Source organism: Mercenaria mercenaria, chromosome 15 (genome assembly GCF_021730395.1).
Source record: "Mercenaria mercenaria strain notata chromosome 15, MADL_Memer_1, whole genome shotgun sequence".
In the NCBI taxonomy this organism is placed as follows: domain Eukaryota; kingdom Metazoa; phylum Mollusca; class Bivalvia; order Venerida; family Veneridae; genus Mercenaria; species Mercenaria mercenaria.
This window is the reverse complement of record NC_069375.1, coordinates 64,917,388-65,494,103: the sequence shown is the minus strand read 5'-3', so window position 1 is coordinate 65,494,103 and position 576,716 is coordinate 64,917,388. Positions and strand designations below refer to the sequence as shown.

At 34.7% G+C, this 576,716-nt stretch overlaps 17 protein-coding genes and 1 long non-coding RNA gene across 31 annotated transcripts; 6 read left to right on the top strand and 12 right to left on the bottom strand.

The window, feature by feature from the left end:
• Positions 1-2,144: 2,144 nt before the first annotated feature.
• Positions 2,145-6,282, bottom strand: LOC123562593 (toll-like receptor 4). The gene is made up of 2 exons (XM_045355223.2): positions 6,191-6,282; positions 2,145-5,820 (listed from the first exon to the last, which is right to left on the bottom strand). Exon 2 carries the CDS (start codon positions 5,810-5,812, stop codon positions 3,608-3,610), a length of 2,205 nt encoding a protein of 734 aa, XP_045211158.2. The 5' UTR covers positions 5,813-5,820; positions 6,191-6,282; the 3' UTR covers positions 2,145-3,607.
• Positions 6,283-11,554: 5,272 nt separating this feature from the next.
• LOC128548809 (uncharacterized) lies at positions 11,555-13,207 on the top strand. Its single transcript, XM_053524295.1, has 2 exons — positions 11,555-12,688; positions 12,824-13,207. Exons 1-2 carry the CDS (start codon positions 11,555-11,557, stop codon positions 13,205-13,207), a joined length of 1,518 nt encoding a protein of 505 aa, XP_053380270.1.
• Positions 13,208-22,855: 9,648 nt separating this feature from the next.
• On the bottom strand, positions 22,856-29,608 carry LOC123556932 (uncharacterized). Its single transcript, XM_045348032.2, has 2 exons — positions 29,038-29,608; positions 22,856-26,362 (listed from the first exon to the last, which is right to left on the bottom strand). Exons 1-2 carry the CDS (start codon positions 29,382-29,384, stop codon positions 24,916-24,918), a joined length of 1,794 nt encoding a protein of 597 aa, XP_045203967.2. The 5' UTR covers positions 29,385-29,608; the 3' UTR covers positions 22,856-24,915.
• Positions 29,609-40,906: 11,298 nt separating this feature from the next.
• LOC128548808 (uncharacterized) lies at positions 40,907-45,121 on the top strand. The gene is made up of 3 exons (XM_053524294.1): positions 40,907-41,099; positions 44,369-44,533; positions 44,964-45,121. The coding sequence occupies exons 1-3, from the start codon at positions 40,907-40,909 to the stop codon at positions 45,119-45,121; spliced, it is 516 nt and encodes a 171-aa protein (XP_053380269.1).
• Positions 45,122-109,791: 64,670 nt separating this feature from the next.
• LOC128549139 (uncharacterized) lies at positions 109,792-145,200 on the top strand. Of its 2 annotated transcripts, none has more exons than XM_053525486.1 (3): positions 109,792-110,305; positions 111,245-111,412; positions 144,428-145,200. In XM_053525486.1, the coding sequence occupies exons 1-3, from the start codon at positions 110,095-110,097 to the stop codon at positions 144,538-144,540; spliced, it is 492 nt and encodes a 163-aa protein (XP_053381461.1). In that variant the 5' UTR covers positions 109,792-110,094; the 3' UTR covers positions 144,541-145,200. The 2 variants fall into 2 exon arrangements, with proteins under 2 accessions (XP_053381461.1, XP_053381460.1); XM_053525485.1 differs by lacking the exon at positions 144,428-145,200 and adding an exon at positions 111,849-112,979 and having other exon boundaries at positions 109,866-110,305.
• Positions 139,476-273,028, bottom strand: LOC123556922 (pre-mRNA-splicing factor SYF1-like). Of its 2 annotated transcripts, none has more exons than XM_053525484.1 (24): positions 272,867-273,028; positions 268,337-268,485; positions 267,230-267,353; positions 264,970-265,167; positions 264,087-264,221; positions 261,952-262,116; positions 261,339-261,483; positions 260,519-260,591; positions 259,123-259,201; positions 258,680-258,799; positions 257,873-257,973; positions 255,487-255,562; positions 254,448-254,534; positions 252,918-253,031; positions 250,438-250,524; positions 249,589-249,664; positions 226,614-226,723; positions 223,389-223,492; positions 219,846-219,945; positions 214,778-214,894; positions 213,839-213,896; positions 212,984-213,095; positions 211,676-211,785; positions 139,476-140,131 (listed from the first exon to the last, which is right to left on the bottom strand). In XM_053525484.1, exons 1-24 carry the CDS (start codon positions 272,942-272,944, stop codon positions 140,070-140,072), a joined length of 2,580 nt encoding a protein of 859 aa, XP_053381459.1. In that variant the 5' UTR covers positions 272,945-273,028; the 3' UTR covers positions 139,476-140,069. The 2 variants fall into 2 exon arrangements, with proteins under 2 accessions (XP_053381459.1, XP_045203954.2); XM_045348019.2 differs by lacking the exon at positions 139,476-140,131 and adding an exon at positions 210,019-210,657 and having other exon boundaries at positions 272,867-273,025.
• LOC128549140 (uncharacterized) lies at positions 183,057-184,999 on the bottom strand. Its single transcript, XM_053525487.1, has 2 exons — positions 184,442-184,999; positions 183,057-184,082 (listed from the first exon to the last, which is right to left on the bottom strand). The coding sequence occupies exons 1-2, from the start codon at positions 184,519-184,521 to the stop codon at positions 183,707-183,709; spliced, it is 456 nt and encodes a 151-aa protein (XP_053381462.1). The 5' UTR covers positions 184,522-184,999; the 3' UTR covers positions 183,057-183,706.
• Positions 273,029-283,820: 10,792 nt separating the features above from the next.
• Positions 283,821-384,223, top strand: LOC123527282 (G-protein-signaling modulator 2-like). 7 transcript variants are annotated; one of them, XM_053525479.1, is made up of 15 exons: positions 283,822-283,915; positions 310,943-311,036; positions 329,919-330,346; positions 338,945-339,061; positions 350,372-350,595; positions 353,884-354,019; positions 359,535-359,677; positions 360,196-360,319; positions 371,729-371,844; positions 373,962-374,226; positions 375,448-375,574; positions 376,236-376,417; positions 378,470-378,623; positions 379,153-379,346; positions 382,735-384,223. In XM_053525479.1, exons 5-15 carry the CDS (start codon positions 350,375-350,377, stop codon positions 382,924-382,926), a joined length of 1,854 nt encoding a protein of 617 aa, XP_053381454.1. In that variant the 5' UTR covers positions 283,822-283,915; positions 310,943-311,036; positions 329,919-330,346; positions 338,945-339,061; positions 350,372-350,374; the 3' UTR covers positions 382,927-384,223. The 7 variants fall into 7 exon arrangements, with proteins under 7 accessions (XP_053381457.1, XP_053381454.1, XP_053381451.1 ...); XM_053525476.1 differs by having other exon boundaries at positions 310,943-311,043; XM_053525478.1 differs by lacking the exon at positions 283,822-283,915 and adding an exon at positions 298,495-298,513 and having other exon boundaries at positions 310,943-311,043.
• LOC128549138 (uncharacterized) lies at positions 342,696-343,733 on the bottom strand. The gene is made up of 2 exons (XR_008367481.1): positions 343,671-343,733; positions 342,696-343,473 (listed from the first exon to the last, which is right to left on the bottom strand). It is a non-coding gene; the product is annotated as an uncharacterized LOC128549138 (long non-coding RNA).
• Positions 384,224-393,549: 9,326 nt separating the features above from the next.
• LOC123562575 (uncharacterized) lies at positions 393,550-395,891 on the bottom strand. The gene is made up of 4 exons (XM_045355207.2): positions 395,235-395,891; positions 394,627-394,761; positions 394,228-394,349; positions 393,550-393,769 (listed from the first exon to the last, which is right to left on the bottom strand). The coding sequence occupies exons 1-4, from the start codon at positions 395,713-395,715 to the stop codon at positions 393,590-393,592; spliced, it is 918 nt and encodes a 305-aa protein (XP_045211142.2). The 5' UTR covers positions 395,716-395,891; the 3' UTR covers positions 393,550-393,589.
• Positions 395,892-398,848: 2,957 nt separating this feature from the next.
• On the bottom strand, positions 398,849-403,190 carry LOC123562565 (uncharacterized). Its single transcript, XM_045355196.2, has 4 exons — positions 402,708-403,190; positions 401,786-401,920; positions 400,281-400,402; positions 398,849-399,177 (listed from the first exon to the last, which is right to left on the bottom strand). The coding sequence occupies exons 1-4, from the start codon at positions 403,135-403,137 to the stop codon at positions 398,995-398,997; spliced, it is 870 nt and encodes a 289-aa protein (XP_045211131.2). The 5' UTR covers positions 403,138-403,190; the 3' UTR covers positions 398,849-398,994.
• Positions 403,191-434,071: 30,881 nt separating this feature from the next.
• On the top strand, positions 434,072-455,897 carry LOC123556898 (heat shock 70 kDa protein 12B-like). Of its 2 annotated transcripts, none has more exons than XM_045347968.2 (6): positions 434,072-434,246; positions 443,996-444,301; positions 448,622-448,840; positions 449,094-449,250; positions 449,580-450,683; positions 451,376-455,897. In XM_045347968.2, the coding sequence occupies exons 1-5, from the start codon at positions 434,244-434,246 to the stop codon at positions 450,668-450,670; spliced, it is 1,776 nt and encodes a 591-aa protein (XP_045203903.2). In that variant the 5' UTR covers positions 434,072-434,243; the 3' UTR covers positions 450,671-450,683; positions 451,376-455,897. The 2 variants fall into 2 exon arrangements, with proteins under 2 accessions (XP_045203903.2, XP_045203910.2); XM_045347975.2 differs by lacking the exon at positions 434,072-434,246 and adding an exon at positions 442,192-442,282.
• Positions 455,898-461,324: 5,427 nt separating this feature from the next.
• Positions 461,325-462,244, bottom strand: LOC123562545 (uncharacterized). The gene is made up of 2 exons (XM_053524293.1): positions 461,770-462,244; positions 461,325-461,482 (listed from the first exon to the last, which is right to left on the bottom strand). The coding sequence occupies exons 1-2, from the start codon at positions 462,203-462,205 to the stop codon at positions 461,325-461,327; spliced, it is 594 nt and encodes a 197-aa protein (XP_053380268.1). The 5' UTR covers positions 462,206-462,244.
• Positions 462,245-464,671: 2,427 nt separating this feature from the next.
• On the top strand, positions 464,672-483,292 carry LOC123563932 (heat shock 70 kDa protein 12A-like). Of its 2 annotated transcripts, XM_045357105.2 has the most exons (6): positions 464,672-464,883; positions 477,728-478,033; positions 479,766-479,984; positions 480,219-480,372; positions 480,688-481,788; positions 482,266-483,292. In XM_045357105.2, exons 1-5 carry the CDS (start codon positions 464,881-464,883, stop codon positions 481,773-481,775), a joined length of 1,770 nt encoding a protein of 589 aa, XP_045213040.2. In that variant the 5' UTR covers positions 464,672-464,880; the 3' UTR covers positions 481,776-481,788; positions 482,266-483,292. The 2 variants fall into 2 exon arrangements, with proteins under 2 accessions (XP_045213040.2, XP_045213041.2); XM_045357106.2 differs by lacking the exon at positions 464,672-464,883 and having other exon boundaries at positions 477,901-478,033; positions 478,716-479,984.
• Positions 483,293-489,573: 6,281 nt separating this feature from the next.
• LOC123556890 (heat shock 70 kDa protein 12A-like) lies at positions 489,574-500,081 on the bottom strand. Its single transcript, XM_045347956.2, has 6 exons — positions 499,904-500,081; positions 496,801-497,097; positions 495,434-495,652; positions 494,930-495,086; positions 491,313-492,413; positions 489,574-491,135 (listed from the first exon to the last, which is right to left on the bottom strand). The coding sequence occupies exons 1-5, from the start codon at positions 499,904-499,906 to the stop codon at positions 491,314-491,316; spliced, it is 1,776 nt and encodes a 591-aa protein (XP_045203891.2). The 5' UTR covers positions 499,907-500,081; the 3' UTR covers positions 489,574-491,135; position 491,313.
• A 19,007-nt stretch (positions 500,082-519,088) lies between these two features.
• LOC128548852 (ganglioside GM2 activator-like) lies at positions 519,089-526,031 on the bottom strand. The gene is made up of 4 exons (XM_053524372.1): positions 525,844-526,031; positions 523,657-523,870; positions 523,210-523,381; positions 519,089-519,250 (listed from the first exon to the last, which is right to left on the bottom strand). Exons 1-4 carry the CDS (start codon positions 525,971-525,973, stop codon positions 519,131-519,133), a joined length of 636 nt encoding a protein of 211 aa, XP_053380347.1. The 5' UTR covers positions 525,974-526,031; the 3' UTR covers positions 519,089-519,130.
• Positions 526,032-535,225: 9,194 nt separating this feature from the next.
• LOC128549136 (uncharacterized) lies at positions 535,226-551,818 on the bottom strand. Of its 4 annotated transcripts, none has more exons than XM_053525473.1 (10): positions 551,740-551,794; positions 545,876-545,965; positions 544,178-544,830; positions 543,633-543,737; positions 542,890-543,282; positions 542,405-542,638; positions 541,765-541,889; positions 539,881-539,980; positions 537,117-537,209; positions 535,226-536,495 (listed from the first exon to the last, which is right to left on the bottom strand). In XM_053525473.1, exons 3-10 carry the CDS (start codon positions 544,824-544,826, stop codon positions 535,483-535,485), a joined length of 2,712 nt encoding a protein of 903 aa, XP_053381448.1. In that variant the 5' UTR covers positions 544,827-544,830; positions 545,876-545,965; positions 551,740-551,794; the 3' UTR covers positions 535,226-535,482. The 4 variants fall into 4 exon arrangements, 3 of the variants coding, with proteins under 3 accessions (XP_053381448.1, XP_053381449.1, XP_053381450.1); XR_008367480.1 differs by having other exon boundaries at positions 536,358-536,495; positions 541,757-541,889; positions 551,740-551,791; XM_053525474.1 differs by lacking the exon at positions 545,876-545,965 and having other exon boundaries at positions 551,740-551,818.
• Positions 551,819-564,898: 13,080 nt separating this feature from the next.
• Positions 564,899-575,997, bottom strand: LOC123556862 (heat shock 70 kDa protein 12B-like). Its single transcript, XM_045347918.2, has 5 exons — positions 575,754-575,997; positions 570,500-570,820; positions 569,796-570,014; positions 567,498-567,654; positions 564,899-567,085 (listed from the first exon to the last, which is right to left on the bottom strand). The coding sequence occupies exons 1-5, from the start codon at positions 575,790-575,792 to the stop codon at positions 565,983-565,985; spliced, it is 1,839 nt and encodes a 612-aa protein (XP_045203853.2). The 5' UTR covers positions 575,793-575,997; the 3' UTR covers positions 564,899-565,982.
• Between the last annotated feature and the right edge of the window lie 719 nt (positions 575,998-576,716).

Below are 576,716 nucleotides of genomic sequence, written 5' to 3'. Positions count from 1 at the left end.
ATTTGGCCAGGTTCGCGCCATTTTCCGTCCGAACAGGTGTTGTATTCTAGCGGTCTTAACATAAAATTTAGCCTGGTGACCCATATATTTTTAGCCATTTTTATGCTCACAATACAATTATCTACACACAAGAAAAACAGGAAAAAAATCTATGAAAGAGTTTTTTCAAAATTTAAAAAAATATTCTTCACTATGGGTATTTTTCACTGAAAAAAGTTCACAAAAGTAAATATTAAACATTATTTTTTTTCCATTTGTACCCATTATTGTAAGGATAGAGTATTACAAATATGACTATGATATCAAATAAGTATATAATAAAATCTGTAAAAAGAAAAAACTTTATTGTGCTGTCTTGATGTATATTCTGGTTGGTATTTATAAAAAAAGCAGACAATTATGAAAATGTTGAAAAATCTCTAGCAGTTTCAGCAACAGTGGGTGTGTTCAGTACAATTTTTCACAAAAACAAGCCTGGTGACCTATTGTTTTTATTTGTTCATTGTTTTCAGCACAAAATTTCCTATCATATATGTGAATTTAAAAAATTTCTTTGAAAGGAAAAAAACTATAGGAATTCTCTTTAAATATCATGTACCTCTAAAAAGGTATAATTGAGCCGTGCCATGAGAAAATCAACATAGTGGCTTTGCGACCAGCATGGATCCAGACCAGCCTGCGCATCCGCGCAGTCTGGTCAGGATCCATGCTTTTCGCTAACGGTTTCTCTAATTGCAGTAGGCTTTAAAAGCGAACAGCATGGATCCTGACCAGACTGCGCGGATGCGCAGGCTGGTCTGGATCCATGCTGGTCGCAAACCCATTATGTTGGTTTTCTCATGGCGCGGCTCATATTATTTGCAACTGTAAATTTTGCGTGTACGATATTATTTTATTCTCACAACTTCGCAGAAAATAACATTCACTGAGAATTGTGTTAACTCTTACTCTCCTAAATTTCTATAATGAACATGTACATCTTCCAATTTGGACAGTACCATTAACTGTTAAAAGGGGTGCTTACCCAAAAGATACTGGCTGAATAGCGAACAGTGCAGATCGTGTTCAGACTGCACGGATGTGTCCAGCATGGTAAGAGTTAATAGTTGGGAGCAAAACATAAACGGAGTTTTAGCAATATTTTTTGTGTTTGCCTAGAGCAGGGTGGTCAATCCACGTGACTATTATGTATCGTACAAACATGAAAAATCCCTCTATGTATGTAAGTTGTTTTTGTTGTAAATTCCTTTTTACTTGATAGATTTTGATAGAATAAAAAGATAGAAAAACGAGTGCTTTCCTCGGCACAAAACGTGTGCGCTTGCTTCGAACACTTCGCCCAAATTCTAGTGAGAACAATATCTACACATTTGGTCCTTGGAAAAAAAATGGGTAAAGTGTTTTAAAGTATCAAGAATTTCTGGCAGACGGATTTAGCCGAAGAAAGCAGGTATTTTTATGTCTTCGACCCTTTTGTAAATTACAACATATCAAGTAATCAGGAAATTATTAGCAAAAATGTTACCTGAATCGAGTGATTTTCCCCGTCTTTATGATAGCGGAAAGCGATGCGGTTTGGCCACCTTGCTAGAGAATGTACGTGCATGCTCACAAATAACGTCTAAAATATGGTGTCTCTCCGGTATTTTTCTACATTGAACAAAATATTACTCCGTTGTTTTTTTTTAATTTCCACAAGTCTTACTAACGTTCCACATACTTCTGGATAACATTAAAAGATATTCACTGATCTTTAAAAAAGTCACAAAACATTTTACCGACAATACAATACAATACAATACTACACAATACAATACAATACAATACAATACAATACAATAAAATACAATAAAATACAATACAATACAATACAGTACAATACAATACAATATGCTGTACAGGACAATGCTATGCAAAGATCAGTTCCAACACGATAATATCAAAATTATTTACTTCTGCGGGCAATACAGACTGTTAATGCCACTATTATCATAATTTCTATTTCTCCAAAACATAACTTGTGGTATCTGATAATAAGCCGTCCTCATCTTTAGTGCTTCCTCCTTTCTTGGCCTACACCAGTCTTATAAATAACACCCTTAACCACCGTCAAAAAAAACAACAACAAAAAACAAACAAACATTTTCTTTTTGTTTATCAAATAGCCACAGTCTCTTTATACGTTATTTTTTCCTTTATTTATATTTTTCTTTTAGAATTAAGCTCTACTAGCATTTTCTGTTGGTCTGTCAATATATGCCTGTCATTATGTTCACGTTCACACAAATCTACAATGGCCAACGGGTTTTTTTTAATTTCTTTATTGTCTACTGGAGTTTCTGTCCTCTTCAGATCATCCAAAAATCAAGTACTGTAAAATGGTTTACAGAGAGATGTAGCAATTGTTAATTGTTTCTCTAACTTTGTCACAATATTTGGACAAAGTAGCTTTTCTTGTATTTCTTTATTTTTTTTTTATGAATTATTAATTGCTTTCTTTGACCAAGGTTACTAATCTTTTTGCTACGTTTTGATTCAAGCAGTCACTGTTTCATATCTATAAAAGATGCTTTAAAAACGGGACCTTGACCTCGACTTCACTGGCCGCATATGCAATCCTGCTACAAGCTGTCAATAGGCCAACTTTATTTTTAATTTGTCAAACAAAACTGGAGATATTGAACTGACACTGTTTTTATTTTTTCTAATTCTTATAACGGAGACCTTGACGTCGCTGATCCAATTTAGTATCTTAACGTCTCTTTTCTTTTTATAAAAATATTGTCAATTAAAATGCTAAACAAAGTCAAACAAAAATGTACACTACATAGATCAACCACTTTAGACACTCGGCCACGGTGGAACTTTGAAACAATTATGTAATTGTGACATTCGTCCTACTTCTCCCTAATATAATCCCAGTCTTGGACTTTCTGGAAGATACCTATAGACCAAGTGTCATTTCAATATGTCAATCAATCAAGACTAAAATAAAGAGCTGTCACTGTTGTTTTTATCTTTTTTAACGGTCACATTGACCATTGATAAGCACAAATAAAAAAAAAATTCAGTTCTGTCTTCCAAGGTTATGCGACGTACATCCTATAAGTGTGTATGATGGTCGGGACAAGAAACTCAATTAAAGTTTAACAAATTTGAATTTAAATTTTGAAATTGATCATGAGCTTAGCTTGGCACAATTGCAATATGTGATATTTTTGTCCATTTGATCAAACGACCATTTCCTTTAAGTTTCATAAAAACTTGAAGGAATTTAAAAAATATGGACGGACAAAAATTTCGAATTTAAAGTAAAATGGAAAAACTTTGTTTTTCACATAAAAACAAAGAAAATCATCCACAAAGTCTCTAAAAGAAGGCACTTCAGAAACTGTACATATACCTGACATAGAAGAAGGCGGTTTCGTTATATTTTAGATACAATAATAAATTATAAATTCATTCATAAAAATTTGAAGCCTATTATGTACAAAATATTTATATGACTCAAATATGAAGTGAACATTTAATGGGGATTTTTTTATGAATCTATATGTGATGTTATAAAACTGTCAAAATTCATCAACCAAACTGGAAAGAAGTGATTTCAAGCTTGTGATTCATGCACGTTCCGTTGATCTCTTCCTGCTCCGCTTGCTAATAAGATAATTGAATCACAAAGACCTTTGATGCCACCTGGTTCAAAATCCACTTCCCCGTCTTCAGTATGGAAGAGCTTACCCCGGGTATAACGCTGAAAAACATTCCTAACGTAAAGTGTCATACTTTCTTCCGACACTTCTTCAACGAAGATGAGGACTATTGGTTTTTGTTGTTCATATGCTTCTCTGACTTCTAAGGAACACCAATCGCTTTGACAAAAGGCCTCAGACACAACAAATACTGCAACAAGTGATTTATACATGCATCGCATGACCTCTTCTACAACTGGAAGACCGACCTGAAAATGTTTATAGTCAATACCGACTATATCTCTCTCGCATTTGGCAACATCTTTGAGTTTCTCTTCCAATTTGTCACATAATCTTTTAGAAACTTCCGCATCAGTGTCACTATACGACAACATGCAGATGAACTTGTCGCAAAGATGTCCCTTTTGAAAACTTTGAAGGAATTTGTTCAGTTTGGTCAAACGTCGCTTTTGTGAAAAATAACGCCAAGCAAGTAGGAGCGTAACAAATATAGCTAATGCGACTGCTGCAGGTATAACTGAAGAAATAGTATAGATTACAGTCCTGATACAAAGAAAATTTGCTTTTGCTATGCTCTCTTTATTAATTGTTATTATTTCTTTTTCATAATCGCATTGGTATTGCAAAGTATCTGCCACAGATTTCTCATAAATCCACTCTATAAAGTCAACACTTTGACAAGAACATTCAAATGGGTTACCATTAATTTTCACTTCTAGGAACTTACTGCCATTTCTTAAAGTAATCATTTGCCTAAGTTTCTTTAAATCCTCAATGACGAGATATGCAATTCTGTTATCAGAGATATTAAGAAACATCAAGTTCACAAGTTGTAAATTCATAAAAGATGTTGACATCAAATAGTTCCCTTGCAAATCCAGCCACTCTAGATCCAAATTGTGAAGAAACATTTGTTCAGGAATATAAGTTATCTGATTGTGAGCCATTGATAATCTTTTAAGTCGAGGTAAGGGTTTGAATAAGATTTTAAAGTCCGGTTGGTTTGACATACTGGACAATAAATTGTCACCCAGATACAAATGTTTAAGATTAACCATTTCTTTTAAAAATGTTGCAGATAAATATTTCATCCTGTTTAAAGACATATCAAGTTCGTATAACGGGAAATTCTTTGGTAAATGTAATGTTGCATTAACAAAATGTAAATTATTTCCTCGGATGTGTACGATATTTATCTGTTCAAGGCAATGTGCAGAAATATTTATTGTTACGTTGTTAACACAGATCTCATTACCATGATAACAGAAGTTTGCGTAACCGTTCTTGAGCGTTCTTAAAGAATTCTTATCATTACATATGTCATATTGTTTGTTATCTATGTATATGCTGGGAAGAAGTCTTAAATAGCTTGAGAAGTTTAGAGTTACTAAATTTGGCAATAAGACGTCCCACTTAAAATCTTTTGAATGTAGAAAACTAACATTTGAACAATCAAGGACTTCAATCCTCGTGGAAATGGTACTGGCATTTTCTTCTATGAGCAGATTTGTACCCCGCAGGCTTAGATCCTTGATATTCTTTGACCTTAACATATCGACAAAACTTTGCGAAATCTTGAAATAAGAATTACCCTTTTCTGTATTGGCGTTCTCCAAGATCAATTTACGAAGATTTGGCAAAACGATATCGTATAATAGCGGTCTAACGAGTGTCTCTGAATCTAAATAAAACCTATTAGAAAAGTCCAATTTCTCTACTCGATCGATTCCAACAAAAGCCTTTTCATCTATAATAGTCCTCTTTCTGCCATGGATTCCAAGAACTGTAATATTATCTAAACCAACGAAAGCATGATCCCTTATTTTGAAAAATAATAAGTTTTTTGTATTTATGTCAAACAGTTGTACGGCTCTCCAACTAGAATGGGAAAATCTTCCTTGTCCTATATTATCATCTGTATAATCTGTGATGTAAACTTTTTTAATTCCATTAGGAAGTTCCCTTGGTATCGTCTGCTGACAGGTAAGAACAGTTTTCCGAATTGCACAATCAGCCGGAAGTTCATACGTTTTAGCCAAAGGTATCAATGAACAAATGAGAGCAAACTGTGTTACTTTATGCATCTTTATTGTCGTCATCCGAATGTCTGAAATTCAGAAACTTGATTAGAATGCCGCATGAAAAAAATATTATTTAAAAATACAAATGTCAGACTATTTTTAACTTATTTATCAAATAAAGGAAAACGAATGTGAAGTATTCATTTCTTAGTCATTAAGTTGAAACTGTAAAGAATGACAAATGCTAGTTTATATGAGGCGTTCCAGATTCTACTTATTCTATCCTTTATATTCATACATGAATCATGTTGTTATTATGTGAACGACAAGAGGCAGATTTAAGCTACATTAATTAAGTGTGCGTATAAAAAGAAGTCTAAACATAAGAAAATATAAGATTTTCAGAGATATATATATAATGTAGTGAAAAATGAAATATAAACAGCAAGAACTTACGAAAATATTAATCAAATCGAGTGAACTTTCAGATGCAATGTATTTTATTAAAATGGAGTAATTAAACAGCCTAAACCGAAACGTTATAAAAGTCGTTCTTCCTGGTAGAATTGAAAGTTCATGCATTTTAGATATCGGATTAAGGCCACACCAAATTGATAAGTTGTTCATCGGATTTTTTTCTGAAAAATTTGAGGCGGCGAGCGAAAAAATAATTTAAATATTTTTTTGGGTTTTTGAGAAAATCAGGAGCGAGCGAAGAGCGAAGAAATATATTTGTCTTCATTTGGCTCTCGACTGACTAATAAAAACCTTAAAATAGAATGTATAGCCCTTTTAAATTAAAAAGTAAGTCCCCAGGGATTGAGAAAATCTAACCCGCAGACGCACAACAAAGCGAACTCGTGAAAAAAGGTAATAACATTGTCATACAGTACACTGTAATCAAATATCGAATCGAATATTTACTGCTATGAAAATATAGCATTCTTAGCTGACTTTACAAAGTTTTTGATACATCAAATATCTATGTGAGTGTTGCTAGATCTATTAAAGCTTCTGATTTGAAACTTAGAACAGTTATTTACTGTCAAAGTCTACACCAGAAGAAACAATACTCTTAAGTCTGAATCTAGACAGAGTTATGCCGCTTTTTATCATAGAATATTTTTAATTAAGTTTTATATAATGACCAATAGCTCTGTACTTTAATAGCTTCTGACTATTATGCCCCTTCTACTGGCAAAGCTTTGATTTAGAAAAGTCGAGCATGATGTCTTATGTACAGCTCTTTTTTCTAACTTTAAACTTTCATAACATATTAAATTTGTTGAAACAAAGTCTCAATTAAAGTCTGAAATGGAGATTAAAGTGCATTAACATTAGTCTACTAAATGATTGGAAAATTTGAAAATCAAAACTGTCCTGAAAACAACTCGTAAGGTAAATTCCTTACCCCACCAACTTTCGTATGCAAATGCTGATCATTTGGACAGGAAAAAAACAGAAAACAGATAAGTGACATGCATCAATAAGTATTTACCCTTACCAAAATAATGTAGACTGATGTTATCAAACAAATTAGTGTTTTTCTTCATCCAGTTTTCAATGAAATAAATCGATTTTTGTAGTATGTAATTTGGTAAACATTTGAAGAAAATGGCATAACTGCACAAAGGGGAAATAACTTTAATGCAATTAAATATAAGTATTATGATTTATTATAGACGATGTGTGCGTAGTATGTATTTATTTTGATTAAAATCCATTTGAGAACAGTCTGGGACTGGAAGTATAAGCATTTATACACTTTTACGTCCGTAAAAAGTAGCGCACCAAAAAATTTTGGATTGATTTTTTTCAATGGGGCGAGCACAAGCCAAAAACAAAAAAAAATATTTTTTTTTGTGTTTCTGAAAATATACGAGCGGCAAATCCGATGAACAACTTTTTAATTTGGTGAGGCCTAAACTGTGATACTATAATTTGAAACTGATACCAGAAATTTGAAATACATTATTTTTTCGTGTGTGAAAATATCTCAGTTGTAAAGCAATGTTGTATTAGTTGATATTTCATTGGTAAATGATTGTTGTATAACAGAACCATGTTTAAATATCTTTAAATACGACTAATAGGTTATTCACCTGCATTAGAAACATCTAACTGCAGAAAACTCGGATTTATTGATCTCGGTGGGATATTAGAAACGTGTTCCTTATACCCGAGGCTCGTAATATAAATACATGTTGTTGGATCATTATGGTTTATATTTGATAAGTTAACCTTTACCCTGCTAAATTCCTGTGTTGTTCGCTGAAAATTCATTGGCTGAATAGCGAACAGTGCAGACCATAATCAGCCATGGATGTACAGGCTGTTGAAGGCAAAGCAGGCTAAAGCAGTCTCATAGTTGAATAGAAAACTTCCTTTTTCCGGTCAAAAGAGTTGAAGAAGGATTTCTTGTATATTTTGTCTACCACTTCTCTGAAAGAAATTCTGTTTTAAACATTCTTGTTGTATAAAACAGAGACGGCTCTTTACCATATCGTCATAAAATACTTAGTCTATAATGTCCGTGTTTTCGACATTACATCATTGCATAAAATAACAACAAAAGAAATTCGCCGATTTATACATTTTGTTCCTTGTATTTGGGACATATTTGATCATAAAGTTTAATTTCTAGAATAAAACACTCGATTCTTATTTTTCCTGCTTTCGCTTGTTTTGATCGATGGAAAATAAAATATTCACGTAAAATGGATAAAATAGCGAAACTAAAACTGTTTCTACTAACCATTTGCTTTTCTGACAAAACCGAGTTCACTGTATCCAAAGATTTTTTATGATATGAAGAAGGCAAAAATCGGAGAATACAAACACGTTCTTTATATCCGAGATTACGTTATAACTGAGTTCGTTATATATTCACTGTATAACTAACCCAGTAGATGACGTTTCTTAATATTTAACTGACAACACCGGTCTTTTTGCCACTCTCTTCCAAGCATGGTCTTCATGTGCAGATTTGACTGTATTTACAGTTAATGTCAAACGCCAAATAATAATGTGCATCCCCAACTTGAATCATGCCATAATAGGATGCCGGCCTTGAGCAATAAATTATATAAGAAAAGTATTTTCAATTATTAATTTCACATATGTCTTTAAGCTTGTGAAAACTGTATCAGATGTGACAGTATTCTCCAATTTGATGTGAATATATTTATTCTAACTTAACATCTTCTTGCTTCTAATCTTGTTTTAAAAGTATCACCATCACTTATATTGAGCATATAGTGAAAATCTGTGAAGTTTTCAGTTTCCTAATAGATACTTTAGAGGCAAATAAATAGAGGATATTTGTTTGTTTGCAGTGTGATATCGGAATATATCTTCACCGATAAGGGAGACAATTGAATATTTTCACGAAGGCGGAGCCTGAGTGAAAATATTAGAATTGTCTCCCTTAAGTATCTTTGAAGATATATTTCGATATTACACTGCAAGCAAACAATTTTTGTTTATTTTATGCTAAGTGGTGAAGATTTTTCTGTTTATTACATGCTTACATGTTCAAATAAGACCAATACTTCATGATGATATTAGGATTTATTTAGGCTACCGTGTTACATATGATGCATCCGCTAATTTGCATACACTTTTTTCCAAATCTGACAACTTATTAGCATTTGTAGGTGTTCTTGACTTTATGAATAATACGACTGCAATAGGGTAAATGCTTCTTGCTTAAATTTAACGAAAACGTTTATAAAGAAACTAAAACCTGCTAGATTTCTTAATCTCTGATGTAACTTAAACGGTGTTAATTTACAGAACTACATAATATACCAATAACTGATGATTCAATCTAGAATCTTTATATAAAAATGTCTCATTGGACAAATTTTTTTTTTTAAAATGAACAGGACTGAATAGAACAGAGCTTTGGTTTTTATGCAGCTGTGTGTGAGTTGTTACTTAGAATTGCAACTGTGGGGTTTGAGAACAATACGAATCAATATAAATTACATATGTTCCGACTGAAAGTTAATATTTTTGGACTATTGAAACATTTGACGACACAAGAAATAAGTCATTCTTTCCTTTATGTAAAAATTGTTTTTATGGGAAACTTTGCAGTTTACAGTTATCTGATAACAAAATGATCAAGGTCAGATACATAAAACTGACAATCAGTCAAATGTGCGTGCGTGTTTTACTAAAATGCATGGTTTTTTTAAGTTTGTTAAATTGTTCAGTTTTTTTGCCAATGCCTATGTCAAATACCGTATTGCTTAGTTTATTACTTTATTTTATCAGTTTAGTTTAGTTTATTAGTTTATTTAAGTCTCATTCTTGTATAAAACAAACATTGACGTTTACAATAAAAACATTAAGACAACATATACATGACCAATCTATAAAGATTTATAGGAGGCTAGAACATGTACATTTTATGACTTTGCATTTGGTTTCGAAAAACAATATACATGCGTAATCTGCATAGAAGAAATTCTTTAGCTTGACTTTGAATTAGAGCTTCGCCAGTAATAACTTTATAAAACTTTAACAAAAAAAAAATCAAAACAGAGTTATGGGGATATTTCTCCTGGTGTACTTTCAAATTGATAGTTATTAATAATTTTAAGTTTTAAGTTATAAGCTTTGATGGTAACAGAAATAATTTGACTTTATCAAAACCATTAGCCAAAATTTCTAAGTGAAATAATTTGACTTTATCAAAAACATTAACCAAAAGTTCTAAGTTATAAAGGGGCATAATTCTTTTATATTCAAATAAGAATTTTGGGGCGTCGATTTTGATAGTAAATAAATATTTTAAGTTTCAAGTCAATAGCTTTGGTAGCATCAGAGATATTGGCTTTATCAAAATTAAAATTAAAAATTAAAACACTTTAACAAACAGCGACGCCGACGCTGGGTTGAGTGCAATAGCTCTACTTTTTCTTTGAAAAGTCGAGCTAAAAACCTTAAGACAGCATATATATGACCAACCTATAAAGATTTATAGAAGATAAAAACATGTACATTTTAAGACCTGGCATGTGATTTTGCAAAGATTATACATGTATAAACTGCATAAAGGAAATCAGTCCTTTAACATTTAATATTGTAGTATTAATATTACAGAATTTCAGAAATAGGGTATTTACCAAAACATTAGAATTAGATAGCCTGTTGAAAACGTTAAGAGTCAGCTAAAGGTCTACCAGAGTCACCGTACCTATGCTCGCCCAGGCACATGCTCGCCCACTTTCTAATAAGATGCCAGATTGTGTAATAAAAATGCAAACTTTCATCACATGTGTTGTTTGTTTTTTGTACTCTTTGTGTCCCACTTTCTGTCCTCATTTTTGAAGAGTTTCCGGTTCCGGTCAAGGTCGAGGGTAGACGAAAATAAAAGTGAAACCGAAACCAAAAGTGAAAGTGACAAAGAAGAAACATGCTTTAAAATAAATATTTTCAAAAACACTGGTTAAAAACTGTTACACAGCTAAAGGTTATACATAGTATTAACTTTTTATGCAGTTTATTTTAAACATGTAGATCAAATACAAGTTTTATATCAGCAAACATTCGCCGTCTCCCGGCTGTCAAAATTGATTTCGAAATGCTGCTTCCAGGGCCAAAGCAATAACAGACAATTTTACCATCAGCTTTCACTTCTATTTCATTTTAATGTATTTAAAGTATCAAAAAATAGATGAATAAATCCCAATCGTACTATTGCTTGAAAATATGACAGTTTTATACAGAAATTTGCGAAAATGTCAGAATGCTAAATATAGCCCAGGTTAGATAAGACTAAATTTTTACTCCCCCCATTTCAGATTCATGATGCCAAGACATCAAAAAACTCATTCTGAAGAGATTTTTGAGAAAGCTAGAAAACTCGTCAAAAATGAAGGATATTCTCTTCATAAAGCTGCAAATGAGCTCAATATCCCATACAGTACTTTAAAAGATCATTTTAATGGTCGTTATAAAGACTGTGTTACACAGTTTGGCCAGAGTCCTTTATTAGATGCCCAGGATGAATTAAATGTCGTGAATTATGCTATCTTTATGGCATCAAGGGGTATTCCGCTAACAAGACCTGTTCTTAAACGGATTGCACTTGAAATTATTATGCAAAGGGGCGGAGATGAACGAGTTAACAAGGCCACTGGACCATCTGATCAGTGGGTGCGGAGATTTTTACAGAGACACCATTCTTTATCTGTACGTATTACACACCCCCTTGAACGACAGAGAGCTGTTTTAACACAGGACACAGTAAATGATTATTTTGACTTGTTAGAGAAGACTGTTATTTCTCTCAATTTGCAACAGGAACCTGCCAGAATATATAATGACGAATCTGGGTTTTCGGGAAAGCTGAATCCAAGTAAGAAAGTAATTGTTCCAAGAGGCACGAGGCATGCGTACCAGTGTATGGTAAGCCTTTCTGGTCATGTTACTCTTTTAAACGCCATTTCAGCAGCTGGACAGACCACACCACCTATGCTTATTTTTTCTAAATGTCTGCCACGAATGGTTGATGATGGAATGCCTGACAGTTGGACTTTTGTCAACAATGACAAGGGGTACATCATAACAGACTTATTTGTACAGTGGTTAGATGAGAATTTTATCCCTTTCATTGGTGAGAGGTGCCCTGTTCTGCTAATCTTAGACAATCACAGTACACATGTATCTAAAGCATTTGTTGATGCTGCATCCAAACACAAGGTGGATTTACTATACCTACCTGCACACTCGTCACATCTTCTACAACCACAGAATGCTGGTTACTTTCATATCCTAAAGCAAAAAGTAGCAGATATTGTTGTAGAACTTGGTTATTTAGGCATCCAAACTCTACCAAGGCATATGTTTCCAAAAAGTTTAATGCAGGCTTTCAACAGGAGTTCGGGGAATACTGTGGCCTCTGCTTTCTGTACTGGCATATATCCTCTTAACAAATCTGCTGTAAATGCCTTGATTCCGGAAGCCAAACAATTACAGTCAGAACCTGAAATTCTTCAGTCTCCCAATTCAAGTTTAAGCAATCAACAGTCTGTGTGTGAGCACTGTGGTCATTGAAAAGAAAATGCTCTTGTAAAGCTGGGTATCATATCTGAAGACCTCAGTGCTATTCTAGTTGAAGCCCCGCTACCAAAACAAAAACAGACTTCAAAGAGGAAAACTTTCACAAGTGCCCGTTCAGTTCCCAGTGCTAAACCTACCAAGAAAAAAGCTAAAAGTAACATTAGCAAGGATGATGACGTAGTTACAACTGCAATCGAACTGACAAATGATCAGCAAGTGGAAAGGGATATATGTGTTGTGTGCATGATGGGTGATATTGAGGAGTACAATTGGGTAGGGTGCGACAAATGTGATAAGTGGTTTCACTACCAGTGTTTGCCATCTTATGTACAAACTGATGTAGACTTGAGTCTAGTTATCAGTACGGAGTGGATGTGCCGGTACTGTTTGGAGGAGTAACTTTGTAATACTGAAAATGTTCTACCAGTAGTTCGTGTAACTGTTCACTGTTCGAAGATTTTATTTCATTTTCAATTTGTTCCTTACTGTTTATATGTTACTCAAAAGTATGTTGTATATCAAGCATTTCCTTTGTGATTTGTCTGCACCCTACCCATAACTTCTGCACAAGAGAGGTACGTCATTAGTGTTTACAGTAAGTACGTTTTAATCACTTCCATTGTATAACTATGAAGCTTTTTGTGGAAGTTAATATGTTTTTAGAACATTAATAGATTATATCAAATGTTTATCATGTCATTTGATACAAAAATGGTTTTCTTCTAAAAATATACCACTGGGCGAGCATGGGTCCTGTCCACTTGGAAAAACAATGAAAACAGTATAGTGATGTTATGCCTAATTTCAAAGTCCCAGATGTTAGTGTTTACCTTTAAATTGGGTCATTTGAATGAAGCAATGCCTGGGTAGAACATACGAGGCAAAGAAGTTGATTTACAGTATTTCAACAAAAATATTGCAATTTTAATGTCTTTTCTGGGCGAGGATTGGTACAGTGAGTCCATATAAAAATTCGGCAACCTAAACATCCGCCATTGTTCCAAACATCTTACTAACTATTAACATGTTTCAGACGTATTCAAAGTAAAAAATCAGTAAATGGAGATGTCTTAGAATGCAACTCCATATTATCTTTACAGATTATATTATATCACATGTTATTTACAAAATCACACAATTTGCCTAATCACTGGCAGTGTACCCAGTCACGCAGAAAGTGGTATGACGGAGCCAACCTCATGGCAATACTATGTCGTCAAATAATGAACATTAATGTCATCTATATCGTTTAAAAAAGGAAAATTTATATGGTATAATTTACAATAAAATTCTTGTTACAGGGCCTTAAACATCTTACGCTGTAGATAAACATGGCAGTTGACCTTCATACCTCAGACATCTGCTGACTGCAACCAAAACGTACAAATAAGGAAATAGGGAGACAAAAAGAGAAACAGTTTTCTCCACTTTATCCCCCCTAGTAGGTTAAACAAATGTACTGTTATATGGACAAGAGTACTCACACAGAATGGGAAAACATTTATCGTTTTTTTCCCGAAGAAAAATAAAATACTATAGTGTAACATGTTTTCTGGAAATCTCGTTTATGAAATAATCTTCAAATTCCAATGTATGACGGAATTTAAGGTTTCAAAGCAAAAGGAAAGAAATTAATTTAAATGTCTTCATTTTCTGTTACATAGAAATACGAATTTCGTAAAATCAAAGCCAGCATAATGTTTCATATTTTTAACAGAAATGTTTTATATCTTTACAGAAATAATATTTCTATAAAACAACTTGATTTACATGGAAAACGGCTGAAAGTTTTGTTGCTTTCAATGGAGTAATATGCGATCTTTATTTCAATGCCGAAAGCAATAACAAGATCAATGCAAAATTTATGATATAGAATCATTGATATGGTCCATGAATGATACGACTGTAACTAATGTAAGGGATACAATCCAATGAGAGCATTGCTTTTACAATCTCGCTAAAAGCTGACATTGTAGAGGTAGTACCTAAAATTTTAGATTATGAAAAACAATCTAATAATAATGCTGGTGGCTGATATGTAACATTTAAGACTGAATATAATACTAAGTCTTGATTTGATCATTTTGAAGCATATTATTTAAGATTTTCTGAAACTTAGTTTCCATGTAGCTGCTCTTACAGATACAGTCCTACCTATCAAATCATTGATAAATATTTAATCCCCAATTATATTTGGACTAACTTGGAAGAACTTACCTTAATGTAAAAATGTTGTCAAATACATGATTATTGTGTGACATCAGAAAATGTTTCATCCTCGAGTGTCCATCATTGGTAATCGTAAGCATTTGCACACGCATAAAAAATAATTATCGAACATTAGGGTAAACTAAGCACTAACCAGTAGTTAAAAGAATTTAATCCATTAATGTATCAAGTTTTAGCTGCAAAGCATTCAAAATAAATTGCCCCCATTCCGTTCAAAAGCAACATACTGCAGAAAATATCTGTCACATTTTGGTCCCAAGGACGTTACCCCACCACTTCCTATGAGGTCACACCACGAGAGAGGGAAATTATCGGTCACATGGCCTTCATTCATTTTGTAAACAAAAGCAGACGAACTGTAAAATTTAACTGAGGATAAAATTTCTATAAAACTGGGATTTAAATAGAAAAAACAGGTGTTTAGCAGAAAGCTAAAATATTATTTTTTTCTACATATTCTTAGAAGGTAGAGAAAAATCACCTGTTTTTTCCGCATTTTGATGCTGCTATTTGATTTGACATTAACTACTACGGTTGTAAAATATTTTCACATCGTTGGTCACGCGCACCTGTAAAATCTCGCGAGACTACATTAAAAACAAATATATATATATACGGTGTCGAATGAAAGTCAGTGTCGAATGATGGACACTCGACGATATATCTAATAAAATAAATTCAGATCAACTATTTAAGCTAATTCGGATATAATGTTATTTGTACTATTACACACAAAATATATAAAAAGAAGAAAAAACTCTTCAGTATTTACCATGAAAGTTGACATTACAATGAATTCTAATATCTACGACTTGATTCATTTTCCTGTTAAAAAAAGGCTGAAAATTGTGTGTTATTTTACAACAATTCAAGTAGTGCTGATCAGACGTTACAATTATTACCTCATAGTATCAAACGACATAGTGGCGCGTTTAAATAGAAACAAAAAAGAAACAGGCAAAGATTTGACGAACGTCGTCAAGGATGTACTTGAAAATCCTTGGTAACGTGTTATAATCGAAATAATATATTTAGTGATTTGCTCTGAATAAAATCATTGTTTGTCGTTCAGTTGCGTGTTATTATAGATGTAGTCTGAAAAATTAAGGTAAACACATGAAAAGGAACTTCAATGAATACTGGTACATATGTATTCAGTAAACAATTTAGAAACTTGTATTAATACTAACCTTTCAAAATGACCCAAATAAATTCAAGGGGGTTCAAATCCGTATCAAGATCTCATTGTAATGGATTTCTCGAAAGCTTTCGACAAGGTCGATCATCAACTTCTTCTCTATAAACTCATGAAACTTGGTGTCAACAAAACATCTCTATCTTGGATTCAATCTTTTCTTAGTAATCGCTCTCAATCTGTAGTAGTTGAAGGCTCACACTCTGATTCTCTACCAGTTCTATCAGGGGTTCCCCAAGGTTCAGTGTTGGGTCCTTGTCTATTCCTCTGTTTCATCAATGACCTTCCCGACTCTGTTAAAAGTAGAATACGCTTATTTGCTGATGATACCATCATATACCTCACCATCGACTCATTAGTAGACTCTAACAAACTTCAAGATGATTTGACAAAATTAGAAGAATGGGAACGTAAATGGTCTATCGAATTCAATCCTGATAAATGTGAAATCATAAGAATCTCCAAAAAAAGAAAAAATATCATTTTTCCATATAAACTACATAATCAAGAACTAAAAACCACAGAAAATGCTAAATATCTTGGGATTACTATTAGTGATGACTTTAGTTGGAAAAAACATATTGAAACTACATCTTCAAAAGCTAATAACACTCTCAGATTCATAAAAAGAAATGTACAATGTAATAACCGTAATATCAAAGAAACTGCCTATAAAACATACGTCCGCCCACAATTAGAATACTGTAACACCATATGGCATCCATGGCAGAAAAACTTAGCATATGAGATAGAGAAGGTGCAAAGAGCTGCAGCCAGATATGTAATGAATGATTACTCATACCAAAGCAGCGTAACATCAATGCTTGAAATTCTTAAATGGCAGACATTAGAACAGAGAAGAATACATGCATCTTTAATTATGTTGTATAAAATATCACACAACCTCGTCTCTGTAGATCATAACCACCTGACAGCCACTAGAAATTTAAACTTTATCATTCCATCTTCAAGAACACAATATCATATGAACTCCTTTTTCCCCCGCACGATCAGATACTGGAACGCCTTGCCTTATGACATCAAGGACAGTGTGAACCTTCAGTACTTCACATCTGACCTAGACTCGCATATGTACTAATGTCATCATACTGTTTTTATTTTTAACAAAGCTGTACATATTACTGCTCTTACTCTCTTAACACATGCATATCATGTAACATAGCAACATGTTTTTAATAACTGCCCCGACCTCCCAGTTATGATCAGAAATTGATTGTTGGGAGTATCCCCGTAGATGTAGATGTAGATGTATGGTAAAGAGGCAGTCGAAGTGCCTGGTGACTATGTGTTGCTGGTAACTGTTCAACTACATAAACCGGATCAGGCTGGTATTGTTTGCAGATGGCAATAAGTTCCGGCTCAACAAGTTGTCTGAAAAGGGTATGTTGTATCTTCTGAGCCAGTCCTGTATATCCGTTTTCCGTGTACCAATTGTTGGACAACGATCTACTTGTACGATTTGATATGCAGCGCTATCCATCACTAGAACAGATCTAGGGGATAGATTCAGTATCAGCTTCTCCGTGAGCCATCTAGTAATTTAAAAAATGTTCTTGGTTTCATTTCCCTGCGGTAGTCACCGGAACTACTCTTGGCTTTGAATACCCGGCAAGTATTTTTGACGGGCTAACACATCATTAACTTACCGGTTCAATGAACTGGACGATTTTCTCATGCAATGTTTTTTTTTAATGTGAGCTTACCAAGGCTCGAACCTGTAAAAGCAAATTTGTTAAGCTTACACCATCTTTTATGCGACGCACCGGTTTACATTCATCGGTAACTTATACCGCTTTACTATGTATTACTCTTTTTTTTCCCTACTTTTTTTTAGTTTTTTTTTATTGGCGAATCAACTGTCCAGCATAAATTAGTCACGGCTAAAACAAAACGTGGTCCACCTATACAGGTAAATGCAGTACAGGATTAATATTTGTGTCATTTATTGATCTCTAGTACTTTGTCCAGACATTGTACTTACAGGTGGTCATACACTTGTTCAGATATGCTGTATTCGATATATAAAACTAGTTGGTAAAATTGTATATGTATTATGTAACGTTATTATTATTGTCTGTATGATGTACATGAAGGGAAAACAATAAATAATAAAAAAAAATATGCTGCAAATGTTGACATTGGAAATGAAAATAATGGTTTTTATTCACAGGTCCATATACGAGCTTCAAATATTGAAAGTGGAAATGAGACTAGTTTCCATTATTCTCAAGTTCAAAAACGCTGCAAATATTGAAATTAAACATGAAACTAATGGTCTTTATCCTCAGGTCAAAATACGCTGCTGATACGTGAATAGCAGAAACAACTGGTCTTTATTCAATGGTCCAAATACACTGCTTATGTTAAAGTTGGGATATAGATTTTAGTTTTTTAATTGTTTTGCGTGCTTTGAGTTGAGATGCGTAGTATTCTAATCACGAAGGCCGAAGGCCTGTGTTAGAATAATAAATAAAACTAACTTGTACATTTTATGGTTTAGTAGTTTAACTATTTTTTATACCTGTATGTTCAGATTTTATGACAGAATCATATCTGTTTTAAAAGGGAACATCATCATGTATTGTCAACAGAAAGCGTCTCAAACAATTCTTTCAAAAGATTGATTCGTATAACAAAACAAAGCTGATAATAGTAAAAAAGAAATAAGACTGCACAAATAATACAGACAAGACTATTGTTTATGAAGAAGCATGTAGCTGTAAAAAGAAGAAATATTAGCTGAGAAAGTGTTAAGATCAAGCAATATTTAATCTAGAAAATTAGAGAAAATTCATATGGACACACAACACAAACTAATTCATTTCAATTTAGTACTGACGTTTTGTTGGTGTTTATTTGTTACTGTTCTTAAATAAAAAATGTAATTACTGTCATATTTAATTGTTTTATACATTGTATGTAAGCTTAGTGATTTACATTTTTTTCGTATCTTCATAGTCAAAGATTGATATTATGTACCAAGTTTCAATTGAATCTTCTCTTTTTGTTTGTTTCATTTATTTTCAGTTCCGCTAGTACATGTACTACAAATCATTTTTAACTAAACGTGTGTGTGCATTGAAAAATCAAATCAAACTTAAAGTAAAACATGTTACAGTCAGTTCAATTTACCACCTGTTAAATCAAAGTCTCGTGATAATACTCAAGTTGAAATAATTATTGGATGCATAATGATAATGATATACAAATAGCAAAATACTCCCCTCAAATCGTACCCAACGGACATGGGCTATCACAATATAACATTAGCATAATGTTAAGTACTACGAACAACATTTCAATGAATAATAGTTTAATTTGTTGTAAGCGAATTGGTTGTCAACTGAACATGTACAAAACATTCGCATAAAATTATAATCATCATTAATATAAATACAACATTATGCATATTAATTGAAAATAAATTGACGAATATTTTTCATTTCACTCATATTATTGAGTTCACTCTAATAAACAGGTTATTTCATGTACACAATGAAAATAATACCATGAAATTACATTCACTTCTTGTATACACTGAACCGATTTTGAAAATCCCAGTGATTTGCTATATAATTAACGTATAACGTTCGCGCCTCGAAACCCATTCAGTGTTTAATATTTATATACAAAATGGAACAAGCACATTAAAAGTATTAAAACTTAAAATTAAAATTGTCAACGGACATGTTAACAGTCGAGTGACCAAGCGCTGAAGTGAACTAACCACTCCGCAATGTGAGAAAATCGTGCTCACTAGAGCGCAAAATAACGCCCCGCAGTGGTCCGTCAGGAACAATACGAGGGGAAATAATTCTTTAATTTCTAATTCACTACGTTTAAGCGTAAAGAATTATATTCCCCTCAAATCGTACCCAACGGACATGAGCTATCACAATATAACGTTACCATAATGTTAAGTATCATATTATACTACGAACAACATTTCAATGAATAATAAACAGTAGTTTAATTTGTTGTAAGCGAGTTGGTTCTCAACTGAATCTAAAGAACGTCAAAATCTAGGTTAACTAAACCAGAAAAATACAATACTTTATTCAAGAATCCATGATCTACTTGCTTAAATTTAATGTACGTGTTCCTTAAAAAAAAAAAATAAAACATGACATCACAATACTGAGTAATTCAAATGTCCATAAGCCTAGACATTGCGAAACAATAAGACGTTCCTCCAAACTGTCTTTAACATAACCGTCGTTTGCTTGTTCGCTGGTCCAACGATCATGCCTTTTAAAAATTAACACCTTTGTTTGCAGCGGCGGTGGCGCCACCAGAACGTGACGAATGTAAACAAAATTACATGTGGAGCAAGTGCCATTTTAAAAATATCCCTCAAGGTACTTTATGACATAGGCTTGTTAACTTTCCTGCATTTAAACCTGTTTTTGTAGCACTCAAATTGCAAAATATAAAATCATCTGAATTCTCTTCGAAATTTGTCCATTTAAGATATTTCAAAGTGTTTACAACTGGACACAGGGATGTTCCTGTTTTAGCAATAATGATCCATGCACCGTCTCTGTATTGATCTGATAGATTCAATAAATATTTCCAAATGAGTGTCACGAAAACCTAAATCATTTCTTTTTATTTTCAATAGTTCAGAACTTCTTAAAAATCCAGCGAATGATAACAATAAAGCACATATTGTTCTCTGAGACATAATATTACCATGCGTGTATAAACTCTTATAAACGGAAGAAAGAAGATCTACGGTTACAGGCTCTTTCTTCGCGAAGCCTATCAAATAAACGCTATGCTGCTTGTAAAACATTATAAACTAATGAAGAATTAGTAGGTGAACTTAAACCATTAATTTTTGAACCCACTTTATAGCGTTGCAAGATTTTTCAATCGGTTTTGCCGAAGAAGCACTTTGCATTAATGAAGTTAGATGAATGGACACCGGTAATGCCCTGGCGGGCAAAATGTCCCCACTACCAAGACCATTTGAAAAAGCCCACTTTTTTCCATCTATTAAACGCGCTGTTGTAACCTTTACACGTACTATCAGCTCTAGAATGCTGTAATATCTCGGGCAGTAGGGTCACTTTGTCCACCAGAACATCCGGTAATGCTTCAATTTCGTTCTTGTGACACTGTAAAAATAAACGTGTTACATAATTCTAAATTACATGTTTCAACATTTTGCTAATTACTAAATATTGTACATTATGGTACATGTATATAAAATCAACCGTTACGATATAAGTACATGTAATTGTAACATGGTAACAAAAGAGTTATAGCTTAACACCAAAACAAAAGATGTCTGTAACATAAGAAAAAGATTCACATTTTTTATCTGATTAAGTTTAATCTTTTTTTATAATTTACTTTAATGTGTAAATGACAAAACTATTATCAAACTATTCTAATGCCTGCTAAAACAGGCTTTTTCCATGGCTACAAAGCCAAGTTATTCTCATGGCTGCAAAACTAGGCTATTCTCATGGCTGCAAAGCCAAGCTATTCTTATGGCTGCAAAGCCAAATTATGATCACGGCTGCAAAGTCAGGCTATTATCATGGCTGCAAAGCCAACCGATACTATTTTCAACAATACAACCTTTTAAAGGAAAGGGGGATAAATCGTAATTGTTAAGTAACTTATTATTCAAGAATTAATTCCCCCTATTATAACTAAACCGGATAACCAGTATATTAAAACATAAATCTTTATTCTCGAAAATACCTTTTCCATTTTTACAACAGATGTAAAATTCTCTTTTTGTTGGTAAATGCATCCATTCAAGAATATGGTTTGTAAAAACCCCATTTGGACATAAAATTGGTCTGTAATTAGCAGATGTCCAGTGGGGAACAATAAGAACACCTTGAACTTTGTCTGTGACCATTTTCTTAAGTACTCTATGAACTTATGATATTAGTGGAACAAAAAGTCCGAACTTTCCGGACCAATCTTCTGTGAATGCATCTATACCGCTTGAATTAATATTCAAAAATCTAGAATAAAAACTGGCAATCTAGCATTGTGATCGGAAGCGAACCAGTCAACTTCTAGCGGACCCCATTTACTCTGTACTAAATCCAAAATGGTATAAGAAATACCCCAGTCATCAAAGTCGCAAATATTAGGAAGAAAATCAGCCTTTTCGTTCTCTGACCTAGATATGCATTCAATATCAATAATAGTCGAACAATTTACGCAAAATTTGTATATGTCTAAAGCTATAGACTGCAAATCATAAACCATTGAACCTTTATCTACGATTTTGCTCACTGGCTGGTTGTCTGTAAACCATTTAACTCTTTGATACCGTAGCAAATGAGCTAAAGATTTCAAAACTCTGTAAACTGCCTTGAGTTTTCTCCATGTGGAGGACCGTACAGACTCTACCGGTGACCACACACCGTGTGCTATATTACCATATGCACTTACTTCGTAACCACCGTAAGCTAGAGATGTAACATCTAAATAAACATTTTTATAGAAGAGAAGCACTCAAACAGCTTTCTAAAATTCAAATGAAGTAACTCTCTTTTCCAGAATTCTAACTGGTCCTTACTCTCTGGAGACAAGTTTTCATAAAACTCCCAGTGATGGACTGTAGCTATGTCCATACTAACAAATCTGGTCATAATTTGAGAAATTTTACCTATGACAATAGACATTGAAATCACTTGACCAACAAAACTAGCCAGCGATTGAACATGTGTTTCACAATGCTATATGACAAATTATCCAATGTCTTAAGACTTTTGTCAATTCTAGTTTGAGGTGTGGATATCAATTCAGATACTGAATCAATATCATTTCCTAGGTATTGTAAATGTTGTACTGGTACCCAAATACATTTTTTCTGACTTGGGAACAAACCCTTAAAGAATGAGGCCCTGTTTGACTGAAACCCCGAGAGATAAAGTACCTTCATAACTAGAATCGCACCCAAAACCATCGTCTAGAAACATAAGTACTTTTTTACCTTCTGCTCTCCACTTTGAAATTAATTGTCTTGTAACCTTGCTAAATATATTTTAATAGACTTAATTGTTGATTATCCGAATGGTAATACTAAACATTTATAATACTTGGTAATTCCCTTTTTGTCTTTCCATGAAAAACCCCAAAATTTAATATGTGATGGAAAAATTTCAATGAAGTATATCAAATTTAATCATCCAAAAGTTTTTGTCCAAAAAAGATAATTCGACTTTGATATCTTCATACCTGAAATACTGTTTCAATAAATGTTTATTTACTACTTTGTGGTCAAGAATCAGACGTTTTTTCCGTTATCTCCGACTGAAACTGTGAGCGGATTAACTATGTTAGGAATGCAGTCACATTGCTCGACTAAATTTCTATCCAATAATTCTGATATAGCTTCACTTACAAAATCGCTGTTATCTAAAGCAGATTTATTGATACATAAAAATAAAGACGCGTGTTCTGAATAAAAAAGGTATTTTATGGCCTTGTGAAATAGTATCAAGTATAAAATTACTTGCACCTATAGATTGCCAAAAAGATAAATAATCTCTCAAACGACTTCTAACCAAACTGTCTTTTTGTACAGATTCATATTCAAAATAGTCTTTTGTCAATTTTGAATCTGCATTTTTAACTGAAACTAACAGAATGTGAAAAATACTCATCGTCCATAGTGTATTCTTGAGAATCTCTACTTTTTGGCGGACACCTGACCGGATCTGTCGCTGTCGAACCCTGTAGCGGATTAGGGACATGATCGTCGAAAGTGTTCGAAGGAGCCACATGAAAAGCATGAGCCGTAGGCGACTGGTCTAGCTTAGAAGTTGCCGGAGCCTCGAAAAAACCTTCCTCCCCTTGTTGGAAATGTTGAAATATTCCCTTCTGAGGGTAGTTACGATAAGCAGATAGTTGAACAAAGCACCAAAAGTAACAGAAGCAGGAGGTGCTTTACGTGCTGACTGCAAACGTTGGGCCAACTTTGATTTCCGTCTCTTGAGAGCCTGATTTTTGGCCTTGCGAAGTTTAGTTTCGTTTTCAGAATCGCTATCCATTGGGTTAGAAGTGTAGCAATTGACTATGTCTCAGCCTCCTTCATAGCTGTCGGCGATACGAATAATTTTCTGACGTTAACTTTGTTGACATTTTCCAATGCCTCATTTAGAACTTCTCGACAATATTGTGGTTTGCTATTGTCAATAGCCCAAACAGTTTGTTTCAAAAAGTCAATAATTTCAAAGTTAAATACGTACTGTATTCTATTGCCCTGTCGTTTCCGCTGAATATCAATGTCCGACTTTAATTTGTTGACTTCTTTGCCAACTGTAGCGTTAGTACCACGGTCTTCTTCTCTCAAGGCTATACCTTCTTTTCTATGCTGTGAGAGCTGTCGGGAAATCTCAGCTAAATGTGCCGTTATCAAAGTATTATTATCTGTTGTCAAAGAAAAATTTTCTACGGACATGTTGACAGTCGAGTGACCAAGCGCTGAAGTGAACTAACCACTCCGCAATGTGAGAAAATATTGCTCACAAGAGCGCGAAATAGCGCCCCGCAGTGGTCCGTCAGGAACAATACGAGGCGAAGTAGTTCTTTTCTAATTCACTATGTTTAAGCGAAAAGAATTATATATCTTCAAATGATATCCGTGCCGATGTTTTCAGATGTTCTTCTTTCGATTCCTTAGGCCCTATGTCAAACTGAATACTAACAAATAAGATGATTCATCACAAGAAACCAATATTCTCGACTGCTTTCTGTCTAAGCAAATTTGAAAAGGCTTCTTGATATCATCTTTCTCTCCCAGGATCACGTCTATCTTCTGCTGCTTGGGTTCCAACTGTACAACTGTGTTACTGGTGATCCCGCAGATAAAGACCTGGCCTTTACCATCAGTGCATATGCCATTAGGTGCTGTCAAGTCCCTATTACTGAACGTGTTGACTACATTACCAGTCAGATCCAGCATAGTTATCTTACTACTGCTCCAGCTTGTAACAAGAAGATGCTGACCATCATCTGTGACTGTGATATACCAGTGATCGGGAGAAAGTCCACTTATAGAATGATGTAACTGACCAACGTTGTTATACACTTCTATACAACAGGAAGATGAATCAAATCTATAGCCACAACAGACATATAGTTTATCTTCAGCATAAACAATTCCTCTACAGATGTTACCTGTACTGAACGACCTCGTCAATCTCAGTTTCTTTTTTACAGATATATACTGAACTTTCTGAGCAAAAAGCAGAGACACAGCAACCTCATCAGAACCAACATTACATATACTACATGGACCATTGTGTAGTCGCAGCGAATCGAGAAGTTTATATGACTGGTCTAGTCTCTTCAGCTTATTATTGTTATAATCAACAATAAGGATTGTTTCGTCTGGTAGCTGACAGATGCCTGATATACTACACACCTTTTTATCAGATTTCTCTTTTACATCAATTTGAGCATATAGCTGTGTTTCGTATTTAGAACGCGGATAACGATTATCCGGAGACGTCTGTGGGGACGACGTAGATGTACATGACTGGCTCTCATGCGTGTCTGTGGTTGCTGATGAAAGTTGATTTGCGTTCATAGAGATATCTGTAAAGGTGCCCAACATATCAACTGAACTAAAGTATTGCTCGATTTCCTGGTCTATCCTAAAAGTAATAGCATCTTTCTGTACCGTCTCCGAGATAGTACAAACTTCCTGTTTAGCATTACTCAAGAACTTCTTGCCGGTTTTGACTTGTAAAAACAGATCGCATTCATTATCTCCAGTGAATGACACCAGCCGTTTCAACGTGTCCTCAGCTGTTGATTTTATGACAGCAAGATCTTTTGTATCTTGTTCGCAACTGCTTACGATAATTTTCGCTTTATCATATAAAGCATTGAGAGTTTTTTGCGCCAGGTCATCAAACTTCTTATTGACTTTGTTTCTAAAGTCAGCAATAATGTGCTTGACTTCTTGTTTTTCAGCCTCGGTACGAGAAATATCTGTTTCTCGGTCTGCAAGAACTCTAACGGCATCGTTCAGGAGAGCACGGGTTTCTTGTTTGACAGTTTGGTACTCTTTGCTTTTCTGTATACCTTTAGCCGCATCGATCAAATGTTTGGTTTTATCACAGTTGCTGCAATAAAAAAAAGAAAGTATTTTAAATAAAGACTGATAAGACATGAGATAATAACTGTCAGTTGAATTTTATATAAGACAATTAGCGTACAAGTTAGAGATTACTTAAAATATGTTATCATGCACATTCATTTGCAATAACCAAAGTCGATTAAATTCATAAAATAAGATATTAAGTATTTTTACGCAGTGTGTTTTTTACGTTATAATGAATATAACCTATACGGGACAAGAGCAGATGGAAAATGAAACATGAAAAAAATTATATTCAATGTTATACATTTTTCAAGTCCAGTGCAAAGTGTTTTTGATATATTGTAATGCCGAAAATTATTATGGACGATATAGGTACTATGGCACTACTTATCATATCCGAATTATAAAACAAAGTTCCATAATATCTTCTTTATTTTTCTTCAGTGGAAAACCACAGTTTTAAATAAACAATCAAAAAATTTCACATGGTTATCCGTTATGACGGTAGTATAACAATTAGTAAAAAAGATTTAAGTATTAACAATTCGAGTGTTTCTAGTGGAATTTCTAGTTGATTATGATGTTTCTATTTGGAAATCCAAATCTCTTAGAAACATGCTGTCATGAAAAAATATTTGATCTCAACATAAAATAACTGACCATTTAAAATTACCCTTATTATGACTGTAATTAACAGTATAAACCAATCACATTCAAGAAAGTGTACATGGTAAATAAATTACAAGTATTTAAAATATTAACACGTTTTGACAGCCATCGGCGCCTTATCAGTCAGGAAGTCTTCATATTTAAATTATCCAGACGATAACAATGACCTTATCATAAATGCATTTAGAATGAAATCTGTAAAAAGAAACCTTTTAGCAAATTATCGACTGACAAAGATTAAAGTGCATAATGTGGCAATAAAGTTTTGACATCTTCAGACATCCCAACTTTTTCTCATCTCTAATGAAAGCATATAGAATTTTCATCATTTAGGATTTTAGCAACATAAAATTATTGAATAATTTATCCTTATTGTAGTTTCTATATTAGAAATAGACATTGTTTGATTACTTATTTATAACGATTTTTCTGATTTTTCACTGCACAACACTAGGGCTATATCAATTAATAACTTTTAACATTAAATGTGTTTTTTCGTATGTGTAGTTTACATAAAATGGAAGATGCAGTGCCGGTGAATTTAATTTGGGGTGACAGCAGAGTGAAAATGAAACTTCTGATTAAACATTTTTTTATTTAACGTCGCACCGACACATGATAGGTCATATGGCGACTTTCCAGCTTTAATGGTGGAGGAAGACCCTAGTTGCCCCTCCATGCATTATTTCATCACGAGCGGGCACTTGGGTAGAACCACCGACCTTCTGTAAGCCAGCTGGCTTCCTCACATGAAGAATTCAACGCCCCGAGTGAGGCTCAAACCCACATCGATGAGAGGCAAGTGATTTGAAGTCAGCGAACTTAACCACTCGGCCATGAAATACTTTTTATCAAATGCGATACATTTTTCGAATATGGCCCAATGCAAAGTGTTGTTGTTTTTTCTTTTTTAGAAATAGGACTATATTACTGTTCATTTCAAACATTAAATTTGTTCTCGTGTTGATGCTAAAACTCTTGTGAAATACCAGTTAGAATGATAACCTGCAACATCAATTAGTTATATATATCTCGAATCACCCGGTGTAACTGGATGTAGAACAGTACAATAATATTCAGAAATTTTGGAACATTATTTTATGTCATTTCGTGCTTAAACATGTTCGATGACAATCCGTAAGAATACAATTTTTATACGCCCGTTTGAAAAACGGGACGTATTATGGGAACGCCCCTGATGGGTGGGCGGCTGGGCGGCATCCACAGACTTTGTCCAGTGCATATCTTCTTTATGCATGGAGGGATATTGATTTAACTTGGCACAATTGTTCACCATCATGATACGGAGTGTCATGCGCAAAAACCAGGTCCGTAGGTCTAAGGTCAAGGTCACACTTGGAGGTCAAAGGATACAAGAATGAAAGCTTTTCTTCTTTATGCATGGAGAGATTTTGATGAAACTTGGCACATTTGTTCACCATCATAAGACGGAGTGTCATGCGCAAGAACCAGGTCCCTAGAGCTACGGTCAAGGTCACACTTGGAGGTCAAAGTATACAAGAATGAAAACTTTGTCCGAACCATATCTTCTTCGTGCATGGAGAGATTTTGATGTTACTTGGCACAATTGTACACCATCATGAGACGGAGTGCCATGCGCAGGTCCCTTCTTATATTGCAACTTTTTCATTACTAGTCGTAGGGAAAAATCAAGACCACTGTTTTGTAGTACAACATGCATATTACATCCAATGTTGAGGTGTATTTTGACCTATCTTTACCGGGTAAGGATTTTTGTGAGGACTTACAAAATTTGTTTGGAATTTTTTTTAAAGATTAACATCCCTTCGTTTTACTATAAATAACCTATATCGTAACTTTTTTATAATTGACCGAATGGAAAAAACAAGACCACTTTTCTGTGGTACAACATAGATGTTACTTTCAAATTTTAAGTGTAATTGGAGTTTAGCATTATATATTTGTCATTTAGCATTAGGCAATTAGCATGGCTCAGTGGCCTTCCATGCTGTGGAATATCAATACGGTTAACGACATTAAACATACCTGTGCTCGAGAACCTTGCATGAGCTACAACATACGACGTCATGGTTTCCACAGAAAATATTCATCAGTTCCCCAGGATGTTTCAAACATCGCTTTGTCGGAAGTGAAACAAGTTTAGACTTGGTCACTTTCCCAAACTGGCTTTGCTCTAGCAACTGATGACTCCTGTGCAGCGGAAATTTGTTGTGATTTCTAACACAAGAGTCACACATGTAAACAAAACATTCTTCACAATATCTAGCAGCTTCTATATGTCTTCCTTCTTCCTCACATAAAGAACATGCAAAGTCATAAAACGGTTCATGTTCGCCCTCGAACCGTCTAGATAACTTACCACCGGTAGCCATCTTGTATGTCCTAAATATCTGTCTACATATTAAGTTTGATAAGACATTAATGTTAAAACGTTAAAAGATATAACGGAATTTTATACTCCGGAGAACTCAATCTCGGTCTTGTAAAAACTAGTTATATACACAACTTCATCTACAGGATCACTTATTTGTCTGTCTTCTTACTGATTTAGCACCCTTCTAAATCTGATAAAAGATCAGTTTGATCGTATTGTTATGTTGATTGGCAAGTCAACGCTAGTTTTTATATCAATCCCAAATGATAACCTAATTCCTGCGCAAACCCTAGGACGCGTTCATGTCATAATAACTGATTAAATCATTCAAAGTTGCAATTGCTTGTACATTACTTGACACGTAGATAACAGTATTTGTTTCATTTTAACTATCCAGTATAGGACACAAAAGCTCAGTCAGCTAAATTGCAGATAACAAAAGACATTCAGTAAATCGTTTTGTATGAAATAACGGAAGCTCAGAGGGGACATGTGAGTTTTATTTCTATACTATCTCGTGGCCACGAGTTAACTTGACATGGGAATCATCAAGATAAACATTCAAATGTAAAATGTCACTTCCATCGTGTTCACAAGGTAAAAATCAACACATTTTGGCTCCATCATGAAATCCAAGATCTATTGTTGTTTAAGGTATTTAACCATATATGTGGTTGCAAAAGCCAAAAAAGCTCTTTTTTCCTTTTAAGGGCCATAACTCTTGAACCCATGTTTGATTAAAATTCATAGCAAAATGTGGTTTCTATCGTTTTCACAAGCCAAAATGACACACGTTGGCCCTTTAAGTGGCCATAACTATGATACCCATGATTGGATCTGGTCAGTTTTCGAAAGGAACCGAAAAATTATGCCAATACAAGTTGTGTGCAAGATTGATTAGAACTGATCACAAAATGTAGCCACGATTTAGCATTATCTTTTACATCACGTGGTCACGAGTTAACATTCTTTTGTCTGGTTTTCCTCTAACTTTTAACATCTTGTGGCCACGAGATAACTTTTTTTACTTTTTTTTATCTCGTGGCCGAGAGATAATTTAAAAACTCACATGTCTTCTCTGAGTTTTCCGTATGAGATCGAGTCATCATGAGTTGTTTTTTTTTTTAGTTTTTTTTCGGCGACGCCGTCTAAATTCGTTTTCGTTTTCCTATGCCACGTGACTTCAGTTTGCCAATCAAACTACTTAATAACGCATTATAGATAATTTATCAAAACCGAAGATTTATGCAACACTCTGCCTGATTGGACGAGAGTGTCAATTTCTTTCACTCTGTTGACTGTGCTGCGCTGAGTGAAATGTAGACAAAGCGTTTATCCTAAACGACGCTGCTCACAGTTTTTAAGCCAACTTTGGCTCAGTATATTTAGCAAGAATATTGATATATCTCAAAATAATAAGTAAGTTTAATAAATATGATAAAAACCTGTTCAAATACCAACATATATCAAATTAAAGAAAGAGCTGAATACGGTCTGCGTATCACATGAATAAGAGTGTGATAAAAGTCTTTTATGTAGAGAAGTGCTTTTTAAAAGATTTTCCTTGTTACAATTGTCGTCTGTATATGAAAATGTTTCTTGCTTTTGTGACTTATTCAGTTTGCATATTAAAATGAGTACTTGTTTGCTTTGATATATTTGTTACAAATTATTTAACTGATTTGTTATATATGAATATTTTTTTTTTAGTATTGTATGCATGTATTGAACTCAGTTGAAATCTGTTTCATTATATATATGCTATATAATGACTGAATCTCATTTTACACTGAAATGAAGGTACGTTGCATACAGTTTATCTATGTGATATAACTACGGTCAAACTTTGCTTATGCGGTCAAAATTTGCTTATGAAACAGAAATATTGAAATAATAACAATTGTATGTTTTGCTTGACCTTCACTTTTTATAGGTGTGACGTCATTGTCCAAAGATTCATGAATAGCGAATATACATATACATTGTTAAAGCGGGATCAGTTGGCCTATTTTAGAAATAACTAAAAATAATAAATAAAAAAATCCTTTAATTGATTTTTTCTCATGTATTCTAATCAAACTTGATTTGTAGCATCTTTATTAGGCCCGCAGCCAACTTTGTTCAGCTGGGACATTTGACCCCTTTTAGGGGCTGCTACAGCTAAAACTAGAAATGCCTTTCTACAGCGTCTCATGAACAGCTTGGTGGATCTTTGTTATACTTGGTCTGAAGCATCATTATAAGGTCCTCTTCCAAATTTATTTATATAGGAACTTGGGCCCTATTAGGGACCACTATAGCTAAAAGTAGATATGCCTTTCTTCGCATTAACCACTAAAATGTAATGGATTTTTATCAAACTCGATGTGTAACAATATCGTAAGGTCTCTTGCTATTTTGTTACAAATGGGGATAGGGACCAATTTAGCTAAAAATATAAACACGTTTAATGACCTCTTCTCATGAACCGCTTTATGAATCTTCATCGAACTACTGCTGTAATTATTCGTCTAAGGATAAACGAAACAAAATTGCAACCCTACGAAACCTTTGCGAAAAATTAAAAGAGAACGATTTAAATTGTTAAAGTGCGGTGTTTAGTTTTGCAATTTGAAAAATGTTAGATGAAAGATGAATGTTAGATGAAAAATGAATAAACTTCTTTCCTTATTACAATTCGCCGACCATCATTTTTAAAGATATTTCTTGTTTAGTTTTTTTTTCAGGTAAAGTTTCTTTTGTTTTTCTTATTCAGTATTTCTGTTCCATTCTTTACCTGTATTTTTCGTTTTCTTTTGATTGTTTATATTATTTGCATTATTTGTCTTTATATAACATCTTATTGTGTTTATTATTCGCTTCAGTACATGCATTTAACTAATCATTTCTGATATGGTACTATTCCTTTTTTCAACCATATCGGCTGGAGATATTATTCTGTCGTTGAGTCAGAGAGAGGACGAAGGATTCTAAATATTTATGAAACAAGAGGACCAAGATGGCCCTAGGTTGCTCACCTGAGAAACACATCATTACAGAGTAAACATGTTTCCCAGATGACCCATATTTGAACTCGGCCTAGATTTCATCATGGTAAATATTCTGACTACATTTTATGAATATCCAAGGTAAAATGAAGCCCCTATTGCGTACACAAGGTGTTTCTTTAATTTGACCTTGTGACCTAGTTTTTTACCTAAGATGACCCATATTCGAACTTGACCTAGAATTCATCAAGAAAATCATTCAGACCAAAATTCATGAAGATCAACTGAAAAATACAGCTTCTATCCCATACACAACGTTTTTCTTTGATTTGACCCAGTGACCTAGTTTTTGACCCTAGATGACCCATTTTTAAACATTTTTTTCAGGGGTGGGGGTGTGAAAGCATAATTATGATCTTTGTTTCTTATGTCTTTATTTATGTCTTATCATTTTACAATAAGCATATTATATTTATGCATGCAGTAAAAGTAAAATGCCATTCAATTTCCAATAACAGGAGACTTATTATCACTGTTAATTGTTCATTCACAGGCACACACACGCACGCAAGCACGCACACACGCACATACGTACGCACACACACACACATCGCTTAACGTCAACACATATTTATATAATAAAACTGAGGAGCGATCCGTAGACCAACGCTCTCCTTACTGAGCTAAGCGGGCGGGCTTACTACAGAGTAAAACAAAATGTTATATCAAGACATTATTTAGAATGATAAAACATCAGTGTTTTTATACAGTGTTAAAAATGAAACCTATTTATAAAAAAAGATGTTAAATCTAAGTTGAGGAATACTGCAGCAGGTTTTTACGGTCAGAATTCTCATATCTTTGTTGGAGAGTACAAAACTAGTTTTTCATCTACTGTTAAATTAACAAAATTCATGTTTATATTAGATGCTTTGTTTAATATTGGCTGCCTTAATTCATCATATGAACAACATTGGAGAAGTATTTGTTTTTCATTTTCTACGGAAGATTTAAAAATGGGACATATTCTGTCTTCGATTTTGAGGTTTTGATACCGTCTTGTCTCTAATCATATTGGCGCTAATCTAAATTTAGTAAAAGAGGCTCTATGCTTTAGATAAAATCTGAAAAGTAGATCCCTCGGAAGCACCGAAAACAAAGCAAACAGTGAAAATTGCAGACTCGGTTTGATTGAGTCTGTTCATGAGCAGTAATGGAAAAGTCATATTTACCCTCACATAATCTTCAGTTACAAATTCCTCCTTTAGTAATTCATACGTCCTTAGTTTATTTCCCCCACCTCTACTTGTACCAGTGTCTCGATTAATAAGAATTTTCCATTCAGCTTTATAAAATAACATAGCTGCTTCTCCAATTTTATTACAGTAGCTAGCTTTTAGATCTCAACTGTGGGAGTTGCCAAGCTTATTCCACATAAAATGCAGCATTTGATGTATGCTTCCCGTGTATACTTTCCGATTCCTAAATAAAGTCATATATCTCTATTTTGTCCGGTATAATGAAGTATTTCGACCCCCATAGAATAACGACCCCCGGTCATTATTCTATAGAAAATGTGACTCCTTTCCTGTAAAATATTGACTCTCCTTATAAAAAACTGACTCTCTTTGAAAACTCTGTAGAATAACGACCCCCCGGTCATTATTCTATAGAAAAACTGACCCCTCCAAGTAAAGTACTGACTCCCTAAAGATGACTCCCTTCGAATCTCATAGAATAACGACCCCGGTTATTATTCTATAGAAAAAGTGACTCCTTCCATGTAAAATACTCACTGCCGAAACTACTACATTCGAACTCTCATACAATATCGATTCCCGGACATTATTCTATTTAAAAAAGTTACTCTTTCCGTGTAAAACACAGGCTCTTAAAAAGACTTTCGACGATAATATCTATTAAAAAGTGATCCCCACCAAACCTAACGGACAATTTTACTAGATCTACAACTCTAATACCCTCCATTGCCAATAGTTAACATTTTGATTGTACTACTACTACTGGTGCCGCTACTTCTATTGCTATTACTACATGTACTTCTTCTTCTTCTACTACTACTACTACTACTTCTACTACTACTACTACAACTGCTACTACTGATACTACTATACCTACTTCCACTAATACGTCTTGTACATCTACCTCTTCTTCTCCTGCTGCTGTTGTTGCTGTCACTTATTCCTCTGCTGCTGCTGCTACTGCAACTGCCACTACCACTGCCACTACTACTACTACTACTACCACTACCACTACTACTACTACTACTACTACTACTTTCTATTGTTGCCGCTACCGTACTTTACTGCCACTGCTAAGTATTGCAACTTCTTTTAATACTAAGTTCTATGCTAGCAGTTTCTTGTGCAGTTTTCTTCTGAAGAATTACTTCATACCGAAGTTTGCAGGGATTATTGACACTGGTGTGTTTTGTGAACGTATTGTGAATTGTTATTTTCCTGAAAAAAATGTATACACCAAGATACAGCATCTAGAAATAGAATCCCTTTTCCCGTTGCGGAATGCTCTGATTTCTGTGTCAAGTGATGGTATCTGGGGCTAATGGTCAAACGGAAGGACGGACAGACAATGGCAAATCTATATGCCCCCCACCCCTCCCCGGAGTGGGGGCATAAAATGTAGCAATTAGGCCTTAGATACATGAGTTATCACTAAATTTGACCAAATGACCGGGGGTCGTTTTTTTATGGGAGTCAATATTCTTCGTGAAGTTCAGTTTACTTCACGTGGGGGAGTCATAGTACTATGATCTGGAGGTCATAATACTATGACCGGAGGGTCACTTTTTCTATAGAATAATGACCGGGGGTCATTATTCTATGGGGGTCGAAATACTTCATTACACCGGCATTGATACATGAGTAAGATTTTTTGGTCCTATATTGAAGCTCCATATGTAAAAACTGGCCATTCTGTTGAATCATTTAATTTAACAAAAACATTATATGGCAGTGTAGCAACAGATTTTGATTTAGCAATAAGTAACCCTTATGCCCTGCTCGCGTTCAGAGCTACATTTAGCTGTTTTGTTGTAACCTAAATATTCCGTAAGTAAAATACCCAAATATATATACTGTCTTAAAACTTGTAAAGCATGACCACCACACCAGATATTAAATGTAGTTCTATTAGTCGATTGTGGAAGAAAGAGTACAATAATGCTTTTATCTCGATTAATAATCATTGAATTTGTATTACACTAGTTGTCCAATACATCTAATATACTTTGCAAAATAGTTTCATTCTCTGCAGTTAGTACTACGTAATCAGCATTTAATAAAATACAGGCTCGTTCATAGTCTGTGGGTTCCTACTCCAACCGCTTTTATACGTACATGTATAACTAAATCATTAGAGAAAAGGTTAAAAAGCATAGGAGACAAAGAACAGCCCTGACGTAATCCACGTTGGACATCAAACAAGTCTGTGTTTAGGTCATTTAATCTAATACGAGAGTATACAGATTGATACAGTGGCTGTAATGCCAACAACATATTGCCATTTATACCAAAATCACCTAACTTTTTCTAAAGAATATTTCTATCAATAAGATCATAGGCTTTCCTATAATCAATAAAAGCACAGAAAGTTGACTTGTTTAGCCTTTTTCCTTGAATCAAAAATATTGGTTAGCGACAATAAAAGATCAATTGCACTTTTATTTTTTTTTCTAATTTTTCTAAAACCATTTTGTTCATCAGATAGAATATCATTATTCTCTGTCCATTTAAACAGACGGTGGTTTAAAATTGAACCATAAATCTTGTACATGATAACGGGATACCTCTACGGCATTGGATTCTTGGATCTATTGTATTTGACTTAGGAATAGGACTTATAATAATTTTGCCCCAATCTGACAGAACTATTCCTTTATCAAAACATATAGTAAAAAATATATGCAAAGATACAGAACAATCATTTTATCAAATCTCCATTGGAATGTTATCGAAATCCCATACTTTATTATTTTTGCATTATGAATTGCATTACGCATTTAAAAAAAAAGATGTGTTTATACACGTAAAATTACACATGTAAACAACATGAGAATTTTTATCGCCCGGTCAAGGACTTTTCATGTTAAAACAAAATATTTAATTTAAACATAAATGCCATGTTTATATACGTTATTCAAGTTATAAAGGTATATTGAGAATCTAGCAAACATGCTATTCTGGAGACAGGCTTGAATCAACTGGAATCTTTTTTTTTGCGTACATTGAACATGTACTTACATCTAAATATTAACAATTCCACTTCAGACACTTGTACATGATGTTAAAAGCCTTAAGTGCTTAACTCGCCGAGTGGTTAATGTCGCTGACTACAAATCACTTGTCCCTTATCGACGTGAGTTCGATTTTCACTCGGGGCGTTGAATTCTACATATGAGGAAGCCATCCAGCTGGCTTACGGAAGGTCTACCCAGGTGTCCGCTTGTGATAAAATAATGCATGGAGGTGCACCTGGGGTCTTCCTCCACCATCAAAGCTGGAAAGTCGCAATATGACCTAAAGTTGTGTCGGTGCAACGTTAAACCCAAACATAGATAAGTACTTGACTCCTTCATTTGACTTTATATAATAGCGAATTTAAACTTGATTCGGGATTTATGACTAAGTAAGTTTCCTTGCCAAGAAACTTGCTCATGACGGAAATTCATTTATTTATTTTCTCGGGTTTATATAACGCCCGTTTTCAACAGTTCTTCCTATATGTCAGGTGGGCAGTTTTCCTAACCATCACTCATCGAGTGTTGCTATCAATACGTGTATACAATACACATCAATATCGATCTTCCAACAGTTAAAAATAGTCTTAAGTGTATATGCTGGGTATGTGTACATGCACATGTATGTATTTATTCTCTTTAAATAGACCCCTGTAATATTTTACTTTTGTAACTAAACCTTTACAATATTGTTTTCTGTAACTTTAAATAATTGTGTTCGATAGAAACATACTTTTAGGCGGAGCAAACTTTAGGCGGAACAAACTACAATCATGATCAAATTACCATCTCACCGATAACTGGCGTGACAGCTACGTCATTTACAACCTGCGTTTGTTGTAAATGCCCATTCGGTGAGGTTTTCTGAAATCAGCAGTATATATTCCATTAAAATTCACTGTGATAGTCCTACTTCCAGATAAATCTATGCCATTTTTTCTAAACCTTACTTGTCAAAGTTGTATTCTTATATTATATTCTATACATATATTTTAATGGAACATCCGAAAATGTAAATACTCTTTCCGTATCTATGTTTAGATCTCCATATACTATTTTCTGTACATTTTGCCAAATGGGACCCATATTATAACAGTTCCAAAATAGACCAATGTTGCTATATCAGAATTGCACTTTGTTCGGAGATCGTTTGATAAATGCATTAGTTATGTCTCCCCCATAGGTGGGGAGGAGATATTGTTTTTGCCTTAGCCGTCTGTCCGTCCGAATTAAGCTTGTCCGGCTTTCACAGGTCAAACTGCTGGACGGATTTCAAAGAAAATTCACAGGTGTGATCAGTACCAATCTTAGTTGTGCTAATCGCCGACACGTTCCGCGGAGACATAATTGTGACAAAAACACCTTCCACTTTCAGTCTATTTCTTGTAGAAACAACGTAATTCTCTGCTTTTAAAGATGCAAATAACCTAAAATACGTTGTTCTAGATACAATTCAACAATAATGATTTAGTTAAAATTAAGTTTTTTTCTCCCAGGTTTGTTCTGTTCGGTGCTTATCTGAATCGATTGTTTATTATAAGAGATTGTTTTGCCCTTTAAATGACAAATAAAAACGAAAGGTTTATTTTCGAAAGTTATAGGGGCTATTTTGTGTCATTTTGATTTGTAATAAAGTAACTTTTTCTTATCATTAAGGTGGTACAACGTTTTGGATTTCCGGTGAATGACAAAAAAAGCAAAACATAATAATATTATATTCATTTCTTTACAAAAAATCATTACGTTTGTTTCTATTTACCCATCAGAAAGAAACCGTCTTTAAGTATTCTAACACGAGCTGATGCATTTTTCTGTTAAACAAAGAAGGCTGAAATTATGTGTTATAATACATTCTAACACTTATAAGATTTTCCTTTTATATAAACAAAGAAGGATTTTACCGTGTATTATCTTGTTGATTTAAAAATTTTACGCAAAATGACTTTTTTGGCTATTCTGGTTAACTCCATTTAAACTCCATTTACACTTAAAACGGACTCCAGATTAGTATCCCTTTCTGTTGTTATTAGAACGTGTAAGAATGGAAAAAGATTTTAGTTTTGCCTGCTTTATTGGCAAATAAAATACGAATATTTGTTCAGATTCGTCGTAATTAATCACTCAGGCCTTTACGCATCTGAACTCAAAACCGTGTTTTATTTGCAAACAAAGCACGCAAAACTGAAATCTATATCTTAAACAATTCAACATTTTCCTGACGTCAAAATAACTACATCATAGCTTTAAAGAGCATAGCGGCGCGCTGGAACAAAAACAAAACAAAAACAGAAATATATTTGGTGAATGTCTTCAAGGACTTGATGTACTTGGATCCTTGGTAACGTGTTAGAACCGAAATAACATATCTCATTTAGTGGTTTGTTCTTGAATAAAATCATTGTCGTTCAGACACCCTCGTGTTATAATTCCTTTGCATCTGAACTCCAAACAATAATGTTATTCAACGACAATATGAGATATATTATTTCTTAATTGATACTGAGTCCTTATAACAAAATTAAACTAAAACTATAGAAATTCGTACGTGACTTCAAAGACCTAAAGAAACCAAGGACATTGATTAAGTATGTATAAAAAAGATATATATGACAATGTCCGACCAAGATGTTTAAAAATACTTGTACTATACAGTATACAGAATGGAAAGACAAAACTAATTTTTATAGATCGTGAAAACTGATAGTATGTATATTAACTATGCACATTACCATGTATTACCAAGATAATAACAAGATATATAAATCTTATCAAAGGCTGAATTCGATGAACAGAAAAGTGGGTTTTTTTCAAGATCGCATAAATATTTGGGGTCCTCCGTGACCGGATAGTTAAGGTCAACGATCTATCAGTGTTTGTATCGTGAACGTAATCTATTGACTATAGTTATTGGTTTGTTTGTTTACATGTTAACCCTTCATCCTATAGTAACTAAGACAATATTTAGCTGTGATGTATTTCATTACACCCTAATATGGAGCACATCGAGTGACATTATTAATAAAGAGAAATCTGCTTTCGTTTTCTTGTTGTTGTTGTATTTTCTTCAAAAATTAAATTCATTGTACTGAAATATCAATTCACGAGCCAAACTAAAGTCAGTTCTATCCTTCTAATCTTCATTTGTTTTTGCTTCAAGTATTACATAATGCTTCGTCATAACTATAATTTTATTTTTATATTATTATTATTATTATTATTAGATGATGATGACGATCATCATCATCATCATCATCATATCATCATCATATCATCATCATCATTATTATTGTTATCATTTTTATTATCATTATTATTATTATTATCATCATAATTATTATTATTATCATTTTTATTATCATTATTATCAATATTATTATTATTATTATTATTATTCTTATTATTATTATTATTACATATTGACAAACAAAATACTAAATGAATGTGATGAACAAAATATTGTCTTATTTCATGTGTTTTCAAGATCTCATTCATATTTGGGGGCCTCGGTGGCCGAGTGGTTAAGGCAACTTACAAAAAATCACTAGGCCCTCACCGCCTCATAAGGGGCGTTGCATTCTTCATGTGGGGAAGCCATCTAGCTGGCTTATGTCGGTGATACTACCTAGGTGCCCGCTCGTGATGAAATAATGTACGGAGAGGCATCTGAGGTTTTCTTCCACCATCAAAGCTGGAAGTCGTCATATGACCTATGTTTGTGTCGGAGCGACGTTAAACCCAACAGAATAAACAAACAAACTCATTATTATTTCGAAAATAAAAACGAATGAACTGAACATGGGCTTATCTTCATCAAAATATAATAGGTAAGGGTAGATTTCCCGCAAGCACAGAGCACCATAAAGTTTCAAGTCTAAAATTCAGCCCTAGCCTTAGAAACACCAAACAATAGTAACCAAATTTCAATATATATTTATTTACTTTTTGCCTGCTACTATAGACGTCTAAACTATGAATAGTTTCGTTCCAGTATGTCATTTATTTAGTATTTCCATGTCCAGATTTATAACATGTCGGTGTGTCGCTTAAAAGACTCCGTAGTTTTTGCGGTTTCTATCAATACTTTTGCAATCAACCCTAGTGACCATAGAGATGAATGTTAAATGTTACAAAAACAGACCAAGAGCGTCATTCGATATAACGCCAGTGGCATAGAGTATTTTCTAAAAATCCAGCGTAGAATTATTTTTAAAAAAGTATTAGTGGTTTAAAGAATCGGTTTGAAAAGTTAAAATACAAAATATGGCGAATATTCTTGGCCTTGTAGGTGTAGGAGTTTCTGGACTCGCTCTTCTCTTTGCTATACTTGCTATGTCGTTGACATACTGGGAAACTGCAAATCCAGGCGGAGTATCAGATGTTACCATTGGAATATGGGAATATTGTGTTGAAACAAACGGCAACAAAGTATGCACTACGATTGACTCGGACTCAGGTAAATATTATAATATTCTGTATCACATCAATTAGAAATGTAGTCTTTCTCGCCAAATCCAAGTGTTTGCTACTCACACATGAAATGCTTGCTTGAATACAATCTTCACAGGTATTCCGCATCAATTTAAACTGCTAAAAACAAATATTACAGCAAAAAAAAAAACACTTTCACTCTTTGCGGAAATTAAACAACCGCTATCGTAGATTAAATAGAGGATATTTGTTTGTTTCAGTGAAATATCAATTTTATTTCACTCGTGAGCACCAAAAAAGTCATTTTCACTCGTGGCTACGCCACTCGTGAAAATATCAGTTTTTGATGCTCACTTGTGAAATAAAATTGATATTTCACTGACACAAACAAATTTTCTTTTTATTTCATGTGTAAAACTCTACTTTTGTTGCGTAATTTATAAAATGTCGAAAATCGTCATCGTCATTATGGTCCCCGGTATTCATAACGCTCGGTGTACAATTTGACTTCAACAAGTTCGGCAGAAACAGTGAAAAAATAAATATGATAATCTACTATTTCAAAACTGTGGATTATCACTTTTATTTCACTGAGAAAACTCTATAATTCACTGGAAAACATAAAACAAAACATTTATCTTTTTTTCTTTTCAAGTGAAAAACCCAATATAAAAATGTGGAACACTGCAGGAATTTAGTTAAAATGCTTCATCCTTATATGGACATTATTTCATTCGTATTCACTTATTTTTATATACCCTAAAAGAAATCATTAAATCTGATCCAGTATGGTTGCTATGGTGGCTGATTTCGAACATTTCGTGTGTTCGTGTCGGCGAGGCGAAATGTCGAATTACCGAAAACACGAAAGGTCGAAATAATACTTATTTGTCCTGTGTTCGCCTTTCGACTCTCGAGGCGAATACACGAAGTAACGAAATATTGAAGGCGAAATAACGAAATTTCAGAGGCGAACACACGAACTTTTGTATTAATCACTTTTCGTATCGGTGGGTATTAAATCTTCGTTATTTCGCCTTCACTGTTTTGTTACTTCGTGTATTCGCCTCGGAAGGCGAAAGGCGAAGACACGGAAATTGAGCTGTTTTCGACCTTTCGTTACTTCGAACCGCCGACAAGAACACACGACAAATGTTTCGTGTAGGGTCTGCCTTAATACACTATAATAATAGGGCTAAATGTATATATATGAATTTAATGCGAGACCTGAAATACTTGAAGAGTGACATGTTTTATTGCGTATGAACATTTTCTATCATAAATTGAGAACATTTTTTTGTATAAATGGTAAAACACATTATCTAGTTAGCATTCAAAGCTCAGGCCGGCGTAATGATATGTCCTGTAAGACTGACAGAAGCTTAATGTATGTACAAGTTTATTACTAGTAATAAAACATCTACACAATGACATCTTTTATGGAATATAAATCATTATCTTTCGTTTTAGGACAAATATTATTTTATAAATGGTAAAACACATTATTTAGATAGCATAGTCATTTCAGCAGCATATGTGTAATAGTCAGTATGCGCATGCCTACCGGAAGGCGAATACACGAAAGGACGAAATTGCACATTTGTCGTGTGTTCGTGTCGGCGGGTCGAGGTAACGAAAGGTCGAAAGGTCGAAAACTGTTCATATCTCGTGTGTTCGCCTTTCGACTTTTGAGGCGAATACACGAAGACACAACAAAAGAAGGGCGGCAACACGAACTTTTGATACCCGCCGACAGGAAAAGTGATTAATACAAAAGTTCGTGTGTTCGCCTCTGAAATTCCATTGTTTCGCCTTCAATGTTTCGTTACTTCGTTTATTCGCCTCGAATGTCGAAAGGCGGACACACGACAAATAAGCAGTTTTCGACCTTTCGTGTTTTCGTGTCTTCGACATTTCGACCCGCAGACACGAACAAATATGCATTATTTCGACCTTCCATGTTTTCGTTACTTCGACATTTCGCTTCGCCGACACGAACACACGAAATGGCAGAAATCAGCCACCATATGTTGCGGCTTTTGTGGTGATTGATGCGTAACCGTTGTCACTTGTGTATGTATAACGTCTCCCTTCTTTTATCAGGTTAAACTAATGTGTATTCATAAAAATCAACAATTTCTTTTGCTCGTGTTTTCAAAGTATTTTACTGATATGTGATATGCTATAAAGCGACAATTTCAAATACCACCCAGTTATTTCCGGTATGAGAGAGTAGGTAGGTCTGTGGCTAAAGCGTTCCACGCCTAACACCACCAAGTGAATGTTTAAGGTTACGTCAACGCCACCGTCGGCATTTTGCAACATTAAAACCAGTTCAACCTTATATTATGAATTAACTGATCAATTTATTTATTTATATTAGAAACATTTATTTATTTTAGACACAGATAATTGCAAAAACAAATATGGGCCACCGTGCTTGTTTAGAAGTTATCTGCCCTTAAAACTTATTTTTCTTCAAATTTACATATTCAAAGGCAGATAACTCCTAAACAAACACGGTGACGTTCGATTTTTTTCATAATTCTGTTTCTAACATGACGCTGTGTTCATAAACAAAGTTTGAACAAATTCTATCATTGGGATTTATTTTACCAATTAAAGGTGGCGATTTGTAGTAAATCCCTATCTGCCCAATACATTTGATTTGACTTGGACTTGAACGGCGCTATATAACGTCAACTATCAATATTGTGAAAAGGCTTATTAAAATAAAGAAGAAAAATCTATACATACATATAGCTGATTTTGTGCAATTTTGTTATGTCGTTTTGTCACGGCAATACAAAGACAAAACGTTGTAATGGCGCCCCGCACGTAGCCCCACAGCAAACGACTTTATGGTGCCCCTACAGCATACGTCGTTATAGCGCCCCGCCGATCGCAGCCCCGAAGCATAGTTATTTCGTTACCCCCCCCCCCCCCCCCCACCCCCAACTGACATTGCACAGCAGGGTGCCATAAGAACGTTTGTTTTGTCTTGGCGACGTTCGGTGGGTCGTTTGCTATGTCGTTTTGTCATAGGAGTATTATAACAAACTCCGTTATGGCGCTCAAGCGAACGTCGCCCCATGACATATGTCGTTAACGTTGCACAGCGGGGCATCATAAAGACGTTAGTTACGTCTGTCGGTTTGAGGTTTGTCGGGGTGACGTACGGTGGGGCACCATTATTGTCTTGTATGTTATTACTTTTATCTTTCTTGTCTGCGTTCACTGTTTTCTACCATAAGTATGATAAATAATCTCAGAATTTTCTTTATTTTTTTATAGTTACAGATGATGAAGAACTAAGAGATTACCAAGGAGTGCGGGCGACAGTATTTCTTGGAATAATATTTACCACAAGTGCAATCGTATCAGCGATCTTAGTGCTGTTTGTTCTGACAACCAAGAACATTCTATATTTTGTAGCGGCTGGAATCGATGTAGCTGCAGGTAAGGCCGTTTTATCCCAAATCCATTATACCAAGATTTGTTAAAAACCGGAGGTCGAAAAGTGCTGTAATGATGGCCAACCCATCCGATTTTTTTTCTGTCTCAATTGATTATCTGGCATTTAAGGTCAAACAAAATTAGTATATATAAGAGTTATTACATATTCGTTTCTATCCGTGCAGTCTGATAATGATCTGCACTGTTCGCCATTTAGCCTGTACCCTTTTGGTAAGCACGCCTTTTGACAGTTAATGGTACTGTGTAAATTGAAAGATGGACGAGTTCATTATAGAAATTTAGCAGGGTAAGGATTAACGATGGCTGCGTTTCAGTTTCTGTTTCAATGTATATACAGCTCATGAATTTCAACAAGTTATTCCTGAACGTTTCTATTTTAGTGCATAATCATGTAAAATTATGAATTTTTCAGGTCTTTTCTTGATGATTGCGATGGCTGTGTATGCTGGCGGAGTCGCACATGATGGATACGACCTTCATGCATGTTTTGCATTGGATATCATTGCCTGGCTTGCAGCATGGGTTGGCGGAGGATTTTTTGTAGGAGCTAAACTTGCTGAAAAACAATAATATAATAAAAAGTGGAAATAAGTGTATAAACCAAAAGCCTGACATATCTTGCAAACACATCATGTTTAGTATCATTTTATATTGTAGTGCTGCTTATTAACTTCATTCTATACTAGCACCACTTTGCTGTTATGGGTTACACTTTTTATTAGTCGTACTATGTTTAAGTATATGTATGCCGATATCAGTGATCGAAATTGTTAGAAAATCGAGATTTAGAAAAAAAGTATTTACCTCAATCCGTTTGGAGTTGCTTTAACAAACATGTATTGATTATTTATCTTTTACCATTTCCTCAAATGCAGGTTGGACCCGTAATGACAATCGGCATTTTACGTTATATTACGTAAAACCCCGATACTACTTCGGCATTGTCCGGCCGCTGATGTAGCTTTATGAGCAACCAGATGGAGAATGCCGAGGTTCTATACGGGGAATACGTAATCACACGAAAATAACCGATATTTCTTACGGGTCCATAACCTTAAGTCAGTGCTCTCGTATTTCAGTATCAGTCAGCTTAGTATAATTTATATTTAAGCATAAACTCTTGCTATTATTTTATATCATTTTATATAAATAAAATAACTCATCTTTGAAATGCATGACATGAATATGTTATTTTTCTATAAAATGGAGTCAAAAGTACGAAATAAGAAAAGTTACGAAATATTGTTGTTATTATTGCACTTAAACGACAAAATCTTTATTTGAACGTATCTTTACGTCTGTCTATTGTGTATGGCGGTATTTCTGATTTTCAATTCGAGCACCTATCTATGTGGTAGCAAATCCTTCAGAACCAACCCGGATTTTTTTTCGAGCTAATGGTTGTTACAATTAGTACACACATTTTTCAGACGGTGGGAACCAACAATCAACCTCAGATATTTTTGCTGTTAGTAGTTTATATCTTCTGTTCCGTCATCATCGATGGGGTTTTAATGCGGCTTTTCTAAACACTTCACATTTTCTATATCGACCGAAACAAATAACCGTCACATTGTATTCATTTAAATCATATTGGCCTATGTTGGGCATAAGAATTTTATTTTAACCTTAAGCCTTCTGGCGGCAAGTGATTCTACCTTTGCGGCCAATGCAGAGAAAGATCAGCCTGCACGTTCGTGCCGGCTGATCATGGTCTGCACAGTTTGCTGTTCAGTCAGTAAATCTCCAATGAACACCCCTTTGAATAAGAAGTGGTATTGACCAAACTGGATGATGGACTTGTCTATTTTAGAAATTTAGCAGAGTAAGGGTTAAAGAAATTTGAAACTATTAACGCAACTATTTTGTAAAGATTTTCGATCCTTCGTATCCTAAAGCTACATGACAACATCTGATGTTTTCGAGTTATAGCAATCGATGTTTCCTAAATACAGGGACATGTTTCAAATACGTGTATTTTTGTGCCGATTTCAGATCAGGAATATTAAAATAAGATGGTCATTTTTTTTACTTTTACTGTTATTTACGATCTTATTTAATATTGAAAGCCATATAATCACTTCGATTTGAAAACTGACAGTTTCCACTGTACGACATCTCTTAATGGGTTCTAAGAATCGAAGACATAGTGCATTAAGTTAAAAGCTCTGAGTAACTATGTAAAACAGCATTTTTGATCAAAACTTAAAGTACATTTTTAACATACGTTTAGGTTGAACACCACTAAATCCGGCTGTTTTTTATATCCCCTTATTAATATCGATATTTCGACATTTTCCAGAATATCAGATTTCAGACACTTTTATTCCCATCAAGAACTACATCGCTGGTATAGAAAAGAAAAAGAAAAAGGGGTGTAAACTTTCTTACTGAAATGCAATAAAGCAAAAGCGATGCTTTAGAAAAACAAGACAAAGAAAGGAAGAAAGATTAAGACTATTTATTTTTGAACTACTTGTGTTCAGACCTGTGTTGACTTACATTTGATTTGATAGTGACAAGCCTTGCCACAAATCCTGCAGGTACATCCGAACACCTTACTCTATATGTGGTTTCAAACCACGTAAACATTCTAACATACACTGATTTTGGGTTATTGTTTGAGGGGATCTTGCGTTCTTGCTAAGATAATTGTTCTTAGGGCTTTTATTTCTATACTAGCCTCATGCTTTAGAAACACACTCAAGAAAAAGTAACACATTTTTGTAAAACTCGATACATGAATTTTGTCACGCCCATGTTACACCAAGCATGATAGTCATATTCGAATTTTAATTACATTCAGACATGCAGAAATTCGATCGTCGGTTCTGAATACTACGGTGTTCTGCGACATCGCGTTTTTCGTCATCGTACCATCGTGCATCGTGGTTTAGTACTAAATAAAAAGTCACGATTGTCCAAACGGAACACCGTAGAATACCGGAAATTCGAAAAGGTCTTGACCCTGTATACAATGAAGAAATAGACCAAGATGTTCAATTATAATAAGTTTGAATTTTGAATTTTCCGCGTTTTAAAACACTTTCGTGTATAACATTGGTATGACTCCACCATTTCAAAATAATTTAATGTCCGTTGGTTGTGTAGGTTATCAACGCTTCAACAAAATAGTATTAACAAACACCTGTGCTGAACATGAATAAAACCCAGTAACGATTTTAATAACGACAGTTACCCTTAACTATACTACTTGTGTTCAATAATCTCTAAATTAGTTAAAGTCAATGACTGTACATGACTTACGCAACTGTTGTATCATGATAATGATAACAGCATGTATTTAAAACTTCAACCAAATTTTCTAAATCAAATAAGGACCATAAGAGTTCTTTAACTTGATTATATAAACGATCATCTTGCTTGGTTTCAGTCTTTACTGACACACAGCTAGAGTGGCACCAGTTGTAAGGGTCCTTTATCATTAAATCTCATTGCCATAAAATCTCCCTTAACATAAAATTTAACTTGATATTTCAATTTGGTTATTTCAGATAGTTTGGTGACTGGTGCACTATGTGAAGTGAATCAAATACATGTAGTTATTTTTAAAATACAGATTGCTAGTTAGCTGTACGAAAAAAACTTCAACCTAATTTTGTGAGTTAAAGAAAGCACCATAATTTGTATACAGTTCTGTCAAGAGTTATGTAACTTGGTCATTTCAGAAGGTTTAAAGCTTTATGTGAAGTTATATTTTCAACAAATACAATGGTTACTGAGATATAGACTTGCATGTAAAACTTTAACAAAGGAGTGATCCCAACGACAAGCAACACAAATACCAAGGTGAATAGAATAGCTCTCACTATTCTCCATATGGCTGAGCTAAAATTCACTCGATCATTTAAGAAGGACAAATTTCAATCATTATATATTTGTCAATATCGCGATGATGTTTTTTTTTTTACTTTTTTGTTTGTATACGTCTGTTCAGCATTCAACAAGTTGGCAGTTGGAATTTTTGGCCTCGAAATTTAGTATCAAGAAACTAAAACTAGTTTTACTGTGTTAACGAATATGTGTCTATACTGAAAAAGACCTGCAATGAAGTGCCATGTAATTTATTTGCACTACTCTGAACATTTTGAGTGTTCCTCCCTTGGTGAGCCCTCATAAATTATTTATCGCAAGTCAAAGAAAATGGAATGTGTCTTAGTTTTATACATGCACTGGATATTATGGAGTATATATATTCATTTCTTAAATGCATACTAATATGAATATGTGTAAACTGTTACAAAAGGGACCGATCTTTAAGTAGATGTCGTCTGATGTTTAACCACGATTTAAGGCCTCTAAGTTCACTTGAAAATTTGATTTTAGTCTTAATTTATATCACACACTCCAAACGAACATTTTGATTTATAATACCATTATGTAATAAATACATAATGCCCACGGATTGTTTACTCGGGGCTTTCCCAAACTGCCTATGAACGATCTGGCAACAATTAAGTGTTAGAAGAGTAGTTAAGTTTACTTTGCAAAGAAGTTATGACATTTTGATTTATTACTTCGCCAGTTTAACCAATGCAATTGCCAACGCTTTCGGTATGTTACGTCAATATAAATATGAACAAACATATTCCTTTATACAGTCAATTCAGAAGTAATATGTAGCATAACAATATTTTTTATATATCGAAATAAGATTAAAAGGTTATGCGCTTAGGGGATACTTCATGAGTGCTGAGCCCGAGTGATTAATACACGCGGCGGTTAACTCAGTGATATTTCGGTAAATGAAATAGGGAAGTACGTGTACTATTTCACAGCGCATATATGGCGCCAAATATAGCAGACCAACGTGATGTCAATAAATGAGCCGTGCCATGGGAAAACTAACATAGTGGCTTTGTGACCAGCATGGATCCAGACCAGTCTGGATCTATGCTGTTCGCTTTCAAAGCATATTGCTACTAGAGAAACTGTTAGCGAACAGCATGAATCCTGACCAGACTGCGCGGATGCGCAGGCTGATTTGGATCCATGCTGGTCGCAAAGCCACTATGTTGGTTTTCCCATGGCACGGCTCAATTGTTTTTAACAGTGTTAAAGTACGGGAAGACACAAACATGTGGCTGAATTATCTTAAGACTAGGCAGAATCGCCTAGAATCACCTAGAACTTCTACAATTTATAATGCTCCCTGAAGGTATAGACGCCACCTTATCCTTCCTTCCGTCCGTCCGCAAATCACATTTCTTGTCCGGAGTTAACACAAAAGTATTGAAGGTACTAAGTTGTTACTTTATACAATGCTACAATGCTAGAGGTTAATAAAAGGGAATGCAGTAACTAAGACCAATATCTCTACGTTTTTGAAAACCTTGTCTGGGGCATACCTTGAATACTCAAATGATAAATTGTATTTATTGAAATTTTATTCATAAATAATAAATTTTGATACTGCCAAATATCTGCCAAAAGTTTGCTTTCATGGCAGAAAGCTGGCAAATTTGCCAGAATTGCTGAAACGTATAAACGAAGTGTTATGCCAATGAGTCTCCAAAAACTATGTTTGTATTTTTGTTGTTACATACCATTACGAGTGCTTTGAATTCGTTTGTCGCTCCGTTGACGAATGTTTTGGATCAAGTAGTCTGTCGGAAAGGAATATATTATATATAAACTTATTAATAAATGAAAAGGAAATATCATATACATGTTTATGCAAAATTAACAACAGTATATTACGGACAAATCCGTTATATGAATGTTATTTTTTACAAAAAAGACAAGGTTAACAGATTATATTTTGCTTATACTAGAAGTTTGATTTCGAGCAAGTTTGTACGTTAAGTTAACAAATATAACATTATTTATAGGCTAAAGAATTATATACTGCAAATCATGCACAAGCACAATCATCTTTCGTCTACGTGAAGTGGCCATAAATAAATTTTAGTCCAGTTAGAATTATTTGCATAACATGTTTACAAATTTTTACAACTACGCTCGGTGGCACTTAAGATACAGGCCACGTTTGAAAACGGTTTGTTTTGCATAATTTGATTAATAGTACGCATAAAACATTGATCTTGTAATGCAAAGACATAAGAAGTATTTAGAATTATGCAGATAGCAATATTTGATGGGAGCGGAGGCTCAGATTCAGAATTTTGCATCAGACTTGCTTTTCTCAATTTCCCCAATACCCCTACCCTTTTATCTACCCCTTACTCATTTCTGTATTGTACATGTATTATTTAGAATGTACTTATTTTTCGAATTTTTGAAGCAACCGTTCTACTATATTCGTCCACCATTTTCTTTTTGTTTCGGGCATACATCTCTGGCTATGTTTAGGGTGTTCTGTACTTCCGGGAAATCAACCCTTACCTTTAGTTTTATACAGCCTACTTGTAAAAACATTTCGATAACTATCTATTATTTTACAATACTGAAAATTATGCATGGAAAACCTATAAATATAGGTGCGCACGTGAAATGCAACATAAACTGTATCAAGTAGAGTAAACAATGACAAGCGGAATAAAGCGTTCATTTCGTTATGTCAAGTAGTCTTAACCTTTCGACAACATTCAGTATGTGGGGAACCAACAAATAGACAAAATATGGTCTGGAAAAGAGCCAGTGTTTCTAAAAAGGTAAGATTTGAGTATTTTGTATGACAGTCCACATTAGGAGATTTATAATGTGGATAAAATTTGTAGTGTTTGTACACTCAAGGGCTTTAAAAACTTCACGTTTATATATGGAAATTATTTAATCCTGGCAACATGTATTCAAACATTTTACATTCATTATTATTAGCGAGCTCGAAGAGCAGGCCCGAAGGGCCTGCTCGAGAATCGAGCTTTACGGTAACGCAAGTATACTTTCACACTTGGTGATGGATTTGAAAAGTTTCGTCGGAAGTTATAAAAAAGCGCACCCTAGCGGACTGGTGCTCACAGGAAGTACTTCTTTCCGGAGTGAATACAGAACTTTATTCAACTGCTAAAAATTATTCATCACTCAACAATAATGAAAGAATAATTTCCAGTTGTTTGAAAAAAAAAATTATTTGCATTTAAAAGATCAAGCATCGGCCAGAAAACGGAAAAAAATGTCATTAATAAGCAGAAAGAAACGGGAACGCGGTAATGACGTCACCGTGACGCCGGCTTCCCATAAATTTTGCAACGTATGATATTCACTGTTAGCATGGTGACACTAAATGTAGACTTTTTCAAGTGAATAGGTTCTCCTGAATTATTGTGACTAGTAAATAGTTTCTTTGTGACAAATAAATGATGCATAATATTTTTAGATAAATCCGATTTCTTTGAGCTCGCTTAGAGGCTTTGCCTTAGTTCATATTATACATTGAAGAGGTCTATCAAGACCTCCTTATAGTGTTGTCTTTCAAACTTTGAGGATTTAGACTTATCTGCTAATTTTACGGCGTTATTAGAATTTTACTTTCTAGCGCAATTTACGAGGAGCCGGTCTAAACTGACACAATGCGCTTGCGCACAGGCAAGTTTTAAAATTCTCTAAGACGAAAATAATAGTTCGCTAAAAATAAAGAAATATAGTATAATACAAATGTTGGAAACGGGCCAGTTATTAACAAAAATATATAGACATAGATCTACTATTCTTTGTTCGCAGTATTCAAAGATATGCATATGAATTGAATCACATTAAATTAAATGAATGTATTGTTTAACTTGGGTGATCGTTTGCCCAGTTTGGAATATCTGCTGAAATAAGAAGATTTCTTGCGAGCTTCGATGGTCAGAGATGTTAATCACGTGAGCAAAACAATTCGACATATAAATCTTATAAACTGAGTAATAAAATAAAATAAATAAAATTTTTAGAATTTCTTTTTAAATAGCACTGTAACAATAAAGATCTCTGGAAAAAAATCTAAAAAGTAATGATATATATTTTTTCTTTTCATTTCAGTCCGTTCGATTGGGATTTCCTCCCAAGATATTCTAAAGCTTCTCGGAAGCTATTCTCTTGAGCCCAAACGAACAGGGCAGTTGACAAACAAGCCTGTCAGATGTTAATTTGGCAGCTTTCACTTGGGCCAAGTTCAGTGTACAATAATTGCACTGGTAATAAATCATGCAAATTGTAAGACGTAATTTACAAGTATTTATTCAATAATTCTAATTAAAATTTATTGAAATACTTGTTTATGTTATCAAAATCATACTGAAGAATTGGATACAAATATATTCTATTATCTTCCCTTTTTTATTAAGATCAACACTATACACAGCAGTCTCCCTTCCATCGTCTAACTCAATAAACAGACAAGTCAAATGGTTTATCGCGGCCAGAAATTTGTACAAACCGGACAGAAGTTGCGAAATTGTCATTTGTGCAGGAAAGAAGCGTTTAACATAATGTCCAGCACTGGACAGGTATAGTGACCATGCACGGACACAGTGGGGGTCCGATCCCCTGCCCCCCCCCCCCCCCCCCCCCCCGTGGAAATTTTGAAATTTAGCACTTCATTTTTTGCATTCTGGGAGAGTTTTATGGACTAACCTGTTAAATTTGGGAAAATGATAAAATCAAGCTTTCTTGAAGGTAAAATTCTTAGTTTCTTTTAGATACATAATATGAATTATGTCGGGGTCGTATGTAGCAGCAGCCGCATATACTTTACATGCAGTCCTAATGTTGCCTTTTTCGAAAAACATTTTCTTTCCTTCTTGTCGTCTTTCCTTTTTTAAAGATTTTCCAGAGGGGGTCCGGACCCCCGGTACCCCCCCCCCCCGCCCCCCTGGAACCGCGCATGGTGACATATCATACTTTCTGTTTATGCAACAGAGCACAATTGTCTGAACAGTGTACAAACTCGTTACTGTTTTTTCAGGCAAGGGTGGAAAGAAGTGGTAGACAATGAAAGCAGTAACATTTTTATTTAAAAAAAAATAAACAATGAGACAAACATTTCCAACATCTTTGGACGGTTCAAACATCCCATGTTAAACATACGATAAAGCCCGAAGCGCGTGAAAATGTTCCGAATGTAAATCGGGTGAAGTAGGCTCTCTATGTATAGAGTTAGATTATGCGTCTAGATTGATTAAACTGGACGAGTCTACTTACTTATTAATTGAGGATGGAAAAAAACAACGTGTTTTTTAAATGTTGCTCTTAAACAAGGGTGGCACTAAAAGTACAACAACAGTTAATTCACAACAAATCGTACGGTATGTTTTATAATCAGTTGAAGCTAGTCGTATTTACGCTTATGAGACCTGTTTCACCCATAAGTAAAGAATTCACAGGTCCATCATGAAATATTTTCCCCAGCGCGCATATACTTTACCTATTCAATATGATCGCGGCCTCAATCAATATTGGATATATTTAGCGAATGGTGGTCGGCTATTTCCGCTTAACACATCTACGGGAGGTGCCGAACATTAATATCAGGATTGATACTGTAAGAATGTGTGACTAGGGAATTCATTTATACCAGTTTTTAGTACCGATGCAAAAACAACAAACAGAGTCTTCTTTAAAAATGATTTCTACCAGGTTACATACAGTGTGACAATATTTATTTAAACAGTTTTATTTAATTTGGTTTTACAATAATATATGCAATACAGAATAGGAAAAAAGAAGATACCGAACGATAGATTTACGTTATTTTATTCTTTCATTTTACATAAGATATAATCAGTATATGAAAATATGATACATTTTATCTTCATTTTTATTTTGCATTAAGGAAACTAAGGCATAAAAATATAAATACACAAAATCTTGTATGTTGGGCGAATCAAAGCAAGTAGCGTATTTTGAGTATAGTAACATACACGTACATGAAACATGTTTTGGCATATATAGAAACGGGATACAAGCGGGAACCATTTCATTATAGCTTATGACCTCGGTCTACAAATAGCTTGGTTCCGAGCACAGTTTCATTCATAACACACGTTGATATGAATTATACTGTGCATTATTATACGATAAATAATGAGCACAAAATATTTATAATGTAAAAAGGAAACATAAGTTTTAAAGACAATTCTTCTAGATTAGTTGCTTTAGGTTCTAAGGGTGGTGAGCGCTGCGTGGAATAGTCACAGTAATGTGAGCATAAAAAATGACCACATTCTACGATTTGTATACTAAAAAACGAACATGTTATATTTTGTTACAGAAATTACGATAGAAACTATAACATTATTTGATTCAACGGCAGTTTTTTTTTTTTTTTTTTTTTTTTTTTTTTTTTTTTTTTTTTTTTTTTATAATAAACAAGTTCGTTTTAGAAACATTCTGACGAATGCTGAAAGTAATATTGTAAGAAGTGTTTTGCTAAGACAGATCAGTGGAACAGACTACAAACGAAACCAGTTTCAATTCCTACTTAGAAAAAATTATTTATAATCTTACCCCTAGTGATAGAATTAATACCAAAATATTATTGTTTTGATATGGTTATACAATTAGCCAAAATTAATACAATATATTTAACAATACGCCAATATGGTCCATTTGTTTTTCGGTGCAAGGTTCGGATTTGTAAAAAAAAAACTTTCGAAAACAATTTTCCACAAACACTTGGGATCAAGACTACCGTCACCCGCCCCACTCTCCTCCGCTCCTGCCTAAGTTTAAGGAATATTTTTTAGCATTTTAACATGTATTGAGCATATGTGACGATCATAAAACGCATTTTGTACAATTTTGAACAGCGTGTTTTAAAAAATGCATTTTACCATCAATTCTCTTAATATAAGAAGATTCTCAACAGTGAAACTTACAACGGGAACACTTGCTTGCCGCTTGAACCATCGCTTTGTACTGTGCGTATCATAAATCGGGTACAAAAATTGATACGCATACGACTATATCATACATGATCATCACTTCCTATAGAGATAGTACCTAAGTTTTTCAAATCATAGGTTTGAAGTTAAAAAGCTTTGAAATGAAGACAAATGTCCATATATTTCTCAAAAACAGAAATATAGACAATATTTTAACCAGAAGTGTGGAGTTATGAACATTTAATATTTTCATGTTAAAGAAAATTTTGTGATAAAGGAAATGTAACTCTTCTCGAACATGGGGAGCATAAACATCAAAGGGACATAATATAGTGAATATTTACTAATCGGGTGCATTTGATTTAACATTCAACTTTGATCTGGATTGCTAAATAATGATCCATGATACTGTGTACTAAAAAATTAGAACATCTGGAACAGTCTATTAACAGCAAAACTATGTTTTAGCAGAATGCAAATAGTGAAGCTCTAACTGGGACTCGAACCCAGGACCTCTCACACCTAAGGCAGACACTCTACCACTTCCCTATAACAACAGCAGCTAATTACTATGCAGTTTAATTGCCTGGATTACATTGCGTGAACTGGAACAATAATCGGTGACTCCGGATTATCGGCGTATTCGCTTTGTTACCTAACGGCAATTTTCGTGTAAAGAAAAAATATAATCTAATGCTGCCAACGTCATTATCGGTCAAATCTGCCCAAATTTCTCTGACGTGTTGTTCAGAGTATGAACTTACTAACTGGTAGTACCAGTGAAATATAACTTACACTGAATCTTTTATATTTGCCCTTTTAGCAGCTGTCGAACGGAAAAGACCGTGAGCTTTGTCCAAATAGAAGTTATTATTTTACCAGTTTTGAGAGGATTTCAATTGATGGGAAATTACAGTTACAAACTAAATACCTTTCTGCAACACATGGAATCATTAGCATTCATTGTCAGTCAGTATTACGACTAAGATCGAGTGTCATTCATACATTTCAAAGATTATAGACGGAGTCTTTTGTTTACATTTTTTTTCGTAACCGGTGCATTTGTAAAAATCACTTTAGTTTGAAAAATCAAAGTATGCGAATAGCTATGGTACGGTCTCTACTTCCTATGGTAAAAATCCAAGTTGACCATGGTACCCGCGTACGCTATGCGGAGTGCAAGGCAGGGATCAATTCGCTGGGAAGTGTGCCATAAAAGTAAGATTGATCGATTTATGATAATTATTGATATCTCGTCGGAACCCGAGCGTCAGTTGTCAAGACCGGTGTCATTTGACAGAACGGTTACAGAATCGTCGATTGATACCAGGGATTCATAGGTAGGTGCTAATTAAAAAGCTAAATCGACTATTGTTTTCTAATGTCAGCTTCACTGTAGCAAATCTTCATAAATTTAAGAGCTTTGATGGTAAAATGCATTTTTATACACGCTTAAATGTTACAAAATGCGTTTTATGGTCGTCGTCATGGGACTCATCTTCAGAAGTGTCGCCACGATTTTGACAAGCCACTTGAAGCAAGTTGTCGAGATTTAATTATTGAATAGTCATCTCCTCGTTGGTATTATTGCACATAAAGTATAATGGTTGGTTTTGTCGGAGAGATTTTATGTTAATCTGATTTTTCTGTAAGTTTGTAATTAAGAGTGATTATGTCTTAGTCATGGTCTTGCATCAGCGGTAATAATTGTCAACATTCAACAGTTAGACATCATGGACTAAAGTGATATATTGATATATCCTTCAACAGCGTTCAGTTTTGCGGAACCCATCTATGTTACTCACTCAAATGACGTGCACTTAGCCATTGACCTGTTTATATGAGAGTGTTGTCACGAGTCGTGACTCACACTCTACTAGTTCTTACTGAAAAGAGGTTTTGAATGTATCTGACTTTAAAGGGGTTACTTAATAGGCTTGTATTGCTGAGGGTGTACATTTGTTCAACTGACATCCATGATCTGCAATGAGCCCCTTGCTGTCAGCACTTTCAGTGCTTTGATTTTTTTCAACTTTGTACAATAATTACAGTTATTTCCTAAAGCTCAAACAGTCGATAGCATTGTTTTTCTGTGGAGCCTCAAGTAAAAGGATTTAATCGGACAGAAGTAAAGTTCCAACACTGAAAAATTAAGGCCTTTCTCTGTGCATTAAAAAATAACTTTAGGGCAGAAGTAAAACCGACCTACATTTCTTTCACAGTATGTAAACTGAAGAATAAATGCAAAAATAAAGAACTTTTATCACATGTAACTCAGTATTTTCAAAGATGTCTAAACCTTCACCATTCAGTATCAGAGCTTAAATTCACTTTAAACAGAAAGAAATGGCTTATCAAATGGAAAATTTCCGCTTTTGTACAATAAATCAACAATATGTCTTAAACAAGAGTGGCAGACTGTCACAAAATACGCCCGTCATTGAACTTAATTCAAGGGCAATTATCTAAGAGTGCCTTGGGCGATTTGACTGATTATCCAACTTGGCCGAGATATTTTGCTCACAAAAATTGACAGCAAGTCTGATGAAGATCGAATGAAAACTGTTCGACTTAGAGAGCGGACATGGCTAAATTCGCAGATTTCGAGTAATTCAAGAGCCATAATCGAGGGGCAATCTGGCTGGTTATCGAACTTGACTGAGATATTATGCCGACAAACATTACCTGCAAGTTTATGGAAGATCGGATGAAAAGTGATGGACTTAGAGAGCGGACAAGGCTAAATTCGCAATTTTTCACGTAATTCAAGGGCTATAATCCAAGAGTGCCTAGAGTGATTTTGCTGGTTATCAAATTTGGCCGAGATATTATGCCCATAAACATTGTCACTAAGTTTGGTGAAGATTGGATGAAAACTACTTGACTTAGAGGTCGGACAATGCTTAATTTGCAGATTTTCGAGTTTTTCAAGGGCCATAATTCAAGACTGCCTGGGGATTTTGCTGATTATTGAACTACGCTGAGACATTATGCCCATAAACAGTGTCACCAAGTTTAGTGAAGATCGGATGAAAACTGTTTGACTTAAAGGGCAGACAAGGCTAAAATTGCAGATTTTGAGCAATTCAAGGGGCATAATTCAAGTGTGCCTGTGAACGATTTTGCTGGTTATCAAACATGGCCGAAATATTATGCTCACAAACATTGTCACCAAGTTTGTTGAAGATCAGATGGAAACTGTTTGACTTAAAGAGCGGACATGCTTTTGGACGCCACCCGCCTGCCCACTGCCCGACTGCCGCCACGGGTGTTCACATAATACGCCCTCTTTCAGAGACAGGCATATAAAATCAGTTTATCTTACTAGAAAAAAAAGAAATATAGACGTTTGGTCCTAATGGGGCTTGAACCTTTAACCCCCTTGAAAAAAATAGTCAAAGTAGGTTTATGGTAGAAATTGAATACTCTTCAAACAAGAGAGCCATGATGGCCCTATATCGCTCACCTGATATTAATTGCTTGATTAAACAAATTTCTTTGCTAATGCTTCAAAAACAAACAAAAACTAGATGAGAAGGTCATGGTAAAGATTTTTAAAGATAAGTACTGAAATCTGTTAAAAATTATACACATGGTCCAAATCTCTTTGCTGTTGCTTCAAAATCAAGAAAGTAGGTCAGTAGGTCAGGGTTAATAACATTTAAGATAAGTATTGAAATCTGTATCAGAAGTTCTACATGTGGTCCAAATTCCCATGCTGTATCTTCAAAAACAACAAAGTAGGTCAGAAGGTCATGATTAAGACTATTCAAGATGACTATTGAAATCTGTAAAAAACAAGAAGCTGCGTTCAATAAAGCTTGGCATCCTTGTCGATACAAAGCAACCTAAGTCAAAAAACAAGGTCAAGTTCAAGGTCAAACTGAGGTCAGGTGATGTCTGACGATGATGAATGGTCACAGGTTACATCTGCATTAGTATCAAGCCATTCTAGTAAGGCGTATTGATGTTAGACGAAACGGTCCCATTTGGTTAACCAAGAGATGGCCCATATAAAGCAACTTAAGTCCAAAATGAGGTCAAGGTCAAGGTCAAACTGAGGTCAGGTGATGTCTGAAGATAAGGAATGGTCACAGGTTACATCTGCATTTGTATCAAGTCATTCTAGTAAGGGGTATTGATGCTAAACGAAACGGTCCCATTTTGTTAACCTCGTATGGACGGAAGAACGAACGAACGAACGTACGGACAGGACAATCACTATATGCCTCACACATCAGTAGATGCCAGGGGCATAAAAATATACAGGTGGTCCAAATTTCTATACTGTAGCTTCAAAAATCAAAAAGTAGGTCAGTAGGTCACGATTTCAGTAGGTCAAGGTCACAGTCAAGTGACCCCGAATTACTTGGGGTCATCAGGTAATTATAATTAAACAGTCTAGGAAATATGATCAGATAATCTTTAAAGTATTTTTCCTATACAACTCATACAAGTGACCCCGGGGCGGGGCCTCTTTTCACCCAAGGGGCATAATCTTGTTAGAGAACCACTAAATGCTACATACCAAATATCAAATGTTTCAGCCTTGAACTTTCAGACAAGAAGATTTTTAAAGTTTTATCCTATTCAAGCCTATGTAAAACTTGAGACCCCCGGGGTGGGGCCTCTTTTCATCCCAGGGTAATAATTTCAACAATCTTGGTAGAGGACCAAAAGGCAATGCTTCATGCCAATTATCAAAGGCCCAGATCTTGCGGTTTTCGACGAGAAGATTTTTAATGTTTTTTCTTATATAACTCTATGTAAAATTTTGGACCCCCGGGGCGGTGCCTCTTTTCACCCCTGGGGCATAATTTGAACAAACTTCATAGAGGACCATTAGATGATGTTACATGCCAAATATCGAGGCTCTACACTGTGTGGTTTTGGACAAGAAGATTTTCAAAGTTTTCTCTATATAAGTCAATGTAAACCATGTGACCCCCAGGGTGGGGCCATATTTGATCCTAGGAGGATAATTTGAACAATCTTGACAAAGGACCACTAGATGATGCTACATGCCAAATATTAAAGCCCTATGATCTGTGGTTTTGGACAAGAAGATTTTTAAAGTTTTTCCTTTCGGTTGCCATGGCAACCAGAGTTCTGTATGCAATTCGATTCTTCAAATAATTTTTAAGAGGACCATCCAAGGAACATCCCTGTGAAATTTCGTCAAAATTGACTTGTTGGTTTAGGAGGAGATAATGATTAAAGGAAAGTGTGGACGGACTCCGGACGGTGAGTGATCACAAAAACTCACCTCAACATTGCTCAGATGAGCTAAAAATATATCTCTATGTGTTACAAAGATATCACTCTAATTCACTGACATATCCTTATTTAAATATCTTGTTATGATCGGAAAAGGTGCTCCCTGTGTGGAAGTTTCGATGTGCCCACACCCACCCATCTGTCGAAAATCATTGTGTTAAACTTTCGTTTACAGTCCCCTGTCCAACAAATAGATGACCTCGCCTACCTAGGCAATGTTGTCAGTTTGAGCGAAGGTTCGGCCTCTGAAATTATTTTAAAATAAAAGAAGCTATCCAGCAAACCTGTGATAGTTTCTGGTTCTTTCCAGAGTGTTTCTCTAGAAAACAGACGATCTCCGGCCTTTAACTTAAATTTATCTAACCATTTAAAAATGACTTCATTACTGATAAAAATTTAACGGCTGATCAGGTCTCAACGACTTTTTGATCAAAATTTAATGTTAAAATGTTGGCAGGGTCAATTCTCAATATTAAAATATGACCAATGGGGTCAATTTTCAACAGGGTCAAATTTTAATGTTACACCGGCATTATCTGTCGTATGCACGTGTTTTCGTCCGTACTATGTTAATGCCTCATATCATTATTTATTTAAAATTCAAAACACGTGGGTACTATAATAAGATAATAAGAGATTCTATGTATGGCGAAATTATATGAAGGGCAAATACTGCCCCTATCCCTCCACCCCATCTCAAACAATAGAAGTGCATAGGAAATGAATGCTTACCTGGAGGTAACTTTTGTGAACCAAACACTAAAAACACAAGTTAACGTAGATTAACTTTTGATTCGAATTTTAATAAACACAAAACGATGGGAGGGTATGCTCTACAAACTTAGTTAAACAAAGGTAAAATACCTCTTAAACTGGAATGACTACACAAATCATGTTTCAATTGTTATAGAAAAACACGAACGCAACCAAGTAACGATATACTTAAATTCTGATTACAAATGAAGTATTTGAAACTTAAGTTAATAATGAAACTAATGAGTAACTGGAAAATAAATCCCCCAACCTCATCCCCTCCCCCCCCCCCCCCCACCCCACGTAGCGTTGCCGCTCCTCAAGTCCTCTGGATTAATAACTCAATACACTGTTTTTGTTTCTATCTATTTTATTTTCCGTCATCAATAGTATAACTTCTAACTGACAGAGCTAACAAAATTCCATCTAGCACAAATAAGCCTTTGAGCATTTCATAACTCTCTGTCTCCGTCTTCGTTCCTTCTCAGGCTGTGCACAGCGCAAGGCTTTAGCCCTGGCCGGCTTCCGAGCCACCACGTGGTTGCTGTATGAGCGGGCGTCCCCTTTCAGCTTTGTCCGACAATACACATTTTGTCTCCATACTTATACAGATTGGTCAAATACATCATTTACATAAGCAAAATTAATTCTGGTACAAACTGAAAGTAATAAACAATAAAAATATTTCTCGTAAACTATAGATAAATTGTCACTCAAGTTACACCCAATGTCCATCATTTTACTGCAATATAACACTTATATGACCTGACTAATAACTTTAGAAGCATTTTATGTGCACTTCGTGAGAAAAACAACATGTTTTTCTATAGTGACACACTTATTAATTAACCTAGATCTTAACCTGTTTAGTCTCGCCTTTTTGTAAGAAAAGTGTTTCTTAACTAGGAGAGTGTGCTTTCTTCAACAAAAAGAAATTATATCAATTTCTTTACCACCCCCCCCCCCCCCCCCCCCCCCCCCACCCCCCACACACACACACAAAGAAGAAATGGAAAATGTGTATGAATGTTTTGTAACCCAGTCTCTGCATCCTGTAATTTAGGGGAATTTAGAAGAAATGAAGTATGACACAAACTGCTTCGATCGATTGTGTGTTAAAAATCATATGACATAGGATAAAGCGGAAACACTGGCTGACTGTGATGTTGCCAATAGAATAAGGTTCTTTTTTTCCAGTACACCAAGGAATCCTCAGGTTTGGATTATTTCTACAAAAGTTTAATCGATAAAAATAGAAATATAAACTGCCCCTTTAATATTAAGTAAAATTTGTATCTCGATTCTGCTCTATATGGTTTTTAAATAATTTGAATATAACTTAAGCAAGTCAGTTTATTCAGAGATTACTTGCACGAAAAATAAAATATGAAAATAAAAAAAGATAGGTAAAAATTCATAGCAACCTGTCGAATATGTAATCGATTATCGAAAGCACAAAAACTATGCCACATATAGCCTTGGAATCCAGTCTGACAATTTTTAACATTTTTTTTGTCTACCTGCAAATTGATAACATCAGAAACACGACGAATGTCAATTAGCCCTAATTAGCGCAAACTAATAGGATCATTAATGCATAGATATTAGGTATGATTTATTCTGACAAAGCAACAATATTATCAACGGCTTCCCAGGCTATGCCACATACTGCAATGTACCACACGTGACTTACATCGTACGTCTGTTCAGTCGACTAACTTCAATTCGGTTTTGCTTCAGGAAGTCCGGATACTGCGTGAACAAATCTATTTCAGTATTGGGTTCTATATATTCATACAGGAATCTTTTAAAAACATTTGGTACCATGTGTAAACCTTTACAATTTTGAACGCTGCATTCTTCGTGCGTAAAAATAAAAATGTTTCCGGTATCCCGATTTATCGAAGAAGTTTCACCAGACCCTAAATGTTTTTATGTTCTGAGATTTTTATTTTTCAACTTTTTAATAAAAAGTTTCAAAACGCACATTCTATTGCTTTAAAAATGGTCAGTTATGTTAGATATTATCCGTATTCATTTTTTTTGACACAAAAATAATTTCCACCAAGTCTCACTTAATAAAAAAAAAATAATAAAAAAAACTATCTATTTTCTAGGCATGTTACCGGACACAAATGTTTAGGCGTTGGGATTGCACATGTGAAACAAAAACTCTTTTGTTGTGCTTATAAAGTAAGCAAATTATGGATTAATAGATCAAGCCTTTTCTCGACTTCCATCATTTCTTTGCCGACATTGTAGAAGTAAAACTACAGAAAAACAACAAAGTAAACACTGAACTTTTTGAAGCTCGCGAAGAATTCCTTTCTTCAAACTTTTGGGACAAAACGTATTTATGAAATAGTATATCATGATAACGATACAAAATTTCAGAAACTAATTAGAAGGCTCATCCTTGCAATAAAAAAAAACAATGCTAACTATAAAGACTTCCTGCGTAAATGTTTACAAACAATAAAGACGTTTTTACAACCGGAAAGAATACACAGTCTTAACTTATTCATAAAAGAAATTCCTCGCGGTCATCACAAAGTCGAGTGTTAATGTAAGTTGATATCGACACGATATCATTCGTAATTATATTAGCCTTCCGTCCGTAAGTTTCCGGTTGTTTCCGTACAATCGGAATCGGCTATTTCCGTGGTTTGGGTCAGTCCGGTCCGGGCTGGGTTTTATTGTTCCTTCTTTTGAGAAGGAACATTTTAATTCGGTAAGTCACACTTGACTGAGCTACTAATATCGAATGTTGTTGTAATTACAAGCTGGCCAGTCAAACTCCGTGACCTTAGAAATAACCTCTGACGTTAAAACTATTCTTTCCTAATTGAGGCGACTCTCCGACTGAATGCGTCCGTGGATAACATATTACTAAACCCGAGGATGGTTGATTGATTCTTTTATTTCCTCCATTCTTGAAGAACATAACATATGTACAAACAGATGGACATATATCAGCAAATTTACATGTAAACAACTAAATATTACCGTTACTTTCAAATGCATGGTTAATATGTTAAAACAAACCCCATTGCGACCCTCTAATTATGCGCAACAAATTCACATATCGAATCGTTATGGATTGACCGGGTCAATGTCTTATTGCCGTATTTACTCAACTGAAAGTGGTAACAGATTTAATTTGTTGTTGGATTTAACAATTTATGTTAAATAATAACTAGCGTAAATACCTACTTGACATTTTTTGGCAGTATAAAACAGACATTGCAACCAAAATTTTACAAGATGATCATTATATATTTATATAGATGTGCCCTAGAAGGAACTTTTGCTATTTTTTAACTTGTTAATAACCCAAAAGGGTTATGCTTTTGCGCTTGCGCACAAACTACGTCACAGGCTCAGGGTCAAAATAATATGACAAAAGACAAATATCCATAGGTACCTATAATAACAAATATCCTACACTAACTTTCGTCATGAAAACATCTCAAGACTCAGCAATATTTATTTCAACACAAACCTGTACGCATCCAGTGACTTGAAAGCTTTAAGGGGACGCATACTGTTACATTCACAGTTCATACAGAAGTGAGGAAGGGGTGCATATTCAAGAAATTGATGGTGGGAACATAAAAAACATATTCCTAAACTGATATAATACTGATGGACACCTGTAATATTCAGTACTTTGTGGATAAGGATGTGGTACTATGAATGTAATAGGAAAACAGAGGTCTTTGTGAAAGTACATTCAACACAAAATATTAAGCTTTTGTATAAGGAAAAAACAGGTTTTTTACAATACCAGTGTTACAAATAATGTTGATCGAAGGGATGAAATTTTCTTTCTAACACACCAGGTTTGCTTAAACATGTAAAAATTTAACGCCACGTCATTTCAGCTCCGGATGGACGCCATATTTCTCATTGATAAAAAATGTAAACAAAAAAATCAGAGTGGGATTAGCACTGTAATGGCATAACATGACATTCTACACAATGAATATCTTAGAACCTATATCTAAGATGCTACACAGGTCAGGTGGGTTAAATTTCATAACGTCGATCACTTGAAATTGATCTTGAAAAGGTGATTAATTTTAGTTTTTTTTTACATGGTTTTTAATTTTCCCACGACTTCTCGGCGATTCACTGCAAAAAGTATTATTGCGCCGGACGAAAAGTAACTCTATTAAACAACGGGAGACAACTTAGGTGTCAGCACGTGTATGATTTTTAAAAAAAACATGTCGATGATTATAATTTCTTATCAAATAACGAATCCTATTCAGATATTCGTCTTTAATATCAGAAAATTATTAATTTCTATGGACATTTATCAAAAAATATTACTTACATGGCCAGTTTTTCAACTCTAGCACTAAGAATGGCGTAAACCCACTATGAACATGTAGATACAGTCATCGGACCGTTTCGCTGTATTTTTACATATATAAAACGCGTTATTTTGGTGATTTACTTCTTTCGAAAAAGAAATTCTCATAGAAATCATAGAAAAATACAAAGACACATGAAAACACAACAGCACTAGCGCCCGTCTAATGAATAAAAAAAAAAGATATTTGCTGGGAAGAGGTGACTTTAATTCAAGGTAAGACTACAAGCATGCCTGTGTTTGCTCCCTGTCTTATTGTTTTCATTATTCCTAAATGTTCCACCTTTCATGTACAAAACACATGCAATATGCACTTGTAATTAGGAATGCATTTGTAAATTTGAATTAATAGTATAGATACTCAAACTGCACTTGCAAACGCATGAATTTCAAAATCCAAACGTCATTGAAAGGAGACGTATATATGTAGACGTGCGTATCTTTATATATATATATGTTCAACTGCATATTTTTGCGTTACGTGTTATTATAATTAATTACATGCACATATATATTTATGCTTGCACGTATATTTTGAAACGTGTACAAACGAAGCGAATTTAGTAAAGTTAAAATTCAAGAGTTGAATCTGTTACATTTTTAGCTCGACTTTTCGAATAAAAAATAGAGTTTTTGCACTCGCCCCAGCGTCAGCGTCGGCGTCGGCGTCGCCGTTGGTTTAAGTTTTTTTTATAAAGTAAAACATCTCTAATACTAGCTTTACTGAGACGAAATCTATTCGAAAGTCCAAATCGTCTTACATAACGAAAGGGTTTGCTCAGTCTCGTATCATTCCCTTCCTCCTCAACATTTCTGCTTTAACTTCATGCTGGAAATTTAAATCCATGTCTGAATATTCAGCCTCCATCTTTTCTTAAACCACCTATGCCCCAGGTTTAATATAACAATAGAAAGATAAGCCATTGCTGACACCGCTCAAAGTAGAAAAATCCAATTGAAGGTTTAACTTTTGTCGAGCCCCGTTATTCACGTGTTGACTTAAGCGTTGTAAATATATCCGACACGGCTTAAGTCGGAGCTTAAGCCTTTACTTAATAGTTGAAATACTGGCCAACAGTGGACTACTGTGCGCATCAAACTGGTTTCCGCTTCAGTTGTGAGGCACTTCCGTTATACTTTTTGACAACAATAACAAAACACAATATGAGTCAATAAAGTCACTTATAAACCGACTGCTACTTAGATCAGTATAAGTATAGTTGTTTTTACAACATTATACTTGTTCATTACGTTATGAGATAAAGTTTTTCTTGAACTGCATAATCCATTAATTACGTTTAGATGATATTGCATTTACAACTTATCTGACCCCGTTTTACGTGAATGACAGCATTCTCGTGCGACTCGTGCAAACAGAGTTATGAAAAGTATGGTGGAGAATTCAAGGACAAATATAAATGACATTAAAGTGAGGATAACTGTATATTCGTCCAGTTTTGATCATTGATATTCCTGCTGTGTATTAGTAAGTTTTCTGAACAAGATTAGAATGTTACTTTTGCACATATGCACATTGATTGGACCTCTCAACCAAATTTCATACCTTATTTTAGGAACTTTTAAGACAATACATTTTCAAAAGTTTCTTGAATGTGTTTTGATATTTAAGTGCATTGTAGTTCATGAATACCAAGTTGAAAATTAATAATGGAAACATTTCTAGGCCCTTATTGTAAGCCACTCGACTTGTGTAACGATAAATGTTTAATGTATTAAGGGGAATATACTCTTTTAGTTTTGGAATGTGGCATTCCTTGACCACCATATCTTTTCTTATGCACTACTTTGTAAACAAACTAAATCATGTGTTTTAGCCTACATATGCAAATTGAAAAGCAAGACAGTGAACTTATTTCACTTTTCTTCTTAAAATTAGAATCTGTAGGAGATTGATAAATGTTTGGACAAGGTAAAGCACTATTATTTTCGCACAAAAAATATCAATTGTTGACTTTGAATGTACACAATAAGTCTTATGTAATTCAACAATAACTTTCTTTTTTCAGTTTTTCTCATTTTTATTTTAGTGAGCAATCCTTTGTGTACTTATAACAGTTGAAACAGTATCCATTTCATGTACCAAAACTTTGTACTTTTTTTGCAGGTAAATTTTATCATACCCCACCCACTTTTTTCTAATTTCAAAGTATGCGTCCCCTGAAAGATTCTTTTGTAAACGTCCCAGGCGTTTCAATCAAGTAGCAGTAATGTATACATGTCCAAATTCTATATTTGGCCACAGTGATGGATCGTCACTCCATGTTGATTTTATCAAGTAAGGATCAGGTAGCATACACTGTCCATAATTGTAAAGTAATTTGACAACATAACGTTTTCTTACCTCAAGCGGTAGCTTTTTAACATAATCAGATATTCAGTTTCATCAATACGTTTACTTCGTATAATATCGTCCATTGTTGTTTTTATTTGTCCACCGGCGCAACGTGCATGCGCGGGATCGCTTACTTTTGTTTACAAACACGATCTCTCCTCCTGAAAATGGAGGTAGGGCATTTGTAGCATACAAAAGAACATTCCGCACCTGATTAACCCCCCCCCCCCCCCCCCCCCCCCCCCCCACCCACACACACACCCAGCAGCATATTCTTCTGTTTAAGAGAGAAAAAAATGATATTTCACCTATGCAACATTGGGTCTAACTCCACAATGAGTTGACATCAAAGAGTTTAGGGCTGTTTGGGATAATAAAAAGAACACAAGTCTAATACAAATAGACTATATCAATCATTTTAAAAGTCATCAGGTATGTGAAATTAATATATTTTATTGATATATTTATGCAAAAATGATTCGCAAATCATGGTTTAAATGCAACAATGGTCCTAACTCCATGGACTTAGAACCTTTGTTGCATAACTCCATGGACTTAGAACCGTTGTTGCATAAACATTATCGACAAAAACAAAAAGTTTTTTTGTTATAAAAATAATATAAATAGCGCAAAATACACGAAACTTTGTAATATGACTGTTTAAATAGCATATAATTTATAGCTGCAATTATTTTGGGAAATATCACATTTCACCAAAATTTTACAAAAATGCGTTTTCCCAACATTTTCACTAAATGGAGATAGGTACCTTTTTGCACGGACCCCTTCAATTATTCCTGTCATTCCTTTATGATAGATAGTTGTACCAAGTAATGTGATCTTCGGTCCATGCATTAGAAGTCAGTTATAAAAAGAAAACAAAAGTTAAATTTTTGACCGCTTATTGTGACCCTGATATATTAACTGACTGACCTTTGGATCTAGCAATTATTTGAATCTAAGAAGATTACCTCTCATAAAAATCGCATGTAAAAAAAGCAAAAGCACATTTAATGCTATGAGAGACTTCTACTTAATGAAACAATTTAAACAGGTAGTATTGCAAAATTTTGCTGAAGTTGGCGGCCTAGATTACAAAACTGAGATGCATAGGACATTTGTTTCTTCGTTTAATACAATGCCATGGTCAGGCACAAAAAGGACAGACGGAAGCACAAGACACAAACCTTAATTCCCTAAAGTAAGTTTTGAATCAATACATGATCAAAACACCAGATTATCTAATTTTAGATCACAGCCAAACGGGGAACCGTGGCATACTTGCTTGGTCAGTACTACGACACTTACAATATTATGTACCTCTGGAATTCGAGGACAAACTTCCAATATGTGGGGTGTATGTCACGGTAGGGACGTGTTCATGTAAAAGGAAATATGTTCGCTCAGACGGTAGAGCACACGCTGTGTAACCGAGGGGACCCGGGTTTGAGTCACGGACTGACTGCACACTTTCTTTACCTGTGCAGTCAGACCGGGGCTTTATATAATAATTCCCCGATTTAATATAGTTGCTCGTGGAAAGTGTTTTCTTTTCCCACCTAGATAAGCTTACATATAATGTCCTGTTTTTGGACGAAACTTGCGCACATAAAAACAAACATGTATTGACAAACATTGATTTTTAGCTGATTTTTGTGAGCTTTCAAGGTGTGTGAAATATTGTGAAATCATTAATATTCGTGGGGGACTTATTTTCGTGGATTTCGTGGTTGGGTCAATCCACGAAATTTAATCCCATCGAATAAGTAAAATTCCCATTCATTTTATGTTCAAAAGTTGAAATCCACGAATTTATATTTCCACACGAAATTGCCGTTTTGACCAAAACCACGAAATTCCATGCAAATGAAATTGAATGATTTTACAGTATTGTTATATTACAACATTTGATATATATTTATTATTTGTTTCTTTTTTTTAAAAGGAACGTATTGTTGTAAATTGTTTATGCATTTATAAACGAGAGTAAACTGTCAAGTATTTTAGTGCGTAAGAAAATTAATCAACATCTTTTCCCAAAGCAAATGCCATTTTCAAGGGCAGATAACTCTTTTTTCAATACTGGTGACCTATGGATTTTATTGCATATCTTTTGTACTTAGATGATTGTCCTTCAATATCCAAAGTTTGAAGAAATTATGTTATTGGTAAATATTTAGTCAATCTCAAATGCAGAAACCGTAGCGAACGCCTTTAAACATTTTACAAAAATTATCCTGCAATAGCTTGAGATGTATTGGGAATTGTTTCATGAAACTTGGTATACAGAGGAAAGGAAATATGGAGCATATGCACGTTTGTTTTATTATTTTGTCCGTTTATCTCTTTTCTGTCTGTTCGTCCATCGTCCATCGGTCATTAAAGGGGAATCATACTAAAACTTTAAAAGAACAATACATTTTTATATAAAACCTGCGAACAGGAGGTGCATATGTAGAAGACTGATAACTGCCCATCGTGTATAAATAGTATTAAAACATTGTTTTGCTATAAAATTATTTCTTGATGAAGTCATGAAGAATGCCAATATTACCTCATTTTGTTCTTCCTGGTAAAACAGCTTAAATTCTAGGGCTTGTATTCGTCAATGTTTAAAGCCTGAACTTAAACTTAAAAATGGCAAATATTCATTTTGCCACAATTTTGTCTATAGGGTATCCAAACTTCTCAAATTTTGCCAAGTCATCATAATCAGAAACAAGAGCGCCGCAATGCGTGACAATATACGCCTAAAGGTATGACCTTTGGCCCCTCAGTGTAACCTTGAACTTGAAGCGAGTCATCCAAAACATGCGCAGTGCATATCGTTTCGATGTGGTGAACATTTCTGCCAAGTATCTTAAATAAATCCTTCAAGCAGTTCAAAAGTGACATAATGGACACGAAACAAATTCATATGACCTTTGACTCCTAAGTGTGCCCTTAGTCATCAAAAACATGCGCTTTGCATGTCGTCTCGATCTGGTGAACATTTGTGTCAAGTTTTTTTTTCGAATCCTTCAAGAGGTTCAATAGTTACAGAGCGGACAAGAAATTATTAAGGCGGACAGACGGACACCGTCATCAAAACGGTTCTGACGTATAAAAAGATTCCTGCAAAGCTACCCTGCAATCTATACATGTTTGACAATGCCATAGCAGAAAAAAAATACATTTCAACGTTTCAAGAACTTTCAATACAACACCATGACATTTTTGTCGGGGTTATTTTTAAGGTAGTGGGCCTGTTATGTTAATTGGTAATTTACGTATGTTTACGTATTATACCTGTGCAATTTCAGCAGTCTCTGGCTCTTTTGACAAATCTTTTTCCATTACGGCCTAAGGATGACGAAATCACATCTGGAAGATATAAGTAATTGCACAGAAATTGGGACCATTACCTTAAAATCCAGCATTTAAAACATATAATTCTTGTCATAAATATTTGAGAATTTACATACTCAACAGCTAATAGCATTTATAATGACGGGTTGAGACGGGAGATTGCAATTCAAGAATGCATGTAACACACTACCAATCCTAAACATATTAAGAGTCTACAACACCCACCCCCTCCCCCACCACATCTTTAAGACGCTCAAAACAGTAAAAAATAAATTGTACTTTTTGTTGTTTTTGCACAATTATGTACCACGGCTACTAAGCCCTAGCGCCACCACCAAAAAGTGATGATAAGGAAAAGAGTTCTCGACATTTCCGTGGTGCAGCTATCAGCTATGAAGTTGGATGTACCATAAAACTTTATACCATGCACTCAATCTTTTTTATCAGTAAAACTTTTTTTACAACTATAATTCCAGTAACTTAAGTTGCTTAAAATCTATGATGTTAAGATTACTTTTAACAAGAGGGCCATAATGGCCCTATATCGCTCACCTGTTATCATTGCACTTAAGGACAAGAAGGTCAAAAAATCATAATCAAGATCAATCAAAAGAATTATGAGAAAATATAGTTGAAAATTTCTTAAAGTTACTTTAAATAATATTATTTTCAAATCAGACCAGTAGTTTCATACAAGAAGTTTTCTGTATAGCCATGTGGGAAAATAAGCCTCTTCCCCAGGCTGCCAATTTTTCAATGAATCAAAATTATTTGAAGGAATTTGGTAGAGGGTCACCCAAGAAACATTTGTGTAAAATTATTTTGAAAACGGACCAGCAGTTTATGACAAAAAGATTTTAAAAGTTCTATATAGGCATATAGGGAAAATAAGCAAAACCCTTGGGGCCATGTTTTTCGCTGAATCAAAATTATTTGAAGGAATATAGTAGAAGGTCACCCAAGGAACACTAATCTTGTGTAAAATTGTTTTGAAATCAGTTTTCTATATAGCCATAAGTCCAAAGGACAGGAACAACAAAGGGAAGAAATTTAACCAAAAAGACAAAAATCTTACAAGGTATAGATATGTCAAAATACACCTAAAAATTGGAGGTACCATCCATGTTGTACCACAGAAAAGTGGTCTCGGTTTTTCCCTGCGGCCAATAATAAAAAAGTTAATAAATAAGCTTTTTATAGTAACATAAAAGGGAAGTAATTCAAAAAATATATTGTAAGTGAACAAAAGAAGGATCTGTCAAATGAAAACAAGAGCACTGCAATGCAACGCAAATGCAGAGCAATATACACACAAAACAAAGTCATATGACCTTTGACCCCTAAGTGTGACCTTGACCTTAAAGTGAGCCATCTGAAACATGCGCTCTGCACGTCGTTTCGATGAGGTGAACATTTGTGTCAGATTTCTTTGAAATCCTTCAAGGGGTTAAAGAGTTACAGAGCGGAAGGGAAATTGCTACCCAACAAACAGACAGACAGACGGACACCGAGGCGATAACATAATACGTCCTTTAGGGCGTATTAAAAGGAATCTAGATCTTATGGTGATACAAGTTGTGTGTAAGTTTGGTTAAAATAATATCATAAATGAAGCTGCTATTGTGCAGACAAGGTCAAAACTGCTAATTTTGGCCAACTGGAACCCATTACGGGATCTGGCCGGTTCAAGAAAGGAACCAAGATCTTACGGTGACACAAGTTTAGTGCAAGTTTGATTAAATTCAAATCATAAATGAAGCTGCTATTGTGCAGACAAGGTCAAAATAGCTAATTCTGGCCCTATCAGAGGCCATAACTCTGGAACCCATAATAGAATCTGGCCAATTCAAGAAAGGAATCAAGACCTTGTGGTGATACAAGTTGTTTGCAAGTTTGGTTATAATAAAATCATAAATGAAGCTGCTATTGTGCAGACAAGGTCAAAATAGCTAATTCTGGCCTTATCAGAGGTCATAACTCTAGAATCTATAATGGAATCTGGCCAGTTCAAGAAAGGAACCAAGATCTTATGTTAAATGGTTCATAGGGTAAGTGAAATAATAAACTTATAATTTCTAAAATTATACAAATGTATCATCATTTAGAGGAAAAATTTAATCAACAGTTGTCACCGAAGCAAATTCGTTATCTAAAATTACTTAAAAGATATAAGGAATAAATCGAACTTATCCTTCTTTATCTAATTAGTCAAAAAACCGATAATATATATTATACCAGATTTATATAGCGCCCTTTTCATGATAAACATGTTCAAAGGCCCTTTACTATATATATAGCAAACACAGCCACACAAGGCGTGAAATTCATCCTCTACTAGTACAGACAAAGAGCGATCTGACCAGAGGGACAGAGGGAGATAAAGCCCCCAGAACAGATAGAGAGAAATCTATTTTTAGATACAAGCCTGTCTGGCTTAATACAGATTATTTGAAAAATTGAAAGTTCTACATGCACAATTTTTATAATATTTCAATGAAATTAAAGTGTTCTTACACGGAACTACATTCCCCAAATTTTAAACTAATTTTATCCAGAAAAATATGTCAAAATGTTTACATTTACAGTTTGAAACTGGTGATAGCTGCGTCATGGAAATGTTGATAGCTCTTCTCATTATCATCACTTTTAAGTGCTGGCGCTAGGGTTTGGTAGCCGTGTACCAGTTCATCTAATTGTAAGGTAAAAATTATTGTATTTAATACAGTCCACAAGTATTCATCGCATATTTCAGATGCCTCAAAGAGTAGAATTGAATTTAGCAACTGCAGCTCTGCAGATTCAAAAACTATGCAGTACAAAGTTGCCACTGCTTGTATATATTCAAATTTTGATACATTACAATAGGGTTATACTTTTTACTAATTTTAACCATAACAAAAGCATTTTTTCCTCTGAACATCCTAATTTTTAATTTTAGCCCTTTCGCTGCCGAGGACCCAATTACATTATATACACTGTATTTGCCGAGGCACTTTCCTGGAAATCACCTTAGTTTTGACAGAATAGTTAAGCTGCTTTATTATTCCCAGAAAGTATACAAAACCTATAATTTTTAAAAAGAAAAATAATAAATGCAAACAGATGAATAGATTTTTTCTAAAAAAAAAAATGTAGTTTAAAATATGCTGCGTAAATGTGAGACGGGTATACCCGTCATACATGCAGACAGCGAAGGGGCCAGATGGGGAAGAATCACTGTAAACAGCTACAAATTTTTGAAGAATCTGCTTGGTTTGTAAATCTATATTTAGAAAACAAAGCAATATGAAGGACCTAATTTCCTTACCGAATCTTCGATGTTTAGAGGGAATATTGCAGTTGTTTTTCTACTTTTCCCTGCAGTTCAATCGCCGTCCACCATTTTGAAATGGACATTTACAGCAGGTAAACAATAAGAGATTTCATTAACTGAATTTATACTCTATTAAATGGTAACTAATGACAACATAGATATAAGTCATTTATTTAAATGTTCGAAAGAAACAAATATTCATTATATCTAAAAAGTGTCTTTCAATTCCCTTTGTTTTGAGAGTGTTTTACTTTGTTCTGTATTTTTTTTTTGTTATTCACTAACTAAATTATTCCTTCTTCCATCTATTCATGCATAATTATATGACTTAATGCAGGGGTCCTTGCTAACTTTCATTTTTCCTTTTCATTTATTCATTTAGTTCACAAGTTTACAAACAGTTCAACTGTCCCCATGTATGTTTATTCATTTAGATCACAAAGTTTACAAACAGTTCTCGCTTCCATTGTCCCCATGTATGTTTATTCATTTAGATTATAAAGGACAAAGTCTCCTCCCAGTTCTCCCTCCAGTAATCTGATCGTCTTCTTGAACAAGTCCTCCAAAAACTTCTGTAGGTACTGTCTGTGCTTGTACTTCTGAAAATAAATTAAAGGAATAATATAAGTAAAGAATATTTTAATTCAGAAGACAGTTCATACTGATAATTCTATAACAAATACAAACGTATATACCAAAAGCAGATTATTGATCATCATCATCATCATCATCAACAACAACAATAACACCATCATCAACATTAAATAAGGATCATAACAATCAGTATTATTACCTACATCATCATAATAATAATATTTTCGGTTTCAAAATTATTGCTTTCAGTATTTTCATCATCATCACCAACAAATCCCTTAATTTTTCTGCTCGTAAATGGTAAGAATTGTCTACCGGCAAGTGGAACTTGCTGTCGTACTCGTCCTGCAGAACAAGTGTGATTTTTCTCAAAAATTAGTAATTCCAATAAAACGAAGCTATGCATAAGATGGACAGCTTAAAAATGTAAAATGGAAGTTGAGTTGTTGGTCTAAACTCTTAAAACCAGGCTGACTTCTGTAACGGTAGTGCATTATGACCAGATAGACACTTGGCAGTTCAGAATTAGATCCAGGTATTTAACAGTTTAATAGGCTTTGAAATAGACAAATATCATTTTTACTTAATAAATTGGAAGAAAACTACAAACTGCAGCAACAGAAGTGAAAATTCTTGACAGCTTGTTCTACAGGATAAGTTGTTTTCACAGAATTTGTCGAGCCCTTGTCCTTAATGATTCTAGAAACTTTTATAATAATACCTTCTACTTCTTCATCCTCGTCAGTAGAGTAATCCTCATCGATGTTAATCTCATCAGGATTAACCGTCTTTTTCATCTCTCCCAGCTCCTCATCAGTAGTTGTATTGCTCCTAAAATTGATAGACCATTTATCTATTGGATACTTCATATTTACAGATTTTCACAACTTTCTCAACACTTACCACATCTGTTTAACTAATCAGAATACATAGATTCGTCAAAAGGCAACCGGTTGCTGTGAAAGCACATATTTTCGCTGTGACAAAATGTTCGCAAATTTAGAATTTTGAGTATGTTCGCATATATGCAAGATATTGTAAAAATTGTATCATACCTGTACTTGAATCTGAATTATACTAATAATGAATATTAATGCGAGGATTAAGGGCTTCAAGAAAATAGCAAAAATTAAATCCTCGCGAAAATGTCTGTATTTACAGTATAACCTGGTCATTACAAGTACATAGTAGCTTACATAATGCCATATAATTATGCAGCTTTTATCCAGCTTTAATGGCTAAAGGAAGAGCCTTTGAACCAACAGTAGTGTGGAGCCAATATATTGGAAGTCAGCCAACCTAAGACTTATGAGTTTTCATGTTTTCAGATTGCAACATCTAGTTTTTTTTTGTAATATTTTAATTTATTCCAGCATGTTTTCAAACTAAAACAGAACAAGTCCAAATTAAATGTTCAATTGCTTTTTTTGTGGAAAAACTTAAGAATTATTTTACCTGACAAACATGATGCCTTTGTCTGGTTTATTTTTATCTTTCATTGCTTCCTCTGCCAGTTGTCTAGCTTTTTCCTCAAGTTTCTACATCTCATCACTAGCCTCTGATGTTTCTGAAATCAGAACATTGTCACGTTATCTTACGCTCACTGATAAAAATCTTTTGATAATTATTTATGTTTCTCTTCCCTGTCTGTATTTATGTCAAACGCAGAAGGAAAATTATATGGTGATCACTTTTCTTGAGCTAAAAAGCAAGCTTGATGCCTTGTTGTCTTCAGTTTGTTTCTTACACTCATATTCTCCTCTGCATCAGGCTAATGTCAATATTGTTTGACAACAAAGTGATCACCATATATTTTTTCTTCTGCGTGGGGTTTAGCAAATACAGGTAAGGTAAATGCACTTAAGTGCTTGGTAATGTATACTCGGTTGCACTGCATCGCGATATTCAGGCAAAACAGTGTCATTTTCACAAAATTCACGCACAAATAAAAATCTCACCTGTTTTTCTGTGAAATGTTTACCACATATGTAGTATCGGAAGTACAACATATAATTTTAAGCAGAGCCCATTTGGGAATACATATGTTTTTTTTTTTTTTGTTTTTTTTTTTATAATTTATTTCCATTTCCACATCCAAAGTATCATACATTCATCACAAACATTGATTTTATGTGCCAAAAAAGGTATTTACATAGAATATCAAGCGTAGCTGGAAAAATAATTCTACCTACATAAACAAGATTTTTTGAAAGTGTACATGTCTATTCAAAAAAGAAGTAAATTTACCTATATAAACCAGTATTGTTTGAAAGTGTATAAGTGTACATGTCTAAGCAAATAAACATTGTTCATTATCTTCAAGTAATATCATCTTGTATTCATATGGAAACCATTCTAAAAAGATAAACTAGTAATATATTAACAGTGAAAAGACCGTACACATGATCAGATAGTTTTTCAAATGCTGTTTGAGTAACTTATCAGTAAATAAACTTAACTTGCAATGTTTGAGTCTACATTAATATCGTTAATAATTGTATTATAATTTGTTATCCTTGCTCGAAAGAAAAAGAAACGAGTACGAAAATAACAAGGACAAATTGACAAGTAGGTTCCAGAAATCCAATTACACACAATAAATTAGCGGCTTAATAAGCATACATAGTTACCTTGCTTAGCTTAACTGCAAGGTTTTTTTATCATTAACATGATATTGATCTAGGGGAGAAAACTCTAACAAATACTTTTCGTTGGAGATTGCAGAGTTGCATATCTTCTCTAAAATAACTTATTCAACAAGTAATATGTGAAAAAAAGGAGAACAAGAGCACCGCCTTGCGGGTGCTGACGCTCATCTGATTTTTTTTGTGTAATAGAAATATTGTCCTACCCATGATTTTCTAAGTCTAAAAAGGGCCATCATTCTTGCAAAAAGCAGGTTAGAGTTATGTTTCTTGATGTTCAGTGTCCACTTATGATGGTGAAAAACTGTTGCAAGTTTTAAAGCAATAGCTTTGATAGTTTATGAGAAAAGTTGACTTAAACATAATACTCAACCAAGAAAATTATTTTCTAAGTCCAAAAAGGGCAATAATTATTGCAAAAAGCAGGATGTAGTTATGTTGCTTGCTGTACAGGGTCAACTTATGATGGTCAACAAGTGTTGCAAGTTTCAAAGCAATAGCTTTGATAGTTTAAGAGAAAAAGTTGACCTAAACATAAAACTTAACCAAGAAATCTGATATTTTCTAAGTCCAAAAGGGGCCATAAATCTTGCAAAAAGCAGGATGGAGTTATGTTTCTTGCTGTACAGGGTCAACTTATGATGGTGAACAAGTGTTGCAAGTTTTAAAGCAATAGCTTTGATAGTTTAGGATAAAAGCTGACCTAAACATAAAACTTAACCAAGAATACTGATTTTCTAAGTCCAAAAGGGGCAATAAATCTTGCAAAAAGCAAGATGGAGTTATGTTTCTTGATGTACAGGGTCTGCTTATGATGGTGAACAAGTATTCCAAGTTTCAAAGCAATAGCTTTGATAGTTTAGGAGAAAAGTTGACCTAAACATAAAACTTAACCAAGAAATCTGATATTTTCTAAGTACAAAAGGGGCCATAAATCTTGCAAAAAGCAAGATGGAGTTATGTTTCTTGCTATACAGGGTCAGCTTATGATGGTGAACAAGTATTCCAAGTTTCAAAGCAATAGCTTTGATAGTTTAGGAGAAAAGGTGACCTAAACATAAAACTTAACCAGGCAACGCCGACGCAGACGCCGACGCCGACGCCGACGCCGACGCCGACAACCGCTCAAGTGATGACAATAACTCATCATTTTTTTTCAAAAAATCAGATGAGCTAAAAAATGTAGTTTAAAAAGTACAAGGTCAGAATGGAAAAGAGTCAGTAAAAATATCCATTAATGAAAAGCTAAAATGTTTCATAGATAGCATGTAATTCAGACCTAAGTTAATTTTTTACTGAGAAATAAAAACAGAACAAAAAAAAAAGAAAAAAAAAAAAGGACAACAGGCGCAGTCACTATGAAGCCCCATACCCACGTGTTACACTTCACCATCTACAAATAGAGTCCTAAAACTTTTCCATTTTCTATCAAAGCTATTCATGTTTTGGTTTTTTAGCAACATACTTCTCAGTTTTCAAGTGTATTCTTAAACTATTAATAAACAATTGTAAGGTAGGAACCGCGTCCTTAAATTTACTTTGATAAATAGTGTATTTTCCAAGCAGCATTAATAATAGAGTAGCTGCACTGAAATTTGAGTTACCTAATAAAATATCTGATATTGACCAGTCAATATCTGCATTAGGACATTTTCTTTTTATCCATCTTTTGACTTCTTCCCAAAATGTTAGTGAAATTTGACAGTCTACAAATAGATGCTCTATAGTTTCTGAGTGATTGTGACATAGAGTACAGAGATTATCATTTCTTTTCCTCATTTTTTTCTAATAATTAGTTTGTGCCAATAATTCCGTGATTTATTTTGAACTGAAACCACTGAAGTTTTGGGTCCTTTGTTATTGCAAATGGAGATTTATATATAAACTTCCAATTGAAATCAGCATTTAAATTTAATTTGTCTCTCCATTTTCTACTTGAATCTGGTAACTTATGAAAGTTTAACAAAAAGTCATAAATACACCTACAACCTTTTTTTGCACTCTGAATGATTTTTATTGGTAATGGTTGCAGAGGATTTTGCTCTCTGACGGCATAATGAGGAAATCTTAATTTATCTAAAAATTCCCAAATAGATTCAACTATACTTTGGTACTGAAGAAAGTTAGTTTGAATATTATATAAATTTATAAAACTGTTAAATGATAACAGACTTCCATTTCTATCCAGGAAGTCATTCACCCATTTTACTCCCTTTTTAAAGAATCTCGAAAAATAGTAACTTACTCTTCCTATTTTAAACATACTATTATGCCAAACTGGTAAAACACAGAAATCTTTCCATGATTTTGGATATTGCATGCTGAGTTTTATATATCCCTGAAAAACGTCTTTCCAGAAAGCATTTTTCACATTATGTAGTTTATTTTTTAAGAAGTCAGCACCAAAACTGTGAAATGTATTAAGAAATGGATATATCTGTGAGATAAAGTTGAAGTATTTAGTATTATAGGTCAGGTACCTTCTAAGCCATGTAATCTTAAGAGATGTCATAAAGGTTTCTAAGTTCACCACTCTAATGCCACCATAATCATAAGACTGCGTTATGACAGTTCTCTTTATCTTATCAGGTCCAGAATTCCACAAAAACTTATAAAATAGGTTTTGTATTGATTTAGTTATCTCTATGTTTGGGTTTGGTAAACTTAATATTAAGTGATTCAATTTTGACATAGCTAACGTCTTAATAACTACATTCTTGCCTATTGGTGTGATCATTCTTTTAGACCATTGTGTTAATAAGTTTTAAATTTCCTCTATTTTTGAATAGTAATTTGCAATAACAATATTATTCAAATTTAGTGTAAAGGTTACACCCAATAATTTAAATTGTTCTTGTTCCCAATGTAGACCCAAATCAGTACATAACCTTAAATGACTATTTGTCATTGCTCCTATCCAAACAGCTTTTGTTTTTTCCACATTAATACATAATCCAGAAATTTTGGCATAGTAGTTTAATGTTAGCATTGTATTTCTGAGAGATACTTCACTTCCATCTAATAGTACAGTTGTGTCATCCGCATATTGTGACAGTAGAAATTCAGAATTATTAAGATTAATGCCATTTATTCTTGGGTTTTGTTTTAGCATAACTGAAAGGACTTCAGCACAGAGTATAAAAATATAAGGGGACAGTGGGTCCCCCTGACGACATCCACGGTGAATATGGAACCAGTCTGAAAGATGACCGTTTATAATAACACAGGATTGAATATCATTGTAGAAAAGCTTAATCCACTTGATGAAATTTTCACCAAAATTAAATAATTTTAAAGTTTTATACATGTATGACCATGACAGAGAGTCAAAAGCGGTAGCAAAATCCAGTAGTAAAAGCATGCTAGGTATATTATTTTTTTCTGTAAAGTACATTATGTCATAGATTAACCTTATGTTGTCTCCTATATACCTGCCTGGTAAAAAGCCTGTCTGGTCTTCGCTAATCAATTTATGTAACACTAGTTTTAAACGTTGGGCAATACTTGCGGATGCAATTTTATACGATACATTTAATAGTGATATTGGACGCCAATTTTTTATATATTGTTTGTCTTTATTTCCTTTTGGAATACAAGTGATGACCCCTTGTTTTAAAGTGACTAATAGTTCACCTGTACCAAAAGCATGGTTAACTGACCTAACAAGAAAATGACCAATATCTATCCAGAAAAACTTAAAGAATTCTGTTGTAAAACCACTGCTACCAGGTGATGAGTTATTGGACATTTTTTAAGACTTGCCAACATCTCACCATAACTCAAATGCCCTTCTAATGAATTTTTTTCTTCTTCATTAAGTTTAGGTATGTCTTCAACATTTAGAATATTCTCTAATTCTATATTTTCTGTCTGTTTATAAGAATATAACTTTTTATAATGGTTTTCTACTTCACTTATGATTTCTTTTTGATTCCTTAGCAGAGTTCCAGATTTTGAATAGAGTGAGTTCATTATTTTTGAAGTACAATTCCTATTTTCCAAGTTACAGAAGTAATTTGTTGGTTTTTCCCCTTCAGATACCCATTTGGCCCTTGATCTTATAAAAACTCCTTGCATTTTTTGGCTCTTAATTCCCCTAATTCATTTTTCTTCCTTTCTAACAGATTATAGTCAATAGGTTCTTGTCCTTCAAGAGACTTAATATCTTTTTCTAAGTTTAATTGTCTTTTGTCTTCTTGTTTCTTTTTATATGAGGAATAAGAAATGGTTTTACCTCTGATTTCCATTAATAAAGTTTCAAAAAATAATCTATCATTTATACTAAATTCTAGATTTTCATTACTTTCGTTTTCTATCAGATTTACATTTACAGCATATTGAGTTTTTACCTGTTTGATAACATTTTTTATTTGCTCTACATATTGTTTATCTGTTAGAAGAGAGTTATTAAATTTCCAATATGATCGGCCTTTTTCAAATTTACCTAATTCAATACTTAAATATATTAAAGAATGGTCCGTTCTGTACCCAGGTTCGATTGCAGCTTCTTTTAGATCTGTATATAAGTTACTTGAAATCAGGAAAAAATCAAGTCTTGCTTTTTTTATTGGATTTTTCTTAAACCAAGTGTATTGTTTTTTTTCCATATTCTGTTCTCTCCAACAGTCAATCAAGTCGAATTCATGTAACATTTGTAAAACAACATCACGTGACTTAGGATTATTAATATTCAAATAATTGTAACAATCCATGTCAGGATCAAGAACCAAGTTATAGTCTCCTACTATTAAACAGTTATTTTCAATTTTTGATAATTTATCTCGTAACGAAGTAAAAAAGGCAGGTTCATCTCTGTTTGGACCATATAGGCATATAACTGTAAAATCAACATTTTCAATAAGAGCGTCTAAAATAAGTAAATTACCATTTTCATCTTTTTCTAAACTTTTGAATTTAAATTCAAAATTGTTATTAATGAAAATTGCTACCCCTCTTGACTGGCTACTGAAGTTGCTAAAGTAACACTCAAAACCCCACTGGCTACGAATATAATTAATCTCTTTATCAGTAAAGTGAGTATCTTGTAAAAAGTACATATTGAATTTCTTCCCTTTCAGATAATTTAACACATCTTTTCTTTTCCTACCATCTCCTAGACCTTGTACATTCATAGAAACAAAGGTCAAACACTCAGTCATTGTCGCCTGAGTAATTAAAATAGGTAACTAAAACCACCCACACAAAGTACTGTGAGTCAAACAGTGTAGGACAAGGATTCGAAACTCCATAGAGACTGCACAATCGTTCCAGAAAAAAAAGACGAAGTATAAGCATCAATGTTTTGTCAAAACTGAAAGCTGTTAAGGTACTTCCGCAAATTGAAATTAGAAATTCATGTGAAAAATCAGAATCCTCGAAACAGCTTTCGAAATGCAAGGACACAAAAAATATATGATAAAACTTGAAAAGATATATCTGTAGGTAAACTTGCGATCATGAAAGTTACGTTAAACCCTATATCCACAGTGCTTTGGAAGAAAATGAGTGAACATTTTTGGTGCACAATTTTAGTATCGTATGCATCCTAAATTGCTATAAAATATTTATTTTCAAATCAAAGAAATGCCAAAACAGTGCAGACGAGCGCTATTTTCTCAAGAAAATGTCGTTAAACATTCTAATGCGCAAAACTTGTGCACAGTTTTTCTAAAATATTTCGCCGCCATGTTTATTTCAAGAAATAAAATATATGATTGTTCTTTTACCTCAGATTTCCTTACTGAAATATATATGCCTCCTTATCCATGGTTAGAGATATCCATTTAGTATAGTTTTGGTGCACTGTCAGATCTCCTTAATCTGTTACCGATCCTTCACATTTAAAGAATAAACGCAATGTGTAATGATAGTTTTTCGCTTTACACACCTCTCTTGGACAAGAAAGCCGTTTCACCTAAAATTTGTAAGCATCTGCTGACAAAATATTGATGAAAGATCGGATTTTTTTCTAAAATAAAGTTCAATTTCAATCATTTTCAAAAACTGGAAATATTGCACATTGTGTTGAATTTATAAATAAAACAAAAATCCCCAAAATAAGCCATTTTAGAACTTTTCCGGGAACTATATGTTTCAGCCGAACAACGCATTTCAAGATGACACAAAACTGATTTCTCTTTGTAAACAATGTCAAAGTTCACCTGAGGAACATTGCTGAAAAAGTAAAAGTGCTTACTTGTTTCAGTTTTACGTCCTGTAGAAAACAATCAACTTTCAACTTTAAATGCATATATGTTCTATGATTATTCCAATATAAAAAAACCGTCCGATCTTTTCCGTGAGAAATAAAACGAAGCAAATTTAACTATTTGTTTACACTTCAACCAGGTGAAATTAAAGGCATGTACTATCACGAGACTCCCGTGCATTTTGAACTTCGTGGTGAGTAAACTGAATTTACTTTAAAGTATGGTGTCTCAGCTGAGCCAGTTATTTGTTAATTTCAGAGAACATACAATAAAGAAGTGTTTATGAGATTATGCATATGTACGAATATTTACTAGTTTACTTTATATTAACGATGATAGAAAACAAGTGTGCACTCGGCAAATAGCAAGTCTATTATTTTCAGGCAAATAGCAAGTCTATTATTTCCAGGTTTATCCTTGGTTTCGTAGACAGTCTTAGTACCGGACCGCTGCTTCCACTGTCAACACCGCAGTAATCACTAATGTAAAGTCAGTGTCCATTTCTATGCCGAAATTTCAATACGGGATAATACACGTTTTGTGTGTGTGTGTGTGTGTGTGCGTGTGTGCGTGTGTGTGTGTGTGTTAACGTCTGCAGAAGCCCGCGGGATTGTTTGTGACCGAGACTGAAGGTCGCTATTCTTGCATAAAAATATATTTCACGACGATTTATGTATTGTTTTCATATGTGATGACTTGACGATTCCGGTACATTTTTTACTTACCATTCCAGTTGTTCTTGGAGACGGTAAACATGTTTTAAATATCCGTATCCAGGGCCCGGAAATAAACAACACTATTATATACACTGCACGAATATCAGTTTAAATTTATTAAAGTGTGAAAAAAATATCATTGTTTAACGAAGAACCAAGATACAGAAAAATTATTTTTGAGATACTGCTTATTTTAATCATCAGGTTATCTACAACTGTATACAAATTGTGATACCTCCTAACATATTTGGCTGCGCATTTTTTTCTGCGATTTATTACATGCTGCATAAATTCTTATATTGTATAAAAAGTCAAAAGATCAAAATTGGCTGGTTTACGACACATGAAATATCTATGGAATCACTATACACATCGAACTTGTCCCCGACCAGTATGCGGAAGTACTGTGGCCAAATGTTTCAAGATTGTCTAAAAATATTTGCATATATCGTGATAACGCAAATATTTCGATTGTTTTTATAACTTATAAATATTCAATCACGTATGTGTGAGAAAGTTACGTTAAGTAATTTCGGTAGTTACCGCAGGAACTGCCGAAAATTCCATTTCCACCAAATTTTCCGTGAGATAAGCAGCGCTTTAAATTAGTACATAAATTCCACAATAGTAAATTAAAATTTTCTTATACTTGCACAATCCTTGAAAAGAATTTTGGATCGTTGCAAATCTTTATCACATTAAGTCTGAGACTTCTCTTTCAATTTTAGGCAGTTTGGTACACCATACATAGAAAAATCATTGTCCGCACATTGCACTACTTTTATGTATGCTGAAAATAGCAATATGTACATATTTAGTTTCGTTTTAATACATGAGGTAGTCAGATTTGAAAACAGATTTTGTACTAAGTTTAGTTCTATTCGGTAAAACAATTCTCCTATGCACTAACTGAAACTTTGAACTAACTTTTGCCATTCATGAATTTTTAATAAAGTATTTTAAAAGGATTTATAAATCTAACCAAAAATTTGGAAAAATACAGGTAAAATATCTTCTTTGTTTATTTCCAAATTTTAGTTTTACTTTTTATACAGCTACTTTTACTTCAGGTCTTGCAAACTGAGCTGTTTTTGTACTCTGGAACAGCTGCATTTGAAAGCTTTTGTTCACTATATTTTCACACCTCAAATGAAGGTCACTCTAAATTCAAGATGGCGGAAGTACCTTAATACTCTCTTAGTATTGAGAACATTATTCTCGTTAAAAAAAGATAAAAAGAAAAGTACCAGTCCAGGTCCATCACTAAATTTAGAAGCTGAATCTCAATTATCTTAACTAACCTAGAACTTGATAACAAGTTTATCGTTTTACATGTGCATTATATATATAGTATCCACCGTTAAAGATCTGTACCTTCGAATTTATTAAATATATTTTAATCTTAATAAGACTTGTATTTAAATATGAAGTTACAAAAACAGATACAAAACAGACCAGGCCCTTCCCCAGAAATTTTTTAAGGGGCTGGGGTAAAGTTTGTGTGGCGTGATAAGGGGTGGGTGCGGGAGGGGTACCCCCTCCTGTGTTTGATTTTTTTTTTAAAAATCGAACCCAAATTGTGCTTTTTTAAGTATACCATATGCAAAAAAACACAACCACATGTATTTCATTACTTCTGCATTTTCACATAATGATATAACCATCAATATATCATATACGTGTTATTTCTAGAGCTCAAAAAGGGCAGAGTGCTGCCTAAAAGGGACAGAGTGCTGTCCGAAAGGGGCAGGGTGCTCTTTTCGACCTGAAAGTTATCATAGCAGTAGTTGCATTTCTAGATGTCTGTAGTTAATATGTATTCCATTTATCTTTATTGCACACTTAAAGGAAATGTCACAGAATAAATTTAAGTGGTAAATCTTCCAAAAACCAGTAACAAAGATTACAAAGGCTTTTTACTTACTTTATAGTTTAGGTTAAACCATTCAAGCCTTTCTCTTAAAAAATGTCACCAAGAATGTCAACTTATTCATATGAATATGAAATAGTGGAGGGGCCCTTAATTATATAATCTTGAAACCAAGATCATGTTGTAAACAACATAGTTAAAGGCCTGTTTCAGGTCACATTATAAACTAATAATTATCAAAAGTCATGTTGTATTGATCAGGTCTTTCATCAATATTTCATTAACAGAAAAGTGCTATTACAGTCAGGTTAAAGTTTACTAAAACGCATATCCAAAATATACTATCCAGATACTGGTACACTTTCGGAATGTTGTCTGAAAGTAGTTTTTACTCAGTTACATGACCTACTAGGGTAAACCAGAGATAGTTCCTCAAATTTTGATGTTTCTCATCGTGAAAAATACACCGACTGTCAGCTTTTTTTGAAGGAAATACGGAAAAATTGCATACGACATCGGGAGTAATAAGACTTGTGAACGGTCATTCTAAACTTACTTTTACATTCGATATTCATTAAAATTTGTGCATTTTCTTGTTTAAATTACAGTAGAATCAAACTGCATTGATATATACTTGTTATTGTACTAAACAATGGTCTAATTTAAATTTTGCACAAAGAAATGTAGGGCACTTTTCACGTGCTTGGTAATCAGCTGGTTTACGCACCGCTTTTTGACATTTCACAGGATCCGTACTATTTATCAATTAGTTTTAACGCTTCATTGATTCTCATTACCTGTGTGCACTCGCCGTGACGTAATTTGCTGATCAAAAAAATCGTCGAGGCATGTCAACAGGGAAATTACATATACACTACACATGAGGTATCTCACGGGGATGAAACCGCTTACTAATTTAAAGGCCTAGATTTTGGCAGTGGGCCAAGGGATTTTTGTCTTCACCAGCACAGTTGGGGGCTAATGACCATCACAGTATGACTCCAATAAACAAGGGTCATTGTTTATTGGAGAGTCAGTCTACCTTACAAGTGTATCTATTAGTGAGAATGGGAAAAGATGTAATTTATTTTAAATCAATGAATAATTGATAACTTTTAAAGTTATACTAGATTTTTTTGGCATTTCTATGTAAAGAAAAATATTTGTTGATCAAACACAATAATAAAATAATCAGAAACTTATTTTCACAATAATGAAATAATGAGAAACTTACTTAAAGAAACATGCAAGTTTTATTTTTTCAAATTCTGTCTGGAGAATTGTGATATTTCTGAAAAATGTGACTTTCACTCATCTAAAGCTTGCAGAATACTGTAAATAACATTTGTATAAATTGAAAACAGAATGTGAATTTCAAAGTTGCAAAGCAAAGCATGATATAAGTCCCTTTAGGCAACATACTGAAAATGAAATTTGAGTATAGATGGAACACAATTTTATATTCAAATAATGTTGATTACATGAATACATGAAAATCAATTTCCAAATCGAAAAATATTGTTTGTCAGCACAAAGAACTCAGGAAGTTTTCACCGTACTTGTGTTTTATTATCATTATTATTTTCAATATTATTACTGTATCTTTTATCATCCTATATGTAATATGATAATAATAATAATAATATACTAATGATAATATGATAATAATAATTATTATTATTATGATTATGATTATTTCTATTATTATTATTTTCATTATTATAACATTAAAGTGATAGTTATTATCATCTACAAAATATCAAAATAATAATTATTATAATTATTATGAAGAAAAATTAACTTCTTTCAACTCCACTGCACACATCTTCATGGTCTAGTTAGGGTCCCTGCTGTGCTAATTGCCCTCTAATCAGCTGCTATTACATAATCGCTGATAAGCAGCAGATAAGATGGGAGTTGTATATTGGATTTGGGGGGGGACACTTATATAGTAGTGAATCTAGGCCTTTAAGACGCCGCGCTAATAATTGAGGCACCGCGCGGGATATTTAAGCGCTGCGGGAAGCTGTATTTTGTGTTTTAAGCGCCGCGGTAGCGCGGCGCCTTATGCGGCTGGGGAAGGGCCTGCAGACATATCCCATAAAAAAACACAAAGAACCTGTGACCTATGATTATATGTAAAGTATGTAATCAATATTTTTTTTCTGCATAAAGTATAATATATCCTGCTACGGCAGCAAAAGTATATATTAACCTCCTTGAACAGTCAGGGTAAAACTTAACACGCACATATACTGTCACATAATATATAAATCCTTTTATATTCAGAACACTTCATATAAAAAAACTATAATTAAACCGCAAATAAGTGTCTATTCACAAGCTCATTTTCTGTCGTAAAAGTACGCATTTTAACCTCTAAAGTGACATGTTATCGTGAATTGGCAATTTATAGAGTAAGCAAAAATTTATTTCTTATAACCGCATCATTTGTTTCCAACAGATGAGAAACATTTATAGGTGCCTAAAATTGACACTTGCCGAAAAACATAGTACAGAATTCCTCTTTCGTAACCTGTAGCGACTGTTAGTCATAAACTTTGATGAAGTGAACACTTCCAAAAGCACAATTCTTAGTGATCACTGTCACTGTTTCTATGTATGTCTATTTTATATTCAGACACTAAAGTAATATACAACAAATATCTCACGTTTCTTTCTGAGGAATCTAACTTAACAGCAGCAAAAGTTTATCAACCTAACTGTACAATCAGTGACGAAACATTTATAGGTGCCTAAGATTGACACTTGCCAGAAAAACATAGTATGTCATTACATATAGCGACAGTTAGTCATAAACTTTGATAAAGTAAACACTTTCAAAAACACAATTCTTAGTGATCACTGTCACTGTTACTATGTAAATCTATTATATATTCAGACAATATAGTGATATACAACAAATGTCTCATGTTTCTGTCCGAGGAATCTAAGTTAACCGCGGCAGAAGTTTATCAACCTAACTGTACAATCAGAGACGTAATATTTATAGGTGCCTAAAATAGACACTTGCCTGAATAACACAGTACGGAATTCGTCGTTACATGCAGCGACTGTTAGTCATAAACTTTGATATAATAAAACACTTTCAAAAACACAATTCTTAGTGATCACTGTCACTGTTTCTATGTAAATCTATTTTATATCAAACAATATAGTGGTATACCACAGATGTTTCACGTTTCTGTCCGAGGAGTCTAAGTTAACAGCGGCAAAAGTTTATCAACCTTACTGTACAGAGACGAAACATTTATAGGTGCATGTAGCAACTGTTAGTCAACAACTTTGATAATTTAAAGTAAACATTTTTAAACAACAATTCATAGTGATCACTGTCACTGTCACTGTCACTGTTTCTATATAAAATTATTACATATTCCATCAATACAGTGATACACAATAGAAATTTACCTGCGATCAAGTATATCTCATAGTGGCTTAGCTTTCTATTTTAAAAAATGTGGCTTAAAAAATGTTTACAAGTTTCACTTCCTGTTTTTAGGCCGCTTATGTATATAATGTCAATTGACATGGCCGCTTAAGATTGTATCAAAAACTATGTAAAGTCAATTTTAACCAATCAAAAATTTAACATGTTAATCTCATGACCTCCAACTTGACTACGTCACTGCATAGGGTTTCCGGCGTCAGCCAATGAAAAAGATTTACAAATCGAAATGCCACCTGACCTAGATTTACATATTGAAAATAAAATATAAACACGTGCTATCGATTACAAACATATCGTTTGACTAGGAATATTTTGAAAAAGGCAAAATCATACATAAGACAGATATATCATTTTAAATTATCTCTGCGAATTTTTCTAAAGTTTGTTTCTTATATACTGTATATACTGTATAGCAACTAAGTTATCAGTGATTTTGACAGATCTGTCTGAAGGTCCACTCTGATTTTCTTCCCATTATTTAACAGTGCAATTATGCGTCCATCATCAGACCAGCAATTTTTCACCTCGTGTTTGTCTGACAGTCTCTCTAGTAGCCTCGCGTTTTTCAGTGTGAGATCTTCTCTGATCACTATGTTCTTTCCCTTAAGACCTTTCCTTGCATTTAGAACTTGCTGTTTATCAGTTCTATATAAAAATAAAAATTTACATATTATAGGTCTTTTTCCATCCTTCATGTATCTACCAAGCCTGTGAGCGATGTCAATTCTATTATTAGAAATGGAGATATCCAGTTTTTCCTTTAGCATTTTTGTTACTTCTGTCGCGGTGGTTAAAGGGGGTTCATCTTTGTTTATATCATTCATTCCGTATATTCTTACACTATTACGTCTAGAATATTGTTCTAACTCATTAATTTGGTAGGCGTGATATTTGGCCCTGTCACTGTTTTCTCCAATCCATTCCTTCAGGTCTTTGTTTTTCTTGTTTAGGGTTGCATTTTCTTCCCTTACCTTTTCAACCGCGGTTTTCATATCACTCTCTATGTTTTTTAAGTGTTCAATCTCTGTTTCTGCTGCTTTCAGTTTGGATTTGATTGATCGAAAGTTTTCATACACATTATCCATCTCTGATTTTATTTGGTCACTTATGTCTTTTCAGGGACTGAATCTTATCGTTTAGAAAGTCCTCACTTACCAGATTGTGCAGTCTCTGATCTAATGCTTTCTCAATATATTCTTTCGACGCAAGTTGATTGAATTTTTTATCCAAAGCTGTGATGGTTATCATTAAATCTTGAATGCTTAGTTCTTTTTCTTCTTTGTGTAACATCTTGTCTATTTTAACCTGCCTATCACATCTTTCACCTTTTTCACCCTTTTCACTATTTTCCTGAGTTTTTTTTCCTCCTTAGCGTTTGCTCCCATACTTTCTCTTGAGCTTCCCCTTCTCGGCATTTTCTCTAGTCCAGCTCACTAGATTATATTTATAAATATATCTACTGTACTTAATTATACTCCGAATAATCATATACTGTTAAAAAACCCACAGTCTGATTTTTATTTTATCTGTCTGCTTGCCTTATCACTGTTTTCAATATTAGTCGTGAAATTTAGTCGGTAATAATCACGTGTTTTGACCACATGTACATTTATGTGCAAAACCGGTTTAACTAGTTTCCATTGTCCGCCATTACCCTTTGTTCGTTAGTCATGCACAGTTTATCTTTTCTAAACAGCTTTCAGTTCGGGAAAAAAAGCATCAATTACATTGTCATCGTTTGAAAACGTACTTTTTTTAAAGTTTATACCAAATTTGACTCACTTAAACTCCAATATACACAGTGAGTTACGTTTTTTTGTTTCACTGACCACAAAACACGTCCATTTCCTCAAGTGGTCACCATATATTTTTTCTTCTGCGTGGGGTTTAGCAAATACAGGTAAGGTAAATGCACTTAAGTGCTTGGTATTGTATACTCGGTTGCACTGCATCGCGATATTCAGGCAAAACAGTGTCATTTTCACAAAATTCACGCACAAATAAAAATCTCACCTGTTTTTCTGTGAAATGTTTACCACATATGTAGTATCGGAAGTACAACATATAATTTTAAGCAGAGCCCATTTGGGAATACATATGTTGGTTCCCCCTCCGTGAATACTGTGATGAAGACTTTTATTGAAAGAAAGAAGGAAAATATATACATATACGTAGCTGATTTGATGCAATTTTGTTTTGCCGATTTTTCACGGCGATACAAAAACAAAACATTGTAATGGCACCCCGTATCACGTCACCCGGCAGCAAACATCTTTATGGCACCCCTAAAGCATGTGTCATTATGGCGCCCCGCACCACGTCGCCCGGCAGCAAACATCTTTATGGCGCCCCTAAAGCAAGTGTCATTATGGCACCCCGCATCACGTCGCCCGGCAGCAAACATCTTTATGGCGCCCCTAAAGCATGTGTCGTTATGGCGCCCCACCGAATGCAGTCCCACAGCATAATTATGTCTTTACGGTACTCCCCTTTACGTTGCACATCAGGGTACCATAATGACGTTTGTTATGTTTGGCCACGTTCGTTGGGTCGTCTGCTATGTCGTTTTGTCACAGCAGTAATATAACAAACGTCGTTATGACACTCTGGAGTTTTTGAAGACAGTAAACGTCGCCCTACGACATACGTCATTAACGGTGCATAACACCATAATGACGTTTGTCATTGGCTGGCGGAGTTGAAGTTTGTCAGGCTGACGTACAGTGGGGCACCCTTGTCTTATATGTTATCACATTTGTCTTTCATGCCTGCTTTAATGTTTTCCTTCCATACGTATGATAAATAATATCAGTAGTTTCTGCATTTTTTATAGTTACCGATGAAGAACTAAGAGATTACCAAGGAGTGCGCGCGACAGTATTTCTTGGAATAATATTTACCGCAAGCGCAATCGTATCAGCGATCTTAGTGCTGTTTGTTCTGACAACCAAGAACATTCTATATTTTGTAGCGGCTTTTCTAAGTGTAGCTGCAGGTAAGACCGTTTTCTCAAAATCCACTATACCAACATTTCTTAAAAACCGGAGGGCCGTGCCGATTGTCAGTCTGTTATGCTTGCTAAGAGTAAACGCCAAACACGGGCATTTTTTCCCGTCTCTGATTATCTTGCTTAACAAAATCAATCTTTTTTTCCCTTGCCATATTCCTTCCACAGGATAGCTATCGAGTATCTGCGAAACAAACAAAAAATATCATGATAAAGCTGGTGCTAAGCATTTTCAGGTCTTTTCATAATGATTTCTATTTAGGTTTATAACATCCTCCGCTATATTTTTCAAGTCTCTTCTATAATACAGCTTGTGCTGTGACTTGTCACGGTCTTTTCTTGATGACTGCTGTGACTTAACTTCTAGTGAGGTGTATATACATCTTGTGCTATATCTTTTCAAGTTCCTTTTCTTGAAGATTGCGGTGGCTGTGTATACAGCTTGTGTCATTTTTGTTTCAAGTTTCTATTTAAGTACATAATCATATAAAATTATGATCTTTTCAGGTCTTTTTTTTTTGATGATTGCAATGGCTGTGTATGCTGACAGAGTCGCTCTTGATAGATACGACCTTCATGCATGTTTTGCATTAGACATCATAGCCTGGCTAGCAGCATTGGTTGGCGGAGGAGGTTTTGTAGGAGTTAAACTTACTGAAAAGCAAAAAGTGGAAATAAGTGAGTAAGACAACAGCCTGACATATCTTACAAACACGTCATGTCTTAAATTACTTTATATTATAGTTTTGCTTATTAACTTCATACTTTAGTAGCACCACTTTGCTGCAATGGGTTACATTTTGTATAAGTCGTACTTTGTTTTAGAACATGTATGTCGATATGTATCATCGAAATTGTTTGAAAATCGAGATTTAGAAAAAAAATCTTTACCTCAGTCCGTTTGGAGTTGCTTGAACAAATATATGTGGGTAATATATCTTTTATCATTTCCTCAAGTGCAGATGAAAAATACTCGAAAAACATATTGAACTATTGGATATTGTGATCGTATACATTTGATGTCATTTTGCATAGATTGATTGATGTATATACGTGCAAAAAAGTAAACTAGAAGAGATATTGTGACGTCATTTATTTGGAAAACGTAGAATAAAGCCAAAATTAGGCCAACATTATAAAGCAAATGTTTATTAACGACTGTGGGAAGTTTCATTGATTGAAATCTACATTGTAGAAAAATGATCGTTTCTATACCAAAGCTCAACTAAGATAAAATCACTTCAAAATGAAATTTGCTGTTTTTTGTTGTTGTTGTTTTTTGTTTTGTTTTTTTTTCCGCATTTTTATTTCTTGAGGTAAGTGTTTAAATGGTTCAAACAAAGGTAGGTTTTACTGTTTATAGCTTTTGTAAAGAAAATCATTTGATATATTGCGTACTGTTACAGAATGTCGAATAAAAGCACTTAAAGACCCACCACGACCTATTGACCTACATTTTTCGCCCGAAAAATTTCATGAAAATCATTCTTATAATACAGGTAATATACAGCTGTACTACAAGTTTTCAGGTGGACAGTTTAGGCCTTTCGTTAATAAATGTGTTTTCACGACTATCCGCAAACTTATTTAACTGTCCTGCACTGTAGAAACAAAATGTATTGGAATTTAACTAAAAACACTGATTTATATACGTTTTACTACATTAATTCAATAAAATGTTAAGACATGAAACACACTGGCTTGGCCTAATATATGTCACTCTCAATTTGAAACTAAATTCTTTTATTTCTCATAATTTTTATGCAAATTATGAATTATGAATAATTACCATCATGGAAATAAAAAGGAATACAGTTATTTTGTGATGCCTCTTTAAAGCGCTGCTTCGTGGCTATTCAAAATCTATTGTGCCTGTCAGAATAATTTGTATATTCAATATATTCTTAGTGTAACACATGAGCACAGATAGTGCTTGACTCCCTTTTTTATGTTTCATTGCTATAATTATTGTTGAATTGCTGTAAATAATAGAAATTGTGTCTTTTGTGGCTGATTTGGGTTCATTAAGTGGCTACCTGGATCCCAGCATCTGTAACACCACCACTGGTTGCATAGATTGAGAAAGTCAGCAGTTTTTTCACACTCGGTTTTATTTACAAGGTTATACAGACGTCAACTATACTAACAGTCAATTCAGGTATAAATACATCAGCTTTTTAAATAGTATTTTCCCGTGTCAATTTTTTAATTAATTTTTTATTCTTAAGTCCAAAAGTTCTATAACATAATAGTCAATTCTAAAACTTCCACAGTTATTTTTAACCCGCTCTTAAATCCGAGCCCAAAAAATCGAACTTAACCGAGCTGATCTGAACCGATCTGAACTGCCAATTATCCGATCCCATTTTTGTAAAACATTTCTAACTTCCTGATTCTTAACTCAGTCCTCTCTTTTCTTGACTCAGTCCTCCTCTCCCTATTCTCCTATCTTCTCTTAATTCTCTGAGTATTTATACCTGTTTTTACGAACTACAACGCAATAACATGTTTACAAGTATTTCAAAATGTTCGAAGCAATTTCAAAACATGTCAATCAAAACGTCCATTATGTACTCATATAATAGTAAACAACAGATGTAGATTCAATCACCATTGTGTATTTTGGTAAATAAATGACTGTTACTGAAACAAACAAAATAATTAGGGTCAAATCTAATAGATAAAACATTCAACGGTGATTCATTTTGTATAAATTGTAAACAACAACAAATTGTGATCTGTTTCTATGTAAATAAGAGTTTATCGTCAATAATCTCTGCTTCTATAACTTTTAAAAACAAAACGAAATCTTTAACATTCCGAGCCATTCTATTTGATTCAACTTGCATATGTCAAAGACACTAGATATATTTTATTAATTATACTTTCGTGTCTTAAATTTATTTTGAAGAGAAAATTATTTCTACCTTATTTCACAAGAAAAGAATTTTAATTACTTTTACCGAAACTTAACTTAAAACAATTACGAGAATTTCTGCGATTCCGAACAGCTACCGTTATGCTTAAGAGGATAAATTGGAACAGTCACTAACCTCATTTTATTTCTGGAGTTCTGCATCTTCTTTCCTTCCTTAGATATTATTTTACACGAATTCCTGGAATCTATATATCTCCCTTCCTCCTTAGAAACATTTACTCGAGTTCCTGCAGTCGCTATTTTCTGTAGCACGGCCCTGTTGCATGTCTTTAAAACGATTTGTTTTCTCTGCGCGATTCGTTGTCCAGCTCCGACAGTAGTACCGTATTTGTCATAATAGTCCTTTTCCATTTTTCTTATCGGTTTTCTTTTATTATTAGCATTCTGCGCTTCCGAACTTTAAATTCAATGTTGATGCAACAATATTTCGCCATGTAATGAATACCAGATTCGTTTTTTTCAGGTCTTTCGTTGTTTTATCCGTCATTGATGTACTAATAATTTTCCAAGTAAAACAGTTAATTTTTCATTCTATATCTATGTATGAAATTCTGTTCTGTAGTTGATGCTTCAATACTTCCAAATGTAGTTTTCAAGCTGTATTCTTTTAAGCACTTCCGTTGTGATATCTGCGACAAATTTTTTGTTCGTTCAAAATGTTCTGTTGAAATCCTGGTCACATGTGCACCAGAAACGATCCATGTAACACCACCACTGGTTGCATAGATTGAGAAAGTCAGCAGTTTTTTCACACTCGGTTTTATTTACAAGGTTATACAGACGTCAACTATACTAACAGTCAATTCAGGTATAAATACATCAGCTTTTTAAATAGTATTTTCCCGTGTCAATTTTTTAATTAATTTTTTATTCTTAAGTCCAAAAGTTCTATAACATAATAGTCAATTCTAAAACTTCCACAGTTATTTTTAACCCGCTCTTAAACCCGAGCCCAAAAAATCGAACTTAACCGAGCTGATCTGAACCGATCTGAACTGCCAATTATCCGATCCCATTTTTGTAAAACATTTCTAACTTCCTGATTCTTAACTCAGTCCTCTCTTTTCTTGACTCAGTCCTCCTCTCCCTATTCTCCTATCTTCTCTTAATTCTCTGAGTATTTATACCTGTTTTTACGAACTACAACGCAATAACATGTTTACAAGTATTTCAAAATGTTCGAAGCAATTTCAAAACATGTCAATCAAAACGTCCATTATGTACTCATATAATAGTAAACAACAGATGTAGATTCAATCACCATTGTGTATTTTGGTAAATAAATGACTGTTACTGAAACAAACAAAATAATTAGGGTCAAATCTAATAGATAAAACATTCAACGGTGATTCATTTTGTATAAATTGTAAACAACAACAATATGCTGAACAGGTAAACAAGGTAATTAACATTTCTGGCCAATTAATGAAAATTCCATCGAAAACAAAAATAAAGTAATGAAGGCTGACCAAATCAATTTCTTTTGAGAATTTTGCAATATCTGATCGGTAATAATAGTAAACAAAGTCATTTAGGCCAAAACGTAATGGATAAAACACTCCGATGTTACGAAATTTGCTTGAGTAGTAAATACCAACAATGACCTACGCATGTAAACAGAATGCGTATCATTTGTAAGAATTATCAGGATTATCTACCAAAATCAATAACAGATAAAATAAACACAATGATTAATTAACTGAAAACTGACCTGCGAGCTATCATTGTGTTACACATCACACATTATGTCATATACAAAAGTTAAAGGGAACCAGATATTTGATAGAGCAATTACTCGTTGTAAAACGCTATGTTTAAATTTGGACCAATCAGAAACATGTTCTAAAAATAACACGTCTGCTAGGTAGATGGATGACAGAGAGCTCATTCGGTATCCAGCGGTTGAAGAAGACACATCGAGGATTCAACTAATAATTTATCCCAGTACCTTGACAAGGAGACCATTGCAGTTACCCTGTCAGGACGGATAAATTATTAAAAAGAAGACTTTGGAAGTTCATAGACTAAAGAAGAGTTGCAGAATTTCAACAAGGTTTCGAGCTATAGGGCCAGCGCATAGGAGTTTTACCTTTGTGATAATTGAATGCTATAGACCATAGCAAATATAGGCTGAGCATCGGAAAGCTGAGACAGACACCCAGAGTTTGGTAATCTACTGAGATAGTAAGAGAGTTCCAGCTTATAGACGGTTCAGCATTACTGGCGAAGTACAGCCAAGGCATCGGGGATATACCTATATGGTAGTTCATTGCCAGCTTTCATAGCCAATTTTACATTGTAGCCTCCCTTGATTATCTGGCAATTCGTGCATATCTGGATTGTTTCCCTTAGACAAGACCACACTACTTGGTGAAAATCGATATTCGGTCAGACAAGGGTCATTGTTTATTGGAAAGTCAGTCTACCTTACAAGTGTATCCATTAGTGGGAAGGGGAACAGCGTATTTTAGTTAATAAAATTAATTAAGAAATAATATATCTCATCGGTGATTTGTCGCTGAATAAATCACTGCTTGGAGTTCAGATGCGAAGGAATTATATCACGAGGGCGTAGCCCGAGTGATATAATGCTACGCATCTGAACGACAAACAGTGATTTATTCAAGAGCAAATCACTAAATGAGATATATTATTTCGATTCTAATACGTTATCAAGGTATCAAGGACTTTAAAGTACAACTTGTCGGCATGCATTAAATATTTGCCCGTTTTCAGTCGGGTTCTTTTCCAGCGCGCCGTTACGCCGCTTGACGCTATGACGTAATAGTTGTGACGTCAGAACAGTGAATTGTTGTTTAATAAATCACTGTCTCCAGCCTTCTTTGTTTAATAGGAAAATGAATCGGATCGTGTTAGAATATGTGATAACTTTAAAAGTTATTCCTATTTTGGCATTTTTATGAAAAGGAAAATATTTGTTGATCAAACATGATAAAGTAATAAAAAAAACTTATTTAGGAATAAGTTACAAATTTCATTATGTTTTGAGGGAAAAAAGCAAGTTTTTTTTCAAGTTCTGTCTGGAGAAATGCACAAATTCAAATTTGATATTTTAGAAAAATGTGTTATTCACTCGTCTAAAAATTTTGTTTTAATGCTTGCAGAATATTGTAAAAAGCATTTGTCTAAGATTGAAAACCGAATATGTATTTCAGTGTTATAAAGTAAAGCATGAAAAAAGTACACTTTAGGCAACTTATTATATTTGAAATCGAAAATTTAGTATATATAGAACACAATAATTTGATTTTATCTTTCGAAAATAGATAACTTGATAAAAATAACACTTACAACAGATTATCCCCCATTTAAGTTAAATTAAAGTATGGTTATTGAATATGCTGAACCGAAGGTCGCATCACAAAGACCCCACCGGATATAACTCTACACTTGACAACAGACATATAACGTATTAGTAATTTACCCTAAGGTCATTAGCGCTGACACGTGATTAGGTGCGAAATTATGCTAAATTGTATATTGGTACTGTCCTACAGTTTAATCTATTTTATTGAATTTTGTAGAATTCAGGAAAAGTTACACATGTTAGAAAGAATAACAATTATGACTAAATTTGTAAAACTACTGTTTCTTTCGAATTTCAGGGATATTCCTCGCACCCAAGTCTCAAAGAAAACGTGTGTCCAAATCACTAAAACGATCTAACCGTGATCCCAAATTTGTCAGTTCGAATCCCGAGCAAAGAAGATTCTGTGGTTTCCCGCAAATCGTAACAGACTGGTTAAAACTACGTGCCGTGTTCTCAAAACATATTCCCCGTAAGCATTTAGTAAAATGCATAGCGAATTTTTATTGAGTAACTAAGATTATAGACCATTTCGGAAAATAACAAAGAGAAAAAGTTATTTTATAATAAACCGACAAGTCGTCATTATTTGCCGACATTTTAACGTTGTTTTTTTTTCTCCATTGTGTTCCAATCATATCGTTTTAGCCCATTCTTTCAATTTGTCGCGTTATTTTCACAGTTTTCCAAATGCATGGTAAGTTTCTTTTGCTCAGTTAATAAATCGGTAATTGGTTGCACCTGTACTTGTCCCGTTAATGATTAAACAGAGCAAAAAATAAAGAAATCGAATAATTCATTTAAAAAATATATAAAAGTTTTAGATGAAAAAAAAAACAACAACAGAAAAAACAAACAAGATAAACAAGAAAAAACATATTGTCATCGACGATCAGTATACTAAATACATGTAATAGGTCTAGCTATGTAATACGCGTTTCACAAACCCATTGAATGGCCAGAAAAGGTTTTTTGCTAAAACATGACTGATTTAAATTGATCAGGGAAGCATTAAGATCATGTAAATTTCATTTTTAAAAACACCATTAAAATCTTCATACTTTGTAGTTTGTGCACATATGTGGATAAATTTTGTATTAAAATGATAAAAGTACGAAATTTCTATTTGGAAAATTGTTATTTATGAAAAATGGCTCTTTTCCTTCTGTTTCCTATTGTGGGAATAGGGAGTGATAGTATCAATTTTATAACGAGTAGGGAAGCATTAAGATGCTATTAAATCACAAAACTTTTTACATCATTATAATAATGAAAGAAAGTTTGTGCTATGATAGCATATAGGCGCTGAGCATCCAGGAGTCAGGGCAATCGTATAGAGTTTGAGAGGACAGAGGCCGAGCATCTATGCGATAGGACTCGTATGTTGTTGATTCAAAGACATTGTCTGACGGGAACTTCAACAAAAAGACCAGTCAAGTATAGAGTCTCAACAGATAATCCATTTAGTGACAGAACACATGTTTAAGGAAAGAACAGGTGGATTTGTTTGTTGATATATGCAATTTTTTTCTGATCTCTGACACTTTTTAAAATGTTTGGCGAGAGCTAGGTGCTTTTTCCTGTACCCATGTATTTTGTAAGGTATTTAAAGGTATACGTGTACTAGAATTACAATTTTTACTCATAAAGTAGTTGATAGAGTTCAATTGGAGAATTAAAGATAAAGTAAAATTTATTTAAAAATGTCCGGTATACTAGAGTACACGTTTATTTAGAAAGATGTTGTAGTATAAATACTCATTAAAATATGGTTAAAATCTGTGAGAATGTGCTACACTAGTATACTTTTCTGTGCCTATGTCTTTGGAAGTTGCGGCTATTTTTTATTTTCAAAAGAATATTGAAACTGAAAGTAGGACATAAAATTAGCTGAGTTTCAATTTCTTTGAATTTGTTTTACCTGTCTGTGCAAATTAACTGAAAGATACATGTACAATAGGTATATGTATTACCATACACTCTTTCTGTTACTTTTTTATTTTACTTTCCTGTTTCCATACATTTGCGTAGTGATTTTTCTGTTTTGGAGGGAGATGGAATACACTTTTCTATATATATTTTTATGGTATATACGGTATTTCTTTTATATGCTTTTGAACTATGACTGAAAAAATTAATTTTGCATCTATGAATGTACAAGGACTTGGTGACAGCCTAAAGCGAAAAGATGTTTTAAATTTTTCAGGATCTAAAAATACAATATTTACCTTATCCAAGACTCACATTTCACGGATAAAGAAACAAAGCTTATAAGAAGTCAGTGGGGCTTTGAATGCTATTTCAGTAATTATAACAGTCAATCTAGGGGGGTTGGTATTCTAGTGAATAACATTGACTTTGATTACAAATTTGTGTCATTAGAAAAAGACAACTCGCGAAACTTAATAGTGTTGCATTGTAAAATAAATGATTCAGACTTTTCAATTTTTTGTATTTATGGTCCTAATAAGGATGAACCAGAGTTTTATAATCAGCTTAAACAGAAAGTATCTCAAATTCAACATAGCTGCATAATTGGGGGAGATTTTAATCTGGTTTTAAATCCAGAAAAAGACTGTTTTAATTATTTACATGTTAACAATCCCCAGGCAAGACTTAAGGTTTTAGAGATGCTATATGAGTGTGATTTAGTTGACTGTTGGAGAGATCAGCATGTAGAATTACAGCAGTTCACGTGGTTTAAAAAAAAAATCCTGTTAAGAAGGCAAGGTTGGATTTCTTTCTAGTTAGTAATAATCTTTTAGTTGATATAGTAGATACAAATATTTATCCAGGATACAGGACAGACCACTCTTTGATTAGTATGTCAGTTGAATTGAACAAATTCGTTAAAGGTAAATCTTATTGGAAGTTCAACAACTCTTTACTCAAAGATTTGGAATATGTTACAGAAATAAAATATCTTATCAAACAAGTAAGGTTACAGTATGATAGTGAACACTAATTAAATAACGAACCTTTGGAGAACATTTCAGACTATGATATTCAATTCACAATAAACGATAATTTATTTTTTGAAACACTTTTTATGGAAATTCGAGGTAAGACCATAGCTTATAGTAGTCAAAAAAAAAAAACAAGCAGAAACCCGGGAAAAAAGGTTGATTACAGAAACTGAAAATATGCAGATTTTGTCAGATTCAGATGAGACTTTATTGGGGGAAAAGAAAGAAGAATTACAAGAATTAAGAAAAAGAAAATTAGAAGGATCACTCATTCGTTCAAGAGCAAAGTGGACTTTAGAGGGTGAAAAGCCTTCAAATTATTTTTGTAATCTTGAAAATAGAAATTTTTTATCAAAACATATGAATTCCCTGTATTCTAGTTCAGGTGCACTCTTACAGGATCAAGATGATATCTTATTAGAGACTAGGAACCATTACAAAAACTTATACAGTTTAAAAAATACAAGAGATATAGACCTAAACGAACTGTTAAGTAATTACCAAGTAAAACAATTGTCTGAAGGAGAACAAAATCAACTTGAGGATCACTTGACACAAGAGGAAATGCTTTATAGCTTGAAGAACATGTCTAATAACTCATCCCCTGGTCTTTCTGGTTTCACAGCAGCACTCTATAAAGTTTTTTGGATTGATATAAGTATATGTTTAGTAAGGTCAATGAACTACTCTTTTGAAAATGGTGAATTATCAATAACACAAAAGCAAGGAGTAATTACATGCATTCAAAAAGGTGATAAAGATAAATCATTGTTGAAAAACTGGAGACCTATTTCACTGTTAAATGTTGGATACAAAATCGCTTCTGCTAGTATAGCAAATAGAATGAAAAAGGTTCTAGATACAGTGATAAGTGAAAACCAAAGTGGCTTTTTGAAAGGGAGATTTATTGGCGATAACATTAGACTAATCTATGATGTAATGAGCTGTACACAAGAACAAAATATCCCAGGGATGCTACTCTTGGTTGATTTTGCAACAGCGTTTGATTCTGTATCATGGAAAGTTATGTATAATGTACTTAGGTTTTTCAATTTCGGTGGTGATTTTCTAAAATTGATTCAGGTTTTTTACAAAAATATCCAGTCTTGTGTAACTGTAAATGGTCATCTATCTGAATGGTTCTATGTACATCGTGGCTGTCGCCAAGGAGATACTCTGTCTCCTTATCTATTCATTCTCTGTGCTGAAATACTTTCTATTTCAATAAAACAAAATAAGAACATAAAAGGAATTTAAATATTTGATCAGGTATTTTTACTTTCACAATATGCCGATGACACTACAGTTTTGTTAGATGGTTCGGCAATGTCACTGAGAAATACTGTAAACATGTTAAAGTTTTATGCAGAAATTTCAGGTCTCCATGTAAATGTAGATAAAACTACAGCAGTCTGGATTGGTGCTTTAAGGAACAGTAATAACTGTATTTGTCCAGATTTATTATTGCAGTGGGAAAGTACCTTTAAGTTGTTGGGAATAAATTTTACAACAGACTTAGAAGAGATTGTAAAATTGAATTTTGGCCCAAAATTGAAGAAATTAAAACTCTATTGACAATTTGGTCTAAAAGGATTTTAACTCCTGTTGGAAAAAATGTAGTTTTGAAAACATTAGCATTACCAAAAATTAATCATCTTTTTGCTAGTCTTCCTACCTCCTCACGTGATATAATAAAAGAAATAGAAAATATGTTCTTTAAGTTTTTGTGGAATAATAACCAAGATAAGGTAAAACGAGATACAGTAAAACAAGACTTTAAAGGGGGAGGCTTAAGAGTAATTGATGTTGAAAAGTTCATAATTGCCATGAAATGTTCATGGTTTAGAAGGTATTTGACCAGTAACTCCTCTTATTATGATTTAGTTAGTAGCATGTATCCATGGATTCATTCTATTGAAAAATATGGCACACATTTTTTACAAAAGAAATTTTCAGAAGTTAAAAATCCATTTTGGAAAGATGTTTTCTCAGGAATACACCAATTACTTTTTGTAAAGACCCCAGCAAATTGGGAAGATTTTCTTTCAGAACCCATTTTTAATAGTCATAAATTTCATGTAGGCAGAAAGCCTTTCTGTTTTAGAAATTTTATTTGTAAAGGTGTCTTTTTAGTCAATGACTTTATGGGCAAAGACGGAAATCTGCTATCATTTGATTTGTTTCAAGAAATATATGAAATAGAAGGAAACAATTTCTTGTTATATAATAATATTGTATTGGCAATTCGAGCTTACTTACAAACCTTGCATGTTTCACATAAGGCGAAGAAGGAAAACTTTCCATTACAACCTCTTTTGTCTAAAGTTATTCTTAAACAAAAACCGGGATGTAGGTTTATGTACGCCTCACTCGTGGTAACAAAACACAAACCGATATCTCAGCAAAAATGGATAAATGAGATAAATATGGTTAACTTTGATTGGCAAAAGATGTACAGTCTACCCTTTAAAGTTACAACAGATCCAAAATTACAGTGGTTACAGTACAGAATCAATCTCAGAATCTTAGGAACTAACGATCTTTGTTTCAAAATGGGTATTGTACATGATAACCAATGCTCCTTTTGTGATAGAGCTTCAGAAACTATTTTACATCTGTTTTACGAATGTCCATTTATAACCACATTCTGGTTAAATGTTAGAAATTGGATTCAAAGTAAGTGTTCATTAATTATATTAGGTGCAAACTGGACAAATACTGATATTTTATTTGGTAGCAGACTGTTTCCAGATGTACTTAACCTTGTCCTTATCTCATGTAAATCATATATTTATTCATGTAAAATGAAAAATGCTTTGCCAAACCTGGAAGGACTGAAAAAATGTATTAAATACTTATTTAAAGTAAATAAATACAATGCAGTTAAAACTTTTAAGTTACAAAAATTTCGAAAGTCAATGGAGATATTTTCTCCCGTCGATAGATTAGAAATTCTTTGAAAAAATATTATTGTGGTTACTGTCATACCAGATTCATATAAATGCCCCTTTCTTTCTACCTTTTATGCGCTTATATCAAAAGATTGAAAGTTAAAGCGCTTCTATATTATTTGTACCAGTTTAAAAATAGGTTGCCCACTCCCTCCAAATAAACACCCGCCACACAGATAGAAGACTCACGCGCTAAACCCCCTTGTCTTTCCTATTTTCTTTTCCTTTATATATATATATATTTGTTGTTGTTCATTTTTTCCGGAGTACTCCTTTTGTATTGTGTTCAAGATATTACAGTATAAATTAACAACCTTGTCTTACAAACCAGATTCTGTTACCTTTTGCGGTCTTTCTATTTATTTTTTTTTTTTTCTTAAACTCGGTGAATATTTCTATTGTCTTAAACAAACTGAAGATACTGATATTCACAGTACTTCATAACCTGACCACTGGCAAAATACTTTTTCTTAATATATAGTCTTAGAATGGTTAGGTAAATTAGAAAAGGCATGAGTAAATTGTTATTAAGAATAAGAAATATTATTATAAAGATAATTTAAAATTTTAAAGAATAAAAATAACAAATTTTGTTTTGTATTAATTTTTTAGCTTATTAACACAGCCCTACAAAGGGAAACAACTTAGTCAGAATATGTATCATTAATAATAGCTTTTATCTCCCTTCAGTTATCTTGTTCTGTCTATAAGTAGGAATAACTATAGCATTAGATGATATCTTTGCTGGCAATAGAATATTCACGACTGTTGTTGTTGTTATTCACTGACTTTGTCACTATGTATTATGATCAGCCATCTGTTTGTATTTTTACATATCATGCTATTGATTTACTGAAAGATTCATGCTATACTATGTGAATATGTAAAAGGAGTTTCTCTGGAAATAAAATACAAATTCCAAAAAAAAATATAAAAGTATAGAGTCTCCAGCCTATAGGAGTTTGAGCTAATCATTTTTAATTGAAGATTGTTAGTTTGAAACATTTAGTGATTTGCCTGATCCCTGAAATTGTCTAGCTCATAACAGAAATCATTTACGAATCATTGGTACACGAATCATTTAGGCAGGGTAGCCAGAGAAAAATTCTGTATATGAGATATTTGGTCTCACCAGCTCTACGTTTTAACAAAGGACATTCTACATCGTTTGTCAGCTAGTCTAAGACATAGTCACCTTAGTGATTGGACCCAAACCATTGTTCAAGATACTAAAGGCGTAGGCACTTCCCTAGGTCATATAACTCGTATCCTGACAGCGCCTATGCAGCCCATGATAATGTTAAACTTCATAGTTCATATTCAGGTTTTTCATGCTTTTTCAGTGACAAATTCAGGTTAAAAGGTAGGAGTGGAGCAGGTCTTTAGAGCACAACGGATAAATCTGTTTCTTTCCTTTTCTAAATCACTGTTACTCTCTATGTTGTTTTCACCATCTGTTACAGTACAACGTTTACAGTACGATCTAAACATGTTGGAGAGGGTTGAAGGAACATTTGTATTTATTTGATATCATACACATGTTTGACGTCGCAGGAGTGTAATAAAGCCATTAAATAAAAACAATTTATAGAGTAATAAAGCCTTGACGTCGACGTCGTTTATAGTAAAGGCGACGTCGGTCAAATTGACTTGTTTATATAGAGAAAGAAGGTTGAATTTTTGATGTTTCGACAAGAAAGGCTAACATGTGATAAAAAGAATATTACATTTGTGACTATCCACATTGGATTTATTAAACTCGTTGAATAAAATTGATAAAATGCTCGGCGGAGCCTCGCATTTTATTATTTTATTCAACTCGTTTAATAAATTCAATATGAAAAGACACTCATGTAGATAGAGAATAATAGGTTAGTGCCGTAGATGAGAAAGTTTATCTGGCGAGGTGGAGGAGGTTATCGGGTGAGTCGAAAGCGAACCTGATAACGTCCGGAGCCGAGCCAGATCAACTTTCTCCATCTTAGGCTAACCTATCATTCTAGAAAGTTTATCTGGCGAGGTGGAGGAGGTTATCGGGTGAGCCGAAGGCGAACCTGGTAACGTCCGGAGCCGAGCCAGATAAACTTTCTCCATCTTAGGCTAACCTATTATTCTATTTATCTTGTCATTACTTCATTTTCCGATATTTGGCAATTTATTTTACAAAAATAAGTGAGCGACAACCGTTTTAACGACGTCATATTCGTAATGACGTCACTTACTAGTATATAATGACGTAATCACCGGTAAAATCGCAATAACTTCTTCGTTTTTGAATAAAAAGTCATTATTTGACCACTCATTTTCTTAGTTCGGACATTTCCAACACAATGGTGATGGTTTCAATGCAAAATTTCTTATGACAACAGTATCGATCATAAGGTCACATGATCAACTGACCGTATATCACTGGTCACGTGTCAACTGACGGTGTATCAAGAAAAATATACGGCACCCTGATATCGGGTCGAAAATACTGCAAGTGACAGGATAAATTCTAATATCCTCTTTATCATACACATGTATTTATCTTCTGGCTCGTTTGCGTAATTGATAAGTAGTAGAATTTTTTGACAAGATGTCGAACACTGAACGTTCAAAAGTAGGTGATCTATATCTAAAGTCAAAATAATTATGTATTACAAGTTCATTTGAAATGTCTGAGTCCATATTTGATAACATTGCTACAAGAAATAACTCTGTTCCTGAATATCACGTACGGGTATTTGGGTGATCTCCCTTTACTCTTGCGAGGGCAACAGCGCAGTGCACTGGGGACTAAAAGTACGAATATATAAGCATTGTCCAAGCTACTAAAGCAATGATAAAATGATGCAAAAATAAGAAGTTCGGGCGACATCTGGCGGGGTGAAACTCGGCGGAGCAACATTCAGCGGGGCAACGTTTGGTGGGGCGGCACTCGGCGGGGCAACATTCAACGGGGCGACGTTCAGTAGGGCGCCATTAAGACGTTTGTTGCCCTGCCGCTGCGACTAAAAGGAAATAACGAAATGGCACAAATCGGCAAGCATGGTACATGGCTTTATTTCGCAATTTACCCAACCCTTATGTTCCTCTTTATACCTGCCACACACAGGATGAATTGACGGTCCACAGAAAAGAAACTTTTTGACACAAAAGTGTTTAATTCCACACTGAATCGACTTAGTGAACTATGTATGCTCTTACTCTTAAATGAATGACATGAACACCAACAGTGAAAATTTGATAGTTCAGTTAGTTTTCTACACATATGGGAAAATTAGACCCATCGTGAAAATCGCCACAAAAGCCGATAATAAGTTTGGCCAGGTAAATCGGCTGTCGAGACTGTTCGCTAGTTTTCGACCTACTCGGTTTTTTAGGCCGATGCCTAACAAGTAATCCCTTTTTCACGCCAAGACGCCAACACGCCAGGACGACAATTATACGCGCCAAGACGACAAAATCCATATTTGTCGTTTTGGCGCGTTCACTTGTCGTCTTGGCGTGTTGGCGTCTTGGCGCCCCCGCCAACGCGCCAACACGCCAAGACGACAAATATGGATTTTGTCGTCTTGGCGCGTATAATTGTCGTCCTGGCGTGTTGGCGTCTTGGCGTGAAAAAGGGATTACTTGTTAGGCATCGTAAGGCACTTGTAAGATATCTCTATGGAAAAAAAAAGAAATAATCATTATGCGAGACAAATTACGTCTACAGTGTTTTAAATTGTCCTATTTAAAAAGCTTTAAGCCTTAAAATCTAGTGTGTCTTTTCTGATTTCTCAACCAGCAGTTTATGAATTTTTGACATTGTATTATAATTTTATTATAGAAATTGTACTATTTAAACCGTTAGCACAGACGGCGTATGAATGTATTCTTTCACATGGTCAGGATAAATACAAAATAAGCAATCAAATTGTAGGATTATAATGGCACAGATTTTGCATTTATTTCCTTATGTATTTTCAAGTTGATATATATCAAACGAATGTGTTTCTCATAGTTTTCAATTTGTATATACTAGGCCTAAATTCTGAACAGTTTTTCCAATACAAAGAAATTTTTCTGATGCTAGACTTTATTGATGTAATTTGCAGAGTATTAAGTAATTTGTATGCAATGTACTGTACATTTTAAAAAAAATTTTTATTTGAACACATCTTGTGAATGGCCTCTGTCTAACGAAATGCTCAAATAATATGTCTATATATTTCCTACGTTAATTTCAATATATATGCTTATTGATTGCTTTATTTAACAGGTTTCTCAGCGAATTTTATGCAGGCAACGTGAAATTTTCCGTATTTTACATTTTTAATTCTCATCAAAGTTTACTGAAAGGTTAATGTAAAAAATTGATATACATGCGTAATACATAAATAATGCTCCCTTTTCCGCAATTCGCGCGTTGCATAATGGTTTATCTGCGATGTGTTCTATTTATCGACTGATACGAGAGGGCGCTATACCTTTGCAATGAGCCGTAGTAACTAAGGTGACGGTGCCTTTCTACGAGTGTTGTGGTATAAAAACAGACCAAGAGCGTCATTCGATTTAAAGCCAGTGACAGAGAGTATATTCCAAAACTCCAGCTTAGAATCATCTTAAAATTAGTGGTTTAAAGAATCGGTTTGCAAAGTTGAAATACAAAATATGGTGAATATTCTTGGCCTTGTTGGTGTAGGAGTTTCTGGACTCGCTCTTCTTTTTGCTATACTGGCTACGTCATTGGCATACTGGGAAACTGCAAAATTTAATACAGTGTCTGCAGACGGAGGAGTAATTGATGTTCACGTTGGAATATGGAAATCTTGTGCTGAAACAGACGGCAACAAAGTATGCTATGATATTGACACGGACAGAGGTAAATATTATAATATTCTTTATCAAATCAAATGTGTCTCACCAAATCCTAGTTGTTTTTGCAACTCACACATGAAATGTTTGGTTGTTTTCTCAGGTATTCTGCATCTATTTCAACTGCTGAAAACAAATATTACGACATTTCTTTTTCACTATTTGCGGAAACTTAACAACCGCTTTAAAAATGGAAAGTATGTCATCATTCGAAGATATCTTTTTAACTTTACGGCAAAATGTTGTTTTTTTTTTTTTTGTTTTTTTTTTTTTTTTTTTTTTGTTTCATTTCAACGCCATCACACATATAAGCATGCTTAATGTGGCGATTTCAATGCCTATACGCACATGTAGACATTAAGTGTACTAAATTCCCATATGCCACATCAATTTACTGGAATTTGACTTGAACGGCACTACACAATGTCAACTACCGATATTGTGAAGGCTTTTATTGAAATAAGAAGGAAAATCTATACATACACGTAGCTGGTAGCTAATTTGATTCAACTGGTTATCAAAACGTCTTTATGGCGTCCCTAAAGCATATGTCGTTATGGCCCTCCGCCAAACGCATCCCCACAACATATGTTGTTACGGCACTCCCCCTGACGTTACACAGCTGGGTACCATTATGACATTTGTTGCGTCTGGCCACGTTCGTTTTGTCGTTTGCCAAGTCGTTTTGTCAGAGCAGTAAAATAACAAACGTCGTTATGGCACTCCAGTGAACGTCGCCCCACGACATATGTCGTTAACGGTGCACAGCGGAGCACCATAATGACGTTTGTCATTGGCTGGCGGGGTAGAGGTTTGTCAGGTTGACGTACGGTGGGCGCCCTTATTGTCTTGTATGTTATTACATTTGTCTTTCGTGTCTGCTTTCATTGTTTTCTTCCATAAGTATGCTAAATAATCTCAGTATTTTCTTTGTTTTTTTTTATAGTTATAATTCACGCTGAAAGTCTACTGGGTTACAATACAGTGCGCACGACAATAATTCTTGGAATAATATTTACCGCAAGCGCAATCGTACCAGCGATCTTAGTGATGTTTGTTCTGCAAACCAAGAAAGTTCTATATTCTGTAGCGGCTGGTCTCAATGTAGCTGCAGGTAAGACCGTTTCCTCAAAATCCAAGGTACCAAGATTTGTTAAAAACCGGAGGTCGAAAACTGCTGTAATGAAGACCAACCCGTCCGAGATTTTTTTCTGTCTCAATTTATTATCTGGCATTAAAGGCCAAACAAAATTAGTATATATTAGAGTTATTACATACTTGTTTCTATCCGTGCAGTCTGATCATGATCTGCACTGTTTGCCATTCCGTCAGTATCCTTTTGGTAAGCACCCCTTTTGACAGTTAATGGTTCTGTCCAAATTGAAAGATGGACAAGTTCATTATAGACATTTAGCAGGGAGAGGGTTAATGACGGTTGTGTTTCAGTTTCTGTTTCGGTGTATATCTAGCTTATGCTATGAATTTCTACAAGTTATTCTTGAAAGTTTCTATTTAAGTGCATAATCAAGTAAAATTATGATTTTTTTCAGGTCTTTTCTTGATGACTGCGATGGCCGTGTTTGCTGGCGGAGTGGCTCATGATGGATACGACTTCAACCTTGGTGCATGTTTTGCATTGGATATCATTGCCTGGCTAGCAGCATGGGTTGGCGGAGGACTTTTTGTAGGAGCTAAACTTACTGAAAAACAATAATACAGTAATTCAGACAAAAGTCTGAAATATCTTGCAAACACTTCATGTCTTAAATTATTTTATATTGTAGAGTTGCTTATTAACTTCGTACTTTACTAGCACCACTTTGAAATGGCTTACACTTTTTATTACTCGTACTATGTTTTAGTACACGTATGTGTATGGTAAAAATTGTGACAGAAAATCGAGATTTAGAAAAAGTCATTATCTTAATCCGTTTGGAGCTGCTTGACCAGTTATGTGTTGACGATTTATCTTTTATCATTTCCTCAAGTGAAGATGAAAAATACTCGAAGAAAATATTGAACTGTGGGATATTGTGATCGTTTACATTTGATGTCATTTTGCATAGACTGATTGATGTATATCGTGTAAAAAAGTAAACTAGAAGAGATGACGTGACGTCATTTATTTGGAAAACGTAGAATAAAGCCAAAATTCGGCCAACATTATAAAGCATATGTTTATTAACGACTGTGAGAAGTTTCATTAAAATCTACATTGTAGAAAAATTTCTATTCGGGAAAATGTTATGAAAGTTTTGGTTTTCCCACAGACTCCCATTATGAAAGTCTGGATGAGTTCCAATTTTTTCAAATCAGTCTAGCAAAAAAGCAAGTACGCGACCCTATTCTTTTTATATGCCGAATTTTCTAAGTATATTCTGAAGTTTAAGTCACTGGACAGCTCCTGTATTTCAATATCTGTCAGTCAATTTGGGTTTAAACGAAAACATAAAGTTTTGTTATGAATATGGTATCTTCTTTGAAATGAGGACGAAAGATACGAAATGCATTTCAATGCTGGGTTTTTCATTTTCCTTTTTCAAATTTCTTATGTGTACCCTGAATGTAAAACTCAATTCTTCGTGTGTTTTTTTGCTTGATGATCTATTTCTTTGTATTTAATCATGTCTTTAATATTTATTTGTGTACTTTGATGAGACTTTAATAAACCATAAAACCTATATACGTAATTATATTTGCAGTTTAACATATTTGAGAATTATTTTCTTTCCTTGTTACTTGTTTGGGTTTTTTTTAATGAAAGGGTAAAAGATGAAAAAAAAGATATAATAAAACATAACATTTTGGCCCAAATGAACACAGGTGGTAATTATTAGGTGTCGGTTCCTCCTTAATTATGAAAACGCTAAACTCTGTTATAATTATACATGTATTCCTATTCCGATACGGGTCTATCTTATCGTAAAACTTTGCACGTTTTTCTTTGTCAATATACAGAAAGCGTTGAAACCCTGTTTTTAAAGGAATTTCGAAGCAAGAAAGAAATAACTTATTTTACAATAAAATAGATATCTAGAATGTGCATGACGAGGACTTTTCAAATATATCCGGGATGGTATTTTTACTTTAACTATTCCTTCAAAAATACTTAATAAAAACAGGGTTGTCGTGTAATTCTGCCAAATATGTATAGAGAGTATATTGAATTTGAGAGACATTTTTCAAACGAATTTTGAAGCAACCAAATATTGACTTATTTTGAAGGAAAATATACTATCGTAAAGGTTTTGAACTGTTTTTTAAGGAAATATCCGGGATGGTATAATAGAATAAATAGAAATGTGTAATTTATTACATTTTCTATGGTAAATGTATCATTTTCCTATAAAAATCAATGTAAGTATAGGAATAGGATTTATCAGTTGCGCTGTCTGATGGCTTATCAGATATGTGCCGCAGATGTACTGATAAGATCGCCCAAGAGGAGAATTGTTCAACATGTTCAGGCGTGTAGCTGCCTTTACGCAGATACGCAGCTGCGTAGTGAATATCTGGCAAGCATACACAATTCAAATTGCTAATCTATGTCGTTTCAATACGATGACTATATTATGCAGCAGAGATTGCTGCATATACAATCATTGATTACTTCATATTCTATTTTTCAAAACTAGAATTATAGCGAACTCAATCGGACATGCAAAATGTGATCGTTAAACATATATTACCTGTTCCTTACCAGTAGGAATTTTTTGTATAGCAAACTGATTTATAATAAGTTGATTTAACATAAATTTAAATTCACCAATTGTCTTTGTAGTTTTACAACAATTTTTGTATAGATTTGAAGTTAAACAAATTTTGGACTTCAAGTCTAAAAGGAATTTCGAATAGGATATTTTTTGTAATAGTACAGACATACTTTTCGCACATAATAATTATTAAGTTATTTTCAGACGGCACAGCATATCTGCTATGTCTAATAATTGTACTTAAAGGTGGATAATCAGATTTTGGCCATGTAACGGATTTGTTCGAAACTTTAGCATCTGATCATTTACACTCATTTATGTTCACTTAACACTTAATACAAATTAGATTTTCACTGGAGGTATTTTTAAAATTTTATTTTCCTATCCTGGTTGCCCAACCAAGATAGAGTTATTTTATCATAAGTATAAATTTGATAAACATACTTTGCCTAAGGAAATGTTTAAATATTAGACATATTGTAATATATTTGTAAAATATTTGCATTAAAAATTATGTATTTAGATGGAATTCATTAGAAACGCAAGTTTGAAAAATTATTATTACATCCCTTTGCCTATCTTGGTTGCGCAACCAAGATAGATTGGAAATAAATGAATTCAGAAGCTTCACACAGCCTTTAAACTTGCATTTTGGTTCAGATTGTTCAATAGTTGATATGTCTATCAAATGCAAATGTAAAACTAGACATTGTATCGAAATATAAAGAAATACCCAGCTTTTTATATACTTTCATATTAAAGGGGAGTAATTACAAAATTTTATAAAAATAATAAAATATACATTTCAAATAGGAATCTAAGTCTATGTAATCGGTCTTTTTATTCCTTAAATAATTCTCTACCAGAATATACAAAAAGTTAAAAATGTCATTAAATGTTGTTCAAATGTGATTGACTACCTTTAAATGTATACAATTATCAATTATTCCATGGTAACATTGTTGTAGAAAATAAAATCCTATAGAAATCAAATAATTACGCCCGATTAAATCTTACGCTATTGCCCCACAAGTCGTAGGATACTACTGTGACATCCAGTTCACAGTGAGATAAATATCTTCCTTCTTTTATAATTGGTGATTATATATTTTTAATGGCCTATTACTAACTGAATTATATATAATTATATATACTATATTTCAGAAGACCTTAAACTACATTCAAATCAAGATTCCAGTGTAATATTGTAGAATTTATTTGACCTGTCAAAACTTGTTCCCGGCTCTCATTATATTCTGTTCACGCCCATATAAGATTAACACGAAAGTCAGAAACATAATTTGACAGGTCAGTTAAATAGTACAATACTTGGTTTTAGATGTTGTTCAGATATATCAATTATCACGCTATGATTTCAATATTTGTTTTACGAATCAATATGTTATTACAATGTCTACCCAATGCTAGTGATAAAGCCTCGTGTAATATTACACGGATACAAGGTAAAACAATACATTTCATATATAATAAATGAGAAAAATAAGTTATTTATGCAATATATTTGCTTCGAAAAATATCAGGAGGATACCCCGATCCTCACATTACCTCTGCGTACTATGAAAAATTGCCCAGCTACGCGCCTGATGTTATTTCGCAATTTACCAAACCCCTACGTTCCTCATTATACCTGCCACACACAGGATGAAATGACGGTCCACAGAAAAAAAGCTTTTTAACACAAAAGTGTTTGATTCCACACTGAATCGACTTAGTATGGACTTTCGACTTCTGATTTCCAACTTCCACACTTCTAACTTCCGCACTTCCGACTTCTAACTTCCACACTTCTCACTTCCAACTTCTTGACTTCTAACTTCCGCACTCATGACTTCTAACTTCCACACTTCTGACTTCCGACTTCTGATTTCCAACTTCAACACTTCTTACTTCCGACTTCTTGACTACTTACTTTTAACTTCCGCACTTCTGACTTCTAACTTCCGCACTTCTAACTTCTAACTTCCTGAATTTCGACTTCTGATTTCCAACTTCCACACTACTTCATTCCGACGTTTTGACTTCTTACTTCCCTCTTCTAACTTCAGCACTTCTAACTTCCGGACTTTCGACTTCTGATTTCCAACTTCCACACTTCTTACTTCCGACTTCTTACTTCCCTCTTCTAACTTCCGCACTTCTGACTTCTAACTTCCTGACTTCCAACTTCCGCACTTCTGACTTCCAACTTTCCCTCTTTGGAAGTCGGAAGTAAGTAGTGTGGAAGTTGGAGGTCGGAAGTAAGAAGTCAGGAAGTTGGGAGTCAGAAGTGCGGAAGTTAGAAGTCAGAAATGCAGAAGTAAGAAGAAGGAAGTAAGAAGTGTGGAAGTTGGAAATCAGAAGTCGAAAGTCAGGAAGTTGGAAGTCAGAAGTGTGGAAGTTAGAAGTGCAGAAGTGCAGAAGTTAGAAGTAGGAAGTAGGAAGTAGGAAGTCAAGAAGTTGGAAGTGAGAAGTGCAAAAGTTAGAAGTCAGAAGTGGGAAGTACGGAAATCAATTGTCCCTCCAGGGCTTCCATAACTTAGTGAACTGTGTATGCTCTTACTCTTTTAGCAAATGAATAATATGAACACCAACAGTGAAATTTGATAGTTCAGTTAGTTTTCTGCTGAATTATTACCTCCCTCTTTTTCTTATTTGTAAAAATGCATTCTCTTCTATGAAAACTTAACTTGAAAAGTTCTTCTTTTGGTAAAAGCACATAAACTGTCTGTGTTGAAAAAATGAAGATTTAACACGTTCTAGTTTTTGCATACAGTAAAATCAGTTTCATCATTTATTGGTAATACTGTTGGTTTAAAACATGCTTTCTTTTTCACGTTTAATTAAAGTGTCCTAACTCTTATTAAAAACTATGAAAAGCAATATTTATATGGCGATAGGTTTATTCGTTCCTTCCACCTTTATTTCTATAACATAATAGGCGAAGGTGTGATTATGAGATAATTAAATCCAGATCGTACGATAACAAAAAAAAGAGACACTTTTTAGATACCAGAAAATTACTACTTTTTTTATTAGTTATGGAAACACATAAGAATAAGTTGTTTTTACTATTTTTTCGATTCAAAATTGAAAAGCGTTTGTAACGTGATACCGGAGGTAAACTGCCTTAATTATAAAGCTTTTATATTTAACAACTTTTAGATACGTATCCTGCGTTGTGTATCGGTCAAGACCGCAAGGTAATGTTTATTGCCGCGGCGACCCGGGTTCGTTTCCCAACTTGGGCATGTTTTTTTTGTTGTTGTTTGTTTGGCATTTTAAGATAGTCAAAAAACAAAAACTCATGTTCATAATATATTCAATTTTAAAGAAAGATCATTTTTAGCCTAAATCTGGAGGTCATTGACTTTAGATTTGACATAATTATGTCATTTATTCCTTTGCAGTAGGATTATGTTACTTCGCATTATATAATTAAACATGAGCAATTAAAATATTTAAGAAACTTTATTTGTTGCGAGGTATAACTCTAAAATAGAAGTAGCCGGCAAAAAACATAATTTGTTTAATTAAAGAATAACACATTACTATTACTATTCTATGGATTTTATTTTATTGCTGCAATTAAATGTTTCCTTTCTTTCAACAAAAAATGCTTACTGTGTACAGTGTCATAAAGGTGCAAAATACCCACTATCAGCCCAAATTATTACAATTTATTACCCCCTAGTATGGTTTTTAGATTAATTGCCATAAAAGGTAATAAAGGTAACAAGCAAGGGATCACTAATTAATTAACAGAGCGTACGCAAAATTGTGTTTGATTTATTGTACCTGTTTGAAATATCTAAATATTTCAACAATTTTGAAAAACAATAAATTTAAAATGAAAAATTATTAATTTGTCAATTTCCAAAACACATTCAAACATTTATTCTTTTCTGAAATAAACATGCTAACAACAGATCGTTGTTTAAAAGGTGGATAATTTACACACTATCTTAAAATTCATCATATACATAATTATACGCCCGATTCGGAAAGCAAGAATAGTTTGTTTAAAATAAATCATTTAAATAAACGTCTACTACACACATTTTAATTTTTTTGATCTCTCTATTTGTGGTGATTCTTATGTACATGTGAACATGCTAATGATACGGTTCAAATATAATTATATATCCAAGCATCGAGAAGTTGGCACTGACATCGAAGATCGAAAATCGAAATTAAATTTCTAGCCAGCTTTAAACTTCGAGCCAGCTCGAAGATCGAAATTCAACATTGAATATGAATTTCGTGCTAGCTTTTAACTTCTAGCCAGCTCGAAGATCGAAATTCAAGATAAAATTTCGAGCTGGAATTGAATTTCGAGCCAGCTCGAAGATCGAAATTCAGATTTTGAAAAAAATTGAATTTCGAGCGGGGGTTGAATTTCGAGCCAGCTCGAAGATCGAAATTCAGATTTTAAAAAAATTGAATTTCGAGCTGGGGTTGAATTTCGAGCCAGCTCGAAGATCGATATTCAGATTTTAAAAAGGTTGAATTTCGAGCTGGGGTTGAATTTCGAGCCAGCTCGAAGATCGAAATTCAAATTATGAAAAAGTTTAATTTCGAGCTGGGGTTGAATTTCGAGCCAGCTCGATATTCAGATTTTCAAAAAGTTGAATTTCGAGCCAGCTCGAAGATCGAAATTCAAATTACCAAAAAGTTGAATTTCGAGCTGAGGTTGAATTTCGAGCCAGCTCGAAGATCGAAATTCCAATTATCAAAAAGATTTTCAAAATCTGAATTTCGATCTCCGAGCTGACTCGAAATTCAACCCCAGCTCGAAATTCAACTGTTTGATAATTTGAATTTCGATCTTCGAGCTGGCTCGAAATTCAACCCCAGCTCGAAATTTAACTTTTTGATAATTTGAATTTCGATCTTCGAGCTGGGTCGAAATTCAACTCCAGCTCGAAATTCAACTTTTTCAAAATCTGAATTTCGATCTTCGAGCTGGCTCGAAATTCAACCCCAGCTCGAAATTCAATATTTTTTTAAGATTTTGAAAAAGTTGAATTTCGAGCTGGGGTTGAATTTCGAGCCAGCTCGAAGATCGAAATTCAGATTTTGAAAAGTTGAATTTCGAGCTGGGGATGAATTTCGAGCCAACTCGAAGATCGAAATTCAAATTATGAAAAAGTTGAATTTCGAGCAGGGGTTCAATTTCGAGCCAGCTCGAAGATCGAAATTCAAATTATCAAAAAGTTGAATTTCGAGCTGGGGTTGAACTTCGAGCCAGCTCGAAGATCGAAATTCAAATTATCAAACAGTTGTATTTCGAGCTGGGGTTGAATTTCGAGCCAGCTCGAAGATTGTTATTCAGATTTTGAAAAAGTTGAATTTCGAGCTGGAGTTGAATTTCGACCCAGCTCAAAGATCGAAATTCAAATTATCAAAAAGTTTAATTTCGATCTGGGGTTGAATTTCGAGCCAGCTCGAAGATCGAAATTCAAATTAAGAAAAAGTTGAATTTCGAGCTGAGGTTGAATTTCGAGCCAGCTCGAAGATCGAAATTCAAATTATCAAAAAGATTTTCAAAATCTGAATTTCGATCTCCGAGCTGACTTGAAAGTCAACCCCAGCTCGAACTTCAACTTTTTGATAATTTGAATTTCGATCTTCGAGCTGGCTCGAAATTCAATCCCAGCTCGAAATTCAGCTTTTACAAAATCGTAATTTCGATCTTCGAGCTGGCTCGAAATTCAACACAAGCTCGAAATTAAACTTTTTCATAATGTGAATTTTGATCTTCGAGCTGGCTCGAAATTCAACACAAGCTCGAAATTAAACTTTTTCATAATGTGAATTTTGATCTTCGAGCTGGCTCGAAATTCAACCCCAGCTCGAAATTCAACTTTTTCATAATTTGAATTTCGATCTTCGAGCTGGCTCGAAATTCAACCCCAACTCGAAATTCAATTTTTTTTAAAGATTTTGAAAAAGTTGAATTTCGAGCTGGGGTTGTATTTCGAGCCAGCTCGAAGATCGATATTCAGATTTTGAAAAAGTTGAATTTCGAGCTGGGGTTGAATTTCGAGCCAGCTCGAAGATCGAAATTCAAATTATCAAAAAGTTGAATTTCGAGCTGGGGTTGAATTTCGAGCCAGCTCGAAGATCGAAATTCAAATTATGAAAAAGTTTAATTTCGAGCTGGGGTTGAATTTCGAGCCAGCTCGATATTCAGATTTTCAAAAAGTTGAATTTCGAGCCAGCTCGAAGATCGAAATTCAAATTACCAAAAAGTTGAATTTCGAGCTGAGGTTGAATTTCGAGCCAGCTCGAAGATCGAAATTCCAATTATCAAAAAGATTTTCAAAATCTGAATTTCGATCTCCGAGCTGACTCGAAATTCAACCCCAGCTCGAAATTCAACTGTTTGATAATTTGAATTTCGATCTTCGAGCTGGCTCGAAATTCAACCCCAGCTCGAAATTCAACTTTTTGATAATTTGAATTTCGATCTTCGAGCTGGGTCGAAATTCAACTCCAGCTCGAAATTCAACTTTTTCAAAATCTGAATTTCGATCTTCGAGCTGGCTCGAAATTCAACCCCAGCTCGAAATTCAATATTTTTTTAAGATTTTGAAAAAGTTGAATTTCGAGCTGGGGTTGAATTTCGAGCCAGCTCGAAGATCGAAATTCAGATTTTGAAAAAGTTGAATTTCGAGCTGGGGATGAATTTCGAGCCAACTCGAAGATCGAAATTCAAATTATGAAAAAGTTGAATTTCGAGCAGGGGTTCAATTTCGAGCCAGCTCGAAGATCGAAATTCAAATTATCAAAAAGTTGAATTTCGAGCTGGGGTTGAACTTCGAGCCAGCTCGAAGATCGAAATTCAAATTATCTAACAGTTGTATTTCGAGCTGGGGTTGAATTTCGAGCCAGCTCGAAGATTGTTATTCAGATTTTGAAAAAGTTGAATTTCGAGCTGGAGTTGAATTTCGACCCAGCTCAAAGATCGAAATTCAAATTATCAAAAAGTTTAATTTCGAGCTGGGGTTGAATTTCGAGCCAGCTCGAAGATCGAAATTCAAATTAAGAAAAAGTTGAATTTCGAGCTGAGGTTGAATTTCGAGCCAGCTCGAAGATCGAAATTCAAATTATCAAAAAGATTTTCAAAATCTGAATTTCGATCTCCGAGCTGACTTGAAAGTCAACCCCAGCTAGAACTTCAACTTTTTGATAATTTGAATTTCGATCTTCGAGCTGGCTCGAAATTCAATCCCAGCTCGAAATTCAGCTTTTACAAAATCGTAATTTCGATCTTCGAGCTGGCTCGAAATTCAACACAAGCTCGAAATTAAACTTTTTCATAATGTGAATTTTGATCTTCGAGCTGGCTCGAAATTCAACACAAGCTCGAAATTAAACTTTTTCATAATGTGAATTTTGATCTTCGAGCTGGCTCGAAATTCAACCCCAGCTCGAAATTCAACTTTTTAATCATTTGAATTTCGATCTTCGAGCTGGTTCGAAATTCAACCCCAACTCGAAATTCAATTTTTTTTAAAGATTTTGAAAAAGTTGAATTTCGAGCTGGGGTTGTATTTCGAGCCAGCTCGAAGATCGATATTCAGATTTTGAAAAAGTTGAATTTCGAGCTGGGGTTGAATTTCGAGCCAGCTCGAAGATCGAAATTCAAATTATCAAAAAGTTGAATTTCGAGCTGGGGTTGAATTTCGAGCCAGCTCGAAGATCGAAATTCAAATTATGAAAAAGTTGAATTTCGAGCTGGAGTTGAATTTCGAGCCAGCTCGAAGATCGAAATTCAGATTATGAAAAAGTTGAATTTCGAGCTGGAGTTGAATTTCGAGCCAGCTCGAAGATCGAAATTCAGATTTTGAAAAAGTTGAATTTCGAGCTGGAGTTGAATTTCGAGCCAGCTCGAAGATCGAAATTCAGATTTTGAAAAAGTTGAATTTCGGGCTGGGGTTGAATTTCGAGCCAGCTCGAAGATCGAAATTCAAATTATTAAAAAGTTGAATTTCGAGGTGAGGTTGAATTTCGAGCCAGCTCGAAGATCGAAATTCAAATTATCAAAAAGTTGAATTTCGAGCTGGGGTTGAATTTCGAGCCAGCTCGAAGATCGAAATTCAAATTATGAAAAAGTTGAATTTCGAGCTGGAGTTGAATTTCGAGCCAGCTCAAAGATCGAAATTCAGATTTTGAAAAAGTTTAATTTCGGGCTGGGGTTGAATTTCGAGCCAGCTCGAAGATCGAAATTCAAATTATCAAAAAATTGAGTTTCCTGGTGAGGTTGAATTTCGAGCCAGCTCGAAGATCGAAATTCAAATTATCAAAAAGTTGAATTTCGATCTCCGAGCTGGCTCGAAATTCAATTCCACTCGAAATTCAACTTTTTGATAATTTGATTTTCGATCTTCGAGCTGGCTCGAAATTCAACCCCAGCTCGAAATTCAACTTTTTCAAAATCTGAATACCGATCTTCGAGCTGGCTCGAAATTCAACCCCAGCTCGAAATTCAACTTTTTCAAAATCTGAAATTCGATCTCCGAACTGATTCGAAATTCAACCGTAGCTCGAAATTCAATTTTTTTGTAAATCTGAATTTCGATCTTCGATCTGGCTCGAAATTCAACCCCAGCTCGAAATTCAACTTTTTCATAATTTGAATTTCGATCTTCGAGCTGGCTCGAAATTCAATACCAGCTCGAAATTCAACTTTTTTATAATCTGAATTTCGATCTTCGAGCTGGCTCGAAATTCAATACCAGCTCGAAATTCAACTTTTTTATAATCTGAATTTCGATCTTCGAGCTGGCTCGAAATTCAATTCCAGCTCGGAATTCAACTTTTTCAAAATATGAATTTCGATCTTCGAGCTGGCTCGAAATTCAACCCTAGCTCGAAATTCAACTTTTTAAAAATCTGAATATCGATCTTCGAGCTGGCTCGAAATTTAACCCCAGCTCTATATTCAACTTTTTGAAAATCTGAATTTCGATCTTCGAGCTGGCTCGGAATTCAACCCCAGCTCGATATTCAAGTTTTAGAAAATCTGAATTTCGATCTTCGAGCTGGCTCGAAATTCAATTCCAGCTCGAAATTCTATCTTGAATTTCGATAATCGAGCTGACTAGAAGTTAAAAGCTAGCACGAAATTCATATTCAATGTTGAATTTCGATCTTCGAGCTGGCTCGAAGTTTAAAGCTGGCTAGAAATTTAATTTCGATTTTCGATCTTCGATGTCAGTGCCAACTTCTCGACGCTATATATCCATGGGTCATATTTTGACGATCTAAAGAAAACAATTAATCAAGGTGACACTTTCTTTTTAGAACATACAACTTCATCCTTGTGTGTGTGTAATTTTTTCAATAACAAATCCTGCATATATTTATCGTTCAGCCGAAATATGTGATGATAAGACGTTTTGTTTTCAACAAGTTTAAAACAGTTTAGAAAAAGAAAAAAAGAGCTAAAAAACTGATAAATAATGATGATCTAAAACATAAATTGACTTGGGCATAATTATACATTTATCTTTAGATCACAAAGTCGCTGTAAACGTCTAAAGTAACCGAGTCGTTTGCTTAGATATTAGCTATCGCATTCGGGAAACTTCGGAAATTTCCGAGCCGGTCCGAATCTCAATTTTAAAAATAATAGTGATTGTATAAAAGGCACAAAAGGTAAACGAAAAAATAAAAATATTTATTTTATTTTTACACAGTTGATATTTATTTTATTTTTACACAGTTGAGCCGAGCACTAATTTTTCTGTGCAACATCGCCGAAGCAAAATCGATTATTTTTTCCATTTTCCGTATTTTGCGCAATATATCAACGAAAATGACCCTAAATTTTGTCCCGAATTAGACTGTTACTATTGACTTTAATGGAAAATAAGGGTGGTAACATAAACGGTTCAAAAGGTAAGCAGGGCGTAGAGACGATTTGAGCATTGGGGCGGCGGAGGGGATGGGTTTGGAAGGGGTATATATGCCCCTTTTATGAACGGGACCGGGGTGGCCCCGGGAAAATTTTGCATATAGCTGGAAATGGTGCAATCTGGCGACTTCTTGGACTGCTCATAGCTGTTGAACATACTCATTTTTTTTTCAAGTTTTCACTCCTATTTACTGTTTACTGTGTTTAAACACTGTAATGGCGGTACGATGTTAGATATGGACAACGTCTTGCCAAGGTAGAACCAGTAATGTTTAAGTAGGAGATCGATCAAAAGACCCTGACTTAAAGGTGTAATGCAATCCTTATGGCATTTTAGTCATTATAATCTGTTCGGCAGTAAGAAGTTAAATACAATAAACTTTTATTAATTAACACTACTGGATGCAGATACAATTAAACATGGTTTAAAACCCTGTAAAATATCCATTAAAATAGGAAAAAAAGTTAATATACCCCATTAATTCTTGCATCACTTATTGGCTTCGAAAAAATAGTGAAATTCTGTATATTTTGAATTTTACAGGATTATTCATGGCCCTTAAATTTTATTTAATGCCCATTAAATGTTCAGGTTCTGTACGATTTCATTTAAGAGTAAACTTAATGACCCTTAACAGCAATCCCTCAAACATTCGCTCTTAGCTGTTTAAGTGCATGCACCTGAGCACAAAGTACTGAAGGAGAGCTAAATTGTGATCGCCCATTGTGCGCTGACATTGTCATCAGCAGTGGCTTTTTGAATACATCTGACTCCTAATGTCTGTACCAATAAAAACTTGGTCAGAATGTTTTTCAATATAAAAATGTTGAATAGTTAAAACTACCTACATGGTCACTTGATCTATTAAACCGGTACCTGTAAACTATTCTCCATTTATTTTCTCATTTCATATGAATATATGACAGAATGAGGATACAATATGACAAATGTTTGTACGAGGCTGTTACATGTGTTTACATTACAAAATAATGAGAGTAAAAAGAAGAATCAAATATTCTTCTAGCATTTTTTTCATAACAGTACATATGTATATATATTATTACGTGTGTAGAAAAACATAGTTTAAATCAATACGGCAAATGTCAATATGAAGTTGATTATCTTAAGATGTCTAATTCTGATGGCAAATTTTCACGGCCCTTAATTTGATATATCATTTAAATATTACGAACTCATTAAAATTAAATCTGACATATTTAATGAGACCATTAATCAATTTTAATAATTAACGGCCATTAACAGAGTATTTAAAAAATTAATGGCCCCATTAGTATTTACTAATTAATGTGGAATTAAGGGGTACCTTTTTAATGTCACATTAATTTCATGCCAATTAAAAATTTCATGGAGTTTTAAGGATCCAATTAACTTATTTTAATGGTTTATTTTAAGCAGCTTTTCATGGCCATCAAAGTCATTTTAACAAGGTATATTTTACCAAGGTTTTGATATACTTATTTCATGGCTTTTTAATATATGGCATTAAAACTATGGTCATGAAAATCCCATTAAATAGTAAGAAGTAATGGGTGAATTTTAATGGTAACCTGTTAAAACTCTGTTAAAAACGTTTGAAAAAATTAAGGCCAATTTCATGACCCTTTTAATGGCAAGTGCATCCAGTAGTGTAATGTGTCGCCTATATTCCGAGTCTGTGTTGCGTGAAAATACAGCAACCTTGGTCGTTGCGGATTATCGATTTTGTACAATACTCTGTCACCAAGGCGATCTAGCAAGGCGTCGGCAATATCATTCGCCGATGCACTTCATGATAAATTGACAACTGGCAAGGGAAGACCACTGTATTTATTCTCAATTATATTTTCTAGCTTTTTTTTCAAAAAAAAAAATACGAGTTCGGCATATTGCCGCTCCTCGAAATATTGGGGCCACCATTTCAAAAAATTCCAGGGGGACAACCCATAACCTCCCTGCCGCACCTACATGTACCCCAGCCAATGCACCTCGTAAATGACGCCTTGATTCTAAAATGGTACCCTAAACCTCCGCTCCGCCCCTAGCAAATGTATATAACAAACTGCTTTATCTACATTAAAATTTGTACAGAATGTATTGGAAATCGCACATGAGGAACTAATTGTTATCACGCAAAGGCGGTTTAGGCGTTCCATAGATATTTATACACAACATCTCGAGTAATATGCCCTTGATTTATCAAAAAATGTGTATTCCACTATTTTAACATTTTAACACCATGTGCGCCCTCAGCTCTCCGCCAACCCTTATCAGGTGAATACCAATAAGATTTGGACAATTTCCAGACCCGGATCCAAAAAAAAAATGATGGGGGTGGGGTGGGGCAGGGTAGGGGCGGACCGGAGCTTTAGGACACCATTTTAGAATCAAAGCGTTATTGACGATGTGCATTGGCTTGGGTACATGTAGGTACGGCAGGGAGGTCAGGGGTTGTCACCCTGGAAAATTTTGAAATGGTGGCATCTGGCGCATTTAAGAATTAGCTTTGATTCATCAAAAATTCTACAATTTACCATTTTACACGTAAGAAATAGCTTCATTGCTTTGCAAGTCCTACAGATATTTAGACAGAATGTTAATATCAATACATTTTTGTCAAGTTTGAATCCAGGCAAAACAGAAGGTCTTCTATCGTTATGTACCAATGATCATTGACAGGGGGCCTTCGTGGCCGAGTTGTTAAGGTCGCTGATTTTGAATCAGTTGCGCCTCACAGATGTGTGTTCAGGCCTCACTCGGGGTGTTGAATTCTTCATGTGAGTAAGCCATTCAGCTGGCTTGTGGAATATCTGTGGTTCTACGCATGTACCCGCTCGTGATGAAATAATGCACGAAGGGGCCCTTGGGGTCTTCCTCCACCATAAAAGCTGGAAAGTCGCCATATGACCTTAAATAGTGTCCGTGGGACGTTAACCGTAACAAAAAGAAATGTGCGATATTTGATGTGTGTACAGGTTAGTGTACCCAATTCGTTTGTTTTATTCCGTCGTACTGTATTTGTCCTCTTTTGCATATTTGTCAACACTAAAAGTGAATATTTTAGTTCGTAGAAAGTGTATAAATATCTAAGCGCTTGCGAAATAAACAACGACATGATATTTACCAAGATTCTATCACGTGGAATAACTTTGAGGTCCCGCAGTTTTCCTAAAATGATCCGTGAACTAATAATAGTACTCAAGGTCATATAAGTGTATTTTTCTATGTAACCTGTAGGTTGCCATATAAACCTTTCGCCTGGGATTGGAGAGTGCGAAATCAGGCAATAGACAAGAGTATAATCTCTTATTCGTGTCGTTTTAGTAGAACTTTACATTTACAGTCGTACTTTGAAAACAAATTTAAATGTTGCATATATTTAAACCTATAAGGATAGTTGACTGACTTTCGATGATTTTCTTTATGGCCAAACGAAATTTTATGTCAATGAAATAATTTCATCATATTATATAGGTGGAGATTGATTTTAGAGCAATTGCAGATAATGTGTCTATCCTTATTTCATATGATAGCACATATTATCCTGGTAGAATACTTTTACTTATCAAACTACAAAGACCATATCGTCACTTAGCGCAAAAAGTGAATAAGCCCTTCTTTAAGTCAATGCAGCTATCCACTTTTTGCATTGAGGTGGTGAAATGAGGACTTCTTATTTACTTCTATTTGTAATTGTGTAATAGTTCGCCAATTCAATATCAGTGTTTTGTATTTAGTTTAAGGCAGTTGTTAAATCTAGAATGACAAAGGTATATTTGTCACGGTTGATGTAAAGACCGTAGCTCGTATAGTACACCTTTTTTGTCAATTATCATGTGTTTTATCAACAACAACAACAACAACAAACTTTATTAGCAATATCGACATAACATGTCTTTGGCTAATGAACAGATATAACTATAATAAATAACTAGATCTACATGCACTTGAGTAAACATTACAATTATATGTATAATAAAAGAAATTCGTATCAATGGTCTTAACTTGTTCCCGGCTTTCATTATATTCTGTTCATGTCTACACTCTACAAAATTCTTAATCGGTCAGTTTTTATTGTATTACTATTTTGTTAATAATACATGTATTTACATGAAATTTCACATACCGACATTTAAATAGGTACAGCAGCTAATTACTGTTTTATTTTTGACCGAATCGCCGCCAAAGTAACCGCATTAAGCGTTTTGACCATTTTAGCATATTTTGCACGTGCAGAGCATGTGTACCAATATGCACGTTTTAATGAACACTTTTGACATTACTGACAAAAGTCCTACTAGAAAAACACATATCATGGTGAAATTGACGTTAAAACGTGCATATTGTTACACATGCCCTGCACGTGCAAAATATGCTAAATTGGTCAAAACGCCTAATGCTGTTACTTTGGCGGCGAGTCGGTCAAAAATAAATTAATAATAAGCTGCAGTACCTATTCAAATGTCGGCATGTGAAATTTCGTGAAAATACATACATAATTAACAAAACAGCAATACAAATATAAACTGACCGATTAGGAATTTTGTTGAGTGTATATAACATTTACATGAAAGCCAGAATCATTTTTGACAGGTTAACTAAATAGTACAATACATACATTGATGTGACTGAAATAAACTGAAGCCAAATATGTTATCTTGTACAAAAATGTTTAGTTTCGCAGTTGTTTAGCCCTGCTAAACTTCATCTCAGGTGTAAACAAGTTATCAAGTATAAAAGTACAAATGTTCAAACAGTAATCAAACCTATGCAACGGTCTGTTTTGCAAGTTTTTGCACGCTCGTCCACATTATGAAAGGTTGTTAAAATGTTATAAAATGTACTTAAGGTTTTGAATAATCAAGTACATTCCTCAGCGGAATTCTTAAACATTTATGTTTCAATAGAGTTTAAACTTGCATTCCTTTGCCTTCATAAATAGGTGTCACATCATGCAGGAAGTTCAATTTTAACGACCATTGTATAGAGACCGTACCATAGCTCTTCCCCTTTCTCCATTTTTTTTTTAAAAAGTGGTTTTTACAAGAGCACCGGTTACGATTGAAAATGTAAACAACCGACTCAATAAATTATTCGAATGAATGAATGAATGATCGTCGATCTTAGTCATAATACTGATTGTCAGTGAATGCTAATGACTCCATGTGTTGCAGAAAGGTATTTAGTTTGTAACTGTAATTTCCTATCAATTGATATCCTGTCGAAACTGGTAAAATAATTGCTTATATTAGGACAAAGCCCACTGTGTTTGCCGTTCGCCAGCTGCTAAAAAGGCAAATATATAAGATTCAGTGTAAGTTATATTTCACTGGTACTACCAGTTAGTAACTTCATACTCGAAAAAACAAGTCAGAGAAATTTGGGCAGTTTTGACCGATTAAAACGTTTGCAGCATTAGATTATATTTTTTCTTTACACGAAAATTGCCGTTAGGTAACCAAGCGAATACGCCGATAATCCGGAGTCGGCCGATTATGTGTTATTGTCACAAAACTGTTCCAGTTCACGTAATGTAATCGGTGCACTTAAACTGCCTAGCTATAGCTACTGCTGTTATAGAGAAGTGGTAGAGTGTCTGCCTTAGGTGTGAGAGGTTCTGGGTTCGAGTCACAGTTAGAGCTTAACAATTTTCATTCTGCTACAGCATCTTTTGCTGTTAAAGGACTGTTCCAGTTGTTCTATATTTTTTAGCACACAGTATCATGGATCATTATTTAGAAATCCAGATCACAGTTGAATGTTAAATCAAATGCACCCAAGTAGAAAATATTCGCTATATTATGTCCATTTGATGTTTCTGCTCTCCAGGTCCAAGAAGAGTTACATTTCCTTGATCACAAAATTTTCCTTTACATGAAAATATTAAATGCTCATAACTCTACGCTTCTGGTTAAAATATTGTTAATATATCTATTTTTGAGAAATATATGTACATTTGTCTTCATTTCAAAGCTTTTTCACTTCATACCTATGATTTGAAAAACTTAGGTACTATCTCTACATTGTAACGAGCTGAATTTGGTAAGCTGTACAATTTTCTTCTCACTCGTTCAATATGAATATAATCGGACAATCCCTTCAATAACAGGTAGACACGAATCTGCTTTATAATTGTATAGTTACGGCCGGACGAACGGACAGAAATGCTGAGGAACAACGCCAACACTATACCCATCAGCCTTCGGCGAATTCATGTAAATGTTGAGTTCATTTAACAAGTACACAAGGCGTTTGGTTTTATATTTCTATCGAGCCCGCTTGCGGTGCAAATACAGGTGCTATGTTAATCAGTTCTGTCACTGCCAAATAGTATAAGAAACGTTACTTTTTAGACAGCTGGCGGGCTCAACATTCTGCTCGTGGGCATGCAGAATGTTTTTCTAGTTACAAAAATATCTAAACATTCCAAAGCAGATGGAACGTTTTGGGCGGTCGAATACTTCAACGGACTGTAAATGATCACAATTCTGTGGGTAAAATGTTTCTATTTACTTTGATTTAGCGTCCGCTATTTACTCAAGCATTCGTTTCTGCATTGACAAAACATGTTTACTTGAGCTTATTGTATTCTAAAATCCTCAACAGATCAGGGATGATGAAAAACTTCTATTCCCCCTACCACTTTAAGCCATTCTGTCGGGAACAAACATCTTTCTGTGGAAACTTAAAAGTCATCCCATCCAAATAAGTAGGAAGACTTCTAGGGCTACTGAATATAAAAAGTAAAAGTATCAGTGCAATAGTGTAATCATTGAAAAGTACATTCTAAATTGTATAAGTCTTACAGTAATATCCCGAAATGATAATGTTTAGATGTATTCAGTACTCTTGAACCTAGACACGAAGAATCAAGTTTCACAAATAGTCGGTCAAAAGGAATGTTTAAAGACATAAATAGTCAGAATTTTGAAATCTGCATATAACAGCAAAAAGTCGAATACCAAGGTTATTCATAATGTCGGTTGGCGTCAAAGAAAACTCTCTCATCTGTGTCGTTTTAGGTTTGGTTTTGATTACAATTTCAAAGCATTGACATCCAGAACAATCTGTTGTGGGGTGCTCTTGTTTCCAATATTCAAGTGTTTTTTGTCTATAATGATATTACGATCTAATCCTATGATCAGATAAAAACAGCTGTTGTTTGAATGATTTATTGTGTTGCCGCTTTTATTGACAAATCATACAGAACATTCCTGCGATGTACAAACTAATTGAAAATATATTTTAACATATTTGCGGTTTGTCATGTTTAACATGATTTGTGAACGTGAAAAAGCTTATTGTGCATTAGCATTGAAATATATTTATAGATTTTCCACGAAAACACTACGTTTTTTTTCACACGAAATATATTTATAAATTTTCCACGAAAACACGTACTTTTGTGGTACGAAAGTAGGTTAAATGAACATATGCGCTGGTTTGTAAGTCCCGGTGGAGCAATGATCTTTCCAACTTTTGCGCTAGGATTTGTGCGGCCGAGCGGGACTGGTTAAGATGTAAGGATGGAACTAGGAAGACAAAAAAATTAAATCCTTGTTTATCTCGGCCAGACCTGTCTGGTTAGGAAGTCCAAAAGAGTTAAGGGGCTGATTGGGTGTCATTTAAAAAATGCTTTCGGATTGTGATAATAATAGCACTGTTTTTTGGAAGTCCATTGGTAAAATACGTGTCTTTTTCAATCAAGGTCTGAACAGATAACGTTTGATATTGAAACAGTGTTGTGTAAATCGAAATATAATTTTAATAGTAATAGTATTTTTAATTGTACCTAGAAAATATAATGTTTGTCATGGTAATAGTGTTACAAATGGCGTAGTTGCAAATGAAAATCAGGCAAGATGTTTGAACCGCTAAATTATGAAAGCTAAACGTGGAAATCATATGAAATAGAAAATTTACTTGTAGATATTTAAAACAAGAAGACCAAGCGGTCCTAGGTCGCTCACCTGAGAACAACTGGATCAAATTTAATGAATATTCTGCTTAAAATGCGGCCCCTTTTGCATACACCTGACTTGACCAGTTGACCTAGTTTTTGATCCAAAATGACCCAAATTTGAACTCGAACCAGCTTTAATCAAGTCAAACATTCTGATCAAATTTCACCAAAATTACCAGAAAACTGCAGCCCCTTTTGCATACACATGACCCATATTTGAACTAAACCTAGATTTCGTCAAGATAAACATTCTGATCAAATTTTATGAACATTCTACCTTAAATATGGCCCCTACAACATTCACAAAGTTTTTCTTTGATTTTACTGAACGACCTAGTTCTTGGCCCCAGATGACCCTGATCTAAAATCGGCCTAGATAGCATTAAGACAAACATTCTGATCAAAATGGCCTAAAATTTGAAAGTTTCTAAGTGGAGTTAAGAACACGTTTTCCTTCATCAATAAGTATTCTTTTATCAAATTGCACGATATAACAAGTTAAAGCATAGCAAAAGTTCCTTCTAGGGCACATCTATATAAATATATAATGATCATCTTGTAAAATTTTGGTTGCAATGTCTGTTTTATAGTACCAAAAGTGTCAAGTAAGTATTTACGCTAGTTATTTAACACAAATTGTTAAATCCAACAACAAATTAAATCTGTCACCACTTCCAGTTGAGTAAATACGACAATAAGACATTGACCCGGTCAATCCATTACGATTCGATGCGTGAATTTATTGCGCATAATTAGAGGGTCGCAATAGGGTTTGTTTTCACATGTTAACCATGCATTTGAAGGTAACGATAATATTTAGTTGTTTACATGTAAATTTGCTGTATCTGTTTATACATATGTTATGTTCTTCAAGAATGGAGGAAATAAAAGAATCAATTAACCATCCTCGAGTTTAGTAATATGTAATCCACGGAACACGTTCAGTCAGAGAGTCGCCTCAATTAGGAAAGAATAGTTTTAACGTCAGAGGTTATTTTTAAAGGTAAAGGTAAAGGTAAATTTTATTTACCGTCGCTTTGTGAAACAATTAACATAAGCTCTGTAGAGCTTTTGAGCGACCCTATTTTAAGAACATTTTAAGAACAGTTAAAATTATTTATACCTTTCCCCTAGCAATTTGCTGGTACCCATTTACAGCTGGGTCGGCTGAGGCAATCATGATAAAGTGCCTTGCCCAAGGGCACACTGCAATGGGAGTAGCCAGGATTCGAACCAGGGGCCTTCACCTCCGTAGGAAAGCGTCTTAGCCCTCTCGACCAATGCGTCCACATAAGGTCACGGAGTTTGATTGGCCAGCTTGTAATGACAACAGCTTTCGATATCAGTAGCTCAGTCAAGTGTGACTTACCGAATCATAATGTTCCTTCTCTTAACAATATATCCGTTATAGAAGAACATATTTGACATAACTGAAAATACGTTTACCATTATAGGTATGGGAAATCTTCAGGTTTTAACAGAATTTTTAAACAGATCTTTTTAAACAAATCTAAAATTTTCGCTACGAGCACAGCTGTCGACCACAATCAAAAAATGACCATGAATTCTGTGAAAGCAGCTGGAACTATGGTCAAAATATTTTTGTGGTCCTCGAGTGTGCTCACTACTAAAAATATACCTATGTGACCTAAATATGGCAAAAAAATGTCTATCCAGAGTAAAATGCAGCCAATATTGGTGACCTAGTTTTTGACCAGAGATGACCCCTTTTCGAACTCAACCTTGATTTCATCAAAACAAACATTCTGATCAAATATCATGAAGATCCAGTGTAAAAGGCATTCCCTATTGCCAACACAAGCTTAGCAACTAGGTTTTAATTCCTAATTTATTCATATTCGAATTTGATCTAGTATTCATCAAGACAACCATTCTGACTAAATTTTATGAATATACTGTGTAAAATGCAGCCCCTATTGCGTACACAAGGTTTTTCTTTGATTTGACCTAGTGACCTAGTTTTTGACCCTAGATGACCCATACTCACAGTTGATATGTAGTTCATTAAGGTAATCATTATACCCAAATGTCATGAATATCAATTGAAAAGTTTTTCTTTAATTTGACCTAGCGACCTTGTTTTTGACCCAATTTTACGCATATTCAAACTTGACATAGATTTCATCAAGGATATCATTCCGACTAAATTTTATGAATATTAAGTGCAAGATGCAGGTCCCTATTGCGTACACAAGGGTTTTCTTTGATTTGAACTAGTGACCTAGTTTTTTAACCTTATATGACCCATATTCAAATTTAACCTAGATTTCATTAAGGTAATCATTCTGACCAAATGTCATGAAGATCAAATCATCAATTGACAAGAGGGCCATGAAGGCCCTGTATCGCTCACCTGACCTATTGACCTAAAGATCATCAAGATAAACATTCTGACTAAGTTTCATTAAAATATGGTCATAAATGTGGCCTCTAAAGTGTTAACTAGCTTTTCCTTTGATCTGACCCGGTAACCTAGTTTTTGACCCCACATGACCCAGATTTTGAACTTGACCTAAGGATCATAAAGATTAACATTCTGACCAAGTTTCATGAAGATACAGTCATAAATGTGGCCTCTATAATGTTAACGAACTTTTCCTTTGATTTGACCTAGTGACCTAGGTTTTGACCTCAACTGACCCAGATTTGAACGTGATTTATAGATCATCAAGATTAACATTCTGACCAAGTTTCATTAAGATATGATCACAAATAAGGCATCCACAGTGTTAACTAGTTTTTCCTTTGATTTGGCCTGGTGACCTAGTTTTTGACATAAATGTGGCCTCTACAATGTTAACAAGCTTTTCCTTTGGTTTGACCTGGTAACCTAGTTTTTGAACCTAGATGACCCAATATCGAGCTCATCCAAGATTTTATTGAGGGTAACAGTCAGACTAAGTTTTATTAAGATTCGGCCAAAACTGTGACCTCCAGAGTATTAACAAGTTTTTCCTTTGATTTGACTCGGTGACCTAGTTTACGATCCCAGATGACCCAATATCAAACTCATCCAAGATTTTATTGAGAGTAACATTCTGACCAAGTTTCATTAAGATTGGGCCAAAACTGTGAGCTCTAGAGTGTTTTAAAAGTCAAATTGTTGACGACGGACGACGGACACAGGGCGATCACAAAAGCTCACCTTTGAGCACTTCGTGCTCAGGTGAGCTATAAATTGCAGACTGAATCGCAAACACAAGTTTTTTCTTTGATTTGACCTTGCGACCTTGTTTTTGACCAAATATTAAGCATATTCGACTCGACATAGACTTTATCAATGCAATTATTCTGACTATATCTTATGAATATTCAGTGCAAAATGCAGTCCCTATTGCGTAGACAAGGGTTTTCTTTGATTTGACAGGGTGACTTAGTTTTATACCCAAGACAACCCATATTCGAACTTGACCTAGATTTCATCCAGACAAATTTTCAAATTTCATGAAGATCGGGTGTAATATGCAGTCCCTATTGTATACATATGGTTTTTCTTTGATCTGACCTAGCGACATAGTTTTTGACCCAAGATTACCCATATTCGAACTTGACATAGATTTTATCAAGGCAACTATTCTGACTAAATTTTATGAATATACAGTGTACAATTCAGCCCCTATTGCGTACACAAGGAGTTTCTTTGTTTTGACCAGGTGACCTAGTTTTTGACCCCAGATGACCAATATTCGAACTTGATCAATACAGCCTCTATCGCATACACAAGGCTTTTTTCTTAATTTGACCTAGCAACCTAGTTTTTGACCCCAGATGACCCATATTCAAACGTGACCTAGATTTCATCAAGGTAACCGTTCTGACTAAATTTTATGAATATTCAGAGTAATATTCAGCCCTTTTTGCGTACAGAAAGATTTTATTTCGTTTGACCAGTTGACCTAGTTTTTTCACCCCAGATGACCCTTATTCGAACTTGACCAGACACACATTCTAATCAGATTTCACGAAGATCTGGAGTAAAATGTAGATGAGCTAACAAGAGCTGTCACAATAGACAGCACGCTTGACTATTTCGATGTTGGATAGTGAAACTTGACACATCTGAGGAAGCAGGGGCTGTCACTTGAGTGTTTAATGACACCAATAAAATACTAGTATAAAATGCTAGATATTGGGAGACTGGTCAAGTCTGTGTAAAAAGTATTTAGTAATAAGAGAGATAATTGTTTGTTTGTTTTGGGTTTAACGCCGTTTTTCAACAGTATTCAATCATGTAACGGCGGGCAGTTAACCTAACCAGTGTTCCTGGATTCTGTACCAGTACAATCGCATTCTCCGCAAGAAATGACAACTTTCCCACATGAATTATCAGAGGTGGAGGACGAATAATTTCAGACACAATGTCTTTCATGAAATCGTTATGGAGAACAAACGCCCCGCCCGAGGATCGAACTCGCGACCCCGTGATCCGTAGACCAACGCTTTCCCTACTGAGCTAAGCAGGCGGACTAAGAGAGATAAAGAGCATTAAATAAGTATAATTCTAAGCAAAAAGGAGGATAACTCATAAAATAAAGGTGCAAGAGTTATGGCCCTTGTGTCATCTGATGTGAATAATGATGTTGAATAACTATTTTAAGTTTGAATCAAATCCAATTAGTAATTATAATAAATGAGATAGAGTGAAAGTGCATCAAAAATTTAACCAGAAATTCTAAGGTAAGGGGAATAATTCATGAAACATTGATTGAAGAGTTATGGCCCTTGTGTCATATGATGAGAGTATGATGTTGAATAACTATTTTAAGTCTGAATCAAATTCATTGAGCAATAATTGAGATAAGAGTGAAAGTGTATGAAAACTTAAACCTGAAATTTTAAGTAAAAGGGGACAGGATTCATGAAATGTACCCGAGTTATGAACCTTGTTCCATATGATGTGGGTGGAACAACTTTTTTAAATTTGAATCAAATCCATTTAGTAATAACTGTGACAGAGTGAAAGTGCATCAAAATTATAACCTGAAATTCTAAGTAAAAAGGCAGGATAGTTCATAATATATTGGTGTGAGAGTTATGACCCTTGTGCCAAATGATGTGGGTGATGATGAATATTTATTTTAAGATTGAAACAAATGCATCATTTAGAGGGAAAATTTAATCAACAGTTGTCACTGAAGCAAATTCGTTATCTCAAATTATTCAAAAGATGTAATGGATAAATTGAATTTATCCTTCTTTATTTAATTAGTCAAATAAAGCCCGCCCGCTTAGCTCAGTAGGTAGAGCTTTGGTCTACGGATCGCGGGGTCGTGAGTTCGATCCTCGGACAGGTTTATGTTCTCCGTGACTATTTGATAAACAACATTGTGTCTGAAATCATTAGTCCTCCACCTCTGATTCATGTGGGGAAGTTGGCAGTTACTTGCGGAGAACAAGTTTGTACCGGTACAGAATCCAGGAACACTGGTTAGGTTAACTGCCCGCCGTTATATGACTGAAATACTGTTGAAAAACGGCGGTAAACCCAAAACAAACAAACAAACAAATAGTCAAATAAAAGAAAATACCCATTATTAGAAAAATTGAAAATTCAACATGCACAATTTTTATAATATTTTAATGAAATTACAGTGTTCTTGTGTTCTCCGATTTTTAAAATAAATATCCGAATAGTGGAGCTAAAATGTTAACATTTACAATTTGAAACTGGTGATAGCTACACCAAGGAAATGCCGATGGCTCTTCCTTATCATCACTTTATGGTGGTGGCGCTAGGGTTTGGTGGCCATGTTCCAGTGGATCTAACTGCAGGGTAAAAGTTATTATAGTTTCAGTCCACAAGTTTTCATCACATCTTTCAGACGCCCCAAAGAGTAGAATTGAATTAGCAACTGCAGCTCTGCAGATACAAGGACTGTGCAAAATAATCAACCAGTGTTTGAGATTAAGATTAATAACGGTCCATCCGCCCTTTCACCCAGATACTGTTCTAGGAAAGCTTGCCACTATTTCAATAGATTCAATAGATTCAAATTCTGGTACATAATAATATGGTTGTACTTTAAACTAAATTTTGACGATCGCAAAAGCTTTCTTTCTTTGAACAATTTAAATATACAAATAAACTTTAATTTCAATTTCTATTTGCACAACTTAATGCGACCTTAAAGGTTACATTATAACTTACTAACTCTCTGTATTTTTGTTTGACGTAAAATAAGCATCCTCTTATTAAAATAGTGTACTGTATTTTTTACAGATTTTCTCAAACAAATTTTCACATTATATGTTTCACTGCAATGATAAAAGAAATTATAAAATTCATTATTAAACGATCATAGTGAGAAAAGGAAGATAATAAAAATGGTTATACGCATTACACCGAGGGTGCTGTGAAACTTTATCAACCTTTAGCCTGCTGCGGGCAAATGATTTTGCCATTTTGACCAGTGTAGATCAAGATCAGACTGCGCGGCCTACACTTTTCTCTATTCTGACATTTTTTTTTCAATTAGTACCTCTTTAAATAATAAATGGTACTGCCCAGATAGAATTATGGATCTGTCCATTTTAGAAATCGAGCAAGCTAAATGTTAAAAAATGTTCCACTTTGTAACATTATTTGCTTGGGGAGATTTTTTATTCTAAAATTATTGAGAAGATAATTTGATAAACTGAGAAGGATGATTTAGTTGTTTTCTCACCCCTTACATGTCAACAATTTTGGCCATTAGGCAATATATTATCTACAGTACAATAATACATGCTTCATATCAAATCTGGTCATTAACCATAACCCTGCTAAATTTCTATAATGAACTTGTCCATCTTTGAATTTGGACAGTTCCATTAAAGTAGAATTATATGCATTTTTCAAGTAAAACTCAAGCTTAAATAGATGTACATGTAAAAAGGATGGAGGAAATTATAGCTTTTAACCCAACATACCAAACTCTTCCTGTTACCAGTATAAAATAATAAGTTTCCAAATATGACTTTTCTAATTTTGACTGGGGCAGTCTTTCTAAAAAACGTCAAAAACTGCCAGCAGGAGTTGCTTCCCTTCTACTTCAGAAATTTCCATTTTCAGATAAGGGAGATCATTGCGCAGATTGAAAAAGATAACTATTATTTTATTCGTCTGATTTCTTTATTTTAAAGTATCAACTTCAAATACAAATGCGGCATTATCGTTAATTTAACACATCTAAATGCACAGCAACCAGAAATTGCTTTTATAGAACACTCACCCAAAACACACTATGTGCAGTATTAGATGCGCATAAAGCCACTTCAACTGTTAAAAGGGATACTTACCAAAAATACTGACTGAACAGCGAACAGTGTAGATCATGATCAGACTGCACATATGTGCAGACTGATCATGATCTACACTGGTTACAAAGGCAAAACCAGTTGTGTCCAGCATGGTAAGGGCTAACGAGAAAAACAAGAAACTCTTTTTTTCCATTTTTAGCTGTGTTGCAATTTAGAAAGGGTGAATAGCCAATCTACTCTGGATGCATAAAAAAATCTGCAAGACTCTGTGACATTTCTTAACATTTATTCCATCATATTGTAAAACAAAGTGTATAGATACTTTAGTTCGATTTCATACATTCAGCATATAAAACACAAAGGACAATATAAATTCGTTTTTTTTTTTCTAAACAAAAGCTGACGTGTTGCCAAATTGTCAGATTCATAATCATTCAGTCTGAATACATTTCAAAGTCTTTAGTTGATGTAAAGTAAAGAAAGTTAAACTTAAAATAAAAACACATGTAAATTGAACTAAACATGCTGCATCATGTGCTAGTCTTGACAACAGGTAAACCAAATGATATTTATTAACTTCATCGACTTATTTTATACTCGATGACATGGCAACAAATAATAAGCCATTTATTTAAATGTACGAAAGAAAAAAAAAGTTATATCTAAAAAGCGTCATTCAGTGCCCATTGTTTAGGGAGTGTCTTTGTGTTTTGTTGTCTTTTGTTATTCATTATACAAATTATTCCTTTTTCCATCTATTCATGCATAATTTCATGAGTTAGTGCAGGGGTCCTTCCAAACTTTCATTCTTTTATATTTCCTTTTCATTTATTCAAAATTAGATCACAAAGTTTACAAACAGTTTATGCATCAATTGTTCCAATATATGTTTATTTATTTCCCCCCTTCAGTAATCTAATCATCTTCTTGAACAAGTCCTCCAAAAACTTCTGTAGGTACCGTCTGAGCTTGTACTTCTGAAAACAAATTAAAGAAGTATTATAAGCAAAGGATCTTTTAATTTAGAAGACAGTACACACTGATAATGCAGAATATAACAAAAAAAAACGTCTATCCCAAAATAAGACTACTGATCATCATCATCATCATCATCATCATTATCTTTGCAATCTGAATCATCACCACCACCATCATAATCACCTTCGTCAATTTATCAACACTGTTAATTTGATCATCATCAAATGAACCATCATAACTGATATCATCATCAACTTAATCATAGGAATCATCATCATCATCACCGTCAATTTATCAAATTAAATAAGGACCATTAAAATCAGTATTACTACCAGCATCATCATAATAATCATTTTCAGTTTTATAATCTTTGCTCTCAGTACGTTCATTATCACCAACTAATCCCTTAATTTATCTGCCCGTAAATAGCAGGAATTGTCTACCGGCAAGTGGAACTTGCTGTGGTACTCGTCCTGCAGGCCAAGATTTGTTTTCCTCAAAAAATTAATAATTCCAATAAAATGGAGCTACACTTAAGATGGACAACTAAAAATCTAAAATGGAAATTGAGTTGTTGGTCTAAACTCTAAAACCCACATGACTGCTGTACCAGCAACCCATTATGTTTAGAACTAGATCCAGGTATTTACTATTTTAATAGACTTGATAAAAGAGAAAAATCATTTTTCCTTAATATTAGAATTGGAAGTCAACTAAAATCTGCATCAGGGCAAGTGGCAATTCTACAGGTTAAGTTGCTTTCATAAAATTTGTCAACCCCTTATCCTTAGTTTATAGTTTATATATAATTTATTTTAGGTCGATTGTGAAGGAAGTTCTACAATTTATATTAATCACTCTCGACACCTCATTCCTGATGGAATCTATCGCCACGAGGGTATGAGAGAAGAGGCCAGTTTCTGCCCTTTTAATGCTGAGCGCCAAGCAAGGGAGTCACTGGTACCATTTTTTACGTCTTTGGTATCACGCGGCCGGGGATCGAACCCACGACCTCCCGCACTCGAAGCGGACGCTCTACCACTAGGCTATCGAGGCGATATCTTATGAAGCCCTTATCCTTGATTCTAGAAACTTCTACGGTCATACCTTCTACTTCTTCATCCTCGTCAGTAGAGTAATTCTCATCAATGTTAATCTCATCAGGATTAACGGTCTTTGTCATCTCTCCCAGCTCCTCGTCAGTTGTTGTATTGCTCCTATAATAATTAGGCCATTTATTTGTTGAGTACTTCATACAACAGTGTTTTACGATTTTCCCAACACTTACCAGATCTGTTTCACTAATCAGAGTACCGGTACATGCTTTTTCAATAAGACCCGTGTTCACAAATCAGTTTTTGGTCTCAGCTGAGTTTGAGTTTGAAATTTTAATATTGATTTTGCTTAAACTTCACGTTTAAATTCCAAGTGAGACTAACAATCAATACTGAATAGTCAGTCAATTGAAAATAGTTATCGACTTGAAATATTGTTTTACGTATAGCATTTAGATATAAAAGACAAATAAAGTTTCTTTCTGAAACTCAGCTGAGACTGAAATTGTTCTGTTAACATAGGGCCAGGTAACCGGTTGCTGCAAAAGCATACATTTTTGCTGTGATAAATTGTTTGCGAATTTGGAATTTTAAGTATGTTCGCTAAGTTACAAATTTGCAAAATTTGAGCCAACAGTAGTGTGGAGGCAAGATAATTAGCCGGCCACCTTAACAACTCGACCACACAGGCCCATAAGACTTTAGTGTTTTCAGGTTTTCAGATTGCAATTTCTTGCTTTTTTGTAATGTTTTAATTTATTCCAGCATGGTTTTAAACTAAAACAGATCAAGTCCAAATTAAATGTTCAACTGCCTTTTCTGCGGAAAAAAAAATTATTTTACCTGACAAACATGATGCCTTTGTCTGTCTTATTTTTTATCTTTCATTGCCTCCTCCGCCAGTTGTCTAGCCTTCTCAAGTTTCTGCATCTCATCACTCGCCTCAGATGTTTCTGAAATCAGAACATTGTCACACTATCTTACACCCACTGATAAAAATCTTTTGATAATTATTTATATTCCTCTTCCCTGTCTGTATTTATGTCAAACACAGTAGAAACATTATATGGTGATCACTTTACTAGAAAAATATTTATCGGCGAAAACCGAATGGGATACATATGTTGTGCATGAGCTACTGTACATATGTGATGCATTAGATTTTTTAAAACTCCGCAGATCTTGAGCTAAAATGCAGACTTGATGCCTTGTTGTCTTCAATTTGTTTCTTACACTTATATTCTCCTCTGCATTAGGCTAATGTCAATATTGTTTGACAACAAAGTGATCACCATATAATTTTTCTTCTGCATGGGGTTTAGCATACGGAAGGTTTCGGGGGCAAAATTTAAGCAGGCGAGGTGCAATTACAACATATTTCCATCTGTTGCTAATGTTCAGTCATACCGTTTCACGGAGGATAAGTTTTTCTTTGTCATTTCTACAAGTACAGGTAAGGTATATACTGTGGAAAATAGTTCCGTATACGGGAGTGTACGCATTCCGTATACTCCTAATATACGGGCGTATACGGAAACATTTTTCCCGTATATGGAACATTCCATATACGCGAATCCCGTATTCTTTAATTGGACATTCATGTTTTTCTCACATGGATCCATTCATTCATACTTAGCATAAATACGTTTCAACAGTTTATGTCAGTATTCAAAGTTAGGGATTGTCAAGGTCCAAAAGTATGTTTAAGGCGTAGGTTTTGATCATACTTTCAGGATATTCGTATATTAGACATATACGGGACCGTATACTCCCGTATATGCACATATTTTTCGTACGTGAAGCTTGGTAATGTATACTCGGTTGCACTGCATCGCGATATTCAGGCAAAACAATGTCATTTTCACAAAATTCACGCACAAATAAAAATCTCACCTTTTTTCTGTTTACTACATATAGTATCGGAAGTACAACATATAATTTTAAGCGGAGCCCATTTGGGAATACATATGTTGGTTCCCCCTCCGTGAATACTGTGATGAAGACTTTTATTGAAACAAAGAAGGAAAATATATACATATACGCAGCTGATTTGATGCAATTTTGTTTTGCCGTTTTGTCACGACGATACGAAGACAAAATAATGTAATGGCACCCCGTATCACGTCACCCGGCAGCAAACATCTTTATGTCGCCCCTAAAGCATGTGTCATTATGGCGCCCAGCACCACGTCGCCCGGCAGCAAACATCTTTATGGAGCCCCTAAAGCATGTGTCATTATGGCGCCCCGCATCACGTTGCCCGGCAGCAAACATCTTAATGGCACTCCTAAAGCATGTGTCGTTATGGCGCCCCATCGAATGCAGTCCCACAGCATAATTATGTCTTTACAATGCTCCCCTTAACGTTGCACAGCAGAGTACCATAATGACGTTTGTTGTGTTTGGCCACGTTCGTTGGGTCGTTTGCTATGCCGTTTTGTCACAGCAGTAATATAACAAACGTCGTTATGACACTCTATGACGTTTGTCATTGGCTGGCAGAGTTGAAGTTTGTCAGGCTTACGTACAGTGGGCACCCTTATCTTATATGTTATCACAGTTGTCTTTCGTGTCTGCTTTAATTTTTTTCCTTCCATACGTATGATAAATAATATCAGTAGTTTCTTCGCTTTTTATAGTTACAGATGATGGAGAACTAAGAGATTACCACGGAGTGCGCGCGACAGTATTTCTTGGAAAAATATTTACCGCAAGCGCAATCGTATCAGCGATCTTAGTGCTGTTTATTCTGACAACCTGATCTGAATGTTCTATATTTTGTAGCGGCTGGTCTAAATGTAGCTGCAGGTAAGACCATTTTCTCCAAATCCAGGATACCAACATTTCTTAAAAACCGGAGGTCGAAACCGCTGTAATGAAGGCCAACCCGTCCGATTTTTTTTCTGCCTCAGTTGATTATCTGACATTTAATGCGAAACAAAATTAGTATAATATTAGAGTTATTACATACTTTTTTATCCGTGCAGTCTGATCATGATCTACACTGTTTGCCATTCCGTCAGTATCCTTTTGGTAAGCACCCCTTTTGACAGTTAATAGTTCTGTCCAAATTAAAAGATGGACACGTTTATTAAAGAAATTTAGCAGGGTAAGGGTTAACGATGGCTGCGTTTCTGTTTCTGTTTCAGTGTGTATACAGCTTATGCCATGAATTTCTACAAGTTATTCTTGAAAGTTTCTATTTAAGTACATAATCAAATAAAATTGTGGATTTTTCAGGTCTTTTCTTGATGATTGCGATGGCCGTGTTTGCATTAGATATCATTGCCTGGCTTTCAGCATGGGTTGGCGGAGGACTTTTTGTAGGAGCTAAACTAACTGAAAAACAATAATACAGCAAAAAGTGAAAATAAGTGAAAATGACAAAAGTCTGAAATATCTTTCAAACACTTCATGTCTTAAATTATTTATACTGTAGAGTTGCTTATTAACTTCATACTTTACTAGCACCACTTTGCTGTAATGGGTTACACTTTTTATTACTCGTACTATGTTTTAGTACATGTATGTGTATGGTAAAAATTGTGATAGAAAATTGAGATTTAAAAAAAGTCATTACCTTAATCCGTTTGGAGCTGCTTGAACAAATATGTGTTGTCGATTTACCTTTTATCATTTCCTCAAATGAAGATAAAAAAAAATACTCGAAGAAAATATTGAACTGTGGGATATTGTGATCGTTTACATTTGATGTCATTTTGCATAGACTGATTAATGTATATCGTGAAAAAAAGTTGAAACTAGAAGGGATGACGTGACGTCATTTATTCGGAAAACGTAGAATAAAGCCAAACGGCCAACATTATAAAGCATCTGTTTATTAACGACTGTGAGAAGTTTCATTAAAATCTACATTGTAGAAAAATTTCTATTCTGGAAAATGTTATGAAAATTTTGGTTTTCCCATAGACTCCCATTATGAAAGACTGGGTGAGGTCCAAATTTTTCAAATCAGTCTAGCAAAAAAGCAGGTTCACGGCCCTATTCTTTTGATATGTCGAATTCTCTAAGTATATTCTGAAGTTTAAGTCATTGGACAGCTCCTGTATTTCAAAATCAGTGAATTTGGTATAATTTATATTTAAACGAAAACATAAAGTTTTGCCATAAATATGGTATCTTTTTTGAAATGGAGACGAAAGATACGAAATGCAAGAAGATTTGATAGCATGACAATTTTCCTCCACATACTCGAAGAAATTTTTGAAGCATTACTATAATCGTTTCTATATTACATCTTAAGTAAGGTAAAATCACTTCAAAGTTAAATTTGCGTTTTGTTTGTTTTGTTTTGTTCGCATTTTTATTTCTTGAGGTAGGCCTAAGTGTTTAAATGGTTCAAACATCGACAGGTTTATTCATTTATAGCTTTTGTAAAGAAAATCATTTGGTATATTCACAGTGTATAGACTCTCTGTACGCCCAACCGGAAGTCGCCAAAAACTAGGCGTTCAGAAATCAAAACACAATTTTTTGCTGTCGCGGATGGCTTGGATTTTCATTGTTTATTTCGTTAATATAGCATGAAGTAAGTGTATTTTTTATTTTACGTATCGATATGGAATTACTGTTTACGTGGATACCAAACACGCCTGTTAAAACTCTTAATATACTTAATTTCAAGTCAAATCACGCGTGGGTATTTGTTCGATTTTGTAATGAAACTATCAATTCTTTGAAATACATGTATCTCAAGCTTTTGCAAAGAATTGAAACCTTTGCTAATCCATAGATAAATATCTTACGCGTCGATAAATACCAGCATGACTCTATGGTAACGAATACATTTTTAGGAAAATGTGTTTTTCAGAGACATATGTGCCGATTACACTGTCCCACTATTTGATATATTACTGGCCCACTAATCGCAATTTTTAAAATCCGGACTGAACGCTTAGTCGAAAAACTCTACGCCTATTCAAAACTTCTTTTCATTCTTATATTTCAATGTTTTGACTTTGTTTTATGATAACCAAAAGTTAAAATATAATAGTTATAACTTCTTTCGTTTTCGTAACAGTCATGGACCAGTTTAAATGCTATTACTGCAGTTTCGATTCCACTTTTCGTTAGTGTTTATTAGTAAGCATTTATCAAAATAAATTGGTCTAGCACGGCGCCACTGTGCGCCTAACTCAATTTGATAAGTGCGTACTAATAAACTCTAACCTGCATAGTGTTTGAAATTGATTTTTGCAATAATGACTAGATTCGTTACACATTAATCACTAGCGCATAATTCATTTAATCGTTACGTGGCACAACTCAGTGTTTGATCAATTTTCGGCATCTCAGAGACTTGTTCGGACTTTACGACGGGAACTTTATCATCTCTCACAGAAAAAAAAACAGTTGCCGTCGGCGCGGTAACTGGTAATTTCTGTTTATTTTAATATCCGGCTCTAAAGCATCGCTGATATCATTCAAAATCAAGCAGATCGAAGCTAACACTCGGTTCTTTTTCGTTTTCATTCTTAATTATTGAGTATTCGCTACAGAACAAACTGAAAATGACCTGGCTCCTAGTGATTACATCAGTTGATCTACATGTATAAATAATATGAATAAAGCTACCACCGTCTTGAAAGATAGATGAGCGGGACTCATTTTCATTGCACACTTTGACTGTACAAAGCAACCAGGCAGACAGTGCGTGTGTCTGTAGGCGGAGCTTAAATTCAAAAAGTAATTTCAAACACTAAGTACAATACCTTGAGTGACATTGACCTTGGGTATAATGGACACAGGGACCCTGCAGAAAAAGGCTTTGTTTCTATGCTGCACAATGTTTATGCGAAGTTACAGTAAGGAATAAGCAAAAGTAAAAAAGATGTGACGAAAAAAAGGTTGCCTTAAGACTTTTAACCAAGAAAGCCAACGCCGGAACCGGGGCGAGTAGAATTGCACCCCTATTCCCGAATAGTCGAACTAAAAATACAAAGAAAAAAATAAAGTGTCCTGTCACACTGAGCGAAATAAATATATATTTTTTCTCGTATGTGAGCGGAAACACGTATAAACATTCATAGCGCGTGTGTCTGTAGGCGTAGCTTAAATTAAAAAAAAAATAATGTCAAACACTAAGTGCAATACCTTGAGTGACATTGACCTTGGGTATAATGGACACAGGGTCTCTGCATAAAAAGGCTTCGTTTGTATGCTGCACAATGTTTATGCGAAGATACAGTAAGGTTTAAGCAAAAGTAAAAAAGATGTGACAAAAAAGGTTGCCGAAAAAATTTAACCAAGAAAGCCAGCGCGGAAGCCGAGGCGAGCAGAATAGCACCCCTATTCCCGAACAGTCGAGCTAAAAAACAAAGAAAAAAAGAAAAACAAACAAAGTATCCGTCAAACTGAGCGAAATAAATATATATTTTTCTCGAATGATAGCGGAAACACGTATAAAGATTTTATTTATTGTCCAAGACAAGGACATCGTTGGTGAAACAGACTAATAAATACTTTTTCATAGTCGCAAGTAAAATACAATACAAAATTTATATTTCTTAATTCAAGGAGTACAGTGTATAGAGCCTGCAAGTCCAAACACTTCGTCATTTCTTTATTGAATAGGCGTACAGTGTTTTGGCGAATAGTGGAACAGTTTTTATATAAAGTTTTGCGACTAGGTGGCCAGTGAATAATTCAGATGCATGTTGAATTAAACAATATTTCAACTATTTAGGATTGTAAATTCATATTCGTAGGTATAAAATCATGTGCATGGGTTGATAATGTAACATTCAGAAGCGGTTCTGACACGTATTTCCTTCGCACTTCCTAAATAACGGGCATTTTAGCCTAAATGCATCGTCTTTTGCTATGACCAGTTGTGTTTTTGGTGAAAATACGTTTTATTTTCATGTGTTAGTGTCTATTTAACGACAGTTTGTTGCAGAGACATTTATCATACATTGAAAAATATATACAAGAAGAATATTTATTTCAAATAGCCACAGAAAAACATAAAAATAATTACTACCGACAGCTTCCAACAATTTGGAAAACGAAAGTGAATGCCTAGTTATTGGCGACTTCCGTTTGGGCGTACAGAGAGTCTATACACTGTGATATTGCGTACTATTACAGAATGCCGAGAAAATACACTTTAAGACCCAACATGAACAAGTGACCTACTTTTTTCGCCCACAAAAACTGCATGAAAATCATTCTTATGATACAGGTAATATACAGCTATACTACAAGTATTCAGGTGAACAGTTAAGGCCTTTTGTGAATAATGTGTTTTCACGCCTTTATCTGCAAACATACTCAGTCAAACTCTTTTCAGCATAGTTTTAAGAATATTCTTGCATAAAAAAAACTACTTTTATCACTGGACCCGCCCATGTATTAACGGGAGAAAAATCGTGTGCAAACAAGGCAATTCACGTGCTGTTAATACCCGATTTTTATTTTTGAAATGCTTTCCCAGGGACGTTTATGTAATTCTGCGCAGATTGACATCTGGTATCTGCGTCTTGTTTGTTTCATAACAACCTCTTCTTGAAGCATTAAAGATGCAGTCTAATAAAATCTGTAAAAAAGATCCCTTGGAAGCAAAGAATGCAACCAAAATGAATAATAGCAGACTGGGTTTGATTGAGTCTGTTCACCATAGAATGTTTTACTGTATCAGTAACAAACGCCATATGCGCTGCCCCCAACATTGTTCGTACTCGTTTCTTCCCTTGTTTACTCCCCTTTTAGAACTCGGTGTCAATTCAGATTTTGTAGACAACCGTGAATGTCAAAGAATCGCGTGTTTACCTGTGCGATTCTTTGTTTTTAGAAATCATATTTATGATTTTGGTAAGTATCAGCCGGTATGTTTTTATCTAATTTCTCGAAGAATCTATATAAACAGCTTGGAAACTTGACACTACGTTCGTACTCATCCGTACTCCAACTGCGTGTCCGTACTCAATATAACACGATTGTAAAGTTATTATTCTTGATATTGTGATCGAGTCCACCAAACCGTGAAATGATATGAACAGTTATTGGTAATTTTATGTTTGCAATAATGAGAGATAATAAAACGCTTAAAAACCTTCAGGATGTGCTTTTGGTAGTGTTGTTTATTTCCGGGCCCTGGATACGGATATTTAAAACATGTTTACCGTTTCCAAGAAAAACAGGAATTATAAATAAAAAATGTACCGGAAACGTCAAGTCATCACATATGAAAACAAATACGTCGTGTAATATTTTTATGCAAGAATAGCGACCTTCGGTCTCGGTCACAAACAATCCCTCGGGCTTCTGCACACGTTAATACACACACAAAAAAACGTGTATTATCCCTACATTGATGAATAACTGTCTTGCATTGTAGAAACACAATGTGATTGACATTCAACTAAAATACTGATTTATGTACGTATTTTTAAGACATTAAACACATTGGCTTGGCCTTATTTATGTCACTCTCAATTTGAAACTAAATTCTTGTATTTCTCAATTTTTATGCAAATTATGTATAAATATCATCATGGAAATACAAAGGAATAGAGTTATTTTGTGGTGCCTCCTTAAAGCCCTGCTCTGCGGGCTATTCAAATGCTACCCGTGATTACAATAGGTAACAGTTAAGGCCTCGCGCCACATTTTATTTCATAGTTCATATTCAGTATTTTCATGCTTTTTCAGTAATAGTCTACCAATATCTCAGGAAAATGTGACTTCTGATGGCATTTTTTGTTAATGCTCGGATATTAGTATAAAAGTGTTACTTAGGATAATACATGAAATATAAAAGGGGCTTTCGTCTTCTAGGGTTCCTCATTACAGTATAATGGGGTCGCGGGTCAAATGAGTGCATTTACAAATAAACTATTCGCTACGCACTCGTTTTATTTTCATATAACCATCTAAATTGGTTTAAATACTGTGTCTCAACGCCCTTCAGTATTTTGTATATAAAACTGATGATAATATAAAAATACTTATAATATATATTATATTATATAGAATAATATATATCTGGGAAAAGTGGCATACGATGGCAAAGTGAGTTTATATTTGACATGTTTGCTAATCTTTATATGTGGATCAACTGTAGAAATATTTTTGGTATTGTCGTATCCAAGGGTTATGTTAATGGAATTCCAAGGTCAAAGACATGTCAAGGTCAAAACTGAACTTTTGAAAATGACATGTAAGGTATTAAAGATAGCAAAATGGTGCGTATATTAATGATATACTCAACAAGTTTTCTAACTCCACATCTGTTTTTTTCCTTTTAACACCAAATTTTGATAGATTTGAATGAACGTTTTACACAGTGTTTAATGATTATTTTATTATAATAAAACATAAAAACGATCATAGACTGATTTAAATTCACTTAACCGTAAGGGTAACGATAAGGTAACCCTTAAATTAAAAGTCACATAATTAGTAAATTCCAAATCACACCAATACACTTTGATCTTATGAATTTAATGAAATTAAAATTATTATATTCTGAATGTTCAACTATGTTTAGTTGAAATGGAACATCCGCCAATATTTTCAATATGAACATGTTAATTTTATATCAGGTTTGTGACGTGATTAATGACACCACATTAATGACAAAATTGTTTAATCCCGCAGATGATAGTTCTTGCCGCATGGAGACCAGCACCAAGTTGCATTCATTCTGTGACTTTTTCTTTTTGGGTTACCTTATTTGAACTGTCATGGCTCAACGAATGTACGCACAATTGATATCACTGTTATGTTTATTTAATTGAACTGGTCAATAAACAATGTGTCCAATTTTCATTAAAAGTCTGTCAAAAATTGGCAGAGATAAAAACAAAAGTCATGTGTGGAGATGTTGAGTAAATGATAATAAAATGACACTGCAAATGCCTTTCTTGCACTTCAGGCAGCAATTTAATTTGAATTATAAGCTTTGAACTGACTATAAAAAGAATATTTACATATTGTACACCTATCTTTTGAGAAATATGTGCAAAAGAGAAAATATGGTAGGTTTTGAAGAAGAAGACTACAATGGAAAATGAATTATATATAAATGTATAACAAATCTCACATAAACAGTTAAAATCACTTTACTGTCATGTATACAACCAAGTATTTTTAGCTCAATAAGTAGAGCGCAGATTTAAGGATCGCGATGTCGTAAGTTCGATCCCCGGGAGAGGTGTTCTCCGTGACGATTTGATAATAGACATTGTCAGGAGTAATTTCGTCTTTCGCTTCTGAATCATATGGAGAAGTTGGCAGTTACTTGCGGGGAAAAGGGCAAGTACTTGTAGAGACTCCAGAAACACTAATTAGGTTAACTGACCGCCGTTACATGACTGAAATACTGTTGAAAGTAACATTTACATATATGAAATGCTTCTCCAGCTCCTAAAGAAATGATTTCAATACTAGTGATGATTCATTATATGATATATATTTTTGTTAATTTGTCCACGCTGTTAAATAGGACCATTTTAGAGGAATAACTGTAAGATTGGTCACATTATAGGTGTACACAGTACATGTACGTTAATAAACAAAACAGACCAGATCCGTAGGATTTGAACTAGTTAATCTGTACACTACTTCTTTGATTTGCTGTAATTTGTTTCTTTTGTTTTATTATCGGTCAGACATTTATCGTAAATTTTATGTATTTGTAGTTAAGTAGCACATTTCAAGAATTATCACCGAAGCTCTTAATGCGATATTTGCATTATTTCATTTTGAAAATTCAGCAAGCTATTTCTGTTTTGATCCTCATTATATTTTGCTTTACTTCTACAACCTCACTTCCTGTTCAAAACAAAAGTTGAAAACGAATCAGATCGTAACAATTTACACATCTCACACTTGCTTTCAGACAGGATGTCCTTGATAACATTGTGAAAACAAAGCTAGTATCTTGACACTGAAACATTAGTCATTCAGATATTTCACAAATAAAAATGTAAAAATAAAGATGTTAAAACATCAGAAAGGTTGCTTTAGAATTTTTCATAATAGTAACACTGAGGCACATTCAGTGAAATAGTGAAGTTATTTATACCTTACGGTATTTTCATGGTCACTGATAGATGATGGTTCAGCTAATCAAAATGGTGAAATATGGTAGCTTGATAGTAACTAAGAGATATACAATGCGTAAAAATAACTACCTGTGGGATAAAAGGAGCATGAAGAAGAGATCTGAACTTCAAAACGATGGATTTATAATAAACAAATACTGCCGATTGAATATGTCAGGCCAAGACGTCTATAGCTTGTGAAGTGGGACTATTATGGGGTTTATTCATTTTTTATATAAGCGTAAGAAGTTATTTTTATATAAGGGTAGTTCATTCTAGCATTCCGCACTGAATTTAATTGACAATATATTTATTTTTACATGTTTAAGGCTACAATAGCGTAAGCTCACAATTTTTTCATTTATAACATCAGTATAGATTCCTTCGTGATACATCGGTACGTTTGCTCTACCCGGTTCTATCACCAACCAATCACTCGGAAATCTAAAGGTATTGTAACAGGAAAACAAACATGCTTTACCCCTATATTCACAGTCATAAAGATCATACTAATAACATTCGAAACACTTCAAATTCACTGACAATTATTAAGCCTTTTTGAAGTTATGCTATCCATAGAACCAATATAAACAAATAGTTGCAAAATTGTAGATATTGAAAACAACTTAAGAGTGGTTACCAGTTTTTATAATAGCCTAATGTTAATGTGCAAAGAAATTGTTTTAGCTGATTCAAAACTATGAAGAGTACCATTTTCATGTTAATGGAATGAAAAAAAAAACAACTTAACATTTGCGATTATCTAATATCTATATTTAAACTTAGATATCACTTACTTTTTGTGCATAGACAGTATTTCTAAACGCCCACACATTCCTGAAATTACTACAGCACGTGCGTAAACCACTGGAATAGAGTTTTAATTGACAGCATAGACCATTTTAGATAATGCTTGAGATAATTTGCACATCTCATACTATCTCACAGACTTAATCAAACCGAGTTTGCTACTTTTACGTCCTTGAGTTCTATGCTTCCGAAGGAATCTTTCGATCTGTCAACAGTTAGTACAGTCAGACTGTGTTCGCTAGAGCTCGACGGGACAAGCAAAATGTGTTCGAGAAATCAATAGTACAAGTCAAGATGAAGTATACATTATATATATTATGATGCACCTTTTTTTTAAATAAATTATATAATGCATCATAATTAAGTTACATATCTTTGTCATTAAAATACACATTTTCTTAATTTTCAATATTTGATAGGCATGTTTAGAATCAAAATGTCTGTATTAAAGTCAGGATTTTGAATCTGTAGAGTTCATTTTTCAATTATTAATTTTGTTTCAAAGATTTAGCAACATATTCATATTTGATTAAACATTTCTTAAATTTTTTAGAAGTATGCTATAAATTCTAAAGTTTGGCAAATTTATCAAGTTAATCACTTGTCTGATTGAAAGCTAATGTAAAATTGTCACATTCAGACCTTTAAGAGGGTCTATCACAAAAGAGTACATTTGCTTGAAGCATTTAGTCTGACATGTGATAGATCTCTTGTAAACTGTAGCATTGTTTCCTTTTCACAAAATACCTTTAGGCTGATTGCTTAGATAGCCTTTTCAAGGTAAAGATGTTGTTTAAGGATAATTAAGTTAAGTAATTACAAAGTCTGCTAACACATCCTGCTATGTAGCATGTGATTAAATCTGACCAATAATTTTGAAGTATTTGTGTCAATGAACCAATCATCTATGAAAATCATATTGTAACATTCTGATTGGTTATTTAGATTTTTTGAAGTTTGAGTTGTGAAACTCTATTATTGAAGAGTTGTTTCTGGACCTCCAGACAGTGCACATGTTTATATAGTTAATTCTGGACCTCCAGACAGAAAACAATGTTAAGATAGCTTTTTTGGACCTCCAGAGAATTTACATGTTACTATAGTTTTATTCTGGACCTCCAGTGTGTTTAGGAACTTCTTGTATTTGGACATTGCGTAAGTTTAATTGTGGATCTCCATGTTTGTTGTTAAAATTGAATATTCAGGATATCCTGTATATGTTATTGGACAATCTCTTAATAAACATCAAAAACATTATCTTGTTGAAACTGCATTTCACACACTCTGATTTTCGTATTCTCAGAAATTCATAATATTTGGTGTCGAATAGGGGGTATCGATATAAGTTCGGATGCTCTCATTGCAAAGCAAGTGTTATACCATTTGACGACAAAATTCCCCAAAATAACAAATAACAATGAGTGTTCATCTTGAATTACCCTGCGGAAATATTACAAGATGTGTGAAATGTGGACTTTACCATCCTGCTACGCTTTGTTCGGCCAGGAATGCCAGATGCCACCAATGTGGAAAATATGGTCACTTCGCTAGGCAGTGTTTTCATAGAGGTAACATTTCATCTTCACTACTGTATCAACGTAAAAAGAAAAGAGACAAAGAGAGAATGACAAATTTCATTAGAATGAAGAATATGCAAACTCTCCCATTTTTTGGACTTGAAACTACTGAACTAATTGAATTATTTCCAAAACATGAAAGTGCTAATATAGCTTTTATCAAAATTAAGAGAAAAATTCAACAGAAACATGAAGAGAAATTATCCAGCTTGGAAACAGAAAACAGTAAACTTCAAACTCGAGTAAATGAATTACAAAACGGTGTGTGGAATGAACAGTGCCGTTGCCAGGCCATGGAAAAATCTAGAACTGAAGCAAATTCAGAATTGGACTCCAAAATGAAATTATGTGAAGAAGTACATCAAAAAGAAATATTAGAATTAAAAACTGAAATTTCCTCTTTGCAACAGCTAACAGCATATTTTGATCAATCAGAACAAGAATTTATAGGAGTGTTAGATGAAATTTATGAAGGAACAACTGAAAAGCCAACAAACCCTGTGAAACAATTCAACTGTAAAAGATGTGGTAGCTGTGTTTTCCATAAGTACACTAACTGTTTTGCAGTGGATAATGAATGTGCAATATGTGGCAAAAAGAACCATTTCACAAGCATGTGTCACCAAAAGTTCTTGCAAGAAGTAGCAATGACGAAAATTTTCACAGACAACCAGGATTAACTCTTCTGACATTAATTGTTTATATTTTGTGTTTCAGATAATAATGTCATCATGCAACTTAATATTGCTTTCACTTCAAAACACTTTTCTTTTAACAATAAGTTCTGTATTTTAAGCTGATAATGCATAAATCTGTTCTTGTTATTTACTTTTGTTTCTTGGCCTCGTTAATATAGGTGAACTTATAAGAATTAATTTTTATTAATCAGCTTTATCTGTTTCTAGGTGCTCATGCTTTTTGCAATGATGCTGCCTGTTTTAGAAGGTTGCAATGTTTCTTTCAATGATATTGTCTGTTTAAAAGTGTCTTAGGTTCTTTCCTGAGAGGCTATTTTGGCTTCGTAAATATAGGTGAACTTTTAAGAATGAGCTTTTATTTAACAACTGTATCTGTTTCTAGGCGCTCATGCTTCTTGCAATGATGCTGCCAGGTTTTAGAGACAGGCACTGTTTCTTTCCATGATATTGTCTGTTTAGAAGTTGTCTTAGGCTATTCCTGAGAGGCTATTTTCAAACAAAAAATTTTAACAAATGAACAAATTTTTATAATATGATACAAATAGGTATGATAAAAATAGGGCCATTATTATTCTTATTGTAAAAACAGAACTGATTTCTGTAAACCTAAGTGACATTGAATGTCGGATACTTTCTGTAGTGCTATACGCCTACACAAATAGTCTCTGTAGTCATACGCCTACACAAATAGTCTCTGTAGTGCCATACGCCTACACAAATAGTCTCTGTAGTGCCATACGCCTACACAAATAGTCTCTGTAGTGCCATACGCCTACACAATTATCTCTGTAGTGCCATATGCCTACACAAATAGTCTCTGTAGTGCCATAAGTGCCATATGCCTACACAAATAGTCTCTGTAGTGCCATACGCCTACACAAATAGTCTCTGTAGTGCCATACGCCTAAGCAAATAGTCTCTGTAGTGCCATACGCCTACGTAAAGTGTTGAATCAGAATATAAATGATCAATAGTAGTCCCTATAAGGTTGACAAATTTAAAAAGTTGACAGAAAGTCCCTAAATTATAAATTCTAGTTGTATAAAAAAAGTATGGTACATACAGGTACCTATCTATATATGCTGGTATAGCTACTTGTTATGTTTAATGAAATATACTCTTACAATAGTGTTCCTTGGTATTGTCAGTACTCTATGCTTTTTGATGTGAAATTTAATGTTCATGTACTCTTGTTAGTAAATTAAACATTTTCAGAAAGAAACTTTGAGGTTCAAAGTTAAAGAAGCTGAAAGGAAATATTATGATGCACCTTTTTCTTAAATAAATTATATAATGCATCATAATTAAGTTACATATCTTTGTCATTAAAATACACATTTTCTTAATTTTCAATATTTGATAGGCATGTTTAGAATCAAAATGTCTGTATTAAAGTCAGGATTTTGAATCTGTAGAGTTCATTTTTCAATTATTAATTTTGTTTCAAAGATTTAGCAACATATTCATATTTGATTAAACATTTCTTAAATTTTTTAGAAGTATGCTATAAATTCTAAAGTTTGGCAAATTTATCAAGTTAATCACTTGTCTGATTGAAAGCTAATGTAAAATTGTCACATTCAGACCTTTAAGAGGGTCTATCACAAAAGAGTACATTTGCTTGAAGCATTTAGTCTGACATGTGATAGATCTCTTGTAAACTGTAGCATTGTTTCCTTTTCACAAAATACCTTTAGGCTGATTGCTTAGATAGCCTTTTCAAGGTAAAGATGTTGTTTAAGGATAATTAAGTTAAGTAATTACAAAGTCTGCTAACACATCCTGCTATGTAGCATGTGATTAAATCTGACCAATAATTTTGAAGTATTTGTGTCAATGAACCAATCATCTATGAAAATCATATTGCAACATTCTGATTGGTTATTTAGATTTTTTGAAGTTTGAGTTGTGAAAAACTCTATTATTAGAGAGTTGTTTCTGGACCTCCAGACAGTGCACATGTTAATATAGTTAATTCTGGACCTCCAGACAGAAAACAATGTTAAGATAGTTTTATTGGACCTCCAGAGAATTTACATGTTACTATAGTTTTATACTGGACATCCAGTGTGTTTAGGAACTTCTTGTATTTGGACATTGCATAAGTTTAATTGTGGATCTCCATGTTTGTTGTTAAAATTGAATATTCAGGATATCCTGTATATGTTATTGGACAATCTCTTAATAAACATCAAAAACATTATCTTGTTGAAACTGCATTTCACACACTCTGATTTTCGTATTCTCAAAATTTTCGTAATATATAGACCTGACGATGAGTTCGAGCCATGAGTAGTAAGCGAATAATCCGAATTCGAGCAAACGAAGTTTGACTGTACTAGTCTTTATAAAATACGCGCCATAGATTTTTCTACCTGTACTGTTCATACAGACAACCATACAGGCAATCAGCTAGCCTTTTTGAAAATTGTTAGCCTGGAAACGCAAGTTTTAGAAACATGAGAAAGATAGCTTTCTTAAATGAACCAAATATCAGAGCGTACGAAACGTTAAGCTCATTCTATAGAATTCACTTTAATCGTTTTTAATTTTGCCTGTTTCAAATGCAATAAATCTACCCGAAATAACTTATTTTACTTCTCAAATTCATAATTATCACGGAAAAATTACAAGTTTATATCAAAAAGTAGCAAAAATGGCGAAAATCTGAAGTTTATAACAAAAATGCACTTACTGACCTTTGACCTTGTGCTGTGACCTTACTATGACCCTTAGAAGGCGACAGCCCCCCTGAAACGTTTCCAATTTTTATAAAGTTAACAATGAACATGGCTGTCGGGCATTAACAAAAAATGCCATCAAAGACAATTTTTAGGCCTCTTTTTTTGGATATATAGGCAGACTATAACAATTTTAGGTTAAAAGACAGGACTGGAGCAGGTCTTTAAAGCTCAACGGATAAATCGGTTTCTTTTTCTTACCTAAATCACTGTTTCAGTACGATCTAAACATGTTGGAGAGGGTTGAAGTAACATTAGTATAAATTTGATATCATACACATGTATTTGTCTTCTGACTAATTTATGTAATTGATAAGGTAGTAGTATTTTTTGACAAGGTGCCGAAAACTGAAAGTTCAAAAGTAGGTAACCGATATCTGAAGTAAAAATAACTGTGTATGACAAGTTCATTTGAAATGTTCGAGTCCATATTTGATAAAATTGCTACAACAAGTAACTCTGTTCCTGAATATCACGTACGGGTATTTGGGTGGTCTCCCTTTACTCTTACGATGGCAACAGCAAAATGCACTCTAGTGCGATTGTCCTAGCTACCTAAGCGATGACAAAATGATGAAACGAAGGTCGATGGAGTGACGTTTGGCGGGGCGATGTTCGGCGGAGCAACATTCAGCAAGGCGACGTTTGGTGAGGCGACACTCGGCGGGGTTGCTGAATTATTATGCAAACTTGAAAATGAAATAACTAAAAAAAATAATTTTGTAAAAAACACAAAAATTATTTTTAAAAATGTTGTTCTTCCATATGTCACAACCTTATCAGTGTATGTTTCAGGTTATAATGTAGAATGAAAATATAGAAATAAATTTTACAATTTCAAAATGTTACAATTGATACAAAAGGCTTTTGTACAATGCTTGCAGCCGTCCTTGCTTATTAAAGTAATTCCATGAATCACTGAATATGTTTTGATTTGTGTAGAAACAGAATAATTTTATATACCAAGCGATACAAGTGTCCAAGAAATTATTTCGTGCAATTACAAATGTTTTCCATTTCAAATCACAATTATGATGTTGAGTCTCTGTAACACTGTATGCGATACGTTGTTACATATTTTCTGTTATCGTTGCTATATTGCAATATTTGTATATAAATTAATTTGATTTTTAGTTAGTTCGGTTGTTTTCCAAATTATGAACACCACTGCCTCGCTTCAAAATAACATTTTTGCTCTAGAAAAAGTACAATCACTGGTTTTTTATTCAACCTAATTGAATCAACAAGGTTGCATGGAGCGGAATCGAAACAATTGTCACACGTTCTCGTGACATGATTTTTGTTGGAACGTACCTCTCCTGGAGCGAACTCATCATTTTATTTAATCACATCACCTACAGTCAATGTTATTTATGTATTTATGTGTTTATGTAAGGTACTGTAATGTCTAGTCATTGATTTGTCCTTGACCGTGTTAATTCAGTCCGTAGAGACAATGATTTCAGGATTGTATTGGCTCATGTCAAAAGTATTTGATTTACACTCCTCTGACTTAAAACCAGAACAGTTAAGGTAAACGTACCTGACTTCCAAGAATAAATAAAACGAACATGGGCTTGCTTTGACCTTGTAATAAAGCTGTTTTCATAGACGAGACAAGACAAGACAATTTTATTTCAAATCATTTAGGCTTAAAAGCCCATCATGACATAAATGTTACATAATACCAGACATACAGCAAACGGTGGTGCATAATTACTTGTAGCTAAAACTAAATCTTAAGAAAATGTTTTCAAATACAACGAACATGCTCAATGGTTAACCCTAAAGTAGGTTAACTGCCCGCCGTTACCGCGACTGAAATACTGTTGAAAAACGGCGTTAAACCCAAATCAAACAAACAAACAAACCAAGATGTTTACAATTAAATGTATATGTAAAATGGAGAGACAGAAGAGTTATATGATTTTTTCCTCTTTTTTTTTTTTGTTTATTTATTTATTTACTTATTTTTCAGGATCTCATTAGTGTACATGTATTTGGGGGCCTACGTGACCGGATGGTTAAGGTCAATGGTGACTATCACTGTTTCCATCGTAAACGTAATTTATTGACTAAAGTTATTTTTGTTTTTTACATATCAACCCGCAATCCTATAGTAACTTAGACAATCTTTAGCTGTGCTGTATTTCGTTACACAGTAGTATGGAGTACATCGAGTGACATTATTAATGAAGTGAAATCTACTCGTTTCCTTGCTGTTGTTGTTGTTTATTGTTCAAAAATTAAATGCATTCTATTGAAATATTAATTCGTCAAGAGCCAAACTAAAGCCAGTTCTATCCATCTAATCTTCATTTGTCGATGCTTCGTCATAACTATTATTTTATGATTATGATAATTATTATTATTATGATGATGATGATGATGATGATGGTTATTATTATTATCATTATCATTATTATTACCATCATCATCATCATCATCATTATTATTATTATTGTTATTATACTTATTATTACTACTACTACTATTATTATTATTATATTAACACACACTAATTTGATAAAACGAAGTGTTGATAAATCTTGTCAAGAAATGAAAGCGATGAACAAAATATTGTCTTATTTCATGTGTTTTTCAAGATCTCATTCATATTTGGGGGCCTCGGTGGCCGAGTGGTTAAGGCAACTTACAAAAAATCACTAGGTCCTCATCGCCTCACAAGGGGCGTTGAATTCTTCATGTGTAGAAGTCATCCAGCTGGCTTACGTCGGTGATTTTACCTAGGTACCCGCTCGTGATGAAATAATGCACGGAGAGGCATCTGATGTCTTCTTCCATCATCAAAGCATGAAATCGGCATATGACCTATATGAAATTTAGAGTTAATAAGTCGAAATTTCGAGTTACTAACTAAAATTGTTTACATTGATGTATATGTCCTGGCCAAGATTAGGTAACCTGGTGTAGTCATTGCGTAGCCCTACAGGGTCATATTGCAGCGTTTGCTTATAGAAAATATCTCTATTTAAACAATGTTTCTTCGCTTATTGATTTTGTTGGGTGTAACGTCGCACCGACACAGGCGACTTCTCGGCTTTTATGTTGGAGGAAGACCTCCAGGCGTCTAAACTATGATTAAATCTGGAACGTTTACGGCCTAATTTGAGTCCATATGTCAATGAAATATAGACATACCTAAATGAAAGTGTAATTATGAGTCTAACCAATAATGGGTACCTTGACAGACCTTGATTTTGAGGGGAGGTCATAGAAGGTGACCGTGAAGTATTCAAACTTATATTTCACTATTTTGACCATGGCTAGATGGTTTCCGACCTAGTTCGAGCCCCTAACACATGAATATACTATACATGTAAATGAGGGTTTATATCTTGGATACATTTTGAAATGTGGAGTAGCTTTAGAGGCTATAGTAGGTCATATATTGATGTATTGTAGTATTATGTTCAAGTCCCTACATGTTCGGTACAATATATGGATGTGTATATAGATGATTCCACTTTGAAGAGTCAGAAGTCGTCCATTACATTTTTGGCCTTTGACTGACGGACGAACGCTCTTAATTGTTCTGATAATAACTCGAAATTTCGAGTTAATAAAAAAATAACGCACCTTGGCACTCTTCCGTAGATATCTTAGTGATACACTAATAACTTTTAAACGCGAATTTGTATAATCTGATTTGATACAAAGAGGGCCATTCATGCATAGCTAGTCTAATATTTTAAATGTGCTCTTTAACTAAATATTTTTGTGATATGTGTTTTATCTGCATGATCTCTCTTTAAATGTGCTCTTTAACTTGTTTTTATGTGCTAAATATTTCTTTTACAGGTTTTTATGTTTTTCTCGTTTTGTTGTTGCATGACTTTGTTTTTGTCGGAAAATAGCTGTCTAGCTAATGTTTCTTTGTTTATACTACCCGACTTAAAATAAAGCTTCTTGTATCTTGTATCTTGTAGTCTGAAGAGGTTCAGAGATACATCTGTACTTATCATAACAAACCTCCGTCCGACCGGACATACAAGTCTGTACCGTAAACATCGGTACATACACTGACACCTGGCTTTCATATCGGATGCATGGCGTAACTGAATGTGTGTCATGGCATTTACTTTTTTTATTTAGTTCAGTATTGTCGATCTTATTTAGACTATTGAAAAATATTATAGTGCAATTACATTACATTGTATGCGTATGTAATAAAAAAGTCCTCATCTTTGCACTCGTTCTTTAGCGGAAGAATATTGCGCTCCTAAAGTCGTACTATCTATTTCCATTGCAAAACTTGTGCATAGCCAATAACCTATAATTACTGTTTTGCTTTTAGATACGAACACCATTTCATAACTCTAACATTGAAGTTAAATTTAGAGGACACCTGTGCCGATAGAAAAATAACTGTGTCCGAGAGGGTTCGCGTGTCGTTTGTAGAGAATCAAGAGGGATCCTGTGAGGCAAAATTGAGCCGACTGAGAGGGATCTCGTGCATTTACGAAATCGAAAGTAGAGCGTTTTTAAGGAAATATGATTAAAAAATATCCACATATTGTGTATTTACAAATAAGATAGGGTTAACGGCTTCACATATAAGGTACCAGATATTTGCTATATTCGAGGAAAGTCGTATATAAGTTTCATTAACATAAAACGATGTTCATTCAAGCCTGTCCCTCCAGCTACATTCCATCTTCGTTTGGACTTGTGATAACTGAAAAAAAACAGATGTAACAATAAAAAAGAGGGTCATGATGACCCTGGATCGCTAACCTGAGTAATATGAGCTACATGTTTCAAATGTCAAAATGATGTTGTTGGTTTTTTTTTTAGTTTTTTTTTGAAGATTTTCCGATGTACATTCAAGTAACCCCTAGGGCGCGGCCAATTTTACCCCGGGGATCATGATTTGAATAAAGATTTTAGAAGTCTACTAGGCAATGTTACATATCAAATATCTAAGATCTAGGCCTTCTGGTTTATTTTTAGCAAATGTATGAAGATTTCCCTATGTACAATCAAGTAACCCCTGGGACTGGGTCAGTTGACCCTGGGGTCAAGGTTTGAACAAATTATGTAGAGGTTCACTAGGCAATGCTTCGTGTGAAATATCTAAGTTCTAGGCCTTCTGGTTTATTTTTAGAAAATTTTGAAGATTTCCCTATGTAAACATTTTGAAGAGTTTTCTATCTACAATCAAATAACCCCGTGGGGCGGGGCTCAATTTGATCCCGGGGGTCATGATTTAAACAAATATTTTAGAAGTCTACTAGCCAATGTTACATATCAAAATCTAAGATCTAGGCCTTTTGGGGTTTTTTTAGCAAATTTATGAAGATTTCCCTATGTACAATAAAGTAACCCCTGAGGTCTACTAGACAATGCTTCACATGTTAAATTTCTAAGCTCTAATCCTTCTGGTTTATGTTTAGAAAATTTTGCAGATTTTTCTATGTACTATCAAGTAACCCAATGGGGCAGAGCTCAATTTGACCCCGGGGTCATAATTTGTATAAAATTTGTAAAAGTCTAGTAGGCAATGCTACATGTCAAATATCTAAGATCTAGGCCTTCTGGTTTATTTTTAGAAAATTTATGAAGATTTCCCTATGCAAATACAAGTGACACCTGGGGCTGGATTAATTTTGACCCCAGGGGTCATGATTTGAACAAATTTTGTAGAGGTCCACTATGCAATGCTTCATGTTAAATATCTAAGCTCTATAGGCCTTCTGGTTTATTTTTAGAAATTTTTGCAGATTTTTCTATGTACAATCAAGTAACCCCATGGGGCGGGGCTCAATTTGACCCCGGGGGTCATGAGTTGTATAAATTTTGTAGAAGTCTAGTAGGCAATGCTACATGTCAAATATCTAAGATCTAAGCCTTCTGGTTTATTTCTAGAAAATTTATGAAGATTTCCCTATGTAAAATCAAGTGACACCTGGGGCTGGGTCAATTTTGACCCCAGGGGTCATGATCTGAACAAATGTTGTAGAGGTCCACTGGGCAATGCTACAAGTAAAATATCTAAGCACTAGGCCTTCTGGTTTACTTTTAGAAAAATTTGAAGATTTTCTTATGTAAAATAAAGTGACCCCTAGGGCGGGGTCAATTTTGACCCCATGGTCATGATTTGAACAACTTTAGTAGAGGTTCACTAGACAATGCTAAATGTCAAATATCTAAGCTCTAGGGCTTCTGTTTTTTAGAGAAGAAGATTTTTTTAAGATTTTCCTATGTAAAATCAATTTTGACTCCAGGGTCATGATTTGAACAAATTTGGTAGAGGTTTACTAGGCAAATGCTTCACACTAATTATCTAAGCTCTAGGGCTTCTGGTTTTTGAGAAGAAGATTTTTAAAGTTTTTCCTTTCAGTTGCCATGGCAACCAGAGTTCTGAATGAAATTCAATTCTTTGAACAATTTTGAAAGGGGGCCACCCAAGGATCATTCCTGTGAAGTTTCAGAAAATGAAATAACTAAAATAAAATAGTTGTGTAAAAAGCAAACAAAAATAATTATAAAAATGTTGTTCTATTGTCTTCCATATGTCACAACCTAATCAGTATATGTTTCAGACTCCCTATTTGCATTATAATGTAGAATGGAAATGTAGAAATAAAATTTACAATTTCAGAATGTGCAGATGATACGAAAAAAAAATTTTACAACTTTATGCTTGAAACCGTCTTAGCTTATTAAAGTAATTCTAAGAATCAATGAAGATGTTTTTATCGTGTAGCATTAACTATATGTTTTGATTTATGTTGAAATTGAATGACTTTATATACCCATTATGAATTTTTTTATCCTGCTCGCGTAAGACTATAATGTAGATGAACGCTTCAGCTTGTGAATGGTAAAACAAGTTTTGTTGTTTTGTGCTCTAGCATCAGCCAGACAGTGGTGCAATTACATTTTTTTTTTCATTTCAAGTTAGTTATGATGTTGAGTTTCTATAACACTGTACCCAACACGCAAGCCAATATGGGCCCATATTGTCTATAGCTGGTCAAATGTACCATTCGGGTCCCATATGAGACCATAATTGTAAGTATTTGCCCACATCGGACCCATATGGGACCCACATACAATGTCTCATCGATGTGATACTTCAGTATATTTTGAAGCCTGTTTGGGTACCATGCCAATCCCGTTTTCAAATCCCATGTGGGTCCCATATTGTAAACAATAAGGAACCCTTATGGGTCCAATAAATTTTGCTAGCTGGGTATGTGATACGTTGTCACAAATTTTCTATTATCGTTGCAATATTACAATATTGTTTTGTTTTCTTTTCGTTTTTTTTCTTTTGTAGTTAGTTCGTTTGATTTTCCGAATTAATAACATAGCTGTCTCGCCTCAAAATAATATTTTATTCATGAAAACTAAGAATCAGCGTTTTAATTTACAACATAACTGAATCAACAAGATTGCATGGATCGAAATCGTAACATTTGTCGTTGAGAAGTTGTCACACGTTATCGTTGAGACATGATTTTCGTTGGAATATACCTCTCCCGGAGTGAACTCGTTAACTTATATATAGAGATAGTACCTAAGTTTTTCAAATCATAGGTTTGAAGTTAAAAAGCTTTGACATGAAGACAAGTGTCCATATATTTTTCAAAAACAGAAATATAGACAATATTTTAACCAGAAGTGTGGAGTTATGAGCATTTAATATTTTCATGTTAAAGAAAATTTTGTGATCAAGGAAATGTAACTCTTCTCGAACATGGAGAGCATAAACATCAAAGGGACATAATATAGTGAATATTTACTAATTGGGTGCATTTGATTTAACATTTAACTTTGATCTGGATTGCTAAATAATGATCCATGATACTGTGTGCTAAAAAAATAGAACATCTGGAACAGTCTATTAACAGCAAAACTATGTTGTAGCAGAATGCAAATAGTGAAGCTCTAACTGGGACTCGAACCCAGGACCTCTCACACCTAAGGCAGACACTCTACCACTTCCCTATAACAGCAGCAGCTAATAGCTATGCAGTTTAATTGCCTGGATTACATTGCGTGAACTGGAACAATAATCGGTGACTCCGGATTATCGGCGTATTCGCTTCGTTACCTAACGGCAATTTCCGTGTAAAGAAAAAATATAATCTAATGCTGCCAACGTCATAATCGGTCAAATCTGCCCAAATTTCTCTGACGTGTTGTTCAGAGTATGAATTTACTAACTGGTAGTACCAGTGAAATATAACTTACACTTAATCTTTTATATTTGCCCTTTTAGCAGCTGTCGAACGGAAAAGACCGTAAGCTTTGTCCAAATATAAGTAATTATTTTACCAGTTTTGAGAGGATTTCAATTGATGGGAAATTACAGTTACATACTAGATACCTTTCTGCAACACATGGAGTCATTAGCATTCACTGTCAATAAGTATTATGACTAAGATCGAGTGTCATTCATGCATTTCAAAGATTATAGACAGAGTCTGTTGCTTACATTTTTTATCGTAACCGGTGCATTTGTAAAAATCACTTTAGTTTGAAAAATCAAAGTATGCGAAGAGCTATGGTACGGTCTCTATTATATATGTATCCTCGATTACATTCAAAATCATCATCATCATCATCATCATCTTAGTAATCGTCTCACTCAAGAAGAATATACTTACAATTTGGTTCAAAAACTGTATATGCGCCGCCGTAAAAGCTGTTTAATTAAGACAAAAAACTGATTAACGGCATATTGAGACAGGCGGTTCCAAAGTACAGCGCTGCCAGGTAAGATGCTGCCAGGAAAGATGCTGTGTTGACAAGCAAAGTACAGCGCTGTCAGGAAAGATGCTGCCAGGAAAGATGCTGTGTCGACAAGCAAAGTACAGCGCTGCCAGGAAAGATGCTGTGTTGACAAGCAAAGTACAGCGCTGTCAGGAAAGATGCTGCCAGGAAACATGCTGTGTTGACAAGCAAAGTACAGCGCTGTCAGGAAAGATGCTGCCAGGAAAGATGCTGTGTTGACAAGCAAAGTACAGCGCTGCCAGGAAAGATGCTGCCAGGAAAGATGCTGTGTTGACAAGCAAAGTACAGCGCTGCCAGGAAAGATGCTGTGTTGACAAGCAAAGTACAGCGCTGCCAGGAAAGATGCTGTATTGACAAGCAAAGTACAGCGCTGCCAGGAAAGATGCTGTGTTGACAAGCAAAGTACAGTGCTGCCAGGAAAAATGCTGCCAGGAAAGATGCTGTGTTGACAAGCAAAGTACAGTGCTGCCAGGAAAAAATGCTGCCAGGAAAGATGCTGTGTTGACAAGCAAAGTACAGTGCTGCCAGGAAAGATGCTGTGTTGACAAGCAAGGTACAGTGCTGCGCGGAAAAAATGCTGCCAGGAAAGATGCTGTGTTGACAAGCAAAGTACAGTGCTGCCAGGAAAAAATGCTGCCAGGAAAGATGCTGTGTTGACAAGCAAAGTACAGCGCTGCCAGGAAAGATGCTGTGTTGACAAGCAAAGTACAGCGCTGCCAGGAAAGATGCTGTATTGACAAGCAAAGTACAGCGCTGCCAGGAAAGACGCTGTGTTGACAAGCAAAGTACAGTGCTGCCAGGAAAAATGCTGCCAGGAAAGATGCTGTGTTGACAAGCAAAGTACAGTGCTGCCAGGAAAAAATGCTGCCAGGAAAGATGCTGTGTTGACAAGCAAAGTACAGTGCTGCCAGGAAAGATGCTGTGTTGACAAGCAAGGTACAGTGCTGCCAGGAAAAAATGCTGCCAGGAAAGATGCTGTGTTGACAAGCAAAGTACAGTGCTGCCAGGAAAAAATGCTGCCAGGAAAGATGCTGTGTTGACAAGCAAAGTACAGTGCTGCCAGGAAAGATGCTGTGTTGACAAGCAGAGTACAGTGCTGCCAGGAAAGATGCTGTGTTGACAAGCAAAGTAGAGTGCTGCCAGGAAAGATGCTGTGTTGACAAGCAAAGTACAGTCCTGCCAGGAAAGATGCTGCCAGGAAAGATGCTGTGTTGACAAGCAAAGTAGAGTGCTGCCAGGAAAGATGCTGTGTTGACAAGCAAAGTACAGTGCTGCCAGGAAAGATGCTGTGTTGACAAGCAAAGTAGTGCTGGCAGGAAAGATGTTGTCAGGAAAAATGCTGCCAGGAAAGATGCTGTGTAGTCAAGCAAAGTACAGTGCTGCCAGGAAAGATGCTGTCAGGAAAGATGCTGCCAGGAAAGATGCTGTGTTGACAAGCAAATGTGCTGCAGGAGATTTGGTTTTACAGCTGGTTTTGATTCTGGCGTGAATTTTTGAAATATTATCAACAAGAGTATGATTGTGTACAGCTTGGTTATTCTCGACATGTTGCGTCTGAGCTGAAGTGTGTCCCGCTGTAGTTCATTAAGCATATTTGAGACCGAGCTTTGTTGTCTTTTTTTTGTGGGGGGGGGGGGGGGGGGGGGGCGGTTGTTGTTTCTTTTTTTTTTTTTTTTTTTTTTACCAGCCTTGCAGCACTTCGATGTATTATTCCTAACTGGCTGCTGTGGCTATCAGCAAAGGGAGATCACACACTATCCGCGCAGTCTGGTCAGGATCCATGCTGTTCGCTAACATCTTCTCTAATTGCAATAGGATCCGAAAGCGTACAGCATGGATCCTGACCAGACTGCGCGGATACGCAGGCTGGTCTGGACCCATGCTAGTCGCAAACCCACTTTTTTGGTTTTCTCATGGCACGGCTCATTTAACGATAATGTGCTTATTTTGACTTTGTAATTTTAAGAAAATGTTTTCAAATACAATAAACATGCTCAATAGTTAACCATATACCTAAATTGCCCTTTTGAGCTGTATTGATGTGACCTTGTGGTAATTTATAAATGCTTGTAAGATGAGTTGGCGATACTTAATCCAAAAGGTCTCTGATAATCGTCTTTTATAACAATGTTATATAATATCTAAAACAACGTAATACATCGTTGTCAATTTGATATTTCAATATCTGGATTGTATTGTATTGACAATGTTTTATCAACAATATTAATCTAAACGTAAATAAATTCATACAAAAAAAACTAAGGATAACGAAATGTGTTTGAAATTAGCACAAGGTTATGTTCCCATGCATAAAGAAACACATCGTACGATCGAACCATACTTTATGCGGCGGTTACTACCAAAATTAGTAAATATGCAGTCCGTTCATAAAAATGTCAGTCAGTGCAGTGTGCATTTCATTGTAAACCATCCCGTCCAATATAACTACATTCAATGCGTTGTATTTTAAAACCATTTAATACAAAACTTCATTCAAGTGTTGCCAAATAGTTAAACAGAAATATGTTTAAAAAGTCAGATTTTCTTTATCATAGTCCCAAACGTAAACTTGAGTAGCCATTAATACCTGCAAACTTGGACTGAAATTGAGATAACTTATTCGATTGTGAGAAAAAAAAAAACTTTCGTAAGTTTTGTAAATACCAAATACGCCTCATTTATTTTATGCTAACTAATGCGTTACTGTATTCTATAAATTAGATATTTTCATATCTCATCACTGACTGTGAATATATGAAATCTATATGTGAGAAGTACTAGCTCCAACCCCTCAGAACTACATTTTTTTTCAGTGGTGCATATACATATATACAATAGGTCTATCTTGGTCGTATACAGAAAACTACAATAAAAAATTTAAGATGTATTTTAATTCTGCACAAATACCATAATAATCAGTGAGCATGACTAATGGCATTAAAGTTTTTATCTACAAACCTATGTGCAATGGATCTAATGGCCCATCCTTATGCCTTCTCTACTCTAAATCTGCAGGTGAACATAATGCAGTTTACTCTTCCAATAATATTTAGGCATAAACCACCTAATTTATGTAATAAAATAACAATCTAAGTAAAAAACAACTGCAACAGTATTTATGGATAAATAGAAGGAAAGAGGTTGCCTTAAAAATTATATCCTCTGCATGTTGTGATCAGTTCAAATCATTGGTGACAGTTATTCCTAGGTATTTGGCTGATGAGGTGGTCTTTAATTCTGTGTTGTGTAACCTATAAACATCGTAAGTCACATCTTAATCAAGGCGTGCAGAAGTGATTTTCTTGTAACACTGCTGCCTCAAATTGTATGCAGTTCATATTTTTCGGACATTTCAGGTAATTCTAAATTAAGGTTTTCACTAGTCCATATAATTTTACTATTACAGAACACTGTTTAAGCTTTTCAGTGTTGTTAAATATTCTGGCTCTTTTGTACCATGAACTTATAGAACAGAATTCTTCTAAAGTCAGTGCTAGGGAGCGTAAGGTGTGTTTTGCACTTCATTACCACATAAACAGACTTGATCCAACTGAGTTTGCTGTTTATTTGCTTGGTTGCGTTTTTTGCTTCTAAAGGATCTTCGTAAAGTCAATTGCAACATGTTTTCAGCAACTCTGAAGTGTCGTTCAGAAGGCACTCAGTATCTTCCTAGAAGTTTTGAATGGCATTATGTAATTGTTTTCTTAACAATTTTGGTTTTCAAACACTTAATATTGTTCATATTCTTGACATTTTTTTTTAATTTTCATCAGTTTAAAATTAAAGATTACTTAAAGTGCCTGAATATTTCATTTTTTCTTTTTAGTTCTTCTTTAGTGATGTTTTTCAACAGTGAATAATTTATTAATAAGCCCATCAATATCTCAATACAATGCATGTTTTTTTCTCAAACTAAAACACAAAATGCTTCATTTCTCACGTAAATAACTGCATAGATACACTTCACAATCACACAAACAAGATAAATATTCCATTATAAAAACAATTCCATGAAAGACAGCCCAAAATTGTAACCCTATTATCAGTGTATGGATGTTGGCAGGGATTTATACATAATTAATATATACAGAATATATACATAAAAATACATAATCAATGTAAAATGTAATTATTGACAACAATATTGAAACCATCAAATAAAAGAACATCATAATTAAGAAACTGGTATAAGTATAATTTAACTGATAGATGCATTAATTCAAAATGAAAAAGGAGCATTGAATATGTAATGAATGTTTCAGATGATTTCTCGGTCAACACATGTAAAGAAATAATGAAGGAATTAATACTTTAAAGTTTTAAAAAATCACTAATATCATAATATTGATAACAATGATTCAAATGTCTCCCTACGTATTTCTAAATACAGCAAAATACAGTGGTAACGTATTTTAAAGCACCGTTATGGAAAAAGTCTCATTGCTTGAGAAGTATGGAACTATACTATTTTGTAAGAGAATTTAATAACTAGATAATTAAATATTCCTCTACTATTTTTCTGAGAAAATAACGATACAATAAAACAAGATCACTGGAATGGTAACGTAACATGTGTAAAGTATGTAACAAACAGATTTCTCCTTCAAATAAGTATTTGCACTTTATTTTCATATGATATAGCTCAAATAACACATATTTATTGATTATAGTTTATTTCATCATGTTGTTCAGCTTTAGTTATATCTTGTTTCCAGATATGTCTGTTTTAGCACAGATTAATTTATGCAAATTAGCTAAAATACCTAATGTAGAAAAAAAATACTTTTAGAGTAACAAAATACTATTCTAGAAAACACCGAGAGACATCAAGACCAGATCAAAACTGTCTGATCTATATTTTCTGAATAATTGATTTAATAAAACAATGTTATTGAAATGGTAACGTAACATGTGTAAAGTATGTTAAATATTGATTCCTCCTTCGAAAATGTATTTAAACTACATTTCCAAAAAATATAGCTCACATAATAGTTTTTTATTGATAACAATTAATTATATCATTTTATTAAATTTTAGTGGTATCTTGTTCCTGTGACGTCGGTTGTGGTAGTGGTTAATTTCAGCTAAACATACCTATTTTGGAGTAAAAAATATTTACCATCTGTGTTACAAAATACTATTTAAGAAAACACTGAGAGACTTTCAGAACAAATCAAAACTGTTTGATACATTTAACTTGATTTAAAACTTAGAAGATATTATTTTCTAGTAAAATTTTCTCATTTTGTAACATTCTCATTAATATTCTTAAATATGCAAATTAATTGATTAAGATAAAAAAAAATACTGCTATTAAGGTCAATGTTTTAGCTCCGTTTTAATACCATATTTATTGTTTTGTCACCAAAACTGACTAAGATATGAATGATTATCATCTATATGGTTGTCCTTTCCAAAAATGAATAGTTGCCATGGAAACAGTGAAATCATATATAGTTCATAAGAGTGTTTTCATGGGAATATATTTTTTTATTTTGAAAAAGTTGGTCCCGACGAACAATTTGGTACCTATGAAAAAGAGTATATGGGGGATGCATGGTAGACCCTTTGGCCCCTACCTATATCTTGTACATGCATATATACCAATGCATGATTACCTCCCCTGATTTTTATAAAAATGGATTTATCGCAGTAAGTATTTATGGACTCATTTGAAATTACTTAATGCCAAAAGTTGGACTGAGAAATTCTAGGTAAATGAATATGAACTGATATATGACAAATTTCCGCCCTTTGTTTCAAATTAAATGGGTGTATCTCAGTAACCAATGAAGACATCAGACGGACTCGGACAATCAGGGTTGATAACTTTGGACTGAATTTATGACAAATTACCTCCCTTTTTATGTAAACGAATATACTTCAGCAGCATCTAATGAGATTGGTTTCAAATATTATTTTAGTTTTTTTTTCAAGGGTAACAAATAGTCATGCTAGTACAAAAAATGCAGCATTTGGGCCTAGGACCCTCAATCTTGATTTGGAGATTGGCCTTCACTCGTATGTGGCCATTAAGTCAAAAGAGACGGTTCCTTTTGAAAACTGACCAGATCCCATCATAAGTTTAAGGTTATGGGCCCTTAAAGGGCCAAAATTTGCTATTTTGGCCTGTAAACACGATAGAAACCACATTTTGCAGTTGACTTCAATCAAATTTGCCACAACTTGTATTGGCATCAAACCTCTGGGTTTTAGAGTTATGGTCCCTTAAAGGGCTAAAGTTTGCTAATTTTGGTTTGTGAACATGATAAAGGGAATTACTGGATTTACTCGAGCTCTAACATAGACTGATACTGGATCTGCTCCTGCTACACGTTTTTATTCAATATTGCGTGTATAATCTCTTTGATCAAGCTTGTAATAGGATAGACAAGTACAGGATCTACTCTCGTACCAAGTTTGCATTATACTCCGTGAGTTTATATCTGTATCTTAGTTTGCTCAGTAACAGTCTGCTACACCGTTAAATTACGGGCGTATTCATGGGCTTTTATTTCAACATTAACAGTGATTCTTACGTTTACAGGGTTTATTAACTTAATAAAATGACCAAAGATCAATATCTAAACTTATCTATATATCATGCTATTTCAACTGCACTATCTCGATTACCAAACTGTCCGTAACGATGTTGAACTCGCTATGTTTTAACATGACTGTGTTGCCATGGTAACATCTAAAATGGGTCCTGATGTGTTCTACTGTCATTGGAAATAGGTCTATTTTATATAGAATAAAGGACAAGGACTATTTATTGTGTGTTAACACCTGTACGTACCAGTATAGCAGTGATCTCCCTTGCCGCTTTGCTGCTGCTCAGATCTACCGGTCGTGTAAATAAATACCTTTCATTCAGAATCATTTTTATTTAAGAAATAATTTGTAGCAAAAAAGTGCTTTAACACTATTTATGCACGATGGGTGGTTATACGTCGGGCGTATAAATTATTTGAACGACGTATTTCCACCCGAGTGCATGAATAGTGTTAAAACAACTTTCAACTTTCAACTTTTATTTCAATACTTAGGCTCATACATAATGAACAGCAAAGCATCACAGTAAAGAAAAACATTTCAAACAATATCAATGGCGGTAACATATGTATGTTTAGTGTAGCGATATATTAGGAAACGGCAGCCTAATTTATTATACACTATATAATTAATTGTTACATGGATCATAAATGTATGTGTTGTTTCTGAAGACAATTTAGATTATTTACCATCGCGATATAAAATTAAAATTTATTTGTTTACTATTGCAGCTTTCCAAAGGCTTTGCGGTTTTCTTCATGTTGATTATTAATGAAAACTAGCTAGTATTAGGGAAACGCCAGATTATCTTCTGTTTAAATGGTTTCTAAGATTATGATTCATGTAACCAAGAACATTCATTCAAAAGATACATGTATACAAATACTTTTCAGTACATAACAAATTTACCATTACAATGATTCATGTAACCAAGGACATTGATATAAAAGATACATCTAGACAAATAGTTTTTAATACATAACAAATTTACCATTACAGTACAATGTACTAACAAAACAATGAAATAATTCTATTTCAGCGTAAATGTATCAGACAATGAAATAGTATTTCAGCATATACGTATCAAACAATAGGGTACTATTTCACAATATATAACAATTATACACTTTGCCTTAAACATTTATAGTTTTCATTATCTTATTCATAAATAAACTTAAGTTCTTAAGATCTTTATAGTTATCATTAGGTAGTAATGTTCCAAATTTTATGATATTTGGTCGTTGGTAATACTTCTTGTCTATATATTTCTTTCTTATATCATTAAAGTGTGAACATACTAATACATAATGGAATTCATCACCAATATCATTACAGAATAAACATTTTCTTTCGTTTGAAGGTGTTCCTCTCCATCTTCCAACTTCTATTGGTAAACGATGGTTTCTTGTTAAAAATGACATCATTCTTTTACATAAATATGTAGGTAAAGTATTGATATACGTGCTTCGTTTATATACAGTTTTATAGAGCTTATACGTGTTTGTATTTGATGTTCTTTCTATTTCCGCATACCATGTTTGTATGAAAATATCTCTTAGTTTTTGAGAACATGATTTAATTAACCACTTGGGATTTGAAAAACTTTGACTATACCATATTCCTGAGTATCCTGATGTACAAAGTATATTTTTGATATTCTCAATCCATTTGGATTTAGTTTCTTTAGAAGCATGTAATTCATAAATCAACTGATAAATTTTAGATGATACCTTTTGTTGGGCTACATCACCAGTGTTTTCTACAAGTTTTGTCCAAAAAGCTACAATTCTATTCTTTATATCTACAGAAACTGGAGTGATGCCTAATTCACCATAGATCATATAGGATGGTGTCGATTTTTTTAAACTGAAAACGTACTTATAGAATTTTAATGGAACTCTTTCTATAACATCAATATTACCAAATCCCCAGATTTCACTTCCATATAAAAGTATTGGTTTTACTGTTTTTTCAAAAAGATCTATCTGCATGTCAAAAGGTAGTGATAAAGTTCTAATCTTCCTCAAAAGACAGAATAATGCTTTGTTTGCCTGTTCGGCAATATGTTTTTTGGCTTGTAAAAAAGCTCCGCTCCTAGAAAAATATATACCAAGATATTTATAATTATCGACTATTTCTACAGTATCATTTCCAATTTTAAATTGTAGATTTCTTGGCTGTCTTCCTTTGCTAAAGATTACAATTTTAGTTTTATCAACATTTATTGAAAGTTTCCATTTATCACAATATATTTTGAAACAATCTAATGCATGTTGCATATCCTCTTTATTATCACTAAAAATGACTGTATCATCAGCGTAGAGTAAAATGAACAATTTTAAAAAAATTCGTGAATCATCTGAGACTGACTCTTTAACGACACCATGTACATTATTACCGTTTAAATAATCCTCTAAATCATTCAGAAAGATACTAAACAAAAAAGGGGACAAGTTTTCTCCTTGACGAACGCCGTTTAAGCAGTTGAAAAAAGGAGAACTTCCATCATGGGTCACAACTTTTGACTTAATATTCTCATACATTTTATAAATGATATTATAGCATTTTCCGTTTATATTTTGCTTCTGTAATTTCTGCCAAAGTCCTACTCTCCAAACTGAGTCAAAGGCCTGTTTAAAATCAACAAAACAACAAAACAATTTCTTTTTATCAGAATTAACAAGATCAATTAGGCTTTTAAGGATAAATAAATTGTCATTTGTTGAGTAATTTTTTCTAAACCCTGCTTGTGTTGATTTTATAAGACCTGTTTTTTCTGCATATAAATTTAGTCTCTTATTTATGATACAGGTAAACAATTTACCAAAACAGCTTAACAATGATATTGGACGGTAGTTTTCTGGTAAATTTGGATCACCTTTGTTTTTGTATATAGGTTTTACCACTTCTATTGTCCAACTTTCTGGTATTATGCCTTCATTAAAAGTAATATTAAACAATTTTGTATAAATTGGCAACATAGTATTTATTGTTGCCTTTAATTGCTCGTTTACAATATTATCTATACCAGGTGATTTATTATTGCTTAGACTCCTTAATGCTTGTAAAATTTCTTGCTCTGTTATAGAACCGTTTATTTCTGTATTAACGCGTATGTCTTCTTCGTTAACACTATTGTCATTTATTTCATTTTCATCTTCATAAACCTGTTCATTCACCTTTTTAAAAAAGTCATAAAAATCATTTAATGGAGCACTCACTGGCTTTGAATTTGTGTTCGAGTTTATAACCTTCAAATACTGCTTTGGGTTAGCATTTCGCAGACTTCTTAACCTAACAATTCTGTCCGAATTAAACTTATTATGCGAAATTCTCAACGTATCCTTATACGATTGTGCTATAAATTATTTCGATTCTAATATCACAGTCATGGATAAAAACTGTAAATTTAGTAGAAAACTGAAATGTTTATTTATATGAATAAATACTATTTCTGCTTAAAAAAGTAAAGCTGCATATTTAAGTCAGGCTAGAGAACCAGTGCTTTGGTGTTTATATTATGATCCATATTTTTACATCTCTTTTAATGTGACATATTACATCATAAATATACTTATAAAAGTTAATATGTCATATCTGGTATCAAAATCTTTGATTTTATGAGTAGATTTTAAAAATGATAATTTCATTTTTGTAACTTTAAAACAATCACAATTTTTAATTAAATTGATATTTTGGACATAGTTTTACAATTTGAATCGGTTTTACAATATGAATGGTCTGACACCTTTCAAGGTGTTTGCTAAATGACTTTGCCATTAGCATCTTAAGTTAAGCTTCTTCCATCTCAACAACTTACACTTTAACAAAGTAGAAATCTTGCTACAAAATCAGCTTATCTCTTTTACCTAGGCCTTTATAAAAATAGTCTACTAATTCTTCAACAAGAATTATCTTTGTTTTATACAGGAAGCTATCCTAATATTTCCTTCTTGTAACCAATTCTTCAGAAAATAATGTTTATACTTGGTTTGACAGAGCCCAATAAAAATGCCAGTCTCCGATGTCCAAGTATCATTCAAACTTGGATATTCGAAATAAATATACTAGATTTTTAAACACGTGTTGACTGTCATTTTCAGGTATGTACTTATTTTATTATTTTAAGACTTTCATTATATCAACTGTGTGTAATGTTATCTTATTCTTAAAATATGACATTACTTGAAATTTAGAAATAGTAACTTTTATAAAATATGCCAATTATAGGCAAGATTGATGTTAATTATATTTTAAGTTCTAAAAGTACTTGTTATTGTGGTAAAATTGTTACTGATCTTTGTATTATGTACCTCTTACTCAAAGCGAGAGTATTGGCTAATTTCCCCTTTTCTTACTTAAAGCATGATTAGCTAATTTCCCCATTTTTATTAAATATAAAATATTGTGTATCAAAGAAGAATCTAATTCCCCATTTTTGTTAAAATTGTAATATATTGTTTGATGTATCGATCATTCAAACTTGGACATTCGAAATAAATATACTGGATTTTTAAACACGTGTTGACTCTGTCATTTTCAGGATTTCGACAAAAAAGGTGTATTAACAGTCCCTAGTACGAGTAAACATCTGTCGTATAAAAAGGCCTCATAACAAAGATCATAAAATTTATGTACATATAAAGGTTTGTCAATGTGCAAAGGGCTTCTTGCTAGGACTTGGACCTAGAATTCTTACAAGTGTAAGTGTGTTTCTTTACACTACAAGAAGTGATCCCATAGCAACAATGACATATATTTAAATACAAAATAGTACATAATATGTATGTAATCCTTCAGAAACAGATACATTTTCTATATATCAATATTAAAAAAAAAGACTAAATTGTTTAAGCCTGCATCTTATGTAGATATACTGATAAAGTATAGTAGTTGCAACTTGACCGGATGGTTGACCTTCAGCTGATTATTCATATCGATTATTTTATTTTAGAAATAAAGGGTGATTAGGGTAGCCAAGTATATTTATATGGAATTAATTTGTATACAGGGCACTATCAAAGTGTGTATACTTACATTTGATCAGTTAAAACTTTGCAATACAATAATTTATAATTACACAAATTTATATTTCCACTTTCTCACGCAGCTATAATTGAATGATTAAATGCATAAAAAGTTAACCTAAGAATCAAAAACTCTCTGCAATATGATTAGTATCCACTATTTAGTTTATACAAATTTGTTATAGCTCGATTGTGATGAAAGCTTCAAGCTTATTGTAACCACTCTCGAGTCCGCTTCCTGGAAAAACCAGTACTGGTGTCATATGAGGTCATGGTCAACCCACGACCTCTGGATTGAGCGGCCAACACCTTATCCACTAGACCACCGCTCCCTGTATCCACTATTTATAAACATTAGCTAGATTTAATATACTTCGACTACAAGTTGGGCCAAAAACAAAATATGTGTGGTTCCTGTAACATGGCCAAAAAAATAAGGTAGGTAGGTAGGGTTTTTTTTTTTTAATATTGAAACAATAGTGTGTCAGTACATACTGGTGCTTTTTATGTACTTTTTGGTTATTAATCACTCCATACAGCATGTTAACCTTTTTATGAAACATACTTGCTACTATATGAGTGGGTTTCAAAATAATGAAGCAAAAGTGTGACATAAGGGTTAAAAATGCAAACCTATTTCTTATGGTGGTCACCTATTTTATATGATAGCAAATACTTTTAAGGAAATAGCTTTGAGAAAGTGTTGTGAAAATACCAGTCAGAAGAGAATTTCTGTAGTTTTTTTTTCCTTGCATAGGTTTTTTCTCAAATTCACATAATGATAGGATCATTTGTGCTGAAAACAATGAACAAATAAAAACAATAGGTCACCAAGCTTGTTTTTGTGTAAAATTGAACACACCCACAGTTGCTGAAACTGTCATCGATTTTTCAACATTTTTATAATTTTCTGATTTTTTATCAAGATCAAGCAAAATATACATCAAGACAACACAATTGCATTTATTCTTTCTACAGAATTTATTACATACTTATTTGATATCATAGTCATATTTGTAATACTATATTCTTACTATGATGGATACAAATGAAAAAAAATGTTTTATATTCACTTTTGTGAACTTTTTTCAATGAAAAATACTCATTGTTTTTTGTGTTTTTTTTTTAATTTTGAAAAAAAAACTGTTTCATAGAAGTTTTTTCCTGTTTTTCTTGTGCATAACCTTGCAGTCTATATTTAAACAAATAAAAACAAGAGCAAAGCATACCGGTACCTAACTTGCAACATTGACCATTACAGCATGACACAATCAAACTGAGGAACCAAATGAACACACAGACACTTGGGGTCAGCATCCCAACCTCTCCCATGCCGCCCCTGACCCTCAGTCAACAGGCCTACAATTTTGTTTTTTAAAACAAACTGAGCACATGTCTTGATCATCCAACGAATTCTGTTACCATTTCAACAAGTTTGAAAAAATCCCATTCTCTGAGCATTGATAGTATATATGGGAGAATTTTTAAACATATTGAAATGGTAACAAAAGTTGTTGTATGATCGAGACATGTGCTCAGTTTGATTTAAATGGCTGAAGGTTGGCAGGGGCCGATTGGAAAAAGGGACAGATTCTGACCTCTAAGTGTCTGTGAACGAACATATCCGTTCTCCTCCACAACTGATTAAAACCTGATACCACAATAATAAAAGGCGGGAGAATCACCCATGATAGCCCATTAACTAGTATCATGTGTCGGTGCGACGTAATTTAAATGAAAAAAAAAAAAAAAAAAAAAAAAAAAAAACATTTTATAAGTTCTTAACTACCTTTATAATGAATGGATCCGTGCTGTCTATCAAACTAATTGTTATCTATGATATTGACCAATAAGATAACGCGGATTATTCAGTATGCATCACTTGTTGCTAACCAGCCATTGCTTCCCACAAGCTTTCACTTAGAAACCGTTACTGACTTATTCTTTTGTTTGATACATTTGTTGTTTTTTTTTCGAAGGAAGTGGTGTTGAGGTGTGCGTTATAGGAATATGTAATGCCGACGAGCGGTACCCGGAAAGGCTATGAGGGGGAAGATTTATTTTTTCCGTAAACCAAAGGCCGATTTAGAAACATGTAAGCGTTGAACGTTAAACGGATCAATAAGCAATCTGCTCAAATGTAATTCTAATAAACTTTATATTGAAACTGTCGTGTGTGTCATTAATGTGCATGGTATAATATGATAGCATACGTAATACATCATGAATTCTCTCTCTCTCTCTCTCTCTCTCTCTCTCTCTCTCTCTCTCTCTCTCTTTACTCATTTGCCTGTGATCGGAATTTTAATATAAATGCTCACTTTATTTTAATTTAGGCCGATCGCAGAATTATTCAGTTCAAGACATTAAATATATAAGTCATAAATGTATATCTTATTTCATATAAAAGTAACAGCTAACCTTCTTCAGGAATATATTCTCACAATTGAAAGTATGATCTATATGTTTGCATTTGACTGTATGTTAATTATACTACATAAAATGTTGAATTAAATCGAGAAGTTGGCACTGACATCGAAGATCGAAGATCGAAATTAAATTTCTAGCCAGCTTTAAATTTCGAGCCAGCTCGAAGATCGAAATTCAACAATGAATATCAATTTCGTGCTAGCTTTTAACTTCTAGCCAGCTCAAAGATCGAAATTCAAGATAGAATTTCGAGCTGGAATTGAATTTCGAGCCAGCTCGAAGATCGAAATTCAGATTTTCTAAAATTTGAATATCGAGCTTGGGTTGAATTTCGAGCTAGTTCGAAGATCGAAATTCAAATTATCAAAAAGATGAATTTCGAGCTGGGGTTGAATTTCGTGCCAGCTCGAAGATCGAAATTCAAATTATCAAAAAGGTGAATTTCGAGCTGGGGTTGAATTTCGAGCCAGCTCGAAGATCGAAATTCAAATTATCAAAAAGTTGAATTTCGAGCTGGGGCTGAATTTCGAGCCAGCTCGAAGATCGAAATTCAGATTATCAAAAAGTTGAATTTCGAGCTGGGGTTGAATTTCGAGCTAGCTCGAATATCGAAATTCAGATTATCAAAAAGTTGAATTTCGAGCTGTGGTTGAATTTCGAGCCAGCTCGAAGATCGAAATTCAGATTTTAGAAAAAGTTGAATTTCGAGCTGGGGTTGAATTTCGAGCCAGCTCGAAGATCGAAATTCAGATTATCAAAAGGTTAAATTTCGAGGTGGGGTTGAATTTCGAGCCAGCTCGAAGATCTTAATTCAAATTATCAAAAGTTGAATTTCGAGCTGGGGTTGAATTTCGAGCCAGCTCGAAGATCGAAATTCAAATTATCAAAATAAAATGAATTTCGAGCTGGGGTTGAATTTCGAGCTAGCTCGAAGATCGAAATTCAGATTTCAGAAAAAGTTGAATTTAGAGCTGGGGTTGAATTTCGAGCCAGCTCGAAGATCGAAATTCAGATGTTCAAAAGGTTGAATTTCGAGGTGGGGTTGAATTTCGAGCCAGCTCGAAGATCGAAATTCAGATTTTAGAAAAAGTTGAATTTCGAGCTGGGGTTGAATTTCGAGCCAGCTCGAAGATCGAAATTCAGATTATCAAAAGGTTGAATTTCGAGCTGGGGTTGAATTTCGAGCCAGCTCGAAGATCGAAATTCAGATTTCAGAAAAAGTTGAATTTCGAGCTGGGTTTGAATTTCGAGCCAGCTCGAAGATCGAAATTCAGATTTTAGAAATAGTTGAATTTCGAGCTGGGTTTGAATTTCGAGCCAGCTCGAAGATCGAAATTCAGATTTTAGAAAAAGTTGAATTTCGAGCTGGGGTTGAATTTCGAGCCAGCTCGAAGATCGAAATTCAGATTTCAGAAAAAGTTGAATTTCAAGCTGGCTTTGAATTTCGAGCCAGCTCGAAGATCGAAATTCGGATTTTAGAAAAAGTTGAATTTCGAGCTGGGGTTGAATTTCGAGCCAGCTCGAAGATCGAAATTCAGATTATCAAAAGGTTGAATTTCGAGGTGGGGTTGAATTTCGCTCAAAGATCGAAATTCAAATTATCAAAAAGTTGAAAGTTGAATTTCGAGCCAGCTCGAAGATCGAAATTCAAATTATCAAAAAAAAATGAATTCCCAGCTGGGGTTGAATTTCGAGCCAGCTCGAAGATCGAAATTCAGATTTCAGAAAAAGTTGAATTTCAAGCTGGGTTTGAATTTCGAGCCAGCTCGAAGATCGAAATTCAGATTTTAGAAATAGTTGAATTTCGAGCTGGGTTTGAATTTCGAGCCAGCTCGAAGATCGAAATTTAGATTTTAGAAAAAGTTGAATTTCGAGCTGGGGTTGAATTTCGAGCCAGCTCGAAGATCGAAATTCAAATTATCAAAAAGTTAAATTTCGAGCTGGGGTTGAATTTCGAGCCAGCTCGAAGATCGAAATTCAGATTTTAGAAAAAGTTGAATTTCGAGCTGGGGTTGAATTTCGAGCCAGGTCGAATATCGAAATTCACATTTTAAAAAAAGTTGAATTTCGAGCTAGGGTTGAATTTCGAGCCAGCTGGAAGATCGAAATTCAGATTTTAGAAAAAGTTGAATTTCGAGCTGTGGTTGAATTTCGAGCCAGCTCGATGATCGAAATTCAGATTTTAAAAAAAATGAATTTAGAGCTCACGTTGAATTTCCAGCCATCTCGACGATCGAAGTTTAAATCTACGGAAGCACTCTCCAACAGTCAGACGGACAACTCCAAATCCATATCACTTTGATAATAAAAGAAGTCTGCCGTAGTAATAGTATAGTGCGTAATATAATGCTGCTGATTGCCACCTGGGTGTTCGTGCTTTTATTGTCTATTCTTATATGGCATTGTTATAGGTAACATTCTACCTTTTCAATTCCTTATTTATTTCATATTAATAACAAAATATTCAGACCTCATTTTCAGTACTTTAGAGCATTTCAATGATACGAAAACCATATATGATCATTTAGTACAACATGTCTTCTTTTAAAAAATAGAAAAATATTGACATGTTATGATGAATATAGGAAAAATAATCTGTTCTGAGAAACATCACCCTCTAAAAATGCCCCCATGAAAACAGCCGTTTAGCAGTTACGCGTAGGTAGACATTTTTTAAAAACACAAACGGGAATGTTGAAGCTTCTGAAGTTTATTAAAGCGCTAATAGGATTATTTCAATACAAAAGCATTGCTGAATTTATATTATATATATAATAAGAATAGCTACATACAAATATATTATTACACGCATAAAACATAAAATTAATGATATTTGGTGATATACACTAACAGTGTCCTGTCTTTTTGAATGCTTTCAACACCTCATGCTTGAATAGCTTCATTCCTCCTTGTCTATTTCCTGGATGTACTAAGTCCAAATCATAATATCTCGAATAGATCAGTCTTTTACCAATTTGCACAAAATCACGTGCAAAATATTTCTTTAACTTTTTGTTCACAGATCTTCTGTATACGTTGAAAAATTTGTGATTTAAACCAGTCCACTTGGGAAATTTTCCTCTCTCCACTATACTTGCAACAAAAACGCGTTCCACTCCACAGTTATACAGTTCTTCTACAATGTTGATAATATTCAGATATATATCATGGGGGTTGCATGAATCTGTGATATCGTTCCCTCCTAGATTGATGAAGACGTATCTGAAATGTAAGAAAAATTAAATGTAAGAAACGTTTTAATATACTAGTAAGTACATATATACTGAATTGAATAGAACAGTTTTATTATTCGTTTTATATATAATTAGATGTATGATATATGATTAACACGTTAAATAATTTGGTAAATAATACACAGACTCTGTACTATTAATTAATTGATTTGTTTGTCCTTTATACATGCAATATCAGTTCCTCGGTATTTATACTGATATTGGTACGTTTGTATTATTATTTGTGACTCTTCATTGACTTTGAGGACACAAAGTTGTATATACACAAAGTTGTATATAAACTTATTTAAATCAAAGTCATGTAGAATGTAGAAACGGCCAACTTACCTCGGTTTGTATGTCTTTAAGCTCTCAAACATCCCCTCGAACATTCTGTTTGTTGCCATTCCAGGTACACCAAAGAACATATGAGGTTTACTAATTTCTAATTTACCATGTGCACAACATTAAACTGCCTTACATCGAACGACGATGGTAGCTTTGATTATTTGATGGGTCTCCAGCGCATCGAAAAGGTAAGAAAAATGAAATCAAAACATACTGATGTAATTTCTGCATAAAATTCTGATCATGCGATAAAAAGGTTAAGGAAAATAGAGAAATTTTAACATTATAAACAGAATGAGGCGGGGCAATATTAGAAGTTTGCTCACATTACGTAGGGGCATTTTTTTTATGCTTTGTCAAATATATATTTACCGATTGAATTTTTCGCCCAGTCACGAACCTTTAATGTTTTACAGGCCTCAGCAAATGGTCTTCCAAAGTTGGTGAACCAAAGTTGGTGAAAGCTGCTGAGCGCGAGAAAATGTTCATCAAAAATGTTCCATTTGACATCACCTTGCATACAGAGTTCACGAATCATGCTCAAGACCAGAATGTTAATACACTTCTCACATACTTTCACGAAAACGACAAAGCCGCACTTCACAGCACTCCAGATGGTGATTGCTTCTTTAACTAAGTTTCAACTTTGATAAATTGTGACGAAAGTCGTAGTACAGAACTCAGATACAGATGTTGTCTAGAAATGGTTCTCAAGAAATCGCAAATTATGTTACACTCTCAGTATTTTGGGATAACTGCGGAACCTGTGCTAATGGCAAATAGACAAATGGTCAAACATGTCCGAAGAAACTAGGAGCAACAGGGAGAAAAAGTTTCTCTCGGACAAAGGAAGGTCTCATCCGAACATGGTGACATCAACAAATGGAAACCGGACAGTACTGAACACTCCTAATGCGGGGAAGAAGCCAAACCAAACAAAACGAAAAAGATCAGAAAGGTCCCGTACACCGTCAGCAAAGCGAGTGTTGTTATCCTAAAAATGTACCACAAAAACAAAATAGTATGTTAACAGCTCATGTTTGGTATTTGCTATATTTACAAGTCATGTTCGTTGGCATAAAACATGTAAATACATTGTACATTGTTAAAGAGTTTCTACCACAAAAACAAAATAGTATGTTATATCTCATGTTTGGTATTTGCTACATTTACAAGTCATGTTTGGTATTTACAAGTCATGTTCGTTGGCATAAACAGATTGTTGTTAACTTTAAAATGTAAATACATTGTACATTGTTAATCAGTTTCAACCACAAAAATAATAGTATGTTATTGCTCATGTTTGGTATTTACTATAAAGCAGATTAACACTATAGAGTCCAAAATACAGGACATCGAAAATAGCCGTGCCTTTGACACCAGTCTATTGGACAGTATAAACAAAAGGCAAGATGAGCTTGATAAAATGATACAGTCGATGAAAAAGGGTGAGAGCATGCAAAAAAGCACATGAATTGTATAAAAAAGCAGTGTATGAATATAATATTACGCCAAATGATGAAACAAGAATGAACGTGTATATGAAGAAAAAAGACTATAAATACTACTGCCGTCAATGTAAAAACAATTTTAATAAATCATTTGCCCAATCCCTAAATACAATGAAACATAAATCGCCGCGTGAATTCTGGAAGACATTTAAACAGAAATCTTTTGCAAACCGAGGCGAGCAAATAACAGTTGACTCTTTTTACGAGCATTTTAAAGGTCTCTCCTCCGACCACGACCAACGTGAAACAAATGTTGAGTGTGATGACTTTGTTAAAACATTTTTAGCTTCGGAAAGCAACAGTGCATCATTTGAAGAACTTGATAGGCCTATATCTATTGAAGAGATTGTGCGGGCATCTAAATGTCTGGGTAGTAATAAAGCTTGTTCGGCTGATAATATTTTATATGAATATTTTAAAGCAAATATAAATGATATTGTAAATCCTTTGCAACTGCTATTTAATTACATTCTTGATAGTAGAACCTTTCCGAGATGTTGGTCGTCGGGGTTCATTATTCCATTACATAAAAAGGGTGATTCCTCAGATCCAAATAACTATGAGGGCATTACAATAACAAGTTGTTTTGCGAAGTTTTTCACTGTAATTATAAATGAAAGACTTAAGAAATGGTCTATGGAAAATGATAAGATTACGGATGCCCAGTTTGGGTTTAAAACAGATTATAGTACTGTAGATGCTATTTTTATATTAAATTCTTTGATTGAAAAATTTATAAACGATAAGAAGAAACTTTTTTGCTGTTTTATCGACTTTAAAAAGGCATACGACCTAATTGACAGAAGCTGTCTGTGGTATAAATTAATAAATTGTGGAATTGATGGCAAATTGTTTTCAGTGATTTATTCAATGTATGAAGAGGTTAAATTGTGTGTGAAACATGTAAATACGTTGTCAGAATTTTTCAGTAGTGAAATTGGTCTGTTTCAAGGGGAGATTACTTCTCCAATTATGTTTAGTCTGTTTTTGAATGATTTAGAAAATGCATTGCAAGAAAATTTATATGATGGTATAACATTAGATCAAATTTCGATTTACTTATTATTGTTTGCAGATGACGCAGTTATTTGTTCCGATTCTGCGCAAGGTTTACAAAACTCCTTAGATAGCTTAGAAACATATTGTACAAAATGGAACCTAACTGTAAATGTAGATAAGACTAAAATTGTTGTATTTAGAAAAGGTGGAGTTTTGAATAAAAGTTATAATTGGACCTATGCGGGATCTGATATAGAGGTTGTCAAAACTTTCAACTATTTAGGTATTGTTATGTCTAGTGGTGGATCATTCATGCCTGCGACAAACACATTGAAAGGTAAAGCACTGCGGGCAATGAGCTCATTGTTAAATGTAACCAAAGGGAATCAAGTCCCAATTGATATCTTACAGTCTCAGTCCATGAGAAACAATCTAATTTTCGCAAATATTGAGGAGGCCCTGCCCGGGGTACAAGAAAATCCAGAACAAAAATTGAGAGAGTTCCTAGAGGTCAAGATGAAATTTGCGAAGGAACAGGTCGACAAAATGGCCTTTGATAGAGTCCATAGAATGGGTCCAAAAGTGCATGGAAGTACAAGAAAGATAGTCGCGAAATTTACTTTGTTCAAAGAGAGAGAAATGGTTAGGAAGCAGTGGAAAGCATTAGATAGTACGCCATATTATGTACATGAACAGTTTCCTAAGGAGGTGGTCGCAAAGCGGAGACAGTTAGTCCCAAAAATGAAAGAGGCTAAGAAAAATGGTAAGAACGCGTGAATCGCATATGACACTTTGTATATTGATGGTAAGGCTCAGCGTGACGACAGGATGTAATGGTGCGAAGGGGGTGACCTGAATGTGTTAGCGTGGAATGTTCACGGACTTACTGATGCTAAGAAAGAATGTCGGGAATTTGTAAATATAATTACAAAAAATGACATTGTGTTTTTGTTTGAAACATGGACAAATAAAAATAGTAACATTGATATTGAAGGTTACATATCATATAATTTTTACAGGAAGTACCAACATCGTAATGCAAAAAGATCCAGTGGTGGTGTGGCTGTATATTTCAAAGATTCCTTAAAAGATGGTGTTACAGTTATTAGAAATAATTATGATTCTGTAATTTGGTTAAAGTTGGATAAAGTGTTTTTTCATACCGTAAATGATGTATATTTATGCGGTGTTTATATGTGGCCGGAAGAATCACCTGTATATAATATAACTAATGTAGATTTATTTGATATTATTCAAAATGATATATATGAGTATGAAAATAAAGGTACAATTTATTTAATGGGAGACTGGAATAGCCGTGTGGGCGTTAGAGATGATTTCATAGTGTATGATAGAAATATTGATCAGATTGACAATGATAATTATATTCCTGATGTACCCTTACCCAGGGCCTCATTTGATAAAACATGTAATAGTTTCGGTGTAAAACTTCTTGATCTTTGCAAATCTTCGTGCTTTCGAATAGTTAACGGTCGGCTAAGTCATGATTTTGGTAACGGTTCATATACATTCGCTTCAAGGCAAGGAGCGTCTGTTATAGATTATGTACTGGCAAAGGAATGTGATTTTGTTTATATCAATAGTTTTACGGTGCATGATTTCAATGAATGGAGTGACCACTGTCCTATATCTGTATCATTAAAGTGTAATCTAATGTTAGATGAAAATAATGATAGTAGTTACATAAAATATAAATGGTCTGATACGTTAAAAAATGACTTTAGATCTGGTTTAATTGGTAAATTACCGAGTTTCAATCGCTTAACAGAAAATATATGTCTGAATGACAGAAGCTCTATTAATAATGTTGTTTGTGCGTTCACTAATATTGTACGAGAGATAGCAGATCCATTATTTAAACGTCATATATCAAATAATGAGTCGCCACATTTTATTGATAATCCAGTAAACGATAAAGAATGGTTTGATGATGAGTGTTTGCAAGCAAAGCAGCGGTATTTGGAGGCACAGCGCATATTTAAAAGGTGTAAATCAAATGATAGTAGACACAATTTTTGTGCACTTAAGTCTGAATATAAAAAACTTGTAAAGAAGAAACGTAGATTATTCGAGGTAATACAGTTGTCAAAAATGGAAAAAACTTAAATTTTCGAAGCCAAAAGAATTTTGGAAATATTTTAAAACAAAAACGAACCGTTCCGATAATGGAATTACACTCCAGTCGTTTTTTAAACATTTCTCAGAATTAAGTAATGATGTTTTCAAAGGTGAGAATCCTGAAGCTGAAAATTTTGTAGCAAATCATGATTTTAATGAAAATATTGATGTTAATGATGACAACTTATTAAATGTTCCTATCTCAGTGGAAGAAATTCTTGAAGCTGTGAAAACTCTCAAAAGAGACAAATCTTGTGGTAATGATTTTTTACTCAATGAATATTTTATGGAATCAATGGATATATTATCTTCGCATATATGCGATATTTTTAATGGAATTTTAAGTAGTGGATTTTTCCCAGAAAAATGGACAGAGGGTGTAATAGTTCCTTTACATAAGAAGGGGGATAAAGGAAACGTTAAAAATTACAGGGGGATAACTCTAGTAAGTTGTATGTCTAAACTCTTCACATCTGTCTTAAATAAACGAATTGTGGATTTTTGTGATCAAAATAATACTATTTCTGATGCACAGTTTGGATTCAGAAAAGGTCGGTCTACAGTTGATGCTCTTTTTATACTTTTGAATCTAGTACAAAAATATCTGAATGAGAATAAAAGACTATACTGTGTTTTTGTGGATCTAAAAATGGCGTATGACGGTATTTATAGAAATGCACTGTGGCTTAAAGTATATAAGCTTGGTATTGATGGTAAAATATTGAGAATAATAAAAGATATGTATGAAAAGGTTAAATCATGTGTTCGATCATGTAATACATACTCTGACTTTTTTGAATACGCAGTAGGATTACGACAAGGGGAGGTAATATCACCAGTGCTTTTTTCTTTGTTTATTGAAGATTTAGAATTATTTATCCAAAATGACATAAACTCGGGTCTTTCTTTTGATGATATTATACTTATTTTACTGTTATTTGCTGACGACATGGTTATTCTTGGCAAGTCTCCTGAAGAAATAAATACAAGTCTAGAATTGCTGTGTACTTATTGTAAAACTTGGAGTCTAGAGGTTAATGCACATAAAACTAAAGCTATGGTGTTTCGGAAACGAGGTGGTCTGCTTGAAAATGAAGTTTTTACATATAACGGAAACCGATTAGAAGTAGTTAATGATTTTAACTATCTCGGTACAGTTTTTAATTATACTGGTAGTTTTGCATTAAATCAACAGCAGTTGGCCGGTAAAGCCTTAAATGCATTAAATGTTTTAGTAATAAATTGTAGAAAATTTAAAATGAAACCTAAAATACTGTGCCAGTTATTTGATTCCTTTGTTGGATCCATACTAAGTTATTCAACTGAGATATGGGGCTTTGGTAAATCGAAAGAAATCGAAAGAATACACCTAAAATTTTTAAAGAAAATTCTTAAAGTCAAAATGAGTACATCAAATGCAGCAGTATATGGAGAATTAGGGCGATACCCCCGATACATATCAAGATATCTACGTATATTAAATACTGGTTTAAAGTACTTAAAACAGATAATATAATTTTGAAAACTGTTTATAATATGTCATATGAAGATTGTCTAAATGGAAAGAAAAATTGGGTGTCAAGTGTTAAAAAGTTGTTATGTGATTATGGATTTAACTTTGTATTTGAAAATCCATCGCTTGTGACTAAAACTTTATTTTTAGATAATTTTAAACAAAGATTGATCGATTGTTTTCTACAAGAATGGTGTAATAGTAAGTCTTCTAGCTCTGTACTTCGTTTATATGATCATTTTAAGGACACGTTTGGTTATGAAAACTATCTTGATCAACTACCTTCTGATCTTAGGAATTGTCTTGTTCGTCTACGAGTGTCATCACATTCATTAAGAATTCAAACAGGCAGATATGGAGCAAATAGAATACCTAGAAATGAACGTCTTTGTATGTACTGCAATTTAAATGATATAGACGATGAACTACATTTTCTTTGTAAATGTCCATGCTTTGATGATCTCAGACGCATTTATATTAAACGATATTTTTATAATAGACTAAGTATGTATAAGCTTATTGAATTGTTTAAGTGCAGCGATAGAAATACTCTTGTCAAGCTAAGTAAATTCATTAAACTTTCTTTCAATCGTAGAAATTTGTTAATTCAAAGGTAATATATTATTGCAGTAACCAGTTCATCCTCTAAATATTAATATTGTGTGTGTGTTTTGTTTTTGTTTTTTTATCTATTCAAGTCGTGACCAATTGTATGTATTTGTTTATATACTGTATGTATATGTTATTTAACGATGTACATGTTGTACAAGTTAATAAAGATTCTGTTCTGATATCATGTTCAATTTATTTGATGCATATGTTCTATCAATTCTTAATTATGGTTGTGAGATATGGGGTAGTATGCAGGCGGACAATTTAGAAATCGTACAAAGAAAGTATTGTAAATGGTTACTTAATGTGAAAATGTCGACAAATACCTTATCATTGTACTCTGAAGTGGGTAGATTTCCACTATATATTTCAAGACAAGTAAGAATTATTAAATATTTCATAAAGTTGTACCAAAATAAAAGCAGTAATTGTATACTAGATTACATTGTTAAAAGCCAGAGATTGGAGATAGATTCTAAACCAAATGCTGTAAATTGGTTGTCCAAAGTAAAATCACTTTTGCAAAGTGCGGGATTTAACGAGGTATGGATGTATCCAGAATCTATAAACTTAAATGTATTTATACCAGTGCTACATAATCGTTTAAGAGATATATATATATATCACACATTGGAACTCTAGTGTAAGTCTTTGCTCTTCGTTACATTTGTATAAAGATATTAAGACAGAATTTAGCAGGTCTGGATACCTTAAAATTGTAGATAGTATGAAATTAAGAAACACATTGGCTAAACTCAGATTATCGTCACATAATTTATCTATAGAAACAGGAAGACACAATAATATTGATAGAAGTGAACGAAAATGTTGTATCTGTAACAAAAATGACATCGAAGATGAATACCACTTTATATTGATTTGCTCTTTGTATGATACAATAAGAAAACAGTATATATCAAATTATTTTGTAAGACACCCTAGCGTGTATAAATTCATAGAATTGCTTAATTCAGAAAGGAAGTCAGTGTTAATCAAATTAGCTGTGTATTGTAATAAAGCCTTCAAAATGAGATCGAATGCATTGAATGCCGGGTAGTATTTCTTACCATCCTAGTTATCATGTATTAGCTATCATGTATATAGTTATAGATTGTGTTACATGTGATGTATTGCACTCTCACAAATTTACTAGTATATGTTTATTATACTAGGTATTACCATTTTTTTCGTATTCATGCATGTATATATTGTTGTATATGAAGATGAGCTGTATATGCTTAATTCAAATAAAATGTATGTTCTGTTCTGTTCTGTTCTGTTCTATATTTACAAGTCAACAGATTGTTGTTAAATTAAAAAATGTAAATACATTGTACATCAGTTTCTACACAAAAACAAAATAGTATGTTATATCTCATGTTTGGTATTTGCTATATTTACAAGTCATGTTTGGTATTTACTATATTCACAAGTCATGTTTGGTATTTACACGTCATGTTCGTTAGCATAAACAGAGTGTTGTTAGCTTAAAAATGTAAATACACTGTACATTGTTGAAATATGAAATATGTTTACAAGTTAAAAAAATACTAAAATGAAAAAAAAAATGAAGAAAAAAAAATAAATAAAAAAAAAAAGAAAAAAAATACAGGCCATGGTGAGAGTTCCTCCTCGTGGTGTGGCCTGGATATTACATTTTGCATTGTATTTCGTACATGAAAGAAATAAATGTAAAATGTAATAACTGAACGCTCTCATAATACATTCTGTCTGGCTGTTAAACTTGTTTTTTTTTTCCGTATATCTCTGTCTTTACAAAGCAACCTGCAATAATCCTATAGAAAATGTGTGCAGAAATCTTTATTAATAAGTAAATTAATTACAGACAAAAACAATACATTAATCATCGGTGGTCTTGAATCTAATATATTTTATCATTATTATTTAATAGCGCTTTTTGCTCATGTTCGGTATTTACAAGTCAGTTCACGAACATGAATCGGATCGCCAGTTTTCTATTTTTTTTTAAAGCACAATTATGCTCGATTTTTAATTATTTCTTGTATGCACTGGTATTTTTTGCATAAATAATCAATTAACGAAAAACAAAAACTGCGTTAAAAGAATAATAATCTCTCATGTTCGGTATTTACAATTTGCCAATCATGTTCGTTGGCATAAATCAGATAGCCTATACTGTATTCTATATACTTTAATATGATTGAATTTAATACATTTTTGGCATGTACACGTTTTTTAATATTAATAATCATTTTAAACCAAAAACAAATAATATATTGCTTTAATAGAAAAAATATCACTCATGTTTGGTATTTACCAATCTGTTCACGGACATGAATCAGATTCTCAGTTTTCTATTTTATATAAATTAAGGATTTTAAATATTTTTGGTTTGCTTTAGTATTTTAGCATAAATAATTACTCTAAACAAAGAAAACATGAAATACTGCTTAAATAAAATAATAATCGCCCATGTTTGGTATTTACTGGTCTGTACACGGACATGAGCCAGATCGGCAGTTTTATTTTTTATAAAAAATAAAAGCATATATCTGGTTTAATATAAATTATTTTTGCATGCACTAGTTTTTCAGCATATATAATCAATTTAGATCACAAAACATAATTAATTGCTTTAATAAAATAATTATCGCTCATGTTCGGTATTTACCAGTCATGTCCGCGGACATGACTCATGTTCTGTATTTAGACATACCTCATTTTTCGCAAAGAATAAATCTTATTCCCAGAAATTTACAATGAAAATGGTCTAGATCTATTCTCAATACTATAAGCAAAAAACAGAAGCCAAAAATTTAACTGTCACCTCCTCATGTCACTAATTATACCAGATTTCATCCATAGCATGGAACTACATTTTGGACTACTTCACATGTAACACTGGTATAATCCGTCCTTAATTAAATGCAAATTGGAAAATAGTGCGAACTTAATTGTCCATAACAACGCAGTTCTCATTTCCGGGTATAATTACAGAGTGAAGCTTACTTTGTCTCCTGGGTATGCACGAACTAAAATCGAAAAACAAACAAGATAAGCGGACCGTCATCAAATCCTCACTTAATCACACAAGCCATGACCAATAAGATTTAAGAACAAAAGTTTTTATCACCTTGTAATTGGTTTCATTCCTGACACAATCTCTAGGTCCTAGTAGATATTTACCACCATTTAGTGCCGCTCGGAGACCGCATTAATAAGTCATAGACACTGAAATTAGCACACTGTACAGCTTTATATCTTCTCATTCTCTCTAACGATTTGATGAAACACATTTCGTCTGAAATCATTAGTCCTCCACTTCTTATTCATGTGAGTAAGTTAGCCTTACTTGTGGAGAACAGATTTGTAGTTGTACAGAATCAAGGAACACTGGTTATATTAACTGCCCACCGTTCACACCCAGAACAAAAAAGTTCTTTTCGTTGGAATAATATTAAGGATCCTATTTCAGGTCTATATGTTTAAGCACACATAATTTGTCTCCATTCTGCCAGAAATGTCGGCTCTTAATTATAGAAGTTTGAATCCATTATGATCAAATGTTCAATAGTTTGTAAGTTATACAAAATACCTGTGTACCTGCATTACTTGTTCTTCGCAGTTAGGTAACTGCAGACGTCTCCAAATGACTAGAGCGGTGGTGTACGAATGTCATACAGATGCAGAGTTTTATACATGCTCGTATTTCGCTCCCAGGGATCGAGCTAACAGCTAGTAATCCATACCGGACTAATCATTATGTCAAATTAACCAGGCAAGCTTCAAGTAAACTACTTACATATTACTTAATATATACTGAAGGTTGAAAATACATTTGATGGCGAATAGTTAATGCTTACGAAGTTTGATGTATAATCATTATTTTTACATCCAATAAGATAGTGGATGCTTTTATGATAGTTGAAGCGAGACCGCTGTCACCTGTGCACGTATTGCTCTTGTTGTAATTCACGGAACACAAAATCCGTATCCTGCTTTTTACAAAAATCAAATATTTAGTTTTGTCAAATGCCCGGCTTTTATGAAATTAAGGTATTAGGCCCTAATAATAATGTTTAGAAATGGCATTTGCTTGGTATATTCTTACAGTTGACCATGTTTTGCACTTTGTTGCAAATTTTTAAAAACTTTTACCGTGCCGTTTTTTTCTTCTTTTTTTATAAATTTTGTGTTATTTATGGTATCCTTAAGCTCAAGTAGAGACAAATTTCAAAGTGGCGGCCTTTATCCAAAATGTTTGCAGATAATTTATTATTCCATCATTTTGTATTGAAAGAATCATTAAACTATTGGTTAACAATTATAAAACTTAAAATAAAAGTGTCAGTATAATTTTTTCTTGGGTGTCTCAAGTAAACGGATTCAATGAGACATATTTCTATCTCTAACATTGAAAAATTAAGGTCGAATCCTGCGGGTCTGTTTTGAATTTTGCTCACTTCACTTAAAAGTAACTGTGGGGCAGAGGTAAAACCTACCTACATTTCTTCCACAATATGTAAGCTAAGAATGAAGGCAATCGATTAACCACGTAAAAATATCTTTGCTGAAACTGGAAGAATAGACATATGACAGAACCAAGAAACAAAATCAATTAAACATATTAAAAAGATACTAATTGATCAAAACATTCGAAGTTGGAATGCATCTTTACAAAACTCATCAAAAGGTAAAAATTATGCCCTAATTAAGGATAAATAGAATCAGAACCATACCTGATTAAACTAGACAAATCTGAAAGAAGGCTTTTAATCAAATTTCGAACCAGTAATACGTATTTTCCCAATGAATTTTCCGTGCTGTGATAGTTTGGAGACAGCTGACGAATATCACTTGCTACTTAAATGTACCTATTTTCATGCAGATAGAACAACAGGTGCCCGTCCAGTCTTGGTGCCCATATGGGTGCCCCCCCCCCCCCCCCCCAAAAAAAAAAAAATTAAAAACACTGTTTTAAGCCTAAAACGAAAAAAAAATTTAAAAAATTGAATTTTTTTTCCTCAATATATACTCTTATATGGAAAAGGTGCATGTGTTGCCGTAACGATATGGAGGTTTACTAGGACACGCTGTGGAACAACCAAAATGTCCAGTTCAATACCAATGCAAGCTACCCTGCTGCAATTTACACATCATGCATTTATAAAATAGTAAACAATCATATTCTACCTAGTAAACAGCCTTAAATAACTTACATTTAAATTCAAACAAGCCAAATTGTCTAGACACCTGCAAAATAACAGTGACGATCGGCCATTTTGTTTCAAAACGAAAGTAGAAAACCTATTCCGTTGTTTGCGTCTTACAAAACTGGACGGGCACCTGTGCGAAGTAACGCGCTGGTGTCACTGGTGACGGGGCGCGGGCCCGGTGGCGGGCTGGGAATGCGGCATGACATAGGAATCCATGTGACCATGGAGACTCGTGTCGTGCTAGGTATCCCTAGCCGCGGCCTGGGGAGCGTGCTCCCGGACCTTTGGACAGTACCGCGTTATTTCGCACCTATCCTACAACTGTTAACTGTAATTAAATTAATTCAGACAAAGCACTGGCAAACTGAAATGCTATTTCCAAGCACATGTCTGCACTAGCCCTTTGAAGATGTGCCCATTTAGCTTCTCAATGACAGCTGAATCCCAGCACAGCATTGTCGCCCATGTGCTGTGTGAGTTTGTTACAAATTATTTAAAATAATGAATGTAATAATGTTTCTAATCAACTTACTAATGCATCTTTTGACATCCAATAATACTCCCATCTGTATTATTAATAATCCACAATGATTGAATATTACAGTAATCCCTTCTTCTAACAAAACAAATACCAGGTCACCTTTCCACTGTCAGTGCACATACTTTTACCAAGCGAACCAATCAGTTGCGAGAACGTACCGATAAGCACGCCCATGTGTATTCATTCACACGTTTAATAGCGTTGACACAGTGATCGAGTCAATACACATTGTCATGTGACCTGTGTATCCCATATTAGTAAACAAAATACCTTAAAAGATAGTTTCCTTTTCCCGCTGCCGAAATGCTCCAAAAAGGTCATAATCATAAAAATGGTATTTGTTTTGCGCGCAGGGATAGGACTGAAGAAACATTCGCAGTACTGTAAAATACTTTTTTTAAAATGTGAATTCTGATCTTCGAGCTGGCTCGAAATTCAACCCCAGATCGAAATTCAACTTTTTCTTAAATCTGAATTTCGACCTTCCAGCTGGCTCGAAATTCAACCCCAGCTCGAAATTCAACTTTTTCTAAAATCTGAATTTCGATCTTCGAGCTGGCTCGAAATTCAACCACAGCTCGAAATTCAACTTTTTCTAAAATCTGAATTTCGATCTTCGAGCTGGCTCGAAATTCAATCCCAGATCGAAATTCAACTTTTTCATAATTTGAATATCGATCTTCGAACTTGCTCGAAATTCAAACCCAGCTCGAAATTCAACTTTTTGATAATCTGAATTTCGATCTTCGAGCTGGCTCGAAATTCAACCCCAGCTCGAAATTCAACTTTTTGTAAAATCTAAATTTCAATCTTCGAGCTGGCTCGAAATTCAACCCCAGCTCGAAATTCAACTTTTTCTAAAATCTGAATTTCGATCTTCGAGATGGCTCAAAATTCAACCCAAGCTCGAAATTTAACTTTTTCTAAAATCTGAATTTCGATCTTCGAGCTGGCTCGAAATTCAATCCAAGCTCGAAATTCAACTTTTTCTAAAATCTGAATTTCGATCTTCGAGCTGGCTCGAAATTCAACCCCAGCTCGAAATTCAACTTTTTCTAAAATCTGAATTTCGATCTTCGAGCTGGCTCGAAATTCAACCCCAGCTCGAAATTCAACTTTTTGATAATCTGAATTTCGATCTTCGAGCTGGCTTGAAATTCAACCCCAGATCGAAATTCAACTTTTTCTAAAATCTTGATATCGATCTTCGAGCTGGCTTGAAATTCAACCCCAGCTCGAAATTCAATTTTTTTAAAAATCTGAATTTCGATATTCGAGCTGGCTCGAAATTCAACCCCAGCTCGAAATTCAACTTTTTGATAATTTGAATATCGATCTTCGAACTGGCTCGAAATTCAACCCCAGCTCGAAATTCAACTTTTTTGTAAAATCTGAATTTCGATCTTCGAGCTGGCTCGAAATTTCAACCCCAGCTCGAAAATCAACATTTTTATAATTTGAATTTCGATCTTCGAGCTGGCTCGAAATTCAACCCCAGCTCGAAATTCAACTTTTTCTAAAATCTGAATTTCGATCTTCGAGCTGGCTCGAAATTCAAACACAGCTCGAAATTCAACTTTTTGATAATCTGAATTTCGATCTTCGAGCTGGCTCGAAATTCAACCCCAGCTCGAAATTTATATTTTTGTAAAATCTGAATTTCGATCTTCGAGCTGGCTCGAAATTCAACTTTTTCTAAAATCTGAATTTCGATCTTCGAGCTGGCTCAAAATTCAACCCCAGCTCGAAATTCAACTTTTTCTAAAATCTGAATTTCGATCTTCGAGCTGGCTCGAAATTCAACCCCAGCTCGAAATTCAACTTTTTGTGAAATCTGAATTTTGATCTTCGAGCTGGCTTGAAATTCAACCCCAGCTCGAAATTCATTTTTTTTTTTAAAAATCTGAATTTCGATATTCGAGCTGGCTCGAGATTCAACCCCAGATCGAAATTCAACTTTTTGATAATTTGAATATCGATCTTTGAACAGGCTCGAAATTCAACCCCAGCTCGAAATTCAACTTTTTGTAAAATGTGAATTTCGATCTTCGAGCTGGCTCGAAATTCAACCCAAGCTCGAAATTCAACATTTTGATAATCTGAATTTCGATCTTCGAGCTGGCTCGAAATTCAACCCCAGCTCGAAATTCAACTTTTTCTAAAATCTGAATTTCGATCTTCGAGCCGGCTCGAAATTCAACCCCAGCTCGAAATTCAACTTTTTGATAATCTGAATTTCGATCTTCGAGCTGGCTTGAAATTCAACCCCAGATCGAAATTCAACTTTTTCTAAAATCTTGATATCGATCTTCAAGCTGGCTTGAAATTCAACCCCAGCTCGAAATTCAATTTTTTTAAAAATCTGAATTTCGATATTCGAGCTGGCTCGAAATTCAACCCCAGCTCGAAATTCAACTTTTTGATAATTTGAATATCGATCTTCGAACTGGCTCGAAATTCAACCCCAGCTCGAAATTCAACTTTTTTGTAAAATCTGAATTTCGATCTTCGAGCTGGCTCGAAATTTCAACCCCAGCTCGAAAATCAACATTTTTATAATTTGAATTTCGATCTTCGAGCTGGCTCGAAATTCAACCCCAGCTCGAAATTCAACTTTTTCTAAAATCTGAATTTCGATCTTCGAGCTGGCTCGAAATTCAAACACAGCTCGAAATTCAACTTTTTGATAATCTGAATTTCGATCTTCGAGCTGGCTCGAAATTCAACCCCAGCTCGAAATTTATATTTTTGTAAAATCTGAATTTCGATCTTCGAGCTGGCTCGAAATTCAACTTTTTCTAAAATCTGAATTTCGATCTTCGAGCTGGCTCAAAATTCAACCCCAGCTCGAAATTCAACTTTTTCTAAAATCTGAATTTCGATCTTCGAGCTGGCTCGAAATTCAACCCCAGCTCGAAATTCAACTTTTTGTGAAATCTGAATTTTGATCTTCGAGCTGGCTTGAAATTCAACCCCAGCTCGAAATTCATTTTTTTTTTAAAAATCTGAATTTCGATATTCGAGCTGGCTCGAGATTCAACCCCAGATCGAAATTCAACTTTTTGATAATTTGAATATCGATCTTTGAACAGGCTCGAAATTCAACCCCAGCTCGAAATTCAACTTTTTGTAAAATGTGAATTTCGATCTTCGAGCTGGCTCGAAATTCAACCCAAGCTCGAAATTCAACATTTTGATAATCTGAATTTCGATCTTCGAGCTGGCTCGAAATTCAACCCCAGCTCGAAATTCAACTTTTTGTAAAATCTGAATTTCGATCTTCGAGCTGGCTCGAAATTCAAACACAGCTCGAAATTCAACTTTTTGATAATTTGAATTTCGACCTTCGAGCTGGCTCGAAATTCAACTCCAGCTCGAAATTCAGCTTTTTCTAAAATCTGAATTTCGATCTTCGAGCTGGCTCGAAATTCAACCCCACCTCGAAATTCAACCTTTTGTAAAATCTGAATTTCGATCTTCGAGCTGGCTCGAAATTCAACCCCAGCTCGAAATTCAACATTTTCTAAAATCTGAATTTCGATCTTCGAGCTGGCTCGAAATTCAACCCCAGCTCGAAATTCATTTTTTTTTAAAAAATCTGAATTTCGATATTCGAGCTGGCTCGAGATTCAACCCCAGATCGAAATTCAACTTTTTGATAATTTGAATATCGATCTTTGAACAGGCTCGAAATTCAACCCCAGCTCGAAATTCAACTTTTTGTAAAATCTGAATTTCGATCTTCGAGCTGGCTCGAAATTCAACCCAAGCTCGAAATTCAACATTTCGAGCTGGCTCGAAATTCAATCCCAGATCGAAATTCAACTTTTTCATAATTTCAATATCGATCTTCGAACTTGCTCGAAATTCAAACCCAGCTCGAAATTCAAGTTTTTGATAATCTGAATTTCGATCTTCGAGCTGGCTCGAAATTCAACCCCAGCTCGAAATTCAACTTTTTGTAAAATCTAAATTTCGATCTTCGAGCTGGCTCGAAATTCAACCCCAGCTCGAAATTCAACTTTTTCTAAAATCTGAATTTCGATCTTCGAGCTGGCTCGAAATTCAACCCAAGCTCGAAATTTAACTTTTTCTAAAATCTGAATTTCGATCTTCGAGCTGGCTCGAAATTCAATCCAAGCTCGAAATTCAACTTTTTCTAAAATCTGAATTTCGATCTTCGAGCTGGCTCGAAATTCAACCCCAGCTCGAAATTCAACTTTTTGTAAAATCTGAATTTCGGTCTTCGAGCTGGCTTGAAATTCAACCCCAGATCGAAATTCAACTTTTTCTAAAATCTTGATATCGATCTTCGAGCTGGCTTGAAATTCAACCCCAGCTCGAAATTCAATTTTTTTAAAAATCTGAATTTCGATATTCGAGCTGGCTCGAAATTCAACCCCAGCTCAAAATTCAACTTTTTGATAATTTGAATATCGATCTTCGAACTGGCTCGAAATTCAACCCCAGCTCGAAATTCAACTTTTTTGTAAAATCTGAATTTCGATCTTCGAGCTGGCTCGAAATTTCAACCCCAGCTCGAAATTCAACATTTTTATAATTTGAATTTCGATCTTCGAGCTGGCTCGAAATTCAACCCCAGCTCGAAATTCAACTTTTTCTAAAATCTGAATTTCGATCTTCGAGCTGGCTCGAAATTCAAACACAGCTCGAAATTCAACTTTTTGATAATCTGAATTTCGATCTTCGAGCTGGCTCGAAATTCAACCCCAGCTCGAAATTTATATTTTTGTAAAATCTGAATTTCGATCTTCGAGCTGGCTCGAAATTCAACTTTTTCTAAAATCTGAATATCGATCTTCGAGCTGGCTCAAAATTCAACCCCAGCTCGAAATTCAACTTTTTCTAAAATCTGAATTTCGATCTTCGAGCTGGCTCGAAATTCAACCCCAGCTCGAAATTCAACTTTTTGTGAAATCTGAATTTTGATCTTCGAGCTGGCTTGAAATTCAACCCCAGCTCGAAATTCATTTTTTTTAAAAATCTGAATTTCGATATTCGAGCTGGCTCGAAATTCAACCCCACCTCGAAATTCAACCTTTTGTAAAATCTGAATTTCGATCTTCGAGCTGGCTCGAAATTCAACCCCAGCTCGAAATTCAACATTTTCTAAAATCTGAATTTCGATCTTCGAGCTGGCTCGAAATTCAACCCCAGCTCGAAATTCAATTTTTTTAAAAATCTGAATTTCAATATTCGAGCTGGCTCGAAATTCAACCCCTGATCGAAATTCAACTTTTTGATAATTTGAATATCGATCTTCGAACTGGCTCGAAATTCAACCCCAGTTCGAAATTCAACTTTTTGTAAAATCTGAATTTCGATTTTCGAGCTGGCTCGAAATTTCAACCCCAGCTCGAAATTCAACATTTTGATAATTTGAATTTCGATCTTCGAGCTGGCTCTAAATTCAAGCCCAGCTCGAAATTCAACTTTTTGTAAAATCTGAATTTGATCTTCGAGCTGGCTTGAAATTCAACCCCAGCTCGAAATTCAACTTTTTCTAAATTCTGAATTTCGATCTTTGAGCTGGCTCGAAATTCAACCCCAGCTCGAAATTCAATTTTTTTAAAAATCTGAATTTCGATCTTCGAGCTGGCTCGAAATTCAACCCCAGATCGATATTCAACTTTTTGATAATTTGAATATCGATCTTCGAACTGGCTCGAAATTCAACCCCAGTTCGAAATTCAACTTTTTGTAAAATCTGAATTTCGATTTTCGAGCTGGCTCGAAATTTCAACCCCAGCTCGAAATTCAACATTTTGATAATTTGAATTTCGATCTTCGAGCTGGCTCGAAATTCAAGCCCAGCTCGAAATTCAACTTTTTGTAAAATCTAAATTTCGATCTTCGAGTTGGCTCGAAATTCAAACACAGCTGGAAACTCAACTTTTTCATAATCTGAATTTCAGTCTTCGAGCTGGCTCGAAATTCAACCCCAGCTCGAAATTCAACTTTTTCTAAAATCTGAATTTCGATCTTCGAGCTGGCTCGAAATTCTACCCCTGCTCGAAATTCAACTTTTTGTAAAATCTGAATTTCGATCTTCGAGCTGGCTCAAAATTCAACCCCAGGTCGAAATTCAACATATTGATAATTTGAATTTCGATCTTCGAGCTGGCTCGAAATTCAACCCCAGCTCGAAATTCAACATTTTGATAATCTGAATTTCGATCTTCGAGCTGGCTCGAAATTCAACCCCAGTTCGAAATTCAACTTTTTCTAAAATCTGAATTTCGATCTTCGAGCTGGCTCGAAATTCAACCCCAGCTTGAAATTCAACTTTTTCTAAAATCTGAATTTCGATCTTCGAGCTGGCTCGAAATTCAACCCCAGCTCGAAATTCAACTTTTCCTAAAATCTGAATTTCGATCTTCGAACTGGCTCGAAATTCAACCCCAGCTCGAAATTAATCTTTTTGATAATTTGAATTTCGATCTTCGAGCTAGCTCGAAATTCAACCCCAGCCCTAAATTCAAGTTTTAGAAAAACTGAATTTCGATCTTCGAGCTGGCTCGAAATTCAATTCCAGCTCGAAATTCTATCTTGAATTTCGATCTTCGAGCTAGCTAGAAGTTAAAAGCTAGCACGAAATTGATATTCAATGGTGAATTTCGATCTTCGAGCTGGCTCGAAATTTAAAGCTGGCTAGAAATTTAATTTCGATCTTCGATCTTCGATGTCAGTGCCAACTTTTCGATGCTGAATTAAGCGACAAATCGTCTTACACAGAAAAATATTAAACATAGAGCGCACATTGAACGAGTCATTAATAAAGTCAAAACATATACATGTAAATTAATTTTACATACAATATCAAAATCATTATTCAAACATATACATAAGATCTGGACAGTGAACGGCACACTAACTTTATTTCAAGGACAAAACGTAAGCTTTTATTAATTAGACATTAAATCAGGAGCATAAAGATAAATATTGGGAGTGAATTTTAATGCTTTCTCATTATTTATAATGTTGTTATGTCTTTCATATTTGTAGACAGCAAGTATAACAGTATCCCCTGTTTCGACATCATTCTGTTTTATTCAACGAAGTCCGATAATTGATAAGTTTAAATTGATTTTCCTTTTAAATGTAATTTGAAAAATATAAATATACGCACATGTCGATGCGGTTTAGAATGTCGCTGATTATTTTTTTTTGTTTGATATGTTAATTTTACCTTAAGACTATCGTAAACTATTTATAACTACTATTAATACTATGATACAATAAATGCAAATGGGTTCATTTTATCTGTTTGTTCTTTTTTTTATTATTTTTATTTTTTTGGTTGCTTGCAGCATGAAGAGATACATAATTTTATGAACTGTCAAGTAAACAGATCACATGTTTTCGTTTCACTGTTTCCACCGGTCTAACAAAAACATGGTTAATAGGTTTCGGCAAGATTTTTGTCCCTTTTGGTTTGTGCCATTGCTGTGATAGACTTGTTTAACTTTGCTGGTCTGGATTTTTTTAATTTAATTGTGGGGGAGATTTAATCAGCCCTATGATATGCGAGCAATATCCGACCGCACTGAAAATAAAATTAATGTGACTACCAAATGTTCAAAGCTTTGTAAGTTTTCACGCAAAAAATTAGTTCTGAAATATACACCAAGCATGGACATATGTTTATTTTTAAGACAACTGCGTGGTATTTTACAAATACATATTATATTATAATAGGAATAATTAACTTAATTGATATCACAGTGGTGATCGACAATTCCACAATCAGTTGCAACAGCAGCCCGATCGCAAAACATACTTGTAAAATAAGAACAGTAGAGTATTACGCAATGTTAATATAAAGATATTGAACCAATTAATAAATTTCTTTATCTGTTGAAAATGTTATCTTGATGTAAGAAATCACTTACACCATATGTGAGTACACAGGGTGTTTGATATTTTTATCATATAAGCCTAGCGTAGAAATACAGTCTCTATGCGGCAGAAGTGGACGTACTATTTTGATCAAATAATTTATGTAATAATATAACACGTAATTTCTTTTCACATGTTGCTTAAAAGATAATTAAGATTATAATTATACCATGCACTTGCATAAGGACTCAATATTTTTCCTGTCAGGAATACCTAGCAGAGACGGAAAGTGTTTTTTCTTTGATAACGCCAGCATTTTCGCGCTAACTTTTACCGTGGTAACTTCTGAGTTATATTTAATGTCATGTACACAATCTTTAGTAAAACAACTAAGCCTCTTTGACAGCTATCTTTGTGCATTTTGGTAAATAGTCCACACAGATATCACCTGAAACACTTTCTAGCGAGTCATTTGCTAATGTACATTAATCCGCCATTTTGAAAGAAGCTTGTGGGAAACAGCAACAGTAATTAAGGGGCGGAGTTTATTGATCGGTTTACGGATCCAAACAGTTTGGTTATTGTTTGAACAATTGTCCTTGTAACATGATAGAGACTAGAACTAACTTGTTTGCAACTGCGATAACCGAGATATTTAAGCAAGGCTAAGCAACCGCGAAACAAAACCTTTTTTTGTACAAAATGACAGATTTGGTTTCAGTTTATCTCGGTCACATCAATGTATGTACATGATAAACCACAACATTATTGGAAAAAGAGCTACGATTGCATTTTTGTCTGTCTGACTTTACCCCCTCGGATTTAGCCTTACTTAATTGCCGTATCGGGTTGACTTACTTTATGATATTTTATTGATAGTTTATTTTGACTACCTCAGGTTAAGATAACCTACCGGTAACATAAAGGAATGCACATATATGACCTTGAAAACTTCTTTTTTCTAGTTCACGGGTTTGGCATACCAAACTTCAACGAAGTTTTTGTTGCGACCAAGAAAGAAAGTTTCTGTATTTTGTCTACTGTTTTAGATTTAGGGCATATTATGATGACAAGATATCGCATAGAAATAGATTGACCGATATGAATTCATACAGACAGAGCAGAAGGATCCAGTTATTTATGCAGAAAAAAAAAACAGCCAAGTCATAAATACTTGTGGGGGACTAATAATTGCCATGGACTTCATAGTTGTGTAATTAATTTCTAACAAGTCAATAACAATACCATTATTTTTGTCTTCCATAAAATTAATTTATATCCATGGTTGGTCCCCCTTAATACATTGACACAAATGTTCAAAGTATTAAGTATTATCTGACCAAGGTGGGGGGGGGGGGTGGGGGGGGGGAGTCATTAGATGCCATCCAACTCATTGTTTCCAGATTTTAGACAAATTAAGTCATCATAAAAAATGCGGTGTCCACAGACTTTGTCTGGAGCATCTCTTCTTCATGCATGGAGGAATTTTGATGAAACTTGGCACAACTGTTCACCACCACCAGACGGAGTGTCATGCGCAAGAACCAGATTCCTAGGTCTAAGGTCAAGGTCACACTTAGAGGCCAAAGGTCAGATACAAGAATGACTTTGTCCGATGTGTTTATTCATACATGGAGGGATTTTGATACAACTTGGCACAATTGTACACCATCATGACACCCAAAGTGTTATGCGCAGGTCTGTTCCACCCAAGTTAATCTAAAAAAAAAATCGCAAGTACACACAAAAATCCTACCCGGTATAGGTAGGTCAAAATACACCTCAACATTGGAAGTAACATGCATGTTGTACTTCAGAAAAGTGGTCTCGATGTAATGAAGAGTTATAATATAAACTATTTGTAGTAAGAACAAAGGGAAGTACTTGCTTTATATCACCATACAACCAATTCTGAAACAGAAACCTCTCATTTAATAAACTCTTGATGGTTGTATTTTATGACTATCGCACCCTTGTTAAAAAAGAATAAGTTGCTTTCACACTTCTTTTTTTCCCTATCACTTTTGCTTACATTTTAAATACCCGTCACATAGCGATGAGATATAGTGACCATTTGATGTCCGTACTAAGTCCTGTCTCCATCAACAATTTCTAAAAGGACCTTGACCTTACTCTTTCAAATTATGGACCCAGGGTCAAAATTGGACTTTTTCTACAAACCAGAAGGCTTAGAGCTTAAATTTCTACAATTCTCTTGTTGCCGTGCAATCTCTTTTGCTGCATTTACTTGTTCCCAATTAAAGTAACACAAAACAGTTACTGATTGCAAAATCCTGTCAGTTCTTAATCAGGATCATTCACTGTTGATGCACCCACATGTCGGCCTGTTGATCAAAGTTGCTATAATCGACGTACAATACACAGAACATAGTCCGTGGACATTGGCTGACCTGGCTGGTTTTGAACAGGCAGTCTATCACAACCGTAACATCATAGCAATGCCCCAAAGCTATTTTCATTACACATAACATTAAAAAATATTAAAATCAGGCTTTTTTTAAATGCTGATCAGGTTTTGGCTTCCTAATCAGGATAATCCCAATTGAATCGGGAGAGTTGAGAGACATGTGCAGCTTATTCATTAAAAGTAATTACCATAAACTGTCAACCGCTGCCCACATCAGTACTTTCAAGGCTTTGATTAAAATAATTTATATCCATAAAAATATAAGACAAAACATTTATAGTTTGAAACTGGTGAAAGCTTTACACAAATGTCAGTAGCTCTTCTCTCTATCATCACTTTTTGGTGGTGGCACTAGGGTTTAGAAGCCATGTACCAGTTCATCTAATTGCAGGGTAAATGTTACTGTATTTACAGTCCACACATTTTCATCGTATCTTTCAGATGTCCCAATGAGTAGATTAAATTTAGCAACTTTAGCTCTGCAAATATTCTTGTGTATGCGACTGCATTTTCTGACAAAGTTTCATGAAGATCAATTAAAAAATTAAACAAGAAACGCGGCAATGCCACGAAACCAGGTTTTCAACACTTTTCACTTTATATAAGCTTTCTATACACCAAGTTTCATCATGATAGCTCATTCCTAAGTTAAGTTATTGACAGGAAACCGTTTTTCTGTTTTTAGTAACAGTGACCTTGACCCCAGAAACCCCAAAATCAATCCCAGCCTTTGTCTTGATATAAGCTACATACATATATCTTCAGATAAGCTTAATGTACACTAAGTTTCATCAGAATAGCTCATTCCTAACTGAAGTTTTTGACCGAAAACTGTTTTTCTATTTTTAGTAACAATGACCTTGACCTTGATCCCAGAAACCCCAAAATCAATCCCAAGCTACAACTTTATATAAGTTTTCTATACACCAAGTTTCATCATGATAGCTCATTCCTAAGTTAGTTATTGACCAGAAACCCTTTTTCTATTTTAAGTAACAGTGACCTTGACCTTGACCCCAGAAACCCCAAAATCAATCCCAGCCTTTGTCTTGATATAAGCTACATACATACCAAGTTTTATTCAAATATCTTTACCGAAACAAAAGTTATTGACCGGAAACACCAGTTTGACGCAGCCGCCCGCCCATCCGACCAACGACATGCCCCAATCTAATAACTCAACCTGGTTAAAAATACAGACTCTATCGCATATACAAGGTTTTTCTTTGATTTGACCTAATGACCTAGTTTTTTACCCCAGTTGACCAGCCCCTGCATATACTTTGTAGTCTGGACAATGTTTATGTGAAGCAACAGTAAGATATAAGCAAAAGTAAAAAAGATACGTCAGAAAAACAAAGGTTGCAGAAAAACTTTAACCTTAAAATAACCGATGTACAACACCTTTGTGAACTTGAATTTATGTATAATGGGACAAACCCCAACACATACCTTGTTTTGTATGCTGGATAATTTTCATGTGAAGTTACAGTAAGATATAAGCAATAGTAACAAAGATATGACAGAAAAACACATGTTGCCAAAAAAAATTAACCTTAAAAATAACCAAAATGTAACACCTTGGTGACCTTGATTTTGGGTATAATGGGCCCAGCCCTGCACATACTTTGTTTTCATGCTAAACAATGTTAATGTGAAGTTACAGTAAGATATAAGCAATAGTAACAAATAACAAGAGCACCGCCTTGCGGGTGTTGACGCTCATCTGATTTTTTTGGTGTAATAGAAATATTGTCCTACCCATGCTTTTCTAAGTCTAAAAAGGGCCATCATTCCTGCAAAAAGCAGTATAGAGTTATGTTTCTTGATGTACAGTGTCCACTTATGATGGTGAAAAACTGTTGCAAGTTTTAAAGCAATAGCTTTGATAGTTTATGAGAAACATTGACTTAAACATAATACTCAACCAAGAAAATGATTTTCTAAGTCCAAAAGGAGCAATAATTATTGCAAAAAGCAGGATGGAGTTATGTTTCTTGCTGTACAGAGTCAACTTTTGATGGTGAACAAGTGTTGCAAGTTTCAAAGCAATAGCTTTGATAGTTTAAGAGAAAAGTTGACCTAAACATAAAACTTAACCAAGAAATCTGATGTTTTCTAAGTACAAAAGGGGCCATAAATCTTGCAAAAAGCAGGATGAGTTATGTTTCTTGCTGTACAGGGTCAACTTATGATGGTGAACAAGTGTTGCAAGTTTCAAAGCAATAGCTTTGATAGTTTAGGATAAAAGCTGACCTAAACATAAAACTTAACCAAGAAAACTGATTTTCTAAGTCCAAAAGGGGCAATAAATCTTGCAAAAAGCAAGATGGAGTTATGTTTCTTGTTATACAAGGTCAGCTTATGATGATGAACAAGTATTCCAAGTTTCAAAGCAATAGCTTTGATAGTTTAGGAGAAAAGCTGACCTAAACATAAAACTTAACCAGGCCACGCCGACGCCGACAACCGCTCAAGAGATGACAATAACTCATCATTTTTTTTTAAAACAAATCAGATGAGCTAAAAACAACAAAGAATGCCAAAAAAACGTTTACCAAGAAAGCTCACACTGGGACAAGTAGTAGTACATATGAGCAGGCTGACCATGATTTACACTGGTCGCAAAGGCAAAACCATTTGTGTCCAGCATGGCAAGGGTTAAAGAGGAAAATGAGAAAAGGTTTGAAGGTTTTTCCATTTTTAGTTGTGTGGCACTTTTGCAAGGATGAACAGCCAGTCTTTGCGGGTTGCATAAAGGAGCTGCAAGAATCTATAACATTTCCTTACATTTATTCCATCATCATGTAAGACATATTATATAGTTACTTTAGTTCCTTAGTCTTCATTCATTTTCATAAACTCAGACATACAAAACACAATTTTTCTTCATTTTTCTCCATGCACATCATTTAAACAAGGAGCTGAATATGCTACATCATGTGCTTTGCTTGTCTTGACAACACCTAAACCAAAAGGCATCCTTTTTTTCTATAAATTTCATCAACTGAATTTATACTTTATTAAATAGTAACTCATGGCAACGAATAAATAAGTCATTTATCTAAATGTATGAAAGAAAAAAAAAGTTATATCTAAAAGTGTCTTTCAATTCCCCTTGGTTTGAGTGTTTTACTTTGGTCTAGTGTCTTCTGTTAACCACTAATCAAATTATTTCTTCTTCCATCTTTTCATGCATAATTATATGACTCAGTGCAGGGGGTCCTTCCAAACTTTTATATTTCATTTATTCCTTTAGATCACAAAGTTTACAAAATGTTCAACTGTCCCTGTGTATGTTTATTTATTTAGATTATAAAGGACAAGGTTCTTCCCATTTCCCCTCTAGTAATCTAATCGTCTTCTTGAACAAGTCCTCCAAAAACTTCTGTAGGTACTGTCTGTGCTTGTACTTCTGAAAACAATTTAAAGGAATAATATAAGTAAAGATCTCTAGCATTAGAATACAGTTCATACTGATAATTCTTATAACAAGAACTGTCACTAATGGTGACAAATGCCCCCGCAGCGCCTTGACCTTTGACCTGGTGACCCTAACGTCAGTAAGGGTCGTGTACTCAATAAGTACTATCAGCATGTGAAGTTTGAATGTCCTGGGTGCAGTGGTTCACGAGAAAGTACCTTCATGCAAAAAGTTAAAGTTGTGACGAACGAACGGACAGTTGAAAACTAATATGCCTCCCTTCAGGGGCATAAAAATACAAACATCCCAAAAGCACACATTCTAACATCACCATCATCTTTTCAATCTTCACCATCATCTTCATCAATCTATCAACACTGTTATTTTGATCATCGTCAAATGAATCATCATCACTGATATCATCAACTTAATCATAAGAATCATCATCATCATCATCATCATCAATTTATGAACATAAATCAGGACCATAGCAATCAGTATTATTACCAAGATCATCATAATAATGGTATTTTCAGTTTCATAATCACTGTCATCAGTATCTTCATCATCACCAACAAATTCCTTAATTTATCCGCCCGTAAATAGTAGGTAATATCTACCAGCAAGTGTAACTTGCTGTGGTACTCGTCCTGTAGGACAAGTGTGATTTTTTCCCCCAAAAAAATTAATAATTCCAATAAAATGGAGCTATGCATAAGATGGACAGCTAAAAATCTAAAATGGAAGTTGAGTTGTTGGTCTAAACTTTAAAAACCAGGCTCACGTCTGTAACAGTTTGATCAGTTAGACACTTGACAGTCCAGAACTAGATTCAGGTATTTACCATTTTAAAAGACTTTAGAACAGACAAAAATCGTTTTCGCAAGACAACTTCAAACTGTGGCAGGGCAAGTGAAAATTCTAGACCTCTTGTTCTACAAGATAAGTTGTTTTCACAGAATTTGTCAAGCCCTTATCCTTATTGATTCTAGAACTTCTATAATAATACCTTCCACTTCTTCATCTTCGTCAGTAGAGTAATCCTCATCGATGTTAATCTCATCAGGATTAACCGTCTTTGTCATCTCTCCCAGCTCCTCATCAGTTGTTGTATTGCTCCTAAAATGGATAAACCATTTATTTATCGGATACTTTATATTACAGGGTTTCACAACTTTCTCAACACTTACCAGGTCAGTTTAACTAATTAGAGTACATGGACTCTTCAATAGGCAATCGATCACTGTAAAAGCACATAATAAAAGTCGTGCCATGGGAAAACCAACATAGTGGCTTTGCGACCAGCATGGATCCAGACCAGCATGCGCATCCGTGAATTCTGGTCAGAATCCATGCTGTTCGCTAACGGTTTTTCTAATTGCAGTAAGCTTTAAAAGCGAACAGCATGGATCCTGACCAGACTGCGCGGAGGCGCAGGCTGGTCTGGATCCATGCTGGTCGCAAACCCATTTTGTTGGTTTTGTCATGGCGTGGCTATTATTATTTTCCTTGGGTAAAAATTTTACAAATTTGTAATTTTAAGTATGTTGGCAAAGTTAAATAATCGCAAAATTGTAAAGACTGTATCATGCCTGTACTTGAATCTGAATTACACTAATGATGAATATTTATGCGAGAATTAATTTTCGTGAGATGTAGGGCCTCGTGAATATAGCCCTAGTGAAAAATATCTACTTTTACAGTATAACGTTATCATTACAAGTACATTGCGGCTTACATAATACCATATAATTAAACAGCTTTTATCCAGTTTTCAGGTTAACCCTTAGCCTGCTGGCGGCAGATGATTCTGCCTTTGCGACCAGTGCAGACCAAGATCAGACTGCACATCCGTGCAGTCTGATCATGGTCTGCACTGTTCGCTATTCAGTCAGTAAATTTTCAGTGAAAACCCCTTTGAATAATAAGTGGTTCTGTCCAAATTGAAAGATGGACCAGTCCATTATAGAAATATAGCAGGGTAAGGGTTAAAGGAAGAGCCTAGATGCCTACCAGAGCATTAATTCAGGCATAAGCAGTCTTCTGGGTAGAACCACTGAACTTTGTGGTCAAATTTGATGGCGTCCTTGCAATATACACTTTTTGAACCAACAGTAGCGAGGAGGCAAGATATTTTAAGTCAGACATCTTAACAACTCGACCACACAGGCCCCTAAAGCTATGTGTTTTTCGATTACAACATCTATCTTTTTGTAATGTTTAAATTTATTTCAGCATGTTTGTAACTAATACAGGACAAGTCAAAATTAAAAGTTCAACTGCCTTCTTTTATGGAAGAACTTTAGGATCATTCTACCTGACAAACATTATTCCTTTGTCTGGTTTATTTTTATCTTTCATTGCTTCCTCTGCCAGCTGTCTAGCCTTCTCCTCAAGTTTCTGCATCTCATCACTCGCCTCAGATGTTTCTGAAATCAGAACATTGTCATACTATCTTACACTCACTGATAAAAATCTTTTGATAATTATTTGAATTTGTCATCCCACCTGGTCACAAGGTTACTGATACAGAATATTGATTTTAGTATCATGTAATCCATATTTTGTCAAATGTTCTGTAAATTTCTGAAAAAAAAAATGTTGATCACATTGGCCAAAAATTACTTAAGGCTGGAATTTTTATAAAACTTAGTAAATTAGACTGAAATGTAAGTTTCAAACTACCATTTGAAGGTATAACAGAACATGTATTCTTGCATAAAAACTACTTTTTTCACTGGATCTGCCCATGTATTAACGGGGAAAAATCGTGTGCAAACAAGGCAATTCACGTGCTGTTAATACCCGATTTTTATTTTTGAAATGCTTTCCCAGGCACGTATATGTAATGCTGCGCAGATTGACATCTTTCATAAAAAACCTCTTCTTGAAGCTTTAAAGATGCAATCTAAACCATAGACTGTTTTACTGTATCAGTAACTAACGCCAAATGCGCTGCCCCTTCGGTCTCGGTCACAAACAATCCCGCGGGCTTCTGCAGATGTTAATACCCCCCAAAAAAACATGTCTTATTCCTACATTCAACCTTTTTATTGCTCTGTAAATACATGCAAATTTCTTATATAACTGATATCACATTTTGAGTAAAGGATTAAGAAAATGCTGATTTTGATATAAATTACCGGTAACTCTGTTAAAACCTTATTTTTACCTTGGCTATCTCCCTTCGAGGTTGCTGCAGCCAACATTTGAGCGGACATGAAGTTCACCTGAAAAATATTTGGACATTTGACAGAAAAATGATTTAATACTACTAGGAAAACTAAGTGATGGTGGACTAACATTATGTGTGCCCCTCCGCTTCTATTTGCTGCAACAGCACTGAATGTCTAAATATAAACCAGTGTAATATACAGAGCATATTTCAGGAGTGTCTTTTCAGAATGAAATTATCAAACAAGTTAATAAGAATAATACACTGCGAGGCTCTGCCGAGTATTTTATCAATGTTATTTAACCAGTTTAATACATTCATAAAGTGGAAAGTCACAAAAATGATACTCTGTTAATTACATGTTAGCTTTTTTCTTTACCTATTACAGACAAAGTCAATTTGACCAAACTGAATGTCTCTTACACTGAAAATGACATCAACATCAAAGCTTTATTATACTTGTGTCATACTAAATTTCTGTAATGGCTATATTTAACTCCTATGATGACAAAAATTACTATAATGCTACAACTGACCTTCAATCACATGTTTTCTTCTTAACCCATACACTGTATCCCCAAAATGTGTGTAACGGAGCCCTAATTACCATTTGTTTCTGTTGGGTTTTGAGACACACTAACTGTAGGACTTTTTCCTACTTTTTTCCCTAGGCACCCTTCCTTGCACTATTTCAGGCATGTTGGTAAAACCACTAACTTTCGACTGTCAGCTAGACGGCTTCTTAATATCAAAATTTTACACCTAATACAAGGTTTGAGCCTTTAGCAGTGACACCCAATTCAAAGCCAGCTGTGTTAACCACTCAGCTATGCAGATTCTTTACTGTCATATTTGATTTCAATATTTTCCTGTTTATTATAAATAAGACTTTTTATCTTCAATGTCTCTAAATCCATATTTAACTTAATGATTTACCTGTGTGTTATACATTGCCTGTACACTACGTTTGATTCGCAACATTTCTCTAACAGTATCCTCATTGCCGTGTTTGATTTCAAATTCCTTCCATGTCTGCCAGAAACCTGCTGTTGACTGAAAAATAGTGAAAAAAGATTCTGTCAATCAATCTTCCTTGCTGTATTTTTTCTTAATTTTGGAATAAATCGGTTAAGGAGGTAGGTTACCTTCATATTTGTATGTGCGCATGTCCAACCGGAAGCTAACGTGACGATTTACGACGGCATTTACGACAAACTAAATGTGTCTGTATATTCATTCTTCTGAAAATTAATCATGAACCTGTCTTCGATCTGATGCTTTATGGTGTAATAATGCAGAAATAATGAAAAAATTGCCGCAGAAACGCTTCAAAACAATGTTGCCTTAAAATGACGTCATTGACGTCATGACGTTACGTGTCAGTTACCGCGCAAAATTAATAGCTTTTATCTTGAAAGTACGTAATTCTGTGCATTTTCTTTACTTTAACTATTTTCAAATAACCATTATTTGCTAGAAATATTGTTTATGAGTCTTTTGCTCTGAATAATAATCAATATTTTGCTTCTTTTATGTAGATATATTGAAATGTTATGCGGAATGTAAGAAAATGGATGATGATAAGCAATGTTATTTGGAATATAGTTGGGTGAAAGGTTACTTGTTATGGCCATTTTCAAATAAACAAGAGCTGTCCGTAAGACAGCCAAGCTCGACTATTCGAAATATTGTCACAGAAGCAGGAAATTATTACCCAAAATGTTAAATATCAAAAGAGTTTTAAGTTCCGAAACGGAAACATAATTTGACCAAAATGCATATTAGAGTTATGGGACTTGATGCTATCAACTAGTTTTATAACCCCGAAGAAACATGTTAAGTTTCAATTCCATATCTGCATTAGTTTTGGAGATAGTAACTTGCATGTAAAACTTTAACCAGAATTTTCTAAGTCCAAAAGGGGGCATAATTTGCTCAAAATACATGTTAAGAGTTATGGAACTTGACCCAGTGAGGTTGGTAACTGACCTAGAAAAAGAATAAATAAGTTTCAAATCCATATGCCTTTTAGTAATAGCTGTTTGTACTTTCACGCAAAACTTTAACCAGAATTTTCTAAGTCCAAAAGGGGGCATAATTTGGCTAAAATACATGTCAGAGTTATGGGACTTGATTCTATCAACTAGTTTCATAACCCCGAAGACACATGTGAAGTTTCAATTTAATATCTGCATTAGTTTTGGAGATAGTAACTTGCATGTAAAACTTTAACCAGGATTTTCTAAGTCCAAAAGGGGGCATAATTTGGCTAAAATACATGTCAGAGCTACAGGACTTGACCCAGTGAGGTAGGTAATTGATCTAGAAAAAGAAAAAATAAGTTTCAAATCTATATGCCTTTTAGTAATAGCTGTATGTACTTGCACGCAAAACTTTAACCAAAATTTTCGACTATTCGAAATATTGTCACAGAAAAAGAATAAATAAGTTTCAAATCTATATGCCTTTTAGTAATAGCTGTTTGTACTTTCACGCAAAACTTTAACCAAAATTTTCTAAGTCCAAAAGGGGGCATAATTTGGCTAAAATGAAGGTCAGAGTTATGGGACTTGATTCTATCAACTAGTTTTATAACCCCGAAGACACATGTGAAGTTTCAATTTAATATCTGCATTAGTTTTGGAGATAGTAACTTGCATGTAAAACTTTAACCAGGATTTTCTAAGTCCAAAAGGGGGCATAATTTGGCTAAAATACATGTCAGAGTTATAGGACTTGACCAGTGAGGTAGGTAATTGATCTAGAAAAAGAAAAAATAAGTTTCAAATCTATATGCCTTTTAGTAATAGCTGTATGTACTTGCACGCAAAACTTTAACCAAAATTTTCGACTATTCGAAATATTGTCACAGAAGCAGGAAATTATTACCCAAAATGTTAAATATCAAAAGAGTTTTAAGTTCCGAAACGGAAACATAATTTGACCAAAATGCATATTAGAGTTATGGGACTTGATGCTATCAACTAGTTTTATAACCCCGAAGAAACATGTTAAGTTTCAATTCCATATCTGCATTAGTTTTGGAGATAGTAACTTGCATGTAAAACTTTAACCAGAATTTTCTAAGTCCAAAAGGGGGCATAATTTGCTCAAAATACATGTTAAGAGTTATGGAACTTGACCCAGTGAGGTTGGTAACTGACCTAGAAAAAGAATAAATAAGTTTCAAATCTATATGCCTTTTAGTAATAGCTGTTTGTACTTTCACGCAAAACTTTAACCAAAATTTTCTAAGTCCAAAAGGGGGCATAATTTGGCTAAAATGAAGGTCAGAGTTATGGGACTTGGTGCTATCAACTAGTTTTATAATCCCGAAGACACATGTGAAGTTTCAATTCAATATCTGCATTAGTTTTGGAGATAGTAACTTGCATGTAAAACTTTAACCAGAATTTTCTAAGTCCAAAAGGGGGCATAATTTGCTCAAAATACATGTTAGAGTTATGGAACTTGACCCAGTGAGGTTGGTAATTGACCTAGAAAAAGAATAAATAAGTTTCAAAGCTATATGCCTTTAAATGATAGCTGTATGTACTTGCATGCAAAAACTTAACCAAGGTGTGACGCCGACGCCGACGCCGACGCCAAAATCTAGCAGTTTGATTTCTAATACCTATTTTTCAGGTTTCGTTGATAATTTGTTACTTATGTACTAAAACTAAGATCTAAAATTGTTGCAATTTCAGTAGAAAATTGTGGTTTCTTGAATTTAATTGATGTTACCATGGAAACGAAGCCCGTGACCTATGTATCTAAATGTAAAATTTAAAAGCGTTGACACTGGTCTATTTAGGAAACACAGCTTCGGCTTTTTATTTTCATTTCAACAATATCCATGAGAATAAAAGCAGCATGTTGAACGATTTTTCCATGAAAAATTCCATACGAGGGGTATTGCTGTAAGTATTCTAAGCTGTGAAATTTGTTTAAATAAATGCAAATAACACGAAAATATAACTTACGTTAGAAATAATATGTTTTAAAGCTACATCAACTAGAAAGATAATCTTATTCAATACTTTTTATAAAAAATTAGGACAAAAAGCAAGATATAAGCTATTTTAAACATCTCTGTTGCCATGGTTACTTTGAACTTTAAGAAAAACAGGTTACCATGTAAAGTGCTTAGTATTTTGCTAATAATATTACCCAAATATTCCATGTTGGTCATTAACAGAATAGCACTGAGACCGTCGAAAACCCCTATTTTTATACATAGTTGTTTAAAAATGAGAGAAAATGCGTTACCATGGAAACACGAGCCCCGCGACATATACATTTTAAGCTTATATTAGAAAGCTAACGTGCATAATAGTAAAATTATCAATTATGCAGACTTCTACGGATATCGATCAAACAAAAATACACTGAAAAGTGTTAAATATCCGTATTTTCCTTCTTCTTTCAATATGAAATACCTCTGGAGGGTCATGTTCTTCAAACCTGGATAAAAATTTAACTTGAAGGGACAGAGACAAACGGAATTGAGATTGTAGCAGTTAAAACTTCATATTACACAAAATACAAAAGAATGCTGCGGTTCAACTAATTTGAATTTACCCTTGTAACAAGGTAACCTACCTCCTTAAGTATTTTTTATATTGGTACATTGGTACAGAATACATAGGTCTATTTATCCCTGGCGGCTGGTAATTCTGCCTTTGTGACCAGTGCAGACAAACATCCATGCAGGCACATCTTGGTCTGCACTGTTGGATATTCAGTCAGTAAAGTTTCAATGAACATCCCTTTGAATAATAAATGGTACTGGCCAAATTGACTAATGGACCAGTCCATTTTGGAAATTTAGCAGGGTAAATTTTACAGCTGCAAGCTTCCATTTGACTTTAATTACAACCACTTGTTTTTCTTTCAAATATCCAAGACCATGTTTTTCATGATATTGTTTGGTTGAAATTTGAAAAAGTTTCCAAACAACATATCTGGGATATTTCTTAGTTGTACTGTTAGCTATTTCTTTATTGTACCGTTAGTAATTTGAAAGAAATTGCCAAAATAGCAAGGGTGACATTGAAGAATTGTTTAAGACATGCAATGCCCACTTTTCACTAAAACAGTATATTTTCATATACATGTACTGATTTTAAATATAGAAAATTTTTATCAAATATTCAACTTGGCTAAATATATAAACTAATTGTGTTTGTGGAGATACATACGCCATCAAATATCATATATGCAATCGACTTGTTAAAAAAAATCCAGGTATTTTTAGATGTAGTATACCTTTTTATCATATACCATTATCAATTCTGTTAACATGAACTGGCTAAAAAAAATAATTTAATTATACGTTTTGTATTGTATATTGTATATTGCCGGACTATCTTCATTTAATATGCATAAACTGACAAAGTTCTATAAATGGTACACATAAAAACTTCACTCAGTTCTATTTTAACATTGACCAAGCATTGTTGATTTCATACGATAACAAAAAAAAATGGAGTTACATAATAATAGGGTTAATAAAACATTAGCTAGACCTGGGATTTTGTATCCGGCTCTCGTGGATTTTGCAAGGTCGGATCACACACGGCGCATTCAAGCCTTGTGCGATCTTGATCTGGCAAAATCCACTCAAGCCTAATACAGCATCCCTGATTGAGCTACAATTATAATAAACCTATTATATTGTGCTTAGTTATATATGTAGTATAAACAGTGAATGTTTGTCGGGGGAGCTGCATTCATCATTAAATATCATTTATGCCACTGTTTTGTTTTGAAATATCCAGGCCTTTTAGTGGTATTACACCTTTTATACTATCTACACATGTACCAGCAGTGTTCAACCTTTAAACCCAACACACAGTCTTCTTTTAACACAAAATTGTGTTAATTTTATGTTTACATACATAATATGAAGTAATAATTCATAATTTCAAAAATGAATTTTGGTATTTTATATCTATAAGTGCGACTGAGTCGAAGTTTACCTGTAATACTAAGAGTTACCTACCCTTGGATCACAAATCTGGGAACAATGTGCATAAATTGCCCGAGCTCTGTCAATCTCACCAAGTTTACGCTCCAAATCAGCAAATCTTATACACATCTCCCTGAAAACAAAATAAACATTTTCTTAGTTTCTTTGCTATTCATGTGTTTCTTTTAACTACCATTAATATTTCTGTATATTAACTGTAGCATTCTGTCTATTATCTTTTACTTTTAATACTAAATATACTAAATTTCTCTAACAACTGTTTCTATGACAGGGCCGACCAGTCATAATTGGCAAACGATTGTTGGTTGTACCGATGTAGATGTAGATGTAGATTTCATTATCATTTGTTAGATTTAAAGTCATACAAACACAAATATTGGTCACATGGCAACTTTCTTTTCACGGTAGTAGTGTGCTTCCCTGGTCATTTTGTAGGCACTGGAATGCTGAACTTTACTAGGATAATACGCCCCAAAACACTGTGACCTTGCTATGACCTTTACCTACTACCCTGTTTCATGCACTCTGCACACTGTCTTGTCTATCTACAGGCTAAGTTTGAAGTCAATATCTTGAATGGTTAATGAGTTATAATCCGGACACAAAATATGACAGACAGATTCTTCCTTTGAGCTCAATTTATGACCTTGACCTTTAACCTATAGATCCAGTTCATTAGCTATGCACATTGCTGCATGGCAACATAATACTACATGCCAAGTTCGAAGTCAATACCTTGTAATAATGTATGGATATTTAATTAGGCTCTGGACACAGCTTTGATCTTTTAGCTCATTTTATGGCCGTGACCTGTGACCTATAGAACTACACTTAACAAAATTCCTAATTGTTCAGTTTATATGGGGTTACAAATTTGTTAATAATGCATGTATTTACAAGAAATTTCACATACCGACATTTGAATAGGTACTGCAGCTAATTATTGATTTATTTTTGGCCGACTCACGGCTAGCGTAACCGCATTAGGCGTTTTGACCAATATTGCATATTTTGTGCAGGGCATGCGCACCAATATGCACTTGTTAATGAATATTTTTGGCATTACTGACAAAAGTTCAACTAGAAAAACAAATATTATTGTGTAATTGACACAAGAGCAATGCACCCGGGCTGTCGGAATTTTACAACAAAACCCAAAATCGGTCACTTCAATGAATTGTCCTTGGGTTAAATTTTGCCAAAAGAGCGCGGATGGTAGATAACCAACTATTGAAGGTTCTTGTGAATGAAAATAAGGTTAAAAATGGAAATAACCAAGAAAGTAACAGCTTAAGATAAATTATATCAAAATTGTTTAGAAATTGCAAAAATAATTACACACATGTCGTAAATGTGTCCCGGCTAGCAACATTCCGACAGTTCGATCACGTTGCTTTTGTGTCAATTTCACCATGATATGTGTTTTTCTAGTAGGACTTTCGTCAATAATGCCAAAAGTGTAAACAAACATGTGCCTGTTGGTGCACATGTCCTGCACGTGCAAAAAATGTAATGTCAGTCAAAACGCCTAATGCGGTTACTTTGGCTGTGAGTTGCCAAAAATAAATCAAAAACTAGAAAATGCTTTTGTAAAAAAGCGCATGTCTCCCCCAATGCAAAGTCCTATAGGCAAGAAGTCAATAGGGGTCAGGAGCGAAAGTCAAAGAGACACTGATGGTTGGCTGCAATAGGGATCATCTACTTGGCATGTCCAGTCATCCCGCTAAATTTCAACACTCTTGGCCTAGTGGTTCTCAAGTCACTGTTCAGGCTTCTGTGACCGTGACCTTTGATCAAGTGACCTCAAAATAAATAGGGGTCATCTACTTTGCATGTCCAATCATCCTATTAAGTTTCAACATTGTAGGTCAAGTGGTTCTCAAGTTATTTCCAAAAAATGATTTTACATGAACAGGCCACTGTGACCTTGACCTTTAATAGACTGACCCCAAAATCAATAGGGGTCATCTACTCTGCATGTTCAATCATCCTATGAAGTTTCAACATTCTTGGTCAAGTGGTTCTCAAGTTATTGATCGGAACTGGTTATCAATGTTCAGGCCCCTGTGACCTTGACCTTTAACGGAGTGACCCCAAAAACAATAGGGGTCATTTACTCTGCATGAACAATCATCCTATAAGTTTCAACATTCTGGGTCGAGAGGTTCTCAAGTTATTGATTGGAAATGGTTTTCCATGTTCAGGCCCCTGTGGCCTTGACCTTTAACAGAGTGACCCTAAAATCGTTAGGGGTCATCTACTCTGCATGACCAATCATCCTATGAAGTTTCATCATTCTGGGTCAAGTGGTTCTCAAGTTACTGACCGGAAATGGTTTTCAATGTTCGGGCCCCTGTGACCTTGACCTTTCACAGAGTGACCCCAAAATCGATAGCGGTCATCTACTTTGCATGTACAATCATCCTATGAAGTTTCAACATTCTGGGTCAAGTGGTTGTCTAGTTATTGATCGGAAATGGTTTTCCATGTTCAGGCCCCTGTGACCTTGACCTTTGACTGAGTGACCCCAAAATCTATATGGGTCATCTACTCTTCATGACCAATCATCCTATGAAGTTTCAACATTCGGGGTCAAGTGGTTCTCTAGTTATTGATCGGAAATGGTTTTCGATGTTCAGGCCCCTGTGACCTTGACCTTTAAAAGGGTGACCCCAAAATCCTGGGGTCATCTACTCTTCATGTTCAATCATCCTATGAAGTTTCAACATTCTGGGTCAAGTGGTTCTCTAGTTATTGATCGGAAATGGTTTTCAATTTTCAGGCCCCTGTGACCTTGACCTTTGACGGAGTGACCCCAAAATCAATAGGGGTCATCTACTCTTCATGATCAATCATCCTATGAAGTTTCAACATTCTGGGTCAAGTGGTTCTTTAGTTATTGATCGGAAATGGTTTTCAATGTTCAGGCCCCTGTGACCTTGACCTTTGACGGAGTGACCCCAAAAACAATAGGGGTCGTTTACTCCAGCAGCCCTACAACCCTATGAAGTTTGAAGGTTCTAGGTCAAATGGTTCTCCAGTTATTGCTCGGAAATGAAGTGTGACGTACGGACGGACGAACGGAAGGACGGACGGACAGACCAACAGGGCAAAAACAATATGTCTCCTGGGGGAGACATAATTAGCTGTAGTACCTATTCAAATGTCGGTATGTGAAATTTTGTGTAAATACATGCATTATTAACAAAATAGTGATACAATATAAACTGACCCATTAGGAATTTTGTTGAGTGTATTTCAAATGCTCATCTACATATATGCTAAGTTTAAAGTCAATACCTTTAATGGTTATAAAGTTATGCTCCGGACACAAATTATGATGGACGGACAGACGTTCTTACAAACAGACCTTCATTTGGTATTTCTGTTTGTTATATAGTAAACAACAAGCAACAGAAAGTAGCCAGTTAGCAGTATGGAATGAACAGAATTTACCATTACCTATAGTCTGCAACACCTAACAAACTTTCTCTCTTTTGCTCTGACAGACAGATGGACAGATATAAAAACTGGCATACAAAAATCAAATGGTACCTGGCTTGGTCATGGTTTAGAACCTCTATAGCTTTCTCATAGATAGGTCTTGTGTACGTTACACCATATAATTCTGCTGCGCGTTTGATATAAACGTTAAACATCTGAAGAAAAAATAAATTCATATAAATGGCAATTTAAAATTGAATGTTTCATCTATGTCCATATATATTTAGAAAATAGAATGTAACTCCGACTTTTGCATGATAATGCACCTGCTCACAGAGTATTTCCACACCCTCTGTTTTCTCCAGATCTAGCCTCTTGTGACTATCTGTTTCCCAAACTTAAATCTCATCTGTCTGGAAAGAAATATAATTCGAGAAATGCCCATGGATCTGCTATTTATCAGTACCTGACAGGTATTCTCATTGAAGAGTTGGAACAATGCTTCCAAAAGTGAATTGACTGGCTCAAAAGGAGTATTCATGCTGATGGACAGTATTTTGAAGGGCAGAGCAAGTTAAAATGATCCGAACATTTTCAGTATAAGAGAACTGATGCAAGTAACATTACTTTTGGATCACACCTTGTCTTTAATCCCAACAAACAAGTAAAATATTCCAATTCAATTTATGTTCAACAAGAGTGGCAGACTGTCACAAAATATGTGTGTCATCGAACTTTCCCTAATTCAAGGGCAATTATGCTAGAGTACTTGGGGCGATTTTGCTGGTTATCAAACTTGACTGATATACTGTGCCCACAAATATTGTCAGCCAGTTTGGTGAAGATCGGATGAAAACTGTTCAACTAAGAGAGCAAACAAGGCTAAATTCCCAGATTTTGAGTAATTCAAGGGCCATAATCTAAGAGTGCCAGGGCCAGTTTGGCTGGTTATCAATCTTGGCAGAGATTTTATGCCAACAAACATCATCTGCAAGTTTGTTGAAGTTTGGATGAAAACTTTTCCACTTGCAGGGCATACAAGGCTAAATTTGCAGATTTTGAGTAATGCAAGGGCCATATTCCAAGAGTGTCTGGGGCGATTTTTCTGGTTATAGATCTTGCCTGAGATATTATGCCCACAAACATTGTCACTAAGTCTTGTGAAGATCAGATGAAAACTGTTCAATTTAGAGAGGGGACATGCTTTAGGATGCCACGTAAAATAACTCTTTAGAGTAAAACCAAACAACTTTGTACCCATAGTATTCAGTTATGCATAAATGTCAACATACGTATGATGCCTATCTTGGAAAAGCATCACTTCACAGCATAAATACAGCCGTTTTCTAAATTACCAGTATAAAAAAAACATTTCAGGATGCAAATCTAATGCTAAGACATTTTTTGTTATGTTCTTTTGAAAGAAAATGGCTGCAAAGGTTAAACATAATTCTAGTCATCTCAGCATGATAATTAGCGTAATGTACACATTACAAATTTGATTAAAATATTTTATTTAAAAACATGTTTAAAATGAAATGTCACATAGCATAACTGTCTTATTTAATTAACACACAAACTGGTTATTAGTTTTCGGAAATATAATTTGCCATCACGTAATACCATTTCTGGTCTTGGCATGTATCAATATGGAGCACGACAACCTACCTTTTGGCGCAATAAATGTGCAAAGAAACAGTCCTATGATATTTGATTTAAATTTTACAAAAAGATATATTAGAATCAAAACTAGAGCTATCACTAAAGGTGATGAATGTACCCCCCGCATGCACTGACACAGTACATTGCAATTTGACGCACACAAGATTGCATAATTATGTGGACTGTATGTATATAGACTGTACGTATACAGTATAGTAACAAAAAACAAAGTTCCATAACTATGCAGAATATTTATCTAAAAGAATGTAACATGCACAATGCACAACTAGGGTTGGTACTGATCACTTATGTGAAGTTTCATTAAATTGTATGCAAGGGTTTGGTAGATTAGGCATGCACAAGATTGCATATGCAGACTGTATGTACATAGTATGTTAACAAGAAACAAAGTCCCATAACTCTGCAATTTTTGCCGCTGAAAGAACCTAACATGCCCCATGCACAACTACTGTTGTTACTGATCACTTGTGTGAAGTTTCATTAAATTGTGTCAAGGGGATGAGGAGAGGTGGTGCGCACAAGATTGTGTCTATGTATATAGTATAGTAACAAAAAATCAAAGTCCCATAACTCTGCAAATTTTTTTTCTGAAAGAACCTAACATGCCCCATGCACAACTACTGTTGTTACTGATCACTTGTGTGAAGTTTCATTAAATTGTGTCAAGGGGATGAGGAGAGATGGTGCGCACAAGATTGTGTCTATGTATATAGTATAGTAACAAAAAAACAAAGTCCCATAACTCTGCAAAATAATTTTCTAAAAGAACCTAACATGCCCCATGCACAACTACTGTTGGTACTGATCACTTGTGTGAAGTTTCATTAAATTGTGTCAAGGGGATGAGGAGAGATGGTGCGCACAAGATTGTGTCTATGTATATAGTATAGTAACAAAAAAACAAAGTCCCATAACTCTGCAAAATAATTTTCTAAAAGAACCTAACATGCCCCATGCACAACTACTGTTGGTACTGATCACTTGTGTGAAGTTTCATTAAATTGTGTCATGGGGATGAGGAGAGATGGTGCGCACAAGATTGTGTCTATGTATATAGTATAGTAACAAAAAAACAAAGTCCCATAACTATGCAAAGTTTTTTTCTAAAAGAACCTAACATGCCCCATGCACAACTACTGTTGTTACTAATCACTTATGTGAAGTTTCATTAAATTCTGTCAAGGGGGATAAGGAGAGATGGTGCGCACAAGATTGCGTCTACGGACAGACGGACAGACAGACAACCTGAAACCAGTATACACCCCCTTACAACTTTGTTGTCGGGGGTACAATAATTTGAAGCAAATCCATGTAAAACACTATAGATTCTGACAATTATATACATCTTACAAAATAATTACTCAAGGGCAGCACCTTCATGAAATTATTACCCCACATGTACAACATCCCATCGTGTATTAAATAGTGTTAAAACATGGTTTTCCTATATATTTCTTGAAGAAGTCATGTAGCAGGACCGTAGGAAGCATTTTCAGATTGGGGGGCAAACATGAAAGTCAGCAAAAATTGACTCGCTGTCAAAAAATGGCTAAGACAATCACCAAATCGGTCAAATTATTTGGAGGGCCCAGCCAAGCCCCCTCCCCTCCCATGCCCCTGTTCCTATGGCCCTGTGTAGGCTGCCAGTATTACCTCATTTTGTTCTTCTGGTAACACAGCTTGAGTTGCTCTGTCGTATACCGCCATAGCGTGCCGAGCCAGCCCATATTCTTCCTCTAGTTTTGCATACAGCAAATAAATTGCTGAAATAAACAACAGAAACATATGTTGCTTCTACATGTTGCAATAAAACTGGTTTCGAAGATAAACTGAGCCGTGCCATGGGAAAACCAACATAGTGGCTTTGTGACAAGCATGGATCCAGACCAGCCTGCGCATCCCTGCAGTCTGGTCAGGATCCATGCTGTTCACTAACGGTTTCTCTAATTGCAATAGACTTTGAAAGCGAACAGCATGGATCCTGACCAGATGTGCAGGCTGGTCTGGATCCATGCTGGTTGCAAACCCACTATGTTGGTTTTTCCATGGCATGGCTCAATTTATATAAAACAGCATTGCCACTGATCAATTTCCAATCTAGGGCCTATATTCTCCAATGTTTGAAGTATGAACCTAAACTTGAGAGCGATAATATTCATTTCGCCACAACTTTATCTATAGGGTATTCAAACCTCTGAAATTTTGCAATGCAGAGAAAAGTAACAAAGTCAACTTGCAAGCTAGGCATATTTGCCAATGCAATAGCAGAAAAAGGTTTTGCATTTCAAAGTTTAAGAGTTTCAAAACAACACCATGACACCCTGCTGACTTGTAAGGTTTTTTTTTTTTTTTTGAGAATTTACATACTTAACAGCAAAAAGCATTTATAATGGAAGGGTGATAAATCAAGAAGGCCATGAAGGCCCTGTATTGCTCACATGACATATTGGTCAACCTAAAGACCATCAAGATAAACATTCTGACCAAGTTTCATTAAAATATGGTCATAAATGTGGCCTCTAAAGTGTTAACTAGCTTTAACATAATACAAGTTAAAGCAATACAAAAATCAAAGTCCTGAATGGCCTGAGTCGGCTAGTGATTGATGTACTGACAGTATAGTCTACCAGTTTCAGTTTGTTTTTAGTTTTTTTCTTAAAATTTCATAACACAGCTCGATATTTACCCAAAATATTATATCCGGATACGATTACACTTTTCTCCAGTTTGAACAATATATTTTACAAATTGTGATGATACGAAGACATTTATTAGCAATTGGCAGTATCTGACATTGAAGTTTACGGTTAAATTACCTCTTATTTAAATCTTTTCATAAAAAAGTTATTTCGTTTCGTGAAAGCAGCCAAACATAGACGATCTACTTTCGATTTCAAAAACTACAAGAAAATACAATTTAATGTTTCGCCGATTTGTTTATTTCTCGAAAAATAAGAATTAAAATCATTTTTAATATCAGTAGTAACTAAACAAACCAGTAAGAGCTTCTTCTTCCGATAATTTATCCGTTTACTGACTGCAAAATTCAACCCACGCAAAGTTTATAGAAATCATACGATGCGTGTTTACGTTCAATGTGGGAGAATTAAGGCTGATCGGCTATGTTACCTAACGCATCCAGACGATTCAGATTTTGTTTTTAAACAAGCATTGTGTGCGTTTCTGTAATTTTATATACGTTTTTATACGCTTAGAAATTATTAGACATGCGTATTTGCATTATTTCTATATGTAATTTACGCTAATACGCATCTTATCTGGAGCCCTGCTGGAACTATTTTTTGTCTTTCGCTGGATGTTACCCAAGCTTTGTAAGCCTGCGCAATTCTTAAAGTGCACATTTATGCTTAATGAGTTACATTCGAGAATTGCACAATTACAAGTCATAAATATGACAGATTACATCGTATATTGGTCATAGCAAAGGGAATTGACACAACTTAACTTCATTCATGCAGTGAACTGTTTGAAGTTTGAGAAATCAAATGGAACTACATCCCTTCACTGTGTTATTTGGTCCATTTAGAGAGTCGTTGGATAGCAAGGACTCGTCAAAAGGCTTTCAGCCTTTAGCCGACTCAATAACTGTTTGATTCTCACTCCTACTAACCCATATTTAAAACCCAGCCACCCCAATTTGTTTATTGATAAAAATCTGGATATCTAAAATTGTATGTCCAGATACTGTTACACTTTTGTAAACATTGCCCATATCTCTAATTTTAAGGATGTGTTTGACAAACTGTGATGATGCAAAGGAAGTTTAACAACATTTAACAGTGTCTGATATTAACTCTTAGCCGGCTGGCGGCGATTAATTTTGCCTTTGCGACCAGTGCAGACCAAGATCAGCCTGCACATCCGTGCAGGCTGATCATGGTCTACACTGTTCGCTATTCAGTCAATAAATTTTCAGTGAACACCCCTTTGAATACTAAATGGTATTGCCCAAATTGAATGATGGACCAGTCCATTTTAGAAATTTAGCAGTCTAAGGGTTAAAATTCACCATGACATTTCCTCTTCCTAAAATGATTTATGAGAAAAGTTTATCAAAATCAGCACCGCGGTAATCTACTTTTGATTTCAAAAACTTACAGAAACGGTAAAGCCAATATATTTTCTGATTTAAATCTGATTGTAACTGATTTTTATTGATAGAAATTAAATGCCTGTTTCAGCTGTGACACATTTATCAACAAATGGCTTTGTCATATCATACAAAACAACAATCAATAAGTGTGAAAATATCAAAAAACTGATGTTTACAGATTCGTTATTAGCGAGGATTAATGTAAAGGAGTGGATAATTTCTTTGTTTTATTTTCTTTTATAAATCAGGATATTTGGACTTCTTATCGGGGTGATATGTGGCCTCTAGAGTGCTAACTAGCTTTTCTTTTGATTTGACCATGTGACCTAGTTCTGACCCCACCTGACCCAGATTTAAAACTGACCTATAGATCATCAAGATTAACATTCTGATCAAGTTTCATTTAGATTCGGTCATAAATGTCGCCTCTACAGTGTTGAACTTAGATATGGTCATAAATGTTGCCTCTACAGTGTTAACTAGCTTTTCCTTTGATTTGATCTGGTGACCTAGTTTTTGATCCTACATGACCCAAGTTCAAACTGGACCTAGAGAACATCTAAATCAACATTCTGACCTAGTTTTATAAAGATACAGTAATAAATATTGCCTCTACAATGTTAACAAGCCTTTCCTTTGATTTGACCTGGTGACCTAGTTTCTGACCCCAGATGACCCAATATCGAAGGTGTCCAAGATTTTATTGAGGTTTAGCTATAGAGTTAACAAGCTGTTTCTTTGATTTGACCTGGTGACCTAGTTTTTGACCCCAGATGACCCAATATCAATCTCATCCAAAATTTTATGGAGGGTAACACTCTGACCAAGTTTCATTAAGATTGGGCCAAAATTGTGACCTCTAGAATGTTAATAAGATTTCCTTTGATTTGACCTGGTGACCTAGTTTTTGACCCCAGATGACCCAATATCAATCTCATCCAAAATTTTATGGAGGGTAACACTCTGACCAAGTTTCATTAAGACTGGGCCAAAATTGTGACCTCTAGAATGTTAATAAGATTTCCTTTGATTTAACCTGGTGACCTAGTTTTTGATCCCAGATGACCCAATTTCAAACTTGTCCAAGATTTTATTGAGGGTAACATTCTGACCAAGTTTCATTATGATTGGGCCAAAATTTTGACCTCTAGAGTGTTAACAAGCTTTTCCTTAGATTTGACCTTGTGACCTAGTTTTTGAGCCCAGATGACCCAATATCGAATTTATCTACGATTTTATTGAGGGTAACATTCTGAAAAGGTTTCATTAGGAATAGGCCAAAACTGTGACTTCTGAAGTCTTAACAGTCAAATTGTTAAAGACGGACCAACGGACGGCCGACACAGGGCGATCACAAAAGCTCAGCTTGAGCATTTTGTGCTCAGGTGAGCTAAACATTGAGAAACTTGTATCGTTAAAATTTGTAAATAAATCTTGAGAATGTCAACTTTGTCAAACCAAACAGATTAATCTCTGGACTACTGACGGTAAATGCTTTTGCCTTTGCAACCAGTGCAAACCAAGATCAGCCTGCATATCCTTGTAGTTTGAAAATGGTGTGCACTTAGTAAATTTTCACTTAAACTAACAACCTTTTTGTACTATACATGGTACTGTAAAATTGAATAAATGAGAAGTCCATTAAATTTTAAACAGTCTAATGATATTATAGCATCACTGATGCTCCAAAGAGTAAATTTTTTTTATTTTTTTTTCCTGCAGCTCTGCAGTTTATGTGTTATTCATAATATCTTCAACTTGTCTCAATATATATATTATTCTGATACATTACACTATGGTTTTAATTTTACTATCTTTAATCATAACACTAGCTTTCTTCCATTTAAACATTTCCCAAATTAAAAAGACCATATAAATTTTAATTTCTATTTCCATAACCAAATGCAAACTTAATGATAACATTAAAATTTATTACCTCCCTTTACTTATTTTTTCTCCCTTTTTAAAAATATCCTAGTGTTCCTCTATAAAATTTACTAAGTACTTTTTTCTTAAAAATTTTCTCACGGTATTTTTCACTGTAATGATTGAAATCTGAACTCTACTATAAGATTGAGAAAATGAAAATATTAAAAAAAAAAAGAGGGTCATTGACCCTTAAGCGCTCACCTGTGTACAAGGCTTCAAGTGTATCTATTTAAGTACAGAGTTACGTTACTTCTATGTTGGCCTTTATTATATACATGTCATACACATTTCTGAACCTAGGGCAATAATTTGAACAACTACGATAGAAATTACAAATCTGATATTTCACGCCAAATATCAAGGCTCTATCTATTATAGTTTGTTTGTTTGTTTTGGGTTCAACGCCATTTTTAAACAAAATTTCAGTCATGCAACAGCGGGCAGTTATAACCTCACCAAAGTTCTTGGATTCTATACCAGTACAAACCTGTCCTCAGCAAGTAACTGCCAACTTCCCCACATGAATTTTCAGAGACGGAGGAAGAATGAGTCTTTTATGAAATTTTTACGCCCTGCCTGAAGATTGCATCATCATCACAGAACTTATGACCCCGTGATCCGTAGACCAACGCTCTCCCTACTGAGCTAAGCGGACAAGCTATCTATACTGATTCAGAGAAGAATATTTATAATGTTTTTTATATAAAAGCCTATTGTAAGCACATGTCAAGACATAGGGGCATAGCCAGTTTTTTACCTTAGGGTAATAATTCCGACAAATATGGTAGTCAATCTGACTAAAGTACATCTCCTTTTACACTATGCTTAGGATCTGAAGATGAGCTATTGATAGCCTGGAATTGACAACCCTTTCACTAGCCAATCAGAGTTTACCTTACAACATTTTGCAAATCTATTTTTAGCCTAGATTTTTCATACTGGGAAGTGTCAGATGGCTGCTGTGGTCATTTTTGCGGAGTAATTTTTTGTTTACAGATCATTCAAATAACAAGGATCAGATTGAATGGTCTGTGTTTTTTTTTCCGATAAAGATAGCTCTGTATAACTAGTCTGTTGTCTAGCGTTGGAACATTTTATTGCGCTGTGTTTAAGTGCATGTATAGGTAAATATGAAAACAAGGGTTAAATAATTCTTACTGCAAGGGTATTTCACAATTTGAATTTGTGTTGAACATTTTATTGCTCTATGTTTGTTGAAAACTTATGAAATAGTTGATTACATGTGGTCCGGGTTGTATACCAAGATCACAGATTAATACAGGGTATGACCACCTTTCAAGCACTGAGGACTTCCTGGCATCATTTGCATACAGAACCGACAAATGGCTGTGTTGATTCAGCCCATGGAATGTTGTTCCAACTCTAAATTAAGGCTTGTGTTTGTTCACTGAGGTTCGACAGTGGAATATGGCGACGTCTAACACACTTGTCCAAACTATCGCGCAGCTGTTCGATGTCATTAAGAGCTGGGCTTTTGGCAGGTCAGTCAGTAATAAATGCAATATTATTTGTCCTGAGGAAATTCACAGTATCTCTAGCTGTATGGCTTTTAGCATTTAAACTGGATGAAACAGAGTGATAAATATTTTTTAGCACAACACCAACCCTAAACATGTTAAGTGTCTCATAAAAAATTATTTGACAGTTTATTTGACTGTATATAATATTCAAAACTTGTATAGCTAAATTATGTAAATAAATCTTAAAGACCCATCGCGATATAGTGTACAGAGCTCTACTTTTTCCACCCACATGAACTAATTACTTTGTGCAAATCATTCAGCTATTATACTTGTATAATACAGTTATTCTGCAAGATGATAGGTGGACAATTCAGGCCATCCCTGAATAAATGTGTTTTCGTAACTTAATGTGCGAATTTGTTTTGCCGTTCTCTTTTCAGTTTTTAACATTTTACAAACATATTAGAATAATAACTGTTTTACAATGTAGAAACAAAGTGTAATCTAAGTTCACATTAATACATCAAGTACTATGCATACTACTACACTAATTTGATATTATATTTTGACATTAAACACATTATCTTAGACTTATATATATTTACTCTACTGTTCTATTGTTCTCTGCGGGTAAGTAACCAAAATGAATACCTACATACCATACTTGCACATGTGAACAAGTATAATACCATACCTGAGCACATGAAAAAAATCATGTATATTTTTCGTAAATTCATTCTTGGTGTATGAAGCTAAATAGCAATATAATTTTCACAATGTCATATGCGGACAAAAACGTTTAGCTTCAAATCAACTCCTCCATCATAAGAGTTATCCTTTTCCCCCACTATTTATTGGCAAACTTAATAGGTAGAAATATTGCCATACTTATTATTTTGATCAAACCTTATTGTCTATTTCTGGACGGAAAATGTTGAATAAAACATCTTTTTAAATTAAAAGTACCTTAGATAAAAAGACAAAGTACTTGTCACCAGCGTTTTCAGAAAATGAATACTACAAGAGAAAATAATCAGAATTCATGAAAGATGTAATGTAGAGTATTGTAAGAATAACAGTTACATTGATAACAACATTACATTAGTGCACAAAACATGCAGTTCGGTGAATAGTGCCAAGCATATTGAACAAGCGGGTATTTATCTTCCACCGTGCACAAGTCAAATTGTCCCAATTTTCGAATTGCAGAGATAATCCAAAACTTGTATGACCTTTCCTAATGTCCATTTATCAGTGTAATTGTTAATGTGTACTTAGAAACAATTGCATCTAAAGATGCCTTAAAAATATAATGTGTGTGTGAACTGCAGCTCTGCAGATATATTGGAGACAAACTCACACTCTCAATGCCTTGTTATCAATATATAGTCAAATTCTGATACATTACAATATGTTTATAGTTTTACTTGCTTTATTCATAACAACAACAACTTTCCCTATAAACAAGTCAAACATTTGAATGACAATAAAGTTTAATTTCTACTCCATAATTTAAAGCTACAATAATGATCATATTAAAATTTATTACCTCCCTTTATCATTTCTTTGAATCTCATTTGAATAACAATAAATAGTTTCTGACATTATAAGTTTTAACATATTTTGTTAAGAGATTTATTTAAAGAACAAAATTACCCATTACACAGAGTTAGATCCCTATTGGGAATGTATGATTTATTACTTTTTATTAAATTATTTAATTATCTCCCTGTAATACAATCAGGGGCATAGCTAAGAATTTTTAAGTTGTAAGCCTGTTGAGATAATTTCGCTAGTGGCATGCTCCCCTGTATCTATTTTTAATTGATGCAGTATAGCCGCACCTCAGACTTATTTTCGACTTGACATTAACTAGGGAATGACTGTTTGTACCATAAGTTTGCCCGACGGTCTCTTTATTTCTAATGGACTATTTGTTGACTTTATGCTTACTTGACGAGCATTCAATGACAGTTTGTTTCACAAGTTTGCCGGACGGTCTCTTTATTTCTAATGGACTATTTGTTGGCTTTATGCTTACTTGACGAGCATTTCCAATGATGTATACTATAGTGTTTATCTGCCAGTACATGGAATTGCGCACTTGTTTTGTTAAGATAACAGTTTCTTGATTATCAATAGGAAAGTTTTACTAGCATTTATAATGCTACAACTTCTGAATCTGAATAACGTGTTTTCACGCCTGAAGTCCGAGCCCAGAAACAAATTGATATACCAGGGTGGGATAAGTACAGGAAGGCTATGATTTATTTTGAATCATGTAGTTTAGGCTACTTAAGACATAACATGGACCAAAACTGAACATGAACACAAAATTCCCCCTTGATGCATCCAGTAATTGTACAAGGGACAGAAAATATTTGGTCACTGTACACAAAAGTTCTAAATTTCAGGGTCAATGTGGCCATGACCTTTAACCTAATAACCTCAAAATCAATATGGGTCATCTGCTGGTCATGATCAACCTCCCTATTAAATTGCCCAAGCATTCTCAAGTTATCTCCCAGAAAGGATTTAACTGTTCTGGGTGACTGTGACTTTGATATTGACTTTGGGCCATACTGACCTCAAAATCAATTGGTGTCATTCTGCTGGTAATGACCAACCTCCCTATCAACTTTCATGATCCTAGGCCCAAGCATTATTGAGTTATCACATGTTTAACCTTTGACCTACTGATCTCAAAATCAATAGGGATTATCTATAGGTCATGATCAACTTTTGTGACCCTAGGCCCAAGCAATCATTCGGAAACCATTTTACTGTTCTGGGCCACTGTGACCTAAACCTATGACCTACTAACCTCAATGTCAAAACTGACCTGTATTTTCTGATGTTAAACCTGTGTACCAAAAACCTTTCATGAGTTATTGTCCAGAAACTATGAAATTCAACAGACCGATGGACCGACAGAAAAACCTACCAACAAGCTCACTCCTTTATATCCCCAAACTTTGTTTTGTGGGGGTAAAACTCCTATATACCATTCCAAACTTGTGGGGTTATAATGACAGGGTGATAAAAATTAAGAGGGCCAAGATGGCCCTAGGTCGCTCACCTGAGAAACACTCCATAACAGTGTAAACATGTTTGACCTAGTGATTTCATGGAAACAAATACTCTGACAAATTTTCATTAAAACTGGAGCAAAAATCTTAAGTGTAAACAAGTATTTTCTTTGATTTGACCTAGTGACTTATTTTTTGACCCCAGATGACCAATATTCAATCCTGACCTAAATTTCACCAAGGCTATCATTCTGACCAAATTTCAGGAAGATCAGTTGAAAAATACAGCCTCTATTGCATACACAATATTTTTCTTTGATTTGACCTAGTGAACTTGACCCCACATTATCAATATTCGAACTTAACCAAGATTTCATCAAAGCAACCATTCTGACTAGGTTTTATGAAAAATGAAATTACTGCATACAGAAAGTCTTTCCTTGATTTGACCTAGTGTCCTAGTTTTTTACCCAAGAGGACTCATTTTCGAACCTGACCTAGATTTCACCAAGGCTATCATTCTGACAAAATTACATGAAGATTAGTTGAAAAATACAGCCTCTATCGCATACACAAGGTGTATTTCTTTGATTTGGCCTGCTGACCTAGTTTTTGAACCCTGATAACCCATATTCAAGCCTGGCCTAGATTTCATCAAGGTAATCATTCTGACCAAATTTCATGAAGATCAATTAAAAAATACAGCCTTTATTGCATACACAAAATTTTTCTTTGATTTGACCTAGTGACCTCGTTTTGACCCCAGATGAATCATTTTCTAACCTGGCCTAGACTTCACTAAAGTTATCAGTCTGACGAAATCTCATGAAGATCAGTTCAAAAATAAAGCCTTTAATGCATACACAAGGTTTTTCTTTGATTTGACCTACTGACCTAGTTTTTGACCCAAGATGACCAATTTTCAAACTTGGCCTAGATTTCATCAAGGATATCATTTTGAAAAATATTCATGAAGATCAATTGAAAAAAACAGGCTCTAGCAGCGCATACACCAGCCATCGAGTGATCACAAACACAATAATTAGGAATTCAAACACGTATAACACTGAAAACTTTTATTGCTAAAATGTGTAGATAAATCTGAAGGATGTCAACTTTGTCAAACCAAACAGATAAACCTTTGGACTGCTGATGGTAAATGCATTTGCCTATGCAACTAGTGCAAACCATGATCAGCCTGCATGTCCATGTAGTCTTACCACAGAATGCACTCAACAAATTTGCACTTAAACTAACACCCTTTTTGAATTATAAGCGGTACAAGTAAAATTTCACAATGGACCAGTCTTTTCTATAAATTTAACAGTCAAAGGAAATTTTAGCATCCCTACAGATGCCCCAAAGACATGGTAATTCTTAAAGAGACATTGATACCTTCTCCACTGCAGCTCTGCAGATGGATACATGATGAGTTCACTTCCCAGAAGACTTTGTCTATTTAATAATCAAATTCTGATACATTACAAGATGGTTAAAATTTTACTTCCTTTAATCATAACAACACTTTCTTCCATCAAAACATTAATATATTTAGGGATCCATTCTTAACTTTAATTTCTATTTCCAAAACTAAATGTTACCTTAACGATAACATAAGAATTTATTACCTCCCTTTATTTCCTCTAAGCAAACTCACGGGTACTAAACAGTGCCTGCGGCACTGCCTGTGCCGACGAGGATTGAAGGCACTTCGCTTCCTGTACCGCAGGTACTTCGTCAATGTTTACAAAACGAGCGAGATCGGTGAGTGATTTTTGTCATTTTTATCATTTTGTAACTGCATGAAGCATTTTTTCAAAAATCGGGGAATGTAGCGGGGTGTAAATGTATCTTATCTACATATCCATGCTTAAATTTGTGGCAAAAGATCAAATTCCTAGAAACGTAAGGACAAATAAGTTTAGAATGAAACCTGATTTTTTCACATCAGTGACTGTTTAGACTCATTTCTTTTCGCTGACCAAAACGATGCCGTCTCTGCCGTCGTAAATCATATTTATAAATGACATGTGATCTGCTAAAACATAAAATGTGTCCAGAAAATTCCGAATTTGAACGTTATGCCAATTTTGAAAAAGTGCCGCAGGCATTTCGACGATGCCGCAGCCCATTCGAGGTGCCGCAGGCACTTCTAAAAGTTTCATAAATTTGACCCATAACTAACCAAATCTCAAATAACTCGCATTCGTACGATTAAATTTTATATTCACAAATATAAAAAAGTATAGCAATCGGTTTATCTCCGCGGGTAATCTTAAACTCTAGTACGCGATTGTTCCGGTCAGTTAATTTCCCAAACATTATGCTTTTTGAAAATTGCCTTCTCTGTCCGTCCTATGCTGCCCGATATGTTATTCTTTTTTTCAAAGTTTTGTTTGCAGGAAACGAATAGGTTTTTACGTACATGTAAAAATTCTCCAGTTTGATCGTTTATGAGCTATACTTATATAAGTTCTCCAATTTTCTGAAAACATTTTTACAATATATATATATATATATTTTTTGTAGATATACTTAACATTTCCAGGAAAAGTTAGGCTATTAAAATAACTACAGAAAATTTCAACATCAATATAGTTTCGGATTTTATACCGAAATAACTGTCTAGCTAGTAAGTGTAAGCTGTCCACAGTGGGCTCTTACACAAATGGTATCGAGATTATAATGTGAATCATCGCAATAATATTTACAGGAAAATTCTGACTATTCAGACTCTTATTAGAAAACTTCGCTTTATCACGGTAATTTCTTAAAGTATCGCGACAGCTACCTGCCTATCTCATGGCAGAGGTTATAATGCAGTAATTCGGTCAAAAATGTGCTTCCGTGGTGTAGTCGAAAGAAGTCTCTAGTAAATAGATCCTAATTTTTCCATTTTTCGCGCAACTGCGCGTAAATCGGAGCCAAATGAGCATTATTTCACTCGTGGAATGAATTTTAAATAAAATAGGACACTTTTCATGCTAATACTCGCATGTTTTCGAGTTGTGTTTACGTGAAAACAAAGTAGGGTTTTTTATTCTGCTGGCCGCTTTCTGAAATGCGGCAATATGAGGGTACCTGACTTCAGTTGACTTGCATTTCACTGCATACTATTAAACATCCCTTTTTCTTTTCGTTTACTCGAAGGAAATGTACAGGTATCTTGTGGAAAATAGGTCTACGACGGAGTGAAAATCTAGAAACTGTAACAAAATTGTTCTGAAGTAGCTGAATTTTATCTGAAATTTTTTATTGGTATATAGCCTATACCACCATAATGGACTGATATTTAAAGCGTTACAAAGGTTTGGTCCCTTTTATTTTACAACTATAAAGTCAATTTACTACAGTATCATGGGTGCATTTAGTTTCTGCTTTCTGCCCTTCTGTTTCTCTGTCGCAGTCTTCCATTTGTCTAGTTTCGGCCAAATTTATGTCCCGATACTTTTTGAAAGTGCCTGCGGCACCTCGAAGGGGCTGCGGCATCGTCGAAATGCCTGCGGCACTTTTCCGAAATTGGCATAACGTTCAAATTCGGAATTTTCTGGACACATTTTATGTTTTAGCAGATCACATGTCATTTATAAATATAATTTACGAGGGCAGAGACGACATCGTTTGGGTCAGCGAAAAAATCGAGTCTAAACAGTCACTGATGTGAAAAAATCACGTTTCATTCCCAACTTACTTGTCCTTACGTTTCTAGGAATTTGATCTTTTGCCACAAATTTTAGCACGGATATGTAGATAAGATACATCTACACCCCGCTACATTCCCCGATTTTTGAAAAAATGCTTCATGCAGTTACAAAATGATAAAAATGACAAAAATCACTCACTGATCTCGCTCGTTTTGTAAACATTGACGAAGTACCTGCGGTACAGGAAGCGAAGTGCCTTCAATCCTCGTCGGCACAGGCAGTACCGCAGGCACTGTTTAGTACCCGTGAAACTCCCTTTCATAAAATATCCTAGTGTTGCTCTGCAAAATTTGCACAGTACTATTTCTTAAAAGATTATTGCATACAAATACAGTCAAACGTGTGAACAAAGACCACTCTTCGGAACAAGCAAAAGTGGACCAGGTCCTTGTTCACAGTTGGTCTTGTCTTGGGGTGGGGGAGGGTCACTTCTCAGTTAGCCATTATCATGCTGATAAAAAGTATTTTTAGTTTTTTTACAGCTTCTTTCTTTCTTTATGTTCTATGTATTAATTCGGCTGGTGCAAATTTTCAATCAAGCAGTTATTATTATCTTTGCTATAGGAGAGATCGCCGTGACGTCACGCGTTAACATCTGTTTATCTGGTGGTTGGCAAAACAAATGATTTTAACACCGTTTGCGTATTGAATCAGAATTTTTAATTTTTAATAACTTTTTTGCTCATTTATGGATTTTCAAAATTCAAAAAGATTTGAAATACTAACAATCTTCATATTTTTGTATCCAAATATCTTTTTTCAATCAATAACCGTTTTAAATGACATATAATTTTAAAAGCGGCGTAGTGATTTTCACAACCTTTAGAAAAACAGTGTAAGTTAAGCGTTCATAATTAATCCATTTTATTTCGAAATAACAATTAAAAGTAATCAATAAATTGCTTGTTTTATAACCTTTCCATTGATCAAAAAATTATTTATGTAATTTGTGTTTTCATAAAGTTTAGACCGTTAGAAAAACATCACTGTTTACAAAAAACATGGACGGTCGGCTTCTGCCCACCCGATCACTGTCTTATCAGTTCTAAAAATAGAATTTGTATACAAACACGATCTCTCCTATAATGCGAAACTCATAAAAATTCGGCAGATTTCAAATATTTTCATGCCACAACGGTCCAACTTGATCGTTTTTGGGGGCAAATATCACCCTTGGGAATGAACTAGGCCAGTTGCATGGCCTTTTTATGAGCATTTTTCTACGGGAGTGGGGACCAGATACCAGTCGTTGTCACCAGGTGTTCGCTATTCATGGGTGGTCGCTAGCACAAGTCTGACTGTATAATCATTATATATGTTTTACTGCAATAATTAAAAATTCAATTTGGGAAATTCAATGGGGCCGGGGCCTTTACAACTGAGAACAAGGGTGCCAGAATGTCACAATATACGCCCGTCACAGCAAATTTGTTTACACTAGCACCTGTATTTGCAAATGGAATTTTAATTTTCTAGTTGTTTACAATGTTATTTTTTTTAGAAATTATTGTAATTCTTTTATTTTCCTAAGTCCACAAAAAAAATCCTTACCAGGTAGAGATATCTTAAAATACACCCAAAATTTGAAAGTAACATCAATGTTGTACCACAGAAAAGTGGTCTTGGTTTTTCCCTACGGTCAGTTATAAAAAAAGTTACAATGTAAGTTATTTATAGTAACAACTAAGGGAAGTCAATCTTTAAAGAGAAAAATTAAAAAAAAAAAAAAAAAAATCAAAAAAAAAAAATTACAAGTCCACACAAAAATCCTTACCAGGTAGAGATAGCTCAAAATACACCTCAGAATTGGATGTAACATGCATGTTGTACTACAGAAAAGTGGTCTCGATTTTTCCTTACGACTTGTAATGAAAAAGTTACAATATAAGCTATTTATAGTAACAGCAAAGGGAAGTAAATCAAAAGAAGGGACCAGTGCATGACTCTCCGTCTCATGATGGTGTACAACTATGCCAAGTTACATCAAAATCCCTCCATGCATGAAGTAGAAATGCTCCGGACAAAGTCATTCTTGCATCTGACCTTTGGCCTCTAAGTGTGACCTTGACCTTAGACCTGGGGACCTGGTTCTTGCGCATGACACTCTGTCTCATGCTTGTGAACATTTGTGCCAAGTTGTATCAAAATCCCTCAATGCATGAAGAAGAAATGCTCCGGACAAAGTTTTCATTCTTGTATCCTTGACCTCTAAGTGTGACCTTGACCTCACCCCTAGGGACCTGGTTCTTGCGCAAGACACTCCGTCTCATGATGGTGAACAATTGTGCCAAGCTACATCAAAGTCCTTTCATGCATGAAGAAGATATGCTCCGGACAAAGTTTTCATTCTTGTATCCTTTGACCTCTAAGTGTGACCTTGACCTTAGACCTAGGGACCTGGTTCTTGCGCATGACACTCCCTCTCATTATGGTGAACAACTGTGCCAAGCTACATCAAAATCCTTCCATGCATGAAGAAGATATGCTCCGGACAAAGTCATTCTTGAATTTTTCATTCTTGTATCCTTTGGCCTCTAAGTGTGACCTTGACTTTAGACCTAGGGACCTGGTTTTTGTGCATGACACTCCGCCTCATGATAATGAACAATTCTGCCAACTTTCATCAAAATCCCTCTAGGCATGAAGAAGATATGCTCCCGACAAAGTCATTCTTGATTTGACCTTTGACCTCTTAGTGTGACCTTGACCTTAGACGTAGGGACCTGGTTCTTGCGCATGGCACTCCGTCTCATGATGGTGAACAACTGTGCCAAGTTTCATCAAAATCCCTCCATGCATGTAGAAGATATGCTCCGGACAAGGTCTGTGGACGCCGCCCACCCGCCCGCCCGCCCGCCCGCCAGGGACGTTCCCATAATACCTTCCGTTTTTCAAACGAGCGTATAAATGCCTGGGATTAGCTAAAAGTCAATTTTTTTCATAAAATCTCACAACTAAAAAAATTGTCATAATTTAATCATTATGCATAAAGCTAGCAAACATGTTGAGTTGCAAATGTTTAAGGTTTCAGTCTTGTTTAAAAAAAGTGACAAAACAATGAGAAAATAAATTTACCTATGGAAATTTTAACCTTGAAATTGGGAAGAAAATGCCACTGGGATTGGAGCCTGTAACAAACAAAAAACAAAAACTGCGAGTTGGCAGCCACATATTAATCAAAAACATTATGGCCCTGTAACACATTTGATAGTTATGTTGTATTTTCTAATACAAAATTTTCAAGGAACTGATCGGAATATATCACAACATATAAAGGGAGGTAATAAACATAATTGATGCAGTAATGGCTATGTAATATATACCAATGAAAAACTTTTTTTGTTTCCTATAAATTTTGACTACTTCAGTGAACCAATTAGTTTTGCTGGCTTTGGTTAGTACTTAAATTTATTGCATTTAGTAATGCTCCAAAAAACCTGTCAGATTAAAAACTGCAGCACTGCAGATTAAAAACAGACCTGTGCAGAGACATTACTAAGCCTTGTTGTATATATATTCAAATTCTGATACATCACATTACTTTTACATTTTTACTAGCTTTTATCATAAAAACAGCAATTTTTTCCCTCTAAAAAATTCAAACATTTCAACGAGAATCAATTTTAATTTCTATTTCCAAAACTTATTGCTATTTCAATGATTAGATGAAAACGTATTATCTCCCTTTATCATTTCTTTGAGTAAAAGGCAGTCAAACACAAATATTTCCCGACATTGAAAAGTTCTCATATATTCTGTTAAGATATTTAATTATGGAACAAAATTACCCATTACATATAGGTAGATCCCCATTGGAAAATAAGGTCCCTTTTAATAGAGCTGACACTATTGATGACAAATGCCCTCCAGCAGTGCCTTTTGACCTGGTGACCCCAAAGTCAGTAGGGGTTATACAGTAAGTACTATTGACAGTCCTGGGTGCAGAGGATCCAGAGTAAAGTGCCTTCATGCAAAACACTGTGACGAAGGAACTAATATGCCTCCCTTCGGGAGCATAAAAACTTTCAAAGAACTGACCGGAATATCAGACTGCAGTTTTTCAGTCATAAAGGGAGGTAATAAAACATAATTGATGCAGTAATGGCTATGTAATATGCACCAATAAACGAACCTATAAAATTCGATGGTGATGGATGGACCAGTTAAATTTGTAGGCTTTGATTAATACTTATTGCATTTAACAATGCTCCAAAAAACGGGACTAGATTACTGCAGCACTGCAGGTTAAAGCTACGTTTAAACACTCACCACTAAGACTTGCATATATATTCAAAGTCTGATACATCACATTACGTTTACATTTTTACTAGCTTTTATCATAAAAACAGCAATTTTTTCCCTCTAAAAAATTCAAACATTTCAATGAGAATCAATTTTAATTTCTATTTCCAAAACTTATTGCTATTTCAATGATTAGATGAAAATTTATTATCTCCCTTTATCATTTCTTTGAGTAAAAGGCAGTCAAACACAAATATTTCCCGACATTGAAAAGTTCTCATATATTCTGTTAAGATATTTAATTATGGAACAAAATTACCCATTACATATAGGTAGATCCCCATTGGAAAATAAGGTCCCTTTTAATAGAGCTGCCACTATTGATGACAAATGCCCTCCAGCAGTGCCTTTTGACCTGGTGACCCCAAAGTCAGTAGGGGTTATACAATAAGTACTATTGACAGTCCTGGGTGCAGAGGATCCAGAGTAAAGTGTCTTCATGCAAAACATTGTGACAAAGGAACTAATATGCCTCCCTTCGGGAGCATAAAAACTTTCAAAGAACTGACCGGAATATCACTACATCAGACTGCAGTTTTTCAGTCATAAAGGGAGGTAATAAAACATAATTGATGCAGTAATGGCTATGTAATATGCGCCAATAAACGAACCTATAAAATTCGATGGTGGTGGATGGACCAGTTAATTTTGTAGGCTTTGTTTAATACTTTAACTTATTGCATCTAACGATGCTCCAAATAAAGGGACTTTATTACTGCAGCACTGCAGGTTGAAGATACGTTTTAACACTCACCACTAAGACTTGTATATATATTCAAAGTCTGATACATTACATTATGTTTACATTTTAACTAGCTTTTATCATATTAAGAAAATATTTTCCCTCTAAAAAATTCAAACATTTCAATGAGGTTTAATTTTAATTTCTATTTCCAAAACTTATTGCTATTTCAATGAATAGATCAAAATGTATTATCTCCCTTTATCATTTCTTTCAAAACACATATTCTGTTAAGAGATTTATTTATGGAACAAAATTACCCATTAAAAAGAGGTAGATCCCCATTTGAAAATAAGGTCCCTTTCAATATTTAGATTAATTGAAGGAACAGTGAAAAAATGTTAGAATTTTACCACAAGATTGGTTTTAGGACAAATCCTAAGATATTTTTATATAACTGATCCAGAAACTATATTTATAACAGATGATAATCTTATTAACCTTTTACAAGATTTTACATGAAGCTTTTATACACTGCTCTTAAAAAACAAAGTTTTCCAAAATTGGCATTCCGTTCAAATTCGGAATTTTCTGGACACATTTTATGTTTTAGCAAATCACATGTCATTTATAAATATAATTTACCATGGCAGAGACGAAATCGTTCGGGTCAGCAAAAAGGAATGAGTGTACACAGTGACTGATGTGAAAAAAATCACGTTTCATTCCCAACTTATTTGTCCTTACGTTTCTAGGAAATTGATCATTTGCCACAAATTTTAGCATGGATATATAGATAAGATACATTTACACCCCGCTACATTCACCAATTTTTGAAAAAAAATGCTTCATGCAGTAACAAAATGACAAAAATGACAAAATCACTCGCCGATCTCACTCATTTTGTAAACCTGCAGTAAAGGAAGCTAATGTGCCTTCAATCCTCGTCGGCACAAGCAGTACCGCAGGCACTGTTTAGTACCCGTGTACCAGGGTGACCTATGTTTAATCATGTCATCTGCTTAATAGTTAGGTAATGATTTTCAATGTATTACTAATGGAAACTTATCTTTCATTGTTAACCGGTTACATTTCTTTAATGTTTCACATCTTTTGACTACACTTGTATGTTTAAATGTGTATATACAGCATAAAATTTAATGCGCAATATGACTAAGATCAATAAGTACAGAGATATACCAATGTATGACTTCAAATTCAAGATTTCTAACGAATTTCATTGATCATTCCAAAATTTGTTGTAAAACTATGAATATTTTTGCATTCTGGTTTTGTCAGTTTTTTTGGGTTTGATATACATTAGAATAATTCAACTACCTGAAACAAAAGGCAAGATCTGAAACAAGGTTTAGCTTTGGAATTAATTTATTGGTGTTGTGTAACCAAGATAGAGAAGGTAATAATTTAATAAACTAAAATTGCTAATGATTTTTGGCAAAATATTTTTCTTGTCAATGCAAATCTTTGAAAAGTTTAATACAGCAGTAACCTAAAGAATGTCAAAGCCATCTTATATGCTTCAGGAACTTTTATGATCCGCTCTAATTAGGCGACACTCTCGAATTCTGTTAGGGTTTTGATTACCAGGGTGACCTATTTTGCATAATAGTTACATAATGATTTCCAGTATATTACTTAAAACAGGACAAGGGAACGCATGCCCCAAGAATTCAACCATTTGAACTCATTGTAAGAAGTTGCATAAAATGAAAGAAAAAAATGACATTTCTGATCTGAGGAACAAATTTTTGTATAATCTGTGGAAACAGACTGAGAATGTTTTGTTCTCTTCTGATGAAAATAAGAATAGAGGAGCATTTTTTGCCACTGTTGAGCCCATGCACATTAGAATAGAAAATCTGAGAAGTAGCACAGCAACAGATAACATTTGTAAAGAGGTCTATAAACAAGTAATAGTTCTAATATAATTAAATTTGATTGCATCATACTGATGCCCAAATATGCTTCATTACGGTGACTGCAGCACTGCAGTTTCAGAATATGCTCATGTTGAAAGTGTTACCTGCTTATCAACTGATTTGATTATAAATAAAATCTATTATTATTTCCCATATATTAAAATTTCATTTCCTTTTTACACCAATATTTCTTTTCTATATTCATCATAAAATAAAATGAACGAATTCAAGCTGCTTTATTTTTTCAAACATTAAATCCTTTCTTAAATGTTGATATACTAAAAAATATTACCTCCCTTTATTTCAAATTTACTAAAGAAATAATTTCTCCCTTTATTACCAATTTATCATAGTGTCAGTTCCATACAAATGCTGCAATCTATTGCAAGAACATGAATAAAATTAAATTTTTGGGGGAAAAAACAAGGCTGGCATACATACTGAACAAAATTTCTAAATAGAATATTTCTGTTTTGCAACAGCTATACAACTTCTATGTTAATTACATGCCCTCTTGGCTATTTCTTTGAATTTCTTTTAAGTAATACAATGTATAACTATTTTCGTGAAGTGTACAGACCATGACCTGAACAAGCAATTTACTAAAAACTAACAAGAGATTCACCATTTAGATGTTCAAACAGTTTTCCTGCAATACTGCAGCTCTGCAGCTCACAAAAGAGTTTTTAACAGACTTGCACTTGTTTTACCAATAATTTATATACAGGTAATTATCATTTACAAAATTATAACTTTTCTTGTAAATTTAAACCAAAAGAGGATTGCACTTTTAGCGAAGTATAAACTTATAAGAAGCAGATTAATCAATCACATTTTTATGGAGAACACCTGTTTCAAAATAATTAAACATATACAAATGTATTACTTCCCTTTATACAATCTTAAAACGAATATACTTTGTTTTATCAGAATTTGCATAAATACTGTATTCTACAACAAATTTCCATCATGAACTCAATGTCCTAAAACAACAGACTTCAGGCCGATTTATGACTGAATCAAAATTCCAATCTTAACATGTTTCCAACCTTGTGAATATGAGGTGGTGAGTGTAGTAATGGTGGCCAAAGAAGTATAGCTCTTTAGAGAGGCGATACCAGGGGCCGTATTCATAAAGCATCTTAAGTATAAGTACAACAAATTGATTATTTACTTTAGTATATTTGTTATTCATGAGTCAGCGCATAACGCTACCACAAATATCTTTTTTTCTGTTTTGACAGAATAAAATGTATTTCAGCGGTACTTACATTTAGATAAATCATACTATAAATACAAAATCAATTATCAATTCCAAAAAGAAATTCTTCTATTTAACTTTAACTATAAGATGACTAAGTTTCAATCAAAATATGAATTTCTTTCATAAAGACAGCGAATAAAATGTTATACTTATAAAATTTACTTCAATTAATAAAACGTAGTCTACTGCATTACCTCCCTTTATTAACCTACAACATCGCTTGAATTTTACGAATTTACTTCATCAATCTGATCAAAACTTTGAATCATATATAACACCATTTGTTTGCACAACTGATACTGCACCACTATGACTTAGCCTTTAAACGCTGTTAAAAAGTTCAATTTCAAGTAATAAAATTCATTCCAATGTATTGCCTCCCTTTATCAACCTATATCATCCTGAAATTTCAAACTGTCGACAGAAGCAGTTGATTTTAATAACGAAAGAGCTATAAAAAATATTTTTTATACTTCTTTGATAATTTTGTTTCTTTTAAACGCTATGCATTAGATCCAGTTGTGGATCTGAGGGCAACCGACAGACAGTCACGTTCAAATGACCTTTCCATCAGTTAAATAAATGTATTTTTATACTTCTTTGCATCAGTCAGTTGAAAGCAGAAGTTAAATCAGTGTTTTTGGAAGACAGCATAATTAATTATGTTTGCTCTACAGCTGCACATCCGATCTAGTATTTGACTTAAAGCATAAAACGTATCAAAATTTACCCTGTTATGGTAATGTTGTTTTTTTTTCAACCATGTGCATACTTAAAATCAAAGTGCGTATATAAAACCAATTATCAATTTCAAAACGGATTTTTACTATTTAATTTAAACAACAAAAAGACCAAGTTTCAATGTAATATACAAATTACTTCATCAAGTCTATAATTAATTTTTCACTTACAACATCTCTTTCATTCTAATGAATTACCTCCCTTTATTGCAAAGAAATATGAGAAGAAGTTGTTCTGTTTTTTCCTATTTCTCAAGTCAAAATTGAAAAGCATTTGTAACTGTGTACTCAAAATAAATTGTCATGCATCTTTATATTTAACCTTTGTGAAGTATGTCCCAGGTTTGATTCCCGACCAAGACATGATTTTCCTTGATTTTCTAATGTTCATTATATTTCAGTATATTAATAGCTCTTGTTTGTTCGGCTATGTCAAAATGCCATTTATCAGAGCTATGAATTCAATGATGAATACCTATAACCCTGTACATGCATCTGACAAATTTCCAAGTTCAAAAGAAAAGACTTATGCATCTGAACAACTTTATTTCAATGTATTGTACTGGTAGTTTGGTGGGGGGGGGGGGGGGGGGGGGGGGGGGGGGGAACCATCGTCATAAGCTTTCTGGTAAAAAAAAACTTGCTACCAGTGTGAACAATGCAAAATCATATTGTTATAAATGTTAGTTTCCACAATCCTAGTTACTCAAGTTTTTTCAGCAAAAGTATAAAGTTAAAAATGCAATTTCAACATTATTATATTTGTTAAAGACTTGCATAGACATTATATATTTAGTCAAAGTTCAACAAAAAATTTCTATTACTTTCCTTTTGCCCTTTGCTTTTTTGTGGTTGAACTGATATGTCCCAATACCTAACAAATGACAAAACAATATAATTTCTATCTATATTAATGTTATAGAAAGTAGGTATATTTTTTTCAAAATAAACCTATTTAAGCATACATTTTAGTTTCTTATAGGTTGCACAGGTGAAAAATACCGTAAAATGTTGCTTAAAAACCTGCTCCATTCCTATTTTCAACCTTAAATTGTCACTGAAAAAGCATAGAAATCCTGACTATGAACAGTGACACCTGTCTAAATAGTCTATATATATAAAATTCTGTATAAAGTACATGTGGTTTTGCATGCTGAAGTGTGGCACGTGGCCGTTAACTGTTACCTTTTGTAATCATGGGTTGCATACACACAAAAGAATTTGAATAGCAGCGGTGCAGGGCTTTAAATGAAATTAAATATAAAGCTGATTTCTCTCTGTTTCTGCATTTCATTCTGTTGGAAAAAAGTTACACGATTTTTGATAAAGGGCGTTTTTGAGGTTTTCAAATAATACGACACCTATTAATGGAAAAGACAAAATGATTCCAACATAGTCCTCCCATCAAACTCTTTTGGTCAGCTTCAAACATAATTTTACCTTTGGCAAACTTGGCAGGGCAATTCTCCAGACACTGTTCAAACAAATCTCTGGATCTCTCCAATTTTTCTCCACCCTGTAATAGGAAATTAAGATATCTCCATTAGACAAAGCAACAAATCAGGTATAAATATTTTTCCTGTGCTTAGTACACATTTATTTCACTTTAGCATTGTTGTAAAAAGTTTGCCCTTGTTTGAATCCCTCCAGGACACCAGTCTAAAATCTTTTGCACCTAACTGGTTGTTTATGAGCACACCTTCAAAACCGACCAATGACAATGTTGTATTCCAAGACTGGTTTCCAGACTCAAGTTTCATAACCTTGAGGCCATTTAGCCTGATTACTGGAGTTGTACAAGAAGGTAAAAATTCATGATACAAGTGTAGTTAGAACCCATGTCCTACAAGAAGTGCAGCCAACAACCTGACCACAAGACCACACCTTCCCTTCCAAATCATCCAGTCTCTTGATACAACACTGCTACTGGTCAGGAACAAGATGGAACTCACCACCAATCCACCTGGGCCTCATGTTATAAGAATAGAGATTGGAAACAAGTCTACAAACGTCTGCGTCGGATTGGTTAATTTTGTGCTCAGTCTTGAAAGTGACCAATGAAAAAGCTGAAATCTCAGACTGGTTTCCAAACTCCAGATTATGTAATCTTGAATTTACCCAGTGAAAAAAGTTGGAGCTTTACTAGGCTTTGTGAGCATTACTTGAATGCATTAATTTTGCAAGAGCACAAAGAAAGTCACAATACTATTTCATATGAAGATCACATTTTAAAACATACAATAATGCAAGGAGTGGCTATTGGTAAAGGTTAAATAAAAGTGCACATACATATCGGTCTATAAATTTTGTAAGGTAAGTATTCCACAGATCATACACATTTGGCCATCTGAACAATGCAATACCCTTCTCATACGCCTGAAAGTATAAAATAAGATGAATGAACAACTTAAAAATATATTGATAACCATTCATACTATACTATTGTCAAAAAAAAACTTTTCGCATTATAATCTGAAAAATGACAGAACACCTTTTCATTGAAAAGCCTTCAACATTCATCATCATCATTACCATCATCAACCTCATCTTTGCTATTCTTTCTTCCACAACATCTATATCAAATTCATCATCATCATCATCATCATCATCATCACCATCATCAAACTATCATAATTACAACTAGGGCAATAAATAATTTGTGTTCCGTCACTTACTACCAGTTCTTTCTTCACATTATTTAGATCATTAATACATGTATATTTAAGAAATAATAAGTTCCCAAACTTGGTTTATTGAAGAATAACCCAAGTTTTGAGTTCTTATGCGTAAGAACATATCACGAAGGCCGTAGGCCTGAGTGATATATTGTTTCGCATAAGAATGAAAAACTCGGGTAATTCTATGAAAACCACACTTTGGAACTTATTATTTCGATTCTAACACGACATACTAGTATCAACAGTGTTAGAAAAAATAGTGACTACTTTTTACGACCGTGCTACGCACATGGATTGGATGATGTCATTGCAAGCGAGTGGTTTATTGCAGAATAACCCGAGATAGATTTTGCTCTACATGTACGTAAGTTATTCACTGGTCGTGTTAGAATAAAGTATAACAAGAGCTCGTCGAACACGAAATGCCCCCCTTGATGCATTTAGTAATTGCACAAGGAACAGAAATTATATGCTCACTGTAAACAAAAGTTCTACCATTCTGGTTTAATCTGACCTTGACATTTAACCTACTGACACTAGGCCAAAGCGTTCTTGAGTTATTGCCTGGAAACCATTTTACTGTTCCTGGTCACTGTGACCTTGACCTTTGACATACTGATCTCAAAATCAATAGGGGTCATTTGCTGGTCATTACCAACCTCCCTATCAACTTTCATGATCCTAGGCCCAAGTGTTCTTGAGTTATCATCCGGAAACCGTTTTACTATTCAGGGTCACTGTGACCTTGACCTTTGACATACAGACCTCAAAATCAATAGGGGTCATCTGCTGGTCATTACCAACCTCCCTATCAATTTTCATGATCCTAGGCCCAAGTGTTCTTGAGTTATTATCCGGAAACCGTTTTACTGTTCAGGGTCACTGTGACCTTGACCTTTCACATACTGACCTCAAAATCAATAGGGGTCATCTGCTGGTCATGGCCAACCTAACTATCAATTTTCCTGACACTAGGCCAAAGCGTTCTTGAGTTATTGCCTGGAAACCATTTTACTGTTCCTGGTCACTGTGACCTTGACCTTTGACATACTGACCTCAAAATTAATAGGGGTCACCTGCTGGTCATGACCAACCTCCCTATCAACTTTCGTGACCCTAGGCTTAAGCGTTCTTGAGTTATCATCCGGAAACTGTTTTACTGTTCAGGGTCACTGTGACCTTGACCTTTAACATACTGATCTCAAAATCTATAGGGGTCATCTGCTGGTCATTACCAACCTCCCTATCAATTTTCATGATCCTAGGCCAAAGCGTTCTTGAGTTATTGCCTGGAAACCATTTTACTGTTCCTGGTCACTGTGACCTTGACCTTTGACATACTGACCTCAAAATCAATAGGGGTCATCTGCTGGTCATTACCAACCTGCCTATCAACTTTCATGATCCTAGGCCCAAGTGTTCTTGAGTTATCATCCGGAAACCGTTTTACTATTCAGGGTCACTGTGACCTTGACCTTTGACATACAGACCTCAAAATCAATAGGGGTCATCTGCTGGTCATTACCAACCTCCCTATCAACTTTCATGATCCTAGGCCCAAGCGTTCTTGAGTTATCATCCGGAAACTGTTTTACTGTTCAGGGTCACTGTGACCTTGACCTTTCACATACTGACCTCAAAATCAATAGGGGTCATCTACTGGTGGTGACCAACCTCCCTATCAACTTTCATGATCCTAGGCCCAAGCGTTCTTGAGTTATCATCCGGAAACGGATAGGTCTACATTCTGACCGACAGACCGACTGACCGACCGACCGACCTACCGACCGACATCTGCAAAACAATATACCCCTCCTTTTTCAAAGGGGGGCATAAAAATCACCACTGAAGAGATAAATAAAATGCAGTTGAAACTCACTATATCCCACTCCAAGAGAACAAGCACTTTACTCTGACATAACTAAAAATCTGCATAAAAAGACATTTTGTGCATGTTTTCTTAGCATATGAATATGTCTTCAAGACAGCCAGAATTTGGAGATAAGTGAGTTCAAGTTATTGAGTTTCAAACCCAGTATTTTTTCTCTTCATCTCTTAAATAGCATAATCATTATTATGTGTGAAAATTACCTTGAATGCTTCTTCAAAATAATTGTTCTCTTCAAGAAACAGACCATAGTTCATAACAATCTGAGGAGTTGCTATACGCAGATCGATAATTCTGTCATATACAGCTTTACAAGTCTGAAATAGATCATAGTTCATAATAATCTGAAAAGTTGCTATACGTAGATCTATAATTCTGTCATATACAGCTTTACAAGTCTGAAAAAGATCATAGTTCATAATATTGCTATACGTAGATCTATAATTCTGTCATATACAGCTTTACAAGTCTGAAAAAGACCATAGTTCATAACAATCTGAAAAGCTGCTTTACGTAGATCTATAATTCTGTCATATACAGCTTTACAAGTCTGAAATAGACCATAGTTCATAACAATCTGAAAAGCTGCTTTACGTAGATCTATAATTCTGTCATATACAGCTTTACAAGTCTGAAATAGACCATAGTTCATAACAATCTGAAAAGTTGCTTTACGTAGATCTATAATTCTGTCATATACAGCTTTACAAGTCTGAAATAGACCATAGTTCATAACAATCTGAAAAGCTGCTTTACGTAGATCTATAATTCTGTCATATACAGCTTTACAAGTCTGAAATAGACCATAGTTCATAACAATCTGAAAAGTTGCTTTACGTAGATCTATAATTCTGTCATATACAGCTTTACAAGTCTGAAACAGACCATAGTTCATAACAATCTGAGGAACTGCTATATACAGATCTGTCATTTTGACATGCACTGCTATACAAGTCTGAAATAGACCATAGTTCATAACAATCTAGTTGCTAAATATAGATATAAAATTCTATTATATACAACTTTGCATGTCTGAAACAGACCATACTTCATACAATCTGAGGAATTGCTTCATGCAGTCTATCAATTCTGTCATAAACACCTTTACATATCTGAAACAGACCATATTTGAATGATTTATATCAATCTAAAACAATTTAGCCTAACCACAAAATGACCAGGTATAGATCCCTTCACAATTTTAGCAAAGCAGTCCTGTATGTTTGTCTATAATACTGTGATATACAGCTTTACAAGTCTGAAACAGGTAATAGTGAAATGGTTCCTAACATTTTGAAATGTTGAAAAATGTACACCTACATTTCTGTCAAAATATATTCCTGATTATTAATCTGCATCATGTCTTAACCCTAACTCTGCATATTTCTAAAATGAGCTTGTCCATCTTTCAATTTGGACAGTACCATTATTGTTAAAAGGGATGCATACCAAAAAGATACTGACTGAATGGCTAACAGTGCATGTCATGATCAGATTAAATAGATGTGCAGGCTGATCATGATCTACACTGGTTGAAAATTGAAAAGCAGATTCAGTAGTGTCCACCATAGTAAGGACTAAGGATTAAAACACAAACACTCGTGTTTTGTGAACTCATAACACTGTCTGTAAGGCTTCTAGCCATGGAATCATTAAATCAAATCTTTGCAAAAATTGCATAATCTACAGTATCTTAGAGGTAACAAACACTAAAACTATAGCAAATTACCTACCTTGAATGTTCCAAAGCTTTCTTCAAGATCAGCATACAAGGACCACACCTTAAGTGACTTGTGAACTCTGGACTGAACTGTCTCTGTCTGTATACAAAATAAAGATTAAAACTTTATTTGTTTTGTGTTAACACAGCTTTTTCAATTTTATTTCAATTATGTAATGGCAGACAGTTACCCTAACCAGTGTTTCTGCATTTTGTACCAGTACAAACCTGTTCTCCCCAAGTAAATGTCAACTTCTCCACATGAATCAGAGGTGGAGGAAGAATGATATCAGACACAATGTTTTTTTTATCAAACTGTCAAAGACAATAGATCTGCACTCTCCTTACTGAACTAAGCTGGAAGGCCGAGTCACATTGGCACAGTTAAGGCTACATGGCAATTTTTATGGAGGAGGAAGACCCAGAGTGCTCCTCAACACATTGTATTTAGCACAGGTCAAAACTAGGTTAAACAGAGATATTATGTGACCCAGTTAGATGGCTTCCTCACATGAGGAATCCTACACTACAAGTGTGCTTTGAACCCGAACTGGGTATGGGCAAGCGATTCGAAGTCACTACTTGGCCAGGGTATGCCCTCTCTGATGTTTAAACAAAATATGATCTGAAAATAACAGCAGGGTTAGCTCTGAAGGTACAGCACAGGGCTGTCAAACACGAGGTTGAAAGATCAAACCAACCTTTTCAATGATGATTTAGTCAATTCTATCTGGTAGTCAGCTGTTGTAAATGGGTGTTTTGAACAATAATTGAGCTGTGCCATGAGAAAACCAACATAGTGGCTTTGCGAAAAGCATGGATCCAGATCAGCCTGCGCATCCGCGCAGTCTGGTCAGGATCCATGCTGTTCACTAACAGTTTCTCTAATTACTATAGGCTTTGAAAAAAAAACAGCATGGATCCTGACCAGACTGCGCAGTTGCACAGGCTGGTCTGGATCCATGCTGGTCTCAAACCCACTATGTTGGTTTTCTCATGGCGCGGCTCAATTAGGTTTTTTAATGAAGTTAAACCGTATCAAACCTACAAACCTCATCATGGTAGGAAACTTTCCTTGGAGGAGGTGTCGTTGCTTTCTGCATGATCTTCAGAGAGGCTTCATAATTCCTGCAATGAAAATATTTCATAAGGAAAGCCTGTTCTTAACCTGCTAAATTTCTAAAATAGACCGGTCCATCGTTCAATTTGGACATCACCACTTATTATTCAAAGGGGTGTTCACTGAAAATTTACTGATTGAATAGTGAACAGTGCAGACCATGATGAGCCTGCACTCACTCAGAATCTGCATTATTTCTGTCAAAGGCTTGTACTGTAACAACAAGCCTGAGATACTTTTTTGCCATGCAATGATAGCCTTCTGTAAGCTAGCTGGATGACTTCCTCACATGAAGAAATCTACACCCCAAATGAGGCTTAAACCCACAAGATGGACAAGTGACTGTAGTCGGCAACCATAACCACTTGGCGACAGAGGCCCCTATCAAAACAAGAGGACCATGATGGTCCTAAATCGCTCACCTATCCCCACATGACCCAGTGTTGAACTGAGTATGACGTCGTTATTTCTATTATTTGACATAGTGACCTAGTTTTTGAGCACATGTGACCTAGATATCATCATGATAAAAAATTCTGACCAATTTTCATGAAGATCCATTGAGAAATATGGCCTCTAGAGAGGTCACAAGCTTTTTCTATTATTTGACCTAATGACCTAGTTTTTGAAGGCACGTGACCCACTTTTAAACTTGACCTAGATATCATCAAGGTGAACATTCTCACCAGTTTTCATGAAGATCTCATGAAAAATATGGCCTCTAGAGAGGTCACAAGGTTTTTCTATTTTTCGACCTACTGACCTAGTTTTTGACCGCACATGACCCAGTTACGAACCTGACCTAGATATCATCAACCTGAACATTCTCACCAGTTTTCATGAAGGTCCATTGAGAAATATGGCCTCTAGAGAGGTCACAAGGTTTTTCTATTTTTAGACCTACTGACCTAGTTTTTGACCCCACGTGACCCAGTTTTGAACATGACCTAGATATCATCAAGGTGAACATTCTGACCAATATTCATGAAGATCTCATGAAAAATATGGCCTCTAGAGAGGTCACAAGGTTTTTCTATTTTTAGATCTACTGACCTAGTTTTTAACCCCACGTGACCCAGTTTTGCACTTGATCTAGATATCATCAAGGTAAACATTCTGACCAATTTTCCTGAAGATCCATTGAAAAATATGGCCTCTAGAGGTCACAAGGTTTTTCTATTTTTAGAGCTACTGACCTAGTTTTTGACCGCACCTGACCCAGTTTCGAACTTGACCTAGATATCATCAAGGTGAACATTCTGACCAATTTTCATGAAGATCCATTAAGAAATATGGCCTCTAGAGAGGTCACAAGGTTTTTCTATTTTTAGACCTACTGACCTAGTTTTTGATCCAACATGACCCAGTATCGAACTTGACTTAGATATCATCAAGGTGAACATTCTGACCAATATTCATGAAGATCTCATGAAAAATATGGCCTCTAGAGAGGTCACAAGGTTTTTCTATTTTTAGATCTACTGACCTAGTTTTTACTCCCACGTGACCCAGTTTCGAACCTGACCTAGATATCATCAAGCTGAACATTCTGACCAATTTTCATGTATATCCATTGAGAAATATGGCCTCTAGAGAGGTCAAAAGGTTTTTCTATTTTTAGACCTAATGACCTAGTTTTTGACCCCACGTGACCCAGTTTCGAACTTGACCTAGATATCATCAAGGTGAACATTCTGACCAATATTCATGAAGATCTCATGGATAATATGGCCTCTAGAGAGGTCACAAGGTTTTTCTATTTTTAGACCTAATGACCTAGTTTTTGATTCCACGTGACCCAGTTTCAAACTTGACCTAGATATCATCAAGGTGAACATTCTGACCAATTTTCATGAAGATCTTGTGAAATATATGGCCTCTAGAGAGGTCACAAGGTTTTTCTATTTTTAGACCTACTGACCTAGTTTTTGATGGCACGTGACCCAGTTTCGAACTTGACCTAGATATCATCAAGGTGAACATTCTGACCAACTTTCATAAAGATCCCATGAAAAATGTGACCTCCAGAGTGGTCACAAGCAAAAGTTTACGGACGGACGGACGCACGCACGCACGCACGCACGGACGGACGACGGACGACGGACGCCGCGCGATCACAAAAGCTCACCTTGTCACTTTGTGACAGGTGAGCTAAAAATATTGATATCTCTCTAAACTTCTGAACTTCAATGAGAGCTACCTGATGATTTTTTGCAATGAACACTTTATTTATTTCACTTCCTTAACTTATTTCACTTACTTAATTTATTTATTTCACTTCCTTAATTTATTTCACTTACTTAATTTATTTCACTTACTCATGTCTGATTTCCATCTCAGCCCACTCACAGTACACAGAAGCTAAATCATCTACATGTTTATACGGAACTTTAATGGCTTTGTCAAATATTATTCTTGCCTGAAAATAAAGCAGAACAAGTATACATAAATCTGATTCAATAGGCGTATAGAATAATTCAGTAAGTACCTATGCATTCTTAAATTATTTCATGGTACATGTTACCTCTTTATCATGTTTTATTATCAATTTAACACTGTCAGGATGACATCATGTCCATCTATTTGGTGTCGTATGTTCACTAAGATATAGCGCTTTCGTATTCCATCCACTTTATATATAAAAGACATAATAGAATCAAAATAATATGATATAGCAGAACCATGTTTTAATACATTTAAACACTTCAAATACCCTTTGTAGAATAATTCACTTGGGCTATGCTTTCATGAAATTATTACATATGAGTGCAACATCTTTCTAATGTTAAAATACAATAAGACATGCCGATGGCTTTGATATATACCATTTATTAATCTCTGATGTGTTTTTTAATACAATAATAAATGATTCTGCAATATATGTTCTGTTTAAATACAATAAAACATGGTTCTGCTATATATTATTTGTTAACTTATCTTACTACTATTCCATATATTTTTCAGGTCACTTATTTCAGTTCTACAAGACTGCAAACCTTTCATTTCACTTAAAGACATAATATTTTCTAAACAACAGAAAAAGCATATCTTCAGAAAATGAAACATTTGAAAACTGAGCAAAATAGTTTCTTTTTCTATTAGACATACAACAATAAAATATTTACATCTTCTATTTGGTCCGCTGTCTCATAAAATTTTGCAAACTCACACCAAAGTGTATGTGGTTTACCAGAGGCTATTTTTGAATCCACTGTTTGCACAGCTTCTGTGTATGTAGTTATAATCTGAAAAATATTCATTTCAACTTTGTCAGATACAGAGCTATAAACTGTGCAAAATATATCAATATTTCACAGACTTTGGCAAAATGTGCGTGATTTACACGTGGCTATTTAAGCTCAAGTGATTGAAAAGTATCTGTTTTAGTTGAAATTATCTCGAAAATTTATGAGTTTATCAAAAGGTGTTCTTTAAAATATTTCAATATACCCTGTAGTTAGAGCTGGAGGGGTCTGACAATTCTTGTGTAAAACGAGATAAGATTTTGTACAAAGATTACTTGCTGGAAGTTAAAATGAAATTAAGTTTGTATAGAGTTATTGAGTACCTCTCTAGGTTTACCCTCATACAGTTTCACTCTTTTATGCCACTCATGTACATTGTGAGGATTCTGTCGTAGTAAAACACTGAAAACAAAAAAATAATTATTTTTATAAAGCAAGTAAATGGCCGTTTTCTGACAAGTCTTAGCTGTGCTGTCCAATTTTTTATCTTATGCTAATTTGTTTAATGTCACTCCAACACAATATCAGGTCATATGGCGACTTTCCAGCTTTTGAAGACGGAGAAAGCTCCCAGGTGCCCCTCTGGGCATTAGTTCATCACAGACAGGCACCTAGGTAGAACCACAGAACATCCATTTTTCCTTACATGATGAGTTCTATGCCTTTATGAAGCTCTAATCTACATCTGTGAGGGGCAAGTGATTTAAGTCAGCAACCTTAGCCACTCGCACATAGATGCCATTTCTGGTGCTAAAGAAAAGTTTTTCCTTATTAATCTATATATAATAATCTAGGCTTTTTCAAGCACAACATTCTGGTTCTTCGAAATTAATATTTGCAAAATTTTAGAATCTTTTTTTTACACCCACTGCCTCAGAGGAGCTTCAACATTAAAAGAGGTAACTGCTTTTTTCCAACACACACAAAATGTTGCAAACATTCTATACCAATTCAATAAATCATTATCCCATGCAGCGTTGTAGATAGCATGCGTAAATGCGTTTCTTACCCTTAAAAAAACGGGATATCATGCTCATTGTCTGATTTTCTAGAGTACATTTTACGCAAACTCCGAATAACTTAAGCCAACACCAAAATTTCTTCTTTGCGTGACAAAAGTAAACAGCTGATTCGAACTTCTGCTAAATGAACTGATAAATGCAGCCTTCATTAGCCATCCCATTTCTAAAACCTGTACGCCAGTTGGTTTTACGAAGACTGTCAAGCACTTACGTGTGTTGTTGTTTTGCATAATAAATTATGGCTTGTTCAAAACAACTAAAACTCGACACTTTCTCTGGACCAGATCATGTTTCCAGTAGAGCAATAGTAATGCCTATTACTAATGAAATGATGACTGATGCATTTCTTCATTATTATCTTTGTTTAATTAAACATGGTGCTTTAACACTCAGTCAAATAGGTAATTTGACTTTTTTACCTCCGTGCTGTGAAAAGTGGGGGTATAATTTACCCACCTAGTCAAACACAGACTATTTACTCCAATGCTCTGAAAAGTGGGGGTATTTACCCACATGGTCAAAAAATTATCTACAACGCTGCCTGCAAAAAGTATTTCCAGTCCAAATCAGTAAAACTAGTCACTGGTGATTTGTTCACAGCAAAAAGAATATAACAGGATAAACAGAAAGACACATGAACAATGACAAAACTGTATCTTTAAATTTTTCACGGGTGATAATCAATTTATTTCTATACCTGTTTAGAAGAAGGGGTCGTCTATCCATCAGTGACTCAAGTCTTGCCAATCGTAACTCTAAATCTAGATCATCTGAAAATATAACAGAGATGTACTCATAAAATTGCTACGAAATGTGTGTTTTTTTTTAAATCTACCTATCACTGGATCCTTATTTGACTCTCACATCTTTTTAGTAAGGCTTAGGTAAGCATGAAATAAAAGCTAATTACACAGTGTTCTATTTGAAATACACATCATCACACAGTGTCCTATTTGAAATATACATCAGGACACACATCATTTTTCTACAACTGCTCAAATTTCTTCAAAATTAAAAAAAGAAATCCCATTAAAATACCACTGCAGAACTATGATTTAATATACTATTATCAAATATTTGCTTCAACTGATGATGTTGTTCCCCTGCTCTGGATTTAACATTTTGATGAAGAAATTCCATACTCAGAGCAAACACTTACCTAGTCACGTGACCTACCATAACTGGTCAGTCAGTGCTGAAGAAGGCAGTGAGACACTGCCGAAAATTACACTAGGTAAATGTTTGCTCTGAGTACGGAATTTCTTCATCAAAATGTTTGCTTGTTTTTCAAATGAAAGACATAAAAAAGACATTTGCTTTGTTGCCATTGTTCCTCTGAAAGCCAGCTGGATGGTGTGATAAGGCCAGCAGAGGTAACGGGCAAATGATTCAATGTCTGCAACCTTAAACAACATAGGCCCCTACAATATGAATTTAGGCATAAGCTACAGAAATTAAAATTCTTCACTACTCTGCTACTGCAGCAACTACAATGTGACTTCACGCTGCGGACATACCTTCCTCTGTAGGTCCTTCTTCTTCCATAGATTCCATCTTAGCACTGATCAGATTTTTCTCAAACTGTGCATAGGCATCAAATACTTGCGTGAAATCTCTCACTGTTATAACAGTCTGAACTGCTTCCTCATAAATATCCCGAGCCTGAAAAACATAACCATCATGTATCAATGCCTGGAACAAATCACCAAGATAAATAATAACTGTTATAATGCAAAGCTCCTAAATGTCCAGAGTCTGGAAAATATAACTATAATAATATATACAGTTTCCTTTTCAATATCCCAAGTCTAATAAACATAGAGCCCTAAAAACTCCCAGTTTAACATAAAGATTTAGCTTTTTTATGGAATCTCATGATGTTTTTCCACTGCAAGTCTGTTACTGACACTCTCATGACACGTAAGTCCAAAGCTGATGTGTTAATTTCAGGTTTTAATCAACAGTACTTTACTCACAAAGTTTTAGTAAGACAGCCTCCAAATACTGGTATCTAGCATACCAGACCTGTACCAAATATTTCTAGTTTCCAAAACTCTTCAGCACTACAATCAGTATGAACTTCAGTTGCCTAAGAGAGAAACACTCAGTCATTTGACAGTTCAGACCTACCCTTTCAAAATGTCCACCACGAATATAATAATCAGCAAGGGAATTCCAGAGCACGCCAATCTGGTCGGTGTATCTCTTTAATCCCTGACGAATGATCGGTTCAATGTTCATTGCCGTCACTTTGTCAGGATTCTTAGCAATCAGATCACAAAGCTCATTCCATAACTGAAAAAAATATTAACTACAATGAAATCATTAATAATATGTCATGTCTTCATTGATGCACCAATCTAATTTTCAAATTATATCTCAATGCAAATATAAAATTCCAATTTATTTGAGCTTAAAGTTAATGTAAGGAATCCATGGCTTCTTGATACTATAATAAAGTCTAGCCTGTCTGTTGTCAAATTATCAGCTACTTTCATTTCTTCTAAGTGGAATTTTTCTGGTTGTGCAGGGTACCAAATCTTCAGTACTGACATATTAACGCAGCTTCTATGATGGAGGATAGGGGGGACTGGCATCTAGGTAGAACGAACACACTTCAATAAGCCAACTGTCTTGGTGCACCAACTTAAGTGTGTGAGGTCGTGTGTTCGCTACCGCGCATTAACATACCAAATACCTGGAAAATGGTACTAGTAGCTTCCTTTCTTGGCCCTCAGCATTAAGATAGTTCTGGAACAGGCAAGCCCTGTCTCAACATAATTTGAGCTGCGTCATGAGAAAACTAAGATAGTGGATTTGCGACCAGCATGGATCCAGACCAGCCTGCGCGTCCGCCTTGCGGGTGCTGACGCTCATCTGATTTTTTTTTGTATAATAGAAATATTGTCCTACCCATGATTTTCTAAGTCTGAAAAGGGCCATCATTCTTGCAAAAAGCAGGATAGAGTTATGTTTCTTGATGTACAGTGTCCACTTATGATGGTGAAAAACTGTTGCAAGTTTTAAAGCAATAGCTTTGATAGTTTATGAGAAAAGTTGACTTAAACATAATACTCAACCAAGAAAATGATTTTCTAAGTCCAAAAGGGGCAATAATTATTGCAAAAAGCAGGATGGAGTTATGTTGCTTGCTGTACAGGGTCAACTTATGATGGTGAACAAGTGTTGCAAGTTTCAAAGCAATAGCTTTGATAGTTTAAGAGAAAAAGTTGACCTAAACATAAAACTTAACCAAGAAATCTGATATTTTCTAAGTCCAAAAGGGGCCATAAATCTTGCAAAAAGCTGGATGGAGTTATGTTTCTTGCTGTACAGGATCAGCTTATGATGGTGACCAAGTGTTGCAAGTTTTAAAGCAATAGCTTTGATAGTTTAGGATAAAAGCTGACCTAAACATAAAACTTAACCAAGAAAACTGATTTTCTAAGTCCAAAAGGGGCAATAATTTTTGCAAAAAGGAAGATGGAGTTATGTTTCTTGATGTACAGGGTCTGCTAATGATGGTGAACAAGTATTCCAAGTTTCAAAGCAATAGCTTTGATAGTTTAGGAGAAAAGTTGACCTAAACATAAAACTTAACCAAGAAATCTGATATTTTCTAAGTACAAAAGGGGCCATAAATCTTGCAAAAAGCAAGATGGAGTTATGTTTCTTGCTATACAGGGTCAGCTTATGATGATAAACAAGTATTCCAAGTTTCAAAGCAATAGCTTTGATAGTTTAGGAGAAAAGCTGACCTAAACATAAAACTTAACCAGGCAACGCCGACGCCGACAACCGCTCAAGTGATGACAATAACTCATCATTTTTTTTCAAAAAATCAGATGAGCTAAAAACTGTTAGCGAACAGCATGGATCCTGACCAGACTGCGCAGATGCACAGGCTGGTCTGGATCCATGCGGGTCGCAAACCCACTATGTTGGTTTTCTCATGGCGCGGCTCATATGACTGGGTGAGGTATCATATTACATGACTACAGCGTGATATTCCTTTGAGGCAGTGTTATAAAACTGGGAACTATGGTTGCAACTATAAATAGACACCACCATTAATACGACTTAAAAATTGTTAAGGAAATGTGCTAAATCCGGACACACCCTTCCATAAGCCAGCTTGATGGCTTCCTTAAAGGAAAAATTTCAACCACTAACAGCTCAAAGTCGTGAGGGGCATGGAAGTCCTTATAGAGGTTGAGTTGAGTCATGTGTATGAGACCTACATGTATAAAGAAACATTTTCATACCTGATGTTTTGACTTGCCTTCTTTAGATACAAAGCTGTCATCATTGATAATATCAGCCAATCGCTGAGCAGCTTCATCCAGCCAGCCAATAGACTTTAAGTATTCTATATACTCTTCTGCATTCTCCTTACTCAACTATAAATAGAACAATTATATCAGCCAATCCCTGAGCAGCTTCATCCAAGCAACCAATAAACTTTAAGTATTCTATATACTCTTCTGCATTCTCCTTACTCAACTATAAATAGACCAATAACTTTATTGCTAATAATAACTATTACAATACTGAGAACAGCCTGGTCATTTAAACTTCAGGATAATTGACATTTTTGTTTTGAAACACACTTATTTCATACTCACTTTGTATCCTATCATAAAGATGTAATTCATTCAATTTTTTAACAGATCTCTTATTTTTATTCTGGTCAGGCAAGAAAAGCCGAATAATTAGAGCTACCGGTAATCTACTTAATATGATGTTTGTGAAACACCTCCTAAGTTCTAATTAAGTCCTAACTATGCCCGAAAAATGGAAAGATCTGAACAATTTATTCCATCCTTGAATGTGACACTGAAACTGTATATAAAATAAAACGAGTTTAACCCTCTTCAAATAAAGAATTTATTAATTTATCATTAAAATCTATTTAACCACTGTTAAAGGAAATATATTTGAGCCACGCCATGAGAAAACCAACATAGTGGCTTTGCAACCAGCATGGATCCAGACCAGCCTGCGCATCCATCCATTTCTCTAATTGCTATAGACTTTGAAAGCGAACAGCATGGATCCTGACCAGACTGCGCGGATGCGCAGGCTGGTCTGGATCCATGCTGGTCGCAAAGCCAATATGTTGGTTTTCTCATGGCGAGGCTCATTTACCTTAAGGTATCTTCTATACACCCTCACTGCTGTTTCTTTGAGATCATACATGCGTACAAACTTGAGATATAGTGGCCAGATCCTGTGATGTTGTGTAATCGGCAAAGCACGAAGAGCTCTGTCAAACGTTTGACGTGTTCTAGTGATCAAACCCTGGCTCATCAACAGTTCACAGTAGTCCAACCATATCCTCGGCATCTGTGAAGTGATACAAATGATTTCTTATTTTAGTGGTTCTATAATTCAAATTATTATGACTGGGTTTAAATTTTTCAATCTTTATGATTAATACTGTAATACTGACTACTGTGCCCTTAAAATATAATTCCTTCTTATTTGAACTCCAAACAATGATTTTATTCAACGATAACTCACTGATTGGGATATATATTATTCCATAATCATATAAATTGTATCTTTTTGAGGAGGTGATATCACCAAAGAGGATAAATGCTTATTTATTTCAACCCATAGGGGCGAAAAATCATATTCTGTCATGCATGGAACAGTTACTTTTGTATAACGTTATAATGCTAAAAATATATCTAGCCTCACTGACATTACTTGTAAATATTGTATTTGCTTTACTTTTATCATGTGTATCATGAAATGACAGTTATAAAAGAATAAAAAATTAAAAACAAATAAATGTTGCCTTCCAAAGTTTGCTCTTTTGCTGGACTATAGGAATATTTGTGTTTACAACACCAGTCCTGCAATTTGTACATTATTACGTTCTTTGAGAGTTGTAACTTTAAAAGTATATAAAATTCATTCAGATATATAAGTAACAAATCACCTTTATGCACATTACTAGTATCCCTGAAGGAAGCTTATATATCAAAAGCACAGTGCATGGTTTGTTTTCATATGTAATTCCGTACATTAATAACATTTTTTAAATTTATAACATATGACATTTATATATCACTTTGTTCATGCATATACTTATTCAAAATATATGAAATACATTGGTTGGGTAAAAAATGCTCCGAGGAAATCAGCTATTAACTACATACATGTATATATAACAAGAGCTGTCCGTAAGACAGCCAAGCTCGACTATTCGAAATATTGTCACAGAAGCAGGAAATTATTACCCAAAATGTTAAATATCAAAAGAGTTTTAAGTTCGAAAGGGGACATAATTTGACCAAAATACATATCAGAGTTATGGGACTTGATGCTATCAACTAGTTTTATAACCCCGAAGAAACATGTTAGGTTTCAATTCAATATCTGCATTAGTTTTGGAGATAGTAACTTGCATGTAAACTTTAACCGGAATTTTCTAAGTCCAAAAGGGGGCATAATTTGTTCAAAATACATGTTAAAGAGTTATGGAACTTGACCTAGTGAGGCTGGTAATTGACCTAGAAAAGGAATAAATAAGATTCAAAGCTATATGCCTTTTGGTAATAGCTGTATGTACTTGCACGCAAAACTTTAACCAGAATTTTCTAAGTCCAAAAAGGGGCATAATTTGCCCAAAATACATGTCAGAGTTATGGGACTTGATTCTATCAACTAGTTTTATAACCCCGAAGACACATGTGAAGTTTCAATTTAATATCTGTATTAGTTCTGGAGATAGTAACTTGCATGTAAAACTTTAACCAGGATTTTCTAAGTCCAAAAGGGGGCATAATTTGCCCAAAATACATGTCAGAGTTATGGGACTTGACCCAGTGAGGTAGGTAATTGATCTAGAAAAAGAAAAAATAAGTTTCAAATCTATATGCCTTTTAGTAATAGCTGTATGTACCTGCACGCAGAACTTTAACCAGAATTTTCTAAGTCCAAAAGGGGGCATAATTTGGCCAAAATGAAGGTCAGAGTTATGGGACTTGGTGCTATCAACTAGTTTTATAACCCCGAAGACACATGTGAAGTTTCAATTCAATATCTGCATTAGTTTTGGAGATAGTAACTTGCATGTAAAACTTTAACCAGAATTTTCTAAGTCCAAAAGGGGGCATAATTTGCTCAAAATACATGTTAGAGTTATGGAACTTGACCCAGTGAGGTTGGTAATTGACCTAGAAAAAGAATAAATAAGTTTCAAAGCTATATGCCTTTAAACGATAGCTGTATGTACTTGCATGCAAAAACTTAACCAAGGTGTGACGCCGACGCCGACGCCAGGGTGAGTAGAATAGCTAGACTATTCTTCGAATAGTCGAGCTAAAAATGTATATTTTAACATTTAGATGTTCCGCTCACATGTTTTAATCGGGTCTTATATAGTGCTTTCTCTTACCTTATGCATAAACACGAGGGATCTTTCGTGTGCACTGTTCACATCTTCATAAGCAGGCTCTGTGATGCACATTCCACGCACCTGAAGTCGGCGCAGCTTCAGGTAGCTGTACCATAACTTGTAACTAAAACATGGAAAACAGAGTTTTATTTCATCATTCTTTAGTAATTAAATCTTGCTTACACATATGAGCCACGCCATGAGAAAACCAACATTGTGAGTTTGCGACCAGCATGGATCCAGACCAGCCTGCGCATCTGCGCAGGCTGGTCTGGATCCATGCTGGTCGCTAACAGTTTCTCTAATTGCAAAAGGCTTTGAAAGTGAACAGCCTGGATCCTGACCAGACTGCGCAGATGCGCAGGCTGGTCTGGATCCATGCTGGTCGCAAATCCACTATATTGGTTTTCTCATGGCACGGCTCATATTTACATTTAGCTTAACCCTTTTCAGTCTGCTGCAATCAAATCCAGAAAGTTGCAACATGACCATTATTCTGTTAGTTGAAGACACACTTAGTGGCTTTGTTGCATAATTGTGTAAAGGGTATTTTTGAAAACTACTGGCAGCCATCTAGACTTTTTTGTTTTTGTTGGGTTTAACATTGCACGGACACAAAATTTTATAGGTCAAATGGCAACTTTCAAGCTTTGATGGTGGAGGGTTCCCATGATGCCTCTCCATGCGTTATTTCATCATAGTTGGCACCTGGGTAGAACCATGGTCCTTCTGTAAGCCAGCTGCGTAACTTTCACACACGAAGAATTCAACGTCCCGAGTGAGGCTTGATCCCACGTTAGTGAGGGGCAAATGATTCCAAGTCAGGGACCTTAACCACTTGGCCACAAAGGCCCCTTGGCTATATCTTGGCTTTATTAAAGTATAGAAAGATTGTTTTCATAACCACATTTTTCATCTGCATCATGTCGGTCATTCCCTACATACCCTTTCAAAATTTATTTTTATGTCATGAGGGTACATACAGAAATTCTCAATTTTGAGATCCTTGCAAGCTGGATTCTAAACAACAACACGAACCAAACAAAGATGGAGGTAAAGATATTCTAACCTGTTACTATAAAAACACTTCTATTTAATATATCTCACCTGCCAGGCAATTCTTTCAGAGCCCTCTCATAGATAACGTTAAGTGCAGATGCACCAGAATCTTTCTTGTGCTCAATATACCTTAGCCAACATTTTACAGTGAACGGATTTCTCAGTATATCCTCTTCAAAGGGAAGGTCATCCTCCTCCTGTACAAACATAACACAAAAAACATAAATAAATAGGCATTTTGCCATAGTAGTCTGAGAGATAGGTCACTATTTTTAGCAAAAGTTTTATTTCAACCAGCAAGTAGAATCAACACATTTTTAAGATGGCCACCAATATGGCTGCAATTTTTTTTTATTCATTTTACAATTGAATAATAAATTGACCACATCACAACAGCAAAATTTTTAAGTAGTGCGCAAAATACTGCAGGCTGCTCTACAAATTTGAAATTTGTGTGTCTCAGGGTTGGAAAAATCTGCAGCAAGTTCAGTATTACAATACAATTACTCCCCATTTTGATATTCAAGTCCTATCAATTCAATTCAATATTTTTTAATCTTCTGTTCAGTATAACAATATAACATTACAAACATAAGCCATGTGTAGCTTTTGAGCAACATGTCCTATACAGTGACATGTGTATAACTCATCTTTAAATATGTTGCATGGTTCAGTTACTGTAGACAAAAAGAAATTTAAAGATTAAAAATAGACATCATTTCCTCACAGAATCCATTACAGTATATGTAAACATCTCTGAATAGGAATTTCCTTTAGCCAAAAGCAGATTACCAAACCATGCCAAGTTCAAAAGAATCATAAAAATATCAGTAATTATGAGCCGCGCCATGAGAAAACCAACATAGCGCATTTGCAACCAGTATGGATCCAGACCAGCCTGCCCATCCACGCAGTCTGATCAGGATCCATGTTGTTCGCTAATGATTTCTCTAATTGCAATACTGGTATCTGACTAGTATCCGAACAGTACCAGTATCCGAATTCTTGTAATCTCTCCTTTTATGTAACTCTTCATAAAGGGAGTACTATGTTTTGAAACGCTGTTTCACAAGCAAGCATCGAGTGAAATTTCGTTCATCAATGTCAAATGTTTACACAGAAATTCTACCTTCTTTATTTAGCAATCAATTTTCTGTTTTGTTTACATCTTAGGGATTCCACGTGACACGCATGCGCGGAAGATAACCCAATGTTTATCTAGTTCCAGGGAGGTAAAACCTGAGCCTACGATTTGCACTCCGTTGTAGAATTACTCTCCCTTTATAATTGGGTCAAATTTCTTCAATGCATCACATGGTTATATAGTTACTAGGTAGAGCTCAGGTGTGAGAGGTCGCGGGTTCGAATCCTAGTCAGCACTGCAATATTTTATCTTTTTTTTACTTTTTTAAAATATATATTAACACAGCTTAAGGACTTAGAGTCGATATAAAACTCCTTTATACTGAGAGTACAATGTATACAGTAATCAAATAAACTATTATCTATATGCTAGACAAATACACAATGTGACATATGCTTGCCTGAAGTGTTGCACAATATGATTATACAGGTGTTGTATGGTACTGAAGATAGTCACACACCTGTACGATTTATGGGAAAAGGTAGTAAAGGTTAATTACATTTTTTAAAATCAAAATTATAAAAGATTTTCAGTCATAATAATTCTAAAGCTGCTTACGAAACCATTTGTCGGAAACTGGTACTGTTACTACTGTAGATAACCAATTAACGTTAATTAGACTGCCCTTTAGGATCCCCTGTTTTTGGATGCATGCGCAGATAAGGCTAGTGTTGTTTACATCCTTGCAAAGAGTAAAGACTAGGGTTTAACGATTTGTAGATTATTTTTGTAAACAATTTGTATTTATAAATAAATATACTGAAAACCCTAATTTTTTATCGGAAACTGGTCAGAAACGAGTAGGTTTTGAAAGCGAACAGCATGGATCCTGACTGGAACAACTGATATGGGGACTGGAATGCGGCATTTATCTTAGTTTATGCTGTTGTCAAATCAAAGCGTATGCTGTATGTTATTCTACTATTATCCACACACTTACGCCTTACAGTTTAAATTGTCCTTTCAGTGAAAGTCTGGGAAAGCAATTGTTGCATCTTTTTTGAAAACAAAAGTTCAGCCATGAAATTATTGCCTGCATCTGTTTTTAAATGGAAAATATCTACATTAATTTTACATTTCGCCCTGTGAAAATGACTAAATCTATGCTTGTTTTACCCAGAGAGAAAGATGTCATTTTTTACATGCTATTTGCCTTGTTGATTCAGAGTATTTAGAACAATAAAATTAGGATATATTTTGATAAAATTAGCAAGTCGAAGCTGTAAACTGTTGCCTGAAAATATTTTTTTATGATATTGCTTTGTTCTTCACCATTTAAATGCATGTTAAACTTAGAGTATTTTTTCTGCAGTTTTATCTAAAAGTGGAGTACTAAATGTAAATTTGTTGTCAGCCTTTCTTTAAAATTTGTTATTGTCATTGTTATTTTAATTTAAATACATCATATATTTCACACATCGGATTTACGATTGAAGTAATTGTTGGAGTTAAACAACAATCTCGTTTGAGTCATTCTCTACGTGCAAAAAGAATGTTTCTGTATGTAGAAATCTAACATTATAAACAATAATTATAATTATGGCTCTACAAGAGTAAGAAAAGTGTCAGCTTTCTGCTGACATTTTATTTATTCAAATCCAACCAAAATCAATCCTTTGATAAAGGTTTGAAGTTACGTGGTGAAATAATTTATACAGGGAAGTGAGCTGGAGTTAATTTAATATAATAATTAAGCATATCACCACATGCAGTCGCACGCTGTTCTTCCTTCAGAATCCCTTTAGATCAATCTCTGATCATCTAATTATTGCCATTTAACATGTGATTGATAAACCCTTTGAACAACAGGTTTTGTAGCTCCATGATTAACATCAGGTAATTATGCTAATTACATGCTAATCGATAGTGGCAAAAACAAAATAACAATCGTTAACGGCTGGTCCATATTTACAGGTATGGACAACAGGATAAGACACTGACAGATCTATAAATGTTTTGATTTATACGGACTGTCTACTCCCCGTATTAGACCTTCCTGATCCTGACCAGACTGCACGGATCTGCAGGTACGTCTTGATCTATGCTGGTCGCAAATGCACTATGTTGGTTTTCTCATGGTGTGGCTCATAATAAATGAGTCATATAATTATTTTATTCAGGAGATGATTTTACAAGACATTTCGCACATATATAAAGGCCAAAAAAAGTCTGTTCTACTCCACTACAACACAGGCACCAGTATCGGACCTGGGACAAAAATATGTTTGTTTTCATCCTAAATGAGTTAAAAATGAAAAATATGTAGTGAAATATGAGCCCCCTTCAAAATATACATGTCTACTGAAGGCCAGAATCTCGAGAATCGAGCCTGCGAGCAATGGATTCACTTCCCGGGCTGTTGTGAAATAAATTCTCTAGATAATTAAACAAACTACCTATCACCATTTCACGTGTACATTTAGCTACAAAATGAGACCGACCCAAGTCTCTAGCCCTACCCATTCATGAAATATCTATCAGAAAACGAGTGCCTTTCTGCTGCAAGTTCCAGGTAGACAGAAATGTGGCACAACGAAACGGTACGAAATCACAGACTAAAATATGTTTGTCAGCCAAGCAAGGGTCAAATTCAATAAAAAATACTAAATAGTATAAATAAATACATAAACTAGGGCCACTCACAATCGTCAGTAGCATCTCAAACACGCGATATTGGCGTTTCAAATTTTTCCACGGTCTTTCAATTGAATGCTACGCCATTGAACAGAATTCGTAAGGTATTTTTAAACGCAATTTCTGATTGGCCAATAGCGACACACCTCCGACAGAACCGCATCGTTTCGCACAAAATTACTCTGATATTATCGTATCGGTTTCAATGGCGGATAATACAATTGAAAGACCGACGGAAAAATAAAAAAGTAAATATCGCGTGTAGCAGATGATACTGACGGTGGTGAGTGGCCATAATCTGCATATTTAGTAATACTTGTTATTAATGTCAAATGAATTTGACCCTTGCTAGGCTGACAAACATCTTTTAGTCCGTGATTTCGTACCGTTCCGTTGTGCCACATTTCTACCTACCTGGAACTTTCAACAGGTAGGCACTCGTTTTCTGATAGATATTTCATGAACGGGAAGGGCTAGAGACTTGGGGTCGGTCTCATTTTTTAGCTAAATGTACACGTGAAATATTGATAGGTAGTTTGTTTAATTGTCTAGAGAATATATTTCACAACGGCCCGGGAAGTGAACCCATTGCTCGCAGGCTCGATTCCCGAGATTCTGGCCTTCAGTAGACATATGTATATTTTGATGGAGGCTCATATTTCACTACATATTTTTCATTTTTAACTCATTTAGGATGAAAACAAACATATTTTTGTCCCAGGTCCGATACTGGTGCCTGTGCACTACAAGTGATTCACGCAATTTTAACATCTTTTTTTAGAATAAAACTTGAAACTTACGAAAAAAATATTTTTCAAAGTGTTCCTATCTACTACAGGCATATTGTCAGCGGCGTCTTGGAAATATTTAACAACCATTGAAAAATGTTGATTTCGATGTAAACACTATTTCATGGGCGCAGCCATTTTGAACGTTAAAATGTACGTCGCATTATTTTGTAGGGTAAGCACAAGGTGTAATTTTGTAGAAAACGAATTCATATCAAATCAGTGCGTAGAAATGTTTACTTATACTAGAGATATTTGCAACATAGAGGTAAGTCTGTTTAATTTTCCTTAAACTAATCGACTAAGATAATGAGATTTAGGAAATGTTTCTTGAAACCACCCTATTTAAAATGGGATAGTCTTCCTTAGACTGGTGCTTTTCGAGTGGACGCCTAAAGTGCGCAATGGAGGTAAAGTGCGCAATGGACTCAATTTTGTTTAGTAGCGATTATCTATTTAAAGAAAATATCATTGGAATAGTAATTAAATGATAAAAAGGAAAAACAAACATCAGATATTTTTACATTTTTAAATATTATTTTTTTAATAGATTTCTGTTAAGTTTAAAAGTATTTGAATTATGTTGGAAACATATACAAACACGCGAATTTAGTACATTAGATTAGAAACTAATTATTACAACATGCTAAAAGTCATAAAAGCTGTTTAATATCAAATTTCTCTTTAACGTAAATAACAAAAGAAGGTATAAATTATGTAAGAAATATACAAACAAAAAATATGTATTACAAAGACGTTAATATAAATTATAATACATTAGAAACTATTTATTACAACATGCTAAGTCATAAAAACAGTTTAATATCAAATTTCTCTGTTAATATAAAAAAAATTTCGGTACGCCTAAAATGCAAAAAGGACACATATTTCGCGTTAGTATGCGAAAAGGACTTCTACATGCGAAAAGAAGTTATATTTGTAAATAAGGCAAAGCCTCGAAGCGCGCTCAAAGAAATCAGTTTTTTTTTCTTCTTTTTGATATTACCAAGAAAGAGATATGTGATATTTTAGATCTAACGAATATGGCCAAAGAACAAGTTTGCTTTAAAACTGAACCTAGTCTTACAGATGTTATATTAACAAATAGGTCTGATAAATTTGTAGAAGTGCTCAATTTTAACTGACTTCCATAATATGGTCTGTTTTCAGCTGAACTCTAATATCCCACGTAGTTAATCTAGATGGATTACATATAGGTCTTTTAAAAATTTTGATTTACTAGCTTTTCATAATTATTTAAATAATGGTGATATGTCATACACAAACAGTGCATATCAACCAAGCTGCGATATATTTTGGCTCCGAAATGATTAAGTGTTTTGATAAACATGCACCAGTGAAAACCAGGAAACAACCCAGATGTCCGGTTCCTTTTGTGAATTCTAGCTGAACTAAAGAAACTTGTCTATGAAAAAAGAATGCTAGCTCTTTAACAAATTTCAGAAAGTAAAATCTGACAGAAATTGGCACAGGTACAGGAAAATACGCATTCTAGTAAACTTGATAATTCGGAAATCAGTTAGACTGCTGTTCTTGTGGTAGCAAGAGTAAAGATTTTTGGGGTACAGTTAAGCCTTTCTTAACAAATAAAGGAACCATTTGTCACAAAAACACAGTATTATTAGAAAATAGTAATCTAGTAATAGATCAAAAGCAAATTTGTGATATTTTTTACAATTTTTATGTAAATGTTGAAGATAGTTCAGTGGATTTTGACAAAAATCATACAAGTATTCAGAAAATCAACGAAATAATGGAAGGTAAAGAAAAAATATGAATTTTAAGCCTATAGATGATGTTTTTGTTAAGAAACAGTTAAATGGTATGAATGCCAGGAAAGGAACAGGATATGACAATGTGTCTGTTAAAATGTTAAAACTGTCCAGTCCGATTATAGCAGATCCACTTTATAAACTTTTTAACTGATCTTTTACTGTATGCGTCTTTCCAGATAATATGAAAAATGCTCAAGGGGTCCCGATCCAAAAGAAAAATAATACATTAGATAAAAGAAACTACCGACCTGTTAGCCTTCTTCCAATAACGTCTAAGATCTTTGAAAGGGCCATGTACACCCAGCTGCTTGAACATCTTGATAATATTTTTAACCCTATGCTTAATGCTTTTAGGCCTGGACAAGGATGCAATACCACGTTACTAAAAAATGCTGAGTACTGGAAACAGGCTCTAGACCAAAATTACTATCTTGCAGCTGTGTCGATGGACCTTTTAAAGGTCTTTGATTGCCTACCACATAATTTACTTATACTAAAATGTTAGCATTATGGTTTGTCTGAAACAGTTCTTGAACTTGTAAACAGTTACTTAACGGGTAGAAAACAGTGTGTCAAAATTAGTGATAAATTTAGTCTTTCAAAACGATTGTCAAAGGTGTTCCCCAGGGTTCAGTGTTGTTATATTTTCTGGTCCTTCGGGATCATTGATTTCAGCCCATTTAGATTTGAAGATTGAATACTGCTTATGCCGGTGCTAGTGGGCGTGGGAAGTGTTGCATTTTCCATTACTGCTCATGAACAGACTCAATCAAACAGAGTCTGCAATTGTCACTGTTTACCTTGTTCTCGGTGCTTCCGAGGGATCTACTTTTCAGATTATGCAGATAACAATACTTTGTCTTTTAAATGTAAATGTCCCAGTACTCTGAATAAAACTCTGGAAGATGATAGTATGAATATTATCAAGTGGTTTAGTGAAAATTATATGAAGGCAAACCCTGAGAAATTCCGGGCTATTGCCCTTGGCAAGAAAAATCATAAGTTAATTTTTTGTTTTGATCTTGAAGGACTTAATATTAGAGCGACTAACTCACACATTGTGATTTGTTATTATGTCTCCCACCACACAGTGGTGTGGGAGACATATTGATTTACTCCAGTCTGTCTGTGTGTCTGTGTGTGTGTATGTCTGTCACAAAGCTTGTCCGCACTCTAAGTCGAACATTTCTCATTCGATTTTCACTAAACTTACACAAAATCTGTTTGACCATAAGACCTCGGCCAAGTTCGATAACTAGCCAAATCGGTCCAGGCGTCTTGGAGTTATGGCCCTTGAATTACCAAAATTCGGTCTTTTTACTCTTGTCCGCACTCTAATTCGAATATTTTTCATCCAATCTTCACCAAACTTAAACAAAACGTGTTAGACCATAAGACCTCGGCCAAGTTCGATAACAAGCCAAATCGGTCCAGGCATTTTGGAGTTACGGCCCTTGAATTATCGAAAAATTGGCCTTTTTACTCATTTCCGCACTCTTTATCGAACATTTCTCATCCGATCTTCACCAAACTTGAACAAAATGTGTTTGACCATGAGACCTCGGCCAAGTTCGATAACTAGCCAACTCGGTCCAGGCATTTTGGAGTTACGGCCCTTGAATTATCGAAAAATCGGCCTTTTTACTCTTGTCCGCACTCTAAGTCGAACATTTCTCATCCGATCTTCACCAAACTTGAACAAAATGTGTTTGACCATGAGACCTCGGCCAAGTTCGATAACTAGTTAAATCGGTCCAGGCAGTTTAGAGTTACGGCCCTTGAATTACTGAAAAAATCCGTCTGTTTACTCTTGTCTGCTCTCTAAGTCGAACATTTCTCATCCGATCTTCACCAAACTTGAACAAAATGTGTTTGGCCATAAGACCTTACCCAAGTTCGATAACTAGCCAAATCCGCCCAGGCACTTTTCATTTATGGCGCTTGAATTACTGATTGGATGCACTCATCCAGACCATCTAATTGGATCCACTCGTCTAAAACATCTAGAGAAACTAACATTTTTCATCATCTAAGGGTCAGTTGTGGGAGACATGCGCTTTTCTCAAAAGCATCTCTAGTTTTTAAAATAATTTATCAGCGAAAGGCAAAATGCCGCCACTGTTTCATATATTTACATGAAACATTATGGTTGACCAGTTTATAGTTTCCAGAATTACGGGAACATTCGATTTTTTGCAGTTTTTCTCATAAACTTTTATAAACCGCTACAACGCTTTATTTTGTAAACATTGATAGAAATACAACGGAACGCTACAGTATTTTTAGATGCTGTCATCACGTTGGCAGCAAACCAAAACTTCGCATGTAGTTTGATGGTTCAATTTATGTACTAGTCTACTGATTAGGGAAGTCAGCATGATTTACTTTGCCTTATTTAGGTAAGAACCACTATCGTACAGAATAACATTACCTGAATAATGGACCATTCCATTATTAAAAGTATACACACATCGTTCATCTCAAAACGGAACTATAGGTAGCGGACAGTATTATGGCATTTAGAAGTGAAAACAAAACAATAACACAAAATCAAGTCAATATACTAAGTTTACGATTTAGTTAGTGATTTTTCATTGGCCTAGCGGTTACGGTATTCATATTTTACTTTTTTGTCGGGAGTTCGATCCCCATTTTTTTTTCATTTTGCAGTACATACTTTGTTTAAGTTTGTTTTCCCCTGGTTTCTAATTTATTGTTTTGTTTCTTATTTTCATATAAAATTGGTAGTATCAATAAATCAAACAATCCTAAAATTATGGCCGGGCAATGCTTTTATTAGCTCACCTGAGCACGAAGTGCTTAAGGGTAAGCTTTTGTGGTCAGTGATTGTCCGGCGTCCATCGTCGTCCATCGTACGTCCGTCGTCCGTCAACAACTCCCAGCCTAAACCACAAGTCCAATTTTGATGAAACTTCACAGGAATGTTCCTTGTATGATCCTCATTAAATATTAGTCAAAGAAATGAATTCCATAAGGAACTCTGGTTGCCATGGCAATCGAATGGAAAATCTTTAAAAATTTCTTGTCCAAAACCACAGTAGCTATATAGGGCTTTGATATTTGGTATGTTGGCATAATCTAATGGTAATCTACCAGGTTTGTTCAAATTATCTCTCTAGGGTCAAATATGCCCCCGTCCTGGGAGCGGGGGTGGAGGGGTGTGTCACATGGTTTACATAGATTTATATAGGGAAAAACTTTGAAAATCTTCTTGTCCAAAACTACAGGGCCTAGGGCTTTGATATTTGGTATGTAGCATCATCTAGTGGTTCTCTACCAAGATTGTTTAAATTATTTTACTAGGATCAATTATGGCCCCGCCCCGGAGGTCACATGTTTTATTGCGACTTATATAGGGGAAAAAGGAAAATCTTCTTGTCCAAAACCACAGGGCCTTGGGCTTTGATATTTTGTATGTGACATCATCTAGTCGTCTTCTACTAAGATTGTTCAAATTATCTCCCTAGAGTCAAATATGGCCCCGCCCTGGGGGTCACATATTTTACATAGACTTATATAGAGTAAAAATTGAAAATCTTCTTGTCCAAAACCACAAAGCCTAGGGCTTTGATATTTGTAATGTAGCATCATTTAGCAGTTCTCTATCAAGTTTATTCAAATTATCACCCTAGGGTCAAATATGGCCCGCCCCGGGGGTCACATGGTTTATATACTTACATAGGGAAAATCTTTAAAAATCTTCTTGTCCAATACCTCAGGGCCTGGTGCTTTGAGATTTGGCATCATCTAGCAGTTCTCTACCAAGTTTGTTCAAATTATCCCCCAAAGGGTCAAATATGACCCCGCCCTGGGGGTCACATGGTTAATATAGACTTATATAGGGAAAAACTGTAAAAGTCTTCTTGTCACAGGGCCTAGGGCTTTGATATGTTGATGTAGCATCATCTAGTGGTCTTCTACCAATTTTGTTCAAAATATCCCCCTATGGTCAAATATGGCCCCGCCCAGGCCCGGGTCACATGGTTTGTATAGACTTGAATACTTGAATAGGAAAAACTTTAAAAATCTTCTTGTCGTAATCACAGGGCATAAGGCTTGGGTATTTTGTATGTAGCATCATCTAGTGGTCCTCTCTAGTGGTCCTATACCAATATTGTTCAAAATACCCCCCTTAGGGTCAAATATGGTCCCGTCCAGGCCGAGGCCACATGGTATATATAGACTTGTATAGGAAAAACTTTAAAAATCTTCTTGTCTTCTTGGAAGACCCAGGCTTTTGATATTTAGTATGTTGCATTGCCTAGAGGTCCTCTACCAAGATGATTCAAATTATGCCCCTTAGTTGAAAAGAGGCCCCATCCAGGGGGTCCAAAGTTTTACACAGACTTATATAAGAAAAAAAATAAAAATCTCCTTGTCTGAATGTTCAAGGTCTAGGCCTTTGAAATTTGGTATGTATCATTTCCTAGTTGATCTCTAACAAGATTGTTCGAATTATGCCCCTTGGGTGAAATGAGGCCCCGCCCCGGGTGTCACTTGTTATACGTATAATTTGTAAGTTATTTAGGAAAAATATACTTAAAATTATAAGCTCATATTTCCTAGACTGCTTAATTATAATTACCCGATGATTCCAAGTGATTAGGGGTCATTTGACCTTGACCTACTGACCTACTGTTTTATTATTTAAGATACGGCCTTGAAATTTGGATGATATGTACAGTTTTGCACAAAGATCTTAATACTGACTTTCAGTGACCATGAATGTGACCTACTGACCTACTTTCTTGTTTTTTAGATATGGCCTTGAAATTTGGAGGACATGTACAGTTTTGCACACCGATCTGAAAACTGATTTTCAGTGACCTTGAATGTGACCTACTGACCCACTTTCTTGTTTTTCAAGATACAGCTTTGAAATTTGGATTGCATGTACAGTTTTGCACACCGATCTTAAAACTGACTTTCAGTGACCATGAATGTGGCCTATTGACCTACTTTCTTGTATAGGAAAAAAACTTCTTACCTGAAACTGCAGGGCCTAGGCTTTTGATATTTGGTATGTTGCATTGCCTTTTGGTCCTCTACCACAATTGTTCAAATTATACCCCTGAGGTGGAAAGAGGCTCTGCCCTGGGGGTCCCAAATTTAACAAAGACTTATATAGGGAAAAATATAAAAATCTTCTTGTCTTAAAGTTCAAGGCCAAGGCCTTTGATATTTGTTTTTTTTAGCATTGCTAGTGGATCTCTAACAAGACTGTTCAAACTATGGCCCTGGGGTGAAAAGAGGCCCCTCCCTAGGGGTCACTTTTTATATGAATTATATAGGAATAAATACTTCAAAAATTATCAGATCATATTACCTAAACTGTTTAATAATAATTACCCGATGACCCCAAGCGATTAGGGGTCATTTGACTTTGACCTTGACCTACTGACCTACTTTCTTTTTTATTAACATACAGCCTTGAAGTTTGGATGACATGTACAGTTTTGCACACTAATCTTAAAACTGACTTTCAGTGACCATGAATGTGACCTACTGACCTATTTTCTAATATTTTAGCATCAGTTTGCCATTTCAAACATGTGGCTGATATTACTCAGGTGACAATGATCCTCTTGTTAAAGTGAAGTGTAGATTGTTGTAAAACGTAAAAAACTAACTCATACAGGTTTTCAAATAACACAGGAAAGCTTAAATAACAATAGATCATATTAAAGGTGGGGTGTATTTAGACATAATAACGTGTCAGTTGTGACATATAACAGACTCAATCAAACCGAGTCTGCTATTATTCTTCTTGGTTGCATTTTTTGCTTCCAAAGGATCTTTTTACATATTTTATTAACTATCACAACAGCAATCTTTGAGTGCCGTGTGGCGGCTGTAAAAAGTCTCCCCGTACTTGGATTCAGTGTTGTTATATTTTCTGGTCCTTTGGGATCATGGAGTTCATTCAACATATGTGTAATAGAGTTCCGCTTAAGCCGGTGCTAGTGGGCGTGAGATGCGTTGCACAATTCCATTACCTCTCATGAACAGACTCAATCAAACCGAGACTGCTATTATTCTTCTTGGTTGCATTCTTTCCTTCCAAAGGATCTTTTTACAGATTTTATTGACTATCACAACAGCAATCTTTTAGTGCCGTGTGGCGGCTGTAAAAAATCCCCCCGTACTTGGATTCAGTGTTGTTATATTTTCTGGTCCTTTGGGATCATGGAGTTTATTCAACATATGTGTAATAGAGTTCCGCTTAAGCCGGTGCTAGTGGGTGTGAGAGGTGTTGCACAATTCTATTACCTCTCATAAAAGACTCAGTCAAACCGAGTCTGCTATTATTCTTCTTGGTTGCATTCTTTGCTTCCAAAGGATCTTTTTACAGATTTTATATAATTTCAGTGAACATGTTAGAACTAGATTTACTAACTCGTTTTGTCTTCATTGAATTGTATCGAAGAAAAAAATTAAAGACAAAATTTATCGGGTTGAGATTCGAACTCACGACACAAAAGTATAATATTAATACCGTAACCGCTCTAGGCCAACGAGAAATCACTGACTGCATCGTAAACGTGCTAAGTGTACTGACTTCATTTTATGCTATTGTTTTGTTTGTCTTTACTTCAAAACGTCACAATATTGTGCGATACCTATACGTCTGCCCTCTATTGATAGTCACGTGATGTTATCTGACGGGAATCCCTTTTTCATAAGGCAGGAAACCCTTATTAGAAATTGTAGACGAATGCTTTTGTCTTAAATTATTAGGAAAACAACGATTTTCAACAGAATTTGATGAAAAATACATTGTTAGAACGTCGAATATGCAACATATAGGTGAATATAGCAAAAGTTTGAATTTTTAACATCTGACACCAAGATGCGTTGGTTAGTCGCTTTAAATGTGAAGACGAGGTTAAACTTCTAGGTGTTACTTTTGATTTCATGTTGAATTTTAATACACACATAGCCAATATGTGTAAAAAAGCTGCCAGGCAATTAAATGTCATGAAAAGTATTGGTAGAAATATAAACAAACTTGGCAGATTGACAATGTAAATACTCCTTCATTATGTCCTAGTTATCTGCATCATCTTATGTCTTTTAGAAATTCTAAATATAATTTTAGGTATGCAAACTGTGTGGATCTTCCTCAACCTAGAACTGAAAGGTATGACAGAAACTCTTTCCGCTACTCGGTAGCCAAGATGTGAAACTCGCTACCGGACTCATTCAGACGGTGCTCATCGTAAGCCAGTTCAGCTCCCTGATTGGAAGTTGGAGTGGACCAGCGTGTCATTGCTCTGCATGCGCGGGGTAGGGGGACTTGCACCTTGGCTGGTTAATAGAATCATGGTTTAGTGTTTTATGCTTGATAATTGTTCAATGTTTTATGCTTGATAATTGTTACCCCTGTATTATGCAGCTTCTTTTATTTATGCATATTCCTCTGTTTGTGTTGTGAGGAAACTGCCGATCAGTTCCTCCCAAATCTGAGTCGGGGAGATAATAGTTCTTTTACACTTTTTAATGGTCGTACTCTTGTGCTCCTTTTGCCTCTCTGGATCTTATCTCTTTTATATGGCAGGTTTTAGACCTAGGTCGAGATCAGCAGCTTTCACGCAGCTTTTAATTTGCCTTTTATGTTGCTTAGCTCTTATGCTCTTAGAACCCAGTTCTTTCATTAGATAGATAATTGTGATATCGTAACATATTTTAGTGTATATGTATGTTAATATTATTATAGTAACTACTGATTCATATTCCTACCTGTTATCTAACCTATTTTTAATTGTCTTACATGCTACGTAATATTGTTGATGCAATGCCCGTGTGTTTATTCATTTGCGAGTCGGCTTTAAAAGCTCTCCAGAGCTTGTGTTTTTCTGTGTACTGTGTAGCAGTGTTATTATCCCGACTTTTATAACAAAAATATTGCTTGAATTGACTTGACTATCCACCACTCAAAATATATAAGCAGATCATTACCAAATCAAATGTAAAACAATTATAATAATGAGTATCATGAATTTTGAGAAATAAAAATAGTAATCAAAAACATGTTTTCCTTTTAATATTTATCAATGATAAAGCTTCTATAAATCTGAAAATTTCACACAGAACTGTATCATTTGTTCCATGTTCAACTTTATAGAATACCCGGGGTACATGTAATCATGACGAGCAATTAATTATGATTACTGTTCTGCAGAAAATGTGGCTCTTTGTTATGCTTTTTTTGAACCCTAATTCGCAAGAGTAAGGCGTTGGGATGTACCTACAGGATTTGTGTCAAGACTATGTCTATGTAGTCCTATGTTCTTCTGCCTTGCAATCGTTAACGACTATCAAATCAAATCAAATCAAAATTTATTTATTGTCGGAGATATTTTAACAAGTTAACATAAGCTATGTATAGCGTTTTACCGACACAAAACTATTACTAGCAGGCGCATTATCTGGATAGCTGTTAAAAATAGTAAAAACATAGAAATTATGTGCATCACAAAAATAGAGTAAACGAACTATTTTACAGGCCAGGTTAAAAGTAAAAGTAGGAAGTTTAATTAGAACTAATAGAATTATCTAATCAAATGTAGGTCTACGCAAGTCTAGACACAAGTAGTTAAATATAAGTAGTCGTAATCTTTCTCCCTTTCTTCGTCATGTTTTTCAAAAGCATCCCGTTTGCTTTTGCTATGTTGCATTTAAGTATAAAAGTTAATACCCTTTTTCTTTTTCTTTTTTTTACTAGCGATACAGTTCTTGGTGGGAATAAAATTGTCTGAAAATCTGATATTCCAGAAAATGTCGAAATATCGTTATTAATAGGTGGATTTCATCAAATGTTTGACATCGTGGGAGTGAATTAAAGGTAATACATAAATTTGATATTAAATACACTAATAGGTAGAGAAAGAAGAAATTTTGATGCTTCAAAAGGAAAAGCTTTCATATGATAAAAAGAATATTACACCGGTGACGGTTCACTAGCCACTGCGTTTTACTTTAGAAAGAAAGGAACGTTGCCGTTGTATTATATTTACTTACCCGCTGCCAATGATTTTCATTGCCGTACGCCGATACCAGACTTTATTCTACGTTTTCCGGATAAATGACGTCACGCTGTTACTCCCGGATTCTCGACCGTTTCGATTTATTTTGATAAATAACTAACTTTATTTCCGGCACTTTTTAGAGAACCAGTCTGCATTTTGAAGAGTACTTCCCTCCAAATAAAGTTGACAGATTTGATTCTCAATAAAGAAAAAAGGTTTGCATTTGATTACTGAATTTATTAGAGCAGTTATTGCTGTTCGATATTGATTCGAAATGTAGTCTCCCGACTGGAAAAATATTTTTATAATTATGACGCTTGTACGCTTTTGTGGCCCACTCTGACAGTTGTTTTGTCTGAGTCAGTGACTGAGTGAGTGAAATGAGTGAGGTGACTTGCATACACCGTCCCTTGTCAGCAATTTCATAGCTTAAGATCTTCAGCCTGCTCGGTTTATATACTGGATTTGGACGGGAGGGCTGAAGTGTACTTCGTAGCAGGGTTTTCCCTCGGGTTTTTTATTTGGGAGTCCATGGACTCCCATGGCTGCTAATTTAAGGGTCCCTAATAATTTTTGGGGGTCCACAAATTATTGATCTTGAAAATAGACATTATTACTATAAAAATTTACCCTAAAACCGAATGAACTTAATTGTATCTTTTTAATTTAGATAGCAGTTGATTCAGTTTTTCGGAATGGTACCTTTCAAAATGGCATGAGCTTCTCAATTCAGACCGATTACAAAATGTGTTATAGTCTTTTTGTTATGATCAAATAGCCAGTAATTACCGGCAATTAACGTGTCACCTCCTGTCAATTATGTTGTTCACAGTTTTATCTCGGTTAAAGATAATACTCGATCCTTAATTAGTATTATAATTTCTGTGATTTATTAATATTTTTTCATCAAAATACCTTAAAATTATATGAAATTAATTTTGTTTAATGAAAAAAAAAAACATTCGATCTTTTACGGAACGTAACGGCAATCTTAGATTTTAGCGGTGACAGTTAGCGCGGAGAGTAGTTTCCCTTTACCAAAATGGCGAACATCGATAACAAACTTGTTTTGAAGTTGGAAAATCGTTTATACCTGTGTATAATGAGCACCCACGATTTGGGGATGGTCCCGGTGGTAAAAAACTGCGCATTTTACATGGGTATCTGCACAAAGGAGGCTTCAGTGCAAAGGAGTTTCGTGACCGATCTTGCGGGTCCAGTGGGACGCAGAGGCACTAAAAAATGCGAGTTCAAAGCAGTAAAAGCGCGTCAGGGACGCAGAAAACCTGCGTCCGGGAAAACCCTGCGTAGGGAAATCATACCAATAATCGTGCCAGAAATCTGACACACTCGCGTTTGTACATTTTAAAAGAAATCGGCAGCAACACTTTCTGATCAGTTAATATACAGTAAAATCTACCATTGTGCCAAATTTTACGCATTAAAACCCATAATTGATGGCAGAACTACCTGACAATTTCGAACTGGTCTGAAACGTTTACTCTACGCCGCCATCTTGCTCCTTTGAAATACGAGACTGAACTTTCACCTGAGCGAACCGCTAAGAGAGCACTTACATGTGCCGCTTCGCGTTTGAAGTTGCATCAGCATCCCGGTGGCAAAAAAACTTGGGAAAATGGTTATTTTTTATTGAAATTGACTTGAATTATTACTTTCATTGATAAATCCTTAAGAAAACTTGTATGTATAAATCATTTCTTTTGTTTACAAGGTGCTGTACATGTATATTTTTAGCGGCTCGCGCGGTTACGTCATGCGAGAATCTTGTTGTAGCTATTCAATAATGGCCGCAGAAATGATGCTGATCTAACAGTGACTTGTAAAAATCGGCGATTTTATTGTAAGATTTGCTTGCAGAATTTGATAAATGGTGTTAACTGATGTAGAAGTGATAATTTTATCAAGATACCCATACGTCTTCTTTCAGAATTTCAGCTGACAACGTTTGCGACGAAAAGTTGGACAACTTTTTATTCTGGTATGGTTTCATAGTAGGCCTGGTCCAAAACTCTAAAGCCCCAACTATGAAAAAAACAAAATATAAAAAAGCGGCATTTAGAGTTTTGGAAGCCAGGACTAGCAATTTCATAGCTCGTCCCTTGTCAGCAATTTCATAACTCGTCCCTTGTCTGCAATTTCATAGCTTGTCCCGATCCGCGATTTCATAGGTACACTAATATAATCAGGGGATTAAAAAAATTTTTCACACCAATCGTCCTGCAGGACTAGTAGCCAGTAATATCTACTCGCCCTTAGTGAACAGTCAGTCGCCCTAATAATTAACACTTTTAATACTGTCACATTTATGAAAGGAGTATTATGTACCATTATGTACAACAGTATTATTTCCCGAAAAATACTTATTTTGAAAAGTGTCCCAAAAATTTGGACACAATAATCATCAGCCATCCACCCGTGTTGAAAGCGAGAAAAAAAACGTTAACGATTATCGGTAATTATTCAGTTGATAAACTTAAGTAATTGACCTTGTTTTCTTCATCAACATTCCCTCAAAGAGCTAAAAGACATCAGAAGTGGTATTTTTGCCCAAGATTGTCATGGCATTACGACGTGTTTTCGCGCCATGTTACACATCACTGGCTGATCGTACCGCCTCGGTTCTTTAAATTGCTGAGAAGTAGAAATCATTAAAAAAGTTTCTTTAATTTGTTATTAAAAGCAAATGTGCTATATCCCGTATAAAAGGTAAATGTCTCAAATGATAATAGTGGATATCCTACCTCTGTGAACTATTTGCCCTCAACTTCACTGGCTCAAGGAATTTACATTATTGTTTGACAAGAATAACTTTCAAATTGTCGTGTCAAAAAATACATGTACAAAGACTCATTTAAAACTTATTAAAAACTGCAACGACATCATACTGCTTTATTTTAAAACCGCATTTCTATTTACGGTCACGAGGTCACGTAACCTATTCTGCCACACTAACAGAAATTGGTTTGCCAGAAATCGTTTACTTCATGTATTGTAATTGCTGCCCTTTTTCATTATTTAAGATTTTTTTTATTCTGTTTCTTGTACTTTCTTGTCAAAAGTCTGAATTTTATGCTCTGAGTATTTATCATTTATTTACTTTTAGAAAGAAATAAGTAATTAAGATCGCGCTGTTTGAAATTTTACAAATGAATATATGAAAATTCGACCATTTTTATAGAATTTTGCCTACATTTATGTCGTTATCTTATTAAAATCGTTGTAGAATTCAAATTGTATTACTTCTCAAGCAGTGTTGAAAAATTGAAGTGATAATGTTAAAAAATGAATGCACTACAATTGCGTTTTTTGTGTATGTGTCGATAAACAAAAGTAACGGCGATGTAAATTAGATATTATGATAGGTCGCACGTGCTAGAGGAATGGAAAATTACCGGCATGACGTTTTGATATCTTTACGATTTGCTGGTAAATTCCAGTCAATCCAGGTAGCGACTGAACCATCTCAAAGTTTGTTGACGTTTTTGGAGATGTAATTTTAGAATTTTGGAAAAGTTTGGACGTAAAAACCACTCGCCCGATCTGTCGAGTATACAGCGAGGTCCGCTCGTCCTGTTCAGACTTTAACTCGCTGATGCGAGTGGGCGAGTGGAATTTTAAACCCCTGTTAATAAATACACCTGAAGGTCTACGTTCCCGCAAGGGGTTTGACGTCAGCGGCAGATAGAGAGACAGATTGCCCTATTTCAGTAATCTGCTGAGGATCAAAAATGGTGTGGACATATGTCCCCTTGGTATGAAAAATGTGGGGACATTTTCAAAATCTTGGGGACAACAACTTTTGACGATATGTTAATGATATAAATCAGCAACATTACTACAATTGAAGTATCTGTTGTAGTCCAAACATTAATTGGTACTTAATATGAAAAAGGCAAAGCCTCTGAGCGAGCGTAGCTTAAACGACAAAGAAACAATTCACTGCTCAGAATGATTCGCAAGAACGTGTTCACTTGAAAAGAAACAAAAATTTAGTGTTACCATACCTGTAACAGCGAATATCATATGACGTTGCAAAATTTATGGAAAGCCGGTGTCACAGTGACGTCATTACCTATTTGCCACTTTCATGTGGCTTTATGCTTATTAATGACATTTTTTCCCATTTTCTGGCCAATGCTTGATCTTTTAAAAGAAATTTTTTTTATTCTCTACCATCTGGAAATCCTTCTCGCATTATTTTTGAGTGATGGATAATATTCAGCAATCAAATGAAGTTCTGTATTCACTGCAAACAAAGCATTTCCTGTGTGCACCTGTCTGCTAGTTTGCACTTTTCATAAAATAAAAGCAAAATTGAAATTATTTCCATAATGCAGGGCTCCAGATAATTTTTTTAGCATATAAGTATTTACATGTACTCATTATTTTTTTTGTGAATGAGTAAAATGGTAAACTGTGAAATTGACTAGGAGTAATTTTACTCCTGAAAATTGATGAATGTGAAAAAAACATAAATCAGTTTTAAAACATATTTGTTGGGTACATAACAGTGATAACACCCATGAATTTGTTTGCAGTTCAGTTTCAATTCAGTATTTAAGTTTTTGCTTTTTTTTTCTCCCTTGGCTTGCTTTGGCTTCACACTCGCTGCTGAATCCAGTATTCAGTATACCTTTAGCTATGTTTTTGGGATCATTTTTGTTGGTTTAAAAAATGTGTAGTGTTTGTTCATTTTCACATTCTTAGAAAGAGACATTTTTGTTTAGGGGTAAAAAAAAATTTTTTGTTTCTGGTATCCGGACCTACCCTAAATTTTTGGCCCGACCCTAAATGTTTTTATGGCCTTGGAGGATAATTTTTTCAACTTTTTGACAAAAAGTTATAAAACTGCACTTTTTATGCTTTAAACATGGTCAGTGATGTTAGAAATCAACTTACTGATGCTCTAAAGGCATAACCCCCTTATTTGTATGCATTTTTTTACACAAAAATAATTTCCGAAAAGTCTCCCTCAATAAAAAAAATTCCAAAAACAAATTTTTTCCGACCTACCTACCCTAATATTTTTTAGCATGTTACCGGAAACAAAGAATTTTTTTAAGGCCTTACTCCACATTGGAAGTTGATATTTTAAATCGACACAGCTTTGAAATACACTACAGTAACCGTACCCGTCAATATTAATTCCCAACTATTTAATTTACGCACGCATTGAGTGTATACAAAATTAATATAGTTCAACCTAGGTTTATTGAATACCATTAAATGCTTGTATACGTTCAATGTGGGAGAATTAATGCCTATCGTGCTCTGTTACAGTGGGCTACCAGCAAGATTATAAATTTGTCGGACACTGCCATTCAGTCTAATGATTTACCGCCTATTACTTTATGTCGCTTCATAAACAGCTACATAGACCACAGAAACCCAATGTTGTTTACCGTTCTCCACCCACAGTCTCGGCTAGTGAAACTGAAAACGAATCCGTTGACTGCCTTATCATCTCAAATACTTATAATCATAACAAAATTAAACCCGAAAGTGTGCTGAAAATTCAGATGAAGCCTTAAAGTAAAGTGACTCCAAATTTCAGGAGCGTTGATTTAATAGCGAGCATAGCTCGCGAGCAATTGCGAGCGCATAGCTTGCCTTACGGCAATGTGTAGCCAAATATTTTTCTGGTAGCCCAGTTTTTTTGTACATAATTATGTAGTTGCCCAGCAAATTAAACCCCGAAAGTATAACTATAAACTTGCTCTATCCGAACCCAACTTACTGAGATGTGAGAATCAAAGGGGTCTGTAAAATTGTTTATATAGTCAGTAAATTTAAAAGCATCAAAATAAAATTGTATTACTATAATTAGTCTACATAATTGAATGACAATAAATGTTTATTTTGATGTTGATATTGTCCAAATATTGTTACAGACCCTTTTGTTAAGAATGATGGAAAACAGAAAAAAATGGTCACTATTTCAGTTCTCTTTATTCATAAAAATTTTGACTGGTACCAATTGACTCTGTTAAATTTAGTGTTATTTTTAGAGCTAAAAAAAGCATTTCTAGATGTTTATAGTTAAGCCCCTGACCAGAAACAAGACTATTTTTTATGCCCCCAAAGGGAGGCATATTAGTTTTCAACTGTCCATCCGTTCGTTCGTTAGTTAATTCGTTTGTCACAATGTTAACTTTTTGCATGAAGGCACTTTACTCGCGAACCACTGCACCCAGGACCGTCAAACTTCACATGCTGATAGTATTTATTGAGTATACCACCCTTACTGACATTGGGGTCACCAGGTCAAAGGTCAAGGTCACAGAGGCCAACGTTAACTTTTTGCATGAAGGCCTTTTACTTGTGAACCACTGCATCCAGGACCTTCAAACTTCACTTGCTGATAGTACTTATTGAGTACACCACCCCTACTGACTTTGGGGTCACCAGGTCAAAGGTCAAGGTCACAGGGGCCAACGTTAACTTTTTGCATGAAGGCACTTTACTCGCGAACCACTGCACCCAGGACCTTCAAACTTCACATGCTGATAGTATTTATTGAGACTGAGTACACCACCCCTACTGACTTTGGGGTCACCAGGTCAAGATCACAGGGGCCATCGTTAACTTTTTGCATGAAGGCACTTTACATGCAAACCACTTCACCCAGGACCTTCAAACTTCACATGCTGATAGTACTTGAGTACACCACCCCTACTGACTTTGGGGTCACCAGGTCAAAGGTCAAGGTGCTGCGGGGGCATTTGTCACCATTAGTGACAGCTCTTGTTTAGGCCTGACAAGGAGACGACCCCTATTGATTTTGAGGTCAGTAGGTTAAAGGTCAAGGTCACATTGACCCAGAACAATAGAACTTTTGTGTACAGTGACCAAATTATTTCTGTTCTTTGTGCAATTACTGAACGCATCTAGGGGGTATTTCATGTTCTACGAGCTCTTGTTTATGTTGAAATTAAAGCATGAACTTGCCTTGCTGACATTTTATGAATGTATATTTTGTGTTTTATTTCTGTAATTTAGTTTCATACCGGCAGGCTGCTGTTATTGAAACAGGTGGCAGGGTAGGTATCTCCTTGCACTTGTCACATCACATTTTTATGCTCCCCTTCGAAGAAGGAGGGGTATATTGTTTTGCAAAGGTAGGTCCATAGACAAATCCGTTTCCGAATGATAACTCAGGAACGCTTAGGCCTAGGATCATGAAAGTTAATAGGGAGGTTGGTCATGACCAGCAGATGACCCCTAATGATTTTGAGTTCAGTATGTCAAAGGTCAAGGTCACAGTGACTCAGAACAGTCAAACAGTTTCCAGATGATAACTCGAGAACGCTTAGGTCTAGGATCATGAAAGTTGATAGGGAGGTTGGACATGACCAGCAGATGACTCCTATTGATTTTTAGTTGAGTAGGTTAAAGGTCAAGGTCACAGTGACCAGGAACAGTTTACGAGTTTCCAGAACCCTTGGGCCTAGGATCATGAAAGTTGATAGAGAGGTTGGTCATGACAAGCAGATGACCCCTATTGATTTTTAGTAGATTCAAGGTCAAGGTCACAGTGACCCCTAACAGTTAAACAGTTTCTGGATGAAAGCTCAAGAATGCTTGGGCCTAGGATCATGGAAGTTAATAGAGTAGTGTTTCATAATCGGACCCAAAGTGCTGTCGATTATCAAATGGAATCTGACGGATACAATCGATTGATTATTAATCGAAACACTCACATTTATTATTTATGGTAATGTTAAATTGGTTTCACCGTGCACCGTCTACACCTCAGAACAATAATGACAATATATTGTTTTTTAGCTCGACTATTCGAAGAATAGTCTAGCTATTCTACTCACCCTGGCGTCGGCGTCGGCGTCGGCGTCACACCTTGGTTAAGTTTTTGCATGCAAGTACATACAGCTATCATTTAAAGGCATATAGCTTTGAAACTTATTTATTCTTTTTCTAGGACAATTACCAACCTCACTGGGTCAAGTTCCATAACTCTAACATGTATTTTGAGCAAATTATGCCCCCTTTTGGACTTAGAAAATTTTGGTTAAAGTTTTACATGCAAGTTACTATCTCCAAAACTAATGCAGATATTGAATTGAAACTTCACATGTGTCTTTGGGGTTATAAAACTATTTGATAGCACCAAGTCCCATAACTCTGACCTTCATTTTGGCCAAATTATGCCCCCTTTTGGACTTAGAAAATTCTGGTTAAAGTTTTGCGTGCAAGTACATACAGCTATTACTAAAAGGCATATAGATTTGAAACTTATTTTTTCTTTTTCTAGATCAATTACCTACCTCACTGGGTCAAGTCCCATAACTCTGACATGTATTTTGAGCAAATTATGCCCCCTTTTGGACTTAGAAAATCCTGGTTAAAGTTTTACATGCAAGTTACTATCTCCAAAACTAATGCAGATATTGAATTGAAACTTTACATGTGTCTTCGGGGTTATAAAACTAGTTGATAGCACCAAGTCCCATAACTCTGACCTTCATTTTGGCCAAATTATGCCCCCTTTTGGACTTAGAAAATTCTGGTTAAAGTTTTGCGTGCAAGTACATACAGCTATTACTAAAAGGCATATAGATTTGAAACTTATTTTTTCTTTTTCTAGATCAATTACCTACCTCACTGGGACAAGTCCCATAACTCTGACATGTATTTTGGGCAAATTATGCCCCCTTTTGGACTTATAAAATCCTGGTTAAAGTTTTACATGCAAGTTACTATCTCCAAAACTAATATAGATATTAAATTGAAACTTCACATGTGTCTTCGGGGTTATAAAACTAGTTGATAGAATCAAGTCCCATAACTCTGACATGTATTTTGGGCAAATTATGCCCCCTTTTGGACTTAGAAAATTCTGGTTAAAGTTTTGCGTGCAAGTACATACAGCTATTACCAAAAGGCATATAGCTTTGAATCTTATTTATTCCTTTTCTAGGTCAATTACCAGCCTCACTAGGTCAAGTTCCATAACTCTTAACATGTATTTTGAACAAATTATGCCCCCTTTTGGACTTAGAAAATTCTGGTTAAAGTTTACATGCAAGTTACTATCTCCAAAACTAATGCAGATATTGAATTGAAACCTAACATGTTTCTTCGGGGTTATAAAACTAGTTGATAGCATCAAGTCCCATAACTTTGATATGTATTTTGGTCAAATTATGTCCCCTTTCGAACTTAAACTCTTTTGATATTTAACATTTTGGGTAATAATTTCCTGCTTCTGTGACAATATTTCGAATAGTCGAGCTTGGCTGTCTTACGGACAGCTCTTGTTAAATTATTATTTCAATCGAAATGCTTACATGTTATGACATGAATAACATTGAAAACAACAAGAATCAATATTTATTTGTAAAATTGTATTGTCACATGTTTCAAACTAACAATTTTCTTCAAACTGGGTATATTGATATTAATAAGTCAGGATAATATTCATAATGGAAATAAGAAATAAAATACATTGGTCACATTGTTTTAGGGCTGTTTCCACTTAGGAATAGCCAAAATCAGCAAAATATCTAAAAAAACATCTTGAAGAGGAGACATAATTTCCAAAACAAGAACATTGATTTGTGAATTTTTATGCCCCTGAAGGGAGGCATATAGTTTTTGAACCGTCTGTCTGTCTGTCGGTCTGTCAGTCTGTCGGTCTGTCTGCAATTTTCGTGTCCGGTCCATATCTTTGTCATCGATGGATGGATTTTCAAATAACTTGGCATGAATGTGTACCACAGTAAGACGACGTGCAGTGCGCAAGACCCAGGTCCGTAGCTCAAAGGTCAAGGTCACACTTAGACGTTAAAGGATAGTGCATTGATGGGCGTGTCCGGTCCATATCTTTGTCATCGATGGATGGATTTTCAAATAACTTGGCATGAATGTGTACCGCAGTAAGACGACGTGCAGTGCGCAAAACCCAGGTCCGTAGCTCAAAGGTCAAGGTCACACTTAGACGTTAAAGGATAGTGCATTGATGGGCGTGTCCGGTCCATATCTTTGTCATCGATGGATGGATTTTCAAATAACTTGGCATGAATGTGTACCACAGTAAGATGACGTGCAGTGCGCAAGACCCAGGTCCGTAGCTCAAAGGTCAAGGTCACACTTAGACGTTAAAGGATAGTGCATTGATGGGCGTGTTTCATGTGGCTTTATGCTTATTAATGACATTTTTCCATCACTTTCCTGGCCATGCTTGATCTTTTAAAAGAAAATTTTTTTATTCTTACATCGGGAAATCCTTCTTGCATTATTTTGAGTGATGGATAAATTCAGCAATCAATGAGTTGTATTCACGCAAACAAGCTATCGTGTGCACCTGGGCTGCTAGTTTGCACTTTCTTAAATAAAAGCAAATTGAAATTATTTCCATAACGCAGGGCTCCAGAAATTTTTTTATGCATATAAGTATTTACATGTATCATCTATTTTTTTTTGAATGAGTAAAATGGTAAACTGAAATTGACTAGAGTATTTACTCCTGAAAATTATGATGTGAAAAAACTAAATCAGTTTTAAACTATTTGTTGGTTACATAACAGTGATACACCATGAATGTTTGCAGTTCATTCAATTCAGTATTTAAGTTTTGCTTTTTTTTTCTCCCTTGCTTGGCTTTGCTTCACAACTCGCTGCTGAATCCAGATCAGATACCTTAGCTAGGTTTGGGATCATTTTTGTTGGTTTAAAAATGTGTAGTGTATGTTCATTTCACATTCTTGTAATGAGACATTTTGTTTAGGGGTAAAAAAAACTTTTGTTTCCGGTATCGGACCTACCCTAATTTTTGGCCGACCCTAATGTTTTTATGGCCTTGGAGATAATTTTTCCAATTTAACAAAAAGTTAATCAAACTGCGCACTTTTTTGCTTTAACAACATGGTCAGTGATGTTAAAATCAACTTACTGATGCTCTAAAGTATAACCCCTTATTTGTAGCATTTTTTTATCACAAAATAATTTCCGAAAGTCTCCTCAAAAAAAAAATTCCAAAAACAAATTTTCCGACCTACTACCCTAATTTTTAGCATGTTACCGGAAAACAAAGAATTTTTTTTTAAGGCCTTACTCACATTGGAAGTTGAATTTTAAATCGACACAGCTTGAAATACACTACAGTAACCGTACCCGTCAATGTTAATTCCCAACTATTTAATTTACGCACGCATTGAGTGTATACAAAATTAATATAGTTCAACCTAGGTTTATTGAATACCATTAAATGCTTGTATACGTTCAATGTGGGAGAATTAATGCCTATCGTGCTCTGTTACAGTGGGCTACCAGCAAGATTATAAATTTGTCGGACACTGCCATTCAGTCTAATGATTTACCGCCTATTACTTTATGTCGCTTCATAAACAGCTACATAGACCACAGAAACCCAATGTTGTTTACCGTTCTCCACCCACAGTCTTGGCTGGTGAAACTGAAAACGAATCCGTTGACTGCCCTATCATCTCAAATACTTATAATCATAACAAAATTAAACCCGAAAGTGTGCTGAAAATTCAGATGAAGCCTTAAAGTAAAGTGACTCCAAATTTCAGGAGCGTTGATTTAATAGCGAGCATAGTCACATGTTTCAAACTAACAATTTTCTTCAAACTGGGTATATTGATATTAATAAGTCAGGATAATATTCATAATGGAAATAAGAAATAAAATACATTGGTCACATTGTTTTAGGGCTGTTTCCACTTAGGAATAGCCAAAATCAGCAAAATATCTAAAAAAACATCTTGAAGAGGAGACATAATTTCCAAAACAAGAACATTGATTTGTGAATTTTTATGCTCCTGAAGGGAGGCATATAGTTTTTGAACCGTCTGTCGGTCTGTCAGTCTGTCGGTCTGTCCGCAATTTTCGTGTCCGGTCCATATCTTTGTCATCGATGGATGGATTTTCAAATAACTTGGCATGAATGTGTACCACAGTAAGACGACGTGCAGTGCGCAAGACCCAGGTCCGTAGCTCAAAGGTCAAGGTCACACTTAGACGTTAAAGGATAGTGCATTGATGGGCGTGTCCGGTCCATATCTTTGTCATCGATGGATGGATTTTCAAATAACTTGGCATGAATGTGTACCGCAGTAAGACGACGTGCAGTGCGCAAAACCCAGGTCCGTAGCTCAAAGGTCAAGGTCACACTTAGACGTTAAAGGATAGTGCATTGATGGGCGTGTCCGGTCCATATCTTTGTCATCGATGGATGGATTTTCAAATAACTTGGCATGAATGTGTACCACAGTAAGATGACGTGCAGTGCGCAAGACCCAGGTCCGTAGCTCAAAGGTCAAGGTCACACTTAGACGTTAAAGGATAGTGCATTGATGGGCGTGTTGGTCCATATCTTTGTCATCGATGGATGGATTTTCAAATAACTTGGCATGAATGTGTACCACAATAAGACGACGTGTCACACGCAAGACCCAGGTCCGTAGCTCAAAGGTCAAGGTCACACTTAGACGTTCAAGATCAGTTTTCATGATAGTGCATTGATGGGCATGTCCGGTCCATATCTTTGTCATTCATGCATGGATTTAAAAATAACTATGCATGAATGTGTGACACAGTAAGACGATGTGTCGCGCGCAAGACCCAGGTCCGTAGGTCAAAGGTCCTTAACTCTAACATCGGCCATAACTATTCATTCAAAGTGCCATTGGGGGCATGTGTCATCCTACGGAGACAGCTCTTGTTTTTCATACTTCTATTTTTTATTTCATTTTTTTCTTCTATTTTCTATTTTTCAGAACACACACGCACACACACAAACTGTTTGCACATATATCTCCAGGAATTATAATTTATTTCTGCTTGTAAAAACTATCCAGTCAACTATTTTTTTTTTATCACACCAGAAGTGACCTGCAGAGATATCAAAAGAAAAGTGCATGACACCAGCAGCCCATTCATGTCAAAGATCAAAGCTGTACACTGTTTGAAGTTTAAGAATTTTGATTGACGGGTAGAAGTGGTAACATCTGGGTGTGAGGTGACACAGTGTATTCGAAATATTAGGTATGGAATGCCAGTCACGACATGCCAGTTGCTACTTGCCAGTTGCTACTTGCAAATTGGGTAAAATTTATATGTACACCGCGTGGTAATTAACAAGTGGCAACTGGCAAGTAGCAATTAGCAAGTGGCAACTAGCAGGTAGCAACTAGCAACTGGCATGTCCCTAACTGCATTCCATAAAAAAAAACAAAGTCCCATAACTTTGCGGATTTTTTTTCTGAAAGAACCTAACATGCACCATGCACAAACAGGATTACTAACGATGTCTTGTGTTAAGTTTCATTAAATTGTGTGGATGGGTTCAGTAGATTAGGCGTGCACAAGATTGCATATGCACTCTATGTATAAAATGTATAAAGTATAGTAACCAAAAACAAAGTCCCCTAAATGATTTTTAGTGAAAGAACCTAGAACATGCACCATGAACAACGACTGTTGTAACTGATCACTTGTGTGAATGAGGAGAGTTGGTGTGCACAAGATTGTGTCTACGGACAGACAGACAGACAACCTGAAACCATTATACCCCCCCCCCCCCCCCCCAACAACGAATATGTTCTCATCTCTCATCATTGTACAATAGAGTGCAATTATAAACAGAGTATATTTTAACTAAGTGCGATAAAGCTACTGTTATATGAAAGTACATTGCCTGGCAATTAGCAAGTAGCAAATGGTATGTAGCAAATAGCAACTGGCAAGTGGCAACTAGCAATTTGAACTAATCATGCGTTATGATTGACTCTGAATGCCGGTCACGACATGCTACTTGCCACTTGCTAATTGCTATTTGCTAATTGCCCCTTGCCATTTGCCACTTACGGCAGGCAAAATTTTACATGCACACCGTTCAGTCAATCATAACGCATGATTATTTCAAATTGCTAGTTGCCACTTGCTAGTTGCTACATACCATTTGCTACTTGCTAATTGCCAGGCAATGTACTTTCATATAACAGTAGCTTTATCGCACTTAGTTAAAATATATTCTGATTATAATTGCACTCTATTGACAATGATAATGAGAGATGAGAACGTATTCGTGGTTGGGGTGGGTAATAATGGTTTCAGGTTGTCTGTCTGTCTGTCCGTCAGTCTGTCTGTCCGTAGACACAATCTTGTGCGCACCAATTTTCCTCATTCACACAAGTGATCAGTTAAACAGTCGTTGTGCATGGTGCATGTCAGGTTCTTTCAGAAAAAAATCATTTTCGGGACTTTGTTTTTTGTTACTATACTAATGGTCTTTATACATAGAGTTTGCATATGCAATCTTGTGCGAGCCTAATCTCCTGAACCCATCCACACAATTTAATGAAACTTAACACAAGACATCGTTAGTAATCCTATTTGTGCATGGTGCATATTAGGTTCTTTCAGAAAAATAATCCGCACAGTTATGGGACTTTGTTTTTTTTATGGAATGCAGGTAGGGACATGCCAGTTGCCACTTGCTGATTATCACACATCGTGCCAAATGCAATCATACGGTGTACCTATAAATTTTACCCAACTTGCAAGTAGCAACTAGCAACTGGCAAGTAGCAACTGGCAACTGGCATGTCGTGACCGGCATTCCGTACTGAACGGTGTGCATGTAAAATTTTGCCTGACGTAAATGGCTAACGGCAAGTGGCAATTAGCAAATAGCAACTACCAAGTGGCAAGTAGCATGTCGTGACTGGCATTCCATAATTAGGAATCTTATGAATTTCTTTCGCCAGTAAATGTCAGTGGATTAACAGGATGTTTTATAAATTTTTAGGGTAAGAAAATTTTGTTTTTGTAATATTTTGACACGTTTATTTGACTTGTGAAATATCATTGTACATTGTAGTTTTATCCTCGGGGCAGATTAAAAAGATTATGCAGTGAAAAAGATTGAAACTGAAATTAATTTCTGTTTGTGTAATTGTTTGAGAAATTATGATTGTAATAAATTCACGATTGTTACATATACACAATTGACAGAATGACATCATCTTACAATCATTCAAATCGTTGATTCTAACTACCTTTTGCCATATGTGGCAAATCCATTTAAATAAGAATATAATTACATTTCCCCTCGATTTTCCTCAATTTTTTGTTGGTAAACAATTGCATCACTTACTGTCCGAACTTACGAGGCAGAAAATTATCCAAGTTTCCGGTATTTTAATGCAAACAGTGCTCCTCCTTGACCAAAAATTTTGGTAAAATGGTGGAACAACTCCTGTAGTAGGAATCGGGTTGTGAAAACGTGTAGCCCTATCCAGCAGGTTAAGTAAATTAATACATGGAATGAAAAGATCTATTATTATCCGACAATCGATTGCCTCACACACAATCTATTGTCGCCGACCTGGAAAAATTAACGACGATTTTTCGATTGTCAGTGACAATCGGGAAATCACTAATAGAGAGGTTGGTCATGACCAGCAGATGACCCCTCTTGATATTGAGGTCTGTAGGCCTAATGTCAAAGCCATAGTGACCCGGAACAGTTTAACCATTTTGCGGACAATAACTTGAGAAAGCTTGGGCGTAGGATCACAAAACTTTGTAAGGAGGTTGAGCATGACCAGCAGACGACCCTATAGATTTTGAGGTCAATAGGTCAAAGATCAAGGTCACATTGACCCAGAACAGTAGAACTTTTTTTTGCCAAATAACTAGAGAATTCTTTAGTCTAAGATCACATTTGATACGGAGGTCACTTGTGACTGGTTAATGACCCATAATCAGTGTTCATTCCAGAAGTTTTTTAAGTGGGGTCAAAGGGCCCCATGGTGGCAAAAAGTTGGGAGACATTTGAAAAAAACAAGGGCCATGAAAGAAAAACTGGTTTACTTGAAATGAAAGGCTGTATTTTAAATACGTTTCTTACATGGAGTTCAACGTATTACTTTCGCCGTTCTTAAAACATAATTACAAGTTATAATATTTTTATCGTTACCGAAACCTAACCACGGAAAGTCCGACAGCCATTTACTATGGAATGAATGTTTGTCGCCTGATTCTGGCTTAGTGGTTACGCTATTGGGCGATCTAGCAGTCTTGGACATGTCATCTTTCTTTGAAAATTTGTTCTCCGTCGCCTGCTGTTTTTGGACATTTAGAGAAAAACGTAAAATTTGATTTCTTCTTTCTCCGAATCGTGACTGTGTTTTTGTCCGCCATTACATAGCAACATTGAAAGCTGTCCGTTGTTAGGAGACCGGAGACTGGCTACTATTTTAACATCGACCAATGAAAATGCAGGTTACGTCATCAGAAGAGTCATATTCGATTCACAACTTCTGGAAGTCGGCGCATACGGCTGATCGTAAACGGATTGAATATTTTGTTTTCTGAAAAAGTGGGCGCTATAGGGCAAACATTTTATGCGCTAATACGGTAAAATACGCGCCAATGGCCCCATAGGGTGGCCTAGAATAAACACTGCATAATTATTGATTTGAGATCAGTACGTCAAATGTCCAGTGCACAGTGAGCAAAATGATTTCTGTTTCTTGTGCAGTTACTGAATGCATCAAGGGGGGCATTTCGTATTCTACAAGCTCTTGTTATATTGAATTTTGTCTTTTGAATGAAACTCTGTAACTTGAGCTTTTTATGCCCTGAAAGGGAGGCATATTAGTTTTCAACTGTCCGTCCGTTCGTTCGTTCGTTCGTTAGTTTAAGTAAGTTAGTCACAAAGTTAACTTTTTGTATGAAGGCACTTTACTTGCGAACCACTGCACCCATGACCTTCAAACTTCACGTGCTGATAGTACTTATTGAGTATACCACCCCTACTGACTTTGGGGTCACCAGGTCAAAGGTCAAGGTCACAGGAGCCAACGTTAACTTTTTGCATGAAGGCACTTTACTCGCGAACCATTGCACCCAGGACCTTCAAACTTCACATGCTGATAGTACTTATTGAGTACAACACCCCTAATGACTTTGGGGTCACCAGGTCAAAGGTCAAGGTCACAGGGGCCAACGTTAACTTTTTGCATGAAGGCACTTTACTCGCGAACCACTGCGCCCAGGACCTTCAAACTTCACGTGGTGATAGTACTTATTGAGTACACCACCCCTACTGACTTTGGGGTCACCAGGCCAAAGGTCAAGGTCACAGGAGCCAACGTTAACTTTTTGCATGAAGGCACTTTACTCGCGAACCACTGCACCCAGGACCTTCAAACTTCACAGGCTGATAGTACTTATTGAGTACACCACTCCTACTGACTTTGGGGTCACCAGGTCAAAGGTCAAGGTCATAGGGGCCAACATTAACTTTTTGCATGAAGGCACTTTACTCGCGAACCACTTCACCCAGGACCTTCAAACTTTATCTGCTGATAGTACTTTATTGAGTACACCAACCCTACTAACTTTGGGGTCACCAGGTCAAAGGTCAAGGTCACAGGGGCCAACGTTAACTTTTTGCATGAAGGCACTTTACATGCGAACCACTTCACCCAGGACCTTCAAACTTTATGCTGATAGCACTTATTGAGTACACCACCCCTACTGACTTTGGGGTCACCAGGTCAAAGGTCAAGGTGCTGCGGGGGCATTTGTCACCATTAGTGACAGCTCTTGTTTCTTCTGCAAATATCATGGCTCCAGATAATTTTTTTGGCCTAGGAGTAATTACTCATCATAATTCTTGTGAATGAGTAAAATGGTAAAATCTGAAATTGACTAGGAGTAATTTTAACGCTAAAAAAAACATAAATGAGAAAAAAAACACAAAACAGTTTTATAACTATTAACATATTTATTGGGTGTAACACCCATGACTTATGTCAAGTTTCTGCTTTTTATTCACAATCGGTGTCAATCAAAATTTTACTTTCTGTCATATAGTCTTTCAAAGACATTTTGGTTGCATTTTGATGGTCAGTGGAATCACAATGCCTATCTATAGTAGACTTTTAGAGGTTACTAGAACCAGTGGACACAAACACATTTTTCATTTTACACTTTATGCATAATGCACATTTTAATTTAGTTTGTATAGGATTGCCAGAATCAATAACATTCCAAGGATATAATTCTTTCCAAACCGCATGCGTTTTCTCCGAAATTGAAACATGCTTCGGCTTCATGCATGTACTCACTACGGTATCCAAAAGATTAGCTAATATACCTTTTATGATTTTTTTTTTTTTTTTTTTTTTTGATCATTTTTTTAGATTGAAAGAAATACTAAAGCGTTTTTTCACCTTTAGAAATGAGCAGTCTTCGAAAGAGACATTTTGTTTTTGTTTACTTCACACCGGAAGTTGATAATTTAAATCGACACCGCTTTTAAATACACTACCTTACCATCAATATTAGTTAATGCACGCATAGTCTAAATAATGAGTCCTCGGGCAGACCGATTTTACATTTTGATATTCTTCGTTGTCTACCTAGAGCCGGATATCGACAAGTCAAAATAATATAACGATATTCAACTCTTGAGTACAATTATTTGGACTAATGCACGCATTGAGTGTATAGTTTAATCTAGGTTTATAGAGATCATACGATGCGTGTATACGTTCAATGTGGCAGAATTAAGGCTGATCGGCTATGTAACGTAACCCATCCAGACGATTCAGATTTTGTTTTTACGCTAGTAAAAAAGGCATTGTGTGCATTTCTGTAATTTCATATACGTTTTTATACGCTTAGAAATTATTAGACATGTGTATTTGCATTATTTCTATACGTAATTTACGCTAATACGCATCTTATCTGGAGCCCTGAAATATGTTGGAGATGGGGGGCACTTATAGAGCAGTATACGGTACAATTTAAGAGACAGGCTTTTTGAATATTTGATTTTCATTGGTTTTTGATATTGTTGCATCATGGTAGCTTTGGAATTCCAGTTTCACCTAATGAAGTTTGATTGGTCAGTGATAGAATCTAAATGGGACATTACAGTTATTGATTTATACAGTAGTAGAGGCTGGGTTAGAGAGTTGTTGCCTTCAGATTATTAAATATTTGTCATTTAAACATAGCCTGTGATTTTTACATAGTCTTTGATGTTAAATTCATGGCGGCTTTTGTCTAAAGAAACTGATCTGAAAACACCAGTCGCGGAGTTCTGCAAACAAAATAGGTTTCATCCCCACCCCCCAGCCAGATATCTAAAATGCCCCCCCACACCCCCAGTCACATATCTAAAATGTCAAACTTACAACAAACTTACAATTCAAACAGTGTGGAAACATATTTTATATAAAAAAGTCAGAATTTAGAGCACACTTGATCTGGCGTAGTATAATGAATATAGTTATATATGCCGTAAAATCATTAATACTTATGCTGCCCAGACTAATTTTCTTGGATTTCGTTGTCTGTCACATTTTATTCACGAAATTGAGTCACAGCAAACAAATAAGATAAGTATTCATTTTATCTTAAAATGATGGAAATTGGATTATTTTTATCCAAAAGTTCATGTCACCACAAAATACGAGTTTCATATACCCATGAAATAAAATGAAAAATAAAAAGTTTGGTAGAACAGGGTTTTTTCTAGGTAATTTGGGAACATAGCCTATACCCTCAAAATTGGGAATTATGACACGTAAATGTTCCAAACTGGGAAATATTTAGCCCCATAGGATAAAGTAAGGATGAGTTTAAGCACTTTCTCATACACTTGTTTCAAATTGTAGAACCTCTTAAGCACACTTCCATTACAAAATTGTCCATAATTTGGTCAATTTTTGTGCAATTTTGATGAAATTTTTTTCAGAATGTAGATTGGGAATTTTTGCACTCATTTTGGGAAAAATACATACTTTTTGGCATTGGGAATATAGTCGAATAACGGCTATAAAAACAGCCGAAAAAAAACCCTGTAGAAATTCATGTTTTGGAGATTTCTATTTATAGAATTTTTGTATTTTTTGTTTCACCACACACCACAAAACACTAGAAATAATGTTTTCTGATGTTCGTCGTCACTTCAATAAATTTTCTAAGCTGTATTCTCCAGGGAGACACTAGGAAAATCTTTGAAATGCAACAGTTATGTTATTGAACGAAGAAATGAAATGAATAATATTACCGTTCCTCATGAGAGTTTTCTTTTTCCAATTTATTCTATGCAGGCTACTTGTTTTGTCTGTTACGTATTTCCATTTTTCCAATTTATTTTCCATCAGCTTTTGTTTTGTCTGTGATATGTCGAAATATTTTCCCGCACAGCGTTTATGGCGTCATTATATTCTAGTGACCGTTATTGACTTTCAAGAAGGGGCCTCCTTGGTTACTGGTTCAGGATTCTGACATGTATGGAATCATGTGCCCATTGCCACTGTGGTTGATGTGAGGAACCCATCTGACTGGCTTCGGGCCTTTTTTTCATCAATTTGGGAATGCCACCGACACCGATGGAATTGGGAAAATGCTCTCGGAAATTGTCTTAATTGGTACAATTTGCAAATTACCGAAATCTATATAAATGTGTTTTTGTGTGAAATATTAATGAATTGCATTTCAGTAATTGTTCAACAGTATAATAATTTACCTAAATATACATACAAATTAGTGAAACTATCTTAAAACAGCAAAAACCGTAAAAGGTATAATCATTTGGGAATTTTAAATTCAACTTTGGGAAAAAAAGCATACTTTTTTGCATTAGGATTACTTCCTTTTACCAGAGATAGATTTACAGGAAAAAAAGCCCTGGGCTTTAATTCTTTATTTTGAGGTGGGTGGGGAAGGGGACTTTGAACCAACGGCAGGTATACACAAGGGATTTGAAACTGGACACCTTAACCACTGCCTTACCCTTGCATGATCGTAAGAGGTGACTAATAGGGTCTTAACACTTGGTTTTGCAGTAACTCCAGTGATTCCAGCAGGTTTGCAAATTTTGATTCCATACCTCATGTTTTTATTTCGATGTAAATGAGATGTGGAACAAAACTTTGTAGTCCTGTTTGGCGCCATATAACCTATACTGTGTTGGTGCGCCGTAAAACCCAAATAAATGTACCGCAAAGGTCAGTTTGAAACCTCGTTATAGGGAGGTATAAAAAGTCTCGTATGATTTCATCTTGGCCATAATGTCGTGTTGTTTCCCAGCTTAAAAGAAGTAAAATCTTGTTAATTAAGAAAGCGATGGTATTTTTTTTTTTACAATCCACTGTTGCTTAATTCCTTGGCTGTCGCAGTTTAGATCTTCATTTCTCGCTTTCAGAAGATTTATTATCTGTCAAGAAACCAAATTTAAATAATGTCACTGAGAAATGAATGTTGGGAATATTGTAAGAGAATGGAAACGATAAATGTCTCCCAGTCTTTGACTGCTCAAAGGAATATGCCAGAAGTAAGGAATCGATCTTCACAGAATTTAACCCTTACTCTGCTAAATTTCTATAATGAGTTTTTAGCTCACCTGAGCCAAAGGCTCATGGTGAGCTTTTCTGAACGCTCAATGTCCGTCGTGCAGCGTGCGGCGTGCGGCCATCAACAATTTCTAAAAAAATCTTCTTCTTGAAAACCACTGGACAGAATTACACCAAACCTCACAGGAATGATCCTTGGGTGGCCCCCTTCCAAAATTGTTTAAAGAATTGAATTTCATGAAGAACTCTGGTTGCCGTGGCAACCGAAAGGAAAAACTTTAAAAATCTTCTTGCCCAAAACCGCAAGGCATAGAGCCTTGATATTTGGCATGTGACATCTAATGGTCCTGTATGAAGATTGTTCAAATTGTGCCCCTTGGGTGAAAAGAGGCCCCGCCCTGGGGGTCACAAGTTTTACATAGACTTATATAGGAAAAACTTTAAAAATCTTCTTGTCTAAAACCACAAGACCTAGGCCTTTGATATTTGGTATGTAGCATTGCCTGGTAGTCCTTTACCAGAATTATTCAAATTATAACCCAGGGGTGAAAAGAGGCCCTACCACGGGGGTCTCAAGTTTTACATAGACTAATAGGAAAAAACTTAAAAGATCTTCTCGCCTGAAACTGGAAGGCTTTTTGATATTTGTTATGTTGCATTGCCTTGTGGTCCTCTACCAGAATTATTCAAATTATGCCCCTGGGATGAATAGAGGCTCTGCCTTGGGGGTACCAAATTTAACTTAGAATTATATGGGGGAAAAGTACAAATCTTCTTGTCTTTAAGTTCAAGGCCTAGACCTTTTATTTGGTATGTAGCATTGCCTAGTGGATCTCTAACAAGATTGTTCAAATTTTGCCCCTTGGGTGGAAAGAGGCCCTGCCCGGGGGTCACTTGTTATATGAGTTATATAGGAATATATATACTTCAAAAATTATCAGATCATATTTCCTAGACTGTTTAATTATAATTACCTGATGACCCCAATGGATTAGGGGTAACTTGACTGTGACCTTGACCTACTGACCTACTTTCTTGTTTTTAAGATACAGCCTTGAAATTTGGATGACATGTACAGTTTTGCACACCAATCTTAAAACTGACTTTCAGTGACCATGAATTTGAACTACTGACCTACTTTTTAATATTTTAGCATCAGTGTGCCATTTTAAACATGTGGCTCGTATTACTCAGGTGAGCAATTCAGGGTCATCATGACCCTCTTGTTTACATCTTTCAATTTGGACTGTACCATTAACTCTTAAAAGGCGTGTTTACCAAAGAAATACTGACTGAATGGCGAACAGTGCAGATCTTGGTCAGACTGCATGGATGTGCAGGCTGATCATGATCTGCACTGGTCGCAAAGGCAGAACCAATAGTAGGTTTAAGGCAGAGCATCTTCTCTTTTTGTAAAAAGTATAAAATATATTATGAACATACAGGTCAGCAGCCTGTAGCTTTCAGAATTTTTTGTTGGTAACTGGTAAATTTTTATGTGTTATAGTGTCTTATTGGTTTTGTTTGTGCTCAATAACTAAAGAAGGCTTTGACCTGAAGTTGTCAAACTTCATAATTATGGTGATTGCCTGTACATAGTCAGTTGGCGATTCCATTTGTTTTTAAGGTCAGGGTCACAGTATTAAAGCTCGAGACAGAAAATGGTTACCAGTTGATCACTAATTAAAAATGTTTTGTTCTAGTCATCAGACTTCATATTATGATTGCCTGTGGTCAGTAGATGACCCCTTTTTAGCTCGACTTTTTGAAGAAAAAGTATGTCTGTCAGTTTTCGTACTTTTGCCTTTCAGTTTTCATACCTTTGGCTGTCAGTTTTCATACCTTTGGCTGTCAGTTTCCGTACCTTTGGCTGTCAAGTTTTCATACCTTTGGCTGTCAGGTTTCATAGTATATTTGCCTGTAATCATAGTCCTTATTGTTTATTGTTTTTGATGTCATTTGGTCAAAGGTCAAGGTCACAGTATACAAAATTATACACCCAGTCGCTTCCCACGGCATGTGTATTTTACAAACAGCTTGTGATGGATTTTTTCTTTGTTTGTTTGGACCTTCTTTTTAAATGCATTATATAATTATTACACAAACAATAAACGCATCAGGCAGCAAAACTTAATTGGTAAAAGCTTCAACTGAGTTGACTTTATACTCTGTATTTACACTGATTTATCAATAAGGTACTTCAAATCAGAGAAAATTAAAACATTCCTTAGTATGACAGTGTAACAGAATGAGAACTTTGCATGACGTAAAATATTAGTTCATACAGCAGTCATTAAAGCTACTCGCCTACAGTTTGGGTGAAATTTTTTTAACATGTTCATTTCTACCAAGTTTGGCATAAAATTATCATAATATTATGACACTGAACAATGATAAAGTGGTGAAAATTAAAGATAGATATATCGGTAAAAATGCGAGAAAAATGTAAATTTTTCTGCATTATTACAAAAGCGTTGCAGTCACCAGGTTTACTACCTTATGCACAACATTTTCGGTTATTTATAAGAATATCTTGCAAAAATCTTACGACGTCAATAAGTTTTTTTATACTACCAGTCACTTTCAGAGTACTCACTTTTTATTGATTTTTTAGAGAAATTATTTTTCACCTAAAACTTATCTAGATCTAAATGCAAAATCAATGTTATTACTAGAACATATTAATTGCTAATGGCTCCGGCATGTTATTACAAATCTGTCAATCTTTTAATGCAAGAGTCTTTAATACCTAAGTGATTGTGAACAGTAAAATGAAGGATATATAGGTCATTCAACTTCCTTTAATACCAGAATAATTGTAAATTGTCTCACTAAATGAGGTAATATTGATTCTTAAAGCATCTTAACTGCGCTTAGAAAAAAAAATGTCTCCGCTATCTACAGCTGTTATACCACACCATGTTATGCTGTACAAGTGTCGGTAATGATTTCAAGTTTGTTTATACGCCAGCCTTCAAGTATCACGTATTGATTACTTTCAATATATGACAATTTAGAAACTCAGGCACTGCCAGAAAATCTGTTCTCTGTACAATAGGAACGGTCCTTCATACGCGTTAGCTAATGATTTGTATGGATAGAATTGCGTATGTTGGGAAAACAGATTAATCTCGTGGACTGAGGTTGATATTCTCAGAAATACGAGTCTGGATTGCGGTTATGTAAGGGCTTATTTGGATAATACATTTGTTAGTGTATGGATAAAATAAATCTAGAGTTCTTATACTGTTCAGAAATGTTTAAGCTTTTGCTTTGAGTGAAATTGTTTACTATTCATTTAAAGTATTATAATATTTATTATATTTAATCTTTTTCAATAGAATTAACTGATTTATCTGTTGTTTGTGTTAATATAAAATGGAATTATTTATTTGAATGGAAAGTAAAGGATTTTTGAAAAGTTGTGATTACATGTAATTTTTTTTTTTTTTTGAAGCATTGTTTTATTATTACCTGGTAACTTTATATTGATTTAGTTTAGCTCAAATGTGAAGTTACAAATGTTCACCATGATATTACAACAAAACTCAGGTATGACCAAGATTACTACATCCAAGGTTAAGGTCCCATTTCAAGGTCAAACCTTGTAAAGCATTGGAAGGATTTTTATCCAACTTGCATCAGTTGATTAAACATGTACATTACCAAGCCATTATGAAGAGTGTACAACCCAGGTCACTAAGTCCAATGTCAAGGTCACACTGGAAGGTTAAATTTAAAATAGTTTTTATTTCAGACTGGCTTATTGATTTTCCAGTAAATATAATTACATAAATGTTCACCATGATAATACAGTGAGAACCATGCATGACCCAGGTCACTAAGTCCATTGTCAAGGTCACAGATGTCAAAGGTCAAATAGATTAACTTTGTATCGGCTCCATATCTTATAAACTACAGGAAAAAGTGTCATAAAACAAGCTTCCGTCATTTACTCTTTCAAGACAAAATGCTGTTCACATACCTCAGGTCACTAGGTCAGTGGTCATTGTCATGCTTTGAGGTCAAACATCAAAACACTTTATTTCAGAATGTTTAATTAAGTATTAACATAAATGTTCAACATCATACATGTAATATGACAAGAAACTTACATGATCCAAGTTCAAGTTCACACTTCAGGGTCAAAGGTCAAATAGTTAATTTCAGTTTCTCAACATATCTTGTGTACCAGTGTAGGGATTTTTAGTGAGCTTTAGTGATCGCCCTGTGTCCGTTGTCCGTCCGTCGTCAACAATTTAACTGTTAACACTCTAGAGGTCACATTTTTGGCCCAATCTTAATGAAACTAGTTTAGAATGTTACCCTCAATAAAATCTTGGATGATTTCTATATTGGGTCATCTGGGGTCAAAAACTAGGTCATCAGGTCAAATCAAAGGAAAAGCTTGTTAACACTCTAGAGGTCACAATTTTGGCCCGATCTTAATGAAACTTGGTCAGAATGTTACCCTCAATAAAATCTTGGACAAGTTCGATATTGGGTCATCTGGGGTCAAAAACTAGGTCACCAGGTAAAATCAATGGAAAAGCTTGTTAACACTGTAGAGGCCACATTTATGATGTATCTTCATGAAACTGGTCAGAATGTTAATATTGATAATCTTAAGGTCCAGTTTGAATCTGGGTCATGTAGGATCAAAAACTAGGTCACCTGGTCAAATCAATGGAAAGCTAGTTTACACTGTAGATGCCACATTTATGACCATATCTTAATGAAACTTGGTCAAAATGTTAATCTTGATGATCTATAGGTCAAGTTCAAATCTGGGTTAGGTGGGGTCAAAAACTAGGTCACCAGGTCAAATCAAAGGAAAAGCTTGTTAACACTCTAGAGGCCATATTTATAACTGTATCTTCATGAAACTTAGAATGTTAAACTTGATGATCTTAAGGACAAGTTCGAATCTGGGTTCTGTCAGGTCAAAAACTAGGTCACCAGGTCAAATCAAAGGAAAAGCTAGTTAACACTTTAGAGGCCACATTTATGACCATATCTGAATGAAACTTGGTCAGAATGTTAATCTTGATGATCTTTAGGTCAGTAGGTCAGGTGAGCGATACAGGGCCTTCATGACCCTTTTGTTTTATTTACTACTGTAACAGTCTTACACAACAGAACATCAAGCTACCAAGTAACACAGTGTCTTTAACTGCTGCCCCATCCACATCTGCTAATAATAGAACATCTGTTTCCTTCACTTTTATTTTCCAGATCTGTAACTTATGACACATTTCTTCCACATTTTACCAAAACAGTGAAAACTGTCAACCAAAATTGAGAAGAAAGTCCCTGCATCACAACTTTTTACATTTACTGTATGAAAGCTTTGTCGGGGGATATTAAAGCTCTCGTTCAATTTTTCTTGAATTAGGTCAGGACTCTTCTGCCTCTTTTTCAGAATCTGTGCCACTGTGCAAAATATATTATTGTACAACAGAAGGAAAGCAATTTAGTCTGATTTCAGATTAAGAATGTTATGTTATTTTTATCCATTTTCTAGAAAATCTTATCAAGATACAGACTTACAGCGGCCCAAGAGGATTTTCGTGTGATGAATGTAATCCTATTCCCTGGTAGAAATTTCCACCAGATGAACTTGTATAAAGATCTGATTGAATCAAATTATTTCCTTAGTGTTATATTAGTGCCATTAAATTAATGACTTCAGGGGAAGTAACTCCTCAGAAATGGCATTTTTTCAGGTTTCCAGAAGATTATTAAGACTTTTACTGAAGGTTTCAATCTTGCAGAACTTTGTGGATGTGATTAAAGAATTGATTTGAGATAAATTTCGATAAATTTATACATGTGCAATATGTATGTTTTATGTTTCAGGTTTTTGAATGCCAGAGTTGTCCTTCCTGGTGTAAAGAAAATTTTCAACAGTTGTTTGCCCATGTCAGATATTCCAGAGTGAAAAGAAACTGAGGTTGGAGGTAACACATTTTAATCTAAGGTGTAGAGTAAAGATTTTATAATGCTACTTTTGTTTAATACTATTGTCATGACTTGGGACCTAGATGGTGTCAAAGTTGTAAAATACTAGTTTCCAAGCCTATACATAGCCAAGGACTACTATGTACTCTGATTAAAGGCAATAAATTAAGTTTATTTCCTTATTTCTTACATAAATTAAAGCTGCCATGTTTACTCTTTTAAGCAAGTCCATGTCATGTTTGACTGGTAAACATTTACAAAATTTCTACCCAGGTTTCACCCTTCTAGCCATCAAAGTCTTTTTCTGTTCATACAACTGAACGAAACAAGTGATTTCTGGCTGTTAACTAATTTATAGATAAATGTTTCTTTTTCGGTTAACGGTAAGCTGCCAATTTATGCGCAGTTGTTTGGTAAGTGATAAATTCCGTTATTGGGATGGAACCATACAGTGAAAGAAGGCTGTGTATACAATGCTAAAGTTGGCTCAATTAAAATAAATTATTCCATTTAGCATCAAACAGTGCCAAAGATAGTTTGGAATTGTCAGAATAGCTTAACTTGCAAAAATTCAAAAAATTACCGTGAATTTATTTATAATATTTTTTTCTGTTGAATTTGAGAATTAATTCTACAAAAGTTAATTTGAATCAATTAATAAATGCCCATTTTATGTTTGAAATTTGAAATCAACAAATGTATATCCACACAAAACTCCCAGTCTGACCAAAATTAACAACAAAATTTTGTGTATACCTACAAAATTGAACGATTTACAGTATTGAGGAAAAGGAATCCACAAAATTAATATATATCCACACAAAACTCCCATTTTGACCAAAACAACAAAATTTTGTGTCCACAAAATTAAATGATTTTACAGTACTGATGAAAAGGGAAGCGGCTTTGTTTTTCTTCTCTTTTTTTATGCCAAAACACAAAAGGTCTGTCATGTCTTTCAGTTCTTTCTTATAATGGTTTCCAATAAAAAAAAGTATATGACATGTAAATCAAAGAAAACCAAGTAATTTAAAGTTCACAGGGTTCGAATTTAGCCAGATTTTCTACTTGCATTTTTTCGCAAGTGGTATTTTTTTTAACTTGCTAAATGAAAAAACAACTTGCATTTTCCGCGACTTGTCACTTTATTACAACATTAACACAAACATCCACGTGACGAGTCAAGCCAATCGTATCTGCGCTATGTAAATAGTAACTTATTATAGATTACCAAAAAACCCACCGGATGCGGTAAACGTCATCAAAATTAGCGCAGGTACTTGTCAGCAGTTGAAAAGACATGCGCACGGGACATGTATCGAGTGTAAACTTCCGTTTACGACGACAGATGTAAGAGTGCTCCGAAATTCGTTCTGCAAATGACAATGCGCTGCAATGACCGCGAGTTGTTAAAGAAAGAACAGTGTAAGATCGAGACGACCGTTAGAAATGCACATTATTCAGCCAAAAATTTTCACTCGCAAAAAAATGCTGGTGTCTGAAATCTCACCTCGCAGTTTGAAATTTGCACTCGCATTTCGCGAGTATGCGAGCTTAAATTCGAACCCTGGTTCACTATATCTAGGGGACACAAATTTGCACTAAAATATGAATCTAAAAATTGTATTTTTAGATATTTATTTGAACAGTAGAAAATTCTCATGAAATGTATTTAACATTACTACATAATGTAAATTAATTGTGCATGAAAAGCTACAATTTAATAAATGTAATGCATTTTCCAGGATTTTTACATAGTGATACTGTGCTTTACTCTATATACATTACATTAAAATGCATACTGTTTTAAACCTAATACACATAGTTAACTGTTTATTCACAGTAACTTGTTAATTTTTATGTTTCCAATTAAATTGAATGTAATTTTTTTTCTTCATATTTTCAAATATGATATTTGGGTCTAGAATACTTTTTCAGGAGTTTAACATAAAAATTTTCACTGTATTGATATTATAAGTAAAGATAAATAATCAACGTTAATTAGAAAATGAAGCCGTTGGTTTCAGAGATAAGCTTCCTGTATTATCGAGGTCATGAAAATGTCACACTACGATATCGCAATATTTTTCTACATTGATAGGGAAATCGATGTTTCTTCTATAGTTTTCTCGTAATATAGAGGAAAGAAATATTGACGTCTCTTAGACCAGTTTCAGTACAACAGCTAATTTACATGATGTCAACGTTTACATTAATAGCGTTTCCTTCTGACATTTCACTGATTTATAGAGGTGAAATGCGTATTTTTTTAAGTACTAATTCATAATTATGATGCTGCCTTTAATAATATAAGGCCATAATTAAAAATTATTTGTTTGCTGTAACGCAACCCAGAGTTTTTTTGTGTGGGAAGGTAGGTAGGGATTTTTTTGTGTGTGCATATAATGATATAGGGAAAAAAAAATCCATCCTAACAGGCCAGAAAAAAAAAGTTGGTTGCAGCGATTTTCACAGGTAGGTCTTGTTACCACAAACAAATCTTTTGTAATGATAGCCTAATAAGTGAACAAAACATCTGGATGGGATAATGTTGTTTTTTTTTAGATCAGACTTTATTTAGATTTTAACATTGTCAATTTTTAAGTTTGAAAAATAACTGATTTGTTTTAGCTACTTTATCAGATGTTGTCCTTTTAGATTGGAAATTTTAAATCTAACAGTTTTAAAGACAATGTCATGTTTATTTCCAACAAATTTGGCATAGAATATATAATTTTATTCATATTATTAATGACATTGAAAAAAGTGTTGTGAATAAAAGTGCTAGAAGTTGGTTTAAATAGCAGAAACAAAGTTTAAGTACTTTCTCCTTTGTTTACTCAATTCTGTGAAATAAATTGGCTATCAATTAGAATATCTTGTAAAAATCATATGTCAGTAAGTGTTTTACTACTTATATCATTTTCACAGTAACTTCCTTGTAAAGACTTGAGAGAGAGAAAAAAATTCACCTAAAGTACGTGAACTAGTCCCCTGTAAAAATTCACCTAAAATATGTGAACTAGTCCCCTGTAAACGTTGAAATTAGACTCTATTAAATTGCCATTAATTTGTCTGTGTATATATCAATAACCAATTACCAATCAATTTACAGCCCGTAGCGCTCAGTAAACAAAATAGTGCAGGGAACTGTTTTCTTAAAAAATTTTGCAACAGATAAAAATCAATAGCAGTGCACACTAACCAATATCGAGAAAAGAGAGAAATTTCTTGTATGGAACATTAATCTCTGTTTCATTGTTGGGAGACATTAGCTTGTGTTTTATTAGAAATCATGTTTCAGTTTTTCGGAATAATTTGTCCTTAATTTCTAGCTTTTTGCATTTTTACGCTCAAATTTATAATACTTGATTTGTGTGAAAACTAGTGCGTCTTAAGGGATAAATTGACGTAAAAAGTTGTGATTTTTGTCACGTGCATTTTTGTACGCGAGTTACTTGATGTATTCAGAACATATAGTGTGAACTTCAGGAGATGAAAATAATACTTGATGTGTTATGGAAACTAACAGACAGAAATAAGTTGTCATTTGTATTCTACACTCAAGTTACAGGATATATTTGGAAATTCTGCCGGTTTAACGCATTAACTGACATTTTCGAGAAATGTGAAGGTACATTTAATGTTATTGACATTATTGTAAATTAAACTTCCTAGTACGGTTTCTTCTATATAAGGATAATAGAATTATTTGCTGTTTTTACTAAAAGTACACAACGTTTCGACCATAAGGTCATCTTTAGATATTAAACGTATTAATGACGTCAGTATCAAACTATATATAGTGTCTGGATTAAAGAACAAAACTGGAAGAAGGCTAGTCGAAATAATAGAGCGTGATGACTTTTGACTGTCGCTGTCGCGTCACGTCCAATTTTATTCTGCATATGTCGGTTAGGAAATCCCAAATGAAATCTGTTGGGAACATTTTTTGGTACATTTACAAATGTATTTGTAATGGTGACATCTCTGATAATGACATCTCTGGTGGTGGACGGATAGCTCAGTGGTTTGCACACTGGCCTTCCAATCCTGAGGTCGGGGGTTCGATCCCCGGCAGCTACTCGGGAGTTTTCAGTGTTTCCCACCCAGCTAGAGGTGTACTGGTCAGGAACCCAGGCAATCCTTGCATGTATCAGTGCTATACACTGGGCACGTTAAAGAACCAGGCTGTCTATTCGCAACGAGCTAGGCTAAGTTAGCCGGACAAGCCTGTATCTGATTTCTGATCTCTCTGTCGTGGGGGCTTTGTCTCACTCTGTCCCTCTGGTCAGATCGCTGTGTGTCTGTACTAGTAGAGGATGAATTATGCGCCCTGTGTGGCTGCATTTGAACTATGTAAAGCGCCTTTGAACGTGAAATTGATCATGAAAAGGGCGCTATATAAATCTGGTATAATAATAATGAATTTATGTTGACATTAGAGCAAGAAATTGCCTCGTTGATAATTTATGAATGTATATTTTGTGTTTTGTTTCTGCAGTTTAGGGTCATCGGCAGACAGCTACATACTGAAACTGGTGTCCAGATAGATATCTCCTTGCACCCGTTCACATCATATTTCTGAAGATTTAAGTCTCTTATTTAAAATTATATTCAGCCCATTTGAAGTTTCTAGATAAATATTAATGCTTAATATATTGGAACAAGTAAGTCTGACCTGAATTTTATGACTTTTATATGCCCAAAGGGACGTATTATGTTATACTACTGGTATCCGTCTGTCTGTTTGTTAGCAATTTTGTGTCTGTTCTGTGACTCTTGAACCCCTTGAAGGATTTCAAAGAAACTCGATACAAATGTTCTTCACATCAGGCTGACTTGCAGAGCCCATGTTCTGGATGACTTGCTTCAAGGTCAAGGTCACACTTAGATCAAAGGTTATCACACTGTAACTCTTGAACCTGTTGAAGGATTTCGAAGAAACTTGACATAAATGTTCACCACATGGGGACGATGTGCAGAGTGAATGTTCTGGATGGCTAGCTACAATGCCAAAGTCACACTTACTGGTTGAATGTCATACCTTCGGGTGTATATTGCTATAGCGTTGTGGACTGCTCTTTTTTTTATTTTTTAATGTCTTCGTTTTCCTAACAGTAAAATGTAGATACGGGTAAGGCTTAGAGGGATGACAAGACTTATATATAAGGTTATAAAATAAGTCATCCTGATAAGCCTAATAAGGGGCTAGAAGAAGTCTAGGAAGAAAATACTGGGTTCTGGTTTTATCTTTTGTTAGGGTTAACTTACTACCACCAAACTTAGAGTATAGTAAGATAATATGAAGAACTAGCTTAAGATTGTATTTGGGGGCACTGTTAACAAAAATAGAAAATCAGTTTACTCTCAGTATCTTTAGTTTGGGTAAACCTATTGTCAGCAAACTTGGTATGTAGATAGCTTTTATCAAAAAGAAAGGTTGTGAATGTATTTGTGGTTCATTCAGGTCAAGGTCAGAGTAGTAGGTCTGTGTTACAAAAAGTAGAAAAAATGATTTTAGTTTTGAATGAGATAGCTTAGTTAATCTGCATTCTTTGAAAGCTCCACCATTATGGTGTTGTGAGCAAATGCATTGGTCTGTCGTACCTTTTTGTGATGTTGAACATAGGGGTTGTGGTTCAGAATATCTTCAGTTTGGATACTCCTTTTGTAGTAGCTTTTATCAAAAACTTGTTTGGAATACACATCCGAGGTCCTGAAGGTCAAGGTCACAGTAACTAAAAATAGAAGAATGGTTTCAGATGAATAATCTTAATAATCTGCATACTTCGAATGTTCCACTGTGATGTAGTGGACCAAAGAGTTGTTCTACTGTTAGCTAGTTTTTTGATGTTGAATGAAGGGGTCTTGTGCCTTATGTCTCTACTTTTTTTGTTCCAAAAAAAGAGTCATATAGGCACCATAGGGTGAAGGTCAAACTAATGACTTGAATCAGTAATGACATAATTATGGCTCTGATCCATCTATGTTTATTGTATGATCTGTACTTCTGAAAATCATGATTTGATGCAGTCTAAAATATGTAACAGATCATGACCTTTTTTTGGACCTGGTTGTTGTGTAATTTGAACGGTTCTTGTTAATCACGGAAGCAGAAGGTGGGAGTTTCAAAGTATATGTGGGTCCTGCAGTCTTTCCATTTAGAACTTTATTTGCTATAGGGGTAGAGTAGCTTGGACTTTGGACCACTGAAGCAGGTGGAAATTCCCACTCCTTGGCCCTTAACCCTTAGCCTGCTGCAGGCGAATTTAACAGCCTTTGCAAACAGCTTGGAACCAGATCAGACGCCGATTAAATCGGCGTCTGATCAGGTTCCAAGCTGTTTGCTACTCTGACAATATTTCTTCCAATTTTGGAGCAAATTGAATGAACTTTACAATTTTAGCAGACGACATTTCCAGCAGAGGACAATTTATCTAGCATGCTAAAGGTTAATGAAACCCCTGTGTGAACAGGATTTAAGTCTGAATGGCAACAAATAACTAAGTAACTAACTTTAATTGTTACTGAACCTATCAGTATACATGGTGACAGAGTTGTACTCAGTACCTAATTTAACAATGAACATATAAATGTTTCATTATCAAACATCATTTGTCTGAAATCATTGCTTTTATGTAAATTGATAATTTATAGTTGGCATTATTTGTTCGGAATATTTCTGATACAAAACTGCGATATCTGCAATGAATAGATATCTGCAATGAATATTCACGAAACAGCTGATGCTATCTGGAGAAGACTCAGAATATTTTATTTGCATTGTTTTACATGGTGTTTGATACATTGTTGGTTTGTAGTTTGTCATAATTTGCAAGTATGATTAGCTAATAATGGAAACAAGAAATGAAAAATAAATGTTTCGTCTCATATAAATGCACTTGTATAGGTCATCAACACATTGCTCTGTTTTTGTCTAGATCTCTTTCTTGGGGGCCTCCGTGGCTGAGTGGTTAAGGTCACTGACTTCAAATCACTTGCCCCTCATCGATGTGGGTTTGAGCCTCACTCGGGGCGTTGAATTCTTCGTGTGAGGAAGCCATCCAGCTGGCTTACGGAAGGTCGGTGGTTCTACCAGGGTGCCCGCTCGTGATGAAATAATGCTCGGAGGGGCACCTGGGGTCTTCCTCTACCATTAAAAGCTGGAAAGTCGCCATATGACCTATCATGTGTCAGTGCGACGTTAAATCAAAAAAAAAGAAAAGAAGAAAATATCTCTTTCTTAGATATGCGCACTATTCTTTCCTACTGTGAATGAAACAGAAAGGCAGAAAAAATAGAATTAAAGAAATGGACCTGTAATTTGACGTTTGGCAATTTATGAGACATTACATAAAAAGGCTGATAGTACTTCAGCATATTCGGGCTGCGTATGTAGCTTGTATGAGCAACCAGACGGAGAATGCGGAAGTCCTATACAGAGAAAACATAAAATTGCAGGGAAATAAGCAATATTCATTATGGGTCCATTACCTCTAAGGTTGTGAACTAGCTTCCGATGCCTTGTGCACTGAAGTAGCATCATTTTGTTCAATGTTTTAGGGAATTAACCCTTACCCAACTAAATTTCTATAATGAACTTGACCATCTTCCAATTTGGACAGTACCATAAACTGTTAAAAGGGATGCTTACCAAAAAGATACTGACTGAATAGCGAACAGTGCAGATCATGATCACACTGCACAGATGTGCAGGCTGTTCTTGGTCTGTACTGGTCGCAAAGGCAGAATCACTTGCCGCCAGCAAGCTAAAAGTTAATTCACTGCTGTATGGGTAAAGACCTGTTACAGGGTAGTTGGCACAATACCGTTACTTCAGGGCTCTGAACTCAATATATAGGTGGAAAAGTTTTTAAGTTTAGTGCTTTGCACTGACCTTGAATAAAGAAAAATGTTACATGATTAAAGATGTTCCCTCGGAGTTTTTCATACTTAATGAGCTTTGATTCTTATTTTTTAAAAAAAAATTGTCGTTAATTAACAAACACAATATTCCATAATTATACCATAAGGTAGGACAAAACTGCCTTAAAAACAACACTGCTGAACATAAAATACATTTATACATGAATTTATAATTCTGTTAAAGTCCACACAATATGGAGTCACAAAATATTGTCATTTGTTTTTGTACTCTGAGAAAAGATTCTGCTTTAGAAAACCTTACTGCTTAGGCAGTGCCCTCCAATATTCTTGAGATGTTTTCTAGTAAACATTATACACTGTAGCTAGTTTCTCAGTTCTAGACAGAACTTGTTTGATTTGATATACATTAGGGACTTATTTTCATAGACTTTGTTTGAGTCAGTTCATGAAATAGAGTCCCAAAGAAAAAATAAATTTTCCATTCGTGTTATTTGCAAACAGTGAAATCCACCAGATAACATCCCCATGAAATAGCTGTTGTGGCAGAATTCACAAGATTTAATGCCCATGAAATAGCTGCTGTGGCAAGATTCACAAGATTTTAAGCCCATGAAATAGCTATTGTGTCAACATTCACAAGGTATCGTCCCCATGAAATAGCTATTGTGGCAAAATTCTCAAGATTTCATCCCAATGAAATTAAATGATTTCACAGTAATATGGTAATCATAGAAATAATGAAATAATTTCCTGATAGGAAAATTATTTCAGTTGTGGATTTATGGACATAGGTCTAGACATATTGTTTCAGTTGAATGGGTGATTAATGCATAGATTGAGTATAAATTCGCTTGGCCTAATTATGCATAGATTGAGTATAAATTCGCTTGGCCTGATTATGAAAATTAATGAAATAATTTCAGTGTTTTCCCTTGACTTTTGAAAATGAGGGTCATTGTGACCCCCAATGTTTCACATCTGGGGGTCATTTCCAAATTTTGGGGGTCATACAGATATACTTTATGTATTTTGAATAAAATTTTGTTTTACTTATACTAGTGATTATACAGATTTAAGTCTTTCCTCATAATTGTCTGGGGCCTCCGTGGCCGAGTGGTTAAGGTCGCTGACTTCAAATCACTTGCCCCTCATCGATGTGGGTTCGAGCCTCACTCGGGGCGTTGAATTCTTCATGTGAGGAAGCCATCCAGCTGGCTTATGGAAGGTCGGTGGTTCTACCCAGGTGCCCGCTCGTGTTGAAATAATGCACGGAGGGGCACCTGGGGTCTTCCTCCACCATTAAAGCTGGAAAGTCGCCATATGACCTATCATGTGTCGGTGCGACGTTAAATCCAATAAAACAAACAAAACAATCATAATTGTCTCTGAATAAAATGACAAAAAACAGCTGATGTTTGACTTCTATTTATATAATTGCTAAAATAGGTTTTAGTACTTTTTACCAGGCAGTATTACAGTAGAAACAGTTGATTTGAACCACTTGGTCTTACTGTACATGCTGCCGACGACGTCATAAACACCGTCAGCTTGCATATTGCTTTTGAGCCATTTTTTTAGTAAACAGCAGACTGGTACTACTGGTAGTATTAGGGAGCAGCGAAAACAACTGTTACTAAGTGTTAATCAGTCAAAGTATCAGACTGGGTATTAAATTTGTGAAATGTGAATCGACATAAATGTAGAAAATTGGGGACACAGTCTGCATATAATTATGAAACTTAAAGTACATTTTCAGAAAATCGCTATTTGTAAAACAATTGGCCTGATTTAGATTTTCAAGAAATTGCGTCCACTGTGACGCACAGATTTTATTTTTACGGGTCATTTATCAGAAAAGTGCGACTATGACGCAGGATTTGTGCGTCAGGGAAAACCCTGTAATTTCCTGATAGGAAATGGAAAGTTCATTCAATGCATTTAACTGGCTTCTTATCCTGAAACAAAAATAACAATGTTTTTTTTTCATTCACAAAAATGATTTATATAAAGAACATTTTAATGGCATAGTGTGAATAAAAAGCTATACTGAAATATGGTAGATTATTTATATTGACAAGTATTTTGGTCTACAGTGGCTGAGTGGATAAAATTGCTAACTGCAGATTACATGCTTCCCCAACCACCACTTTTATGTTCTGATCCTCACTTTGGGTGTAGGAGTCTTTAGTGAGAAAGCATCCAGCTGGTTTACAAGTTGGCAGTAATCTATCTACATTCTAGGTCCTCGCCCGTGACATGACAAAATAATGCCTAGGGAGTACCTGGGATCTTGAAGACCTCTGCCATAGAAATCTGAAGTCATGATATGCATAACCTGTACTTATGTCGCTGTGACATTAAATCGAACAAAAACACAGGAAAAAGGTCCATTGATTAATGCAACTTTAAAGTTACTCGTGACAGAAATTTAATTTCTTAAATTTTGATAATGTTAAACCGTAATTTCCCTTTCAAGAAAGTAAGTAACTGTTGTCATTCAGTATTTTGTGAATGAAAACATCATTGAAATCACTCTGTAAAATTATTAAATGCAATATTTTCTGATAAAACAAATTGCCTGTCTCTTTGTTTACATTCAGTCATTTTTGCAGACATAGGAAAATCTCAAAATCTGGAATTGAAAGAGGTTGAAGGTTTTACTTCAAGATAACCTGACTTCAACTTAAAATGATATTTTATGCACATGTTTTTTGCAAAGATGCGATTAGAGAATGTCTTTGAGAATTCCAGAATTTTAGTATAAACGAGTCTGAGATATTGAGTTTCAGCTGTATATGTTATATTTTCATTGATATTGTCGTAAGAGTTACTTGAATTTTTTAGCTCGACTATACGTAGTATAAGGAGAGCTATCCTACTCGCCCCGGTGTCACGTCTTTCCGCGTCCCCACCTTGGTTAAAGTTTTTATACACTTTCTCTTTTTAGCTCATCTGATTTTTTGAAAAAAAAAATGATGAGTTATTGTCATCACTTGAGCGGTTGTCGGCATCGGCGTCTGCGTCGGCGTTGCCTGGTTAAGTTTTATGTTTAGGTCAGCTTTTCTCCTAAACTATCAAAGCTATTGCTTTGAAACTTGGAATACTTGTTCACCATCATAAGCTGACCCTGTATAGCAAGAGACATAACTCCATCTTGCTTTTTGCAAGATTTATGGCCCCTTTTGTACTTGGAAAATATCAGATTTCTTGGTTAAGTTTTATGTTTAGGTCAACTTTTCTCCTAAACTATCAAAGCTATTGCTTTGAAACTTGGAATAATTGTTCACTATCATAAGCAGACCCTGTACATCAAGAAACATAACTCCATCTTTCTTTTTGCAAGAATTATTGCCCCTTTTGGACTTAGAAAATCAGTTTTCTTGGTTAAGTTTTATGTTTAGGTCAGCTTTTATCCTAAACTATCAAAGCTATTGCTTTAAAACTTGCAACACTTGTTCACCATCATAAGCTGACCCTGTACAGCAAGGAACATAACTCCATCCTGCTTTTTGCAATAATTATTGCCCCTTTTGGACTTAGAAAATCATTTTCTTGGTTGGGTATTATGTTTAAGTCAACTTTTCTCATAAACTATCGAAGCTATTGCTTTAAAACTTGCAACAGTTATTCACCATCATAAGTGGACACTGTACATCAAGAAACATAACTCTATCCTGCTTTTTGCAAGAATGATGGCCCTTTTTAGACTTAGAAAATCATGGGTAGAACAATATTTCTATTATACAAAAAAAATCAGATGAGCGTCAATGGCGGTGCTCTTGTTTCAACTTATCTCTGTAATTACTTGATGGATTTGATTCAAACTTGAAATACTTATTCCTCATCATCATCCACATCATCTGATATAAGGGCTATAACTCTGGCACCAGTATTTCATGAATTATTTCCCCTTTTCACTTAGATTTTCGGGTTAAAGTTTTGATGCACTTTCACTCTATCTCTGTTATTACTGAATGGATTTGATTCAAACATAAAATAGTTGTTCAACATCATCACCCACATCATATGACACAAGGTGCATAACTCTGGCACCATTTTTTAGCTCGACTATACGAAGTATAAGGAGAGCTATCCTACTTGCCCTGGCGTCGGCATCTGTCTGCGTCCCCACCTTGGTTAAAGTTTTGGTGCACTTTCTCTTTTTTCAATTTATCTCTAATTACTTGATGGATTTGATTCAAACTTGAAATACTTATTCCTCATCGTCATCCACATCATCTGACATAAGGGCCATAACTCTGGCACCAGTATTTCATGAATTATCCCCTCTTTTCACTTAGATTTTCAGGTTAAAGTTTTGATGCACTTTCACTCTATCTCTGTTATTACTGAATGGATTTGATTCAGACTTAAAATAGTTGTTCAGCATCATCACCCACATCATATGACACAAGGTGCATAACTCTGGCACCATTTTTTCATGAATTATTTCCCCTTTTTACTTAGAATTTCAGGTTAAAGTTTTGGTGCACTTTCACTCTACCTCTGTTATTACTGAATGGATTTGATTCAAACTTAAAATAGTTATTCAGCATCATCACCCACATCATATGACACAAGATGCATAACTCTGGCACAATTTTTCATGCATTATTCCCCTTTTTACTTAGAATTTCAGGTTTAAGTTTTATGCACTTTCACTCTATCTCTGCTATTACTGAATGGATCTGATTCAAACTTAAACAATTGTTCAACATCATTACCCTTATCATATGACACAAGGTGCATAACTCTGGGACCAATTTTTCATGAATTATTTCCCCTTTTTACTTAGAATTTTAGATTAAAGTTTTGATGCACTTTCACTCTGTCTCTGTTATTACTGAATGGATTTGATTCAAACTTAAAAAGTTGTTCAACATCATCACCCACATCATATGACGCAAGGTGCATAACTCTGGCACCAATTTTTCATTAATTATTCCCCCTTTTTACTTAGAGTTTTAGGTTGAAGTTTTTATGCACTTTCACTCTGTCTCTGTTATTACTGAATGGATTTGATTCAAACTTAAAATAGTTGTTCAACATCATCGCCCACACTATATGACACAAGCTGCATAACTCTGGCACCAATATTTAACGAATTATGCCCCTTTTTGCTTAGGATATACTTATATAGTGTTTTGATACATTTTATCTTTACCTCTCTTATTACTTTAAGTTGATATTTTTGACATAGACTCAGGCTATTGTGCAATATCTTCATCCACAATTGGAGTCATTAAACACTCCAGTGACAGCTCTAGTTTCCTCAGATGTGCCCAGTTTTACTATCCAGCATCGAAATAGTCGAGCGCGCTGTCTCCTGTGACAGCTCTTGTTCATGAATTATTCCCACTTTTTACTTAGATTTTCAGTTAAAGTTTTGATGCACTTTCACTCTATCTCTGTTATTACTGAATGGATTTGATTCAAACTTAAAATAGTTGTTCAGCATCATCACCCACATCATATGACACAAGGTGCATAACTCTGGCACTATCTTTTCATTAATTATTCCCCCTTTTTATACCCCCACCAAACATTTTTGAGGGGGGTATATAGGAGTCAGTTTTGTCGCGGCGTGTCCCGTCCCGACGCGTCCCGAAATCTATTATCTCAGTTATTACCAAATGGATTTGATTCAGACTTAAAATACATGTTCCACCTTATCTCCCACATCATGTGACACAAGGTGCATAACTCTTGACACCAAGTTTTCATGAATTATGTCCCCTTTTACTTAGAATTTAAGGTTAATTTTGTTGTATTTTCACTATATCTCAGTTATTACTAAATGGATTTGATTCAAACTTAAAACAGATGTTCCACCTCATCACCCACATCATGTGACATAAGGTGCATAACTCGGACACCATTTTTAGCTCGACTATTCATAGAATAGTAGAGCTATTGGACTCGCCCATGCGTCGGCGTCCGCGTCCGCGCCCCGATTTGGTTAAGTTTTGTATGTAAGCTGGTATCTCAGCAACCACATGTGGGAATGGATTGAAACTTATCACACACTTATTCACTGTGATTAAATCTGACTTACATTGCACAGGTCCCATAACTCTATTCTGCTTTATTTAACAAAAATTATGCCCTTTTTTCGATTAGAAATTTTTGTTAAGGTTTTTGTATGTAAGCTGGTATCTCAGTAACCACTTGTGGGAATGGATTGAAACTTCACCACATTATTCACTGTGATAATACTGACTTAAACTGCACAGGTCCATAAACTCTATTTTGCTTTTTTTACAAATATTATGCCCCTTATTCGACTTAGAAATTTTTGGTTAAGGTTTTGTATGTAAGCTGGTATCCAGTAACCACTTGTGGAATGGATTGAAACTTTCACACATTATTCCTGTGATAAACTGGACTTACATTGCACAGTGTCCTAATTCTCTATTTTGCTTTTTTACAAAATTATGCCCCTTTTTCGACTTTCGTATTCATTCAGTCGACAAGGCTGTTGAATAGTCGAGCGTTGCTGTCCTCTGACAGCTCTTGTTTTATGAATTATGCCCCTTTTTACTTAGAATTTAAGGTTGATTTTGATGTATTTTCACTTTATCTCAGTTACTACTGAATGGATTTGATTCAAACTTAAAATAGATGTTCCACCTCATCACCCACATCATGTGCCCACATCATATGACACAAGGTGCATAACCCTGACACCAAGTTTTCATGAATTATGTCCCCTTTTACTTAGAATTTAAGGTTAATTTTGTTGTATTTTCACTATATCTCAGTTATTACTAAATGGATTTGATTCAAACTTAAAATAGTTGTTCCACCTCATCACCCAGATGATGTGACATAAGGTGCTTAACACTGACATAAATTTTTTATGAATTATGTCCCCTTTTACTTTAAATTTAAGGTTGATTTTGATGTATTTTCACTATATCTCAATTATTACAAAATGGATTTGATTCAAACTTAAAATAGATGTTCCACCTCATCACCCACATCATGTGACACAAGGTGCATAACTCTGACACCAATTTTTCATGAATTATGCCCCTTTTTACTTAGAATTTAAGGTTAATTTTGATGTATTTTCACTATATCTCAATTACTACTGAATGGATTTGATTCAGACTTAAAATAGATGTTCCACCTCATCACCCACATCATGTGACACAAGGTGCATAACTCTGACACTATTTTTCTTGAATTGTGTCCCCTTTTACCTAGAATTTAAGGTTTATTTTGATGTATTTTCACTATATCTCATTCTGATTGGCTTAGAGCCAAAGGGAAGTAACTTTTTTTTAACCTTTGTACTGAGTTTCTTTCCCTTAAATTCCAGGAATTAGTCTATTTTTAGAAATCCTATTTTTAGATTTTCAATATTTTAGGTATTTTTCTAACTTTTTTATTATAAGTCCTATGTAAAAAGTAAAAACATTTTTTCCGTGGTAACATGGGTCGGTAAGACACTTACTTGTATTCACTTTAAGTGTATCTCTAATATTAGAGATTTAATATATTTACTAGTATTACTATACTAGTTTTATACTAGTATTACTTATATGTGGAAGCCCAGGATGAAGTACTCCAAAGTATTTTTAAGATTCCTTATGGTTGCCATTCTTCTGTGACAAGACCGTATGGTGGGGGTATGAGTCATTCCTGTGGCAGTTCTAGTTACTTATAATTTCAGGTTAAAGTTTTGGTGCACTTTCACTCTACCTCGGTTATTACTGAACGGATTTGATTCAAATTTAAAATAGTTGTTCAGTATCATCACCCACATCATATGACACAAGATGCATAACTCTGGCACCATTTTTTCATGAATTATTCCCCTTTTTGCTTAGAATTTCAGGTTAAAGTTTTATGCTCTTTCACTCTCTATCTCTGTTATTACTGAATGGATCTGATTCAAACTTAAACAATTGTTCAACATCATTACCCTTATCATAAGACACAATTAAGGTGCATAACTCTGGGACCAATGTTTCTTGAATTATTTCCCATTTTTACATAGAATTTTAGGTTAAGGCCATACCAAATTGATTAATAGTTCTTCGGAAAATTTTCAAAAAAAATAGGAGCGAGCGAGCGAAATTTTTTTTTTTTTTTTTTTTTTCTCAATTTTGATTTTTTCAGAGGCGGGTAGATTTTACATGGAGCGAGCTGGCTTTTTATGCCCCCGAAGGGAGGCATATAGTTTTTGAACCGTCTGTCTGTCTATCGGTCTGTCAGTCTGTCGGTCTGTCCGCAATTTTCGTGTCCGGTCCATATCTTTGTCATCGATGGATGGATTTTCAAATAACTTGGCATGAATGTGTACCACAGTAGTACGACGTGCAATGCGCAAGACCCAGGTCCATAGCTCAAAGGTCAAGGTCACACTTAGACGTTGAAGGATAGTGCATTGATGGGCGTGACCGGTCCATATCTTTGTCATCGATGGATTGATTTTCAAATAACATGGCATGAATGTGTACCACAGTAAGATGACGTGCAGTGCGCAAGACCCAGGTCTGTAGCTCAAAGGTCAAGGTCACACTTAGACGTTTAAGGATAGTGCATTGATGGGCGTGTCCGGTCCATATCTTTGTCATCGATGGATGGATTTTCAAATAACTTGGCATGAATGTGTACCACAGTAAGACGACGTGTCACACGCAAGACCCAGGTCCGTAGCTCAAAGGTCAAGGTCACACTTAGACGTTAAAGATCATTTTTCATGATAGTGCACTGATGGGCATGTCCGGTCCATATCTTTGTCATTCATGCATGGATTTTAAAATAACTATGCATGAATGTGTGACACAGTAAGACGATGTGTCGCGCGCAAGACCCAGCTCCATAGGTCAAAGGTCCTAAACTCTAACATCGGCCATAACTATTCATTCAAAGTGCCATCGGGGGCATGTGTCATCCTACGGAGACAGCTCTTGTTTTATTATTTTTTTCCCAGCTTGGACCCTTGAGGAGGCGGTTATGGTTATACATGAAGTTAACATTTCTTTAGAAATAACACAGAAATCAAACATTTACAGTGTGGGTAACACAGTATATATCTTTTCTATATGTTTTAGACTACATGAATGATTTTGCAAATGAATTCTTGCCAAAACTCACTGAATCACTGTGTTATTTTTTTATTTATAATTACTAAGGGAAGAGTGTCTTATTTTCAATTTTGAATTTTCTATATTAATCTGAAGGCGTGCCTATTTAACGGCACAGGATGAGGAATATTTAAGACAAAACAGGCACATGTGTGGAATAACATTTCTTCTGAAACATAGATGGCTTCGACACATGAACAACTTTGTGCCCCTAGTGGAACTCCAACCCATAGAGGTGAGGTGAAGTAATAAACCACTTGACCAGTGAGACCAAACAGAGCTGGACATACAGATGCTTCGACATTGCTCGAATCCCTTTGGAATAATTTCTTAACTGATCAGGCTAGCTTATGTTTTTGTGGTAGAGATTCATTTCAGGCAAAAATGATAACAGGACGGACAAAGAATAATCCCAATATGGCCACCCTTAAAAGTGTTGTTTGTTGTGCTTTGACTGAACTAGAAATTTAGAGTTCGGGAGGTCTGTTTTTATGCCCCCGGCATCTACTGATGCGGGAGGCATATAGTGATCATCCTGTCCATCCATCCGTTCGTTCGTCCGTTCGTCCGTCCGTCCGTCCGAGGTTAACCAAATGGGACCGTTTCATCTTGCATCAATACCCCTTACTAGAATGACTTGATACTAATGCAGATGTAACCTGTGACCATTCCTCATCATCAGACATCACCTGACCTCAGTTTGACATTGATCTTATTTTGGACTTGGGTTGCTTTATATGGGCCATCTCTTGATTAACCAAATGGGCCCGTTTCGTCTAGCATCAATACCGCTTACAAGAATGAATTGATACTAATACAGATGTAACCTGTGACCATTCCTCATCTTCAAACATCACCTGACCTCAGTTTGACCTTGACCTTGACCTCATTTTGGACTTAGGTTGGTTTATATGGGCCATCTCTTGGTTAACCAAATGGGACTGTTTCGTCTAGCATTAATACCGCTTACAAGAATGAATTGATACTAATACAGATGTAACCTGTGACCATTCCTCATCTTCAAACATCACCTGACCTCAGTTTGACCTTGACCTCATTTTGGACTTAGGTTGCTATGTATCGACAAGGATGCCATCGGGGGCATCAAGCGTTTTTTGAACGCAGCTCCTTGTTTTTCAGTTTCTTTCGTTCTATCAATTCACAGCCAATTAATATACAAACAGGCGAAATTGGGGTTACAAAAGGACAGATTTTGTTAGAAATTATTTTCATATCTACATTACTTATTTGAAAGGCTAAACAATTTTTAAATTGACTAAATGTGTTTTGATAGAATATCTGACTGCTGTACTAAAGAAGTTACCTTCAAAAAGATTTGGGCCGAGACAATGTTATAGGTCGGTCAGGATCTGTGATCAAACATCTTTTTACTTAGAATTTTAGGTTAAAGTTTTGATGCACTTTCACTCTATCTCTGTTGTTACTGAATGGATTTGATTCAAACTTAAAATAGTTGTTCAACATCATCACCCACACCATATGACACAAGGTGCATAACTCTGGCACCAATATTTAATGAATTATGCCCCTTTTTGCTTAGGATATACTTATATAGTGTTTTGATACATTTTATCTTTACCTCACTTATTACTTTAAGTTGATATTTTTGACATAGTCTCAGGCTATTGTGCAATATCTTCATCCACAATTGGAGTCATTAAACACTCCAGTGACAGCTCTAGTTTCCTCAGATGTGCCCAGTTTCACTATCCAGCATCGAAATAGTCGAGCGCACTGTCTCCTGTGACAGCTCTTGTTTTTTTACTGTATCAAAAGCTTTGTGGTGATCAATAGAAATCAGAAGAGTGTTTTATTTGTGTGAGTACTGGAGCAGAGTTTTAAAGACATTTTATATCTATTTTCAGTGTTTTGGCAAGAGTTACAGGGACTTACATACACTGAGTCAAAATCTTTGGTATGATCAACAGAAACGAGGAAGAGCTTGCAAATTTTAGTCAGTTCAGGAAAGTGGAAGTAGAGGGAAATAAGTCATAGTTAATTGAGGCAAGTCTGTGAGATATAGTGTGTTTCTACTCTAGTAACCTGGTGAGCAATGGTAATGAATAATAGAGAACAATAGTGACTAAAAGTAAACTTGCTGACACTTCTGTTTTAGAACAGTGGCTGACAGTTTTAGCACCAGACAGTTCTGTATCTTACACATAAATGACTCACTGTTGAAGGTGCATTGTCTTAAATCCACAACAATGTGAAATAATAACCAACTTCAGCAGATGATTCAAACATGATGAGGAGTTGAATTTCTCTCTGGAAGGAATGACATCTGTTTAAGGTTAGTTTTATAAATATTGTTTCCATATTGATATTAAAGGCCAATATTCAAAATTAGTAACTTAGAGTATTTAAGTGCATATTATTTTGATTATTTCAAGAGGTTGAATACCCACTGTACCTTGTTGTACACTTGTTAGCTCATCTGATTTTTTGAAAAAAAATGATGAGTTATTGTCATCACTTGAGCGGTTGTCGGCGTCGGCGTCGGCGTTGCCTGGTTAAGTTTTATGTTTAGGTCAGCTTTTCTCCTAAACTATCAAAGCTATTGCTTTGAAACTTGGAATACTTGTTCACCATCATAAGCTGACCCTGTGTAGCAAGAAACATAACTCCATCTTGCTTTTTGCAAGAATTATTGCCCCTTTTGGACTTAGAAAATCAGTTTTCTTGGTTAAGTTTTATGTTTAGGTCAGCTTTTATCCTAAACTATCAAAGCTATTCCTTTAAAACTTGCAACACTTGTTCACCATCATAAGCTGACCCTGTACAGCAAGAAACATAACTCCATCCTGCTTTTTGCAAGATTTATGGCCCCTTTTGGACTTAGAAAATATCAGATTTCTTGGTTAAGTTTTATGTTTAGGTCAACTTTTTCTCTTAAACTATCAAAGCTATTGCTTTAAAACTTTCAACACTTGTTCACCATCATAAGCTGACCCTGTACAGCAAACAACATAACTCCATCCTACTTTTTGCAATAATTATTGCCCCTTTTGGACTTAGAAAAATCATTTTCTTGGTTGAATATTATGTTTAAGTCAGCTTTTCTCATAAACTATCAAAGTTATTGCTTTAAAACTTGCAACAGTTTTTCACCATCATAAGTGGACACTGTACATCAAGAAACATAACTCTATCCTGCTTTTTGCAAGAGTGATAGCCCTTTTTAGACTTAGAAAATCATGGGTAGGACAATATTTCTATTATACAAAAAAAAATCAGATGAGCGTCAGCACCCGCAAGGCGGTGCTCTTGTTTTGAAATATAGGATGTATAATGACTTTGTGATGGTGCATACACATCTCCGCCTGTCGGCTATAAATTGTGATTGAAGTATAACTGAAAAACGGTTGAATATATTGATGTTGGCAATGTTGATTTGCAGAGTGCAAAAACCTTGGATGGTAGGCCAAAGGTTGAGGTCACAAATTAAGGTCAATAGTCAAATTTGACATCCTGTTTGATGTCCAAAGCAGTAAAGTTAAAAATCATTCAATGACTTGGATTCTGACTTGGCATATAGGTAGTTGGCGATTAGATGATATAATAATATATCCTTTAGCCTGCTGGCGGCAAGTTATTCTGCCTTTGCAGTGCAGACCAAGATCAGCTTGCACATCTGTGCAGTCTGATCATGGTCTGCACTGTTCGCTATTCAGTCAGTAAATTTTCAGTGAATACCCCTTCAGATAATAAATGGTATTGCCCAGATTGAATGATGGACCAGTCCATTCTAAAAATTTAGTGGGCTAAAGGATATAAAATCATGCAGAGTGCATGAACTGGATCGATAGGTAAATGGTTAATGTCACAGATTATAATATAGGTAGATGGCAGTGAGACAATGTGCCAAGTACAGAAATTGGGTTCGTAGGTCAATGGTTAAGGTCAGAAGTTGACCTCAGAGGTGAAATCAGATGTAACATAATTATTATTTCCAGAGTATAACTGAAAGTCTGTTCAAGACATTTACTTCAGACATGCATAATGGTAGTTGGCAATGAGACAATGTATTTCCATGTTTATACCCACCACCTAAAAAAAAAAAAAAAAAAAAAAATCTTTTACAGTTAGTTTCTTGTGCCTGTCACTGCCACTGCCGCACAAAACCGAAAACATCTACCCACGACCAGATTAGCCCTTCCTCCAACCACCTCACCCCCAAGCCTCACCACACACACACACACACACAGCAGACACATTTACACATTTTAGCTAAGTTATTTTGACGCATTGTTAGTGCCATTTTAATTTGCCATCGGCTTCTTGGAAACAAGAATTTTTTTTCCCGCATCTTGCCAGCATAAAAAAAAAAACATATACCCAATTATTAAGCAAGTTTCTGAATATGAAGGAAACCTTACCCATCTTAAAATATTTAATTATCTATTTAGTCAGTAAATATTTAGTTTATGAGAGGTTTATGAGTAATTATGTTGTCAAGAAAAAATTCTTATGAAAATAATGGGAGGTTTTGATATAATTATTACTTAATGTAAATAATACCTTGCTGTATAGAGAGATTTCTAACTGGTATTATAAACAATTTCTGGGGGAAAATTTGCTTTAATAAGATATTTGTTTAGGTTATTAGCTTGTAAGTTGAACAATGGATGTAATTTATAATTGTCTTTACATCCCACAGGTTTCAGCTTCAAACCCCATAGGGGTCTTGACTGCCAGATCCTCCTTTTTTAGCTCACCTGTCACAAAGTGACAAGGTGAGCTTTTGTGATCGCGCAGTGTCCGTCGTCCGTCCGTCAGTCCGTGCGTGCGTGCGTGCGTGCGTCCGTAAACTTTTGCTTGTGACCTCTCTAGAGGTCACATTTTTCGTGGGATCTTTATGAAAGTTGGTCAGAATGTTCATCTTGATGATATCTAGGTCAAGTTCGAAACTGGGTCACGTGCCATCAAAAACTAGGTCAGTAGGTCTAAAAATAGAAAAACCTTGTGACCTCTCTAGAGGCCATAATTTTCAATGGATCTTCATGAAAATTGGTCAGAATGTTCACCTTGATGATATCTAGGTCAAGTTCGAAACTGGGTCACGTGCTTTCAAAAACTAGGTCAGTAGGTCTAAAAATAGAAAAACCTTGTGACCTCTCTAGAGGCCATATATTTCACAAGATCTTCATGAAAGTTGGTCAGAACGTTCACCTTGATGATATCTAGGTCAAGTTCGAAACTGGGTCACGTGCCATCAAAAACTAGGTCAGTAGGTCAAATAATAGAAAAACCTTGTGACCTCTCTAAAGGCCATATTTTTCATGGGATCTGTATGAAAGTTGCTCTGAATGTTCATCTTGATGATATCTAGGTCAAGTTCGAAACTGGGTCACGTGCGGTCAAAAACTAGGTCAGTAGGTCTAAAAATAGAAAAACCTTGTGACCTTTCTAGAGGCCATATATTTCACAAGATCTTCTTGAAAATTGGTCAGAACGTTCACCTTGATGATATCTAGGTCAAGTTCGAAACTGGGTCACGTGCCATCAAAAACTAGGTCAATAGGTCAAATAATAGAAAAACCTTGTGACCTCTCTAAAGGCCAAATTTTTCATGGGATCTGTATGAAAGTTGGTCTGAATGTTCATCTTGATGATATCTAGGTCAAGTTCGAAACTTGGTCAACTGCGGTCAAAAACTAGGTCAGTAGGTCTAAAAATAGAAAAACCTTGTGACCTCTCTAGAGGCCATATATTTCATGAAATCTTCATGAAAATTGGTCAGAATGTTCACCTTGATGATATCTAGGTCAAGTTCGAAAGTGGGTCACATGCCATCAAAAAGTAGGTCAGTAGGTCAAATAATAGAAAAACCTTGTGACCTCTCTAGAGGCCATATTTTCCATGGGATCTGTATGAAAGTTGGTCTGAATGTTCATCTTGATGACATCTAGGTCAAGTTTGAAAGTGGGTCACGTGCCATCAAAAACTAGGTCAGTAGGTCAAATAATAGAAAAACCTTGTGACCTCTCTAAAGGCCATATTTTTCAACTGATCTTCATGAAAGTTGGTCTGAATGTTCATCTTGATGATATCTAGGCCAAGTTCGAAACAGGGTCATGTGCGGTCAAAAACTAGGTCAGTAGGTCTAAAAATAGAAAAACCTTGTGACCTCTCTAGAGGCCATACTTGTGAATAGATCTCTATAAAAATTTGTCAGAATGTTCATCTTGATGATATCTAGGTCAAGTTCAAAGTGGGTCACGTGCCATCAAGAAGTAGGTCAGTAGGTCAAATAATGAAAAAACGTTGTGACCTCTCTAGAGGCCATTTTTTTCATGGGATCTGTATGAAAGTTGGTCTGAATGTTTATCTTGATGATATCTAGGTCAAGTTCGAAACTGGGTCAACTGTGATCAAAAACTAGGTCAGTAGGTCTTGAAATAGAAAAACCTTGTGACCTCTCTAGAGGCCATACCCTTGGATGGATCTTCATGAAAATTGGTCAGAATGTTCACCTTGATGATATCTAGGTCAAGTTTGAAACTGGGTCACGTGCCTTAAAAGACTAGGTCAATAGGTCAAATAATAGAAAAACCTTGTGATCTCTCTAGAGACCATATTTTTCAATGGATCTTCATGAAAATTGGTCAGAATTTTTATCTTTATAATATCTAGGTCAAGTTCAGAACTGGGTCACATGAGCTCAAAAACTAGGTCACTATGTCAAATAATAGAAAAAACGACGTCATACTTAAAACTGGATCATGTGGGAAGAGGTGAGCGATTCAGGATCATCATGGTCCTCTTGTATATGCCTGTCTCTGAAAGAGCTGGATGTATAAATGTGAACACAATGGAAATAAGAGTTTTCTCTTTTTTGTGTAATGGTGTGCCTGTCATGGCTATTTATAATTTCATGTATGCATTATGTTATTATGTTGTATTTACTATACATGTTGTTTTTGATTGTCCATGTATGTGCACTCCTTACTGAAATAAATCTATCTATCTATCTAACACCTGTTGGTTACAATGTATGTGGGCGTGATATCTCGGCCAAGTTTAATAACCAGCAAAATCACCTCAGGCACTCTTGAGTTATGGCCCTTGAATTACTCAAAATCTGCAAATTTAACCTTGTCTGCCCTCTAAGTCAAACAGTTTTCATCTGATCTTCACCAAACTTGGTGACAATCCTTGATGACATAATATCTCTGCCAGGTTCGATAACCAGCCGTAACGCCACAGGCTGTCTCAGGTTATGGCTCTTGAATTACTCGAAATCTGCAAATTTAGCCTTGTCCGCTCTCTAAGTCGAACAGTTTTCATCCGATCTTCACCATACTTTAAGATAATATTTGTGGGTATAATATCTCGGACAAGTTCGATACCCAGCCAAATTTCCCCTGGCACTCTTGGATTATGGCACTTGAATTAAGCAAAGTTCGATGATGGGCGTATTTTGTGACATTCTGCCACTGTTGATCATCATTTTCTTCTGATTTGTGTGAAGGACTTGACAGTTACTTACAGAAAACAGGTTACTACTGGTACAGAATCCAGGAATACTGGTTAAGTTTACAGCGCATTATTATGTCTCCCCCAGGAGACATATTGTTTTTGCCCTGTCCGTCCGTCCGTCCGTACGTCACACTTCATTTCCGAGCAATAACTGGAGAACCATTTGACCTAGAACCTTCAAACTTCATAGGGTTGTAGGGCTGCTGGAGTAGACGACCCCTATTGTTTTTGGGGTCACTCCGTCAAAGGTCAAGGTCACAGGGGCCTGAACATCGAAAACCATTTCCGATCAATAACTAGAGAACCACTTGACCCAGAATGTTGAAACTTCATAGGATGATTGGTCATGAAGAGTAGATGACCCCTATTGATTTTGGGGTCACTCCATTAAAGGTCAAGGTCACAGGGGCCTGAACATGGAAAACCACTTCCGATCAATAACTAGAGAACCACTTGACCCAGAATGTTGAAACTTCATAGGATGATTGTACATGCAAAGTAGATGACCCCTATCGATTTTGGGGTCACTCCATTAAAGGTCAAGGTCACAGGGGCCTGAACATTGAAAACCATTTCCGATCAATAACTAGAGAACCACTTGACCCAGAATGTTGAAACTTCATAGGATGATTGGTCTTGAAGAGTAGATGACCCATATTGATTTTTGGGTCACTCCGGCAAAGGTCAAGGTCACAGGGGCCTGAACATTGAAAACCATTTCCGATCAATAACTAGAGAACCACTTGACCCTGAATGTTGAAACTTCATAGGATGATTGGTCATGCAGAGTAAATGACCCCTATTGATTTTGGGGTCACTCCATCAAAGGTCAAGGTCACAGGGGCCTGAACATCGAAAACCATTTCCGATCAATAACTAGAGAACCACTTGACCCAGAATGTTGAAACTTCATAGGATGATTGTACATGCAAAGTAGATGACCCCTATCGATTTTGGGGTCACTCCATTAAAGGTCAAGGTAACAGGGGCCTGAACATTGAAAACCATTTCCGGTCAGTAACTTGAGAACTACTTGACCCAGAATGTTGAAACTTAATAGGATGATTGGTCATGCAAAGTAGATGACCCCTAACGATTTTGGGGTCACTCTGTGAAAGGTCAAGGTCACAGGAGCCTGAACATTGAAAACCTTTTCCAGTCAGTAACTTGAGAACCACTTGACCCAGAATGATGAAACTTCATAGGATGATTGGTCATGCAGAGTAGATGACCCCTAACGATTTTAGGGTCACTCTGTTAAAGGTCAAGGCCAAAGGGGCCTGAACATGGAAAACCATTTCCAGTCAATAACTTGAGAACCTCTCGACCCAGAATGTTGAAACTTGATAGGATGATTGTTCATGCAGAGTAAATTACCCCTATTATTTTTGGGGTCAGTCTGTTAAAGGTCAAGGTCACAGAGGCCTGAACACTGATAACCATTTCCGATCAGTAACTTGAGAACCACTTGACCCAGAATGTTGAAACTTCATAGGATGATTGAACATGCAGAGTAGATGACCCCATATTGATTTTGGGGTCAGTCTATTAAAAGTCAAGGTCACAGTGGCCTGTTCATGTAAAATCATTTTTTGGAAATAACTTGAGAACCACTTGACCTACAATGTTGAAACTTAATAGGATGATTGGACATGCAGAGTAGATGACCCATATTTACTTTGAGGTCACTTGATCAAAGGTCAAGGTCACAGGAGCCTGAACAGTGACTTGAGAACCACTAGGCCAAGAGTGTTGAAATTTAGCGGGATGACTGGACATGCCAAGTAGATGATCCCTATTGCAGCCAACCATCAGTGTCTCTTTGACTTTCGCTCCTGACCTCTATTGACTTCTTGCCTATAAGACTTTGCATTGGGGGAGACATGCGCTTTTTTACAAAAGCATTTTCTAGTTACATTACTGTTTAAAAAAAAAAAGAAAAGGTGCTAAACCCCCCCCAAAAAAACGAAAAAAATCATCATGATTGGACTGGTTGGTTGTTTTTTTTTCTCAAGGAAAGTTCACTTAAATAAAATTTAGATTATAAAAGAGTTTGGAGACCAGTCAGAATAATTTAGTATTAATTTGATCTGATTGGTTACTTTTGAGCCTCACTTTGAAAATGACCAATGGCAAGGGTTTAAGGGTTTCAACAAGCTGAAATTAATCAGTTTTATGTAAATTAATTAGCTGTGGATTAGCGAGAGGCTTTTAGGTCTAATTCACTTTGGGAGTTAGATGGTCTTGGTGACAATTCAACCAAAAATATCACGTCCAAGAGCATTGGGTCTCATCATCTTTCATGTGGGAAGGCGGTTTGTTTCTTGTAAAAACCATAAAATAGACTAGTTTAAAATTTACGAGCTTAAGTAGCATCTCAGTTAGTAACTTCAGTGGGCTTCTTTTTTTCAAGCCAATTTCGGGCTGAAATATTGGCCCCATGAAACAGTTTGTAGTTTCTACACCCATTTTGGTCAGATTTCCTCAAAGTGTGGAACAAACCTTTCAAACAAACTGAAAAAAAAATAGCTGAACTTAATTGCTGTTTAGAGTCAATATAAGACGTTACTAGTATCTCCCAAGGTCATTTCCAATACAGTATGTTGTCCAATGACTTTATAATTATACACTCAATCTCACCAGTAGTGTGGTTGAGCACAAAGACCACACAGAGAGGTTGCAAGTTGAAAAACAAAATAACATAAATTTTTGTATGTTCTCTCATTTGCTTGTAGAAGTTGTTCCTCACTTGTTGAGAACGAATTCATTACTGGTACACAATAAAGGAACACTGCTTTGTCCACTGTTATGTAATATTGTTAAAAACTGGTATTAATACAATCTGTAAGATCCTTTTTGAAACATAGAATGGACAAATACCACGCTTGATTTGATCCTGTAAAAGAATGTGCATAACTCCTCACAAACCCCTGGTAGGGGCTTGGAAGTTGGTTCTTCCACAGAACACAAATTACAGGAAATTGGAATGATACTTTTCTGAGTTAGTTATAAAGTAAACTTGATTTATTGTTATTAAAGCCCTAACAGAAACTAATAAATTCCGAATTTTGCAGAGTAACATTTATCAACCAAAACAAGACACCCTTATTACCTTAATTGTATTAATTTATCATAAATAGCATGATGCATGAAAACTAATAGATCTCTTAATATCATTTCAACAGATTGCTATGCTGGGCATTGATCCTGGAAAGTTGTTTTGCTGTTGTGGTATTGAGAGAAAGGCAGATCTATTTGAAATTAGGGAATTTGCAGTAACTATAGAGAGAAAGATTCTGTGTAATAAACAATTTATTGTATTTCTGATATATCTAGATGAAAGGCTTTGATGTTTGTTTATGGAGAAAAAGAGAGCTGAGAGTTCGCTTATTTTATCTTTTTGATTTAGGATAAAAAATGAAAGGCAGTTAACTCCAGGATAGACTTGTGAAGTTATAGACTGGTACTACTAGATTGGAACAGTTGATTTTGAAATTGATTGGAGGAGATTGAATATTTTAACCAGGTAAGTTTATGTATTTTCAATTTTGATGTTGCCTTTTCGACTTTCTGTAGCCAGTCAGCTCTGGTCAATAAGGAAGGTGCAGATCTACAGGGTTGTGAGTTTGATCCCCCTGTGTGCTATGTTCTCCGTGACAATTTAATGAAAGACTGTGTCTGAAGTTGTTTTGTCCTCGACCTCTGCTTCGTGTGGAGAGATTGGCAGGAACCAGGAAAACTGGTTACATTTAACTGCCTTCCATAACATAACCAATATTCTATTGAAAATAGACAAACAATTTCAGATATCCAGAGGCTGAGTCTAAGGATAAGGTAGATTATTTCAAATTAGTTATCCCTCCCCATTGTGGATGTTAGCCTTTAGCCTGCTGACGGAAAATGATTTTGCCTTTACGACCAGTGCAGACCAAGATCAGCCTATACCTAAATCAGTAATTTTTCAATGAACACCCCTTTGAATGATAAATGGTACTGCCCATATTGAATGGTGGACCAGTCCATTTCAGAAATTTAGCAGGGTTAAGGTTAACTCTGCTTGGGTTGTCTTGTTGGAAAGTCGTCCAGCTAGCTTGAGGAAGGTCGGTGGTTTTACACGAGTGTTTCTCATGCCTGAAATAATGCCTGTAGAGGACACCCATGAACATTCTCCAGATTAAATTCTAGAAATCAGTGCATTTTTGAGACACAAGACAAATCCTCTCCATGTTTGTTGAAAATTTAATTTGGTAAAAAAACAGCCTTTGACACATGAAGATTTTATAAACTGTCACTGTAAATTACAAAAATAATTAATTCCAAAGGAGTAGAATGACTTGAGATGTGTTTGAAATGATGAAGAAAACTTTTGTTAATGGCTGCTTTGAACAGCAGAAGTCTGTACAAAAGAATAATCATATTTTTTCTATTCAGCCACTAGACTACTTTCTTATCAAATTAACTTGTCCAGAAAAGTAGCCACTTCTGTAGTGAATTAACCTCGCTAACCTAACAACCTTTGTATAACAGTCGCTTTCTTAGTATATTTACCCGTCTGGAGCAACAATCTCTGTGCAACATCCACTTTCTTTGTGAATTAACCTCTCTTAATGACAATCTCTGTGCAACATCCACTTTCTTTGTGAATTAACCTCTCTTAATGACAATCTCTGTGCAACATTCACTGTCTTAGTAAATTTGCCTCTCTGGAGCAACAATCTCTGTACAGCTACTTTCTTAGAGACATGACAATCTCTGTGCAACATCCACTTTCTTAGTGAATTGACCTGTCTAGAGCAACAATCTCTGTACAGCTACTTTCTTAGTGAATTAACCTGTAACATGAGAACCACTGTTTTAGAGAATTAACCTCTCTAACATAACAGTCTCCCTGCAATATTCACTGTCTTAGTAAATTTGCCTCTCTGGAGCAACAACCTCTGTACAACTACTTTCTTAGAGACATGACAATCTCTGTGCAACATCCACTTTCTTAGTGAATTGACCGCTCTAGAGCAACAACATCTGTACAACCACTTTCTTGGTGAATTTACCTCTCTAACCTAACAAACTTTGTACAACAATCGCTTTTTTAGTGAATTTACCTTTCTAACCGAACAACCTGTGTACAACAACGACTTTCTAAGTACATAAACCTCTGTAATGTGACAAACTTTGTACTACAACTGCTTTCTTAGGGAATTAACCTCTCTAATGCAACAACCTTTGTATAACAACCACTTTCTTTGTGAGTTAACCTTGCTAGATTGACAACCTCTATTCAATAATCATCGTTTTACGTAAATTAACCGCTTCAGAGCCACAAACTCTGTACAGCAACCACTGTCTTAGTAAATTTACCTATCTAGAGCAATTATCTTTGTACACCTGCTTTCTTAGTGAATTAACCCCTCTAATGCGACAACCTTTGTATAACAACCACTTTCTTTGTGAGTTAACCTTGCTGGATTGACAACCTGTATGCAACAACCGTTGTTTAAGTAAATTAACCTCTTCAGAGCAACAAACTCTGTACAGTAACCACTGTCTTAGTAAATTTACCTATCTAGAGCAACAATCTTTGTGCAACTACTTTCTTAGTGAATTGACCTCTCTAACATGACAATCTCTGTGCAACATACACTTTCTTAGTGAATTAACCTCTTAATATGACATTATCTCTGTGCAGCATCCACTGTCGTAGTGAATTGACCTCTTTTGCATGATAATCTCTGTACAACAACCACTTTATTAGTGAATTTACCTCTCCAAAGCAGCAATCAGATTTTAGAGAACACACTAGATTGGCTTGCTGTCAGATTCTAGAGGATGATAAGTAGATGATGTTAAAATATTAGAACCTTATTCTTATATATCACCTGATTTAATAGCTGAAAATAATTAAAATCTTATCGCTAGCACTAAAGCTGTCTGGCATATTTATTTCGCAGAAAAAAGGTAATTTGTACAAGATAAAAACACTTGTAAAAGAGCTTTTAGGTACTTTGGGAAGGTGGAAAATTGCAGGTATTCATACATAAGGAAGCATTTTGGATATAAAAGAATTTGAAAACATTCCAGCGAAATCATTTGTATGTCTTATTTTAACACAATCATTGCTGTTAGAACATGTGGTAGCACTAAGGAGCAGTTTTACCATCAAACAGAAACTATATAAGTGAACTTTAAATATCGAAGGCCATTTTGAAGCAGACTTAAATTATCAGTATGGATAGGCAAAGTGTTTGTGAAGTAGTTATTGTCTGTTTCTGTGTAAGTTGTTATAAGTTTCACATTGTGTTTTGTGTAGAAAGTTTTTTAACCTTTACAGTGGTTTGCTGTAGAAATTTTTGTGTAGAAGTTGTATATATCTTTCATGCAACTTCTGTTCTATGCCGAAATTGTTATGATATAATCCTTCTCAGCAGTATTTTCTGCTTCACAGCATTTCTGTGTCCAGTTGTCCATAATTCGAGGGGTATATGCATAAACCACGTAAATCTGATTTTGAATTTTTTTCAGAATTAAGAAAAAACTATTTAGTTTTTCTTTGCACTAGAATTTGATGATACTACTTAATTGTTGGGTGTGTATAAACGTTTGCTAAATGGTGTAATATTCCCTAGTACGCAGCATTATAGGAAAGGGTGATGAATATCAAACTCTGTTTATGCATGCAGGTTTTTATCATTTAATAATTTTCTTTCCGTGCGAAAACCACGTAATTTTTTATACTTCATTTTTCCACAGATATACTGTGCCACTTTAATGGTAAGAGTTTTATGCACAACCAAAGTATATCAATTTGCGTTTCTTTTGCAGAAAAGATTTTTCAAAAGTTTAAACATTTAAGTCTGTAAAAACCATGCATATATAGAGACGATATTATTCCATGTTCACAAGTTTTCAAAAAGCGCAATGTCTACTCAAACAAAAAAGATGTGTCTGGATTTGCTCTGTTGTAGTATAAACTTTTTTGATAGTAAATAGCATATTTTGACTAAAATAATAAGGTAATATCAGAATACTTGTTTTTTCCACTAAACATTTCGAGACAACAGTATATTTTAAAATGTGTATAACAACGTCTCTTACGAACTATTTTACACATTAAATGAAATTATTGTTTAGCAATGATTATAAGTATAACAAAGTTATAACACCTCTCTGTATGTTATTTATTAAAATATATGTCTGCTCAAAAACATATACAGTTGTTGTAGCATATTTTGGTGTCATACAGACAAAGAACATTAGGTCATTTAGTCTTATAGAGTCTTCATATGGCATCAAACCATACTGTTTCAACAAAATCTAATCCTAGATTCCGTGTCATTAAACCGGTTCTCATATACCATCAAACTCAAAAACTATCACAATGTTCTTTGCTTTGAGATTTACATTTCTTAATAGACATAGAATTATTTTGATATCAAATTTTGTGCAACATTTAGTTCCCTTTTCACTTCATGCTCAAAAGATTGTCATTTATCACTAAATTTTATAGTCCTTTAAAATTATGACTAGATCTTAATTATAATCTTTAGGTTTATGAATCGCTTCTGCAGTCAATGCGTTTATATACAATAGTTAAGCAACCACTGATGTTCGGATAGTTGTCTGATTCATCACCATCAGATTCCTCTATGTCTGACTCTGGTAATCTATCCTTCACTGGGGCACTTGATGGTAAGTTTTTGTAATACTCAAGACGTGATAATCTTTAGGAATTGCTCCATTCTTACACAATGTCATTAAGTCTTTCTTCTTAGCTGCAGAGACAGAGAGTTTCTGTCTGTATTTGTTGGGTACAACCTCGTTGAGTTTGATGTCCTTTGCGATCTTAATCGCTGTAAAATCATCCCTAAGATCGTTCTTGAACAGCATAGTATCGGGCAAGTATTTCACAAAACGCATGTGTCGAATCTGAATCCTTGACACCTGAAAACAAATGTAAGAACTGTACATTTTTGCAAAATTAAGTTTACTATTATAATAAATATTTAGAAATAATAAACTAAAACTACTGTTTTAACAGATGCGAATTTATGATTATTGTTTTGTATGCAATTAAAAATATGAATATTGTAAGTTATTAATATTATGTAAGTCTCTGGTGAAGCCTTTCGTTTTCTTACTAAATGCCTTTTCACGGGAGTGTTGTAATTTGCAGGCTTTCTCGGAGTAGCATTTACATTTTTAGCTCGACTATTCGAAGAATAGTCTAGCTATTCTACTCACCCTGGCGTCGGCGTCGGCGTCGGCGTCGGCGTCACACCTTGGTTAAGTTTTTGCATGCAAGTACATACAGCCATCAGTGAAAGGCATATAGCTTTGAAACTTATTTCTTCTTTTTCTAGGTCAATTACCAACCTCTCTGGGTCAAGTCCCATAACTCTGACATGTATTTTGAGCAAATTATGCCCCCTTTTGGACTTAGAAAATTTTGGTTAAAGTTTTACATGCAAGTTACTATCTCCAAAACTAATGCAGATATTGATTTGAAACTTCACATGTGTCTTCGGGGTTATAAAACTAGTTGATAGCAGCAAGTCCCATAACTCTGACTTTCATTTTGGCCAAATTATGCCCCCTTTTGGACTTAGAAAATTCTGGTTAAAGTTTTGCGTGCAAGTACATACAACTATTTCTAAAAGGCATATAGATTTAAAACTTATTTTTTCTTTTTCTAGATCAATTACCAACCTCACTGGGTCAAGTCCCATAACTCTGACATGTTATTTGAGCAAATTATGCCCCCTTTTAGACTTAGAAAATTTTGGTTAAACTTTTACATGCAAGTTACTATCTCCAAAACTAATGCAGATATTGAATTGAAACTTCTCATGTGCCTTCGGGGTTATAAAACTAGTTGATAGCAGCAAGTCCCATAACTGATATGCATTTTGGTCAAATTATTCCCCCTTTTGAACTTAAAACTCTTTTGATATTTAACTTTTTTGGGTAATATTTTCCTGCTTCTGGGTCAATATTTCGAATAGTCGAGCTTGGCTGTCTTACGGACAGCTCTTGTTGTTTAATGGTGTAGACTTTCTTGGAGTAGCACTGACATTTTCGTTTAATGGTGTAGACTTTCTTGGAGTACCATTTACGTTTTTGTTTAATAGTGTAGCAACCAGCTTGTCAATATTATATTCATTTGCATTTTCTTCATTTACAGACTGGTTCTGTGTATCAATGTTATTGTCAACCGTACATGCGTCATAGTGTTCTATAAGTCCTGGAATAGAAATATATGCCAGGTTAATGATATCACTTGGCGCTGGTTCTGCAAGATTTGGTTATATCTTCGTTTGTATAAATGATAACACATTTCTTCTCAAAATTTGCTAAAGATAGTGGCAAAAAATCAGCCACTCTGTTTGACTAATATCCATCACGTTTAAGATTTTCTACCTCATTTAGATATTCAATCAGAAAGACTTTGTCATCATCAGGTTTGTGCTTATTGAGTAGAAAGCAGGCATAATCCTCAGAGTTTTCCTCAAGATGTTCACTTAATAGCTCCCTTATTCCTCTGCGGTTTTATTTGATCCACTTGATTTTATTGAAGCTTCAAAGAAGCAATTCCCATGGCCTGGTACTTTAGCCCGTGTTAGAGAACTCTTTGTGAGAAGTCCATCTATTGTTCTTTCAGCTACCCTGATCCTTGCGTTTTGTATAAGATTTTCCTTTATACTTGCATTTACTGCTACATACTTTTCTGAAATGTCTGATCTTTTATTTCTTTTGTAGATGGAGAGTGTTGTTGATTCTTTTAATGACTTTATTTTGTTGTTGTGGTTGCATTTTAGGACGCTTATGAGATTTCTAAGTGCATTTTCAATTAGTTTTTTAGTTTTCTTCTTTCGATTACGGTCTCTTTTTGTTTTTTCCGATGCATCTGACATAGATTCGGAATCGGTGGAATTCAGATCTTTGGATGAAAGATGATATGTTTATCTAACCCACTGTCACTATCAGAGCTATCCTTTTCATACGACTTTCTTTTTCCAAGTCCAACAAAATGGCTGAGAGGAATATTTTCGCTTTCACTTCCACTATCAACGTCGTCCTTTCTTCCATTAGTATTTTCATTGTCAATATACCCAGTAGGCGAGTAGGCTTTTTGCGCCAATTTTTTCGTTTGGGTTTAGGTAATTGGCCTCTGCACATGTCATCCTCATTACATTGCTTTCTCGATGCAACATTTATGACATTTTTGTCACAATCAGTATCTTGGGTGGCAATATAGTAACTTATAACTTTTTCCTGATAGTCTGCTTCGTTTTCAATAATCGTGATATTATCCGTCAGATATTCTGCATTTTCATCGACAGAACACTTATCTTTTGCATTTTGAGTCTTAATATAATAATTTATAATACTTTGACCATACTCTGCTTCAATTTCTATGACCAAGCTATGGTCCGTCTGATCTGCAGCGTTTTCTGTGTCGTTTTCAACAAAAATACTGTCTATCGGTCCCTCCGCTATTTCAACTACCTTACTGTCGTCTACCATATCTGCTGTGTTATCAATAGCTGTTGCCTTTTCATCGACCGTGCTTTTATTTGTTGGATGTACTTCACTGTCAACGGATCTTAAATCAGAAGTTGCAATGTAGTAGTTTATAACATTTTGTTCATACTCTGCGTCATTTTCAGCGACCATGCTAATGTTTGTCTGATATATTGCATTATTAACTATTGTACCGGTGACAATCAAACCTTTCAGATTTTCATCGATTTTAATATCAGCTACCCGAGTTCTTACTGTATTAGAAATGTTGTCAATGTCCAGTGATTTGAAAAACTCATCTTCACTATCAGATATCATCTAAAACAGAAGAAAGCGCATTTAAAATTGTGCAATGATTAATAACTATGATGGCATTAATTAACGATTCAAGAGAAAATCTTTGAAAAAATAAGTAAAATGGTCAATGTAATGGTCACTCTGTGTATATCATTAGCCATTTTGATTTCATAATAAATTAGTTAGTTTCATATTATTGTTTATTTTAATAAGTTTTACTATAATCCATAATATACTCCAACTATTCACTTATTAAGTTTTATATGGAATAAAATAATTAGAATTATTGGTAGAATTATTGGTATAACAATATGGCAAAACTATATTTGTAGCAACTCATAAATTATAATACATCAATTTAATATTCAAAATATTAAATATGCATACCTTTTTAATGGTTATCCCAGCAATTCTTTTTACAAATCTATGTACATTAGACTTGTTATTCTGTAAACTGATATATAAGAAAGTTTGGGAAACATTGTTGAGACATTCCAGATACATTGTTTTATCTTAGAACATGAGTCCTTTGTATTACCATGTTCTCTGGTAAAACCAATTAACACTCATTAAATGTGTTTGTGTTCTGAATGGGGTGAACAACAGATGTTCAACTTGCAAAGCAAAACCACGTATTTTCATTTACTTTATTTTTGCAGAAAAGATTCTTATGACAACATGAACTGTTTCTATGTGCAAAAGTGGTATATTTTTATTTGCGTTGTTTTTGCATAACTGAAATCAATACACTTGAAGAAAACGTTCTGTGCAAAAAGAGTGTGTCTGTATCTAATTGGTTTATGCAGAATATTCTTATTCTATTTTTGAAAAAATATTTAATGCAAAACAATTGTAAATTTAAAGGAGTGTTTGTTGCATAGAACAAATACTTCAATACCGTTGGTAGTTACAACATATATCGCTTTACGTGATTTTTGCACAAACATTAATATGTGATATAATTTACGTGGTTTGATCACAAATCAATATCTCAATAACCAATCGTGCTATAGCCATGAAATTTTGACACATTATGTATCACTCAAAGTTACACCAATTTTTCGCAAAAAGTCAATTTCACAAAATCCATCATTTACGTGGTTTATGCATATACCCCTCGAATTATCCTTCACAGCTGTTTTGTATAGAAGTTGTCATCCTTCACAGCTGTTTTGTATAAAAATTGTTGTCCTTCACAGCTGTTTTGTATAGAAGTTATTGTCCAAATTCACAGCTGTTTTGTATATAAGTTGTTATCCTTGTCAGCTGTTTTGCATAGAAGTTGTTGTCCTTTAAAGCTGTCTTGTATAGAAGTTGTAATCCTTGACAGCTGTTTTGTACAGCTGTTTCGCATAGAAGTTGTTGTCCTTTAAAGCTGTCTTGTATAGAAGTTGTAATCCTTGACAGTTGTTTTGTACAGAAGTTGTTATCCTTGTCAGCTGTTTTGTATAGAAGTTGTCATCCTTTACAGCTGTTTTGTGTAGAAGTTGTTGTCCTTTACAGCTGTTTTGTATAAGATGTTGTAATCCTTGATAGCTGTTTTGTATAGAAGTTGTCATCCTTGTCAGCTGTTTTGTGTAGAAGTTGTGGTCGTCCATCACAGCTGTTTTGGTATAGAAGTTGTGGAGCTTGTCAGCTGTTTTGTATAGAAGTTGTGGTCTTTGTCAGCTGTTTTGTATAGAAGTTGTCATCCTTCACAACTGTTTTGTATATAGAAGTTGTGGTCCTTGTCAGCTGTTTGTATAGAAGTTGTGGTCCTTGTCAGCTGTTTTGTGTAGAAGTTGTCGGATAACAGTTTGACCTCAGTTGCAAAAATGTTTATAATTGAAAACAGGAGTACAACAAAACCACATTTATTTTGATTAAATTCCTACACAAAGACCAGAATCAGTATGTTGTGTGATAGAAAAAGAATTATTAACATAATTTCAACTGAATCATTTATATGCCCTATCATAAATTTTGATCTGCCTGACTGGCTATAATATTGACTTCAGATTTTTGTCTGTCTGAACTTCAACTTTTACTGGCTCCTTGCAGTTGGGCTATAACATTGAGCACCTGGCCTGTACAGCTTTTTATACATAAGGGTTGTGAAATCATTCAAAGTGGTTTTGTGTATTCAAAGTTGCTATATTTTCGTAGCTGTTAACAAATCAATGTTTTTCTTCGGAAAAGTTGCAAGGGATAAGATGATGGTATTAACCCTTATCGTGCCGGACACGACTGATTCTGCCTTTGCGACCAGTGTAGATCATGATCAGCCTGCACATCCGTGCAGTCTGATCAAGATCTGTATTGTTCACTATTCATTCAGTATCTTTTTTGGTAAGCACCCCTTTTAACAGTTAGTGGTACTGTCCATATTGAAAGATGGACAAGTTCATTATAGAAGTTTAGCAGGGTAATGGTTGGTAGAGATGGTTTAAAGCTACAGAAAGATAAATGAGCCGCACATAATTAAGTGGAACACAGTTTTCCGCAATTGTTTATTTCTATTTCTTTACAAATGGCATTCATTTTCAAAGGGGGACAACTTTTTCAGAATATTTTCAGTACGGGACAGTACGGCAGAACATGTAATGGTTAAGTAAAATATTGGTAACGATGTTATTCGTTAATAAAATATTTCTGTGTTTTGGTGATATACTCCTAAACCTTAAATAGTGATCTTCGCAGCTGGTTGCAGTTGTGTTATTTCCTTTTGTTGTTTCGTGCTATAAGGAATATATTTTGTGCTATAAGGAATATATTTTGTGTTGTTTTGATGGTTATTCAAGTTTAGTGAGAGGAATAAAACAGGAAGGATATTAATTACATGCTCTTGGAAGTGTGAATAGTAAAGTTTTTTATGTGAATTAAAATGAAGTAAACAATGACTTTGTCCAAAAGACCGCAATTAAACATGTATAGTTAAGAAAGTAGATCAAGGTTCTGGACACCATGAAGTGCTTCTTGATTCAGTGAATTGTCATGTATGTATTTGTTTTAAGTTACCCTTTACCCTGCTTAATTTTTAAAATGGACTGGTCTGTCATTCAATTTGGGCAGTACCACTTATGTTTCAAAAGGGTGTTCATGGAAAATTTACTGACTGAATAGCAAACAATGCAGACCATGATCAGCCTGCAAGGATATGCATGCTGATCCTGGTCTGCACTGGTCACAAAAGCAAAATCACTTTCCGCCAGCTGGCTAAAGCTTAGGTTAATGTGATTTGGACATGGTTTATTGGACAGTAATCTTTTTTATTTCATATTTTATTCCTGTTATTGGTAATTTTCTCATAGGCAAACATTTAATTTGTGTGTCGTGATTTCCATACCTCAGTAGAAAATATCGAGGAAATTGTACTTGTACTTAACGTTTTGCTGGGAAATTTGCAATTTGATAGACAACAGGCATATTCCCATTGTTCATAATTTGAATATCTTGGTTGTCGATGCTTTTTGAGACTGCTCTTTGATATAATCCACATATTTATAAATATTAATTTACAGTTGTGAATTTTGAGAATGTTAGTAGAAATGAAATTGTGAGGAATGATTGTAACCAATCAGTAGAAATTCAACCCTTACCCTGCTAAATTTCTATAATGGACTGGTCCATCATTCAATTTGGGCAGAACCATTTATCATTGAAAGGGGTGTTTACAGAAAATTTACTGACTGAATAACTAACAGTGCAGACCATGATCAGCCTGCATGGATGTGCAGGCTGATCTTGGTCTGCACTGGTCGCAAAGGCAAAATCCCTTGCCGCTAGCAGGCTAAAGGTAAAAATGTCCATTTGTCCATCAGTTTTTCTACAGCATCAATAGCTGGATATTTTACTTTAAATTTAGATATTAATAAAGTGCCCTCTATGGCTGAAATAAGGCCCAGAGGGAGACCACCATCAAAAGCTGTAAATTTGCCAATCGACTTACAGTTTGCAGATAAACCCAACAACAACAACAACAACAAAAATGCCTGAAATTAACTGTAATAAAGTAGACTAAATGCTGTTTCCTTTATTCCAGGGCATGGACTGTACATGTATGGAGTTAGCTCTGGAAGGTGAGAGGTTGTGTAAGGCGGGCGACTGCCGCACAGGTGTACAGTTCTTCGAGGCAGCAGTGAATTCTGGGACAGACGATCTCAAGACATTGAGTGCAATTTACAGTCAGCTTGGGAACGCATATTTCTATCTGCAAGAGTTTGGAAAAGCACTGGAATATCATAAACATGATCTCAATCTGGCAAGGTAAATAAACGCTGCTAAATTTCTATAATGGACTGGTCCATCATCCAATTAGAACCATACCACTTATTATTCAAAGGGGTGTTTACTTAAAATTTACTGACTGAATAGCAAACAGTGCAGACCTTGATCAGGCTGATCTTGGTCTGCACTGGTCGCAAAGGCAGAATCACTTGCCGCCAGTAGGCTAAAGGTTAATTGTAAGAAAGTTCGAGTAGAAATCATCCGCTTTTGTCCAGATTCTAGACTTGGGCTAAATTGATCGAAGTTACCAGACAAAAATGATAAAAACTTAAATTGGAACTCATTAGCCAGATCTACTGTGAAATCATTAATATTCGTGGGGGACTAATTTTTGTGGATTTTGTCTGAGTCAATCCACAAAATTTAATACCAACGAACAAGTAAAAATCCCATTCATTTTATATTTAAAAGTTGAAATCCACGAATTCATATCCCTGCGAAATTGCTGTTTTGACCAAAACCAGGAAATTTCATGCCCACGAAATTAAATGATTTTACAGTATTTGCCTTATTAAATTTTGGATTAAAATGCAAATTGTTACAAAATGCAAAACAAAAATTACTGTCTGTGTCTGTCTTTATTCAGAATTTTTACCAACATTATGTTTAAGTTACCAAATAAGGCGTATACAATGTCATTGACTTAAAAAAAGAAGGATTTTAGGGAATTTTCTTTTTCATTTGAAATGCCAGAACATGCTTACTAATACAATAGAAATGATCATAAAAATGGAGGAAAATTGGAACATGCAACCAAGTTGTGGAATGTATATACTTTTATTTAATCCTACTAGTTTAGACCTTCCTTACCCCTTCACAAGGGAAGCAATTTAAAATTACCCAAAATGCTTTTAGTCGCGGGACTTAATTTTGTTCTTAAAATAGATTTATATGCTAAGATAGATTTATGTGCTAAATATAAATTTATGTGCTAAAATTAGTTCATACATAAAACATGTAAAACAGTTCCTATTAAAACTTGCAAAACTAAATTAGATTAAAACAGATATTGGAATCAAGTTTTTTGTCATAAGACGATTGTTTGATTTGTAATGGTAATTTAAAATTGTTACTGTGCCACAGGCTTGTTGCAGGAAGTAAAAACAGCAGATATGCTGTTTATATAAAGTGTATCAATGCCGATGGCACAAAAATTTAAACTGAAAATGTTCTGGTTTTTATTAGCTCACCTGAGCCAGAGGCTCATGGTGATCTTTTGTGACCGCTCAATGTCCGTCGTGCGACTTGCATCGTCCGTCCGTCAACATTTTCTAAAAAAAAAATCTTCTTGAAAACCACTGGGCAGAATTACACTAAACTTTACAGGAATGATCCTTATGTAGCCCTCTTTCAAAATTTTTCAAAGAATTGAATTCCATTTAGAACTCTGGTTGCCATGGCAACCAAAAGGAAAAACTTAAAAAATCTTCTTGTCCAAAACCGCAAGGCGTAGAGCCTTGATATTTGGCATATGACATCATCTAATGGACCTCTATGAAGATTGTTCAAATTGTACCCCTGGGGTGAAAAGAGGCCCCGCCCTGGGGGTCACAAGTTTTACATAGACCTATATAGGAAAAAACTTAAAAAATCTTCTTGTCTAAAACCACAAGACCTAGGCCTTTGATATTTGGTATGTAGCATTGCCTTGTGGTCCTCTACCAAAATTGTTCAAATTATAACCCTTGGGTGAAAAAAGGCCCTGTCCCGGGGGGTCCCAATTTTATATATACTTGTATAGGAAAAAACTTTAAAAATCTTCTTGTCTGAATCTGCAAGGCCTAGGCTTTTCAAAAACCAGAAGCCCTAGAGCTTAGATATTTGACATGTAGCATTGCCTAGTGGACCTCTACTAAAGTTGTTCAAATCTTGACCCTGGGATCAAAATTGACTCCGCCCCAGGGGTCACTTGATTTTACATAAGAAAATCTTAAATTTTTTTCTAAAAATAAACCAGAAGGCATAGAACTTAAATATTTCACATGTAGCAATGCCTAGTGGACCTCTACAAAATTTGTTCAAAATTGACCCCGCCCCAGGGGTCACTTGATTTTACATAGGAAAATCTTCAAAAATTTTCTAAAACTAAACCAGAAGGCCTAGAGCTAAGATATTTCACATGTAGCATTGCCTAGTGGACCTCTACAAAATTTGTTCAAACATGACCCCCAGGGTCAAAATTGACCCCGCCCCAGGGGTCACTTGATTTTACATAGGAAAATCTTCAAAAAATTTCTAAAAATAAACCAGAAGGCCTAGATCTTAGATATTTGACATGTAGCATTGCCTAGTAGACTTCTGCAAAATTTGTTCAAATCTTGACCCCCGGGGTCAACTTGACCCCACTCCATGGGGTTACTTGATTGTACATAGAAAAATCTTCAAAATTTTCTAAAAATAAACCAGAAGGCCTAGAGCTTAGATATTTGACATGTAGCATTGCCTAATCGACCTCTACAAAATTTGTTCAAATCATGACCCACAGGGTCAAAATTGACCCCGCTCCAGGGGTCACTTGATTTTACATAGGAAAATCTTCAAAAATTTTCTAAAAATAAACCAGAAGGCCTAGATCTTAGATATTTGACTTGTAGCATTGCCTAGTACATATGAGTAGACTTCTGCAAAATTTATTCAGATCATGACCCCCGGGGTAAAATTGGCCCTGCCCCAGGGGTTATTTGATTGTACATCGGAAAATCTTCCAAAAAAATTCTAAAAATCATCAGTTTGACATTTGAATCATGTAGCTCATATTACGCTGGTGAGCGATCCAGGGTCATCATGACCCTCTTGTCATATTTGATCTGTTGCATTGCCTTGTGGTCCTCAAATTATGCCCCTGGGGTGAAAAGAGGCCCAGCCCTGGGGCTCACTTGTTATATGTGTTATACAGGAATAAATACTTAAAATATTATCAGATCATATTTCCTTGGCTGCTTAATCATAATTACCTGATAACCCCAAGTGATTAGGGGTCACTTGACTGTGACCTTGACCTACTGACCTACTTTCTTGTTTTTTGAGATACAGCCTTGAAATTTGGATAACATGTACAGGTTTGCACACCAGTCTTAAATCTGACTTTCAGTGACGATGAATGTGACCTACTGACCCACTTACTAATATTTTAGCATCAGTTTGCAATTTTAAACATGTGGCTCTTATTACTCAGGTTAGCGATTCAGGGTCATCGTGACCCTCTTGTTGTGATTTTTTTTTAAAATGAAGAGGATTTTAAAATAATTTAATGTGGTATTTCTGTAGGACGCTAGGCGATAGAGTTGGAGAAGCAAAGGCCAGTGGTAACCTTGGTAATACGCTGAAAGTTCTCGGAAAATTTGATGAGGCCATCGTCTGCTGTCTACGACATCTCGATCTCTCCAGGGAACTCAAAGACAGAGTACGTAACCAAAAGCTGCTTTTTGTCTTTACAGAACAAATGCAAAATAGGAATTTGATATGTTGTTCAATTTTGCAAAACAATTAAATCTATAAGATGTACTGTTATGCATTAAGGTAGTGCTGTCTGTCTTCAGTGTGCTCAGAGTAAAAGATGATGGGCTAATAAGTTTCGTTTTAGTACTTTTGCTCGGTGCAAAGAAATTGATGTTTTAACAGTGCAAGAATGTAAATACTAAATACCATAGTCTGGCCGGGGCAGTATATGTCAATATAGCTGGATAATAAAGAAAAAAAGAATTAGCCTGTAAGGATACTGGTTAATGTTTTGGCAGATGGGGTAAGAATTTATTTGTACCAGCCCTATATTTTTTATCCCATAATTCTTTAGTGATTGTTGCCTAGCAACTATATTCCAACATCTTAAAGATTTGTTTCCATAAATAGATGTCTGCTGCAATAGACATTTAGATGTTTCTGGGGAATTGTAAAATACATTTTGATTGTAGTGCTGGGACATTTATTCTAGGAAAATTTTATATCGACATTTACATAGCAGACGGCATATTTTTAAGAAATTTGCAAAGAGGTGGCAAAATGCGAGATAATCATGTTATTTAATGGGAAATGCCTTTTAAGTTTGCATCACAATTTATCTGAATTACTATAAAATGTAAGTAAATTTAAGGGTCAAGGACAGTTACAGAAATATATTCTAATAACTGTTCAAAAATGGAGGAAATAAAACAGGGCAAAGTCATAAATTTTCTTGGGAATCATTTTCACTGAATTCGGTGTTATATTCATCCACAAAATAAAATTCCAGTGAACAAAGAGAATTTCTAGTATGACAATTAGGTTCTTTTGAAATAGTTACTTTGGGTGAAGCATCAAAATTTTATTCAATTTAAGTTTATATATCTTTTCCTTACTTTTAGACACCGTATACCATGTTGATAGTCAACGGATATAAAAAAATAAAAAAGATTGCCAAAATGTTTGGACCTCAAGTTTATCTAATGTTTAATTTAGTAAAACGATAATGTGCCAGTGACGGCAGAATGATGTTTATACAGTATCATTCCCACATTTGTTACTCCGGGGACAGCACAAATATCTTGGTTTGCATTTTATAAGCTTAACCATTCATACATATCAAGTTTCCCGGATTGTCCGGGAGTCTCACGGATTTTTTGTCCATTTCCCGGACATACGGAAATCAATCATTTCTCCCGGAAATCCAAAATTCCAAGCTAATGCTTTCCTGTATCAAACTAAACCCGTAATTACACACTGTGCCTGACGTAATTTATCACTCTACTGGTATATGGATAAGAGTTTAACAAGGTCACGCACTGATGACATTCTGCAAACAGGTGTGTACTGTGCTATTTTTAGATTGTGTTAATTGGCGAGTGGTGATACTGACATAATATGATGATAAGACAGGAACATTTAGTGTGAAAAGATATATATTTAGGGATACATTTGAATAGATAAAGAGCCATATGGCAATAATTACCACTGATGGCATAATTGAGAAAGCAACTAGAGATAGGCTTTTACATTCTTTTAAACACTGCTATGATTTTGTATTTCATTTTGATGAGTAAAAACAGTAAAAAGCATTTTTCAGTGTATATTAAAAACGGTGAAACAGATTTATTTCCAATCTATGTTAGCTCCTGCTCATTTGCAAAAAATCTAAGAATTTAAAAAAAAAACCTGCAGATTATTCACATAAAAGAAACTCGCCAGTATAAAATTTAAAATTTCATCCAAATTCCTATTCCTAGATGCTCAAAGAATACTGTAAAAACTAAATAAAGTTACTATAAACCTGCATGTTTTGTTATTTTTTTTTTGTTTACATTGCAGAATTTCTAAAATTTTCATTTTGGACAGTACTGGTAACTGTTAAAATGGGTACTTACAAAAAAAGATACTGACTGATAAATAGCAAACAGTGCAGATCATGATCAGACTGCATGGACAATTTACACTGGTTGCAAATGCAGAATCAATCGTATTCAACATGATAAAGGTTAAAATGCTTTATAAAGCATCTTAAGCACCTAAAAACATTGCCCAAATCAGACCTAATCTGTTACATAGTATTATATACGACCAAATATTTCCTAAGAAACGTTCGACGAAAAAATCTCCTGGATTTTCATCAAATATCCTGGATTTTCAACTGAAATATCCTGGAAAATTGTTCACACAACTTGACATGTATGACCATTGCCCTGCTAAATTTCTACAATGAACTTATCCGTCTTTCAGTTTGGACAGTACCATTAAATGTTAAAAAGGGTGCATTCCAAAAAAGATTCTGACGGAATGGCGAACAGTGTAACCATGATCAGACTACACGGATGTGTAGGCTGATCATGATCTACACTGGTCGCAAAGGCAGAAGCAGTGGTGTCTAGAATGATACGGGTTAACTGAGCCAAAAAGTGCTAGCGATGTACTACTGTGATCATTCATCAACCATCGTGGAAACTTTAAAACTTACCTGGTCAGAAACAGCTTTCCAAATTCTAAAATAATATTACACAAAATGTTTCATGGGTGACACTTCACCAAGATGGTTCCAGTTATTCTGAGTGTTCAATGACATGATTTGTAAAAGGAAAAATATTGCTTTCAAGTTTTCTTTATAATGGTATTGAAAACTTTGAAAATATTTCTTCTAATTCTGCAGGCCACTTTTCAAAAATAATAAGAGAGAATGTTTCTTGCTACACCCGTTTGAGCTGAGAAACTCAGGTGAACGATGTAAGGCCATCATAGCCCTCTTGTTTGATTTCCTGCTTCAAAGCATTAAAGACATGCTGCTAAGGATTTTCATCAGCCACAAGAGAGCAAGAAATTTGCAGAACTCGGGCTGTTAAGGCAGGAAAAAAGACATTTCTTGAGAGAGTTCGCAACAGTTTAGACGGTTGCATTGAAATAATGTTTGAAATTGGAAGTTTGTGTGTGATGAATAATTCTGAGATAATGAGAATGGGTGTGTAGGGATTTGGTAATAATACGATAATGGGAATGTTTCAGTGACAATTTTTATGTGATTCTGCAATATGGAGGAATAAATATGCAGAAACAGTGACCTTTTAGAGTTTGAGTTTAATTTTTAGCTCGACTATTCAAAGAATAGATAGAGCTACCGGACTCGCCCATGCGTCTGTGGCCCGATTTTTAAGTTTTTTATGTAATAGAAAATATCTTTTAAACAACTTTTTCTGATGAACCACTTGATTGATCTTCATCAGACTTGTTCTGTGGCATTGATATATGGTCCAGGGGCCACTAGAGCTAAAAATAGAAATATCTTTAAACGACTTCTTATGAACCGCTTGATGGATCTTCATAACTTAGTCTGTAGCATCATTATAACGTCCTCTCCAAAGTTTGTTCAGATGGGGGTACTTGGTCCCATTTAGGGGCCATTAGAGTTAAAATTAGAAATACCTTTAAATGACTTACTATCATGAACAGCTTGATGGATCTCCATATAACTTAAACGCCTTGAAGGATTTTCGTGAAACATTGGTCAAATGATCGCCTCATCAAGACGGTGTTTAGAACTCGTGAGTCAGCCATTTCAACTCAAGATCAAGGTCACAACTCAAGGTCAAAGGTTTCAGCCTTCCATTTTGTGTCCCCTGTGTATCTCCTAAACCCCTTGAAGGATTTTCATGAAACTTTGGTCAAATGATCCCCTCATCAAGACTATGTGCAGAACTCGTGAATCAGCCACTTGGCTGAAGGTCAAGGTCACGACTCTATGTCAAATGTTTGGGTTGTTTGGAGATCATTTAATCTAGTTTTATCTGCAATGACTTTTGATTTAGTATCCTTAACAGGTGGTTCAAGTCACTTAGTGGAAATGGTAGGAGGTGTACCACAACAATAAAGAAATGGCCGACCTGCTTGCCACCTTATAGAAAAAAAAAAACATGCTGGAAAACAAAATTTTAATGTTTTAAATTTATAGTGGTTAAACAGATTTTAAGAGGTTCTGTTGTAACTAGAAATGCACACAAACACCTGCCCCAACCCCTGCCCAATCCACTATCCCGGTGGGATGGTGTATGTTCTTCTTTTATCTTATCTGGCACACACTTTTAATAACAAACTGTGTGCTTTAAAAAGTTATGAAAGCTACCCCAGGTGAGTGAGCTTTTACAAAGGTCATAATCTTATTGATTCAGTTCTTACAGCTGGTTTGTTATCAACTGAAGGTATTTTATTTTTAATTAAAACTTGTCTTTTATCCCAGATTAAATGATGCTAACTTGAATTTATGAGAGATTTTCAGACATACAGAAGGGAAAATAGACCTGATGGGCTTTTTAAGTAACATGAATCAAAGCTTTGAACCATGGGGTTTTTAAGTGCACCTACAAGAATATTTTATATCAAGTTTGCATTTCATAGGAGAAAAAAAAAATGAAAGTGCAGTAGCATGACTTTGTGTTATTCCCATTTTCATCAAATCTGATAGTATCATAAAAAGTCTTTACATCTTACTCATTTACTTTAGGGGTTTTTAAGTGCAATATATCCTTTCAGAATATTTTATATCAAGTTTGCATTTCATAGGAGGAAAAAAATGAAAGTGCAGTAGCATGACTTTGTGTTATTCCCATTTTCATAAAATCTGACAGTATCATAAAAAAAGTCTTACTCATTTACTTTAGAATCTTATTCTTTGAAAGTGCATTCTTGCTCTTTTAGGGTTAAATCATTATTGTCATACTGCTAGACTTGCTCTTTTACTTGCGAATTCTTGTTCTTTTATATACGCAGTCTCATTCTTCCACATAGGAATCTTATTTGATGTGTCGACTGTCTTATGCCCGTGTCGGCTTCTTAAGGTAGTTCTGCAAATTTGATATACTGAAAGTAATGTTATAATATCATTTATTGGGTGGGGGGCTCCGTGGCCAAGTGGTTAAGGTCACTGACTTCAATCACTTGCCCTCATCTATGTGGGTTTGGCCCTCACTGGGCATTGAATTTTCATGTGAGAAAGCACCCAAACTGGCTTACAAGGGTCGGAGTTCTACCGGTGCCCGTCGTGATGAATAATGCACGAGGCACTCGGTCTTCTCACATCAAGCTGGAAGTCGATTATGACCTAAATTGTGCAGTGTGACGTTAACCAACAAAATGATAAATTAATCATTTGTTGGTAACGTAATGAAGCTTGAATCAGTATAGGAATAAAATCATTTGTGAATAATGACAATGCCCGTTTTTCGTGTACCTCTTTATCTTATTCTTGTACCCTGTTTATTTATCTTGCATCTGTATGTCTTACTTTTACACCTGTATCTTATTCTTGTATCTCTATGTCTTATGCTATACCTCATTATCTGATTTATGTACCTCTATATCATATTCTCATATCTTTCTGTCTTATTCTTGTACCTCTGTATCGTATACTTGTATCCTTATATCTTATGCTTGTTACTCTATATCTTATTCGTTTATCCATATTGCAGATAGGAGAAGCGAGAGCTCTGTACAATTTAGGAAATGTGTACCATGCGAAGGGGAAGCACACGGGTAGGAGCGGAAATCAAGATCCCGGAGAATTCCCGCCAGAAGTTAAAGACTGTCTCGTCAAAGCTGCTGAATATTATGAGTAAGTTATTAAAAGTAAAGTTGATAAAGAAAAAAATTGTTTGATTTAACGTCACACCAACAAAATTATAGGTGATATGGTGACTTTCCAGCTTTATTTGCTATGGTTATATTTTCGTAATTTTTTGCGAATATTTACATTCACTAAACATTTTGTATGGAAATTAAGAAAGGTTTATTTGAGTTTAAACAACATTGTTGTAATTATATCAAGGAAAGCCCTTTCCGTGAGATTGCATGTCTGATGACATTCACAAAATAATAGTGTGAATCGAAAAATTCTTCCAAAATTGGTTATCTTGAAGTAAAATTCCTGATGCCTTGGAATTCATGAACTCTATTTTTCAAAGTGTAAAAGATATTTACTTACACCAATGTCTGCCATGATCATTACATGATGTTCAATAGTCAAAACTTTGAGTTACTTGTATATACCAAAGCAATGTTTATGTTTTTCATTTAGTTAAGACAGTTTGGATAGAAAAATTAATAGTAATTATTCTATGAATTTTCTTTCAGAGCAAATTTAAATATTGTGCAGGAATTGGGCGACCGGGCAGCCCAAGGTCGAGCTTGTGGAAACTTAGGAAATACTCATTACCTGCTGGGAAACTTTAGTCAAGCCATTATATATCACCAGGAGGTGAGTTTCAGGGAGGGAGGGACTGATGGGGGAGGGGCTACTACACAAACTGATTTTTCAGCATGTGAAAACCTGGTAAATTGAAAACAGTTGAAATCGATATTTTGTACTCACTTATCTTAAAATTCTGATTATCTCAAAAGTGTTTTCAAGTTCCATTCCAAAAAACATAATATTTCATGGGATTAGGACTCTTGGATTTGCTGTTGTCAAGATAAAATAATGGGAACTTTGCATGTTTGTCATGATTTAACTTAGGAAAGATGCAACTGAGAAATCCAGGAATATGAGTTTTCTCCATGAATATTAATAATTTCTGAAAGTACTCACTACATGTCTGTAAGCATTTAACCCAGGTCAGTGTCATGAGGTAGTTGCTGGTGCAGGAGGGTCAGGGGCAGGAGGCTGTGCAGAGGGGTTGGAGGTGAGGGCTTAGAGTTTGGGAGCATTATGAATGCAGATTATTTTTTGTTGAAAAATAAACAATTCGCTGAGCAAGGAACTACCGGTAGAAGATTTTTTCTGAGCAAAGAACATATAAATTTTATTACAAACATAAGTGTAGTTCCATAATTTCAGTGTGCAGATCTACGAATAGCAGGGTCATGAGAGCAATCCCTAGGCGAGGCATAAGTATGTTCTCCGTGTAAATTTGAGAAAAGGCATTGTATCTGAAATCATTCATCCCCCACATCTGATACATGTGGGGAAGTTTACAGTTAGTTGCAAGTTTGTACTGGTACAGAATCCAACTAAAATACTGCTGAAAAACCAAAAAAAAAATGTTTTCAAAGACATCATAGAATGGGATAATTGAGATGTCATTGATATTCTAGTCACTTTATCGTCTGTTTTAATTAAAGGATATAAGAAAAGTACGTCAAACATTGAGACCTATCATTATAAGAGATATTTTTGTCTTGAATGACAGAAATAATGATGTCAATTTTGAGTTGTGTGTGCATTGTTTATTTTCATAAACTCACTAATAGAGGTAGAAAAAATGACCGTTTGACGTATTTATATTGATTATTAAAATGCTTTTGCTATGCTTTTATGTTGACCAAGTACAGTCATTATAATAAGTAAGACTACTGAGAGGTGTTCTCTCTACTGGGGACATGAAGGAAATGTTCTTTAATGTGTAATCAGTGCATGGAATAGTGTCTTGTTGAAAGAGGTACTAGTGTTTAATCTATACAAAACTAAGAGAAAAGGTGTGGTCTTTCAGCACTGGACATAAGTGTTGTTCTGTTACTGTTTCTTAGTTGGAAACTAAAAAAAGAAAAATTCATAAATTTAGATGCTTTGTGACAGTTAGTCTTTGCAGTATGCATGGCTAGAACATATTGATGGGTAGAAGTACATTGAACTTTTTTTTATAATGCAAGTATTTTGCCTAAACTAAGCACATTTATATATAATAGTTAAGTACATTTAACTTTCGTAATGCAGTTATTTTGCCTCAAGTAAATGCATTTGTTTAAAACAGTATGGTAGACGTAACTGTTAAAATGCAAGTGTTTTACCTCGATTAGGCTCATTTATTTAAAAAAGTACAGTACACATCACTGGTAGAATACAATTAAATGCATTTATTTAAGATATTACGGCACACTTTAAGTTATATAATGCAAGTACATTGTATGTGCATTTATTTAAAATAGTATATAGTAAAAAAGAAAAGCAATGAAAATGACGTAATAACTATTTCAACGGAAGCATTTTGCCGCAACTTGGGGCATTATCATAGAATGTAGTAAGGTCAGGGGTGGCAAATTCAATTGTCCGTATTGCCCAGGTTGTCCCAAAGCTTGCACGGACAAGTGAAATTTGATCAGAATTTACTATATAACTATCATATGGACAAGTACAAAATAGCAATTGACAAAAACGGACGAACAAGTCAAAATCAGATTTCACCACCACTGAGGGTAGACAAGAAAAGCAATGAAATTGACTTAACTAAGCATCAATGGAAGTATTTTGCCTCGGCTAGGTGCATTTATTTAAAATAGTACTGTTAGATAAATATGACATTTTTCTAGGAATAGGAAGTTAATGAGAAGCTGCTACTTCATTGATATGAACTCTGGTGAAAGGTAATAGAAAATTGAGCCATGCCATGAGAAAACCAACATAGTGGCTTTGCGACCAGCATGGATCCAGACCAGCCTGCGCATCCGCGCAGTCTGGTCAGGATCCATGCTGTTCGCTAACAGTTTCTCCAATTCCAATAGGCTTTAAAAGCGAACAGCATGGAGCCTGACCAGACTGCGCGGATGCGCAGGCTGGTCTGGATCCATGCTGGTCGCAAAGCCACTATGTTGGTTTTCTCATGGCACGGCTCAATTAATTAATTGATTCTCATCAAATTTTCCTAGGGAAAGTGGCTGTCTTTAATTAGAATTGATAGGCATCTTATCTTTGTGTGATCTTCTGCTTTCATCAACTCACAAAATGCTTTGAATTATCATTCTGTATTATTATAATCAATAGTTTTAAAGGTCAGCTGATTGACTTGTAATTTATTATCTGTATGGAAGGGAATGTTTGCAAACCAGTTTTTAATGCAAGTGTGCATGTGTATAAATTTCCCAGTATATGTAGGCGGTTTCTGTTGTAATTTGCTAACTTAATAAGTATATCGCTGGAACCTATGAATTCACATATATACCATGGCCTAATATACAGTATTGATGCAAACATGATTTCATTAACATAACTGGAGATTAGTACAGATATTATTAATGAAATATCATATAATTTGACCTTTTCTCATTCTATAATTGTCTTATTGAAATAAGAGTGTTACTGCGTGGGGGGCACTTGTATAGATTAGATATAATCTCCATATGGAAGAGAAGACGAGTTTTGTAACATGATGGTTTTACAATCATGATGTTAGATTCAACTTGGTAATGCCTCTAACCATTTCACTTTTTAGTTCACCTGTCACATAGTGACAGGGCGAGCTTTTGTGATCACCCTTCATCAGTCGTCCGTCCGTCCACAATTTCCTTGTGAGCACAATAGAGACCACATTTTGTATTTGATTTTAATCAAACTTGCACTCAACTTGTATGGGCATAATATCTCGGTTCCTTTCGAAAACTGGCCACATCCCATCATGGGTTCCAGGGTTATGGCCCCTTAAAGGTCCAAAATTTGCTATTAGAGACTTCATTTATTTTTGATTTGATACAAACTTGTAAAATATCTTCAACAACAATAAATCGTGGATTCCATGATGAATCTGTCAGATCCAATCATAGGATCTGGAGTTTTTTATATCTGATTGCCACCACTGATTTTAACAAAATGGATTTATATCAGTAAGTACTTATAGGACTCAGTTGTAATTTCATTTTGTCATTAGTTGGACTCAGACAATCAGGGTAGATAACTATGGACTGATTTTATGTCAAATTACCTCCCTTTATTTCAAATTAAAATGGTTATATCTCCGTAACTTATGAAGATACTGATCTGAAATTTCATTTATGCCATCAGATGGAATTGCACAATCAGTGAAGATACATATTGACTGAATTTATGACAAGTTACCTCCCTTTATTTTTTATGTAAATGAATGTATGTAGCAGCTTTGAATGAGATTGGTTTGAAACATTATTTATGTCTTCCATGGTAAGAAATTTCTACTTTTACTTACTTTTCTAATATATTGTTGTAAAGGCTTGTACTCTGTATCTTCTACATGCATATAACAATGCATGATTACCTCCCCTGATTTTAATAATAAAGGATTTATCTCAGTACTCATTTGAAATTTCATTATAATAATTGTCATTAGTTGGACTGAGACATTCAGGGTAGATAACTATGGATTGATTTTATGTCAAATTACCTCCCTTGGTTTAAAAATGAAAATGGGTGTATCTCAATAACTAATGAAGATACTGATTTGAAATGTCATTTATGCCATCAGATGGACTTGGACAATCAGGGTAGATAACTTTTGACTGAATTTATGACAGATTACCTCCCTTTATTTTATGTAAATGAATATACCTCAGCAGCATCTAATGAGATTGGTTTTAAATCTTTTAAGTCTTCCAGGATAAGGAATAGTCATGCTAGTACAAAAATGCAGCATTTGAGCCTAGGACCCTTAATCTTGGTATGGAGATTGGCCCTGACTAGTACGTGACCCATAGGTCAAAAGGGACTGTTACAAGAAAATATTTATCCTGATGATATTTAATGTGTATGCCTATATGTGATCTGTGTCGAAACTTGATCTTATCATTAAGAGCAATGGTACTCAGGTAAGCGATATAGGGCCATCATGGCCCTCTTGTTTGGTCATTTGATTTTAAGTAAGTAAATTATAGGCATCTAACTGAATGTACTTTTAAGCCTCCTACTTATCATACTGATTCTGCCGTTTGGACCAGTGTAGATCATAATCAGCCTGCACATCCATGCAGTCTGATAATGATCTGCAGTGTTCGCCATTCAGTCAGTATTTTGAGCTCACCTGTCACGAAGTGACAAGGTGAGCTTTTGTGATCGCGTGGCGTCCGTGCGTCCGTCCGTAAACTTTTGCTTGTGACCACTCTAGAGGTCACATTTTTCATGGGATCTTTATGAAAGTTGGTCAGAATGTTCATCTTGATGATATCCAGGTCAAGTTCGAAACTGGGTCAGGTGCGGTCAAAAACTAGGTCAGTAGATCTAAAAATAGAAAAACCTAGTGACCTCTCTAGAGGCCATATTTTTCATGAGATCTTCATGAAAATTGGTCAGAATGTTCACCTTGATGATACCTAGGTCAAGTTCGAAACTGACTCACATGGGGTCAAAAACTAGGTCAGTAGGTCTAAAAATAGAAAAACCTTGTGACCTCTCTGGAGGCCATATTTCTCAATGGATCTTCATGAAAATTGGTCAGAATGTTCACCTTGATGATATCTAGGTCAAATTTGAAACTGGGTCACGTACGGTCAAAGACTAGGTCAGTAGGTCTGAAAATAGAAAAACTTTGTGACCTCTCTAGAGGCCATATTTTTCATGGGATCTTTATGAAAATTGGTCAGAATGTTCATCTTGATGATATCTAGGTCAAGTTCGAAACTGGGTCACGTGCGGTCAATAACTAGGTCAGTAGATCTAAAAATAGAAAAACCTTGTGACCTCTTTAGAGGCCATATTTTTCAAGAGATCTTCATGAAAATTGGTCAGAATGTTTACCTTGATGATATCTAGGTTAAGTTCGAAACTGGGTTACGTGCGGTCAAAAACTAGGTCAGTAGGTCTAAAAATAGAAAAACCTTTTGATGTCTCTAGAGGCCATATTTCTCAATGGATCTTCATGAAAATTGGTGAGAATGTTCAGATTGATGATATCTAGGTCAAGTTCGTAACTGGGTCATGTGCGGTCAAAAACTAGGTCAGTAGGTCGAAAAATAGAAAAACCTTGTGACCTCTCTAGAGGCCATATTTTTCACGAGATCTTCATGAAAATTGGTGAGAATGTTCACCTTGATGATATCTAGGTCAAGTTTAAAGGTGGGTCACGTGCCTTCAAAAACTAGGTTATTAGGTCAGATAATAGAAAAACCTTGTGACCTCTCTAGAGGTCATATTTTTCAATGGATCTTCATGAAAATTGGTCAGAATTTTTTATCTTGATGATATCTAGGTCACATGTGCTCAAAAACTAGGTCACTATGTCTAATAATAGAAATAACTAGATCATACTCAGTTCAACACTGGGTCATGTAGGGATAGGTGAGCGATTCAGGACCATCATGGTCCTCTTGTTAGCTTGACTATTCGAAGAATAGGGGAGCTATCCTACTCGCCCCGGCGTTGGCGTTAGCATGAGCGTGTGCGTGAGTGTCACACAAATGTTAAAGTTTGCGTACCACCCCAAATACTTTCAAAGTCCATTGAGATATTGCTTTGATATTTTGCATACTTGTTTACCATCATAACCCCAGTTTGTAAGAAGGAGGAGGCAACTCTATCAAGCATTTTGACCTAATTATGGCCCCTTTTGGACTTAGAATATGCTTATTGTAATGTTAAAGTTTGCGTACCACCCCAAATATTTTCAAAGTCCATTGAGATATTGCTTTCATATTTTGCATACTTGTTTACCATCATGACCCCAGTCTGTAAAAAGGAGGAGGCAACTCTATCAAGCATTTTGACTGAATTATGGCCCCTTTTCGACTTAGAATAAATGTTAAAGTTTGCGTACCACCCCAAATATTTTCAAAGTCCATTGAGATATTGCTTTCATATTTTGCATACTTGTTTACCATCATGACCCCCAGTCTGTAAAAAGGAGGAGGCAACTCTGTCAAGCATTTTGACTGAATTATTGTCCCTTTTCGACTTAGAATATGCTTATTGTAATGTTAAAGTTTTACTCATTGCTTATATCATACTATCAAGCACTGAGAATAGTCGAGCGCGCTGTCCACTGACAGCTCTTGTTTTTAGCTCACCTGAGCCAAAGGCTCATGGTGAGCTTTTGTGACCGCTTGATGTCTGTCGTGTGTCGTCCTTCGTCCATCCGTCAACATTTTCTAAAAAAATCTTCTTGTAAACTACTGGGCAGAATTACACCAAACTTCACAGGAATGATCCTTGGGTGGTCCTCTTTCAAAATTGTTCAAAGAATTTAATTCCATGCAGAACTCTGGTTGCCATGGCAACCGAAAGGAAAAATTTTAAAAATCTTCTTGTCCAAAACCACAGGGCCTAGGGCTTTGATATCTGGTGTGTAGCATCATCTAGTAGTCCTCTACCAAAATTATTCAAATTATCCCCCTAGGGTCAAATATGGCCCCACCCTGGGGATCACATGGTTTATATAGACTTATATAGGGAAAACTTTGAAAATCTTCTTGTACAAAACCACATGACCTAGGGCTTTGATATTTGGTGTGTAGCATCATCTAGTGGTCCTCTACCAAGATTGTTAAAATTATCCCCCTAGGGTCAAATATGGCCCCACCCTGGGGGTCACATGGTTTATATAGACATATAGGGAAAACTTTGAAAATCTTCTTGTACAAAGCACATGGCCTAGGACTTTAATATTTGATATGTAGCATCATCTAATGGTCCTCTACCAAGATTGTTCAAATTATCCCCCTAGGGTCAAATATGGCCCCGCCCCGGAGGTCCAAACTTTTACATAGACTTATATAGGAAAAAAAGTTTAAAAATCTTCTTGTCTGAAACCACAACACTTAGACCTTTGATATTTGGTTTGTAGCATTGTCTTATGGTCATCAACCAAAATTGTTCAAATTGTACCCCTTGGGTGAAAAGACGCCCCGCCCTGGGGTCACTTAGTTATTATGAAAGTTATAAAGGAAAAATACTTAAAAAAATCATCTGATCCTATTTCCAACACTGTTTAATTATAATTACCTGATGACCCCAAGTAATATGATGTCACTTGACTGTGACCTTGACCTACTGACCTACTTTCTTGTTTTTTAAAATACAGCCTTGAAATTTTGATGACATACACAGTTTTGCACACAAATCGTAAAACTGAATTTCATTGACCATGAATATGACCTACTGACTTTCTTAATATTTTATCATCAGTTTGACATTTGAAACATGTAGCTGATATTACTCAGGTGAGCGATCCAGGGTCATCATGACCCTCTTGTTTTTGGTAAGCACCCCATTTAACAGTTAATTGTACTGTCCAAATTTAATGATGGACAAGTTTATTGTAGGAATTTAGCAGGTTAAGGGTTAAGTGGGATCCTGCAATAGCTTTAAAAAGTACAAGATATTTTTTCATGAAACTTAGTACAAGAATAGATGGCAATATGGAGAACATACAAAATGTTTCTGTATAGTTGCAGTGGCAAAAATGTGGTTTCTGCAGCAACAGAGACTAAAAAAAATTACAACAAAAAAGGTAGAGTGGGATCCTGGTAGGAACATTTATTGCGGGGCTCTAGTCTGTGTCAATTGATTTAGATAATGAGTACTGAAAATTGAAATTCCATATGTTTCAAATGGAGAGACATCCATGTTAAATTTTTAAAAAATGTGAAAATATTAAACATTTGAAAAGAGGAAAGAAAATTATGTCTCCCCCAGGAGACATATTGTTTTTGCCCTGTCCGTTCGTCCGTCCATCCGTCCGTCCGTACGTCACACTTCATTTCCGAGCAATAACTGGAGAACCATTAGACGTAGAACCTTCAAACTTTATAGGGTAAAGTAACTTGAAAACCACTTGACCCAGAATGATGAAACTTCATAGGATGATTGGTCATGCAGAGTAGATGACCCCTAACGATTTTGGGGTCACTCTGTTAAAGGTCAAGGCCACAGGGGCTTGAACATGGAAAACCATTTCCAATCAATAACTTGAGAACCTCTCGACCCAGAATGTTGAAACTTGATAGGATGATTGTTCATACAGAGTAAATTTGGGGGTAACTCCGTTAAAGGTCAAGGTCACAGGGGCCTGAACATTGATAACCAGTTCCGATCAATAACTTGAGAACCACTTGACCCAGAATGTTGAAACTTCATAGGATGATTGAACATGCAGAGTAGATGACCCCTATTGATTTTGGAGTCAGTCAATTAAAGGTCAAGGTCACAGTGGCCTGGTTCATGTAAAATAATTTTTTGGAAATAACTTCAGAACCACTTGACCTACAATGTTGAAACTTAATAGGATGATTGGACATGCAGAGTAGATGACCCCTATTTATTTTGAGGTCACTTGATCAAAGGTCAAGGTCACAGGAGCCTGAACAGTGACTTGAGAACCACTAGGCCAAGACTGTTGAAATTTAGCGGCATGACTGGACATGCCAAGTAGATGATCCCTATTGCAGCCAACCATCAGTGTCTCTTTGACTTTCGCTCCTGACCCCTATTGACTTCTTGCCTATAGGACTTTGCATTTGGGGAGACATGCGCTTTTTTACAAAAGCATTTTCTAGTTTTAGTTGGTATTCCCTATTTTTTATTTTCTTGACCTGGACTTTTGTAAGAAAGGATGAAGAAAAGGATTTTTTAATGCAGAACGTTTTGTTACTTCCAAGAATAAGGTATTGAAATGAATATTAATTTTGCACACAAAAAAAGCAAAACAAAAAACATTCAGGGGAACCTCTTTATAAAATCAACCTCATCGTATACATAAAGAACGAGACTATTCTTTGTTAGCAGTTAGTCTTTATTCACAGGTTAAGATATATTTTTTTATGGCAGGGGGTGAGGGGTCGGGGGAGGGGAGGGGATGAAATACAAGGTCATGGGGTACTTACACCACAGACAGTTTTAATACGCAAGTAGTGTTGAAAGATTTATCTCCCTTTGCATATTTTATTTTCAAAAATTCTATAAATAGTAACATGCTGTCTCTCTTCATTACCCACAATAAAAATTTGTTGGCAAGATTTTCATTCCATCAGATCATTCACTCAATTCTTCCACCTGTGTGTATAATGAATGATATACCTGAAATTCTCAAGTTTGGAAGTGGAATTTTATTCAAGTGGGATAGTAAAATGGATTTTCTTGCATTTTTGAATGGCTGGGCATGATATTTTTTAATGCCATAATTATTTAGTGCTTGATTTTTTGTTTGTTAAAATGATATACCTGAATTTTGTCAGGATTGAATAGGAGTTTTAATCATATGCATTAAGAAAAGTAGAAGTTCTTCTGTTGAATAAAAGGTTAGTGATCTTTTCTTATGAATACTTAACCTTTGGCCTGCTGGCGGCAAGGGATTCTGCCTTTGCAACCAGTGCAGACCAAGATCAGCCTGCACTTTTCACAAGTCAGTCAGTAAATTTTCAATGAACACCCCTTCAGATGATAAATGGTAAGGCCCAATTTGAAAGATGGACCAGTTCATTTTAGAAATTTAGCAGGGTAAAGGTGAATGTATGTCGGCATCACACCTTGGTTAAGTTTTTCGTACCAGTCCACATTTTGACAAAGTCTTTTGAGATAAAGCTTTGAAACTTTCAACACTTGTTTACCATCACCATGTCCAGTTATAGGCAAAGAGTACATAACTCCCTCAAGGATTTTGGCTGAATTATGGCCCCTTTCGACTTAGAAATCTTGGTTAAGTTTTTCGTACCAGTTCATATTTTGTGTAAAGTGTTTGACATATGGCTTTGAAACTTTTATCACTTGTTCAGTATAATAGTCTCTATCTGTAGGAAAGAGTACATAACTCTTATATTTTGGCTGAATTATTGCCCTTTTTGGACTTGGAAATTGGTTCTGATTTCCGACAAGTCCACGTTTTGTCAAAACTATTTGACATATGGCTTTTAAAGGTTCAATACTAAGGAAAGTGAACATTTTAATTTCTTTTAAAAAACACAGAAACTATTTCATTTTATTGGAAAATGAAAGTTGGTATGTAGAAATTCGAAATAAATCGCAGTATATGTACAATTATTTTTCTATGAAGTATGAAGAAAGTTAAAAAGACCTGGGGGGTCATTCTGTCGATTCATTGAAATTTCAACATAATACACATACATCTCTTTGAGTTCCAAAGACCTTCTGTAAATTTTGACCTGCCAATCTTCATTATTTAGTGTTTTGCAGAAGTCTGTGCACTAGCTATGAAAAAAATTGCCAACTCACTTTCCCTTAGTAATGGACCTTTAAACTTTGAACACTTGTTTATCATCATGATTTCCATCTGTTGGCAAGAATACATAACTCTTGACATTTTGGCTGAATAATGGCCCTTTTTGGACTTTGAAATTGGTTCACACATTGCCATTTAGTGCAAGACTTATCAAAATCCACAAATACAGGAATATTGTTTGTCTAATGTATTTTTTTTCTTTTGTCTGAATATCTGTAGAAATATTTTGACCCCATTCTTCAATCAATTCTTCAAATAATCGAGCGCGCTGTCATCCGACAGCTCTTGTTTCTAAAACCGGGAAATTCAATCCAGGAAAATTTAATGATTTCACAGTAGATAGGCCTGATGATTGTTTAGAACTGGTCTTGATTGCAGGCCCTTAGCCTGCTCCCTGGCTGCATGTTTTTTTGGGTTTTTTTTTTAAAACACTGCAAACAGTTTATAAGTTAATTTTAAGCCTGTAAAATAGCACATTTTTAACTGATGGCTAAACCATACCTATGTTTGAAGCCAGGGGCAATAAAAAAATGTCAGTGCAGGAAGAACCTGCTGGAGTTACTGCCACTGTTAATGAAGAAAATTTATATAGGAGAAAATATGACAGAACAAACATAGAGACAGGAGCCAGTCTAGCAGGCCCTTGGCAGCCAGAGTTTGTCTATATAACTTACTTTTATTATTTAACAGTATAGCAATAAATCAAGATGTCATCATTTCTCATGGGATAATATAACAGATCTTCCTCTGTATTTTTTTTTCAGAGGTTGGCGATAGCACGTGAGTTTGGAGATAAGGCTGCTGAGAGACGGGCCTACAGTAACCTCGGGAATGCTCATATATTTCTCGGAGAATTCGAAGTGGCAGCTGAACATTATAGGTGGGCTGAAAGATATTTTTTCCCTCTTTTCTTGCAGAGAAATTTAGATACATTGTAATAAAATGTACAGTTTCCTCATTTTAGGGTATTTATATAGTGTCAGATCTGCAGAATGAAAATGATAATTTCTAAGTTTTACTAAGTAGTGAGACAGCATGTATGTTAGGCCAGGTAAAAAGCACCCTTGTTTAACCCTTAGCCTGCTGCAGGCGAATTTAACAGCCTTTGCAAACAGCTTGGAACCAGATCAGACGCCGATTAAATCGGCGTCTGATCAGGTTCCAAGCTGTTTGCTACTCTGACAATATTTCTTCCAATTTTGGAGCAAATTGAATGAACTTTACAATTTTAGCAGACGACATTTCCAGCAGACAACAATTTATCTAGCATGCTAAGGGTTAATATTACTTGACCCCCATAACTAGGGTGGGTAGGCAGGCAATTTTTTCCTTTCTGTTTATTCCCAGGGTATATGACCATTTTCTTTCTATTTATCCCCACGGATATAACTGTTTGTCCGTCTGTATGAAACAACATTTTGGGTTGTACAGCCCACATAAATAATCTAGTTTAGTTCATGCACTCAGCAAACCTTGCTGCAAGACCTACAAACTGACCTATGTATAAATGACCTTGACCTTCATAAGATCTTCACCTTTAAACTTAAAACCTCAAAAAACATCTTCTGTCATACACCTGTGGGTATGATTTTTCATTTTGAAACTGCAGCTCCTTGTTAATTCTAATTTTCATTTCGTGGAAAATGTATCATAAAAAGTGAATATAACTATAAATCTAACATCTGATGAATCAGCTAGTGTTGCCAAAATTTTCTATCCTTGAAGTTCTGTCAGCAAAATATAACATTATAAAAGCTGATTTTTTACGAGTGTGAAAGAAAAAATATTGAAATCCCTTCATCGGTCAAATCTGTATTAAGTGGTCAGTCAAAGGAGAGACACAATGTGGCTGCTTACAGCAGGTGAAAATTAAAATGAATGAGTCAGGAAGTCGAGTTGAAAAATGGCTGCTAACGAGAAGTGGCTTCTTTATACAGGTAGTAATTGCTGGCTTAGGCACGTTTAACTGTATTTTTCATCACATTTTAGTTTTGTGACTTACATGTAGTTAAGCAGAAAAGAAGAAATTAATACTCTCCAAAAGCCTAGTACTTAACTAAATATATATGGAAGTTATTTTATTATACTTGTCAAAGAAAGTTCAAGAGACGTTAATTCAATCTTGAGTTTGTCTTACGGCAGCTAGGTTTTCACAACTTTTATTAGTTTATATTACTTCACCTGCTGTTTCCTGTTTAAAATACACCTACTTTGGGAAACAACCACTAAGTCTTGGAAATTTAGAATAATGCATATTGTAAAAATGTAGGTCTTGATATATATATATTCACGGATATTTCAGATTGGATAATGTAAGCAAATTGTTTTGTTTTTTTTGCTAATACTTAATATGATTTGTGACTGGCAAATTCGGTACAATATTCAGTAGCAGTATGTTTAAAAGAATAGCTTACTGCACACTGGGAATTCATAACATGAATTTGGCTGTTGTTTGTTAAAAGTGCCGAACAAAAGAAAAGCCACTATGACATTTTAAGATAAACAAGAGATGGTGAGACTGATGAATTCTGACAAGTGGTGATAACGCAAAATTTGTTGCGTGCATTGTTAAAAGAAGACAAATTTTAACAAATGACAATTTAACAGAACTAGGCAAAATTTGTCAGATAAATTGTGTAAGACTGGAAAATACGTTGGATTTAATTTTGCCGTTCTTTCTAACTGCCCTTGTTTTGTTCATAAGTACATGTGAACAATGCTTTTATCAGTTTACTGTAATATAATTATATAGTCTTATATTTTTTCATAAATCGTGAAAATTTTACCACAAAAGAGATATCCAGTTAAAACAAGTACATCTAGTAAACTTTCATCCTCCCAAATGTGTCTGATTTTACAGTACGTATTTTGCTAGACTTTACATAATAAGGGAAAAGTCAGTTAAGTTTTGAATATTTGTGGTGTCTGGAGAACTTGACAGCTGTCTTAGCAGCAAAGAGACAAATTGTATTAATTTCTACAATCTTTTCTTTTCAGGAAAACTTTACAAATAGCAAAACAATTAGGGGATAAGGCTTTAGAGGCGCAGGCGTGTTACAGTCTAGGAAATACATACACATTACTAAAAGATTATGAAAAAGCAATAGAATTTCATATGAAACATTTAAAAATAGCACAAGAATTAGATGACCGTGTGGGTGAAGGTCGCGCCTGTTGGAGTTTGGGTAATGCCCATACGGCTCTCGGAAGAAATGAAGAGGCTATACGATATGCCAGTAAACATCTTGAAATCTCAAAAGAGGTAAGAAATAGTTGAAATAGAAAGATGAATGTAGTTTTGTTGTCAGCTTTGTATATGCAAACCTTTACCCTGCTAAATTTCTAAAATGGTCGATAATTCAATTTTAACAGTACCCTTTACTACTTTAAAGGGTGTTCACTGAAAATTTACTGACTGAATAGCTAAGGCAGAAACACAATCACTTGGCTGCCAGCAGGCTAAAGGTTTTATTGTGTTAAATAGGCCTTAGTGAAGAAGTTTGGTGTGTTCAATGCCTCATATACTTTTTGGCAGAATGGATGCAAAGTTGCTCAGATATACAACCTTATCTGAATACAATATGCTTCAAACGTTTAGTTGAACATCCTTCATTTGAAGATGGTCTTTACTGAACACTTTGCTTAGAGGATGGAGCAGTATGTGGGGGCATCCGCAGGGCACTTGTTTGGCCGTTTTTGGGGCCGAATATGGGCCCCATTCCCCTCATAAAATAATACGTTTTTTTCCCCCCTTTCTCAGAAGAAAATTCCCCCGATAATAGGTTGTTTGACACAACTAGATATGAACTCTCAAGTTATATTTTAGTGCCTTTAAGGAAGATTACTGCTGCAATATAGTTACATTTGCTTAGAAATGATTGAAAACTGTATCAATTAGTGAGAAAAATAGTAACATAATATAAAATATGGCTAAAAACTTCCCCTTTTAGTCTTAAAACGACGAAAAATTCCCCTTTCTGAAGGTATGGGTACCTTTCCCTAAATGTTGTCTAGTGCTCTGATCCGTGTCCTATGGATACAAATCTAGTTTCCCCTGTAAACCCTTTTTTTGTTGAGCCCACTTGAGCAAGTGAAGACATGGTCGTCCAGATGGCTGTTCTTTGTATATGCCTGCGTTCCTGCCTGCGTCCATCCGGATTTGTTTGTCCAGACCATTACTTTGACATGCATGGAGCAGTCTTGTTTATATTTGGCATGAATGTTAACCTCAGTGAGGAGTGTCTTGCACAAACCTCTGGTTACTATCTCAAAGGTCAAGGTCACAGTTGGAGGTCAAAGGTCATGTCATATCTTGACAGCTGGCGGGCTCAACATGTTGCCCGTGGGCATCTAGTTTAAAAAAGGTGCCATATGACCCATGCTGTAGGGATGAATGTAAGTGAAACCACTTTGAAAATAAAACTTGAATTGAAGATCACAAACTTTCTGTCACTTTGGTTGAGACAGTTTTCTTGTGTTACAGATAGGAGATGAGACGGGGCAGGTTACGGCCCAGATGAATCTCGCTGACTTGAAATCTGTCCTCGGTATCAGTTCCGGTGCAGACAGTGACCGTCCAAATCTGAATGACCAGCTTGATGTCGGCATGTGTAAGTGATTCAAAATTATAAAAATGTAAATACAGTGAACAGGCCAGGTATACTTCAGGACTAGTCCTGATTTCAGGCTTTTGATAGCCAAAATTCATATATGGCTGTACTGAAAAAAAGACTTTTCTATATTTAAAAAGTAGATTTTCAGGCTTCCCATTCCTAAAAAACATCCCAGGACTGCTCACAGTTTATGTTATATTACTTAGGTATGAAATTTTATGGTGTGCATAAAAATGGAAATTTTTGTGAAACTTTCTTCATGTCAAATAAGATAAAATACTTGTTGTAGAACTTTACCCCCAGAATAGCTTTGAACCTGTCAAAGGTTGTAGCAGGATAAAAAACTGACTTTATTTCTCTATTATACTTGCTGTTAAGTATTCAAGGAATTTGTCAGAAATAGCTTTATGATAAAAAGAAACTATTTTCATTGTAAGTACATGTATTTGTCTGTGACAGTTCCGAAAAATAAAATGCAAACCAGTACTCAACAAAATTTTTGACCAGTTGCTTTTACTTTTTCCAGACCTATAGACGGAAAATATTTAATATGTCTGTGTATATTTTGCATAATAAAATAGGTGTGTACATGTCTGTTTGTGTAGATTTCGGATTATAGACCAGGTGTTTACATGTCTGTTTGTATATTATATTACAGATCGTAGAACGTATGTGTCAAGACGACATAGTATGGAGAGAATGGAACTTATGAAGCTGACCCCAGACAAGAAAGGGGAACTGCCCGTGGGTCACGGCGGGGCTCGACCAAAGATACCAAAAGTGCAGAAGTCTATGACAGTCGCTTCAGAAACGGTTATACCAAAGGCACAAAGTTTTGAGGTATACATACATTTGCTTCAGTTGTTTAAAAATAGAACACTAATGGACTTTAAAGTTCCATAAGACTTCCAGTTTGATGTAAAAAAAAAAAGAAATGAATCAGCTGTCCAAATAGCTGTCTTGCATTGTCACATGGTTAGAAAAGCTGCGCATGAACTTTTACAGTTGGAGCCATAAAGGGAGGTAATTAAAAACAATGGATTCAATTTTTTTTTACGATGTTACAAAATTTATTTCGTGGGCATGAAATTTCATGGTTTTGTACAGTAAAAGCTATTTTGTGCACATTTGAATTCTTGATAATGATTTTAACTTTTGAAGATTAAATTAATAGAAATTTTATTTGTTCACTGGGATGTTATTTTGTGAGTTGATCATGAAATCAGTGAAAATTAGTCCCTCATGAATATTAATGATTTCACAGAATTTGTTTCAGTGTAATATCAAACTCTCACTGAATTAACATCACATGCAGGATGAGTGATTGCTCACAAGAAATTAAAATCTGGTGTTAACTGGTTTTGTTACATGTCTTTTCAGTGCATTTAATCTTTACCCTGCTAAATTTTAAAATGGACTGGTCCATCATTCAGTACCACTTCTTATTCAAAGGAGTGTTCACTGAAAGCTTACTGACTAAATAATGAACAGTGCAGACCATGGTGCAGGCTGATCTAGATCTGCACTGGTTACAAAGGCAAAACTACTTGCTGCAAGCAGGCTAAAGGTTAACCAAATTATATCAACATGACTTTATGACTTTCCAATGTTTATGTTGGAAAATTCCAAGAATCTCTTTCAATATGATAGAATATTTTTAGCTCATCTGATTTTTTGAAAAAAAATGATGAGTTATTGTCATCACTTGAGCGGTTGTCGGCGTCGGCGTCGGCGTTGGCGTCTGCGTCGGCGTTGCCTGGTTAAGTTTTATGTTTAGGTCAGCTTTTCTCCTAAACTATCAAAGCTATTGCTTTGAAACTTGGAATACTTGTTCACCATCATAAGCTGACCCTGTATAGCAAGAAACATAACTCCATCTTGCTTTTTGCAAGATTTATGGCCCCTTTTGTACTTAGAAAATATCAGATTTCTTGGTTAAGTTTTATGTTTAGGTCAACTTTTCTCCTAAACTATCAAAGCTATTGCTTTGAAACTTGGAATACTTGTTCACCATCATAAGCAGACCCTGTACATCAAGAAACATAACTCCATCTTGCTTTTTGCAAGATTTATTGCCCCTTTTGGACTTAGAAAATCAGTTATCTTGGTTAAGTTTTATGTTTAGGTCAGCTTTTATCCTAAACTATCAAAGCTATTGCTTTAAAACTTGCAACACTTGTTCACCATCATAAGTTGACCCTGTATAGCAAGAAACATAACTCTGTCCTGCTTTTTGCAAGATTTATGGCCCCTTTTGGACTTAGAAAATATCAGATTTCTTGGTTAAGTTTTATGTTTAGGTCAACTTTTTCTCTTAAACTATCAAAGCTATTGCTTTGAAACTTGCAACACTTGTTCACCATCATAAGCTGACCCTGTACAGCAAGCAACATAACTCCATCCTGCTTTTTGCAATAATTATTGCCCCTTTTGGACTTAGAAAATCATTTTCTTGGTTGAGTATTATGTTTAAGTCAACTTTTCTCATAAACTATCAAAGCTATTGCTTTAAAACTTGCAACAGTTTTTCACCATCATAAGTGGACACTGTACATCAAGAAACATAACTCTATCCTGCTTTTTGCAAGAATGATGGCCCTTTTTAGACTTAGAAAATCATGGGTAGGACAATATTTCTATTACACAAAAAAAATCAGATGAGCGTCAGCACCCGCAAGGCGGTGCTCTTGTTTTACAGTTAAATTCAAAGCTATTTAGGTTTTTTTTTCTTCTTTGGTAAAGAAAAGAATATGTACATCTAAGTCAGGGTTGACGTTTATTTTTGATAAAGGACTGCAAAATTCATTGTTTATTACCACAGAAATGAAATGAAAAAGAGAATAGTGTTTATAGAGAGTATTTGTTAATGAATTTATGTTTATCAATCCATAGACATTATCTCCGGAAGATGATGGATTCTTTGACCTACTCAGTAAATTCCAAGGTCGGCGGATAGACGAACAGCGATGTAGCTTGGTACCAGGTGAGAAAAACGGCCTGGAAAAATCGGAGAACAAAGAAAACGAAGAAAGCAAACCAAAAATGGGTAAGCATAATTAATTTTCTTTTGCATTTTTGGACTTTGCTGTGATGAGTCCTTTGAAATGATTTAATGTTATGACGCCGGTGTCTGTCCTTTACCTATTTCATGTCCACTCTGTAACTCTTGAACCCCTTGAAGGATTTCGAAGAAACTTGACACAAATGTTTACCGCATCAAGGCAACATGCAGAGTGCACGTTTTAGAGCTGGCTTCAAGGTGTAGGTCACCATTGGAGAAAGAGCCCTTTTGATGTCTAGAAGGCATTTAACATAAGTCAGAAAAAAGAGGCTGGATACTATTAGTGCACATCTTTACTTTTACTGGCTGAGACATGTTATTCCACTTCTAAGTTGGTGTTTTTTTGCCCTGTTAAGCATCATTTTTGTACTTTATAGATGTACACATAGAGATAAGATAAATTATGAAGTTTAAAAATAGTTTGACTTTCTAGGTCTCTTTGTACCCTACCTACATAAAATGTACAAAAGACATTTTGAGCTTCTGTTCTTTAAAATGAGCTGTTTTTTTGCAGCATCCACTCCAGATAGTGAAAACTTCCTCGATATGATTGCGGGTATACAAGGTTCACGCATGAACGATCAGCGTGCATCGTTACCCCAGTTCCCGGGGCTCAATTCTCAAGCTGTGATCAATCAGTACCTGCGTCAACGTAACGTCCAAGATGTTCCCGATGATAATTTCTTCGAAATGCTGATGAGATGTCAAGTAAGTAGTTTCAGAATGAAGTTTCTTTGCAAACATTGTACAAAAACATGTAAAAAATGGTGACTGCTGTGACTGAGTTATTATCTGTCACAGGCATAAATTTCTTGCTCTGAACCATCGTGGGACCAAGCCATTGAGTTACTGAATGCATTCTTGTTAGTTAATAGCCACCAGGACTGATATATGAACATTTTATTTAGTTGATTTTATAGATTTCCAGTGAATGACATTGTTCCACATCTGTGTATCATAGTACTATGGAACCTGCCCTTGTTATACGCCCGAAGAGAGCGTATTACATTATGACGCTGGTGTTTGTCTCCCTGTCAGTCTTTTAGCAATTTCGTGTCCACTCTGTAACCCCTTGAAGGATTTCGAAGAAACTTGACACAAATGTTCACCACATCGAGACAACATGCACAGTTCATGTTTTTGGATGGCTCGCTTCAAGGTCATTGTCACACTTCAGGGTCAAATGTCATATCACTTGGTTTCATGTCCACTCAGTAACTCTTTTAACTGCCTGAAGGAATTTAAAGAAACTTTGCACAAATGTTTACCACATCGACACAACGTGCAGAGTTCATGTTTCGGATGGCTCGCTTCAAGGTCAAGGTCACATTTAGGGGTCAAAGGTTATACCTTTGGGCGTATAGTGCTCCGCATTGCGGTGCTCTTGTCACCTGTATTAAGCAGCCAGTCAGCAAACTTCCCAAATTGAATTTTTCTGCTAATTTCAGCTTTTGTTAATTAGCCGGATTGTATTGCTCCTTAGGTTGGATGCTTAATACAGGTGTGACTGTATTGTAAAATTGCAACAAACTTTTCTGACAAGATTTTGCCTCATTTTAAAACTTCTTTTGAACGAATTACTAAGGGAAAGGTAACTGTTCTTTTTTTGGTTCACAAAATATATAAGCTATATGTTAGAATTATGCTTTTATATTTTCTCCCCATATCCATTAACATATCTATAAATGGTGTCAAAATTACATAGTCACACATTATATAGTGTTTGTAATCTGATAACAAAAACGATAGTAATAATTTTTGTTACAGTTACAGGATTAATGAACATGTACTGTATATTCTCACTTTGTTTGAAAATATTGCATCAGATGTTCACCCAAAAAGATGCTTGAGCCACGCCATGAGAAAACCAGCATAGTTGGTTTGCCACCAGCATGGCTCCAGACCAGCCTGCATCCGTGCAGTCTGGTCAGGATCCATGCTGTTCGCTTTCAGATCCTATTGCAATCAGAGAAACTGTTAGCAAACAGCATGGATCCTCACCAGACTGCGCAGATGTGCAGGCTGGTCTGGATCCATGCTGGTCGCAAACCCACTATGTTGGTTTTCTCATGGCATGGCTCATTTCAATCTTACATGTGAAATTTTCATTTCATTTCAAGTCTTCTCAGTTGTTTTCATTAATTGGTACCAGTTTACCTGTGCAATATCATGTGCATCAGGTAACACAACATGCATAATCATGACATTGTAATGTTAACCATTATCATGTTGGACACGATTGATTCTGCTTTTGCGGCTATTCAGATCGTGATCAGCCTGCACATCCATAATATAACCCAACAAAAATAGGAAAAAAATATGACGCAATTCATGTTTAGATTCATGATGGTCAGTAATCAAATAATAAAACTATTAGTTCTCACTAGTACAGATACTGTAAAAGTCTATATTTCTTCGCGAGGTTTTTATTTTCGCGAAATTTTGTGAATGAACCTTCTTGCGAATTTATCTGTATCGCTAAATTTTCTGTTGTAATATTATTGTACCCCCCGACAACAAAGTTGTAAGGGGGTGTATACTGGTTTCAGGTTGTCTGTCTGTCTGTCTGTCCATCTGTCCGTAGACGCAATCTTGTGCGCACCATCTCTCCTTATCCCCTTGACAGAATTTAATGAAACTTCACACATGTGATCAGTACCAACAGTAGTTGTGCATGGGGCATGTTAGGTTCTTTTAGAAAAAAAATTTGCAGAGTTATGGGAATTTGTTTTTTTGTTACTATACTATATACATAGACACAATCTTGTGCGCACCATCTCCTCATCCCCCTGACACAATTTAATGAACTTCAACAAGTGATCTTTACCAACAGTGTTGTGCATGGGGCTTGTTAGGCCCTTTTTTGAAAAAAAATTTGCAGAGTTATGGGACTTTGTTTTTTTGTTACTATACTTATACATAGACACAATCTTGTTCGCACCATCTCCCCTCATCCCCTTGACACAAGTTAATGAAAATTCACACAAGTGATCAGTATCAACAGTAGATGTGCATGGGGCATGTTAGGTTCTTTCAGGGACAAAATTGCAGAGTTATGGGACTTTGTTTCTTGTTAACTTTTACTATGTATATACAGTCTGCATATGCAATCTTGTGCATGCCTAATCTACCAAATCTTTGCACACAATTTAATGAAACTTCACACAAGTGATCAGTACCAACCCTAGTTGTGCATGGTGCATGTTACATTCTTTTAGATAAATATTCTGCATAGTTATGGGACTTTGTTTTTTGTTACTATACTGTATCATACAGTCTATATACATACAGTCCACATAATTATGCAGTCTTGTGTGTGTCAAATTGCAATGTACTGTGTCAGTGCATGCGGGGGGTACATTCATCACCTTTAGTGATAGCTCTAGTTAAGTAATATATAAACCCTGAATAACCTGGTTTGTTAGAACATTCTTTTATTAATGATCTATGATCGTTTCAAGATCCCAACAAAAGAATGTTCCAAGATCCCAGGTAAATATAACGGCACATTACGGAATGAATAGAATTATGTTTCAACATACCAGGTATTTAAAGGATATATATACACACTACGGAAATTCCCTGATTTCGATGTGGCATCCTCATGAAAACCATGAAAAAAAAGGAAAATCACGAAAAAAAACCCCAAAAAACATGAAATATGAGACTTTTAGAGTAGTATTTTCTTTGCTGTTAGATGTGTTAACATTTATTGTGAGGGTGTCATAAAACCCTTCTCACTCATTCACTTGCTCATATACATGTAAAAATCACAGCACAAAATTTGTATATTAATATATGTAGCAGTTATTGCTCTTGGACTATAAATTGTACAAAAATTCTGACTTTACACCCCTTGTAAGTATTTTTTTAACATTATGTTATTTATTTTGAGAGTCAATTTTATATGTATATCAATAGTTTTACGAGGGTAAATGCAAAGAGGGCATAATCTAAAATTCTAATAGTCTTTATTCATGTGTTTTAATTGGAAAAGAAAGTTTTGTGGAGTCAGGATCTCATGGGTTATGTGTTAAAAAAAACAATAAAAGGTTTGCATATTTCATGAAAAACATCTGTATATTTTCTGCTTTAGGGAGCCAGAATAGATGACCAAAGAAGTGCCCTGCCTCACAATCGCCAAGCCCCAACCGTTCCAGACGAAGATTTCTTCAGTTTAATACAGAAGGTGCAGTCAAGTCGATTAGACGGTCAGAGAACCTGTCTACCGGACAAAGAAGATGGTCTACCAGTCCAGCCAACGCCCGGAAAGAAGAAAAAGAAATAGACAATATTTGTTTCATGACATATTTAATGTTGGGAAGTGTCTTTGTACCTGTAAGGGATTGCAAAGAAATTCTGTTGAGTTGACGTTATATTGAATTGAAATGCAGGAAGATCTGAAAGTCCCGATGTAATAGAACTAATATTGAACCAATAGGTTAGAATCTCTGCAAGTCTAGACATTATTATGACTTTGAAATTGATAGAAATTCATTGCTTCTAGATTTTATTTCCTCCTGAAAAAGGCGAACAGTCTGAAGGTTTAGATGTTGTAATAGACGGGAAAGATGTACGTCTGGGCATTATAACGAATTGACTTGATAGAAATTTTGTGTATCTTGGCATTTCAATGAACCGGAATAACAGATGTTTTTATGAATTGAATAGATAGAATCTCGTATGTGTCTGGAAATTACGAATTTGAAATTGCATGTCGAGACTTTGATTTATAAGACGATTGAAATTGAGCACATCTAGATGTTCAAAATAGTTCTGTTCACATAGAAAATAATTTCAGAGTATATATAAAATAATATAGTTGCCAAATTCGTCTTCTATAAAGATATTTATTGAGCATTCCTGGCATGTCGTATCTAAAAATAGCTTTTTATGAGAATTTCATGTGATTCATTGGAAAACTGTTGTTCAGTTGTATTCCGAAAGGTTGGAACTTTAAATTGTTGCTTTTAGGTAACGTGTTGTTTTTAGTGTAAGATCATGTAGTTACTTTTAGCTTCTATCGTCGCTATGTGAAAATGGCTTCTTCTGTGATCTGTTACATTTTCTTCACATTTTGAGTAAATGTGAAATATTGAAATGTCAAAACAATAGAACTTCCCAAAAACAGTTTGGTCTGAAAAACTAAGAAGAAATTGAAATTTTGTCAGTCTAACAAAATCATTAATTTATTTATAGTATCAAGTTCTCTTATTGGTAGAAAGCGAGACATTTAAAATTTACGATGTGTCATGAACCAATGTTCTCAGGCAATAATGTTAAATAAAATTGCGTAAGAAAAACTTCGCAACAGATGCCATAGAGTTCGTTGAAAACGTACTGTATTCTGCTGATGTTTCTTTTCTTGTATAAAACTTAATATGCATTGTTGATATATGAACAGTGCAGTGGGAATCATGTATTTTCATTTTCATTTCATTTCATTTAGCATTGACCTAGTAGCATTAACTGAACAAAATTAATAGGGTATGAAAATTTTCATGTTCTGAATACATTTTGTTCTTAAGAAAGTCTTTATATTTTTATGTACCAAAAAGCTTTATAGTTATCCCCCGCCGATGAAATCGGGAGGGGGGTATTGAAATGGCGTTGTCCGTCCGTCCGTCAGTCCGTCCGTCCGTCCGTCCGCAGCCATTTCTCAGTAACTATGGGAGAATTTCATGAAACTTGAAATAAACATGAACCACATACTGCGATGATGCCCGTCAAGTTTTTTTTTGATTGGTCAATTTCCCCCGAGTTTTTTGCCCTTGATTTAATAAAAATGTCTGTCTGCAGCTATTTTCAGTAACTAACAGGGTAGAAATTTTATCAAATTTGAAATAGACATGAACCAAGATACTGCGCTGATGCCCGTCAAGTTTTTTTTTTGATAGGTCAATTTCCCTCGAGTTATTGCCCCTTTATTTAATGAAAATGTCCGTCTGCAGCATTTTTCAGTAACTAGCAGGTAGAATTTCATCAACTTGAAATAGACATGAACCCCAAAATACTGCGACGATGCCCTTCAAGTTTTTTTTCGATTGGTCAATTTTCCATTTAGTTTTTTGCCCTTTAATTGTTTAAAATCCCCAGATCTGTACATAACAAACCAACAATTGGAAGAATTTCATTTAAAATTCTTCCATTCTTTTCCATGCACATTTATTATAAAATGTGATGTTGTGTACTAACTGGTCACCACCTTACATTGGTCACCCCTTCCCCCTCACCCCCCCCCCCCCCCCCCCCCCCCCCCCCCCCCCCCCCCCCCCCCCCCCCCCCCCCCCCCCCCCCCCCCCCCCCCCATTTTTTTTTTTTTTTTTTTCATTTTTCGTTTCTACCATATTTTAACAACATGTAACTGTTGTTCCTCACCCCCCCCCCCCCCCCCCCCCCCCCCCCCCCCCCCCCCCCCCCCCCCCCCCCCCCCCCCCCACCAAAAAAACCTTCATTTTCTTTTAAATTTTATTTGCTAATGAAAATTTATTTGTTTTGGTTTTAAAATTCTTTAAACCCTTTTTCCCGGATATATTTTTTTGCCGTTCCCCAACTCGACCCTTCGCGGGGGATTCCAATTCATCGAATTTGCTTGTTGATACTTGATTTTTGTACGTTTACAAATTGATACATAAAAGCTAGAATCTTCACAATTTAATACAACTATCTCAGTTATGTGCAGTTTGAAAAGGGAGTTAGTTAATTGGAACTCAAAGAATAACAAATGTGTTAAGTATTCTGCAGGGAACAGAAAAAAAAGTGAGTCAACAAATGCTGAAGTTCTGTTTTATACTCATAACTTCAATATACTGTCACACTGGGCATGAAAAAATTCCTGTGTTTAGGGTTACTTGACCAACAAAAAAGGGGTGGGTGGAGTAGGTAGGCAGGCAATTTTTCTTGTTCTATTTTTATGCCCCCCTTTGAAGAAGGAGGGGTATATTGTTTTGCAGATGTCAGTCGGTCTGTTAAACGGTATGTAGACAAATCCATTTCCGGATGATAAATCAAGAACGCTTGGGCCTAGGATCATGAAAGTTGATAGGGAGGTTGGTTATGACCAGTAGATGACCCCTATTGATTTTGAGATCAGTTGGTCAAAGGTGGTCACAGTGACCTGGAACAGTTAAACAGTTTCCGGATGATAATTCAAGAACACTTAGGTCCAGGATCATGAACATTAATAGAGAGGTTGATTATGACCAGCAGATGACCCCTATGATTATAAGGTCAGTAGGTCAAAGGTCAAGGTCACAGTGACCTGGAACAGTCAAGAATTCTGTGGCCTAGGATCATGAAAGTTGATTGGGAAGTTGGTCATGACCAGCAGATGAACCCTATTGATTTTGAGATAAATAGGTCCAAGGTCAAGGTCACAGTGATCAGGAACTGTTCAACGGGTTCCGGATGATACCCAAAAACGTTTGGGCATAGGATCAGGAAAGTTGATAGGGAGGTTGGTCATGATCAGTAGATGACCCCTATTGATTTTGAGGTCAGTAGGTCAAAGGTCAAGGTTAAGTGACACGGAACAGTTAAACTGTTTTCAGACGATAACTTGAGAACGCTTGGGCCTAGGACCACAAAACTTGATTGGGAGGCTGATCAGTATCAGCAGATAACCCCTATTGATTTTAAATCAGTAGCTCAAAGGTCAAGGTCACAGTGATCCAGAACAGTTCCAACAGTTTCCGGATGATAACTTCAGAACACTTGGGCCTAAGATCATGAAAGTTGATAGGGAGGTTGTTCATGACTAGCAGATGACCCCTATTGCTTTTGAGGTCAGTAGGCCAAAGGTCAAGGTCACATTGACCCAGAACAGTTAAACCCTTTCCGGACAATAACTTAAGAACGCTTGGGCCTAGGATCACTTAACTTAATTGGGAGGTTGCTCATGACCAGCAGATGACTCCTATTGATTTTGAACTCAGTAGGTCAAAAATCAAGGTTACATTGACCCAGAACAGTAGAACTTTTGTGTACAGTGACCAAATAATTTCTGTTTCTTGTGCAATTACTGAATGCATCAAGGGGGGCATTTTTTGTTCTACGAGCTCTTGTTATCTTTTTAGCTCACCTGTCACATAGTGACAAGGTGAGCTTTTGTGATCACCCGTTGTCCGTCGTCTGTGCGTGCGTTCATGCGTCCGTCAACAATTTCTTGTCTGCACGATAGTGGTTTCATTATTGATTTTATTTTAACTAAACTTGCATACAACTTGTGTCAACATAAGATGTCGGTTCCTTTCTTGAACTGGCCAGATCCCATTATGGGTTCCAGAGTTATGGCCCCTGAAAGGGCCAAAAATAGCTATTTTGACCCTTGTTGCACAATAGCAGCTTCATTTATGATTTGATTTTAACTAAACTTGCACAAAACTTTTGTCACCATAAGATCTCGGTTCCTTTCTTGAACTAGCCAGATCCCATTATGGGTTTCAGAGTTATGGCCCCTGAAAGGGCCAGAATTAGCTATTTTGACCTTGTCTGCACAATAGCAGCCTCATTTATGATTTTATTTTAACCAAACTTGCACACAACTTGTATCACCATAAGATCTTGTTTCCTTTCTTGAACTGGCAAGATGCCATTATGGGTTCCAGAGTTATGGCCCCTGAAAGGGCCAGAATTAGCTATCTTGACCTTGTCTGCACGATAGCAGCTTCATTTATGATTTGAATTTAATTAAACTTGCACAAAACTTGTGTCACCATAACATCTCGGTTCCTTTCTTCAACCAGCCAGATCCCATAATGGGGTCCAGAGTTATGGCCCCTGAATGGGCCAAAATTAGCTATTTTGACCTTGTCTGTACAATAGCAGCTTCATTTATGATTTGATTTTAACCAAACTTGCACACAACTTGTATCACCACAAGATCTTGCTTCCTTTCTTGAACTGGCCAGATTCCTTCTTGGGTTCAAGAGCTAAAGGTCCAAAATTGGCTATTTTGGCTTTTGCAGCCATATAGAGCTTTCATTTGTGGTTTTATTTGATACAAACTTCCAAAATATCTTCAACAACAATAAATCTTGGATTCCATTACAAATCAGATCCAGTCGTAGGTTCCAGAGTTATTTTATATCTGATTACCTCCCCTGATTTTAATCAAAATGGATTTATATCAGAAAGTACTTATAGGACTTATTTGAAATTTCATTATTGTTATTAGTTGGACTGAGACAATCAGGGTAGATAACTATGGACAGATTTTATGTCAAATTACCTCCCTTTATTTCAAATTAAAATGGGTATATCTCCATAACTAATGAAGATACTGATCTGAAATTTCATTTATGCCAACATATTTATTTGGCAGATCCTTCTTTTGTTCACTTACAATTTTTTTTTTTATTACTTCCCTTTTACGTTACTATAAATAGCTTATTTTTAGTAACTTTTTTATTATTGGCCATAGGGAAAAACCGAGACCACTTTTCTGTGGTACAACATGGATGGTACCTCCAATTTTTAGGTGTTTTTTGACATATCTATACCTTGTAAGAATTTTCTTCTTCTTTTTGGTTAAGCCCGCCCGCTTAGCTCAGTAGGTAAGAGCGTTGGTCTACGGATCGCGGGGTCGTGAGTTCGATCCTCGGGCGGGGCGTATGTTCTCCGTGACTATTTGATAAACGACATTGTGTCTGAAATCATTAGTCCTCCACCTCTGATAATTCATGTGGGGAAGTTGGCAGTTACTTGCGGAGAACAGGTTTGTACTGGTACAGAACCCAGGAACACTGGTTAGGTTAACTGCCCGCCGTTACATGACTGAAATACTGTTGAAAAACGGCGTTAAACCCAAAACAAAACAAACAAAATCTTTTTGGTTAAATTTCTTCCCTTTGTTGTTCCTGTCCTTTGGATTTAGATATTTTTTCTGAGGACCTTCTTGTCCTCAAGTGCAATGATAACAGGTGAGCGATATAGGGCCATCATGGCCCTCTTGTTCAAATATAGCTATAAGACAAACTTTTGATGAATGAAAATTAAAACAAATACAGTTGAAACCCAAAAAATATGTGCACAAAATACAATTTTAATTCGAATTTCAGCAATCTCGAAGTAAAAGGCTCGATCCCCTGAAATTCGAGATACGTACTTTTAACTGTATTACCATAATCTCTTGCGACAAAGAAAATCTTTAATTTTACTTTTCAAGATGAAAGAAGAAACAGAATTGAAGGGGAAACACTAAACACAGGTTTTTTTTCCACTTGTTTAGTGTTTTATTGACGGGTCAATATATTACACCTGATCTCACATCTTAGTTTGCATGGACCATTTCATTTGTGAATTATAACTTTATCATGACATCAGGAGACTAACTGACCAATCACAGAGCTGCATTTTCAAGTACCTGTCATGATAAAGTAAATGGATTGTCCTAGGAACAAGGATTCTTGTTGAAAACCATGTTTTTAAAAGTTGCGCAAATATGTTAGCTTGTTTTCATGCGTAGCTTTATTGAAGAATAGAAACTTGCATGGCATAACAGAAAATTAATTGTGTTTTATTTAGATTCCTTTCATGTGAGTGATGGTCTAATTAGGTAACGAGAACTGCATGGCCGAGTAGTTAAGGTCACAGGCCTAAACTTACTTGCCCATCACCGCTTTGGGTTTTAATACGATCTTAAGAATGTAGAGTATTTTTGTTTGAAGAAGCGTTTCAGTTGGCAGGTTCTACACAGGTGCCTGCCTGTGGTGATATACTGAAAAGACGGGTGCCTGGGATCTTCCCCGACCATCAAAAGCTGAAAGTAAAGTATTTTATAAGCAAAGCTTTTCTTCTGCAATTCAAGGCGTTTTAATTGTGCCTAACAATTGGCCTAACAAAGTTTTTAGAACTTGCCATGTCTGAAATTTTGAAATGTTTAATTGAACTGGCTCCAAGGTGATAAAACTATGTTTGGAAACCAGTCTCATAGCCCAGCATTGCCATTGGTCAGTTCCAGTGCTGTGCTGAAAATCAACCAATCGCGTTTCAGAGTTTATAAACTGGTTCCCCAACTTAAGTTTTTTAACTACTGGGACCAGGACACAAATATTTTTTTTATCTGATGTGACTTTGTTTTGCTTGCTCATAATATATTTTTAAATTGTTGCGATGGATGTGTGATTGTGAAATGGTAGATCCATTTAAATGCTGGGTGATTGTTGAATTTGATTATTATCTTAAACTGAAATGAAGCATGTTTTGTTTAGTGTCATGCAGAATGTATTGCAATACATATTCTCATTCCTCATCCCATTATACTCGATAATAGCTGATTACATTTTGAAAAAATCTCATTTTCTGTCACATGTATGTGTAAGTCGGGTACATATTATGTCTCATTTTAGGACATGCGGCATTATTTTATGTCTGTGTTATACCATTTAATTTGCTTTCAGTTATTTTTTAGGATGATATTCAATAATTTCAATAAATAGTAACAGGTACTTTTATATTTATTCACCATATTTACCTGTCTATAAGACCATCCTTCCACAAAACAGGGGCCTTTAACAAAGAAGTATAAAATACACAGAATGGCAACTGGCTGTAATCTCGCGTGAGCTCGTGTCAGAGCGGGATTCGGCGTTATCTTACTAAAAACAAACATCGGCGAGCATGCAGTTACAATTTGTACCTTTAAAACTACATTTAAAATACATGTTAGCTTCTAAAACAAAATTAGTTTAATGAGAAATGGTCTTAAGACACCAAGTACAGGGTTTTTTTTGCCATCGAAAGAAGCGTGGTCATACGGTGATAATTATTTTACCGATGAATAATTGCTTTCGCATACAAAATGGCGCGTGGAGAAAGCGCCACTTCCGGTAACGAGATCTCGTTTTTTTTGTCACGGGAGGTTGGCGAGATTTGCTCTATATGCCTTTCAAGTTGCCAATCTATTTATTTTATAGCTCTTTGCCTTTAATCACTTAAATTAGCAGCACTCTACAGACTCTACAAGTAGACACCATCCTTTATATGACTGAAAAAAATTGTTGAAAAAGATGTTAAACCCGAACACACAAACACACACACTCTGCAGACTCCTCTATAAATACTTTAGATCAGTAACATTCACTCACTTATTAGACGAGTCAACACATTAGATCTGATTTATTTAAGGAGAAAAATCTAGTCTTGTAGGTAAGTGAATAGGTTACTGCATAAGTGTAGAAATATGGTGTATAAAAGTGCACAAACTGTTTGATAATGCAGTTTTTAGTTTTTGAATTACTTCCCTTTCTGTTGAAAATTGTCTTTGAACTGTTGGAAAAATCAGCAAAATTTATTGGAATTAAAAGTGTTCTATAGCGCATTGGAGGGAGCACAACAATGTGAATTGAAGGGTTGTGAGTTTTCCTTGAGTGATGTTAATGCACACAATGACAAATTGACAAAGGACAACACGTGAAGCCATTCTTCCACCACCACAGATTCATGTTCGGAAGGTCATTGCCCTTCGTCATCACTCGTGCAGATTTTAAGAACACTGGTTAAATTTAGATAACTGTTGTTAAACTGAAATACTGTTGAAATATAGCGTAAAAACTTTCCAGCAATGTAAACAAATAGTGGTTTGTTCTAAAAAGGCATTAAGTGATGTTTTTGTTTATTTCCAAAGTTGTTTCTGGTCTATAGTTTGTGCTGTTGATCAGTTTATAGTAATGTACTTAATTTTGCTGCGCTAAAGTCAACACATAAAAGATAAAAATGCAAATATTTATTTCTGATGTCATGTAATAACAGTTAAACACATACTGAATTGCCTGCAGGTCAGTAGTCAAAACTATTGACCGCTTGAGCCTTTCAGTAAGTGTATACTACTTATACTACTGCCATTTTAGCTAGACTATTCAAAGAATGGTTTAGCTATTCTACTCACCCTGGCGTCGTCATCACACCTTGGTTAAAGTTTTGCATGCAAGTACATATGGCTATCATTTAAAGGCATATAGCTTTGAAACTTATTGTTTCTTTTTCTAGGTCAATTACCAACCTTAATAGGTCAAGTCCCATGACATGTATTTTGGCCAAATTTGGAAAATCCTGGTCAAAGTTTTACATGCAAGTTACTATCTCAAGAACTAATGCAGATATTGAATTGAAACTTCACATGTGTCTTCGGGGTTATAAAACTAGGTTAAAGCATCAAGTCTCATAACTCTGACATGCATTTTGGCCAAATTATTCCCCTGTTCGGACTTAAAAAATCCTGGTTAAAGTTTTGCATATAGCTTTTAAACTTATTTTTACTTTTTCAAGATCAATTATCAACCTCACTGGATCAAGTCCCGTAACTCTGACATGTATTTTGGACTTAGAAAATTCTGGTTAAAGTTTTGTTTGCAAGTTTTAACATTTAGAGTAATTTTCCTGCTTCTGGGACAATTCAAATAGTTGAGCATTGGCTGTCTTATGGAGAGCTCTTGTTTATCAAAGTTGTATAATCATTTTACGAAGTGAATACTGTTGCATTGTGACTTGTAAAAATGTATTTGAAACAAAATGAGAGGTATGTTTCCTAGTATGCCGTCAGTAAAAATGGGTACAGCTTTTTAGATGCCTTCTTTACAGTTGTGTAACTTCATGTGTCATGTTATTCATTATTAAACTATTACATGTATTATGCATTGTAGACAAAAAATCCATTTTCATTCTACAAAATGTCATGGACATGTTGACTCAAAAAATAAAAGGAATATTAAACAAATGAACTTGTTTTTTTTTATCACACCAGTGATCAGTAACTGGAGAACCATTTAAAAAATAAATGGTTATATAAAACCTTCAAACTTTCAAACTTCATAAAGTCATAGGACTTTAATATGGAACAGATGTCCCCTATATGCTTTGGGATATCTTAATAAGTCACAGGGGCCTGACCATGGAAAACCATTTTCGATCAATAACGATAGAACCACAGAGCCTTGACCTCATAGGATGATCATACATGCCAAGAAGATGACCCCTACTATTTGGCATTCATACGGTCAAGGTCACAAAGGCCAGAATATGGAAAACTGTTTCGGATCTGTAACTTGTGACCCACTTGACCCAGAATGTTGAAACCTCGTAGGATGATTGTGCTTGCTGGGTATTTGACCCCTGTTGATTTTGGGGTCGGTAGGTCAAGGTCGTAGGAACATGGAAAACCTTTTCTGGTCAACAAGTTGAGAACTATTAAACCTATTACTTTCAAACTTAATATGGTGATGGAGTTGATGAACCCTATTGTTTTAATGGTCATTTCATCAAAAGTCTAGGTCACATGGAAAACCGTCACAGTTCAATAACTTTGAGAACCGCTTGACCCAGAACGTTGCTAATGAATAGGATGATTGGACATACAGAGTGGATGACCCCTTAGGCCCTATTGATCTTTGGGTCAGTAGGTCAAAGGTCATATGGGCAAGAATATGCATAACTGTTTCCAGTCAGAAACTTGAAAAAAAAACACTTTACCCAGGACCTTGAAAAATTATGGGATGTTTGGATATTTGAAGTAGAAAACTTGTATAGATTTTGGAGCCACCCGGTCAAAGGTCAAGGTCGCAGGGGCTAGACATGGAAAACCGTTTCCGATAGTAACTTGAGAACAACCCTACCCAGAATGTTGAAACTTCATAGGATGATTGTACATGCAGAGAAGATGACCCCTATCTTTTGGTCACTCTTGCAAAGGTCACAGGGACTAGAACATGGAAAACCAATTCTGATTGATTACTTGAGAACTACTTGACCCAGAACGTTGAAACTTCACATAATGATTGGACATGTTGAGTAGGTTGCCGGTCTTAATTTTGAGGTCACTCGGTCAAAGGTCTTTTATCTATTTAAAAAAATAGACACCCTGTTATATTTAATCAGTAGGCTACTTTTTGAATAGAAGCTACAACCAACGGATACGCACTGTCTCACATTTATATTTTATTTCGTCCAGACTACTTTCAGTCCATGTACAATAAAACACCAGTAAATGACGTTGTTCTTTCATTGTCGGCCCCGTAAATATCTGTGCCACCATAATGTGCAGTCCATACTTCGTCACCTTGGTTCAGACGTAGGACCACTGTGTTACTTCCTTGATTGTCGTCACCATCACTTCGACTTTCAGCGACTGCCCCAACCTGGTTTGTTATAGATTCTTGTAAGTCATAAACCTTTTCAGAGAATATTTTCAGTGTTAGAGGTAAAGGTAAGTTTTATATGAAGTTAACGTCGCATATGATCAGCAAACAACAAGAACTACAAAGCTGTTGTGCGACAAAGCTTGTTTGGGCTCGTTTTACCGCCAGGTAAATCCTTTAAACACTTAGTGCCCAGCAAGGGAGCTACCAGTACCGTTTCTCATTAAAAGAAGTCGTATCGAGTTTATTATAAAAGCCGTTTCATGGCTAGCTTTGTTATTACGCGGCCAGGGATCGAACCACAGACCTTCCGATTTCAAAGCGGACGATATCGAGGCTGCTATGAAAAAAAACTGGATCTAGATAAGAGTACTTATAGATGGGTAAGTTTCGTAGAATTATCAAATTTAGGTTAATAGAAATATAGAAAGAAAGAAATCCGAAATGCGAAAATATACCATATGGACGCCATTTACGACTAGTTTTATCCATATATCGTGAGGACTTTCGCCCGGTAGCTTCCTGGCTGTTGCGGACCATGAAAACAGATACACTCCTGCCACAGGCGCACGAAATATTCCTGAAAAAAATATGGATTCACTAAAATTTAAAAGAAAAAAACAACAGTGCATTTGCTCCATTTAGGCAACCACAGTATGTTTTACCTCGAAATTTTGTAACAACTCGTCCAGTTAAAAAAATTTCAAAATGATTTTATCATCTTACAGCAGCTTTATATAAATGACAATGTCTAAGATTAAAGATCCTTTATCCTTAACCTTCCGTATTATAGTAGAAAAAATCCATAGGGTTTGATCGATAGACACTGTTTTCTTAAATGTATTATTTATACTCACCACTGTTGACACTGTAAGCCCCAGCCTCATTCAGTAATATCATATTATAAACGATGGGTTGGTCTTTGCCTAAATTTCTTATCACGTGATCTAAGTATGCGGTAAAAGCCACTTGTTCTGGAACTTGGCGAGATTCTGCAAACAGTAAAGCAAATTGATATGCATTTAGCACAAATGATATTTGCATTTGGCACTGCAAAACATATTGCAAACATGATACTTGTACTCACCACTGCTTAAAACCCTTAGCCTGCTGGCGGCAAGTGATTCTGCCTTTGCGACCAGTGCAGACCAAGATCAGCCTGCACATCTATGCAGTCTGATCATGTTGTGCACTGTTCGCCATTCAGTCAGTATTTATTTGGTAAGCACCCCTTTTAACAGTTAATGGTACTGTTCAAATTGAAAGATGGACATGTTCATTATAGAAATTTAGCAGGATAAAGGTTAAAAGAAACACTTACATAACGATACCAAAGCAATGGGGTCATTTGCAAAGCAGGCCATTATATCTATATATTTCCTGAACATATAATATCATTTTCCAAGATTTTGATATCTATCACTTGTTTCCGATCTATTAATATCGATAACAGTATATGTTTTACCTCTTATCGTTGGCCTGTCGTTTTCTCTTCTAATAGTTTCAGTCGCTCCGTTATCAACGTCTGTTCTAACTTCTTTTTCTTTTCCTGACACCTTTCCGTTCACAACAGCATGTTCAGCTTCCTGTGTGTCTCTGTTAACGGCACGATCCAATTCACTACTACTTGCCAGTTTATTTTCAAGAAATGAAATCCTTTCTCCTTTTTCTTTATTGGATTGTTCAAGGTCTGCGATCTGTAGCCGGAACTGTGCGGTAGTTCCAATTAGAACGCTGATAGACTGTTTCAAACTTGACTCCGACTTTTCCAACTTCTTTATTTTTGCATGCATAGCTTCCATTTTTGAAAGAACCTGTTTAAGAATATCTCCATCACTGTATCTTGATATGTCCTCCGTGTCACTATCTATGTCAGCATTTACAATGTTTGGTATTACAAGCAAACACATAAAAGTTATGACTTTAAGAATGTTTAAGACCGCCATTGTTCGTTCTCCCTGACCTAACTTAAACACTTGATATATAGATAAGGCATTGTCACAAATAATGCAAGATAAAACAGTGGGAGTATTAGTCGTTACAACTCGTGTACAAAAGATTTGTAATTATAAATCACGGAAGATCAGTCATTTCAACTACTGTTAACTGTTTAGGGCCGTAGTATTGCACCGCTTTTAAGAGTGTCCCCAAGCTAAAATTGTCTCGATTTAATTAAAAAAAATGATTTAGTAAAACCAAAACAAAGTAACATACTGTTTGATCTGCCTCTTCCGTAGCAATAGTGCTTTTCCTGATGTCTCTTTACATACTGGATTGTTTTTTTTTTTGTTGTTGTTGTTTTCTTCAAAATATCTTTACTGGTTTTGAATTGATCACCAAACTGATTTTGATGGGAGTTTTCTATTGTAAGTGTAAGCCATTTGTGACTCTGTCTTATTTATATTCACTTTTTAAATTTCATTTGTGAATGGATTTGTTATCCAGCATTAAGACACAGTTCGCGGAAAAATCTCTCACGAATAAAGGGGCACTAACCGTGCTATAAAAACTAAAATGTAGGAATGCATTGAGAAAATATGTAACATGTAAATTTTAAATGCTAGGATACCAGCGAAAGCGTGTCTCGGTCGACAAAAATAATGTTAGGCCTTAAAAAATATTTGTTTCCGGTAACATGCTAAAAATTTGGGGCCTTGGTAGGTAGGTCGGATTTTTTTGTTTTTGGATTTTTTTTATTGAGACTTTTCGGAAATTATTTTTGTGTCAAGAAATGAATACAAATAAGGAGGTAATGTATTCAGAGCATCAGTAAGTTGATTTCTAACATCACTGACCATCTTTAGTGCATAAAAATGCAGTTTTGCTACTTTTTGTTAAAGAGTTGAAAACAAATAGTCTCCAAGGCCATAAAAACATTAAGGGTAGGGCCAAAACTTTAGGGTAGGTCGGGATACCGGAAACAAACAATTTTTTATGCCTTATGATACGTTGATAAGACAAGAGAATAAACTGAGAAAGAGAATAGATAAGTCTATAAATAGAAGGAACGGAATCAATGTATACACCTTTATGATTTTTTTGGAGATGTAAAACTTAGATTTTTGAAACTGAATTCAACCAGAAATAACAATTGCTATGTCATTTTTGGAACTTTTTTCTTATTACACGCGGTGTCTTTCCTTTTGCACTTCAAACAAAATGAGTTATAATTTCAAAAAAGAACGAATAGAGAGAATATATTTTTTCAATACAATTCCGTTTAAAAGGACAAAACAAATAATGTTCATAGATGTTTCAGTTACCCAAGGAATATACATGTGTCAGATAAAATCAAATTAATCACTGTTTATATGCTTCAGATGAGTTAATGGTCAGTTTTACTTTCTTTGTTATAAAATAAAGATTGTGGAGATTTTTTTCTATGATTTTTTTACCACTGTACATGGTGCAGAATCTTTTTAACACAATTGTCTTCTTGTCGCCACATTTTAAACAAGAGGACCATGATGGCCCTAGGTCTGTCACCTGAGTTTCAGAGCTTAGACAGGCTAGAGAATTTGCAAATTTGAAAGAGAGCCATAACATGCTGAAGGTGTTGAAAGTTCCCGAGGCAGCAGAAGTTGATTACATGTACAAAAATTAGTCTGACAGATGACAAACAGTTCAAACACAATATGCTACTGAGGTCTTTAAAACTGGATAGGAAAAACAAACATAGACCATTGGAGCAGGTCTCTTTGTAACGGTTATCGTCATCCTCTGGTTCATGGGAAGAAATTGTTAAAGGTACAAATGTATTTCTGTATCAAGCTCTATTGACTCTTAGAAGGGTGCTGGATTCCCACATTTGAACAAATTTGGTGGAGGACCTTGCAATGATGCTACAGACCAAGTTTAATCCCTTAATCAGTCCTTGAGAAGTTGTTTAAAGGTATTACTATTTTTTGGCTCAAAGACCGAGCGCCCAGATATGAATCAATTTGTGTGATGACCTTATAGTGATGCACACAAAGTTTGAAGTTCCATCAAAAGGTTAATGAGAAAAATCGTTACAAGATATTTCTATTTTAAGCTCTAGTGGCCTTTAAAAGGGGCCGGGTTCCCCCATTTGAACAGAATTGGAGCGGGTTTTTATAGTGATGCTACAGATCAAGTTTAATGAAAATCCATCAAGCAGTAAAAGAGAAAAAGTCATGTATTCGTATTTTTCGCTCTAGCAGCCCATGAAACAGACCAAGCGCCCCAGTTGAGCAAATTCGGAAGAGAACCTTACAATTATGCTACAGAATAAGTTTTATGAAGATTCATCAAACGGGCCATAAGGCGTAAAAAAAAATGTTTGTTTCCGGTATCCCGACCTACCCTAAATTTTTTATGGCCTTGGAGAATATTTTTTTCAACGTTTTAACAAAAAGATGCAAAACTGCACTTTTTATGCTTTAAACATAGCCAGTGATGTTAGAAATCAACTTACTGATGCTCTAAAGGCATAACCCCCTTATTTGTAATCATTTTTTGACAAAAAAATAATTTCCGAAAAGTCCCCCTTAATAAAAAAATATTCAAAAAAAAAAAAAATTCCGACCTACCTACCCTAATTTTTTTTCAGCATGTTACCGGAAACAAAGACTTTTTTTTAGGCCTAAGAAGGAGTCATTTTTCTGTTTCTAACTGTGAAAGCCTCCTATAAGGTGACAAGTTGAAATATTTGAATAAACCTGAAAGAGGACCAAGCCACAATGCTACTGACTAAATTTGGTGCAATTCTGACCACTAGTTTCAGTGGAGCTGAAGAAAAAAGCGTGGCCGGATAGACATTGAGCGATCACAATAGCTCACCGCATCCACTTCGTGCTCAGGTGAGCTAAAGTGCATAAGCATTATATTTAGGACACTGTTATCAATAAAATAGTAACCATCTTAAAAGGAATAAGATAGTCTGTGTTCAGATCCCATGTTTTGTTCACAGGATATCACTCCTGAGGCTATTCAAATTTTGTATAATTATGTCCCTTTTCTTCTCAAAACGTAGAGACAAGAAAGATCGGCCAGAATATATAAGAGAAATGATTATAGAAAACTATAAAGATTATCTAGTCGGAAGCATGACTAGGAATATAAGAGTGCACGACTTTTCGAATTTAATACCTGAATACACTGATTAATAATGCACGCGTATGACTTGGTAGCAATAGTTAAAGAAATATAATTTTAGTACAATTATTTATGCTCTTCATATACTAGTAGTCAATAGTAATCCATATTTAGCTCATGTATAACAAAGTGCCAGTAAACGATGTTGTTCTTTCATAATCAGATCCAAAAATGTCACCACCAGAGTTTTGTGAAGCTGTCCAGACTTCGTCACCTTGCTTCAGCCGTAATATTACTGTGCTACTGCCCTGATTATCGTCATGTACAACTGGACTCTCAGCTACTGAACCAACCTAAAATTGTAAGAGTAAAGGATTTTAACGGTAGAGTAAAACCCATCATAATATATATATATATTTGCTTTGAATATGCGAAACGGTCAAGCAAACAACAGAATTCATTCAGCTATCACATTTTCTGTTTGAAGAGTCATACGAGCGAACACAGATGCGAAAGACTACATGTATGTCTCTAGCCCAGAGGGTTTCCAACAAGTACTGAAAATTTGTTTTCACATGATGATGATGTTTGGCGTTTTATGTGTTGGAATTTTATATCTTCTATAATTATTGTCTATCTTTATGTATTTATTCAATGTCTTAAAATAGTTATTTACAAAAATATATTTTTACAATGTTTCATATATTTTTTTATATCTTTTGAAATATTTATTTTAAAACTAAAAAAAATCTGCAATGCGACTAAGTATGTATTCAATGTTTTCAAATTATTTATTCAAACCGTACGAAATATTTATTACAAATTAAAACCATTTGTTCAGTAAAACAAAAATATTGATTGTATATCACAAAATGAATAAAAAAATTAATATCTTTATTCATCCTAAAAAATTTGGTTCGATGCAACAATAATAATGTTCTGTAAAACATAAAAATCTATTGGATCTGCTTAACAATATTTGTTAGAAAGAATTCTGGGTAAATTGCTTTTTTGTGGACATCCCTATTTTGCTGCCATGCGGCAAAGTTTGTGGCCAATCCGCGACCAACTGCAGCACATTTTATTACTCCGTAATTGTTCCATTTTTTTATTTTGATTCTCATAACAGTAAAAAGGTTTTAGGATGGTTTCTACGGTTAGTTACAGGGCAAAGGATCTAGATCTCACTATCATGACTTTAAGTGGCTGCTGATCAATAAATAAGAGGAAAACACATTTTAACGGGCTTCAAAACAGTATTTAGTACCACTATCCCGTACCATAAAATATTAAAAATGTAACAATTTTTTTGTTTCATTTTTCAAGCACAACTTTATCCAATCCCTCATACAGAGTTGTCGTTCTTCCACTATCGCTTGAGGAAACGAAGTCAGGAAAGACAACTCTGTGAAAGAGATCGAACGTTGTCACTTACGTACAATGTATAGGAAGTTACCTTGTGGACTCCGTTAACAGCCAGTTTCACCAGTGTGTCATATGTATGTTCTCCAGTTAATGTTCTTGCACCTACGGACCACGAGAATAGATAAACACCGGACGTCGGAACGTGAAAAATTCCTGCAATACATGTATCAATTATTTGAGAATCAAAAGCAAATTGAAAAGGTGGTAAGCAATAAGAACTGAATAAAGGTGCAAAATAAAGACAAATGAATAGACATAAATCTTTAAAAAAGACTACACATTTTGAAATATACTACTAAACATGCATTACGATAGCCGTGCAATATTCTTTTGAAATCAACACATATACAGACTACGGAAACGAATGATTGTTTTTGTATTTTCTTAGACTGATATGGGTGATCATTTTGTCCTAATTTCGTGTTTATCTCTTTTCCGTAATCGCTCGGAAGTTCTTCGGGATCACGTGATTTTAAAATTAATTCAAACAAATATCCATTTAAAGACCCACCACGACCTAGTGACCTACTTTTTTCACTCACCAAAACTTCATGAAAATCATTCTTGAAATACAGGTAATATACAGTTATACTTAAAGTTTTCAGATGGACAACTTAGGCCATTCCTGAATAAATGTGTTTTGACAACTTCATCTGCAAACTTATTCAGTCAATCTCTTTTCAGCATAGATTCAAACACATTGAAGAATAACTATCTTACATTGTAGAAACAAAATGTGATTGAAATTTCACACTAATTTCTGTACATGTTGCTATAGTTATTCAATAAAATGTTAAGACATTACACACATTGTCTTGGCCTAATATATGTCACTGTCAATTTGTAACTAGATACTTGTTATTTCTCCTTTTCTTCATGCAAAGCAGGTATAACATCATGGAAACACAAAAGAATACAGTTATTTTGTGGTGCCTCTTTAAAGACGCACGACAAAATAACTGTATTTCCATGGTGGTCATTATACACGATTTGCACGAAAAATATGAGCTGTACAAAATTTTAGTTTCAAATTGACAGTGGCATATATTAGGCCAAGACAATATGTTTAATATCTAAAATTTTATTGAATTAATGTAGACATAGGTCGTAAATCAGTGTATTTAAATCTAAATTTAAAAGCAAAAAAGTGACCCTAAACAAATACAAGTGTAAAATACATGTTTGATATTTTTTTGAACGTCTGTATTTATAATATGTTTTATATGATTATACCACCATTGAACATGATATACTATGCGCTGTTTAAATACAATATGAAATCTATGACATTTTGTTCAATAAAACGTCTGTCTGTCTTTCTGTATGTCCTCCCCACTCTCTCTCTCTATCCTTTATGGTTCCTTAGCTGTTCATGAATGCACACGCTTCCGGATAGTTGCATGGGCCGAAGGACTCAGTAAAAATGCAAATATTTAGCTGCTTCAAGGCTTCGATATTCATCTTGAGGTGAGCAGAATATCAGAGAATATATAAAACCGTTGCGGCAAGTTAAACATAAAATAAACATAGATCTACCAGATGAATTACTGTATGCCCCAGCTTCGTTCAACAGTATCTTATTGTAAACAATGGGTTGGTCATGGCCTAATTTTCTTACTACATGGTCCAAATAGGCGGAGAAAGACACTTGTTCTGGAGTTTGGCGTATACCTGAAAGAAAAAAAAATACAATGATATATCTTTTTGCAAATTCTTGACCCTATTCATCTTTTTAAAATCTAGACTGCCGTATGATATCATGAATTTCCACCACCATCCACGAACAGGCTCAATGAAACCGGTCCTACAAGATTTTCATTTTTAACTTGTTGAACGGCCTTTTGAGACATGTCGTATAAAATAGTTTCTGCCAGGAGTTGTATTTGAACGTGTATTTCTCCATCTTTTAACAGTCAGCATGTAGATAGTTGCTAGGAAGAATTCAAGTTAATAATATGAAAAACAAGTCGCTTAAAAGTAAATTGCTAGGGAAATTAAAATTTACAGCGGATTTTTTCAGGTGTTATTTTATACAATTAGCAAATAAAGACAAAAACGCAAAGGATAGTTGTTAATTTGATAAGGATTCGCAGTAAAGGGTAAGTATGCTCGTATAAGAAGCGAAATTAGAATTTTGGATAACCGAGGGCTGGGATGAAAGCGCCATGCTTCCACATATCAAATAATCTAAAACACAGACCTGCTCTAAACATTTCTGATTTTTATATCTTCTATTTAAACATGTGTAAACTGGATACTTGACAAGCTTAAAATATGCCATTACCACCCATTAGTATTTGTCACGCACTCTCATTAACTGGTTTCTTTTAATGATTTTGATTTTCATTAAATAAAGAAATGCTTAAATCATTTAAACCATCAGCTGTAAAAGAAATTGTAAAATTATTTTTTGATATCGTGATAGTGCCGATCGTTCTTGAATAACTAAAATAATAACCTCTTTTTTTTGTACCACAGTCTTCTCTGCCCGCTTGATTTCTCTCTTCAACAACATTCTCAGATTTTCGTCCGTCTGTTTCAGCATCACGTTTCAGTTCACTACTCCTTGCCAGTTTATTTTCAAGAAATGAAATTCTTTCTTCTTTTTCTTTATTGGAATGTTCAAGGTCTGCAATCTGTAGCCGGAACTGTGCGGTAGTTCCAATTAGAACGCTGACAGACTGCTTCAAACTGGACTCCGACTTTTCGAGCTTCTTTATTTTTGCTTGCATGTCTTCCATTTTTGAAAGAACCGCTTTCAGAATATCTCCGTCACTGTAGGAACTTGCTATATCCTTAACGTCAGTTTCTACGTCAGCGTTCACTGCATAGATAATTACGAACAAATATATCAACATCGTCATTTTAAAATTTCCAACGGGCGCCATTATATGACTTTGTCGTCAGATTTCTGTGACCTTTTTAAACATTTAAATGTAGATAAGGGATTGCCATAAAGAGTGCAAGATAAAGCAGATATTTGCCTGATCGTCATAGTTCTATCATAAAGATAAAACAAGTTCTAAATTCAATCCATGTTTACGTATAAGCAAAATGCTGATCCGTCTAAATAATGAAGTATTTAGGATTGGACAACTGTACTGCTGTATGTTTTCGTGAATGTTGTCAAGTTTAGGAAACACACTAAATCATGCGCAAAAGCGATATTTTGGTGGTTTTCTGTTCATGTGAGAAATCACGGTGGGGAAACCAAGAATGCAACGTCATCAAAAAGCAGCGCAAATGAGCTGACCACACACAAATTTACGTCGATTCAGGTTAGAAAAGTCTTGTAACTTTTTTATTACTACAGCTTTCGACTCAAGATAAAGAGCACCGTACCCGGCCTGGAGTATACTATTCTGTGGTAGTGTTCCATATTGTAAGTATAGCTTGGTTTTTGCTCGAAAACGCGAACAGTTGGCAAAGAGGGCATTGAGCTGTACCACACTTTTATCTAAGAAAGTGAGTTTTGACCGTATTTTCGTGAAATGAGGACAGTTTTGATGCTCATTTAATATCAGTGACTAGCATAATAGTCAACCATTGTTTTATTTTGCTATTTACAAGGATATCTGACGATATTTAATTCAAAACAAACAACATTATTAAAATGAGAACGTCCACACTGACGACTTTGTTGGAGAACATCCACACTCTTAATTACCATTATTGCAGTTATGCTTCCTAAAAGCTGTTTCTTAGGCAGTCAAGCTACTTTGTTCAATAACAAATGTCGTCTATACATACAATCAGCAGTTCAAACCATTTACCGCGAGGCTGTAGACCAGTTAAAATAGATCTGCCAAATCATATAGCAATGGCTGAGCACATGTTTGGCTAACATTAACCTCTGTGTATAGTGTGGCATAAGGACACTGTGTTCAGATTGATTGCATCTTAGGATAAACATTATTTTAAGATGACAAGACAAATTCGCATAAAAGTTCTGCACACAAAGTTTAAAAGCAAATAAAGGACTTGAATAGTTATTGTATTGTTATTTTGTTTATAACTATATCCATCCCAAAGTATATAAAACACGGATAGTTAGTACTTTAACTAAATATTATAACTGTAAGATATTTTAAATCTTATTTCACCAAAATTCAGCAAATTGAAGTCTCTTTCAAATATCAAATACAATCCAACCTTATACATAACAAGAAATATCTTTAAAAATGATGGTCGGCGAATTGTAATAAAGAAAGAAGTTTATGAATTTTTCATCTAACATTCATCTTTCATCTAACATTTTTCAAATTGAAAAACTAAACACCGCACTTTAACAATTTAAATGGTTCTCTTTTAATTTTTCGCAAAGGTTTCGTAGGGTTGCAACTTTCATTAAACGTGTTACGATATTGTTACACATCGAGTTTGATAAACATCCATTACATTTTAGTGGTTAATGCGAAGAAAAGCATATCTACTTTTAGCTATAGTGGTCCCTAATAGGGCCCAAGTTCCTATATAAATAAATTTGAAAGAGGACCTTATAATGATGCTACAGACCAAGTATGACAAAGATCCACCAAGCTGTTCATGAGACGCTGTATAAAGGCAATTCTAGTTTTAGCTCTAGCAGCCCCTAAAAGGGGTCAAATGTCCCAGCTGAACAAAGTTGGCTGCGGGCCTAATAAAGATGCTACGAATCAAGTTTGATTAGAATACATGAGAAAAAAATCAAAGGATTGTTTTATTTATTATTCTTATTTATTTCTAAAATAGGCCAACTGATCCCGCTTTAACAAATGCATATTCGTTATTCATGAATCTTTGGACAATGACGTCACACCTATAAAAAAGTGAAGGTCAGTCAAGCAAAACATACAATTGTAATTATTTCAATATTTCTGTTCCATAAGCAAAGTTTGACCATAGTCATATCACATAGATAAACTGTAAGCAGCGTACATTCATTTCAGTGTAATGAGATTCAGTCATTATATAGCATATATATAATAAAACAGATTTCAACTGAGTTCAATATTTGCATACCATACTAAAGAAAAATATTCATATATAATAAATCAGTTAAATAATTTATAACAAATATATCAAAGCAAACAAGTACTCATTTTAATATGCAATCTGAATAAGTCACAAAAGCAAGAAACCTTTTCATATACAGACGACAATTGTAACAAGGAACATATTTTAAAAAGCACTTCTCTACATAAAAGACTCTTATCACACCCTTATTCATGTGATACCCAGACCGTATTCAGCTCTTTCTTTAATTTGATATATGTTGGTATTTGAACAGGTTTTTTTATCATATTTATTAAACTTACTTATCATTTTGAGATATATCAATATTCTTGCTAAATATACTGAGCCAAAGTTAGCTTCAAAACTGTGAACAGCGTCGTTTAGGATAAACGCTTTGTCTACATTTCACTCAGCGTAGCACAATCAACAGAGTGAAGGAAATTGACACTCTCGTCCAATCAGACAGAGTGTTGCATAAATATTCCATTTTAATAAATTATCTATAATGCGTTATCAAGTAGTTTGATTTGCAAACTGAAGTCACGTGGCATAGGTAACGAAAACGAATTAGACGGCGTTCGCCGAAAAAGGGCATTATCACTTAAACATAAAAACACACGGTTTTATACATTTGATTTAATCACATGTAAGACCGTAGCTTACACTTTCGACTGAGAAGATTCATTAAAAGCTTTATTGGGGCAATTTACTTTTGAAAAGATGATTTCCTATAGGCACATATTACAAAAAGTTACTTAAGGTCAAACATTTTGTTTAGCAGAAAAAGCACATGACACTATCGATTTACATTTGCCAAAAGTTGCAAGTTTATTCTATAATTTGGAAAAAATCGGATTTTAATCAAATTTCAAATCAGTGAAGAATAAAAATGGATCCGAACCAAAATTAATTTCCCCATAATTCCAAAAATACTGCAATGACATTGGAGAAAAATAATTCCAAACACTAACAAGTGTGCCAGAATGTCACAATATACGCCCGTCACAGCAAATTTCTTTACTCTAGCCCCTGTATTTGCAAATGGAATGTTAATTTTGTGGTTGTTTAGTAATCATTGTAAGTCTTTTGTTTTTCTAAGTCCACAAAAAACTCCTTACCAGGTAGAGATACCTTAAAATACACCTAAAATTGGAAAGTAACATCTGTGTTGTACCACAGAAAAGTGGTCTTGTTTTTTCCCTACGGTCAATTATAAAAAAAGTTACAATATAAGTTTTTTTTATAGTAACAACTAAGGGAAGTTACTCTTTAAATAAAATCCAAAAAAAAAAAAAAAAATTGTAAGTCCACACAAAAATCTTTACCAGGTAGAGATTAATCAAAATACACCTCAAAATTGGATATAGCATGCATGTTGTACTACAGAAAAGTGGTCTCGATTTTTCCCTACGACTAGTAATGAAAAAGTTACAATATAAGCTATTTATAGTAACAACAAAGGGAAGTAATTCTAAAGAAGGAAAACGTAGGACACTTCGTCTCATGATAGTGTAATAATTGTGCCAAGTAACATCAAAAACCCTCCATGCATGAAGAAGAAATGCTCCGGACAAAGTCATTCTTGTATCTGGCCTTTGGCCTCTAAGTTGTGACCTTGACCTTAGACCCAGGGACCTGGTTCTTGCGCATGACACTCCGTCTCGTGGTAGTGAACATTTGTGCCAAGTTATATCAAAATCCTTCTATGCATGAAGAAGAAATGCTCCGGACAAGGTTTTCATTCTTGAATCCTTAGACCTCTGTGACCTTAACCTTAGACCTAGGTACCTGGTTCTTGCGCATGACACTCCGCCTTGTGGTGGTGAACATTTGTGACAAGTTATATCAAAATCCCTCCATGCATGAAGAAGATATGCTCCGGACAAAGTTTTCTTTCTTGTATCCTTTGACCTCTAAGTGTGACCTTGACCTTAGACCTAGGGACCTGGTTCTTGCGCATGACACTCCGTCTCATGATGATGAACAATTGTGCCAACTTTCATCAAAATCCCTCCATGTATGAAGAAGATATGCTCCGGACAAAGTCATTCATGAATTTGACCTTTGACTTCCAAGTGTGACTTTGACCTTAGATCTAGGGACCTGGTTCTTGCGCACGACACTCCGTCTCATGATGATGAACAATTGTGCCAAGTTTCATCAAAATCCCTCCATGCATGAAGAAGATATGCTCCGGACAAAGTCATTCATGAATTTGACATTTGACCTCCAAGTGTGACCTTGACCTTAGAATTAGGGACCTGGTTCTTGCGCATGACACTCCGTCTCATGGTGGTGAACAATTGTGCCAAGTTTCATCAAAATCCCTCCATGCATGTAGAAGATATGCTCCGGACAAAGTCTGTGGACGCCGCCCGCGCGCCCATCCGCCCGCCAGGGGCATTCCCATAATACGTACCGTTTTTCAAACGCGCGTATAAAATGGTGGAAAAAAGATTTATGTTTTCTTTTCCATTTTTATATTATATATTATATTATATACAACACGATCTTATTTATGTAGAACCTACTCTACTAAATATTTATATAGATCAAACGCCCTACGGATTGCACCAATATTTTCAAATTGACATTATTAAATCTATGTCATAAAAAGAAATAAATACTGTCATCGGAAACAAAATAACGAATGACGCGCAGATTGAATGCACTGAAACATCACTTTTACTTTACTTTTCACATGTCAGATTTTAAAACAAAAACGGTTTTGTCTTAGATTTTTCTAAATAGTGCATGATAATAGTGTGGATGTTCTCCAACAAAGTCGTCAGTGTGGATGTTCTCATTTTAATAATGTTGTTTGTTTTGAATAGAATATCGTCAGATATCCTTAAAAATAGCAAAATAAAACAATGATTGACTATTATGCTAGTCACTGATATTAAATGAGCGTCAAATCTTTCCTCATTTCACGAAAACACGGTCAAAACTCACTTTCTTAGACAAAAGTGTGGTACAGCTCATACCCTCTTTGTTAACTGTTCGCGTTTTCAAGCAAAAACCAAGCTATACGTACAATATGGAACACTACCGCAGAATAGTATACTCCAGGCCGGGTACGGTGCTCTTTATCTCGAGTCGAAAGCTGCAGTAATAAAAAAGTTACAAGACTTTTTTGACCTGAATCGACGTAAATTTGTGTGTGGTCAGCTCATTTGCGCTGGGTTTTGATGACGTTGCATTCTTGGTTTCCCCACCGTGGAAATTGTTATCTCCTAAATTAAACAAATCACTTGTAAAAATAAAATTAAGCAATACAAAAAATACTAACCGAAACCTATGACGAACATTAATTTTATTTTTCATATTATGCTCTAAACAACGTACTGTATAAATGTCTGAAAAAAATGTATATTAGTATTACACAAAAACAATAAAAACAAATACAAACCTAGAATTGTGTCCATTGAACACGGGTGTCTCACATTCTGTGTCATCCTCCAGATAGCAAAGTTTTTAGTAACGACCATTTTCACATGAAGGATGTTCCACTAAAAGTCTGAGATGGAATTAATTCAGATTTATAAGGTTGTGCATCAGGGAATGCGATCTGATTACTGGGGTCAAATTCAATGCCATGATTTTAAAAATATTTTGCGTTGCCTAAGGTCAGGTTCACTGTAGAAAAAATCTCGAGAACCTACATTGTGAGAAATCATAAGTAAACATTTTTTTAGAAAAATGGTTTTACCTGCATTGCAGGTGATTATGATATCTGCATACAACCAGTTGAGCAACTTGTAATGTTAGCTAGGTAAACATACGGAAGGTACGAGCTGCCAGGTATGCATTTTTAAAGTATCTCGTTCCAACGAGTTACTATCTCGTAACCTGTGAAAACACTTCTCACATCGGAGCTTCCATAGAAATAATTCACTAGTAGTTAAAATGAATGATTTTCTTGAAAGACATATTTATCTATTTAAATTATATTTTTTCCAGTAGCATGATTAACCGGAAGTTTCATGGCTAAATTAAGACATAATAAAGGTATAATGCTTACATGGAAGAGTTCCACAGTCTAGAGGTATAGGAAATACGGAGCTTGTTATTCATCCCAAAAGCATTAGAATGTGAACGTTTTGATCGCCGATTTAGGAGATTCTAGGTAAGATTTTGGAAAATCTTCTCCCCGTTCCTCTTCCCTAACGGGTAAATAGCTTTCTTTTTAGTTCCATGGTAAGTTTTTGTTTTAAAGTTTCAGAATATAGGAAAAACGAGTAGAGTATGTTATTGTGTAGGTAGGAGCTCTTAGAGCTAGGACAATTAAAAATAGTTCGGAAACCCCACCATTTGTGCCTAAGTTGAGCTACGCCAGGAGACTACCCATTCAGTAGCGTTCATGGCATTATGAGAACTACTCATTCAGTAGGGTTCACCGCACTATGAGAACTTCTCATTCAGTAGTGTTCACGGCACTATGAGAACTACTCATTCAGTCGTGTTCACGGCACTATGAGAACTACTCATTCAGTAGTGTTCACGGCACTATGAGAACTACTCATTCAGTCGTGTTCACGGCACTATGAGAACTACTCATTCAGTAGTGTTCACGGCACTATGAGAACTACTCATTCGGCACTATGAAAACTACTCATTCGGCATTATGAGAACTACTCATTCAGTCGTGTTCACGGCACTATGTGAACTACTAATTCATTAGTTCACGGCACTATAAGAACTACACATTCAGTAGTGTTCACGGCACTATGAGAACTACCCATTCGGCACTGTGAGAACTACTCATTCAGTCGTGTTCACGGCACTATGAGAACTACTCATTTAGTAGTGTTCACGGCATTATGAGAACTACTCATTCAGTAGGGTATGTGGCACTATGAGAACTAATCAGTCAGTAGTGTTCACGGCACAATGATAACTACTCATTCAGTAGTGTTCACGGCACTATGAGAACTACTCATTCAGTAGTGTATGTGGCACTATGAGAACTACTCATTCAGTAGTGTTCACGGCACAATGATAACTACTCATTCAGTAGTGTTCACGGCACTATGAGAACTGCTCATTCAGTAGGGTATGTGGCACTATGAGAACTAATCAGTCAGTAGTGTTCACGGCACAATGATAACTACTCATTCAGTCGTGTTCACGGCACTATGAGAACTACTCATTTAGTAGTGTTCACGGCATTATGAGAACTACTCATTCAGTAGGGTATGTGGCACTATGAGAACCAATCAGTCAGTAGTGTTCACGGCACAATGATAACTACTCATTCAGTAGCGTTCACGGCACTATGAGAACGACGCAATCAGTAGTGATAACGGCACTATGAGAACTACTCATTCAGTTCTGTTTACAACACTATAAGATATACTCGTTGAGTAGTGTTCACGGCACAATGATAACTATTCATTCAGTAGTGTTCACAGCACTATGAGAACTCAATCAGTAGTGTTCACGACACTATGGGAACTACTCATTCAGTAGTATTCACGGCACTTTGAGAACTATTCCTTCAATAGTGTTCACGGTACAATGAGAACTACTCATTCATTAGTGTTCACGGCACTATGAGAACTCAATCAGTAGTGTTCACGACACTATGGGAACTACTCATTCAGTAGTATTCACGGCACTTTGAGAACTATTCCTTCAATAGTGTTCATGGCACTATGAGAACTACTCATTCAGTAGTGTTCACGAACCTATGAGAACTACTCATTCAGTAGTGTTCATGACACTATTAGAAATACTCATTCAGTAGTGTTCATTGAGCTAGAAGAACTACTCAATCAGTAGTGTTCATGACACTATGAGAACTACTCAATCAGTAGTGTTCATGACACTATGAGAACTTTTCAATTGGTAGTGTTGACGGCACTATGAGAACTACTCCTTCATTAGTGATCATGGCACTATGAGAACTATAGTGCTACTCATTCAGTAGTGTTCATGACACTATGAGAACTACTCAATCAGTAGTGTTCATTGAACTAGATGAACTACTCAATCAGTAAAGTTCATGGCACTGTGAGAACTACTCAATCAGTACTGTTCATGACGATTTGAGAACTACTCAATCAGTACTGTTCATGGCACTGTGAGAACTACTCAATCAGTAGTGTTCATGGCACTATGAGTAATACACATTTAGTAGTGTTCATTGTACTGTAACAACTACTCCGTGAGTAGTGTTCATTGTACTGTAACAACTACTCCATGAGTAGTGTTCATTGAACTGTAACAACTACTCCGTGAGTAGTGTTCATTGTACTGTAACAACTACTCCGTGAGTAGTGTTCATTGTACTGTAACAACTACTCCGTGAGTAGTGTTCATTTTACTTTTAGCATTTATTACTGAGTAATGTTCGCTTAATATAGCTCGCTGAGTGGTGTTTACGAACCTGTAAAATGACACCAAAGTGTATACATATACATAAAAGGTCGGTATCTGTTAATGGAATTACGTTAACGTGATATAAGGATTTTTTTGTTGAGTTGTAAACGAAACTCGAATATGAAATTATAAAAAATATGAAATGTAATTTGATGGTAACAGAAGATAAAGATAAATCAGTTTAAAAAGAAAACAAAAAGGTTTCAATAAATGAGAGCTACGTCGACAGAATGCCAAATCCGCTGAGAGCTGCAATATATAAGACCTGCCAAATCCATAAGCAAGTAACACTTTTATGGCCAGTGCTTTTTTCAATTCTGGCACAAGCAGAATAGTAAAGCCATAGCTAAACCCTGCATTCCAACGTTGTTTTATTTGCCAAGTATTAGCTTAGACTTCGACGCACGGTATAACCCGTTAATGCATTCATCAAAATATCTTACAGGTATGTTACATTGACGTAAAATTTGATTTCTGACCTCTTATCACATACTTGAAATGCTAAATAGCTATTGACGCATATTTGACTACTGGTATCTGACCAGAAATCTTTCCAAACACATCTGAGCAAAGTTTTCTAGTAAGTTGTATCAAGTTTTCATGTTAAGCATAAATTAACTTTATCCCCAGGTGCAGACTGTATACAAAATGAAAAATGTACAGTGATTTCACATGCATGAAGCGAATTTTGTATCATGGTTTACCTGCAGTGTCATTATAACTGTTAACTTCTATCTGTAATATTCTTCAACTTAGGAAGAGGCGTGGCTATAAGCCGTACTCTAACTAAGTTAGAGAACATGTCTTAGGTCCCGCCTACATATAGAATACTGTAAGGGAAATGTTGAACTTTCTGAAACTGTTCTCTATTTCAGTTAGAGTACGCTTGTCACGTGATAGTACTAACGCTTAAAATGGAATGTTAACTTGTCAATCAAAATTAGTAGCCGAATGCGTTGTTCATATTGGCGGTTCATGATACAAAACAGAAAGCGTAGGTGCCACTCAAATAATGAGGCTACACCTTCTCGACTACCCTAGGAGCATCCGGGCTAAGTTTCACCAATTTCCAAGCAAAGGTTTCAATGGAGATGCTTGAAGAAAATGTTGACAGACGAATGGACGCAGGACGTTGAATGGTCACAAAAGCTCACCTTGAAGTACGTTGTACTCTGATGAGATAACTATCTATGGTGTAACATGCATATTATGTCCAAACCAATTAGTAGATTCTCTAGACGGTGACACCATTTTTTCCATCTAGTGTCCACTGCAGGCTCGTTAACAACAAAATTAGAGAACACTGGTAATCCCTGTGCCATTTTGATAGTAGTAATACATCAGTGTTTCATGAATAAATTTCTACAACACTGTTATTCCAATCCTGTTTATTAAACATTTAATCCAATATTTTGTTGCTATCCTCGTCGCCAATGTAAAGTGTCCGAGTTATAATTGTACGGGAAGATTGATGAATAAAGACTGTCTATGATAATATATATTTTAATGATCAGCTACGGTTGCATGTTGATTAAACTATGATAAAGATCTCACTCATACTACAATGAAATATAATATGTAGGCGGAGCTTAGAGAGTCTGGCTAGAGATTGACAGATAAACTCTACTACAGTACAGATATATCCATAATACACGAACTGGTAACAAAACACGATATGTAAAGAAATATACTCATGTGAATAATTGTCAAATAAAAACTTAACGAACCATAAACGCATATTTGTGATGATATCATCATCATCATCATCATCATAACATATAAACAAAGTCTGCTATGGATTATACTATTTTTGTAACTAATGGAGTATGTTATTGCTCAAACTGGAAAACCTACGTAATGATCTCCCTTGCCGCTACGCTTTCACTGAAAGCGGCAAGGGAGATCACTGCATAGGAGTTTGGTTAATGCTTTGATTGGTTCCGTTCTATGGTCCTACAGGATCTTATTTAAGTAAATAATAGATATTATTATTATTTGCAATATTTCTTGACATAAAATATTTTCAAATCCTTTAATAAAAAGAGGAAATCAGATTTCTCAGATATCAATAATTCTTCATTTAAAGACATGCTGCAAATCAACTAAACATCTAAATAACTTTATCAAAAACATTGATTTTCATACAGTATCGCTTTCTTTCACGTGAGGTGAGAGAATTTTGGTTTATAATATTGATTAACAAAACAACAAACAGCGGACAAAGACTGATCACAAAAAATAAACCTAAGTACTCTATGTTTAAGGCGTATTTTAAACTGTAGATAGACAACCACATAATAAAACATTTGAGCCGCGCCATGAGAAAACCAACATAGTGGCTTTGCGACCGGCATGGATCCAGACCAGCCTGCGCATCAGCGCAGTCTGGTCAGGATCCATGCTGTTCGCTTTTAAAGCCTATTGGAATTGGAGAAACTGTTAGCGAACAGCATGGATCCTGACCAGACTGCGCGCAGTCTGGTCTGGATCCATGGTGGTCGCAAAGCCACTATGTTGGTTTTCTCATGGCACGGCTCATTTATTTTCTCGTTTGGGATTTTAATTGAACTGATTAACACTGATTAAACGCAAGAAAACAAAAGTTTCATATAAAATAAAAATGTTGTTTGTATATTAAAAAAAAGCAAAATTTGGCTATAAATTCAACCAAAGCTTTATCTGTAAAATTGAATGAAACATGTCAGTTTCAAAGTAATACCTAAATACTGGTTCTGTAGAAGAATGCTTTTTTATAGCCCAACTTTTTTTTTTTTGGGGGGGGGGGGGGGAAGGGGGGGGGATATAGATTTGCCCTTGTCCGTCCGTCCGTCCTCCCGAGAATGTTGTGTTACACGCAGCTCCAAAAGTTTTTGACGTAGAGTCACAAAACTTTACAGGAATGTTGGTCAGTATGTGTACCTGTGCACCTGGGGTTTCGCGTCCGGATTATTTCAGTCGTGTAGGAGTTATGGCCCCTGACTTTGTAAAAATTGGTCATTTCAGTGTTGTATCGCGCGGAGCTCCAAAAGTATTTGAGTCACACAACTTTACAGGAATGTTAGTCAGCATGTGTAGTTGTGCATGTGGGGTTTCGCGTCCGGATTCATTCAGTCTTGTAGGAGTTATGGCCCATGACTTAGTAAAAATTGGTCATTTTAATGTTGTGTCGCGCGTAGCTCCAAAAGTATTTGACCTAGAGTCACCAAAGTTTACAGGAATGTTAGTCAGCATGTGCAGTTTTGCACCTGGGGTTTCACGTCCGGATTCATTCAGTCATGTAGGAGTTATGACCCCTGACTTAGTTAAAAATGGTCATTTTAATGTTGTGTCGCACGTAGCTCCAAAGGTATTTGACCTAGAGTCACCAAAGTTTACAGGAATGTTGGTCAAAATGTGCAGGTGTCCTTTGTCATGTAGTGGGGGCATCTGTGTCTCATGGACACATTTCTAGTTTAGTTTTACCCTGCTAAATTTCTATAATAAACTTGTCCATTTTTCAGTTTGGACAGTACCATTAACTGTTGAAAGGGATGCATACCAAAATGATACTGACTGAATGGCAAACAGTGCAGATCATGTGATCTGCACTGGTCACAAAAGCAGAATCAGCCGTGTACAGCATGAATGATAAGAGTTAAGTAGTTCTTGCTCAGAAATGAAAAATGTATTCAAACGCTCCGAAGGACCAGAACATATACCAACACTGAACACAAATACAGGGAGACAAGATACCACACGGCCTTTGAAGACTGCAGTTGTAGAAGCTAATAAAATCTAAAAATACACAATGCAACTTAGCAAAAATAAATGCATGCTCTGTTTTCCATATAACTTCTTCTCGACAACTAAGAACATTTTGTGTCGATTCGCCGAAATAAAAAACAACTCTCGCTTATTTTGGTAAACAACACAATTACAGTGAGAAAATGTTTTATGTATTTTCAAATTCTTTTGTTAATACTGGCATATCATGACAATATCAGTGATATAACTGACTGTATACTAATGGATGACATCTGCCTAATTTAAATATATGCTCTTTAATTAATGAAACACGAAAGCTTATCGCAAAATTGCGTGTTTTTGAGTATGATAGAAGTAACGCTTCAGTTTTATATACTTAGAAAACAACTTTTTGTTTTGAATATAAATGCCTGATAGCGGAAATATATTTAAGATAAAGTGGCGATAGAATCTAGCCAAAATTTTAGTACCTGGGATTTTACCTAACTCTGGTCACAAATTTTACCTAACTCTGAAACAACCCTAAGTTAGGCTTTTGTGAAATGTTTATCAATTAGTTAATAGCTCGTTGCAGTGAATAATTTTCTTCAGGTAGTTATACACATTTGTTACGTGTCAATATTTGTGTTACTTTTCATTCGTTTTGACAATAAATGGTCTGTGTACATAGAATTAACTAATTCTTATATTTGTTGAAATTGTTTCAATCTGGAAATAAGTATACACCAACTTGAAAATCTTCAACAAATGTGAAAAATCCTATCAGTTTCTGTTCACAAATGTCTTGACATTTTCTAAGTTCGCACTTGTTTCTGGTTGAAACAAGTAGAAAGAAACATTTGTGTTAAAAAGACAATTTTAAATATTCTAAGATTTCTAAAAAAGTAATCTGCGGTGAAGGAATTTGACCGAGAATCACATATGTATTATTTTTCTTTTTATTCAAATGAAATTACAACTAACATTATCTGAACTTACAAAATACACACAGTCTATAGATAGAGGATTATATAAGATACTAATCTAGTTCATAAAATGTCAGTCTAAGGACTGATCACAATGAGGAAGTGGTTTGATGTGGTATGCTGGTGAAGTTTTGAATGAAAGACGTGTAATAAATGGAAATGGCATCATTTAGGACATGAGGTATGAAAGAGTAGGTACTTGAACTGTGAAAGAATAAAAATATCAGACTATGTAAAAAGTCTTTTAGATAAGGCCAATTTTGTCTCTTTGCGGCCAAATTTCCGGCTAGCATCTCGAACACATTTTTCAAGTTCTTGCAAAAAATATCATTTTTAAGTCAAACTAAAACGCCCGATCCCTTAGAATTCGAAATACCAAGTTTAAACTGTATATTTGTCTTATAAATATGACAGTTTCTGGTAAAACAGATTGTCCCTTACAATAACAGTTTTTAAAGGGAGGTTATTTTATAGCCCATTTCTTTTTCTATACATAAGCATTGTATTTGTTTTAAATTAGAGGTTGAAAAGACCTTTCCAAAGATGTTTAAGTTTACCGACTTTCTCAACATTAAGAATATATACAAACCAGCGAAGATATTAGCTTTGAAAAGAAAAGTTTTTCAAATGTGTTGAGACACCTTAACCACTTGCTACATTTTCACTTTTTGCGTGATATCAAAATGTAAATCTTTTTGTCGTGTTTGCACATTCTTGCTTTGTCCAAAATGCAATAAATACCAGCAGAAACTTTATAACTGATTATAACTTGCCTACCGTTGGAGAGAAACAATATATTCTGACAATGGATAGGAGCGGATTGATCCTTGTTGTTACTTTGTCATTTGCGCTTGCAACCTTTTGCAAACCAAGTAAGTAAATTTTGCTTTTTTATCAATACAGATTTATTTCTGTATACACTTAGTTTTCCTGGATTTGGTTTTCGCTTACGATATAATTGTGATATATTTTTGTACGGAAGTTGATAACGATTTTTGGAAGAGCATATTTACAGGAACATGTATCAAGATCAAAAATAACAATGTCAAATTATTGTATTAGGGTAGAATACAGCCTCTCCAATTTAGCTCTTGGAATTTGAACCTCTGTGGGACGTTCCATATCCACACATGAGGTATTACGTTGAGCACTCATGACTAACAGATTGGAAAAACCTCCGCTTAGACCGGGAATTGAACCTGGGACCTCTTACACGTAAGGCGGACACTCTAACATGTCGCTTTAAAAGCTAGCTCATACCGCAAGGTAATATAAGTGCATAACTTACTTACTTACTTACTTACTCTACCCTACTACACTATTAGAAAAGATTGCATCGTTTATAAATAAGGAACTCATAAATCCGTATTCAGTTAGCTATTCTAAATAATTTTTTCTTCGAATATTTACTGACAGCCTATTTGCGGACTATGAAATATTTTACACTAAATAATCGTCCGTTTTAAAAATCACGAAAACCAAATATAATGTTACAACAATTCTTTTTAAATCATCTTACGTAAGAAGAATATAAAGTCAAGCGTTTCATGACGTTGTAATAAATTCTACATTTATCGTTTATTTAGAAAAGAAATGTGAAAATAAAATGAATGCAACAATCGTGTATGTTGGAAGATGATAGCATTAAAGGGATTGGTCTCCAGATTTTGGCTAAATGATTTTTTTTAAAGTTGAAGTTTGGTCATTTATTGTCATAGAACATGAATATTTGTTTCTAAACTATTTAAAAAATGCTAAATCAAAATCAAACCTTGGTTACATCGTCAATAAAAAACTTTCCTGCCATCATGCCAAGCGTTCTTAACGACCGTTTTTCAAAAGCTTCGCCTTCTGTACCCCGTGACAAATATATATAGCAAAAAAAAAAATGTAAAAAAACAAACTATTTCTCATAAACTTCCATAACACATATTAACTAAGTTAAGAAACCTTCTGAAGGAATATCGCATCGCACAAATTTCCTGATATTTTTTTTCGTTGTTGTTATTTGATCTGGAGGTCAGTCCATTTAAACATATATTATGAATAAATTCCTGTTTGGTCATGTGATAGTAGCCGCATTGTATTTTGTTAATTTTCCAGTTTTTCGATTAATTGAAGAAATGTTAAGATTTAAAGTGATCATTTATTTATTTATTCAATACTTGTCTGTCTATCTATGGTATACTTTGTCAATGAATTTTTGTGTAAAAGTCATTCATTTACACATCTACTTTTGACAGTGTGGAAAAGCCACATGACTTTTGGATACCGTACACACGTACACACGATGGAAACGTCTCGATTCAGATAGCATTTTGCCTATATTTTCCTTACCTCTCGACAGATTTTTATAAATAAAGCGAGCCGAAAACAGCAAAATGAGTGCTTTCCTCCGCACAAAACGTCTACAGTCAGTTCTCAGTACTTTTCTCAAAACCTTCGTTCAGGTTTAGCAGTATATCACAAAACAACAGAATTTTTTAGTAAATGAACAGTATCTTGACACACAACTTATCTGTCCAATACATGTTTTACTGTTCTGTCCCACAGAGTTGGATACTTAAAATATTCTAAATGAGTTGTCCCCCTTTAAATAAGAATGCCATTTGTAAAGAAATAAATGTAAACAATTGTCAAAAACGATGTTTTACCTAGCTATGTAAAGTTTAAACACTCGCACGATGTTGCAAATGCATCAAAACGAAGACATGTAACAGCTTTTAAAAAATGGTGAGTTTTTAAAGGCGCTGAAGCAGTCCCTTTCCGGAATTCAATACATATATGAGTAAATTGACAATGGTTATGTAGAAAAATATAAATGTTTTATATGCTGTTAAATTTTCATGTAAAACAATGCTTTCTATCTTTGATTTGATGACGTTCGAACTTTTTTCTCCGAAACATGGACCTATACCTTAAGCTGTCTTTCGTGGACTAACTGTGTAGATAACGTACACACTTCTGCACTTGGGAAGAGTGTTTGAGAAAAGTACTGAAGTATTTTTTTTTTTTTGCGGATGAAAGCACTAAGTTTTCTGTTCTCGACGCTATTTTTCCTATAAAACTCCGTCAAGTTAGAAGGAAAATAGATGCAAAATGTCAACTGAATCGGTATATCTTATCCGTGTATGCGGTATTCAAAAGTGTTTGAGAAAAGTACTAAAGTATTTTTTTAGCGGATGAAAGCACTAAGTTTTCTGTTCTCGACGCTATTTTTCCTATAAAACTCCGTCAAGTTAGAAGGAAAATAGAGGCAAAATGTCAACTGAATCGGTATATTTTGTCCGTGTATGCGGTATTCAAAAGTTACATGGGTTGGCCACACTGTTTTGAGGGAGCTGTGCAGCTGTTCATTCCGGATCTGTATCCAACTAATAGTTTTATTCTGATTTGCCTTTATGTGAATCACTGCTTTACAGCAGCTTCTTTGATTACTTTTTGAAAGAAAATCCTTAATCAGAATGAAAGCATTACATCCTGCTACATCCTCCTTAACTTTATTTCAGTTGACGATGGTGGCGACATAGCAGCTGACATGAAGCTTTGGAATATAGATAAAGGTGACTTTTAGTTTCTGTTAAGGTTCAATATTGGGCACACCGTTTATTTCAAACACTTACTTCTACACGTAAAACCTGCATAAAAATAACCTTAAAATATTGCCTTTACAAATAGTGTCATTATTTTTGTTCATGTCTAATTTAATTGTTGGTATTTAACGTGAAACCACAAGGCAGAACCTAGGAAATCCTGTCAAATTGGCGTGCTTTATAGTTCTCACAGCAACATACACAATCGCCGGTTCTGTCTCCCAACCCGCAGATAATGTTTGCAACAATAAGATTATGCTGATCACACATGTTATTGCTAAAGCTTGATGGTATAAAATGAGTATCTATTATTAATATATTTCAGAGAACGTAATTGCAAGCGCTAAGATTAGACAAATACTAAGGCGGGGTGTTTCTGACGAAACCGAGGATACAACAGACACCGAAACCGAAACCGAAACCGACACCGACACCGAAACCGACACAGAACCGCACCGAACCGACCGATGACACGAAACGACACCGTTGCTACGACAAGGTGATGACTAGACTTGTGGAAGCTAAGCAACCTATTCAAGACCAGATGATCAAATATTTCCAAATATTGAGGACAACAATGATATCAATAATATTAATAATAAAAAATATTGTAGCCATTTTAATTAAGATTACAAGACATGACTTTATTTTACCGTTTATGAACTGTATTTTGTTATGCGTAGAATCAAAAAAAAAAAAAAAAAAAAAAATTGAATGAAATACATCCAAATTGTGATGGATATAGGAATACTATGTTACAATACACCAAAGGTGAATAAGAATAATGACATAAGCTTAAATAAAAATCAAAGGTACAGAGTTGTTTGAAAGAGAATGGCTGTGTTGGTTGGGAAAACAGCTTATTAACCCTTAGCCTGCTAAATTTCTAAAATGGACTGGTCCATTATTCAATTTGTGCAGTACCATTTATTATTCAAAGGGGTGTCACTGAAGATTTTCTGACTGAATTGCGAACAGTGCAGACCATGATATGCAGGGTGATCTTGGTCTGCACTGGTCGCAAAGGCATAATCACTTGCCGATAGCAGGCAAAAGGTTAAATAATTTGGAAAGGTCGATTTCTATGAACTTCATAGACAAATCGTCCGATAATAGAAAGTTGAAGAATAACAGAAAATATAACAAGCGGGTCGATGCAAATAGAAATTTGAATTAATTTATGTTATATATAATTTTCAGATATTTATTTGTATATTTAGAGAGTTGTTTTAAAGGACATAAATATTGCTATTTCTAAAGCAATCAGTGACATAATTGAGCCGCACCATGAGAAAACCAACATAGTGCGTTTGCGACCAGCATCCGCGCAGTCTGGTCAGGATCCATGCTGTTCACTTTCAAAGCCTATTGCAATTAAAGAAACTGTTAGCGAACAGCATGGATCCTGACCAGATTGCCCGGATGCGCAGGCTGGTCTGGATCCATGCTGGTCGCAAATGCACTATGTTGGTTTCTCATGGTGCGGCTCAATTATTATGATGGTAAATTACGAATAAATAAGATGAATGCTTAGTTCAGAACTCATAATTATTTAATGTCGTTTAAAGTTACTGTTTATTCACTATTTTGTGATGTGCCTTTCGTTGTTCTTTCTTCATGTAAATGTGAATTGATAAACACAAATAAATGTAAAATTCCTTGCTGAAAAAATGCTTTAGACAAATGTATGATAAGTAGTAAAACTGCACCCTAGCCTGCTGAAACACTCCGTAAGATAAATGCACAATATGCATTAACTCTTAGCCTGCTGGCGGCAAGTGATTCTGCCTTTGCGACCAGTGCAGACCAAGATCAGCCTGCACATCCGTGCAGTCTGATCATGGTCTGCACTGTTCGCTATTCAGTCAGTAAATTTTTAGTAAACACCCCTTCAAATGATAAATGGTACTGCCTAAATTGGAAGATGAACCAGTCCATTATAGAAATATAGCAGGGTAAGGGTTAAAACGACATCACATACATATCACTATCTTCATCTTCGTCTTCAATGCATTGCTGAAACAAGCCTTTGGGTAAATGGACGATAAGTGCAAGTCAATATAATTTGAATATACTTTCATTAAAAAGTTATTAATACCACGTGAATAAAAAATCATTAGTTGTCATTAAAACAGAAATAGAAGATATTTGTTTATTATCAGAACATAATAAAAATATCATGCACCGTAAATACAAGATGAATTTTCCCCGATTGGCGTAACCACGAGTCATAAGGTCAGATCTGATATATCAAAATTGAAAGATATTTTGATTACAGTTTTGTACTTTGTCAATTGTTTTAACAACCTTTTACCAATTTTGAAGTTTCTTACTAGGAAAATTTATATTTGATATAGAACTAAACACTTAATAAGAAAATACCCTGCATAGTTCTGTTGACACAAGTTGACGTTTCTGGTTTATGTGCATCTGTAAAGATACGACAAATATATATATATATATATATATATATATATATATATATATATATATATATATATATATATATATATATATATATATATTTATACCGGCCTCGACGATATGTGCAGAGAAAAATACCCTCGATGTACCCCTAGCTCTGATATATCCTGGTAACACACTCTCACACATACTATAACTATTACATATCCGGGGGTTTTGTATACAAATCAGTAAGAATTATGTCCCCTTAATCGTGGCTATTATGTAGACGTTTACTAATGTAGAGGTGATATGTAGTTCAGTTGGAACAGATCTTTTACGCAAGCGGTCATATATCTATTACAAAAGAGAGTCCATTGACACAAGTAGTGGTGTCGGAATAAGCTACGTTAAGATTCTCAATACGTATCAATATAGCTTCACATGAACATAAACTATACGCTCAGCCCTTTATATATAAATCAATCTGTAATGAATACGTGTACAACTTTTGCAAAAGAAAGCCATTATACGCAAGAAAAAATGAACAGACTCTCATCGAGTTACTGGTCTTAAAACAGAAAACTGTACATGTGGCCTTACACCATAATACTACAGTTATTTGTACTATTGGCTTTAAAGAGACACTGTACAATAGTATGATTTTGACTGTTTTCTAAACAAAAATATTCATAATTGAGCCGCACCATGAGAAAACCAACATAGTGCATCCGCGTAGACTTGTCAAGAGCCATGATGTTCGCTAACGGTTTCTCTAATTGCAATAGGCTTTGAAAGCGAACAGTATGGATCCTGCGCAGGCTGGACTGGATCCATGCTGGTCGCAAATGCATTATGTTGGTTTTCTCATGGTGCGGCTCAATTATATCCTGCACTAGACAGAACTGTCGAAGAGAAAAAAAATAGTTGCAATGAAAATGGGGTCGACCTGTTATTTTTTCACCGTCTTGAAGCAAATCACACGCTTTTGGAGAATAGTCTTGAAATTGCCGTAAATTGGCCCTATGAACCTATGAAAAAGTCACGCTATGCAATTTCTGACATTATAATTCTGTCGACTTTTACATGTACCTACTATTTCGGATCTGATCTCTTAAAATATATCACCTATTGCCTGAGAGAGCCATAAGAGAGCGATGGTCTAGTGATTAAGGTGTCGAGGTCGTGGGTTCAAGCCCCACTGTGAAACCAGTATTTTTTTAAGGAAGTGGACGACTCGAGAGTGTTTGAAATAAGCTTTAAGCTTTTACCACACTCGATATAAAACAAATTAGTATTAACTAAAATATACCACCAAACAAATGAATAATTTTCCATATGATATTACCACTTCCTTATTAAACAAGGGCAACTGTGGTCTTGTGCCTATTTAGACCTATTTTACCATTCAAAATAAGAAATGTTCAGCCATTATAAAGTCAAATGTATTCCAAAGTAAATCTGAACGTCTCAGCTTTGTTGAAATATGCACTTAAATGACAGCTTTCAATTCAACACATGGTTGAAGTAAAGTCTTGGTAAAGTAGAAAATGGGGAAACATGTTGCAGACTCGTTTTATTGAGCCTGTTCGGTAACAATAGAGGAAACGCGTGCTACCTTCCGTACCCTGCAAAAACTTACCGCGGACATTTCAGAAGAAAGAAAAACGCTAATGTCCATCACATTTCTGTTTCATGAAAAATTTATCCGACAAAACAACAGCGTTTTCCTCAATTATAGATCTGACTGCAATGCAAAAGTTCAAATTTAATTTGCAATTTGCATTAAATTATTTTTACCAGAAAAACCTCGTCTGCCCATATTTCCCCCTTTTACGTAGCCTAGTATGTGGCAAAAAAAGAGCAGCTTTTTCACGTACATTTGAATTGAAGTTTGGGATATTCACTCATACAAGGCTACTCTAAGTAAAATGAGCTATAAAGCTTATGAATATTTCTTGAATGGGTATGTTACCCGACCCTTACATTTTTTAAGACAATGTCAAACCATGACCACTTGCACTGCATAGATACTTTAATTGTGTAACACAGCTGAGCTTCCTGGCAAAAAATCATCTTTACTCGTAGGTATTAGAACTATTTTAATGTTCAAAACTGCCTTATGAATTTTCTGGATATGGTTAGTAAATGTCTTTTAAAACATTAAGAGATTGCACACATTTGTCACACTTTTTGGCTTGGAGTTTTCGGTTAATGTAGTCGTGTCTACTTCAAGAAGCCGGGAAGCAGAATATATCCAAGCGGCAATATATAAGGAGTGCCGCGATGGTCACACCTACATGCTTCGGTCCAACGTGTGTTTACGCTTTATGACAGTTTATTATTAATTTGAGGATGTTTCACGATCGTTTCATTTCTGACTTTACATATTTCAGTTATTTTAGTTATTATTGTGACTAATTTATAGATATTTATACCTGTCATAGTAAGCACATCCCTGCAATAATGTAATCTGCCAAATGGGTATCTCAGAGGAAAATTTGCCGCCAATTTTTGAGCTTACGTTGTGGCCGAATCCATAAGTGTTTAAAGGGATAATTGTATTTTGGGTTGACTGCTTCTGTGCATGTTTTCATCGCTTAGTCCTGTTTGCAAAAAAAGTCAGAGAAGTCGGATTAAAAAAAAATAGTCTCAAAGGAAAACCCTCATTAGGACTATAAAAAGAACACGTGGACGACATCCCAACCGAGAACAATGTTTTCGGTTTTATGCGAACTGTTAAGCTGCTATACTTGCAGTCTTTGATATAGTTCCTAGATTTCAAAACCAGGCAAGCCTTTCCTTTTAAAAGGAAACTATTCAATTTCATTTGACGTGCGACTGACATAGGAACATATGTGAGCCCGCGAATTTGTAACATACGAAAAGTCATGGAAGCAAGTCATAGTATCTCAGATTAAGTACTAAACAGTTTAAATAATCAAATGTTTGTGCTAAAGTAGTCTTTAGACAGTCAGACTTTCCCGAACATTGTGAAATATCTTCCGAGCAACGCAACTTCTAGACAATCATATTATTTACATCAAAACCCTTTTCCCCGAACTGAATATTTCAAAATGTGATACAAATCCTCAAACCCAATCCTTGCATGTTATGTACATCATGTGTAAATCCACCGTTGTCAAGCATCATTTAATTGCCCTTCATTGCAATCTCCATGAATAATTATATCAAACTTTCCTTTCCTTGAACGTCTCAAAATATGATAATTGAGATTCCTCGAAACTTATCCATCTATACTAAAGTATTATGTAAATTATGCTTATACCTACTGATGGCGGAGGAAGATTACACGTGCTCTTCCGTGCATTATTTCAACGCGGGTGAGCATCGGGTAGAAACACCGACCTTCCATAAGCCAGCTGGATGGCTTCCTCACATGATCGTTGAGGGGCAAGTGTTTCGAAGTCAGTGACATGAACCGCATGGCCAGGTCCAGAATCCTGCTTGAAAAGCATTAATTTTGGCAAAACAGTAAACTATATGCAGTCATGTAATTCTGGAAATATTTTGTTTTCTGGCGTGTTTGGCTTGCCGTTGCAATTTCACAATCTGTTCTAACTTTAAGAACAACATCCACATAGTAATTATGTATCATTTCCAATTCCAACCAATTGTCTTCGGTCAAATCTGATAGGCGGTAGAATAATATTATTACAGCGGCCTGAATTTCTAAAACGTTTAACAAATAAAATGGCGGCATTTTTAATATCCAGTACCTATTTTCCGATTTCAAACATAGAACTTTGAAACTCTATTTCGTGCACAAACAGCTGCATATTTTGAAAATGTCGAAACATATGTAGACATAAATTAAGATTTTTATACATTTTAAAAAGTTTTTCAAGTTAGTGTATACATTTTATCCAAACTCAAGTTATTTCAGAAAATATAATGGTTAATCCAAAAATCTACCAGTCTTACATTCACTGTTATAGAGTGAAAAATAACAAAAATATTGACAAGTTCTTTTTAGTTATTTGCACAAAACTGGTTAATAGTTCTCTAGAAACTAAAATGTCTTTCATTTTTTTCTAAAATCATGTTTCTATATTCTTGAAAGTAGGAAAAAATCCTTTGTTCTTCTGAGAATTGTTTTTGTTTTGTTTTATGTTATTGCTATAATTTCAGTTATCCTTACTGATTCTGTATAAATGTTATACTATTAATAATATTAAGTTTATTGAGTGTTAAACCAGTCCGCTATCGATCATACCGGGTGTGATTGTGTGTCTGTGTGTCTGTGTGTGTGTGTGGGGGGGGTATTGGATTTATAAAAATATATTAATACGGAACAGTGCAAAAATCCATCTTCTGGTGTTTAACTGTAATCAGCTAGATATATTATTTTTCATTTATTATTTTTATGATTTATTTTCACGCAACATTTACCAACGACTTCTGAGTATTGCCTAATAAGGAAAGCTTAATATGCAGGGCATTTTGATCTGTATGTACGGTGGAGTTGTCATTCTGAAGTTTCACAATTTCTTGAAGCTGTTATTTGTCTTGTCTTTGCTTTTATATTAATGTGGAACATGTATGGATGAGACAATAATGAAGGAGAAATATATCACATTGTCTTTCCATCGAAACTCGTCCGTTTGCACGGTAGTCATCACAAACTATTTTATTTTGATACTGACATCTGTTGTGAAAACTATTTTTTTCCAGAAAGACACTGCTATAGTTATAATTAAAACAAAATCAAAGAACCTTTTTCTAATGTTTTCAAAATAGCATATTATTACAGAGACAATAACATCAGCAATCATAGCAATAGTTTTTATGCTTATGAAAATTCTCTAATAAACATATTTTTTAATTTACATAGAAGGATGCCCACACAACTCGGTGATTACAAAAGATTCTATTACTTAGAAACGCCAACAGTTTATCAGAGTTCATTATTTCTTTATGTGCTAATACCCCAAACATATGTTTCAGTTTGTATAATCTTACTTCATTCAACAGAACGGATATAAGTAAAGGTACCACTTCGAATACTTATGGTCGTCGAAGTTACTTCCCCTTGGTGTTGACTTCACGTGATCTAGTTGCCCTTTGCAATTGTCTGACCTTGACGGCCCCTTTAGTTTGCTCTTTAATTTTACGGGCCGTTATACATGTTATTTCTAGTATTCCTCCTCCATCTGCAATTACCGTAGAGACAGCCAAGTTCAGCAATACATTACATCCCAAAGTTTTCCAGTTCCTTTTATTTATTGGCCTCTCCTTGATACAAATTTAGATGCCACCTACTCGGGATGAAAGAAATCTAAAACCAGGAAATATACCTGTAGACCATCACTTTGTGGCACTTTTTAGCTCGACTATTCGAAGAATATGTAGAGCTTTTGGACTAATTCGGATCGTGTCCGCGCCCCGATTTGGTTAAGGTTTTGTATGTAAGCTGGTATCTCACTTGTGGGAATGGATTGAAACATCACACACTTATTCACTATGATAAACTGACTTACATTGCTCAGGTTCCATAACTCTATTTTGCTTTAATTTTTTTTCAAAATTATGCCCCTTTTCGACTCAGAAATGTTTGGTTAAGGTTTTATATGTAAGCTGGTATCTCAGTACTCACTAACGGAAATTGATTGAAACTTCACACACTTGTTCATTGCAATAATATGACATGCATTGCACAGGTCCCATAACTCTACTTTGCATTTTTACAAAACTATGCCCCTTTTTTTGTCTTTTCTGCAGTTTTTAGTTAAGTTTTTGTATGCAAGCTGGTAATTCACTATCCACTAATGGGAATGGATTGAAACTTCACACAATTGTCCATTGTCATAAGCTGATATGCATTGTAAAGGTTCCATAACCCTGTTTTGCAATTTTACAAAACTATGCCCCTTAATCGACTTTTATATTCATTCAATTGACAAGGCTGTTGAAAAATCGAGCGTTGCTGTCCCTCCGACAGTTCTTGTTTCTCTATGAATCTGGTTTCCCATAGTCCGGAAATGACTTTCTTCTTTTTTGGTAATGTGGTTGTCAGTGCGTTTATTCAAATGGAAATAGAATAATTCGATATACATTTGTTCTGTTAGATGGTTAAATATATTAATCGTAATTAGCCTGCAATACTGACCTAGTTACCATCCCTTTCATCGACAGTTTTGGGTTATTTATTTTTGATGGCCAAACTTTCACTGTCCTGGATGTATTTAGACAGCTTGCAGTATTATTAGTTTACCACTTTAAAACGTGGGAAAAAAGTTTATTATCATTTGAGCCGCGCCATGCGAAAACTAACATAGTGGCTTTGCGACCAGCATAGATCCAGACCAGCCTGCGTATCCGCACAGTCTGGTCAGGATCCATGCTGTTCGCTAACGGTTTCTCTAATTGCAGTAGGTTTTAAAAGCGAACAGCATGGATCCTGACCAGACTGCGCTGAAAATACTAAAGGTAACAGAAAAAACAAACCAGAGATTATTTACAATAACAAAGTTTCTTAATAAAAGTACGAACTGAAATACCTTCGAATGTTAATTAGCCATATAATCCAATCTTTTTTGTCAGAACTGTCCAAATCCTCCCCAGGTCATATTTAAATCAAATAAGTAAATATTTTATTAAATTCTAATTTCATCCAAAGAAAACAAATCCTTTCTTCAAAGATTAATTATTAAATCCAAAATGATCATGCAAATCATTCAAATGTTAAGGAACGTTTTATCAATAAGATCTTACAATAAGTTCTGTCTTGTCCTCCGATAGCTTCCTATCTATAGTATCATGGAAGGTTCAAGCACCTTCGTGTATAAAAAGAAGATTCTGGAAAAAAAACCAGAATAATCTAGGCTTTAAAGTAGTATAAACACTCTGTTTATGGAACCTTTTGAAAACCTTTGTCTATCAACAACTTATTGACATACATGATGTCTCAAAAGTAGGATTGGCTTATTCAGTATACAGTTCTAAAAGATGTAGCTCTTACAGTTTTTGAGAAAAGATAGACCTAAACAATTTTTTTTAAACAAGGCCGACGCCAATGCCGACGATCAAGTAACGACAATACTTCGCAGACTTTTTTTTTTTCAAAAAAAAAAAAAACAGACGAGCTAAAAAGGGAATTCACTGACTGGTCACATATAGATTTTTAATGTTGAATAATCAAAGGACAATATCTCATTAAAATATGATTCACATGAACATGAAGACAATATGCGCACACCCTTCTGAGATTGAAGCATCCATTGAATTTTCGCTGAATTATAACCAGTGGCTGCTTAGAAATACTCATGACTAGGATGGGGCTATGATTTACTAATGTTGAATTATTCAAGAGAAATAACTCAGTGACTAATTATCACACAAGTACACGCATTTCCTTTAAGAGTGAAGTTTTGATGAGGAATTCTAACACGATCTGCAGCAGTTGCTATATAAACATATAGCGAAATCGCCTATACATGAATCTACGATAAAATATGGATGGCTGTTTACATTTCAGCCTCTATGATTGTGGCATAAGAGATTCTACTTCAGTTCCATTACATACAAATTTTTTTCAGGGCCCAAACGGTTTAAAACAGCATTTTCAAAAACATAAATATGATAAAAAGCATACCCGACTTGTGTGTAGGACCGTAAAAACACGTTCGACTCTACCCAGCGAATTCAATTAGCTTAAATTAAGATTCAGCGGTGACGTCATAAATGTATGACATAAAGTATGACGTCATAATGATGTACGTCATATTTAAAATTAAGCTCGTAATTGTAACATAGGGTCAAATCGCTTAATTTGATGATCTCTTCATAATTAGTTTTGCGGGCTGCTAGATTACTAATTATAAATACTTCTCAAAATTTTGATAAAAAGAAACAAATATCTATACGTTTCCATTTTGGGTATGCAACTCTTTCTAACCACAGGGGGGTAAATTGTAACAGCATATGACCCGAATGACGTATTACGGTGAAAATGTAGTACTGTAAAATGCGAATTATTTGCGTTGTTAGAATCGAAATAATAATTATGTTCCAATAATTTTATCAATTAATAAAATATGGGCAGGAGTTTGGATGCGTAATAATTAAATCACGAGTGCGTAGCACGAGTGATTTAATCATTCGCATCCAAACGACTTTCAGATTTATTATTTCTTAACTATAGTATACAAATGCTGAATAATCAAAGGGAATTGACTCAGTCAAAAATCATCGGACCAAAACAAACACGAAAACAATATGCGCTTTCCTCTTGATAGTGAGCCTTTTTGTATTTATTCAATAGTTAAACGGAAATAACTCTTTCTCTTTGACTCTTTGAAAAATCATCTGATGGGAACAGACGCTATATGCGTATCTGTTTTAGATAGTAAAGCTTCCTATTGGCAATATATATTAACGCCTTTCATGGCAAAATGAAAACGTGTATAGGCCCCGTAACGCGTAATTAAAACGAATTTAAATGGAAATAAAAGAAAAAGGATCCCTACATTGAAGTGTAATATCCTCACTCTCATTGTGCATTTTATGGCGATTTATTGCGAGAAGTAACCAGACATAACATTCTCGATAACAGCATGAAAACAGGACAAGACCGTAACGCTGTTTATGACGTTTATTTAGTATACAGATCGGAGCCAAAAATACAATCTGGATAGATCATAGTGATGCCTAATCAAATTAATATGAGGTCTATCATCGTTCATTCTTTTAAGTGTGTTTACAGTTTGCTATGGTGCTTTCATATATAAAACGTGCTTTAACAGAACGCGAACAAAATCATTATTTTAACCTTTTGTAAAATGCTAGTCGGCGTCTCTAATAACATCAACCTTCTTTTCGCTATCCTCCACTATTTTTCTAAGAAGTAAAGACTGTGGTAAATTGCTTATGTTTCATCTTACTAAACATAGCATAGTTTTTATTAAATTCAAACGCACGCAATCGAACCCGGAAGAGTTAAAAGAAAGCTTTCATATATTGAAAGAAAATTGCGTAATCAGTAAATTTGCACAGATCTTTATGAGAAAAAATATTTATCTCCGTTATCCCGGTAGTTGCACAGTTATGAATGTTCTTTTTCCCTTAATTCTAAAGTTGTTTTTTAAGCTTTTACCTCTGCTTATAAAATAAGGACTAAATTAAAATATATTTTATTTTATATTCTTAATAAATATGAATTATCCCTTTCATAATAGAACATATTTCAATTTATCTTTGGAAGCTGTTTGTAATTACTTGAAAACCGATCGAAGAGGTGCCTAATGGCATAACAGGATAACATTACAAGATTCATAATAGAACATATTTCAATTTATCTTTGGAAGCTGTTTGTAATTACTTGAAAACCGATCGAAAAGGTGCCTAATGGCATAACAGGATAACATTACAAGATTCGGTCATCACTTCACTTCAATATGTTTTCATACACCCGCAACTGACTGATTTTGATTTCAATGGCTGAAAGTGTTAGATATTAAATCTACACTCAGTGAAATTCATAATGCATCATTTAATTGAAAGAACTTGTTGTAAGAAGATTTTTCTAATATTTATATCTATCATATCTGTTATTTTGGGAATTCTGTCTAGTAAAACCCTACCGTTTAGCTCAATACAAAGAGTGCAGATCTACGGATCGCGGGGTCGTGAGTTCTCCCAGACGAGGTGTACACGTACTCTACCTCTGATTCATGTGATAAACAAGAAAATTGTCTATCAAAATCGCATTTGGATTACTGTTATTCAGATATACAAATCGTTTGTAAGAAAGATTGAATATCCTTAAAAGTCTTTAGACTGTTAAATGGTCAGACAGAACTAACTTTATTTGCAAAGACCGAAATCGTACTGTTTTCAGATACGGGCATTTCCTTGATACAGATTTTGATGCCACCTACTCAGGATGAGAAAAACGATCTAAAACCTGTCTTTAACTGCAGGAAATATACCTGTAAATCATCACTTTTGGGCACTTGTTTTCTTTTTTAACTTAAAAAAAAAACAGATTTGCCGTATTTCCCTCAGCAAATAGTCATTAGCAACAAATCTTTCTGTGTTGTAATATATCTCAGGTCAAAACTTTTAATACAAATGCAGCAATTGTATTAGAAACAAACAAAGGGAAGATTTATTTATTTTGTTGGGTTTAACGTCGCAACGAAACAATTATAGGTGATATGGCGATTTTCCAGCTTTGATGGTGGAGGAAGACCCCAGATGCTCTTCCTTGCATTATTTCGTCCGTAGAATAGAACACCCACGAAAGACGTAATCCTCTCACTGTCATCGCCAAACATGTCTGGGAAACTGGAGTAAGTAATGTGACGTCCAAACTTCGTCATCTTGACTGAGACGAAGAACAGCAGAGTTGCTTCCTTGATTATCGTCTGAATCTGTACGACTTTCAGCTACCACACCTGTCTGATAGAATAAGACAAAGTACAAAAATGATACAATCATATCTTTGAGATGGGCACTGTATTATTTAGTTTTGGGTATTAGGCCATTTTCCAACAGTATTTCAGTTATGTAACGGCAAAAGATGAAAACGTTTAAGCAGACTTTTATCTTGAAATAACATGGAATGGATCCCAAGTTCCTAAAGAATCACATTATATGACAACACTGTATACATTACTATTGTATACCTCTAGGTCAGGATAAAATAAACTCGTGTTTTGTAAACTTTGTCAAATAAGTAAAATAAGTAAAAGGATAACGCGTCTCAGAAGTGAAGTGAAATAAAGGTATAAGCAAGAATCATTTTCTGTGTTCAGGAAACATAACAAAATCGGATTCAGGAACTTGGTTCAATAGAGAAAAGTGGAAACTTCGCAGGTCGCTCAACACGACAAAATGTTGCAGGCTCGGTTTGAATGAGCCTGTTCATGGACGGTAGCGGAAGTGCATGCTACCGTCCACGCCCTCTAGTCCCGGATTGAGTAGAACTCAACAATTACACATGCTAAAAGTATAAAAATCAATTTAGAAACATCCACAGATGTATTCAAGCCGCTTCTAAACTTATACAGTAGAGACAGACCGGTACTTTATTCTTCGTTCAAACATTCCTCATGCTAAAAAGTACACCACCACCAAATGTGAAAGTGTTATTATTTCCATTAAATAGATACATGACCCATAGAATATAAACACACAACATTTGTTTTATACAACTATGCTCATCCCACCAAAGGCATACAGATTAAAGACTGTTTAATTCTGAGTTATGAACTTTCCGTTTTGACCGTCCTTAATAGCAATTTGAACTTCAAGATCAAAGCTCAAATAAATCATTTTTAAGACATAATTTCTTCGAGTTGAGAATTCTTCAGGACTTCGCAAAGGACAAATGTGTGCAATTCGTTCAGAAAAAAATAGGGTATGATAATACGCATGCACATTTGCTTTTGAAGCCATTTTGTCAGAAACATGTCAAATTCGAGTTCACTGTCATACAGTTAAATAATTCTGCTGCAGATCTATACGCGAAAATATTTGTAGCATTGTTTTCCTGACGTTTGAGAAGTTTTCTGTTGTTTTTTTTATCATTATTAATCAATTAATTAATTGCCATTATAACCAGAGAGAGATATCAAACAAGAAAAATCATAAAACTTGTTTTCAGTTATTTAAATCGGTGAGAAAACAGAGCATCGTGTATCAGAAAAATAAAACCAACCACTAACTCTTCCGCATTCCTTTGTGATAAACTTACTTCTTATATTTTAAATATTACAAACAAGTCATGGGACATGCGCATATTTCAATACACAAACATAGATCAACCTGGAAAAGTTTTTGAACTATTTCTTTCGATCTGTTTTGATTTTGTGAATTGTTGACGCACTACATCTTTGTGTTCACAACATGTAGACACATTATCAACAACGAACGGAATAGTTAACAATGGTAAGTAGTTTTGTATCCATATTTTAGTTGTTTAAGTTGTAAAAGCCAATTATTTTGCAGTTGTTTTTTTATTATTATTATTGTTTTTTTTTGTTGTTGTTTTATTTTTTTGACGTATTGGAAACATGGTCAGAAACAATCTATGCCATAATATGTGACCAACCTTGAGGACAGTGTACCATTTGAACACTTTGTATTATATCGAAGAAGTCAAACCTAACGTCATTGTACGGTAGCAAAGACGGTAGCAAAGATGCGCTTTCCATCCATTGTATCATAGCTAGGTGTTTTTTCTTAACAAATTTGGTGCAGATAAATCGTATACACTGAGTACAGGGTGCGGTAACTAAAAGTGTGCAGGTATTAAATTCTCGCACGCTAGTTACCGCACTGTTGAATATGAAAGTATCCCAGCTAGTGTGGAACAGCAGACAGCGAAGTGTATTTTATTGATTTCTGTTCCCGCATTGGTTTATTCTTCCTAGGCTTTACGCATTTGTAAAGCAAGGATTTTAAGTACTCACTGAACTGCTATATATGGCAATGTGGAACGCCCACTGAACTACCATATATGGATGGCTATGATACAAAGCAGGAAGAACATTAAAACTCTCGGGTAAACGATTTATACTCGGGGGCTATGCCCCCTCGTACAAATCGTTTACCCTTGAATTTCAATGCTCTTTCTATTACATAACCTACGATATATATGTTACAATTGAAACTTTGTTTAATTATTGTTTTATTTACAACTCAGAATTGTCAAAATTACTAAACAGATTAAGTGTCCATTTATAGAAATGTTTAATTGGAGACGCCGAAAACCTATTTAAAACAGATTTAAAACAGATCATTTGCAGAATGAAAGCATGAGAAAACTAGTCCTCTGAAATGTAAAGGTGTGGTGTGAAGGTCATCGCGTAGCGTAAAACATTTTAACAAGTGACAGAGACTGAGCCAATACTACATATCTGACTATGCAATTATAAATACTTTAGATATTGGTAGAGATATGCTTAACATTTTGCTCATCAATTACGATCCAGATACATAGACTGACATTAGTTGAAATAAGCATGAAATATAAAACAATCAAAGATGAATATCCACCAGATAACGCCATGTTCCAGAAACGTAGTCTCCGTCCACTCCCATCCTCGGCACGCATACGTGCAAAAAAAATAACAACACATCTTGACAAACATACGCAAAGACAAAGACAAAGACAAAGACCGAGCAAACACATGAGAACCAAACGAACAAAGGAACACAATGGTGGACCGCCTTGGAACGGTCATTGGCAAAACCGCAACTGGGAAGCTTGAACCAGTTTATGGTGGGCACCTAACCATATTCTTTACCCCATCACTTTCGAACTCAAAGGACAGTGTTAATAAGCGTAATCCCCCAATATAATCACATTTTCTGTGTAAACCCGTTAACACGTACTGCCTACCTGAAATATGCGATGCTATTTCATTTACATAGATCTCGATGAAGTTTTATACGGCACGGATCGGTGTAAGTAGATACAGGACTGGAGTAATTTGTTTAATCTTCGCTGCAGTCATTCAATACAATGTACCCATGATCTCAGGTTTACAATGTCAAATAAAAACAGATCTTATAGACAGGATATACATTCTAAACAGAACAGTGATATAAAATATGTGATTATGCTATTTTCAGTCCGCTACTGGTTGAAAACCAGTTTCGGGGACTATAGGAATGCACTTTTCCGTCCTTCCGTCCTTCCGTCCGTCAGTCCTTCCGCAATTTCGTGTCCGGTCCATAACTCTGTCATACATGAAGGGATTTTATTATTACTTGGCACAAATGTTCCCATGACTACATGTCATGCACAAAACCCGGACCTCTAGCTCAAAGGTCAAGGTCATAATTGGAGGTCATGTGTCAACAGGGCTTTTTCTTGTCCGGTCCATAACTCTCCCATCCATGAAGGGATTGTAATATTACTTGACACAAATATACCTCATAATAAGACGATGTATCAAGCGCAACTTTCAGACCCTAGCTTAAAGGTCAAGGTCACACTTAGTAGTCAAATTTTAACATGGCATGAACACTGTTTAGTGTCCGGTCCATAAATCTGACATTCATTAAGAGATTTTAATATCACTTGGCACAAGTATTCCCCATGATGAGACATCGTGTCATGCACAAATCCCTGACCACTTGCTCAAAGGTCAAGGTCACAATTGAGGGTCATAGGTTAACAGAGCTTTTTTCATGTCCGGTCCATAACTCTCCCATTCATGAAGGGATTTTAATATTACTTGGCACAAATGTTCCTCATGATGAGACAACATGTCATGTGTAAAACTCGGATCCCTAGCTTAAAGGTCAAGGTCACAACTGGAGGTCAAAGGTCAAAAGGGTTTTTCCTGTCCGGTCCAGAACTCATCCATCAAGGAATAACAATATTACTTGGCACAAAGTTCCTCATGATGAGACAACGTGTCATGCACAACGCACAGAACCCTAGCTTAAGGGTCAATGTCACATTTTGAGATCAAAGATCAATAGGGTTTTTTTTCCTGTTCGGTCTATACCTTTGTCATGCAAAACAGGATTTAAATATCAGTTGGCACAAATATTTCCCTGGATGAGACGACATGTCATGCGCAAAATCCGGGCCCTAGGTTTAAAGTCAAGGTCACACTTAGAGGCCAAAGGTCAGATACAAGAATGACTTTATCCGGAGCATTTCTTCTTCATGCATAAAGGGATTTTGATGTAACTTGGCACAAATGTTCACCACCACGAGGCACCTAGTTTTATAAATTACGTCCCTTTGTTATTACTATAAATAGATTATATTGTAACTTTTTTATAACTGGCCATAGAGAAAAATCGAGACCACTTTTCTGTGGTACAACATGCATGTTGCATCAAATGTTTAGGTGTGTTTTTTCTTGCGGACTTATATTGTATAGAATTTTTTTATTTTTTAGGATTAATTTCCCTTTGGTGTTGCTATAAATAACTTGTATTATAACTTTTTTATAATCGGCCAAAAAATTTCATATGAAAACGACTGTAGGTTTTTATATATACAAATTTTAATCCAAGTGTTTCGTTATAACATATTGTATATATAGTACAATATTTGGTATAAATCATTGACAGATATCAGTTCATTATGTTATACTGCTGTAGGAAAAATAGGTGCCTTCCGGTAGGGGACTTTGTATTGCATGGCAATACTTCATTCACTTGTCTTTACAGTTTTTCAACTTCAAAGGTAGTAATCAACAAACAAACAAATGGTTAAAAATATAATACAATAGAACCAAAGTTTCAAATGTACCAGTGAAAAATATCAATGAAACACCTGAAACCTTTGAAACTTAAATTAATTAAAGTTTTTTTTTGTGTATTTTATTTAGGCATCATGTTTAAACATTTTAGATATAGTAATAAACACTATAAAGTTTCAAACTATTTTAACTTTGAAGATTGTTATCAGACCAAGAAACGTCAAAGTATATTGCAGATCTGAAATTCGAATAAAGAGTATTTAATTACTTTCTTGTGTTTTATGTTTCTTATTACACTAGTATCCTAATCTTAGTTTTAATAAAGTCATTAAATAAGGCGTATGTATCTTATTCAATTAAAACTTTATTTCTCACCCTAACCGGAACAATATTAGAAAAAATCTGTCACAAGAAATATTTTTGTATTTTCTAAAAAATATCTGTCATCAAAACATGAAGTCATAAAACAACGTTGTTACATTTATAATCCTCTTTTAATGATTTTTTATTAAACTGGTTCGACCGTTTGAAGAAACGTGTGGAACTTGCTTTTATTCCAATTGCTTATTTTTTTAGCGTCAAGTAGATCTCAGTTAACATTTTGTACACTTGCGAAGTATAAATCCGAAAGGATTTGTTTCTGGGGGAATATCAGTCATAATTTTATCTATATGCGTAACAAATGACTTTGAATACTCTGTTATGTAAAACGTGACTACACACTTACTTAGCTAGGATTCGAATAAGTTTTGTTGGCAAATACAAATATTTGGTCACCTTAATTTTGGAAACGGTTGTCACGCAGCTGACGCTGATGTGATAAAATAGTTGGCTTACCGCACGTTGAACCCTACACTGCAGATTATCCGGACTACTTTTAGTGAATCTCGCATACATCATCCGTGTTATACCAGTGCAGTAGAAAAGTAAGCTATCTTTGTTACCTGCTATACATGATAACACAGTCATGCATCTTACAGTCCTGAAATTGTTTTCTTTTATTTGCTCATATTTCTAAATAATTTTCCCATACTTTGACGTATTTATATGAGTAGCAGACATCGTTCTCTCTCCAGCAATAGCTTTCCCAAGATTTATTAAATTCTAATTTCATCCAAAGAAAACAATTCCTCCCTTCAAAGATAAATTATAAAATCCAAAATGCTCATGTAAATCATTCAAATGTTAAATACCCAAATTGGTGACATTTTGTTATTGAGTAATACAGGAACGTTTTATCAATAAGATCTTACAATAAGTTCTGTCTTGTCCTCCGATAGCTTCCTATCTATAGTATCATGGAAGGTTGTAGCACCTTCGTGTACAAAAAGAAGATTCATGAAAAAAAAAAAACAACAGAATAATCTAGGCATTAAAGTAGTATAAACACACTGTTTATGGACTGGCTTAATCAGTAAACAGTTCTAAAGATGTAGCTCTTACAGTGTTTGAGAAAAGATAGACTTCAACAATTTTTTTTTAAACAATTCCAACGCCAATGCCGACGATCAAGTAACGACAATACTTCGCAGACTTTTTTTTCCAAAAAACAGACGAGCTAAAAAGGGAATTCACTGACTGGGCACATATAGATTTTTAATGTTGAATAATCAAAAGGCAATATCTCATTGAAATATAATTCTACATGAACATGAAGACAATATGCGCACATAATCCTGAGAGTGAAGCATCCATTGAATTTTCGCTGAATTATAACCAGTGGTTGCTGAGAAATACTCATGACTAGGATTGGGCTATGATTTACTAATGTTGAATAATTAAAGGGAAATAACTCAGTGACAAATTATCACACAAGTAAACGAAGACTACATGCGCATTTCCTTTAAGAGTAAAGTTTGGATGAATTCTAGCAAGTGGTTGCTGAGGAACTATGATATACAAATGCTGAACAATCAAAGGGCAATGACTCAGTCAAAAATCATCGGACCAAAAACAGAAAACAATATGCGCTTTCCTCTTGATGGTGAGCCCTCTGGTCAAGTGTCGCTCAATTTCTACCAATAGTTGCTGAGAAATACTCCGGACAAGAACTGTTCTATATAGTATAGTACTGTTCAATAATTAAAGGGCAATAACTCTTTGACTCTTTGAAAAAAAACTCATCTGATGGGAACAGACAATATATGCGTATCTGTTCTTGATAGTAAAGCTTCCTATTGGCAATATATATTAACGCGTTTCATGGCAAAATGAAAACGTGTAACGGCCCCGTAACGTAATTAAAACGAATTTAAATGGAAATAAAAGAAAAAAGATCCCTACAATGAAATGTAATATCCTTACTCTCATTGCGGGAAGTAACCGAACATAACATTCCTGATAATAGCATGAAAACAGGACAAGACCGCCACGCTGTTTATGACGTTATTTAGTATACAGATCGGAGCAAAAAATACAGTCTGGATGGATCATACAAATGCCTCATCAAATTAATATGACGTCTATCATCGTTCATTCTTTTAAGTGTGTTTGCAGTTTGCCATGGTGCTTTCATATACAAAACGTGCTTTAACATACCGCAAACAAAATCATTAATTTTAGGTATTAGATCACTAATAGTAATGTTTACAAAATGGCCTTTGCTTGGTATATTCTGAAATGTAACCGTGTTTTGCACTATTTTGCAATTTTTAAACACATTCTACCGTGCCGTTTTTTATAAATTTTGTATAACTTATGGTATCTCCTCAAGCTCAGGTAGAGACAAATTTCAAAGTGATAGCCACTATCCAAAACGTTTGCAGAGAACTCATTTTACCATTAATTTTAATAAAAGAAACATCAAACTATTAGTAAACAATTATAAAACACAAAATGAAAATGTCAATATCATTTTTTCTATGGTGCCTCAAATAAACGGATTTAATGAGACAGAATTCATACTTCGACATTGAAAAAATAAGGTCGAATGCTGTGTTTCTGTTTTGAATTTTGCTTACTCCATTTAAAAATAACCTTAGGGCAGACGTAAAACCTCCCTAAATGTCTTCCACAATATATAATCTAAGAGTGAAAGCAAAATAGAGAACTTTCACTGCGTGTAACTCAATATTTTTAAAGATTTGTAACTCTACCCCTTCTGTTTAAGTAGTAAATTCTCTTTGAACACCAAGAAACCGCTTATAAGATTCATCTTTTTCGATTTTTGTACAAGAAACCAATAATAAGTCCTGAAAGAAGTAAAAACTTTCTAGAAAAAAGGAAAATAAGGAAAAAAGAATTTGGTCCCAGTAGGGCTTGAACCTACGCCCCCCTAAGAATTGCAGTAAAAGTAGGTTTATGGTGGGAATTGAATACTCTTCAAAAAGGAGGTTCTCTATTAATGATCTAATACCTTAACCTGTTGTAAAATGCTAGTCGGCGTCTCTAATAACATCAGCATTCTTTTCGCTATCCTCCCCTATTTTTCTAAGAAGTAAAGACTGTGGTAAATTGCTTATGTTTTATCTTACCAAACTTAGCATAGTTTTTATTAAATTCAAACGCACGCAATCGAACCCGGAAGAGTTAAAAGGGAGCTTTCATATATTGAAAGAAAATAGCCTTAGATAAATATAGGCAAATTGTCAAGTAGCGTAATCAGTAAATTTGCACAGATCTTTATGAGAAAAAAAAATATATATCTCCGTTATCCCGGTTGTTGCGCAGTTATGAATGTTTTTTTTTCTCTTATGTATGCAAGGTCGGTGTGACATGTTGATTGCTAAGTATTACATGAAAAAATATTTCATTTTTATTTTGCTATCATTTATCACGTTTGGACGTCTTGCAGATCCATTGATCGCGCTAGCGATTTATAGATGATCTGCAAGAAGTCTCAGTATGGTTATCGCCCATCTAAACGCACATAAAATTAGCATTTATTTCTTATATTTACATATCAACAGTAGCTTACTACCAAAAATAGTTTGCTATCATGAGTATCAGAAAAAAATAAATGTCAGAATATCGATCATTGCAACATTTAAATAGGACAGTTAAAAGACCCGCCCATGATTCAGTCTTGATCCTTACCGTCAGAAAAAATAGTTTTAGTTTTAATTCAATAATCTTTTTGTAAAATTTTGAACGATGGTTTTGAACGACGGCATTTTGTTCATGTTTTATGAATGACGTCACATTGCGCGTATAATCTCGCTGAAATGGCCAGCCTAGAAATGAAATGTTTCCACGATCTCGTTTATACGAAAATAAATGCTTTTTTTCTATATAAAACAAATATTGAATTTAGATTATTATTGCTTAATGCCAGTTACTTATTGTTAAATGCCAAATACCAACTGTTAAATACAATATACTTAATGCTAAATGCCAAATGCTTAATGTCAAATAGCAAAATGCGAATTGCTAAAAGATAAAGGGAACATGGAACCGGATCAGTTTACTCAAAAATGTTTCGAAAAAGGTTTTGGACAAGTACAAATTTATGTAACGAATACCAATGACTTTTAAAGAGTGCATTCTTCTATTGAAATAGTAAGCTCTTTATTTGAATCGCATTTTACAATTACCAATAAGTGTTTATCATTTGGCAGTCAATATTTGACATTAAGCATTTAAAAATAAAAACATTTTGCACTAATTATTTAGCATTTGGCAGTTAGCATGACACATCGGCCTTCCATATTAAGGTTATGTCGCATTAACTATCACGTATGTCGGGATTGTTTGTTGTATGCGGATAAAAGTGAATAAAAACTCTATATGTGATTTTTTATCTTTAAATTATTAATGGTAAGATGACATTTCTGTGAGTATTTCTTAATTTGTAATACTAACTACTGACTGATTAAAGCAGTTAAACTTGAAACTACATGTTTGTAACCCGTATTTATTTAATTGCAATACAGAAACTTCAATTCGGATAAAGATTATTATTTTGTTTGTTCTGTTTTTGTTGGGTCTAACGTCACACCGACACAATTATAGGTGAGAAAGATCCCAGGTGCCTCTCCGTGCATTATTTCATTACGGGCACCTCGGTAAAACAACCGACCTTCTGTAAGCCAGCTGGATGTCTTCCTCACATGAAGAATTCAATGCCCGGAGTTGGGATCGAACGCACATCGGTGAAGGGCAAGTGATTTGAAGTCAGCGAACTTAACCTCTCGGCAACAGTGGCCACACCATTATTTCGAGTTGGCCGAATACGACTCGAGGAGACCAGTGTGTAACAAAATATGCAAATTAGTGACTAAGTTCCATCACAGAAAGGTTCTAATGACTGAAATGAGACGTCGAATTTCTGTTACTAAATTTGAGGTTTTGTTACTATTTAGATTAAAATAAAATACCTTACCTCCTGATATGTGCATTATTGGCAACTGAACTGTTAAAAGGTCTTTCCCCCAGAGATATGCATTTTTGCACTGGTAGTCTAGTAACTGCGCTGTGAAAGACTCTCCTGATATATTCCTTGGTTACACAAGTTATCTAGTACCTACAAAAGCCAAATCGTATCAAAAGAAAAGAAATCATGGAATATATTATCTTGTTAATGATCAGTTAGTAGAAAATATCTTGTTATCACGGGAAAAGATCTAGTAGTTAAAATATAATTATCTCGAATAACGAGAGAAAAAACCGAAATACCGAGAAAAGATCTCGTAATTACGAGATAAGACCTCGTAATTATGAGGTATTCATCTTGTAATAACGGGAAAACATAATCTCGTTATTACGAGAACGATCTCGTGAAAACATCTCGTTATCCCGAAGAAAGATCTTACTTTCAAGACAAAGCTTCGAAATAACGAAAGGAGAGACTTGAACTTTTGAAACGGTTTACGATCAATTACTATTTGACCAAGAACCTTCAAACTTCATTGGCACACTTTCTTGGTCAGTAACCGATTTCAGTTGACCTTAGGGCTAATATGTAAATGTAAAGGTCACAGTTGCCTGAACTTGAAAACCATATAGCGTAGACCATTTAATCTTCATGGGCATATTGGCTTTTACAAGTGACTTTTCCTGTTGCTTTTGGAAGCAAAAGGTCAAAGGTCATGACCTAAGTGCAGGAACATACAAAATATTTCCCATCAATAACTGGAAAACCACTTAACCTAAATCCTTTGCACTTCATAGATACATCGGTTTTTGTCAATTGAAAAGCCCAAATGGTTTTAGGGTCAGTAGGTGAAAGGTCAATATCATAGGACCTGAACATACAAATACCTGACAGGTATAAAACCTAAAACAACCAACATGGAAATATGCAACAGAATCTTTGTCTTTGCATTTCAACACGCAGAATATGTGGATAGAGAGAGGTGTCCTTTGACCAGAATTTAAACTAGCATAAAATAGTCTTCACAATAAACCTTTTCAAAAATAATCTCATGGCAAGTATAAGTTTGCTAGGAAAGAAATTTCAAAAAGAATCTATTTGATATAATACAACTTAATGTATACTCTCAACCTCTTTGACAGTTATTAAATTTTCAGGCTGACAGCAAAATTATCTTCGCAGCCATAGATTTGGGTACTTCGTTTTCTGGCTGGGCGTTTGCGCTTAGAACAGATCCGGATACCATGCCTAATATATTTGTGAAATCATGGTATTCTGCTTATACAGCCCACGCAACAGGAAAAACACCAACATGCGTTTTGATAAAACCTGACGGAGAGAGTCTGGAAGCTTTTGGATATGACGCAGAAACAAAATACAACGAACTGGTATCAAAGAGACTGCATGATACCTACTTCTACTTCAAAAATTTTAAAACTGGTCTATACGGGAAATATTATCAGGTAACTAGCAGTTTAATCCTTGTTTGTTTCAGTCATGCTGCAGCAATTTGGGGAATGTTAAGTTTGTTGGTGTGCAGAATCAGTTAGTAAACACATTTGTAACTGCATTATGTGATATCTTCACAACGATATGGTTGAAATGAATTATCTTTACACAGGGATACAATATAAAGTTATTAGTAATGTTTTTGAAATCATAAACTGAATATTGATATGACATACAGGCTAAACAAAATGGATAGTTTTGGTAATCTTAAACAAAAGGAATATTTCAGTTAACCAATCTCTGCTAGGTTAACAAAAGATTACAGGTATATTCTACAATATCTGAACCATTGAAATACCGACAGTGCCTAATTTTTTCTGAATACTCACTCAAGAATTGTAGATTTTTACAACCCGTCAATAATAAAGTTATAAAGTAATATATTAGGCGAACATACTTTTGTTTTCTATTATCTTGACATTATCTTTGACTTAGCTTATTCCATTTGCTTCCACATGGAAAAAAAATGAAAAGCAAATGTTGTCAGAATCTGAATCGCTACCCCGTATGCTAGCCTTCAAAATTGCGATTTTCAAAGAGGTGCTTTAGACAACTTGGTCACAACGGATTTTTATGTCTTCTCATTTGTAGACAATATGTCATTCCGGTTAGAACACTAACACGCATCCCCCAAACTCCATACCCAATCCTGTAGCCAGGATTGTAATAAATGAAATTTCGGTAAAATATCATATTTTCAAATGCCTTTCTAAATCTTACTGCACATTATCATGTGATATCATGTGGACATTATTCTCAACAAAACTCACCTGACACTGACACAAGGTTTCCCAAATACAGTCAAATCTCGATACCTAGACTTCGCCGGGACCGAAGACATATCGAAAAATTGAGATAACCGAAGTAAGGGTCAACTTTGATCAGTAGTTGGGGAATGAAGTTGTTTTTTTGTACAAAAATATGTTTTACATATTGATTAGTAATTACTTTCTGAAATAAAGTATTTATAAAGTCTTTTGCTAGATGTTTCGTACCTTTATTCATTCTACTTCCTGGTTTCTAAATTACCTCTTTTCGCCATCTTGTAATTTGTGCAATGTACATGATGTGAAACTCGCTCATAGGTTTAAACCGACTAGTATTTCACATTAACCGAAGTCAAGATATCGCGATTAGACTGTAAGTAAGTAAGAAAGAAAGTAAATATTTTAATATAGTGACACGTTTTTAAAGTTTTCGCAAAACATATTAATGATAATCAATTTAACACAACAGCCGGTCCAATGGACCCATGAGTCACCTAGTATACAAATATTAACAATATTACAATACATGGATTTATATATTCATTTCAAATATGCTCAAGTTTGAATATCAACTTATAAATATATGTCGAACGAGTTTTTCAAGTCTATTCGATTAAATATCTTGCTGTATCATTTTCATCTGATTCAGTTTTGACACAATTCAATACAAATTACTCAATCCGCGTGTTACACAGTTCACGTCGCAAACAAAAATCTAATGACACATGTGCGCCGCCGGTTAATTGATTTCCGGGCTTAAGCGGGATCATTTGGTGAATTACCTCGCGTGTTGATTTTCGTACCTCCGGCGGCAGACGACAATTAAACGGATACAAGTGCGTGTAGTTTTTTGCATCTCGTTCGGCAGACGATTAATGTCCACTCGAGATAACCGATGTCAAAATAGAGTAGATTTTAAAGATGGGGATAGCAATTTAGTCGAGATATCGAAAATATCGAAATAAAAAAATCGAGATATCCGTAGTTAATTTGTATGAAATAAGAAGTAGTCCTGACGAGGAAAGCTGTTTTTTTGCTGGACCTTGTTCTGGGGTAGATAGAAAATGTTTTGACGGTTTTCAGTTGTCGTGGTGTTGTAAAAGTTAAATCCGTTTGATGATCCTATGTCATCATTTGGCAAATTTTATTATGGAGGATTAAAGATGGCGGTCAAAATGACGTCTTAAGCAAATGATAAGTTTATGCTACATTCAGAAAACATATAAAAAACAAGAGCTGTCACAGGAGACAGCGCGCTCGACTATTTCGATGCTGGATAGTGAAACTGGGCACATCTGAGGAAACTAGAGCTGTCACTGGAGTGTTTAATGACTCCAAATTGTGGATGAAGATATTGCACAATAGCCTGAGTCTATATCAACTTAAAGTAATAAGAGAGGTAAAGATAAAATGTATCAAAACACTATATAAGTATATCCTAAGCAAAAAGGGGCATATTTCATGAAAAATTGGTCCCAGAGTTATGCACCTTGTGTCATATGATAAGGGTAATGATGTTGAACAATTGTTTAAGTTTGAATCAGATCCATTCAGTAATAACAGAGATAGAGTGAAAGTGCATAAAACTTTAACCTGAAATTCTAAGTAAAAAGGGGAATAATTCATGAAAAAATGTGCCAGAGTTATGCATCTTGTGTCATATGATGTGGGTGATGATGCAGAACAACTATTTTAAGTTTGAATCAAATCCATTCAGTAATAACAGAGGTAGAGTGAAAGTGCATCAAAACTTTAACCTGAAAATTTAAGTGAAAAGGGGGGATAATGCATGAAATATTGGTGCCAGAGTTATGGCCCTTATGTCAGGTGATGCGGATGATGATGAGGAATAAGTATTTGAAGTTTGAATCAAATCCATCAAGTAATTACAGACATAAGTTGTAAAAAGAGAAAGTGTAAAAAAACTTTAACTTAGGTGGGGACGCGGAAAGACGAAGACGCCGACGCCGACGCTGGAGCGAGTAGGATAGCTCTCCTTATACTTCGTATAGTCGAGCTAACAAACAATATTGTCATCAGATAGTTTCATTTATAAGTAGATATTCTCCAGAATGATGTGGTCAACAAATGCAACACATATTTCCATACAAATGAAGTCTACGTTACAATACGATACAAATTTGTTACCAATAAATTTAATTAAGTCTAACTGTAAATCTAATACAGTCTTACAGTTACAGATAAATTAGTGCTGTTTTATAATAACGCAATCATAATTTACGTTACACTACATTACCATTAAAAACGTGAATAGCATCTGCATTAAAACATATACGGCAAAATAGATTGACTAGTGAGTAGTCTAAGGCATGTATCTTTCATGTATTCTTAAAAGGTGGTAAGATGTCTGTAACTATGAAAATGCTGTATTTGTTAAATTGGCAAATAATTCTGTGAATACTAAGTCTTTGCTTTTGTATCTAACAATACAGCAAGGTAACGTAACTTTCTGTTATAAATGGCGAAATCTTATGATATATATTTTCTTTCAAAGTTGCTGTTCAGTATGATATAATTGTCGCAAACATTGAAAATGCACAGAATACGACTGAAGACTTACAGTAAGACTTTATTAAAAATTTATTGTTGACATATTGGTAACGTATTGTAAGGTAGACTTCATTTTTATGAGAACATGTGTTGCATTTGTTGTCCACATCATTCTGGATATATCTTCTTATAAATGGAACTATCTGACGGCAATATTGTTTGATTAAATATATGTTATCTGAATGAGACATAAACTTATCATTTGCTTAAGACGCCATTTTGGTGGCCATCTTTAATCCTCCATAAAATAATTTGCCCAATGATGACAGGGCAGGCTCGAATTCAGGGCCGGGCCGAGTGGGCTGAGAAGTGACCTATACTTATGAAAGATGCACCCAAATATTTTGGCAATAATATTCTCTCAAAATTTAGACCCAGAAACGCAGCAGAAGCCACCATTTCATACCTATATTTCAAAAAACAAATGTCGGGCAAAGTGACAATATTGTTCTCGCGTTATACATCTGATTTGATAATCGTTCAAAACATTAGTATTTGAGTGTCGTGCGGAGGCTGTAAACAACTGTCTATTTTTTTCTCTTTTTTTGTGGGATCGTACAGTCAGTTCAATGTTTGAGTAAAAAAAGAGAGGTCCGCTTAATCTAATACAAGGCGAACTGTCGGTGTATATTACACTCCATGAATAGACTTTTAAATCAAACTGTGTCAGCATGATTGCGTTCTATTTATTTATTTTGTCGGGTTTAACGTCACATCGACATAATCATAGGACTTTGAGTGCGTTCTAATATAATTCAAAGGTATAATGATTTACAGTTATCTATTATCTACCTCAAATGCGTGTTATTATTATGTAATGACGAAAGCCTATACCTAATTCAGTGTTCTTATATGTCATAAATTAGTTATAATTTGAGTGTCATAATGTATGTACACGAAGTGGTATTAAATGGTTTAGAAACATTTCTCGTACAGCCTTTGAACATGGGCATGACACTCGTGGACGAAATGGGCAAGACTCTTCCAGCAATCAACGTATTTTCATCTAGTATCAGGTACTTAGCTGATGACATGTACACGCAGTTAGAGAAAAGTTTTCAGGACATCAGAAGAGAAGATATAAGATGGGTTATAACAGTTCCGGCAATCTGGACAGATCAAGCAAAATATTTGATGAGAGAATCTGCCATTAAAGTGAGTTTGATAAATACAAAACATGTGTAGCGAAAAGTCTTAAGCAAACAAAGTACACATTTAACTAGTATATATGCTGCTGCGCGGATGAATTGTGATCTTGAAAACTATAGCATCTGAAAATACCAATCACTCAAACATTAAAATGTTAGTTCATTGTGTTTCTCAAGAAGTGTTGGTCATTGTTTCCAATCTACATTACATATTCGTACAACTAATTAATAAGAATGTCATTCTTAATCTTAATTATCAGGCCGGAATGAAATCCGACAGTTTAATAATGGCATTAGAACCAGAAGCGGCGTCCATTTACTGTCGTCAACTTGACTTGCGTGCTATAAACAGAGAAACTGGCGTTGCATTAGCATCCCTAGAAGTTGGAAGCAAATACCTGGTTTTAGATGCTGGCGGTAGGTTATTTTTTAATTTTTTATTTTCAACATTGTTAAAGATTTATTTTAGCCTCTTTGAGTTTATTGCTATATAATACTCTTTCTAGCATTGGGGTAAATAGGGTAACAACAGCCTAACAGTTAGGTCACGGGCTTCATTGGGACGGCAAGCAAGGATTCTACGTAGTAAAAGTGACAAGAGGAAACAAGTCGTGATATTTAATGTTTCTTCTTACTTAAATATAATATTAATGTTTTTATTATGAAACACATAGAGAAGCGTAAACATTTCGACTGATTCGTTTTTTATATTCTACCGTTGTTTGTATACATAATTTTTCTTCAAGGTGGTACAATAGACTTGACAATCCATGAAGTTGATTCCTCCAAATGTGTGAAGCAAATTGTAGTCTCAAGTGGAAATGTCAGTGGAGGAAATGCAGTGAACAGAGAGTTTGAAAGGTTTTTAAAAGAAGCAATTTCCGACGATAAGTATCAACAGTTTAAACGTAACCAAACTGAAGACTGGCTTTATCTCATGGGTGACTTTGAAATTAAAAAGAAATCTTTCGATCCTAAAAAACAAGATACCATAGTTTTGAGGTTCCCGCTAAGCCTTAGAGAGGTGTTCGAGACAAGCAAGCGCCAGTCTTTGTGGCGAAAATCAAGAAAGCGAAAATGTATAGAAGAAGCTGTCAAGGATACGAGTTTCGGTACAGATATCACTATAAAAAGGGACAAAATCATTTTTACCGCACGAGATTTTAGCAGATTTTTCCAACACTCACTGGAGAAAACAATAAAAGAAATAAGAAAACAACTTGACAAATTGCATGGGGAGATGGTTTACTGTATATTGATGGTTGGTGGGTTTTCCGAATGCACGCTGTTGCAACAGGAAGTGATTTCTTCTTTTCCCTTCATTCCTGTAAACATACCCATAGAAGCCTCAACAGTTGTACTAAAAGGAGCTGTTGTGTATGGAAATAACCCTCCTATCATTTCAGAAAGAGTTGTAAAATACACGTACGGTGTGTCAGCCTGTAATTCCTTCATAGCAGATGCTCATCCAGTTGAAAAGCGACTCGTTACAGACACTGGGGTTGTCTGTAAAGACATATTCTCAAAACATGTAACGAGAGGAGAACTTGTGAAAACAGGAGAACCGCAGCGAAAAGAATGCTATTTACCCCAGTATCGGAACCAAAAGTCTGTAAAATTTGATATCTGTGCATCCAAGTTACCAAACCCAAGATATACTACTGACAAAGATTGCCACATCATTGGAACCATTGAAATACAATTAACAGAGAGAGATGATGCACGAGAAAACACAATTATTGTGTCATTTGCATTTGGAGGAACAGAGATAGTTGTAACAGCTGTTGAGGAAGAGACGGGAAAAGAAATTAAAACGCATGTCAGTTTTCTTGAATAGAGTATAATGTTTGGTAAGGTATTAATTCATATTACAGTTGTCGATCAGATATTTCGGTATTTTTATCAGTATATATAAAGTATATATAAAGGACCAATTACTTTTTCACAGACTGATGTATTTAAAACGTGTTGATCGCAGTAACACAGTGTATAATCAGCCATACAATTTGAATTTATTTTACTAGAATATGGAGACATGTAAAACATCAAAGCAACATTTGATATAAAGAAAGACGTCTGATATGCCAAATATGTATAGTCAATTGAAAGTGGGCTGGTTATACTTGTGAACAACTAGTTATTTTTAACGGACATATTTATTTCGCTAATAACATTTTGTCAATATTGAAACAATTCATTCATTACCAGGTATCTTCAAACCGACAGTGTTTATCTAAAATTTCTATCACTTTAAAACAATACATTTTGTTGTCATTAAGTGCCGTAAAAAGTCTCCCCATACTTGTATTTGGTGTTGTTATATTTTCTGGTGCAAGTGAATCATAGTATCCACTCAATGGTCATTGGTAATAGTGTTCCGCTTAAGCTCGTTGCTAGGGGCGTGAAGAGTGTTGCACTTTCAATTACCTCTCATGAACAGACTCAGTCAAACCTAGTCTGTTATTATTTTGCTTGGTTCCCTTCCATGCTTCCAAACGATCTTCTAACAGATTTTATTTCATTTTGCTTTTTTTTATTGTAGATTTGTTATCTCTCAATGTTGGCGGACCAGGATTACTAAGAGCGAACTGAAAAAAACGCAAAAGGTCACAGGTTAACCTCTTTTCTACACCTTAAAAAGAACAAATCTCCATCTAGAAGAGCAGATGTTTTACGTTTTCTCAATTTAGGCAAAGAGTGGCAACATTTAAGCAGCAATTCCGTATGAATGTTTCCAAAGTACGACAGCTTTAAGCATGCTTGTCAGTTCTTCGATGTGATACTTTCGCCCTTGTCCACGGGCATTACAGGAATTGTGATCATAGGTTTTAAAACTATTCAGGACTCAATATTATAATCAATGTTTATATATGCAATAGGTTATTGAAATAGTACAGTTGAAGTTTGGCGATTTTATAGTGATAATATCAAATATGTTTCTACCTTGATGAAACTAAACTTCAAAGTAAAATACTGCGAATTACAAGAAATTTGTGATTCTAGGAATTACACTGTGGGTGAAACCTAGTACAAAATAAACGTAACAGTTGTAGATTGTACTGCCTATGGGTATCCTTAATTGCTGAATTAGCAATTCAGATATACTTTAACGCATGGATTTTGATAATGATATTGCACATTTCAAATTGTGATAATTTCATAGAAAATATCTGATGGTATAAAATCGTTTCTGTTAGAAGGCTTACGATGCATAAAAATATAACAATCCGTAGTAAGTCTAACAAGAGCTGTCGGAGGACAGCAACGCTCGACTATTCACCAGTCTTGTCAATTGAATAAATATTAAAGTCGAAAAAGGGACATAATTTTGTAAAATTGCAAAACATGGTTATGAAACCTGTCCAATGCATATCAGCTTATAACAATAGACAGTTGTGTGACATTTCAATCCATTCCCATTAGTTGGTACTGAGATACCAGCTTACATACAAAAAACTTAATCAAACCGGGACGCAATGTAAGTCAGTTTATCACAGTGTGAAGTTTCAATCCATTCCCACAAGTGGTTACTGAGATACCAGCTTACATACAAAAAACTTAATCAAACCGGGACGCCAACGCCGACGCCGTTGCAGACGCGGACGCCGACGCATGGGTGAATCCAAAAGCTCTACATATTCTTTGAATAGTCGAGCTAAAATACACAAAAATACAATAATCAATGATATCAGCATTATGTTGTTTTTTGTTTTAATGTATAGTATTTCGGTTTCATGGTAATACTGAATATATAAATAGATAAATAATAATAAAACATAAACATCCCAACGAGCTTTGATTCAGCTATTTTTGTTGTAATAACAGTAACAAACGCTACTATGTATAGGATATAAGACGAAAAGATTTAATATGTAAAATACTGGACTGTCCGAAGCGCGTTATGAGGCTTATATCTTACTTAAAACATGGGTTTTAATGACATAACCAATAAAGAATTACGTTCTTTATAACCATTGACGTAAAATATTCATAAATTACTTCGGTCTTTATTCACTTTACCGCATTTAATAGCAGTTGCTATAGGATTATGATGTACCCTGTAGATCGTCATGACAATTTTTACGCACGTTCTTCTCATAATGCACGATTGCGTTTTTCTCGTGTTTCTCGCCTTCGTAATATTGGACTTACGTTAGCCCGGGATTCTCGTGATGCCATTAATTGTGTTAACACATGCACGGAATAAACAGTAGTATTCTCACGAGTGGCGGCGGAAGGAAAGAAATTTTGTGACATTTTGGAAATAAAAACTGAATTTATTTTAATTCACTGAAAGGGTAAAGTGCTCCTGTTCTTTTTATTTAAGCGTGTACAAGGAAATATTCTTGGTGTTAAAATTTACAAGAGTATGGCGGATGATGATAATGTTTCACTGAAAACGTAGTTGGAATCGGACAGCTGGAGAAATTGACTGCTGCATGTGCACTGAATGAGAAAATGGGTTATTTATTTACATGCCTGGCATTATTGCGATTTATTACTTCAATGACAGTTTTTGTTGGGTTGTACATGAATTTGCTCGAAAATCTTCAAATTTAGTGCAAAAAGACTTACAGAACAGACACTTTTAATATATTATCGGATACAGCTACTGGTAAGTCCATACTAAACTTGTGATATTATTTCGTTCTTATTATCTGGACAATACACGGCGCATAGCGGCGAGACGGAAGCTGAAAACTAAGGAAAACTTGCTGAAAAATATACTTGATCATTCACTTTGAATCTGTTAGATTTTTTCCCTTAAATCTCAGTATTTCATCCGAAAAATAAAATAAAATATACGAGTACAAAATTCAAAAATATTGCGACAAAACTAAGGTTCATGTAAGTACATGTGTCCCTTATTTGCAATTGTTTTTCTTTTCCAATAGGCAGTCTCACAGACTGAACAAATGTGAGTAAATGCTTCAAACTGGCTTCTAACACAAGAAATGAAGGCAATTTGTCATTCGAAGGGTGCTGTAAACGTTTATATTTTGAAAGGAACAACCTGTTTTTGCAGTGTTCTTTTTTCTTCAATACAGTATTATGCCAAGGTCTCCAACGGAACATTTAGGTTATTGGATAAAATGTGTTAGGAGGATCTAGAACAGTCACTTAAATTAATAAGTATTTATCGTTTTGAATAATATTTAGAAATTAGCCTGACATTCCATAGGAAAACCACAATGTGTTTCACTTTTTCCGCAGTATTTTGCATGAACTGTAAATTCTTATGGTTAATGCTAAAAATTTCTGTCAATACCCACAACAAAAATATCATTTGCTGGCGTTTACACGAACATTCAGAAACATGTAAGCATTAGTTTATTTTTTTTTCTTTGCACAGATGTACGTATAAATTCGGAAAATATGGATTATGACATAACAAAAAATGGGCTATGTATGAGGATGCAATTATTTACTTAACTTTCGTAAATCGTAAATTATTACTATTATCTTTATGCTCCCCGAAGGGCGAGCATATAGCTGCCACTTTGTCCGTCCTTCCGTTCATCCGTCTGTCCGGAGTATAACTTAAAAAGTATTAATGGCATTTTATTGAAATTTCACATAATCATAGAGGCCATTGAGACAAAGAGCAGTGTAAAAGAACCATAACTCTACTTTACCTTGCTTTTGAATTATCTCCCTTTATTTTTATTACTATAATTATTGAAGTTCAATGTCAAAGAAACATAACTCTACCTAGTTTTTGAATGATCTCCCTTTTTATACAAATAAGGCTTCTTCGGAGCATTACTTGAAATGTATTAACGGCATTTCATTGACACTTCACAAAAATGATAGAGGCCATTGATGGGATGTACAGTATCAAAGTACCTTAAATCTACCTTACCTAGTTTTTGAATTATCTCTCTCAAGCACATGCATCGGGGAGCATCATCCGGTTTTACCGATTCCTTGTTGTGACTAAAATACTGTTAAAAAGGTAGTGAAACGTGAAGCGAGCACTACCGAATTATTATGGATAATTTGTACTTTATTTGATCTTTTATTTTCAAAGTTGATGCAAGCAGTAGATAACCGTTTCGTTAAATAAAGAGGACTTGAGACTGTATGACTAGTAGGCCCTCCCTCGTCTCGAAATCTAGGAATTTACTACAGTACAGCCTTAAAGAACTATCATGATTGCTCTGATAAAACTGCTTTTTAAGCAGAGAGGAATAAATTCTTGCACAATTTTAAAAACTGGAAATGTAAACAATATTGAGGAAATTGTTGCTCTAGGAAGTTGTCCTTTAGGGAATAAGACTACGTCGACGCATGCAAAAAAAATGTAAAATGTTATTTTAAAATTTTGCGATTCTGTCCATATTTATTAGGCATCTATACATAAAACTTAGTTTTGATATTAATTTTTCTTTTTATTATCAGAACTGTGTTATAATATTGGTCTGCTTTCATTTGGTTACAGTATTTTATATGGAGTTCACTATTGCTAAATATGGGACTACATGAGTACATTGATTCTGTAAATTAATCGTTTTTCTCGTGCAGTCTAATATTAAATAGACAGTTCAATATTTAAAAAAATATTGGACTGCACGTAGAAAATACTATACTAAGTCCCATTAAAAGCAGTCCAATATTAAAATTACAGTACTGCGAGTACAAAGGAATGACGTAATGACAATGTTTTAAAGCAAAGAATACAATGGATTGGTTCTTATTCTGTGCAGATTACCAGGTGCAAACCTGAATCGACTGGTTTATTCACTATTTCTTTTATGGTCAGCATGTATAGGATTCATGTTTCATATTCGTATCACCATACACAATTTTCAAATCAATGCTATTTCCATTCATTATGAAAGTATTGAAAATGGCGAATACTTCTTTTAGTTCAAAAATTCTGAACCAATTAGGAAGCGATAAAACAACTTGTATCGTCTCATTCCATCTTTTAACAATCTACTTTGGCTGCGCAAACAAGATAGACAAAAGGGGGTAAAATAACTTTACATTTTTTTTTCCAGGAATATTGGAAATATAAAATTGTCAATGCTAATGTTAGAGAAATATAATAATTATCATGATTTTCTATATTTCTGTCGTTCCTTGAGCAACGAAAATTGATAAATTAAAAAAACTCTATCTTGAACAACCAGGATAGGAAAATCAGATTACTAAAATACATCCAGTGAAAATCTACCATATATTGTGCAGTGCGTGAACGCAAATTATAAATCATCAAGTTTTGAACAAATCCATTACTCAACCATAATGACAAAAATCTGATTGACCACCTTTAATATCAAAACGAAACGGGATTCTTTTGAATTAAATCTAACTATTCCCATTAAAAACTGAATGACGTAGCGATATTTTTGCCCCTCCCCCCTCCCCTTGAAAGAAGAAGGGGTATATTTTTGTGCAGATGTCGGTCGGTCCGTAGACTAATAAGTTTCCGGATGGTAGGTCAAGAATGCTTGGGTCTAGGATCATGAAAGTTGATAGGGATTTTGGTCATGACCAGCAAATGACCCCTGTAGACCTTGAGATCAGTGGGTCAAAGTCACAGTGACCCGGAACAGTTAAATCGTTTCCGGATGATAGCTTGAGGAAGCTTAAGCCTAGGATCACGAAACTTAATAGCAAGATTGATCATGACCAGCTAGTGACCCTATTGATTTTGAGATCAGTAAATCAAAGGTCAAGGTCACAGTGACCCTGAACAGTTGAACAGTGTCTGGACGATAACTTGAGAACACTTGGGCCTAGGATCACGAAACTTTATAGGAAGGTTGACCATGACCAGCAGATATTCCCTGTTGATTTTGAGACTTGAGAACACTTGGGCCTAGGATCACGAAACTTTATAGAGAGGTTGACCATGACCAGCAGATATTCCCTGTTGATTTTGAGACTTAGACTAGTAGGCCAAAGGTGAGTGACCCGAAACAGTTAAACAATGTCCGGATGATAACTTGAGAACGCTTGTGCCTATGATCACGAAACCTAATAGGGAGATTGATCATGACCAGCAGATGAACCGCATTGCCTTTGAGATCAGGAGGTCAAAGGTCAAGGTCACATTGACCCAGAACAGTAGAACTTTTTTGCCAAATAACTAGAGAATGCTTTGGTCTAAGATCACATTTGATACGGAGGTCACTTATGATTGGTAAACGAGTCGTAATTATCTATATAAGTTCAATATGTCAAAAGTCCAGCGTATAGTGACCAATAATTTCTGCTTCTTGTGCAGTTACTAGTAAAATGGGGCATAACTCATAGCAATTTGGTGCCAGCATCATGAATATTGTGTCATATGATGGTGGTGACCATGTGAAACAACCGTTTTAAGTTCTAATAAAATTCATACAGTAAAACAGGGATATAGTGAAAAAGCTTCAAAATTTAACTAAAATTCTAGGTAAAAAGGGAACATAAGTCACTGCATAATTGTATAAGCTATGGACCTTGTGTCATATGATATGGGCGACAATGCGGAAGAAATGTTTTAAGTTTGAATCAAGTTCATTGATTAATAAAAAAAGAGAAAGTGAAAGTGCACCAATATTAAAATAAAAAGGGGGTATAATGCATGAAATATTGGTGGCAGAGTTTTGACCCCTGTGACATGCTACACCTATTTTAAGTCTGAATCAAATTCGTTTGGTAATGACAGATATAGAGTGGAAGTGCATCAAAACTTTAAACTGAAATTTAAGAAAACAAGGGGCAAAATTCATGAAACATTGGGCCAGAGTTATGCAGCTTGTGTCATATGATGTGGGCGATGATGTTGAACATTTTTTAAGTTTTAATCAAATCCCTCCTGTAATAACAGAGAAATAATGAAAATGCACCAAAACTAAGTAAACCTAAAACTCTAAGGGGACATAATTCATGAAAAGTGTGTCAGACCTATAAACTTTGTGTCATATGATGTGGGTGATGATGTGGAACAACTATTGTAAGTTTGAATCAACTCCATTTAGTAATCACTGAGGTAGACAGAAAGTGCACCAAAACTTTAACCTTAAATTCTAAGTAAAAAAGGGGATAATTTATAAAATATTGGTGCAAGAGTTATGCCCTTGTGCCAGATGATGTGGGTGATGATGAGGAAAACCTTTTTTAAGTTTAAAGCATACCCATCAAGTTGTTACAGAGATAAAGACAGAGATAAAAAGTTAAAGTGCATCAAAACTTTAACCAAGGCGTAGACGCGGAAGATCGCCAACGCCGACGCCATGGCGGGTAGGATAGCTCTCCATATACTTCGTACAGTCGAGCTAATAAAAAGAACTTTTTATCTGCCAAATTATCTTTCAAGTATTAGTCGTGCCTAGGCCATTGAGCCTACACCATTCTTAAAGTCAGAGAAATATATTTCATTCGTACACTTATTATTTGCAATTTTATTTGAATATTTCGTCATGAATAATAATAATAATAATAGAAATAATAATAATAATAATAATAATTATAATAATGACAATTAAACAGAATTTAGGAAATGGATTTTTAAACAGTAATATTTCAATCATAAAAATAAGATATAATCATTACAATTCTTTGTGTGAATGTAAACATTTCCAGCATATTATTTAGAAAAGTAAGCATCTACATATTTGTTATTATTCAATAATGGCTGCACGCAACTACGTCCGGGTGATGTCCAGTAAAAACACATTTCCTACATAACAAAAAATGTTTACTTCATTCATCTTTACAAAAATGTCTTGAGAATACTTACATAGCATTCCCAATTTCGAAGAAAGGGGTTAGATCTGAATAGGTCTAGACTTGGTGAAAAACCACTAGACGATGCTACATATCAAATATCTTAGCTCTAAATATTGCAGCTTCAGACGGGAAGATTTTTAAATATTTTCTTATAACAGTCTATGTAAAATAGCTGACCCCGGGGCAATTATAAGCATAGAGAAATTATCTAAAGAAATGGTACAAAACTGCTGCACAATGCTACAAGCCAAATATCTAATCTCTAGGGATTGGGTTATTCAGAAAGAAAGAAACCAACTTCTGTACTGTTTTTATTATATGAACAAATTGACCCTGGAGGTGGCCAATTTTGACACAAATGGTTCGGTTTGAACAAACAGGGTAAATGACAACTTTACAAAGTGAAGGTTTTAAACAGGAAAATGTTACTACACTTCTATGTAAAACCACTAAATCTCTTTGCAGAGGTCACTTTAACCTCTGGGGCATGATTTAAACAAACTTGATAGTGGACCACTACACCATGCTACATGTCAAATATCCAAGACAAAGTAAGAACATCATATAATCAAATCTATCAGAAGATGCATTATTTATATATAATTATATATTATAGCACCTTTTAATAAAAGTATTTTAATCAGAAACGAAGGGTACACTAAATATGTGGAAAGCAACCAAGCAAAATAAGCAAATTCCTTATGATGTATTAATGAGAGTTAAGTAAACTTATAACTTCTCTAGCCACTAGCTTTTTATATCAGCAATGTCTTATGCAGAACCTAATCTTACAAAAACATTGGATGAATCCCATGGTCCTAAAGGATCACGTAATATAACAATACTACATGTGTTGTCATTATACAAAAATCAACAATATCGGACGGCAAAGGATTTACTTCGCATAAATTTCCAACAAGACTGTTTTTGCTACAAATGGTTAAATTTTAAATGGAGCCTCCGTGGCCGAGTGGTGAAGGTCGCTGGCATCAAATCATATGAGTTCGAACCTCACTCGGGGCGTTGAATTCTTCATGTGAGAAACCCATCCAGCTGGTTTATGGAAGGTCGGTGGTTCTACACAGGTGCCCGCTTGTGATGAAATAATGCACGGAGGGGCACCTGGGGGTATTCCTCCACCATCAAAGCTGGAAAGTCGCCATATGACCTAAATTGTGTCGGTGCGACGTTAAACCAAACAAAATAAATAAATAGATAAATTTTAAAAAGAGGTGTTTACAGCTATATACCAATCATTGTTCATAGTCTGAAGTAGTCAATTGTCCCTAGCGTAAAGCTTAATGGTAGGGCAGCTTCAGTATGGCAATTTATGAGATATATCACAATACTGACAAATTAAAGCGAAACAGAAGCGTCTTAAAATCTAAATGAAAAGGATAATCAATTTTCCTTCTATGGCCTAATGTAGTTTAGCTCAGTTATCATAATCCTTTAAAATTTGTAATTTTGAAGTTCAAATAAGATTAATTGCATCAATTACCAGCACATCTTTCATAATTCTTATTGCTTTGCTTTTCAACAACCGATATGTGTAGCGTGAATGTTTCATTTGTTACTTCAATGTATAAATAACAAACTAAAGAATATTATACGTTAAACTATAATATGCTTTCTGGATGACCTTGTGCGATCCGTTGACAACCAGTTTAACCCATACGTCGTAAGCATGCTCGCCAGATAATTTCCTCGCGGTAGCCGACCATGATAATAGGTACACACCGGACACGGGCACTCGAAAAATACCTTAAAACAATTTGAAAGAAATAAATTAATGACTTTTTAAATATTCTTAAAAAAGTAGATAAAACATATTTATACAGATATCCTTTACAATAAGCTGCGCGCAAAACTCAATATTTGGAGATGCTACATGACGTTTTTATCCATGCCTCATGAGGTACATGAAGATGAATACAATGGATTGCAATTCGATCAAACTGAAGAATACATTATAAAATTGCTAGTTAGTAAAATTTTGACTTTACAGTAGAAAGGATATGATGGAATGAGGTAATAATTGAATGAGTGGTGATTTTGAAGGCTTGGCTAGAATTATATACCAATACATGAAAGTTAAAAGGAATGTGATGCGAATAATTTTTCTAGGGAATAAATTCAGTATAAATACTCCATAACCTAAAGTTCTGCTCTCTAAATCTCAGTTTGTTTAGTTCTGCCCATTGTTTTCTCGTTTAGGGTAAACCCATTACCTTTTACTGGGGACCATACGCGGTTTTCATGGAATTGCACTTTGTATCAATGAAAGTCACATATGCACCGCCGTATGAATACATATAAGGGTGCCTCTAAATCACATTCTGGTACTTATAACATTAATAAATGTTGAGTGCTGCCTAACCCGGTGACAGAGGGCGTAGACGGTAGCTTGCATTTTCACTGCCGTACTTGAACAGGCTCATTTAAAGCCTTCAACATTTTCGTTAATGTCATGATGGGAAACCTGTAGCTGTCCATTTTTTCTAATTTATAGTTTTGCTTTGTCATCACTGGTATTATATCATGTTATATATTTTATATCATGTTTAGTATGTAAACTTTATCTCAGACGTTATATATAGTCAAATGGTAATTTCGAGAAATTCAAGAGGCTATTCCACTCGAAGTAAAACTTATTCAGAAGGTTATAATGATTGATTATGAGACGTTTATGCTATACGTAGTATTACGATCCTGTAGGTTTATGTCTTCGCTCCTCCTATAACGTCAGCATAAACAAAGTTAATGTGTCACATTACAATAAAAAAGATACCTGTTTTGTCGCTATATGCGCCTCCATCATTTAGAAGTATTTGATTGTACACAACTGGTTGGTCAGTTCCAAGGTTTCTGATCACGTGATCTAAGTAAGCCGTAAATGCCACATTATCTGGCGTTTGTCTTTTCTCTACAACAAAAGTAATTGTAGGAAATTCCGGTTGTCATAAAATGAAAAGTAAAAATATAATGGATGTGCATTTGTTAATTTTCCTTTTTCGTGTATTGCATCAGTAATCAAACATCACAATTACTTACTTAATTGTTAATATTAATTTTTGTTTTACATATTGCAATATATAATTTGTTTATTTATGACACATACACACTTTTACACATACTATGAGTTCTAATTCTAATTGGAATTGAAGCAATATTCCTCTTCAAACTCCTTCTTATAATCTAAATATTTCTAACCTTTTCTTATCATATATCTGTTATCATCCTTAATACTCTCATCATTATCGTTTTCAGTGTCAGCTTCATGTTCTATTTCTCTTTCTTTACCAATTATCTTATCCGGTTCAGTTAATGCATTTAACATATTTTCAAGTCCTTTAATCCTGACACTCTTTTCAGCGTCCAGTTTTTCATATTCAGTCAATCGATCAGTAAGTTCTTCAATTTGTATCCGGAATTTTGCCGTAGTTCCAATTAAAGTACTGACAGATTGCTTCAGATCACGATTGTTCTTTTCCAAATTGTCAGTTTTTACTTGCATACTTTCAACTTTATCAATAAGCTTCACGACCAAGTCGTCATTGAATTGCAGATCTGAATGACTTATCGCGTCTTTAAATATAAAAATACACACAAGAAATCGAAGAAGACTGGAACATTTCGCAGTCGCCATTTTACGTTGCAATATGATTAACAATCCATGCGATGACCTTATCGGAAGATAAGAAAAGCCAAAATATAGTATGTCACACTACTGCAAGGTCAATAGATAGCCTCGCAAGATTTGGTCTGCATAAAAGCCTTTCGGAGTGAAATGCTGATTCCGAATAGGTATATTTTATTCGTTTCAACATGTTTAACACAAATATCTAAATAACCTTTCTATCAACCTGTAACAAGCTCTTATAGAGACACATCTTCAGATGTAAATAAATGTTTTCGCTCAAAATTCAAATTTTATTTAATATCAATGAAAAGAAAACACAGAATGATTAAATGTGTTATAGGTTTTATATGTACGCATAAAGTGTGCAGAAAAGTTATTTATTATCAACAATGTTAGTTACGAAGTAAATTTTGGATGAAAAATGGAATGATAGATGCAAAGTTCAGTCTTACAATCCAAGGAGTACTTTGTAGCAATTAAAAGGATAGAATGAAAAATAATAAGCATATATTATTCTTTAGCACTTTTCAGGTAATAACCTTTTGCATAGGTCAGATAATAACAAAAAAAGAACATTTGTTAATAATAGGAATAAGGAAATACAGAAACAAAATGAATAAAAAGGTATGGAAGAGCATTAATGACAGGTGCGTTTTATTTACCAAATGAATTTGGAATGTTGACATACTGACACGAAATCTCAACTAAGTGTCCCGACATTTCGAATTAAATAACTTGAACTTTTGACTTACTTATTCGTAATGTCAACTTATTTACCCGAAATGTCGACTTATTTACTCAAAATTTCGGCTGGTTGATCAAACAAGTTCGTAACATGATTTTCGTGAATTACGGCCTTGTTCAGCAAAATTCAGACGTACCGGTAAGATATATATTATTTTAAGACCTCCGGAGCGGGTAGTGGGATCTTTTTAAATTCATGCAATTTCTTTGAAAATATGAATTTTATGGCCCTATATATCTTTTTTCTCTCGATTTTTCGAAATTATACAATTGACGGAAAAGGTGGATGAAACAGTAGTATCTTTCCTCCTATTAATGAATAAGTTATAATATGTCACTTCTTGTAAACATGTAGCATGGAAGTCATTTTATCCACTCTTGGATAAGAAAATTGTCAAATGGATACATCTTCCTACACATCCATATTATATATGTGTAAAGTACCCAGCATATAATGACTTGAGCAACGGTCAAGACGTGACATTGTATCAGCAAATACTTAAAATTACCGGATCATACATCCATATTTGGTCTCCTCTAGCCTCTTAAACTGTTTAAGATTTCAAACTGTTGCCCTGAAATATTCCTATATGTCCATGGATGGTACGGGTATATATGTTTCGGTCATATAAATATTAAAGTTATCATCAAACAATACTTTATGATCATGAAAATGAATATTAATTATATTCACAGTTATTTGTAATATTAATGTGAAGTAAGGTTAATCAAGGCAGTAGAAGCCACCATGCAGTCTCTTCGCCCTTTGCTTGTAGCAGTATAAAGTGCTGATGAGGGTAACACCTTTTGTAGAAACGTTGTCCCATTTGAGTTAATACAATTAAGATACAACTATTCAACTGGACCCTCTCCGTTTTCAAGGAAGTTTTAACAAAAGAGTAAACGTAATAATACAATAAGCATTTGCATAATCCATCCACATTTCTATTGGTCCCGACCTGTTGTAACAATATTGTTCTATTTTCATGCAATTATCAACAAGGTTATGTTTGGTTGTTGCTCGCAATTACTCGCAATGAAACTGCACCATGCGTTTTACGTCGACCACCGTTATTTTATCTCAAATTTGTTTTGATAATGCGTTAAAGGGCCTTCATCCGTTTCCGTGTGATCAGTTTCTAATATCCATAATTACGAGAACATTCGAGTTTTCGCAGTTTTTCTTATGCACTTTTATAAACCGTTGCAACGATTTACTTTTGTAAACATAGATAGATTTAGAACAAGATGCGACAGTATTTGTAGACACTATCATCACGGGGGCAGCCTGCCAAAACTGCGCAAGCGCATATTTTGCTTCCGTCTCTAATAATCAGCAAAGCGCACACGTATTGGTATCGCACAGTATTATGGCGTTTTAAATGTAAACATACAAAACAGTACCATAAAAGTAAGTGAATACACTACGTTTACGATGCAGTCAGTGCTTCCTCGTTGGCCGAGCGGCTAAGGATTTTATAAACCGGGAAACCTATATCAGAAATCGTACACAAATCTTTTAATTTTGATTTATTAGGAAAAAACGATTTTCAACAGAATTCGATAAAAATACATTGTTAGAACATCAAATATGCGACATAAAGGGGAATATAGGAAAAGTTTGAGTTTTTTTTTCAAATCTCACACCACGATGTGTGGGTTAGTCGCTTTAAGAAACAAAGTCAGCGGTAAACCTTAAGTAATTTTACAATTAAATTCAATCGCTATTATCCTACACTGGGGAACCCGGAAGAGATAAAAGAGATTGTGCAATCAATAAATTTGTTCAGGCCTGTCTTCATAAAACGTTATCTTCATAAAACGTTCAAATGTTATTGCGCAGTTATAAGTTATATTTCATGTCTCAGTGACTATCACTATGACAGGATGTTTGTAAATATGAACTACTGATGTGAAATTGTATCTTTGAAAGACTAATGGTAAGATAATATTTTTATATTGATGAATATTTCATACTTTGTACATGTTATACAAACTGAAGTACTTAAATTGGGAATTATTTGTTTTAAATTCCGGTAAAATGGTTGACTTTTATTTGAGTATGCAACGTTTCTGTTTTGAATTGGCTTGATATGTATTACATTGTAACGTATTTAATGGCTAACAAAAAGAATAAGTTAGTGACTTACTATCACTCCTGAAATGTACGTACTTTAGTCTGCGAAATGAAATGCTGTATTTCCATTTAAGCTAAATTCATATAAAAACGTTGCATCTCCATTTCAGCTAAAATTAGGGGTTTGGTACCATAAAAACGTCGTATCTTTAGTGAAGCTAAAATTAAGGTTTTAGTACCATATAAAAACGTCGCAACTCATGTGCCGTGAATAAAGTCGTATCTCCTGATTTGAATAACTGTCCTAATATGTTAATAAACAAATAGGACTGCATATTCTAGTCACGTGATTACTCACACATAACGATTGAAATGTTGTTTTTAATCACACGTATATCACCTTAATAAATTGTTTTTACTATTTATGTTAAATCATATAGAAATTCACAAAAAATGGAACAAGCAAATATCAGTTAAAAGCTCTGTCAGTAAAAGGGGTGTTGCAAACTCAAGCATTGAACCTAATCCTTTTACAGTTGACGACATTTGACATTTAAAGTTCCATAGGAAAGTGCTACTTTTAATACTGCACATGAACTTTTACGATAAGAGCCATAAAGGGAGTTCATCAGAAATAATAGATTCAATAAAAGTGTTTACTCTGTCCATCAATGTTCAAACCTTTGACAAATATTAGAGAAAACTACTCTCGGAAATAGTATTTTACTAGAAATTAATATTTTATATGTGCATTACAAAAAATGTAGCAACCACATTTTGAACAAAGTCATTTTTAGCCTTGAATGTAGTAATAATTTTAAACAATTAACAAAAGAAATAAACAATAGCTATTTCTTGAAACATGTTTAACGTTTTTATGCTCCCTGAAGGGGAAGGGTGGGGGGACATATAGTCACCATCTTGTCCGTCCGTCCGTCCGTCGAACTTCTTGTCCGGAGAATAACTCAAAAGGTATTAAAGGTACCTGGTTGTAACTTTAGAGAAAATCGTATATGATACTAATTCCACATCTAGTTTTAAAATTAAAGCCAGACATGTAGAAGAATTCAAATGGGTTAAACATTTACAGTTACCGTTTCAGTTGGGCTTAAATGATAATATTTATCAGGAAGGTAATATCTCAAAAAACCCTGGTATCGATATCTTTTCTATTTTAAATATTAGGAAACGTAAATCCAGGTCTCATGGAATTAGACGAAATGGTAATGTTAAAAGCATATCTAAAGTCAATATATCTGTTGCTGACCTCGATTTAATTCTTTCAAACTCTGGTAGACATTCAATGCTTTCTCGTCTTTCATCTTTATCTGTACAGTCTCTTAAAAAGCTGGACGAGGAAGCGGACCAGTATGTTATTCAAACAGATCCGTTTTACACTGTATCATATCTTATTCAAAGTTACACACAACATGTTCTCCGTCCACATATTGACATCCAATCTGACCATGAGAGACATTTTCTTAAAATATATTTCATGAACAAAGGTATTGACCTCATCGATGTACCTAGTATATTTCGGGATAAACGTGTCATTGATTCTGTGCCTAAATATTTCAGAAACTCCGAAGTTCCTATTATCTGTTATAAATATAAAACACCTGTAAGAAATGTTATTTTCAATTACAATAAAATTGTTTCCGACTTAGATGTTCAAACAAATACTCCTTCTTACTGCGAATGTAAAAACTCAAAATTTTGCTATTCAGATGCAGGTAATGTCATCACTGGTAATTTTGATATTATTAAAGACAAACGTATTCGTAATTTATTTTTTAAAGGACCTAAATATAAAATTTCTTCAACTATTGATTTTAATGCTTGTCATGGTCACATTGCAGAATCCATTGAAACCTTCTGTGCTAAATGGTGTCGTCGTGAGAACGCTGATCCCAATGCATTAACGTCTTGGAAGCGAAATATTTTTAACATTGTTGATTCTCGAATAAAATTTTATCAAACTAATGTACACCTACTTCCACCAAAACCCAAGTTTACTTTAAGACATTTGAAAAAGGAAATCCAAGAATTTCTTTCTAAGTATGTCTTAGTTCCAGCAGACAAGGCGGCCAACAATATTATCATCATTTGACGCCTGCATTATATTAATGTTTTACAAAACGAACTAAATAGCACTAAAACTTATATATTGAGTCCTTCTGTTGAAAACAAATTGGTTACTGATCACATCACTGAAGTTTCTAATTTAAAAGTTCGTATAGACGATCAACAACTTAAACTACCGACCATGTACTGGATTCCTAAATTGCATAAACAACCATATAAAGCTCGTTTTATCGCTAATTCAAGCTCTTGTACAACTACAAATATTTCAAAACTATTAACATCATGTCTAACTGCTGTGAAAGCCCACGTGGAAAGATACTGCGATAAAGTATACGAAAACTCTGGTAAACACTTATTTTGATCGATTAAAAATTCTGGCAAAATCCTGGATAAGTTGAAAATTAATAATTACAAGGTATCTACAGTCAGTACATACGATTTTTCTACTTTGTATACCACTATACCACATAACTTAATAAATGACAAATTAACTGCCCTAATCCAAAAGACTTTTGCCAGAGAGAATGCTACATTTATCGCTTGCAATTTTGATAAAGCTTTTTTTAGTAGCAATATTATTAAACATTATACTATGTGGACCTGTGACGAAGTTTGTAAAGCCCTTTCCTTTTTATTGAACAACATTTACATCAGGTTTGGGAATGCAGTTTTTAGACAAGTTGTTGGTATTCCCATGGGAACAAATTGTGCACCCCTTGTCGCAGATTTGTTTTTATATTGTTATGAAAGAGACTTTATGTTGAGCCTTTCTCCAGATACGCAAGCAGATATTATAACTGCATTTAATAATACATCACGCTATCTGGATGATATTCTTAATATGGATAATCCGTTTTTTGGTCATTTGGTGGGAACTATTTATCCTAGGGAGCTTCAGTTAATTAAAACTAACAATTCGGATACTGATGCTTCAGTTTTAGATTTACATCTCTCTATTTATGACAATATTATACATACCAAAATTTATGACAAGAGGGATGATTTTAATTTTAGTATTGTAAATTTTCCCCATTTGGATGGGCATGTACCTCAGGCTACATCTTATGGGGTATATATTTCTCAATTAATTCGGTTTGCCAGAGCGTGTAGTCATGTCAAGCATTTCAATGAACGTAATCAATATATTACAAGTAAACTTCTTCAGCAAGGCTACCGTTATTACAAATTGCGTAAATATTTTACTAAATTTTATTATCGTACTTCTGATTTAGTTTTAAAATTCAATAGTAATTTAAAGACACTTCTGCGAGAAGGTATTTCTAAACCCGTTTTTTATGGGGATGTGGTTTACAAACTTCGTAAGATCTTGGGTCATGGTAATTTTCCAAATGTATTTGAAAAGATTATCAAACGTTTTATTAAAAGAGGTTACGACCCAACTGTTTTGAGACATACCGCATGTTTAGTGTTCAACCCGTTTACAGTTGGATACTACGCTTCCCTCTTTGATTGCGTCTGACGGAAGAGGGGGAGGACTCTATGATGAGCAGTTTTTAAATCCTACCAGGACTGAACTGTTTTGATATTTGTCTTCTGGCCTGTTTCGTCGGGCCCTTAAAGGTGTTTCTCTTGTTGCTCTGTCTTCTGAAAAGGCATTGAGTACATACGTTTTTGGTTCTTAAGGTTTGCTTTTTATATATTTATACACGAGCATTTTTGTGTTTTACATGCCATGCCTTTTTGTTTCCATTACGTGTGTTAGAGATTCACCTGGAGGGGATTACTTTTATTTACACTGTCCCATGTCTTTGGAACATGGTGGGGGTAAGAGTGAGGTTGGGTGCGCACCATAAACCGGTTTAAGCTCCCCAGTGGTGTTTTTGCCACTGACCGTTCCAAGACGGTGCCCCACTATGTTCCTTTGTTTGTTCGTTTTGTCCTTGTGTATTGACTTTGTGTGCGCGCGTGTGTGTATGCTTATTGCTCGTCTTGTCCTTATGTGTTGGCTCTGAGTGTGTGTGTGTGAGTTGTTCGTTTTGTCCTGATGTGTAAGCTTTGTGTGTGTGTGTGTGTGTGTGTGTGTGTGTGTGGTGCACGCGTTTGCGTGCTGGGGGGTTCGTTTTGAGGAGGCTGCGCTTTTGGTGCGTGGTATTCCCTGTTTGATATTTTTCTTTGTTTTTTATACAATGATAGAGTCATTGTGAGGTAGTGAAGTGACAAGGAACCATAACTCTAGGTGGTTCCATGTTTTTATTATCTCCTTTTTCTGAAAACCTTGTCTTGGGCATAACTCAAATACTATCAATGGGATTTACTTCATATTTTATATATTGATAAAAGTCAGTGAGAGAAAGTGCAGTTATAAGGAACCATAACTTTAGATGGTCACATTTTTTAATTATTTCCTTTTATGAAAACCTTGTCCGGGCCATAGCTTGAATACTGTGTAACTGATTGACTTCATACTTTACATTTTGATAGAGGTCAATGAGAGGGAGTGCAGTAACAAGGAACCATAACTTAAGTTTTCCCGTCTTTGAATTATCTCCTTTTTTTGAAAATTTTGTCCGGGACATAAATTGAATACCATGTAAGGGATTGACTTCATACTTTATATATTGATAGAAGTCAGTGAGAGGGAGTGCAGTGACAATGAACCATATCTCTATGTGGTCCCATTTTTGAATTATCTCCTTTTTGAAAACCTTGTTTGGGGCATAACTCGAAAACTATGTAAGGTATTGACTTGATACTTTCCCTATTCACAGAGATCAGTGAGATAGCGTGCAGTGTTAAAGAACCACAACTCTTGCTGACCATGTTTCCCCTTAACACTACACATCCTCCGTAGCTGAGAAACCCCTTATGCTACAGTAGTTTCGGAGAGCATCCATCGGTGTTAACGATCGCCTTGTTTTATGATGTTATTCGTTTTTATTTGTAAAGTAGTTATAAAGCAAATAGAAACAAACGGATTGAAAATGAAAACACAAAAATGAAGACAGTTGATTGTCTGATTTAAGTTTCACTTTAGTTGATTTTTTCTCTGAGGAGCAACAAACAATGAAACATAATATAAATAGATCGTATGCAGCGTTGAAACACTGAATATCATAAATGAGTACTATATAAATCATATTTTTAGTATTTGAAGTAATCAGGAAATAGTGATGCCATGTTTGTTCCGTTTACTATCATACAAGATATATTAACGTGTACCTTTCTTTTTCAATCAAGCAACTGCCAGGCATTAAATAATAGATTTGTCCAATATATAGTCCGGACCTATAGAACTTATGCATATCTGCCTCTATAACATGAAGAGTGTTATTTACAGACTAACATTTTTAGAGCTACTGCATCGACTATAGATAGGAAAGACAGCAAGTCGGATAGAAGTGAAATATTTAACGTCAGTCGGTCGGTCGCTACGCTCCATCCATTTTGGTTTCTTAAAACTGAATAATTTACTTCATAGCCCAAATCCTATACTATGAATCAAGACAATATACAGCAAAAGTGTGTTTGAATTAAAAGAAAACCTACACTCACTAAGCCTTCGTGAAATCATTCAGCGAGACGTATAACCTCTCCGTCCTGTTTAAGTAAAGGAGAAAAGCCGAAAACTGTCCATTCTTTCACATAATGGATAGTTTGAGGCTTTTCTTTGACTTAAAACACGGTCCTCAAGAAATAAATCAAGACTTGCGTGATATTATATAATGTCTGTAATATTGTCCTCTTTGAGGCAAAGACAATTCATTGATTTGTGTCTCTGTGCTAAATAAAAATACTAAGTCAAATGGAGTTTAAATTAGATTGCATATAAATATTTTTTTGCAATTAAAAGTTTTTTAAACACTAAAATAATGTTATTCAGTGCTGATATTCAGGAAAGTTTCGAACATATCTCGTTTTGTCATATTTATGAATGATTTGAAGTACCTTTACAAAAAGTAAAATTTAACTTGGCCTTATGATGTATGTATTAATAGTTGTCCATGTTCGTGCTGAGTTTGCAGTTTTATATAAATAAAGTAATATAATAAATGACGGGTCCAGGTGAAGACATTCTAAAATGTATGTATAATGTATTTTATATCGTTATTAGAAAACAATCGTTCTTATCTCGTAATTACGAGATATTCTATCAATGAGAAGAGAATTACCCGTATTACATGAGAACATTACTCCTTATGACTCATATCTCGTTTTTATGTGAAAATATTTCGTTATTGCAATAAATAACATCCTTATTGCAAGACAATTGTATTCAAGTTCAATTAAGATCTTCTGGTAATACCGAAACGTACAGTAGGTTTCTTTTTAGGACTGCAACAAATGACAGTTATGGCACATATTAAACCAATTTTACACGAACACTGCATGAGAAAGACAGGTCTGAAGCATTTGAAAGAGAAAGGAAAATTATGTGTTTTAGCTCTATTGGATCCGAGTTTGTTTAATTCTGCCCATTGTTTTCTCGTTTAGGGCACAACCATTATTTTACCATACGCCGCTTTTCATGGAATTGCACTCTGTGCATCATTGAAGGTTCCATGTGCACCGTTGTATGAATACATCTGCGGATGTCTCTAAATTATATTCAGGTACTTATAACATGTGTAAATGTTGAGTTCTGTTCAACCCGGGACTAGAGGGCGTGGACAGTAGCTTGCACTTCAACTACCGTCCATGAACGTAAACAGGCTAAATCAAACAGGCTAAATCAAACCGAGCCTGCAACATTTTCGTTTATGTCGTGTTAGGCGACCTGTGGTTTTCCATTTTTTTTTTTATTTCATCCAGGCGTCTACGTCCGCGTCGGCGTCCCGATTTGGTTAGGTTTTTGTATGTAAGCTGGTATCTCAATAATCACTTGTGGGAATGGATTGAAACTTCACACACTTATTCACTGAGATAAATTGACTTACACTGCACAGGTTCCATAACTCTATTTTGTATAATTTTTATTAAGGTATTATAATTATCTAAGCTGGTATTTCAGTACCTACTAATGGAAATGGATTGAAACGTCACACACTTTTCATTGTGATGATCTGACATGCAATGCTCAGGTTTCATAACTCTACTTTGCATTTTTACAAAATTATGTCATTTTTTCGACTAAGCAGTTGTTGGTTAAATTTTTGTATGTAAGCTGGTATCTCAGTACCCACGAATGGGAATGGATTGAAACTTGCACAATTGCCCATTGTCATAAGCTGATATGTAATGTACAGGTTCCATAATCCTTTTTACAATTTTACAAAATTATGCCCCTTTTTCGACTTTAATATTCATTCAAATGACAAGGCTGTTGAATAGTAGAGCGTTGCTGTCCTTCGACAGCTCTTGTTTTTACATTACATTGCCTAGTTTCATCTATTTTTGACTGAAAATGCCATACCAGGTGTATATCTGCGATACTTTTCTATTGCGATTTAGCAGTACACAAAGAGGACTTTACTACTTTGTAACGGTTGAAGATTTAAACTAACATTCTGTAATTACTTTTGGCACATTGTTTGATTGTCACTTGACTGATAATTTGTGGGGCGATTTGGGTTAAAGTCATACGTTCCTCTTCAGGTATTTTTATTGCAGTTACAAATTCTGTAAAACGGTGCAGTTTATATTTTAATACTTTCGAATTTCATAGGTTGATGTACTCACCTCTCAACGTAAAAGGTTGTTACTATACCTGTCCATTATTAACCTGTACCTGTCCATTCTTAAAGTATCCATTATTTTAAGAATGGACAGTTACAGGTTAATAATGGACAGGTATAGTAAAATAATCGTGTGTATAGAACGGTATTGGTACAATAACCTATATAATGGACAAAACTAACAAAGGATTACATCACAACCATGTTTTGAATTACTTTAAACATGCCCCTGCTAGATATTATTTTATAGATATTTTATTTCAGGTTTAAATAACTTCTGCTATTACACATTAATGTATACCTGTCGTACAAAATAGTTTCGAGCTGCCTTCTTTACCTCGATATTTATGTTAGATATTATCTGACATTCTAACATAGTTTCCTACTTGTTAAACATTTGAATATAATGACAGGTAATTCCGACAAAGTTTTAATAAGTCAGTCATAGGTACTGAGCATAATTTATTCAGATCTTCTGGCGAAGGTCTTTATGCCAATAAATCATGATAATTGTACAATCATTGATAAATTTATAGATTTTCGATTAGTTGAAAATATTTTCATCATGGCTTTTGAAAATCGGAAAAAAATTACGTTGAAATGCAAATAGGCTGTCATTAGTAATCCACATAGTGTCGCAGTTTATAAAGCAATCCGCATAAACAAATCTTTAAAAAAAAAAAAAAATAAAATAAAAAACTAAGCAAAGGTGTATCATTAAAGACCATCGCAATTTTTTGAAGAAACATAATTACAATATATTAATTTTATGCAATCACTTTGCAGCAAAAAAAAAAAAAAAAATAATAAATAAATAAATAAATAAATAAAATAAATAAATATAGTACGCCTAAACCTTGTAATTGTGTTTTCTTTTCATCTGTGCCACTAGAAATAAAACTGGGATTGGATTTTACTAAAAACAAAGACATTTCGGTAATCTATTACAACAAAAGAAGAAACGATTTCACGTAATGCTGTCATATAAAGGATATAAGACAATATAGTGTTGTCTTGTTAAGAAGTATAAACAGTAGGTGGTATGGGTCTTATCATAAATACCAATTGATTCTTGTCATAAATAGTGGCAGTATCGTGCGTATTTCCAGAGATCCAGGTAAATGCCAGCAATTTGCTATCGATGTTGAAACATGGGGTACTATGGGAAAGGTTGCCGGAAATCGCGAAATGTTACGTGTTCAGCCTATACAAAATTTGGAAAATTGTTCCGAAGCAAAATTGGGATATAAGATTATGTGTGGATACGCGACAAGCAAATACGGCAGTACACCGAGAAAGATTCCCTATTCCGAACACTAAGACTCCGCTTCAAGATATGAATGATGTGAAAAGTTGCTCAAAACTGGATCTATCACAATCATGCCATCGAATTGAACTAAAGGAAAATTCACGGTACATCACAACTGTCACTAGTCACAAAGGAGTGTGCAGGTACAAAAGACTGATCTATGGAATGAATTCAGCACCCAAAATTCACCAGAGAACCATACAATTGATCATACAAGATATACCAAATTGCGGAAGCATTTCAGGTGATATCGTTATTTACGCACAGACAAAAGAACAACAAATTGTGCCCGAACGAAGGATGGGAAATCATTTAACCCTAAAGAAAGTTACATGTGTGTTTGACAAAGAAGAAATCATGTTCTTGGGACACACGCTGTCAAGCAAAGGCATCAAAATTGACGAAAATTCCGAATGGCAATGGACTAGTACAGAGTAACATGCGTTTCACATATTAAATGAAACATTCATAACAGCAAACATATTGTGTTACAATGATCAAATTCGGAAAATAAGATAACTGTGGAAGTCCATTTGGATGGGGTACTATACTGACTTAAAAGTAAGAAAATTGGGAGTTTTAGCCAGTAATGTATGCAAGAAAATTAACCCAAGTGGAAAGATGGTATTCCGAAACAGCAAGAAAAGCATTGGCTGTATTTTGGGCGATACAAAAGTACATCACATACCAATATGGAATAGAATTCACAGTCGTCACCGAATGCAGGCAGTTGGAGCAATTTTTCAACAGTACAAATAATGCGCCACCAAGAATACAAAATTAGGTCATCCGATTGCAGCCATATCAATTTAGGTAAAATATGAACAAGACTACTTAAATACTTCTGATGTGCTGAACCGAAACCTGCTCAAACCATTTGCCAAAAACCGAACAAAATATACGGTATACAATAAAACCAACTCTTCCAATAGCGTTAACAACAACAGAAATTGAAGATGAATCCGAGAACAAAAAGACATTAAGACTAGTGAAAATGTCTTTTCAGACATGAAAATAATCAAAACCTGGAGAATAAATATACTTTACGAAGCAAACAATGAACTTACTATAATAGAAACAACTATCTATCGCAGAATTGAAATATCCAAAGATCTTCGAATTCGAGCCTTGGAAGTAGCGCATGAGGGTCACCAGGGATTAGTGAAACCAAAACAATAAGTACGTGAAAAGGTATGGTGGCTAAATATCGACCACGAAATGCTTATACAATACAGTCAGTCGTGTCAAATGGTATGAAGCCCGCCAAAACCTGTACAAAAATGATACCTCCGTTGCCCGACGGACCGTTGAAAAAGGTAGCAATTGACCTTTCATGGCCTTTCCCGACAGCAGGAAGTATTTTGGTCGTTATCGATTTTTACAACAGATGTCCAGACGTGGACATTATAAAAGCATCACGTGCTACCATCATAAATAAATTTAGAGAAATGTTTACATACATGGATTAGTTGGGGAATTTGTTTCAGACAATGCACAAAATTTAACATCTGATTAATTTAAGCAACATCTTAGTGAAAATTTAAAACATACACGCTTAACACTGCATTGGGCTAGAGCTTACGGAGTAGTTGAAAATTTTAACAAATCACTGAAGAAAGCGGTAAAAACTGCTCTTGCTGAAAACAAAACTGGAGGGCGGAAGTACAGAACTGTTTATTCATGTATCGTGCAACACAACATTGAAAAAACGGGTTATTTTCAGCAGAACAATTATTCAATAGGAAGATAGAAACCAATTTATCGGAATAAATCCGTACTAAAGTGCCAAAACAATAAAAGTCAAGAGACAAAGAACACAAAAAAAATGCTGACAAAACAAAACAAAAAGAAACAACAAAAAAGTGACCCCCAAAACAACGAAGAAATAAAACTTTTTCAGTCTGGGTAAAACCATTGGAAGTTATTAATAAAAAAGGGACATGTGTTGTCTCAAAATCAGCGGATGGTACGGTTAAACGACGCCAGTATCTCATGTCAGACCATTCTATGAAAACCCCTGTTATTTCAATGGTGGGATCTATCTCCTGAACAAGCAAAAAGACCGGTCAGGAGAATGTCAAAACGCAAAGCCAATCTTCCATAAAATTTAGAGATTTTCACGTGCTCATATATGGAAATTATTACATTGTATAGACTTAGTCTAATAGCCACTATTCAAAGGTATGGACACGCGAACCGAACTTTTGTGAAATTTAAATGTTAAAGGAAGGAAAATAAATAGATCACAAATTCAGAAATGTTTAACTTCATCAGGTTTATGTATGGCTGTGTTTGAGGTGCACTGTGCTTCCGGGAAATCTACCCTTACCTTTTATCTTTTATATTTATAGGACTATCAATTCCAGAAGTGCTAAACTTATCAAAACTAGACACGGGAAAATTTTCAGAGAAACTTTATAACACTCCCACTTTTTAGTTCATTACGGCTTACCATTACTTGTACTTACTTCAAATAATGTAAATCGAAACGATTTATTAAGGACATGTTTTCATGTATGGAAATAATATGTCCTAATCCTAATATTGTTAAATGCATTATTACTTTATATTTTAAAAGAAATGATAGTCATTTCATTTAAAAACAACAGAGGGATGCAATATCTCTATAGCTAATCACGAACCAGAAGGCGTGGCTTAAATACAATGCATGCATGCCACTGACCAAAGGTTAGTTGTTTCTATGACAGTCGTGGATAGCAGTACTAGAAACAATGTGAATAAACTGATGAACCAGCACCCGATACATTACACTCAGAAACTGGACTCTTATAAAATAGGCTTTGATATATCAACTAGGCAAGAGTACAAACTTCAACAAAGGTAATGTTGCCATTGCATAACAACGAGGTTATGATTAAGGTTCCACTGTATATCTATTTGTAAAAAAGATAGTATTTTTTGCGCTATTCGTTATATGTTGCACTATATTATCTGCCGAAGAAGAATCGAAACAATTTCATAATCATGATCAACAACAACAACAACAATACTTCATCGGTATAGACAAATACAACAAGGAAGGGCCATTAATTTTTACCACATCCTAACCGTTATCACATGCACAGGCACATAATATATTCCAAGCATACTATTCTCATACACGTACGTTAGTACAAAATGGGTAGAGGAGTACCAAGCATAATAACCGCCGCTGTTCAGCCGCTCTGTCATATCATATATTTGTATTACAGTTGTGTGGTATTAGATGTTTGTATAACATGTATACATTTATGGATATTTTCGTTGGTAAGTTTTCAAAATTAATTTTGTAACTGTGCAACCATGCAACAGTTTATCATGCATATTTATTCGGGTATTTTATGATAAACCATCTCATACAAACAACGGACAGTCAATGTTATTAAAGGCACAATTCATATTTACCAAGACAGTTTTACTTGTTTACTCATAATGATATAAGGTTTATATAGTCCTAATATAAAATATACATGAGATTGGGTACCAGTACATCTATTTCCATCTTAAAAATGAAGACTATGCACTGGATATAAAAAATGAGGTATTCTTTGACCAGAACGTAATTTGCGATATGATCCCAAGGTAAGTATAATTTAACTAGGGAAGAAACTTCGAAATGATTTGGTTTTGTGTCATACAAAGTTTAATCTGAACCTCTTTATTAAATACAATAATTGCAGTCTGACAACAAGATTATCTTCGCAGCCATAGATGTTGGTACTTCTTTTTCTGGTTGGGCGTTTGCTTCTAGAACAGATCCGGATAACATGCCAAATATATGTGTAAAAAAGTGGTATTCTGCTCATACAGCCCATGAAACAGAAAAAACATCAACATGTGCTTTGATAAGACCTGATGGAGAGAGTCTGGAAGCTTTTGGCTATGAAGCGGAAACAAAGTACGACAAATTAGTATCAGAGGGAATCCATGAGCAATACTTCTACTTCAAAAATTTCAAAACTGATCTATACGGGAAATATTACCAGGTAACTATCAGTTATACCTTAGTCTTTTCAATCTTATTGCTGCAATTGTTTCGAAGGAAACGAGAAAGCAGATTATTTTATGCCCGTAATCAGAATTATTGAAAAATTTATCTATACTGTAAATAATGATCCTACAAATTTATGTTTTGTGTATGCCTTAGATGATACACAATTGAACGCTTTTTTTCTTTGTACACACTCTCTAAAACCGCATTTCATGGAGAGTGTTTTAAATCGTTTTTTTTTCGAACTTAGTTGTAGCTTGAGGCGTCAAATTTATCACGACATCTTTATAACAATACCGCATGTGAATTTAATTCCTGTGCTGTGGCAGGTAGCGACATGCAAAAGCATTATGGTACCCACTGAAAAACATACAATTTTTTAACAAAACAAAGCAACTAACGCGACGATGGCATATTGACCCTAGCGGCCCTAAATACAATCCTAATCTAGGTATTCTTCAAAGCTGTGTATACACTAAGTTTGACGACATTGTAGGCCTGTCTGAAACAATTTTATTTGTCGGAAATAGAATTTCGAGTTTAGTAACAGTGATATTGACCTCATCATAAGAAGACCGTAAGTTATGTCTCTGTGAAAGCTTGCTATACATCACGTATGGATGAAATAGGTCAGACTAAATCGAAGTTATCAATCGAAAACTGTTTTTCCATTTCAGGTAATAGTAAACTTGAACACATCGGTTCTAAATGCAGTCCAAACACTGATCTCCCTGTAAGTTACATACAGATCATGTTCCATTGTTGTATCGCATTCCAAAACAAAGTTATTGAGCAGAAATAGTTTATTTCATTGTTTTTTTAACAATGACCTTTATTTTCTAAGCTTTCGATACATCACTTTTGGCGACGAATTATGTCCATATGAAGATAACTTATTTGCCTTAAATAGTTTTTCTATTTTAGTCACAGCAACAGTTAAGTCTCTGTATAAGCTTTAAGTGCCGCAAACTTTGATGAATAAGCCAAACGAAACTTGATTATTCACCGAATACTGTTTTTTTTTTAATTTCCAGTAAACGTGACATTAACATAACATCAATTTTCCGAAAGGCAATCCAAACATTGACATCTACCTATATACCCAATTACAATTCGCATTCCTAATTAGAGTAATTGAGCTGAAAGCATGTTTCTGTTTCAGTTACAGCGACGTTGGTTCTAGCGGGCACGAATATATTAAAAACCTAATTCATCGTGTTAGTCTGCTTTATACCAATTTTGGTAACATTATGTCAATCCGAAATAATAATGTTATTTATCACATCATAAAATTATTGAGCGAATACGCTTTTTGCTTATTTTAACTTTGATATTGATTATCCTTTATCACAATAGTGTTTGATTGTCGTGTGGTGGCTATAAAGAGGCTTCCTTGACGCCAGTGGAGTCAATCCAATGTTAGTATATACAGGAGTACCGCTTAAGCCATTGCTGTGATGTCTGAGATGTGTTGCTATGTTTACAACCTTACATGAGAAGACACATTTTAAATGAATATGCTAGTATTTTAAGCGGATGAGTCCTATATTCTTTAAAATGATAATAATTCTCGAGAAACAATTATCACCCTAAAGTGTTTGTGATAATTATTTAAAGATGGAAGTCTGTATTATGTTCAGTGTTCTCAAATGTTACACATTAGTTATAAATTTAAATGTCATAACACATGTACTCTTATTTACTAGTTTACAAAACCTTTCTTACAGCCTCTGAACACGGGCATGACACTCGTTGATCAAATGGGCAAGACCCTTCCAGCAATTAATGTATTTTCGTGTAGTATCAAGTACTTAGCTGATGATATGTACGCGCAGTTAGAGCAAAAGATAGCGTTTATTAGACGGGAAGACATTAGATGGGTAATTACCGTTCCGGCAATCTGGACGGACCAAGCCAAATATTTAATGAGGGAATCTGCCATTAAAGTGAGTTTTAAAATTTACATGTATGTAGTAAAAAGTCTTGGTGAGCAAAGAATATCTTGAATATATTCCAAAAACGTCGATGCCGTTGAAGTATGCTTTTGATTAATATTACTGAAAGCAAATATCAAACGCTCAAACATTAAGAAAGTTTTGGTCCTTGTTTTCAACTACATGACGAATGTTCATACCACTGATTATTTAGAATGAGGTTTAGAGTTGTATCTTATTTATTAGGCTGGAATAACATCCGACAGTTTGATAATGGCATTAGAACCTGAAGCGGCGTCAGTTTACTGTCGTCAACTTGACTTGTGTGTAAACAGGGAATCTGGCGTTAAATTAGCAACCCTGGAAGTTGGAAGTAAATACCTTGTTTTAGATGCAGGGGGTAGGTTGTGTTTATGTTTTTAATCATTACATAAGAAGAGGAGATAGTTTTCAGCTTTCTTGAGATAAATGTTCTACAAGATCTAGGACGGTATTGGGATAAATAGAGTACCAGAACTTCAACCGTTCAACATTGTAAAATGATTGTAGGACACAAAGCCGTGATATTTAATGTTTCTTCACAATAAAGCCTTGTACTTGAGTTTTTATCATAAAGCACACATACGAATTATATAAACTGTAAACTATTTTGACTTATCATAATACCAATTAGATGTTCTTCTCCAGCTATTTGAATATGTAATTTTCCTTTAAGGTGGAACAGTAGACTTAACAATCCATGAAGTTGCTTCCTCTAAATGCGTAAAGCAAATAGTAGCCTCAAGCGGAAACGCCAGCGGAGGAAATACAGTGAACAGAGAGTTTGAAAGGTTTTTAAAAGAAGCCATTTCCGACGAAAAGTATAAAGAGTTTAAACGTATCCAAACTGAAGATTGGCTTTGTCTCATGGGTGACTTTGAAATGAAAAAGAAATCTTTTGATCCTAAGCAAGACAGCATAGCGATAAGATTCCCACCCAGTCTTAAAGATGTGTACAAGACGAGCAAGCGTCTGTCGTTCTTGACAAAACTGGGAAAGAGAAAAAGTTTAAAAGAAGCTGTCAAGGATACGAGTTTTGGTACAGATATCACTATGAAAAGGGACAAAATCATTTTTAAAGCATGCGTTTTCAGCAAATTCTTTCAACACGCAACGGATAAAGCAATAAAAGAAATTAAAAAACAGCTTGGTAAATTAAATGGGGATACAGTTTCCTGTATATTGATGGTTGGTGGGTTTTCCGAATGCACGCTTTTGCAACAGGAGGTCAAATCTTCCTTTCCATTTATTCCTGTAAATGTACCAATAGAAGCTTCAACAGTGGTTCTGAAAGGTGCTGTTGTGTATGGAAATAATCCTCCTGTCATTTCAGAAAGAGTTGTAAGATACACGTACGGCGTGTCAGCCTGTGATTCTTTCATAGCAGATGCTCATCCTATTGAAAAGCGTCTCGTTACAGACACTGGAGTGGTCTGTAAAGACATATTCTCCATACATGTACAGAGAGGAGAACTTGTGAAAACCGGAGAGCCACAACGTGAAGAACGTTACTATCCTCAGTATCGAAATCAAAAGTCTGTAACATTTGATGTTTGTGCATCCAAGTTACCAAACCCAAGGTATACTACTGACAAAGACTGCCATATAATTGGAAAAGTTGTGATACATTTATCAGAAACAGATGACGCACGTAGAAACGAAGTTATTGTGTCTTTTGCGTTTGGGGGAACAGAAGTACTAGTAACAGCGGTTGAGAAGCGGACTGGGAGAAAAGTGAAAACGAATGTCAGCTTTCTTGAATAGAGTGGAACATTTGGTAAGGCATGCATTTATTTTGTAGCAGTTGGTCAGGTATTAATATCAATTTAAAATACATTTTTCCTTTACAATCACTGACTAATTAACTTTAACATTTCACATACAAATGATGTTTTCTATTAATTTGTTACATAAACATAATAACTCGAAAAAATATTTCCGGAAAATAGAGAGAGGCTTCACAAGGAAGCCTAGGATCGTAAAGTAGGATAATTCTGTTGGTTATAATTGTGAAACAAAAAGACAACGGTAGATGGCTGATAATGATTGTGGACAAACGTATCATTTTAGCAAGACAAAGTCTACGTTGCTAATGACATTTTGTTCACATAACTGAATGGCATTACCTTAGGTACGGATTGAAACCACTTGCAAATAACTGTGCTTACTCAAACCGATTATTTTTGTTTGAAATCACCTATAACCGAACATCTTTTTGTTTTATAACGGTTACCTGATTTTTCTTTTCTTGTAGATTTGTTGCATTTGTTACATACTAGCGGACCAGGATTTTAAAATCCGACCAAACCTCAAATGCATACAGGTGGTTCTAAAATGACACCTTTAAGTACCTGTTTATTGACGCGTTTTCTCTCCAACAACACAAGAAACAACAAATTGCTCTGCAGACATTGTAAAGTACTTCAACTGGAGAATAATAGGTCTCTATCGGACTCTTGATTCCAAAAGGTATTTGTGCAAGACTGTGCTCAAAGATTCACATTTTTTGTGTGCATAATAAATTATAGTCGATGTATTACATGTACATGTATATACATTTTTATTTTATCTGGTCTCGTATATTTTAAGCAAATTGGATCTATGTTTAGAGTTCAATGTCATTTCTCAAAATCTATCTACCAGGCAAAAAAAAAAAAAAAAAAAAAAAAAAACCCAACCAACGAAATATAAATTACATAGAGGTTTTTTTTCATCTACGACTGATCTATAGACTGAGACCAAAGTGTTTAAAAATAAACTACTCATTTACAAAACATTTGTTTGAAGTTAATTTCTCGGTTTATAACAACACGGTCTTTTTTTAAATTTAAAAATCATGATCTTTTCTAACTGAAAACCTACATATTTTGTGTATATGACAGCTTAAGCAGCTTGTGTGTATGAGTGTCCATATGTATGTGTATCAGTATGTGTGTATGCTCGCGTATCTGAGTACTTGCATATGTGTTTGGGGTGATTGCGTGCGTGTTGGTGTGCGTGTTAGCAAATATAGACCTCATTCAGTGTAAATTACTAAGTACTAAATATTGATCCAATTAGGCGTTGCGTTGAAATAGCTCTTTCTAGGTACATGGGTGTGTTGAATTTGTATTATCCTCAAGATGGCAACATGTATGTAAAATGTATTTAAAGGCGATGGATAAATGTTCTTGTATTTATAGACAACAGTTATATATGTAGTTATACGCAAGACCAGTTCCATAATATTTACTAAATGTATATTTGTCAAAATGATGAAAAACATTTGTTTTAATTTTTTCAGAGGCTTGCTGTACAAAATAATAATAACTGAATGAAAATAACTTCTTACAAGAACACTACAAGGTGGGTCTTTAAGAAAGCTCACGGGTGATAATGCTTTTGTTTAGAAGTTTTAACCTTTAAATGCTTAATTGTCTGGCAATACAACAGTTATTTATAGCAAACGCGTCGTCAGTCAGATGAGAAACTAGTTTTAATCGTTTAAAAATATGATTAAAAATAATTATGCTAAATTGGAAAAAGTTGAATGAGAAATAAAAAAAAAAGATATAAATATAGTGTAGGAATTGCATGTTTGAGCATATTTATTTGGGTGTAAATTACATTTACAACAGACCCATTATTTGTTCTTGCATGGAAAAATATAGACCATAAGTAATACAAATTAGCCAACTTTTTCTATCAATTATACTGATAACATTTTCCTTTTGTAAAATGCATGTCTTTTGCGTACATTGTACTTTACAGCTGTATCAGTATTTTGCTATAAGCATTGTTAAAAATTTTATGCAATAGAGTGCGTTGTATTGTTTATATAGAGAGTAAACCAATCACTTATGATTATAATAAGTTAACGGAATATATATGTCTAAAAGTGATCGATGTATGATTCTATTTTACGTCACACTTTTACTTGAAAGGGTTTGTATCTATCCTGTTTATATTAACATTGGTAAGCTGATTACGTCTCTTCGTTTTTAAGTCTTACATCAAAGGTTCACTCGTAACCAGAGAGTGTCTTTATGTATTCAACTTTTTTTATTCATCAGCGTTAACACGTATATGCTTACTTTACATGACGTTCCTAATTAATGCTCAGATATTTTTTCGATGTTTTGATTTTAGTCTAGCAACCAGGTATTCATTGCAGACCAACCATATAGCACAAACTGCGATCATTGTAAGGAGTCATTTACTTAAACTTATTCATTCATTCAAGTTTCTGTTTTGTTTTTGTTTGGTTTAACATCAGACCGACATACACATAGGTCACATAGCTTTTGATGATGGAGAAATATCCCAGGTGCCCTTCCATACACTATTTTATCATGGGAAGGCAACCTGGTAGAACCAAGGACCTTCCGTAAGCCAGATGGTTTCCTCACATGAAGAATTCTATGCCCCAAGCGAGGCTCAAACTCACATCGGAGAAGGGAAAGTGATTCGAAGTCAGTAACCATAACCACTCAGTACACAAAAAATTAATCCGTCGGTCTTTCTTATAGACCCAAGTTGCACATAAATGTATTTTTTTATAGAATTGGTTAAATTAGCAATTTAGCGTTTCAATTTACACGTTTCTTTCAATTAATCCCTACAAATGTTAAAAATGTGGTCAGTATCCCTTTTGAGTAGTCACATTAAATCAAAAGTTTCCAAGTCATGCATAGTGAACCTTACTCATATCACTTACTTATTAGAGCTAAGCTGGCAATAACTGCATTGTTTTAACAAGGTACAACTGTTTCATTAGTACCTGTTCATGCATTACGTTGTCCTCTATGATTGGTACTTACATTTGTGCTTTAATGAAATTCCTTTTCATCCGTTTGTTATAAAAAGAGGTATAAAGTTGTTGTTCAAATGAAACGAAATAGAAATTAAAATATTATGTACTTTTGTCATTATCACCTTACAAATGTTATAAATATAATTATTGAAACAAATAAAGTAATTAAAGTAGTTTATTAACACTGGTATGTGACATTAAGTTATATAGATCTATGTTAGTCTGTGTTATGTCCCCTAAGGGATGACTTCGTACTATTAGTTTCTCAAGCGCAACATCGGATCAGGCTTTCTTATAAAGAAAATGCTGCATTTTTACTTGGGGGATATTTGTGAGTCAAGTAATGACATACATGCATTATATTTACATTAAAAAAAAATCGTCGATCAATTATGGTTGATGTCTTTCGCATGCAACCAGACATTTTACACATAAAATTCAATTAGACGTACCATTGTGTCTAGATCTAAGCTTATGTCCGTATAATGCTTTAGCTATTGTGATGTAACATATGTTATGAAGCTCTTAAGCAGTTATTGACAATGCTGGATAACTATCACATAAAAAGTGTATCAACTTCTTTTATTTTAGTCTACAGAAACAAATCAATCAAATATACAAGCTGAGCAAAAACACCGCTTTTCTACTGAAAGATTTAGATTTAAGCATCCGATTATTTTGCCTTTAATTATGCACTTTAAGGACCTTTAATGATAAAGTGTTATTGAAATAGTTTACAATAATTGCTTTGACAAAATCAGTTATAATACAAAGATTATCTATAAGAGCTTCTTCTCTAAAATCATATAATTACAATCATTATGATGGATTTATTTAATGCTTTTCAATTGTTTATCGTCATTGGGGCCTTATCTATGAACGAAACGGATGATACTGTTTTTACATTATGGTGGGAATGATAAATATCCCAGGCGACCCTTTGATGGGGTTGAGATAACACCGGCGTAATTATAGGTCATACGGCAACTTTTGATACTAGAGGAAGACCCCATGTGCCCCTCCAACAATTATTATTTCAGGCCCAGTATGACACTTGTGTATAACCACCGACCTTCTGCTCCATCACTTTCTCCCAAGAAATGATTATACATCGCAAGCAAGGTTTCGAACCAATAACCATAATGGGCTAGTGATTCGATGTAAAAAGCAAAACAAGGAGACCCCTTCACTGTTCATTTTCTATTGTTTTGTTATAACTGGAAATTAGTATTTAAGTAATGAGTTCATAATCATTGATAATGACAGTAGGTATGTACTGTTCAACTTGAAGAATGTGTATGTATGTATACTACCTCATATATAAGTATTTGTTTGTTTGTTTGGGGTTTAACGCCGGTTTGCAACAGAATTTCAGAATGTAACGGCGGGCAGTTAACCTAACCAGTGTTCCTGGATTCTGTACCAATACAAACCAGTTCTCCGTAAGTAACTGCCAACTTCCCATCATGAATCAGAGGTGGAGGACGAATGATTTCAGACACAATGTCTTTTATCAAATCGTCACAGAGAACATACGCCTCGCCCAGGGCTCGAAATCACGACCCCGAGATCCGTAGAGCAGCGCTCTCCCTATTGAGCTAAGCGGGCGGGCTCATACAGAAGTAAGTTATTTATTATAGTGACATGTGCATACTGTACATATAAATAGTTATATACAAAGACAATAAGCATCTGGCCCAGTGGACCTATAAGTCATGTTAACAGCATACATATATGTAAAGTAAATATTTTAATTTAAAACGAAATTGATTGAGGGAATATACTTCATTGGTTGTTTTGTCAAGTGTGTTTTACTAAACATAGTGAAAGTACTAGTGTACTCTTAATTAAGAATTAACATCAAACATACAGAAGATGCGTTCACCGATATCAGTCATTAGTAATAAACCTCTTTATATCTATCTTCTCAACTACCATGTTATTCTAAATGATGAATACTGTCATTATTATAATAAAAACAAACAAAAACAAGCTGGACAATATTAGTCGTCTATTTATAAATTTCCATTAAATATAAAATGGAAATATGTGGAAATTCGGTGTACAGTCTTTTGCACACCTTGCTATATATTTGCTTACTCAGGAAGCATCGCCGTGTCTGCTTGTCATAAATATTGATTATGAAGTGCCACCCTGTTTCTTACATTGATGATTTTTCTTGTGTAATGTTCTTAACAACCAAACCAGCGTATCACATATACCATCTTCTTAATTTCGGAAGTTGCTGAAAACTCTATTTTAAAATATCCGCCAATTCGAAATGGATATATGTTCCCTTCTAGAAGATGAGGGCATAATCAACAATTCACTCTGCCATTTTCTAAATTCGGTATTCTTGTCTTTCGTCGTTAGATTTAGTGCTAGATTAGCATGTTACCGTTTACTCTTGATCAATTTGTGTTTGTCTACAATTTCTCTCACTGTCTCATCTGTTTTTAAAAATCGGTAGATAATTTTTGATTACGCTAAAATATTCTGCATTTTCCGGGTTCTGTGTTGATACGAGTGGAATTTTGGAGTATCATCTCTTTCTTTTACTTGTATTAATTCACATTTTCTGATTCTTTGCGCCATCCTAATGCCATTTTCCACAAGTGACAAAGGGTAACTGCGAAGTATAAGATATTTTCTAAGTTCTGAAAGTCGATATCACGTTGGGATGTATTTGAAACTATAGCACATATATTTCTTGCAAGATAAAACGGAATACTTTCTTTTGTGCGTTTCGGGTGACAAGAATAAAATAAGAGATATTGTTTGTTGTCTGTTGGTTTATAATAAACTGTTATTTCTAAGTAAATGGAAAACATCCAAGATGCGTAATTAAGTGCTGTTTTTGTTCATTTTAACTTCTAGATTTTCAATGAAACTGTTAACCATTTTTTGTTGAATTTCTAGGTCTTCAGTAGAACGTGTCCATAAAATGAAGATGCCATCCAAAAATCGTTTCCAGTGATCTTTAAAATGCTTTTTAAATTCCTCACCAAATTCAGAAGAAACTTCATTATATAATTTGTTTTCAAGATAGCCAATAACTCGTGTAGCATAGACCGGTGCAAATTTTGTCCTCATAACCGTACCTTTAATTTGCCTGTAGTATTTGCTGTTAAAGTAGAATGTATTATTCATAAGTATTAATTTTGCTTCTTCCGTGATGAATTCATTATTGACACGTTTAGGTATTCTCTTCTTGATTTAGACTTAACCAGTAGTGTAATGCCTCCAGTCCTAACACATAAGGTATATAAAATATAGAGATTCATTAACAGAAGACTCTAAAATAGTTCCTGCTTAAATCTTTTATGGAAGAGAGTTTAGAAAACCTGTACTATCTCGTAAATAGCTACGAAAGTTTTTATAAGTGGTCTTAGTAAAATATCTAAAACATCACTGAGTCTGTGTGTTTGGCACGCTTGGTCAGCAACAATGTATCTTAATTTCAAGCCTGTAACATTTGTGACTTCAAAATATTTTGTTGCGGCTTTTTTTACAGAACTAACTTTTTTGTTTACTTTTATGGATCTTTCGTAGACCGTAAAAGTTACTTGTCTTTATCTCAAGGTTTTGGAATAATCTATTTCTTTATCTGTAAGGTAGTCTTGAAATTCGACGATCATTTTGTTGTATTTCATTCTGTCAGATTTTGAAAGGTCAGCATTAAGGTTCTCATATTAAGCCTTGTCATCTAGTATTGTTATAACAATTTGTTTGTGGTCTTCTTTGTCCATTATTACAGAAGCACCTGCTTTATTATTATCGTAACATCACTTATCAATTTCTTTACAGCATTTCTCTTTTGCTGTATTAGATTTTGCATTTTGTTCATACTAGACCTCGGTTTGTTTTATCAAACACACTTCAAACACGAAAGTAATCGTATCGTTCTGAATTAAACAGTAATGTGGTTTGTTCTTTTCGTCCGAAATTTAATCTGTCTTATAGTTATTACGGAAACGCAGAACATATTCAGTTTTTGTAAATATGGCTGTTTCTGTTTGATATGCTGCGGAACGTTTATGTATTGACGAGATTTGCTTGATTTGCATTATCCTAATGGTTAATTTTCGCGAGGTGGGGGATATCGCGAATAAAGTGAAAATTAAACCCTCGCAAAATTTCTGCTTTTACAGCATGAATACATGTCTCGTTAATGAATAACATCTTTCGCAATAATAAGAAGAGCAAACTGGCCAGAACCAATATTAGGAGACAAAGGGATAGAAATGTCTGAAAATGACTGATAAAAATTCACTTTTTTGAAACATACAATATTTAAGTCATGTAATGATGTTTAACTTTTGAGTAATCTTAATCAGCATTTGAGTTAGTACCTTGTTTGAGAATTGAAGAAAAAAGAAATACAAAAAGAAATATATCATCATCTTCAAATTATTTTCATTTGTACCATCCAGTAATTATGAAACCATATTGTTTGCTGTTTCATTTTAATGATCTCAAATTACAGCTTTCATGATTATTTCTGAGAACTAATACCTAGTTGAACTCTTGAGTAAAAGTCAAAATCTGTTACCTATCAATGGCCAACGATATAACTCTTGACCTGTGACATGATATACCAAATTATCTTGGAATAATTTAGTAGACAAAAGTGTCAACTTCCCCAGAATATTTCGGAAGATACTGGACTGATATTATTAGAATCAGTTCTGTGAGAAAATCTGTAAAATAGACTCGCATTAGTCATTTTTACAAAAAAAAATGAAAAAGAAAAAAAAGATCAAAAATATGAAATGTTTGACAAATTCTTTGTTATCAGTCTATTGGCTAGTCTATTGGCTAGTCTACAACATAACACAAATCAGCTGACTACATTAAAATATCTCTAGGGCAGTAACCTTTGATCCGATGTTAAGATATCTTCACAAAAACGTTTAAATCCCATACAAACAACAAATAATGCAAAAAAAAAAAAACAAACAAAAAAAACTTGAGATAACACTGGTCAATGAATTATTGCAATATAATTCTGTTTTTTTTTTTGCGAAATTTTCAAAATGATTTGAATTAAATACTTGTAGAGTCAAAATCCTAAAGTAATATTTGAACATATGAGTATCTCAAAGTTAACGCTGAAAATCTTTGGTTGTGTTTACATATATAACAAAATAATTATTTGATAATAATATAACATAGAAGAAGTCTAAAGATAGTATCCCATTCTGGTGTAAACATATCTATAATATATTAGTATCAAAAATAACATTGTAAAGCTATGCACTCAGACATGTACAAAGACCAATACAAAGAAAAACTTTGATAAAGATCTCTGAACCCATGGCATGGAATGTGTGATGTCAGATTGATGCATGCTTGTTTTGTCGTTTTACTCTCAGCAGCTTATGCCCATCTGTTCTTAGTTTCAATTTTTGACTGCAAGGCAGACCGATTTCACAGACTGACATTTACCGGAGAGATATTGACCTGTGCAAAAATTATCAAAATATATCGCGACGCGCGTACAATTAGTTGGACTAAGCTGTTCTAAGATTTAACAATAAATCTAAAATAAACAAAAATGAAATCCAGCCCACACTGTATATGAAGATCATTTTGAAGCAAAGAACGCAACCAAGTAAAACTTATAGCAAACTTGGTTGAATGAATCTATACACCAATGAAAATATTACAGGATATTCAGTGAGTATCCTTCCGTATTAAGTTGCATCATTTTTTTATTTGATTGTGTGTATAGCTAGCGTAATGAATCTTAGTTTACCTAAAATATAGGTTAAGATGACAGATGGTATTAAAACATCAAAGTTTCCCTGGTAACAGATATACTTTTCTTACTTTTTATTTTCATTTTTTTTTGCCATTTGAGTACCCATTTTCTGTCATATTCAAATATATTACATGATCTACAAATATTTTAGTACGGTTACCTCATACAATTACCAAGAGTCAGAAGAAAACACATTCCAGTGCTAAGTAAAGTACGTTCAAACACCATTATGTAAACTTAAAGTCATACTATTCTGTTTTAAAGAAAGTATACCTAAACATGAAATTTATACGTATACCAATTCTGCCATTAATATATACAACAGTAATTTGAAATGAAAATGTCTAAACAGTTTTGTTTACAACGATTGTCAATTTACCATAGATGCTAGGCGCATAATGGGTGTTGCATATTTCATTGTCTCCATAACGGTCTCGGTCGACCCGAATCTGTTGTAATTTGCTAATTCGAGTTCTGCGCTTTGACATCCCGTTAGAAACTTGTTGACATATTTCTTCTATCTTCTTATCTGTCCTTACGAGGAGGTATGATTGTCTTTATAATCTATCTTAAGATAAAACAATTACACCATTACTATATTTATGCAGTAAGGAATTAAAACCATTTTTGCCAAAACATGAGGTTGTCATTCAGTTAATAAACAAATTGTTATTTTTATATGTAGATGTATATAAAACATGAGACTGCTATAAAATAAATACATCAATACCATAACTATCACTACCTTATTCAAGAAAACTGACATTTGTTTTCACTTGTTTCCCAGTCTTTTCTTCTATCGCTGTTACATCTATTTCCGTTCCTCCAAACGCAAAAAATACCAGAATGGCATTCCTACGTGCGTCATTAGTCTGCGAAAGCTGTACTTTAACAGTTCCAATGATTCGACAATCTTTGTCGGTAGTATATCTCGGTTCGAGTAGCTTGGATGCACATATGTCGAAACGTACACATGTTTGTCTTTTATCAACTGGATAATATGTTATTGTTTTCTGAGGTTCATCAGTTTTCACAAGCTGATCTCTGGTTACATGTTTATGGAATATGTCGACACACATCAATCCACTGTCGGTGAAGGTAGCCTTTTCAAATGGGTGATCTTTATTGAACGGTTCAGAAGCTTTGACGCCATACGTGTACTTTACCACTCTCTCTGAAACGACAGGTGGATTGTGTCCGTAAAGTACAGCACCTTTCAGCACCGCTACAGATGCGTCTTTGGGAATGAGTATGGGAAGATCTGGAAACGCAGATTTAACACTTTGTTGCAATAATATACATTCTGAAAATCCACCAACCATAAAAATGCAGGAAACCTCGCTTTCACTCAGTTTTCTAAACTGCTTTTTCATTTCCTTAATTGTACCTTCTATTGCTGTGGAGAAAAATCTGGAGAACATATCCGACGAAAAGATAAGTTTGTCTCCTTTAACGCTTACATCTTTTCCAAATCCAGTTTCCGAAATAGCTTCCTCAAAACTTTTTTTCTTAGAAGTACTTATATTTAATTTGGTTAGCAGTGATTTCTTTTTTTTTGAGATATACACCTCCCTCAGGGCAGCTGGAAACTTCACGGTAAGTTTCGTTTGCTTTTCAGGATCGAAATACTTCTTTTTCCCTTCAAAGTCAGCCATGAAGTATAACCAGTCTTCGGTGTGTTTTTGTTTGAACATATCGTATTTGTCGCTAGATATAGCCTCGGCCAAAAACGTTTCAAATTCTCTGTTGATCGTGTTTCCGCCTCTGGCATTGCCACCTGAAGCTACAATTTGTCTTATGGATTTTGAAGAAGCAACTTCATGAGTCGTAAGGTCTATCGTTCCTCCTGAAATCAACGTTTGCTTAAAATAAATTACATTCTTTCACTTGCATGTTTTTCCTTTAAAGTTTTAATATACTACTACCAGGGATAACTGATATAAACGATTCAAGCATTATTTGAGCCGTGCCATGAGAAAACCAACATAGTTGGTATGCGACCAGCATGGATCCAGACCAGCCTGCGCATCCGCGCAGTCTGGTCAGGCTCCATGCTGTTCGCTTTTAAAGCCTATTGGAATTGGAGAAACTGTTAGCGAACAGCATGGATCCTGACCAGACTGCGCGGATGCGCAGGCTGGTCTGGATCCATGCTGGTCGCATACCCACTATGTTGGTTTTCCCATGGCGCGGCTCATTTACAGATTTAGTAGTCGAAGAATGTATAATTACTTCGAAAGAAAATTGCAAGACTTTCCTTCATTGGTCGCCGCGTTTTTATTATTACAACTTTCATCTTTTCATGCACAACAAGCAATAGGATACTAAAATTAGGTTTTTCATTTTGTTTAATAGAAAATATATGTATGCTTTTAAGAAACTGTCCCGACGACCCTTACCATGGGAATGGCGCGTGCTATAATGTGTTATTGTATTCATGTTAGAAAATTTATATAAATTATATTTTCAGGATTTAAGACATGTTCGAAAAGTGGAGTCAAGAATAAATTCTCATTATATAACTGGTGAAGACAAAAGTTGTTTTATGGTAACTATGTTATATGCCAATGTATGTAATATATGATCTTGTGTTTCGCTGTGAAGTTACACGTACTTACATGCAAAACGACTTTTAGTCATAATTTATGGTACTGTTTATTTCAGTAAATAGTTTCTAGGACTTATTTCTTATAAATGTCCAGAAGTTTAAATACAGCTTTGTAAAGAAATAAGAATGTATGTAAAGGACGTTTCGTAGCACTATAACTATCTTATTTAAAGTCATTAATAGTTGTACGAGGACAAAGTTTCCCTTTCCAACTATCTTTATTATTTGAACAAAAAATGTAATCAAAGCCTTGAAATGTCTGATGGTTGCGGGTTTTGGTAGATTTATTTTCTGTTTAAATGCCAATCTCTCTCTCTCTCTCTCTCTCTCTCTCTCTCTCTCTCTCTCTATATATATATATATATATATATATATATATATATATATATATATATATATGAATGAGAAACAAATACAAAGTTAATGTGCCTCATATCTAAGATGAACTCTGTCTGAACTAGCTTGTAATGTAACCATGGGCTGGAATACCTTATCATTGATAAATCTTATATAATCTAAATGGTCAGTGTGAGTGGATACAGGTTGAATAAGAACTGCTTTATCATTGATTTATCATTAATAAAAGGGGTCTCCGTGGCCGAGTGGTTAAGGTCGCTGACCAATCACCCGCAACCAATAATAGCTCTTTTCATTAGTTTGAACATAACGAAAGGGCTTTCATGTGTGTGCCGTTTTCAAACCTTTAATTCTCACAGCAAATAATGTATCAACCTGACGACACGTGAAAAAAGTGTTTTCGGTAGTTTCTCCTTTCGGATTTAAGGTATTGGGCCCTTAATAGTAATTTTTTGAAAATGGCATTTGCTTGATATATTCTTAAAGTTGACCATGTTTCACAATGTGTTGCAAATTTTAAACAACTTTCATCGTTCCGTTTTTTGTAAATTTTGTATAATATATGGTATTATATATGGTATTTCCTCACGCTCAAGAAGAGACAAAATCCGATGTGATGGCCACAATCTAAAATGCTTGCAGAGAATTCATTACAACATTAATTTTGATAAAAGAAACATCAAACTATTGTTAAACAATTATAAAACACAAAATAAAACTTTAAAAATTATTTTTGTCTAGAGTGCCTCAAGTAAACAGTTTTAATGAGACAGAATTTCAACTCCAACATTGAAAAATTAAGGTCGAATCCGGTGGGTCTGTTTTGAATTTTGCTCACTTCATTCAAAAATAACCTTGGGGCAATAGTAAAACCTACCTGCATTTCTTTCACAACATGTAATCTAACGAATGAAGGCAAAATACATGTAGAGAACTTTTACCGCACGTAACTCAGTATTTTTAAAGATGTCTAACTCTACCCCTCCTGATTCAGAGGTAAATTCACATTAAACAGCAAAACAATCGCTTATTAAATGAAAATTTTCAACTTTTATACAATTCATCCATAATTAGTCTTGAAAGAAGTAAAAACTTACTAGAAAAAAAGAAAACATAAAAAAAATAAAAAAAATTGGTCCCAGTGGGGTTTGAACCTACGACCCCCACCACCCCTGAAAATTGCAGTCAAAGTAGGTTTATGGTAGGAATTGAATACTCTTCAAAAAGGAGATACTCCATTACGGGTCCAATACCTTAATGCACTACAGTCGGTTTGCAATAGATAATTATTATTGACTTGAATGTATCAACACTAAAGGGAGTTCTGGAAAGTAAAACGCAATTGTTTTAGGGAGTTTGATGGAAAAGGAAGGTAAGGATAGAGATATTGGTACTACCTCCTGCATCTACGACCAAATATTTGCTACCAACTTCCAGAGATGACAATGTAACATCAGACTCTGCATTAACAGCACGTACATCAAAACGTAGACAACATACAGATGCTGCCTCTGGCTCCAGTGCCATTATCAAACTATCGGTTGTTATACCAGCCTGGAAGGTAAACAAGAAAGGTTATCTTCTAATGACAGTTGTTCCCTAACATGTCTTGCTATCGTTGACTATTCGTTGTATTTTGAATATGTATTTTTGTGAACATATCTATACATACATTGCTGCGAGTAGCGTTCTTTTAAAGACGCCCTTTTACTTAGATGTTTGCCCTTCTTAAAGAAATAAGAAACGAAGTGAAAATCTGTAACACATGTTCTTTGTCTTCACATTGGTACTTTTTAAAAAAATCACAATACTTGAGGTCATTTGAACCTTTTAAGAAAAAAAAATGTTTACATAAATTTTGCAAAGAATGGCATTTTTAACTCAAAAGCTTGTTTTCGTACTTTGATCGCAGCTTCTCTCATCAAAAATTTTGCCTTGTCTGTCCAAATTGCAGGAACTGTCAGAATCCATTGGATATTTTCTCGTTTTATTTCTAGTAAACTTTTCTGTAACTCTGTGAACATATCGTCTGCTAAATACTTGATGCTTGCAGAAAATACGTTTATAGCAGGAAGAGGTCGACCTAACTGATCAACAAGTCTCATACCAGTTTCTAACGGCTGAAAGAGAAAAAACATTATGTAATGTCTTCCTCTCCAAGCATTAGCCTTATATTGACTGCTGCCATTTACTGATAAACATCTAAGTTAAAGTACAATAGAAACCTAGGTGAATGGTTACAGGAGACAAAACAATTGAGTCAGTCAATAAACATGCTTTGATAACTACATACTGTATATTAAAATTAAAATTTTCACGATATTAAGGTATGTGTTTATTATTGACTTCTTTAACAGTGATGTAAATTGAAACATATTCATTAAACGTCAAACAGAATTGCATGGTCAGTTAATAATTACATTAGGTCAATAATATATATGTCAAAAGTCACAGTCATCTTCCCACCTAATACAGTTACACTTCAATTTAAATATAAAGGTAGAAACTCCACAGGTCACACAAGAAGACAAAAATGAAAATGTTGAAAGCTCTGATTCAACCTGTTAATTGACGATGGTGGAAATGAATGCTAAACGTTCCCAACCTCTATATGTCCCGACTTGAGCAGATCTAAACATTTGCACATGTTACAATTATTATCTAAAACAATTAAGAAGCAACCGCAGATATGTTCTTACGATGGTGTACATGGAACCTTCAATGATACATATAGTATAATTCCATGGAAAATGGCGTGTGGTCCCCAGATAAAACAGTATGATTTTAACGTCCATATAAATGATATTCAATGGAGTTAAAGTACATGACTTATATTGTGTATATGTATACTGAGCAAAGATTGATTACCTCTCCTTGTAATCTAAATACAAACAACATATTACATAATGTCAAAGAAATGTAAACCTTGATTCCTATTTTACGACTGCTGTTTAAAGTTATTTTTTATCCCCTTTACAACATTTTTTTCTCAGGTAATTCACTGCTGGAGAGTTATAAAGAAATTGATATTAACGAAGAATGGAACCTTTTTGTTAAAGCGAACGTTCTGTCGTTGTATATTTTCGTGAAATGAACAGTTTGGATTGTTGTGCCCCTATTTGTAATATAACGAGTAGGTTGAAGTAGGTTATTTTTGCGGGTGTGTCTGTGATGAAATAATTTATTTATCATTAAATAAAATAATTTGACATAATGTGTAATGAAAGGACCAAATAATTGAAATGAAAATCACCAAAGCATATTTTACCTGATTGTATTTCGCATATAATTTAGTTTTGAAATCGTTGAAATAGTAATAATTTTCATGACATTTGTCGTTGGCAAGCTCTTCAAATTTTCTTTGCGCATCATAGCCGAAACATTCCAATGATGATCCGTCTGGACGTATAAGAGCACAAGTTGGTGTCTTTTGAGTGGCAATTGAGGAATAGTGGGGGTACCATTTTCTCACGTATATTTTTTCAGGGTCCGTTTTCGTTGAATACGCCCAACCGGAGAAGGAGGTACCGAGGTCTATGGCGGCATATATCAGTTTGCTATCTGCCTGTAATATTAGTTTATAAGCTAAATTAGCTAAGGTCTTGGAATCTTTTCGTGGATAACAAAGCATTATATAAACATGTTGTCAATTATTGAAAATTGCGATGTCAATGTAAAAGTCATTGGCTTTAATGCGTTTTTTTTTCACAGTCTCTCTATTTTAAAGTACTAAATATAAATCATATTTACACTGACGTGAATTTGAAATGCTACATCCATAAAATGCAAATATTTCATTCTTTCAATTTGTTTCCAATTATTTAGAAGTTTATCAAAATTCTTTCATTGAATACGATCTAATACAAAGGTTTCTTATGTGCTACAGGCATATTATAGCTTTTTGCTTAAATGGGACATGATTAAACACTGTTCGTTAAATGATGTATGCGAGAGGCACTAGAAGTAGTCCAAACAATCTGCGGCGTAGGTTTGAACGTGTGGTAGGTCAAATATACTCAGCGTCACTGAAAGGTCGCCACCCTAATGGCCCTTATATTTTAAAAATCGCATTGGGCTGTGTTAAAAGCATACACGACTACATTTTTGACGCAACTGAGACGTCACTGGTATAAAGAGTTGTCAAATTCGATTAACTTCATTTGAGACACGGGCTGCACGTGCAGAATGACTTTTTCCAGCAATGTCGACATGTAAGAAAATTCTGTCTCAAATCATTCATTGCACTTAAAAGTTAGTCAACAGACTAAAAGGAATAGGTTAAAAAAACCAGGATGCCCTTGCTAAGAATGCCACGTTTAAGGCACGATCAACGCCAAAAGGCCATTGGCATGGTTGACGCCGAACTTTCATGTCGTGAAATTGCACATCGTATGTGCTGTTCTCACCTGACAGCCATGAAATGGGTTAGGATACATGATCAGACAGGGTCTTTGAGTAATAGACCGCGCACAGGCCATGAAAAAGTCACATCGATATTGTTTAAAAAAGTAAAGAGGTATATATTAAGTGGTAACTTTTCAATGACGCCTAGTATATTTTATTACGTCAACGTCAGCTTCGTGATAACCATTTGCAAAATCAAGGTGACCCAATTTTGTATTTGCCAATAAAAATCTATTTCGAATCCTAGCTTAGTGTGTTGTAGTCACGTTTTCCGTAACAGAGTATTCAGCCCTGCTTTTATATTATTTACGCATATAGATAGAACTCTGACTGATATTCCCCCTGGAACAAATTCTGAACAAAATGTTAATTGAGATCTACTTGACGCTAAAACAATAAGCAATTAGAATAAAAACATGTTCCACAGTTTTCCTCAAACGATCGAGCTAGTATTAATAACAAAACATTAAAAGAAGATTATAAATGTGAAAAACGTTTTTTACTGACTTAATGTTTTAATGACAGATATTTTTTTAGAAATTACAAAAATATTTCTTGTGACGGATATACGATTTTTTTCTAATACTGTGTTAACTTGAACGTCGTACATCCGGTTAGGGTGAAAAATAAAACATTTAAAAGAATAAATTGCATTATTTAATTACTTTATTAAATCTAAGAATAGGCTACTGGTGTAATAAGAAACTGAGAATACAAAAAAGTAATTAAATAATCTTTGTTCGAATTTCAGATATGTCTAAATAAAACACAAAAAGCTTTGATTAATTTACGTTCAAATGTTTCAGGGACCTTGGTCTTTCATTGATATTTTTCTCTAGTACATTTGTAAAGTTAAGTGTTGCTTTCTTGTATTAAATTTATAACTATTTGTTTGTTTGTAAATTACTACCTTCAGACTTGAAAAACTGTAAAGAAAATATCATAATCACTGTTTAGTTTAGAATGTATATCCTGTTTATAAGATCGGGGTTTTTTTTGACATCGAAAACCTGAGATCATCAGTACATGTACCGAGTGACTGCATTAAACAGCAAAACATTTTTCCCTTGTCCTGTATCTACTTACACCAAATCTTTTCGTATTACATTTCATCAAGATTTATTTCAATGAAATAACATTGCATATTCATGTTCGCATTACGTGTTAACGGGTATGAAATTAACCTATTAAAATGGTTTAAACACGAAGACTCAAGTCGGTATTATGTTCTCGCAATTCTTTTCGAATATTTTCATTTTTATAACAACACCATATCCTATATTATACACTATAAGAACGGACAGTTTTTTAACGGCCACTACTCAGCATTTACAGACTGTCTATTGTAACACTTAATCATATTATTTATTCAACATAGGAAACTGTTAAAACGTTTTAACGGTGCCCGAAGATCTGTACAATATGCTTTTGCGTTCCAGGGACTAGTTTTCTCATGCTTTAGCGATTGGTCTGTTTTAAATCTGTTATGGAAACCTTTCAATTTAACATTTCTATAAATAGATTCTTGACAATTTTGTGTTGTCAATTAAACAATATCTAAAAAAGTTTCAGTTGAAATATGTACATATACATCTTAGCCACCGTCTTCATACAGTGTTCGTTTTGTGCCTTGAATGGGTTAGAAGATTCAGTTAAAGAAGGCCTCAGTCACGTCTCATTAAGCTAGAAATACTTTCTGATTGGCACTTAACACTCATGAAGCTTAGTCATGTTTCCATTCTTTTTCAGAAAATACCCCTTTACCTCATCTTCACTGACCTTATAAACAAACTAACAAAATAGTGTACAAAAACGTTAATTTTCAATACAATATACAGTGTTCAAATGATACGCTCTCTTCAAGCATGGCCGTAGATTAATTCCTACCGTGTTCCCAATACATCAATACATCAAAACAAAACTGCTAAATATTACAACTAAAAGATGGAAAAAAAGAAGCTACTTACCATTTGTAACTACTCCGTTGGTCGTTGTAATTCATTTGTCTACATGTTATAAACGCAAAGAATTAATGAATCAACAAATTACAACACAATTAAAAGATAGAATGAAACTGTATAACAACTTTTCAAGGTTCATCTATATTAGTTTTGTTGAATCCTGCGTATGTCAAATGACTTGTTTGTAATATCTAAAGTATAAGGAAGTAAGTCTATCGCAATGGAACGCGGAAGATTTAGCGATTTGGTTTCATTTTTCTGATGCACAATGCGACGAGTTTATTGTTCTCTTTCCCGCTGATTAAAATAACTGAAAATATAGACTTTTCTTGTCCAAATGTTTTCTCTGGTAATGTCAACTACATGTTGGTGCACATGCCCTGCACGTGCAAAATATGCAATATTGGTCGAAATGTCAAATACTGTTATTATGACCGTTATGACCGTGAGTTGGCCAAAAATAAATCAATTATTAGCTGCAGTACATATTTAAATATCGGTATGTAAAATTTCGTGTGAATACATGCATTATTAACAAATTTTAATTCAATATAAACTGACCAATTAGGAATTTGCTTAGTGTAATTATATGATTAATTATGAGAAAAAAAATACAGAAACTTGTCAAACGTCAGGATAATAATGCTGCAAGTACTTTTGTGTAAAGATCAGCAGCAGACATATTTTATTGTTGACAGTGAACTCGAATGTGACCAAGTTTTTGACAAATGGCTTCAAAAACAAACAAAGGTATATACGTATTATCATACCCCATCACTTTTTTTTTCCTGAATGAATTGCACGCATTTGTCCTTTACGTTGGAAGAATTATCAACTCGAAGAAACTGTAATTCTTACAAATGATTTATTTGAACAGAGTGGTCCTGAAAGTCAAGTTGCTATTAAGGCCGGTCAAAACGGAAAGTTCTTCGTAACTTAGAATCAAACAGTTAGGAAATTGTACGCCTTTAGTGGGGCGAGCATAGCTGTATAAAACAAACTATGTGTCTATATTCTATACTACATGTATCTATTTAATAGAAATAATAACACTTTCACATGGGAGTCGGGGATGGGGGTTTGTACTTCTTAACATGAGGAATGTTTGAACGACGGATAAAATATCGGTCAGTCTCTATTGTATAAGTTTAGAAGCGGTTTCGACCGAGTTCCTGAAACCGATGTTATTGGTTTCCTTATCTCAGAAAATGATTCTTGCTTATATCTTTATTTCCCTTTATTTCACTTCACTTCTGAGACTTGTTATTATTTTACTTATTTTACAAAGTTTATAAAATACAAGTTTATTCATTCCGCAGAAATGCTCCTAACCCAGAGGTATACAATGGTAATGTATACAGTTTTGTCATATCATGTTATTCTTTAGGAACTTGGGGTCCATTGCATGTTATTTCAAGATAAAATTCTGCTCGAGCCTTTGCATCTTTGTCGTTACATAACTGAAATACGGTTGGAAAATGGCGTATTACCAAGACAAAATACTACAGTGCCCTTTCTTATAGATATGGTTGTATCATTTATCTACTTTGTCTTATTCTATCAGATAGGTGTGGTAGCTGAAAGTCGTGCAGATTCAGACGATAATCAAGGATGCAGCTCTGCTGTTCTGCGTCTGAAGAAGTTTGGACATCACATTATTCCAGTTATCCAGACATGTTTGGCGACGACGATGTGAAAAGACTCTATGCTGATGAATAAAATGCTAATGAGTTTTCCAACCAGCTGGCCAATGGAAGGTCGGTGGTTTTATCTGAGTGCCCGCTCTTGATGCAGTAATACACAGAAGGGAATGATGCAATAATACACAGAAGGGAACCTGGGGCCTTCCTCAAAGCTGGAAAATCGCCATATCACATATAATTGTTTCGTTGCGACGTTAAACCCAACAAAATAAATAAATCTTTCCTGTGTTTGTTTCTAATACAACTGCCACATTTGTATCAAAACAAAACGTATTTAAACGTTTTGACCTGAGATAAATTAATTTACAACACAGGAACATTTGTTGCTGATGACAATTTGCTGAGGGAAATATGGTAAATCTGTTTGGTTTTTTTTAAGTTAGAAAGAAGTGCCCAAAAGTAATGATTTACAGGTATAATTCCTTCAGTTAAAGGCAGGTTTTAGATCTTATTTCCAATACATGTAACTTTGACTGTGGTCTGAGTGACTGCCATAACTTTATTGGCGCTCAGTTTAAACATGATGTCCAAAAACTGAATAATAAATTTTGCACATACAGAAGTTTTAAACATTTTGATGTTGAAAATTTTAATCAAGACTTACTTTGTCATATTTCTGAATTAGACTGCCAAAAGAATGATGTGAATTTATTATATGATGATTTTAGCAGGACTTTTTTAGATGTAGCAAACAAGCATGCACCTTTGAAAAAGAAAAGGGTTTTGCAGAAGCCAGTACCATTCATGAATAAAACTTTGAAACAAGCTATTTATAAAAAAAGAATGTTTCTCAATAAATTTAAAAAGAATAAAACAACTAAAAACTGGGAAAATTTTAGAAAATATAGAAATCTAGTAACTAGCTTGAGAAGAAAATCATTAAATAAATACTTTATTGATAGATGTGTAGGGGCGTGCAAATCCGAAGATTTCTGGTCAACCGTAAAACCTTTCCTCACAAATAAAGGTTGTACTAAATCTTAAGGACACTATATTATTAGAAAAAGATAAACTTATTACTGATCAACAAGAAGTCTGCAAAGTTTTTAATGATTTTTTTGTAAATGTGGCTAGAGATATTGGTAATGACAATCTTATCCCAAATGAAGACCATCCAAGTATTGCTGCTATTTTAAATAATAAACCATGCCAATCAGAATTAATTTTTGAGCCAGTTACAGAAAATTTCATTTGTAAGCAAATCAATAAGTTAAACATAAAGAAAGCTACTGGAGCTGACCATTTATCTTCAAAACTTGTTAAACTGGCTGAACCAGTAATTTCGGGTCATCTTACTTTTCTGGTAAATAAATCCTTTTCAACTTCAGTTTTCCCCGATAGCTTGAAAATTGCCCAGGTGACACCACTGCATAAAAAGAAAAGTACACTAGAGAAAGGGAATTATCGCCCTGTCAGTATTCTACCAATTTTATCAAATATTTTTGAGAGAGCTATTAATACTCAAGTTGTAAACTTTTTTGAACAACATTTTAACATGTATTTATCCGCTTTTAGGTCAGGTTATGGGTGTCAAACGGCCCTTTTAAGAATAGTTGAAGATTGGAAACAAGCCTTAGATGAGAACAAATATGTAGCCTCAATTTTAATGGATCTTTCTAAAGCTTTTGATTGTCTACCACATGATTTACTGATTTTGAAACTTAAAGCATATGGTGTATCCGAAAATTCCCAAAAATTAATACAAAGTTATCTTAGTAATAGGAGTCAGTGCATTAAGTTAGGTCAATTTAGCAGTGATTTTAAAGACATCTATAAAGGAGTTCCTCAAGGTTCCATTTTAGGGCCGATTCTTTTCAACATCTTCATAAACGATATCTTTCATTTTGTACAAGTTAGTAAATTATATAATTATGCTGATGACAACACTCTGTCACATGCAGACCATGATATTAATACTGTTGTAACTACTTTGGAAAATGATAGCTTATCACTCATTAAATGGTTTTCAAATAATAAAATGCAGGCAAACCCAGACAAATTCCAAGCTATTGCTATTGGTAATAAGACAAAGAAATGTAATATTTCCTTCAATCTAGATGATAACATTATTCCATGTGATGAGGAAGTAAAACTATTAGGAGTAACTATAGATTTTAAACTTAATTTTCATTCTCATGTTTCAAGTATTTGCAAAAAAGCATCTAGGCAGTTGAATGTATTAAAACGCATTGGACATAATCTATGTAAATTAGGTAAACTTAACATTTATTACTCATTTATAATGTCAAATTTTAACTTCTGTCCATTGGCTTGGCATTTCTGCGGAGAAACTAACACTAAGAAAATAGAAAAAATACAAGAAAGGGCTTTACGTTTCATCTATAATGACTACTGTTCAGATTATGCAACTCTTCTAAATCAATCTCGGCTTCCATCTTTGAAAGTTAGGCGTCTAAGGACAATTGCTATTGAAACTTTTAAAATAATTAATAAACAGACTCCAGCTTATCTTCATGACCTTATAAATATTGATAATAAACCTTACTCTTTTAGGTATACAAACACTGCAGAAGTGCCACAGGTAAGGACAACAAGATATGGTAGCAACTCCTTCCGTTCTTGCGCTGCCAAGCTCTGGAACTCCTTTCCTCAACATTTTAGAGACGAGTCGAACCTAAATCAGTTCCGGAGCTTGATCAGTGCTTGGAACGGACAGAGTTGCCGCTGTTCTTGTTGTGCCAACAATGCATAACTGTTGCTACTGTATTTATGCCAATGCTTCTTATGTACTGCATGTCGTTTGTTTTGTTTACTGTTAACTTCAATACATAGCTTTCCAATTGCATACTTCAGCATGCCATTGTTTATTTGCTCTGCTAGCTTATAGTTGTGCTAGATACCAATTATATGCTTATGTATTTTGCAACCGGTAACTGCTTTGTTCTTTGCTTAGTTTGCATGTTTCTGTTTAAATTGTATATGATTTAGTTTGCATTTTTACAGAAACTATTTAATATATTACCTGAGAGATAGGTGCTAATCAGGTCTCTTTGAATCTGATTCAAGGTGATATTTGATTTTTGAAGACATTTTTTAGCTGGTGCACTCTTGTGCTTATATTAATTTTTTCAGAATTTTACTGATTAGATCTTAATTTATTTTTAGACTTTGGTCAAGATTAGCACAAACCTCTCAGCTTTTACATTGTATAATTTGAAGTCCTGCAGTTGTATTATGTATAATGTGCTTTTATGCTTGATAATTCATGTGCTTTTCTATGTGCTTATTTGTTTGTATTGTAATGTGACTGTTATTTGTTAAGTCGGCTAATAGCTATTCATAGCTAATGTTATTATTGTTTACAACCCGACTATAAATAAAAATTTGTATCTTGTATCTTGTATCTTGTATCTTGTATCGGTTTTCTCATCCTGAGTAGGTGGCATCAAAATCTACTTAAGCAAATGCCCGTATTTGAAAACATTACAATTTCGGTCTTTGCAAATTTATAAAGTTAGCTCTCTCTCTGACCATTTAACAGTGTAATAACTTTTAAGGACATTCAATCTTTCTTACCAATGATTATGGATGTCCGAATAAGAGCGATCCAAATGCGATTTTACTAGACCATTTTCTTGTAACTGGCTACCTCACCACATGAATCAGCGGTAGAGTGCGTACGCCTCGTCTGGAAGAACTCACGACCTCGCGATCCGTAGATCTGCACTCTTAGTATTGAGCTAACCGGTAGGGTTTTACTAGACAGAATTCCCAAAATAACAGATATAATACATATTAATATCAGAAAAATATTCTTACAACAAGTTCTTTCAATTCAATGATGCATTTTGAAATTCATTGAATGTAGTTCTAATATCTAACACTTTCAGTGATTTAGATCAAAATCAATCAGTTTGGGGTGTATGAGAACATTGGTGATGTCATTATCGGCTCTTGTAATGTTATTCTCTTATGCCATTATGTACCTTCTCGATCGGTTTTCAAGTAATAACAAACAGCTGCCAAAGATAAATTCAAATATATTATATTATGAAAGGGATAATTAATATATGAGCCGTGCCATGGGAAAACCAACATAGTGGGTGTGCGACCAGCATGGATCCAGACCAGCCTGCGCATCCGCGCAGTCTGGTCAGGCTCCATGCTGTTCGCTTTTAAAGCCTATTGGAATTGGAGAAACTGTTAGCGAACAGCATGGATCCTGACCAGACTGCGCGGATGCGCAGGCTGGTCTGGATCCATGCTGGTCGCACACCCACTATGTTGGTTTTCCCATGGCACGGCTCAATTATATTATTATTTTCTTTTAGTCATTATTTCATAAGTAGAGGTAAAATCTTTTAAAAGAACCAACTTAAGAATTTCTAAATTTCAAAACCCTGCTATTATTTGGAAATAGATCTACCACTTCAAAATCCATGTAAAACCTTTTTCACTCACCTGTATACATTGAAGTCTTGTTTTCAATTTTGCCCATAATTATTACCAGCTAGAGAAATTTCCCTAAAGTACTGTCATTCTACAGTGTTTAGCACTGAAAATTATTAATGTTAGTTCTACCACAAGTTCTGTATGATCTGTTAAAGAAATGTACCGTTCTGTTGTTTAGCAGGTATGACATTAAATGATTTTCTCTTTCTATTTTGTAACAGTTGACCTAGACACAAAGTATGTAGGTGTTCCGAAGTATGAATGTCCCTACGCATGCTTTGACTAATTCACAGGTACCGTACATTTCGGGTTATTTCTAACTTACCCGTTTTTCAACTTTCTGCTGGTCATATGGAAAGCTTGAACTTGAATAAGCATGCCCATATATAATATGCTGTGAATTTAGGAATTCGAATGTCCACCAACGGTCCTTTCTAGACACTTACTGTTTTTATATTTTTTTCAAATTGCCCTCAGATGTATTCAATATGCCCATAAAAATAAACCAGCGAAAGGCTATCGCTTTTACTAACTATGCATTACTACATACCTCTAAATGCACAAATTAATCTGAACATATTTAGTACACGCAGGCAACCTATAAACGGTCTTTCCTAATAGAGAAATCGCAGAAATTGAAATTATTTGTAAAAATGAAGTAAACACATACATGCATTACATATACAAGCGTCATAAAACCTTTCGTCCAACTTTATTACTTTATTATCCTCAGTCAGTCAAAATTATACTGACAGGGCTTATCAGTCCTAGAACTAATTTTCCTATAGTGCAGGACAAAATGCCATATCCGATATTACTTGTAATCAGGGTATATTTTCAGCATACCTTTTTATTCTGTTTTGATGTAACATATATTAACATGCCCTATACTAGTTCACTATGCTGCTGGATATATAACACAATAAACTATACAGAGTGTATTGAGTTTTATTTCTCGGTAAATACAGAGAGAAATTAACCAACTATACAAGCATTTCCGGAACACTCCTTCCTTTCCATTGACAAGTAATGTTTAAAACAGCTTGGTTTGCCATCTAAGAAAGGTGTTAGTTCTTCTAGCAACATTGGTTTGAAAATTAATGGAGAAGTTAGCTTTGATTTTTTAAATGTTGCTGAAAAATTCAATAGTTTTTATGTAACCGTTGCATCAAAATTAGTTGAAAAACTGCCAAGTAGTTGTTTTAAATATGGTAAATCATTTGTAAATAAATTTTATTTATCTAAAGGTATTTTTCCAAATAGTTTTTCATTTTCAGTTGTTTCTGAAAACAAGATTCTGAAGTATCTTAACAGACTCAGTGCTAATAAGGCTACTGGTTTAGATGGCATCCCCTGTAGGTTTTTAAGGGACAGTGCTTCAGTTATAGCCAGTCCTTTGACTCATATTATCAATCTTTCAATTATCCAGGGTTCTGTTCCCGATGATCTTAAGAATGCCCGGGTTATCCCTCTTTATAAGAAGAACGATAAATCCGATGTTGGTAACTATCGTCCTGTGTCTATTTTATGTATACTTTCCAAGATTTTTGAAAGGGTCATTTATGATCAAATGGAAGGTTACTTGAATGAGAAAAAAATTTCATACAGTTTTCAGTCGGGGTTAAGACGTGGATTTTCCACGGATATCTGTCTTATCCATCTTTCAGATTTTGTCAAGTTTCAAATGGATAAAGGTAACATGGTTGGAATGGTTCTGCTGGATTTACAGAAGGCGTTCGATACAGTTAATCATAGTATTTTGTTAATGAAACTGAATGCAATTGGCCTTAGGTCAGATGCTGTTCTCTGGTTCCAATCATGTCTTTCTGATAGACACCAGTTAGTTGCTGTTTCAGGTGTCCATTCCAATCGTGCCCCTGTAACCTGTGGGGTTCCCCAAGGTTCAATCCTTGGTCCCCTCTTATTTTTAATCTATGTCAATGATATGTCAGCTGTGGTCAAAAATAAGTTATTACTGTATGCTGATGACTCTGGAATTCTTGTATATGGTAAAAGTATAGCTGATATTGAGTCTAGTTTATTTATGGAAATGGAAAATGTAAGTGAATGGCTTATTGACAACAAGCTTTCACTCCATCTTGGTAAAACAGAGTCTATTCTCTTTGGGTCTAAGCCTAGGTTAAAGACACAAAATGCTTTAAATGTTTCTTGTAATGGTACAAACATTCAAGCAACCAGTTCAGTGAAGTATCTGGGTGCTACATTAGACCAAAATCTATCTGGTGATGAAATTGCACGTTCAGTGGTTACAAAGTCTAATGCTCGGTTAAAATTCCTTCATAGAAAGAACCAGTTCTTGGATCTTCATACTAAGAAGCTTTTGGTAATGTCTCTGATACAGTGTCATTTTGATTATGTATGCTCTAGTTGGTATCCAAGTTTGACCAAGTATTGGAAAAATAGGCTTCAAACTACTCAAAACAAAATGATCAGATTTGTTTTGAACATGGATAGTAGGTCTCATGTTGGGTCAGAGCAATTCAAGTCTCTAAATTGGTTGCCTGTATCAAAGAGTGTAGATCAGATAACTCTCTGTCATGTCCATAGAATAAAGTCAGGCACTGCACCGGAATATCTTAAGGAGCATTTTACATCCCATTTTCCAGCCCATGACCATTTTACCAGATCTAGAGTGTCTGCACTTCCATCATCAAATTCTTTTGATTCTAATTATTCCTTTGTTGATACTGGTCGGTTTTCTTTGCCAGAGAGGATGGGTAGCTTTGGTAGAAAGTCTTTTGCTTACAATGGGATTGTTTTGTGGAATGGTCTCCCTCAACATCTTAGGGATATTGAATCTTCTCATTCATTTAAGCTTGCCATCAAATCCTTTTTAATGCCTAATTGATTTTAATAGTCTTTTAGTTGTAGCATATTAAAATCTTTCAATTGATTTTAACAGACAATATAATTCTTATCTGTCATTTATAGTTTTTTATTTTTGCTGCTGTACTGATTTCATTTAAATGTAGCTATACTTACATTTTTAAAGTATAAATATTTTTATTTTCGTCAGAAGTAGTGAGTTTTCTATTTTGGCTGACAACTTTTTGATCATCTTATCCTTCACTGATCATTCCTCATGAAATATTATGTGATAAATCCTTTACTGTGATACATATATGTGATCTCAATTAGCTTTCATAAATTATTCAGTATTTAAGATTATGTATCTAGCTTTATTACTCAAAATATAACAGTTAAACATGACTTTCTGTGTCATGCCGCCAATAACAGGGACCACAATGGAAATAAGAGGAATCATTTCATCTTTTTTGTGTGTTATCCCTGGTATTGGTGAGCATTACATGGCTTTGTTGAGTAATATGATATAACTATCTAATGATTTGTTGGTTTGTCACTATGTAATATTTATTATGCATTGATTTGTCATTTGTTTTATCGCTATATTGCCATGTCATGTACACTTGTGCCAAATAAAACTTACTTACTTAAGTGTACATTGAAACATCCGACTGTCTCCATTGTCCTTTTGTCTGTTAATGCAGCATGTACTTTGTAATCTCCCTGCGGGAATCAAATTTGGAAAAATCAGCAGTATACAATTAAAGCATTGAGAATCATTATTCGATGACAGTATTAAAGATAATATCTTCTCTAAGGAAGAGTATAATAACAAGAATTGACTGATTTTATGTTTAACAGTTACTGACTGAAATATAACGGCAGATTATATCCTGACAACCACTCTGTATTTATTTCAATGATTTTTTTGCTTATCAATAACAATTTTCGATACGTCCAATACATAAAAGCGGTTTGTCTGAAATATACGATACTTTTGATGTCATTGGTTTTAAATGAGTTTATGAAACTTTAAAGCAATGTAATAGTGTAACAACAGCATGAAGGAAACGCCCCTAAAATGATAATATAATGGTAACAGTGTACTTTATTTTTCTGACATTGTTACGGTTTAATTTGCATTCGGCGATGTAATGGGTAAAGGCTATTGGCTTCATTGAAACTACAATGTATATTACATACAAAAAGTATTTTTAATTTCACATATTAGAATCGTAGTATCTTTTAATTCGTGGTCACTCATTTAAACATATGCAACTGCTCTTTATATCACCATCAAAATCTTATCTATGAACAAACAAAGTGTAGAAATTCCATTCCTTTCGGTAGGGGTAATGAATACTACAGCTGACAATTACACACTAGCTGCATGAAGTAAATCTTGACACTCCAAAAAGATTTTTTTTCTATTGTGGAAATGCTCGCTTTATTAACAATATTACGTAAATTTATCACATGTTTGACGTCGCGGGAGTGTCATAAAGCCATTAAATAAAAATGATAATACACTAGTGTAATAAAGCTTTGACGTCGATGTCATTTATAGTATCGAAGATGTTGGTCAAATTGTCTTATTATATAGTAAAAGAGAGTAGATTTTTTAATGTTTCGACCGGAAAGGCTATCATGTGATAAAAAGAATATTACATTTGTGACTTTCCACATTGAATTTATTAAAATCGTTGAATAAAATTGATAAAATGCTCGGCAGAGCCTCGCATTTTATTATTTTATTCAACTCGTTTAATAAATTCAATATGAAAAGACTTTCATGTAATATCCTTTATATAAAGTCCATCCGCTAAGTTAATTACAGAGAGCGAGTGCGCACATCTACGCATCGCGGAGTCGTGAGTTCGATCCCCGGGCGAGGCGTATGTTCTCTGTGACGACTTGTTAAGAGACATTATGTCTGAAATCACTCGTTCTCCACCGCTGATTCATGTGAAGAAGTTGGCATTTACTAGCGGAGAACAGGTATTTACTGGTACAAAATCAGGACACATTGGTAAGGTTAACTACCCGCCTTTACATAACTTGTAAAACGGCGTCAAACCCAAAACAAACAAAAACATGTTAATATGATGAATGCTTATTATTTTAATACATATAAGGTACTGATTCTAGTGAAAATATATTAATATGTAAATATAAAAACAAAACAATTGCATAAATATATTTGATTAATTGTTCAAACCTGTGTATTCACTAACACGGTGTCAATATTTCTGTTTTCTCGGACCATAGTGAGACGTTTGCAAAATATGTGATTTGATATTATTTTCGTAGGAAAGTTAATGAAAAACGGACTAAAATAAAAAACGTGGAAACTTCACAGGTCGCTCAACACGACAAAACGAAAATGTTGCAGGCTCGGTTTGATTGAGCCTGTTCATGGACGGTAGTGGAAATGCATGCTACCGTCCACGCCCTCTAGCCCCGGGTTGAGCAGAACTCAACATTTACACATGCTAAAAGTACAAAAAGCAATTTAGAGACATCCGCAGATGTATTCAAACGGCGGTGCACATGGAACCTTCAATGATACACGGGTTGTGGCGTGTAATTCCATGAAAAGCGGCGTTTGGTCCCCAGATAAAGTAATGTGTTTGCCCCAAACGAAAAACAAAAAAAGCAATGGGCAGAACTAAACAAACTGGAATTTAGAAAGGGGATCTTTAAACGTACTGCCAAAATAATTGAGGCAAAATCCGTTACGTTTGGGAACGGAAATGCTGTTGGATGATAACGAAAATCTCCTGTCGGCATTGGACATGCAGTTGGAAGTCTAGGTGAGTCATCTGTGTTGAGGCCAGGGATAATGAGCCTTAGATCCGTAATATCACATGCAGGGTATGTACTGAAATAATAGTTGATATACTGAAATAATGTTTGATATACTGAAATAATATTTAAAGTGTTTTACACAAATAAAATACATATCTATTGTAGCAGTTGCGTGCAACTAGATGAAACAGTAAATTTGAACGTAACTTAACTAACATTGAAAACTCAGTCTTAATGAAATCTGTGAAAAGATCCTTTGGATGCGTAGAATGCAACCAAAAAGAATAATAACTGACTCGGTTTGACTGAGTCTGTTTGTAAGTGGTAATAATAGATACTAATAGATGTGTTATAGAGTTCCGCTAAACCCGGTGCTAGGGGGCGTGATAGGTGTTGCACATTTCATTACGTCTTATGAACAACTCCTATCACGTCCCCTAGCACCGGGTTACGAGGAACTATATAATACATCTATTGAGTGGACTCCATGATCCCAAAGGACCAAAAAATAAAACAACACTTAATCAAAGTACGGAAAGACTGAGTCTTATACAAGGTTGTAATCAACTTCCCAGCAGCGATTATCTCCCTTAGAGCTTGATTAATCACAACCCTCACAATGACCACGTGGCCATGAAAATCACGTGACCGTTAGAAAGAAATTCTGGATTCGTAGGAGATTGTTTTCTTACTTGTATGTAACCTTTACTGCTATTGTTTATGTTAATGAGTCATATTCGTATTTATTATTCCTCACTTTTGTCAACAATGATAAAATCCCAGTACCCGAGAAAGAGATATTTTGACTATCAGAAACATTTTCAACCATTATGACACGTGACCAAGCGAAAGTGACGGTCAGGTCATGTGACCGCACTGATATTTTGAATGTTAGCCAAATCATGAAATGATTGCCTCCCTTGTACACATATAGTAATGACGTTACTATTCATTGTGTACACAGGCGATTACCGCACTAAAGATGAAACTAAATGAATACAAAACACCTTTTAAAAACTTTTTATGTGCTTAATTTTGTTCGGTATAATAAAATAAATATATGACAGCATGTGTGACATTGATATTGTCAACCCTCGAAACGGAATGTCACCACTCGGCTTTCGCCTCGGATTATATCACACACGCAGCTATATGATATTTGTATAATGTTCTCAGTCACTCTGCACGAGTATTTACACAAACCCTAAGCCCATATAGAGAGATATATGGGAGGTTGCGTCCGTTGGATGTAACTTTTCCTGTTCTATTTAGTCCTTGTTTTAACATAGTTTTAATATTTTATATGATAAGAATGACAGACACTTTGTATACATATAAGTTTTGCGACACAAAAACATATCAAGGTTAATGGCAAAACTAGATTTTCTGATTATTTAAATTATCTCTGTGATAATGAAACACTTAGGCAAGGTAGAAACGATATCGCTACAAAAACATTCACTCTCCAACACATTCAATGATGGCACAGAACAATAAGCATATTTTGCATGATTGAAATAATAAGATAATGCGTTATCCAGAATTCATATCGTTGTGCCAGAAGTAAGACGTCCGGTAAATTAAACCGCGCCGTCAAAGGTAAATCCCTTTTGTAAACGTGAAATGTAAACATTCGAAGCATCGTAATTATATATCTTACCATTTATAATGAAGCACGCAAGGAAAGCTCACATAACCACCTGAAATCTTTCTGAACATCGTAATATTTAGTTCAAAGTTGTCGTTGTCAAATGGCCGAAGGATCATAATATCATAGGACAGTGTAAAATTCCCAGGAATAATGACTGGATCAGGCGTCAGTTTAACATTTGAGAACCTGATGGCGGTGTTTCCGCTGCTGGCTGGAATTAATGTTACAGATGTGTTCATATGAAAACTTCTGTTTCTGACAACATATATTTGTATTTAACTGATTAAAAAGAAACCTAGTACAAAGTTTGTTTTGAATATGTCATTTGTTTTCGTACTGATATCTGAAAGAAATCTACGAATTTTTATTATCGTTATAAGCAAAAACAAAAAAGCTAGACAGAATTATTGATGTACTAGTATTTGCACATTTTCATGTTTTATATTCATTACTTTTACTAAATGCAATGTGTCGGTGTGACGTTAAACCCAACAAAATGAATAAAAAAAAAGATAAAAAGTACTCGTGTATAGTCCAATGAACATCGCAGGGTACAAAAGTAATATAGATTTTACATTAGAAACAAAATCAAAATGTGTTGTTGGTAAAAAGTAATTCGTGAGTCATGTATTTTATTGACGTTATGATATTGCTTAGTTGTATTATATATGAACTTAGACAAAAACCCAATTTTCTTGCCAATAATTATTCAAAAGTAGACAGGCGATTTATATAAGGCGTCGTGCAATAATAGATGCTTGTATTAGTGTGTGTCCAGTAATTGAGCGGTGATTTATACATAGAGTCACTTAAATACAAATATCATTATATATATATTATATATATGCCCAATAATTTCATGTATATACTTGCTTGTTACTATGACAGATGCTGGAATCGAAGTTATTTGACAATTCACTTCACTGTTAAAATGTATAGCGGACAGCTTTTAGACATTAGTTTGTTAACGATTGTTTTCGAAATGCTACAATAAGAAAGAAATATAAATCAGTTAAGTTTCGTAATACGAGTTACACAAAATTACAAACATTACATTGATACCAAGAAGGGTAAAAATGAGAACATAACATATTACTTACAACAAGTTTCAAAAGAAAACTGAAAGTCAGTATTTTGCACAGTTGTCGTACACAGTACAGCAACAACAACAAAAAAATAAACATTTAACTGAAGACTAATTTAATTAAAGTTTTATCAATGTCAACAAGTTTATCTGTACTATGTTAAGCTTGCTTGCTATCTGTTCACCTACACTTTGGTCAAGGTTTAATATTGTTTTAGTCAAAAGAATTGACTGCCAACTTAATTTTGCAAACTCCAATTAATTGTGACAAATACGAAATACAAACTAGAAATGATACATTAATTTTCTTCTCAGGACCTCTCATGCACACAGACGCTCCTTAAGGTCCTAATCTAAATAATAAAATTGTTTCGGGCTTAGTCTATATAAAACTCCTACTGCTTACGACTGCTGAAAATCACAGTAAACTATATTATGAAGCTGATAATTTTATTTCATGTAATTTTAATATTACTGAGACTAAAATAATTTGCACTTTATTTGTAAATGGTCCCATGACCAGTCTTATTTCAAGAGTTGACTTTAAAGCATGTCGTGATGAGATTGAATCAAATGGTGTTTAAGCTAAAATGCAGCTTCCGATGTCAATACAGCTTGGAAAAATAACATTAAAGACATTATTGATACCTGTATTAAATTTTATAGATTAACTTGACACCCCCTCCCCCCCCCCACTCCCCCGCCCCCTTGACCTTGGTATACTTTTCGACATTTAAAGACTGAGATCCAGGAATCCAGGAAATCCTTATTAACCTTTACCCTGCTAAATTCTAAAATGGACTGGTCCATTATTCAGTTTGGGCAGTACCACTTATGATTCACAGGGGTGTTCACTGAAAATTTACTGACTGAACGCGGATGTGCAGGTTGATCTTGGTCTGCACTTGTCGCATAGACAGAATCACCTGCCGCCAACAGACTAAGGATTTATTCACTGACGATATAGTAGCTAATAGTATAACTATCAGCTGACGTCTTCATTATATAGCAATTTCATCCTACCTTCATGCGAAATAAATGGCAAAATCAAGCGGTATTATAATGTTTGCCGGCCTTTTTGTAATTCTTTTGATTAAAAAACGACACCATAAAAGATTCTACTCACTCTCTGTACGTTAGGATAAGTACAAAAGCATTAAGGAGCTAAGCTGGAGCACAACTGCCTATTATTATAAAAAGACAGTAGATGCAAAGTGTAATACAAAGTGCTGTTTATGAACTTATACAATTACTGTTGATTAACTAATGACAAATGCATATCTCTCCATCATACTGGAACGACGTTATTGATTTATTGATTCGTGATATATTCATTTTTAAGCTTTTCACCAAATTTAGTAAGTACACTTTTTGGAAATCAATTCATTAAACATAAAAACAAATCTCTGTTTAAAAATGATTTTAGCAGTAGCATTACAACAGTAAAATATATTTTGAATTTGCAAGCACTTACATATATCAACGACATTAACTTATATAACAAGGCAGTCTAAAAGACAGCTAAATCCCCCGCCGCTGTGAAAGGGTTAAAAAAAGTCCTTCAAGGGGTTTAGGAAATACAGAGCGGACACAAAATGGAAGGCTCAAACGTTTGACCTTGAGTTGTGACCTTGGCCTTGAGCCGACATGGCTGACTTATAAGCTCTGCACATTGTGTTGATGAGGTGATCATGTCGTCCAAGTTTCATGAAAATCCTTCAAGGGGTTTAGGAGATACAGAGCTGACACAAAATGTTACGGACATACTGAAGGACGGACAGACGGAGACTATTCCTATAGCCCCCTTACACTCGTGGCTGGGGAATAATAAACTCAAACATAGAGAAAAAGTAGATATCGAATTCCAATCAAATAGAAATGTTATTCTTAAGCTGTATATTACGGCTCTAAAACCTGCGCGATATATTCAGACTTCAATATCACATTATTATAATCAAACAAAAGCACAGAAGATATCTAACTTAAAGTGTTCAGACGCATGAACACAAAGATCAACAACATAAAATTTCAATGCGACTATAAATGGTATGGAAACAATTTTTTGTGTTAACCAAAATGAATGGAAAAAATGCATGGAACAACTTGCATTTGTGTTTTCCTTCTTGAAAAGCATACAGTTAAGTTCAAATCCTTTGCATACGGAGAGTACTTCCATGTCAATGTATATAAAGAAAACTCTATTTCAGTTTTAAGGCTACTTTCAACCCGTTTGTTTCTTCAGCATTATTTCGTCGGTCTACCCTTACTTGGACTCAGTTTTGTTGTATTCTTTGGTCAGTTTGGATCATGGACTCCATTTAATCTGTCTATATAGTAGAGTACTGCCTAAGTCGGTGATGGGGGGCTCGAGGAAGTTTTCTATTTCATTTCCTCTCATGAACAGGCTCAATCAAATTAAGTCAGCTATATTGATGCTTGGTTGCGTTCTTGTCTTCCTATAGATTTCATGATTTAGTAAATTCTATGCATTAACTTGGTTTTTGAATAAACGCTGGCTTTGTAAGAGTTCATTTTAAGATTACCATCACTATTTACATTCCCGCTCGAAATTCCAAGAAAGAATATTGCCATGTAACTCTTAATGAAAAGCAGTACTACTAAGCGGCGAAATTCTGCAAAGACCCATACAGACGAATGGAACGTTAATAAAACAGTTCAGAATGCAGTAAATGTTACTTTATTTGACTAGAAATAAAAATGCTACGTAGTTGCAGTTGTATTACTGTAGTATCTCACTTTCTATTGCACTTAATTTAATAATTAATAATATATGTATTAATCAATTAAAAACTGTACACGTGTTTTCATTGAATTGGTTCGTATTATCAGATTTTTGAAAAGTGCTGACATTATGTCTGTTATAAATACTACAGGTGTTTCTGCAATAAAACTTGTGCCAGTTTCTGGGTTGATAATGTGGGTGTTTGTCGGGAAGGCAATTAATTAAACATAGACAAACAATTTATTTTTAAAGCCAAATTCAATACGAATCCGAAGCTCTTACATTGTATTTCTGCTGACGGAGCTGTTATATTGTGTTGTCCTAGGGCTTCTACTTCTGGTAAGCAAAGATAGCGGATTTTGATCACCTGTTGAGCCAAACATCATGTAATACAGCTGGCAATTTACAGACATCCTAAATCACTAGTAAATTTCTGAGATAAAATTAACATCAATTATTTTGACTCAATGGATTTACTAACTACTACATCCATGTCTGGAAATCCTACAACGCACCAACTAATCAGTCTGTAAAGTATAATGGTTGAAAATAATCTTGTACTGTAATCTGTGATGTTTCAAAATTTTTTCGATAGAATTTGGCAATCTTGTTTAAACTTCGTCAATGATGAGCGAGATCACAATTTACGCGATACAAATACAAAATGAGAATTAAAAAGATTTACAAACTAAATGGCAAACATTACTTTTTTCGAAGTTGTATCTTAACCTCCCCAATTGATCGTCTTCTTTTGAAGTTCGAGACAGTTTCGTCCGCTCAAAACTAGTAAATTACGGCTTGGAATAGAAACCTTTAACTGTGCAGAGAACATCATTTGATTATTTATCGGTGTTCAAACTTGTATAAACAAACAACACAAAAACGGGTTTATAAATTCGAATACTAGTATTAGCAAATGCTGTTTTTTGTATACAACTATTATACCAGAGTTGACAGTACAACTATTTAAAAAAATAGTTATCTCCTTTTATTTCATTTTCATTTTTTTCCAGTGTTTCTTCTCTCAGCAATTTCTTTTTTAAAACTTGTATACCTCTTCATCTAATCTAGTTTTGTTTCTTTTTGAGTGTTTTTAAACTGTTTCATTTTGTTCCAAGATTGAAGGTTATATATAGACATATTTTCAGTAACTTTGTAAACATTTCTGATTTATGACATAACGTGGAACGGGCCATTTACTGATCTGGTATAACTTGTGGTCAGTTGTGTACTTCAAATGTCAGCATACAAGTTTCAAAAGCTGGAAAATGGAATAATTTTTTCTAACGGTAACGTGTCTAAAGAGATATTGTATTTGGCGGTTACGACTGCCCCAGGTATTAGTGTCCAATAGGAATAGATTACAATTTGCATGTGTCTAAGCAGTTTCATTAAAAATCGTTCTACAAATAGACTTAAATGTTTTTGTGACGAGTGTTTAAAACTTACTCATTTTAAAAATTGTCCTAGACGGCAGTTGCGTCAACTAAACTTGTTCTAAGCAATCGAGTTTGTTGTGGGCCACTAAATACATTTGTCCAAGTAGGAAGAGTTTACAACCGTCTAAATGTTCTAGTAGAAAGCGTGTACAACAGCGTCATGACTAAATGGTATCAACTGACGCTTGTTTATAGTAATTCAGTAAGTAATATCTCTCAAACGGTGCTTACCCTTTAATATATTTCCTCCAACCCTTGTTCTCATGTATATTGTGAACATGGGAAAATCAGAACTCCTAGTTGTTATACGAAACTAGACAGTTTACATGTTCATATGGAAATGTGCATATTTTCACCAATGTGTCAGTGATTTTTTTATCATTTTTGTTCATAGAAGAATGTTTATGTTTTAAATGTCTACTGTTTACAATTTTAATTGCTATTTCTTGCTCCAAGTTTTGTACTACTTTGCTTATTGTACCACGAACCCATGAAGCGTTGGATATTTAAAACATAAAACACTCGAAAACCTCACTATCTTTTATTCTTGAAGTTAACATATAAAATCAACCGATTAAACTAGAAGGATAGGAATACCCAGCTACAGTAGACAGTTTGATATTGAAGCATCCGGCGGTCTCTCCTGTCCTTTTGTCTTTTAATGCAGCATTTACTTTGTAGTCTCCCTGTGAGAGGTAAAGACAAAACCACAATCTGTTTATCTAAACGTTTGGCTAGAAGCTCTATAGTCTCCTTGTTAGGGTAAAGAATAAACTACAACATGTTTATCTGAACGTTTTGGCTAGAAGCATTCTTCAGATGCCGAGTGAGAAATATAATTAATTTTCACATCTTGCTGCATACCTATATCTTACATTATCATCAAATTTGGACTAATGAAATGTCACTATGTATTAATGAAACATTTCCTTTAAACGATGTACAAATAATTATTTGTACATTGATTTGTACTTTGAAATATTGCATTTCACAGAAACGCCAACTTTACTTTTAATAAATACGACACAATCACTTTTTTATTACCAGTTTCTTCAAATTAAGTTGAACTATGTCTAGGCACTTGAGTCTGTAATGACCACTATGTAAGCAACTGATAATGGAATATATCTTAATCATTTGTATATACAAAGGTATTTATTTCAAAATAAATGGATCTGGCAACCTCATTTTAAACACCTCAGAATAAAGAAACATTAAGAGTATAAAAGACACCATTGCATTATGCACTTTATTACATATTTTCATTTTTTGTCTCTTGTTTTGGCATTTGACTCGTTTAGACAAGTTGTGTTTTTACTTGCAAAACGCATAGAAACTTTATTTGTTTGTTCTTTTCACCTCCAGGTCTAATTTTTGCACTTTTTTTCAATTTTGGACTTATGCGCGCAATTCTACTTTAATTTATACTTTTTAGCTAGTGCTTTAGAAACTTTCTATAGCTCTAAATAAACTACTAAGTTTCAACCTCGCGTCGTTTGAGTTCTCCTTCTATTTATATGTGACCGTTTCACACAAATATTTTGGAAGTGTAAAAAATACTCCCATATTTATCTTTTTCTTATCTTGGTATTGTATGAGTGTGTGATCAAGTGAGCACTACTGCTTTAAACAACAGAAACAAACAGCAACGGATTCTAGAATAATTATGCACTTTATAATCACATTCGAAATATTCAGAATCACTCCGCTCTAGGGTTAAGCTTAGGGTTTATAGTTAGGGTTAGGGCTGAAATTGGCCCCACCCTGGGGCAAACATAGTTTTACATAGAGTTGTATAGGGAAAACTTTTTAAAATCTTCTTGAACTTTCATATATGCAGTGAGCAAGTGAGCACTACTGCTATAAACAGCAGAAACAAACAGCTAAACGTTCTAAGAATATTATGCACTTTATAATCACATTGAAATATTCAAATATGTCTAGGGTTTAGCTTAGGTTTATAGTTTGGCGAAATTGCACCTGGGCAAACATATACAAGAGTTGATAGGAAAACTTTTTAAATTTCTTGAACGTTTTCTTATATATGCAGTTAAAATTCGATATCTTGAACACGCTTATCCCAAAACCCCGGCTGTTTCGAACACATTTTCAATATCCGTCTCGAAAGGACGTGTATAAAATACAGCTAGATATATGAAAATAATATCCATCATACCTTTATTGTTTCATCCGTAGACATTTGGAAGTATTCAAAGCTTGTTAATATATATCATATTGATCTGTCACTTATTGTAGATGCAAACGGAAATATCCGAGTCTCGGGTAACAGAATTACCGACAAAACAATTACCCGGGAGCCAAATATTCCAATCTGCATCTACAACTAGTGATTGTATATCATTTTTTTTCAAATGTTAAAATAAATAGGCAAAACGAAAAATTGTATAAGTAGTATTTTTTACAGTAGAGTATTCAATGAAAAAGAGGGAAATTACTTCGATTCGAGAAGTATTCTATTAGGAACAAAGGGTAACAATCAAGGTATTTGAATTTAAATGAAATGATGAATGAACGAACGCATGAATCACTATTTGTTAGTCATCTGTCATGGGGGCTGCCAAATGGGTTTTGTCGGAAGTGTCACAATCATCGTATACCCCTCATGTTGTGCGAGACTACAGTTTCCATTATTCTATATGATGAAATAACACAGACTATAGTTATATCTGCCTTATCAAAAATATGTTCCTTTATGCAAATTTTGAGTTCGAAGTTAAATGTCTGTCAAATCAGTCAGTATCACAGTGGAAAGCAGATTTGACTAAACTGGATGCTTGAGCGGTGAATATGACTGCTCTGGCTCGGCTGGAAACAAGCTATCCCTTCCATTTCAAATGGTTAACCACCCTAAACATGAAACCTTTGCCTTTACCTATCTTCGACAGATTGAAATTCCTCGCCTAAATAACGTTCTAATATTAGGATTGTGAGAAAAGACATAAATACTTGTTGTACATGTCTGTTTCTTTATACACAACTTAACATGATACTTAATTGTAGCCAATACACATCACATTACAAAATCTCTATAGCAAATAAGGTTCAACTAGGTATGAAACCAAACCTTTTTTTAAATAAATATATTAAATTATGTCTTTATTTATAATTGTATATTTACACGTTTTCTAATCATACTTGAGGTAAATAGATTGAATCACAAAGGCTTGAATAATAAACAAAAGGGACATAACTTTGGTTAAATTGATGAAATTGAAATACCTTATATACGTTCACGTCGTAACAATATATCTGACAAAGTTTTCAACTGGGTAAAATGTCCATGAAGAATGTTTGGGAAAAACAATATTACTTTTGACCTTCGAAAAGAAACTTCCGACAATGCTACATATAGCTACACATAGTAATATTTATTTCAGTATATTGCTGTGACTTTGACAGTTGTAATCTAGTCAAATTAGCCAAAAGACGACCTATCAAGATGGATAATAATACTCTAAAATAAAACAAATAAATGATATCAAACAAAACTTGCATGAATTAGGAATTACAATGAAATTTTGAAGAAAAGGAAAATCTGTATGATTTACTGAAGCAGTCTACGTCCAAAGTGTTATAGTTTAGAAATATCTAAAATATGTAATTGCTCATGTTTAGGTAAATATTCTTCAAAATTAATAAGTACTTTCGAGTTTTTGATAAGTAAATAATGTTTCTTGTAAGCATATGACATTAGTTCCACACAATGTAAATATGTTAGAAATATGACCAGTTGCAGTAAGTTTTTATGTAAAAATGAGCTATATAGCGGAACTCTTATAATATTTTAAATTTCCTACAATTATTTTGTTAAAAATATATTCATCTTAAATTGAAAATAGGTAGATTTTATGGTATGCAATTCTGACTATAAAAAGTATATATCGTATTATTACAAAATAACATGTTTATTATACTATGATTAAAGTAATTACATATTAAATGTTGTTGTATTAAATAATAATTTGTTTTATTTCTTATCAAAAGTTCCTTCTTTTACATAGTTTGTAACTGAAGTGACATAAGTTCTTATGAAAACCTTCCTCTTTTATCATATTTGAAATTGAAATATCACGCCAATCATTCAGGTGACAAATCCCGGAGGTGACAATATCGGCATCGCAATATCATCAATAACGATCGGTCATCCCTACCAATACCAAATAGCTGTTGTCTCCGGTGACAACGAGTTTCTGCCATATCGGTCCTGAGGTCAATTCTTCCTCATGCATACGGTAAGAAACGTACATATTAACCAATCATCCGAGTTGAATGTATGTGCTTTATACTTAGACTGGAGAAAATGATCTTAAACGCTCGTAGGTATGGTCTTCAAGACTAAATAGTATTGTAGATCGAAATGGTGAAGCATTCTGAATAGAACAGCGAAACAAATAAAGCTGACCTGAATCACCGTAAAAGTTTATCTCCGAGTATGACAACAGTTTTTTTCCAGCTGCATGGATACATCGTTTTGGCTCATGGACAGTAGTTCTCAAACAAACATGTCTTCAAGATTTATATGTTATTTTGTTTTTTTACCTCAGATGAAGACGAGGAATAGGCTGATGGCTAAAACACGTTTAGTTGTTTACCGATTAGGAATTAGTAACAATTAGCTAATTACCTGCCATAGTATCAATGACGCTTTTGTAAGGTTCGGAAGTTTAAAAGTTGTCGGAGGGAAATGGTATTCTCCTCTCGGCAACGGACAGGCAGCTGGAGGTCTAGGTGTTTTATATGCGTCGACAAAAGGAACAATTAGCCTTAGATCTGTTATATCACATGCAGGGTATGTACTGAAATAAAAGTCTATTCAAAGTGAAAAAAAATCATTATTTAGCAAGTTATCATGCAAAAAGTACGGATATAATTATACAAATGAATGGCTCATATCAATCAACTTGACAACGACTAGAGTGATTTCAACAAATATTCACAGTTTTCAATCGGATAAAAGTGGTCTTATTGTTTTAAGATATTCTAAAATTGTGAAATGTGAAAGCATTTTGTGTAAATTTAACAACACAATTATTATCAACCCATTTCAAAACAAAGTTAATGTATTCCTCACCATGAATTTTGAGACGCAATCTGGTGAAAGCAAGGCACGATCACATATCCAAATAACAAATTTTTATGCACTGTTATTTCAAGTTTGAAGTTGTCATTGTCAAACGGTCGAAGGATCAAAACATCATAGGATAGTGTAACGTTTCCAGGATAGAAGACTGGGTCAGGCGTCAGTTTTACATTTGAGAACCTGATAAATGTGTTCTCGATGCCGGCTGAAATAAAGTGCACCAAATATTACCACATGAGACATAATACACATGGTGTATTGATCATCGTTCAACAATTAAAAGGAAAGTCGGGAAAATCCTTGCCCGTCATGGGTGTGCTACTAAAAATATAGTCCTTGAGTCCTGGACTTATTGTTTTAATTCTCGTAGCCCTGTGAAATTGTGTAGCTTTATAAATAAGACGTACATACATGAGCGTTTTTAGCTTAAAACAAATTGCATTTGTGTTTTTTTTCACAATGATACACAGAAAAAATGTGACCCGTAACCCGACTTTCAACGACACTTAAACGCACTTACAAGTAATGTAATAAATTAAAACTGACATATACCAATCTCCTAAAATATGTCCAACCTACTTGCTGGTACGTCATTGTACGCAGAACACCTTTGATAAATAATTCTAGCATAATATATATTATTTCATGAAATGAACATCTGTTTGAAACATAACATTTAGCTAAACGTCAAAAAAAAAAAAAAAAAAAAAAAAAAAATACTTTGCGTATGCGCACGGACTTTTGGACTGAGACAGAATTTTAGTTATTTATTTCAGGTCTACTTTCTTTTAACAACCATTAAAACATGTCGTTTTCGTATACATTGTCCAAAATCTGGAGAAAGATTTTACAACTATATATTTATAACCATATTTCCAATTTCTTTTGAAATTTTGTTTAATACACTTCAGCAAACAAACATTATAAACTCTATATAGCATTTTACACAATATGATACTATTTACAACTACGTCAAAAACTTCATACCAATGTCAATAAAGTCCTACGAAGACTGTTTAGCGGACTAGTTTCCTAGTTTAAGTAATTTATTGTATATTTTACTAAATTTATAGCCTTATTCAGATTTGGTTTTAAAATTCAATAGTAATTATAAGACACTTCTGTGAGAATTTTTTTTTAAAGAAGCCATTGCTATAGGAATGTGAACTGTATTTATAAGTTTTTTATTGACAGAAGTTTCGAGACACACCGCATATTTTGTATTCAGCCATTTTACTGCTGGACTCTACGTTTTCCTCTCTCATTGTGTCGCGTCTGGCGGAAGAAGAGGAGGACTCTGTGCTAAGCAGCTTTTAAATACCACTTGGACTGAACTAATTTGATATATGTCTTCTGAGCTGGGTTTTTTCGGGCCCCTAAGAGTGTTTCTCCTGATGCTCTGTCTTCTGCAAAGGCATGGAGTACATGCGTTTTGGCTTCTTAAGGTTTGCTTTTTATATAAATATTCAAGAGCATGTTTGTGTTTTACGTGTGCCATTGCGTTGTTAGGAATTCGCCTGGAGGGGATTACTGTTATTTAAACTGTCCCGTGACTTTGGAATATGGTGGGTGGGTCGCGGAGGGGGTGCGGGGGGTTAGAGGGAGTATAAATGCGCATTATAAACTGGTTTAAGCTCCCCGGTTTGTTCTTTACCACTGACCGTTCCACCGGCGGTACTGCACTGTGTTCGATTCCTTTAAGTGTTCGTCTTGACCTCGTGTGTTTGCTTTGTGTGTTCATGCATGTGTATGTGCGTGCGTGCGTGTGCATAAATTTTTTACTATTTTTTACATTATCGTTTGTTGGGTTATTTAGTAGTCTGTATCCGCGCCCTCTATTTTGTTCATGAGAGAGTGTTCGTGTGTTGGTCGTGTGCACGTCCGCGTGCTGTGAGTTGCGGTTAGGGGAAGTTGCGGTTTTAGAATGTGACATTCCCTTAGGGATATTTATCCTTGTTTTCGTTTATTCACTACTTGTTTCAATGACCAATGTAGGAATATACGTATTGTGATGCATTTGACGTAATTACATATGACTAGAACTTAGAGATATTTTGTTGGGTACTACGATTAGAACTGAATATATATTAACAATTTTTTATTTTATTTTTTTTTAAATATGCATAAACCGTTTATTTGCATGTCGGAAATAAAACCATGAAATAAAACATAACTTACGACAGCTTTCAAAAGAAAACCGAAGTCCAGTGTTGGCCACAGCCGGAGGCGTGGTAAAACTGTTAGTTGTATCAGGCGCAGCTGCTGTAAAAAATAGCTGTATAAAAATACCACAAATCACCGTAAACATTGTGAACTAAAACTATCATGAGAAGAATAAATTAGTGCAAATTTCATTACATGTCCACAAGCTTATCTATTCTAAATTAAGCCTGTCTGCTATCTCTACTTTGACGAAGGATAATTACAAAAAAAAAAAAATGTATTGTTAGGCAACAAGATTAATCAACATTTTTCAATTTTCTCCATGTAAAACATAAAAAACTATTGATCATACTAAAACCTCAATTATATAAATGATACTTTTATTTTTAAGAAAACCGTTGGACTTGGATATATATTCTGATTCCGCCTATAGGAACCCAAATCTCTAATTCGAAGTTTATTTATTAATGTCCAAAGTTTAGAATATCTGAAGTTATTTTCTTTGATAAATGTCTGTATCCAGGTGTGTAAAACTGTGCGATCGATACATTTTTAGATTACAATGGAAGCATGCCGTTTTTGATATAAGTGATATTCCTATTATATTTTATATATCTTTATAAATCTTCTTTATCCAAAAACCCAGGTTTACATATCAACGTTTAAAGAGGGGAAACCAGGCATTCTACATTCCAGGTATGTTTAAACGCTGCAACTAAAAGAGCCAGTCATATATTTATCATCTGAAGCCTCCATTATGCAAATATTTTGAATAATGAATGTACAAGAATCTGACATTGTAGTTAAATATATAACTAATATTTCCAGTTTTGATGGTAAGCAGGATAAGTTACCTAGTATGTAGTCAGTTCCACAAGTATATATACACCTTTGTTTTTTAAGTCTTACTAATACTTCTACACTTTTAATATAACGCCAACCTGGTCTCAAAGATCAAGTTAAAAAGTATTGTGATACAATATATAGAATTCCGAGATAAACCTGTTTTGACAAAACTCCCAAAACCTACCAAATTTAACTTGCTTTTCTCTTTATATATTACTCTTTCATTAAGTAATATTTAAGACACACTCACATCTTTTATCGGGCAAAAACTTAGATAAATGAGCCGTGCCATGAGAAAACCAACAAAGTGGGTTTGCGACCAGCATGGATCCAGACCAGCCTGCGCATCCGCGCAGTCTGATCAGGCTCCATGCTGTTCGCTAACAGTTTCTCCAATTCCAATAGGCTTTAAAAGCGAACAGCATGGAGCCTGACCAGACTGCGCGGATGCGCAGGCTGGTCTGGATCCATGCTGGTCGCAAACCCACTATGTTGCTTTTCTCATGGCACGGCTCAAATGAATATTTATGACTTGTTATTATGTCAAACCATTTATTACAGGTCATAATATATGGACTAGTAAGCTTTTGCGTCAAGTTTTGAGATGTTTTATTTCGACAAGTTTGTGGTATTCCCATCAGAACTAATTACGCGTCACTTGTCGTTGATGTTTTTAATATTGCCATGAGAGATTATAATTACAGTTATCGCAATTAGACATGCAGATATCACCACTGCCTTTAAAGACGTATTTCAAGATTATTTTAATAATTTATTTGTAGACAAAATAATTGATAAAACATTTCATATTTGAATTATAAATGCTAAATATTTTCCAGAATGTCTGTTCTGCTCAACTATCTTGACGATATGTATTAAACATGTACATTTTATGCATCCTCAGTATTTTGCAGCATTTACGTTTACCTCTTTGATTGTGCGATGGCAGGACACGGAAGGACTCCGTTATTACACAAATTACAAAAGCTATTTGTAAAATACATATGCCTCCGTGATGGTCTGTCAGAGGAAAATGGGTGTGTAAGCTACTGTTACTTTGATTTTTGACCTAATGACCCAAGATACGTTACGGTTCATCAACTGACGATATATAAGCATACTATGAATTTTGACGGCAATAGACCTTCCCCAGCTGCAAATCCTAAACCATTTAAGTCTCAACGTCACTGTGACCTTGACCTTTAACCTCCTGAACAACTGAGCTCACCTATTGACTATTGAAAATCATGTAATACACCCATAGGTCTAAGCCATCTTCAGCTTTCAATAAACAACCATTAACAGTCTCAAATATCACAACGACTTTGACCTTTTGCCTTCTGACCCCCAAGCCATAGGCGATATCTAGTTCATAAGTCTAATTATTCTATCAACATTACACGCAGTGGGTTTGTATAGACCCTGGCTCCATCGACTGGTAACTAGTTCTTTGTTGAATTCTTTGACTTCACTGAAACCATTTTACAACATATTGAAAATTTTCTTATAATGGGCGATTTCAATTTGCATATAAACTGTGACAAGAGTGATATTACTAACTAGAAGGACTCCCCTGTAGTAATGGGCCTGAAAAAGCATGTTGATTTCAGTATTCGTACAGGAGGACAAAGCTTGGATCTAGTTATAACTGAGTCATTTAATAGTGTTCATGTAGAGAAATGTGAACCTGGAACCTGGTTCAGGTTCTCTTAGATGTTAAAAAAGCGTATCATTCAGAAACTTGAAGTGACATATGTGCAATAAACTTTCATTCACAGAATATCAACAAGTTTGTGAATGAGTTGGAATCAGAAATAGAGGATGTCCTGAATACACATACTGCCCTAAATAGAAAACTATAATTCATAGAGGACCGAAACCATGGTTCAATGACAATTCGCAACATCCAAAACAAGTTAGAGAGTCTAAGCGTAAATGGAGGCGTTAGGTAAAACAGAACAGTGTTGAGTAGTAAAAGGCAGTAGGAAACAAATGTAATTTTGAAATCAAACGTCAAATAGTGAAAACATAGGGAACGTTAAAGGTGATTTCAAGACTCTGTATAGATTAGTATCTGAACTAACTTGTACAAAATCTGAAAACCCAAGCCTCAAGAAGAGTCTAATAATTTATTGGCCGAAAAATATGCTGACTTGATCATGACCAAAACTCTCAAATAAAGTCAACCCCTAAGTGAATACCAAACCTTTAAACCTGAAGTAAGGGATGTACGAAAATTTAGACAAATTTACTGAATTGATTAAAGATGCAGTGAAAAAGCTCCTACTTAAGGCATCGTACTTGTAAGGTTAATATCAACAATGTATATTTTTCAGACCGCCATCTTAAATGCAGTGTGCCCTAAGGTTGTTGCCTTGGTCCGTGGCTATATCTCACCTATGCTGGAACTCTTTTTGATGTCATTCTCAAAGCCATATCATTCTACGGTTTTGCCGATGATCATATAGCAAATAAATCTTTCGTCCCACATCTGCTCCCGTAAAATCACAAGCGGTCGGAGACCGGATGAATAGAAACAATTTAGAAACGAACTCTTCAAAAACTGAATTTATTATGTTTGTATCAGACCTCAATTAAACATCGTTCTATGAAACCGATTAACATTGCTAGTGATGATATCAAATGTGAAATAAAATATCTTGGTGCACTTCTTGACGAAACCTTGATCTTTATAGATCATGTTATTCACAAGTGTTGAACAGCCATGCTGAATTAACTACGAATAAAGAACATCCGAACATGTTTGACAAAAGCAGCCACTGAAATTCTAGTTTTGTCTTTAGTTATTTCACAATTTGATTACTGCAATGTCATACTGTATGGTGTAGCTCTAACCTTGAGGTGCGTAAGATGCAACGTGTTCAGACATGTTCGCAAAACTTGTTTTTAACAGGAGGAAATTTGAAAGTTCCAAATAAGCATTGTATGACTTCGTTGGTTGCCGGTAAAAGCAAAGATTGAGATTATAATAGTGTATTTCATGTATAGCTGTCAACTGGCGGAGCAACGTTGAAGATCGTCAAAACATTCTGTATATAGTTATGTAATGCCAAACATTTAATGATAGATGTTTCTGTACTATTGATCCAAAACTGTGAAATGAACTACCGTTAGTACTACGCAAGTAAATCACTTGATATATTAAAGGAACTCGGAATACACTGTATTTCAGAAGGCTTTAAGCACAAGTATACGGCAATATGGGTAAAGTGGCCTAAGGGGACAGGGTGCGGTCATGCCTGTTTGCTTCAAAAAGTTATCATCATTATCATCTTCATCTTCATGATGATGAAGATGATGGTTAATATTATCATTATTATCATTATTATCATTATTATTATTATTATCATTTGTATTATTATTATTATTATTATTATTATGTACAACGCCAATGAATGAATATGACATTGTATAGAAATAGGCGTTTAGTGAAATAAATTCAGTTTCAACCTTTCGTAAACCAATCGACTTACCTACCTACGTGACTAGTTTGTGCAAAACAATATATTACCCTTACTTTTTCGAAGGAAGGCATAACAACACTTCCATTTTTCAAATGAATTTGACGCATATAAATATCTGAGATAACAATCATAGTATATCCTTGTACACCTCACTTGTCTCCTCACACTTACGAATATATTTCATCAAGTGTTTCAGCTATCAAAGAACACAACACTTTACGATATACCTATGCTAATAATAATTCTTCAAAGGTTCATGATATACTTCTGAGTCACTTTTAAAGCAAGAAAACGCAAAGTATTACGCTAATTTTTATCAAAGATTTCTTTATAAGAATGAAAAAACATAACCGAACATTGAACACTTAAAACTACTCGGGTTAGTAATCAGACAGCAGATGCTTCAAATGCATTTACGTTGTGTTCAGTTTTCGTATTTTATTATTATTTTGCAGTCTCCCCAAATTTAGTCTGATGGGAGTATTTATTTACACTGTTCTGTAAATTTTGAGCATATAGGGTATAGATAGTGAGGATTTGCCCGCAGTTTACCATTTAAAAAAGGTTGCTAAGTCACGCACACAGACACGCACGTATGCACGTATATGTGGTTTTGCTTTGGGAGGTTGCGTTCTGGAAAAATGACTATTCCTTTTGAATCAATTTTGTTATGTATTTTTGATTGTTAATGGTCACGGAGTCTATTCAATCCTTTGTTATAACAGAGTTCCGGTGATAAGGAGCGTCAATGGCGTTGCATTTTTCATTACTTATCATGAATAGACTAAGTCAAACCGAGTCTGCCATTATTTTGCTTGGTTGCATTCTATGCTCTATAGATTGATTACTTACTACACTCCAAGCATTTACTAGTACTTAGTTGTTATTTGACTATTTGAATTCTTTAGAAAAATATAATCAAGTAAATCATTGCGGAAAACCCAAGTGCCTGGCGACAAAATCCAGCCAAAATTTAAATAGCCGAGTGGTTGTCTCGCTGTATTTGCAACATTTGCGGTTCGATCCTGACCTGGAAGTGACTTTGATATGGTGCTTAGACGGCATATTCAACAAAACTGTAGTTAACGCAATTACAAGTTAATTCCGAAATCGATCAACAACCAGAATATTTAATGATACCAATTACAAGTGGTTTGACCTTTTAGTTTATATCCGAGATATGTGGGTGCATTTCCAGAAATGGCATACTTTTATTAATATACTTATTACCTTATATCTTATCATCTGTACATAATTAGTTAAGGAGCCGTATAAAAGATACAGATACAATACAAGTTTGTTTCATGAAACTTTAATATTGAATATATACACATGTAGTCTTAATATGTATGAACACATAAAATAACTAATCAGGCGGCATGTTACCATGACGACAAGTTGGTTTCACATAACTATTCTATTCTATTTCGTTTCAAGGTAATATGCAAACAGTAAACGTTACAAAAAACATAAGATAATAGGTATAGGTATAGATTTCTCGGAAGCACAGAACACTAAAAACACAGCTTCAGAGCCACGCATTTGCAATAAGTCTTATAAAAAATTGTGTGGTTAGATTTATACAGATAAGGGAAAGTTAACAAATTTTTAGTGAAATTAGATATAGTTTATCTTAGCATTTATCTATTTTAAGCAAAGGAAGTATGTGCAAAACAATATGACCTTGCACTTAGATTGATATTGAGGCAAATCATACAAAAACTTGAATTTTGAAATTGACCATTTAAGTTATGTAGAATTAAATACACTTAAGGTTACTACAACGCTTTACAAAATTTATTCGAAAATACTTGAGAATGATCTTCAAAAATGGGTTTTAAGAGTGATATGCAGGCTTCATTACCTCAGATCCCCTTTCTTAATTCCAGTTTGTTTAGTTCTACCCACTGGTTTCTCGTTTGGGGAAAACCCATTGTTTTTATCTGGGGACGAAACGCCGCTTTTCATGGAATTACACGCCACAACCTGTGTATCATTGAAGGTTCCATGTGCACCACCGTTTGAATACGTCTGCGGATGTCTCTAAATTGCTTTTTGTACATTTAGCATGTGTAAATATTGAGTCCTGCTCAACCCGGGGCTAGCGGGCGTGGACGGTAGCATGCATTTCCACTACCGTCCATAAACAGGCTCAATCAAACTGAGACTGCAACATTTTCGTTTTGTCGTGTTGAGCGACCTGTGAAATTTCCACTTTTTCTATTTTCTAACATAATTGCTTTTAATTTTCCAGGGTCTTCTGGTCTGTTTGGTATAAAACAAATATTCTGAACGAACAGAAACTGATCATAGAACGGGAGACAACAGGTGGCAGCACATGCATTATAACAGAACTACAACAACAACAAAAATAACAGCAAAACACTTATCAATGTTCTTATCTAACAATGACAACCATTTAATAACGCGTGAATTGTTATTTTTGACCATCACATAGAATAACACATATTTGAAGTAGTTTCCGTTTTGTTGTGATGCAATTCTAAAGAATAACAATACAAAATGAATGAACAAATTAAAAATATAAAGTGATTGCTACACAGATCAAGTAAAGGTAACAGTTGTTGAAACAACATACTACTTGTTTGTTAGTTGAAAATAATTTATAAAAATGCTAAAGTGAAGTCATATTTTTGTTTTGTGTCATTATTGCCTGCATTTATTACTTAATGCTATCATAGTATTTTACCTCAACTCGCATCAATCCAAATTTTTAACCTATTTCATAACGTATGCTAAGATTTTTAGCAATATGTACATTATGATATCTTTTTACACCTGACTATTTTCCAAACTGAAGTTATCTCGTTTTAAATTGTGAAGTATTTCGGGCATAATTCTGGAACAATTGTGACAATAAGAATGAATTGATATGTTTCCAATGTAAAGTGATTGCTACATAGTCAATTATGAGTACATATTGTTGAGACACCATTATACTTGTTAATACAACATTCTACTTGTGTGTTATTTTTTTTTTTTTTTTAGATATTTTTCACCTGAACTGTATTATCATCAACGTACGTTTTGATGCTATTGCATTTGCAATTTGTCTGTCCTCGAATTTTTAGTGTGGTACGTGAGTGAGAGGAGTCCTGTGCAACACATTTTACGAATTTACAAAAAAATGTAAAAAAAAGGCATTGAGTGTATCCTATATGACAATACGTGTGGGCGCGAAAACATATAGCAAATGATCCAAACAAGAATTCAACCATCATTCCTCAACTACCTTACCTTTTCAAGGTAAAAAACAGAGAAGATGAGCGTGACATTTTATAGCTGCAATACATGATATCCTACTGTAACCAGGAACACTGTACGCATACTGTATGAGGTCAGGGAATTGCACATCCATATCACCAAAATTAGAAGCCATAACATGTATTTAACTATGCATATCAGTGTGATTTCTGCAATGATTTAGCGGATTTTATTTTTGGTCCACAAATTTACCCGTGTATCCTTTTTAATGCACTATTTTTTTCGTAACAGTCAGGTACAACATTGACAATGGAATTTTTTCTAAGCCAGCTCAACTTCCATAACCATTACAGTTTAATGTATAATGAGGAAATTGCTCTTTCATTTTTTGACACATGGTCATCTTATGGTAAAGGTATATAATAAAAGGGGCATTATAACAGTAGCTTGCGCGCCTCGTGAGATCCGATCTGGCAAAATCCACTCGAGCCGAATACTGCATCCTAGATCAAGCTACTGTTATAATAACCCTATTATATACTGAAGTTACCAAATGGATGATGGTGTCTGATTTTATAACGAAAATAGGAGGTTGTAAGCAAATTGAACATGGTCATTTGTAATTAGAAATTGAGCACCTTGATTTGTAATACCTATATTTTCATTTCCATTAGTAATTTTGGTATATATTTAAAAATAATCATACAAGAACTGCCCATGTTAGATAAAATAGTGGCATCGTTATCTTTAAGCAGGGAAATGAATGCTGCGACTATACACCGATCTACTTAAAGAACACATTTCAGCTTTTTAACTGTTTTTCAAAATGATCTAAGAGAATGATAATTGCAAGCACATGTGATTTTCCTATATGTAAGTTAAGATATTTGTCTTAATTAATGAAAATTAATCAAATATATGTCATACTTTAAAAATGATTGTTGGAAGTTACATGAAAGCTTATTTAATTTTTTTTAAGAAAATAAGAAAAACGAGAAAAATAAATTATCTTAAACGTTTCTGTTACCATGCCATGCATGGTTACTTAGATTGTTAAGATACGATAAGATACAATATCAAGTGGTTGATATCAGCAGGTCAATATACTTTTTTAAAACTATCCTAAACACTGAGATCTTGTTTCGAACTTGTTTGAACTCTATGTTAGGGAAATTTTGTTTGTCTTTGTGTTTTTCAAAACAATACACATTATAATGCTATCCATATGTACGTGTAGTAAAACATTTCATTGTGATCTGTATATGATAAATGATGCATTGCATTGAACGTAAAACTCTTCATATTTTGTATGCCATGTTATGTTACCTGTTGCTGAAAATAATAATAATAATGATAAAAAAAAACTTGTACCGGAATGATTGTATCTTATGTTTTATTTGTTCCTTTATCCCCATATTGTATTTCAAATACTTGGGTGAGTAAAAGTAATGTTGTAAAAAAGAAGTGGTTGATATTCTGCTCATACTTAATCCAAATACTTCAGTTAGATTGTAAAGGAAACGGCACTGAAGCAATCGGAAAAGAAGATAGAACTTTATATTAATGTTTTTGCTTAAAAATAAGAGAAAATGCATTACCATGGAAACACAAGCCCCACGGCATACACAATTTAAGCTTATCTAAGCTTAATTTATTTGCATGTACTAATGCAGAAATCAGCAACACAGTCTTCCATTATTAAGTCTTAATTGGATAAAAGTAGAGATTTGTTCGATATTGATATTTTTCTTCTTTAAACATGAAATACCTTTTGAGGGTTGTGTTCTTCAAACTTGTATACATTTTTAATTTGAAGAGACATAGACAAACAAACATGAGACTTAACGCAGATGAAACATTTAATTACAGAAGTATAATTAACTGCTACAGTAAAAAGAATTTTCATCTTCCCTGGTTAAAATGATCCTTTATTCTTGAATAAGTATTTGTAATATATTGATAAATGGTTACCAAGGCAAAATGTTCATCATATCAACTACTTTCACGTTTGAGATTTTTAACATTTACCTATTTAGCATTCCTTTGTCTACTAATAAAAGTTGAAATATAAATCATTGTACGTTTCATGTTTATAAATCTAATCAGAATGCTGAATCCCCCTTAAATCTTTTTCAATGTAATGTAACATCCGGAGAGAAGTTCGAACCTCATTTTGAACCTCAGCCCAAGGTAACCTAAAAAAAGTTTCAAATGGGTTTTCAACCATATCTGTAATTTTAGCAACCATCCGTTTTCTTTCCTCAGCACTAATTGTTTCTAATAGGATGTTGTTTGTAGGCCAAAAGAAATTTGACACGAAACTGTTTTCCACGAATTGTAACAATGTGCAGAGACATTCCATGAGGCATGACAAATAATTTTCTCTTTCATTCCACATTTTTGTTGGAAGCCTTTCCATTGTGTAAAATAAGCTCATGCAAAATGCTTCATCAGTAAATACTGTGTTTTCATTCAAGAGATTACGCATTGCAAAGAGACAATTCCACTGCAAATCATTTAAATGTTCAATTAAGTACCTCTCTTGCAATTTTGAAGTGAAACGCCATAGAAAAGGACTGTATTCAGACTGTACTTGCTCGAGCGTGCACTTGTGTTGCATCAAATGTAGTTTTGTTTCTCTCGAAAAACTTCCATTTCGCTGAAGTAAACGTTCCTGGGCATATGCAGGCCATTCTATACTTTGAAGAAATTCTAAGTAATTCACATAAATTAAACTAGGTCCCACTCTGTTATATTTACCGATGAAACTATTTCCTGCAAATTCAGGTTTTATTATATAACCTGTAGCTTCTATTTCGTTAATATCTTTTGAGATCCCAGACTGAAAATCCAAGGCAACTTCAAGTAATTCTGTATTTATCGATTCACGTGGAAATGCATTCGATTTGAATACTACATGAATACTGTTTGTAAATTCAGCCATGCTTAATACTTTGGAACGGGTTTTCCTTAGCATGTCAATTTCCATTTCATTCAATGCCTCACACAGATGAAATGATAGGTCTGTGTGCTTTGGTGTTTTCTTTACACAATGAAAGAAAGGCAAAGGAACTTTCGGCAGAAGTAATGGTGGAATCCTCAAATTAATTCCTGGAATATTAAGTAAACAAATTCAACGCAATCAAAATCTATTCACACAATATCATGTATGGATTTGCCACATGAATGCATATTAAAATAGCAAGGAGGTATAATATGGCAACAGGAATACTACTTTTAGGCAACGAATATCTAACTATACTGATTTCTGAAATAGATGTATCTGTAGCCACCCTTGCCAACTGACAGCCAATATACTCTCAATATACCGTATTTTAACTACATTAAGTATAACAATTAGTTCATAAATGGAAATGTTAACCCTTACCCTGCAAAATAGCTATTATAATAATGAACTTGTTCATCTTTAAATTTGGGCAGTACCATTACCAAAAAGATACTGACTGAATTGCGAACAGTGCAGATCATAATCAGAGTGCATGAATATTCAGGCTGAAAATGATGTACACTGGTCGCAAAGGCAGAATCAATCGTGTCCAGCGTGGTAAGAGTTAATTACAAATACGACATATAAATATAATTGTACATATTTCGAAAGCTGAAAGCTATTGTCGGCTGACATTTGAAACTATTCGCAGTGGCTGCTCTTTGTTTATGCCTACATTAACGCTTTTAGCATGGGCATATGAGAAGAAACCGACGTTGTTTTACCTTGCAGTGTTTGTTGTCCTATAGGATGGGTATACTCTTCTGATTGGCTATAGCGGCTATCTATATCAGTCAGCATAGATTCAGACCAAATATCTGCAAGAAGGCGAAGATATGGTAAACAGAAATTAATCCAGTCAAATAAGATTGTTCCTTCTACAGAAGGAATTATTATTTCTTGGTTTATGCAAAGGTTTTTTTTTTTTGATGAATTTGCACATTATTTTGCAAATGCAATACCATGCATATAACTCAGAAATACAGAAATCAATCCTTAAAATGCAAATGAAAGAAACTTTTTAAATCCAATTGATCTATTTTGTTTTGTCTCTCGACATCCAATGTATTTAAAACAGATTTTCCTGAATGTCTGGTCTTGACTTTGGCCTGTTTAAAGGAAACTATCTAACTAAAAGATCTGTGGTCAAACTAATAACTTTCTTTCGAAAGCAAAGAATTATTTCCATTTCCCTAATTTTACTGTTTTCTGTTCAATAAAACTCATGGCTTTACATTTGGTTAAACCGTCGGTTTTAATACATCATGTGTTTTATTTAATTGTGAAGTTTTGTCCAATTTCAACAGCAAATGTATTTTAATGGTTGTTTATAAATGTTTACGCGTAACAAATAAAGTTGAATTATTGAATAATTTACTTCAGTATACTTAAAGAGGCTGATAAAACTGAAATAAATGTTTCGTGTTATCTCATTTCCGTTAATTCAAACGGTATTGGCTTATTCATAAAAATAATACGAAACACGTGGAAGCTTGATAAAGCCTTATGAGATTATAAATTGCTACTGACTAACATACATGTGTTTAAATATCAAGACGATTTAATTTCTTTTGCTAGGGAGCCAAACAACGTCAACGTCATAATGACCCTTGATCGCTCACCTGAGTAATATGAGCTGTATGTATCAAATGCCAAACTGATGCTAAAATATTAAAAAAGTAGGTCAGTAGGTAACATTCGTGGTCACTGAAAGTCACTTTTAAGAACAGCGTGCAAACCTGTACATGTCACCCAAATTTCAAGGCTGTATCGTAGAAACAAGAGAGTAGGTCGGTGCGGAGTCACTTTTCACCCTAGGGGCATAATTTGAACAATCTTGTTAGAAATCAACTAGGCAATGATACATACTAAATATCAAAGGACTAAGCCTTGAACTTTCAGAAAAGAAGATATTTAATCTAATTCCTATATAAGTCTTTATAAAATCTGGAACACCCTGGGTGGGACTTCTTTTCAACTAAGGGGCATAATTTTGAATAATCTTGATAGAGGACCACTAGGCAATGCAACATACCAAATATCAAAAGCCTAGGCCTTTCGGTTTCAGCAAGAAGATTTTAAAGTGTTTCCAATATAAGTATATATAAAACTATGGACCCCCGGGGAAAGGCCTCTTTTCACCCCAGGATAATAATTCAAACAACCTTGGTAGAAGACTATAAGGCAATGCTGCATACAAAACATCAAATGCCTAGGCCTTGTGGTTTCAGACAAGAAGATTTTTATAGTGTTTTCCTATACAAGTCTATATAGATTTTGTGGCCTGGGCCTGGGCAGGGCAATATTTGACCCTACGGAGATAAATTGAAGAATCTTGGTCAAGGACATATAGATGATGTTACATACCAAAAATCAAAGCCCTAGGCCCTGCGGTTTTAGACAAGAAGATTTTCAAAGATTTTACCTACATAATTCTAAATTAATCATGTGACACCCGGGGCGGTGCCATATCTAACCATTCGGAGATATTTTGAACAAATTTGGTAGAGGACTATTTGATAATGTTACACACCAAATATCAAAGCCCTAGGCCCTGTTGTTTTTGACAAGAACATTTTCAAAGTTGTTCCCTATATAAATCTATATAAACCATGTGACCCCCGGGGCGGGGCCTTATTTAACCCTTGTGGGATAATTTGAACAATCTTAGTAGAGGACCACTAGATGATGTTACATACAAAATATCAAAGCCCTAAGCCTTGTGGTTATGGACAAGAAGATTTTAAAAGTTTTTCCTATATAAGTCTGTGCTAACCATATGACCCCAAGGGCGGGGCCATATTTGATTTTTAGAGGATAATTTAACCCTAGTGGGATAATTTGAACTAACTTGATGTCACATAACAAATATCATATATATAGCCCTAGCTACTGTGGTTTTGGACAAGAAGATTTTTAAAGTTTTTCCTTTCGATTGCCACGTCAACCAGTGTTCTGCATGGATTTCAATTCTTTGGGCAATTTTGATAGGGGCACTCAAGGATAGTTTCTGTGAAGTTTAGTGTAAATCTGCCCAGTGGTTTTGAAGAAGCAGATTTTTAAAAATTTACATTATAGCCATATAGGGAAAATAAACCCCGCCCCGTGGCTGCCATGTTTTTTTTCCGAAACAGAATGGCCTAGGCAATTCTGGTAGAAAATCACCTAAAATTTATTCTACAAAATATTTTTGCAATCCGGCTAACAGCTTCTTACAAGAAGATTTTCAAAGATGGCAACCAGAGTTCTGCATGGAATTTTTTTTTTTTTTTGGCAATTTTGAAAGGGAGCCACCCAAGGATCATTCCTGTGACGTTTGGTGTAAATATGCCGAGTGGTTCTGAATACAAATTGTTGACGCATGACGCACAAAAGACATCGAGCGGCCACAAAAGCTCACCTTGAGCCTTTGGCTCAAGTGAGGTAAAAGCTCACGATGTGAATACAAGCTCTTCTTTATCATGCATGTACAAGTCAAGCAGATATTACCTGGTTCATCTGTAAACGTTGTTTTAGAACGTTTGTCAAGTATGTAAGAAACATCGGAACCATAGGTGAAACTATCGCCGGCCTCGTATGACCCCAACTCCTGTAAAGATATAAACATAAATATTCAAAAGGTAGCCGAAGTAAATGTTATGTGTAAAGGTATTTTCAAATTAAGCGTTGTTCTTATTGCTCCGAAGGTGGGCATATTAAAACCGCACTGTCCGTGCGTGCGTGCGTCCGTGAAAATTCTTGTCTTTGTTGTTATTCTGCCATCCATTAAGCGATTTTGAAATAACTTAGCATAAATGTTCACTATAATGAACGATTAGTTACGCGTAAGACCCAAACCCTTAGCTTCAAGGTCATGGTCCCGCTTAGAAGTCAAAGATTAACAGGGTCTGTTTCGTGTCCGGTCCATAACTCTGCCATCTTTGAAGGGATCTTAAAAAAACTTGGCATAAATATTAACCATAAGGAGACAACGTGTCACGCAAAAGACAAAGACCTCTAGCTCCAAGGTCAAAGTAACACTTAGAAATAAAGTGTTATCATGGTCTGTTTCGTTTCCGGTCCATACCTCTGCCACTGATGAAGGGATTTTGAAATTACTCGGATAAATATTCCCCATAAGGAGACAGCGTGTCATGTGCAAGACACAAAGTCCTAGCTCTTAATTCAAGGTCAAACTAACTTAGAGGTTTAAAGTTAACATGATCTATTTCTTGTCTGGTCAACAACTCTGCCATAAATCAAGGTATTTTGAAATTACATGGCATAAATGTTCCCTATACTGAGATAACGTGTCATGCTGAAGACCCAGACCCCTAGCTTCAAGGTCAATGTCACACTTAGGAGTCAAATGTGTTTCTTGTCTGGTCCATAATTGTGTCATTTATCAAGGGATTTGAAAATGATTTGACACAATTATTAACCACATTGAGAATGTGTGTCACGCTTTTGACTTGGGTGTCTGGGGTCAAGATCAAGGTCACTAAATGATGTGTAATTTTTTGTTGTGTAGACAACTTTAGCATTCTTGACCACGCTTCGGGGTCACCAATTGTGACGTCTCTTGTTATTCTTAATTCAAATATTCCGTTTAGTACATTGTACATAAGTCGTATTAAACATCCGTTCGTAGTAGGTATTTAAAGTTAATAACATATGATAAGGTACATGTAAAAACCTTTATTTTCTTATAATATAATTCATACGCTTTACAAGTCTACTCTATGGAGAAACTGTGATATGAAAATTGTTTTATTATGGCATTTGTTAGTGGTTGTCATCAGCAATAAGGTGTGTGTGTGTGTGTGTGTGTGTGTGTGCGCGCGCGTGTGTGTGTTTGTGTGATATATTTTTTATTGTTGTTGTTGTATAAATAAAGGATATTTGTTTGTTTTTCGTGAATATGGAATATATCTCACCGAGATGTGAGAATATTTTAAATATTTTCACGAGTGAAAATGTGAAAATTTTCTCACTTCGAGGTGAGATATATTCCATATTCACGAAAACAAACAAATTTTCTTTTTATTTTATGCTCAATTACGTTGAGATGTGCATAGACACATAGAACATAAAGTTCCATTTTGTTTTATTTTTTGCTGCATAACTTTATGAAATTCTCTTTAAGTAAAATAATTTGTCTCGGGAAATATACTATAAAGAACAAAGTGCAACTTCAATTTTCATCCTGTTTTAAGCAAATAATTTAAAATTCATACACAATGTAATAAGGAGGCGGAGCTGTATCTCTCAAAGTGTGAAAATATAGATTTCATATTTTCACAGTGTGAGTGATGAGATATGAAAATATTTAACTGATAGAATACAATATTTCATTAGTTAGTATAAAATAAACAGACGTAATTACATTTGTACCTCTCTGTGATGCCCCCAGGACGTTGGTACTCCGCTGTCTGCCGATAATGTAGTTGCTAGTGTCATCATTGACTTAATATTTCGTAGATTTGTAAACAGTTCATTAACTTCTGACTCAAACGTATCTGTAAATGTTATAATGTGGAAAGTATGTTTCAGCCGACAATTTATTTGTTTTTTAAAAGAATCATAAATGTAATTTATTTACGTGGTTTAATTGGCTAATAAATATACCCACGTAATAGAGCTAACGTATATTAGAGAAACTGTAACATACCCCAAGACAGATATGTTTTTCAAATAATAGGCGTTAATATTTAGTTTATTCAACAATAATTTTTTTTTTATCATTACTAGTATTATGGTTAGATATATAGCGGTAAATTCCAAGAAAGATACAAACAATGTATATAAAAGTGTTTAAACGATTCAGTTCTCAGGCAAGATGACCACCCTTAAATAACTCTTGCTTTTGTTTTAGTAATTGATCCAATAACGTACATGCCTGAACTGTTACTTTTTGAATAAAACCCTCTGTTTACAAAATATCGAAGTCGAGGCATATAAGAAGACTTATTGACATGCAAATCTTTATTTTAAACCTGTATAATAGCCTTTCGATTATTTTAGTATTTATTACCTATTTTCTGTACGGCTTCACTGAATTCGTGCAAATCAATAGAGGCTGTCACTGTTACTTGGCTGCCAACTACGTTCGAAATAGTCTGCGAAAAATCCTCGAATTTTTGTGTTTCTCCGCCTTCGACCATTTCCCATATTCGAGAAAGTCCATGGACGGTTTTGCACCGTATTGGAACTATTATTGAACTTTTGTATTTCACTGGGCTGTCATTTTCGCCGTCCTCCTCTGCGTCTGAAATAAACCAAATCTTATTAAGCCTTTTTGTGCATAATTCGTAGAGAACATAATTATTTGGCTAAGAAAAATAGACGTACCGTGAATTAGGCAGAAATGATATGAAACAGAAACCTTTTATATCACCTTAATCAACGTTGTCTCTCATGTAACTGACGTATCGAATGCTGGATATAAATACAAGGTACATCCACCTGTTTGCTCAAAGCAGTGTAAATGTATCTGCATAATACAAAATATGTACTCACACAATCGTGCTCGGAGTGATCTCAGACTACTGGGGACTATACTGCAACTGAATTTGCAAGAAATGTTAAGACTTGTCATAACTGCTTCTGAAAGTTTGTCTAAACGCTGGGCGATACGAGGACTTTCAATGTACTCCAGTATACCACGCAGGCCTTTGTACGTGTTACATCGTACCCATATAAAAACACAGGACTGTTTCGCATAAAGTATGTCGTTGTCTCCATCGCACTTCATGTCTTGAAGAATCTGCTTCACTGCCTCCTTTATTGCCCGAATATCCTTTGATCCAAATGTTTTCTTTTTTGCTTTATTTATAACATCTATGACAATTTCTTCTATAAGATTTGTTACCTCCTCATCTATTCCCTCTACACATATCTTTGTACCAATTACTGTGTTAATGATAACAATAAAAAGGCATTCAAGTACTAAAAATCTTAGAACGGATATTAACATTTAGACCAAGAAGAAGCCCAAAAGAATTACTTTGATTTATATTACAAAAGTAACGTAATATTAACTAACTGAGTCAACAGACAATCAAAGATATATATATAAGAATATATATACGATTTATAAAAATGGTTATGGAGGTAGGATTATTAAGTCATTAAACGCTAGACTAACGAAATGCCTTTTAATGGCTACATTAGATAGCAGGCTTACTCGGATTTATAAAACAGTAACGCTACGTATATGAGCATACATATCTATTAAAGGGAAAACATATTGTAAATTTTACTTTGTATGATTTTGGTACAAATTCCATCTTTCTGTATAAACGTTTCCAGTTTCTTTTGTAATTCTGCAAGCATATGTGTATTCCTTGAAATGTCATCCTTCAGCTCTGTAAAACGAATACAGTACACAATAAGTGTTTATATCTATTTTCTGCAAACATTTGTACTGCATGAAACGATGTCAATATTTAATTATAGCTAATTAAATTCACGTTGAGAACGCCTCTTTCGAACGCTAGTAAAGAAGTCATTAGAAAAAGTAGCAAATAATTAATATATTGTTAAAACATTCTAAGTACTCAATTGCAAATAAGTATATGTATCATTGCAACTGCCAACTGATCTCATGTAATTTGTCATGCATATGGAGTACGTTTTATACCGTTTTGAAGTGTTCAGTAGCATGCACATCTTATTAAAACTGTCAAAATTTCTAAACGTGTACACTTTTGTTAAACATTGACCATTTAGAGATAAAATCTTGCACTAAAGCCTCTTAGTTCGACACCAATTTTAAACAAATCAAACTGAAACTCTTATGTTCTACCTGCTCCAACTTCGTGTACAGTAGAGACGATTGTTTCCGTGTTCTTTTTCGATTCCTCTTCGATCTTTTTAAAATTGTCCAGTACTTCTTGAAACAGTTCTTCTTTTTCTTTGATCTCGTGAAGTTGTTCTAACGTCGATTTGACATCAAGGGGTCCATGTTTGCAGTCATTGAAAAGGTGTTTTGTTTGTGTCAAAATATATTTGTTGCCCAGTCCGGATGTCAAGGAACTTATTGCATTTTCGAGCAGAAGTAAATAGTCTTGATAGCTAGATGAATCTAGTTCTGCGTTTGATGTGTGTGAAAGATCATTTCTCAATATCTGGATTTGCCTGATCTCGAGTTTTTCGCTTGGTGACAGCGATGTACCAAATACATGCAACGTGACAAAAACAAGCAATCCAATATCCCACTGTTGAAAATTAGTCTTACCGGTTGGAGGAAACAACTTCAGACACTGTGGCCGTGACAAATATTTGCGTTTCTTTATGTTACTCTCATAATTTTGCAAAAGGGTGTCCAGATTACCACCATGTTGCGAAATGTAGGATGTAAGTTCCCTGGCAAATACCTCCCGGATAACAAGTGTTCCTCCTTTTGTTAGAAGAAGTACAATTCGAAGATACTTTTCATTGTCTCCGGAAGCCATGGATCTGAAAGATAACACACAAGAGCTGTGTGTTGACAGCGTGCTCGACTATTCGAAGAACTGATGAAAGTATTAGGTCAAAATTTTACAAGTGATATTCAGAAAAAAAAAAGAAAAATAGATAAGACAAACACTTGTATTTGTGGATTTGGATAAGTCCTGCACTATATGACAATGTAAAACCATGATGGTAAGCAAGCGTTCAAAGTTTCAAAGTCATATGACAAACAGGTTACGCAAAATATGGAATTGTATGAAATATTTAACTGATTTCCATGTCCAAAAAGGGCCAGAATTCAGAAAATAGTTGACAAAATAATTGAAGGAGTTATATAATCCTGCCTACAGATAGAGACCATGACGATAAACAAGGGTTTAAAGTTTTAAAGCGGCATGTCAAATGGTTTTGACAAAACGTTGACTTGTACAAAAACTGAACCCTTTTCTACGTCCAAAAAGGGCAATAATTCAGCAAAATAGTTAACAGAGTTATGTACTATTGTCTAAAGGAAGAAAATTATACAATTATTAACACGTTTAAAAGCCACATGTCAAATAGTTTTGACAAAAAATGATCTTGTACGAAAACTGAAAAAACATGCAAGTCTAAAACGGGCCATAATTCAGCCAAAATAGTTGACAGAGTTATGTAATCCTGCCTAACGATGGAGACCATGACGATAAACAAGTGTTTAAATATTTGAAGGCACATGTCATATTGTTTTGACAAACCATGTACTTGTGCGAAAACTGAGCCAATGTCCAAGTCCAAGAAGGGCTTTAATTCAGTCAAAATAGTTGACAGAGTTATGTACTCCTGTCTACAGATGGAGATCATGACGATAAACAAGAGTTTAAAGTTTCAAAGACACATGTAAAATTGGTTTGACAAAACATGGACTTGTACGAAATCTGAACAAGTATCAAAGTCCAAAAAGGGCCATAATTTAACCAAAATACTTGACAGCATTATGTAATCATGCCTACAGGTAGAAACTGTTATAATTACAAGAGTTCTAAGTTTGTAGTAAATATCTTTGATGGTTTACCATATTATAAAAGCTTTAACCAACGCCGACGTCGACGCAGGGATGAGTAGTATAGCTCCCAATATTCTTCAAATAGTCGAGGCAGTCGAGCTAAATAAAAAATAGTAAGCTTTTTATAGCAGAAGGTATTGTATAGATTATAAAGCATTAAAATTATACAGCATATATATTATGCTAGGATTTAATAAGACATATACATATATTATGCAATGATTTTATAAGATATAAATGATAAGCACAGAACTCAACCAAGAAGATAAAAGTAGACTTAGTTTGACTGAGTCTGTCCATGAGCGGTATTAAAATGTGCAACATCTTGATTAAAATTATACCTAACAATTAACTGGAAGAAGTTAAGTACCGTAAGAACTGATTTCATAATTAAATTGGCATTCATTAATCTTCGCTAATATTTTCGGGCGTTTCGTTATTTTACGTGATCTTTGTATCCTGAAAATGTGTAAACGATACAGCTAACAAATGGCACGGTAGCGTATTGATAAGCTCTCAACACGTTGCCATGGGTTTGAATTGAGTTCAGGCCATTTTTTTTTATTCATTGCTATGTAATTGTATCGATAATGAAAATTCTTGAATAAAAATGATGCATTATTAATTTTGATGCAACTGAACCTTCTGGCAGGGCCTCAGGACGATTCTGTTTATTATTCGTACATGTATGTGTAAGCCATTAAAAAGTGTGCATGTTCTATATTTGATGGAGCGTTTTAAACATATTAGGTCATATTTCATCTATCAGAGTCGAGGAAAAGTCTAAGTGTATGTAGTTTTTCTTTCAGCCTTTGATCACTGTTTTTATGTTAGCTTCAGTATATAGGTTAATTCATAGTTGTTCTCCATGAATCTTTTTGGGTAGATATCACCTCTACATTTAAATTGAAACATCAAAAAACACATTACATTTTCTTTGTGTAAATGATCTTTTAGCTGATGTATCATTGCTATCAATATAAATTTACCAGTACATTTAGACAAGGTTTATCAAAACCAGTTCTTATTTGACTGAAACGAGAATGAAAAAAATGTTAAAATTTTAAATTGGTTAAAACTGGTTACGAAAAAAGTATCATCGAACGAGTATTCTTTTTATTTTCTATTTAATCTGCTCCAGTGAACATAATATAAACATCTTTCATATTTCAAGCCCGATTGAATTACACTAAGCGTACGCTGGAAAGCGACATCGAAATACGTGCCAAATGTCAAGTGTTTGTAATTTAAATGTCAAAATATTTCATCAAAATTTAATGTTTTACTGGTGCAAAGGAAACAATATTAAATTAAATAATGATTCGTTTTCTGTTCATAAAATAAATATTAGTTATCGACTTAAGACATATCTTATCTAACAATATTAACATAAAACATAAATCTTCAAGAAGATGTAATCACACATTTGCACTCATTGCTTTACTCGACTAAAAATCATGAATGATTATTGACACGCCAGAAATATCTGAATACCTGAAAACGTTAAGTGGGTAAGTTGGGTCTTGAGACATCATAAAGTTTCTTGGAAAACTGATGTAGTAAACAATTTATCTTATGTTTTATCTTCAAAGCTAAAAGGCTAAACGGACTTTGAAGGTAGATAGGGGACAGAAACGTCTACTATGCACACACCCCAGACTTTATTTTATAAGTACCAAATTGTTTGGCAGTGTCAGAATAATTTGTATATTTGATATATTGGTAACACATAAGCACTTGACTCCCTTTTCATGGTGCCATTGCTATAACTATTGCTGACTTGTTGTTTTCAATAGGATATGGGTTCATTATGTTGATACTAGGTGGATCCCAGCATCACACAATATGTTATATACAACAGTTAAAGGGAACCAGATATTTGATAGAGCAAGTGCTCGTTGTAAAACGGTATGTTAAAATTCGGACAACCAGAAACAAGTTCTAAATAGCACGTCTGCTAGTGTATAAATAGATAGATAGATGACAGAGAGCTCATTCAGTATCCAGCGATCGAAGAAGACACATCGAGGATTCAACTAATAATTTATCCCAGTACCTTGATAAGGAAGTTATTGCAACAACACTGTAAGGGCGGATAAATTATTAAAAAGAAAACGTTTGAAGTTCATAGACTAAGGAAGAGTTGCAGAATTTCAACAAGGTTTTGGAAAGCTGAGACAGAGACTCAGAGTTTGGTAATCTACTGAGATAGTAAGAGAGTTCCAGCTTATAGACGGTTCTCAGCGTTATTGGCGAAGTACAGCCAAGGCATCGGGATTATACCTTTACAGTAGTTAAATGCTACAAGTGATAGCATAAAGTCACTGAGCATCTAGGAATCAAGGCATTTATATACAGTTGCAAATTTAATTAAGAGGACAGAGGCCGAGCATCTATGCGATAGGACTCGTATGTTGATTCAAAGACATTGTCTGACAGAAACTTCAACAAAAAGACCAGTCAAGTATAGAGCCTCCAGCCTTCATGAGCTTAAGCTTATTATTTCTAACTTAAGGTTGTTAGTTTGAAACATTTAGTGATTTGCCTGATCCCTGAAATCATTTAGCTCCCAACAGAAATCATTTACGAATCATTGGTAGACGAATCATTTAGGCAAGGTAGCCAGAGGAAAATACTATATATGAGATATTTGGTCTCACAAGCTATACGTTTTAACAAAGGACATTCTATTTCGTTTGTAAGCTAGTCTAAGACATAGTCACCTTAGGGATAGGACCCATTTCATTGTTCAAGATACTAAAAGCGTAGGGACATCCCTGGGTCATATAATCGTATCATGACAGGCAGGACTAACCCTTTCAAAATAAAGATCTGTTCTTATGAAAAAACTCTTTTAAACTATTTGTTCTATAGTTCTAGTTTATTTACTTTGTGTTGCTTCATAACCTGTTATTTATCAAATGGAAAACAAGTGACAAAAGCTGGTTATTGACTATGTAATTTTTAAAAATGACATTTTATTACACTCTGATTCTGAAGCAATTTGTTTCATTTAACTACAATGCTCTTAAGTCTCTTGATACAGTTTGGGTTCTTGACAAAGACAGGTCATGCCTTCTTTATAGCACTTAATACCTAATTTAATTGATATTCAAATTTTATTCATTACGATTGATGCATAATTTCCTTTTATGCTTCTCTTTTAATGTTCAAGTTTATCTAGGAATATTCCACCACATAGAACAATTTAGACTTTTTCTTTTTCTATTTTCCCTCAACACTCGACCCTTTTACCTACCCCTAACCCCCCACCGCAACTCCCCCTACCTTTTTTCTGTATTATGCATATAATTAAAATGTACTCTTATTGGATTTTTGAAGAAACCCGTCCACAATATTTTTCCGTTACAAATTCTTTTTGTTGACGGGCCTATTTGTGATGCATGGTTCTAAGCCTGTGTTTCCGAGAAATCGACCTTTACCTTTTATCTTTTGTCTATACAATTTGAAATATTACAACTATTTTGTACATTCTGTCAAGGTTTTAATGTTTCAGAATGACTACAATTATAGTCGTCTTCATTTCATATCTATCAAGTTGTCAAGTTATACATGTTTGTCATATCTTGGTTTGCTATCATATCATTAAAAAGTTACAGTTTTGGTAACCTGGTGAAGGCTTTTTAGACTTAAAGATCTTACTAAATACATGGATATTTTCTCTTGTTTGATAGTTTTCGTTTAGCAACAGAAGTTCTGTCTTGTAACAATGAGCAGTTAACCTGATAACTGATCATGGCCTCTGTACCAGTACTAATCAGTTCTTTACAAGTATGTGCTAGGTTCTCCATATAAAACAGATGACTTCAGACACAATGTTTTTTACCAAATCATCATGGAGAACAAAGGCCTCACCCGCATATCTGACTCAAGATCCTATGATTGATTGATCTGCGTTCTTCCTTTTGAGCTAACTGAGTTGGTTATGTATATTTCATTATAACGCTAATATTTCTGAAATTCAGAAAATACTTTTTTTATAAAACTTGCTTTTCACTCACAGGAATGACTGTACATATCAGTTTTGTGATTGTATGACTGAAGAGTGTGATCATATTGTGCGTTTTATTGAATTTTCATCTAAAATTGTTACATGGAATGTGTAATATATATTTTAATCAATTTCTGAGTTAACAGAAGAAAGAAAACTATCTTACGATTTACCTCAAACAGTATAGATAAATCAGAATGTTAATAATTGTGGCTTCGATTTCTTCTTACATATCTTAAAAACAATGATAATTGTCCTGCTAAACAATTTGGTAGCTATAAAAAAAGTCTAAGGGTCGATGGGAGGTGCATGGTAGACGTTTCCGGCCCCTAGACGACTAAGAAGATTATGACTTTAGAACAGTAATACAATCCTGAAATGACAGCGATGAACATTTAGATATCATACTAGCGAGTATGTGAGAAAAGAAAAATCATCATTGTTTTGAAAAGTGCCCACAGTATACTGTAAGTCGTTTAAATATTCGATCAAAAAGAGATATATAATATATTGAAAGAGTTGAAGGAAGGTTACAATTATGACAACTTAAATTTCTATATGATAGCTACATGTAGGTGTAATATCACATGATGATATAGCGAAACTAAAATAGGGAAGGTTTATCTTCATTTCATAAAATGATTTTTTTCCACTTTGTAAACCATACAATTTTATCAGTCTATTCGATAAAGATTTTAAACTTTGTCAGAGCATCATTTCCCTTATTGTCTGTTCCTGCATTATACAATTTGTCATCGCTTTTCTGTCAAAGCCTGATAAAATCCTTAATTGGCAGTTATCCAATGACCTCGTTCTTGATTTCTAACTTAAAGCAATTTAGTAAAGGCGTTTTAAGTACATATACTTTCGTCTTTATCGAACAGACTGATAAAGTTGTATGGTTTACAAAGTGGATAAATTCATTTTATGGTATGAAAATAAATCTTCCCTATTTTAGTTTCGCTATATCATCATGCGATATAACACCTACATATAGCTACTATATAGAAATTTAAGTTGTCATAATTGTAACCTTCCTTCAACTCTTTCAATATATATTTTCAAGGTTTGTTTAATTAAACGTAATTGTTGGTACATGCTCTACGGGACAGCACCATTTACCAGAAGGTTTGAACCTCTGTATGCAGCCCGTCTGGGCGTACCATGTAAGGCTTAAAGCACTGGTATTCGCAATGGAGGTAAAATATCCTTATGGGGAAGGGTGCGGTCATGATATTTTGTTAAAATTAGGCTGTTATGATGTTTATTAGTATTATTGTCGTTATAATTACTGTTATTATTATTATTATTATTATTATTATTATGTACAACGCAACTGAATATGTCATTGTATAGAAATAGGCGTTTAATCAAATCATTCAGTTTTAGTTTCAGTTCAGTTTCGTGTGCATTTGCATGCAAAACTATTTTTGGCAAAATAACCTTGAAACATATGCCCTTATACAATTGCGCATTCCTACTTATTTATTTCCGTTATGTTTTATCTCATTTAAGATAAAGTACAATACGCTTTATTTAGGTTGTCGGTTAGAGCAGATCAAATAAACTTTATCAACTTTATGTTTTGGTGCGTCTTTGTCCTAAGTCACCTGTTTTATTCCAGCTTACTTTTTAATTTAGATACCGAACCCTACAATTTCTATAACTTGCATACGTATATGGAATTTTTATTTAAATATATGTCACATATTCTAATAGAATTATAGGTTAGTTCTACCTTTTTACTAACGATTATATTACTATACATTAACGAAAGTTTAGAGTCACTTATTTTGCCCAGTACAATTTATACCATTTATTGAAAAATCATATCTATTATTTAAATTAAGATAAAACTTACCTGCCTATTTTATGTGATCATCTTTATTGATGGCAATGGCGGTAGGCCGTTCAACTGCGCATGTCAGAAATCACTTATCAGGGAGACGATCGATATGTTTGTATAAAGGTTGAAGATCACTAAATCAAGCTGTTCGTTATTTGATATAAAATATAAATATATTTACTTGATAACGTTATTTCAACAAATGCTAGAAAAGAAAGAACTACGCTGGTTCAAACAGGTAACTTTGCAAACAGCTTTAAAATTACTAAGGAACACAAAAACACTCATAAATACATTATGGGTTTTTGTTGCCATTTTTCTTCCCTCATAATGTTTTGCGATAGTTTTTGAATTCTAGATGTTTTAGTGTATTTTCAAAGATGGAATGAAGTCGTAAAATTAGCGATTTATATGAAAGCCTGATTTGATTTTGATTGAAGTTGTAAAAGTTTATCAACAGCACATAGTTCTAAGCGTAGACTAAATATCAAAATTGTATGTTCAGTATTTTTAAACTACTGGCAAAAATGGGATTGCTGTTTGGTTCAGTGTAGATACATGCCAGACTTGTTTGATAACAGAATAATTATTTGATGAAATAAGCAAAACCTAATTCAAATTAAATTTAAAAATAAGGAAGAATGGACGTGGGGTATCAAAGTTATCTGCCGATAGTTGCTATTTTACTTATCCAATTTGACACCTTTAGAATAAAGTACGACGATGTTATAAGCTGGCACTTTTACACCACAACACTGAGATTTGTGCTACCCTTCAAAAAATGTTAATACGTGGTTTGTAGACTATGCAAGTTGTCAGATTTGAAATTACCTACTACTTAAAACAGTTACTTACGTTTTCAAAGCGTAAGTAAGTTTGGTTTTTCTAAAAATGGTTATTATTTTTGGTTCGCATTTCGTCGTATTTCAGGCAAATTAAAACAGCTGTGATAATTTTAAGGGTAAGCTTTGATGGGGAGATCAGCCCCCACTGTGTGAACATTGAAACCTTAAAAAGGCGTATCAGCAAATGTGACAAGCCATGACAAAATGGTCCCAAATGACATTTTTATGGAAACTGAGTTTTTCACACATTCTGAATTGTAGATGTGTCCTTAACATAAATTCAAAATTTTAGACCTGCATGTTTAAAAATAATAAAATTACAGCATTTTGTTTTACAATAACTCTCTATCGCAAACTTGCACTTTTTGTTTAATAATAATGACAAATACTAAAATCATGCTCTTTTAGCATATATTTTAATGTCATATTTTGCCATCAATATCAAAAGTATTCAACATGATTAGCACAGTTGATAATACCTACTTGCTATAAATATGCTATTTCATATAAAAAATTTGTCATAATTCAAGTTTCCATAGCAACAAAATACGACAATTGCTTTAAATGTCAAATCAACAGACATTTCAGCCTACTTTGATGCAAAAAATAAAAAATAAATAAATAAATAAATAAAAAAATAAATACAATGTAAATTAATGTATAACAAGAATTTGTGTTTTTTTTCTGATTTATATTCATCTCAAAAATACAGTGCATTCGCGATGCTACGAATCGCAATTTAACGAAATACCGGTATACTACGAAAACGTGTTGTGGTCCCGGCTGCTTTCCTTCTTATTTCTATGTAACAAAGTCACGGTTTTACGAAAATGCGATTTTACGAAAAATGCGCTCCTACGAATGTATTGTTATGCCCTTAAAGCCTGTTTTTAATTTGTTTTAGTTGCGATTTTACGAATGTATCGTAGTTTTCACACCTTCCATAACGGCGTGAAAATGCTTTAGAGTGGAAAGTGTCACAATCATTTAGCTGGGCGTAAACAGTGATTAAAGTGTGAAAACTTAGTAATTAAATTCGAAACACATATGCTATACACTGTGCAGAAGTTAGTGGATATTTTTTTCTCGTATAACTATCCGATCGGATGGCATACAAGTCACACTTGCTTCGATATCTATACGTCTCAAACAATCACTGCATAAAGAAAATAAAACAATATTTACGTCCTGATCGTCTGTATATTGTCGTTCTATTATACCAAACAATTGGTAAAGGGTAGCTGAGGGTATCGGAATATGCAATTGCGATGTTTCCTCGTGCAACAATGTACCCTGTATATGTTTTATATACAGTGAATAAAAAGGGAAGAAAAAAACAACCCGTTCTACTTTCTACATACGATCTGAGTTCAGATTCGAATAAGATTTGTAGTAAACCCAGATGTACATATAAAATTGGTATACATGTACTTTGATACGAAAATCACATGTTTAAATATCACGGGTTACGTATATAGATATTAAGGTGCTATATAGCGAAATTTCCTATGCTACGCTCGAACGAAAATGCGATATTACGAAAAAATCGGACGAAAAATACAAAAAAAAAAATGTATCTAAAAGCAATTCCTTAAATATCTAATATTTCTAATGCGTCATTCAACTTCAAATGTAAGATGCATTGCTCAATGACAGTGTCAATTGAACATTAAAAGTATCAGTAATGATTCTATAACATTACACTGTTTACATAATTAAAATTTAGTCATATTACTCTGATATGAAAGCAGAGATACCTAATACTCAAGTTCTGTGTCCATGGCAACAACATTCTTTTAAATAAAGAATTCATTTTAACATCTATTTCCATCATTTTACATCAATTTTCTAGTAAAAGTATCACTTCAAAAATATTCTTCCTGGAGGGTAGCTTTTTTCAACTTATATATTTGCATAAAATATGTCTTGCTATAACGTATTGAAATGCCAATAATCAAGTTAAACACCATTTGGCGGTAACAGCAATCACTATTTAACCAATTATTAGGGCCACACCAAACTGAAATGTTATCCGATTTTTTTCTGAAAAAAATTGAGGCGGCGAGCGAAAAAATAATTTAAATATTTGTTTTGGTTTTTGAAAAAATCAGGAGCGAGCGAAGAGCGAAGAAATATTATATATTAATATTTGTCTTCATTTGGCTCTCAACTGACTAATAAAAGCCTTAACATAGAATGTACAGCCCTTTTACATTAAAAAAAAATCCCCAGGGATTGTGTGTGTTCGGGTTTAACGTCTTTTACAATAATTTTTCAGTCATATAAACGACGGTGTCTACTTGTAGCAGTGGGCACAATGCCCAACTTTATAGTGCTGCCTCACTGGAATATCACGCCGTATACACGTGGCATGATACCCCACCCAGTCACATTATACTGACACCGAGCTGACCAGTCCTAGTACTATCCCCTTAATGCTGAGCACCAAGCGAGGAAGCTGCTAGTACCATTTTTTACGTCTTTGGTATGACGCGGCCGGGGATCGAACCCACGACCTCCCGCACTCGAAGCGGACGCTCTACCACAAGGCTACTGAGGCGGTCCCCAGGGATTGAGAAAATCTTACCTGCAGACGTACAACAATGCGAACTCGTGAAAAAGGTAATAACATTGGTATAGAGTACAGTGTAATCAAATAATGTTTGCTTTTGAAAATTCTGTTAGAAAATATGTAATAAACAACAATGCATAACCTTTAACTATACTTATCACATAGATATGTGACTTGAATATTTACTGCTATGAAAATGTAGCATTTTTAGCTGACTACAAATATTTTGATAAGTCAAATACTAGTATCTCTGTAAGTGTTACTAGATCTATTAAAGCTTTTGATTTGAAACTTGAATAGTTATTAACTGTCAAAGTCTACACCAGGAGAAACAATCCCCTTAACTCTGAATTTAGACAGAGTTATGCCCCTTTTTAACTTAGATTTTTTGGTTTATGTTTTTACATATTGACCAATAGCTCAGTTACTTTCGAAGCTTCTGACTGTTATACCCCTTTTATTGGCAAAGCTCTAATTCAGAAAAGTCGAGAATGCTGTCTTATGGACAGCTCATTTTCTAAATTTAAACTATCTTAACATATTAAATTTGTTGAAACAAAGTCTCAATTAAGGTCTGAAATGGCGATTAACGTGCATTAACATTAGTCTACTCGATGATTGGAAAATTTGAAAATCGAAACTCGTCTGAAAACAACCCATGATGTAAATTCCTTATCCCACCCACTTTCGTATACAAATGCTGGTCATTTGGACAGGAAAAACAGAAAACAGACAAGTGACATGCATCAATACGTATTTACCCTTACCAAAATAATGTAGATTGATAATATAATAAAAAATTAGTATGTTTTTCTTCATCCAATTTTCAATGAAATAAATCGATTTTTGTAGCAACTTAATTTGATAAACATTTGAAGAAAATGGCGTAACTGTATAAAGGGGAAATAACTTTAATGCAACTAAATATAAGTGTTATGATATATTATAGACGATGCGTGCGTAGTATGTATTTATTTTGATTAAAATCCATTTTAAAAACAATCTGGGACAGGAATTATAACCATTTGTACACTTCTACTTCCGTAAAAAGTAGCGCACCAAAAAAATGTTGCCTTGATTTTTTTCAATGGGGCGAGCGCAAGCCGAAAAAAAATATTTTTTTCCTTTGTGTGTTTCTGAAAATATACGAGCGGCAAATCCGATGAACAACTTTTTAATTTGGTGAGGCCTAGAACATAGAATGTATATCCAAAAAAGGTAAAATACGTATTTGTTTGTAACAATAAACACGCAGATCTAATTCTTATCATTGACAAATACTCAATGTTACAAATGTATCCGTGTATACATTATTTGACCTTGCTCATTTTATAAAGGAAGTCGGCAGTTTTTATCAAGGTAATTGTATTCAGTCACATACTTCCAAGTGATTCTTGTATTCATATTTGTTTTCAAAATGGCTACCAGTTTAAAATATATATATTATGGATGTACTATAATAATGACACTATTTATATAATAGTACGAATTTATTTAGTTTGGATGTACTTTCCTTAATCTATTTTTCAATGATGTAATATATAACCGTAATTTGACATGTTCAAAAGATATCAATTTAAATTGATGTTAATATATATAAGTAGCTTTAACATTAGGGCCCAGGTGCGAAGGTACAGGTACTTGTATGCTGAAAAAGGAGATTAAATAATGACACGATAGCTGCATGCAATATCATCATGTGAATATTGACTGGATATTTTTTCTAGTGATGAAGTGACTCAACAGTTCTGTCTGTCATTCCTTGAGGAAGAAATTGTTTACAAAGGATATAAATGCAATTTTGTGAGAGAATAGAGATTGTAAGCTTTGTATCTAGAATCACGCGATCTGCAGCGGAAGTATTGCGCGACCTAAGGAGCGCAATATATATTAAGAAAGAACGTGTTCTTTAGTCAGAGTAAAATGGGTTATTGAACATTTTACTGCGATTCGCATTGAAATAACGTCAGAAATGACGTCAAGCACCCGATATGAAATTTTAACGTCAGTATGGAAAAAGTTGATGTTTAAGATTTGTACCAGTGATTTCATTATTGTGGATTTTATGCATGCACGACGTTTGTATATTCACTTGCAAACTGAAACTAAGGGTTTTTGCAAATGTTATATCATGAATGAAACTCTGAAAATACAGAAAACAGTCCTTCTTTTTCCATTTAAACACGTATCAAGTGCGATTTCACAGTTTGTTTGCCATCACGAAATATGTTAAAATAAGTTTATATAAAATTTCTGGCCAAGACTGCGAAGACTGCATAGATTATTATTAAACTTTCACACTAAACCTTTTTGGTCAGAAACAAGAGTATTGTCACTTTACCTATTGTATTGCTGTCTGTTTCATAAAATGGTGACGCAAAGATTTGTTTTGTACATCATTTCATGACGTCATTTTCTTTTGTTCCCAATAATCTACAGTGCAATTGGTACATGAAATATAGTCACATTTCAACAGGTTTTAACAATCGTGAATATATAATGTTTTATCAGCACAAGTAGTGGAATATATCGAATTTAAGTCACGTGATCTCATTCCACCAATCAAATATCTTGCAACAGGTGAAGTAGGAATCACGGTACCTTAATGGATATATATATATACTAGTTATTTCACGGGTGGTTGGCGAACAGTAAAAATCTCTTTTTCGAGTTAGTGATCATGACTTTAGAACAGCTGCAGAAGGACGATATGTTAAGGATTGCAGTAACTATATTGAGATCCTTAGGTGAACTGCACTTCCTTCAAATCTTCGAGACTTTGGATGCAGCTTTGAAAGAATTTAATATACATCCTTCCAAACTTTTAGGTACAAAACGGCGCCAAAGCAAACAGTTATCAATAAAAGTTTTTTAATAGAGATTGTGTAGACATATTCCCAACGGAAACAATTGTAAATGTATGATGGTTGATTTAGAACATTTCATTTTATCTTTTATGTTAGAGCACACATGGCTCGCATTTAAAGTAAACGACACATAAAGGAGTTGGAAAACTGTAAATGATGTATTAAGCCCTTTAATTCGGCATAGATCGAAAACTAGACCTAAAATCTAACAGGACTAGCAAGGTTCCTAGAACAAAGTCTCCACAATAGAAAAAAAGACATGCAGAAGTATATATTAATTGATGTGTAGTCGATAGATATATTTACAAGATACCTTGACGCAGAATAACAAGTTATATATGACAAATCAAACACATAAAATTACGTAGTTGGACACCGCATTGGAACAGTCGGTGACAAAATCGCCACTGGTGTGCGTAAATTGTGCGTGAACAATCTCTTTTTATCCCGACCATTTTCAAATTGTTACTGGATAGTGTAAAGAAAAGTTAATCACGCCAGATGATTGTGTTTTTTTTTTTGTAGGGTTTCACGTCGGACCGACACAATTATAGGTCATCTGGCGAATTTCCAGCTTTGCAGCAGGAGGAAGACCCCAGGTGCACCCTCCGTGCATTACTTCATCACGACCGGGCACCTGAGTACAACCACCGACCTTCCATAGGTCAGCTGAATGGCTTTCTCACATGAAGAATTCAACTCCCCGAGTGAGGCTTGAACCCACATTGGTGAGGGGCAAGTGATTCAAAGTCAGCGACCTTAACAATTCGGTCCCAGAGCTTTCTTCCGCCCGATGAATCTCTTATGCCCATACTGTGAAAAGGAAACCTTAAAAAGCAATATGCGTGTTTTTGCTGACACAGTAGCGTTTGTTTTGTTTGTACTAAGTAAAGACACCTTGTAATTATTATTTCAAATATCTATCTTGGACTTCGGTAGACTTTTTCACTGTACTAGAGATTTGATCAAACCTTATTGTACTATTTTATCACGATGGCTTTTTATTAATTATTCATGACTAATGAAATCTATGATAAGATCACGTAGAAGCTTAAAATTCAACCAAGCAAAATACTAGCAGATGGTTTGATGGAGTCAGTTCATGCAAGGTAATGGAAAATGCAACATCCCTAAGCCACTAACACCGGCTTCCGCGGAATGCTATTACGTAGATATTGAATGGACTCCGTGATCCTAAAGATCCCGAAAATATAACAACTCTGGACCCAAGTAACACGTAATTGTTACAGAAGCCCCTTTTACGTAAGAAGAAAAACCTCACAAACCGTATACATATACTCAATGCCTTTACACAAGACAGAGCTACAAGTGATAAACTTTGATACTGTGAAAGTTCCGACGTAACATGCCAGAAGACAAGTACATACACAGTTTAGTCAAAGAGGTCTTTTAGGTCTGCTTATCATGAACTGTTCTGGCTCAATGAATGACAAACATTCCGTTTGTCTCAAAATGGTCGGGTCATTACCAATTTCAACAAAAAACTTTAATTTTTAATCATAACGAATACAACTGAAAATGTAGAATAGATCATACTCTTTTTTTTCTACTTAAGAAATGAAATTGTACACATAATTTGATTGTTTAATCTTAAGAAGTCATGTTCTCGAGTTACATTAGGAAGTAATAATAATGGTGTTAATATAAGATTCTTTCACTGGTTGTAGGTGCAGATGGGAATATCCGGCCTCGAGGGTAACTGTTTAGGCGGTAACGAGGCTCCCTGCCGAGTTACCGCATAAACAGCTACCTGAGAGCCGGATATTTCCATCTGAACCTATAACCAGTGACAGAATCTTTTTCTTGCATACCGATATCAAGAAATAATAATAAAAATAAAATCAATCGAACGGCTTTCTTTTTAGAACTATTTCTTATGGCAGTGTATTTAAACAAAGCGCGGGAAACCAACGTCCGTAAACAGGAAAGACGTCATAACGTTTCAAAACAAACAACAATGTCTAGTTCCGGTTTTGTTTTATCAGTTGCAGCGTAACGTTATGAATTTTTGATAAAATAACGTGATTTGAATCGAGAAATATACTATCAGGAACCAATTGGAACTGTCAAGGTATTGAATTTTTATTCCGTTTTTTAAATAAAATATAAATTACTACATAAATTTCCTACATATATGTAGTTCGTTATACGTCATTTACAGCACGAGAGTTATCTTACACCCCGGGGTATAAGATGGATTTTTCCAGCACCGGTAAAGATACCGGAAATCCCTGTCTGGTATGCAAGAATGAGTGGAGATTTAACGCGCCGTCATTTAATACGCACACATATATATTCATGATATTAAAATTGGAAGATTTGTAATGACTGATTCACATGATGACCGTATTTTTACTTCATCCGGTATAACACCTCTTGTTTCACTCTGTTCCAGTAATGTTGTGATACCTTCTCCTTAAGGCTAAAGACATAACAATGTCCCTGTGAAACTGAAGGTGCAGTTAATTGGCTGGCTCCAAGTAATAATTAAGAATTTCAAACACATTTTAAATGAAAATATGATGAGAAACAAGCAAATCGATACGTGTTGAATAAACAGAACGATTTACGAAAATTGTCTGAAGGACGTGAAATCATGGTTCATAAAAATGGACGTCCATGGTCTAGTTTGAAGGTTTGTAGAGAAAAAGGTTACAGAAATATCAAAAAAGTAAAATACGCATTCTATGAGGAATATACTGAATTTTATATAATTCTATTAAAAACAAAATTTCGAAACGGAACCCAACAATTTCAAATTAGGCGTCTTCCACCTTAAATGCAGTGTTTATGCCTTGAGACGGGTATAAACTACACAGGGAGTTCTTGCAAATACATGTGTGACGTTGGCGATTCTTGAAAAAAATCCCAATGTGTTTTTATCCGTTTAAACGCATAAATAAAACATTTAAGTTTTAATTATTACTTGGGGCATTTATGGGTCAAGTGTAGTTCAACTTGTTAAGGTATGAATTACATCTCTTTTCAGTTTTATATTACATTCAACTTAGCATCGTTATGGCTTCTAAACTGAGCTTCTTAATTCAAGGAAATACATATACATTTTACGTTTTAGTAGTTATTAATACACATGAAGGCATATCATCATTTGATTTGCAGGTAATCAGTAGGATTGGTAAAAGTTGGACATTTCAGACGTGTATTCTATCAAAATGAATCAAAAATAAGTTCTGGGAAAAAGTAAATGATGGGGCACCTGTGGTCTGCCTTCACCATAAAAAGCCTCAAATTGTGTCTGTTTGATTTTAAACTAAACATGATGAGATGAGACAAGCACAGTTTTTTTTTTCTCGAAATGCAAAATCTTTATTGCGAACGAGTGTTTCAAGCAAGACACCAAAGCTGGCTCTTTAATATAGAAAATGGAGATATCCATGTGTAACACACATTGCATTGTAAAACGTCGAAGTGGACTATTGCAAAATATGACGTTCAATACCTATTTAAATAGTCTAAATTGACATATTGAAAGTTTGCAATAATCAATGTTATTAGGGTTGGTCATTATAGTGCTAATAATGCGCATTCAATTTAATGGTCATTTTACTTATCGCAATCAATTTAACGTTAACCGATATACATATGATTGGAAATATATACTACTACACGAACATGTAACATAATAGGTATATGTCAACACAATTATGTAAACTGATTACACAAGCTAATCAGAATTAAATTAAAAAGGTGTGGGATTTTTTTCGCAGTTGTTCGGGTACATTATTTTTCTTCAGAGCTCATGTGCTCGTTTTCTAGGACTCGCCTTTGAAACTGGGAAAGCTTGTTTGATGGCTTTTGTTCGCCCTTGCAATATCGTCTTTACAGTCTGCATATATTATATTCACAAAAAAACACATTTTTCTTTCAACACTTTTTGTGCGTTTAAAACACCAATTTTTCGCGAATATATACTGGAAAATGGAATAATAAGCATATTTTCGGGTAATCCAATATTTTTTATAACAATCAACACAAATGGTCTTAAGTGTTACAATAAAACCAGACTGCGTGCTTCTACTTCTACTGGGTTTATTTACCCGCGCCGGCGTCGAAACAGATTGGCGAGTATATACTCAGCAATATGCTTGTGAAGTACAGTGTGATAAAATTACTGCTTCGTTGTAGTTTTCTGTGTTGTTATTTGATTTTGACGTCATTATGGATAAATTTGCGTGTTGTGATGGCGTGTAGTGTCGCTGAGTTGTATTTACAGCTGGCCTATTTCCAAGGTATCCCAGTAGGAACTGTTCACAACTGACTAGAATCCAAAGCCTGTTCTGAAGTGATGTCTACATCCGGGTCTCGTGTGCATCGTCTGCAACCAGCGAAATACACTTTTAAGAGCATATTTCGTACATCCTTCAGCATGAAACAGGAAAGTGCGAAAATTGTCGGGTACACGAAATCCACATACTTGTATAAGTATGGGCAATATTCCTGAAAGTCAGCCCCGCAGGAGAAATGTAAAGCTGTATAGATAGACAGCAGTTCTATAAATAACATAGAAGAAATCCTCTGTTGTTTAATCCACTTAGAAACCTGTTTCTGTGAAGGAGATAGAGGCGAGTGGCAATTTTTGAAACATTTGGTGATCATGCGCAGTAGCCTTCTGGGAATTGCAGCTAAAATTAATGCTGCACACAGAAGGAACAGTAGGGGCACGATTGAAATAAGTGATTCAAAATTTGAAACCACGATGCAGTGTTCTTGTCCATAATTCACGTCGGCAGCAATTTCTTCGAAGTCCATGTAAGTATCGTTTAGAACAGTCACTGGATCAGGTCTAAATATATTTGTATTGAAGTCGATATTCAGAGTATCCAGAATAGAAGTAGTTTGGTCAAATTTGTCATAACCAGAAGTAATTTCGGTTTCAATAAAAGCGGAAGTTGTCATTTCGTTTGATTGGAAGTGTCCGAAATTGTTAGGCATAATATTATATTGTTTTGCTGCTACAAATGCAAACGCGAGTCCTGTTAGCCATGACATAAAAATAAGGACACTCCAGATGGCGAGCTGCTTCTTTCCAGAGAGAATGTACGGATTATATATGGATATCAACACGTGAAAGCCAAGTAACGCCGTTGAAGTCTTGTACGAAACTGTGGATGCTAAGCTGAACTTGACACTTAGACATGAGTGTTCTCCAAAAGACACACAGAACAATATCAAGTCGCTGCATATTACTGACGTCAGAATCCATGGTCTTGCCCAATATTTTGGATTGTCGAATTTTGCTGACCTGCTCCTAAGAAAAGGTCCGAGTACGAACGTAAGTAGTACGAATGGACAGACTATTACGTAACACACGAGTGCAATTTTCACATAGATATAATCCAGCGGCATTTTTATGCTGCTTATTATATGTGTTCAACTGAGCTAAAACATACAGAAAAAATATCCCCACGTCGTTTGTATGCTTATGTTAGAACAACATAATTGTTTCATGTGGAATATTAAGGCATCAGACAAATAGTCTTTGTTTCTGGGACAAATACCGTCGGTTTACTTTAAAAGAATAGAACATTTAATTCACCTGTATGTGAGTACGGTTGATAAACATTTGGAAAGAAAATCTGTTGTTTCTTGTTTGTAATTAAATTTTGGCACAGTTATCCTTTTACAGTATGATTTTGATTTTTGTTTTCGCGCGGAAGGTTCAATACGGAGAGTAATTGACTACCAGTCTAGAGATCTAAAATTTGATACGCCGACGAGGCTTATACTCTCTGTGGCTTATTGACGTGAAATTATGCGCCTGAAGTCATAAGTCCCCCATCTCTAATTCGTTATTAAACACAAATAAAACATTTCCTCCAGCCTTATTGGCAATTTTGTAGCTATAATAACATATACATGAATTATTCAGCAGTCATTATAAAGCCAATCTATATAGTGCCAGAAATGAATGTCATTTGTGTAAATGATAAAAATATCTAACTCACACCATCTTGTACCCATAATGAATACTAATTTTCCAGAATTAGTGTGAACTGGAATATGTCAACGGATAGGATTTTCTCAATTTGTTTTGAATTGTAAATGTAAGGAAGACGAGCTATGTTATGTATAAACATAAATTATCTTTTAATAGCAACCGGCAAACATGCACACGAAGCTTTTTTCCTTTTTTTTTTTTTTTTTTTTTTTTTTTTTTGGCTAAGGTCTCATGACAGATCTCTGCTAGACATTTAGGTAATTTAAAAAGTCGTCAGTTTGTTTTTCGATGTGCGGAAGCGTGAGTATTGTTTCATATATCTCATTTTAACAAGCTCAATCTACTGTACATTTATTCGGTGTTGTTGTGGACAAATGTTCTAAGGAGTTTCTTAAGGATGTGTATAACGATCGTTATCATTTCTGGTTCTTTCCTGATTATTTGGATTATAAACCGGATCTATGGTGCATAAGGGGTGTTATGCACATTCAAATTTCTCATAAACAGACTTATACAAACCAAATCTCTTATCATCCTACGATCACATCCTCTTATAGATTTATTTAGAATATTTTATGTGGCTAAATAGCAGAAAACAGTGCCTATGCAGTAGTTAATCCTCAACACTGAATGGCGATCCAGAGATATAAACAACTGCGCACTTTCCTGTAGACTTAACTGCCACTATATATATAACAATGACATATAATATACAGAAATTATGATGCGGAAAAATCACAAGCTATAAAAGCCAGACATAAATGTCATATGTTGGAAGCTACATCAAAGTGGATAGTTAACCACAACATTTCGTATGCATTGTTCAGATAAAATCTGGTATTGTATATGTCATTTTGATACCGGTTATTACTGCGATTCAGTTCCCAAGTTATAATTCCGTCAGAGTGATAATGGAAAAGATAAACCAGGGACCTGTGATTTAAATCTTAAATACATCGGTTTATAACGTACCTGTCATAGTTTTCGTTTTAAATATACCCAAATTAGTATATATGTTTCTTGTAAAAACCTATTCTCAATAAGTATTTTCTCATATTTCTGTCACGAATTTTATTATGTCACTTACATTCAAGAAATATAAGTGAATCTGTTGTAATTACTTATCACTCTTTAGAGTTCCGTAAAAGTTCATGAAGTGTGCCATCTGTTTTTTACGAAAAAGTAAAAGTCTCCTGGAACTTTTATTTTCAGCACTGAGTCTCCGAACAATAAAAGCATAATAAGTTCGCTCAAAAGTAGTTGTAATGCCTCTTTTTCACAATACACTACTCAAATGTATTACAGCAAGTATCGCGTAAATTCAGTGTTAAAACAGCACCCATTCGTACCCTCAAAATTATTTAATCGTAAGAGAGTTTTATCGTCATAACAATATAATGAAGCTAGTCTTGGTGCCTTTACATATAGACCATCACCGCACTAACACCTGCGTATTAGATTGTTTCAAAACTGACAAATCTTAGTCCATAGTGACCATTATTAAAATAGAAATATCGGAAGCCTGCTCATTGACGGTAGTGAAAATGTATTCTGCCGCCCGCGCTCTCTAGAGCCCGGGTTCAGCAGAACTCAACATTTGCATATGTTACAATTACTAAAATACCAAAAACAATTTTAGACAGTAACAGACGTGTTCACGTGGCGGTGTACATGGAACTTTCAAAGCTACACAGAGTACAATTCCAACATAAAACGTGTAAAATTTGTATTTTCACTTCGGAATTGATTAATGCACAAAAAATAATGTTAACATGTTTGATCATTACAAAAACAACAATATAGACACTTTCAGTCGGAAAAGTGCGTTGATTTCGTTTGATTTTATCATTTCTCAGACGGAATAAATATCGTGATGAAAATGAAACCATCCTTTGTCACCGACAATTAGCAATAACATTGTCAGACTTCAACTCATTTTTTTTTGTGTATTTTTGACGACTGTTATAAAATGAAAATATTCTTTCCAAATGAAACTATTCTAGAAAATTGACATTTGCTTTAACTTTTCTCCCCGTTTTCTCTTCAACTGCTGTAACAACGATTTCTGTTCCTCCAAATGCAAAAGATACCAAAATGTTATCATCACATACGTTATCTGTCTCGGTTAATTGTAACCGAACAGTCCCAATTATGTGACAACCTTTGTCAGTAGTATATATTGGGTCGGACAACTCTGAGGCATAAATAGCTATTTCTACAGACTTTTGGTTTGTGTACAGCGGTATATATGTTACTGTCTTCTGTGGCTCATCTGTTTTTACAGACTGACCCACTGTTACATGTTTGTTAAAAATATCATCACAGAAGATGCCACTGTCTGTTTCAAGCCGTTTTTCATCTGGGTGAACACCCTGAATAAATGCAACCGTTGTGGACACTCCATACGTATACCGGACTACTCTCTCTGACACAATAGGAGGGTTATGTCCGTATATCACAGCGCCTTTCAATACTGCTGTAGACGCTTCAGTAGGTACAATCACTGGGATTGACGAGAAGGTATCTTTCACGGCTTGTTGCAGTGAAGAACATTCTGAGAAGCCACCTACCATAAGTATAACAGATATAGATCCTTCGGGTACGTTATTTAGCTGTTTTTGCACTTGTTTAATTGTGTCACTGATTGCTGTGGAGAAAAAAAGCTGAAAACTGTTCACTGAAAAGATAATTTTGTCCCTCTTAACCTCTGTATCTTTTCCAAATGATGTTCGTTTGACAGCATCTTCAATACTTTTCTTCTGTAGCTTATGTTTCAGCTTTTCAAAAACCGTTCCATGGGTGTCTCTTTCTTCGAATACTTCTTTTAGAGTAGCCGGGAACCGAATTGTAACGGTTTTATCTTTTTTAGGATCAAAAGATTTCTTTTGTGCTTCGAAATTACTCAAAATGTAAAGCCAGTCTCCTCTATAGCAGTCTTTAAATCTATTGTATTTTTCCATTGAAATCGTTTCAATTAAAAATCTTTCAAACTCTCTATTTACTGTATTTCCTCCCTTGATATTTCCGCCTGAAGTGACAACTTGTTTTACGCCGTGGGAAGATGCAACCTCATGAACAGTAATGTCTATTGTACCACCTGTAACAATTGTAATACTACGTAAAGGATTTCAAATTAAAAAATGTGCCATTAATAAAGCAAGAGCTGATTTGTTCTCTAATTGATTCATTTCATTTAAGCAACGCAGTCGTAATAAAAGGAAGATAAAATAATATCGAAATGTAAAGCCAACATGAAGACATTTGTGGTTACTCGCAATAGATGTAGAATTGTTTTATATCGTAGCTTGCGTTATTATGTACACAATGAATACAACAACTGAAAAACTAACAAAACATGTCATAGTTTGGAAAGCTCAACAATAAAAAGTTTTGTTATGTAATTTACGAATCTAAATATCTGTGATTTTACAGAAACTTTGGCATGATACATATACAACGTCTCAAGACGTTTGCATGCTTTATCTCATTTATTTTATGTTTCAACTTACCTCCAGCATCAAGCACTAGGTATTTACTGCCAACTTTAAGGGAGGATAACGTACTACCAGATTCACAATCATCCGCAAACAACTCAAGCTGACGACAGAAGATCGATGCTGCTTCCGGTTCTAGTGCAAATATTATACTATGCGACGAAAGTCCTGCCTGAATTTGAAAATGTAAATCAGAAAATTAATACCAAAACGTTATGAAAGAATCTAATTTGTATAAAGATTAGTACGATTAATGCGTTACTAAGTAATAAAAATTGACAACAGTTCTGATTTACTCACTGATCTGAGTGGCTCAAGTCACAATTTTTACCTCGAAATATCAAATTCAAAAGCTTATTTCAAATATAAATCATTTACTACAGACAATCAGGAAATTTGTAAACGGAAATAGAAACCATTGGTTAAGCCATCAGATAAATTTTGATAGATTTATTGTTTATTATTATTAGGTTATCTAACAGTGTTCTGTACAATACGGAGATATATTTGGACGAGTACCCAGCTGAGAAAACCATATTTGACGAGCCGCTAGGCGAGTTCAGTATGGTTTTCTCAGCTGGGTACGAGTCCAAATATATCTGGTATTGTACAGGACAATGTTAAATAACCTTTTTATTCTATATCTATTTTATCTCACTATAATAATAGTTTAAATTAAAAATGTTTCACTGAATATTGTATTCCTGCCTTTTCTAGTTTTTCCCAGCTTGGTATGAAGGCAAATATATATTATACAGAACAATGTTAGACCTTAAATAACTTTTTTATTTTATATTTATTTCACTTCATACGTAATTTACGTAATTCATTGAAAATTGTTTTTTCTGCGTATCATTATTAAAAATAGTTACAACAGTCAATTGGCGATTTGGGTGGTAATAATACTTGGCTGAGATATTATGCCCACAAACATTGCCTACAAGTTTGGTAAAGATCGGATGAAAACTGTTCGACAGGAGCAGACAAGGCTAAATTCCCCGTTTTTCAAGTAATTCAAGGACTATAATCAAAGAGGCTGGTACAGTTTGGCTGGTTATCGAAATTGGCCGAGATGTAATGACCACAAACATTGTCAGCAAGTTTGGTGAAGATCCGACGAAAACTGAATTATAGAGCAGACACGTTTTGGATGCTGACTGCCCGTCCGCTGCCATTCATAATCTCCTCCATTTTGTTTCTTAACCGTTAAATAAAAACTGCTGAGGTAGACAGTCAGGGCTGATATCAATTTCTAGGTTTCGTCCTGAACGGCTTCTTTTAGCGACTTTTCAAATATTCCAATATCCGATGATCCTTTTTACTATATTTTTAAGTTTTTTGATTATTAACGAACGTTTTAATATCTAAATCAGATAGCATTGTTATCCCTTAAATCGTTTTTGTGTGTTGTAAACAAAAAAAAAACTCAAATTAAATCCAGATTTCAAGACGCATAATCAATCTCTGTACATAGAGCGCCTACTTCATCCGATTTACTTTCGGAACATTTTCACGCGTTTCGGGATTTATCGTATGTTTAACATGGGATTGTTGAACCGTCCAAATTACAGAAAATACAGGATGTTTTGTACGCGCGTACGTCCAAATACAGAAAATACAGAATTTTTGTACGCAAGTGCATCCAAATACCGTAATATATTGTACGGTCTCGTGTTGCAAATGAACGTTTGTGATTGGATATATAAAATAGGTATAGAATAAGTTATTATAATCATGTATACTTTACGACCCATTTCATGCTAAGTAATGCTGTTTAGGCCCATATCGCACAATAAAGTTCCAATAATTTAAAATCGATTCGTGGTAAATTTAACATAGTAGTGGTAGTTTACAAAAATTGTATACTTGTATACGTGCGTAGCGTGATACTCCAGTAGGACAGTCAGACACAACAACGTTTTTTTTTTTGCGTCAAAATATCGTGCAACAGGTCGCACTGTCGTAATGTTATTTAATGTTGTCACACTGTCGTATCGATTTGTTGTATTGCCATATTGTCGTATTGTCGTGTCGAATTGTCATAAAGTGTCGCATGGTTCTGCTGTGAGTAGGTGACAGAATTCTGTAGGAAAACCCTTTACAAGTGTTTTTCTTATGATATGTATAAATTGTATTAATATTGCCATAAATTCTAACACCATGGACAATTTTTGATTTAATGACAATATCCTTCGCGTATACGTATCTGAACAAGTATGAAACCTCAATCTTTCTAACAGTTAGTTCTGATCAATTTGGTTTTGATATATTCCCACCACAGAATGTGCCTTTCATCTTATGCCATTATCTTACTTTGACTGCAGCTTCCCTCATCATAAATTTTGCCTGATCTGTCCATATTGCAGGAACTGTTATAACCCATTGAATATCATCTCGTCTAACGCCATGAATTCTTTTCTCTAACTCAGCAATCATGTCATCGGCTAGAAATTTGATAGATGCCGATATCACTGTTATCACAGGTAGTGTTTTACCAGCTTGTTCTTTCAGTGTCATATCAAGTCTAAGTCGCTAAAACAAAATAATGGGTATAATTATGTAGAATGCATTGGCTTTCATCAATTTGTTTAAAGCATTGACCATGTAGGTGTTCTGTAAACAAAATTTTGATACAAATTATACTCATGATTTGACAATATAAAACAAGGTTAAAGGTCAAATAGGAATAGAAACGTATATTAAAAGAATTAATATGGAACATTTTTTTATCAGAACTGAAAATAAAACCATATACTATAATGAAAGGATTATAGCAGGTGTGAAATATATTCAAAACAATTGAAAAAATATCAGTTTTCCCTTTTGCAACAAATGAATATAGAATAGGTTTAACCTAAAAAGTTCAGAACTTCTTAATTATCGTAGATTGCACATGTTTCACTCGATAAAGGCAATCCAAAAAAGAATAAGCATTGGATAGTAACTGTTGTTAAGCTGTTACTCGTATGCAAAGAAATCAAACGGACGTGCAGTCTAGCACATTTATATTTGGGTACCTGGTTGTATTTTCCGTGAAGACATGTTTTGAAATCTTTGAAGTAGTAATATTCTTTATCATTTTGTTCTGAAACTAGTTCGTCGTACTTCTTTTCTGCGTCATAGCCAAAGGCTTCCAAGCTTTTCCCGTCTGGCTTTATCAATACGCACGTTGGTGTCTTTCCAGTTGAATGGGTAGCATATTCGGAGCGCCATGGCTTCACTGTTATTGTGGGAGGTTGATTCTGATGGTTAAGTTCAAGATCAGTACTAGAGGCAAAAGCCCAACCAGAAAACGAGGTGCCAAAGTCTATTGCGCCGAAAAATATCTTACTCTCTGCCTGCAATAATTTTGTGAATAATAAATTTATTAAAATGAAATATATAGTTCAGTTACTGAATAGCTAGTCAAAAGCCTCCTGTTGGATGACATTTGTTAAGAATTTTTAAAGCCATTTTCCACAGACGATTAACTTTCGCTACAGAAAAAATATTCCAAATGTTCGGGGTCAAATAATTTTGTTTTCTGTTTTGAAGTGAATACTTTGTAAAGTAAGCGTGCTTTCAAAGATTTCGAACACGAAACCACTAACTATGATCCACGACACTAAACAGTTATAAAAATAGTACAGTTATCCTCAATGTATGTGCACACATCTATTTTTGGATGTAAACAATGCCATAAGAAACCGAGAAAAAAATATGAACGATTTCGATGTAAAATATATATTATTTCGTTAACCAAAACATGCAAGTTTAGGTCAAATTAACTTAAAATATATAAGCTCGGAATTACTGCTTGCGATTGTATTTTGCTGATTGTTTACATTCGGGAGTTCTTATTCTTCCTATGATACAATTACCTAATAGGCATATACATATTTCATCCTGAAAACATAGTTTGCAAAATACTATAGATTTAAAGAAGGCTTTAAAACTTAATTACTGACAAACTTTCTGTTACGGAATTTGCTGTTTTTACTACTTTTTACGATGAAAATTGAAAAGCGTTTCTCATGCTTTTACTCCAGGTACACTGTCTCTATTATATATATCTATACTTGAAGTCATTATTCACTACTTCAGCTATAGCGCTATTGGTACGACGACGGAAAAATGTCTTTATCGCCGAGCGGTCCTGGGTTCAATTCCCGACGCTGTCATCATTTTTTCTTGATTTGGAACTTTTAAAATATGTAAGAAACAAAACTTCATATTCTAATATTCATAATATGCTCAAACTTCAATTTGAAAGAAAGATTATTTTTTAGCCAAATCTGGAGGCATATGCTGCTTTATGAGAACATAAATATACTCTCTTTATTGGCGGGTGAGTTCATCACTTCTTAAGACACACTAAATAACCAAGTATTATAATTAAAAAAAAAATAAAACAAAATTATGTGGGATAGGCTGTGACTTTATTATAAGTTTTTAAATGAAAATCATGGCATATTGTAAATATATAACATGGTATATAGAAAAATAATGAGAAAATATGAAAGACAAAGCTCCATCTAAGATTCACTGAAGCAACATATCAGCACGAAGGTGCATAAAACTATGATAAGTATCGCATAATATACTTTACCTATTAGGAAACTGAAGGTTCTAGAAACGAAGCGAAGTCGATCTCAGAGATCTCTATGTCATGAGATGATAACTATATAGTTGGACTAATGTAATGCATTTTAGATTTCGAATACTATCAATATTTACAATATGCCATACCGAAATGAATATAACGTGTATTGAGGGCCATTGAACATTTTATGAAGAAAGAGACATGCAATGAATATTAAGCACGTTACAGATTAAAGTCTAGAGCTAGAAGACATCTTTTGCAATAGTAACTATAACTTAACTATGAAAACGGGCTGCATATTTTACATATGGAATAATAAGGCAACAGATAAAATTCTTTGTTTCTGGGACAAGTACCGTCGCTTACGATTTTCAATTATGGTTTTCTTTTAATTTATCTGTATGTGATAACGACTGATAAACATTTTGAAAGAAACTCTGTTGTTTCTTCATTATAATTAAATTTTGGCACAGTTAATCTTTTGCAGTTTGATTTTGAGTTTTGTTTTCGCGGGTAAGGTTCAGTACGGAAAGTATTTGACTACCATTCTAGAGACCTAAAGTTTGATTCGCCGACGAAGCTTATATTCTCTGTGGCTAAATGACAGGAACCGACGCAAATTACAGTCTATATAGTGCCGGAATTGAATGTCATGATGAAAATGTCTAACTCAAACCATTTTGTACCCATAATGTATATTGATTTTCAAGAATTTGTGTGAACTGGAATATGTCAATGGATAGGATTTTCTCAATTTGTTTTTGGCGTATTTCCAGTTGGCTGGGCAGTATATTCGCACGGTCATGCCTTCACTCGTATGAGAGGTTCATGTTGATCGTTATTTTCAAGATCAGTGCTAGATGCAAAAGACCAACCCGAAAATGAATATTGCGCCGAAAAATGTTTTATTCTCGGCCTGAAATATTTTGGTAGGCCTATGATACAATTACCTAATAGGCATGTACATATTTCATCCTGATAACATGGTTTGCAAATTCAAACATGTATATAGTTTTAATCACCACTTAGATATATTTGTTTATTTTTCTTGATTGTGCAGATTCTACATATCTCATAAAGTCAGATTACATTCGTCGTAAAGTTACGATGTATATTTTACAAATTTTCTGACTCAAAGTTTATGTTTTGTTGTTGTTACCTCCGTCAAATATTGACATAGTTCAATAAAAACGTAAATTTATTTAATGACAATATCATTTAAACAACACGTAACAACAATAACAATAAATTCATTGACAGTTATCATAAACATAAAGATAAAAAGTCACATGAGTACACCTTGGTGTTTGTTTCAATCTTTTAAGAAGTTGCCCTCTGCATGATTAAACGGCTAACTTTACACTCGGCTAAGAGCTAGAATATATTCTTATTCGAAACTTGCATATACAGCACAACATTTAAAGTGGTCCCCTCTTAAGCAAAAACCTCTCTATAACAATATCCTCAACATTTACCTAAGCTGAAATATACTATCAAATTTACCAGAACAATAAACTCTAAATAACAGTCGATATTTGTATCTCCCAAAGGGTGTTGCTCTACAGAGTTTGCATGGTATTGACACAAGTGTTTAATAGTAAGTTTTCAGATTTGTATAGAAATATGCATGAGTTTTGCAGATGAGATACGAAGGAACGTATGCATAATCATAGAGGTGGTAAAGTGGTTTAAGTTTTGGCCGCTAAACCAAGAGGTTCGAGGGTGTGAGCCCAAAAATGGCCACGCTCACACTTCGTATATGATATCAGTACTGTCTTTTTTTTCAGGAAGGGGACTAGAGAGATAAACTTCATAACAATCGAGCTAAAATGAATTAATATAAACCAATGGGTGCAATGTTGATAACTTTTTGTTACATTATAATTTCAATTTATAAAACGATAAACTCTTAAAAAAGGATTCGCGCAACACTGGATATACTGTGAATATCTTTGCAATGAGTGAAGATATATTTTGAAAGTTGCCTTACATTAAGAACAATATCTTAGTACAGACCGGGCAAAATGTTATAAAAATCAAAACTCGGAATCATATAATATGAGTAATTTTACTACCTCCGTCCATTTTTGAAAACTACTAAAAGTAAGCATTCATTTATTGCGGTTTTCAAATGAGAGAAATTCATAACAAAAACTACAATTGCAGTATTTAATATAATCTGGAAAGTAGATCCCTCGAAAGCACCGAATTCATTTTCATATGGACACTGTTGACAGACGTGCAATTACAACTTTACTGAGTTGGAAAATGAATATTAATGATGTTAACTACATCGATTCCACATGTTCTATGTGTATTACAATCACTTAGAATTTACTACCCATATTTCATTAACTGATAAAATTATTAGAACATATCTATTATTTCGATTCTAATCACGCAAATTTTACAGCACTACGTTTTACATTGACACGCCATTCGGTGGACCATTTGCTATTATAAAAACGAAATAATTTATAGCAAAAGAGTGTTTTGATACTATTTATACACTCGGGCGGTAATACGTCGTACAAATAATTTATTACGCTCTACGTATAACTGCCCATCGTGCATAAGTAGTGTTAAAACACTCTTTTGCTATAAAATATTTCTTAATTCATGTATCGGCAATTTCGCTATCTGTTTATATAGCAACTGCTACGGATCGTGTTAGAATTTACCTCAAGTGAAAAATTAATAGTTCATTTAGGTTTCTACCAAGTTATTAGTCAAACCCGTGAATTAAACTAATTGAAATGTGAAAACTACAAAAATGGAAAACATCATCATCACCACCACCAACAACAACAACAACGTCAACGAAAAAAAAGAGAAGAAATTAATAATAAAACCGTTGTTCTCCCAAATATCAAAACCGTAAACAGTTCTTATTTACGTTTTACAACTAACTTTGTATCGTAAAATGTAAACATTACATTACTTGTATACACTTTTTAAAACTTAATGTAAAAGTAATGTTTCAGTTGAATAACACTTTTGTGCAGGAGTCACCGACAATGCTTGCAGCAGTCTGTGGTATTTAAAATGCAACTTTATGAACTCCTGAAAATATTTCCTTCTGTCCTAGAGCATTAACTAAACGTTTTAATTAGTGCTAAGGTTGAATAATTATATAATCATACACAACCATTACGAAGACGTTCATTTCAACCTGCGTTTGACTATAATGTAGATTAACATTTTGCGAACGCCGTAAACATTTGTCGTAATTACTGATAGAATTATTGTTTCTTGTTCAGACCTGATGCAGCCATTTATGTAAATGTCCAAGAAATGGGCTCGAAATAAAGAGATGTACATACGTATTTTCTACCATTTCAAATGGAAATTATTATGTTGAGACTTTGTAACACTGTATGTGAGACGCTGTCACATATTTTCTATTATCAACAGCAATATTTGTGAAGAGTAAATAAGTCTATTTGTAATAGGTTCGTTTGATCTTCAGAATTGCTATTAAATGGTAATAATGCTCTCTCACTTCAAAATCATCTTTTCATTTACGAAAACGTAGAATCAATGCCTTCTTACAAGTAAATATTGAATCAACAAGGTCGCAAGGAGCGACGCTCAGTAACATTTGTCGTTGAGATGATGCCACATGTTATCGTTGAGACTCCAATTACGTTGGAAGTTATTTCAAATATTGAAAATATGAATATATTTACCTGGCCTGACGAAGACGCAATGTCATGTGCCTTTGCCATATCCCTGTGTATTTTCCATTCGAAACTCCCTTACATTGATACGTGATCGTTATAGTAATAGATCTAGTCAGGTTTTTTCCTTCTTTTTACTTTTTTACCTTTTTATATTACATAATAACAATACTGCTGACAATGTAACTAAGGAAAAATGAATGAATCTACTTAATGATTTAAAATAAGACGCGTAGTTTTTAATAACGTTCTAACAAACAGAAATGAACTATGGGCTAGATAGGCAATAAATACATGTATTTACAGATAAACAACGTGTTATCAGTTGGCGTTATATGTTTCAGCAAAATTAAAGTTGTAAAACACACTTGAAATAGTTCGCTCTTTAAAACCACCTTCGGCATGAAAATTCTATTTGTGGTTCTTATTTCCGTTCTATAAATTTCTAATACTGGACACGCTGAGTGTAACATGATTTAATGATTATTACAGTTATTCCTGGATACGTGCTTATAACTGTAAGACCGCTGAAGAAAAATTACCACTTATGTAAACAAAATGATTGAATAACTAACTAACTACAAAAAGAGATACCTTTGCAGCCTGAATCTACGGCTTATGTTTCATTTCTGGGCGAACTGCAAACTGACAGACCTATTTTTGCTAGCGGGATAGAAACGAAGAAAGTATTACAAAAGCCTATACAAACGCAAAACTTTCAAGAAAGTTTCCTAAGGGGAACATCTGAAGGGTAGCAAATCCAACAGTATAAGTCTTTTTTCTAGATGAAAGCCACTTCAAATTGGCAAACTGAAATTATTTTGAAATAATTACACTATACAAAGGAGTTAATACTAACAAATTTTCACATTTTGATGGCTTTAATTCACCTCTATGCTACTGCTCTAATTTCAGGTTGCCATTACTGTACCAGCGCAGACTTAGGTAAAATCATAATGTATAAATACTGCT

Excerpts from the sequence above, each read along its gene's own strand:
- LOC123562545 (XM_053524293.1), bottom strand. The coding sequence starts at position 462,205 with ATGGCGACTGCGAAATGTTCCAGTCTTCTTCGATTTCTTGTGTGTATT. Across the intron at positions 461,483-461,769 it reads CAGATATATGATAAGAAAAG|AGAAAAGACAAACGCCAGAT; the intron begins GTTAGAAATATT and ends CTTTTGTTGTAG.
- LOC128549139 (XM_053525485.1), top strand. The coding sequence starts at position 110,095 with ATGGTGAATATTCTTGGCCTTGTTGGTGTAGGAGTTTCTGGACTCGCT. Across the intron at positions 110,306-111,244 it reads TGATATTGACACGGACAGAG|TTATAATTCACGCTGAAAGT; the intron begins GTAAATATTATA and ends TTTTTTTTATAG. Across the intron at positions 111,413-111,848 it reads TGGTCTCAATGTAGCTGCAG|GTCTTTTCTTGATGACTGCG; the intron begins GTAAGACCGTTT and ends GATTTTTTTCAG.
- LOC128548808 (XM_053524294.1), top strand. The coding sequence starts at position 40,907 with ATGGCGAATATTCTTGGCCTTGTAGGTGTAGGAGTTTCTGGACTCGCT. Across the intron at positions 41,100-44,368 it reads TACGATTGACTCGGACTCAG|TTACAGATGATGAAGAACTA; the intron begins GTAAATATTATA and ends ATTTTTTTATAG. Across the intron at positions 44,534-44,963 it reads TGGAATCGATGTAGCTGCAG|GTCTTTTCTTGATGATTGCG; the intron begins GTAAGGCCGTTT and ends TGAATTTTTCAG.
- LOC123556922 (XM_053525484.1), bottom strand. The coding sequence starts at position 272,944 with ATGGTTGTTAAATATTTCCAAGACGCCGCTGACAATATGCCTGTAGTA. Across the intron at positions 261,484-261,951 it reads GTGGTGGACATTTTGAAAGG|GCTCGGGATATTTATGAGGA; the intron begins GTAGGTCTGAAC and ends TATGTTTTTCAG. Across the intron at positions 255,563-257,872 it reads GAGATGGAAATCAGACATGA|GAATTATGAAGCCTCTCTGA; the intron begins GTAAGTGAAATA and ends TTTTCATTGCAG.
- LOC123562565 (XM_045355196.2), bottom strand. The coding sequence starts at position 403,137 with ATGGCGCCCGTTGGAAATTTTAAAATGACGATGTTGATATATTTGTTC. Across the intron at positions 401,921-402,707 it reads CTGTGGTACAAAAAAAAGAG|GTATACGCCAAACTCCAGAA; the intron begins GTTATTATTTTA and ends TTTTTCTTTCAG. Across the intron at positions 399,178-400,280 it reads CTGTTAACGGAGTCCACAAG|GTTGGTTCAGTAGCTGAGAG; the intron begins GTAACTTCCTAT and ends TTACAATTTTAG.
- LOC123527282 (XM_053525482.1), top strand. The coding sequence starts at position 350,375 with ATGGACTGTACATGTATGGAGTTAGCTCTGGAAGGTGAGAGGTTGTGT. Across the intron at positions 374,227-375,447 it reads ATCTTGAAATCTCAAAAGAG|ATAGGAGATGAGACGGGGCA; the intron begins GTAAGAAATAGT and ends CTTGTGTTACAG. Across the intron at positions 378,624-379,152 it reads AGAAAGCAAACCAAAAATGG|CATCCACTCCAGATAGTGAA; the intron begins GTAAGCATAATT and ends GTTTTTTTGCAG.
- LOC128548809 (XM_053524295.1), top strand. The coding sequence starts at position 11,555 with ATGCCAAGACATCAAAAAACTCATTCTGAAGAGATTTTTGAGAAAGCT. Across the intron at positions 12,689-12,823 it reads ATCCTCTTAACAAATCTGCT|CTGGGTATCATATCTGAAGA; the intron begins GTAAATGCCTTG and ends GCTCTTGTAAAG.
- LOC123556932 (XM_045348032.2), bottom strand. The coding sequence starts at position 29,384 with ATGGCTACCGGTGGTAAGTTATCTAGACGGTTCGAGGGCGAACATGAA. Across the intron at positions 26,363-29,037 it reads TGCAAGGTTCTCGAGCACAG|CAACTGTGATAAAACCAAAC; the intron begins GTATGTTTAATG and ends TTTTTATTGCAG.
- LOC128549140 (XM_053525487.1), bottom strand. The coding sequence starts at position 184,521 with ATGTTCTTTGGTGTACCTGGAATGGCAACAAACAGAATGTTCGAGGGG. Across the intron at positions 184,083-184,441 it reads TTAAAGACATACAAACCGAG|ATACGTCTTCATCAATCTAG; the intron begins GTAAGTTGGCCG and ends CTTACATTTCAG.
- LOC123563932 (XM_045357105.2), top strand. Across the intron at positions 478,034-479,765 it reads TATACGGGAAATATTACCAG|CCTCTGAACACGGGCATGAC; the intron begins GTAACTATCAGT and ends CCTTTCTTACAG. Across the intron at positions 479,985-480,218 it reads TGAGGGAATCTGCCATTAAA|GCTGGAATAACATCCGACAG; the intron begins GTGAGTTTTAAA and ends CTTATTTATTAG.
- LOC123556862 (XM_045347918.2), bottom strand. The coding sequence starts at position 575,792 with ATGGCAAAGGCACATGACATTGCGTCTTCGTCAGGCCAG. Across the intron at positions 570,015-570,499 it reads TTCACGGAAAATACAACCAG|CGACTTAGACTTGATATGAC; the intron begins GTACCCAAATAT and ends ATTTTGTTTTAG. Across the intron at positions 567,655-569,795 it reads TGAGGGAAGCTGCAGTCAAA|GCAGGACTTTCGTCGCATAG; the intron begins GTAAGATAATGG and ends TTTCAAATTCAG.
- LOC128548852 (XM_053524372.1), bottom strand. The coding sequence starts at position 525,973 with ATGTTTACGGTGATTTGTGGTATTTTTATACAGCTATTTTTTACAGCA. Across the intron at positions 523,382-523,656 it reads ATTGCGTCTCAAAATTCATG|TACATACCCTGCATGTGATA; the intron begins GTGAGGAATACA and ends CTTTTATTTCAG. Across the intron at positions 519,251-523,209 it reads CGTCATTGATACTATGGCAG|GGAGACTACAAAGTAAATGC; the intron begins GTAATTAGCTAA and ends TACCTCTCACAG.
- LOC123562575 (XM_045355207.2), bottom strand. The coding sequence starts at position 395,715 with ATGGCGGTCTTAAACATTCTTAAAGTCATAACTTTTATGTGTTTGCTT. Across the intron at positions 394,350-394,626 it reads GGCTTACAGTGTCAACAGTG|GAATATTTCGTGCGCCTGTG; the intron begins GTGAGTATAAAT and ends TATTTTTTTCAG. Across the intron at positions 393,770-394,227 it reads TCGTAAATGGCGTCCATATG|GTTGGGGCAGTCGCTGAAAG; the intron begins GTATATTTTCGC and ends ATAACAAACCAG.
- LOC128549136 (XM_053525474.1), bottom strand. The coding sequence starts at position 544,826 with ATGGCTTCCGGAGACAATGAAAAGTATCTTCGAATTGTACTTCTTCTA. Across the intron at positions 537,210-539,880 it reads AACGTTTACAGATGAACCAG|ATATTTGGTCTGAATCTATG; the intron begins GTAATATCTGCT and ends GCCTTCTTGCAG. Across the intron at positions 536,496-537,116 it reads AGGACAACAAACACTGCAAG|GAATTAATTTGAGGATTCCA; the intron begins GTAAAACAACGT and ends TTAATATTCCAG.
- LOC123562593 (XM_045355223.2), bottom strand. The coding sequence starts at position 5,812 with ATGACGACAATAAAGATGCATAAAGTAACACAGTTTGCTCTCATTTGT.
- LOC123556890 (XM_045347956.2), bottom strand. Across the intron at positions 495,087-495,433 it reads TGAGAGAAGCTGCGATCAAA|GCTGGTATAACAACCGATAG; the intron begins GTACGAAAACAA and ends TTTACCTTCCAG. Across the intron at positions 492,414-494,929 it reads TTTGGTCGTAGATGCAGGAG|GAGGAACGATAGACCTTACG; the intron begins GTAGTACCAATA and ends CGTTGATTTCAG.
- LOC123556898 (XM_045347968.2), top strand. Across the intron at positions 444,302-448,621 it reads TATACGGGAAATATTATCAG|CCTTTGAACATGGGCATGAC; the intron begins GTAACTAGCAGT and ends TTTCTCGTACAG. Across the intron at positions 448,841-449,093 it reads TGAGAGAATCTGCCATTAAA|GCCGGAATGAAATCCGACAG; the intron begins GTGAGTTTGATA and ends CTTAATTATCAG.